Source organism: Homo sapiens, chromosome 3 (genome assembly GCF_000001405.40).
Source record: "Homo sapiens chromosome 3, GRCh38.p14 Primary Assembly".
Lineage (NCBI taxonomy): Eukaryota > Metazoa > Chordata > Mammalia > Primates > Hominidae > Homo > Homo sapiens.
Window position 1 is genome coordinate 118,379,895 of NC_000003.12, and position 520,123 is coordinate 118,900,017.

Genomic DNA, 520,123 nt, shown 5'->3' on the forward strand with positions numbered 1-520,123 from the left:
CAGAATAAGATGAGTCTGTCACCTTAGGATACCATATATTCATCCTGTCTTCTCTATCTTTATTGCCTCTACCTTGTTTAAGGTTCTCATCATCACTCTTATGGACAATGGTAGTCACTCCCTGACTGGTCTACCTGATCTTTTATTTATGCTGAATGTACTTCAAAAAAGCATGGATTTCCTTATGTCCAGACAGTAATGCCACTATGATTGTGTGCCAGTCAGGCTCACCTATATATAAACTCACTAAATGTACCCAAATGTACCCATAATATGAGGGTATATTAATAGATATAATTCCCAATTTTCAGAAGAGAAAACTGAAGGCTATGTGATTTCCATCACTAGTAAGTAGAAAATTTAGGATTAGAAACCAAATCTTTTTTTTAACCCCAAATCCCTTCTTTTTTTATGCTGCATAGCTTCCTTGCTATGTCCCTGGCAAACATATAGAAAAAGGAAAAGGAAGGGGGAGGCAGGGGAGTGAAAGACATTTTCTGTAGTAATGGCAGGGATTTTTAAAAGGGCAGTTTGAGAAGTGGTGCATGTGCACTTAACATAATTACTTAGACGTATAATTTAGTAAGTTACCTGGAAAAGGGTGACAGAAAAACATATGCTGGTGGCATATTCCATTGCACCAGCCACATTATATGCAACTGCTCACTGCTATGACTGATGGGAGAAGAAATGACATCTCTAAATGGGCATCTCTAAATGTATTAATAGAATGCTCTTTAAATCAGGTGCTGGTATAGTTGGGCATACCTTTAATATATAAAAGAGAAAGAAATATGTTTTTGGTTTGTTTAAATGTTAAATGTGATAGAATGGTTCTCCATTTCAGAGACAGCCAGCAGGTAGCCTGTCAGAGCACTTCAAGAGTGTGACAGCTGTGAGTCAGACAGGAAACTGGCAGGGATAAGTACGGTCTGAAAGAATATAGCTTTCAGATAAAGAGTGGCCTTTTCAGAGATTAAAAAAACTGTATAGTATCGAAGACAAGTAAAACTCTCTAAACCAATAGAGAGTTTGATGAACATAAAAGATTTGACATATTTCTGACAGGCATGTCAAAGAATTAAACATAGCAAACAAGAATAAGTAGATAAATATATGATTTAATTGTAAGAAGGTTGTTTGTGACTTTATGTGTTTGACTGAGGGTACATTACTAAATTATTTACTAGTGTTGTTCATCATTATCTAAACATTAATAAATAAAATAGTTTAAAAATAAACACTAGCCAGAATCCTGACAGAGATAGCACTACAGCCAGTTAACAAAGTTGAATAAGCCAGAATGATTAGAAAGCTGCTCATGTGATGGCAAGGTCATGCAAAATAAACAACTCTTAGGAAGGAAATTAAAAGTATCACCAGGTGTTGCTTTCAAAAACCTTGAATTTTTGTCATACTTAGAGGGATCATTTCTTTATAACCCATTATTTTCTGTAATAAGAGAACGGGGTGGGGGAATTAAAAACAGCAGATAATTCCATTTATTTTTAATATTTGGTCTAGAAATCCATTACATTATTTTCATCATATTAAGTTTACACTTCTAATTAATTTTTAGCCTCATATTACTTAGTTTAAAGGAGATACAAAATTCACAAAATGTTATCTCTTTTTTATTTCTCTTAGAAAAGCTCAGCTGAACACATTCTGCGTGAAAATGCACTCGTTTTCATGTTTTAATTTCCTCCAAATCCATCACTGGAGCTGGGAAACTGTAATTTCCTTGTTACTCATGAGTGTGTGCATCCTCAAAGCCATAGGGCCCTCTGGTCCCAGAAGGCACAAGCCTACATCCCTCCCCATGGAGATCTGGTAGACAGCTTCTCTCTGCTCCTAAGCACTTCACTTGCCATTTTCTCCACCTTTGCATCCTCTGAGTCTTGCAGACATCAAACAATTTAGGCATTTCCATAGCCTGACACTTCTAGAGAGATCAGTTTTTTAGAGAAACCTAACTTCTGAACTGAGGGTTGAGGTCCTGCGTAAGTGAACACCAAGATATGAGTGAATGTAAATTATGTAGCTAGTCCTAGGGAAAATTGACAAACCACAGTCTTTCGTACCAAGGGAAGAAGCTATGCCATTTTGGACTTATTTTTGTATTAAAAAAAAGGCTTAGGCAAATTTATTGGTGTCCCAACTGTGCCCAACATTACTTAAAGTGCTGATAGGTACAACTGATTATTCTATAAGCAATTCTTTTCTGAAGTATAAATGGGGAAATTAGACAAATATTTACTTTTGTTATGGATTAACAATTCCCCAAAGTACTTGCTCTTCATCCTCTAATTATCCCTTTTAAGTGAACCTGCTATGGGTAAATGCAGAAAGTTGAAGCAACAAAACATAAGTGGAAATTGGGACAGCAGCCCAGTAATTAGACTGATTTCCACTGGTGGTCAAAATGGTCAGAGAACTAAGTGCTGCTAAAGTGAGAAGGCGAGTAAGAAAGTAGCCAGACACCCACAGTCTCTCTGGAGGACTGACCCAAGCGAGGTAAGCATTGAAACCACAGGGTCCTGGAACCCAGGACAATAGAGAATAGCTTTGTGCCAAAGTAACCCTACTCACACTAAGTCTATTATGGAAGATGGCAGTGATGCCCTCTTCACAGATAGTCTGTGATGGCTATGCTGTGTGAGTTGTGGAGCACCTCAAAATATATTTCAGTAATGTGAGGAAAGATAAATAAATATATGAAAAAAGAGGAAAGAAAGAAAGAGAGAAAGGAAGGAAAAGAGAGAAGAAGGGAACAAGGGAGGAATGTAGAAAACAGAGCTATATACATAAGGAAAGACATAAAGACAGGCAAAGAATAAATGAAAGGAAGAAAGATGAGAAGGAGGGAACGTATTGAGAGTTTATTATTATACTAATTATACTTTACATATATCTACTGCACATTACATACATCTACCCTAGAGGTAGTTACTATTATTATCACCATATAAATAAACTGAGGCGTTAGTAGGTTGAGAAACTCCTTTATGCTCTCTTACATGGTTTGGCTGTGTCCCCATTCAAATCTCAACTTGAATTGTATCTCCCAGAATTCCCACGTGTTGTGGGAGGGACCCGGGGGAGGTAATTGAATCATCAGGGCCAGTCTTTCCCTTATTATTCTTGTGATAGTGAATAAGTCTCACAAGATCTGATGGGTTTATCAGGGGTTTCTACTTTTGCTTATTCTTTATTTTCTCTTGCTGCCACTATGTAAGAAGTGCCTTTCACCTCCCACCATGATTCTGAGGCCTCCCCAGCCATGTGAAACTATAAGTCCAAATAAACCTCTTTTTCTTCCCAGTCTCAGGTATGTCTTTATCAGCAGCATGAAAACAAGCTAATACAGTAAATTGGTACCAGTAGAGTGGGGTGTTGCTGAAAAGATACCAAAAAATGTGGAAGCAACTTTGGAACTAGGTAACAGGCAGAGGTTGGAACAGTTTGGGGGGCTCAGAAGAAGACATGAAAATGTGGGAAAATTTGGAACTTCCTAGAGACTTGTTGAATGGTTTTGCCCAAAATGCTGATAGTGATATGGATAATAAGGTCCAGGCTGAGGTGGTCTCAGATGGAGATGAGGAACTTGTTGGGAACTGGAGTAAAAGTGACTCTTACTATGTTTTAGCAAAGAGACTGGCAGCATTTTGCCCCTGCCCTAGAGATTTGTGGAACGTTGAACTTGAGAGAGATAATTTAGGGTATCTGGTGGAAGAAATTTCTAAGCAACAAAGCATTCAAGAGGTGACTTGGGTGCTGTTAAAGGCATTCGGTTTTAGAAGGGAAGCAGAGCATAAAAGTTTGAAAAATGTGCAGCCTGACTATGTGACACAAAAGAAAAACCTTTTTCCTGGGGAGAAATTCAAACCAGCTGCAGAAATGTGCGTAAGTAGCAAAAAGCTTAATGTTAATTTCCAAGACCATGGGGAAAATGTCTCTAGGCCATGTCAGAGACCTTCATAGCAGCCCCTCCCATCACAAGCCTGGAGGCCTAGGAGGAAGAAGTGGTTTCATGGGCCAGGCCCAGGGTCCCTGTGCTGGGTACAGCCTACGGACTTGATGCCCTGTGTCCCAGCTGCTCCAGCCATGGCTGAAAGGGGCCATCTTACAGCTCGGGCTGTGGCTTCAGAGGGTGGAAGCCCCAAGCCTTGGCAGCTTCCACATAGTATTGAGCCTGCCAGTAAACAGAAGTCAAGAATAGTGGTTTGGGAACCTCCACCCAGATTTCAGAAGATGTATGGAAACGCCTTTTGCCCAGGCAAAAGTTTTCTACAGTGTTGGGGCCCTCATGGAGAACCTCTGCTAGGGCACTGCAGAAGGGAAATGTGGAGTTGGAGCCCCCACAGAGAGTCCCTACTGGGGCACTGCCTAGTGGAGCTGTGAGAAGAGGGGCACCATCCTCCAGACCCCAGAATGGTAGGTAGATCCACCGACAGCTTGCACTGCGCACCTGGAAAAACTGCAGACACTCAATGCCAGTCTGTGAAAGCAGGCAGGAGGGGGGCTATACCCTGCAAAGCCACAGGGGTGGAGCTGCCCAAGACCATGGGAACCCACCTCTTGCATCAGCATGACCTGGATGTGAGACTTGGAGTCAAAGGAGATCATTCTGGAGCTTTAAAATTTGACTGCCCTGCAGGATTTTGGACTTGCATGGGCCCTGTAACCTCTTTGTTTTGGCCAATTTCTCCCATTTGGAATGACTGTATTTACCAAATACCTGTACCTGCATTGTATCTAGGGAGTAACTAGTTTGTTTTTGGTCTTACAGGCTCATAGGTAGAAGGGACTTGCCTTGTCTCAGATGAGACTTTGGACTGTGGACTTTTGGGTTAATGCTGAAATGAGTTAAGACTTTGGGGGACTGTTGGGAAGGCATGATTGGTTTTGAAATGTGGGGACATGAGATTTGGAGGGGCCAGGGGCAGAATAATATGATTTGGCTGTGTCCCCATTCAAATCTCAACTTGAATTGTATCTTCCAGAATTCCCATGTGTTGTAGGAGGGACCTGGAAGGAGGTAATTGAATCATGGAGACCAGTCTTTCCTGTGCTATTCTCGTGATAGTGAATAACTCTCACGATATCTGATGGGCTTATCAGGGGTTTCCACTTTTGCTTCTCCCTCATTTTCTCTTGCCACCATCATGTAAGAAGTGTCTTTTGCCTCAACCCATGATTCTGAGGCCTCTCTAGCCATGTGGAACTCTAAGTACAATTAAACCTCTTTTTCTTCCCAGTCTTTGGTATGTCTTTATCAACAGCATGAAAACAGAATAATACATTCATACACCTGGTATGTGGTAAAGCAGAGGTTCAAATCCACAAAAATTACCTCCAGTGTAAACTAACTATAATATAATCAAATAAAAAGTACGTACTATACTAAATGTCTGAAAGCACAGAGGAGCAATCAATCTATTTCCTTGGACTCTCACAGTTAGTTATGGTTTGGGGCACATTTGATTGTCTATGTTTACATTAATTTGCTAATTAATTTATTTATCTTATCCCTTTTTTTTGCAGAAAGAGCTATCACTACATGTTAACATGCTAATTTCCAGTAAGGACTAAAAATATTTAACACAAATCCTCTATTGTTTGTAAGGTGTGATTTTTGAGTTTAGATACATTTTCTAAGGTAAGGTGCTGCATTTATTTGATAATTCCTGATAAATGCACCTTCTAACTGATCCATATTTGACATTCAGCAGCCATCCATTTTATATCTTTATCTCTAGCTTATGCAATTGAAATAGATGACATCTTACTTGGAGCTTTGTTTTTTTATATTTTAATTGAACTACTTTAAATAGACATTATATGTAAATAGGGAAAATGCAAAGAGACAAAAACGTGTACCATAACATAGATATGTGTCCCCCCTACTACTGTCTCAGCCGTTCAGTTATATTTCCTAGAGGTTAAGGGTGTTTCCAATATTTAGTATATCCTACTGATGATATTCAATGCCTAGGCAAGCATGTGGAGATATAAATATAAACATGCACACAGAAAATGATGACTTAATTGTTGTAAATTTTTTCACTTCATTGTATATCTAAAAAATTATTTCATTTTACTACATACAGAATTGCTTCATTCTTTTTAGTGCCCACGTGTAGTATTCCATTTAATGGATTAACATTAATTTGTTGATCACTCCCCTGTTGATAGATATTTGAATTGTTTCCATCCTGTGCTATTGCAGACCATGTTATAATGCATATATTTGTATGGGTGTCATGTGGGACATATGAAAGTATATTTGTGGAATAAATTCCTAGAAATATAATTGCTGGATCAAAAGACATTTACATTTTATTTTTTGGAAAAGCTTTGTAGAATTGGCCTAACAGAGGTTGAGCCAGTTTACATTCCTTCAAGAATATAGTAGAGTAGCTACTTCACCACACCGATTTTCTCGTGATATACAGCCACTCCCAAAATACTTAATAATTACGAAGGAAAAATTAATTTACAATGGAAAACTCTTGTATATATCAACTTTATTAAGTAATTAAAAATAAAACCATCAGTTATGGGATAAATTAAAATAATGGACCACCTTATAAAGTGTAAAGATAAGAACACACTGTCAAATTTGTAATATCCTTGCCCAAAACAAGATTCTGAAAAATGGAGAAAAGAGATAAAAGGTCAGGGAACTCAGGACCTGGGGAAGGACGTGATGTGGAGTTATATAGGTATGCTTTTGGCTCCATGTATCCCAGACTAGGAGCTGAAGAAGCTGATAATCTAGAAACACCAAGAGGAGCAGAAAAAAAAAAAAAAAGCACCTATCAAAGTCTGCTCTAGTTGAATGACCAGGATAGGGGCAGCCTAGCAAAACAAAATTATTAGACAATAACCTCTCTACACTAGCCAAACACATCAGAATAATCTTTGACCCCATCCTACAAAGGCAGAGAGGAAAGCCTAGACTTTAATACCTGCTGGCCACTATTGACTCTCCCCTGACCCATGGTGTCAGTGGAAATCTTATGGGGAGTCTGGACTTCCTTCCCACCCTGACCTGAAAGCTAGGAAGAACCCCTCTTCCTCCCTGCCTGGGTATATCAGAGGAGGCCTAGTGGAAAGTCAAAGCGTTCACCATCAGCCAACAGTAATGAGAGAGTCTACACCACAGCGTCAGTGGAGACCATGTCAAATGTCAGCACTCCACTGCCCCCCAACAGTAACTAGGAGCCCACTTCCCCTAGAGACTTAATGGAGACCAAGTGGAAAAAGTGGGTTTCTACCACCACTTCATAGTAACAAGGCGGTTCCTTCACCACTTGCCAAGCCATTATTAGAAAAAAACAGCTAAAACAAAAAGTTTAATAAGATCCAGAGTCTCATAACATAATACAAAATTTTTCAAGTTTTAATAAAATAATCATTCATCAGGCTGAGCACAGTGGTTCATGCCTATTATCCCAACACTTTGGGAGGCTGAGGCTAAAGGACTGATTGAACTCAGGAGTTCAAGATCAGCCTGGGCAACATAGTGAGACCTCATCTCTACAAAAAAAAATTATATATATATACACACACATATATATGTATACACATTTATTATGCCAAGAACTAGAAAGTCTCAAAGCAAGTTACAGACATAATCAACAGATGCCAAAACCACAATGACAGAAATGTTAGAATTATCTGACAAAGATTTTAAAACAACTATGATAAAATTGCCTCAATGAACAATTGTGAACATGCTTCAAACAAAAGAAAAATTAGAAAGGCCAAGCAAAGAAATACAGTCACAATAAATATACAGAAGATATAAAGAAAAGCCAAATAGAAATTTTAGATATGAAAAGTATAATAATGGAAATAAAAAATCAGTGGATGGACTCAACAGTAGAGTTGCCGCGGAGCAAGGGCATAGGAAACAATCAGTGAGCTGGGAGACAAATTAATAGAAATTACTCAATCAGAACAACAAAGAGAAAATAGACTGGGAAAAAGGAATGAACAGAGTCTCAAGGACCTGTGGGGCTATAACAAAAGACCTGACATTCATGTCATTGAAGTCCCCCAATTGGAGAGAGAAACAGTGGGGCTGTAAAAGTATGAAAAAATAAGACTGAAAACACCCCAAATTTGGCAAGAGAAATAAACCTATAGTTTCAAAATGCTAAGCAAACCCCAAACAGGAAAAACCTAAAAACATATATGCCAAGGTAAATCACAGCTGAATTTTGATAACTAAAGAAAGCAGAAAAAGTCTTGAAAACACCCAGAAAAAATGATGACCTATAGTACAAAACCAGAATGGTAGTGTATTTCTCATGAGAAACCATGGAGGCCACAAAGAAGTGGCACAATATTTTTCAAATGCTGAAAGGAAAGAACTATTAAGTCAGAATCTTCTACTGGCAAAATAAATATATTTTAGAAAGAAAGGGGAAACAAAGACATTTTCATGTGAAGAAAAACTAAGAGAATTTGTCACCAACAGACCTACCTTTATAAAAGTGGCTAAATGAATTTCTCTAAACAGAAATGAAACAGTACAATAAAGAACCTTGCAGTGTCAGCAAGGAAGAAAGAACATGGTTAGCAAAAACACTGGTAACTACAATAAGCTTATCTTCCATTAACTTTTCTAAATTATGTTTGTTGAAACAACAATCATACACTTTCTGATGTGGTTATAAATATACACACAGGAAGTACTTAAGACAATTATAGTATGAGTGGGGAAGGGTAAACTGACATAAAGGGATTTAAGGGTTCTACACTTCACTTGAACTGCCAAAATGAGGACACTAGCAGATTGTGGAAAGTTACTTTAGTATAATACCTAAAGCTATAACCAACAAAGCTAAAGCTAAACAATTATCTAAATCTGTTATAATGTCCCCTCTAAAACTTATGCTGAAATTTAATTGCCATTGTTAGTGCTGAGAGGTGGGACCTTTAAAAGGTGATTAGGTCCTGAGAGTTCTGCCTCATAAGTGGATTAATACCATTACCAAGGGAGAGGGTTAGTTATTGCAGGAGTAGATTAGTTATCATGGGAGAAGGCTTCCAATAAAAGGATAAGGTTGGGCCCCCATCCTCTCTCTGTGTTACATACTCTTCCCTCTCTTGCTCTCTTTCACCATACAATGCCTTCTACCATTTTATGATGCAGCGGGAAGGTCCTCACCAGATGTGTCCTCAAAGTCTTGGACTTCCTAGCCTCCAGAACCATGAGGCAAATAAATTTCCTTTTTATTAATTACCCAATCTGTTACATTCTGTTATAGCAGCATAAAATGGATTAATATGCCATCTAAAAAGCACTGTAGATAAATCAAAATGTAATTCTGAAAAAAAAAATTCTCCTAACCCAAAAGATAGCAGGATAACGAAAGATATAAAATAGCAAATTCAAAACAAAATATAAAATGGTACACTTAAGCCTTTAAGATACTCATAATTACAATAAACTTATATGATGTAAGTGCACATAAGAATGGATTTAATCCATTGGAAGAAGGAATTTAAAACCATGACATTACTCTATATTCTCTATAAGAAACTCACTTCAAGTATAATGATGTAAGTATATTGAAAGTAAAAGGATGAAAAAATATATGCAAATATTAATCAAAGGAAAGCAACAGTAGTTATATTATTAAAATAGATTTCAAAGCAAAGAAACCAACCAAAGGCAGAGTATGTATATAATGATAAAACAGTCAATCCACCAAGAAAGCATAGCAATCCTAAGTGTGTATGCATCAAACTACAGGTCTTTTAAATTTGTGAAGCGAAAACTATTAGAACTAAAAAATATCAACAAGTCCACAATTATAGATGAATAATTACATGTTCTCTCTCAACAATTGATAGAACAACCAGACAGAAAATCAACTAGAACATAAAACAACTCAACATCAACCAACAGAATCTAATGAACAGTGATAAGACACTCCATCTAACAACAGCAGAATACACATTCTTTCCAAATGCCCACAGAATACAGGCCAAGAGAGACCATACTCTAAGCCATAAGACAAATTTCAAATAACTTAAAAGAATTAAAACTGTGCAAAGTATCTTCACTGACTGCTATAAAATTAAACTAGAAAGTAATAAAAAATAAATGAGAGAAAAATATCCAAACACTTCTAAACTAAACAATACGTGTTTTAAAAATATCCATGGGTAAGAGGAATAATCAAAAAAAATTAGAAATACATTTAATTCAATTAAAATGAAAATAAACGGTTATAGGATTAGTTCTGTCCCCCTAAAATTCCTGTGTTGAAGCTCTAACTCCTATTTTCTCAGAATGTGACTGTATTTAAGGATAGAATCTTTAAATAGGTAAGTAAGTTAAAATGAGTCCATTAAGGTGAGCCCTAATCCAAATGTGATTCATATTCTTATTGGAAGATGAGTTTTGGACACAGACACACATACAAGGAGAAAGCTACGTGAACCTGATGTGGGCCATCTGTAAGCCAAGGAGGGAGGTTTCAGATAACACCAACCCCAGCGAGACCTTGATCTTCGACTTCTAGCCTCTGGAATTGTGAGAAAATAAATTTTTGTTGTTTAAGCCACCCAGTCTTTGGTACTTTGTTATGACAGTCCTAGAAAATGAATGATACAACAACATATCAAAGGTTGTGGGGACACACCCAAGTGGTGCTGAAAGTAAATTTATAGTACTGAATACATATATTAAAAAAGAGAAAAACTGTTAAGTCAAAAATGCAGTCTTTTCTTGAGAACTTAGAAAAAGAAAACGATAAACCTAAAGGAAACAAAATAAAAAAATGTTAAGAGCAGAAATCTATCAAATTGTAAGGGGAGCAGGGAACAAACAAACAAAAAAAGAAAATTAATGATAAAAAGTAATGCTTGAATTTTTCTATAATAAAATACTTTTTAATTTAAAAAAGAGTGCAAGAAGAAATGTCAGTATAGATATTGAAGACATCAAAAGGATAAGTGAATACTACATAGAATACTACATACTTAAATTTGACAACTTACACAAAGTTGACCAGTTCTTCAAAAAAGCATAAATTGCTGCATCTCACCCAATATGAAATAGATAATATTAAGAGTCTTACAATATTAAGGATATTGAATTTATGCCTTTAACATTTTCAAAAAGAAATCTCCAGACCAAGATGGGGCCTGGCAAATTCTCTGAGACTTTTAGAGATAACACCAATTCAATACACTCCTTTTGAAAATAAAATAAAACAGGAAGAAACACTTCCTGCCTAGATTGTATTAATCTGGTATTACCATGACACCAAAACCTAAAAAAGACAGTAAAAGAAATATAAAACTACCAATATCTCTCGTGTATAGACATGCAAATTTTTTTAAGTATTAGCAAGTAGCATTCGACTATATTTTAAAAGAATTCTACACCATAACCAAGTGGGTAGAATTCCAAAAGTGTAAGCTTGGTTCAATATTCAAAAATCAAACATTGTAACTTATTGTATTATCCATTTAAAAATTAAAAATCATATAATTATTACCAATTATAATAAAAGCATTAATAAAATTCAACATTCATGATTAAAAATTTTCAGAAAAATAGGGATATGAAGGAACTTTTTTTTTTTTTTTTTTTTTGAGATGGAGTCTTGCTCTGTCGCCCAGGCTGGAGTTCAGTGGCGCAATCTCGGCTCACTGCAAGCTCCGCCTCCCGGGTTCGCACCATTCTCCTGCCTCAGCCTCCCGAGTAGCTGGGACTATAGGCGGCCGCCACCATGCCCGGCTAATTTTTTATATTTTTAGTAGAGATGGGGTTTCACGGTGTTAGCCAGGATGGTCTCGATCTCCTGACCTCGTGATCTGCCCGCCTCAGCCCCCCAAAGTGCTGGGATTACAGGCGAGAGCCACCGCGCCTGGCCTGAAGGAACATTTTTAACTTGATAAGACACACCCACAAAAAAATCATTAGCTAACACTGCACAGATTTATAATTTTTTTCATTTTTAGTTTTTAAATTTTGTAGGTGTATATATTTTGGGGTACATGAGATGCTTTGATACAGGAATGCACTGTGAAATAATCACATCATGTAGAATGAGGTATCCACCCCCTCAAGCATTTATCCTTTATGTTACAAACAATCCAATTACACTCTTTTAGTTATCTTAAAATGTACAATTAAGGTGTTATTGACTATAGTCACCTTGTTGACTAATACTGTACTTAAATAGTGGAAGATTGAAAACATTTTCTCTAGGATTAGAAACAGGCAAGGATATCCACTCTCATAATCCCTTTTTGCCATAGTGATAGAAGTTTTAGCCAATGCAATAAGGCAAAGAAAAAAGGAAAGCATGCATACAGATCATAAAGAAAAAAAACTGTCCTTATTTGAAGACGGCATAACTGTATATATAGAAAAACTCAAGGAATCTGCAAAAAGACTCCTAGAACTAATAAACTAGTTCAACAATATCTCAGGATACAAAATTAACATATACAAATTTATTTTATTTCTATATATAAGCAATAAACATCTGGGCACCAAAACTAATAATATAATACCATTTATAATCACTCAAAAATGAAATAGTTATAAAGCTAACAGATATATACAAATTTTTATGCAAAACACTATAAGAGAAACTACAAGTACTACAAGTACTACAAGAAGTCAAACATCTAAATAAATGGAGATAAATACCACATTTGTGATTTTCTAGACTCAAAATGTGAAAAGTTGTCAATTCTACCCAAATTACTCTATAGGTGTAATGCAACTCCAACAACCATCATGGCAAGGTGTTTCGTAGACATAGATAAGCTTATTTAAATGTTTATATGGAAAGATACAGGACCTAGAGTAGCTAAAATGATATCACTCTACCTGGTATTATTACTTAGTGTATAATAACAGCAGTCAAGACAGCGTGATTTTGAAGGATAAGAGATACATAGAACAATGAGACAGAATAGAAAATCAAGAAATGGACTCACACAAATTTTTCCAATTAATTTTTGACAATGATGTAGGAGCAAGTCAGTGGTGGAAAGATAGTCTTTTCAACTAATGGTGCTAGAGTAATTGTATCTCAATAACCAACAAAATGAACCTTGACCTAAGTCTAACCCCTTACACAAAAATTAACCTAAAAAGATCATGGACTTAAGTATATAACTTAAAACTTTTAGAAAAAAATACAGGAGAAAATATTCAGAATCTAAGGCCAAAGAGTTCCTAAATTTTATGGGTCATCTAGTATGACCTATAAAAGGAAAAATTGATACTCTGGACTTAGTCAAAACTAAAATCTTCTGCTCTGTGAAAGACCTTGATACAGAATGAAAATGTGTAGTGTGGGGGGAAATATTTGTGAACCACATATCCAACAAAGAACTAATAGGATATATGGTGAACTCTTGAAACAGTAAAAAAAGCAAACAAAGTAATCAGAAAATAGATAAAAGACATGAAGAGACATCTCACCAAAGAAAATATAATGATAAAAAATACGTCCGTGGAAAGATGTTGAAGATCATTAGACACTAAAGAAATGCAACTTAAAATCATTACACACATCATATTTGCTAAAATAAAACACAGTGAGAACACAAAATGCTGGTGAGAATACAGAGAACCTGGATCACTTACACATTCCTGATGGAAATGTACAACCATTGCAAAAACCAGTTTGGCAGATTTTTAAAACCACCACATGGCCTAGCAATTATAAATCATGTATTACTTTAAAGATTATCAAATTTCATATTTCATTTTTTTCTGTTCTTTTGGTCTGTTTCCATCTTTAAAACAACTATAAATTTGTTAGGTCTCTTAGTCTCTCTTTTCATAGTAACCATTTTTTCTATTCTTTGTAATCTACCTATTTTCCATTTCATTTTGCTCATTATTCTCAAACCTATCCTCCATGTCTCTCATCATGCTTTCAGTAGAATCTATTTACTCTTTTCTGCTTTCATTAGGGCTTTCATTTTTCTTATTATTATTTCTGCAGTATTTTTCATGTACTTTACTAGCTCATATATCATTTGCTTTTGGTGTTTCCCTGTATCTTTTCAAAATTCTTGTGTTTCCAATTTAAATGTTTGTTAAAAAATTACATTTTTTATTAAGTTTTTCTTTTTCATTCATGGTGATATTTTTATCATATTATTTATCTTTTTTATGTCAACATACTTTTTTGCTTAGTTCTTTGTTTACTATTTATCATTCCTATTCTAGTTCCTATTTTATTATTCTTATCATTCTAACTTTTATACTCCCTTTTCTTTTTTTTTTTTTTTTTTTTTTTTTTTTTGAGCTTAGAAAATTTATTCCTTTTGTTTTTTTCCTTTGAAATAACACACACAGGCAGGGAGGTGGGGCGCAGTGGAGGTCGAAGGAGGTGGAAGCGTGCGGAAGTCCTCCAGCCCCTCCCCAAATCCCAGTTCCCCTTTCCAAGTCCCTCCATGGGGTCTCCAGATGATCCTAAGCTCAGAATCCAACTATGAAGTGCAGAATGTAAGGGCGTAGGGGAGGAGGACTTTGCTCCTCTCTCTGGTAGAAAAATAGATCTGGAATGAATTTGGGGATTTGGCGGGGTTTTTTTGTTTTTGTTTTTTGCATCATTGGGTGCTTGGGTTTAGGGAAGGGTGGTCTTTGCCGATTTTCTCCTGGCTTTCAACTCTGGAAGCCTGGGGAGGCCCTGATAGTGCTGGGGTGGGGACATCCCTTCATGTGTCCCTGGCCTCAGACTGTCTCCTTGCCAGCCTCCAGGAGTGAGTGATTCCTCGGACCCCTTGGAGGAACACAGCTCTGGGGACTATTCGCCTAGAAGGTGGGAGGGGGATGGAAGATGCTGTGAAGTGTGGGGATGCAGGGAGTGGAGTGGTTCCAGGGAACAGTTTCCCCACAGGGCTGGGAGGGGGTGGCCCTGCAGAGGTGGGGTGAGGGGGAATCCAGCATCCGTGCAGGTTGCAGCCAGGACCTGGGCTTCCTTCCCCACAGACTCCCTCGACCATGCAATTTCATGTCATGAGAAGCCGGCTCTGGGCACCAGTGTGTGTGGGATACTGTGTGACTGGGCTGCCAGGATCTAGACTTGGGGCCTGAACATTTGGGACCCGGCGCCTGGAAGATTCAGATCAGAAACCAGGGATTAAGGGCTTGGGATTCAGTGCCTTGGAATATCAGGGTCTGCATTCAAGAGATGAGGTTTCAACATTGAGGGACTGGGCAGAGGGATTGGGGACCCAGAATCTGGAATCCAGCAGCTGCAGTTGCCAGGATCCAGTGGCACAGCAAGTGGATCCCTTTTCTTATAATACTTTTAATATATTTTATGCAGAGCCATTTTATGCTATTAATCATTTCCAAATTAGTTAAGATCTTTTTGACCAAATATTTAAAAGAAAGTTTATTTTGGTTATGGACAAGGAAAGTTTTCTAGGCTAGTCAAATCCCTGTGTCATAAAATTGTATCTGTAAATAAATCATTGTAGCTCTTACTTATCTCTGCGTATGTCCAGAGAAGCTGTTGTGGAACATTCCAAATTCAGAGTCCCTTTTCTCTAACTTCAGTCAAATACTGCCACCAGTGAAGATGGCATGGGTCTAGGTTTTATTATTCACCCCCATCTTCCCTATTTGTCACGATACCAAAGGAGGATCAGAAAAGCTCCTGCTACCAAGTCATGCACAAGGTTCCAATACTTCAAATCATGGCATTATTAGTTAAATATTTCAGGATGTGTTGTCCACTTTAGGGAAATGTGATCTCTTAGTTGCATATAAGATCTGCAGCCACATGTGTACTTCCCTCTTATGTTCCCGTATTCCTGCCTAATCTGCAAAGTATTTGTCAGCTTCTCATGAAATGTTGAGGTTTGAATATTGTAGATATTCACTAGTTTCACTGAAAAGAGACAGTTTGTATTTCTCCTTCTGTTTCTCCTGAATGACGGAGTGATTTCAATGCTTAAAAATGTGACAATATTATTTCAAAACTTGAAGTCTTTTTTGTTTGTCTTTATAAAGTTCTTGTAGTGATTTAAACAAAGATATTATAGATAAATCATTGGATCCCAATTTCTTAAACATACCATTGATCTGTATTATATTTAAATCATTGGCAACTGACATTTTATCTCTTCTCTGTATTACAATTTACCTGCTCATCAATTTTTCAACTTTTTAAACTTTGTATTTCAACATTAAAAATTTATATTAAATAGAAATTATTGGATGAATATAATATTTATTACACAAATATAAATATATTAAATATAAACATATTAAGTATAAGTGTAAATATATTAAATATAAATTTAGAATATAATATACTTCCTAGGCTAACAAATTAATAATACGGTGTTTTTATTTGGGGGTCGGCTTTTTTGTTGTGCATATTTGTTTCTTTAACTCTAATCTTTGTAGAAAGAGGAGAAACACTTCTGGTAAGTGAGAAAGTCATTGCAGGAAAATTTTATGTACAACATTTGAATGACCTCTTCTTGAAAACTTTGTGAAATAAATTTTTAAAAGCCAGCCCTATGTCCTTTCACCTAAATTAATGTAATCAAATTCAAAAGTATTCTAAGCCTTCTCATAGACACTATATTTTACCCTAATAATAAATGTGGGGAAGAGGAAGAACTGATGCAGAGGCAGCTGAGTTACTATATCTCCAAAATTCCCTTATAAAAATAAATACAGCAATTAGGATAACAAAACCCAAAGCTCATGGAAAATGTCTTCAATAAAACTTTGTCCAAGAAATCTTTGAGCTGCCAAAACACAAGCAGATGGTGACAAACCAACTGTAGCTACAGCATCCACAATATGCATGAGAGGAAATGGAGGAAGCAACAGGAAGAATCCCCAAATAGATAAAGGACTCTCTTTATAAAGTTTGTCACGTCAGTTTGAGAAGAGCAACTGAGCCTAGCAGGAGATTTCACTCACTTTAATTTGAGGGTGAGAGCAAGGATACCTCCACTAGAGCTGAAGTACCTGGAGCAGTCTGGGCTTTTGAACTCTCAAAGCAAAACAATCATGTACAGTCCCACACAGAGGGAAACGTCTGAGAGAAGAGCCCTGATTGAGCAACACAGGGAAAAAAGAAGAAATAAGAACAGTAAAAATGCGATGGCAAACCCCATAATAAATTATTATAAAAATATGATGAATAAATAGCAGAATAACTTCCTACAGACAAAAGCATAATTAATGTTTACTAAAAGACAAAGCTCAAATAAAAATTGGGGAGGGTAACAGATACAGTACATTTGAAAACAGAAGGTTATATATTTGACCCTTTAATGAAAACAATGGAAGAGATGGCTCTAGAGCCCTGACCTACTCCTTTCTTTTAAAAGTCTGGAAAAACTCATCTTCACAATTTAAAATGAGCACCTTTTTTTTTTTTTTTTTTTTTTTTTTTTGACGGAGTCTCGCTCTGTCACCCAGGCTGGAGTTCAGTGGTGTGATCTCGACTCATTGCAAGCTCCGCCTCCCAAGTTCACGCCATTCTCCTGCCTCAGCCTCCCGAGTAGCTGGGACCACAGGCGCCCGCCACTACGCCTGGCTAATTTTTTGTATATTTAGTAGAGACGGGGTTTCACGGTGTTAGCCAGGATGGTCTCGATCTCCTGACCTCGTGATCCGCCCGCCTTGGCCTCCCAAAGTGCTGGGATTACAGGCATGAGCCAACGCGCCCGGCAAGCAACATTTTAAATTGTGAACATTTGAGGTCAAATACCGTACTAGGTTATTACAAAAATAAATACGGAGCAGAATAATTTTCTACAGTAAAAACAGCAATAAAAACATCCGAGAAAGGCATAGTTACACAATAGATTTTCAAAATCTAAACTAATATTTCAAAATAAGCTAAAACAAGTTAAGAAAAATAATAAAGGCTACTAAAAACAATATAAATTTGGGAAGAATTCAAAAGTAAGGCAATAAAATGCAGAAAATAAATAAAAAGAAAAATTATTTCCGAAATGAAAACTACTAGAAAGAACACTAGAGCAAATAAACATAAGAACAAAGTAAGTTCAAAAGATGAGGAAAGGGATTTAAAAGATCCAAGCAAAACAGACAAGTATAGAAATAAACTAATATACAAAATATGTATAACAGGCATTGATAAAGAAAATGAAAACAATGAAAGAGAATATGTACTAAACAATATGAATCAAGAATAATTTATTGAAAAATTTTGACTTAAAACTACATGCTGAAGAGGTAAGTCACATACCTGGAAAAATCAACCAAAAATGCCTAACACCAAGACATATTCTAGCAGGCCTATCAAACTTTATAAAAGAGGTAAAAAAAATTATTGCGGTTGACATGCCAAAGAAAGAAAACAAGTCAACACCCAGACAAATTCTGGTAAGTATTTAAGACTTGAAAAAATACATACCTTTGGACATCGAGGATAAAAATACTCAGTTACTTATAAGACTAATAATCTGATTTTTACCAAATTTTTGACAGCAATGCTTTGTAGCAGAAGAAAATGGAGTAATAGGAAAGTAAATGTGAGCTAAAGTTTTATATCTATTCAGACCGGTAAGCACAAACAAACTTTTCTGAATGTGAAAAAACTATATTAAGCACTAAATATATTTGCATGTGGAACTAAGACTACATAATTGTTATAAGGGAAATAATATAGTGTATAATCACTTTGTGCCCTAATAATGTAGGTGAAGTACAATAATCAAAAATGGGCAGATAGGGAGAAAATATGAAAGTAGAACAGGCTTGTTGATTGCCTTACAGCTTTTAACCAGAGTAAAGGAATATTACTTCAAATCAGATACTGAGGAAGAAAGAGAGGACAGAAAGTAGTGGTTAATAGCTAGTTCTAATATTGCTAATAGTAAGAAACTAATAGAAAATAACTAAGTAAAAAAACTCAGACTATCATATAAAGCTTTTTAATATAAAAGTAAACATTAGCACAAAAATGCAGCTCTCCTGGACACGAAAATATATAATCAAGAAAGATTTTTTAAAATAATAGAAGAATAAGTAATAACTTTTTATTTGTTATATAGGCGTAGAGATATAATAGAGTGAAGAGAACAGAAAAAGAAGTTTTACTTCTTTGAATATATCTTCTTAAGTTTTGAGTTTGGAACTATAACATTTTACCCAAACAATATTAGCAGTATTAAAATTATAAATCAATCCATTCAAGTAAAAAGAAAATAAAATAAATGAACCTAAATTTGTATTCAGTTGGATGAACTATTCCAGGACAGTTTAAAGCACACCAATTCAGCTATACGTGTCTAGTAAAATATATCCTAAAGGGGAGAAAAAGTGCAAATCACATTTTAAACTGTTTTCATTCATCATTATTTGTGGTAGTGTTGGCATTGAGATCATTGCTTCTGTGTATTAGAGGATAAAGCAAGTGAGTAACTGTGGGACATTCTATTATTTCCAGCATGATCAAGAACTGTAATTCTTGCCATGGGATAAAGGAAATATAGATCTATATTTAATCCAGTTAGCCAGGTAAAACCCCTGTTATCCTTACTTTGAAACTTGGAATTATTGGAATACGCATGATGCATTTTACCTTTAAAATATGTCCTACCTCTGTTCACTGATTCAAAAACAATGCCCAAACCAGTAGCAATATGCATTTCTGTTAGATTGTAGTGTCTGTCCATATTACAGTAAAAGGAACCAGAACTTCTTAGATAACTGGCTCCTTCATTTATTTATTAATTTTATTCTTCATAAGTTTTTTATAGAGATGGGGTTTCACTATGTGATCCAGGCTGATCTGGAACTCATGACCTCAAGTGATCTTTCCACCTCAATCTCCCAAAGTATTGTGATTACAGGGGTGAGCCACCATGCCTGGCCTACCTGATTCATTTCTATACGTATCTGGGACATTTTGGCAAACCAGAGAAAACTATCAAAGACTATTAAGTTGGAGTCAGATTAACTCAGGAGTCAATTTGTAAAGTCTCCCACTATCAAACATGGGGAAATTTCAACATCAAGTAGAATTTTAAAATTGCAATGAATTGAAACATACAAATATGTTTCAACTATTGCTTTAAATAATATCAAATTTTTTTGAAGACATCATTGGTCAATATACTAACAATTCAAATCATTATTTGAATTGGAAATTATGGAAATGAACTAAGAAAAAAAGGAAAGAATCAGGCATTCATGCTATAACTTTCTCATACACTTAACCAAATCAAGATAAGGGCAGCTTCTTTTTATAGAAATACTCTGGCTAATAAAACGAAGAAGGAAGAGTAAAATACCTAAAAAAATCAATAATTGATCTAGATGGTAATATCAAGGACTGGCTTAACAACCAGACACTATGTGCCTCCTAATGGAAAAAGACAACATCAGTTACAAAACTGTCATGCTGATAACATGACACTCAATCCGATCAAGCTCCTAGGTCAAACTACCAATTTACAGAAAATAAAAAATAAATTCCACCAACAGGATGCAACCAGCAAAACCTAGAGTGTAGAAAATTCTCCAGAAAAAAAAAGATCTGGTTTCTTCAACATATAAATTGGAAAACAAATAAATAATATTTTATATATATGAGAGAGAGTAATGGAGAAAGGGGAGCAGTAGAAAGAAGCAAGCCTAAAGATTTAGACATTTAAAAGCCATTAAATCAGTCATAACATCTGAATCTTATTTGGAATCTGAAGAAATATATATATTATTAAAACAAATTAGAACAGTTTTTCAAAAATTAGAAATTTGAACACTGATAGATATTTCATGACATTAAGGAATTATTGGGTTTTTAAAAATTATAGTTTTATGTTTACTTTTCAAAAGATACCTTAAGTTTTGACATACTGATTTACAATCATGCACCCAATAACTACATTTAGGTCACTGACAGGCTGCCTATATGATAGTGGCCCTACATGGTTATAATACAGTATTTGTCTATGTTTATATATGTGTAGCTACACAAATACTTACCATTGAGTTACAGTTATCTCTAGAATTTAGTACAGTAACATGGCTGTGCAGGTTTGGAACTTAAGAGCAATAGGCTGTACCACATAGCCTAGGTGTGTAGTAGACTATGCCATCTAGGTTTGTGTCAGTGCACTCTATGATGTTCACACAATGATGAAATCACCTAATTACACATTTCTCAGAACATAACCCTGTCGTTGAGCAATGCATGATTGTATTTACAAATTAAGTAACAGGATGCCTGAGATTAGCTTCAAAATTCAATTCAATATTGAGGGAGTGAGTCAGTGAGAATAAAACTAGATTAGCTATAATTGACAATTGTTCAGTTTGGGTAATGATTCATGGAGGTTCATCATACTATTCTACCTACTTTTGTATATGTTTTAAATTTTCCATAATAAAAAGTTTTGGGAAAAATGAGAAAGAGAAGAGAAAAAGTAAGGACAAAAATTACACTTTAGGATCACTAATTAAAAATAAATTTGCTTGAATTGGATATATCATAATGAAGCAAAAACATATATTTTGCTGCATATAGTTATCAAATAAAGTACTATGTTATCTGGCCTTCAACATGAGGAATAATTATTTTACATAAGGTTTATCACATAAGAAAGTATCACATCCCCTTGGCTACAGAAATTGGTTGGGAATAAGCACAAGATCCAAACAGACAAAAAATCAGACAGAATTCTTGCAACTGGAAGGCTACTTCCTTTCCTTGCTACCCATGAACTATACATGGAAGTTGGTGTATATATCCTAGAGCTGCTGAGGATCACCAGGTAGAAACAACCTGAATGAGAGTTAGGGCAACCCAGGAGAGAGCAGATCTATGATAGTAAGAGAACCAGGTCCTGATGCTGTCATGTAACCCTATCCCCAGAATTATCAAGCTATAATTAAACCAGGGTACCTTTAGTTTTTTACAAAATAATATTTTTATTATGTTTTAGATGTTAAAAAATTATCTTTATTATTAAATCCCAATAGAGTTTGATGAACTCTGTTTTAGCATTGCTGGAGAAATCATAAAGAAATTGAACTGGAAGATGGTGCATTTACATAGATTCCCAACTGCATATTCATTTTACACACAGAATTTAGATAAATCATAGTTATGGACCTGAGAGAAGGATTTTGTATCCAGCTCTCTTGTTCTGCCCTAGTCAGCATTTTACCACAAACCTAGATTAAGATACAAATGACATACTTATCAACTTTCACATCCACAAATCTGGGAGTCAGCAAAAATTATATAACTTTAAACATGAAGATTTAGAGATATTACACTATCTAGAAAATGAGCTGCAATTGATGAGATTTTGTTTTATATGTAGAAATGAATAGCTTTACACAAAAACTAAGAGTCAATTGCATAAAAGCAGACAAAGAAAAAGAGTCCAACAGCAAATCATGGATAAAAGCCTGGGATTTCAACTGGATGCAAACTCAACTTTTTCCTCTATCACCAAGAGGAAAAAAAAAGACAAGTAAAAGCAATTTTAACAGCAGTAGAATCTACAGATCAGCTAAAGTAGTAATTCAACTATGTTTTCCCCTTGCCAGAGAAAATACAGGTCTTGTGTTCAGTTGTTATTTAAGAAATAAATTTTTAAAAGTGGAAGACTCTATAAGAGTGAAAAGACAATTATCAAAAAAGCATGTAAAGGTTAATGATCTGAGACTGTTTAGCCTCAGGAAAATCAGTCTACGGCAACTCTCTTATTTAGTGGAAGAAATGAAGACATAAAAGAGGCATTAAATTTATTCTATGTAGATCCAAAACTGGGACTCAAGGATGGAAATTAGAGAGATATAGGTTTGAGCTTAAGAAGAAAAATGGTTTTCTAATGATCAGAGCTGTCTGAAACAGAAGCTTTATGGAAACACTGTACTCACTGATCACTACAAATATTCATGATAATCACCACTTTGGTGTTTAGACGCCGCCCCATTAAAAGGGGGTGGGAAGTTGAGCTAACTGACCTTTAAGGCTGTTTACAAATTGATTTATTAATGATACTAATAATCAAATATATCATATTTATTATCATGTATTTTATAAACCTTCTCTATAGCAGCATATATTTGGTATTGTCTATTTCTTAAAAATTATTGAACCACCTGAAGAACAACAACAACACAAACTCTCGGTCTCTTGTATTTGCCTCTGGTTGACTCACATTTTCCCCCATTCTATCTTTCAATCTAACCAACTCAGCTAATCCACCTAGCATGCTACTATCATACACTTAATAACATTTAATGTGCTGGCCAAAGTCTCCATTAAACTTTTACATTTTGTGAATCAGCAGCTCTCTAATTGATTTAAGTTGCTTCTTCCTTTCTCTACTGATTGCCAAGCAAATCATAAGAGATATCTAAATATATTCTGTTGAGCATAAATAATCTAAAACCATGTAACCTTTTAACAGCAAAAACCAAGTTAAGCTTACTTGGATTCAGGGAATCTTATACTCTTGGAACTTTCATTTATAACTGATTGTATAAAATGGAATAAAAATAACATGTTTCTCTGACCCATTTAATCTAAATATCTACTTATAAATTACACCACACCATATTTCGCCAAATTTAGATGTTTAAGATATAACCCCAAATAGCCCTAGTTTCCATCATTCTAAATGAATATTTCATAAATCAATAAATATAATTATTTATTAAATTTTTATTAAGTGGCTACATGTCACAGCTTGTGCTAAGCCCTGGAAATAAGAGATAAGCACAAACAATAATGACGTCTGTCCGCATGGAGCTTATGATCCCATTGAGCAGATAGATATCATATATTATAGCATAATCAAACCTAAAAGTTAATTTATGATAGCTGCTACAAACGAGAGCTATAGGGTGCTCTAAGAGTATATTAATAATGAGATTTGACCTGGTCAAGGTCTGGGACTGTTTTCCAGAAGTGACACTAGAGCCTCTCTAAAGAATGAATAAAAGTTCCCCCAAAGAAAAAAAAAAGATTTTTTAAAAAATCACTCCATATATAAAACATTGTAAAAGTGTAAGAGACTACAAGAGGTCTGTGTGGTTAGAACAGAGACGGGCACAGTTTAACAACAACAATAATGAAGATCGAAGTGAGATAAGCCTGAAAAAAATAATTAAGAGTAAATCCACACATGCCCTTCAAAGCAGTGGGTAGGAAATATGATTGGGATATGATTTGCATTTGAAAGTGTCATGGATCCTTTGGAAAAAGAGGAGAGGTACAGTCATGCAAAATGGAAGCCAGTAAATTAGTTTTGAGGCCATTCTGCTAGTCTACTCAAAAGAAGGGAAGCTTAGGTTGGCTTGACCATGGAACTGATGAAATTGGTTGTATTTAAGAGATACTTAGATGGTAAAAGTGATAGGATTTGAATAGATTTCAATTATGTCATTTGCCTGACAACTATATTTAAGTAAATCGAGTTGTCTAGTGCCTATTTATCCAGATTATTCTGTGATTTTGTGGTCTGTATCAGTCATTGTTCTCCAGAGAAAGAGAACCAATAGGACATACATATAAAGAGATTCATTTTAGAGTTCATATGAGCTTTTCATGAATGTCTTAGTTCTAATAAATTAAACTAGAACATTAGTTTATTTTAGCCCTAGGTTTCCCAGGATTAAGAAAACACACATACAATTTTCATCTCTCCTCACAGCATAGGCCCTCTTCTTCAAGCAATTATACCTTTCTTAGATTTGCTAGAATAATTCAGATATGAAAGTTAAGGAAAACTGTATTATGTTAACTTTGATTGATGTCTTGATCTGAGATTAGTTTAACATTACCAAGACACAGAGCTACACAACACCAATCTGCCCAACTTCTCAGCACATCTGCTAGGAATAGTAAATATGGAGGCTTTACTGAAAACTCCTAAGAAATTTATTGACAGTTTTCCATAGGATGAATCATGCCAAATACCTGAAGGAACTCACTTTAACAGTCCTAGAATCAGAGAAATAACAATTTTTCAAAGATATTTTGGTTTATTGACTTCCTCAGTTCTTATCCTATATGAATTACTTAGACATAAACACCACCACCAACCACCAACATCAGAATAACTTCCATGTGTGAGGGTGCGTGTGTGTGAGCATGAGTATACCTTTGAGGTCAATCTTTGTCAAAAAGTTTAAGTTATAATGGAATATATTTTTCTGGTTTCTCTTTTTCCAAGTGTTTATTTTCACATTATGGCCTCCAGCACACCTCTTCTGTTCCCTCATCAATACATAATGCAGGCTACCATAGTGTGAGATTAGCATGTCTTTCCCCCTGATATTTCTGTAGGAAAAGCAGTATATGAATCTGTAGGATAAATGTAATACATTTTCCTGGAATATCAACTTTACTACAAGATTTGGAGGAAAAATGAATGTTATCAAATAACTGGTGATAATTTTAAAACACAATTTTTGTCTCTTCCTGGGACACTTGTTACCCTTATCTACTACTTCTACTCCTTCCCTCTCTCTCTATCTCTCTCTCTGACTTTCATTTTTACTGCTTTTATTCTTTCTTGCCACCCACTAAGAAATCTCCTCACACTAAACTTCTAGCTCACTGCTTCATTCATCAGCTATATTTATCCTGCTGTTTACATCAGCTATTGTGTTCTTGATTTCCACTACCATTTTTCAGACCGACTATTTCTGCTTGATTTCTTGTATGACATTTTCTGCTTCTGAGCCTTCTATAGTTCATTAAGCATATTATTTTGCTTATTGAAAATTATTGGTTAATAAGTTCCAATAATTCTGCTTTGTGCTGTATATAATCTGTTGTCTTTCCTTTTTGTAGTTCAACTTCTAAAATATCTAGTTATTTTGGTAATTGGGATTGTGCTCCCATGAGTAGATCAGCTATTACGTCAGGTAATATGTAAGGGCCTAAGTCCTAGTTTGTGTTTGTGGTGAGTTGCAAAAGAAGTGAAGGAATGAGCCTTGGGGAAGATTCCATCATAGGCTGCATTTACTGCTCCCATTTGCTGCCACTTTTACTAAATAGGGATTCATTTTCTAACTACTGGTAAAAAAAATAATAGCAGTGGATAAGGTAGCCACTCTAATTATCCAGCAGCCCTGAGGATCTGGAGGAGAGTGAGATGCAGGAATGAATGTCACAGAGTAGCCAGTCAGCCATGCCATTGGTCATCTACTACTTTGCCCCAACAGATTTCTTTATATTGCTTGATATTGTCTTCCAAGACTAGGTAGCCTGAGTTGTTGCTGAGATGATGGAGTCAGCAATTATTGTCCAACTCAGTATGGCGAAAAAATAAAGCATAATTTCAAAAACACCCCCCATCCATCTTCCACTGCTGTGTCTGGCTGACCTCTACTCTAAGCTACTGAAACCTCCATCCCTTTCCCCTATATGTCAGCTCAAGGTTTCTTGTTATTTTTATGTTAGTTTCCAGATTTGAGCTTCCCTAGAGAAGGAGCTAACAGTTTTTGCTACATCACTTTATTGAGGGACCAAAATTCAAAATAAAATTTACCTCCTGAAGCAAATACTATTATGGAATAGAACGCAAGGTTCACGTGAACATATCAGATATAATTAAAAGTGAAGACACATTTTCTTTTTGCAACAGACTTTTTCAAAATATGCCCCTCAACTCTCAGGTTGTACCTGTTCAATCTACTCTTTCATTATAATTCTTCTCTGAGAAAGTCTCAAAAGTGCTAGCTTCAGTGATTAGTCAAATGATGTTTTGTTAAAATCCTATCTATGAGTACAACAAAGAATGAGACTTACTGGTCTGTAACTCCTGTGTCCCCAGGGAACCCTTTTCACTCATGATTGGGAGTTGCCTTAACAATCACACAGCAGACTGGCCTGTTTATGGAAGCTTGCATATTTATGCCAATGACTCCGCAATTTTACCCCTGAGTACCTTTAAAACTCGCTCTACACATCATTAACAGCAGAGAGCCTAGGGGACCAGAGAGATGCTGGAGCCACAGCACAGGAGAGGAGGAAGAGAAAGTAGATCCCTTACTCCAAGCACTAGGACCTGGGCAAACAAAGTCATGAGCCAGATATGCAATAGGTCTCGAGTATATAGACCTATATAGAGCAGAGTAAGAGGGATTCTAAAGTCCAGAAGGTCAGTGGCTGTGTACACAGGGAGACAGTCTGAAAATGGTTTGAAAGGTAGGGAAGAAATAGGGATACAGCACAAAGCAGAAGGAAATCAAGGCCCTGGCTGGGATATGGAAACACTGATCAGCTGCCTTCATGTTCCTCTCACCTAGGTGTGCGCCAGTCTGTAGTGAACCTGACCATAGGGAGATGCTTGCAAACAGCTGCCATGTTGGGCAGTTAGTATAACGTTAGGTGGAACAAAGGCATTTTCTTGACGAAAATTAAAAATGGATGGATGATAGCAGTTGCAGTTTTTTATCTTCATCTAGTTTTTCAATTACATGTAAAACATACCTAGCATTTACTGGCATTTGATCTAGTATCTCTGATCTGTCTTTGTTAAAAGATAATTTGGGAGTAGAGATTCCTTTAAGGTCTCTCTCAGAAAACTCTCAAGCAAATAATTCATTTATTCTTCCTGCTCTCTCCCTTTCACTCTCAAGCACATCCTTCACACCACCACTGCCAAGTGTTTTTCTTTTTGAGATGGAGTTTTGCTCTTGTTTCCCAGGCTGGAGTGCAGTGGCATGATCTCAGCTCAAGAGCTCATGCAATTCTCCTGCCTCAGCCTCCTGAGTAGCTGGGATTACAGGCACACGTCACCATACCCAGCTATTTTTATGTATTTTTAGTAGAGACAAGGTTTCATCATATTGGCCAGGCTGGTCTCAAACTTCTGAACTCAAGTGATCCACCCGCCTCCGCCTCCCAAAGTGTAGGGATTACAGGCGTGAGCCACCGCACCCGGCCATGCCAAGTGTTTTTCTATTTGGTTCTGTGCCTTTGATTTGCTTAAAGAAATTACTACTGGCATTAGAGTGTCTTACAGGTTTTCCTCAAATTATTTTTTCAGTCTGCCTAATGTTTACTATGCCCTTGAGCTGCCATAATTCTGAACTACCCTGTTCTCATGCCTTACCTGATCTTCTCCTTTCTGAAAAGATAATTTTCCTCTTTGCAGGGATCCTTTTTAAAAACTTGACTTTCAGGCTTCCACTGAGTTATTTGCTTTCAATTTTATTAATTTCATGGTGTCTCTAACATCTTATTTTGTTATTTTTCACTCTCAAATTTCAATGTTAGGATGCATGTCTCTTTGCTTCTTTATTTTCTGTTGACCATATGATCATTGTGTTAAATTTTGGTGCTTCTACAGATAAATAAGATACACATTTTTGTTACCTATAAGAGTCGATAGAGATTTTATTTGTGAATTTTAAGATGGCCTATTCTAGAAAGTAGACAGGCCTCATACACAGACCTTTTTTCAACTTAGTATTTCATCCTGGCTCAGTCTCCATCAGGTGGTTAATTGAAATATTCTGGGTTATTTTTCCATCTAATTTGGTTGCCAAACCTCAGTTAACTTTTTTTTTTTAGTTTCTATCTTAAATATAAGATGTATAGTCTATTGCTTTTACATATTTTTCACTTTGTTGAGGATTGTTTGCTGGTCAAGCCTTACATACACCATTGCCTCCTTCTCTTGTCCTATTAATCATCCTATACTATTGCATGATTTTTTAATTCTGGAAGCTCCACATTTACTCAACAATGATTAATTGAGTAGTCACTATGTGCCAGGCACTATGCCAGGCTCAGGGAGACCTGGCAGTCACCAAGAAAGAGATCATTCCAACCTTATGAAGCTGAGAAACCCTCAAGGTTTTCAATCACTGTCAAACTCAATTTTCATAGTCATCTATAAATCATAAAGTAGTTTTATTACTTTAAAATTATCTTTGCTATTTGATATTGTCAGTTGATTATTTTGTCATTTTTTTTCTTCATATAGGGCACTGTCTGACGGGTCTGCATAGATAAGGGTAGGAAGAGGAGATGAGGCATAGTCAAATTCTTACCAAATCCTGTATGCTACACAATAGCGTTCACTTAGATTTTAGTTTAAGAGGAAAAAAAAGTTGTTCTGTAGCTTCTGGTCCGAAATCTTGATAATAACCCTGGAGGCAGCCTCTGTCATGTCCCACTAAAATATCTACGGAAACCATAAGCAGGAGAAAATATGCGAAACACCAAAAAAGTGAAAACTGATACTTAAAAAAGTTAGCTGTATCTAAGAGAAACCTCTGTTAAAAATCCATGATGTATCTTTATTTCAACAGAGCCACCACACCCATTTAAACTAAATCACAATGACACATTGCTCATTTTTCACTTTCTTACCTCTAACTCAGAATCCCTCATAGTAGCAGCTGATACCATTTTTTAAAATTGTGGTAAACAAACATATATCATAAAATTTATGTGTTTAACCATTTTTAAGTTTACAGGTTAGTAGCATTTCAGTATCATTAAGTTGATATGAAACATATCTCCAGAATTTTCTCATCTTGTAGAACCAAAACCCTATAGCCATTAAACAAAAATTTCCCTTGTTCCTTTCTTCCTATTCCTGCTGATCACTGATATGCTTCCTATTTATATGAATTTGACTACATTATATATTTCATATAAGTGAATTATTTCACTTAGCATAGTATCCTCAAGTTTATTCACGTTGTAGCATGTGACAGGATTCCCTTCCTTTTTAAGATTGCACAATAGTCCATTGTATGTGTATGTGTATGTGTGTGTGTGTGTGTGTGTGTGTGTGTATATATATATATATATATATGTCTCACATTTTTTAATCTATGTATATATCAGTGGAGATTTGAGTTGCCTTAACCTCTTGGTTATTATGAATTGTGCTCCTACAATTATGGGTAGGCAAAGACATTGCTTCCATTTTGGGGGGATGTATACCAAGAAGTAGTATTGCTGGATCACATAAGAGTTCTATTTTTATTTTTTTTAACTACAGTACTATTTCCATAGTAGTTGCACCATTTTACAATCCCACCAACACTGCTGAAGTTTTCCAAGTTTCTCAAATTCTTGCCAACACTTATAATTTTCTGTTCTTTATCTTTGATAGTAACAACCTGATATGGATTGGCTCTGTGTTCCCATCCAAATCTCATCTTGAATTGTAACCCCCATGTGTTGAGGGAGGGACCCAGTGGAAGGTGATTGGATCATGGGGACAGTTTCCCCCTTGCTGTTCTTGTAACAGTAAGTGAGTTCTCAGGAGATCTGATAGTTTTAAAGTGGGGCACTTCCCCCTTTGCTATTTCTGTCTCTCCTGCTACTATGTAAAAGATGCCTTGCTCCCCCTTTGCCTTCCACCATGATTGTAACTTTCCTGGGGCCTCCCCAGCCACGTAGAACTGTGAGTCAATTAAACCTCTTTTGTTTATAAATTACGCAGTATCAGGCAGTTTCTTTATAGTAGTGTGAAAAGGAACTAATAGACTACCCTATTGGATGCGAAGTTATATTTATTATATTTTATTGTGATTTTTGGTTTGTATTTCTCTGGTGATTAGTGATGTTGAGCACCTTTTTATATGCCTCTTGGCCATTTGTATATCATCTTTGGAGAAATGTACACTCAAGTCTTTTGCCCATTTTAAAATTAGGGCATTTTATATTTGTTATTGAGTTGTAGGAGTTATTTATATATTCTAGATATTAACTCCTTATCAGATATATTATTTTTAAATATTTTCTCCTATTACATAGGATGCCTTTTCACTATGTTGCTTGTGGCCTTTGATAGAGAAAAATTTTTAATTTTGATGTAGCCTCATTTGTATATTTCTGCTTTTGTTGCCTGCACTTTTTTGTGTGTCATATCTAAGAAGTCATTGCCAAATTGAATGTCATGAAGTTTTTTTCCTATATTTTCTTTTAGAAATTTTATAGCTTTGGGTCTTATGTTTAAGTATGTAATCCATTTTGAGTTAATTTTTGTGTATGGTGTAAGATCGGGGCCCACCCTCATTCTTTTGCATGTGAATATTCAGTTTTCCCAACACCATTTACTGAAGAGACTGTCTTTTCCCCACTGAATACCCTCGTTGATGATCACTGAACCACATACACTAGGGTTTATTTCTGGACTGTATTCTAATCCATTGGTGAATATGTCTGCATTCATGTCAGTACCACACAGCTTCAATTATTGTAGCTTTGTAATATGTGTCAAATTCAGGAAGTATGAGTCATCTGACTTTATTTTTATAAATTATTTTGGCTATTGACAGCCTCTTGATGTATAAATTTTAGAAAAATTTATTTTTGTTTCTGCAAAAAATACAATTAGGATTTTAAAGGGGATTTTGTTGAATCTGTTGATTGCTTTCAGCAATATTAACATTTTTAAAAATGTTGTCTTCCAGTTCGTAAACATGGGATGTATTTCCATTTACTTGTGTTTTCTTTGATTACAGCAATGTTTTGTAGTTTCAGTATACAAGTTTTTACCTCTTTGGTTAGCTTTACTCGTAGGCATTTTATTCTTTTTGATACTAATGTAAATTATTTTTTCTTAAATTTCCCTTTTTGATAACTCATTTTCTAGTGACAAATGTAACCAATTTTTGCATGTTGATTTTATATCCTAAACTTTGCTAAATTTATTAGTTCTGTTTTTATTTTTGTGTGTGTGTGAGGCAGTACCTTTTTGAATGAGCATAATCATCCTTATTTCACCCTATAAGGCAAATTTCCTACTTTCATTTTGATATGCTGAGAAGCAAAATATATCAAAGTGTAAGCACCCATAATAAGAGCTAACATTTATAGATTACTCTGTGCAAGGCATAGTTATTCTGAGCATTTTGCATATATTATTTAATTTAATCTTCACAACTACCCTATAGGAACTATTATTCTCATTTTACAGGTGAAAAAACTGAGAAACAGAGGTTCAGTCGCTATTATAAGTTTATTATTAAGTGCTATGGTCTGAATGTTTGTATTCCCTCAAATTCATATGTTGAAACCTAATCACCAATATGAAGGTATTAGAAGGTGAAGGCTTTAAGATTAGGTCTGACCTTGTGAATGAGATTAATGCCCTATAAAAGTGGCCCCAGATTTCTGCGTCCCCTGATTCCAAGACGTGGCCCCAAACTAAAGAGGAGCCCACTACCCTAAAAGGAGAGACTCAGGACTGGAAGCATTCACCACTAAAGACTGAAAAGCCCTTAGCTCTTGAATGAATATCAGCGGTAATTAGGCAGTACTTGCCATAGGCCTGGGGCAGTGGAGGCCATGGGGATAGATCCTGCTTAAGGAAATGAAAAGGAAGAGTAGAAAGGACTTTGCCTTGCAGCTTGAGTGCCAGCTCAGCAGCAGTAAATAGAGCATCAAGAAGATTCCTAAAGTTTCTGACTCTAGACTCTGGCTTACAGATGGCATCTCTGGACACACCTAGGACCAGGGGGAACTTGCTACACCAAAGGAAAAAACACGAGTGTGACTAGATTTGCCACCTTCTAAATGTAGAGCTCTTGGGCCTTAAGTGAACACGGTTAGTAGCCATGCAGTGATCATCATAGGACTTGGCTGAAACACAGTGCTGTGTGGGCTTAAAGTCTGACCCAATGCCATGTCAGTAATGGTAGTTACAGGAGTACTTATGTCACCCCTCTCCCAGCTCCAGGAAGCTCAGCACAGAGAGACTTCACTTGTTTGGGGAAAGTAAAGAAAGAGAAAAACAGTCTCATACTGGTAATACAGGGAATTCACCCGGGTCTTACCCAGAAACACCAAGGCAGTACCTGTATGAGTCTGCAAGAGCCACAGTATTACTGGGCTTAGGGTGCCCCCCAATGCAGATATGGCTGCAGTGACCAAAAACTTAGATTGCAACACCCAAGTCTTTTTGAATACTTGGCAAATCTTCCCAAGAAGAATAAATAAGTCCAGATTGTGAAGACTACAATAATTAACTAACTCCAATGGCCAGACACCAATGAACATCCACAAGCATCAAGACCATCTAAGAAAACATGAACTCACCAAATGAACTAAGTAAGGCACCAGGGACAAATCCTGAAGAGACAGAGGTAAGTGTCCTTTCAGATGGAGAATTCAAAATAGCTATTTTGAGGAAGTTAAACAAAATTCAAAATAATACACAGAAGGAATTCAGAATCCTATTAGGTAAATTTAACAAAGAGATTGGAATACTTTTGAAGAATCAAGCAGAAATTCTGCAGTTGAAAAATGCAATGGACTTACCAAAGAATACATCAGGGTCTCTTAATAGCAGATTTGATCAAGCAGAAGAATAAATTAGTGAACTTGAGAACAAGAGTATTTGAAAATACAGAGACAGAGGAGACAAAATAAAAGAGTGACGCATGCCCATAAGATCTAAAAAAGATAGCCTCAAAAAGGCAAATCTAAGAGTCTTGACTGTAAAGAAGAGACAGAGATCAGAGCAGCAAGTTTATTCAAAGGGATGTCAGAGAACTTTCAAAACCTAGAGAAGGATATCAATATTCAAGTACAAGAAGGCTGCAGGCCACCAAATAGATTTAGCCCAAGTGAGACTACTTCAAGACATTTAATAATCAAACTCCCAAAGGTCAAGGAGGAAGAAAGTATCCTAAAAGCAGCAAAAGAAACAAATAACATAAAAAGGAGCTCCAATATGTCTGGCAACAGACATCTCATGGGGAATCTTACAGGCCAGTAGAGAGTGGCATGACATATTTAAAGTGCTGAAGGAGAAAAAGTTTTATCGCAGAATAGAATATTCAGCAAAAATATCTCTCATACATTAGGGAGAAATAAAGACTTTCCCAGATAATCAAAACCTATGGGATTTCATTAATATCAGATGTGTCCAACAAGAAATGCTAAAGAGTTCTTCAATCTGAAAGAAAGGGATATTAATGAGCAATAAAAAAATCTGAAGGAAGAAAACTCGTGGGTTATAGTAAGAAAATGGAAAAATGCAGAATATTATAACACTGTAATTGTGGGATATAAGTTACTCATATCTTGAGTAGAAAGAATAAAAGATATACCTATCAAAAATAATAACTACAACTTTTCAATACATAGACAGTACAATAAGATATAAATAGAAACAACAGAAAGTTAAAAAGTGGGGAGTGAATTTGAAGTGTAGAGTATTAGTTTTCTCTTTGGTTGTTAATTTGTTTATAAAATCAGATTAAAATAATGACTTCTAAAACATTATTTGCAAGCCTCATTGTAACCTCAAATCAGAAAAATCTTCAACAAATACACAAAAATAAAAGAGAAAAATGAAAATATACTACCAGAGAAAATCACTTTCACTGAAAAGAAGACAGGAAGGAAGGAAAGGAGAAATTTGTGAAACGACCAGAAAATAAATAACAAAATGGCAAAAGTAAGTTCTTACTTATCAATAATAACACTCAATATAGTCTAAACTCTAATCAGGAGGCAGAGTGGCTGAATGAATTTTAAAAAGATCCAATGATCTGTTGCCTATGAGAAAAACATTTCACTTGTAATGACACATATAAATTCAAAATAAAGGGATGGAAAAGCGTATTCCTGCAAATGGACACAAAAAAGGTGCAAAACTATCTACACTTAAATCAAACAAAACAAATTTAAAGACAAAAACTATAAAAAGAGACAAAGAAGATTATATAATAATAAAGCAGTAAATTCAGCAAGAAGATATAACAATTTTAAACATATATGCACTCAACACTGGAGCTCCCAGGTACCTAGAGCAAATATTAATAGAGCTAAAGAGAGAGAGACCCCAATGCAATAATAGCTGGAGGCTTCAACACCCTCACTTTTACCTTCGTACAGACCATCTAGACAGAAAATTAGCAAACTAACATTGGACTTAATCTGACCAAATGGACATAATAGATGTTTACAGAACATTTTATCCAAGAGCTGCAGAACAGACTTTCTTTTGCTCAGCCTGTAGATCACTCTCAAAGGTAAACCATATGTTAAGTCACAAAACAAGTCTTAAAACATTCAAAATATTGAAATTATATCAAGTATTTTCTCTGATTACAATGGAATAAAATTAGAAATCAATAAGAGTAATTTGGGCACCTATACAAACACATGGAAATTAAACAATATGCTACAGAATGACCAAAGGGTAAACTAAGCAGTTAAGAAGGAAATTGAAAAATTTCTTGAAAGAAATAATAATGGAGATACAATATACAAAAACTGGTGGATACAATGAAAGTAGTAGTAAGAGAGAAGTTTATAGAGATAAATGCCGACATCAAAAAAGAAGAAAACCTTCAAGTAAATAACCAAATGATGCATCTTAAAGAGCTAGAAAAGCAAGAGAAAATCAAACACAAAATTAGTAGAATAAAATAAATTATAAAGATCAGGGCAGAGATAAATGAAATTGAAATGAAAAAAACTACAAAAAGTCAATGAAACAAAAAGTCAGTTTTGTAAAAAGATTAACAAAATTGACAAATCTTTAGCCAGACTAAGAAAAAAAGAGAGAAAACCCAAATAAATAAAATCTGAGATGAAAAAGGAGAAATAACAACTGATACCACATAAATTCAAAGGATTATTAGTGGCTACTATGAGCAACTACATGCCAATAAATGGGAAAATCTAGAAGAAATGAATAAATTTTTAGGCACACACAACCTACCAATATTGAACCGTGAAGAAATCCAAAACCTGAGCAGATCAGTAATAACTAACAAGATTAACGCTGTAATAAATTGTCTTCAAGCAAAAAAAAAGCCCAGGACACAATGACTTCATTGCTGAATTTTACCAAACATTTAAAGAAGTGATAGCAATTCTATTCAAAATACTCTATAAAATAGAGGAGGGAATACTTCCAGAATCATTCTATGAGACCAGTATTACTTTGAGATCAAAACCAGAAAAAGATACACCCCCGCAAAAAAAAAAAAAAAAAAAAAAAAAAAAAAAAAAAAAATATATATATATATATATATATATATATATATATATATATAAACATTCATGCAAAAATTCTCAATAAAATACTGGGAAGCTGAACTGAAAAACACATTAAAAGATCATTTATCATGGCCAAGTGGTATTTATCCCAGAATGTAAGGATGATTCGACATATGCAAATCAATCAATGTGATATGTCACATCAACAGAATGAAGGACAAAAATCATGATCATTTCAACCGATGCTGAAAAAGCATATAATGAAACTCAACATCTCTTCATAGTAAAAACCCTCAGAAACTGGGTATAGAAAGAACATACCTCAACATAATAAAAGCCGTATATGACAGACCAACAGCTTGTATCATACAGAATGGGAAAAAACTGAAAGCTTTTACACTAAAATCTGGAATAACATAAGAATGCCCACCTTCACCACTTTATTCAATATAGTACTGGAAGTCCTATTTAGAGCAATCAGACAAGAAAAGAAAACTAAAGGACATCCAAATTGAAAGGAAAGAAGTTAAGTTATCCTTGTTTGCAGATGACATAATCTTATATTTATAAAATCCTAAAAACTCATCCAAAAATCTATTAGAACTAGTAAACTTAGTGGAGTTATAAGATATTAAATCAACATGCAAAAGTCAGTAGCATTTCTATATACCAACTGTGAACAATCTGAAAAAGAAATCAAGAAATTAGTGCCATTTACAATAAATACAAATAAAATAAAATATCTAGAAAAAATTAACCAAATAAGTGAGCTTAATCTACAATAAAACATAAAATATTGATGAAAGAAATTGAAGAGACACAAAAAATGGAAAAATATTTTGTGTTCATGGATTAGAAGAATTAATATTGTTAAAATGTTCATACTACACAAAGTAATCTATAGATTTAATGCAATCTCTATCAAAATACCAATGACATTCTTAATAAGAGTAAAAAAAATTAAATTTATATGTAACCATGAAAGACCAAGAATAGCCAGAGCTACTCTGAGCAAAAAGAACAAAACTGGAAGAATCACATTATCTGACTTCAAATTATACTACAGAACTACAGTAACCAAAGCAGCATGATACTGGCATAAAATCAGATACATAGACCAATGGAAAAGAATAGAGAACCCAGGAATAAATACACACACTTTCACCTCATTCATCTTTAACGAAGGTGCAAAGGACATACTTTGGAGAAAAGACAGTTTATTCAATAAATGGTGCTGAGAAAACTGGAAAGTCATATGCAGAAAAATGAAGCAAACCCCCATCTCTCACCATATACAAAAATCTAAACAAAATGGATTAAAGACTTAAATATAGGACATAAAGCAATGAAGCTACTGAAAGGAAACTTTGGGAAAATGCTATAAGACATTGGTCTGGGCCAAAATTTCTTGAGTAATACCCCACAAACACAGGCAACAAAATCAAAAATGGACAAATCGGATTACATCAGGTTAAAATGTTTCTGCATAGTAAAGGAAACAATCAACAAAATGAAGAAACAACCCACAGAATGGAAGAAAATACGTGTCAACTAGTCATCTAACAAGAGATTAATAATCAGAATCCATAAAGAGCTCAAACAACTCAATATGAATAAAATCTAATAATCTGATGTTAAAATGGCCAAAGATCTGAATAGACATTTCTCAAATGATAACATAAAATGGCAAGCAAGCATATGAAAAAGGTGCTCAACATCATTGATAACCAGAGAAAAATGTGAATAAAAACTACAATGAGATAGCATCTCACCCCAGTTAAAATGGCTTTTATCTGAAAGACAGGCAATAATGAATGCTGGTGAGAATGTGGAGAAAAAGGAACATTTGTACACTGTTGGTGGTAATGTAAATTTGTACAGTCTCCATGGAAAACATTTTGGAGGTTCTTCAAATAACTAAAACTAGCTCTATCATATGATCCAAGAATCCCACTGTTAGGTATATATCAAAAAAAAAAGGAAATTAGTATATCAAAGACATATCTGTATTCCCATGTTTATTGTAGCACTATTCACAATAGTCAAGATTTGGAAACATCCTGTGTCCATCAACAGATGAATGGTTAAAGAAAATGTGGTACATATACACAATGGAGTGCTATACAGCTATAAAAAAATTATGAGATCCTGTCATTTGCAACAACATGGATGGAAGTGGTGAACAGTGTGTTAAGTAAAAGGAACCAGGAACAGAAAAGAGAACTTCACATATTCTCACTCATTTGTGGGGGCTAAAAATTAACACAGCTGAATTTGTAGAAATAGATGGTAGAATGATTGCTACCAGAGGCTGGGAAAGGTAGTATGGGCCAGGGGAGTAGGGATTGTTAATGTGGACAAAAATATAGTTAAATAGAATGAATAAAATCTATGATTTAATAGCATAATAGGGGACTATAGTGAACAATAATTTATTATACATTTAAAATAACTAAAAAAGTATAATTGAATTGTCTGTAACACAATAAATAGATAAATGCTTGAGGTGATGGATATCCCACTTACCATGCTGTGATTATTACACATTGTATGCCCATATCAAAATATTCCTTTGTATTTTTCCATTCTTACATTGCTAATAGACATACCAGACTGGATAATTTATAAAGAGAGAGGTTTAACTGACTCACAATTCAGCATGGCTGAGGCCTCAGGAAACTTACAATCTTGGCAGAAGGAGAAGCAAACACATCCTTCTTCACATGGAAGCAGGAAGGAGAAAATGCAAGAAAAGGGGAAAATCCCCTTATAAAACCATCAGATCTCATGAGAACTCACTCACTATCACAAGAACAGCATGAGGGTAACCTTCTCCATGATTAAATTACCTCCCACTGAGTCTCTGTCATGACATGTGGGGATTATGGGAACTACAATTCAAGGTGAGATTTGGGTGGGGAGACAGAGCCAAACCACATTATTCCACCCCTGGCCCCTCCCAAATCTCATGTCCTCACATTTGAAAACACAATCATGCCCTTCCAACAGTTCCCTCAAATCTTTAACTCATTCCAGCATTAATCTAAAGTCCAACTCCAAAGTCTCATCTGAGACAAGGCAAGTCCCTTCAGCCCATGAGCCTGTAAAATCAAAAGCAAGTTAGTTACTTCCTAGATACATTGGGGGTACAGGCATTGGGTTAATACACCTGTTCCAAATTGAAGAAACTGGCCAAAACAAATGGGCTACAGGCCCAATGTAACTCTGAAATCCAATAGGGAAGTCATTAAACCTTAAAGTTCCAAAATGGTCTCCTTTGACCCTATGTCTCACATCCAGGTCACGCTGATGCAAGAGGTAGGCTCCCATGGCCTTGGAAAGCTCTACCACTGTGGCTTTGCAGGGTACAGCCCCTCTCCAGGCTGCCATCATGGATGGCGTTGAGTGACTGTGGCCTTTCCAGGCACATGGTACAAGCTGTTGGTGGATCTACTATTCTGGGGTCTGGAAGATGGTGAACCTCTTCTCATAGCTCCACCAGGAAGTGCCCCAGTGGGTACTCTGTGTAGGGACTCTAACCCCACATTTCCCTTCCATACTGCCCTAGCAGAGGTTCTTCATGAGGGCTCTGCATCTGCAGCAGACTTCTGCCTGGACATCCAGGTGTTTCCATACATCCTCTGAAATCTAGGCAGAGGTTCCAAAACCTCAATTCTCAACTTCTGTGTACCTGCAGGCCCAACACCATGTGTAAGCAACCAAGGCTTGGGGCTTCCACCCTCTGAAGCAATGGACTGAGCTGTACATTAGCCCCCCATGATTAAATTACCTCCCACAGGTTCCCTCTCATGACACATGGGGATTATGGGAACTAAAATTTAAGGTGAGGTTAGGGTAGGAACACAAAGCCAAACCATACCGCCCTTAAATATATACACCTACCAGGTACCTACAGAATTATTTTAAGTGGCCTCAGAGAGATGCCTTGATTTTTCACCATGTGAGAACACATAGAACATGCCATCTAGGAAGAATAGGCTCTCATCAAACACTGAATCTGCTGGTTTCCCAATTTTGGACTTCCCAGCCTCCAGAACTGTGAAAAATAAAATTTTCACTATTTAAAAGTAACCAGTCTAAGGCATTTTTATAGCAGCCTGAATAAACTATGACACTAAGACAGATGCAAAGACAGGATATAAATAAACATTATAGCTGTAGGTACCTTGGCGTAAACTAGAACAATACCCAAATCATATGTCAGGAGTCTCCTGGCCTAAGAGGTTATTTGGCCCTGCATTGAACACAATTTTTGCCCATATTGTCTATGGAAGACAATGTGCTGATGTTATTATTATGTATGATGATGTGTTAGAGTTAAATTTTCAAGGAAGGAGGTCAATGCATACAAAGAAGGGCTTATAAGCTAGAGAAAATACAGCTGAGCTTTATTTTTCAAGTTCATCTGTGTTTCATTTTTTCTTCTCTTTCCAAATAAATTTGAAGTCACCTTCTAGGATCATTCATTCTTTTTACAAGAATCTTGTGTGGTTATTTCTACTGCTAATTTTAACTTTTATTTAATCTAGGGGAGGTTATTTACCCTCTTGAAACTTCACTTTTCATGTATTTATCTTTTAAGTGCTCAAATAATAATTATTTTGAATTATTTTTGAATTATTATTTGAATTATTATTTTTGAATTATTATTTTTATTGAGCACCACAGTCACTATTAGTAGGATTTCTTTAGTTTGTAACTAAAATATCTTTGAGAACATTAGCAGTGGTTTAACCCTCTCTTTATACTCTAACTTTTGAATGCAGTATTAGTTACATTTCAAGTACACAACATATATAAATAAAAGCATTAAACTTAATGACCAAAATATAAATTCGCTAAAGACTATCGCAGATACATAGAGTTAGGAACAGAGTTGATTGCTCAAAAGGTAATACTTCTAATAATACAATTGTTCTTCTCCTTCCACAGAATCTGTGCCTATGGCAATGGGGCCACCACATGAGAGCTGTATGTCCTTGAATAGACAGTGAAGAAAAATTTGTCCAAGTTGGCTTCACAAAGTCATCACATATGTTAGTCCTAAAATGATATTAATTGTTTGATATTGAACAACCAAGAGCTGATTTCTGACAAGCCTTATTTGGAGAGACTAATATTATCTCTTTTTTTTCAAATTCCTAAAATATTCATGTGAAAACAAATTTGGACCATGATGTGACTGGAACAAGACGTGGGTCAAAGAGTTGTATCCTGGGCTTTACACTCTCTTAAGACCCCCATATCACAAATACACAAAATATAAATTTATTGAAGAAAATATGGGTGACAATTGGTAAACACATAGCTTTACCACAGCAAAATCTACTACCTTGAACATCTGCTCTTGTAACTAATAATTTTCTAGCTCTAGGAAAACACCTCTATTTCTCTTGCCTTAAAACGAAAGACAAATACATCTGAGTGCTTTGAAGATTTGTGAGTTGTGTTACTGCTTACTTTTTGAAGAGAAAAACAGAAACTGTTGAAAATGTTGGGGAGGATTTGAATGGTAGCGGAGCATAAGTAAGGGAAAAGACAAATTAATTAACTTGTCAAGTCGTTTTTCTCAGATTGCATGATTACTACAGATTCTTGCTTATCAGTGGTGCTAAGAATCTGTGTTCCTGCTTCTCTTGATATAATTTTGGGTTCTAGAGGTACTCATGAATGAGCTTAAAATTTTAATCATTGCATAGGGAAACTGAAGGAAATTTTTCCATGTTCATGAATGAATGAATACTGGTCTAGAACAAAGCTCAAATAAGTGTTAAGAGGAAAAGAAAGAGAGTGGAGATAGAAAAAAGAAAGCATAGAAATACTGTGTATTAGGCTTCTGGGATACTATGAAAGCAGGTTATTAAAAGAAATGTATAGCTGCAAATGTCTATATTACAAATTAGAAAGATCTCAATGCAATAACCTAAACTTCCACCTTAATAAACTAAAAAAAGCACAAAATAAACCCAAAGAAAACTAGAAGAATGAAATAGTTATGATTAGAGAATAAATTAATGAAATAGAGAATAGAAAAATTATGGTGAAAAATCAGCAAAACAAAAGTTGATTATTTGAAAAGATCAATAAAATAGACAAGCCTATAGCTAGACTATCCAAAAAAAAAAGAAAAATAATAAAATCAGTATTAAAACAGCAGACATCAATAATGACCTGACAGAAACAAAAAGGATTATAAGGGCACAGTATAAATCTCTGCATACCCACAAATTAGACAACTTTGATAAAATGCAAAATTTTGTTAAAAGACAAAAGTTACTGAAACTGACTTAAAAAGAAATGAAAAATATGAATACGCATATAACATATAAGAGATTGATTTAGTAAATAAAATTGCCATTAAGAAAATCCCAGGCAAGATAGCTTCACAGGTGAAAACTACCAGATATTAAAAGAATAATTAATACCAATACTTACACATTCCTTCAAAAAAACAGAAAAAGAGAAAAGAATACTTCTCAACTTAATCTATGTGGCGAGTATTGCCCTCACAACAAAACCATACAAAAAGACTAAAAGAAAAAGAAAACTACCCAACAATATTCATTATAAACATAGATGCAAAAATCTCAACAAAATACTAACAGAATCCAACACTTTAAAATAATTTTATGCTATGATCAAATGGAATTTATTCTAAGAATGAAAAATCTGTTTAATATCCCAAAGTCAGTCAGTGTAATAGACCATATTTATAGATTAAAGGACCAAAAACACATGATCTTAACAGTAGACATTTAAAAAAGAAGCATTTGGGAGAGTTTTGTCACCAAAATGACAGAATAGAAGCAATCCAGCTTCACTCCCCGCCCCAAGCCCAAGAAAGCCAAAAACAAATACCCAGCACCAGGATTATCACTAGCAATATCTCAGAAGTCAAGTCTAAGGATGAGACAATCCCTGGGGCCACAGAGAAGTGATAAAACTCCAAGCAGATGATAAGAGTTTCAGACTTCTATGTTGATGATGCCCCTTGTTTAATATACTAGGCACTACACATGTAAAATCTCCCCCAGACTCACAGTTTCTACACTGGAAAAAGTGAGATTGAGGTAGACAACCAACTTTCCCACCATTTGATGTTCGCTTTCAGGAGAACTGTTTCTGCCTCACTCAAGGAAAACATTGAAAGTGCCTGTGGAGAGAAAAACCCCTTAGGGCCGCCAGAGACAAAGAGAAGAGGTGGACTACAATCCCCAGCCCATAAAATCTCTGCTCTGTATCTCCAAAAGAGCTGTCAGGTCAGAATGGGCTGTTCATCAGCATCATGCTATATAGTAGGCATGTTCCATTGGTCTCCTGGGCACAAACCCCTAGATAGCCCTCCCACACAGCTGGGGTATCCTCTATGGGACGTACCCCATATGGGACAGATAGCATTCCAAAAATTTTCTACAGCCAAGGCAAAGTGGAGCTTAAGGTGCCATCCGATCCCAAAAAAGGATGTAGTAATTTAGCAGAAAGGAAATCCAACAGGTAAATTGCAAAGAACCTCTAAGTAAATATGTCCAAGAAAAACAAAACAAGCCAGATAGAGAAGACTGGAATAAATAACTAATTATTCAATATGAAGATATGCCCACAAGAAACAGCAGCAGGCAGGCAACCATGACCTCCCCAAATGGACAAAGCAAGAAGCCAGTGACCGACCCTAATGAGATAGCTATAGGACATTGGTCTGAGCAAAGATTTTTTGGGGGAGTAAACCTCAAAAGCACAGACAACAAAAGGAAAAATAGACAAATGAGATAACATTAAGCTAAACAACTTCTGAACAGCAAAGAAAACCATCACAAAGTGAAGAGACAACTTACAGAATATGAGAAAATATTTGCAAACTATTCATCTGACAAGGGATTAATAACCAGAATATATAAGGAATTCAAACACATATCAAAAAAATGGTCTGACTTAAAAACAAGCAAAACGATCTGAATAGACATTTTTCAAAAGAAGATATATAAATGGCCAAGAGGTATATGGAAAAAAAAAAAGGACAGCATCACTAATCATCTGGGGAATGCAAATCAAAACCACAATGAGATATCAACTGCAGCTAAAATGGCTATTATCAGAAAGTCAAAAAATAACAAATTCTGGAGAGAATGCAGATTAAGGGTAATGCTTGTACACCATTAGCGTGAATGTAAACCAGTGTAGTCATTATGGAAAGGTATGGAGTTTTCTTTAAAAAATAAAAATAGAACTACCACATGATCCAGCAATCCCACCACTGGGTTTATATTCAAAAGTAAGGAAATCAGTATATATCAAAGAGATATCTGCACTCCCATGTTTACTGCAACACTATTTACAGTATCTAAGACATAGAATCAACCTAAGTGTCCATCAGTGTATGAATGGATAAAAAAAAAATGTAATATGTATACACAATGGAATATTACTCAGCTGAAAAAAAGAATGAAATCTTGTCATTTGCAGCAACAGGGAAGGAACTCGAGGTCATTGTGAGCACAGAAAGACAAATATTACGTGTTCTCACTCATAAGCAGGAGCTAAAACACTGGATCTCAAAGAGGTAGAGAGAAAATGGTGATTACCAGAGGCTGGAAAGGGAAAGGGGGAGGAGAGGATAAAGAGAAGTTGGTTAAATGGTACAAAAATACAGTTAGATAGAAAAAATGAGTTCCAATATTTCATAGTATGAAGGAAAATAGTTAATGATTTATTCTACATTTCAAAATAACTAGAAGAGAAGAATTGTAATGTTTCCGACACAAAGAAAAGATAAATGCTTCAGTTGATGTATATCCCGATTATCCTGATTTGACCATTGCACATTATATACAGATATAAAAATATCATATGTACCACATAAATATGTACAACTGTTATACATCAATTTTAAAAAGAATGAATTTGGGCTCCTACCACACATGATGCACAAATATTAACTAATAATTAATAATAAATATACATGTAAATGCTAAAAACATAAAAGTCTTAGAAAAAGACAGTAGTAAACTTTGAGACCTTGGGTTAGGCAATAGTTTCTTAGATAAAACACTAAAAACACAAATAAAAAAATAGATTGGTTGAAATTCATTACAATTAAAAACTATTTTATCTGTAAAGAATACCATAAGGAAAGTGAAAACACACAGCAGAGAAAGTATTCAGAAATCATGTATCTATTAAGTAGCTGGTATTCAGAAAAAATACATAAGAAAATTTTGCAACTCCATAATAATGAGACAAATGACACAACTGACAAATAGGCCAAGCATCTGAATAAACATTTCCCCAAATAAGACACATAAGTGGTCTATAAACACACGGGAATATGCTTTATCATTTAGGCTAGGCTTTATGGAAATACAAAATAGTATCACAATTACTTACCACTTTATATCTACTAGGATGCCCAAAATTAAAAGCACAGACAATAACAAGTGTTGGTAAGGATGCGAAGAGATAGAAAAACGTTATATTGCTGGTAGGAATGTAAAATTTTATAATTGCTTTGGAAAACAGTTTGTCAGTTCCTCAAAATGTAAACAGAGTTAACATATGACTCAGCAATTCCAATCCTATGTATATATCCGACAGAAATAAAAACATACATCTGCCAAAAATAAAACTTGTGCACAAATCTTCATAATAACATGATTCATAATAACCAAAAAGTGAGATCAGCCCAAATATTAATTAACTGAACAAGGGCAAAACAAAATGAGGCATAGCTATACAATGCAATATTATTTGGAAATAAAAAGAATGAAACACTGATTCATGCTCCAAAGTGAATATACTTTAAAAGCATTATGCTAAGTGAAAGAAGCCAATCACAAATAACACATATCATATGATTGCATTTCAAATATATATAATCATATGGTATGTGGCAATATAAAATGACTGAGAATAGATTAGTGGTTTCCATGAAGTAGAGGGAGATAAGATTGGGAAATGACCGCTAACAGAAAGGGGATTTTCTTTTGGAGTGAACAAATGTTCTAAAACTGGATAGTAGTAATGGTGCTGTAACCTTGTAAACATACTTAAATGACCAAGTTGTACATTTTAAAAGGGTAAGTTTGATAGTATGTAAATAGTAACTTTGTTATGCAAAAAAATGCATTGGTAAATAAAAGTGTCTTGAAGAGGAACCACACAGGGAGAAAAAGAATATTTTTAAAAGGTAAGAAATAAGGCTAAGTTTGCAACTGAATGCCACTGGTTCACATTTTTCATTCATAATTTAAGATGTACAAGAAAGAATTCTGGTGTGAATATTTGATAAGTTGTTAGAAAAATGAAAGAGACGGCAATTTTGGAACGTTCTTTCAAATTTTCCATCTGTTCAACTACATAGACTGTCTCTTTAATTTTTCATGGAAGTTTATTATTAACAGCCTCTTCTTTCTGAAATTAAAATCATGTTGGAAAATCTGGAATTAAATTCTGACATTGATCACAATAAATAGGTCCACCATCAATATGTACTTTGACTTAAAGTTTAGTAAAATCTCTCAATCAGCTTTCTTTCTCACAATAATTAAATGTTTGTGGTGTTTTTGTGATTTTTAAAAAATGTAATGTCTGGTAAGTTAGCTTCAAGGAACTCTGTTATTTTCCTTCCTAACAATGGCCTGTCACTGCCCATAAGTTGGGAACACTAAAAAACAGTGGAGTGCTGTAGTCCCAGCTACTCTGGAGGCTGAGGCAGGAGAATTGCTCAAACCTGGGAGGTGGAGGTTGCAGTGAGCCGAGATCGCGCCATTGCCCTCAAGCCTGGGCGACAGAGCGAGACTCTGTCTCAAAACAAAAGAAACAAAATGTTAGAGTGGAGGAAGTCAAGAAGAATGAAGGTGAAAAAAATAATTATTTTACTGGCTATTTTTTCAAATCATATTCTTCATCATTGTCAACTTAACTTTCTTTAGAAGTTCCAGCACTGATTTGGTGCAACCCAGAACGCTAATGCAATGATAAATTACTTTACACATGTAACACAAAATAGAACAAATATTTTTCCCTCAAATGAATTCACTCCATTTAAGTTGCAGTGTCAGGAAGCAAGAAAACTAAATCCATAATCCTCCAAAGTCACTGGTTTAAATGTTATCCAAACCCTGACAGTTAAGGAGGCCAATAGTAAGTGTCTGACTTTGAGTTTAGTCAGTAATAATGGCCACTGTCTTGCCCACAGGAGTAAGTTCTTCCTGAGACACCAAGACGGAAGGAAGGACATGAAAAAAATGATGGTGAAATCAATAACAGACATGTAACAGCAATCACATTAAATGACACTTTGCTCCATCCTCTTAGGCAAAAATGTTTTGTTGATTTTTTTGTTTGTAGATTTTTCAATTCTTGTATTAACATTAACACACTTTTCAAATCTTAGGGAAAGGTGTTAGGTGGAGGCAAAACAGAAATAGGGAAAAATGTCAGACCACCTCCTAAACTTTTCATACTCTTATAAATGATTTGTTCCTAAATACTTGCCTTTGGGGATTCTGTTTCTTTCTCCATTGGGAAGGTGATACTAGTGCATTGAGTAGACTTTTTTTTGTACTAATGTTGTCTTACATCTGCTGAACGAATCAAGATACTGTGTCAAATCCACATTAGTAATGTGGATATATGCATAGTAATATATGCAAAAACAAGCATGCAAGAATAGAAAGGAAAACACCAAAAAAGAAAGCCACAAGGGTAGCTTTCCCTTATTGCATATTTTAAAATACTGTAAAACTTATACAATCAAAATGATGTGTTACTAGAAAATGAATAAACAAATATGCCAGTAAATAGCATAAAACGGCCCAGAAATAATCCCAAGTGCATATGAAAAGTTAGAATGTCATAAAAGTAGCATCTCAAACCACTGGGACAAAGATAGACTCTAAGTTGTCCTGGAATGGCTAGTTATTTAGAAAAAAACAAAATTGTATCTTTACTTCACACCATGAACTAGAGTAAGTTCCTATTGGATCAGGGACCTAAATGAAATAAACTGACTAAGCTCAAAGTCAGACACTATTTGTCTCTTTAGCTGTTAGGGTTTGGAGAAATTACAGTTGAATTCCTTTTAACTTTTGTGTAGGGAAAGCTTTTTTTTCTTTTTTTCTTTTTTTTTTTTTTTTCTGAGATAGGATTTTGCTCTGTTGCCCAGGCTAGAGTGCAGTGGTACAATCTTGGCTTACTGCAACCTCTGCCTCCCAGGCTCAAACAACCCTCCCACCTCAGCCTTCTGAGTAGCTGGGACTGTGGGTGCACACCATCAGGATCAGATACATTTTTAATTTTTTTTGTAGAGACAAAGATCTCACTATATTGTCCAGGGTGGTCTTGAACTCCTGGGCTAAACTGATTCTCCCACCTCGGCCTCCCAAACTGTTGAGATTACAGGAATGAGCACCAGGGTCCAACTAGAAAAGCCTTTCTAATTAGGATTCAAAATCCAGAGGGAACAAAAGATTGCTATATTTGAATACATAAATTTTTTTAAGTATTTGAATGACAAAATAAATATAAAATAAAATAAATATAATACAAAAGTCAAAAGACATTGACAAACTGGGAGAAAATCTTTGCAAAATATATCACAAATAGATAATATCCCTAATATAGAAAGAACTCTTAAAAACTGAGAGACAAAGAACCAAGTATCTGATGGAAAAATGGGGGAAAGGTAGGAAAACAACTCAAATAAAAAGTGAAAAGTAGTCCTTTAAACATGAGAAAAGGTATTCAAAGTCACTTATAATCAAAGAAACTTTAAGACGTGGTTCATGTCTGTATTCTCAGCACTTTGGGAGACTGAGGAGGCCGGATCCCTTGAGCCCAGGAGTCAGAGACCACACTAAGCAACATGGCAAAGCCCCATCTCTACAAAAAATACTAAAAATTAGCCGGGCATGGTGGCGCAGTTCTGTAGTCCCAGCTACCTGGTAGGCTACTTAGTAGTAGCTACAATGAGCTGTGATCGCGTCACGGCACTCCAGCCCAGACAACAGGAGTGAGACCCTGTCTCAAGAAAAAGAAGAAAAAGGAATGTTAATAAAAATAACACTTAAATATAAATTTGGCACCTATTAGATAACTGAAAATTGTACAAGTATGACAATCCACTCTGTTGGTGAGGTTGTGGAGAAACAAGTACTCTCATACATTTTTACTAAGAATGAAAACTGGTATAAATTTTTTTTTTTTTGAGATGGAGTCTCGCCCTATCACCCCAGCTGGAGTGCAATGGAGTGATCTTGGCTCACTGCCACCTCCACCTCCTGGGTTCAACTGATTCTCCTGCCTCAGCCTCCCGAATAGCTGGGATCACAGGTGCGAGCCACCACGCCCAGCTAATGTTTTGTATCTTTAGTAGAGACGGGGTTTCACCATGTTGGCCAGGCTGGTCTCAAACTCCTGACCTCATGATCCACCCACCTTGGACTCCCAAAGTGCTGGGATCACAGGCGTGAGCCACCGTGCCTGGCATGGTATAACTTTTAAAGGAGGATTTAGCAATATCTAATAAAACTACTTATGCACATACTTTTGACTCCTGAAGTTATCCTGAACATATGCCTCCAACAATATGAAAATGTATATGTAATGTTATTCATTATAGCATTGTTTGCAACTGTACTTGGAAAACAATCTAAATGCCTATATGAGGAGAATGGGTGAATAAACTATGGCACCCACAAAGCGGAATACTACACCGCTATAAAAAATGACGAGGCAAAACTCTATGAACGGATAGGGAGTGATTTCCAAGATATAAAATCAAATGGAAAAGCAAAGTGCAAAAGTGTACCTATAGTATATGCTGCCTTTTATATAACAAATAAAAGGATACAACAAAATATATAGGGATCTGCTCATTTGTGCAAAATGGAACACTAAAAGGATAAACTAGAATCTAATGAGAAAGATCACCTACAGAGAGGAGGTAAAAACAGGTGGAGAGAATAGGGAAATGAGAATGGAGGATCAAGAGTGAGATGCGGAATGGAACTTCTCTGAGTATACCATCTCCTGGATTGGAACATTTGACCCCAACTACCTCACTGCTAACTTTTAGCATTTGATGCTTCTAAAAAGATAAATCTTGCATTTTATTCAAATTTTGTAATTTATCTCACTGAAAGAACTGATTCTTTTAAACTTTTAAGTTCAAACATTCATGTGCACGTTTGTTCTATAGGCAAATTGTGTGTTATGGGGGTTTTGCGTACAGATTATTTCATCACCCAGGTAATAAGTATAGTACCTAATAATGGACTCCAGCTCCATCCATGTTGCTGCCAAAGATAGAACATCATTTTTCTATGGCTGCATAGTATTTCACACTGTATATGTACCACATTTTCTTTCTTTAGTCTATCACTGATGGGCATTTAGATTGATTCCATGTTTTTGCCATTGTGAATACTGCTGTGATGAACATATGTGTGCATGTGTCTTTATGGTAGAATGATTTATATTCATTTGGGTATATTTGTAATTGTACTTGGAAAGCCTCCAATCCCAGCCTGTTTGTCTACTTTTTAATGGGGTGGTTTGTTTTGTGCTTGTTAGTTTGCTTAAGTTCCTTATACATTCTGGATATCAGAGATTTGTTGGATGCATAGTTTGCAAATATTTTCTCCCATTCTGTGGGTCATGTTTTTACTCTGTTGATAGTTTATTTTGCCCAATGATGAGATTGCTGGGTCAAATAGTAATTCTGTTTTAAGTTATTTAACAAATTGCCACACTGCTTTCCCCAATGGTTTAAGTAATTCACATTCTCACCAGCAGTGTGTAAGTGTTCCCTTTTCTCTGCAACCTCACCAGCATCTGTTATTTTTTGACTTTTTGATAATAGCCACTCTAACTGGTGTGAGATGGTATCTCACTGTGGTTTTGATTTGCATTTCTTCAATGATTAGTGATGCTGGACACTTTTTTACACCTTTCTGGCCACATACATGTGTTCTGTTCTTTCAAAAAGTGTTCATGTTGTTTGTCTAATTTTTATTTTATTTTATTTATTTATTTTTGAGATGGAGTCTCCCTTTGCCGCCCAAGCTGGAGTGCAGTGGTGCAATCTTGGCTCACTGCAAGCTCCACCTCCCAGAATCAAGCAATTCTCCTGCCTCAGCCTCCCAAGTAGCTGGGCTTACAGCCACCACACCCGGCTAATTTTTGTATTTTTAGTAGAGACGGGGTTTCACCATGTTGGCCAGGCTGATCTTGAACTCCTGACCTCAAGTAACCTGCCCACCTCAGCCTCCCAAAGTGCTGGGATTACAAAAGTGAGCCACCGTGCCCAGCCTGTTTGTGTACTCTTTAATGGGGTGGTTTGTTTTTTGCTTGTTAGTTTGTTTAAGTTCCTTATACATTCTGGATATCAGAGATTTGTTGGATGCATAATTTGCAAATATTTTCTCCCATTCTGTGGGTCATCCATTTACTCTGTTGATAGTTTATTTTTCTGTGCAGATGCTCTTTAGTTTAATTAGGTCCCATTTGCTAATTTTTTATATTGTTGCAAGTGTTTCTGGTATCTTACTTGTGAAATTCTTGCCAAGGCCTATGTCCAGAATGGTATTTCCCAGGTTATCTTCCAGGATTTTTATAGTTTTAGGTTTTATATTTAAGTTGTTAATCCATCTCAAATTGATTTTTGTATATGGTGTAAGAAAGTCCAGTTTCAGTCCTCTGCATATGGCTAGCCAGTTATCCCAACACAATTTACTGAATAGGGAGTCCTTTCCCTATTTTGCTTTTTGTGTGTGTGTATGACTTTGTCAAAGATAGTGGTATATGTGTGGCATTATTTCTGGGATCTCTATTCTGTTCCATTTGTCTATCTGTTTTTGTACCAGTACCATGCTGCTTTGATAACTGTAACCTTGTAGTACAGTTTGAAGTTAGGTAACATGATGCCTCCAGCTTTGTTCTTTTTGCTTAGGATTGCCTTGGGTATTCAGGCTCTTTTTCAGTTCCAAATGAATTTTAAAATAGTTTTTTTTCTTCCAATTTTGTGAAGAATGTCATTGGTAGTTTGACACAATTAGCATTGAATCTGTAATTGCTTTAAGCAGCAGTCCATTTTAACAATGTTGATTCTTCCTATCTATGATCATTGAAAGTTTTTCCATTCATTTGTATTATCTCTGATTTTTTGAGCCGTGTTTTGTAATTCTCACTGCAGAGGTCTTCTACCTACATGGTTAGCTGTATTCCTAGGTATTATATTATTTTTGTGGCTATTGTGAATGGGAGTGTGGGAAGAACTGATCTTTATTACCTATTATTATCAATGTCCTAAACATGACTGAGAAAGGATCTGTTTATCTAACTGATTCTTATACAGATTTCCATATAGTTATCCTGTTTCACCTCACCTGGCCCTACCCCTGGACCTTCAGAGGTATTTGGTGCCTGGAGTTCCTGAGGCTTCCGTGGTTCTGTCCCACAAATCATCTGGATCACCTTCCTCTTAACTTAGGTTCCAGTTTTCTTTTGTTTGCTATGTGCATCTATTTTCTAGCCTCGAAAATTTATCTTCTCTTCTGTACTTTTTGTTCATGTGAGTTTACACATTTCTTATTCCTCAGGTATGACTCTACTGGAGCCTTGGAAAAAGTGGAGATTAACCTGAATTTTGTATTTCTTTCTGATGGCCTCAGAGGCAGTGAGAGTACTTCAACAAGGTGATCAATGACAGGGGTTCCGAGATAAGGAAATTCCACTGGTTTCTTGAGTTTACAGTGTTCGTGTTGTGAGACAGTAGATCTTAGTGTTTCAGAGCATGGTCTTTCCAGTTTCCAAACTGCATAGCCTCTGTGCCTAAACTTCCTCAGAATTAAAATGGATATAATTATAGTATCTACCTGCTAAGTTTCTTTTGAGAGTTAAATGACTTAATACCTGTAAAAAACACTTAGAATAGTGCCAGCCACAAAATAATTATTCAATATGTGTTAGTTTGTATTACTTTTGCCAAAAAGCTCAAAGAACAGCAGCAATCACATCTATCCTCAACCAGCACAACCAAACAACCCACTGAAATCAAGACAGTGTCAGGAGGTTTACTGGTCATTTGTGCTGTCAAGTATTAAACACCCAAGGCCATCTCACCAGTTTTTAATCTGGTGCCTAATTTTCTCATATCTATGGTGAAACACTTAATTGCTATGAGGAAAAGACATGTAGTCCATTTTCTGATTATTTAATTTGTTTCTAATCAATTCACTATATATTCATTGATTATGCAAAGCACTGAGTTAGGTATATTGGGGGATAGAAAAATTTATAACTGTGATTGCCTTCTAGGAACATAATCATGCTGCTATAAAGACACATGCACACGCATGTTTATTGCAGCACTATTCACAATAGCAAAGACTTGGAACTGACCCAAATGTCTAACAATGATAGACTGGATTAAGAAAATGTGGCACATATACACCATGGAATAATATGCAGCCATAAAAAATGATGAGTTCATGTCCTTTGTAGGGACATGGATGAAATTGGAAATCATCATTCTCAGTAAACTATCACAAGAACAAAAAACCAAACACTGCATATTCTCACTCATAGGTGGGAATTGAACAATGAGAACACATGGACACAGGAAACGGAACATCACACTCTGGGGACTGTTGTGGGGTGGGGGGAGGGGGGAGGGATAGCTTTAGGAGATATACCTAATGCTAAATGACGAGTTAATGGGTGCAGCACACCAGCATGGCACATGTATACATATGTAACTAACCTGCACATTGTGCACATGTACCCTAAAACTTAAAGTATAATAATAAAAAAAAGTGATAATAAATGAAACACTATATTTTATAAAAGATTTGAATAACAGTTAATGGCTAAAAATAGAATAGTTAGAGGTGATATAGGATTATTAAAATCTATTTGGAAAATTGAGTCATAATATTTCCATTGAAACTTTCCTGAATTATTTGAATAAATTATGCATTGCCAGAGATGGATTTGTCATGAAATGAATGGAACTTTAGGACTCAGGGACCCTCACTTGCATGGAGCTCTTACAAGGCCCTAGAAAAAGTTCCAAAAATGTGTTCACATGTTCACACATCTATGGAAAATTTGGAAGAAAGATAGTTTAACCTTAATCAGTAAACACCACTGTCTCTCTACACTCTTACTTCCCTTTCATCACTCTTCCCCTGTGACAGATGGCACTAGAGTGACTGTCGGCATTTTGGCGATCTCACAAAGGAGAATTTCAGAGGAGGATATATTTCATTTGGGTTTAATGGGGTATGTATTATGTGGTTCACAATTGGTTCTGTGTATAGTGAGCTTATTGTTAACCATCCAGGTATAGAAATGGATTTCAGAACACTTGCACCTCTCACTGTTTGAACTCACCCAGTTCCATGAAACAAATGGTATTAGAGTTCCTGTTCTATGAACATGCCCTACATCTCTCAGTATTGGAAGTCAGAATAATAGAGAAGAAATAATGTTTGAAATCTGCGTGATCAGGAGGCAGCCTGTGGAAATTTCTTACAGTCATCAGTGGTATAAAATTATAAGCAGTGCATTTAAATCTCATAGAGCCTAGAGAAAATAAAAATTACTACCTGACTGGAATATACTCAATAACACAGCACGTACAATTATAAACATATAACACATTTTTAAATGAGAATTGGGCACAAAGTTGAACTGCCCCAAATTCTTTTGTTTATAGGGCACATTCCTCTAACAGTGCTACAAAAAGCCAGGACATCAGAATGTGAAGTTGTCTGCAATGTGCATCTCAAGGTATTGTAGTATATCTTAGCATATCTGATGCATGTTGGCCTGAACTCTCTGACACATTCAGACAAACCAGTGAGTGAAATTACTACTAAGGCAACAAAACAGTCAGAAGAACCAAGTGCTCCAGTGACAAAAACTCCCATGCATATTGATCAGTAAGGCAATGTATGCAATTTAAGAGTAATGTGATTACACAATTATGTAGCTCAATACAATATAGCCACATTTTGTAAATGCATTTAATTTCCTTTTGTTTATGCCTTGATTTCAGATTAAATATACATTTTATACTTATTGATCATATCAAAAGTCAAAGACTTACAGAGGTGTGCAAGGCAACTATGCAGTTAATAAAGATACTATGTTTTAAATGTGTTATCTGTGGTATTTGTCAGCATTTTGTGATTTGCAAAATTTTGTGACTTTTTTCTTTTTCTAAATATATGTTACTTTCACATATAATTGTGTATTCATAATTTGCTCTTCTTCAAACCTACAATATAGAGTCATTGTGAGTTTGAGAGTGATTTGTAGGTGTATAGCCCTCAGTACAATGCCTACCTCACAAGTTCTCAATTATTTCTAGCTCTAAGCATTGTGTATAATCAGCAGAGTTACTGTCATTCAGTAGATTCTAAGGGCTATCTCCTTCCTTCTTCACTATCTTGAAAAACATATGTGATTGCCGTGGAACTCAGTGGCTCCATTGAATTACATAACTGGCTTTAACCAAGAAGCTGGACTACATGATATTTTAATGTTTTTCAACTCTAAGATGTCACTAATGTATACCTGGCCAAGAATTGTAAGTTGGTAGAGTCATATATCACTCCAGGTATCAGAATGCTAAGATAAGAAGCATAGCTTCAAAACTTTACAAGAACTTGGAGGGTACAACACATACAAACTTGAATGGAGTGATTCAAAAATATAAAAGAAAAACAACCAATATCCTATTTATTATTTATTCAAAAACTGCCTTTTTTATTGTTTAAAGCTTTTCCCTTTCTTTCCTCTATCCATGTCCATGCTAGTTCTAATATCCCTTTTACATTATTTTGAAATGCTAGTATTATTTTGTGCTTTAGAAATGCTTTTCTATGTTTTTACAATAATAATTTTCTTTTAAAATCCTAAAATGGGCTTCATTTTTCTCTATATTCACCTCTGTAGTTTCTCCCCTTACCGAGCTACTTGAGATATCTTTGTAAATTTCTTTATCTTTCACTCCAAGTCTTTAATAACTGCCTTTTTATTCTTCCCTGTCTTTTGTGTGTAATTCCCCCCATGTCATTTCTACTCCATTTTCTAACATCATCAACTGCACTATTAAATAGAAACACCCTCTAGGAAAAGCTAATTGCTTGGGGAATTTCTATTCCCTAAAGCCTATGGGAAACTTTTGGAATCTCCTATTCATCTCAAGACTGAAATCCTACCTCAATCAGAGATAATTATTAAACTAAGCAAGAGGATTTCAATAGTCTTCTCAAATTGATCCCAAAGATGCCACCTGCAATGCTGCTGCCTCATTCAGTTTTAGCCACTTTCAATTAACTGAACAGCATAAAGCACTCCTGAGGGACTAGAAGCAAACAAAATCCAAATTACAAACAAGCAGAGATATCTGAAGCAATTAAGCCCTTGGTGGCTTAACTCCAGGGTGCCCAGAACTCTTGTTCAAGGCCAAGGACCCAATTGGAGTAGGTATATTAAGTCAGTTCAATCTTGTGAAGCAGTTAATATCTATTAAATTCAGGTCGTATAGACAGTTACGTTTCATAATTGATAAGAGAAAAAAAAAAAAACCTAGGGCCTGAATGATCTGATTTAACACTCTCTACAGCCCAGTTCTACAAGGTAATGTACAAATTTCCACTTCACTTTGCAAACGTGGCCTCATTTACTTCCTAGCTTACTTAATACAATACTGTAAAACTGCATTTTATAACTTCTAAAAACCCCATCAAATAACCTAGGCCAAGCAGTTCTTTAAATGTGTGTGCCCCCAGAAGAACTAAGCAGTTCCCTTACATGTAATTTGGCAAATGTAAAGAAGAGTCAGTGGAGAGAAGGGGATAAAAAGGAGAGCAGCAGTTGGAAAAACTAAACAGAAAATGAAGCAAAGAAGTATATGCTTGTAAGTGGTTGAAGTAATGAAGTGACTGTAAAAAAAATAAAAAGTCCTCAGAGTGAATCCCAATAGCTGTGAATATCTGAAGATAGGGGTCAGGGAAGCATTTCAAAGGTGCTTATGTTTTGACTGTGCACTGGATTACAGAAGTCTTCTGCCAAGATTCAGGGAGGGAGGCAGATGTGAAGTCCCAATTCTTCCTCCCTCTCATTCTTCCCCCTCCCCTCCCCGTGTTATCATTGGTGAAGCAGCAGCAACTGAGGGAGAGTTCTGGGACTGAAGAGGCTTATCTGTAATAGCAGCTTATCTATGGCAAGCAGTAAACCTTGAAGTTAAAACTAAAGGAATTTTAGCCTCCCTGCCATTTCTCTTTTTTTTTTCAACCCTATTCCAGTTTGTTACTAGCCTCTTCCCCCTATTTTATGCACTTCAATCAATCAAGCAAGCAATAAGAGCATATTCGGGCCCCACTGCGCTTCAGGAACCATGTGAGGCCTGAGGGCATGAAGATAGAGAGGTACTCTCTCTGATAACAGACCTTACATCATTATTGTGGACACAAGGCATAAACATTAAAGGACCAAATAAGGCAGGACATCAACATCAGGTACATATTGAGTTCTAGTACAGATGAGTGGGCTCTGAATTCAAAGGAGAAAGAGTTCAAGGTCCCTGGGGTTGGGCCCTGTGGTGGACCAAGAAAATAGATATGGTTTACTAGATGGAGTTAAGGAGATGGCATATGTATACATATGTAACAAACCTGCACACTGTGCACATGTACCCTAAAACTTAAAGTATAATAAAAAAAAAAAAAAAGTACACAGCATGGGCAAAGACACTCAAAAATAAAGGGCTGGCTTTTGGAGGAAGTAAACCATCCTGGTGTGAGGAAAGACCCATGGCAATGATGTAAAGGAAAATTCAACTCAGATTCTGGAAGCCTTTGGATATCTATCTAAAGGATTTGGACCTTATTCTGATAGATGTAGGAAAACAACTAAATCTTTAAGGAAGAATATGCCTGCTTGGTTTTTTGTTCATAGATGTATGCAGGTATGCATGTGAATTCTTTCATTAACGTTTCATTTATTCCCTATCTTACCTCTGCAAAGGATCTGAGGTTTATAAGAACAGAAACCTATAGCATCTGAAAGAACAGATAGGTAAGAATGTCAAAGGTAATTTTGAGGAGTACAAGAAACTAGACTTATGAAATTGATAATTCATATTTTCAAGGCAAAATAATCTCAAATGTAGTGAAGGTATAAGAATAAACATAAATTGGTGGTTAAGAACAGACAGCAAAAAGTAGATCTTAATATACATAATGATGTAATATATAAGGAGTCATAATAAATATGATTTGAATATATTATAATTTATAAATACATGTATAAATGAGTATAATAAGTATATTGAAAGATAATCACATTTATCACAAAGTTCAGTATCTCTAGGTTTATCCCCACTCACTGCAGAAATTCAAACTGTGGAACCCTCAGCAAGTGTCTTACATGCTCATTTTATGGACTAGTCCTTTAAGCTATAACATGGCATATATTACTGGACTTTTGTTTGTTTAAGGCCTCCTGATGGAATGCCTAGTGAAGGCAATGCCACAGCTAACAATGATCCATGCAAAAGCTACCCTGGCTGCAGCCACCCGTCTGTCTGTCTGCAGGCAGCCAGTTAAAGTGATGAGGCTAAGCTGTCTGCATGGAGGGCCCTGGCATGTGTCACTACTACAGGTCTTAGTCTTAGTGCTGCCTACAATCATGGTAGGTGTCCCTAGCACATCTCCTTTGGAACACTGTGCCATCAATAAGTTACAGAGACAATAATGGAAAAAAAAAAACTTGGTTTTCAGTCTTTTATTTATTGCAGCCTCCTCAACCATGAGCCAGCAAAAAGAAAGTGAGTGGGAGATTTGTTACATTCAGAATCTTCCTTGCGTTTTGACAACTGTCCTTGAGCCATTGTGGCCTCTTCTCTCTCCTCCTCCTTCTCTCTCTCTCTCTCTCTCTCTCTGTGTCTCTCTCTCTTTAGAATTTAGTACTCAAAAAGACTTAGAAGTAAGGTCTGCTAAGGTGGGAACCTGGTTTTGAGATGCCCTAGACCTAAGCCTAAACTGAGAACTTGCTATGAAAGGAAAGCTGGACCAAAGTAGAAATATACACACTTCAATTTCTGAAGGTGGAATAGGCACCTTTATGTTTGAGAGCAGTAGTCCCATACCAAATAACTACAGATGATTTCACAGAATGTAAGCTTTCTGGCACATCCTCTTCTGTTTTCTAATGACTATAAGAAAGAAAAATTCTGCTGAATCCAGAGCCTCTAGGCATGGTACCTGGAATCCAAGTCAATGTGGACAATGACAATAGTTTTGCAAACCTAATCTTAGCTTTAAAGAATCATTATTTTAAAATTATGTTAGTCATTAGAATACCCCATGTTACAGAAGTGGAGGAAGTCAACACACCTGCATTCCCATTAGCCTTCACTAGGCATTCCATCAGTAGTAAAAAGCCTATGTTTCTAACTTCCCCAAACTTACTTCCCAAGATACACATAAGGGACCAACCAGTACCATTATCACATAGTAATAATTCTCCCCCAAAGAGCTAAGCAGATGCTATCTGGTCCCATAAGGATAAAGCATGTACATAGCAACAAGGCCATCTCAAGGTATCATATCACACACCAGATCAAAGTACAGCATCTTTTTTTCTATTTCAAACTTAGGGTTGTTCCTCACTGGTGATTTTCATCTACAACAACTTATATCTCAAAAGAAACCAAACCCAAACAAATATTTCATTATGTGTGTGTGTGTGTGTGTGTGTGTGTGTGTGTGTAATATATTCTAAGACCTCTTTTGCTCAGCAGCAATTATGCTCAAACCTAGATAATAACTACTTTTGGAAGCCATTGTCTGATGATTAATCTTGGTTGGTGGAGACACAGAGAATAGGTGATGTGACTCAATAATGATTGTCCCTAGAAAACAAAATTTAAAAATCAAGGCTGTTTATAAAATAGAAAAGTGTTGACACCAGCTCTATATCATTAGTACTTCAATCTCACTCTTCTAAATATGAGAAAAACAGGCAAAAAGAGAGTTACATTGAAGTTCATAATAACACAGAGATATCTTCACATAAGAGTTCCTTCTCAAAGATGATGATAAGCAAAGTGAAGCCAGTTAGTCAATGAACAATAGGTATCCTTGACCATTTCTTGTGATGAAAAGTATGTTCCACCTTGCATTTCCTCCTAAGTTGCTTTTAAATTCTATTAGGGAATGCTCACAGATGGAACAATTAAAGTAGGTATTTTCTTATTTTCTTTGCATTCAGCTATCCCTCTAAGAGTGGGCCCATAAAGAATCTTGCAAATTAGATGTCCTAGAGGTGAAAATGTTAGTACCATAGCCAGTCCTAGCATTTAGACCTCATAAAATTATTGTGTCAGATAATGGGAGCAGGGACTATAAAGTTCAAGGGACTGTCAAGTTGAAATTAGACATGTAAAGAATCTGCATGCCCTTAGCTACAGGAATATAAACATAAAGATATAGAAGGTCAGTCTTTCTCAGTAGCTGAATCAAAGTCAAAAGACATACAATTTTAAGAATAACTCAAAAAACTTCCCTGACATTAACTACCATCACATGGTCAGTGCACTTCTACCTCTACCCAAATTACTTTGCTTTATGGCCAGAACAGCAAATAACTAAAATCTCTGAACATGAGAAACTTTGTGTCTTACAAGCTGGTTCTACGGTTGATATATAATGCTAAGTTTCAGTAAGTTGGTGATCAGATCAGATTCTTTGCATTCAGAACCTATATCTTACCACATTTCAGATTTGTAGTCATTAAGACCGGGAAACAGAAAATACAGACTTTTTGTCTTCTGGCATTTGTGGTAAATTTAATCTATAATGCCTGTATTAGTAACATTATTGGAGAAAAATGGGCCTTTATTATCTGGAGTAATAAGCGATATAGTAATTGGCCTTTTTATCAGGAAAAATAGTTTTCTAGAACAGTGCACAAAAAGAATAGTGCTCAATGAACAAGTCTTCTCCAGTAAATGATCATGTTGCAGGCACCTAAAGAAAGCATGATTGTGGTGGTGGTGGTGGTGATCACAAGTCTTATTGTTGGGATTCTATGTGTAATACCATTTACAGATTATTTTATTTTTGTAACCATAATCTTATTTCAGTTTGTTCTTTCTATTTCTATATTTAGTGTGACTTAGCCAAATCACCTCAGAACTGTTTAGGACCTAAAGAATCATCTCTCAGTTCCAATAGTAACTAAAGGTAAAAATGGTTTTGTCTGAGCTCAATTGGCAGACTATATTAACAGAAAGAAAAAAAAAAATCATTAGAAATCAGTTAACAAGAATGTTGCTATTCCATAGGCGAACTCGGGCAAAAACAGAGAGTCCCACATACGGTTATTGAAGCTCCTGATACAAGGAAGTGACCATTTCTATATAGAATATTAACAGGGCAGAAGCCATGCATGAGAGCATGTAGGTAAGAGAGGAGATTCATAAGGTCCCAAAAAGGAAGGATTCAGTTGGCAGCATCTAACTAAAGGTCTTATTAATGAGGAAGGTCCTAATGAGGAAGAAGTTGAAATTAATGATGGAACCCTGGTTCATATCATTTTGTAATTGGGGCTGGTATTAATCAGTTATGAGAAAATGTAATTTATAACAGCAGGTATTAAAATAATAATGTTTATGTGTCTTGTATACCTTATTTTCATATAAAATATATAAATGTACATAAAAATATAATATTTTGACATAGGAGCAGAGCTTTTATTGAGGGTCTGTTAGTTGCATTCTGAGTCACAGTTCTTTCATAAACCACAGCCACATGCATTGTTAATTGTTTTCTATTTCAGCATCTTGAAGTAAAACAATAACCTAATTATGAGTACTTGTAAAGCAACCTGAATATAAAATCCTACTAGTTTTACATTTTTTTATTATCATTGTCTCACCCACCCCTGTGTCTATACATTTTTAATAACTCTCTTCCAACAAGTCTTACGTAAGCATTTCACTGTTTTTATAAAATCAATAATCCCTTTCTTTTCACATCTGTGCGTTATCAGTTTATGCTTTACTCTATTAGATTAAAACAAAATAAGCAATAAAAAAGTTTAGGGATAAACACAACAGAACATTTACTGGCACACAAATTGACTGGTGGGAGCAAGCATGTCTGAGCATATTAGATAGGACATAGTAGCTATAACATCAAGCCTGACATGGACACTATTCAGCGTGTTTGACCAAATGAATGAAGAATTGCAGTTAATTGGAGCTCATTGAATATGAGCTGGAGTCTACTGTGTTTCACATAAATCTTCCTACACTAACTTCATAGAAAAGAAGTTAATTTACATGCCTTTATTCCAACATTTTGGGAGGCCAAGGTGAGATTGCTTGAGCACAGGTGATTGAGACTAGTCTAGGCAACATGGCAAGAACCAGTCTTTACAAAAAGTACAAAAATTAGCTGGACATGTTGGCATGCACCTATGGTCCCAGCTACTCAGGAAGTTGAGGCAGGAGGATTGTTTGAGCCAGGGAGGTCGAGGGTTCAGTGAGCAGTTTTCAAACCATTGCATTCCAGCCTGGGTGAAAGAGTGAGACCCTGTGCTCCCAACCCTCCAAAAACAAGAATTTATTTTAAATCTTCTTTCATTTTTTAATGAAAATTTACCCCATTCATGCCAACCATTCTGGGGCACACTACCTGCGAAAGGTAGTAAAGTGAACCTACAATACAGGTAACAAAACGGGCTTTCTCTGGCTTAGCCTCACTAACCGAATTTTTGGATGATAAGCCCCATTGAATTCCTCTTGACTCGAGATTCCCAAAAGGTTACCTGGGTTCCTTACCCACAAATACAGGCTTCCTGGTTCCTGCACACAATCCTTCTCCTCTACTGCCTCCAACAATAGCTGGGAGAGTTCCAGATCACTGTGAAGGTCTTACGCTATTTCTCAGTTACTCTATTCTGTCCTCAGCATGAGTTATCTCTTGCTCCTGGCCCTAATCACAACAATGCAGCTTTCATTTCCAACATTACATCTTTGATTTCGAATCCTGCACCAGTGAACATTTGAGGCAGGACCAAGATATTTCAATCCAGAGTCATATTTATCATGATGCTGACAAAGCTTGAGTTTCAAGGCCCCTCATTTGCTCCATCTCTTTCAGGGCCATGTACCTAATTTTGTATTCTTAAAGAATCTTCTCTCAAATATGTAAGTTTAAGACCCTGCTTCAACCTATTTCTTTCATTCTAATTCATTTACGAGGCACAAAACTGTCCGTTCTTAAGATTCTAGCATCCTACAGAGATTAGAACAATATATTTTTTTTAAATTTTCTTATCACCTGACGGAAGTCTCAGAGGAAATGGTGAAACACAACAATCTGAGCTCACTTCACTTCTCTTCAAAATTCTCCTTCTCTCCTCACTTGTGAGTACTCACTGGCCTCCTAATAAGCGAGTCAGCCCCTGCTTCCTTACCTCACCCCAGAGTAAGCTCCTTCTCTTGAAGCTGCTTGATCTCTAAAGGACACAGAACCTTTTAGTAAACTTTCTTCCCTCCATCATCCATGAACACCAGAGAGCACAACATGTTTCACAGATTCATCTCTTCTCACTTTTCTCAATCAACCTTTCTGTGCTCCTTATAAATTCTTGAGTTAAATTGGCTGTGGGAACTGGAAGCTGTGCCAAGGGTCACTGAGCCTGGCTTCTGGTATGAGAAAGTTTCACTTGTATTCAAAATGGATGGTGAGACAAAATAAAATTATAAGAATTCACAACAGGCTCCTAGGAGCCTGTCTAGAGTTTGGTTAAGAAGAGAAACCTCATGAGTAGTTAGTCTCCTCCCAAGAACTGCCTTAACTGGGTATACTCCTATTTAGGTGAGCTACAGAATGCATTTATAAACAGGCTATCTATGAAATTCACATATAAATCAATTATTATCCTGTTCTGAAGCTTCACTAATTTAGCAATAACCAAATCAGGAAAGTCAAAGTCATGCTAATAAATGATCAAAAATTTCTTTGGTTAATGCAAGCCCTTACAAAGTGTAAAAGGAAGAGAGGAAATAATTTATCTGATTCAGACTCAGCAACATTAAGATGAGAGTTCTGAATGCAGAGGGCTGGTCAGAACAAAGGTCCACTTTAGGTAAATCAAGAGAACCCATGACCTGGAGAGCAGCAACACACTGCTGGTAAGAAGAAAGGCATTTCCCATGGAAGAAGCAGCTACTAGGCCTGGCTAACCTTATTAGATTTTGAATTTCATGAACCCTAAAGTTGCTCCCAAATCGGTTAAATGCATACATAAATAATAAGAAACTGGAAATGTTGGGCCTTGGTAGGATAATCAATAGTTCTCAGATCTGGAGGCAATGTTTTTAGCAACCCAGACACAATAGTTATTTTTAAATTGCTTGGGAACTTTGCCAGAGGTCAGAGATAAACTAATAATGTCAAGTAGCACAGTACTGAGATCCATAAACCTCAGCTATGGTGCACTATGGAAATGTCTCCAAGAGGATGGTGGCAGGCTTCACAGCGGACTATTGGCCTGGTGCCACACAATGGAAAGGAGAGGGGTAGCTGGATCACTAGTGCCCCTATAATGAAGTGGTTCTTCATGGGAGGCAATTCTGCCCCTAGAAGACCATTGGCAATATCTGAGACATTTTTGGTTGTAACAACTGGGAGAAGGGTGCTAATAATATCTAATAGGTAGTGGCCAGTGATACTGAAACAGGAGAGTTCCCCGTCCCCCTCACTGGACATAGGACAAGGGTGTGGTTTGCTTCTTTGGTACCCCAAAGGGGTTTGCTCAAACCCTTAGGGGGAGCATGCAGATGGGCAGGTGCAGAGGTTGTGGGGCGTGTTTTTGGGCTCCAACCCCACAGCAGCTCTAGGGGTGAGTGTTTACAACTCCTGAAGCCCAAGTGGGCATGTGTTACAGCCTGCCCTTTCAGCTCTGCTGTCTGCAGGCAGCTTGTGTTAATCAGCTCAATTAGACCTTCTGCCTTATCGCAAGGACAGAGGGCTTTATGTATCCTGGGTTCTTGCCCTAGTGTACCAGAAAAATCAGATCTCACATAGGCTTAGCGGATGAGTGCAAGGTTTTACTGAGTGGTGGAGGTAGCTCTAAATGAGATGAATGGGGAGCCAGAAGGGGGATGGAGTGGGAAAGTGGTGTTCCCCTGGAGTCGGACTGCCCAGAGACCAGACTCTCCTCCTACCACCCCCAGCTGAATTCCCCTCAGCGTCCATGTCGTTCTGCCGTTGCTAGTCTGCCAGTGTCTGCTGGTGTCTGTCAGTGTGTTCTTGGGCTTCTCTTGACGTCCAGCCACTATGTCCATGCCCACTAGGGTCTCAGGTTTTTATGGGATGGGGGCGTGGCAGGCCAAAAGGCAATTTTTGGGGTGTGAAAACAGAAATGCCTGTCCTCATTTAGGTCCATGGGCACAGGCCTGAGGGTGGAGCCTTTGCCAGGGACCCCAAACTTCTCTACCTAGCACTTCCCTGCCCTACTTTCATATCAGTACTACTAAACATCCTACAAGGAAGCTTCCTCCAACAAAGAGGTAATTCACCCAAAATGTCGATAGTGCCAAAATTGAGACATCCTGTCTATTAGTCTGATAAAGACATACCGGAGACTGGGAAGAAAAAGAGGTTTAATTGGACTTACAGTTCCACATGGCTGGAGAGGCCTCAGAATCATGGCAGGAGGTGAAAGGCACTTCTTACATGGCAGTGGCAAGACAAAATGAGAAAGATGCAAAAGCAGAAACTCCTGATAAAACCATCAGACTTCGTGAGACTTATTCACTATCACAAGTACAGTATGGGAGAAACTACCCCTATGATTCAAATTATCTCCCACTGAGTTTCTCCCACAACATGTGGGAGTTATGAGAGTACAAGTAAAGATGAGATTTGGGTGGGGACACAGTCAAACCATATCATCCTGCTATAATGCTATTAAGGATGGAAAAGCAACCCAGTAGCCTATCTGCCTAATCTCAGGTAGCAACAACAACAAATAATCTGCCCTAATCAAAGCCATCATTTGAGAGACAAAAGATGGACACTTTTAAATGTATTATGATTATAAAGGAAGCAAATGGGTAATAAGTATTTTATATTTCTAGATTTCTATTGGTTGATATAATTTTTATTCTAGAGCCTTCCCCCTTTATGCTCTGTGATGTTTTCTCCATTTCCTTTCCTCAAGCCCTCCCTCTCCTCTTCTACCACTAACTTATAAGACCACATTAGACATACCTGAGATATTATTTAAAATGCTGTGCAGTATGGAAACCTCAATTGATATCTGAGGATATTCTGAGGTCATTGTGGCCATTCTAATCATAGACAGCAGATAGCCTGTCTGATGTGGGAATTATTTATCAAGTTTTAAGAAGATACAATCACCTCAAACATAGTTTAAGATATTTAAGTAAAGAACCTAAAATGAAGGCAGTTTTATAAGATTCGTCTTTAAGTTTACATTTCCTTTTTTTATTTATTCTTTACTTTTTTATTTTTCTCCTTGAAATCATAAAATGTATCTTGTATACAAATTATAGGTATATTTGACCCATGTTTTCCAAGCCATGTTATTCTGCAGATTACATCAAGGTGAATAATGAATAAGGCCATGATAAATGCAAACATTCTATTTTCAGTTCGCTGTTGAGAATGTCGACTCCTCTCAAAATCTCTCCCAATAATTGCATCTTCTAGAGCATTGCACACGAGTGCATGTTCACCCTTGTCAACCTCCCAGTATTATCCTGAGTCAAGGGCCTGCCCAGCAAAGCAGCTCTCCTATGACAGAACTGTCACACTGCAGCAGGCCATTCCTGCCCCTGGCACTACAGTCACTGTGGTGACTTGGGCCTGCGTGTGGCAAGACTGAGTGGGATCTCCTGCAAGAATGTCTTTTTTCCACCTCAGGGGTATTTTCTATTGTACTATACTAGTTTTTCCCAAATAGCATATATTCATTTATTACCTGTGCCCTCTTCTACAACAACTGACTCAAAGTCTCTGGAGAAATGGTCAAAACTCTGCATTTTTTTCATGTTTCCCAGCTGATCCTTATGTGCATTAAAGTTTAAGAACATGTGCTCCAACACCTCACAGGCTTTTTAGTAAAGTCATTTCCCCATCTATATTTGCAGGACTCTCTCCTTCAGACTCAGTTCTAATAATTATATAGTTGATGATGATTATTACAATAACAACATAACTCTGAGGCACAGGCATTAGTTATGTTGCTTGAAGTAACATATCTAGTAACTGATGACATAAGGATTAGAACCACTTTTGAGCTAAAGATTGGGCAGGCAGGTCAACTGAGTAAAAGGATACTAAGCTTTACTCACAACTCTCCTTTATAATGACAGGGCATTGCAACTGGTCCAGACTCCTGTGTCTCCATTAAGTCATGCCTAATTATGAGACTTCACTCCTGACTCTAAAGAGCTCCCCTTGGTCTTAAACATGTGCCTCACCTTTTCTGTATCCCAGGGTTGCTCATGGCTTAGTTTCAAGCTGGGATACTCCTATCTTGCTCTATCAGTCTGCACACCAGCCCATATCCACTCTTGTCACACAATACCCCTGACATACACACATACAAATACAGAATAGATTATCTCACCCATTCAGCCTGCAATGCAAGATATTCTCCTCTTGAGACAGGTCATGCCTCTTACTATTGCTTTTAAGTGCTTCATTACATCAGTAAAGGAGTGCAAGGAAGTAATTAAGAGGATGGTCTCTGAAGTCAGGTTCAAATCCCATTTATCCCTCTATTTGGCTGTGGCCTTGAGATTTAAAATTGTTTCTCAGTTGCCTTTACTTTAAAATTGGAATAACAGTACATAACTCATTGAATTGTGGTGAAGATTGTTTATTTTTTATGTAATGCAAATAGAACTCTCTATCTTATTGAAAGCATCATGTAAGTGCCAGCTATTATAATTTAAATTGTAAGCTTTAAATTTCACCAGAAAAAAAATATTTTATATTTTGTACTGTAACCCACAGAATGAAATATGGTACACAAATACATAGGCATTGTTTTAGTCCATTCTCATGCTGCTAATAAAGACATTCCCGAGGCTGGGTAACTTGTAAAGGAAAGAGGTTTAATTGATTCAGTTCAGCATAGCTGGGGAAGCCTCAGGAAACTTACAATCATGGTGGAAGGGGAAGCAACATGACCTTCTTCACATGGCTGCAGCAAGGAAAAGTGTCAAGCAAAAGAGGGAAAAGCCCCCCCAAAAAATCATCAGATTTAATGAGAATTCACTCACCATCACGAGAACAGCATGAGTGAGGGTAACCTCCGCAATGACTAAATTACCTCCCACCAGGTCCCTCCAGCGACACATGGGGATTATGGGAACAACAATCCAAGATGAGATTTGGGTGGGAACACAGCCAAGCCATATCAGACATACTCATATCACTGAAGTAAAAGACTCACAAATGTTACCATTATTATATGCAATGTATTCTAGTATTCTTTTATCCACTGTATTTTATTTTTTTAAGAACGATAAGTCAAAATTCATGAAATTGATTTTATAGTCCACGATTGGGGTTAACACACAGTTTGAAAAACACTATACTAGACTGAAACTTTATGAAGAAAGTTGCCATACCTGTTTTGTTCAACACTGTATCTGTGACTTCCTGGAACAAGGCTTGGCACATAATAGGTGCTTATTTATATGTGTTGGATAATTGAGTCATCTTTTATTATCAGTTAGCATAGAAATAAGAATTTACTTTACCTTCTCTGCTGTTGATGTCTGAAACTGTGAAAGAATCTTTTCTACTCATTATTTGCTGAAATTCTTAGGAAAAGTCCTAGAAAATCATTAAAAACGTAAGGCATTTTAGAGGCTTATTCCAATAGAATCAGGTCCCAGTGTTAACATGGCAGACAAAATCTTGTCTGGATCATTAATTTTTTTATTTTCTTGAAGAGATGGCAATTCTTGTCATAATTTTGTTGTTATCCTTTGTGTGTGTGTGTGTGTGTGTGTGTGTGTGTGTGTATGTGTGCATGTGTGTGTGTGTTTCATTTCCACCTTTGACTTTAAGTTCAGGGGTACATGTTCAGGATGTGCAGGTTTGTTACATAAGTAAACGTGTGCCATGGTGGTTTGCTGCACAGCTCATACCATTACCAGCATCCACTAGTTCTTCTTTCTGCTCCTCTCCCTCCTCCCAACCCCTGCCCTCTGACAGGCCCAAGTGTGTGTTCCCCCACCATGTGTCCATGTTTTCTCATCATTTAGCTTCCACTTATAAGTGAGAACATGTGGTATTTGGCTTTCTGTTCCTGTGTTAGTTTGCTGAGCATAATGGCCTCCAACTCCATCCATGCCCCTGGAATGGATATGATCTCATTGCTGTATATGGCTACATAGTATTCCATGGTGTGTATGTACCACATTCTCTTTATCAAGTCTATAATTGATGGTCATTTAGGTTGATTCCATGTCTTTGCTATTGTGAAGAGTGCTGCAATGAACATACGCATGCATGTATTTTAATAAAAGAATAGTTATATTTCATTGGGTATATACCCAGTAGTGGGATTGCTGGGTTGAATAGTTTTTCTCTCTCTAGATATCTGAGGAATTGCCACACTGTCTTCCACAATGGTTGAACTAATTTACACTCCCACCAACAGTGTATAAATGTTGCTTTTTCTCCACAACTTCATCAGCTTCTGTTAATTTTTGATGTTTTAATAATAGCCATTCTAACTGGTGTGAGATGGTATCTCAGTGTGGTTTTGATTTGCATTTCTCTAATGATCAGTGATATTGAGCTTTTCTCCACATTTTTATTGGCCCCATGGATGTCTTCTTTTGAGAAGCGTCTGTTCATGTCCTTTGCCCACTTTTTAATAGGGTTATTTGTATTTTTATTATAAATTTAAGTTTCTTATAGATGCTATATATTAGACCTTTGTCAGATGGATAGATAGCAAAAATTTTCTTCCATTCTGTAGGTTGTCTGTTTCGTCTGTTGCTGGTTTCTTTTGCTGTGCAAGCTCTGTAGTTTAATTAGATCTCATTTGTCAATTTTGGCTTTTGTTGCAATTGATTTTGGTGTCTTCTACGTGAAATCTTTGCCCAACCCTATGCCCTGAATGATATTGCCTAGGTTTTCTTCTAGAGTTTTTAAGGTTTTGGTTTTACATTTAAGTCTTTAATCCATCTTGACTTGATTTTTGTATATGGTGTAAGGAAGGGGTTCAGTTTCAATTTTCTGCATATGGCTAGCCAGTTCTCCCAACACCATTTATTAAATAGGGAATCCTCTCCCCATTGCTTGTTTTGTTGAGGTTTATTGAAGATCAAGTGGTTGTAGGCATGTGGTCTCATTTCTGGGTGCTCTACTCTGTTCCATTGGTCTATGTGTCTGTTCTTGTACCAGTACCATGCTGTTTTGGTTACTGTAGCTCTGTAAAGTTGGATAGTATGATGCCTCCTGCTCTGTTTTTCTTGCTTAGAATTGTTTTGGCTCTTTAGGTTCTTTTTGGCTCCATATAAATTTTAAAATATGTTTTTCTAATTCTGTAAAGAATGTCAATGGTAGCTTAATGGAAATAGCATTTAATCTATAAATTACTTTGGGCAATATGGCCATTTTTACACTATTGATTCTTCCTATCCATGAGCATGGAATGTTTTTTCATTTGTTTGTGTCATCTCTGATTTTTGAGCAGTGGTTGGTGGTTCTCCTTGAAGAGGTCCTTCACTTCCCTTGTTAGCTGTATTCCTAGGTATTCTATTCTTTTTGTGGCAATTGTGAATGGGAGTTTGTGATTTGGCTCTCGGCTTGCATGTTTTTGATGTATAAAAATGCTAACAATTTTTGTGCATTCATTTTGTATCCTGAAACTTTGCTGAAGTTGCTTATCACCTTAAGAAGCTTTGGGGCTGAGACAATGGGGTTTTCTAGATATAGGATCATGTCATCTGTAAACAAAGATAGTCTGAATTCCTCTCTTCCTATTTGAATACCTTTATTTCTTTCTCTTGTCTGACTGTCCTGGCCAGAACTTCCAATACTATGTTGAATAGGAGTGGTGAGAGGGCATCTTTTCTTGTGCCAGTTTTCAAGGGGAATGCTTCTAGCTATTTCCATTCAGTATGATATTCATTGTGGGTTTGTCATATATGACTTTTATTATTTTGAGGTATGTTCCTTCAATACCTAGTTTATTGAGAGTTTCTAACCTGAAAGAATGTTGAATTTTATTGAAGGCCCTTTTTGCATGTATTTAGGTAATCATGTGGTTTTTGTCTTTAGTTCTGTTTATATGATGAATCATATTATTATTTCTTCCTGGTTCAGTCATGGGAAGATGTATTTGTCCAGGAATTTATCTATTTCTTCTATATTTTCTAGTTTATATGCATAGAGGTGTTTATAATATTCTCTGATGGTTGTTTGTAGTTCTGTGGGGTGAGTGGTAATATTCCCTTTATGATTTCTGATTGTGTTTATTTGAGTCTTCTCTATTCTTTATTAGGCTAGCTAGAGGTCTATCTATTGTATTACTTATTTCCAAAAATCACCTCCTGGATTCATTGATCTCTTGAAGGGTTTTTTATGTCTATCTCTTTCAGTTCAGCTCTGATCTTGGTTATCTCTTGTCTTCTGCTAGTTTTGAAGTTTGTTTGCTCTTGTTTCTGTAGTTGTTTTAGTTGTCTTATTGGATTATTAACTTGAGATATTTCTAGATTTTTGATGTGGACATTTAGTGCTATAAATTTCCCTCTTAACACTGCTTTAGCTGCATCATAGAGACTGTGGTATGTTGTATCTTTGTTCTCATCAGTTTTAAAGAACTAGTTGATTTCTGCCTTAATTTCATTATTTACCCAAAAGTCATTCAGAATCAGGTTTTTCAATTTCCATGTAGTTATATGGTTTTGAGTGCATTTCTTAATCTTGAGCTCTAATTTGATTGTGCGGTGGTCTAAGAGACTGTTTGTTATAGTTTCAGGTATTTTGCATTTGCTGAGGAGTGTTTTACTTCTGACTATGTGATCAATTTTTGAGTAAGTGTCATATGGGGATGAGAAGAATGTATATTCTGTTGTTTTGGAATGGAGAGTTCTGTAGATATCTCTCAGGTCCTCTTGATCCAAAGTTGAGTTCAAATCCTGAATGTCTCTGTTTATTTTCTGTCTTAATGATTGGTCTAGTATTTTCAGTGAAGTGTTAAAAGTCTTTCACTGTAATTGTATGGGAGTCTAGGTCTCTTTGAAGGTCTCTAAGAACTTGCTTTATGAATCTGGGTGTTCCTGTATTGAGTGCATATATATTTAGCACAGTTAGCTCCTCTTGTTGAATTGAACCCTTTACCATTATGCAATACCCTTCTTTGTCTTTTTTTATCTTTATCTTTGTTGGTTTAAAGTAGGTTTTGTCAGAAACTAGGATTGCAAACCCTTTCTTTTTTCTGTTTTTCCATTTGCTTGGTAAATTTTCATCCATTCCTTTATTTTGAGCCTATATATGTCTTTGCATGTGAGATGGATCTCTTGAAGACAGCATACCAATGGGTCTCGGTTCTTTATCCAGCTTGCCATTTTGTGTATTTTAATTGGAGCATTTTGCTCATTTACATTTAAGGTGAGTATTGTTACAGGTGGATTGGATCCTGTCATCATGATGCTAACTGGTTATTTTGCAGACTTTTTTATGTGGTTGCTTCATAGTGTCACCAGTATGAGTAATTCAGTGTGTTTTTGTAGAGGCTAGTAATAGTTTTTCCTTTCCACATTTAGTGCTTCCTTCAGGAGCACTTGTAAGGCATGTCTGGTGGTAACAAATTCCCTCAGCATTTACTTGTCTAAAAGGTTCTTATTTTTCCTTTGCTTATGAAGCTTAGTTTGACTGCATATGAAATTCTGGGTTGGAATTTCTTAGCTTTAAGAAATTGAATATTGGCCCCCAAACTTTTCTGGCTTTTAAAGTTTCCATTGAGAGGTCTGAAGTTAGTCTGATGGGCTTCCCTTTTTAGGTGGCTTGGCCTGTCTCTCTGGCTATCCTTAACATTCTTTCTTTCATTTTGACCTTGGAGAATCTGACGATTATGTGTCTTGGAGATGATCTTCTCATGGAGTATCTTGCTGGGTGATATGGTTTGGCTCTGTGTCCCCACCCAGATCTCATCTTGAATTGTAATCTCCACATGTCAAGGGAGGGACCTGATGACTGGATCAAGGGTGCAGTTTCCACCATGCTGTTCTTGTGATATTGAGTTAGTTCTCACATCATCTGATAGTTTTAAAGTGTGGCTCTTCCTCCCTCACTCTCTTTCTCTCTCTCTCCTGCCACCTTGTGAAGAAGGTGCTTCCTTCTCCTTCACCTTCTGCCATAATTTTAAGTTTCCTCAGGCCTCCCCACCCATGTGGAACTGTCAGTCAATTAAACCTCTTTTCTTTATAAATTACCCGGTCTCAGGTAGTTCTCTATAACAGCGTGAAAACAAACTAATACACTGGGGTTCTCCACATTTCCTGAATTTGAAAGTTGGCCTATCTAACTAGGTTTGGGAAGTTCTCGTAGATGATATCCTGAAATATGTTTTCCAAATTGGTTCCATTCTCCTCGTCTCTTTCAGGTACCCCACTCAGTCATAGATTCAGTCTCTTTGCATAGTCCTATATTTCTCAGAGGTTTTGTTCATTCATTTTTATTATTTTTTCTCTATTCTTGTCTGTCTGTCTTATTTCAGAAAGACAGACTTCAAGCTCTGAGATACTTTCCTCTGTTTGGTCTATTCTGCTATTAATACTTGTGACTGTATTGTGAAGTTCTTGTAGTGTGCTTTTCAGCATATCAGGTTGATTATGTTCCTCTCTATACTTGCTGCTAATATTTTGTCTGTCACCTACTGCATTGTTTTATCATGATTGTTAGCTTCCTTGCATTGGGTTACAACATGCTCCTTTAGCTCAGCAAAGTTTGTTTTTATCTACATTCTGAAGCCTACCCCTGTTATTTCAGCCATCTGAGCCACAGCACAGTTCTAAACCCTTGCGGGAGAGGTGTTGCAGTCATTTGGAGGAAAAGGTGCACTCTGGCTTTTTGAGTTTTCAGTGTTTTTGCACTGATTCTTTCTCATCTTTGTGGGCTTATCTACCTTCTATCTTTGAGGTTGTTAAACTCTGGGTAGGGTTTTGGTGGAGTTTTTTCTTACTGTTGTTGTTTGCTTGCTTTTCTTTTAACAGTCTAGCCACTCATCTGTGGGGCTACTGTGGTTTGCTGGGGGTCCACTCCAGACCCTTGTTGCCTCGGTTTCTTTAGTAATTGGAGGTATCACCAGCAAAGGCTGCAAAACAACAAAGATGGCAGCCTGCCCCTTCCTCTGGGAGCTCCAAGTTAGTCCCAGGGGGGTCCTAACGTGTTGCTAGCCCACATGCACCTAAAGGTGGTGGATAAAGACCCCAGTTGGGAGGTCTCAGCAGTCAGGAAGAATGAGATCAGCGTTCCTCTTAAAGAAGTAGCCTGGCTGCATGTCGGTAGAGCAGCTAGCTGTGCTATGTTGGGGGATCCTTTCAGCTCCCAATCAGTTTGGGCTCTCCAAGGCTCACAGGCTGGACCAGCTGAGATGCCCAAACAGCAAAGGTGGCAGCCCTTCCTGCCTCCTGGGTACTATGTTCCAGGGAGATATTAGAACTCTGTTGGCTATAGAACACAGGCAGGGTGGTCAGAGGTCCCAGCTGGGAGGACTCACCCAGTGAGGAGAAATGGATCAGGGCCCCATTTTAAAAAGCAATCTAGCCATACCTCAACAAAATAGCTGAGCCATACTGGAGAACTGCTTGTGTGCTAGTTGGTTGGACTCTCCAAAACCCACCTGCTGGAATGGTCAAGTTGCCCAAATAGCAAAGGTGTCAACCAACCCCTTCCCCTGGGCACTTCATCCCAGGGAGAAATCAGAACTCTGTCCACAGAATACAGATGAGGGTGGCTGGAGGCCCCAGCTTGGAGGTCCTGCCCAGTGAGGAGAAATGTATCTGGGTCCCATTTAAAGAAGGACGCTGTCTACATTTTGGTAAAGCACCTGTGCTGAGCTGAGGGAACCCTTCCTTGTCTAGACTGTTTGGACTCTCCAAAGCCCACAGGCTCAAACAGCTGAGTTGTCCAACAGCAAAGGTAGTGGCCCACCCCTTCCCCCCAGGGGCTCTGTCCCATCTCAGGCAGACTGTACCTTGCTGGATGAAATTCCAAGCCAGTCAGTCTTATCTTCTTGGGTGCCATGGAAGTGGGGCCTGTAAACCTATTCTGCTTGGCCCCCTGGATTCAGCCCCCTTCCTAGGGTATGTACAGATCTCTTGCCTTACCTGAGTTGCAGTCACCTTTGCCAGGAATCCTGAGGCTAGAGTATGTAAACTCCTAGGTCTCTCTGCATGCCTGAGCAGCTGCTCTGCCAAGACTCCACACAGCTCTGTGTGTCAGACCCAAGGCCCTGGTGGAGTGGGCTCACGAGGTGATCTCCTGATCCAAGCGTTGCAAAGATTCATGAGAGAAGAGTGGTTTCCCAGGGTCACACATTCCCTCACCACTTCTCTTGGCTGGGGTGGAGGTGGCTTCATATCATTCCCAGGTGGGCCATCACCTTGCCCTGCTTTTCTCTGTTCTCTCCCTTGGGTTGAGTTGTTTCCCTAATCAGTCCCAATGCGAATACATGGATGTTTCTGTTGAAGATGTTCTATTTACTCACCCCTTGTGTTCCTCTCTGTGAGTGACACATACCATAGCTGCTTCTACACAGCCATCTTGGCTCCCTCCCCCACCTTGTTGTTATCCTTAATTCAAGCTTTTCTTTCTATATAAATCATTACATTTGGTATTGTAGACATTTTTGTTATCGGTACTTGAACATTTCTCTAATGATGACTAAAGAGGATAAGAATTCCCATTCTCATAGATTTTTAACATACTTAAAATTTTACCTATCAGTTCAATGTAGCTCAGTTAAATTTTTTAGTTTCACTGAGAGCTATATCTATATAGCAAGTAAATTTAGAGAGATATAGCTAATGAAAAAAATGCTAATTTTTCTTTTGTTGTTCTTTCAGGAATTTCCAGTTTCCTGCCCCATGCACACACTATAAAGCATAAAATAAATGTAAAAGATAGTAGGAAAGCTTCATAGTGTTTATAATTTTATAATGCAAAACTACCTGAACTACTACCATACTTTGTAGTGATATTTGTGTTTAAAAGTAGTGGCATCAAAGAGGCAACATTGTATAATAGAATGCAAAAAAAATAAAGAAACAAAAATTTATTTCCACGGGTATTGGAATCAGGCAGATCAAGGTTCAAATCTTGTCCACCATTTTCTAGTCAGATTTCTAATCTGCAACATGGGAGTAAGATGTGTGTGTCTACATCACAGGGTAGATGTGAGGATTCAATAGGCTAATATATGTAAAGAAACTACTATAGAAAACAGCAATTGTTTACTGTAAAAGTGAACTCCTCCCTCTGCAAGTGGGTGTACCTGGCCTATAGGTCTTATGATCTGGCTTAGGGATCAGCTCACTTGAAAGTCACTTGTTTATGAGGTTGAACCTCAGTTCTAAAAATAATGGTGCAGTTTTGACATTCAGTTGAATTCAATAAACATGTAGTAAGTGTCTCTTGTATACAAAGTACTGTGGTTAGTTGTTATGGAAATGGAGAAAATACATAATATGAATGAAAATTGTTTTCTGCCCTGAAGAGCTTCAAATTTACTGGGAAAAGAGGGATATATTAATTTGCAAACACAATAAATACAAATAGTACAACAGAGAAGTAATTAAATCTAATTAAATCTAATGTGGGGTTGGGGGAACAGTCTATAAAAGCTAGCAAAAAGATAGTATTTGAACTATGGTTGAAGGATTAGCATGGTTTTTTTAGGTTGAGATAGTAGCAAGGGATTTCTGGTCTAAAGCTGTGTTAGGACACTTTTGCATTGCTACAAATAAATATCTGAGGCTGGGTAATTTATAAAGAAAAGAGGTTAAATTGGCTCATGGTTCTGCAAACTGTATAGGAAGCATGCTCAGCTTCTGAGGAGGCCTCAGGGAGATTTTACTCATGGACAAAGGCAAAGTGGGAACAGACAGTTCACATGGTGAGAGCAGGGGCAAGAGAGAGAGTAGGAAGGTGCCACACAATTTTAAACAAACATATTCCATGAGGACTCACTCACTGTCACAAGGCTAGCACCAAGCTATGGGGAATCCAATCCATGACTCAAACACTCCCCACCAGGCCTCATTTCTAACACCAGGGACCATATTTCAACAGGAGATTTGGATGGGACAAATATCCAAACCATATCAAAAGCAATAGCATGAGCAAACCCTGGTAAACCAACTAAGTGGTGATAATCTGGGCAAGAAAGGATGATAGTCTGGACAAGGATAATGGCAATGGAAATGAGAATGAGAAAGGGAGTGTGGGGAATAGTTTCAGAGTTTAAACCAAATAACTAAAAAATAAGACACGCTGAAGACACGAGCAACATACTTTGCAGCGACATCTGTGAGTGCTTTGGGTTTTTACATAGATCTATTTTGTCTATTAAAGCCATTTTCTTTCTAGATAACTTCCTTCATTTTCTGACTAGTTGACTTTATTGTCTAAATATGTTTCATACACTAGCTACCCCCAAAATTTTAAGAATAAACTTTATTACTGCTTCCCATTTCATTTTCTTCTTTGCTTTAAATAAAAATTTTTACAGCTCAAATCACATTGACCTTTTTTGTTCCAATATTGCATTATAAATTTATTTTTATTTAGCTACCCTCTTGCTCAGTGCCATCTCACATACCAGATTTCTCAGAAGGACAATGAATCTGAGTCAATTTCTTTCCAGATATACTAGTTTACACTCTCCCAATTTAATCTCATTTTGATTTGAGTCCACATTTATAACCTTTTCAAGTTCCAGATAAGTATTTCCTAAGTCATTACCCATATTTACAACATTGCTTAATATAGCATCATTTCAAGATACATTAATGTACTGCTCATTCTGCAGCTATTAATTGAGTTGAAAAAGAGAAGTAGAAACAGTAATTTGTTCCATAATGTCCATAATACCCTCTATCCCCTTTGCAGTTTATCAGATTGTATAGTCTACTATTCTGTTGATAACTGTTATTATTTATTATTTCTTTATCCAGTCTCCTTTGAACTACATTCCAAGAAAAAATGTTTTAAAATGTGGCTTATAACTCCAAGAAATATGGGACTATGTGAAAAGACCAAACCTACATTTGATTGTTGTACCTGAAAGTGACAGGGAGAACGGAACCAAGTTGGAAAACATTCATCAGAATATTATCCAGGAGAACTCCAATCTAACAGAACAGACCAACATTCAAATTCAGGAAATACAGAGAATATCACAAAGATACTCCTCGAGAAGAGCAACCCCAAGACACATAATCATCAGATTCACCAAAGTTGAAATGAAGGAAAAAATGTAAAGGCAGCCAGAAAGAAAGCTTGGGTTACCCACAAAGGGAAGCTCATCAGACTATCAGCAGATCTCTCTGCAGAAACCCTACAAGTCAGAAGAGAGTGGGGGCCAAAATTCAACATTTTTAAAGAAGTTACAACCCAGAATTTTATATACAGTAAAACTAAGCTTCATAACTGAAAGAGAAATAAAATCCTTTAGAGACAAGCAAAAGCTGAGAGATTTTGTCGCCACCAGGCCTGCATTACCAGAGCTCCTGAAGGAAGCACTACATATAGAAATGAAAAACCGGTATCAGCCACTGCAAAAACATACCAAATTATAAAGACCATTGACACTATGAAGAAACTGTACCAACTAATGGGCAAAATAACCAGCTAGCATCATAATGACAGGATCAAATGTACACATAATAATATTAACTTTAAATGTAAATGGGCTAAATGCCCCAATTAAAAGACACAGACTGGCAAATTGGATAAAGAATCAAGACCCATCAGTGTGCTGTATTCAGGAGACCCATCTCACGTGCAAAGACACACACAGGCTCAAAATAAAGGGATGGAGAAATATTTACCAAGCAAATGGAAATAAAAAAAAAGCATAGGTTGCAATCCTAGTCTCTGATAAAACACACTTTAAATCAAGCAAGATCAAAAAAGACAAAGGAGGGCATTACATAATGGTAAAGGGATCAATGGAAAAAAAGAGCTAACTATCCTAAATATATATGCACCCAATACAGAAGCACCCAGATTCATAAAGCAAGTTCTTAGAGACCTACAAAGAGAATTAGACTCCCATACATTAATAGTGAGAGACTTTAACATCCCACTGTCAATATTAGACAGATCAATGACACAGAAAATTAACAAGGATATTCAGGACTTGGACTCAGCTCTGGAACAAGCAGACCTAATAGACATCTACAGTACTCTCCAACCCAAATCAACAGCATCTACATTCTTCTTAGCACCACGTCACACTTATTCTAAAATTGACGACATAATTGGAAGTAAAACACTCCTCAGTAAATGCAAAAGAACCAAAATCATAACAAACAGTCTCCCAAACCACGGTGCAATCAAACTAGAACTGAGGATTAAGAAATTCACTCAAAACTGCACAGCTACGTGGAAATTGAACAACCTGCTCCTGAATGACTACTGGGTAAATAATGAAATTAAAGCAGAGATAAAGATGTTCTTTGAAACCAACAAGAATGAAGACACAATGTACCAGAATCTCTGGGACAGAGTTAAACAATGTTTAGTAGGAAATTTATAGCACCAAATGCCCACAGAAGAAAGTGGGAAATATCTAAAATTGACACCCTAACATCACAATTAAACAAACTAGAGAAGCAAGAGCACACAAATTCAAAAGCTAGCAGAAGACAAGAAATAAGATCAGAGCAGAAGTGAAAGAGATAGACACACTAAAAATCCTTCAAAAAAATCAATGAATCCAGGAGCTGGTTTTTTGAAAAGATTAACAAAATAGATAGACTGCTAGCCAGACTAATAAAGAAGAAAAGAGAGAAGAATCAAATAGACACGATAAAAAATGATAAAGGGGATATCACCACTGATCCCACAGAAATACAAACTACCCCATCAGAGAATACTATAAACACCTCTATGCAAATAAACTAGAAAATCTAGAAGAAATTGATAAATTCCTGGACACATACACCCTCCCAAGCCTAAACCAGGGAGAACTCAACTCCCTGAATAGATCAATAACAAGTTCTGAAACTGAGACAGTAATTAATAGCCTACCAACCAAAGTCCAGGACTAGATGGATTCACAGCTGAATTCTACCAGAGGTACAAAGAGGAGCTGGTACCATTCCTTCTAAAACTATTCCAAGCAATAGAAAAAGAGGGACTCTTCCCTAACTCATTTTATGAGGCCAGCATCATCCTGATACCAAAACCTCGCAGAGACATAACAAAAAAAGAAAATACAAAATTTCAGTCCAATATCCCTGATGAACATTGATGCGAAAATCCTCAATAAAATACTGGCAAACGTAGCATATCAAAATGCTTATCCACCACGATCAAGTCGGATTCATCCCTGGGATGATAGGCTGGTTCAACATATGCAAATCAATAAATGTAATCCATCACATAAACAGAACCAATGACAAAAAACACATGATTATCTCAATAGATGCAGAAAAAGCTTTCCATAAAATCCAACAACGCTTCATGCTAAAATTTCTTAATAAACTGGGTATTGATGGACTATATCTCGAAATAATAAGAGCTATTTATGGCAAACTCACGGCCAATATCATATTGAATAAGCAAAAGCTGGAAACATTTCCCTTGAAAACTGGCACAAGACAAGGATGCCCTCTCTCACTACTCCTATTTAACATAGTATTGGAAGTTCTGGCCAGGACAATCAGGCAAGAGAAAGAAACAAAAGTATTCAAATAGGAAAAGAGGAAGTCTAATTGTCTCTGATATACAATCAGGTAACATGATTGTATATTAAAAAACCCCATTATCTCAGCCCCAAAATTCCATAAGCTGATAAGCAACTTCAGCAAAGTCTCAGGATACAAAGTCAATGTGCAGAAATCACAAGCATTTCAATACACCAATAAATAGACAAACAGAGAGCCAAATCATGAGTGAACTCCCATTCACAATTGCTACAAAGAGAATAAAATACCTAGGAATAAAACTTACAAGGGGAGTGATGGAACTCTTCAAGGAGAACTACAAACCATTGCTCAAAGAAATAAGAGAAGACATAAACAAATGGAAAAACATTCCATGCTCATGGACAGAAAGAATCAATATTGTGAAAATGGCCATACTGCCCAAAGTAATTTATGGATTCTATGCTATCCCCATCAAGCTACCACTGACTTTCTTCAAAGAATTAGAAAAAAAAAAAACTACTTTAAATTTCATATGGAACCACAAAAGAGCTCATATAGCCAAGACAATGCTAAGCAAAAAGAACAAAGCTGGAGGCATCATGCTACCTGACTTCAAACTATATTACAAGCCACAGTAACCAAAACAGCATGGTACCGGTACCAAAACAGATATATAGACCAATGGAACAGAACAGAGGCCTCAGAAATAACACAACACATCTACAACCATCTGATCTTTGACAAAGCTGACAAAAACAAGCAATTGGGAAATGATCTCCTATTCAGTAAATGGTGTTGGGAAAACTGGCTAGCCATATGCAGAAAACTGAAACTGGACCCCTTCCTTACACCTTATACAAAAATTAACTCAAGATGGATTAAAGACTTAAATCTAAGACCTAAAACCATAAAATCCCTAGAAGAAAACCTAGGCAATACCATTCAGGACATGGTCATGGGCAAAGGCTTCATGACTAAAACACTTAAAGCAATGGCAACAAAAGCCAAAATTGACAAATGGGATCTAATTAAACTAAAGAGCTTCTGCACAGCAAAAGAAACTATCAGCAAAGTGAACAGGCAACCCACAGAATGGGAGAAAAGTTTTGCAATCTATTCATTTGACAAAGGGCTAATAATCAGAATCTACAAGGAACTTAAAGAAATTTACAAGAAGAAAACAAACAACCCCATCAAAAAGTGGACAAAGGATATGAACAGAGACTTCTCAAAAGAAGACATTTATGTGGCCAACAAACATGAAAAAAAGCTCATCAGCACTGGTCATTAGAGAGATGTAAATCAAAACCACAATGAGATACCATCTCACCCCAGTTAGAATGGTGATCATTAAAAAGTCAGGAAACAACAGATGCTGGAGAGGATGTGGAGATATAGGAAAACTTTTACACTGTTGGTGGGAGTGTAATTTAGTTCAACCATTGTGGAAGACAGTGTGGCAATTCCTCAAGGATCTACCAGAAATACCATTTTATCCAGCAATCCCATTACTGGGTATATACCCAAAGTATTATAAATCATTATACTACAAAGACACATGCACAGTATGTTTGTTGCAGAGCTATTCCCAATAGCAAATCTTGGAACCACCCAAATGCCCATAAATGATAGAGTGGAAAAAGAAAATATGGCACATATACACCATGGAATACTATGCAGCCATAAAATAAGGATGAGCTCATGTCCTTTGCAGGGACAAGGATGTAGTTGGAAACCATCATTCTCAGCAAACTAACACAAGAACAGAGAACCAAACACCACTGCAAGTTCTCACTCTTAAGTGGGAGTTGAACAATGAGAACACATGGACACAGGGAGGGGAACATCACACCCTGGGGCCTGTGGGGGTTGGTGGGCTAGGGGAGGGATGGTATTAGGAGAAATACCTAATGTAAATGACAGATTGATGGGTGCAGCAAACCACCATGGCACATGTATACCTATGTAACAAACCTGCACATTCTGCACATGTATCCCCAAACTTAAAGCATAAATAAAATAAAATAAATGAAAAATAAAATGTGGCTTACATTCATTTAAAAATAAGGTTTCTAATTATTTGTTTGAAAGTTCTATTAGAAAAGATTCCAAAATCTCTTTCTCTCTTGGATGTTATTTATTGTTCCCAGTAGATGTTACAAATAGACATGCAGTGAGAATGTATCTTCAAGAAGACTAGCTTGTTCACCAAGGGACTTACAAACCTGCTTGAAATTGATGAACACGGCATGGCCCTGTGTCCATACCTCTTACTGTATTTTATTTTGTTGTCCTTTAGATATTTTCATACTGTTTCCTGATTTATAATCAATTTTATTAAAAATATATTTTATGGATCTAGGCTTTATGATTGTATTAACTGAAGAGTTCAGATACACCAATAAGAAAAGACAATAAAATAAACGAAAAGAATATAAAAAGATAACTCACAAAAGAGGAATTACAAAGGAAAAGGAATCAAGTTTTAAAAAATATGAGACTTTTTTTTACTTAATAGAGGAGAATATTTATTATAATTGACAATACTTTTTACTGGAAGAATTCATAGATGCTGGTATACTCAGATATTGGTTTTGACAATAACAATTAGAACAACTGTTTTATAAACAACTTGGTACTCTGCATCAAAATTTATGAAAAATGTCATACTTTTGTCAGTGATTCATTCCACTTCTGGGACTCTATGCTACAAATATAAGGTGGGAGATATATTGAAAGACTATTTGAATTATATACTTTATTTATATTAGTGAAAATGCTAAAAGTACCAGAATATCCAACAGTAAGGGAATGATTACATAAATTATGAAGCATCCACTGAAAGGAATAGTATAAAAGGTGTCAAAATGAATGTCAATGAAGACTATAAACATGGGAAAATGTTAATTTAAAATATATTTTAAGAGCTCAATATGACAGGTTTAGTGCTACCACAAAAATCTAAGAAGAAAAATGTGCTTATAAAACAAAATTTTGAAACAAATGATAAAAAATGTTAAAGCAATTTTGCAGGTTTGGGGATGATGGTTTTTGATGTTTTTTTTCTTTATGTTCTAATTTTCCTTATTCATGCTTATTTGTAATACGAAAATTTTAAGTGTGTGAATACTTACAGGGCATTCACTGTGTGTCGGGCACTATGCTAGGCCTTGGAAACATAGAGGTAAGAAAGACAGCTATGGCGGCTACCCTCACAGAACACAGGATCACCAGGATTTGGTTACTTGGAATCAGCCTTGACTCATCTCTCTTCCACACTCAAATCTAATCCATTAGGAAATACCACTGGCTTTGCTTTCAAAATAATATCTAAAACCCGATCATTCTCCACTATCTTCATTGTAACATCCTAGTATAAATCACCATCATCTCCTTCCTGGTTACTAGAACAGCCTTGTGGTAGAATAATGCCCCCCTCACCCCCCCGAAAGATGTCTGTGTCCTAATACTCAGAACCTGTGACTATGTTACCTGATAGGACTTTGCAGGTGTGATTATATTAAGGACCTTAAGATGGGGGAGATTATCCTGGAGATTATGTGGGCGGGCCCAATGTAATTACAAGGTTCCTCGTAAAAGAGAGGCAGCAAGATCAAGCTTAGAGCAGATTCAATGAAGGAAGCTATGCTAGTCTGCTTTGCTTTGCTATAAAGGAACACTTTGCTATAAAGGAGCCTGAAACTGGGTGATTTATAAAGAAAAGAGGTCTATTTTGGCTCATGGCTCTGCAGGCTGTATGAAAAGCATGACACCAGCATTAGCTTCTGATGATGGCCTCAGGCTGCTTCCACTCATGGCAGAAGATAAAGGGGGAACAGGCACGTCACATGACAAGAGCAGGAGCAAATGGGGTGGGGTAAGTGCCACACTCTTTTAAACAACCGGCTCTCCCATGAACTACCAGAGCAAGAACTCATTCATGACCATGGGGATGGAACCAAGTCATTCATAAGGGATCCACCCCTATGATCTCAAACACCTCCTACTAGGCCTACCTCCAACATTGCAGGTCACATTTTAACAAGAGGTTTGGAAACGACCTACATCCAAACTATATCAGAAGCAGAAGTCAGAGTGATACAATTTCTGGAATTGATCCACTAGTGAAGGAATGCAGAAAGCCTCCAGGAGGAGCTATAAAATATGAGGGAATGGATTATCTCCAGAGCCTCTAGAATGAATGCAGCCCTGTCAACTTCTTGATTCCAGCCCAGTGAAAACCATTTCCGACTACTGACATCCAGAACTGTGAGGTCATACATTTGTGTTGTTTGAACAAACCACTATGTTTGTGGTCATTTGTTATAGCAACAGTAGGAAACTAATAGCAGCCCCTAGTTGCTTTCCTTGCTCTAAACCGTTCTTCTCCATGATCTGTTCTCAATCTAGCAACCAGAGTGACCCTGGTAAAACCTAAGTCATATCATTCTACTGCTTTCTGTTTCACTCAGAAGAAAAACAGAAATCCTTACAATGACCTGTGAGGTCCCACACAATTGATCTCCTTTTCTCTTTGATTTCATTCCTTAAAATTCTCACCTAGTCTATTCCAGGTATTCTGGCCTCCTTGGTGCTTCTCAAGATTACCAGGGATGCTTCTGCCATAGGAACTTTGCACAGGTAGCTTCTTCTGCCTAGGATATCCCAGACATATGACTCTCTCCTGTCTTCTTCAGGTCTTTGTTCAAATATCACCCACCAATAAAACTACCTCAGCTACCATACTTAATAATGCAATCTGAAACACCTACCTTCCCCCAGCACTCTACTCATGCTTTGTTTTTCTATTTTTTACAATACCTACAACACCTTCTAACTATTTGATTTACTTATTTGTTTGCTGTTTATTTGCTATGAACTTTCCACCTCCATACACACACACACACACACACACACACACACACAGAGAGAGAGAGAGGAATATAAGCTCCATAAGCACAGGGATTTGGTACATCTCATTTACTGATATATTCCAAGTGCCTAGAATAGTACCTAGCATATGACAGGTGCTTAGTTAATATTTTCTTTAAAAAATGAATAAATTATTTAAAAATTAATTCTTTTGATACATATTCAATTTTCTTGAATGGAAAATTTAAAGCACTGAATAATATCTTTATTAAATAAATAACTTATTCAAATCATTAAGAAAAAAACAACATCCAGAATAGGAAAATGGTAAGTTTATAATTTACAAAATAAAATATATAACTAACCAACAAACATTTGGACAATAATTCAGACTCTTAAAATATCAACAAGCACCGTTTTTGCTTATTTATGTCCATATACAATAAAAAGTTATTAAAGACACTTTACAGTCTATGATAATTTCAAGTTTCTGACAAATTATTCAGGTTTTATATGGAAATACTGAGGCTTGTTTGTGCTCCATAGAGCCCTTTTGCATAAGCTTCTGGCTAGCCAGTTATTGTATTGTTCTTTAGTTTTTCTTTTCAGGTTTTATGTATGGCTTTTGGTAAGGTTTCCAGCTCCTTCTTTGGTAGACTGGGATGGGCTTCTCCCCTACAAAATTTTGCTGTCCTTTTTTGGTGGGGAGGGGTGAATGGAGTCTTGCTCTGTCACCCAGGCCGCAGTGCAGTGGTGTACTTGGTTCACTGCAACCTCCACTCAGGGGTTCAAGCGATTCACTTGCCTCAGCCTCCTGTGTAGCTGAGATTACAGGCATACACCAACACACCCAGCTAATTTTTATATTTTTAGTAGAGACAGGTTTTCACCATGTTGTTCAGGCTGGTCTCGAACTCCTGACCTCAAATGATCGGCCTGCCTCAGCCTCCCAAAGTGCTGGGATTAAAGACATAAGCCACCATGCCCAGCCTCTGTCCGCTTTTAGATGTGATTTGTGAATCCATTCTAGCAGCCAAATCTTCACATGCTACCCCTGGAAAAGTGAGTTAAGTCTGCTGTTCTTTTAGCTTAATTTTTCATTTTATCTTGTTCCTTTTCATCTCTTAAGTGTCATCAGTACCACTGGAAGGATAATGAAGGCCATATAACAACATTATCAAAAGCTGCTTGAATCCCTTGCACTGCAGTGAGCTCTCCAGAGCTTATGACAGGTCCCCAGGCAGGTGCCTGAGATATCATTCCACACATGATTTAGTAGTAAGCTTGATGACAGGGGAAAGAATTGCTCCTTTCCATTTCAGATGATAAAAAGAATGAGCCCTTGGGCATGCGAGGACATATTTCAATCATCTGATTAGAATGCTGATGTTTCCATTTTTTCAATTCTGACCACTTTCTTTGTAAGCCCAATCACAACAAAGGCTGCTTTGTTCAGAGAAACAAATAAACCTGGACATTTAGCCTCTCTATTCTAGTGTCAAATAATCTAGACTGTTGACTATATCCATCCATTCTCATTGTAAAACCAAAACCATCACAACCCCCTTTTTGGGGACAAGGACGAGAATGTCTGACTGTTTATTCAACAAACTTTTATTAAATTCAATTAAGAGCCCTGTATTAGGCCACTCTTGCATTACTATAAAGAAATACCTGAGACTGGGTAATTTATTTTAACAAAGAAGTTTAATTGGCTGACTGTTCTGCAGATTGTACAGGAAGCACAGCGTAATCTGCCTCTGGGGAGGCCTCAGAGAGCTTTTATTCATGGCAGAAGGCAAAGTGGGAGCAGGCACTTCACGTGGTAAAAGCAAGAGCAAGAAAGAGAGGAGAGTGGGGAGGGGGTGCCATAGATGTTTAAATGATCGGATCTAGCAATAACTCACTATCATGAAAACAGCACCAAGCCATGAGGAATTCACCTCCATGATCCAAACACTTCCCACCAGTCCCCATCTCCAGAACTGGGGGTAACAATTCAACATGGGATTTGGGTGGGGACAAATATCCAACTTATATCATGCTCCAAATCTGGTGATGACAAGAAGAATAAGAAGCAATCTCAATCCTGATTTCTACTCTTAGAGTCTAGTAGATGAGACCAAGTGGCTACCAGGCAACTAGATAAAAAGGAACAGCATTAAAGAGCAGCGTTAAAAAGAGAATGAGAGAATTTATGTAACCTGGAAGTCATGGAGAAAAAAGAAAAAACAATCCAAATGATAGGGCAGGGCCAGGGGACAAGACAAAGGAAATAGAAATTGAATACTTCAGGACAAGTTGAACTTGGCAATGGGCTGAGAAGGAAAAGGAGATGAAAAGGGGGAGAATTGTAAGGAACCTAAGAATAAGCCTAGAGTGGGAGAAAATGTGGAACCAGTCAGAGTCAGTATGGCTAGAGTGTAGGTCAAAGGAAATATGTGGAAGGAGATGGGTTGGACACATAAGAAGACACCACATTATGGAGGCATATATGCCAGCTAATTATTCGTTTTTTATCTAGAAGATACTTTTTCTTTAATGATGTTTCTATATAACTGAGATTTCCCTCTTGTTTATATCATATTAGACATATGGAAGTTGATGTGTAATGTTCAGTCAAGAGATTTTATGTCTGAGCATACTTTAATAATGTCCTTTCTAACCTTGAGATCTCATTTATTCAATTTTTCCAATCATTCTTCAAAAATATCTGCTAATTTCAGTAGTTGCAGATAAATAATGCTTTGACTTGATCATGTGCACATGTTCAAATTTTCTACATACTCTTTTGCATTTTTAGGTCAATAGTTGCTTTATTCTTTCTCAATGTTTAGATTTATAGGCTACAGTTTTCTTCTTGAGGGCAGATTTAAAAATTAGTTTAGCCTAACAAAGTATTTTAATTGACATTAAATTTTTATGTCCTACTCCATTTATTAGCAGATATTTTTTAGTGAGGGTTTTCTTCTCCTCTGGCTAAAATGTATTTTTGTAAGGAACAGGAGAGGTTTCCAATTATTTATCTTTTTATTATTGCTTTATATTTTTGCCTAGGATTCACTTATCCAATTTCTTTATTCACCATTTAATCTGCTAGAACAATACACTGAGCTAGGGTTAGCCCTTTTGACTCCAATCTTATCTATCAGAATGACTAGCTATTTGACCCTGAGCAATTTACCTAAAATGAGAGAGTTAGAATGGATTATCCCCAAATGCCCTTCCAGCATCCAGAGATTTAATTCTCATGACTAAACATTAATGTATATAATGGATCTCATTACAGTTCCTTCCTTTGCTTATCTCATCTATACATTTCTTGAATCATAAATCTGTATACTTCACTTGTTTGCTCTCTTTGTCTATACAGCAGGGGTGCTTGGGGGGCCAAGACTGAGTCATCTATTTCCTTAGGTTCCCATCAGAAGCACCACTGAAGGTTTTGGCTTGTAGAAGTTACTCAGTGAAACTTTGTCATGACAAAAGGCACATTAGGGGTCATGATCTGTGCTGTTGTGTTTCTTGTTGAATGCTTCAGATGTTACACATTTTATCTTTATTTCAAAGGAAACAGTCTTGTTTCTGTTTTATTATAAAGCCTATCACAGAATGTTCTGTTTCCAAGTCATACAATGCTGATGGCTCTATGTCAGCAGCTTCCAAATATCTAGAAAAGGTTGGCTGACACTGACCCCAGGGTTCAATTAGCTTGGCCTACTACTATGAACCAAATGGTGTGGCCTTTGTTAATGAAACCTGTGGTGCTGTTCAGCCAAGCTACATGCAAGTGCAAAAGCAAAACATACTTTACATCTCAGATAACAATTTGAGGGTTTAGATGATTTCCTCACTAGATTATCTCCATCATTGTCTCCTTCAATCTGTTTCCCTCTCAGGCTGGTCTGCTAAATTTAATCTGATTCAGGAACCAGTGAGGCAGCAGCTTCTTGCTATTGTGTAGGATAGTTTTACTATCATGTCATCAAACATAAACTTTGTTGTCTTTATTCCAAAATATGTTCTCTAATTTCTCATTATTAAACTCCCAGTCTTAGTCTGTCTGTGTTGCTATAACAGAAAACCTGAGACTGAGTAATTTTTAAAGAACAGAAATTAATTTTCTCACAGTGCTGGAAGCTGGAAAATCCAAGATCAAGGTGTCAGCAGGCTCTGTGGTCTGGTGATTGCTGCATCCTCCAGAAGGGAGGACTGCTGTGTCTTCATGTGGCAAAAGGTGAAAGGGCAAGCAAGTCAAATGCTGCATGAGGCCTTGTTTATAAGAGTGTTAACCCCATTCATGAGGGAGGATCCCTCATGGTCTAAAGCATCCTCTTCTTCATACTATCACATCAGCAACACCTGAATTTTAGAGTGCACATAATCAAACCACAGCATTCTACCCTTGGTCCCCCCAAATGTATGTTCTTCTCACATACAAAAAAATTAATTCCATACAAATAGCTCCAAAATCTTAACTTGTTTCAGTATCAACTCAAAAGTTTAAAGTCAAGAGTCTCATCTAAATTAGATATGGGTAAAATTCAAGGCATGATTCATCCTGAGGCAAATTTCCCTCCAGCTGTGAGTCTGTAAAATCAAACAAGTTATGTGCTTCCAAAATACAATGGGACAGACATAGGATACCAAAAGGGAGGAATAGTAAAGAAGAAAGGGGTAACAGGTCTCAAGTACGTCCAAAACCCAACGAGACAAACATTAGATCTTAAGATTCAAAAATATTAATTTTTTTTACTATATGTTCCATCATCTGGACACACTGAGGTGGGATTTGGATCCCCAAAGGCTCCATGGCTTTGCTGGGCACAGCTCATATCATAACTCTCATGGGTTGGAGTAAATGTCTGCAGCTTTCCCTGGCAGGAGTTGCACACTGGTGGCTTTAGATATCTTGGGTCTTAGCAGAGACCCTGACACATGGCTCCACTGAGCATTGCCTTAGTGAAGGTTTTCTTCTATACCCAAACCCCATAATTACACTGGATATTGCCCTCACTGAGGGCTCTCTACAGTGACTCTACCCTGTGGCAGGTCTGTCCTAGGGCTATCTAGGGCATTCTTTGAATCTAGGTAGAGGAAGCCATGCCTCCACTGTTCTTGCACTCTGAACTTTTGAAGAATCAGCAGCATATGGATGCTGCCAAGGTTCACTGCTTATACCCTCTGGAGCTGTGGCCTGACCTGTATCTAGACCTGTCTGAGCCACAACTGGGGCAACTAAGGAGCACTGTGTCAGAATATGCGGAGGAAAGACCTGACATGGCCCTGGGAAGTGAGCACAGATATCCCACAGGCATCTCAATCTACTACCCCAAAACACCTCTACCCCCAGGGCCTAGCACTCTGGGCCTGTGATGGGCATGGCAGCACCAAAAATCTCTGATATGCCTTGGGGGCCATTCTCCCATTTTCTTGATGGAAAACACATGGCTTCCTTCTATATATTAAATCTCCTTATCAAAGTGTTGTTTAGTCACACTTTTGGTTTTTTCTCCTAAACATTCCTTTTATTCTTTATATGGCCAGGTTAAAAAATTTCCAAATCTTTGTGTTCTGCTTTCCTTTTAATTATGAATTCTGTCTTCGAGTCCTTACTCTCTTTTTGCATTTTTCTATAAGCCATTAAGAGAAGTTATGCAGCATCATGAACACTTTGCTACTTAGAGATTTCTATCACCAAATATCCTAGTTCATTGTTCTTAAGATCTACCTTTCACAAAGTCTTAAGACCCAGACAAAATTCAGCCAACTTCTTTGCCAATTTATAACAATCACCTTTCCTCTGGTTCCCAATACTTTGTTCCTAATTTCCATCTGAGGCCACATCAAATGGTCTTTACTGTCCTTATTTCTATCAGCATCCTGATTACAACCAGTTAGATAATCACCAAGAAAACTGAGGGTCTCCCTACAGTATTCCTCTTCTTCTGACTCTCACCTTTAATTTTGCCTTAATGCTCCATTTACAACAATCTAGGTTTTTTCCAGCATTAATTTCAAAACTGTTCCATCCTCTACCCATTATCCAATTTCAAAACCATTTCTACATTTTTAGATATTTGCTATAGCAGTATTCCACTTTTGGTACTGATTTCTTTCTTAGTTTTCTTTGTGCTAGTATAACAGAATACCTGGGACTGAGTAATTTATAAAAATCAAGAGACATATTTTCTCATAGTTCTGGAGGCTGAGAAGTTCAGAATGAAGGCACCAGCAAATTCAGTTGTCTCGTGATTGCTGCATCCTCCAGAAAGGAGGAAGGCTGTGTTATCACATGGCAGAAGATGGAAGAGCAAGCTAGCCAAACACCGAGGGAAGCCTCTTTCATAAGGGTGTTGATTCCATTTGTGAAGGAGAAAGTCTCAGGGTCTAATCACTTCTAAAGGTTCCACCTTTTAATATTACCACATTGACAAATTTCCCCCTATGAATCTTGAAGAGGACACATTCAAACCATCGCACCCCCTTCCTCCTTGCTGTTGTCTGAGTCAGACACTTGCTTTGTCTTAAGGCCACTTCCTTGCAGAGGACCTGATGGGCTAGTATACAATTGCCACAGCGGACCTGATTAGGGCAGCCTTAGGGGACTCATGGGAGAGAGCAGCACCCTGAAACTAGAGTGTTTCAATTAAAGAAAAAAAAAATCATTCCCAAATTGTAAAGCGCAAATTTTGACTTTGAGACAATTTTATCTCCATCTGGGCCTAGAAATATTTCTTCATATTTCCACTCAAGTGAGACCAAGCAAATATCTTGGTCAATTTAAAAAATCAGTAATCCCAAGAATCTGTGCATGAGGCATACAGCAATATTTTTTAACATATATACCTTCTGGACCAAAAGTAGAGGCACATGGCTAAACAACATGAATATCCTCCTGGGTTCAATCTGAAGTCCAGGGAGGTAAGAAGTGTGCTAGCTTGCAAACATCCCTCTGGCTGGGATCTGGATTTAAACACTCATTTATTTAGGGTATTGTTGGTTTTGTTTATAGAGACGGAAACTATATGTGATATGAGATCTGTGGCTGATACAAACTGCTGAAGTTAAGCAAGAGAAACATGTTTGGTATGAGTCATCACAATCAGGCCACCCAAAGAAATTGCCTCCCAAGTTACAGAGACAGGCTGTGTATCAGGATGGCAAATGGGAGGTTGCCTGAATAAAATAAACAGGCAGTGTAGAAAAATGAGGTTGATTTTAATATGATTATTTTACATATTGGCCTAGATGGGTAGAATCTATCTACAGCTTCTGTTTTAGAGAAGAGCAAGACATGTTGGAAACTACAGGGTCAATAAAGTCAATGTAGTAGTGAGCTTTGAAGAACCTGAACCTCAAATAATCGAATTCTACCCTGTTGATCACCATACCCTCTACTACCACCACCATAAGTTTAACAAGAGAGACATTAAGAGGTATTACAGCACCGCTTTCTTACTAGCTGCACAAGTGTCCAACAATTCTAATTCTGACCACTGATCAGATCAAATCTGAGCTGAAGCATGGGGTTCTAGGCCATAATTGCCCTATTCGACTCTGATCTAAATTTTTGTTTTTAATTTACCACTATGCAACAAGGGCAACAGGGATGAAAAAGCAAAAGAGAAGATGGAACAAAGATAAGTTGTCCAGGCTTCCCTGAGAGGCCAAGCTTCAAGCCCAGTAACTAGTGAGCTATATTGCCATGTATGAAAACCAGGGGTGTCCAGATACTCATGATGCAACAATCCCCTGGGCCCACCTGATTTCAGGCCAGCCCAGCTGTGGCTCATGCTCATTGACAATATACCACATCAAGCACAAACCACCCAACCACATGCAATTGCAACTTAAAAGTGTAGGAGAACTTCATCTCAAGTAGAGAATAGGAGCTGGTAGATAAATGGTCTAGCCTTTGCATCTCCTGGTAGGATAATTCTAAAGCAAGTTCTGGAAGAGTATAGAACTTGCCAAATAGCAATTTGGCAGAGCTGAGCCCTTATTACCCTCATGTCTTGGTTTACTAGGGCTGCCATAACAAAATACTACAAACTAGATGCCATAAATAACAGAAATTTATTCTTTCATAGTTCTGGATGCTAGAAGTCCAAAATCAAGGTGTTGGCAGGGTTGGTTTCTTCTGAGGCTTCTCTCCTTGGTTTACAGATGGCTGCATTCTTGCTGTTTTCAGCCTTTCCTCTATGTGTGCACATGCCTGTGTTTTAATCTCCTCTTCTTATAAGGACATCAGTCATATCATATTAGGGCCCAGCTCTTTGACCTCATTTACATAATTCAGCCCATAACGTCCCAGTAACTAAATGTGTACTTTATTGGCATTTCATCTTTCTTTGTCTGGCTTTTCCCCTCCCACACGTATGCTACTGCGGATTACTTCCCAAATAAACTACAAAAATCTATCTTTGTCTCAAGGTCTGTTTTCAGAGGAACCCGATCAACTATCTTAAACTCTGACCAACAGAATTAACTGTTCCATGGGGGAGTTAGGAATATGTTGGGCATACACAGGTCTTGCTTGTGATTCGTCATTAATGTGTTCCTATCTCTTCAAACCCAATATTGTAGGTACTTTGATCTAAATTTGGGAAACTCCAAGAACCAGATAAGATAAAGGCATGCACACAAATCCACCTGTCTGCCTCAACCCTGTCAGCAAAATTAAGTTTGGTGCAAAATGTAAAGAGACATTTAAATGTCTTCTCAAAAGGGTAGGGTGAGTGTATTTAGCAGCACATGGCTGTGATACTCCCCCTGTGGGGCACAGCAAAGTGCCTGCAAAATACTGAGCATTGAGTCATCCAGACATTTGTGTGCATTTTCCCAAAAAGGAAAAGTAGGATTCATCACCTCTTGGATCCAGAATACTTTTCTCTTTACTTTGAATTCTTCTCATTTGAATTTTAGAATGATAGACATGTTCTCAGTTGAAATGCTGTGGGTTTCTTTCTCATTGCCCTTCATGCTGCCATGAGTTCCCAGTTTCTTTATTTGAATTCTGTAAGCTGTTAGTCTAAAAGTGGCCATCGTACCTCTAAAAAGCTTACCTAAGTTGACCTTTTAAAATAATCTACTATCTACTATGAATGACCTATGTGTGTATGTCAGCTAATGAACATAAAAGCAAACAAACTACAACCTAAATAAATAATCATAATACTTGCATTTCATCATCAATGAACTTAGCATATCCCATGCTTGCAATGGACTTAAATGAAATCAAAATAGCTATGATTTAATGAGCTTCTAATATATGTCAGTCTCTTTAAGTAATTATCACAGGTCATACGCCAAAAAACCCTAGGATATAGATACTACTATTCTTGATGTTTTTAATATGAGAAAAGGGATTTGGAAAATATGATTAAGCTAATAAATAACATAAATGAGATTTGATCCCAAATCTGAATCTAAATATTTTTACTTCCAATGATTCTCAACCAGGAATGACCATTAAAATTTATTGGAGAGCTTTTAAAAGTTGTAGGTTCTGCTATACAAACACTCAAGAATATTTTTAGATGTAACATGGACTTAAATAAGAAAGCTAAAAAGAATCAAGATTCTAGAATAAAATACAGTAAACTATTATCATTACCATTGGCTAGGCAGATTTTTTTAAATAAGATTCAAAAATTACTGACCCTTAAATAAAAAAATAACAGATTGGACTTTACTAAAATTAAGATCTTTTAATCAAAAGTCACCATGAAGAGAGTAAAAAGATAAGCTAAAGACTGAAAAAAATCATCAATACATTTATTTTATTTATGTATTTATTTATTTATTTATTTATTTATTTTAAGACGGAATCTTGCTCTGTCACCCATGCTGGAGGGCAGTGGCGCGATCTTGGCTCATGGCAACCTCTGCCTCCCAGGTTGAAGTGATTCTCCTGCCTAAGCCTCCTGAGTAGCTGGGACTACAGGTGCATGCCACCACACCCAGCTAATTTTTGTTTTTTAGTAGAGACAGAGTTTTACCACGTTGGCCAGAATGGTCTCCATCTCCTGACCTCGTGATCCACCCGCCTCGGCCTCCCAAAGTGCTGGGATCACAAGTGTGAGTCACTGTGCCCGGCAATACATTTATTTTAAAAAGTTTGATTCAGAAAATAAACATTTTATAAAGTGCTCAACTTTAGTCACCAGAGGAAAGCAAGTTAAAGTCACTATACACTTACCCAAATGACAAAAATTTAAAGGTCTGACAATACCAAGGTTTGGCAATATTGTAGAACAACACAAGGACTCCCTTAAATTGCTAGTGGGAGTGTTAAATGTGAGATCACTTTGAAAAACTATATCTCAGTAACTTTGAAAGATAAACATCCCTATATCCTAATGAATGACATAGCAATTCCACTCATGAATATATACCAAGCAGATATAAATGCTTTATATATCCAAAAAAACATAGATAAGGATGCTCATAGCACCTTTATTCATAAAAACTAAAAACTATACATAACCCAGGTGTTCATCAACAGTAGAATGGATAAATAAATGATACATTCACACAACAGAATACTACGTAGCAATGCAAAAGAACAACCACTGAAAAATAAAACATGGTCAAATTTCACAGATATAACATTGAGTGGAAGAAATCAAACACAAAAGAGTATTCATTATATAAATCCATTTATATAAATTTCAAAAACAGGCAAAATAATCTATGGGGAAAGAGGTAAGTGTGGTTATCCTTGGAGGAAGGGGGTTTACTGACTGAAAAGGATAACATGAGTTTTCCAGAATCTGGATATCTTAATTTATTTTTACTTTGGCACACAGGTCACACAGATGTGTGGATGTATATGTTTATATATGCTCATGTGTGTGCATAAAAATCATGACATTTACACTTAGGATTTATGTATTTACTATCTGTAAATTATACTGTATTCTTTAAGTATAATTGCTGGATATCTCTCTTAGGCCTATAGAATCAGAAGCAGAGCTGAAGAATAAATATACACAAGTATATATATTTTTAAAAAGTATCCCAGGTGATCCAAGTATTTTGGTATACATCCTTGTTTTCAAATCACTTTATCCCTAGACTCAGGGAATTCAAGAACTGTGCAAAGAGTCAGCCCTCATGAGTAAAAGTTCTGGCTCTGCAAATAACAAGCTGTGTAACCTTGGGTAATGCAGTCATAAAAAGTGGCGTCTAGACTAGATGAACTCTCTGGTTCCTTCCAACACTAATGGTGTAAATCTTATGACAGAAATCCATATCAATCAGCCAATACACACAATAAGCCCAACATTAAAACCCAAGGGAAGTAGGTGGTTGACTATGTGATCTAATTTCAATTACGGCTACCCAAAAGTTCTTTCACTCTAAGTATGTATTACACTCTATCTTTAGAAATTCATTCTTCCATATTGTGCTTAGGCAAATTCTTAAAAGATGGTAACACATTAAGCTAATCATTAACACTCCTTTATGGATGTGACAATAGACCAACTTCAATTTCATAGTCACTAAAATTCTACCCTTTAAGGACAGTATGTAGAATCAAACTACAAAAAAATGTAGTTTGGTATATAGCAGAAAGAACATAGAACTGAGAAAGAAGAATCTGCTTTCTGCTTACACTTATACCACTAATTATTTCTATGCACACTTATGCCCCTAATTAACTGTGTGTCTTTGAATAGGTCCTTTTTCCCCTCTGATCAACCATGAGTGAAATATGAGGACTGGAATACATCATCTCTTAAGTGTCATGAACACTACTACATGATTCTCTGAATCTTTTTCAGTCCTGATATGGGGAAAGTGAAAGGTAATCTTGAGTTCTCAAGTGAAGGCACTGCCATTCTGTAATTTTGAGAAAGACAGCCACAGCAACTAGGGACAGTGGCAGGAAGCTGATGGAGAACACTGAAATCAGTTTGTTTGTTTTTCTTTAAAGCCAGTTTGAGCCCTTGGGTGAGAGCAGGGACAATAACCAATTACATTACCTTTGTGCTTATGCTGCTCAAAGTGTTTACCACTTAGAATATACTGGCTGTCTCAGGGGGAGAGAAATACACTGGCGTTGTTCCTTAGGACACTCCATGTTGTATTTATATATGATATAAATACAAGTTGTACTTATAAAGTGCTATAAAAGTGCAGAGGGCAGAACCCACTGACCAGACTCCAGAAGCACGTGTAAGGACTGCACTCTGCTGTCCTCTTCCCCTTACCCAACACTGCTCATTTCCCTCCACAAGGAGTGCTGGGACTAGGACCAGCATGGAGAAGCCAGGCTTCCACATGGCCTGGGGGAGGCTTGTGGCACTGGATATAAGCTTCTAGGGCTTCAGGGGTAAGACAGCAGCTCAACTAAGGGGAATCAGATGGCTACCTAAAAGTAACATTGGAGGGAAAAATTTGAGAGGAAGGACAAATGTGTGAGAGTCACAGGGACCCTTTCATGTGAGAAAGGGAAAATGAAACGCAGTCAAATGAAAGCCATTCGATTTGTAGGCAGATGAACTTTTCATTCAAAGAACACTATCATTCCCTTTTTCCTAATGAGATTGGTGTAAACCATGTTTCTAATAAGTAGCTGATGCAAAATTAGGTGTGTTGACTTCTTTACTCCAAATACACAATCTCAAGACAATGGCTGAAATTTCAGGTTTTGATAACTGAAAGAATTATAGAGAACACTCTATCTTTCCCACTGTACCTTTCAGTCTGAGTGAGACACCAGATGGGAACGGATCCCTGGCAGAACCTCCAACAGATCTGCGCACTGAGAGGAATGTGCACTGAGGTGGAGCCTCGTCCCTTCTCTTCCTGGGTGGTACCTGGGATTCAGTCTGGGAGGCAGGAAACTGGCTAGCAGGACTATCACTTTGCTGAGAGTCCCTGTTTCCCTTTTTTCCCTTTTCACCCAATAAATTCCATTTTTCTCATCCTTCAAAGTGTCTGTGAACCTAGTCTCTCATGACCATGTGACAAGAACCTGGCTTTTAGCCGAACTAAGGAGAAAGTCCTACAACATTAGGAAGTCAGCCACTACTTTATTTTTTATTACCCTTTCCAGGAGTAAATACTGCTAACTCACGAGTTATTGTCTCAGAGGTGTTTGAACCAGAGCAACTCCACCTTGAATAGGAGCGGGGTAAAATGAGACTCAGGCCTACTGGGCTGCATTCCCAGGAGGTGAGGCATTCTAAGTCACAGGAGGGCATAGGTCCGCACAAGATACAAGTCACAAAGACCTTGCTGATAAAACTAGTTGTGGTAAAGAAGCCAGCCAAAACCCACCAAAACCAAGGTGGTGATGAAAGCAACTTCTGATTGTCCTCACTGCTCATTGTGCACTAATTATAACGCATTAGCATGCTAAAAGACACTCACACCAGCGCCATAGCAGTTTACAAATGCCATGGCAACATTGGGAAGTTACCTTATATGGTCTAAAAGGAAGAGGAACCCTCTTCAGGGAATTGCCCACCCATTTCCGAAAAAACTCGTGAATAATCCACCCCTTGTTTAGCATGTAATCAAGAAATAACCATGAAAATAGCCAACCAGCAGCCCTCAGGGCTGCTGTGCCTATGGAGTAGCCATTTTTTATTCCTTTACTTTCTTAATAATTTTGCTTTCACTTTACTCTATGGATTCACCTTGAATTATTTCTTGCCCAAGATCCAAGAACCCTCTCTTGGGATCTAGATTGGGACCCCTTTCCAGTAACAATTAGACCAGAAAATATAATTGTGTGAACTCAAGTTTCCTAGGAATTGAATGCAAACCCACAATTTCAAGTAGTCTAGGAAATAGCCATTCAACTAATAATGATAACAGGTTGCTACTGATCTGAGTCGAATAGGGGCTCACCTAAAACAATAGGGGGAAAGAAAAATCTCCCTTTTTAGAAACCTGCCTCATCCTCAGTTACTCTTAAGTGTTCTTTCTCTCTCTCTTCCCCCCTTCCCTCCCTCCCTCTTCCTCTCTCTTCCTCCCACCCCCTTAAAGAAATATTTAGCTTATACTTGTAATGAGCCTTAGGAAGCTCACTGGGGCCTTGCCTAAACATTGCCTGTAATTTAGGGTGAGTTATGTTTCAATTACCTCTATGCTATAGCATACTGGTGAGGGCAGGCATTATGTCATGTCAGGGATACAGGCGAGAGAAAATACGGACGCCCCCGTTACAGGCGGTGATGGAGCAGTTTTAATAATATCGGAAGAAAATGGACCATAAATGCCTTTCCAGCTGTACCATTAATCTGCACATTAGCGATACCACATGCTCTATTTTGGGGAAGGAGGCTGAAGGCAGGAAGGGGTTACAGGTATGGTGGGTACTGGAGTTCGTTTTCTGCCTTTAGAAAAGAGGCAAAAAAAATCCTATAAAAACCATAGAAATGTCTGGGATTTTTCTGTGAGTAATGATCTTACCAAAGATATAAAACACTAACTTTTTAATTTAAAAAAATCTAATTTCTAGTGTTTCCCTGTTTCCTGCAAGAAAGATAACTTACATGTGCTCTCACCCTCCCTCCCATTCCCTCTCTCTCATTTTCTCTGCCTCTTTATTTTCTTGACACAAATAGCAGTCATTGCTCAGAGAATGCGCAGGATTAGGCTGCTTTGTAATTCAAACATTTTATTCAGGTTACCCCTTATGTTCTAAAGAGGAAAATATGTATTGGCTAAATGGCCTTGTTATGGATATTTCCCATTGTGAATAGGAGGGTGGCTCCCCCCACACTAACCTTTCCAAACCATTACTCCATTTTTCACCTACTTCGGAATTTAGCTAATTCTAATTTCCAATTTTTTTTTTCAAATAGGGGAAAATCATATATAGATATTTTTCTTTGGCGTGATTGGTTCTTTTAAAAAGAGGAAGTGGCAAAAATGAGCAGCCACAGCCAGATGATGACCTACACTTTGAGGATTTGTGGTTTGCAGGTGTTGAGCCCCATGAAATAGAGTAAGAAAGATTAGGATGTGGTGGGTTGGTGCATCCAACAGCCCTTTAACTTTGGTTAGTTAAAACAAATACATTCAGTCAGAACTGTCTCTTATTTAATCAAGGAGGAATGTGTTCAGTATCTAAAATAAATAGTATACACGGCTGGTCTAACTTTCCTTGAATCAAAATGACAGTGTAAGCCTAAAATAAAAAGGACAATATGAAACATGACACATGCACAGAAAACTGGAAAATACAGAAAATTTTAAACCAACTGTGGTTGGGAAAGATACATACTAAAGAAAGATAATTGTCCATGTGTGGTTAATAATTATTTTTTTCATGTAGATATAATTTGGACTTACTGGAGAATATTCAAACATTTCACATAAATATAAAAACCACCTCTGTTATTATTTCAGTTATTTCTATATCTTTTAATGATTCTATCTAATGTATGGACAAAACTATCTATTTATTCATTCATTCATTTACTTAACAATTATTCATTGAGTATCTACTATGCAATAAGCACTGTTCTGCTCAATGTAAAATGAAGACATCTAGTGAACATAATACATATGGTGAATATCTTCCTGGAGTTAATAATATTCTATTGGGAGAATTAGACAATAAATCAAATACATGCAGTTTGTGATGCATGCTAGCAAGCAAATGTTATGCCAGAACAACTTTACAAAGTCTTCAGAGAAATCAGAATTATATAGCATATGCCACTCTGCATTGTGCTCTGTTTACTTAAAAGTGGTGAGAATGAGCTTATGTCATTAAATATTCTTGGAAAACGTTTCTAATGGCTGGATAGTCTGTCTTTTTAATAAACCTTAATTTATCAATTTATGAATTCTATCATACAGTCTTTTAATTTGGGGGGTATTTGAATTGTTTCCAATTATTCACATTTGTAAATAATAACAAGGACCATCTATTGTATACATGTTTGCCAACATTTCTCATTAGTTTGAGTAAATAGCTTCTAAGAAGCAGAATCACTACGTTGAAAGGTATGAGCATTTCAAAGGCTCTTGATGCAAATTGATAAATTGTTTTCGAGAAAAGTTACTAACCTATGCTCCCAACCGAATGTCCTCTTGGAAATAGCTAATATTCAAAGCATATTGACTGTGCCCCCAGATCCTGTTCTAAGTTCATTACATGGATTAACTCATTTAACTCTCCCCTATAAAGTAAGTATACTGTATTACTAACCCCATTTATTGCTGAAGATTCTGAGGCACAGAGTAGTTTGTCTAAGACCACACAGTAGTAAATAATAGTGTCAAGATTTGAAGTCAGGCAGACCAGCTCCAGAGTTCTATCTCTAATTGATTAGGCATTGTTGCTTCTGATGCTCTCATCAACATTCTGTATTGTCCTCCTTATTCTTATTATTTTGAAAGTAAATAATGTCATCCTTTTGTTCAACTTTGTTTGTGTACTTAGTAGTAGAATTAAACACTTTGTCACTTTTTCAATTTCAGTTATTCCATGAGTTCGAAATCCCTTGATTCTCTTTTCCACTGGAATATCAATGCTGTTATTTATTTTTAAAAGCTCTTTTCACATTAAGGCTACAACAGTGTCTGTTACAATAGCTATAGCATTTTTTCTCATCTTGATATTTGTTTTAAATTGCATTTTTGTATAAACAAAAGTACTATTTTTATTCATCTTTTCATACACCTATCAGAATCCTTTAATTTTTTTTGGCATTTCTCTTCCATGGCTTTTATCTAAGAAAATAGTTTTTTTGCCCGAATGTCTGTTAACTATTCACCTATATTTTCTTCTGTTTTTGTTGTTGTTGCTACATTTCTATATTTGCTTTTTAAATTCATGTGAACATTATTTTTATGTAAATAAGAGAAAAAATAAATTAGTCTTTCAAACAAAGTTAAAATAACTATTCCTGACTCACACATAGCTTCCTCATTATTTTATAATGCATTATTTGACAAATAATAAGTTTTTGAATATGCTAGAATTTATCCCAAGATTATAAGTTTTATGGATCTGTCTGGAGATATTTACATCAAAGGATATAAATTGCTCTAGCTGTAAAATCAATTTTAACGTCCAGTAGGAGACAAATCCCCCTCTCCATCTTCCTACTTTTCTTAGCTGTATTCCCTCCAGTTTGTTTTCCAGATGAATTTTAAAATTACTCTGTTATGTCTTTCTACAAAAAGAAAAATTAATAAATACAACTGATACTCATTACCTGCAATTCTATATTTGCAAATTTGCCTATTCTCTAAAATACATTTGTGACCCCAAATCAATATTTATGGAGCTTTCTTTGTCATTTACAAACCTGAGCAGAGCAGCAAAAAGTTTGCCACCCCAAATGCATATTGAATTAGGTGATGCAATGTTTTCTTGCTTCAATTCTCATACTATAAACAAGTGTCCTTTTTGGTCTTAATTTAGTGCCTTTTTTTTTCACATTTCTGTGCTTCTTGTGGATATTACTGTTTAAAATGGCCCCAAGTATAGTGCTGAAGTGCTGTCTAATGTTCCTTAGTGCATAAGGCTGTGATGTGCCATACGGAGAAAACAGTTGTGTTAGATAAACTTCCCTCAGGCTTGAGTTATATCACTGTTGGTCATGTGTTCAATGTGAATTAATCAACAATATATGCTAAATAAGATGTCTTTAAACAGAAACACAAAATAAAGTCATGTACTGATTGGTTTGTTGGGGCTCTGAAAACAATACCTTAAAATATAGTGCTTACATATGCTGAACAAAAGAAGCTTGACCTTCCCTGATCCTGTCTCTCAACAATGTCTCTCCCAAACCACAGCATATTGTCTGAAATTCCCTTACCTATCTAAGAACCATTCCCACCAAAAGAGGACGCAATTGCCTCTAATCCCTTCCCTAAATTTTTATGAACAAGAGAAAACTAAAATTCATATCACAGAGGAGGAATCTGAAAATTAACCATCACACCTACAAGCCCAAAGGAACTTCATCCCAAACTATTGTTTATTCCCCAGTCCCATTCATTTACAAAGAGAATCATCATTTACAAGCTAATTTCTGTCTCCCTGATCAATGCATTCATCTCTCCTAAAATTATTTACCATGCCTCTAAAATTGTCTTCAGTCCTCCATTTCACTCTTTGCTATGAAGTGGATGTTTAACCATCTGGCTCTTCTTTGAGCTTCATACTTTGTGTATGGCTCCTGTGTTTAATGCACATTAATAAACTTTAGTGCCTTCTTTTCTGTTAGTATGTCTATTGTCAGTTTGTTTTATAGACTCAAATTATCAAACTTTCAGGAAGGAGAGGAAATATAATTCTTTTCACAGGTTGATGAAAATATTGTGACCAGAGGCTCCTAGGATCCTAATCTTGTATGTCCCCTAGAAGTGATGATTCAGGATTGGTAAATTCATTGTTCACAGCAAATTTATAAAACATAACAACCACAAATAACGCGAATCAACGGTATTTTTATAGATATTGTTTTAAATCAATGTATTATCTTGAGAAGGATTCACTGTTTCAAAATAAAGACACCCTCATCCAGAAAAATGTTATGTTTCATAGTTATTTTATTCCATAATAGTCTACTGATTTTATTATGCTCATTCCCAGGCACTGTATTGTTCTTATTTGCTGTTGTGAATGGATTTATTTTTCTCTTATAACTTTTTGTGGGCTATTGCTGGTTTACAGAAAAGGTATTGGTTTTTATAAAACTATTTTTATCTAGTCACTTTGCAAAACTTCTTGTAAGTTGATATTTTTCCTCAGAATAAAATCAAATATTAGGCAAAATAATTCTAATTGTAATTTTTGTTCCAATAGTTTTGTCTCTTGTTCCTAGATATCATCTTGTTTTATTGGAAAGAACTTTCACAGCAAACAACTTTATCTCATTCTTGATTAAAGGTGGGACTATTTCTACTGTTTTGCCACTAAGTACAAGCATACCTTGGAGATATTGTAGGTTTAGTTCAAGATCATCACAATAAAGTTAACCTAGCAATAAAGTGAGTCATAAAAATTTTTTGTTTTTCTGGTACATATGAAAATTGTGTCTATACTGTAGTCTATTAAGTGTACAATAGCCTGTTTTTAAAAAATATATATACCTTATTTAAAAAATACTTTATTGCTGACACAGAGACATGAAGTGAGCACAGCTGGTTTGGAAAAATGGTGCCAATACACTTGCTTATAACAGAGTTGCCACAAATCTTCAATTTGTAAAAAATCCAGTATCTGTAAAGCATAATCATGTAAAGTGCAATAAAATGAGGTATTCTTGTATAATGTTGTGTCTTATCATGTTTAGCAATGTTTTGTAAGAGTTGTGATGGAATGAGTGTTGAATGTAATCAGAAGCCTGTTTAATATTTCATGAGTAGCCATTTTTCTCTTTTGGTCATTTGACCTAATTAGTACATTTCTTAATATTAATTCACCATTATATTCTCTCGATAAATTCCATATTGTATTTTTTGATTATATTAAAAGTATAATAGGATTCAATTTACTCTTTGGTTATTTACGTTTTATCTCTCTATTTAAATGAGATTTTATTTAAAGACAAAAATACAGATAGCAATTCGGTTTCGATATATTTTATTTCTGCTGCCATTATGAGGTTTTTGTATGTGAATTTAGTAATTTTACTACATTAAGTCAATAATGTTACATCTTTTTCTAAATGCTATTCACTAAATCTTTGAAAAAATTGGTCTGTATATAAACATGGAAACCCCAAATTTTAAAAATACATTTCTTTAATTAATTTAATTCCCAATTACTTTAAAGGGTCTCAGATTTCTCCTGGGCCATTTTGATAATTAACATTTTTGGATATTGCTCATTACATTTGTATTTTTAAATTTATTTGCATTTATTAGAAATGGTATTATTTGCTAATTTAAACAAAATTATCTTCTCTTTTTAAATTTTCTTTCTCATGTCAAATTTTATTTTTGTTATGATTAATTCATTTTTCCAGGAGCTTTTCCATTTTTTGTTTGTTTTCAAAATGACCACATTTATTTTGGGAGAAGGGCTTAAAGAATTCTTTTGTGGATACTTGAGGACTTTCTTTAATGAAGAAGGAGTGGGCGTCGAGGGGAAGATGAAAATCCAAGAATAGCATGACCCAAACTCAAGGCGATGAAGACTGTTCTGAGTCAGGAGGGGAAGCTGGCAGTCTTGTTTCTCTGCAGGAACAGGGGCAGTAGATGAAGCATAGCATACCTCATTATGAAACGTGGTCAGGAGCTGGCATTTGTAATGATGATAAATGGTGTGCTACTTTAAAACTTTGAGCAAGATATGGAAGGACCCAAATTACGCAGTTTTTAAGTGATTTTAGGAGAAATTCATGAAAAGGCTTAAAGATTGAGGCAGGAAGGCTTTCCAGGAGGCTATTAAAGTTCTGGACAAAGGGATGAGTAAGAACAAACAGATTAAAGATTTCATGGTTCTAGTGAAAATGTAATGCTCATCTAAGAAGGAGACATTCATTCTGACAAATATAAAAGTTCAATGGGAATGTCTGGGCAGAATATTTGAAGGTGTAACTATCCCCAAATTCTAGGATAAATATTCCTCTTTGGGCCCCTGATATATGAGAAGTCAAAACTAAACAACTTCTCAAGCAGAGCTTTGAGAAGTTCTGTTCAATACAAGCAGTGAAATGACATGCAGAAATCCTGCATCAGAAGCATAGCAGGTTTAAGGAAGAAAAGGCCGCCTTGTAGCTGGTGCTCAAAGGAAGGGGAGAGCCATATGAGATGTGGCTGGACAGTAGATGATACAAGGCCTTGGAGACCGTATTAAGGAATTCACTTTTTATTCTAAAAGCAATGGAAAGTGATTGAAAAATTTTCATCAGAACAATGTATTCAAACTTAAGTATCAAAAAGATCTGTGTTCCTTTAATATAGAGAAAGGACAGGAGGAGGGCCTGAGTGCAGGAATCATGGGGGTGGCTACTGAAGAATGCAGGTGAGAGGTGACAGCAGCCAAGACCAGAGGGATCCCTATGCTAACTGAAAGGGAAAGAAACGACAGATTTCAGAGACATTGAGAAGAAAAACTCAGTAGAATTTGATGTCTAGCTAAAACGGTGTGGTGAAAAGAAAAGGCCATGTCAAAGGAGACTAGTTTTGAGGCTTATAAAAATTGGATGGCTAATGTGACATTCCTCAAGATAAAGAATACATTCTTGAATGCTTATAAAGAGCCAAAGACCCTATTAAATTTTTTTTCATTTAACTTTCCTGGACCTCAGTTGCACAGAACTGTATTGATTTCATAAATTCTCATGGTAAGCACACTGTGCCATTTAAGCCTCACCATTCCATCTCCCTCACCAAGGAAATTCCACCACTGTAAGGTAAGCAACATTATTACCCCCATTATACAGACGAGACACTGCAACGGAGGGACAAAAATGACTTGCTCAGAGTCACACAGTTGGGGATGATGGAGATTTGTCTGACTGCCGGGAATACAGTCTTCACAATTATACTCTTTACTGTTCCTGAATATAATTAAATGCAAGTTAATTGGTCCAGGCTTGACCTCCAAGACAGGTGTCAAGGGGAAGGAAATCAGTAAGAATAACCTGGTCAGCTAGGAGATGGGAATAGGTTAGACTGGGCACAAGGAAAATTACAGACCAAAGACAAGTAAGTAAATAGATATTACTTAATAAAACACATTTGGGTTTTTTTTAAAACTCTAATTTGTAGTCAATTTTTACAGTAATTTTGAAAATCTTTAGAAAGTTTTAAATAAGTACTTCAGAATTCAGGCTTTCAATGATTGATTTCTTTTCTATTTCTTCCCTAAAGTCTCACTTGAAAGGATCTCTTGATGTCAAATATGGTTGTTTGTGTCATACAGAGAAACGAATAACATAAAAACAGGTTCTAATCCTTCTAGCAGATATTTTTCAAAGCTCATTTCACTTACAAATCATGTCTATATACTTACGTATTCATTTCCTTGCTGAATATTCCTTTTCTCCCCTCCTGTTCTCAACCAGAGCCTCGTATTCCCAGGAGTCCTCCCCAGGTGAAACCTCTGAAAGCCTGCTCATCACTGCCACAATTACCCCACAAATAAGGAGAGATGTAGGGCCATTTCCCCATCATTTTTCCCCTTAGGAGGAAACCAAGTCCTATCTGTACTGGTTCAGTCCTCCCTAGTCTGAGGTGGGGCACAGCAAGGCAATCATACATTCTCATCAAGGCTCAAGCACAATCGTGCTCTGGGGAATTTGTGTATAATCTAATTTATGTGGAGCCACTTCCAAGGGAGATCATGGAACTTCTGGTTTAATTGGGGTGATCTGGAACACTCAGCATCTGTCAGTGAGTAAAGAGATGATGGTGCATAAATAGAAATAGAAATTGCTCTGCACTCTCTCCTTAGCCTATGTACGTTTTCTCTGAAGCTCCCAGCTGTGATATTTCTTACTGATTTCCTACTCTTCTTGTTCTACCTTTTAATCTTTCTGGAATTCTCTTCTATTCTTTAACAAACAAGTTTATGTGGGGAGGGGTGAACTCCTTCCTGGAAGAGAGTGGGAGTCATCCCATACCCACCTAAGCGTCTCCACCCTCTCCGACAAAAGCCCCTGTGGGATTAGATGGATGGCAACAGGCTTGGGTGACATGGAGCTGTTGCCCTCGCCAACTAAAAAGCAGCTTTAATTATGTCTGTAACTCGAATTAACTAATTCAGAGCATATTTATTGAATGTTAACCACATGCTAGGCACTCTTCCAGGCACTGAGGATATAGCAGAGAGTAACCTTCCAGTGAGGAAATCATAAAAGCAGAATTAAAAAGTAAAACATATAGTATGTTCTTTGGTGATAAGTGCTATATAGAAAAATAAAGGATGAAAGGAGGAAGAGAATAATGGAATGGTAAGGTCAATTCTTTTTTTGTTGTTTGTTTGATAGGCCTTTTATTAAGAGTGTTTGCAACATGTCTCCTATGCCGTGGGTGTCAGTCAGTGTCACAATGCAAGCTTTGTTCTGAAAAAGAATCTCATAGATTTTATAGGCTCTAGAAGGAGAGTGACATTCCAATTTTCTCCCAATTCTATTGGAAGGTCAATCTTAAATGCTGTATAGGAGGATCTCATTGAGAAGATATCATTTGAGCAAAGATGTAAAGCAAGGGAGGGAATGAGTCAGTGGCTACATAGCGAGAGTGTCCTAGGCAGAGGAAACAGCTTCTACAAAAGCCCTGAAGCAAGAGAATGTTTGAAGTGTTCAAGAATAAACAGGAGATGCAGAATGAATGGAATTGAGAGTGAGTGAGGCAGTCGGATACAAGGTGTGTGAGGTGAGGGGGTGGGGTGCAGATAATAGAGGGCCTCTTGTTATTGAGCAAAAGGAGCTTGCTGCCATATGCACTAGAAGCCAATGCTATGACACCGGGTTTTGAGAAAATAAACACTGTGTATTGAAAGTCAACTCTCAAGGAGATAGGAGCCAAGCTCAAATCTCCCTATGCTGGCTTCAAGGCAGTATATTTTAACTAGAAAAGGTTCAGGGAGTGGATTTTGAGATTAGTAAGTGACTGGTGGAAGGAAAGGAGAGCTCTGGAAAGGCCTTGGGCACGTGCAGTTATCTCCTCATGCTACTTCTGGGTTGCATGTGCAAATTCAGGGGGAGTTAGTAGAAAACGTGGTGTAAATTTGGGCTGTGACATCAGCAAGCTCGCTCTGCACAGACTCCAGTAGGCCACATTGGTTCCAAAGGATTTCAGCCAGTTTTTTTAATCTCATAAGCAGAGGGAGATTCAGTGTTTCAGCAAGTTGGTTTTTTTTTTTCCTTTTCTTTTTTTATTTTTTTTTGTTTTGTTTTGTTTATCTTTTGAGATGGAGTCTTGCTCTGTCACCCAGGCTGGTGAGCAGTGGCATGATCTCAGCTCACTGAAACCTCTGCCTCCCAGGCTCCAGTGATTCTCCTGCCTCAGCCTCCCGAGTAGCTGGGATTACTGGTGCCCGCTACCATGCCTGGCTACTTTTTTTTGTATTTTTAGTAGAGATGGGGTTTCATCATGTTGGCCAGGCTGCTCTTGAAATCCTGACCCTGTTTTTTTTGTTGTTGTTTTTGTTTGTTTGTTTGTTTTTGGGTTTTTTTTTTGGTTTTGTTTTTCTTATCAGTCATCCTGCAAACTCAGGAATTTCTGTTACTCATTGGTTTATTTAACTCTTTAGGGCATGGTTTCACTCTGGAGCCACTGTAAGAACTTTTTTGGCTTTTACTCTGAGTGAGATGGGAACCATTGCATATTTGAGTACAGATGTGATATAATTTGACTTATGTTTGAACAGAGCTAATATAAACTAAGAGTATTCTCAAGGTCAACTGGGCATATTTATTCATATTAAAGAGTTTTAGAACATTCTTTCTACTAGATACTGTCTGGAAGACAACATTGTTTAGGAAATTATCCACTTTTTCAGGGAGTTGGCAATCTCTTAGAAATGATGAGCCAAATATTTGGAAAGCAGTTAGTGCTTCAGACAGATGAAAAATTATGATTGTAGGTAAAGGACTTTGAACAATTAAGAAGAACATTAATAGGAATCTTCCAGAATAGTTTCATAGAGAGGAAGGGACAGAAACAAAGAAATGAAAAACTGAGGGAGAAGTTTTGAAGGATTAGGCAAATATTGTTATTTTAATGATATGTCCACAAATTCTCTGATATCCCTCCCTTTGAAAAGTGAATCTTGGCTTATAATCAAAAGACAGGCAATAAAAAATGCTGGTGAGGATGTGGAGAAAAAGGAACCCTTACACTGTTGGTGGAAATGTAAATTAGTACAACCACTATGGAAGTCAGTTTGGAGGGTCCTCAACAAACTAAAAATTGAGCTACCATATGATCCAGCAACCCCTTTGCTGAATATATATGCAAAAGAAAGGACATCAGTATATTGAAAATATATCTATACTCCTATGTTTATTGCAGCACTGTTTACAATAGCTAAGATTTAGAAGCAACCTAAGTATCCATCAACAGATGAATGGATAAAGAAAATGTGGTACATACACAAAATAGAGTTAGGGTACTATTCAGCCATAAAAAAAGAATAAGATCCAGTCATTTGCAACAACATGGTTGAACTGGTTAAATGAAATAAGGCAGGCACAGAAAGACAAACATCACATGTTCTCACTTATTTGTGGGATCTAAAAATCAAAACAATTGAACTTATGGAAATAGAGAGTAGAAGGATGGTTGCCATAGGCTGGGAAAGGCAGTGAGGGAGCTGAGGGGAGGTAGGGATGGCTAACAGGCACACACACACACACACATAAAAATAGAAAGAGTGAATAAGATGTACTACTTGATAGCACAATATGGTGACTATAGTCAATAATAACATAATTGTATATTTTAAAGTAACTTAAACAGTATAATTGGATTGTTTGTAACTCAAAGGATAAATGCTTGAGGGGATGGATATCCCATTCTCCATGATGTGCTTATTTCACACTGAAATAAGGAATCTTGGAGGCCTGTATCAAACAATCTCATTACGCCATAAATATATACACCTACTATGTACCCACAAAAAAAAAAGTTTCTAAAAAGTGATTCTTAATCCACTTATTGAATATAGACTGGACTTAATGATTCACTTTTAGCAAACAGAATATAGATGACGTGATGGAGGAAAAATCTGAGACTGGGTTATAAAAAGACTGCAGCTGCTGGCTTGGGTGCACTTTCTGACTTGCCTATACTCTGTCTTTCTCTCTCTCTCTCTCTTCCCCACTCTTCCTCTTATCACTCATTCTGAGGAAAGCCATTTCTTGATCTTTTTCATAGAGAGACTAATATGGGGCAGCACTGAAGACTGCTGACAGCAGCCACATGAGTGAGCTCAGAGTGGACACAACAGCCCCTTCAGAGGCTGCAGGGATGGCAGACAGCCTGACTGCAATGTCGTGAAAGATGCTGAGGCAGAACCATGCAGCAAAGTCATTCCCAGATTCCTGACTCTCAGAAAATGTGTGAGATAATAAATGCTATTATTTTAAGCTGCTAAATTTTGGGGCAATTTACTACTTAGCAGTAGATGCCTAACACAAGGTATATTCATGAATAGAATGAACGTAGATAAAAACTGAAAGAATATTAACTTGAGAGAAGAAGAGGCGATTTGATATGTTTACTTTTTTGTTGTTGTTTGTTTGTTTTGTTTTTTGGAGACTAGGTCTGGCTCTATGGGCTGGAGTGCAGTGGCACAATCTGGGCTCAATGCAACCTCTGCCTCCCAGGCTCAAGTGATACTCCTGACTCAGCCTCCCAAGTAGCCTGGACTACGGGCACATACCACCACATCTGGCTAATTCTTGTATTTTTAGTAGAGACAGGGTTTTGCCATGTTGGCCAGGCTGGTCTTCAGCTGGCCTCAAGTGATCCGCCCGCCTCAGCCTCCCAAAGTGCTGGGATTACAGGCATGAGCCACCACTCCTGGCATGTTTGCAGTTTCAAATATGGAAGACTTTATGCTAGTCATTAATTTTTCTGAATTGCAAGTAACAAATATGCATGAAGTGCCCAAAATATCTTAGGCACTGTTGCATCAGTTACGCAGGTGAATTATGAAGTCTTTCAAAGTTCTCTATAAGCTGAACTCTGTATCCCCACGCATTAAAGTATGAGTGTCTATCACAGAAATTGAATGTAGTAAATTCTAAGGGCAGGGACAACATTTGCATCATAGATTTGCCCTTCATAGCAAAATTGTCTCTCTCTTTTGCCAAATATAGGAATTAAACTTAATTTCCTGTCCCTTAAAAAATAATATTTGTGATTTAAAAGTAAAGACTACTCTAGAATGTTATGTAAAGTTGTATCCTTTAACTGAGTAAATAGCTGTATTACAACTGAGATAGCACTTTGTAAGTTTCCTTTTCTTCTTTGTTTAGATTAATAATATTTATCATAAAATGATATATACACCTTTTAAAGAAGTTAAGCACAGTTCAGATAAGAATTTTAAGATTTACACTTAATGTATCATCCAGTAACTATCATTTTTAACATTAGGTAAACTTCATTTCAGACACAGAGAGAAGAGTGAATGGAAAGATGGGTGAGGGATAGATATATAGATAAATTAATGCAGAAATAATTTTACAAAAATCGTATCATACCATAATATGTTGCTTTTTCATTTGTATTCTAAAATGAGCTTAAAAAAGATATAGGAAAAACTGCTGGATTTTATATAAATATTCTTAAGATAGGAAATATTGTTTCTAAAAAGATAAAATAAATTTAAGAAAGAAATAATTAGAGGAATATTAAGAAGTTGGAGTCATAATGGTTCTTTTTTAACTAAATGTGTCAAATTTAGTCAATAGTGATTGATTGCTTGTTCTGAAAAATGAGGAAATTAGCACTCCCACCCACACACCTATCCTGCCCCATCTCCAGATTTTATTATGTTATTTTAATAACATCAAGTTATATATCATTTGCCTTCTGTTCTGAAATATTTGCCAGTTTTCTCTTAGTTTTGTATTAGTATGGATTTAGCATTCATACCAATACCCTCACCATAACTCTCCCATTTCTAAGTTTAAAAAAATTTATATTTCAATTGGCTCTATTTCATCAACTACATTTTACAAAATAATAATATAGTCCTCAAGTTCCTGCATGTTTAGGGATATCTGCCTAGTCCTTTCATACATAAACAACCACTTGAAATTTATAAAAATCATAAATCACTTTTCTTTCTTAGAATCTCATAGATTTTTTTTCTTTCTTTTCTCTTTCTCTTTCTTTCTTTCTTTTTTCTCTTTCTTTGTATTTAGTGTTACTTTAGAGAAGTCTGAACTTGCCCTTTTTTTCATCTTTATGCCTGAGGAAATTTTTCTTTATCATCAAAGAACTCTGAGAATTGATGGGCACTGTGTTAGAGCAAGTGGGAAGTATAGACACAGCTTCCCATGTTAAGCACGAGCAAGAAGAAAATAATTTGAATGGAAACTATTCAAATATATCACAGTGATCAAAGATTTAAAAGTGGATGAAAAGAGACAGCTCAAGAACCCAATTCAGAAGACAGCATAGCTCAAGGAGTAAGCGGTGAAGTGAGCTACATCTACAAATACTTTTGTTGTTGTTCTTTCCTGTGTTCTATCATTTGGGCAGTTTTGCTCTATTACAGTCACATGACTCTAAAAGCAGGACATGGTTGAGAGACAAAACATTTAAGTCTAATATTTTTGCCACTATGTTTGTAGGTGTTCCAAGGTTTGGGGAAGATAAAGCTCAGGTTAAAGATTAGATTAAGTGGCAGGGCTCTGGGGACATTTCATATCATGCCCTGAAAAACATACATACCATGCTTCTAGAGGCCCTGCTTTACTATGCTAGACAAAATACAGACCATCCCCCTGCAAAGAGGGCCACACCAGGCTAGATTTATTCAGAAGCAAAGTGAACACAGTGTGTGAACTGATAGCCTAGCCAGAGCTTTCTCCTCTGGTGGGCTCTGCTGATGAAGCCTGTGTTATCAGTCTTGGGGTGACAGCTAGTCACCTAGTGACTAGTGACATAGCTAGTCACAGTGCTATGTCACCATTGCTTGTGACCAGCATCTGTTGAGATAGGCCAGTGCCCACATTATTCTAATTATTAAGTATTTTAGATAGCTCCTTGTGTTAATTTTCCATTGTTGTATAACAAATTAGCACAAACTTAACAGTTTGAAATAGTACCCAATATGTCTATAGGTGAAATTTGGGTGGGCTTAAATAGGTTCTCTGCTCAGAGTCTCATAAGGTTTAAATCAAGGTATCAGCCAGATTCAGCTCTCATTTGGAGCTCTGGGTTCTCTGCCAAGCTTATTCAGATTGTTAGCAGAATTCAGTCCCTTGTGGTGTAGGACTGTGGTTTCCATTTTCTTGCTGACCATCTGATGGGAGTTGCTCTCAGCTCCTAGAGGTCACCTTCAGGTCCTACCCATGTGGACCTCCCACAACATGGCAGCTTCTTTCTTCAAAGCCAGTAGGAGACTCTCTAGTCAGAATATATCTCTATCTCTAGTAAGAAGACTATATAGATAATTTCTACGTAGTCTACAAGGTAATATAATCACAGGAATGACTATCTTATCACATTCACAGCTCCCATCCACACTCAAGGGAAGATGGTTGTACAAGGCACATACAACAGTGAAAAGGAATCTTGGAGGACATCTTAGAATTCTACCTACCACACCCTCTACTATATTGCTTGCTTTGATTCCTTGCCTGCCTAAACATTTAGGATCATCCAAACCACTCATGTTTAGATGAACTTCTATCTCTGATCCCTTCCTAGCTAGCTCTGTTCTGTAGGATGGCCACTCACAGGCATGACAATATTTACTTGGTACATATTTTGAAGAAACATCAATACAAATGTGCTTAAAAATTGTATAGAATACTTTGGGGAAACACAAAAGAAGCTAAGCTGATAATACAAAAGTGAGTATCACTTTATACCGTCTATGATGGCTATAACTTTTTTAATGGGAATTAAATGTTGGCCAGGATGTGGAGAATATGGGAACCATGTACCCTGCTGGTGGGAATGTAAAATGTTTCAGCCACTATGGAAAACAGTTTGACAGTTTCTCAAATTACCATAGATTTAGCATAGATCTAGCAATTCTACTTCTAGGTACATATTCAGAAGAACTGAAAACTGATACTCAAACAAATACATATATACTCATATTCATAGCAGCACTATTCAAAATGACCAGAAAGTGAAAACAACCCAAATGTTCATCAATGGACAAATAGATAAACAAATTGTGGCATATACATAGAATAGAATACTATTCATTTATAAGAAATGAAATACCGATACATGCTACAACATGGATGAACCTCAAAAATATTTGAAGTAAAAAGAGCCAGTCATGAAAGACCACACATTGTAGAATTTCATGTATATGAAATATCTCGAATAGGCAAATTCATAGAAACAGAAAGCAGATTGGTGGTTACCAGAGAACAGAGGGAGAAGAATATGGGAAGCAACTGCTTAATGAATACAAGATTTCTTTTGTGGGCGCTGAAAATGTTTTGACACTAGATAGATGTGGTGGTTGCAAAACATTGTGAATGTACTAAATATCACTAAATTGTTACTTTAAGATGGTCAATTTTATGTTATCTGTTTTGTAACACATAACACTGTCTTCTCCACGATGAACACTAAGAGAAATTCTGATAAGCATTTAGGCCTATATTGTTGCAAAACATAGCACATTTTTATACCCCTTTTTCTTAGCATAAACATGATTCAGCACATGCAAAGTCCAAAAAGAACCGAGATTAAGAGAATCATAGAAGTTCCAGTATGAGTCTAAAAAATATACTCACAAATAGAATGAAAATAGAAATAAAGAGCAATTAAAATCAGAGCAATGACAATCAATGATACCTAAGCATGGCATTTCTGTTTCTCTCATAACATACCCGGCCTTCTGTAAGGTAATATGCAAATGGAGATGATCAGATCAGTGCTTACTGAAATTTATACTATTCTAATGATACTTTCTAATAGGAAAAAATAAAATTATGTTGGCCAGATGTACTTTAAAAATTTATATTGGTTTTTAACCCTCTTTATATATTAATTATGGACTTTTCTAAATTAGTTGAGAAATAAGCATTTTAAAATATCAACATAGAAGTGATGCTTATCCACTAACAGTCCTGTTTTGGCAGTGTCATGTCTATGTCTACACAATAAAGTTTGGAAAAAACTGCAATGACATATTCTAATACTTGTACTCTATTCTACAAAAATCTAGGGTTTCTTGGGAGCCATCATTAAGGTGAAGAACAGAGAAGGCATCCTAGCACCAGAGTTCCAGGCAGCCCCAACCCATACTCACCCATACAGCAGCTCCCCTTTGTATCTGTCTTACATAGTATGCTTCCTGATGTTACCTGAAAAGGGGTTTAAAAATGTGCAATTTACAAAAATGCATGGAAAATATGAAATACACATATTGAATCTTTTTTCAATACACATATTGAATCTTTATTCAAAAATACACGTAATCTTTATTCTCATAAAATTAATTAAAATACTGAGACAAATATATAAATCATAAGATATGTTGAAAGCAGTGTCTCTTTAATATCAATTGGATGCTTATTAGATTAAATATCATCAGTGGAGAGTAAAGCCAATGAAAGAAGAAAAGTGTGTGGGTTTTTTATACAAAATGCTGAAAATATTTCAATGAAAATTATGCCTAGAAGACAAGGTAAAATTAACAATTTTATAATATTTTGCAACCCTCTGAGAACCAAAGATCAACCATGAAATATGCAGTACTTCTGCTCATCAGATCTCTAAACACATTCTCAGAAATATACTATGCACACACCAAAGGACTGGCTTTATGTTTCTCAGTCAGAAGGAGAGAAACTATAGTCACTTGATCCTGCCTCAGTTATGTAGCTTTCATAATTGACACTACTATCCCGTATCAGCTCTGCTAATGATAAGCCTGAAAGAATTTTTCCACATATGTGGGCCTTGCAAACTCAGCCCCAAAATGCCTCTAATATCTTGGGCTGTTACTTAAATTTTGACATTTATGTGTCCTATTTCTTCAGTTAAGCTAGAGTATCTTTTAAAACAGGGACTATAGCCTATGTGTCTGGGTCTTTCCCACAGCGATAGCACATGCCTGATTCTGAATGAATGACCATGAAACATCAGTGTGATAATGTGCTGATGTCAGTGATCCTGATCACAATAGCCATCATAATGGAAAGTGCAAACACCCAGGACTCTTAGTACCAACTCGAATAGGGACAAAATGCTGAATATGTATGTATGAATGCTCAACCTGACATCAGCAGGAAACCCACAAACTTAAGCAAAAAATAAATCTTTCCGAAAGAACAAACATGTGATGCTACAAGGATTAAAAACTTTATCCCTAAAAGTCCCAAAGCAGTCACAAATAATACAATAGACCAAGTACTGAAAGGGCAATTTGCTTCTGAGAGTAAAGATTTAGAACTGGAGAGGAGCTCTGGCCAGATTTAAATAATGGCAGAAGGATCAAAAATAAGAGATGGTAGAGGATCAATTGACCGGCCTGTGTGTTGATCCCTAAAGCAGAGTGACACAGATGCCAACACCTGCATTTGAGTCCATTTATTTTGAAAAGCACATTCAGTTCAAGCTTCCGTGTTTTCAAGGTTATTCTGAAAAGTGTATATATAAGGTTATCAGGTATGCAGTTTTTAAATATGGAACATGGCCTAACTAGATGGGGTAGAGGGTTTGGTCTTCATTAATATTTGATTTCTAGTAGGTTAAAATATGGGGCTGTTACATATTTAACTATGGTTGATCACTGAATTACAAAATGTAAATGTGTTCAAGTATGTATTTTTATTTAGCAACCCATTTTGAAACAAATTGCTCTTTAAGAAATTGTAAGTCAAACACAAATTTATATTTATTATTATATGACAAACTTTACAAAACATTTCTTCAGATATTTTCATGAAACATCTAAATATGGAATCCAAGAAAATAATTAAAGAGACCTGCATGTTAAGCCAATACCAGATTAGAATAGTGATAAAAATACTTAATACTTTTAATTCTTTTACTATAGGCTGAAACAATGCTAGCAAATGAATTATTTTATATAATTATCACGATAATACAATGAGGTTCATATTTACTATCTACATGTTACAGATAAGGTATGTAGGTTTAAAGTGGTTTAAAGTAGCTTTCTAATCATCAGCCAATTAGAAAAGGAATCTGAATTTAGACTTAGGCTTTCTAATTTCAGAACTCACACCCTTCAACACTGGTCCACCCTGGAAGTTGGAAAGAAATATCTTCACTGACATGAGAACAACATATTTGCCTAATGTTTGTCATTTTTATTTTAAAAAACACATTTCCTTCATGTGCAATTTTAAATTATAATTGGATGTATAATATCTCGAGACCCTGGCTTTTTCTTTAAGCACAATTTCTCCTTTTTTATTACATAAAAAGTAATGAGAAAAATAGATATTCATTCGACAAAAGAATGTTCAAGCCTAGTTACTTAATGAGCCTTTATTTGCATTTGGACCCTAAAATTATCCCATCCCTTCACTCCATGTATCCTGTATTTCTGATTTTCCTCTAAGAACCAGGACTCAATTCCTGCTCCATGACTACATTTGGAACTTCACTGCTGAGTTTCCGGTTCTGCTAGAGCTTCCAAGAATGGTGGGCTAAAGTCCCTTTCCTCGATAATCTCATTTCTCATGGTTTTCTACTTAAAGCAATACTGTCTATGAAGTGCAACCTGGCTCTTCCTTCTCCCGTAATCATTGCCTCTCTGGATTTTCCTTCTTCCAAGACTCCCTTTCCTGATTCCCTTTAACACCCCTTTCATAATTCACATCCAGAGAGTTCTCTGCAATCACCTACCCATCCCAATCTCCATTATTTATTTCATGTTATTACCTTTCACAATTCATATAGTAAATGTTACTTAGAACAGAGGCTGCTCTAGTGTTTCATTGATTTGTCTCATTTTATTTCTGGTCATTGAATGGCACAGTGATATCACATGAGGTTGGACAGAGTTATTTTCCATCGCCATCATAAAGCTTTATGACTATAAGTGGGTTTGTCTTTTACCAGTTCACTGTCTTCCTCTAAAGATGGTCTCTCCTATCTCTTGCGTAGGACGCACTAATCACTAATGTCCCACAGAAGGATATCCTGAGCTGTCCTTGGAGCCATTTGGCATGGAACCTTACAGAGTGCCCCTACCCTCTGTGCCTGGCTTCCATCCTCCTGACTCTTTGTGACTTTCAGATCTTAAAACTAAAATCAGGTGCAACACTTAACCTCCAGAGGAATAATCTGTGGCTCTTACACGGAGATGATTGATAAACACTTTCCCCTCTCTTTTCTTATGTTTGTTTTCTTAATTAGATTTATTGTTTTTCTATTCTCTCCTCTCCCTCAAGGTACATGTGCACACGTATCCACTCCCGCAATGTGGCAAAGGCTTGGAAAGGTACCCTTCCCCAGCCTTCCTCCCCAGACTCTAACCTCTTTGAAATGGGCAGGAAGGAGAAGTTCTCTTTGATGTTCATTTGAATGTGCTTATATCTTGATTCCTCTGTGCGTTTACATCTTTTATTCATGTGCACTTTAAATACCCCCATTAAATTAAATAATCATTGAGATAGGAACAGTGTCTATGATTTCTGTTGGAGCTTCCTTCTATTTCCCAAGATGCGGCTCTCTGCACACTGAACTCTCCTGACTTTCTTCACCCAGCTGACTTGAAAATCAGATGAAATGGTGAGCCTCACCTCCAGACTGTGCATACAACTAAATGTAATGCTATGGTTCAAACAACAAGCATCCTCTTTGGAAGAAGAAATACTTTGAGGGCTGGGAGCGGTGTCTCATACCTGTAATCTGAACACTTTGGGAGGCCAAGGTGGGTGGATCACCTGAGATCAGGAGTTGGAGACCAGCCTGGCCAACATGGTGAAACCCCATCTCTACTAAAAATATAAAAAATTAGCCGGGCATGGTGATGTGCACCTGCAGTCCCAGCTACTCAGGAGGCTGAGGCAGGAGAATCGCTTGAGTCCGGGAGGCAGAGGTTGCAGTGAGCCAAGATCGTGCCACTGCACTCCGGCCTGGGTAACAGAGCAAAACTCCGTCTCAAAAAAAAAAGGAAATAATTTGAGCTAGTGCGTTTTCTCAGATTTAAGTGCCTTAAACTGTCACCTACCTCAAACACAACTCTTTTCTAGTAATTTTTTTAAAATTCACCCATAGAATCATGCTCAGAAATGCTGGCAGACAGTGGGGAAATCTAGACTGTAATCCTGCTTCTACCCCTTCCTAGCCCTATATCCTTGAGCAGGTTATTCCACATCTCTGAGCCCCAGTTCCCTCAGGAGTTAAATAAGATAATGTAAGCCAGTGCGTGGCCCATGCTAGGCTCTCAAAACATGTTAGCTATTTTTATAATTTATGTATACCAAAGTTTATGGATCCTTTTGTCACTCTCCAATGCCCTAAATATAGTTAAGAAATCTTCCCAACAGTTGCTTTATGATTATAGGGCTCTTGTTCCAAACAATCTAGAAATCTGCAAAGAAACTCATGAGTAGAATATGGTCATGTTTACATATTAAGCAGCCTTTTTGGCAATTCAGCAATAAAAAAAAAAGTGCTCTAAAAAGGGGAAGGGAAATATGAAAAGAAAAAAATCCTTTTGAAATAACGATTTCATCTTTTGTTCCGGCCTGTCTTGGGGTAAAGAAATGCCAATTTAGAAAGTCCCTGGAGCTAAGCAAATTCTCTACCATCAGCTCCTGGGCTGCATCAGCAAAGCGAGGTCTGCTTTCAGGAAATGTGAGCCCAAGAGTCTTCCTGAAGCATTCTCCACACTGATGCCACTGCCTTGCTGTACTTCTGAAGGCCACAGAGGGCAGTGGGACAACTGCCAGGCCCTCCCCTACTTGGCATAAAACTCAGGCAGGCTCTTGGCCTGATGAGGCAGCCCTCTCTACTTCCCTTGTTCCCTGCCTCCCTCACTCCCTCCTGGATATTAAACTCACTGTGGTTTCATCCACTTTATCATCTCATTTGCTTTCTGATCTGATCCCAGGCTGCCATGTGGCTGATCAAAGGCAGATGTGAGCTCTCAGCTTCACAAAGGAGCCCCTGTATTCAAACAAACATGTTAATTTATTGTCTCCTTGCTGGCAGCTCCCTTCCCTTGCTCTCTCCTACGTTTCCCAATATATTCATTCGCTTTCCATGCCCCCTCCTGCTATTTACTCTTTCTTTCTCCTCTCTTGTTGTGACCTTTTCATTTTCATTTCTCTTTAAAATCTCTCCGTTTTCTCACTCATATTCTATTGTAGGTTAAAACGATAAAATTGCTTTTACTGCCATTTCATCATCCTCATACCTGAAAAAAAAATTATACCAACATTTTTTTAAACCTCATAGAAGTTATTTTCAGCAGCCAAATTTGTTTGTAATAGTGGCATATGTTATCAAGTTCCAGTTTTGTTTTCTTCTCCTGTCTGCCCCTCTCATTCGATATTTCCCACCTCCCCCTTCTCTCTGTCTCCTTGCCTCCTTTCAGGGTTGCCTTTCTCTTTGCCCTTTCCTTTCCTCATCTCTCTCTTTCCTTTTTATGTCCCTCCCCTCTGAGACAGTCACCCCTTTGCATTCTCTCCAACCCCTACCATGCTGCTGCTTTCCTCTCTGCTGACTTTTTGCTGAGGTGCTACTTTCAAGGTTTTAAAATTCAGTAAATCCTTGATAGTTTGCCCTAATTTGGAGAGAAGGTCAATCAGAAGTAATAAGCCCAAGAAACAGAATATTTTACAGAAATCTGCCAGTTGAAGGATATTAAGTGAACACAATATGATTATTGACAGAAAATAAGGAAAGCTATTCACAGAACTACCAATAACAACTTACTAAGTTCTCAGGGCTGTGGGTGATTCACAGATGAACAGGCTTGATCCCTGCTCTCAAGGAGAGTAAATTATAGTACAGATAATACAGCACACTTGTGTATTACCTTAATAAAGGCACAGTGTGTGAGAAGCCGCTTCATTTGACAAACATTAATCCCATAAACTGTAGTTAGAGCTGTAGAACACTCAAATGTAAATCTGACATCAACTTCACCCTCAGGACACATAGATTCTAATAGAGGATCAATTTATACATAAATAATTACTATGCAAATCAAAAAACACAACAAACAAATAAAATCCATATAGTAAAGGTCAAGAGAAAATCCAGGGGAACATAATTAATTTAAGCAGGAATATAGGGATGCTGTCATGACAGAGATGTCATTTCACCTGGACCTTGACAGATGGTTTGGATTTGGTAGTTAGTAAAAGGTAAAAGCCCTACAAGGGCCAGATAAACTTAATGCCAGGTTCTGTTCATTATGAGAGAATTGGGATCCCCTGTCTGAGGAGTCCGAGGCTGAGTCCAGGCCTGCTGGGGTACTGTGCTGTGATGCTGTGACTGATTAGCAGTCTCTCCCTTGGACCCAAGTGGGACAGTAGAATCGTGCATGTCCCACTTGTGACTTCTTGTGCTAGGGAGAAAGCTCTGCACGCATGAGCACAGGTTCAGAGGTAGGAAAGTGATGGGGACATTAAGGGGGCAGAAGAGTGGCTAGTGTGGCTGTTGAGCAGGTTGTGAAAGGAGGCAACCAAGGTGAGACTAGAAAGATCAGCAGGTGCCATATTGTGGAGGCCTTTGAACATCATGTATAGGAGTCAAATATTCAAGATTTTTAAGCAGGGGAAGATAGAACCAACTTTGTGCCAAATCTATTGAAGAGGGAATATATTGGATGAAGAAAGACCAACTAGGAAGCTACTGCAATCCCTCAGCAAGTGACGATAGAGACTTCTTTTAATAAGTATGATGGCAGTGGAAAGAAGGGATTTGATTCAAGCAATATATCTATGGTAGAATCTCTTGAGGAAGAAGACGAGGAATTGGAAATGAGACAGATTGGCTAGGATAATGATGATACCAGTAACCAAGGGTGGGAGACGACAAAGGATGACTGTTTAAGAGAGAAATGAATATAATTGATTTTATTCATATTCAGTTTTGGATATTGGTGAATATAGCAGCAATAGTGGGGAGAAAGCATAGAAGATGAGAGATCATTTGAATACATTTTGGGGCAAAATTGCATAAGCCCAGGAGCTGAAAGCCCATTACTTCCTTGCAAGTATTTATTAAGCACCTACTAACTATATGCCAATGAGATGAAGCATGACCCTAAATAATAGGATATTGATTTTAAAATTTCAGCAGCCAAAAAAGCAAGAGGTGTATCTTGAGTTGAGCCTGAAAAGTTGACAAATACCTACCATGGGTAAATTGATTTCACCAGAATTGAAACCACCTTAATGTGTCCTAGACTTTGTGAAAGAAAAAACTAACTGGGGAGAGAGTGAAGAGAAAAAGGCCCTGGAAGCCACAAACGTTTTATAGAATCCAGCAGTTCATTAACAAATAGATAAGAATCAGTTGTGCTTAGCAAATATATTATTTAAATGCAAATGATGCTGCTAATTGTCTTCACTCTTAAGTAGGCTAAAGAGGAGGTATCTCATGCTGAAGAGAGCAAGGAACCAGGGAGACCTGGTTTTCTAATTCCTCTGCTACATGGTAATAATAGTCCTTGGGTAAGTTACTTTATATCTCTGTGTTCCAGTTTCCTTCTCTATAAAACAAGGAGAATAATATTCCCTTCATGGTGTTATTGTAAGGATTAAATAAAATTAATGTGCATCAAGTGCCTGAAACAATACACTTATTATCATATTTTTTATTTTTGTTAGTCTAACACCTCTTTCCCTGCTTTGGGTCAAGCTCTGTTACTAAGTATCTAAATGAGTAAACTATTTGCACATCCTAGCAAATTGTCTCTAGTAACAGAGCTTTGTTGGTCTGATTACAATACATTCTCTGCAGTGCTAGTCCCTGACCCTGTCCACCTAGCAGTAATTCTCCACTACAAATGCATGCTTATACAGTTTTCATTAGAGGAATAGATGGGAACAGTTGAACTGAGAGGCAGAGCAGAATGGTTCTTTGTTTTTACATCAAATAGCAATTGTCCATCAAATCTCACCCTGCTCTACCTCAGAAAATCAAATCAACCTCCCACAGAAGTATTTCTAAATCCTTTTATGTAACCATTATCCCTCATCCCCAACCCCCACTTTCACCAACCAAATTTACCCCTAACATACAATATTGTTGATATCAGCATGCAAGCATCCTAGCATCCATGTTGCCTCCTCTTCCTCCTGGTCACGTCCAAAAGGTCCTGTCTCTTGAATCAGGTTTCTTCTCACTATTCTCATTCTGTTGCCCTGTTCAAGACCCTCTACCTCTAACTGGTTTCCAGTCTTTTCTCTATTCCAATCTGCCCATCACACTGTAAGAGATGTAAAGATGGCATTCTGTCACTTGCTAACTTCCATTAGCTCTGTCAATTGCCCACAGGATAAAATCTACACTTTCTAGTTGAGCAGCATGTCTCTTTATATTCCCAATCTAGCTGTTCAGCCCATCCTTTGTTCCTGTTTCCCAAATATGCAATATCATTTACTAATTCAAGTAATTGCACATATTGTTCCTTTCACATATAATACCCTTCCACAACTTGTTTGCCAGGCAAACTCCTACTCATCCCTTGTCCTTTAAAATTCAGCTTAAATGTAATTATTAGTAACAGGATGATATTGAGGATAGGTTCCTGAACCCTAGAGTTCTGCCCTTATTAGTCACCTATTACTTTGCACGGTTGCTAAGGGAACTATTACTACATACATTAAGGCCAAGCAAAAGAACAGTTTATAACTTGGTTTTGAGTTTGAACCCCAAGCTGAAGCCCTGTGTTGGCTAACTTGAGAAGGACTGCCTTGAACTCAATTATTTCCCCTGGACACAGTAATGGACTTTTTGGTGAGACTTCATTCTAATTTCTAAATGTCTTTCTAAAAGTCCAAGAGAAAAGGAAGAGTGAGAATTGGGGTAAAAGATCACTTTTCTTAAGCAGGAAGGCCACAGGCCCTGACTTGTCTCCACGACCTATGGAAGAAGAGAAATAGGGCTATTTAACTTACTAAAAGTTTAATTTTTTTATACTGGAAACCAAAGCTCCATCCTCTAGAAAACCTGTTCTAATAAATATACCTGAACATAATTAATCTATACCAGTTCTCCTTCTTCTTGGGATCAAGTGATATGCCAAGAAGATACCAAATAATAACTCCCCCTGAAATTTTTTCCTCTCTCCATTCCCCACCTGCACCTTCTGCTCGATAAGAATTACTTGTTCCTTCATATGTGTTCTCTTAATAATTTGTTCATCCCTCTCAGTACTAAGTACTTACCAATTTTCTGTAATTATTTATTTAATATCTATTTTTCCCACTTAATTTATTATTTTTAAGAAGGTAGAGTTTGTGTTTATCTTGTAGCCCTATTATATGTCCAATGCTTAACATAGGAAGACCACTAGCACATATGATGTTGTTATGCCACTTCCTCAGGGTGAACTTGGCCTGGGCTTGGTGGGCAGAGTGTGGACCACATTTTACCTCTCCTAGTCCTATGGTCTGGACACCTAGTGCGGGAAACAACTTGGATAACTGTATCCAGCAATCCTAGTGGAGCACATAAGAGGAATTTTAAGTATTTTTTGAATGAGTGAATAGAGCATAAAGGAATTTGCTTTGGAATGTAAAGAATATAGTGACAATGTAAAGGCTGAGAAAGTATGAGACATAAAAATTAATAGAATTTGTGGCCAGCATCATTAACAACCCGTAAATTTTAGAAAGTTCTTAAATACACAAAAGCAATAAGAGGGCCTTAAATCTCAAAGAATTTTATAACTGGAAATATAGCAGCCATATGTTCCACATTTTCTAGGATAATCCGTATTTCAAATCTCCTGTCTCATTGTCCCCATAAGTGTAATTGCACTTGTCAGAGCATATGTCCTAATTTGGGGCTCAGAAAATATAGTCACTAAGTAGAAGGTGCATTGAATTTATTGTTGCTCAACCTTCTCATTTTATAGATAAGGAAACTTAGGTCCACAGAGACTAACCAGCTCACCTAAGGTCACACAGCAAATTAATTACACAAAATCTAGGTCTCCAGACTTCTGATCTACTGTTACTTTTGTATTATTTCATGTTGTAAGCTAACGTGACTCCCTGAAAGCCTTTTGCTTGCAACTGAACAGATATCTTGCTCATACTATTGCATCCTTTCCTGTGCTAGGACACACTGTCCTGCCAAAATACTCCACTGCTAGCCTTTCCATTTCTGATTTATATAGAATCTCTGATATCCTAAATTGCCAGGTACCTGGGGACAAACTCAGTCCATGTATTTCAGCTTAGTGTTTGCTGGGTGACATGAGAGAGGAGACAATGAATGCCCACATCAAGGTTGCTGGTGCAGGAAAGACATAATCACTGGACAATGTTGCTTAATTACTGTATTCTGAACTTTATCTCTCAAAAGCCCAGGCTTCCTGATATCAACATCATCCAAGGTGACTTTCTGGAATAAAAGAGGAATGTGAGAACATCTGGTAGGGGATGGCTCAATAAAGAAAAAGTACAGGGAATACCCAGCAGCCAATCTGAAACTGCCATTCATAAAGAACTCATCACATAGGGAAAGGGCATATGGAGTTATTAAGAAAAAGAACAGAAAGAGTGGGTAAGTTGAGAATAATTAATATGAGCATATTATGGATACTGTGGTACAGTCACAGTAATGAAATACTTAAAATCAAGGTGAACACACCAATACTACTGACTGGAGGACTTGTGCAAGTTAAAAACTTGAAAATGGAGGAAAATTAGTTTTAAAAATGATAAAGTACACACAGAAGAGAATGTGGAGCTATTTCAAACATTGTCATGGAAGAACGTCAGTCAAGACTTAAATTGGACTTGATATGTGACTTTGAACAAGGTCACTAGTTTCCCTGGGCCTCAGTCTCCCTACTTGTAAAGACAAGAGCTGGGCTCCATAATCTCTCAGCACCCTTCCATGATCTTTAATTTTTCATGATCCCAACAGAATCATTGCCACCTTTTGTTTACTTGCAGATAATTTCATTTGTAATAAAATTACTAATACTGTGAAGCGTTGTGTTTCCCAGATCAATGAAAAACTTCTATTTAGTGTAGGCTCCAGTCCACAGATTAGCAAATTTTCCTGTAAAGGGCCAGATAATAAGTATTTTAGGTTTTGTGAACCCTATGGTTTCTGTCATAACTACCGATATCTGTCATTGTAGCATGAAAGTAGCCGTAGACAATAGGTAAAAAAAAAATGAGTTGGCTATGTTCCAATAAAACATTATTTATAATAACCGGTAGCAGGCTAGATTTGGCCTATAGGCTTTAGTTTGCCAACTCAAGTATGGGAAATAAATATAGTGTCATTTAATGGAATATTTTTATTTTGATATTTTAGGACTAATCCCCACAGATGTATGTATTATATACATAATAAGAATAAAATAAAGCTTTTGAAATGAAGCAAGTATGCACATTTGATAATCAATGTAGACTGCCCCATTATTTAACTCCAGAAGCCACCATTCACAATGACGTTGTAAAACATTCTAGAAATCTATAGGGTATAATGTGAGTGATGGAGATATGCAACCTCTATGGCCCTATTGGTGGTATTGATACCTCAGTAACGCTACCAGCTTGACAGGGAGAAATTGGTACCAAGAAACGACAAAGGAGTGGCAGTGGCATAGAATTCCTGCATCCTACTTCCTCCAGACACTCTAAGTCTGCCTTCTCCATCCTATTTCTTTCTCCCTCTGCAAACAAAAGGTTCTGATCTCAGAAAAGAGATGGCCTACCAGTCATTTAAACTCAAGTGAGTTTCACAAGTTGCCTTTTTCAGAGTGTTATTACTAAGATTCTTAACTATTGGAGGTAGTCCAAGGAATTATGAGACAATAAGGGAGTGCTCCTGAAATTACAGCTTATTAACTCTTTGCTACTTGTGCTGCCTTTATATTGTTAATCTATTTTTCAGATTCTTTTCTCCAGAAATAGCATTCTTCTGTTTTATTTTTTTGTTTGTTTTTGGAAGTCTTACCCCACATCAAATCTAAGGTTCCAGGGGAAGTTACTAATGAGTACACTTATAACTAATCACAGTTGATCAACTCAAGGACAGGCATGTGACCCAAGCCAGGCCAATCAGAGTTCTCTTCTAGGATATTTCAACTCAGAACTCGGGTAAAAAGGGTGTCTCTCTCTCTCTGGTAGGGAAGCTGCAAAAATGAGTCCTCTGTGTTCAGCCACGTTCCCTGCCATGTCGATGAAGCAGATCTGAAAGAATAAAGCAGGAATGCAGTGAGAAATTGAGAGAAGAGATAGGATTTGAGAGAGATTCTCAATAATATTGTGCCCCTACCTTCTCAGAATGTGGGGATGCCCTTCAGTATCCTAATAAAGTTCACTTTTTGCCCAGAATAATTCAAATAGTATTTTCGCCACTTGTAACCAAAATATGTCTAAAAAATACAGCCCTATAACTCTTAGGTTTCTTCAAGCCTCTGCCCCCTGCCAGATCTGTACTCTTGTTTTATGTTTTTAAGCTCCTTTTTCCTTTCCTTCACTAGGATTATCCCAAATCCTGTCAACTGAGGAAAAGTTAAATTCCCTGCCACTGTATAGCATGCATCAATCATACTCTATACTTATGCCTACATGCTAATAGGGTTTCTGTGGTGTGAGCATCTTTGTAGTTTGACAGAAAACTCTTGATCTACAGACTTTGGGTATTATAAGAAGAATTTAGTCTGCACTCCTTTCCCAATGGCCCTCAGACATAAAGAGAACAAAATAGCAAGTAAGCACGTGATGGGTCACCAATCTCAACAAAGTGCAGGAAAGAAGTATTAATACTTCAAAGGCTTCAATAATCAAATTCTATATCAGCCAACTATAAGAACCCCAATGTCCTAGAAAGGTCAATCCCACCACTTTGTTTTGTTCTCCTTGCTTGTTGGTTGGTTATCATTTTGATAGACAATACAAGCACATGGCACAACCTTGAAAGGTTATAAAAGTGTTCATGGTGAAAAGTAAATCTCTCCCTATCCCTGCCTTTTCCTCTAGCCACCAGTCGGCCTCCCTAATAGCACAGCTCTTTAAAAGTTCCTTGAATATGTTTTCAGAGACTGTCTGTGCATTCATAAAGATATGTGTACATAAAAAGTTTCATACAAATGCCAGTATTAAAATGCATACTATTTTGTTCTTTGCTTTTTTATGTAAAAACATGTCTGTTCTTACCACTTGGAATGATGCATATGTAATCTAAAGAACTAAATCTTCTAGTTACATCCACCTAGGAGCAATACATAAATAGCCACAGTTGAACAGGGAAAAACACTTCCTGAGGTATCTTTCAGACGTGCTTCTTTGTTTTGCCTTCACCCCAACAGCAGTCGGTCTAAAGGAGGAAGCTCAAGTGGGCAAAAATACAATATTGAACTTTGTAGAAGGGTGAAATATCTAGCTGCTCACTAGATCCTAGGGGTGTGAATCTTCATTCTTGAGAGTGTCCAGAAAATTGAAGCACTGTATTTCTTTACACAAGTTGCGAATTTCAGTACCATATGAAATAGAATAAGGTATGACTGCTGGGTTCCAAGTCATTTTACTAAAACAACAAAGGGACAACTAAATGATGGGTTATTGAAAAAAGAAATAGAGAGTTTACCACTAAACTTTTGTGGTTGGCATAACAAGAGAATATCCTATTTTAATTATAACCAAAACCAGGACTAAATGGACCATTAATTTATAGTTATATAATCATTTATTTGTAGGTTCTCTTTAAAGGAATATAACTTCCTGCAGCTCAAAAGACTCATGAGACAGTCTGAATGACCAGTTTTAAGTGATTTTTATCCCCTCTTTGGAAAAGACAGTTTGAAATCTTTCTCTTCTACTGGGCAAATCATTCCATAAAGGAGGACAGCTGTGACATTTATCATCATTTAAATAGATTGGAGTTTCAAAGCATGCACTGTCCTAGATCTAAGTCCGTCATAAATTTTGCATAAGTTTCTTTGTCTGCTCTGAGGAAATAGTCTGACCCTGGGCAGTGCTGTACCTGTTCTTTCCTTTTAAATTCTTCCTCACTTATGCTGTTCTTTCCCCTCATTTTAATAGTCATGGTTTTACTCTGATGGGTCTTACATGAACTATAGTATTTGAAGAGTCATCTTACAGCCATGGCCAAGGAAATATTCACAGCTACCTGACCTGTGCTGACCCTATGGAACTTCTTACCAAGTCAAACCCTGGAGAAAATTATGTCCTTTAACCCTCTTTTTAAATTTCGTTTTTCTCTTTGCATCTCTCCTTCTATCCAGGCAACACAATACCCTCCTATTGCACCGGATTGACCAGGGTCCCTCTCTGTAAGATGTCAGGGAAGCCTGCATTCCCTCCCAGGGCAGTAACTAGGGTCTAGAGACATCTGTCTACTTTCCTCCCTGCAAAATTTATTTGTTATATAACAAACTCAACAGAGGTTTTCCTCAACATGGCTCTGTTGGCATTTTGGATCGCAGAAATATTGAAGTCATGGTGTGCAGATTACTCCTCTGAAGACAACAACTATGAGATTCACAGCTTCCATCCTTCCCAGCAGTGTTCGAAAGTATAATCAGCTCAGGTGCATAAATTATGTTTACAGCATTGAGTTAGGATCTCTGTGTTAACCATATAAAGATTATATGCCTTAGGTGGATGGTGTCATGTTTCTAATTTATCTTGGCATTCATTTAAACACAAACCAGCCTCTCTATTTCATGACATTTTCTTCCCAGCAGTAGGCTCCTACTCAAGGACACTATACTTTGTGCTCAGTCAGGCTGTTTCCTTTAGATCCCTTTTGAACCAAAGAAATCAACAATCTTCCCTCTATGGGCCGCCAGATCTCTTCTTTCTGTGCCATCTCAGATTTATTCCCAGGTTCCCAAATTTCATCATTAGCTGGTACGTCCCAGAATCTGCCCAGAGAAAATCTGAATAGATTTTTCTCTGTCCTGGAGATGCAGCCTCCTATATGGCACTACTAAGCTCAGCCTCCAATCTCTGAGTTTCCCTTAGTATCTCTATGATGAGCTGTCTCTCCTCTTGGTTCTTTCACTAAATGCCTCCCCTAATAGGCTAGCTAAAGGTCCTCCCCTCTTAATTGGCTTCTCAGAGGTTCACTTTTCTTTAGGTAGCCCCAGGTTCTCTCTAACCCCCACTGTTCCTTCACAATAACCCAGCTGGCATCAGTAGCCCACCTGGATACCACTTAACTGAGAACTGCCACAAGCATTAGCATGGTAAGGCACAAATTATCTACACTTCTTTTCCTAGAATCCCTTTCCCTGGCAACATGTATCATTTAAAATCCCACATTTACATTTTGTCTCAGCTGATCCAAGGCCAGGGGAAATCACATGGGAAAGATTGATATTTGTTTACCTAAGTTATTGCAAAAGAAGTTTGCATAATCTTTTAAAATATCTGATGAGGCCAGGTGTGGTGGTGGCTCATACCTGTAATCCCAGCACTTTGGGAGGCTGAGGCAGGCAGATGACCTGAGGTCAGGAGTTCCAGAACAACCTGACCAACATGGAGAAACCCTGTCTGCTAAAAATACAAAATTAGCTGGGTGTGGTGGCATATGCCTGTAATCTCAGCTACTCAGGAGGCTGAGGCAGGAGAATGGCATGAACACTGGAGGCAGACGTTGCCGTGAGCCGAGATCACACCATTGCACTCCAGCCTGGGCAACAAGAGTGAAACTCTGTCTCAAAAAAAAAAAAAAAAAAAAAAAAAAAAAAAACCTGATGAATTAGTTCATAATAAAATGTTAATAACTGGAAACAGGCTGGAAAGAATTTTGTACGCAGACAGACCTGGTTTTCAATCCTAGATTAGCTAAACTTGGTTTGGACTCTGTTTAAACTTGGGGAAGTTAGGAAACTTCTCATCTTCAGATTCATCTACTAAATGAGCATATGTATTACTTACCTCTCAGGAGTAATAGCAATAACACTGATAATGTGTCCAGTAGATATTCAACAGATGTTATGTCCTATCTCGCCTCTTCAGGGTATTTGTGTTATTTTAAGGGGTTACAGTGACTTCCTCAAAGAGTTTATGAAGGCATCAGAAAGATGCTGTTTGAGGACAAACTTTGCAACAAGGCCTTGCCAAGTGTTTCTGACATTATATCGTATAGATAACATTATTCTAGCTAAGAAATGAAGATAGCTATGCTATTAAGTACTTGACTGGCCATTCTTCCCTATTATCCCTGTTATTTCCTGTCATTGTTGGTCAATAAGTTTCTGCCATTTCGTTAACTGAAGTCCAAGTTTCTGATTATATGATATTTGAATAAATATTTCAAAATGTAGAATTTGGGGCTTTCTGTGGAATTGATGACCACCCATTCAGCAATCAAGCTGTATTGCAAAATGTAGAGAACTCTACTACACCGATTACTTTAATATTCCTGTAGCAATCATTGTATTTCCTTGCCCAGGACCTATTCCATCTCTTCTGGCAATAGATTTTGTGCTCTTCAGCATTAAAATGAGTATGTGAACCAAGCTGAGCCAATAAAATTAATGATGAGGTGCACAAAATTCTATCCCAAAATATGGCACCCTGGATATTGAGAAAACAGTAGAAGCAGAAAGGCCACTCTCAATGTCCTCTCACCCTTTTTTCCTGAAACAGGCCATAAAACCTAGAAAGGTCACTTTCTGACTTTCTCCCTCCCTTCTCCCCTGAAGACCCTCTTGTGACAGGTGCCCACCCTGTACCTGAAGGAAAGGAAAGTCCTTATCTCTGAAGACACAGAGACACCAAGAAGAAACTGAACAGACAGGCCTTGCTATATCCCTGCCAGTTTATTACCACTAGAGCTAACGCTTTTGTCCTTTAATAAAAATCCAGTTTTCTCTGTTTCTTCGGGTCTTCTTTTCTGAAGTTTCCCATGTCATGTACAACAAATAAATGTACATGCTCTTCTCTTGTTAATCTGTCTTTTATTACACCAGTCTTAGCCATGAGCATTACGGTTTCTGCAATAGGTAAGAAATCCTTTTTCCCCTACATTGTCCAACTGTCTGGCAACTGAGATTGGCCTGGGATAGATGCATAACCATGCAGATTTCTGCTTCAGGACATTTCTGGATTAAAGGAGCAGAAATCATGTCTTTCCTCTCTGATGGCAGAACTGCTGGGCAATGAGTTCAGGGCTGCAAGTAGCCATGTTTCCTGTCATATGGGGGAATAAAACTTGTCTATATTAAGAAAAAATAAACTCAATATGTGAGAAAAGCTGAGAAGTGACACAGAGGTAGAGACAGGGCCCTGACAACATCACAGACCATGGATCCAATTGTCCTTGAGGCCAATGTCACCTTTTCTGTGATATGCTCCATGGGCAATAAACTCTCCTTCACCGTCAATGAGAATTTTGTTATTTTTAAGTAAAAATGTTCCTTTTGGTAAAATTTTCATCTTCTTAGCTCAACTCTTTAGGAAAATTCACAACCCTCACCAAAATAAATAGATTGCCCTATACCATGGGAATCCACTCATAACCTTGAGGAAGAGATGACTTTCATTTTTCCTATTAATCTACTTTTCTATCCCGTCTCCTTTCTTCTGCTATCTTACTTCATTTGTTTACCCCTTCTGACATCTTTTCCTTTTCTTTAGGGGTTTTTGTTTTTATCCTCAAACAATCTTAGTTTCACTGAATCATGTTGATGCTTCAACATAACATGCCATCTGGTCAAGATATGCTAGGCTTTGCTGCAATAACATCACCATCTCAGAGGAAACAACAAGGCTTCATTTAGTGCTCATATTAGGTGTACCACAGGGCAGGTGACTCTCCAGAACAAATATCTGTATGTGGCAACTCAAAATCCCATCTAATGCATACATCCTCCATGGCTAGGGGAGGATGTATGCATTAGATGTATAATAGTACCCTTTATATTCTTTATACAACCATACTATAATTGTACATCTAATGCATACATCCTCCATGGCTAGCACAAGAGGGGAAGAGAAGGATGGAGATTTGCACACAAGCTCTGCCCAACACTGATACATGTCACATTTGCAGAAATTTTACTGGCAAAAGCACCTCCACGGTCAAAGATTCTCTCTGGGGAAAAAGAAGAGAATTGGATATGGGTGAGCTTTGGAGGTTTCTACCACACTTCTCACTTCTTTGTTTTACCACTAGAATTCTTAAGCAATTAGGCCATAATCAATGTTAACTTTAACCACTCAATTCTTAACTACTTGCAAATTTGCTTGACTAGACTGCGGGTTGGTTGTAGCTCTGCTGAAAGCTGGGGCCCTGCCCTTGTGTCTTCTTCTCTGGGATCTAAGCAAAGAAGCAGCTCCCACATTTCTGTTTAGCTATTTCATTCCTCACCTTTGCTCTCGTGCCTTTAATTAGCCAAAGTATATCCTGCATCCAAACCCAAAATCTATGAGGCTGGGAAGCATACTCCTCCCACAGGAGGCACACAAAGTCACATGGCAATGGGTGAGGACTCTCCTAGAAGGAAACCAACTTGAATAATAGTAGGCAATAATGTCGTCTGCCCCAGAACTCTGCTGGCACTGCTCTCTTGACCTTTTCTTGTTCTGCCAACCTTCTCTTATTTAGGGCCCCTCATTTTAAATTGTCTCAACCACAACATCCATGCAAACAGTATATAATTTACATCTCTGATACTATTTGTTTCTCTCAAGATTTCATTTAAAATATTAAATAATTTGCTGGAATTCTAAATTGTCTAAATTGCAATTCCCATCACCACCCCACAGACATACCTTAAATATATTTCCTCAGGTAAGCACTTTTCCATCATATCAGGGCTCAGTACACAATACCCTGAAGTATGGTGCCTTAACATACTGAGTACTATGAACTGAAGACCAATGGAGGGTCTCAGAAGCAAGGTCATTCTGTCCTTCTCCTGCCCTTCTGTCTCCTGGCCTCTCCTCCAAAGTGAAACATAGAAACCAGAATTCCTCTTTCCCATGGCAGGTCATAGAAACTGCAATTCTACTCCCCTCAAAGAAAGCCACAAAACCTAGAGGTCACTTTCTGCTCTATCTCCCCTGAAAGTGGGTCATAAGACCCTCATTCCAGAAAGATCCTACCCCATACCCAGGGAAAAGGAATACCACACAGAAAGGCCAAAAGAAATCTAAACAAACAGGCTTTGCTAAGTTCACCCCAGTTTTATTATCACTAGGTAATACTTTTTTTTTTTTTTTTGCATTGTGTTTCCCTACAACCAACCTCTTCTTTCATCAGACAAAACACAGTTTTCCCTGGGTCTTTGGGTCTTCATTTCTGAAGGCTCCCATGTCATACAAAACTTCGTAAAATAAATTTGTTATGCTATTCACTTGCTAGCCTGTTTTTTGTTACAGGAATATCAGGTATGACCCTTGCAATGGGTGAGGAACCTTTTTGCCCCTACAATACATTCTCATTTCTGTCTGAGGTAGCATCATTTTCTGAGCCATTCCCTGCCGTATAACCTCAGTGTCATTCTTAAATCTTACTTCTTTATCTCTCCTCGCATACTGTGAAAACTCAATTGTTATCCAATATTTCTCACTAATCTTTTGTTCTTTCCCATTATCTAGATCTACTAGATGATCCAGGTACTTATTATCTAGATTATTCCAGTATTCTTCCTATTTAGATAACTCATAACCCAAAAATTTTATTCCTAAGTATATGCCCTTTAGAATTCTCAGACACATGCAAAAAAAAAAAAAAAAATGACAAGAATTTTCACTTAAGCATTGAGTGGAAGAGTAAAAATCAGGAAAACATGTATGTGTGCATCAACGAGAGAACTGATAAATGAATTCTCGTATATGTATAGAGTGAAATAGTATACAACATTAGAAAATGAATAAACTTAATCTCTATATATTAACATGCATGATTTTCACAATGAAATATGAGCTAAGACCAGATGCGGTGGCTCAAGCCAGTAATCCCAGCACTTGGGGAGGCCAAAGTGGGCAGATCACCTGAGGTCAGGAGTTTGAGATCTGCCTGGCCAACATGGCAAAACCCCACCTCTACTTAAAATACAAAAATTAGCTGCAAATGATGGCAGGCACCTGTAATTCCAGCAACTAGGGAGGTTGAGGCAGGAGAATCGCTTGAAACCAGAAGGTGGAGGTTGTAGTGAGCTGTTCACACCAGCGCCACTGCACTCCAGTCTAGGCAACAGAGCAAGGCTCCATCTCAATTAAAAAAAAAAAGAGTTAAAACACCAACATTGATCCCATTCCAAGATGGCTGAATAGGAACAGCTCTGGTCTGCAGCTCCCAGTGTGATCAACTCAGAAGACGGGTGATATCTGCATTTCCAACTGAGGTACCTGGTTCATCTAATTGGGACTGGTTGGACAGTGGGTGCAGCCCATGGTGGGTGAGCTGAAGCAGGGCAGGGCGTTGCCTTACCCAGGAAGCACAAGGGGTTGGAGGATTTCCCTTTCCTAGCCAAGAGAAGCCATGACAGACTGTACCTGGAAAAACAGGACACTTCCACCCAAATACTGCACTTTTCTCACAGTCTTAGCAACCGGCAGACCAGGAGATTTTCTCCCATGCCTAGCTCTGTAGGTTCAATGCCAACGGAGCCTTGCTCACTGCTAGTCTGAGATCGACCTGCGAGGTCTGAGATCTACCTGCGAGGCGGCAGCCTGGCAGGGGGAGAGGCATCTGCCATTGCTGAGGCTTGAGTAGGTAAACAAAGTAGCCAGGAAGCTTGAACTGGGCAGAGGACACCACAGCTCAGCAAGGCCTACTGCCTCTATAGACTCCACCTCTGTGGGCAGGGCATAGCTGAACAAAAGGCAGCAGAAACTTCTGCAGACTTAAACGTCCCTGCCTGACAGCTCTGAAGAAAGCAGTGGTTCTCCTGGCATGATGTTTGAGCTCTGAGAACAGACAGACTGCCTCCTCAAGTGGGTCCTTGATCCCCATGTAGCCTAACTGGGAGACACCTCCCAGTAGGGGCTGATAGACACCTCATATAGGCAGCTTCCCCTCTGGGATGAAGCTTCCAGAGGAAGGACCAGGCAACAATATTTCCTGTTCTGCAATATTTGCTGTTCTGCAGCCTCCGCTGTTGATATCCAGGCAAACAGGGTCTGGAGTGGACCTCCAGCAAACTCCAACAGACCTGCAGCTGAGGTTCCTGACTGTTAGAAGGGAAACTAACAATTAGAAAGGAATAGCATCAACATCAAAAAAAGGACATCCACACCAAAACCCCATCTGCAGGTCACCAACATCAAAGACCAAAGGTAGATAAAACCACAAAGATGGGGAGAAACCAGAGCAGAAGAGCTGAAAATTCTAAAAACCAGAGCACCGCTTCTCCTCAAAAGAATCACAGCTCCTCACCAGCAATGGAACAAAGCTGAATGGAGAATGACTTTGATGAGTTGACAGAAGTAGGCTTCAGAAGGTTCGTAATAACAAACTCCTCCAAGCTAAAGGAGCATGTTCTAACCCATCACAAGGAAGCTAAAAACCTTGACAAAATGTTAGATGAATGGCTAACTAGAATAAACAGTGTAAAGAAGACGTTAAATGGCCTGATGGAGCTGAAAACCATGGCACGAGAACTTCGTGATGCATGCACAAGCTTCAGTAGCCGATTCGATCAAGTGGAAGAAGGAATATCAATGACTGAAGATCAAATTCATGAAATAAAACGAGAAGACAAGTTTAGAGGAAAAAGAGTAAAAAGAAATGAACAAAGCCTCCAAGAAACATGGGACTATGTGAAAAGACCAAAACTATGTTTGATTGGTGTACCTGAAAGTGACGGGGAGAATGGAACCAAGTTGAAAAACACTCTTCAGGATATTATCCAAGAGAACTTCCCCAACCTAGCAAGACAGGCCCACATTCAAATTCAGGAAATACAGAGAACACCACAAAGATACTCCTTGAGAAGAGCAACCCCAAGACACATTATTGTCAGATTCATCAAGATTGGAATGAAGGAAAAAATGTTAAGGGCAGCCAGAGAGGAAGGTCGGGTTACCCACAAAGGGAAGCCCATCAGACTAACAGCGGATCTCTTGGCAGAAACCCTACAAGCCAAAAGAGAGTGGGGGTCAATATTCAACATTCTTAAAGAAAAGAATTTTCAACTCAGAATCTCATATCCAGTCAAACTAAGCTTCATAAGTGAAGGAGAAATAAAATCCTTTACAGACAAGCAAATGCTGAGAGATTTTGTCACCACCAGGCCTGACTTACAAGAACTCCTGAAGGAAGCACTAAACATGTAAAGGAACAACCAGTACCAGCCACTGCAAAAACATGCCAAATAGTAAAGACCATTGATGCTATGAAGAAACTGCATCAATTAATGGGCAAAATAACCAGCTAACTTCATAATGACAGGATCAAATTCACACATAACAATATTAACCTTAAATGCAAATGGGCTAAATGCCCCAATTAAAAGACACAGACTGACAAATTGGATAAAGAGTCAAGACCCATCAGTGTGCTGTATCAGGAGACCCATCTCACATGCAGAGACACACATAGCTTCAAAATAAAGGGATGGAAGAAGATCTACCAAGCAAATGGAAAGCAAGAAAAAAGTAGGGGTGGCAATCCTAGTTTCTGATAAAACAGACTTTAAACCAACAGAGATCAAAAGAGACAAAGAAGGCCATTGCATAACGATAAAGGTATCAATTCAACAAGAAGAGTTAATTATCCTAAATATATATGCACCCAATACAGGAGCACCCAGATTCATAAAACAAGTCCTTAGAGACCTACAAACAGACTTAGACTCCCACAAAATAATAATGGGAGATTTTAACACCCCACTGTCAACATTAGACAGATCAATGAGACAGAGGGTTAACAAGGATATCCAGGACTTGAACTCAGCTCTGCACCAAGCAGACCTAATACACATCTACAGAACTCTCCACCCCAAATCATCAATCATCAGAATATACATTCTTCTCAGCACCACACTGCACTTATTCTAAAATTAACCATGTAATTGGAAGTAAAGCACTCCTCAGCAAATGTAAAATAATAGAAATCACAACAAACTGTCTCTCAGATCACAGTGCAATCAAATTCGAACTCAGGACGAATAAACTCACTCAAAACCACACAACTGCATGGAAACTGAACAACCTGCTCCTGAATGACTACTGGGTAAATAAAGAAATGAAGACAGAAATAAAGATGTTCTTTGAAACCAAAGAGAACAAAGACACAACGTATCAGAATCTCTGGGACACATTTAAAGCAGCGTGTAGAGGGAAGTTTGCAGCACTAAATGCCCACAAGAGAAAGCAGGAAAGATCTAAAATTGACACCCTAACATCACCATTAAAAGAACTAGAGAAGCAAGGGCAAACAAATTCAAAAGCTAGCAGAAGGCAAGAAATAACTAAGATCGGAGCCAAACTGAAGGAGATAGAGACACAAAAAAACCCTTCAAAAAACCAATGAATCCAGGAGCTAGTTTTTTGAAAAGATCAACAAAATTGATAGAGTGCTAGCAAGACTAATACAGAAGAAAAGAGAAGAATCATATAGACACAATAAAAAATGATAAACAAGAATCACCACTGACCCCACAGAAATACAAACTACCATCAGAGAATACTGTAAACACCTCTAGGCAAATAAACTAGAAAATCTAGAAGAAATGGATAAATTCCACGACACACACACCCTCCCAAGACTAAACCAGGAAGAAGTTGAATCTTTGAATAGACCAATAAGAGACTCTGAAATTGAGGCAATAATTAATAGCCTACCAACCAAAAAAAGTCCAGGACCAGACGAATTCACAGCTGAATTCTACCAGAGGTACAAAGAGGAGCTGGTACCATTCCTTCTGAAACTATTCCACTCAATAGAAAAAGAAGGAATCATTCCTAACTCATTTTATGAGGCCAGCATCATCCTGATACCAAAGCCTGGCAGAGACACAACAAAAAAGAGAGTTTTAGACCCATATCCCTGATGAACATCGATGCAAAAATCCTCAGTAAAATACCGGCAAACCGAATCCAGCAGCACATCAAAAAGCTTATTCACCATGCTCAAGTTGGCTTCATCCCTGGGATGCAAGGCCGGTTCAACATATGCAAATAAATAAACATAATCTATCACATAAACAGAACCAACTACAAAAACCACATGATTACCTTAATAGGTGCAGAAAAGGCCGTCGACAAAATTCAACACCCCTTCTTGCTAAAAACTCTCAATAAATTAGGTACTGATGAAACGTATCTCAAAATAATAAGAGCTATCTATGACAAACCCACGGCCAATATCATACCGAATGGGCAAAAACTAGATGCATTCCCTTTGAAAACTGACACAAGACAAGGATGCCCTCTCTCACCACTCCTATTCAACATAGTGTTGGAAGTTCTGGCCAGGGAAATCAGGGAAGAGAAAGAAATGAAGTGTATTCAATTAGAAAAAGAGGAAGTCAAAATGTCCCTGCTTGCAGATGACATGATTGTCTATTTAGAAAACCCCATCATCTCAGCCCAAAAACTCCTTAAGCTGATAAGCAACTTCAGCAAAGTCTCAGGATACAAAATCAAGGTGCAAAAATCACAAGCATTCCTATACACAAATAACAGACAAACAGAGAGCCAAATCATGAGTGAACTCCCATTCACAATAGCTGCAAAGAGAATAAATACCTAGGAATCCAACTTACAAGGGATGTGAAGGACCTCTTCAAGGAGAACTACAAACCACTGCTCAATGAAATAAAAGAGGACACAAACAAATAGAAGAAAATTCCATGCTCCTGGATAGGAAGAATCAATATCATGAAAATGGCGATACTGCCCAAGGTAATTTATAGATTCAATGCCATCCTCATCAAGCTTCCAATGACTTTCTTCACAGAATTGGAAAAAAGTACTTTAAAGTTCATATGGAACCAAAAAGAGCTCACATAGCCAAGACAATTCTAAGCCAAAAGAACAAAGCTGGAGGCATCACGCTACCTGACTTCAAACTATACTACAAGGCTATATAGTAACCAAAGCAGCATGTTACTGGTACCATAACAGATGTATAGACCAATGGAACAGAACAGAGGCCTCAGAAATAATACCACACATCTACAACCATCTGATCTTTGACAAAACTGACAAAAACAAGAAATAGGGAAAGGAATCCCTATTTAATAAATGGTGCTGGGAAAACTGGCTAGCCATATGTAGAAAGCTGAAACTGCATCCCTTCCTTACACCTTATACAAAAATTAATTCAAGATGGATTAAAGACTGAAATGTCACACCTAAAACCATAAAAACCCTAGAAGAAAACCTAGGCAATACCATTCAGGACATAGGTATGGGCAAGGATTTCATGTCTAAAACACCAAAAGCAATGGCAACAAAAGCCAAAATAGACAAATGGGATCTAATTAAACTAAAGAGCTCCTGCATGGCAAAAGAAACTACCATCAGAGTGAACAGGCAACCTACAGAATGGGAGAAAAATTTTGCAGTCTACCCATCTGACTAATATCCAGAATCTACAAAGAACTTAAAGAAATTTACAAGAAAAAAACAACCCCATCAAAAAGTGGGCAAAGGATATGAACAGACACTTCTCAAAAGAAGACATTTATGCAGCCAACAGACACATGAAAAAATGCTCATCATTGTTGGTCATCAGAAAAATGCAAATCAAAACCACAATCAGATACCATCTCACACCAGTTAGGATGGTGATCATTAAAAAGTCAGGAAACAACAAATGCTGGAGAGGATGTGGAGAAATAGGAATGCTTTTACACTGTTGGTGGGACTGTAAGTTAGTTCAACCACTGCAGAAGGCAGTGTGGCGATTCCTTAAGGATCTAGAACTAGAAATACCATTTGACCCAGTGATCCCATTACTGGGTATATACCCAGAGGATTATAAATCATGCTACTATAAAGACACCTGCACATGTATGTTTACTGCAGCACTATTCACAATAGCAAAGACTTGGAACCAACCTAAATGTCCATCAATGATAGACTGGATAAAGAAAATGTGGCACATACACACCATGGAATACTATGCAGCCATAAAAACGTACGAGTTTATGTCCTTTGTAGGGACATGGATGAAGCTGGAAACCATCATTCTCAGCAAACTATCACCAAGACAGAAAACCAAACACCGCATGTTCTCTCTCATAGGTGGGAATTGAACAATGAGAACACTTGGACACAGGGTGGGGAACATCACACACCAGGGCCTGGTTGGGGGTTGGGAACTGGGGGAGGGATAGCATTAGGAGAAATACCTAATATAAATGCTGAGTTGATGAGTGCAGCAAACCAACATGGCACATGTATACCTATGTAACAAACCTGCAGGTTGTGCACATGTACCCTAGAACTTAAGGTATAATAATAAAAGAAAAAACTTGCAAAAAAAACCTCGCAACATTACTATAATGTATTTAACACGATATTCTTTTGATAAATATTTTTAAACATGGAAATGATAATATCATTGTTTAGTAAAACAATTTACTAAAAGTTTTTATTTATTTATTTATTTTTTTGAGATAGGGTCTCACTCTGTTACCCAAGCTGGAGTACAATGGCATGATCACAGCTCACTGCAGCCTCCACCTCCCCAGGCCAGATGATCCTCCCATCTCAGCCTCCCAAGTAGCTGGGACTACAGGTGCATGCCACCATACCTGGCTACGTTTTGTATTTTTTGTAGAGAGGAGGTCTCACTATGTTGCCCAGGCTGGTCTCAAACTTTTGGGCTCAAGCAGTCCTCCTGTCTCGGCCTTCCAAAGTGCTCAGATTACAGGCATGAGCCACTGCACCCAGACTGTAAATGTATTTTTTTAAAGTGTGTAATTCATAAATACCACAATTGTGATAACAGTTACTCAGCAGGGGACAAGCACTGGGGGAAAAGAAGGACACTATGCCTAAAGAGGGGTACACAGAGGATTTCAATTGTATTTATAATGTCTTATTTCTTCAGGTGGGTTGTGGATACACAGTTTTTTATGCTTTTATTTTGTATTCTTTATGATTTTAACCTGCCAAAAATACTTAGGTATATACCATATATTTTTAAAATATCTCCTATCTAATCTCTCCATTCTAGACTCTGCTCACCTCAAACCATCTTGAACATTGGCTAGACTAATCTTTCTAAAATACCATTTTGCTTTGTCTTCTATTTTCAAGGCTCTGGCAATTCTATGTCACCTATAAAATAAACAAACTTCACATGTTTTAGTGTGCTATTTAAAGCCCCCAAAGAACTTGGAACCATCCCTGTCTCCATCTTCCTTAGTTCTTTTCCTGAAATATCCTCTTTTCCTGCCTGCTTACTTAAGTCTTAATCTTCCCTTTAGTATCCGGTCCACCCATCGTTTTTTGTGGGTTTTTTTGTTTGTTTGTTTGTTTTTTTGAGACGGAGTTTCGCTCTTGTTGCCCAGGCTGGAGTGCAATGGCGCGATCTCAGCTCACCACAACTTCTACCTCCTGGGTTCAAGCGATTCTCCTGCCTCAGCCTCCCTCATAGCTGGGATTACAGGCATGCGCCACCACGACCAGCTAATTTTGTATTTTTAGTAGAGACAGGGTTTTTTTATGTTGGTCAGGCTGATCTTGAACTCCCAACCTCTGGTGATCCACCCGCCTTGGCCTCCCAAAGTGCTGGGATTACATGCATGAGCCACCATGCCCGGCCTCACTCATCTTTTTCTCTTCAAGCCTCCATTAAGGGTGGAATAAATGGCCCTCTTTTGTAACTACAGCTATTCCCCTACATATACTCTTGGGCCTCTTTCCTCCTGTATCCTCAGGGAACATGTTCTATCAATTTGCCTGCTTTCTTTTAACTTGCTTTGTCTTCTGCATTCCTTTGTCTCCTATAAAACCCCCTTTATCAAGTCTTTCCTCCCCAGTCAAACCTGAGGGTTGAACATCCACCAGTTTGCATTCTCCCTATATTTTTTAGGTACTGTCAAGAATGGTGAAAAGTCAAAGATTTTGCCCAGCTTGTAAGCCAGGAAGTTAGCCTGCCACAGTTTGACAGATATTGGCAAAAGGCAAGAGATTCACAGGTTAGAGACAAAGTATTATTCCCTCACCACAAAAGCAGTAATCAGAACATCAGCATTTTCTTATACTGGTTCCCAAAGCCCTAGTTCCTGTAAGATGATGCAGAAGGTCATGTGAGATCTGCACACACAGTGGGTTATACTACAGAAGAGAAATCCTGAGCCTAAGGAACCTGAAGGTTTTATAATGATCAGTAAGCACCCTTGCCCTTTCCTTTGGACGGACATATTATCTTTCTCTTCCAAGGCTGTTGGCCATACAAACTTCCTTAAAAAGATATATCTGAAAAAAGACAATCAGTGCCTCTGCTCAAGAGACATGGAGAAATTTGATACCCATGGAGAACTGTTTTCCAAAAGTTACTAGTCCTCTTGCCCTTACTACAGTGTAAAATCCTTAAGAACAGGATTTGGCAAACATTTTATTAAAGAGTCAAATGGTAAATACTTTAGGCCTGTAGACTACACAGTTTCTGCCATTGTAGCTCAAAAGAAGCCATAAACAATTGTAAAATAATGGGTGTGACTATATTCCAATACACATTTAGTTACAAAAACAGGAGGCTGGCCCATGGGTCATTGTATATTGACCCCTGCTTAAGAACATCAGAACATTTTATTTATGTGCCACACACTATTGTAGATGCAGACGATATCTCAGTGAATAAAACAGATGAAACTGAAACTGGAGAGTTCCCCAACCCCACTTGCAGGGAGTGCAACAGGGGTGTGCCTTGTCTGTTCGGCTGCTGTGCATGCTCAAACCCCTTACAGGAGGGGGAGCATGCAGACGGGCAAGTGCAAGAGCCAGGCTGAGTTTAGGGGTGGGTGCCTATGACTCCTTAAGCCCCAGTGGACATGCTACAGTGCTCTTTTAGCTCTGCCATCTGCAGATGGCTTAAGTGTTAACCAGCTCAGTGCCCTCTTGGTACCTGGGTTCTTGTCCGGAGACCAGGAAGAATCAGGTTGCATGCAGACTTGAAGGATGAATGTGGGGGTTTTATTGAGTGGTGGAGGTGGCTCTCAGCAGGAAGGATGGGGAACTGGAAAAGGGATGGAGTGGGAAGATAATCTTCCCCTGGAGTTTGGCCACCCAGTGGCCAGTCTCCTCTCTGACTGTCCCCAGCCTCTTCTCTCCTTCTCCGCCGTGCCATTCTGCTGCTCTTCTGCTCTTCTGTTTGTCTACTAATGGAACCTGGGGTTTGGTATTTATATGGGTACAGGACAGGGGTGTGTGGCAGGCCAAAATGCAACTTTTGGGCACAAAAAACAGAAATGCCTGTTCCCATTTAGGGCTGCAGGTTGCCAGGCTCCAGGTTGGGGCCTTTGCCAGGGAACCCCTCTCTTATACCCAGTATTTCCCTGTCTCCTGTCTATATCAAAACCACCTCATCAACCACATATTCTACTGGAAGAACACAGCAACAAACAATAAATTAGTAAAACATTATAAGATGGTAAGTGCTATGGGGAAAAATTAAGCAGAAAAGGAGGATGATACTGAGGGAAGTAAATTTTAGATAACAGGTCAGGAAAGGCATCAGTTGGAAGGCGACATAAGTGAAAAGATCAAGGGAGTGGTGATATCTGGTGATATCTATGAGAAAAGCATTCCAAGCAAAGGGAGCACATGCAAATATCCTGGGAAGACAGAACTTTGGGACTGTTGGAGGAACAGTAAGAAGGCTACAGTGCTGAGGCAGAGCTAGCAGGAGGATGGTAAGAGATGTGCTTGGAGAGGTAACTGGAGGATTGAACAAAGGAGCAACCTGTGTTGACTTGTATTTTTAAATGCAAATCTGTTGCTTTGGGAATAGTTTGAACTAGGGCAAGGGTGGAAGCAGGAAGGTAATTCAGGATGACTTTAAACTAATCAAGGCAGACGTGATTGCTCAGACCAGAGTAATAGCAGTCACATTCTGAATACATTTGAACATAGAGCCAATAGAATTTTCTGGTAGGTTAGATGTGGCGTGGGAGAGAAAGAGTGGAGTCAAGGACTATAGCAAAGTGTTTAGCCTGAGCTACTAGAAGAATGAAGTAGCCACTAAGTGAAATCAGAACACTGAGAGAGGAGCAGATCTAGGGACAGATCAGGAGTTCTGCCTCAGAATTTTAAGTGGATACTCCATACATGTGTTGGGGATAATAAGCTACCTACTTAACAAATCTGCCTAAGGCCAGCCCTGCAGCCCAGAAGTGTGTATCAGGAAACTCTAAATGCTAATAGCCAGCATCCTTCTCTCCTATCTACAGAGTCTGGCCCACGGCCTCTGTAGATGGGTCAGCTGGAACATTAATTCAGATTGCTTCTCTGGCCAAATAGACACAGAATGATGACAAGGGTCCTTTGTCTAGACTTCATCTGATGAAGGACAAATCCAGCAAATGAAGAAAAGGTTGTCTGTCTATCAAAATGCATATTCATTAAACTCTTTATCAACTGTCAGCCCAAGAGGGAGAATGACAGATTTTTAACAAGATAATTTGAGGAACACTCCCTACACATATTGAAGTAAATTGTCCCTCTTGTATCTGGGCTGGTGCCAGCAGTCACTGTCCACATCTTGAATTCTCCCCCAGGCTTCTTCACAGGGTCAACTGAGGAGTCCTCATGCACTGTTTAAAAATCAATGTACAAAGCTCATTCAGGGAATGAGGGTTTCTCACTCTGAAAGTGAAAGAATCACAACCCTACAGCTGTGCTCCCTTCAGCCCCAGCTCTCCTACCCCACTAGGTGAAAAAACTCAGAATAAAAGGCAGCTTTACTGTCTTTTTTTAAGCAAAAGCAAAGCCCTGCCTAGTAGATGTAAACAAAAGAGTGAACATACACCTAATTTCACTCTGTTATGCAATCTTAAGCAATTTTACTCATATCTTCAGTATTTCTCACATAGGAGCAGCAGGAATAACAGTGGAAATCATTCCTACATGCAGAATCCTTTCCTCTCTCAGGTCTCAAGGTTAAAGGAGGTCAATGTGGCTAGTTACTACAGTAAGGCACTGTTTCAGTCAAAAGATCAGATGCCTCTAAGATATTTGAAGAGGGACAGTGTATTCATCCAGAGTGGAAGGAATAAAACCTCCTTGACATACAAGGGAGATATTTGCCCAGAATTTGACAGAAGTATAATAGTACTCAACTCAGGAGAGAACTAAGTTGACAGTTTTAGAATTGAAGACAGAGAGAGAATGGACAGAAGAGAAAGGAAAGTTCAGTAAGTGTGAAGGAACAAAGACAGACTTGTTTCTTGAGAATAGAAACCTTCAGAGCTCTGCCATAGGATGTCTGCACAAAATGTGGGTGATTGGCCCAGACAGAGAGGTAATATGTGTACCTTAAAAACATTAAGATTGAAATTTGAAGTTTACTGTTATCCATTGCTTATGTTTTGCTGCAAGTAACAGAATTTCTGATTAAAAGTGACAATAATGAGGATTCACTATCTTAAAAATCAAGAAATCCAGGGTTGGGGGATTTAAGGGTTGGTACAGCAGATTCACAATGTCAACAAGAACCTTGGTTTAAGCGGCTTTTCTGCTCTATTGACATTCATGTGTTGTTGATTTCCCGCCTCATTATTACAAGCTAGCTTCAGCAACTCTTGTACCCCAGCCTCACAAAACAGTATCTCAAAAAGCAAGAAAGTGGATTGGAGCATAAAGGGTATAAGCTCACGTGGCTCTGTATTTTAATGGTGGTAGTAAAGAAGGAGGGATAATTCTAGTTTCCCAGAAGACTTCTTCATGTATCCTATTGACTAAATCTAGGTTATCTGTCAGAGGAAATAGGATTGTTCTATTTGGCTTATGTTAATTAAGATCTCATTGCCTTGGGGTGAGTACATTGCTGCAAGAATAAAATTGAGGTCTTATTAGCAAGAAAAGGAATATATTTGTTAGGTAGAAAACCAAGACTCTCTCCTACATTTAGTTTCTCACATTTCCCATAGCGTATCTTAAAAATTACTTCTAGGGGTAAAATCTTTTACAGGAGGAAAGGTTTGAAGAACTGAAACTCAGATGTCTAAGAAAAAAAAAATAGAGTGAAATAAAACTTCTATCTCTGGTGAGATGGCCTAGGTAGTTGAGATGAAACACCCAAGAGAAATAGCAACTTTAAAAACTGGACAAATTATTAAAATCATCTTTTTCAAACTATCTGAGAGCTAGCAAAACAATAATCAATTATAAGGCCAGAAACTAGAAGCTTATGCGTCAGGGCTCTTCAGAGAAACAGAACCAAAAGGAGACATAAATAGAGACATGTATTTAAGAAATTGGCTTATACTAAAAATTAATAGATTAGTTTAATAGTAAATCTGATACAACTGATTAGAGAATTAATCAACTGGAAGTTAGCTCAGAAGAAAATATCCTGAATGAAGTAAGAAACAGAAGAAGATGGGAAATATAGGAGAAATTATGCAAAATAGAGAAAATACAGAGAGAAAATATTGATTGAGTGTAATTAAAATCCTAGAAGAAAGGAGAGAGAGAATATGCAAAAGCAATATTTGAAATGATAATGGCTAAGAATTTTCCAAAACAAATGAGAAATATTAAACCACAGATGCATGAAGCAATATAAATAGTAAGTAGAATAAATAAGAAAATTACACCTACACACAGCATGGTAAAATTGCTAAAACCCAAAGATAAAGATAAATTCTTAAAAGTAGCTAGAGAAAAATGACAAAATACTTTCAAAAAGTAACAGTAATATAAAATCTGACTTCTCAATGGAAAAAAAAATGTATCTTCAAATTTCTGAAAAAAATAATTGCAAAGCAAGAATTGCATAACAAGTAAAATGAAAATGAAATAAAGACATGCATTAGTCCATTCTCACCCTGCTATAAAAAAATGCCCAAGACTGGGTAATTTAGAAAGGAAAGGCAGTTCTGCATGGCTGGGGAGGTCTCAGGAAACTTACAATCATGGCAGAAGGCAAAGGAGAAGCAAAGCACCTTCTTCACAAGGCAACAGAATGCAGCAGGAACTACCAAACACTTATAAAACCATCACATCTTATGAGAACTCACTCACTATTATAAGAACAGTATGGGGGAAACTGCCCCCGTGATTCAACTACCTCTGCCTAGTCTCTCCCCTTACACGTGGGATTTATGGGGATTACAATTCAAGATGAGACTTTGGCTGAGGACATAGCCAAACCATCTCAGACATGTTCACACAAATAAAAACTAAGAGAATTGTCAACATTACTTGTTCACTAAAGGAAATACTAAAAGAAAGGAATATATGGACAAATCTACTTATTGGCCAAAATATGAGTAATGCCTGTGAGTTTTACTCATAGAGAATTAAAATACTTGAAACCAAAGCATATAGGTTGGAAAGGAGAACAAAGGTAAAACAAAACTTGTAAGTTCTTGCATTTTGCAGAAAGAGATGAAAGTCCTGATTTGCATTAGACATCAATAAATTGAGAAAATATGTAATATGTAAGATAACCACTAAAAAATAGTAAGAAAGTACATATCACCTACTAAATGAGGTAAAATGCAATAACAAAAATAACCATTTCAAAAAGGGACATTTCTTTGTCATTCATCATGTAAACAAAATGAAGGAGATAAAGCATATGATCATCTCAAAAAAACTTAGCAAAAAGTATTTGATAACTTTTAGTATCTATTTATGAAGAAAAAAACCTCATCCAACTGGTGTCAGTCAAGGAAAATACCAAGGCAAGTCTCAATCATTTAAGGAGGTTTCTTTGCCAAAGCTAAGGTTGCATGCCCAGAAGACAGGTCTATGCGCTTCTCCAAAGATGATTTTGAGGGCTTCAGTACTTAAAGGGAAAAGGGTGGGATATTGAAAAATACTTAATTTTCATGTGAGAAGGGAGCAGGGGAAAACAGTCATTCATGCCTTTATCTGGCTCAGTGAATCTGCATTTTTACACAAGATAACATAGTCAATAGGCCAGAAGAAACAATAAGATATGCATTTGGCACAGGTAGGCAGAGGGAGGACTTTCAGTTTTGTGAAGATAAGCTATGAATTTACATTGCCACGATGAACTTTAACAGAAATGCTTTAGGGTAAAGATCTTGGGGCCCACAAGGAATTTCCTTTTGGGCAAAACATGAGGGAGGTATGTAGTTTTCCATCTTTGTAGCCATCTTATTTAGGAAACAAAATGGGAGGCAGGTTTGCATGACCCAGTTCCCAGCTTGCCTTTTCCCTTTTGTTACTGGAAAGCAGTCCAATCCAGACCTCAAGACAGGGTTCTTGGATCTCGCGCAAGAAAGAATTTGAGGCAAGTCCAGAGACTAAAGTGAAAGCAAGTTTATTAAGAAAGTAAAGGAATAAAAGTATGGCTATTCCACAGGTAGAGCAGCCCCAAGGGCTGCTGGTTGCCATTTTTATGGTTATTTCTTGATTATATGCCAAACAAGGGGAGGATTATTCATGGAAAAGGGGTGGGCAATTCCTGGAACTGAGGGTTGCTCCCCTTTTTAAACCATATAGGGTAAATCCTGACATTGCCATGGCATTTGTAAACTGTCAAGGTGCTGGTGGGAGTGTCTTTTAGCATGCTAATGCACTATAATTAGCATATGATGAACAGTGAGGACAACCAGAGGTTACTCTTGTGGCCATCTTGGTTTTGGGTTTTAGCCAGCTTCTTTTCTGCAGCCTGTTTTATCAGCAAGGTCTTTATGACCTGTATCTTGTGCTGACCTCCTATTTCACCCTGTGACTTAGAATGCCTAACCTCCTGGGAATGCAGCTCAGTAGGTCTCAGCCCTATTTTACCCAGCCTCTATACAAGGTAGAGTTGCTCTCGTTTAAAAGTCTCTGACACTTTGGCTTTGTGAGTCTAGGGTCCCAAGATTTATTTTCTTTTCACACTGGAAATAGAACTTTTTGAAAAGTTTCGTTGAAGTAAAATAAACATACACATTTTGAAAGCCAATGATTTTATAAGTTTTAACATGCGTATATCCCTGTGAAACTATCATCACAATTCAGATAATATGCATATCCATCATCACCAAGAAACTCCTTGAATTCCTTTGTAATTCCTCTTTTCTGCCCCATCTCAGAGCCACCCCAAGCCCCAGTGAAATATTGTTTTGCTTTTGGTTATTATCATTTTGTTTGCATTTTTTTAGAATTATGCAAATGGAATCATATAGACTGTACTATTTTTTTGTCTGGCTTGTTTCACTCAGCCTAATTATTTTGAGGATCATTCATGTTGTTTTATGTATTGTGGGTGTTCAGTCAAGATGGTGGGAGAAATTGTAAAATTACAGGAAATAAACACAAACCGTCTTGGAAGGCCTGGAGGTTTGCATAAACTGTTTGGCTGAAGGCAGCTGAATCCACTTAATAGCTAAAGGTGCAGACACAAAGGAATGTAGAATAGTTTATCTAAATAGCTTGTTTAGTCATGTGGTCCTAAGACCAACCTTTGACGCAGGTACATAATTGCTCTCTACTTCGGGGGTTGGCAACCAGGTCAATTACCCTCTAGTGGTGTTTACTCAAGACCTTTATCACTTAATCTATACTGAATAAATGCAATCTTCTCTGGCCAAACAGGGCCATGGCTGCTACTCTTTACAGCACCTTCTTTGGTGTCTGTGAGGAGTCCAGACCCTTAGCTAAACTGACAGGCAGAATATCTGTGTCAGTGTACAGTATTCATCTGTTATTGAGTCAGGGTCTGCGGGATGAACCCTGCAATGTATCAACAGTTCATTCCTTTTAACTGCTGAGTGGTATTCTATTGTATGGGTATACCATATTCATTTGTGTATTCACTTGTTGAATGGACCTTTAGATTGTTTCCAGTTTGGCTGATTACAAATAAAACCACTACGAACATTTGTGTGCAAGCCTTTGTAAAAATATAGGCTTTTATTTCTCTTGGGTATATACCTAAGAGTAGAATGGCTGGGCCACATGGTAAGTAATATTTAACTTTTTATGAAATTGCCAAACTGTTTTTCTAAATTAATTCCACCATTTTACATTCTCACCAGCAGTGTGTGAGAATTCCATTTTCTTCACATTTTTACCAACACTTGATTATTTTAAAATTTTTTATTTTAGCCTTTCTAATAGGTATGTAGTGGTTTTAATTTCCCTAATGACTAAAAATGTTAAAAAAATTTTATATGCGCTTATTTGCCACTCTTTTAACTTCTTTGGTAAAATAACTTTAAATCTGTGTACATTTTAAAATTTGGTTCTTCATATATTATTACTAAGTTTTGAGAGGTTTCAAAAATATATAGCCTCGGTACCATTCCTTTGTCAGATGTATGATGTGTAAATATTTTATACCAGTCTGTGCTTGTCTTTTAATTTTCTTACTTGTATAAAGAGTAGAAACTTTTAATTTTGATGAAGTTTAAGTTATTATTTTTTCTTTTAGAGATTGTGCATTGGTATCAAATCTAAGAAATTCTTGCTTAACACAAGATCACAAAGATTTTATCTTATTTTTTCTCTTAAAACTTTTATGTTTCAGATTTTATGCTTATGTCTATGATTCATTTATAATGTTCATATTTTTGCACATGAATATCCAATTGTTCCAGCACCATCAGTTGAAAAGACTATCCTTCCTCCAGTGAATTGCCTTTTTACCTAAGCCTTTGTCAAAAATAAGTTGTCCGTATATGTGTGGGTCTATTTATAGATTCAGTATTGTTTTCCACTGATCGTTTTGTCTCTCTTGATGCCAACACTGCATTGTTTTGATTACTGTAGCTCTATAATAAATCTGAATTTAGCCCTCCAAGCTTGTTCTTTTTTGGAATTGTTTTGGCCACACCAAGTCTTGTATATTTCTCTATTAAATTTCAAATCAGCTTGTCAATTTGTATGAAAAATTCAGTCAAATGTAGAATAAGTATTTAAGTGGCTACTTCAGATATTTAATTAAAGTGCCTGTACATGTAATGAGTAAAAAAATCTATTATCTCATTAACTCACTCTGTGGCTTTCATGCATTCATCTTATTCTGCACAAAATTCAAATGAGTGTTTCATCAAGTTTACAAATTACTAGAGTATACTGATAAGTGCTATTTATTGAGCAAATACTCAATGTTCAATACTCAAAGTCCCCAGTGTTCTGGGGACTATACCAACCATTTTTCTACATTATTTAATTTAATCCTCACAACAACCAGTGAGAAAAGTTCTATGATTCCTTTCTGTTTAACAGATTAAGACATTCAGACTCAGAAAGGTGATATAATTTGCCCCAGATCACACACTCCACTCCTGATTTGATGCCAGATCTGACTCACTGACCGTTAAGTTGCACTGCCTCTGAAGCACTAGAGATTTAATCAGATAATTATATTCATGCCTTATCTGCTCTTTGCTGGTCTATAACCCCCACAAAGACAGAAATGCCAGTGCTCACAGAACACCTTGAACATAATTATATGGTAGCCATCCAATAGATTTTTTTGAAAGTGAGTGAATGTATGAACAAATGAATGAATGGATAAGAAAAGAGGAAAATAAATGTTAACCGGGTTGAGGCATTTAGGATTTGGGTTTGGTGAATGGTGGTGCATATTTCTGTAAGGTTTTTTGTAGTGTTTTGTGATGACTTATAAAAAGTTGAAGTCTGGACTGCAAGGGAGTTAGTCAAAGAAGTTGCCCATGTAGAAATGAAATCTGTCAGTACCAGTTAAAGAACAGTCTGGTAAGCCCTGAAACCTAGTTATGACCTCTCAACAAATATTGTAGAATAAGTGTCTGCACAAGAAAACACAATGATTTAGGAAATAATTTTCATGAACTAAAAATCTTAATTACTTAACTAAATATCACTATTTTATTTGAATGCCTTTAGAATTTTGAATACTGAAGAAACCTTGATTCTGCCTTTCAGTTTCAACACAAAGAAATGGAGCCTCAGAGAGATGATGGCCCTATCTAATGTTACACAGTTTGCTGTTAACAGAAATCCAAATACACTAATTCCCAGTCCAATACTCACTCCTTCACAACACATAGTCTCTATGTATATCCAATCGTAGATAATCTCATACATTTTATGACATGTAGACTAAAAAGGGATTTCTGCAGGCAGGATTAATGTCTTCCCAGTCTCTAGAGAGAAGAATGGTAAAGTCAAATAAGCAGGGATCTAGGAAGCTTCAAGAACAAGCTGAAAACATGTTTCCCTCCTGTTAGCCTTGCTGACAGTTCCAGTGAATGCCAAATTTCCGTAGTATTTGCAAGAGAAGCTGAGACTTTCTCTTTAGCCTGGATGGATTCTAATTTGGAACATTCTTCTATGGCAACCTATTGCCATATTATTTGACTTTATATTTGCACAATATTTACAACTAGGTACCAGTAATATGAAATTATATTCATTATCTTTAATTTTCCCTATGACCTTGAAAATTAGGTACAATTATCATTCTTGTTTAATAGATGAAGTTAAAAAAAATAACTCAGAATGTATAAGAACACACCTGAGGTGACACGACTAATAAGATATAGGGCCAGATATCAAACCCAGGTCCTGGTGATGTCAAAGTCTTTGTTCTTGCCACACAGTGCAAAAAGACTGACAGAGCAGAATGATGCATCCTAATCAGCACATACTGTCACCAAGCTGGTCAGTAAGTGTTCTGGTTTGCTAGACAGTAAAAGGATCCTTTGTAGGAGAAATCTACGGTTAGAAAATCACTCTTTCATAGATAGGGGAGGGATATAAAAGCAGATGAAAGAGCGTCAGAAAAAAAAAATCATAATTAAAAATAATTGATAACTTGTACAATCGCTTTACAAAGTATATTCTTATTTAATTCTTACAATAGCACTAAGAAGTGTGCACTATATTCATTGTAGTTAAAAGTAAACAGTAGGAGGCTTTTAGACTTAGTGACTTATTTAAAGACACAGCTAGGAAATAGTGAGTCTTATTTCCAAGCCAACTTTCTTAACCTGGAGGTTAAAAATCACCTTAAAATGGAAAGGAACAGAGAAACAAAAGAAAGTACCAGGTAATTGCACATGTAACAGGATAAGGTGAACACCAAGTTAAAATTTGCAGTTTTTACTTAAAGAGGAATCATTATTGTTAAAGACTAGTTTCAAAAAAAAGTAGTCTTTAAAACACCTTCTACAGTTCTATAAAGCTAAAGTTGGAATTTTTTTCTTGTTGTGAGACTTAATAATATATAAGTTTCCAGTTATAAGAAGTTACATTGTTTGTCTCTATGCAGAACAGTTTGTTTGGCATGAAATTGAGCAGTACGATTGTGTTTACTAATAATAATTAGAAAACCAGGCTGGGCCTGGTGGCTCATGCCTATAATTCCAGCATTTGGGAAGGCAAATACCCTTAATTATAATGCTCCATTTTTCTTTTTTTAATCTACTTCTTAATTTTCTGTCAAGTTCCAATCCCAGCATTTGTGGGCAAACCACAAGGTCAAGAGATCGAGACCATCCTGGCCAACATGGTGAAAACCAATCTCTACTCAAAATTAGCTGGGCGTGGTGGCGCACGACTGTAGTCCCAGCTACTCTGGAGACTGAGGCAAGAGAATAGCTTGAACCCGGGAGGTGGAGGTTGCAGTGAGCCAAGATCGTGTCACTGCACTCCAGCCTGGCAACAGAGCGAGACTCCGTCTTAAAAAAAAAAAAAAAGAAAACCAATAGTTATGTAATTCACCACAAATGATAATGGAACATGAAAAATGTATATCCATTATTTAGTCTCTAGCTCCAAATCAGACTAATAACAAGAGAAAGATATAAGCCATGATGGATCTCATTCTCTGACCTGCATAGGAATTTGGGGGATTTCAATCCCACCCCTGCCCCATCCCTTTTGAGTTCATGAGTTGCCTAAAGCCTTTGCTCAAAGAAAGCAGCCTCACGGTTTACTAAGAAGTATATTTAGCTAAGATCCTCAGTGCCTACTATGCACCTTGGCCTCTCTTCCCAAATTAAACATCTCTCCATGAAAACCCTAGGAACTTAGGAGTTACCTTCAGACACATGGGCTTTAAAAGAGACAGATAAGATTTGAGTCCATCTCCACCACTTAGTTGTTTATGACATTAGAGAATATAGTAAGAACTTCAGGTCATCCTGAACTTCTTGGTATCCAGTCTCACCTTTTTCTACAAAAATAGAATTTTTAGTTTGGCACACTGCCACCCAAAATACGGACAATGTAGTATTCCTAGCTTTCCTTGCAACTAATTCCTTTATATGTCCTATATGACTAATTCTGCCCAGTTTAAATGAAAATGTCTTATGAGCAATTTCTCATAACTTCCTGAAGAGTAACCTTCCAGGTGTACTCTTTGCCCCTTGTTACTCATCCTTTCCTTAACGCTGTTGCCTAAAACACAGATCCCTCCAGAAACAATGAGGCTAATGGTCACACCCAGTAGATGTCAGAATGGTGAACTGGTAAGAATCTTGGTCTTTGTGGACTTGGAACAGAGCCACACTCTGCCGTCCAAACCCTGGACTAACATCTCTGCATAGTTACATGATACAGAAATAAGATTCCAAATTACTTGTTATTTCAAGGTTTTCTTCTATTGCATTCAAACCTAATCTGAACTAACGTAGTCAAGTTAAATAAAATAATAATAATAGTATGTTCATAGCTCAGAGGTTTATTTTGAGGATTACATGAGAAAATGCATGCAAATACAAACCTGGATAATAAGAATTAAATGTTAATCATTATTGTTAATATTATGATTGTATTTCTTGCCTATTGAAGACAATTTTCTTGTCATGCCTTGCCCAGAAATTATGATTTTTGAGGCATTTCCTCAGACTAAGATATTATTAGAAAAGATGTAAATGTTCTTATTGAATTGCTGCAGTCTTCATAGCCAAGGCTATTTCTTTCTCCATACTAACAGAATTTTGTATAAAGAATAAAAGATCAGGGTTAGACTGCCCAGAAATTAGACTACCAGGTTTTTCTTTCTAACTCATCTTTTCCGGTATCTATTATCAGTCATAAGTGCTCTTGTCAATTAGAATATTATTGTATGATATTGTTCAGTTTTCAAGAATGCAGTCTGTTTTAAATTACGCTTAAATACATTATACTTTAGGATTGTCACTTCCTGGCACCTTAAAGTTGTTAGCAAATTATCTCCAAATGAAAACATAAAATGGATTATTTCTGGGAAGGGTTCTGAATAAGTGTATGTTGATTCTCTCACCTTTGTTACTAAATAATTTAGAATATAAGTTTCCTCCCTACTCATCACAGAGGTATAATGTTAAGTGCAAAACGAGTAGTGCTGAATCACGGGAGAGAGAAATTGCTGAGAACTGCACAAGCCAAGGAAATTGTCACCAAAGGGACAGAACTTGATAGAAGAGTAAGATTTAGATTAAAAAAAGAAAAACGGAGCATTATAGTTAAGGGTACTAGTATGTACAGAGGGACAGAGACAGAGAGTAAGCCAACCTCGCTGAAGCAGCGTTTATATAGAAAGGCAGTCTCGGGTGTCAAAAAGGTACACTGAGATTGGAATGTGAGAGGCCTAGAATGCTAAGTGAAGAAATTTGGACTTTAGAGTCAATAGACAGCAATGACGGGTATTGAGCAAAAATGTGAATGAGCAAAATAATGGACTAACTTGTGGCAGTGAACTGGATTAATTTGAAGTGAAAAAGATAAAGAGAATGACTTAGGAGACTTTTTAAAAAACAGCTTTATTCAATATAATTCACAGAACATAAAATTCACCAACTTAAAGTCTACAATTTGATGATTGTTAGTATATTCAGATATTGCGCAACCATCATCACAACCTAAATTTAGAATATTTTTGTTTCTCCCTAAAAGAAATCTTGTACTCATTAGCAGCCAATCTCATTTTTCCCTACCTCATCAGCCCTTGCAACCAATAATCAAGAGACTTAATGTCTCTATAAATTTGCATATTCTGGACATTTCATATAAATGGAATCACATGACATATAGTCTTTTATGACTGGCTTCTTTCACTTAGCATAATGTTTCTGAGAGTCATCTATGTTGTAGCATGTATCAATATTTTATTTTTTTTCTTTGCTAATAATAACCCATAACATGCATATACCACAATTTATTTATCTATTCATCAGTTGATTGACATTTTAAGTTGATTCCACTTTTAGACAACTATAAATAATGCTGCCATGAACATTTTTGCACAAGTTTTCATATGGACATATGTTTTTATTTCTTTTGAGTATATACATAGGATATTGCTTGGTCATATGATAGCTTTCTTTAGCATTTTGAGGAATGGTGAAACTGTGTTCCAAAGTAGCTACACCATATTGCATTTCTACCAGCAAAGTATGAGGGTTTTAATTTCTCCACATCCTTGAAAACACTTGCAATTGTCTGCTTTTCTGAATATAGCCATCTTCGCAGGTAGGTGTGAAGTGGTATCTCATTGCATTTCCCTAATGACTAATAATGTTGAGTATCCATTCATGTGCTTATTGTCCCTCTGTACATCTTCCTTGGAGAAATGTCTATTCAGATCCTTGTGTTGTCTTTTTATTACTGAATTGTAAGAGTTATTTACAACTTAGTTATGTATTCTAGATGTAAGTCCCTTATCAGGTATCTGATTTGCAAATATTTACTCTCATTCTGTGGATTGTATTTTTACTTTCTTGAGGTGAAAAGTAAAATTTTAACTATTTTTTCTTCTGTTTCTTTTGCTTTTACTGTCTGTCTCAAGCATCTATGCTTACCTTTCTTCTAGGAGTTTTATAATTTTAGCTCTTACATTTCGGTCTACAATCCTTTTAGAGTTAACTTTGTTACATACGTGGTGTAAGGTAGGGATACAACTTTCTGCTTTTGCATGTGGATATCCAGTTGCCCTATCACCATTTGTTAAAATAGTAGACTTGCACATACAATCTAAGTGTGTAATAATAAGGTCCTGACAATAGTAATGGGAACCACTAGGAAAACCTTATAAAGAATAAAGATTAGTGGTCAGGCAATGGGGAGGCAGGAGATGGGTATGACTAGGTAACCAGTTGAGTAGTGTTACCGCCAATATGAATAGGAAAGTCAGGGGAGGAAGAAGTTTTTAGAATAAGATGAGCTCTATTTCGGACATGTGAGTTCACATTGCCCAAGTGAAAACGTATAAAACATCTGAGAAGATGCCAAATGGTGATGTAATGCTGAGAGTATCCTTCATGGAGATGCTAACTAAGTACTTTTCCATAGGAAAAATTTAGAGATTAAACTGAAGGGGGCCAGCCCCTTCACACCTGTGGGTGTTTCTCGTCAGGTGGGATGAGAGACTGAGAAAAGAAATAAGACACAGAGACAAAGTACAGACAAAGAACAATGGGCCCAGGGGACCGGCGCTCAGCATACTGAGGACCTGTGCCGGCGCTGGTCTCTGAGTTCCCTCCGTATTTATTGATCACTATCTCTACCATCTCGGGGAGGGGAATGTGGCAGGACTATAGGGCAATGGTGGGGAGAGGGTCAGCAGGAAAACATGTGAGCAAAGATCTCTGTGTCATAAATAAGTTTAAGGAAAGGTGCTGTGCCTTGATGTGCACCTAGGCCAGATTTATGTTTGACTTTACACAAACATCTCGGTGCATTAAAGAGCAGTATTGCCGCCAGCATGTCTCACCTCCAGCCATAAGGCGGTTTTCTCCTATCTCAGTAAATAGAACATATGATCGGGTTTTACACCTAGACATTCCATTCCCAGGGACGAGCAGGAGACAGATGCCTTCCTCTTATCTCAACTGCAAAGAGGCCTTCCTCTTTCACTAATCCTCCTCAGCACAGACCCTTTACGGGTGTTGGGCTGGGGGACAGTCAGGTCTTTCCCTTCCCACGAGGCCATATCTCAGGCTATCACATGGGGAGAAACCTTGGACAATACCCAGGCTTTCTTGGGCAGAGGTCCCTGCGGCCTTCCGCAGTGCATTGCGTCCCTGGGTACTTGAGATTAGAGAATGGCGATGACTTTTACCAAGCATACTGCCTTCAAACACATTTTTAACAAAGCACATCCTGCACAGCCCTAAATCCATTAAGCCTTGAGTCAACACAGCACATGTCTCTGCAAGCACAGAGTTGGGGCTAGGGTTACAGATTAACAGCATCTCAAGGCACAGGAATTTCTCTTAGTACAGAACAAAATGGAGTTTCTTATGTCTACTTCTTTCTACATAGACACAGTAACAGTCTGATCTCTCTTTCTTTTCCCCACATTAAACAATACCAAGAGCAACAATTTTATTAAGAGAAAAATAAGAGGCAGAATAAAATACATTTTTAAGTAATGTATTATGTAATTTACCCATTCACTCCTTCAATAAATGTTTATGGTACCCGTAACATGTACCAGGAACTACACCAACTACCCAGTGCCAAAGGAAACAACAATTGACATGGCCTTTGTCTTCATGACACTTTCTATCTAGAGCAGCAAGATAGACAACTCACTGAACAATTGCAGTACAATGATAAATGCATGATGAAGAAAGACCAACATGCAACAGAAAGCACTCACCCCAGTCCAAGGGTGTCTTTAAAAGTGTTGGATGAACTTTTGCCTAACCTGAAACCTAAAGATTTAACAGAAAAAAGCCAAAGAAAGAAGCAGGAGGGGCAGGGGAAGCATTCCAGGTAGAGGAAATAGAACATGTAAAGGAATGGAACATAGAGAATGTTGTTCTTTGGAAAAACTGCCAAAAGATGTCTGTTCTGGCCAGAGGCTCAACCCCGAAAGATAGGTGGTAGGAGGTGAGGTGAGACAGACAAGCCGCTAAATCATGAAAGGCCTGGTCAACTGTCCTCACGCCTCCTGAACTTGCTCTCTCCTTTCATCAGAAAGTTCTATCACTCAGCCTTTGTCTTTTCTCACTCACCAGAACCAGTGCTCAGCTTCAACCTCAGGCTCTGCTTCCTTTAACACCTGGACACCTACCTTTGGACATGTCCCTCTGCTTGTGTCACCGTCCTCACCTACTCCATTTGTTTCCCTGTTAATACCGAAGAGTAGCATGAGAACCATTGCTAGAGTTGGACTAATTCACCCACTCCAGGGGCTGGCCAACTCCCCATAGCAGCTTATCTGTTGAAGTGCTGTACCCGTAACCACTCCCAGGGGCTTCCTCAGCTTCTCCTGAAATGGTGATCCCACTACATGACAAACCCTTTCTCTCTGTCCTGGCAGAGATACCCATCTCTCTTTGTCCTGCATTGGATATAGTTTTAAAGGATAGACTGGCATAGGGAAAAGAGCTTCCATTTTGAATCAGACAAGGCTGAATTCTAATACCAGCTTTGCCACCCATTGGCTATGTGGGCATGCATGACTGACTTAATCTGAGTCTGGTTTCCTGACTTGCAAAATCAGGGTAATGCTTATTCAGGAGTTAGCATTTTAAATGAGAGAGATAGGCAAAGGGCGTGGCATGTAGTAAGTATTTAATTAATGCTGGTTTGTTTTCTTTCTGTATATGGCAAAGAGTTTCCCTTCTATGCCTCATATTTCTGCCTGGGCGCTCCAGTGTTTCCCCTGGGACTTGGATCCCTAAATTACCCACCATTCATATTTTACTCCTTATTGTGTCTTGCCCTTTAACCACACACACACACACAAGCTTCTCCAGTCTTGAAAATATCTCAGCCTAATGTCCACCTCCTTTTCTCTTTTCTTTCTTTCTCTCTCTACATCTAACTCTCTTTCCCTCCTCTCCTACTTTTCTGTCTCTCTTCTTTCTGGTTGTGTCTGTCTCTCTCTCTCTCCCTTTTCTCTCCTAATTTTCTCTCTCTTTCTCTCTCTCTCTCTCTCTCTTTCTCTGCCCTCCTCCTCTGTCACATTTCCAGCTTTTCAAATGAATTTTCTATACTCACTGCTCCTATTACCTTACCACCCTCTCGCCTTTTCATTGCCTCCTATCAAGTGTTTACTCCTTTTCCTGTTCTGAAATCTCTCTTTGGGAACTCCTTTTCCTGTTCTGAAACCTCACTGCCAAAAAAGGATGGCTTTTTCTCTTGGTATCATACACACACAACACACACACACATTACAAGATATGCCTTGACATGAAGACAAATCACTGAGAACAAAATCCTCTGTTTGGTTTAATATCTCACTAAGTGGTTGTTGTCTACTCTGAGTATATACATGTGTTTCATGTCCAGTTTCATGAACTGATTCGGAGATCAGAGATCTTGGGTTGCCTATAAGAAAAATGGTCCAACCCTTGATAGGAGGACTGATAGAAAATTCTACAAATCAGTAATAATTATAGAGCCTGAATCAAAGCAAATGCAAACCAAACAAAAACGCAAAGTGAAATAAAATTTGCCTTGGACACATGATTTAAGAAAGAGAATAAAATAGGCGATCGATTTAAAAGTTGAAATTGAAAAACAGAGGTTTTTGACAAAGAAAGTTCAAGTTAGAAATGTCAGATTTTCAGCATTATATTTTAAATTTATTTTTATGTAAAAATAATTCAAGTTGAGTTATTTGTTTTGAAAACTTGACTCCTGTCTTCACACTCTATCTGGGAAACAGATGTAAAAATAGCTCACTGCTACTTGAATAGAAGTGGCTATGGACTTTATGGGGATGGAGGTCCCTTATGTCCTCTATGTTTGAGGACTTGGCTCCACTGGTGATATCTCACCTTTCTAGAAGTTTATCTTAGCCACTTGATCTAATCACCTTCATCCCTCACTTGATGTCTGAGGAAACATCAATCTGAACCCATAGCAAGCTGCTGGCAGCCCAACATTGATGTTACTCCAGTGAATTTTCTTAAAAGGGAAGGTGGTGCTCATCCAAGGGAGATGAAAGTGATGGAAACACTGAGGGCCATCCAGCGACCTCAGCTGGACTCTAGTAACATATCCTCCTAGTTGTCCGGTTAAGATCAAACCCAGTGTGGCTAAGAGGAAAGTCTGCCAGGTTCAAGTATTAATAAAATAAAATGTATGAATTCACACATGCAGAAGAGAAAAGAATGAAGAGAATTAAACCTTAAATTTGGTAATGATTATATGGCTTAGGGAAAATTTTTATTTTACTCTTTATATTTTTCTGATTTCCAAATGTCCTGCAATGCACTGGTGTTGGTAAGATAATATAAAAAATTATAAAAGACAAAATTTAAAGGCTGTCTCTGATGATATAAAGAGAAGAGACATGAGTCTGTACTAATTGGGGAAAGTACGGATGAGGAAATTTGAAGCTATATCCAAAGTAGTTTTTTCATTGTATCCTTTCTCTCTGTTTCCACATTCACTTACCTCCCTGTTCTGGATCTGTATCACTAGATTATGGTAAACTATCTTGCAATTTATTTCCTCACTTCCAAGCTGCACTCAAGACAGCCTCTCCCACACAGAAACAGCACATCCTGCTGCAAACACCGTCTTTGCCTGTCAACCTCCTCTTTAGTCACTTATAATGACATCCTGTCACATCAGATTTCACTCAGAAGTTGTCTAGTATTCAGTAGCTTTTCTTAACTATTCCTTTGCAATATTTTCTTCTCCATTCCTACTTCTCACTAAAACTTAATGAGGCCTCTGTGTTTCAGTGATTCTCAAAGTGCAGTCTCCAGACCAAAAGTATAAGCATCACTTGGGAACTTGTTAGAAATGCCTAGGCTTGGGTGGGTGACACTCTAGACCTACTCAATCAGAAATTCCATGTTTTAACATCCAGGTATTTCTGGTACACATGAATGTTTGAGAAGCTCTGAGCTAAACCAAACTGCTGGATTTCTTCAAATCTTGTTTGTTCATTTACACCTGGTTGTCTTTATTCATGGTTTGGAAGCCTGTAATGTGTCCACTTGGGTAGGATTAACTACATTTCCCAGAATTTCCTGACCTGTAGGTTTCTGGATAGATTGGGCCATGAGAGCTTGTAGTACAAGATTGGGAGAGCGGAAGTGCTGCAGCAGCCATTTATTTCGTGGCTCACACATGGTGTCATTTACCTGCTGACTCACGTCCTGGGTGTGGAGCAGCAGCTGGCTGTGCTGCTGTTCTACAATACTCTGAACTCTCCTTTACCTTCTCTGACCCCTGGGCCAGGCAGACATTCAGCTCCATAACAAAAGGCACCATCTTTTCCTGTGGATACTCAAGGTCAGAGGCGGTGAGAACCACATGCTGTTTATGGGTCTCAACTTGTCTTTGTTCTCTCTACTTTATACCCATATTCTCTTCCCCACTGAATGTCCCATGGACTCCAATCTCCGCAGGAGATGCAAAGACAACAGCCTTACAGCCCGAGCTGCAAGTGAGGTAGATGTCTCCTCCCATGCACAAAAAGTGAAGGGCAGAGGCATACGGAGTGGTTCCTTTGCCCCCACCACAGGCCTCTGCCCCCATTTATTCCCCAATTTCTCCTCCACATTATTGCATGCTCATGGAAACTCAGCTCAAATCCAAGCTCCAGGAAGCCTTCCAGATGAACCCTATTCCAATTCTGTTCTGTCTTTTCTAATTCTGAAAGGCATGCTGCCCTCCTTTGCATTCTGTCTGGTAATTATTCTCAAGCTGTTTCACATATCTTTGTTTGTCTCCATATCTAGATTATGAGCAACTTTTGGCTATATTATATTCATTACACTTTGTAATGAACAACCTTCTCTTCCCAGGCTTCACATTCTTACTGGACTTTTGCCTTCACTTCCAGTGTTTCATATCAAAGCCGATGACTTTCAAACATCTATCTTCTATACTAATCTATTCCCTGAATTTCAAGCCACAAATCCAATTGCCTGCCATCATCTACATATAGATGTCCCTCAGGAACCTCATTTTTATGAACATCCAAAACTATGCTTGTCAGTAGCCAATCTCAGTGTTCTTGTGTTTCCAACTCAGGAGAACTGCACATGCATCCATCCAGCTGGCCAAATCCAAGCTATGACCTGAGTGTTATCCTGGAGGCCTCACTCTTCTTTTTTCCCTAAACCCAATCCTATTACTAAATCATCTTGATTCTTCCTCCTTGGGTCTATTCACCTTTTTCCTTATATCACATACAATATGCATAGTGACTAAAACCATGGACTGAAGAAAAAGGCTCAGGTAGACTTAAATTCCAGTTTTACTGGTTACTGCTTAGTAAGCCTCAATTTCTTTACCTGTAAAACGGGAAAATAATAGTACCTATCTCAAATGATTGTTGTGTCTATAAATACAGACGATTCTCATGAAGCCATACATAGCCCCTGTCACATGGCAAATAATCAATAAATATTAGCTATTATGATTCTTTCTGCTATTACTCTAAGCCAGATCACTCTCTCTTTCCTCGATTACATAACAGCTTCCTAATTGGTCTCCTTGCTCTGAAACTTCCTCTTCTCTCTGAATTATAAATGTAGAATCTAATAAAATGTCATAAGCATTCTCTGAAATACCATTAATTGTTCCTCCAAATACCACATATATTTTAGAATGGTATTTTAAGTATATGAATGTTTTAGATGGGATAAACCTGATTAACAATTTCAAGAACTAGTGAATTTAACATGAGGCCAAAATTCTACCTTTTGGAATTTGAAGTTTGAGAGGCACCAATTCACACAGACTTTCAGGAATAACCTTGAGGATCCTCGTAATTCCATAAGGTATGTAAGCAGTACTGCTACTAAGTTATAAAACAGGTCCATTTTCCTGAGGCAGCCTATGGATGTCTGTGACTTTTCTACTTTTCTCTATCACCCAGACTGGAATGTCCTAGGATTGCATCAAGGAGATTCACCATATTCTTGTGAAGAGATATGCCTTCCCATAGCAATAAATGACTGTGACTGAGACAGACAAACTTAACAGCTGCACAGCAGATGGCTCTCCGTTGTGTTTTAGGTGACTGCTTGTATCGAATATTATAAAATTGGATGAAATTCTGCCAATTTCCTCTCACAATTATAGAAGTGTGGAGTGAGGAAGTAAAAAGATTTAGTATTCATTAGAGTGAACAACCTTAATAAAATCTTCACTTTCCATTAAAAAAAAAAAAGCTACATGTTTTCTTATAGCACCAGAACACTTTATTTGTACCTCTAATGAGGTCTGCCCTGAATTAAAATGATTTATATATGTTGCTTACCTTCCCCACTAGACTGTGAGAAACTTGAAGACAATTGTATGTCGGATCCATCTTTGGTATTCCAGCACCTAGCAAACTTTTTTGCCTACAGTGTGTGCTCAGTGAATACTGAATTAATGAACAACCAGATGAATAAATATGCCATTAAAATTTTCATAATTAAATCATACTTTATAATGAAGTGGAGCAAGTCACTATTTAAAGGTACTCTGTGGAAAATTGTTATATGTAATGCCAAATCTCCTCATTGTTTATCATGTATTTCATATATTAAGTTTACTTAATATAATACAATAAAAAATGCACAGCTTGAGCATCTGTTACCTTTCATTGATTGCTGAGGTACTGAAATACAAAGAAGAATGAGACATGGTCCCTCTGGTAAATTTTATTTTCTGCTCTTTCATTTTTTTGATTTTTGTGACAGAATCTTGGTCTGTCACCCAGGCTGGAATGCAGTGGTATGATCATGGTTCACTGCAGCTTCCAACCCCTGGGCTCAAGCAATCCTTCTGCCTCAGTCTCCTGAGCAGCTAGGACTACAAGTGCACACCATCAAGCCTGTCTCTTCTTTTTCTTTCTGTAGAGATGAGGTCTTGTCATGTTGCCCAGGCTGGTCTTGAACTCTTGGTCTCAAGCAGTCCTCCCACCTTGCCCTCCCAAAGTGCTGGGCTTACAGGTATGAGCCACTGCACCCGGCCTGCCTTTTATAACATGGTTTATTGACACTCTTTCCATGGAGTGGCAGTGTCAATGTGCCCACCCCCCACACACGTGCACATATGAGCAAGAGTTTGCGGCTACTCTATAAAACATGCTATGTGACTTCTGAGGCTAAATTACATAAGGAATTCAGCTTCTGTCTGGCTCTCTCAATCAGGACATTCCCGCACTTGGAAGCCAGCTGCCATGCTGTGAGAAAGCCTGTTCACATGGACAGTGGAGAGGCCACATTAGAGAGGTCCATATGAAGAGGAGCTGAAGCTCTCTTCATGGATATGGATATCCATGAATGGATAGATGCAACCACCAGATAGCTAAGTGAATAAGCCTTTATATCAGGGCTTCTCTACCTTGGCCTGATTGACATTCTGGGAGGGACAATTCTTTGGGTGGGGGAGAGGGTGTGTGGTGATGGAGTGGGGTGGTCACTGTGCATTATAAGATGTTTAGCAGTATCCCTGGCCTTTACTTACCAGATGTCAGTAGCACCCTTCCCCCAAATTGTGACAACCAAAAGTTATTCCAGACATTGCCAAATATTCCCTGGAGATGAGACAAAAATCATACCCACTTGAGATCCACTCTAGCTTTAGATGATTCCAGCACAAATCCTTGAGCTACCACAGCGAAGCTGGAGTGGGCAATAAGCAAGCTATCCCTACTAAGCCCTACTCAAGCTGAAGAATTTCAAGCTGAATAGATATCGTTGTTTTTATAAGTCATTAAGATGGTTTGTTGCAAAACATTACATAATAAGATGTGTTCCTGACTTCAAGAGATGGTTTTTCCCTTTCATGGTAGAAAGGAACCGTATAACCAAATAATCACCATTCTACATCAGACCCTTATAAAATCTACCATGAAGTTTTACTTGTGAGGTACACCTTGAATATATGTATGTGTGTAAAATTATGTATACATACATAGAGGGACAGCACTCTGATACTGTGCTTCCTGATATTGTACATACATAGAGGGACAGCACTCTGATATTGAAGCCCGGGTCTGTGGTCATACTGAGCCATTAGAGTGTCTACGTTAACCTAATTTTAGTATATGTAATTATATTGTCTTCCTAATTTGCTCATGCACTTTCAACTGGAAGTGGTCAACACCGGATTCTTAAATAACTCCACATCATTAAGGTCGCCTACAGTAACACATAGCTTGTTTTCCTGTAAGCTACATTAGATGACTCAGTCCCCCAGTATTTGGAACAATTGTGAGATAATGTTCTGAATAGAGCTGTGGCAGGGTCATGTTTGGTCTGCTTGGCACTTATAATTTATCTTCATATATCAAGGAAAAAGTCTAGATACAAAAATGTGGATATGCAGTAGCTCACATAGAATATATATGCTAAATTCTGAAATTTAGATTTTTTTAAGAATTTAAAATTATGATAAGACATGCTGTGTACCTAGAATTTATTTTATTACATAATTACAATGAATAATTAAATCTCATCAAGGACGGAAGGCTACATCTCATTTATAATAATGGATATGACAATTATGCATACTCTTGGGCCCGCGCAGTATATGCTGTGCAGTTAATTCTAACAGCAGTCCATCAACTGCAGCTCAAAGAGGTTAAATGGCTTGTCCACAGAGCTGGTGTGATTTTAAGCCTTATCTCTCTGACTCCTAAACTTGTCTTTCCACAGCACCTGCTCCCTTTATCTTTGTATGCTCACTATTCAACACAGTACACAGTATATAAGCATATAGCCAAATGAGTTTATAGTTATTGATTACAAATAGCTTTGAATCACGAAATCACAACTGTTAATCACAAATGAACAGCTCTGGATGGAAAGGAAACAATATGGTTCATTAGGTTGATCACTATGATGGTCAATCCATGTTTGCTGATTGCCACACAATAGATGAGTTACCAAATAAGCAATTATTCTAGGTGCTAAGCCAACTGAACTAGCTTAAGTCTGTGCTGTATGACTGATTGCCTAGCAATCAGCGATTGAATGACAAAACCCATCTCCTATGTAGATGCAGCCTTGAAATGGCCTGCTGTACCAAGTCATTATTTTCCTTTTTATGAAGGCAATGTTGTTTCAGGAAGGGGAAATAGAAGTCAGCATAAGCTCTTTCTCATAAGGAAAGTGATAAACTAGTTGAGAGAGGCAGGCTGAATCTGATGAATCTATGCGTAGAATATGCTGATGTATAAGGCTGATTTAAAAACAATCCCACTTGAATAGTGGATTGTTATTAACACAGGATGATACCCACAAAAGGTAAATGAATGACTGAATAACTGATATATAAATACATAATGAAAATGGCACCCTAAACTAGTCATAGGCATTGTCAACTGACGTCCAATAATATAATTGCCAAATGAACTTGTCAGGAAAATATGTACACATAGGTCAATTGCAAACAATAACTATTAGTATTTCAAACTGGTTAATGATAACTGGTTGTTTAAATTAAACTTTCTTTTTCCTCTGAACTGCTTTCTGCTTCACTTAAATTGTTATAAACTTTAGTTTCAGACTTAAGAACCATAGTATGGATGGATGGATGACAGAGAGAGAGAAATGCTAACCTGAAGAAGTGCCTGTACAGATGCCCTCTCAATTTTTCATACTCTTAGGCCCTTCCTGGTATTTTATGGCCCTGATTACATAGTTTGGAGCTACACAAACCAGAATCTTTTCACCCTAGCAGGAAGCAGTAGCTAGACCTCTTCTCTCTTCCTGAATAGAAAAAGGTGAAGAAAAGAGACAGGCTCAATAGTTCTCAACAGTAGGTGAAATAGCCCTCTTGGGGCTGTTTGGAAATATATGAGGGCCTTGGAGTTGCTACAATGGTAGGAAACACCAATGGCATTGAAAGAATGGTCGCCAGGGAAGGAAAACATTCCTGCAACATACGTCACAGTTTTCCAAAAGGAAGAATTTTCCTGCACAAAATGACAATAGCATTGAGAAATGTTAGCCAATTCCCTTTCAGAACATCACAAGCACTTGCTTAATATCATCAAGGAAAACTAAACTTCAGCCATTATTTCAAAGAATATGCCAAAATTTGGCTGAAAAACATTCTCTAATTGGAAGCAAAGAAGATTCTTTATGGCAAAAAAAAAAAAAAAAAGAAATGAAAAGTCCTTACTGTTATTCCAACAGTAACCTCTAAACTCTTCTCAACATTAGGAACAGCACCTCTGAGTCTCTGCAGGCTTCAGAAATTTCAAAAGAAACAAACACTAAGATTCTGTTTTATCCAAGAACCATCCCCTGCTCAGACAATAAACTTGGTTGAGCACACAGTAGATTAACAAAGCAATCCAGGTAAGTTGCAGGGTGCAAAGCTCACTTGAAGCTGCTGTAAAATGTCCCCTTCCTCCTACCTTCAGTCTTGGGGGAGACTGTGGTTCTTGCACATTTCTGGAAAACAATGAATGCTGTTCACTATGCAGGTGGGCTGAGGATTTTAGCAGATGGCAACAGGATGGCTATAAAAGAGAAAAGGGCTTTTGCAGATGGTATAGTTACTCCTTTCTGTTTTGTTTTTTTTTTTCTTTTGGGAGGGGAAAGTGAAGGAAATAGTTGCAAGACAATGCAATAATGCTGCAAATGTCCAAAATATTTATTCTCATACATTTTCTGAAATCACCACATTATTACCTTTCATCAACATATTGCAGAGGAGAAATAAAGCAGGAAGTGGAGAGAGGACAGGAAGAAAAATCCTTCAACATCTACAACTTTAAATTCCCCACCCTCTAGAGTTACCCGTTGTGGAATTGAAGCTTGTTAATGTAATACATTTCCCCATATTTTTCTTCTCCAAGTGAAATAAGCTAATTACTCTAACTTTTTCTCATAGGCCATTTTTTTTTCCAGCACTGTGCAATTATTTTTGGTGCTTGACTTCCAGCTATATACATTCTGCTCATCCTGTGATTCTGAGATACTACAAGTTGGTCACAACATTCTGAAAATGGCTTGCTAGGTAGCAGCTGCCTTCACTAGTGATCTCCTGTTAGATGACAACACCACATCTCTTGGCAGTCTTATCCAAAAAAAGGAGGTAGTTAATAAAAACACTCTGATGTAGGTAGCTTCTGACACAGCATAGGCACAGGTTTTTCACCATAATGAGCAGCCACGATCATTAATTGAGCCACAGATCTGTGAGTCTTCCAATCCTATTTCTTCAGCTCTTACTGACATTGAAAAGATGGCAAGTGGCAAGTTCTCTGCAAAGTATTGTCTCCCACAGGTCTGATCCTGGGAAGTCAATCCTCAATGATTGATATCTGCTGCTTTTTCCTATGCTGGCTTTGGGTGAGTGTCCTCAGAGCATTTCCTCTGTCTCTGTACTTTGATATTAGAAAGGGTAGTAAATGATACAGGCCTATGAGTGAAGTTGATGCCCTTTAATTATTATTCAGATGATTTGCTCACATTTTCATTTGTCTATCACAAATTTAGTAAATATATAAGAACCTACTGTGAGTCAATCTTGGGATGGTTACTAGTTACAAGGCAACTAGATCAAGTTGTGGCCATAAAGGAGCTCAGGTGGAAGAAGATAGATAAGGAAGTCAAGAATTACTACGATAAGTTGGTGAGGTTATAGATATTTTAATTAACTTGATTAAATTTTCCAAATTCTCTACATAGATCAAAACATCACATTATACCTTATAAATATATATAATTACCATTTGTCAGTTAAAAATAAATTTTAGAAAACGTGGTACAATGCAATATAATAAGTACATTATTTAAAAAATGTATAGGGTCTTGTGAGAACACCGTTTCAGCCTGAAGGGTTAGGATCAGAAAAGCTCACAGAGCAGGTAACAAACAGAGTCATGAAGAATAATTAGGAATGATCTCATCAGGGATCCAAAAATAGGAAGAGCAAACCATGGAGAAGATGGAGCCCCTAGAAAACCACAGGAATATAAGAGCACCAGGTAGGTAGGAAATCTGTGGATACAGGTGAAGTGTGACAAGCATAAAGCTGGAGAGAGAGAAAGGCTGAAAGTTAGGACTAAACTAGAAGCTAATTGAAAGCCAGCACAGAAACTACCACCCAAGTCCAATTTACTCAGTGGCCTTAGTTTAGAAAACTTGGATTCAGAATGGGGCACTATGGTGCAATGAAGCTAACTTTACGTTCCCCACAATCTAGCTGTGTGTCTCCCTGCATTATAGTGACACAGTGTGATGATGACTGCTATGTGGTAGACAAGGGCCTTAGTTTTCAATAAAATGTTTCATTTCCTCAATCAACTAGAGAACAAACCCAGGGATTTGGGTGGCTCCTTGTGGAAGACATTTGTTGCTTTGGCCACCCAGCGTCTATTTCCTGTCTTCTCTGGAACTATCACCTTCGACTTTTTTTGGAGAACTACCCTACACTCACTTTGAGTGCATGTGTGGTTCCATTCCTACTTCCAGAGGTGAAGCCTGTTACTCAGTTTAGTACATCAGCACATCACAGGGACTGGTCAGTGACTGGTTCTGAGACAGGCACATGGCCCAAGCTGGTCCAATCAGGATGAATCCTAGGGCTTATTCAGGAGCTGCCAGGAAGATTTGTTCTCTCAGGTCCACTGGACCCAAACACGGCAACATTGAAGGGTCAGAGTTACTGCCAGATACCTACCTACTTTGGGAAACTTGAAAATAAAGTCAACACAATAGAAAGACAAGCCAGGACCAGGTGTAATGGCTCACACCCTGTAATCCCAGCACTTTGGGAGGCCGAGATGGGCAAAACACTTGAGGTCAGGAGTTTGATACCAGCCTGGCCAACACAGTGAAACCCTGTCTCTACTAAAAATATAAAAATTAGCCGGGTGTGGTGGTGGATGCCTGTATTCCCAGCTACTTGGGAGACTGAGGCAGAAGAATCACTTGAATCCAGGAGGCAGAGGTTGCAGTGAGCCAAGATGGTGCCACTGCACTCCAGCCTGGGTGACAGAGCAAGACTCTATCTCAAAAAAAAAAAAAAAAAGCCAGGGATAAAGAAAAATGAAGCATCCTGGATTCCTGGATGAAGCCACAACTGAATCCCAGATTACCCTAGAAATGTATGTCAAGAAAATTCCCATTTTATTAAAGCAGCTTTGAGTTATATTTTCTGTTATTTGACACTAAAAAAATCTTTACTGATATAATGCTAAAATTCTTTTACAAAAATTGCCTCTTTAAAAACGTAGTGTCTTAAGGGATAGAATATACTAAATATTGAACAGGTGAAGTCTAATGGATCAGAATCCATAAAGCCTGCATTTTGGGTTAGATTTGTCAATTACTATAGTTTTGGGCAAAGTACTTCATCTTTTTTACCTCAACTTTTCTACATATAAAATACAGAATACAGATAATAATTCTAACCTCCTTTCTATATCACAGCCTTGCTTGAGATGAAAGTGAAATAAAATTATTTTTAAAAAGTCACCAAATCCAAAGTGCTAAATGAATGAAATGGCTACTAAAGTATTAACATTTTTTTTTTTTTTAGTCAGTGCTCAAAGACGTTGATTTTGCATTAGGAATCAGTTCTATTGTTCCCAGTAGTCTAAAACCGGTCTAAAGATGTTGATATCTAACCAGGACATGCTAAAAAGCAGAAGGTTCCTAAAGCTAAATGGAAGTCAGCATTACCCCAGGTCAGGAGCCAGCTAAGCTTTAAAACATGCTGTGTCCATGTTGACACATTTCATGTTAATTGGCATTATGTTGACACTCATTTGGGCCAAGAAAGAAAATGCTAGAAAGCTACATCTAGTATCTCCTTTACCGCAAAGAGGTCCCCAGAAAACCAGCGAATAAACAAAATAAAACCAATCTAATTAACTTTCCCTTCCAAATTGTTACCACACTTCACATGTCACGTGGCTGCTGTGGTGACCTGCATGGCATGAAAAATTTGTTTGGCCTACACTGAACTGACAAAGTTTTGTTTCAGTTCTCAATCCTCAATATATGCTATGTCATGAAGTACTACAAAAAGCCCATACTCATTTGTCCATTCTCTTTCTGAACAACCATCATACAATTGATCACCTAGTTTCATCAATTCTATTACTAGGAATCTCACAGATCCCCAACTGCTCAGCAGGTCATTCAGGCCACCTTACAGTCTTCCTACGCTCGGGCACTATCTCTAACCCCACCCTTTCATCCCTCTCCACCACCCCAGTTAAAAGGTCAACATCCTAGTTTTGGCAGAATTCCTGGACATGACAAGGAATAGTCACAGCTTCTGGGACTTCATTTACATTTTTATAACTCTGGGACTATGCTTATTTAGTTTCTTCTGACTGGAATACATTTTCTGCTAATCCACCCCATTGCCCTTCTCTGCCTAATAAGCCCTACTAAGTCTTTTTTTTAATAACAGAGACTTTAAAAAATGAAATTTTTATTGGGTTCTGACAGGTAACAATATGATTAAGTAAAACTGATTTTATAAGAAAAATCATATTACTATCCGAGCCTATCTTTTACATTTCCACCTCTGGTAGAACCAAGGGACAAAGAAATATTTATCTATTTTAAAAAGAAATCAGATCAAGATTAATGAATGACAAGGAGTAACTAATTGCACCTGCATGCTGAGAACACAAAAGGGATTGGTGGGGACTTCAGAGAACTGAAGATTCCATATCCTTTCTAAAGGGACAGAGATCTAGACTATTGTTGCTTTCAAGTAAGCAGGTTTAATGTGTTAACAGAGCTTTCCAATTTTTAGAGAAGTCATCTGTATTGCTCTGTGAAATCTCCTGAGAAGGTTGGATCAACATGTTGTTGGCTATATCCAGCCCAAGGGCACAAATTTGTAAATCTCAGCCTCATGACCTTGTTCAAATATTGGATCTTTGCAATGGCTTCTCTTACTCCCTTAGCCCAGTAGAGTGACCCTTCTACTCTCATTCATGTGCTCATTAAGAGATATTAATCTGCCACTATCTTGAAGTGTCAGTGACAAGGTGGACTTAATGTGGAGCACAGTCATATATTGGTGGGGCAAAGTGTGCACTGTAGCCCATGCTTCGGTGCCCTGTACCCCATATCCCTTGGTTGAACAATTCTTTTTCTAGTAACTTATATGCCTACACACTGTTTATAAGGATGTATTTTTTAAAAAAATTACCGCTTCATATAATAAACAAAATATTTTAATGTGCAGATCTCATCCAAATTCCTCTAGGAGACCCTACCCACTCCATGACACAGTTATAGAAAGAAAAAATGATGATGCTTTTACGAAACACTGTGATGATTTCTGCTTAAAATAGGTTGATATAGAATGCCCTCTCTTTGTTCTGGGCAAGATCATTTTGGTGATAGTTTTTAGTCAAGCAGCTCTAAGGCAAATACCTACCCACTCTTAACTAGAAAGGCCTGTAGCCAAATGAAGATGCTGCAGATTTGTTTTTAAGCCATCTCTTAAATAATATCACAGTGTTTTAACTGTGAAAAAGTATATTTCTGAGATGTTTATTTTAATATTTATTTATTTTGTGTTTTCTCTGGTGGAAGCCCCAGACTGGGGTGAAAAAATAACTGAAATGTAGAAAACCACCATAAGAAAGTTGATAAGATCCTACAATCTGGCAGTGGACCAAAGGATAAGATAGAGATGGCCAGAACCCAGTAAGAGGTTGTGGACACCAGGCTTGAAGAGCTGATGTATCTAATATCCAGTTTCAAGTTTCCTTTCTCTGTCATATATTTTACTTATATCACCCTCGCATCTTTATTAAGATTCTGTTAAATGACAGCCTTTCACTGACAGATAGGAGTGAGCTGCCACCGCATGAAGAAGCTGTGATGTGGAGACAACTGGGATGAAGCCAGACAGAGGGCTGGCATGAGCAGAGCACAGCCACACCCAGAATGGCATTTGTTATGGGTTGAAGTGTGTTGCCCCCAAAAAAGAAAGTTGAAATCTTAATCCATACTAACTATGAATGCAACCCTATTCCAAAATAGTGTCTTTGCAGATGAATAAGTTAGAATTAAGTCCTAATACAATTAGGACCTCATATTGAACCTTAATACAATGCGAGTCATGTTCCTATAAAAAAGGGAAATTTGGACCCAGTGACAGACATTCACCGAAGGAACACAATGTGAGGATACAGGGAGAATGACATGTACAAATCAATGAACACCTGAGACTGTCAGAAGCTACGTGAGAGGCATGGAAAAGATTCTCCCTCATAGCCCTCAGAAAAGGCCAATCTGCCCAACGTCTTGATTTTGGATTTGTGGCCTCCAGAACTGTAAGACAATAAATATGCCTTTTGCTTTAAGCCACACACAGTTCAGTACTTTGTTATGGCAGCCTCAGGAAACTGATATAGTATTCCTCCAGGGAACCTCAGAGAGAGATGAACACAGAATGGATTATTGCAGTCACACAGGAGGGACTCTCGTGTTACTATAATTTACCTATTAAAGGTAAGGGTGAAAAACTTAGGAACACTCAGATAGCAGACGACTCCATCCACATTGCTTTCAGAGTGGAGCACTCAAGCTCCCTCATTATATCACAGGAGTCCATTCTGGAAACCAGCTAGAATTAAACTCCTTCATAGCATAGAATACAATACAACACAACATAAATGCCTTGATTAGTTTCATCATCTCCTTAGTACCTTATTGGCACTTAACATTATGTAAATATCCTAAGAGTTACAGCTTCAAGGCCTTTCTATATTTAGGACTTACAAAAACACCAAGTTCCTCTGATTTCAAGAGTTACCAAAGGTACCTGCCCTCAAAGATCTCAGGAAAGGAAAATAATCTCTTAACAATCTTGGAAGAGTGTTGTTAAGAAAGGTAAGAGGTGGTTCAAGGTGCTTAGTGGTCTGGAGATAATATTGAGCACATTTTCCTGAAGCCCACTTTTTTCAGTTGACAATATATCATGAACTTTTGTTTGTGTCAGTAAATATTTCTCTACAACATGATTTTTACTATGTGCAAAGATTCCATCTTCAGAAAGACATTCCATAATTCATTTAACTAACCCTCTATTTCTGAGCCAAGTCAATGGAAAATCAAAATAGTGTGCTGAGCCCAGAGGCATGTATGCCTGAGGAACAAGCTCTATGATCGATCATCTGTTTCATATTCTTCTGTAAGTCTCTTACCTGGCACTTCCTTTATCTAAGAGAGTACCTTATGGAATTCCATTCTCCAGCATGTGGTTGTTTCTAGGACACTGAACAAACGAAAATATCTGTCACTCTATCAAGTTTCTAAACATATCATCCATTCATTCATTAAGCAAACATTTATTTTGTACTTAACATGTCAGACACTACTCTGGGCCTGGTGATATTGTAATGACAGATAAGGTCCCTGCCTTCCGGAACTTTAAAATCTAACTGGAACACACAAATAAGATAAATTCAAGTAGCTGTTACAAAGGAAGTAAAACAGGCAATGGGAAAGGGATTGATAGGGAGGCATATATTGTAGATGGAAAAAGAAGAAGTAGTATGTTAACTGTAACCTGAAAAAGAGTTTTCCATGTCAAGAGCCAGGAAAAAGGTATCACATGCAGTGGAAACAGGTAGAGTAAATGCATGACGTGGGAAAAAGTGTGATACGTCGAATCAACACAAGTTGATTAGATGATCTAGATAATTGTGACATAGTAGGTGACAGAGAGAAGAGTTCAAGAAGAAGGCAAGTGTTGGATCCAGGACCTCGCAGGGCATGGTAAGGCAGTAGGACAGCAAACTGTTAGTTCAGAAGATTTGAATCAGGGAGTGTTATATATCAGCTCTGTTTTAAGAAGGTTGCTCTGGCTTTGGGGTGAAGCATGCATTATAAAGAAGCATGAGAGGCAGCAGAGAGAGACAGACTAGTTAGCAGGATACTGCTATTGCCTTGTTGAGAGGGTTGTTGGTAGTTTAGACTGAATAGAAATAGATAAAATGGAACTGGTTAAAAATATATTTTGATGATAGTGTAGGCAGGCAGGACATACTGATGGAGGTAATATGGATGGGTGAGTTAAAAGAAGAAATCAAGGATGACATCTTATTATGAAAATTTTCAAACTTACAGAAAAGAGAGAATTGAATAATGAATACTTATATACTCATCATGTTGACTATACAATTAAAATTTTACTATATATATTTTATCAAATAGCTATTCATTTATCCATCCCACTATCCATGCATCAATCCATGTTATCTTTTGATGCTCTTGGAGTGAAAGACCACGTTACCCCCATTTCCCCACTACAGTATGCATATTATTAACTACAATCAGTGATTTGTTTTGGTTCTTTGTTTTCTATAGGAAACTTTTCATAGAGTTAAATGCAAAAACAAAAACAAAAAACACTCAACTTAAAGAGTTTTGAGAAATGCATGCAAATATGTAACCCTAACTCAGGGTTTTAAAACCTCAACACTGTTCTGAACCTTAAATAATTCTTTGTTGTGAAGGGCTATCTTTGGGCAACGTAGAATGTTTAGCAGCATTCCTGGCCTCTAAATTGTCTCTACACTTTACCAAAAATAACCTGGGTGGAAGGAGGGGGTGGGCAAAATTGATAACCACTGCCCTAACTCTAACCAAGATATAAAACATTACCATCATCTAGAAAGTTTTCTCATGTGCTTTCCCAGCAAATCCCCACACCTCTCTCCCAAGGCTACCAATATTCTAAATTCTTTGCCACATAGATTAGTTTTGCATGTTCTAGAACTTTATATAAGTGTAGTCAAACTGTACATGCTCTTTTGTGGTAGGCATTTCTTACTAAATTTTACTACATTTTTGAGATTCACCCATGTCATGTATACGAGTGGTTCGAGTGATTTTTCCTTTTCTGTGTTAAGCAGTATTACATATGTGACTATACTTGGGTTTGTTTAGCCATTTGGTTGTTGATGGATTAATTTAGCTGTTTCCACTTTTACCTATTATGAATAAACTTGATATGAACGTTCTCATATAATTGTTTCCTGGACATGTTTTTATTTCTCTTTGGTAGAAGCAGAATTCCTGAGTCATGGGATAGGTATCTGTTGTTAGAAAATTGCCAGACACTTACAAGGTAATAACACCATGTTACCTTTCAATCAACAATGTATGAGATTTCCAGTTGTTTTATATCCTTGTCAACACTTGGTGTTGTCAATAATTTTAATTTTAGCCATTCTGGTAGGTGTTTGGCATATCTCATTGTGATTTTAATTTGCATTTCCCTGATGATTCTAATGTTGAGTGTTTTTTCATGTATTTATTGGTCATCTATATAATTTTCTTTGCAAAGTATCCATTTAACTACCTATTTTAACATGGGGTTGTAGTTTTATTATTGAATAACCTGATTTCTTTATATATACTGAATATCAGTCCTTTGTCAGATGTATGTTTTGTGAATATTTTATGCAGATCTATGGTTTGCCTATTAATTTTACTAATAGTGTCTTTTGATGAGCAGAAACATTTAATTTTGATAATACCAAATTGCCATGATCTCTTTTATGGTTACAATTTTCTGTGTCCTTTCTAGGAAACTTTTGCCTAGTCTCAAAGTCCTAAGGACATTCTATTGTGCTGTCTCCTAGAATCTTCATTCTTTTAGCCTTTATGTTTAGGTCTAAGATTTATCTCAAGTTATTGTTGTGAGGTGCAGATCAAGGTTTATTTTATTTTCTGTATAGATATCCAGTTTTTATAGCACATTTTGTTGAAAATATTTTCTTTTCCCTACTATATGGCATTGGTGACTGTAGAAAATCAAACACAATTATATCAGTATGAGTCTAATTCTGGACTTCTTAATCTCTTCCATTGACCTACTCTTGCTAGTACCATGCTTTCTTGATTACTGTATCTCAATAGCAAATCTTAAAGCCTGGTTAGGTCCCCAAAATTTGTTCTTCTTCAAGATCGTTTTTGATATTCTAGCTCTTGTGCATTTCCATAAGAATGTTAGATCAGCCTATTAATATCTTTTTAAAAATCCTGGTAGCATTGTTATTGAGATAGCATTGAATCTATAAATTATTTGGAGGAGAATTAGCATATTAGCAGTGGTATATATTCTAATAAATATACATGGTATATCTCTCAATCCATTTCTCTAATTTTTCTTTCAATTTTTGATGTAGAAATCCTACATGGTTTTGTTAAACTTATTCCTATGTTATGCTTTTTTGCTTTATTAAAATTTGAATTTATTTTTCATTTTTCTTTTTTATGCAGTTAAATATGAGAAGTGCAATTGATTCTTATATATTGAGCTTGTATCTTGAGACATTGCTAAATTCACATATTAGCTCTACCTGTTTCTTTTGAAGGTCTATTATACTTTTCTACCTTGACAATCATGTCATCTGAATAAAGACATATTTACTTCATTTTTATATATATGTATTTTATTTCCTTGTCTTTTGTTATGGCACTGGCTAAGAGTTCTGATAAAATGTTGATAGAAGTAGTGAAAGTGGACGTCCTTGCCTTGCTTGCGGTTTTGGGAGAAAGCATTCAGTATTTCACCATTAGGAATGATGTTAACTACTGGTTACTTGTTCTTCACAGATGACTTTGTGTTTTTTTTAGACAGAGTCTCACTCTGTCACCAGGCTGGAGTGCAGTGGTGCTGTCTCAGTTCACTTCAATCTCTGCCTCCCGGGTTCAAGCAATTCCCCTGCCTCAGCCTGCTGAGTAGCTGAGACTACAGGCATGCACCACCACACCTGGGGAATTTTTTGTATTTTAGTAGAGACAGGGTTTCACCACATTGGCCAAGACGGTCTCGATCTCCTGGCCTCGTGATCCACCTCTCAAAGTGCTGGGATTACAGGCGTGAGCCACTGCACCTGGGCTGTAGGTGACTTTTATCAGAACAAGGAAAACCCTTCTATTCCAAGAGTGCTAAGAGCTTTCATCAATAAATGGATGTGAATTTTGTAAAATAACTTTTTCGGTCAAGATGATCATATGTCTTTTCTCCTTCATTCTATTAGTATGATGAATCACATTAAATTTTTAATATTAAACCAAACTTACATTCTAGAGGTAAGCTCTATTTGGTGTTATCCATTTCATGTGCTGTTGTATTTTATTTCCTAATATTTTGTTAAGAATGTTTTCTTCTATGTTCATGAGGTCCATTTGACTGTAATTTAATATTTTTTGTAATATCTTTGTCAGATTTTCAAATCAGTGCTTTTCATAGCTTCTTTTTGAAATTTTGGCAACTGGTTGAATTACACTTTAACATATAGAGATCAGTTAAGGCAAAAAGAAAACAAGAAAAAAAATGAGAAATGACATTCTGTAAGGGGAGAAGGAAAATCAGTTTGTTGATTCAAGGAATCCAAAAGACAACAGTCTTTCATATTGAATACTGCTGACAGTTCAGTAAAATGTGAAGAGAGAAGTGACAATGAATTTGGCAATGTGGAGGTAATTGGTGACACTAATATGAAACTTGGGGATAGAGATGGGGTAGAATGAAGATAAATTAGAGTAGATTGAAGAGAGAACCGGAAATGAGGAAAATAAGAGGGCTAGTACAGCCAATTTGCTGTACCATTTCTTTTCTGTCAAGAGTAACAGATAAATAGGGCAGTAGTTGGAGAAGATGAGAAGTCAAGAAACAATGAAAAAAGAATATTTGTTTGGTTTCCAAGGCAGGTAAATAGGACAAAAGAGAATAGAGGAGAAATTAACCTAAAATATTTGTGATAGTGGAGAGAGCTTTTGAATAGGGATCAGACCACGCTTCTGTTTCCAGCTTTAAAAATAACTAACTACATGAACTGGGGCAGGTCATTTCCAGTTCCCTGAGCTTTGGTTTTCTTATGTGTAAATTGATGTCTTTCAGACTAGATATTTTAAAAGGTAGTATAAATGGTCCTCAACTTCTGTGACTTCTCTGACAAGTCTCATAATGAAACCAGTCTTTAATGTGTCATTCTTGTGTCTTAAAATTATGGTAATTTTGTTTTATTGACTGTGCCTGTTACTTGAGTAGCTTACTTGCATCATGTAAGTAGTATTAAAATGGAAGGCCAAGTGTACTTGATTACTCTACACAAGCAGCTATATTGAGATTGAGAATTTCAGTTATGTGAAAACAAGTTATAAAGAAGAGAAATCAAGCCAGCATGAGAAAGTTCCAGGAAGAGAGAGTGAATAGAGAGCAAGGGGAATATCCTAAACAGAGGAAATGCAGTCACAGATGCTTTATTAGATACCCTATAGTCTCCACAACAAGTTAGAAGAGAGATACTAGGGGTTCTTGGAGGTTACTGACAATCATCCAATCACATCATGGTAGATGAAACACATTTGATCAACTATAATAAATAACTAGAGCACATCAAATTATTTTGTTTGTTAAGATAAATGTATTGGATTCACCATTTTACTAAATCCATGGATTGATGTTTAAGTAATTAAATTTTTTTCTTCTAAAAGCAGTGATTAATTGTGTTGATGATGTACTGTGAAGTCAACAGGATAAGTTAATTTGCAGAGGAAAAAAAATTAAATTGAGTTTCCTGCAAAGAATATTTATATTTAAATGGATTCTGAAATCAAGCCTCACCATGGATGGGTTGAGTTTCTAAAAATTACTAGACACTGGGCAGAAAAAAAGAAATAAAGAAAGAAAGAGAAAATGATACTTGCATTTAAGTAGCCATTAGTTGAACTGAAGATATTGAATAACATAACTTCATGTCTGGTTTGGGAAAGACTAGAAAATTACTAATTATGCAGAAGAAATGGAATATTACAGAGCAAGGGTAGTCAGAGAAGGCTCATAGAGGATGTGTTAAAAGTAGAATTGAGAATTTGGTTTCAATTGACAAAATCCAATATGAATATATTGTGCATAAACTAGAATTTGTAGAAGACATAAGCAATCAAAAGGAGAATGGAGATGACAAAATTGACAGGTACACAAATACTTTTAGGACACTTTCCCTTCTTGTTGTCATCTCTATTTCCCTTGATTTCTCAGCTTCAAGTCTTTCAATTTGTCTTCAGTGGAAGATCAGAGGAGTCATTGACATAAATCTTTTCAGCAGGTAGAGTAGGGTGGAACATAGGTAGACAAAGTAAATTGAAAATAGAAAATCACAAAAGGGTGCACCAGACCAACAAAAGTATGTGGAGAGGCAAGAAAGGAGAAGCATGTTATTTTTCCACATACCTCAAATTTCATTACATGGCAGAACCCCCTTTCTTCACCATCCAGCTATCTGAAGGAGAAACTGAATGATACAGAGAACCCACACTTAAAGAACAGAAAAAAAGAAGTCATTAAATACAACACAGAAACCACAGTTAGTGAGATAGAAAAAAAAATCAATTTTAATGTGTATTTACAGTAGCCAAGGTCAAAAGAAAGATCACCAAATATAGGTCCAGTTATGAGAAGCATCAAAAAAAATGCAGAAAAGTTCAGGGATAAAACAGTCTTTTATAGCAGATTGGAGGCAATTAAAGTCAAATTGAAAAGAGATTAAGAAATAAGTGAATTAAGAGAAAATGAAACTTCATCTTCCAGCAATGATGGAACAATTAGTACCTGACCAGCCCTACCATCATTAAACAGTGGTGTGCTGGTAATGTTTAACAATCAGTTCTCCAATTAAAAAAAAAAAGTCTTGATTTGTAACATTTGCCTTTTTTCATGATATACATATTCCCTGTTGGGTTGATTTCGACCTACCAATGATTTAAAAACTGTCTGGCAATATTCCTAAAATTTTTAAAGTTGCTTCTCACAAGCTGAAATGATCTGGCTCCAGCACATCATAAATTGCTACAAAACTAAGGAAAATACTAAAAGAAACTATATTTAGCCACTGGAAAAAAGGGAAGCTCACAAGGTGAGAACCATGTGTACCACCTACTACCTCACCCTGCTTTTCACCTGTGGACAATTTCCAAAACAGGTGGAGCTGGGGCTGGTGTGCAGTATATACAGCACTCTGCCTGAGCTGAGAAGTTACACATCAGTTTGGAGATGCAGAAGAGGATGGAACCTGAAGAGCACCATAGTCAATAGGAGGTACCTGTGCAGAAGGGAGATCCAGAACCTAACGTGGGCCTCCCCACCCATGAGACCTTGGCTAAGGGCTGAACTGCTATTATGCAAGAAAACACTACAGGAGTCTTACAAGAAAGTAATTACTATGGGGCTGAGAGCAGAACAGAGATCTTAGAAGTCAGGCAGAAGTGGGAGACTAGTATTAGAGTTCTAGACCAGCCAGATCTAGGCTGCCTTAGCATTCTGTTAAGACATTAGTACTCAGCAGACAGCTGACACTTCAGAAAGAACATACACTAGCCATTAGCCATAAGGAATGATGTCTTTCAAATGTTGAAAGAAAAAGATAAAAAACAATAGTCAGCCCAGAATTCTGTATCCAGCCAGCAAATATTTCCTTTCAAGATGAGAATAAAATGAAGACATTTTCTTTTAAACAAAACTCTGAGATAATCTGTTGCCCACAGACTAGCATTCAAGAAATGCTAAAGAATAGTCTACAGATTAAATGGAAGTGATACTAGATGGGAACCCATATTTGCAGAAAATGAAGAAATGAAAATAAGTATGTGAGTAACTGTGAGAAATTTTTCTTTTCTTAATTTTTTTAAACAACTTACAGATTAAAGCAAAAGCAACAATTTTGTAAGGTGTAGCTCTAGCATACATACAACTAAAATATTAGGGCAATGGGTGTATATTCATTCTAACAACTTCTATTTAATATCCTTCTAGGGGCTGAGGCAGTAACATGCAAGAAAAAAATTAAAAGGAGTAAATATTGGAAGAAAAAGGAGTAAATCTGTTTTTATTTGTAGACAGCATGACTTATTTACATGGGAAATCATAAGGACTCTATACGTGAAAATACCTAGACTCAATAAAATTTGCATGGTCACAGGAAACGAGGTCAATGAATAAAAATTAATTGCATTTCTACATACTAGAAAAAACAACTGGAAACTAAAATTTTCAAAAGACAATATGTGTAATAGCATCATAAAATATGAAATCCTTTTTTTTCCATAAGTTGTTGGGGTACAAGTGGTATTTGGTTACATGAGTAATTTCTTTAGTGGTGATTTGTGAGATTTTGGTGGACCCATCACCCGAGTTGCATACACTACACCACATTTGTAGTCTTTTATCCCTCACCCCTCTCCCACTCTTCCGCTCACGTCCCCAAAGTCTAGTCCATCATTCTAATGCCTTTGTGTCCTCATAGCTTAGCTCCCACATATCAGTGGGAATGTACAATGTTTGGTTTTCCATTCCTGAGTTACTTCACTTAGAATAATAGTCTCCAACCTCAACCAGGTCACTGCAAATGCTGTTAATTCATTCGTTTTTATGGCTGAGTAGTATTCCTTCATATATATGTATGTGTGTGTGTGTGTATATATATATATATGTGTGTGTGTGTGTATATATATGTGTGTATATATATATGAAGGAATATATATATGAAGGAATATATATATGAAGGAATATATATATGAAGGAATATATATATGAAGGAATATATATATATATGAAGGAATATATATATGAAGGAATGTATATACATATATATATATGAAGGAATATATATATATATCACAGTTTCTTTATCCACTCTATTGATGGGAATTTGGGTTGGTTCCACATTTTTGCAATTGTGAATTGTGCTGCTATAAACATGCATGTGCAAGTATCTTTTTTGAAAAATGATTTCTTTTCCTCGGGGGTAGATACCCTGTAGTGGGAATGTTGGATCAAATAGTAGTTCTACTTTTAGTTTTTTAAGGAATCTTCACACTGTTTTCCACAGTGGCTGTACTAGTTTACATTCCCACCAGCAGTGTAGAAGTGTTCCCTGTTCACAGCATCTATACCAGCATCTACTGTTTTATGATTTTTTTATTATGGCCATTCTTGCAGGAGTAAGGTAGTATCATATTGTGGTTTTGATTTGCATTTCCCTGATCATTAGTGGTGTTGAGCATTTTTTCATATGTTTCTTGGCCATTTGCATATCTTCTTTTGAGAATTGTCCTTAGCCCACTTTTTGATGGGATTGTTTGTTTTTTTCTTATTGATTTGAGTTCGTTGTAGATTCTGGATATTAGTCCTTTGTTAGATGTATAGATTGTGAAGACTGTCTCATACTCTGTGGGTTTTCTATTTACTCTTCTAACTGTTTCTTTTGCCATGTAAAAGCTCTTTAGTTTAATTAGGTCCCAGCTATTTATCTTTGTTTTTACTGCATTTGCTTTTGAGTTCTTGGTCATGAAATCCTTACCTAAGCCGATGCTTAGAAGGGTTTTTCTGATGTATAAATTCTTTTAGAATTTTTATAGTTTCAGGTCTTAGGTGCAAGTCCTTAATCCATCTTGAGTTGATTTTTGTATAAAGTGAGAGATGAGGATCCATTTTCATTCTCCTACATGTGGCTAGCCAATTATCCCAGCATTATTTGTTGAAAAGGGTGTTCTTTCCCCACTTTATATTTTTGTTTGCTTTGTCAAAGATCAGTTGGCTTTAAGTATTTGGATTTCTTTCTGGATTCTCTATTCTGTTCCATTGGTCTATGTGCGTATTTTTATACCCATACCATGCTGTTTTGGTGACTATGGCCTTTTAGTATAGTTTGAAATCAGGTAGTGTGATGCCTCCAGATTTGTTCTTTTTGCTTAGTCTTGCTTTGCCTATGTGGGCTCTTTTTTGGTTCCATATTAATTTTATGATTGTTTTTTCTAATTCTGTGAAGAATGATGGTGGTATTTTGATGAAGATTGTATTGAATTTGTAGATTGCTTTTGGCAGTATGGTCATTTTCACAATATTGATTCTACTCATCCATGAGCATGGGATGTGTTTCCATTTGTTTGTGTCATCTGTGATTTATTTTAGCATTGTTTTTGTAGTTTTCCTTGTAGAGGTCTTTTGACTCCCTGGTTAGGTATAATCTAAGTTAGTTTTTTTTTTTTTTTTGGTAGCTATGGTAAAAGGGGGTGAGTTCTTGATGTGATTCTCCGCTTGGTTGCTGTTGGTGTGTAGAAGAGCTACTGATTTGTGTTCGTCAGTCTTCTATCTGGAAACTTTGCTGAATTCTTTTATCAGTTCTAGGAGTTTTCTGGAGGAGTCTTTAGGGTTTTCAAGGTAAACGATCATATTGTCAGCCAACAGTAACAGTTTGAATTTCTCTTTAACAATTTGGATGCCCCTTATTTTTTTCTCTTGTCTGACTGTCTATATTTTTCTCATCTTGTCTGATGAGAGTGGGCATCCTTGTCTTGTGCCAATTCTTAGAGGGAATGCTTTCAATTTTTCCCCATTCAGTATTATGTTGGCTGTGGGTTTGTCGTAGATGGCTTTTATTACATTAAGGTATGTCCCTTGTATGCTGATTTTGCTAGGAGGAAGAGATGCTGGATTTTGTCGAATGCTTTTTCTGCATCTATTGAAATGATCATATAATTTTTTGTTTTTAATTCTGTTTATGTGGTGTATCATATTCATTGACTTGTGCATGTTAAACCATCACTGCATCCCTGATATGAAACCCACCTTATCATGGTGGATTATCTTTTTGATATGTTATTGGATTCAGTTAGCTAGTATTTTGTTAAGGTTTTGCATCTACATTTATGAGAGATTTTGGTGTATAGCTTTCTTTTTCGGTTATGTCCTGTCCTAGTTTTGGTATTAGGGCAATACTGGCTTCATGGAACAATTTAGGGAGGGTTCCTTCTTTCTCGGCGTTTTGGAATAGTGTCAAAAGGATTGGTACCAATTCTTCCTTGAATGTCTAGTAAAATTCTGCTGTGAATTCATCTGGTCCTTGACTTTTATTTGTTGGTAATTTTCTTTTTCTTTTTTTTTTTTTTTTTTTTTTTTGAGATGGAGTCTCGCTCTGTTGCCCAGGCTGGAGTGCAGTGGCATGATCTTAGCTCACTGCAAGCTCCGCCTCCCAGGTTCACGCCATTCTCCTGCTTCAGCCTCCTGAGTAGCTGGGGCTACAGGCACCCGCCACCATGCCTGGCTAATTTTTGTATTTTTTAGTAGAGACAGGGTTTCACCGTGGTCTCAGTCTCCTGACCTTGTGATCTGCCTGCCTTGGCCTCCCAAAGTGCTGGGATTACAGGCACGAGCCACCACACCCAGCCATTTGTTGGTAATTTTTAAATTACCATTTCAATCTCACTGCTCCTTACTGGTCTGTTCAGCATATCTAATTCTTCCTCATTTAAGCTGGGAGGGTTGTATTTTTCCAGGAATTTATCCATTTCTTTTAGGTTTTCTAGTTTATGTGCATAAGGTGTTCATTGTAGCATTGAATGATCTTTTGTATTTCAGTGGTGTCAGTTGTAATATTTCCTGTTTCGTTTCTTAATGAGGTTATTTGGATTTTCTCTCTTCTTTTCTTGCTTAATCTTGCAAATGGTCTATCAATTTTATTTATCATTTCAAGGAATCAGCTTTTGGTTTCATTTATCTTTTGTAATTTTTGTTTTAATTTCATTTAATTCTGCTCTGATCTTGGTCATTTCCTTTCTTCCACTGGGTTTGAGTTTAGTTTGTTCTTGTTTCTCTAATTCCTTGAGGTGTGACCTTAGAATGTCAGTTTGTACTCTTTCAGACTTTTTGATGTATGTGTTCAGGGCTATGAACTTTCCTCTTAGCACTGCCTTTGCTGTATCCCAGAGGTTTGGATATGTTGTGTCATTACTGTCGTTAAGTTTGAATAATTTTTAAATTTCCATCTTCATTTCGTTTTTGACCCAATGCTCATTCATAAGCAGGTTATGTAATGTCCATGTATTTGCATGGTTTTGAAGGTTCCTTTTGGAGCTGACTTCCAGTTTTATTCCACTGTGCTCTGAGAAAGTGCTCGATATAATTTCAATTTTCTTAAATTTATTAAGGCTTGCTTTGTGGTTTATCATATGGTCTATCCTGGAGAAAGTTCCATGTGCTGTTGAATGGAATATGTATTATGTGGTTGTTGGATGAAATGTTTGGTATGTATCTGTTAAGTCCATTTGTTCCAGGGTATAGTTTAAATCCATGTTTTCTTTGTTGGCTTTCTGTCTTGATGGGCTGTCTAGTGTTATCAGTGAAGTATTAAAGTCCCCCACTATTATTGTGTTGCTCTCTATCACATTTCTTAGGTCCATTAGTAATTGTTTTATAAATTTGGGAGCTCCAGTGTTAGGTGCATATATGTTTAGGACTGTAACGTTTTCCTGTTGGACAAGGCCTTTCATCATTACGTAATATCACTTTCTGTCTCTTTTAACTGCTGTTGCTTTAGTTTGTTTTGTCTGATACAAGAATAGCTACTCCTGCTCACTTTTGGTGTCCCTTTGCATGAAATGTCTTTTTCCACCACTTTACTTTAAGTTTATGTGAGTTCTTATGTGTTAGGTGAGTCTCCTGAAGGCATCAGCAGGTAGTTGGTTGTTGAGTTCTTATCCATTCTGTGGTTCATTAAGAGACAGCATTTAGGCCATTTACATTCAATGTTAGTTTTGAAATGTGAGGTACCATTGGATTCATCATGCTCTTTGTTGCCTGTGTACTTTGATTTTTTGTTTTCTATTTTTGCTTTTTAACTTGTATTTTTGATTTATAGGTCCTGTGTGATATGCTTTAAAGAGGTTCTGTTTTGATGTATTTCCAGGATTTTTTTTGAGATAGAGTTCCTTTTAACAGTTCTTGTAGTGGTGGTTGGTAATGGTGAATTCTCTCAGCATTTGTTTGTCTGATAAATACTGTATCTTTCCTTAATAACGCTTAGTTTTGCTGGATACAAAATTCTTGGCTGATAATTGTTTTGTTTGAGGAAGCTGAAGATAAGTCACCAATCTCTTCTGGCTTGTAGGGTTTCTGCTGAGAAATCTGCTGTTAATCCAATAGGTTTTACTCTTCTGTCTCACAGCTCTTAAGATTCTTTCCTTCGTCTTAACTTTGGATAACCTGATGACAATGTGCCTAGGCAATGATCTTTTAGCAATGAATTTCACAGGTGTTCTTTGTGCTTCTTGTATTTGGATGTCTAGGTCTTTAGCAAGGCAAGGGAAGTTTTCATTGATTATTCCCCCAAATATGCTTTCCAACCTTTTAGAATTCTCTTCTTCCTCAAGAACACTGATTATTCTTAGGTTTGGGCATTTAACATAAGCCCAGACTTCTTGGAGGCTTTGTTCATATTTTCTTATTCTTTTTTCTTTGTCTTTGTTGGGTTGGGTTAATTTGAAGACCTGTCTTTGAGCTCTAAATTTCTTTCTTCTACCTTTTCAATTCTATTGCTAAGACTTTTGGGAGCATTTCACATTTCTAAAAGTTCATCCAAAGTTTCCTGAATTTTTTATTGCTTTTTCCTTAAGCTATCTATTTTCTTGAATATTTCCCCCTTCACTTCTTGTATCATTTTTTGGATTTCCTAGCATTGGGCTTCACCTTTCTCCAGTGTCTCCCTGATTAGCTTAATAACTAACCTCCTGAATTCTTTTTCAGGTAAATCAGGGATTTTTTTCTTGGTTTGGATCCATTGCTGGTAAACTAGTGTGATTTTTCTGGAGTCATATTACCAGGGATGGTATTGTCATATTACTAGGGATGGTTTTCTGGTTCCTTCTCGTTTGTGTAGGCTCTGTCAGAGGGAAGGTCTAGGGCTGAAGGCTATTGTTCAGATTCTTTTGTCTCAAAGTACATTCCCTTGATTTAGTACTCTCTCCCTTTTCCTATGGATGTGGCTTCCTGTGAGCTGAACTGCAGTGATTGTCATCACTCCTCTGGGTCTAGCCACCAGTGAATTTACCCAGCTCGGGGCTGGTCCTGTGATGTGAACCGTCTATGGGTCTCTCAGCAGTGGATACCAGCGCCTGTTCTGGTGGAGGTGGCGGGCGGTGCAATGGACTCCATGAGGGTCCTTAGCTTTGGCGGTTTAATACTCTATTTTTGTGTGGGTTGGCCTCCTGCCCGGAGGTGCCACTTTCCAGAGAGAATCAGCTGTAGTAATATGGAGAGGGACTGGCAGTGGGCGGGGCCCTAGAACTCGCAAGATTATACATCTTTTGTCTTCTGCTACCAGGGTGGGTAAGGAAGGACCATTAGGTAGGGGCAGGGCTAGGCGTGTCTGATCTCAGACTCTCCTTGGGTGGGTCTTGCTGCAGCTGCTATGGGTGATGGGAATGAGATGCCCAGGTCACTGGAGTTGTGTGCCTAGGAGGATTATGGCTGCCTCTGCTGAGTCATGCAGGTTATCAGGGAAGTGGGGGAAAGCCAGCAGTCATAGGCCTCACCCAGCTCCTATGCAAACTGAAGGGTCAGTCTCACTCCAACTATACCCTACCCCAACAGCCCTGAGTCTGTTTCCAGGTGGACCGTGAAACAAGCTTAAAAACTTGCCCCAGGCTACCGGTCTCCCAGCTGCAAAAGAAAAGAACTTGGTTCTTCCCCACCCGGCCCGTGGAGTCTGCACAACGGATTTTCATTTCCCCCCGCCCCCGACCCTGCCGCCCCACCGGCAGAGTTCTAGCCAGGAGATTCTCACCAGATTCAAATTGTTACAAGTAGCGATTTCCTTCTCCCTGTGGGTTTTTTTGTTTGTTTGTTTGTTTGTTTGAGACGAAGTCTCGCTCTGTGCCCAGGCTGGAGTGCAGTGGCGCGATCTCGCCTCACTGCAAGCTCCGCCTCCTGGGTTCGCGCCATTCTCCTGCCTCAGCCTCCCGAGTAGCTGGGACCATAAGGCACCCGCCACCACGCCCGGCCAATTTTTTGTATTTTTAGTAGAGACGGGGTTTCACCATGTTAGCCAGGATGGTCTCGATATCCTGACCTCGTGATCTGCCAGCCTCGGCCTCCCAGTGCTGAGATTACAGGCATCAGCCACCCCGTCCGGCTCCCTGTGGAGTTTTACCTGATGCTCCTCTTGCCGCCCTCCTGATGGATTCCTTTGGTGCCAGACAGGAATGGGCTGCTTGGGGACCAAGAGAGCTCCCAGGGCCTTTCTACGGCTTCCTTTACCCCTTTATTTTGTTCGGCTCTCTAAATTGACTCAGCTCCAGGTAAAGTCGAAACTTCTCCCACAAACGGACCTTCAGTTTCTCCAGTTAGTGTGTGTGTTCAGGAGAGGAGGGTCTCCCTTTCCCACTTCCGCAGTTGGGGCACTCACAGTATTTGAGGTATCTCCCAGGTCCTGCAGGAGCAGTCCACTTCCTTCAGAGGGTCTGTGGGTCCTTTTGGGATTGCCGGTTTGTTCTTGTAGTCAATCTGGAGCTAAAATTCACAATGCAAGCCTCCGCATGGTGTTCTATCTGGAGCTGCAATCTAGTCCTGTCTCTAAAATATGAAATTCTTAGGAATACATTCAACAACAGATGTACAAAATCTTGATTCTGAAAATTACATAATATTTCTGAGAAAAAAATAAAGAAAATTTAAATAGAGATTTATATATACTACATTCATGGATTAGAGAACTCAGTATTAAGATGTCCACTGTTTCCCAATTGATTGGTAGATTCAATTCCAATCAAAGTCCTATTAGGCATTTTGGTAGAAATTAGCAAGCTGATTTGAAAACTTATATGGAAACAGAAAGGACCTAGAACAGTCTAGATAATATCGAAAAAAAAAAAAGAACAAAATTAGAGAACATATACTATCTAATTCTGAACTTACTGTAAAGCTACAGTATTCAAAACAGAATAGTACCAGCATGGAACATCAGTAGAACCTATAGCACACATGCACATGCACACACATACATACACACAGACACACACACACACATCAAATGATTTTTGACAAAGTTTCCAAGGGAAAAGCCAGTGTTTTCAACAAATGATGTTGGAATAAATGCAAACAAATAGAGCCAAATGGGGAAAAAGTGAAACTCAACTCCTACCTTTCAATAAATATTAAATTAAAATTGAAACAGATCATAGACATAAAAACTAGATAATTTCTGAAGAAAATATATGAGCAAATCTTCACACTGTGGGGTAGGTAAAGATTTCTTAGATAGGATACTTAAAATCACCAACCAGAAAAGAAAAAAAAAAGTTAAACTGGACTGCATCAAAATTTAAAACTGTTTTTCCAAAGATACCACAAAGAAATGAAAAGTTAATGTACAACATCATGACTGTAGTTAACAACACTATATGGCACACTTGAAATTTGCTAAGAGGGTAGAACTTTAGTGTCCTCACTTCAGTAAAAAAAAAAAGATATAAAGAAAATGGTAACTATGTGAGATGATAAACGTTAATTGTTTGATTGTGATAATCATTTCACAAGGTGTACAATTTTCAAAACATCAAGTTGTACACCTTAAATATGTACAATTTTTATTTGTCAATTATGCCTCAATAAGGCTTGAAAAAAGAAATGAAAAGGTAAGCCATAGACTGGGAGAAAATATTTGCAATACAAATATCTACCAAAAAATATGTGTCACAACATAATAAAGAAAATTCTTCTAACTCAATAATAAGATAAGCAAGCCAATTTATAAAAATGGGAGAAAAAAATTACCAGCCAATTCTCAATAGAAGGTATGCAAATGACCAGTAAGCACATGAAGAGAGGCTCAACATTACTAGTCACCAGGGAAATGCAAATTAAGAGCCCAGTGAAATACTGTGTCATTTGAATGGAGAAAATTAACAATTGATAATGCTAAATGTAACATGGTTGTGAAACAACCGGGACTTTCATACATTACCGTTTGGAGTATAAGGTGGCACAGCCACTTTGAAAACCAGCTTAGCAACTTCTTAAAAAGTTAAACATATACAAAATATATGACCTAGTAATTCTATTCTTAAGTATTTTTCCAAGAGAAAAAAATATATATATATATATGTTCATAGAAACTCTTTTAGATGACTGTTTATAACAGCTTTATTGACAATTGCCAAAAAGCAGAAAAACCTCAAATATCCATCAAAGGTGAAAGCATAAATACATTGTATGTATTTATACAAAAAAAAATTGTATGCATTCATACAATAAAATGCTTCTCAGCAACACAAAGAATGAACTACTGCGACATTCAGCCTGGAAGAATTTTTTTTAATTATGCTGAGCAAAAGAAACTAGACATGAAAAGTACCTACTGAATAATTTCAATTATATGAAGTTCTAGAACATGTAACGTAAATCTAAAATGATAGGATCAGATCAGGTGTTTATTTGAGCAGCGGGTGGAGGGAATTGATTGTAAATGGACAGGAAAGTTTTCTCCGGAGTGATGGAAATGTTCTGTTTTGATTGGGGTGGTGGTTGCCAGGGTACATATACTTACAAAACCTCATCAAATGTTATGATCAAAATTTTACATTCATTTTATGTCAATTATGCCCCAATTAAGTTGATTTTTTAAAAGGGAACTGTAGTAAGTAGTAAGCATAACAATGCTGTTTCTTAAGTATCTTGTATGGGTCAGACACAGGGCAGAGTGTTTGTTTTTATCACCACTCAATTCTTATAGCATCCTTCAAGATAGGCATTATTATGAAAACTGAGGTTGAGAGTGGTGAAGTAACTTACCCAAGGTCACACAGGAGGAAGCTGGCCCGTAACACAGCACTGGGGAAGGACTGCATGAAGAGGCAGAAACTGAAGTTGCTAGAGAGAGGCTTAGAGGGAAGAATTAAAATGTGTTTGTAGAGGCAAGTATATGTGAAGAAAGGGATCCAGGTAGCTATTGGGGCTTTATGTTTGATTTGCTTGGTCTTCTCAGTGAGAAGGTGAGATGGTGAGACCACCTGCTAGAGGAGGGCTGGAGCGTGAGGGGAAATCTGGAATGGCCCAAACAGAAATAATAAAGAATTGTGAGGCAGCAAGAAGGACCCTCTCTGAGGTAGGAAAAAGTTAAGCATGGAGTAGGCAATGTCTGTACAACTCTGCCATGTTTTCTGGCAGGTTCTGCTAACTACAAACAGCAGTGATGAGAATAATGGGGGGGGGGCACACCCTAGGTGCCAGTGTGCGAATCTGCCCCAGGCAGGCATGACCCAGAGGCCTCTGGGAGTGGGTTAGTAAAGCTTTCCTAGTTGAAGTAAAAAAAAAATCTAATATCTGTCCCAGCTGAGGGGAAAATTGGCAATCCTCTCTCTCTTTTTTAATTATAATATTTGACTTACTATGATTCTGTCAGACTACTAAATTGGAAATGGAATAAAATATAGTAGAGTAGAAATTTTGGCTGAGCCAATTAAAATATTCCATAGGGAGTCTTTCCTGTCCAAGCAACATTATGAACCTCTGAATAAATTGGGCCTGGGCCCTGGTTTGTTATTTTTAATTTGGACTAATGGAGTGGATATAAAAGACTGAAATGTGGAGCATATTCAGTCACTCACATCCCGATCAAACTCTAGTGTGTCAAAAATTGACAATACCTTCACCACCTCGATTTCCCTTATTACTGCCAGTATCTGACCCACACTCTTCCTTCCCAGACTTGAAACCAGAGTGGTATTTATTAATTTATTTTTAATAACTTGTATCACATATATTTAAGGTATACAGCATGTTGCAAGATACATATATATAGTAAAATGGCTATAATAGTGGAATAAATTAACATCATTATCTCACATTATTACTCATTTTACCCCTCCATGGCAAGAGCAGCTATAGTTTACCATGGAGATATTTCGACCTCAGAACTATGCACCTTCACCCCTTGGCTGCTATCCCTTTCTCCTATTTCTCTGTGAAGACCTGACACCACACATAGGTAATAGGTGCTACATACAGGAATCTTTCTGTAGTCAAATATGTTTGGGAAACATTGTGTTAAAGTCTTTGCTGCAGAACCTCCCAGAGATTTTAATGTGCTCCTGTGCACTGTGAATTTTCAAGGGTGAGATAAAATATTTGATCATGGAACCCCTGTGGTTGTAGCATTACCTGAAATTCACCCTGGGAAACATTGGCCTAAATTGTAGTAACTGCCCCCAGCCATCCTGTCTGCCTTAGTCTTTCTTGTTCCAATCAATCTTGAGTACCACTGTGGGGAATTATCTCAAATCTCATCTTCCTTGAGCTAGTCCTCAGCTGTAGAAGTTTTGGTGACCGCACAGAGTACATATTATGCCACATCTAGTCCCTTCCTCTAGCCTCCCCACATTGTGACCTGCAAAGCTGCCCTTAATCAAAAACGAGAAACCTGCTGTACCTTACCACCACCACCAGCAGCAGCGGCCACACAACTGATAAGGATGATAGCCACACAATTTTCCTTGCTATCAGTGGCAAAGAAATTACTGTTTCCAGAATGCATGCAGCTTCAGAGGTTCCATGTTAAGAGGACTCAACATGGATAAACACAAAGGACAAGAGAAAAAAGCCTGCATGATCCCCTACTTTTGGAGGAAGAAGAAAACTAAGGATCAGGTATATCCAATGATTGTTGTCCTGATTCTAAATCCTGTGGATTATACAGAAGCTAGCAGGTAAGAAATGGGTCAGAGCTGGGACTGATGGGAATCACTTGCCAAAATCTTCTGAGCTGGCTTCGGTTTACAAACAGCTGAGAGAAGACTTTCTCTCCTTAACCACTTTACTTTATTCAAGAGTTAAACAGTTACCCTCCTACCTTAGATAACTAAAGCTAGGTAAGTTTCCACAGTTGAGTCTTGGCGGCAGCCCTGGTAGCCTAATGTGGTCCCCTCAAAGAAAGGAAGACTTTTTGAAACTCCTTCACTCCCAAATATTTTGACTTAAAGTTATTTGAATATGTCAGGTCAGAATGTGGTTTGGACCTCAATTATCTAGATAATTAAGTGTGTAGACAGGTTCTTGGTTTCAAGAGCGTGGACTGGAATAAAAAGAGCCTGTTTCTTTAAGTAGTTTTTACAAAGGCTTTCTAAAGTCCTCTTCTGTTTTGTTGATTTATTTTTTAAAGAGAGAAAGACATGTTGATGAATGAGTCGGGCTCTACAGGATCCCAGGAGAGGAAGGAGGGACTTGTGAGAGAGGGAGGGGTGAGCAGCTTTTTCTTCTGCTTCTCAGAGGTTCCAAAGCCTCCAGTCCTTCCTGATTACTCTCCAAGATGTTGCACTTACTGTCTGAATTGACTTCATGCCAAGAAAACCCTTCTTTTAAGCCTTGGATATTTATAAGCTGTGGGATAAAAAGTAAACAAGAACAGAAAGGGTTGAAGGGTAGGGAGGGAAACAAAAAGAAAGCTGAGGAAATGAGTATATTTGCAAGCTGGGGAATTTCTGCATCCTCTGGTCTCCTAGGCTCCATTGAAACAAATAAAAGGGACAACACTAATACAAAATGTCCAATCCAGAAAGGAATTTGCTTTTCGATGGGAGGTGTCCAAATAGTCTTTCTGCCTCTGTTCTGAAAAAAATGCAGGTCCTTAATAAGAGGACAAGTGAGTGGATTTGTCCTGAAAATCAGCTGGAGACTGGAGCAGCCATAATACAGCTTTTGAGGGGCTTGTGCTTGCCATAGGAGCCTTTTCTCATGACTATGTGTAATCAGAGCTGTTAAATCTCTCATTCATGCTAGGAGAGTAGACAATGGAGCAATACCGTATGATCCAAATGGCAGACTTCAGTGAGCAACAAGTACCCAACAAAACAGAGAAACAAATGAGAATATGTTTGGTAGACTGATTAATAATATTTGCTATTTTTTAAAAGATAAAATCAGCAGGGGAAACTGGCTGGAACAGGCTGGGCTCTGTTCCAGTCACCCCCTAATAATAGGATGTCCTTCAATGCTTTAGCCAGGTGTGTCATGTGACCCCAAGGTATGTAACCCAGGGCAGGCTACCTTTTGAGGGCCCCTCATCTGTGGTGCAAGTGAGGCATGTGCAGATGAGACTCCAGCCACCCCAGGAAGCTTTCTGAACCTTGGGGGACTGGCTCACAATGAATCCTGGGCTTCTGTTGCCCCATGTTGCCTAACTGTAAGTGAAAATCCACCTCATCTACTTACTGCATATGAGTGTGCTCCGTCTCACTGGGCTCAGACAAGTTGGTAATCAGTGCACAGTGAAGCTGCTTTACAGAAACTAGAATAGAGTTTCTTATACTTGTGCTACAGTTCAGTGTGCTCTGGAACAGTTAGCATTGCTACAAAAATACCGTGTAACAAAGCAGCTCAAAACTCAGTGATTTAAAACGTCAGTGACCTATAGGTCCGTCAGGTTTTGTCTCATCTAGGCTGGACTCAGCTAAGAAGCTCTGCTTCAGGTTAGGGTGGGTGGAGCAGCTCTACTTCTTAGAATAGAACTGAGAGACAGACAGGTGGCACTGCTACATACACTTTTCTCTTGTTTGGACCATCCATCTAGCTCAGGGAAGAGATACGAGTTGATTCAAGGTTACCCAGAGAACTGTCCTGCAGCTTCCTATACTGAGTATTCTACTCTTGGCACTGACAGACATGGAAAAGAGGGCACGCCGCAGTGTACAAGCACAGTTCAAATCCTTGCTAGAATTTTCCCTACTAACATCTCACTGGACAAAGCAAGTCAAAGTGCCAAGCCCAAATTCAAGAGATAGGACAGTACACTTCACCTTTTGAGAGACAAACTGTCAAGTTACATGACATAGGCTGTAGATATAGGAAGGAGTGAAGAATGGGGGTGAATATTCCCACCTATCATAATGGACCATTATCTCTTCAATTTTTACAGCCCCTAAAGGTCTTCTCTAGACATCACTGGTTCTTCACCAGTCAGTACCCAGGTAGTGTGAAGATATCCCCTTGTGGCTTAGTTTCCTTATCTGTGAAATAGGAATGACATTTTCTCTGCCTATCTCATAGAGTTGGTGTAGATGCCAAATGAGATAATGGACAAGAAAGTCCTTAGATAGTGATAAAGTATTATACAGTGCAAGTTATTATTACAGTTATTACTGGGGGACCATACTCTGTACATACTGGACTTGTGAACCATAAGTTCCCTGTTGCAACTGTCCAACTCTGCCATTGTAGTTCAAAAGCAGCTATGGACTATATGTAGATATGGGCATGGCTGTGTTCTATTACAACTTTACACCATATACACACAAAAAAAGGCAGCTGGCCCAAGGCTGCCTTTTTATGCCATAGTTTGCCAACCGTGGTATATATCCTTGAATTTCAGGAAATGGATATTAAGACGGCTTTTTATCTATCTGAGATGTTTGAGTAAAGACGTTTTCAAGATTCCCCTACCTCCCTCATTAACTCATCAAACAACCATCACCATTAAAAGATTTATCATATTATAAAGTTCCTCACTCTGCACTGAAGTCCATGTTCCTTTGTTTTGCATGGGGAATAGTTTGTTACATACCAGATAACTTGTGCATTATAAGTACTTTATAAAGCTAAGGTTATTTGAGGATTGTCCAGATTTGAGAAGAGAAAGAAAAATTTGTCATTTCCTCTGGGACACTGGAAAGTCACTGGCTTCCTCCTTTCACATTATAAGCTCCTGTGCAATCCTATTTTGCAGAGACAGCAGGAAAAATGAAAATATGGGAGTTGGGACATATTTTACAGCCCCTGTTAAAGGAGTGGTCCCTTCATTTCTCCTGAAGAAACAGCTGCTGCCACTGAGAACCTTCCACAACCCTCTTTGCTGTTTTCAGAATTGTCTTTGAATTTTCATTCCCTGTCAGCCAGAGCAGTTGGCCGTGACAGCTGAGCTATTCTCCATTATGATCAGGTAGAAGCCTGGCTCAGCCAACACTCTTGGGAGACAAAGGTAGGGGGAAGTTCTCTTACTTCTATGCCCTGGGACATCAGTAGGCCTACGCTGAAGGTGAAAACAAAATGAAAAATAAGCTGGGGGAAAATCAAGAATAGTCACACAACCCCATAATTTTTACCTGAGCTCTTCATTAGGCATTCTGAAAAATCTACTTTGGAAGCAAAAACAGCTATTGAAAAGACGACAGAGGCTAGTGCAACTAATTTGTTTTACTAGAAGCCTAACATGTAGAACTTTCCATAGGAATCAGGCTGAGTCAGGATCCCTAAACAGACCTACTGTGAAATATTTCACTGTCTTCGAATGGTCTTCTCCATCTGAAATGAAGGTTTCAATAAGTAAATAACCTGCAACTGCCTAGCAAGTCAATGCAGGTAATTAGGACATTTGGGGTTACAAAGCTCATATCTCCCCACTTGGTTCATAGTTTAGAATACAGGCAGAACCCTGTATTGATTTGGTGCCATCTCATCCACAGAGCTGGAAGGGCTCTCAGGGTACATTAAACTCAATGCAGACAACATGGGTACAACCTTTGCTGTAACTTGGAGCCTTTTAAGGCCTGAGCTCCATTTAAAGTTGGCAGATACCCAGTTTTAAGAGATTGCTCTGAGAAGCAACCCATTGTAGTGCAGACCAATTTCAAAGAGTTCATGTTCAAGGGGAAGAGTTTCTTTCCTTGTGCTCAGCTCTGAATGTAGATGTGCTCAGGAACTGCCTCCAAGAAAGCCGGAGCCCTGGGTGGAGCATTCACTTTGCCAGGATCCTACCACTGACAACACACGTCTCCCAGATGACTGAACCAGTCTGGCTAACTAATGTTGTGGCTTTGCAAGGTATCTCCTATCCATCCTTCTCTCCCTATCCATCCTTCTCTCTCTTCTCCTCCTATTCATGACTTTCTAAAGAATTGCTGCCTCCCTGCCACTACCTTCTCTCTTCCTACAAATTCACCTCACACACTGGGCCCTCCTTAATCTTCCTATAGCTTGACTTTAGTTTTCAAAGTCCTATTTTTTACACTGATATCTTTTACTGACCCACGTGAACCCTATGTTCTAGCAAATGGGGTTACTCACTATTCCCCAAACTCATCTCACCCTTTCCTACCACCTTCTTTTAGTGCTGTTTTCTCAATCTGGAATGTCCTGCCCTATATCTACCCACTGAAGTATTTCAAAGCCTTATTTATACACTATTTATTCTAGAAAGGCAGTCAAAAATCGTACTCTGAAGTTCCTTAATCTCTGGACTCCAATTGTATTCCTTTCATGTTAATCATATTCTCCCTTGTATTTTAAAAAATTGTCTTTTCTGCCTTTATAGAATGGAAGCACCTTTATCTCTAACCTGTCTTCTTCCTCCCAAAATAGAATTCATAATACATGCTCAGTTAATATGTGTCACTGGATTCACCGGTAAATGCAAGACTTGAGGCTTGCTTTCCTAAGGATCTCAAACATAAGCAGAAAATATTATGGGGAGTGGGGAGGAAATGTATACACATATATATTTCCTGTTTCTTATTAAAAACTAAGAGAGGCATTTTATAGTAGTTTCACTAGGTTGATTACCAGATTGTTGACTGAATCAGATCCTGTAAGCCTAAGAGAAGTATGTTCAGTTTACTTTTCCCATAAAAGCAATCTTATAAAGTTGGTTTCTGTTCTTAACTGAGGTCTGGTACCCAACTTCTTTGTATGAATGATCAGAAGCACACTATTTAATCATTTATAAATGGCACATCTGTACACTATATTGTATAAAGCTTTCTACAGTATATGTAAATCAATTGAACAAGGCAAAATGGCAGCCTATAAAATAAAATTTTATAAGTCCATCATAAAGTTCTACTGTACGAAGTTTTCATCTTCCTTAAAATTTCTGATAAAATAGGCTGGGTGTGGTGGCTCACGCCTGTAATCCCAGCACTTTGGGAAGTTGAGGCGGGTGCATCACAAGGTCAAGAGATCAAGACCAATCTGGCCAACATGGTAAAACCCCGTCTCTGTTAAAAATACAGAAATTAGCTGAGGGTGGTGGCGCGCACCTGTGGTCCCAGCTACTCAGCTACTCGGGAGGCTGAGGCAGGAGAATGGCTTAAATCTGGGAGGTGGAGGTTGCAGTGAGCCGATATCGCACCACTGCACTCCAGCCTGGGCGACAGAGCAAGACTCCACCTCAAAGAAAAAAAAATATGATAAAATAAAGCAGCAGGTAAAGATACTTCTTTGACAGGGTCATGATTTCACAAAAATTTCTTTAAGGAAATTTTGTAAGACATCTTTGGAAAACTTTGTAGAGGATTAAAGACTACAGTGACCTTTAGACAAACTAATGCAGAAATGTAGGTTTTGTTGCACTGATTTGCCCCTGACAATTTCCCTACGGTGAGCATAGCCATTAGCCAGCAAGCTTGGATTTCCTTCAGCATGAAAGTGGAAAGTGTGCTGCCTTTTGAATAGTTGTCTCATCAGCACTAGTAATTTTCCCCTGCTACCTGATAATAACATACTTGGCCAGGAACACTGCCCTGTCATTAAAATGAATCCATCCATTTATACCCTCATGACGGTGTCTTATTTTTCTCATTGGATAAAACATTTGGCCTAGGTTTCTTCCAGTTTGACAGCCTGAAAGTCTACGATGCTCACTCCATCTCCATGTAACCCCTCCACAATGCTATGCCTCAAGGCTGCACTTCATAACTGAGGGTAGTGTGTCTCCATGTTATTGATCTACAACTGACTTATGTAGTACTCAGGTCTTTCTCCACAGTTATCATGTCTATGTCAGAGGTGATTAATATTGGTTACAGCTGAAAAAATCTCATTGCCTAGGTACTCGTCCCCACCCCAAAGCCAATTAAATTAGAAAACACAAAGCAGCCTGTGGATCACTCAAAACTCAAAACAATATTTAAAAAAGCACCTGAGGGGTATTCAGAAATTTTAGGTTTTATACTCTACCTTGACAATAACATCCAGATATACAGCTTTGGGCAGACCACTTTCTCTCCTAAAGTTTTAGTTTCCTCATATGTAATAGGAGAACAGTCTTTCCCATATCAAAAATGGTATGATTCTTCAACAAAGTACTAGCAAACAGGTCTCAACAATACGCTAAAAGGATTATCTACCATGACAAATTGTGATTTATTCCTGCAATGCAAGGATGGTTCACACACAAATATTAATCAGTATAATATCCCACATAAACAGAATAAAGGAAAAAAACACATGAGCATCTCAATTGATGCAAAAAAAGGGTTTTTATAAAACGCAACACCCCCTTTTATGGTAAAAACTGAAGAAAAACTATCTCATTATAATAAAGAGCATTTATGAAAAGTCCATGGCAAGTATCATGCTTAATGGTGAACAGATGAAAGCTTTTCCTCTAAGAACTGGAACAAGACAAGGATTCCCACTTCCACCACTTCTATTCAACATTATATTGTCACTAAATTCCTGGAAGAAAGCTTCATGTCAGCAAGGCATTTAAGAAATCAAGGCCAAAACTCTAATTAAGAGAGAAAGGAAGAAGAGGCTCTATGGTAAAAGCAACTAACCAGAAATTTACTTTCCAAATTGGAGGCATATCATGAGGGTTAGATTAGCAAGGTGGTTAGTACCTCCTGTCAAGGCCTTACAAGGTGAATCTGGAGAGATTTTCATTTCTCCTTCACCTGGAACTAGGGATAAGTCTAAGATGCCTGATGTGTTTATGTAACCCTGGATATGAAAAATAAAGAAATGCAGAAGCTAGGGGGCCAGACCTGAAATAACCTGCATCTTTGTCTTGGCCTTTGTTCTCCCTCAACATCACAGGTCATCTTTGTCCTTCCACCTCAGACTTCCTAGTGCAAATCTTCAGCTCAATCCCTGATTAAGGAAATGCAGTTGGGAGGAAAGGTAGAAATGAGCACCCACAGATGGAATGCACAACAGAAAAGTTTTCCACAACAAAGAATTACACTGAGAAGGCATTGGAAGACATGACCTGGACACACAGAAATATTTCTCTCATAAACAGGATTTCACTGATTATCTCTCCTTGCTTATTGCAGTAATGTTACTTCTCTAGTCTGTGTTAAACAGCCTAATGGTCCACTCTTAGTTGGCAATTTACCTGACTCTGTCTAATTAATGTGTTCTAAGGATAGCCTTTTCAAGTGTAGCCAGTAAGGTAATAATAATAATATAGTAGTAATAATAATGGGTTTTTGAGCACTAACGATAAGCCTTTTGTCATGTGAGCTATTATTATGCATTATTAATAGCCTCATTTTAATGGTGACCAAACTGAGGCACAGAGGCAATAAATAATTTTCCCAAGGTTACACTTTTACTAATATGGGATTCAAATTCAGACTTTTTAGAGTTCTTGCTCTAAACAACTGGATAGTGGATAGAAAGTTATTCTCATTGACTTTCATCTACCTTTGATAAATTTGTAGTTTTTGAGGGTGATCTCTGATCTAGAATGGCCTCTTTTTAAAGACGCACATCTTTTCAAAAGATATGTGAGTGGGAAGCATAAATGTTAATTTTTCAATACTGCTTTACAGTACATAGTACGGTTATAAAGAAGAACAATGATTGAATCTTGTCTATAGGTCCACATAACCATAGCAGAAGACCATGATTTGCTTTCATTTCCTTCCAACTCCCTTTTCTGTGTGGAGAAAAGTACATTTCCACTGTTTCCAGAGAGAAAACCATGTGTGCTGAACAAATAACAGGCTAGTCAAGCTGTCTTCGGAGATTTTAAATACCAAGTTTTCTTGAATAACTGAAGCACACAGAATTGTGAAACCCATACCAATTCAGGGGAATTTCATTCCAATTACCATACCCTGAAAAAAACCTAGAATTAGATTATGCCATGATCCATCACATATAAAGTTTACTGAGAGGTACTTCATTATACCTGTATTAGATTTTCTTTAAATCTTACTCTCATTTATGTACTCTGATTAAAATATTATATCCTATTTGATAAATACAGCAGAGAAACACAATCTGTTGTTTTGGTTTTTGTTTTTTAGTTACCTACATCTATCAGGAGTGCGGCAGAGAAAACCAGCAAAGGCATCATACTGTGTGGTTGTAACTAGCTCTAATTGCTGGCTAAGAACTGAGAAAGAAAAATATAGAAAAAATATAGAAAAGGTAGATTTTGTAATGATTCAAAGGCCAGAAATGAGAAGTAGGCTTTCCTATAAAGAAGTTGATCAAGCAGTAAGTGTTTATCAAGTGCAGTTGCATTCTCCATGGTACATTAGGAGCTGAGATTTACAGAGAAGACTACCTGCTCCCTACTCTTGAAAAATTTTATATCTCTTGAACAGAATTGTCCAATAGAACTTTCTGCAATGATGAAAATATTCTACATCTGTTCTGGCCAATATGGGAGATAAGAGTCACATGTAGCAATTTAAATTTAAATTTAAACGAATTAAAATTAAATAAAATTAGAAACTCAGTTCCTTAGACATGCTAGCCACATTTTAAGCACTTAGTGGCCACATGTGGCTCATGGCTACCATGTTAGATGTTAGACAGCACAAATATAGAACATTTCTCTCACCACAGAAAGTACTAATGAATAGAACTGCTCTAGATAATGTCAGAAAAGGAGGAAAGTGTAATGTCCTTATTTCTTTTAAATGTCAATTGTATGGGCTTCAGTAAATAAAACTTTAAGTTATTATGACAAGAAAAAATGATGGGCAGGACTCTATTTAAGGAGGAATCTTATCAACTTAAGGCAAACTATATATACTTAACAACATACCTATAAACAGATGGATACTTGATCTTAAATTGGCTTTGAATTCATATATGATTATAACACTGGTAGGCAATGTCTTTAGCAATTGAGAGTAAAATGTTAGGCACAAAAAAGTTTCCAGTTGAACAATTTTCTATGAGAAGAAGTTAAATCCATTAAATTCTTGACTTTCTAGTCAAAAACCATCAGTGTGGGTTGATGTAGCAGACTCTTAGGAAAAAAATGAAATGCAGGATAGCAGAGATACCATTGAGGTGAATTATATTGCTCCAGCAAATTTCATGCTGAGATTTATTTCGTCTTCTTGGTAATGCATAAAAAAGAAAGTCGAGTGTGGGCTTGTATCAGTGGGACCATTTAAATTGATGCATTAGAAGACTAGCAGCAGCTTTCACCTCATTCTAGCTGTGGGCCTATTGATGTTCTCATTAAGAAGTAATATTCTCAGTGATTTGAAACTCATCATAAATATTTAAGTGGTATTACTTCTAAAATAAGAGTTTCTTCCTTGCCCTTCATTCATGAAAGAGCTTCAACCCATTTGTGACTATGTTTCTAAAGATGAATGTAACAGGTGTACCCACAATGATATGCCCTCAATATTCAAGTAGATCTGATACATGCCCCATGAAAATGGAACATAGTAACTGTGCAGAGTGCATGTGCCTTCAATTATCTTGTCTACACATCTAAATGAACGATTTACGTATTTAAAACTGCCTTTTTGGTACTACCTTCAGAACTTCGGTCTTCAATGACTTAGATCTGGAAAAAACACATGAGGCAATTTAGTTTCTGAAAATTGGCTTCTTCACACGTGATACAATTGATTTAATAACAATGATAATCATGTTACTTGAAGGAAAGAAAATAATTGAGCAAAACCACACTAAGTCCTGGCATTATTTTAATCTGTTTGGAACTTTTGGATTTGACACCCCCTTTTATGGTAAAAACTGAAGAAAAAACTACCTCAGCATAATAAAGACTATGTATCAAAAGTCCCTGGCAAATATCATGCTCAATGGTGAACACATGAAAGCTTTTCCTCTAAGAACTGGAATAAGACAAAGATTCCCACTTCCACCACTTCTATTCAACATTATACTGTCACTAAATTCCTGGAAGAAAGCTTCATGTCAGGAAGGCTTTAAGCTTCTGGAACATTCTATCCTAGTCCCAGTTGGAATATCCTGGGTGAATACTACCCACTACAAGAAAGAAGATGTCTGTTGTGGTCATGGAGGTTAGCCAAACTGGCACAATGCCTAGCTCCAAATGACTGCCTTCCCTTTTCCATATCCTTCATTCAAACTCCTCCTTTCCGTGGTATTTTTGTGTTTTTTGTTTGTTTGTTTTGTTATCCTTTCTTTTTAAAAAAAAAAAAGTTTGACATAGAAATAGTCCTTTTAATAACAGCCTTTCATGCTTTCTTCTGTTCACTGATCCATAGTAACCCTTAGAATAAACCCCTGAACCCCAGCTCTAGTAATAATCTAACCACAATTCATGCTGTTATTGCAGCCATGAGCCATTCATCCACTCCTGCTGCTATGCTTGTGGTTTCATTGTACTCAGTAAAGCTATCCTGTCAGTACCTCACCCCACTGAAGTACCTGTCACCTCCTTCTCTGCTCTCAGATTTGGGCTCCTCTCAGACACGGGTAATTGAATTTAAAAGGGACATCTGAAACAAAATAAGCCTGTCAAATTAATTCTTCTGAAAAATTTAGAATTAGGAGTTAGTCAGTCTGACCTGGTTTTTGAGTGAAAAAGTTGAAAACTTGAGAGGTGTGAGTTGGTGACCTTCTGCCAGCTATGTGATGGAGAATTAGGGAAAAAATGAAGTCAATTTGCAGGAGGAAAAAAATAAAGTTCTGGTAGTTTTTCAGTTCAAGTTACTATCTCCTCAGTCCCACCCATCACAAACCTCATGGACACATGCAAAGAAGCACATATCCTCCTTCAAAGATTGAGGTGTCTCTGACATAGTCATCTCCATCTGCTTTGGTTTGGATTTGGTTTCTTTGGCCCTACCAAGTCTCATGTTGAAATCTGATCCCTGATGTGGGAGGTGTTTGAGTCATAGGGAAAGATCTCTCATGAATAACTTGTTGTCTTCCTCCAGGTAATGAGCAAGTTCTTGCTCTATTAATTCCCATGAGAGATCACCCCCTCCCCAAAGCAAGAGCTGGTTGTTAAAAAGAGCCTAGCACCTTCCTCTGCTCTCTCTCACTTCTTCTCCCTTGCCATGTGTTCTCTGCATGCTGGTTCCCCTTCCCCCTCCACCATGAGTGGAAGCAGCCTGAAGATCTCACCAGAAGCAAATGCTGGTGCCCATGCTCCTTGTACAGCCTACAGAACTGTGATCCAAATAAACCCCTTTCCTTTATAAATTATCAAGCCTCAGGTATTCTGTTTTAGCAACCTAGGTAGCCTAAGACACCACTTCCTCTCCTTTTTACTTTTAAATGCTAGTTTTTGTATATCCTCTTCTTCCTTCTTGCATTCAGTACAAAGATTTCTTCTCTTTTTTAAGATTAATCCTTCAACTTGACTTGGGCCCATGCATTTCTGCCTCCTAAATAACCCCAATAGCTATTGTTCAATAGCCCCCTCCTCTACCCATGCTTTTATTTCTATTTCTCTAGGGATTTCCTTTAGTCTCTAAGTATGCACCTGTGTTCCTTCACTTTATCACCAAACTACTAGAGAGAGAGGTGTGCACTTGGTAAACAAGGACTGAGTTCTGGCTACCTGCAAGTCACTGTGCTGAGCATAATTTTATATATATATATATATATATATATATATATATATATATATATATATATATATATATATATATAACACCTCACAACTACCCCACAGCTCTGCCTACTGCATTTCACCTCCTGTCTACCCTCATGCTCCATTAAGCCCAGCAAGCTGTCCTCTTCTCTCATCAATTCATGGAAGTATTTATTCCAGAGAGCACCTATGGACTCCAAATCACCAAATCCTAAATTATTTTATTTCTCATTCTATTTGGTCTTTGAATTGCATGACAGTTAAGGATTTATCTTCTGTGGTAGGAAGAATAACAACTCCCCAAATATGCCCAAGTCTTAATCCCTGGGTCCTGTGAATATGTTACATTACATGGAAAAAGAGACTTGGCAGATGTGATTGAGGTTGTAGCTCATGAGTTAGAGGGTTTCATGGATAATCCAGGTGGGTACAATGTAATCACATGAGCCCTTTTAAGTCTAGCATCAGTAACAGAGATATGATTGAAGAAAAAAGAGAGATTTGAAATGTGATACAAACTAATCCCAGAGTTGCTGGCTTTGAAAATGGAGAAGAAACCACAACCAAAAAATGCAGTAAGCCTCTAGAATCTGGGAAGGATTCTCTGGCAACAGCCAGCAAGGAAATGGGACCTTGGCCCCACAACCACAAGAAAGTGAATTGTGCCAACTCTAAGGAGCAATGAAGAAGACTCTTCTCCAGAGCCTCAAAAAAAAAAAAAAAAAAAAAAAAAAAAAAAAAAAGCAGCTTGGTGATATCTTGATTTTAGGCAGATGACACCCATGCCAGAATTATGACTTAACTGAAGATTAAATAAATGCCTGTTGTTTAAGCCCCAAGTTGTCAGAGACATGTAAACCAGAGCAACTCTATCTTAAGTAGGGGCTGGGTAAAATGAGGCTGAGACCTACTGGACTGCATTCCCAGATGGTTAAGACATTCTAAATCACAGGATGAGACAAGAGGTCAGCACAAGATAAGGTCATAGAGACCTTGCTGAGAAAACAGGTTGCAGTAAAGAAGCTGGCTAAAACCCACCAAAACCAAAATGACAATGAGAATAACCTTTCTTCATCCTCACTGCTACATTCCCACCAGCGCCATGACAGTTTACAAATGCCACGGCAACATCAGGAAGTTACTCGTATGGTCTAAAAAAGGAAGTAATGAATAATCTGCCCCTTGTTTAGCATATTATCAACAAATAGCCATGAAAATGGGCAACCAGCAGTCCTTGGGGCTGCTCTGTCTATGGAATAGCCATTATTTTATTCCTTTACTTTCCTAATAAATTTGCTCTCACTTTATTCTGTGGACATGCCCTGAATTCTTTCTTGCATGAGATCCAAGAACCATTTCTTGGAGTCTGGATCAGGACCCCTTTCTTGTAACATCTTTCTGGTGACCACAGAAGGAACTACAGTGTGGAAACCCCTGACCCAAAGGCTAACTTTGGGTAAGTGATGGGGTTCAATAACATCTTTCTGGTGAATCATGGAAGGGACAATACTGAGGAGACCCCTGATATACAGGAAATAGGCTGCAGCACTAATTGGATGACTTTGGGTAAGTGGGGTGCATATACCCAGGTAAAAGATGGGATTGGGCTGGAGGCCCGATTTAGAGGAGTTAGAGTCTCTCCTAAGACAGTGTAGGTTGCAGGCCCCTCTTAGTAAAAAGCAAAGGACACTTGACAGATCTTGGGTTAGAGGCCCAACTTAGAAGAGTTACTGTCCCTTCTAAGATTTAGGGGGTTAAAGGCCCCTCTTGGTAAGTCCCTTTTGTCTAAGGACTGGTTTGACATGACAAGATGTTAACTGCTATTCTCTTTGAATTAATCTGTCTTATACTCTTTGCTGGGGGCTGTGGGTGACAAGATTAGGCAAGTACAGAATCGTGGGACATGGGGAGCTTTTTCTTGCCTAAAAGGAAAAATTTGAGACCTGATGGGACTGCTGGAAAAGATCCCTTCACAACAGAAAAGTGTCCGCCTGAACTTTTCAGTGTCACTGCAATGGGTGGGTCTTTCTCTGGCCTCCCAGAGCACTTCTTCTTTCCTATCCTGCCTCAGGCAAACCCATCCTTTCTTCCTCTGTGCAAACCAGTTGAATGAATTATAAAAATCACTGTTTATCTCCTGTCTGAAGTTTTGATTCATGGAAAGAAGGATTTGTGGGACTAGTCTTAAGCTGTAGTGAATTTGGTGTGCTTTGTGTGTCTTTCTGAATTGTTCTGTCATCAAAAGGGATACCTTGGGATAGAATACAGGATGAGGACACCTGTAAGCCTGATTTTTAAGATGGCCCAGCAAACTGGTCAGTTATAAACTTCATTGCAGGACCCTGAAAAAACTGGATGAGGTTTAACTCTTGTCTTGTATGTCCTTCGGAGCTTGGCCTTGTAACTATGTGGCCATGCTTTCTCTTTTCACGATGGTGGCCTGGGTTCAGGGTTCAATTCCCAGCTTAGAGGAGGAGCCCTTTATCTTCTTCTGTCTGTGTATTTATAAAATGTGTTGTGTGTGTGATGTGTATATATGAAAGAGTGTTAACTAGTTGACTTAAAAATAATAAAAGCTTAAATCAAATATTTTGTTAGAAAAGTAAAAAGTGTAATGCCTTTTAGTTCATGTGACTTAAGTAATCTTTGGGAAATATAGTTTTAAAGGTCACTGGTGAAATAAAAATATCTTTTAAAATGTGAACATTTGGTCTAAATTACGGAGGTCATATATTATGTTTGCAAAATGCTTCAAGGTCATAAACTGCTTCCTCGACTTTTGAAAATTGTTCAGTTTACCTAATTTGGAGCATTAGAGTCTAGATAAGGCCTGGGGACATGGGGTATGTGGAGTTAGCCACGCCCCCTAGCTATGCTAGAAAGTCAGACCTTATCTGCACTTCTGTCTGGGTCCTGGGCTCCACACCTGGTACATAATTAAAATTGCTTACTAGCCAGGTTTTTCACAAAAAGTAAAAGTTGCTAAAAGTTAACATTCTAACATGTATTTGAGACTACTGAAGAAACAGTTTTACATGCAAGGTGTGTAAAGAAAGTGAAATGTGTTTTTGGTAAAAGATTATAAAAAGCCATGGGAATGTGGATTTTCTTTTTTGTTTTTGTTTTTCTTTTTTTCTTTTTTTTTCTGCCTAAAGAGCTAAAGGATTGTTTTAAGTTAGAATAAAGCTAGAGGCTTAAACAAGTTGTGGAAGTTTTGTAAAAAATTAATTGTAAAAGAAATTCTGTGTGTGAACATATTAGCTAAAGATAAAGGGGTATTATTCAGTTTTTCTGTAAATTAAACATTGGAATAACAACAGGTTTTTCTTAGAACAAAGACCTGCTTATGATCTGCTCTTTAACAAAATCTGTAAAGGGTTATAAGAGGTTTATGAAAATCTTATCTTATGGTCAACCTGATTAAGATTGAATGCATTTACCTATAAAGTTTTATTAACAGTTGGTTTTAACATTAATAGTACACTAATGTAAAGGTGAAATTTGGCTTGTTATAAAAAATCATACAGATGCATTGTCAAATATGAAATGGTGTTTGGTTTTCTTTGGGCTGTATTTGTATAAATGTGTTATTATGTGTTCCAAAATTATGGAAAACTCCTGTAATCCTGATATGATTTAGTGTATGTTATTAATAATTGTAATTTTTTTTTTCCTGAGATGGAGTCTTGCTCTGTCTCCCAGACTGGAGTGCAGTGGCTCGATCTCTGCTCACTGCAAGCTCTGCCTCCCAGGTTCACATCATTCTCCTGCCTCAGCCTCCCAAGTAGCTGGGACTACAGGTGCCCGCCACCAAACCCAGCTAATTTTTTTGCATTTTTAGTAGAGACAGGGTTTCACCGTGTTAGCCAGAATGGTCTCGATCACCTGACCTCATGATCTGCCCGCCTCGGCCTCCCAAAGTGCTGGGATTACAGGCATGAGCCACTGCGCCCGGCCCAATAATTATAATTGTTACATAAGATCATTGTATGCCAGAGAGGTAACCAAATTCATTGGCCAATCATGTTTTTAACTGTGGCTGTCCTAAGACATTTTGTCATTTATAAAAAATTGTCTCATTTTGGTCCACTTTAGAAGGTGGTTTTATAATCAACTGTAGGACTTTAAGAGGTGCACTTAAATGCAGGTTTTGTATAACTTTGGAAATTGTGAAATCAGAATAGAGGAAAATAGAGGAAAAACCTCTCATAGAGAGCTGGAATGTTCATGAATATCAAGCAGAACAGGAGTTAACTGAATTGACTGAACCAATAGAAGACTAAGGTAATCTTTAACTTTTTGCTTAAAACGTTGCCGATCCTTTGTTTACTTTAAAGGGTCAAGAAAACTTTTTTTTTGAGCTATTTACAGATTTTAACAATTGAGTAAAGTATACTGCTGTGAACAAAATTTGGAGCATATTTGTTTCTCTCTAACTGATTTCTCTGAAATTTGGCAACTATTTGTGAATATTCTTAATTTATGGCAATATAGTTATTTGCATAAGTGCAATAAGAATCTGTTTTCTTTTGCAACAGGACATAATTGGAGAAATTGGTTATTGTACCAAGGCTTTGACTGGAATGGCATGCTTTCCTGTAAGGAATCAAACCTGACCTGTAAAGCCAATAAAAGCCCCTTGGGGAAATGCCTCACACCTTGTTGCCACAGTCCCCGTACAGGGTTTCTAACCTGTGGTATGTAAAGAATGTTAGTTTCTCATAGGCCCAGGAGCCCCAAGTTACGTTGGGACCCCGAGAAGAGAGGAATTTACTCAAGTCATAGGTATTTGAGGGTAGAAACCCGTGGCAGGGCTCAGCTCTAAAAAAGTCTTATCTAAGATTCTTTCTATGGAACAGAGTTCCATCAAAGCCAATTTAAAAAGAGCTATGTGAAAAAATAAGTCTTCTTGCTGCACTTTATACAAATAATCAGGCCAAGTATAATAAAGCAAATCAGTCTTACCATTATTTGTCTTTAGTAAAAATGGGAAACTAGAGAGAGAAAAGTTATGTTTCAAGAGCTATGGTACACTTGTTACTAAATTCTAGTCTCAACAGTTGTTGTTAAGTTTGTTTCTGCAATTTAGGCCAATCTTGCTTATTCCTGTGAACCAACCAGTGATCTCTGAGTTCTACTCAGAAAAAACAAGAGGGGTGGCTATTGTAAATATCTGGATCAGTATTCTAATCCTAGGCACATATTGGAATCATATAGCAACCCCTTATGAGCTTGGTTTCAACATTTGCTCAGGTCATGGACAGTCTTCTAATTTAGTTTACTTGGAATAATTTTGCTTATTTTGCATTACTGTTGTGGAATATATTGCTGTTGTACCCTTTGTGTAGGAATGAGGATAAGCTTACTCAATGTTGTATTAAACTAAACACTTATTAATCTTCCAGGTATCACCTTTTGTTAAACTCAGAGTTATGAATGGCCCTTGCCATACTGATGCTTTCTGACTGATCTCCTTTCTACCCTTAACACAAGAGACCCTCACAGTTAGGCAGGAATATAATTGCCCCTATTCAGCCTGAAGAATTTACAGAAGATGGATCTTTGTGCCTCTGCAACCCTTAGGATTGAGGGTTCTCCTGTAAAAGGGAGTGGGGAAATGTCAAAGGTGTGTAAACCAGAGCAACTCTATCTTAAGTAGGGGCTGGGTAAAATGAGGCTGGGACTAACTGAGCTGCCTTCCCAGATGGTTAAGGTATTGTAAATCACAAGATGAGATAGGAGGTCAGCACAAGATACAGGACATAAAGACTTTGCTGATAAAACAGGTTGCAGTAAAGAAGCTGGCTAAAACCCACCAAAACCAAAAGGGCAATGAGAATAACCTCTGGTCATCCTCACTGCTACACTCTCACCAGCACCATGACAGTTTACAAATGCCATGACAACGTCAGGAAGTTACCCTATATGGTCTAAAAAGGGGAGGAACGAATAATCCGCCCCTTGTTTAGCATATCATCAAGAAATAGCCATAAAAATGGGCAACCAGCAGCCCTTGGGGCTGCTCTGTCTATGGAGTAGCCATTATTTTATTCCTTTGCTTTCCTAATAAACTTGCTTTCACTTTACTATATGGATTTGCCTGGAATTTTTTCTTGCATGAGATCCAAGAACCTTCTCTTGGCATGTGGATCAGGACCCCTTTCCTGTAACTAAGTTTGTGATAATTTGTTATGGCAGCCGCAGAAAACTAAAACACCTCCATCTTTCTCAAATTCTCTCATTGGCTTTGTAATGATACATTTTGTTATTCTACTTCTATCTCCCCAAACTCTTCTTCTTTGGCTCTTATTCACTCTCATCCTCCCTGTATATCAGTAATTCCTAAATTCTGTTTTTCCTACCTATTCTCCTGGCAATCTCATAAGCTTTCATAACCTCAACAACCACTTCCATTCATATGGTACCAAAATCTAAACTCGTGCCCCTGACCTCTCTCCCAACTGCCTAGTGTTCATTATCATCTGAATAACCCACCATCCAAAACATCTGATATGTCCAAAACTGAACTCATTGCTTTTTCCTCAAAGGTTGCTTCTCCTCCTCATTGTTCTATTTCTTTACTTATACTGAAATGGGAAAAGTTCCCTTATTCCCCTCACAGGGTGTGTGATGGGGGTGTGGCTCACTTCTTCAGTGCCCCACTGCTCAAACCTCTAGGGGGAGCATATAGACAGGCAGGCTGTGGGGCTCCAATCCCATGGCAGTGTCTAGGGGCGAATGTTTACAGCTCTTGAAGCCCCAGTGGGTGGGTGTTACGGGTGCTCTTTTAGTTTTGCTGTCTGTAGGCCACATGTGTTAGTCAGCTCAATTAGACCCCCTGCCTTATCACAAGGACAGAGGGCTTTCTGTATCCCGAGGTTTCTTGCCTTGGTGTACCAGAAGAATTGGATCACATGTGGGCTTGGAGAATGAGTGCAAGGTTTTATTGAGTGGAAGTAGCTCTCAGCAGAAGGGAGATGGAGCAGAAAGGTGGTTTTCCACTGGAGTCAGGCCACTCAGAGGCTGGGCTCTCCTCTGGCCACCCTGGTAAAACTCCGTGCTGTTCTACCAGTTGATGGTCTGACAGCTGGCTGGTGCCTGTCAGTGTGCTCTTACACCAGTGCGTTCCTCTTGACATCCAGCCCCTTGTGTCTTCTTCTGCTGGTGTGTTCCTCTCAACATCCAGCCACTTGTGTATGTGCCCCCTAGGGTCCCACGGTTTTTAAAGGCACAGGATGGGGCAAGCCAGGGTGGTCTTGGGAAATACAACATTTGGATGCAAAGGCAGTAGTGCCTGTCCTCACCTAGGTCTGTGGGCACAGGGCTGAGGGTGGAGCCATAGCCATGAACCCGCCTTTCTCTACCCAGCACTTCCCTGTCCCCCTCCTGTATCAATACTACCATTCTTTCAGTTACCCAGATTTCAAAACTCCAACTTACGTTTAATATCTCCTATTAAAAAACACACAACCCTCCAATTATTTACCAAGTCCTGTGTGTTACTTTCTTGCTTCCTCTTTACTATTCCAGATTTCAGCCAGGAATTTTATCAGCCAGGTTTGAACAATAAAAACAGAAACTGATTACTTAAAATAGAGGAATTTAAATATAGAATTTTACCTGCACAGATGGTAGAAGAACCAAGAAACCAAACAAGGGATAGAGAGGCAAACCAGAAATTAGTTTGACAGTAAATTCTACCTGCCCTACCCTGGAGAAAGAAAATGGAAGATAGGATTACCAAAGCTGGAGCCGAATTTATCACTGCTGCCAGAAGCATCACCTGAGGGACAGGGAGTGAAAGAGAATTACCCTGGCTTCTTTCTCCTCCCTCCATCCTTCCACCAGAGCCTCTCATTGGCCATACCAGCAGGAATCCAGCTGACACCCAATGTGGAGCCTGGGAAACACAGACTGCAATAATTAACTCCCTTTAATTAGGGGAAGAGAGAGGAATGGATCTGAAAGAATTTAAGCAGTTGACGGACATACCACATTCCCACCCCTCATTCCTTTCACCTTGACTATTTGTAATAATCTTTAATTGATCTCTTTGCCTCATGTGTTTCTTCACACCATCCTATAACAATATTAACAAATTAATCTTCCTAAAGACTAATACATCACTTTCCTCTACAAAAATTTTAATAGCTCTCTATTACTTTCTGAAAAATTTTCTAATCCCTTAGCATAGTGTAGTTAGATGATTACTATTATGGCCCCCAGGGAACCACACCTCTCAGTATTCATGTCCTTGTGTGATCTTCTTCTACACTGACTCTAGGCCTGACCAATGAATGGGACATAGCAAGCCTTGACGTGCATTTGAACATGAAGGCTTATTCTGTTGAAATGCTTGCTCTTGACATCCAGCCACTATGTAAAGCATCTAAACTAGACACATGAAAGACCAAAGTAGAGAGATAAAGGGGTTAGGGGGAAGGATGGAGTCACAGCCTCCCAGACATCCCTGTTAAACAAAAGATAAGTGAGTGAAACCATTTGGACATTGCCATCTAGCCACAATCTGACTACAGCCATGTAAGAGATCCCAGTAAGACCCACAGAAGAACCACCCAGCTGAGCCCCAAACAACTCATGGAATCATAAGCAGGTAAAATGGTTGTCTTTTTAAACAACTAACTTTTGAGATGGTTTGTTACACAACAATAGAAAGCCAAAATTTCCAGCTCCTCCCACAATTATGTAAGGTCTATTTCCTGTAATACATCATTATTCTATAATATTTGTAATGGTTCTCCTTTTCTGATCAAACTCTGACTGCTATCCCTGGCATTAAAAACACTCTGCAATCAGACCACAGCCAGCCTTTCCCTGTTTCTCTCGGACTACTGCCTTCAATCATCATTTCCTCCAGCCAAACAAATCTTGGGTTCTCACACATGCTCTTTACTTTCCAGATCTACATTATCTTTACCCAGAAAGTACCCCCCTGCTAGTGTTCCATAAATAATCATTTAATATCACCTCCTGCAGGAAGTTTCACCAGATTCCACAAATAATAATCTCTCCTTTGAGACACCAATACATTTTATGACTGGTATGCACCTATCTTGTATAATTGTTAGATCCTTTGTAAAACTAGTAACTCCATGAGGACCAGGATGAGATTCTTAATGCAGCTTTTTCTCTCCTCAGCACTCAAAACAGTGTTTTATATAGTGTGTGCTCCTTAAATGTTTGTGAATTCACTGGCTGGCTCAATTAAATATCAGTTAATTTTGAGCGATCACCAGGAAAAAGAAAATAAGTAATGTTTACCAGAATAAAAACATTACTGGACACTGACAAGAGGCTCATAAAATACTTGTAAATTGAATGACATATTCATGTGATGTTATATCAACTTTATATTTCAGGAAACATATTTTTATTAAACATTCTGTAGCTCCCAAAATGTTTGATGATTTAAAGTTAGGATTACCAATTACCTTTCCTCCTTTTCCTAAAACTCATTTTTTTCTTCCTTCCTTTGTATTACTTTCTTTTCCCAGTTCCTAATTCTTTTTTCTTACCCAAAGGCAAGGAGCCTTTTTTAAGCAGGCTGCATGCTGCCCAAACCCCCAAGCCCAAGTCCATGGAGAGTAGGGGTCATGACAATTATATTAATTTGACCTCTTCTTTTCTATGTAGATTCATTTATGTGCCCCAAACCAACAAAATGGTATGTTTTGTTTTCAGAGTCCTAACCCTTTGGGGAGTAATTTTAATTTAATCATTTAAAATGATAAGAACAACCAAGTTCTTGGTTAGTGCAAAATATCTGGGGGATTGTTGCAAATATTTGGCAATATTCACTAAAGAGAGAGGAAAGTATATTAGGACAAATTGATTATAAATGAAAGCAATCTTCATGGAAAATTAAAAACTACAGTCTGACAATGAACTAGTACTCCATAGCACAGTAATTTCTAAGAGTGTCATTTAACAGAATTCATCTCTCAGAATGCCTTCTCTTTTTTTTCTATTATTCTTCATTTTAAGGAAAAAAAATTGAGGCTTGTGCAAAATTCTAAATTATAAACCTGATTTATACTTCATATAATATAATGGAAAAAGCAAGTGCTTTGAACTGAGACAACAGTTTGAATCCCAGTTTTACAAGGCATTTGCTGGATAAGTTATTTCAACTCTGTCACTTTCCAAGTGTCCTCACTTGCAAAACAAGGATAACAACCCTTACTACATAGGGATGTTGTGAGAGCTACTTACATTAACATAGGAAAAGCACACTGCCCAGCATGCTGCAGGTGCTCAACTGCTGCAGAAATGGCAAGGTTTGGATTTTTTTTTTTTTTTTTTTTTTTGAGATGGAGTCTCGCTCTGTCACCCAGGCTGGAGTGCAGTGGTGCAATCTCCGCTCACTGCAAGCTCCGCCTCCCGGGTTCATGCCATTCTCCTGCCTCAGCCTCCCGAGTAGCTGGGACTACAGGCGCCCGCCACCGCGCCCGTCTAATTTTTTATATTTTTAGTAGAGACGGCGTTTCACCATGCTAGCCAGGATGGTCTCGATCTCCTGACCTCGTGATCCACCCGCCTCGGCCTCCCAAAGTGCTGGGATTACAGGCGTGAGCCACCGCGCCTGGCCTGGATTCTTAATGCATCTTTTTGTCCCACCAGCACTGAGGACAGGACCTTGCACACAGTGAATGTTCTATACTTTGCCTTTTCCAGAGGCCCTATGGAGGAGTTTCCACTTTTACTTCCTTTCACTAAACTAGTTTTGCAGTTTTCTTTTTTTGAATTTTATTTAATTTTATTTTAAGTTCTGGGATACAAGTGCAGGATGTGCAGGTTTGTTACATAGGTAAACGTGGGCCATCATGGTTTGCTGCACCTATCAACCCACCACCTAGGTATTAAGCCCCACATACATTAGCTATTTATCCTGATGCTCTACCCCCCACCCCACACACTACCACAGGCCCCAGTGTGTGCTGTTCTCCTCCCTGTGTCCATGTGTTCTCATTTTTCAGCTCCCACTTATAAGTGAGAATATGCAGTGTTTGGCTTTATGTTCCTGTGTTAGAAAGCCAGTCAGAATGACGATTACTGAAAAGTCAAGAAACAACAGACTCTCGTGAGGCTGTGGACAAACAGGAACACTTTTACATGGTTGGTGTCAATGTAAATTAGTTCAACCATTGTGGATGACAGTGTGGCAATTCCTCAAAGATCTAGAACAAGGAATACCATTTGATTGACCCAAAAACCCCATTTCTGGGTATATACCCAAAGGAATATAAATCATTCTGTTACAAAGATACATGCACACATATGTTCACTGAAGCATAATTTACGATGGCAAAGGCATGGAATCAACGCAAATGCTCATCAGTGATAGACTGAATAAAGAAAATGTGGTACATACACACCATCGTATACAATGCAGCCATAAAAAGAAACAAGATCATGTCCTTTGCAGACACATGGATGGAGCTGGAAGCCATTACCCTCAGCAGTTTTCTTACTTATGTAATGACAAGACATAGTTCTTGAGGTTTGCGGATCATTAGTCCCTTTTAAACTCAACAAACCCTCACAGCAGTGCATACTCAGGTGGGCAGATAGGCATCAAAACCCGGGCCACAGTCTTGTTTTTGGAACTAAGAGGAATATTCAAGGCCCAGGGTTCCCGATCTCAAGGAATTGATAATCTATGGACACTGCACATATGCCTATGAAACCACACCAAAAACAACAACAAAAAATCAACCATACAGTTTAGAGCCTTTTTATGATTTTTTCGTGAGCTTTCATATCAAACTCTATTCTATCTCCTTCAAAGCTCTGAGTGTCTTTGAGATAGGCAGGACAAGTGTTCATATGCCAATCATAAAACTGAGGAAACATGCTCAGAAAGGCTGAGCAAGTGGCCAAGACCACATAGGTGCTTAGTGGTGGCTCTCAGACTAAGATCTGGGGCCCCAGTCTTCTTCCCAATAGACACTCTTCTTCCTGTGCTTCCTTCCCTCACCCTCTAACTTCTTTCTTAAGATCTTTAAACTATCTTAAAATAAGAGTTCTTCAGATTATTTGTTTATTTAAAAGCATTTACTGAGCTCCTGTCTTGTGCAAGATTATGTGCTGGGTGCTTTGTGGGATACAGAGATGGCTACAAGAAGCCACAATACCTGTAGAGAGAGGCAGTATCATGGAAGAGGAAGAGGAGAATATTTACTTTTATGAAAGTTTAGAAAGTCTTCAGGAAAAACATAGCTTTCAAGTGGGCCTTAGAAGAGTAATTTGAAGAACAGGTAAGTGAACTCAGGTTATTGACTCAGATCTGCAAGAAATATAGCTCAATTTTTTAATACTTTAACTCAATTTTTATCCTGTGCACCCTTTCCGCACGGTGACAGTAATCTATTTTCTGTCAGTTTGTGTAATCTCAATCCACTCAGGGCATGATGGTTAATTTTAATGTGCCAACTTGGCTGGGCCATGACATGACCAGATATTTGATTAAACATTAATTTGGGTGTGTCTGTGAGGGTGTATCTGGATGAGATTAACATTAGAATCAGTAGACTGAGTAAAGCTGATTGCCCTCCCCAGCATGGGCAGTCCTTATACAATCCATTGAAAGCCTGAATAGAATAAAAGACTGAGTAAGAAATAATTCTCTCTCTGTCTATCTTCAAGCAAGGGGCATGGGTCTTCTCCTGCCTTCAGACTCAGGCTCAGACTGGAATTTACCCATTGAATCTTCTAGTTCTCAAGCCTTTGGACTGCGACTGGAACTTTACTGTCAGCTCTCCTAGGTCTCTAGCTTGCCAGCTGCAGATCTTGGACTTCTCTGACTCCACAACCATGTGGAGTAAATCTCTCTCTCTATAGTAAATCTCTCTCTCTCTCTCTCTCTCTCTCTATATATATATATATATATGTGTGTGTGTGTGTGTGTGTGTGTGTGTGTGTGTGGTGTATATATATGTACATACATATATGTGTGTGTGTATATATATACTATTACCATTACTATAATAGAGATTTACTAATTTTGTATATATATACACATACACACACACACACACACACACACACACACACACACACACACATGCACATATATGCACTTATGTGGTTTTGGCCAGCTGCTCAGCCTTTCTGAGCATACTTCTTCAGTTTTATGATTGGCGTACAAATACCCGTCCTGTCTATCTCAAAGGTATTGGGGAACTTTGAAGGAGATAGAATAGAGTTTGATATGAAAGCACACAAAAAATTATAAATATATATGTACATATATATATAAAGAAATTTACTATTTTTCCACTTTTCTTTCTTTTTTTAATTTAATTTTCAGTTCAGGGATACATGTAAAGGACAAGCAGATTTGTTATATAGGTAAACTGTGCCATCAGGGTTTGCTACACCTATCAACCCATCACCTAGGTATTAAGCCCCACATACATTAGCTACTTATCCTGATGCTCTCCCTCCCCCATACTGCCACAGTCCCAAGTGTGTGTTGTTCCCCTCCCTGTGTCCACGTCTTCTCATTGTTCGGTTCCCACTTATAAGTGAGAACATGCGGTGTTTAGTTTTCTGTTCCTGTGTTAGTTCATGCCAGTCAGAATGGCAATTATTAAAAAGTCAAGAAACAATAGATGCTGGCAAGGCTGTGGAGAAATAGGAATGCTTTTACACCGTTGGTGTCAATGTAAATTAGTTCAATCATTGTGGAAGAGAGTGTGGCAATTCCTTAAAGATTCAGAACCAGAAATACCGATTGATTGACCCAACAATCTCATTTGATTTTGTATTTTTATATACTATATTATATATTTATTTATGTATTTATCTATATATCAAAGAGCCATGGATTTTATATATATATAATATCTATTAATCTGGGTTCTGCTTCTCTGGAGAACTCAGATTAACACACAGGGCCTTCTCTCACCCTTCACAGATAGGGTGTCTGTGTTCCTGGGGTTACTTAACTCCAAGAGAGGGAAGGAGAAGACAATTGGTTATCATTCTTTATGACCTATGTGGCCACTAGCATATGAGGTACTCACATTCCTGGAAGGTGCCCTCCACTCATTATCCTTGCACAGGACTATTGCACACTAATTGTTTAAATCATCACAGGTCTCATATTCAGCTCCTGCAGTGCTCTGAGGTATTTGGGAAGTATTTGACTGTTCTCTTGACCATCCAGACAACCAGGAAATTTAGCAAGACTGCATCAGACTCATCAGCCGAGACACCTGACATAGCCTCATCACTGTATTGCTCCCATGACTGGGAGACTCAGGAGCTCTGCACAACTTTCATCTTCTCAGAATCTGCCTGCAACTTGAGACGCAGGTCACTTCCACCTCAGATCTCCAAAAGCAACTTAGTATTTCTATTGAGGAACATTGAGTATTCCACAATGCCTACTCCTTCCTAGCTTCCTTGAAACATGTTGCCTTCCTCAGTCTGTGGAAACTTTCCATAGGCAAGGGCAGAAGTGGTAGAGCAGGAAAGACTGCAGTGAACACATATTCTTACTTATGCACAAAGCCTGGCTTTTGATCATCGAAAGCCAATAATTTGACTCACTTTCTCTGCAGATTTGGCTACTCAACTCTTGTTTGTCTTCTGTGATACCATTTTTCCCTCAACTGATAAACACTGCTGACCAAATAGGGAAAAAAACTGGGGGAGAAGAAATGAGATCAGATCAAGATACAGTTGGGTAATATTTAGCATTTTATCCAGCACAATGGGGTTCAGATATGCTGATAAGGCAGTTGAGGAGGACTAGCAAGGGTGCAATATGAGAGATACCGGGAAGGTAATATTAACAGGATTCATTATCTCCAATTTTACAAAAACCTCTCTGCTACTCAGGTTTTATTTCAGAAAATTAAATAAATCATTCAGCAACTTATCAAAATTGGCCATGTCTAAATAATGGAAAAATAGAAATGGATTCTATCCTAAACTTTCACATTTTCATTTTCTTCTCTCTTCATGTTTTACCATGTTTTGTGTGAGCTAAACAAACTTGCTTACTTAGCATCTGATATAGCTTAGATGTTTGTCTCTCCAAATCTCATGCTGAAATGTAACCTCCCATGTTGGAGGTGGGGCTGGTGGGAGGTGTTAAGGTCATCGAGGTGGATCCCTCATGAATGGCTTGGTGCCATCCCCATGGTAATGAGTGAGTTCTCGCACTGGTAGTTCATGGCAGGTTGATTGTTTAAAAGAGTGTGGCACCTCCCCCTTCTCTCTTGCTACCTCTCCGGACACGTGACACGCTGGCTCCCCTTTCTTTTCACCATGATTAAAAGCTTCCTGCGGCCCTCATCAGGAGCAGATGCTGGTGCCAGGCATCCTGTACAGCCTGCAGAACCAGGAGCTAAAATAAACATCTTTTTAAAAATAAATTACCCAGTCTCATGTATTCCTTTATAGCAATGCAAACAAATTAATACAGCATCCTTCATGTGTTCCCAGACCTATGCCTCTACATAAGCCATTCCCCTAAAAGCACCTGTCATAATGAGAATGGGCTTGCTTGGGTGGCACTTATTAGTCCCTGAGCCCTGGGCTGAAAGAAACGGGAGCTATTCTATCAAAGGCTGTGCCTGGACATCTGGCTAAATGTCCCACATCAGTGCTTAGAGGCAGAGCTCATCGCTTGCAAGTCAGACAAGAAGGAAAGATAAGTATGGTCTGGTCCATCAGGCAAAGTAGGGGTCAGGAATATCCATCCTTGCTGGGGGTTCCTGGGGAAGGATGGCAACACACAGCAGTTCCTCTAAATAGTACTTGTGGGAGGGAGGGCAAGATCCAAGGGAAATATCCAGTCTCCAGGAAAAGGAGCTATGCAGGTTATCACCTCCTACAGGAAGTCTGGGATACCAGATAGGATGAGAGATGTATGGAAGCCAGTACTTTGGATTAGATCTGCACTGGGATAGGGTATAGCTATAACTGGCAGCCTGCTAGAGTGCCCAGGACTAGCCCCTCTCACAGAAAGTTTGTCTGGTTAGTGTACTGTCTCAATTCTAGGCACCACTGGTTCAGGAAGAGGGATAGTCCTGAGCTTGGGGCTATATGGAACTGGAAAATTCCATGAGAAGAGACACAAAGCATAGAGTCAGGACAGCATAATAGGCAGGTGATAAACAAATTTCACTAGATATAGACTTTATGAGAGCAAGAATTTTTGTCTATTCAATATGCTGCTAGATCCTTTGCATCTGTAACAGTTCCTGGTACATCACAGGCACTCAATAAGCATTTGTGGAAAGAATGAATGAAACCACAGTTCTGCCTTTATCCAGCTGTGTAACCCTGAGAAAAATATTTAGCTTCAGTTTTTCTTAGATTTGGGTTTTCTTTTTTTTTTTTTTCTTTTTTGTTCCAAATCTTGTTTATTGTGAATAGTTCTGCAATAAACAAAGGGGTGCTGATGTCCCTTCCACACACTGATTTTATTTCCTTTGGGTCTATACCCAGAAGTGGGATTGCTGGATCACACAGTGGTTCTGTGTAATTGTTTGAGGCTCTCCATACTGGTTTTATTGTTTTTTTGTTTTGTTTTTTTTTTGTTGTTGTTGTTTTCTTTTTTTTTATTTTATTATTATTTTACTTTAAGTTTTAGGGTACATGTGCACAATGTGCAGGTTAGTTACATATGTATACATGTGCCATGCTGGTGTGCTGCACCCATTAACTCGTCATTTAGCATTAGGTATATCTCCTAATGCTATCCCTCCCCCCTCCCCCCATCCCACAACAGTCCCCAGAGTGTGATGTGCCCCTTCCTGTGTCCATGTGTTCTCATTGTTCAATTCCCACCTATGAGTGAGAACATGTGGTGTTTGGTTTTTTGTCCTTGAGATAGTTTACTGAGAATGATGATTTCCAATTTCATCCATGTCCCTGCAAAGTACATGAACTCATCATTTTTTATGGCTACATAGTATTCCACGGTGAATATGTGCCACATTTTCTTAATTCAGTCTATCATTGTTGGACATTTGGGTTGGTTCCAAGTCTTTGCTATTGTGAATAGTGCCACAATAGCATACGTGTGCATGTGTCTTTATAGCAGCATGATTTATAGTCCTGTGGGTATATACCCAGTAATGGGATAGCTGGGTCAAATGGTATTTCTAGTTTTAGATCCCTGAGGAAACGCCACACTGACTTCCACAATGGTTGAACTAGTTTACAGGCCCACCAACAGTGTAAAAGTGTTCCTATTTCTCCACATCCTCTCCAGCACCTGTTGTTTCCTGACTTTTTAATGATTGTCATTCTAACTAGTGTGAGATGGTATCTCATTGTGGTTTTGATTTGCATTTCTCTGATGGCCAGTGATGGTGAGCATTTTTTCATGTGTTTTTTGGCTGCATAAATGACACGTTAGTGGGTGCAGCGTAGATGACACGTTAGTGGGTGCAGCGCACCAGCATGGCACATGTATACATATGTAACTAACCTGCACAATGTGCACATGTACCCTAAAACTTAAAGTATAATAATAATAAAAAAAAAGAAAAAAAAGAAAAAGAAACTACCATCAGAGTGAACAAGCAACCTACAAAATGGGAGAAAATTTTCACAACCTACTCATCTGACAAAGGGCTAATATCCAGAATCTACAATGAACTCAAACAAATTTATGAGAAAAAAACAAACAACCCCATCAAATAGTGGGCGAAGGACATGAACAGACACTTCTCAATAGATTTGGGTTTTCTACACAATGTGTTGTTATAGGCAGAATTTTGGCCCTTGTGACCTTCATCTACAGGTGTTACTTCCATTAATATATTATGTTACATGGCAGAAAGGGACTTTGAAGTTGTAGTGCAGGCTACAATGAATTGACTTTAAGATAGGAAGATTATCTTGGATTATGTGAATGGACTTAATCTAAGCACACGTACCCTGAAAAGCAGAGATCTTTCTCCAATTCATAGCAGAAAGAGAAGTCAGAGGTGCTAAGGAACAAGGAGGATTTGATGTGTCCTTACTGGCTTGAAGATGAAGAAAGACACATGCCAAGGAAACGGTGGCCTCAGTCCTATAACCACAGGGAAGTGAAGTCTGCCAGGAACTTGAGTAAATTTGGAAGTGGAGTCTTCCCCAGAGCCCAACCAACACCCTGATTTCTGCCTTTTGAGTCTCTGAGCAGCAGATCCAGTTGAGTTACTCTGTACTTAGGCTTCTGACCTATAGAAATGTGGTAGAATAAGTGGGTGTGCTTTAAGCCACCAAATTTGTGGGAATTTGCCATGGTAGCAATAGAAAAGCAATACAGAAAAATAGATGGAATTTGCCATGGTAGCAATAGAAAAGCAATATAGATAGATAGATAGATAGATAGATAGATAGATAGATAGATAGATAATAGATTTCAGAATATATAAAAATATATAATATTCAGTGTGTGTATTATAAAGAAATTTCCAGCTCCTTCCTCAACCCTTTCTTAATAACCATCTCCTAGTCCTAATCACTTCGTTAATTTTGTAATAAAATGCTCCCTATGGACCTAATTTTGCATTAATTCTTTAGACAAGCCCCTTTTGCTGAGATTAGAATCAACAGTGAAGCACTGTTTGGGTATGAAAAGACTTAGTCTATCAAAGCAGGCTGTGTCTGTTTTGTTTGGAAGACACATGTCATAAAAGAGCAGTTTGGGAGAGGACTAGAATGCAGCTCCCACTTGGATGGACAGAGAAGCAAGTGGAGTCTAGCATAGTGAACTTTTGCTCCAGAACTACCATAGGAATAATTCAGGAAAGCTCAGAGAACCCACACACCCTCTGAAGGAAGTGGATTGCTCCTGCAGGACCCAGGAGACACCCTAAATACAGTGAATACCCAAACTGTGGAAATGAGAAAGGGAGATCATCTGCCCCCAAACACACATCCTCACTGGGAAACCTGAAGGTCTAAACCATGGGAGAAGACTCTGACCTTACCTGGAGCTGAGTCAATTTACAGAGACAAGTGAAATGGAGGGGTAGAGGAAGCAGTGGGAAGAGCCGTGTGGGCTCTCTGGGTTCCCACGGAAGCCATTTCTGACTTGTTTCACAGGGCTACCTGGGGAGGGCTGCTAGAGGAACTGGGAAAAGGCCACAGGGAGAAGGAAACCTCCAGCTGAACTTTGTAACAATTCCAACTGAAAGAGAAGTCTCCTGGCCAGGACTTGGGGAAGGGTGTGAATCTAGTGTGCAGACTCCACAGGCAAAGAAGCATGAACGCCCTACTTGCTTTTGCAGCTGGGAGGCTTGTAGCCTAGGGCAAGTTCTCAGCCCTGCTCACCCTCTGCCTAGAAACAGATTCAGTGCTGTTGTGGGGAGGCACGATGTGAGTGAGAGTGGCCTTCTGGGTTTTGTGAGACCTGGGTGAGGTCTGTGGCTGCTGGCTTCCCTCCACTTCCCTGACAACTTGCATGCCATAGTAAAGGCAGCCATAATCCTCCTAGGAACATAACTCTATTGACCTGGACACCATCCCCCACCCCCCACAGGAGCTGCAGCAGACCCACCCAAGAGTCTGAGCTCTAACACGCCTAGCTCTGCCACCATCTGATGGTTCTTTCCTACCCACCCTGGTAGCTGAAGAAAAAGGGCATATACTCTTGGGCGTTCTAGGGCCCTGCCCACAACCTGATCCTCCCCATACTAACACAGCTGATACACTATTTAAAGCACCACCTCCTGGCAGGAGGCCAACCAGCACAAAAATAGTGCATTAAACAACCAAAACTAAGGGCCCTTACAGTCCCTTTCACCCCTCTGACACCTCCACCAGAGCAGGTGCTGGTATCCACAGCTGAAAGACCCACAGATGGTTCAGATCACAGGACTCTGTGCAGACCATCCCCAGTATCAGCCCAGAGCCTGGTAGACCTGCTGGGTGGCTAGATCCTGAAGAGATATAATAATCACTACGGCTCAGCTCTCAGGGAGCCACATGCCTAGGAAAAGGGGGAGAGCACTACATCAAAGGAACACACCATGGGACAAAAAAATCTGAACAACCGTCTTGAGCCCTAGACCTTCCCTCTGACAGAGCCTACCCAAATGAGAAAAAGACAGAAAGCCAACTCTGATAATATGACAAAACAAGGTTCTTTAACACCCCCAAAAATTCACACTAGCTCACCAGCAATGGATCCAAACCAAGACAAAATCCCTAATTTACATGAGAAAGCATTCAGAAGGTCAGATATTAAGCTAATCAAGGAGGCACCAGAGAAAGGCAAAGCCCAACATAAGGGAATTAAAAAAAATAAGTGAGGGGAGAAATCTTCAGTGAAATAGATAGCATAAATAAAAAAACAATCAAAACTTCAGGAAACAATGGACACACTTACAGAAAAGCAAAATGCTCTGAAAAATCTCACCAATAGAACTGAACAAGCAGAAGAAAGAATTTCAGAGCTTGAAGACAAGGTTTTCTAATTAATCCAATTAAACAAAGACAAAGAAAAAGGAATAAGCAAATACGAACAAAGCCTCCAAAAATCTAGGATTATGTTAAATTACCAAACCTAAGAATAATCAGTGTTCTTGAGGAAGAGAAATCTAAAGTTTGGACAAGTTTTGGGGGAACAACAGAGGAAAACTTCCCCAGCCTTGCTAGAGACCTAGATATCTGAATACATGAACTCAAAGAACACCTAGGAATTTCATCACAAAAAAATCATCACCTACGCACATTGTCATCAGGTTATCTAAAGTTAAGACGAAGGAAGGAATCTTAAGAGCTGAGAGGCAAAAGCACCGGATAACCTATCAATGAAAACCTATCAGATTAACAGCAGATTTCTCAGCAGAAACCTTACAAGGTGGGAGGGATTGGAGTTCTATCTTCAGCCTCCTTAAACAAAGCAATTATCAGCCAAGAATTCTGTATCCAGCAAAACTAAACTTCATAAACGAAGGAAAGACATAGTCTTTTTCAAACAAATACTGAGAGAATTTGCTACTAAGCCAGCACTACAATAACTGCTCTAAATATAAGCTCTAAATCTTGAAACAAATGCTGGAAACACATCAAAATACAACCTCTTTAAAGCATAAATCTCACAGGACAAAAATACAAATTAAAAAAAAAAAAAAAACAAGGTATACTGGCAGCAAATAGCACAATGAATGGAATAGTACCTCACATCTCAATACTAACATTGAATGTAAATGGCCTAAATGGTCTACTTAAAAGGTAGAGACTTGCAGAATGGATAAGAATTCACCAACTAACTACCTGCCACCTTCAAGAGACTCACCTAACACATAAGGACTCACATAAACTTAAGGTAAGGGGGTGGAAAAAAAGACATTTTATGCAAATGGACACCAAAAGCAGCAGGAGCAGCCATTCCTATATCAGACAAAACAAACTTTAAAGCAACTGTGGTTAAAAAAGACAAAGAGGGACATTATATAATGATAAAAGGTCTTGTGCCACAGGAAAACATCACAATCCTAAATATATGTGCACCTAACATTGGAGCTCCCAAATTTATAAAATTATTACTACTAGACCTAAGAAATGAGATAGACAGCAGCACAATAATAGTGGGGGACTTCCATACTCCACCAACAGCACCAGATAAGTCATCAAGACAGAAAGTCAACAAAGAAACCATGGATTTAAACTGTACCCTGGAATAAATGGACCTAACAGATATTTACAAAACATTCTACCCAAAAACTGCAGAATACACACTCTATTCATCAGTGCATGGAACTTTCTCTAAGTATAGACCATATGATAGCCCACAAAACAAGCATCAATACACTTAAGAAAACTGAAATATTATCAAGCCCTCTCTCAGAGCACAGTTGAATACAACTGCAAATCAACTCCAAAGGGAAGCTTCAAAACCATGCAAATACATGAAAATTAAACAACCTGCTCCTGAATGATGATTGGGTCAACAATGAAATCAAGATGGAAATTAAGAAATTCTTCAAACTGAACAATTGTGACACAACATATCAAAACCTCTGGGATACAGCAAAGGCGGAGCTAAGAGGAAAGTTCAGAGCCCTAAACCAATATATTGAAAAGTTGAAAGAGCACAGACAATCTAACATCACACCTCAGGGAACTGGAGAAATAAGAACAAGCCAAACCCAAACCAAGCAGAAGAAAGGAAATAACCAAGATCAGGGCAGAACTAAGTGAAATTGAAACAAACAAACAAAAAATACAAAAAGAGAAATGAAACAAAAAGCTGGTTCTTTGAAAAGATAAAGAAAAATGATAGACCATTAGCAAGATTAAGCAAGAAAAGAAGAGAGAAAATCCAAATAAGCTCAATTAGAAATGAAACAGGAGATATTACAACTGATGCCACAGAAATACAAAAGATCATTCAAGGCTACTATGGCCACTTTACTTGCATAAACTAGAAAATCTAGAGGAGATGGATAAATTCCTGAAAAAATACAACCCTCCTAGCTTAAATCAGGAAGAATTAGATACCCTGAACAGACCAATAACAAGCAGCGAGATTGAAATGGTAATAACAAAAATACCAACAACAACAAAAAAAGTCCAGGACCAGATGAATTCACAGCTAAATTCTACCAGACATTCAAAGAAGAATTGGTACCAATCCTGTTGACACTATTCCACAAGATAGAGAAAGAAGAAATCCTCCCTAATTCATTCTATGAAGCCAGTATCACCCTAATAAAAAAAACTGGGAAAGGACATAACCAAAAAAGAAAACTACAGACCAATATGCCTGATAATCATAGATGCAAAAATCATTAACAAAATACTAGCTAACCAAAACCAACCGATATCAAAAAAATGATCCAACATGATCAAGCGGGTTTCATACCAGGGATGCAGGGATGGTTTAACATATGCAAGTCAATAAATGTGATGCACCACATAAACATAATTAAAAACAAAAATCACATGATCATTTCAATAGATGCAGAAAAAGCATTCAATGAAATCCAGCACCCATTTATGATTAAAACTTTCAGCAAAATTGGCATACAAGGGACATACCTCAACATAATAAAAGCCATCTATGACAAACCCACAGCCAACATAATACTGAATGGGGAAAAGTTGGTAGCATTCCCTCGGAGAACCAGAACAAGACAATGATGCCCACTCTCACCACTTCTATTCAACATAGTACTGGAAGTCCTAGCCATAGCAATCAGACAAGAGAAAGAAAGAAAGGGCATCCAAGTCATTAAAGAGGAAGTCATACTGTCGCTGTTTGCTGATGACATGATTGTATACCTAGAAAACCCTAAAAACTCCTCCAAAAAGCTCCTAGATATGATAAAAGGATTCAGCAAAGTTTCCTCACACAAAATTAATGTACATCGGCCAGGTGCAGTGGCTCATGCCTATAATCTCAGCACTTTAGGAGTCCAAGGTGGATGGATCACCTGAGGTCAAGACTTCAAGACCAGCCTGGTGAAACCCCATGTCTACTAAAAATACAAAAATTAGCTGGGTGTGGTGGCATGTGCCTGTAGTCCCAGCTACTCTGGAAGCTGAGGTAGGAGAATCACTTGCACCCAGGAAGTGGAAGTTGCAGTGAGCCAAGATCATGCCACTGCACCTGGGAAACAGGGCAAAACTCCATCTCAAAAAAAAAAAAAAAGTAGGCAAATTAGTAGCTCTCCTATACACTAACAGCAATCAAGCTGAGAATTAAATTAAGAACTCAACCCCTTTTATAATAGCTGAAAAAAAAAACTAGGAATATACCTAACCAAGGAGATGAAAGACCTCTACAAGGAAAACTACAAAACAATGCTGAAAGAAATCATAGACAACAGAAAGGGAAACACATTCCATGCTCATGGATGAGTAGAATCAATACTGTGAAAATGACCATACTGCCAAAAGCAATCTACAAATTCAATGCAATCCCCATCAAAATACCACCATCATTCTTTATAGAATTAGAAAAAAAAATCCTAAAATTCATATTGAACCAAAAAAGAGCCCACATATCCAAAGCAAGACTAAGCAAAAAGAACAAATCTGGAGGCATCACACTATCTGACTTCAAACTATATTATAAGGCCATAGTCACCAAAACAGCATGGTACTTGTATAAAATAGGCACATAGATCAATGGGACATAGATCAAGAATAGAGAACCCAGAAATAAACCCAAATACTTACAGCCAACTGATCTTTGACAAAGCAAACAAAAACACAAAGTGAGGCAAGGACACTCTATTCAACAAATGGTGCTGGGACAATTGGCTAGCCACATGTCAGAGAATAAAACTGGATCCTCATTTCTCACCTTATACAAAAATCAACTCAAGATGGATTAAGGACTTAAATTTAAGACTTAAAACTATAAAAATTCTAGAAGATAACATCAGAAAAACCCTTCTAGACCTTGGCTTAGGTAAGGATTTCATGACCAAGAATCCAAAAGCAAATGAAATAAAAACAAAGATAAATAGCTGAGACTTAATTAAACAAAAGAGCTTTTGCATGGCAAAAGGAACAGTCAGCAGAGTAAACAGACAACCCAGAGTGGTAGAAAATCTTTACAATCTATATATCTGACAAAGGACTAATATCCAGAATCTACAAGGAACTAAAATAAATTATCAACAAAAAAGCAAATAATCCCATCAAAAAGTGGGCAAAAGACATGAATAGACAATTCTCAAAAGAAGACATATAAATGGCCAACAAACATATGAAAAAACACTCAACATCGCTAATGATTAGGGAAATGCAAATAAAAACCACAATGCAATACCACCTTACTACTACAAGAATGACCATAATCAAAAAATCCAGAAATCATAGTTGCTGGCATGGATGTGGTGAACAGGGAACACTTCTACACTGCTGATGGGAATGTAAACTTGTAAAACCACTACTAGAAACAGTGTGGAGATTCCTTAAAGTAGCAAAAGTGGAACTACCATTTGTTCCAGCAATCCCACTACTGGGTAGCTACCCAGAGGAAAAGAAGTCATTATATGAAAAAGATACTTGCACACACATGTTTATAGAAGCACAATTCACAATTGGGGAAATGTGGAACCAACAGAAATGCCCATTAATCAATGAGTGATAAAGAAACTGTGATATATATATTTATATATATATATATATACACACACACACACACACACACACACACACACACACACACATATACATATGATGGAATACTACTCAGCCATAAAAGGGAATGAATTAATGGCATTCGCAGCAACCTGGATGAGATTGGAGACTATTATTCTAAGTGAAGTAACTCAGGAATGGAAAACCAAACATTGTATATTCTCACTCATGAGTGGAAGCTAAGCTATGAGGATGCAAAGGCATAAGAATGACACAATGGGCTTTTGGGACTCAGGAGGAAAGGGTGGGAAGGGGGTGAGGGATAAAAGACTACAAACAGAGTGCAGTGTATACTGCTTGGGTGATGGGTGCACCAAAACCTTACAAACCTTACCACTAAAGAACTTACTCATGTAACCAAACACCATCTCTTCCCCAATAACCTATGGAAATAAAAAAATTTGTTTAAAAAGCAGGCTGTCACAATTGTGCACAAGGAGGGTTGAGAAAAAGGACAAAGTGACAAGTAAGCCTTAAGCAAATGGTTCTATAGGCTTCCAGAGAAGAAGTTTGCTGCTTCTCCCATGCAAAAGTGAACGATTATAAATGGCAGTAAGTAAGTGAAACCCTCCTTCAATGAAGTGTTCTGCATGGGTGCTGGTGTCCAAGCCTGAAGTTGCCAAGCACAACACAGATCAAACATCTCACATTAAGAGGTGAATCCTACAATGTCAGAGATGGCCAGCAACCTCAGATTTCACCCAAATCCGCAAGGTTTCGTGTCAGAGAAGAGAATTCACTCCAGATAGTTTGAGTAACATGAAATTATGACACTGTGTGCTCGGTTAAATAGTGTCCTTCCAAAATTCATGTCCACCCAAAACCCCAGAATGTGATTTGATTTAGAAACAAGGTCTTTGAATATGTATCTAGTTGTTTATAAAAGATCACACTCTATTAGAATGGGCCCTAAATTCAGTGACTGGGGTCCTTTTAAAGAGAAAAAGTGAAGACACAGAAACACACATGGGAAAGAAGGTTATGTGACAACAGAGGCAAAGCTTGGAGTGATGCAGCTACAAGCCAAGGAATACCAGGGATTGCTAGCAAGTACCATAAGCCAGGGAGGGGCAAGAGAAAATTCTTGCTAGAGCCTTCAAAGGGAGCATGGCCCTACTGACACCTTGATCTTGAACTTCTAGCCTCTAGTACTGTGAGACGAGAATTTTTGTTGTTTTAAGTGATACAATTTGTGGCGATGTTTTTATGGCAGTCCTACAAAATAAATACATACTGCATTAAGTGGCTCAGAGAATTATTTTGTGTGGAGAAGCTGCTGAAATAAAGACCATGTGCTTTGATTTGGAATAATCCCAAAGCTACACTGTGGATGCAGTTAGCCAAGGGCACTGCTGCTCCTGACTTACACAAGAGGCCACCAGGAAGATGCCACCATATCTGCCAGTTCTAGAACCATGTTGTGTCTGCTACTAAGGACACTAGTAAAAGTGGACGCCTCCCACACTGCTTCTCTGCCTACTTAACTCAGTTCCTAATTTACATCTCTAACAAGGGTATCAGATTCATGGAACTGAATCACAAAACCAACCTGCAAAGGAGACTGAGGAGGTAGATTTTTGCTTTCCAGTCTATGTAGCCAGAAGAGCACAATAGAAAGGTTAGAATCCACATTAATCACAGTATACACCAATGTGTCTACTCCTAACTCCTCACATGAGCCAGGGATTATAATATATGATCCCTCCAGTGTTATTTTATTTATATTCCTACCAACTTTTTAAGGCGTCTATTACTGCCCCCATTTTATACATGAGGAAATTGAAGTTTAATGAGTTTTTAGGCTCATTGATTGTCTCAAAACAACCTAACAGTCAACAGGTATTTCCTGAATACCTACTATGTGCCAGCCTTGCTGGGAATAAACAGTAAACAGGAAAAGCTTCATTACTAAATTATGTTGCTTGAAGTCTAATGAGATTGTTTTAAACTTTGTCATACATAAGAGTTGCCTGCTGACCTAGGTTTTCGGGTAGATTGCTGAGTTTGCATTACCAGGAGCCTGGGAATAGAAACACAGTCTGAAGGCTGTTACATATCAAAGTGACTATCTGAACCCTAGTCCCTGGATTCCAAGCCCAGTTGCTCTAGTGATATCCTAAAATTTCCTTCAGGTGCCAGGCAAGTAAAATAAATATGTGGAGGTGGCAGGCATAGTAGGTGTTAAATTAATTATTTGTAACTGAACCCAGCATGAGAGCTGCCTGGTGAAACATAATACATCCTGGATTATTTGCGCCCTTTGAGTATCCAGCTTGTGCTTCCTGCACGTTTCCTCACCCTCTTCTTTATCTGATGTGAATCCAGGTGAGCAGGAGAATCCCCTTCTAAGTCCGGCTCCTCTCAGAGTGCCTCTTTCACCAAATCGTAATTGCCTCTTGTCTATGAGCTTTGTTGGTCTATAAGTACAGGAGGATTGGGGATTGTGCCTGTCTTGTTCATGGTTTAAACTGTGGACTGAGAATTGAGCTAAGTTCTAATGCATGAGAAATATTTGTGGAAGAGAGAGAAAGGGAAGGAGGAAGTAACTATGTCCCTTCACTCTGAGAGAACAAATGTTCTCCAGTCTTGCCTTTCTAAGAGAGGAAAACAGCCCCAGGGGTTCAGGGTGGTCTGCACAATGCCCTTCTTCCTGCCACTGATCAAATGGCTATGGAGTCTCCTTTGTGGACTGAATGTGCAATCAGACTCCTTGGGACCCACAAGAGGTCCCTCCACAACTCCAGGAGTGGCCAGAGCTCCTCTTCTTTACCTAGCAAGTTGCAGAGACAATGGAAAGACATTTTTCTCCATTCTTTAATTCAGTAAATGCTTCTTTTCTAGGCTCTGCTCCAGATGTTTGAAATATAGAGGTGAATAAGCAAAATTCTTGCTCTCGTAAAATTTATATGCTAGCCAGATGATAAACAAGTGCACAAATGGGTAAACAATAATTATAGACAATGATAAGCATTAGTAAGGAAAAAGGAAGATAATGTGATAAAGTAACAGGATGATTACTTTAGCTAGTTGGTTAGAAAACACCTCCTGTGGAGGTGAAATGTAAGCGAAACCTGTAGAATAAGAAGGTAGCATGAGAAGACCTAATAGAATAGTTTTCCAAAAAAGGCCAAGTAAAAAAACTTTATAGAAGGGAATTTAAGAACAGACGAAATCCAGTGTGGCTGGAGCTTGGTAACTGGGACTATCACAGGTGGCTGAAAACGTAAGAATAAGCCAAATCACTTGGGCCTTTGTAACTGTGAAGAGACTACAGTTAAGCAACACCCCAAGGACCTACTCTTGGAATTTCTGAGAGGAGTCCAGGCATGTGGCATGGATGGTGGCCAGATAAAGTAACAATTGCTCCCTTATGGATTCCTTTGATCCATGCCCTTGAAGAGAAATCTAGAAGAGTCTCCTTTGCCTTCTTGCTGCCAGTGGACACGTTCCCAAGGACACCCAGGAGAACTGTCTTATTAGAATTAAAAACCTACTGTAAGGTAACAATAGGAAAAGTAGTATAAAAATGGCTCTATTTCTTATATTCTATTCATATTCTCAATTCAAATGCACTGAAGTTGTAATTCAATATGTAATTGTTCTTGCTTCCCTGCAACCAGTTCCACTTCAGATTTTAGAATCCATCTTACCTTGATTCATCCCAGGGCCCTTTCTGTATAGGCAGGCGAGAATTAGCATAAGCATGACCAGTCTATAGGTGGGTGGTGAGGAGAGGATGTGTGCCACCTACCAACATGCACAGGGCGTTGCTCAAAGAACCACCTAAATATGGAGGCAGCTGACAAAGTGAGGCCTGGGTTGGGAAAGATTTTTAGAACATGCTTGTACATTCACTTCACCAGATACCATTTAATAAAAAAAAAAAAAAACAACCTTTTATTTTGAAGTAACTTCTGACTTACAGAATAATTGTGAGAGAGCACAGTTCTCGTATACCCTTCATCCAGTTTTCCCTAATGTTAGTATCTTACATAAACATGGTACAATGATCAAAACTAATAAATGAACATATCATAGACTAAACTATAAATATTGTTCTGATCTCCCCAGTTTTTTATCAGTTTCCAAACTGGAACTGGTTTAAGTTAAATGCCCACTCCCCACCAGAGCCAATAGGAATAGACGGAGGTAAGGTGAGTGGAACCCAACAGGGGACAAGGACATTTCAAGAGAGTTGAACTACGGTAGAAAGTTGAGCTACTATAGAAAGGAGGAGGGAGGAAGCTTACCTTGTATGTGACTGGATAGAGTAGGGGAAGAAAGAGGGCAGCTGCTTCCCTTCTTCAAGGGGAAAGGGTTTCCATGAGCTCCCAAAAAGTAGAGACAATGAAATGGCCCCAGTGCTCACCTTCATTTGAGAACCCAGGCCCTTGGCTGCCTAGCTTCTGGTGATCCAGATGCAGCTTTTCCACATAGAGATGCCTCCTCTTGAGTGGCCTCTGCTGCTCAAGACACTGTTAGAGTCTACATAAAAAGTGCCTCTTTAGTTCACCAGTGCCCAAACTACACAATCACACAGGATGGGAGCCAGCCCTGGCACCAGCATGGTATGTGTCATGTTTAACAGCATTTGGGAGCAACAGGAAGCATTTGGGAGCAGAAGTGAGTGAAGTGAAGGAAAAAAGAGGACAGTGAAACTTGCAACAAATTATCCTGGCTGAGACTGGTCAAAAAGACAGATTGTTTTTATTGTTACTGGGAGTTCATTATCCTACTGGATACCTGTATTCAGGCTTGTGGGTGGATAAGCAATTGTCATCAGCACTTTTCTGGCTTCCAGGAAATCTGGAGACATGCACCTAAAAGAGCATCAGAGTGTTTTGCAGGAAGTACATTAATAGTAACTGTTTCAACCACCACTTCCACCCCGCACCTACGGGGGTAGAAGCTGCTTAACAAGTTGGATTTCCCAACCTATGAATCAGAGAAAGCATATGCTAAAGTTATTAGGAAACATTCCTAATGTTTCCTTGAATTTGGTGGTATCATGGTGGACAGGGGAGGGGTTGGAGGATGAGGTGGAAGAAAAAATAGAATTCCTTTCATTCGAGGAATGAGTTTTCTGCCTAGGTAGAGGGAGAGACTCAAGCTGAACGTTTAGTATGCTGCACAAATACGTCTGTTTCTTCATTGATAAATGATACGGAACTGAATCTGGATGATTAATTCAGTAAGTCACAATTCCTTTGTTTTTAGTGTTCGGTATTCTTTTATGTTACATGTTATATGGGGCAGAACTTTGGGGTCTCAAGCAAGCAGTTACACAAGCACTTAAAGATCCAAAGCTCTTTTCTGAAAACTAATATCGTCTGTAGAAGCAGGCATCCCTGCAGCAACTGCATGTGAAGGAGGGGGTTGGCCTTCCCTCTGGGTAAGACAGCGAGTCCAGTTCTTAAACGATGAAAGAGTGGTGCTGGCTCCTCTAAGAGGGGGAGCACATAAAAGAATGCATTGTTACGTGTATCCCAGTTCCACACCACTAGTCAGAAATGTTATTAATTTTAGTTTACCATTCTAAATATATTCTGTGTATTTACTAACAAAACAAAGCAAATATATATGTGTGTGTATATATATAGGCATAGATATTTGTTTTGTTTATATATGTAATATCTATACTATAGATATATACATGTAATATGTATGGGTGTGTATATATATATATGGGTGTATATATATATATGTGTGTGTGTGTGTATATATATGTATATATATAGTTATGGCCTGAATTTCATCCTTCCCCCCAAAATTTATATATTGAGGCCCTAACCCACAATGTGATGTGTGATGGTGTTCAGAAATAGGGCATTCTGGGAGGTACCTGTAATTAAAGTTAAATGAAGTCACAAAGATGGGGCCCTAAACAGATAGGACTGGGTTCTTACAAAAAGAGAAAGAGACACCAGAGCTCACTCATGCTGCAGGAGCACAGAGGGAAGGCCATGTGAGGACACAGGGAGAAGGTGACCATCTGCAAGCCCAGAAGAGAGCCCTCACCAGAAACAGAATTGGCTGGCACTTTAATCATGGAACTTCCAGTTCTATAATTGTGAGAAAATAAATTTATCTTGTAAAAGCCACCCAGTCCATGGTATTCTGTTATGGCAGCCTGAGCAGACATATCACACACACCTACCTACACACCATATTATCTTTTCCTTTTTTTTTTTTTTTTTAACACAATGAAGCTTACAGCATACACCCCTGCACTTTGATTTTTCCAGTTGACAATGCCTTTGAGATTTCCGTATAAGGACATAAAGATCTCATTTTTTTCATTTTGTTTTTGACACCAGCATAATAGTTCATTGAATGGATATGCCATGATTTATTTCACTTGTCCCTTATTAACAAACATTTAAGCTGTTTTCAACTTGCCAGCACAAACAATGCTCCAATAAACAACCCTCATGAATATATAATTTTTTCACATGCCACTTAGGAATTTTTAAAAATATGAATTAGTTGCCAATATTCAAAAGTAAGGAGATTTTGTGTATAACCTGGATTTGTTACTTTTCTTGAAACAGCACATCTGAGGAAACTGGTCCACATTCTCCCCTGGTGCTGGAGCTAAGAAGTCACTGCCTTGTTCAGACAGGGCTCACAATGTCCTGATTGCCATTGCTACTGCCCTGCCTCGTTCACTCAGCACTGTTATTGATCAGGCCCCAACAGGCATGGGAGTTTTTGACCCTATTCTAGATTCTCTGGTGCCACTGTACCTTAAGCTAAATTATCAGAAACCATAGTAACTGTGTACCAGCTTAGCTCATTCTCATGGCTTTCTCAAAAAAAGAAAGAAGAAAAAAAAATCCTTACTGAGTTAGAATTTAATATTATGCCTCTGCCTCTACAGAAAGTTGAAATAACCATTCTCTATTTAACAAGGATTTTAATGTTTTTTAAAGGGCTGTCTTTGAAGATACTGTCCACTGTGTTATGGTTCTTTATATAAATTCTCTTTCCACAAATGTCTGCTTAGGTTTGATTTTAGAATTTTTTTTAAAAAGGTCTCTTTGGGTGAATGTATATTTATTTATTTATTTTTCTTTTTTTTAATTATTATACTTTAAGTTCTAGGGTACATGTACACAACGTGCAGGTTTGTTACATATGTATACATGTGCCATGTTGGTGTGCTGCACCCATTAACTCGTCATTTACATTAGGTGTATCTCCTAATGCTATCCCTCCCCACTCTCCCCACCCCACAACAGTCCCCAGAGTGTGATGTTCCCCTTCCTGTGTCCAAGTGCTCTCATTGTTCATTTCCCACCTATGACTGAGAACATGCAGTGTTTGGTTTTCTGTCTTTGCAATAGTTTGCTGAGAATGATGGTTTCCAGCTTTATCCATGTCCCTACAAAGGACATGAATTCATCATTTTTTATGGCTGCATGGTATGTATATTTATTTTGTCAGAAAGTAAAAATGAAATAATGTACAAATGTCTACTCTTGCATTAGGAAACAATGGAAACTTTTAGCCAGACTCAGTGTCCCTTGAGACTTACCAGCTGTTTCCTGCCGCCTTGGGAGGGTCTACCTATCACATTTTATTTAAATCTAATGAGTGATCCCCTCCCCAATCCCTTAGCCATATGCAGCCTATCTAGGTTAAGTTCCCACTCTTTAGCCAATTTCAGAATGAACATAGATATGCCCCTAATTAACATTTTAATGGCTAAAACTCAGTGCCATTTATTTCACTGACATTTTCACATTCAATAATACAGGTAATCTAAGTTATAAAAATATACATTTTCCCCTGAGGGAGCTAATAAACCTATTTTCATTCTGAATGAAATAAAAATTACAGGTAAATATGTGTACTTGTCTTGGATTAGCTTCCACAGAAAAAAGAGGGTTGCTTAGCATAGGGGAACTTTTATCTTTTTTAATCTCTAAATAGCTTTGGAAACTCATATTTCAATTGGATTCTGCATCTTGGAAATAGGTGGGGTACAAATTTTAAATAGTAAGACTAATATTGTTTTTTGTAAAAAAAAATTAGGATTATTACCATTAAATCTAAAACTGCAACCTATATAAAAGATAATTTCACACATTTAATGACTTAATGAAGGTCTTAAGACCACTTAAAAATTTTGATTATAAATTCAGCATCTCTATTCTTAGCTAGGCAATAAGTTTGTCATGATTACCTGCTAAATAGGTTCACTGTCATTTAAGTCTTCAGTTTTTTCCTAGCTTCAGGATCCAAGAGGACAATAGTCAAAGCGTATTGGAAAGCACCCTGGACACTAGCTTCAATGCTCTCATTTATTAGTGGTGTCAGCTTGAAGCCTATGGCTGCAACAATCAGTTTTCTTACCCGTAAAATGTGGCTGCTGCAGCTCAAGGTTGCTGAGATGATGACAATAAAACATACAATACATAAACATTCTTGGGAAAGGTGCAAGTGACATAATAGTAATAATTTTGAAAGCTAATATGTAACAGGCAGCCTTTTAACTAATATATGTAATTTAATTAATATATGTAATAATTTACATATATTAATTCACCTAACCCTTACAACAATTCTATGAGGGGCTATTATTACTATAATCTTCATACTTCACAAATGGAAAAACTGAGGCATGGAGTGATCATGAGATATGCCTAAGGCCACGTAAGAGCCAAGATTTGAACCTAGGATGTCTGATTTGGAGGCCCATGCTCTTAACCACAATGCCACCTCCCAAATGTAAGGAATTATTAGAATTAATAAACTCTCACTGAGCCCCAAAGTTAGGCAAATGTTTCTCAAACACATATTTTCTACTTTCTTTGCAGACATCAGTTCATGCCCAGAAAAGGAGAAGCAAACTTTCTTTGCATCCTTTCTACAGGAGTGGTTCCTACTAAACAGGAGTGGATAGAGGACTGATAATTCTTTAATTTGCTATGTTGTATTTGTTTCGTGCGTTAGAATTTGCAATGTGCTTTTCAACCTGTTATCTAAAGCTAGCTTCACCAGGTCTAGGCAAAAAAAAAAAAAAAAAAAAAAAAAAACAAACAAACAAAAAAAACCATTTTCATTTGATAGAAGGGGACGTTAAGGTGGGAAGAAATGATACAAATGGCCGAGGTCTCACAGCTAGTAAACGGCAAAGTGGGGAGTAGAACTTACATTTTCTTGAATCTACGCACTAGGCTCCACCCACAAACCCATCCAAGTTTTCACCAAACTCTCACTGAAGACGCAGCATAGTGAAGGAGTAATATAGTGGAATTCTTTAGTCTCTATGTTCATGTTTTTCTTTTATGAGGAACAGAAGGCATGGTGGGACAGTCAGACTGCTATGCTGTGTTTCTCCCCTCTGTGTTGAACACAGGGCACTGGTCTTCCCAGCGAACTCTGAAATACAGATACGGTGCCCCCAGTCCCTGTGTGTATATGTTGAGGGTGGCAGGGGTGTGTATGTGTGCCTGTCAAAGAATAGGAACCCCCTGCTCCATGCCTTCCTGGCAAGTAGTCCTGTGAATGAGGTCCCTTCCCTTTCCCCTGGTCCCCCAAAGCCTGCAGTGGAAGGTAGAAGGGAAAGAAATGCTGGGTGCCTTCTGTTGCTTTTCCAATCTTGCCCTGCAGCGAGTGGAATCTTTCCTTGGAGGCAGCACCAGGGAAGCTGTTACCCATGTGCTTCACTTCCCATTTGTGGTAGAAGATGGCCAAGGGACTAGAAGGGATAGCAGAGGACATTAGAGAAAGACAAAGGAGGCCAGGCATTGTGGCTCACACCTGTAATCCCAACACTTTGGAAGGACGAAGTGGAAGAATCATTTGAGGCCAGGAGTTTGAGACCAGCCTGTGCAACAGAGTGAGATCCTATCTGTACAAAAAAATAAAAATAAAAATAAAATTTACCCAGGTATGGTGGTGCTTGTAGTCCCAGCTACTTGGGCTGCTGAAGTGAGAGGATAGCTTGAGCCCAGGAGTTCAAGGCTGCAGTGTGCTATGATTGTGCCATTGCACTCCAGCCTGAGCAACAGAGTGAGACCCTGTCTCAAAAATAATAATAATAATCATAACATCTATATATATATATATGTTTTTATTATACTTTAAGTTCTAGGGTACATGTGCACAACGTGCAGGTTTGTTACATATGTATACATGTGCCATGTTGGTGTGCTGCACCCATTAACTCATCATTTACATTAGGGATATCTCTTAATGCTATCCCTCCCCCCTCCCCCCACCCCACAACAGGCCCCGGTGTGTGATGTTTCCCTTCCTGTGTGCAAGTATTCTCATTGTTCAATTCCCACCTATAAGTAAGAACATGCAGTGTTTGGTTTTTTGTCCTTGCGATAGTTTGCTGAGAATGATGGTTTCCAGCTTCATCCATGTCCCTACAAAGGACATGAACTCATCATTTTTTATGGCTGCATAGTATTCCATGATGCATATATGCCACATTTTCTTAAACCAGTCTATCATTCTTGGACATTTGGGTTGGTTCCAAGTCTTTGCTATTGTGAGTAGTGCCGCAATAAACATGTGTGTGCATGCGTCTTTATAGCAGCATGATTTATATTCCTTTGGGTATATACCCAGTAATGGGATGGCTGGGTCAAATGGTATTTCTAGTTCTAGATCCCTGAGGAATCAACACACTGACTTCCACAATGGTTGAACTAGTTTACAGTCCCACCAACAGTGTAAAAGTGTTCCTATTTCTCCACATCCTCTTCACCACCTGTTGTTTCCTGACTTTTTAATGATCTAAAGGTTCAGTGCAGTGGCTCATACCTGCAATCTCATCACTTTGGGAGGCTGACGTGGGAAAATCACTTGATCCCAGGAGTTCAAGATCAGCCTGGGAAACATGATGAAACCCTGTCCCTATAAAAAATAATAAATTACCTGGGCATGGTAGTATGTGCCTGTAGTCCCAGCTACCCACGAGGCTGAGGTGGGAGGATTGCTTGAGCCTGGGAGGTTGCAGCTGCCATGAGCTGTGACTGTGCTACTGCACTCCAGCCTGGGCAACAGAGCCAGACCCAAAAGGATAAAGAGAAGGAAATAAGGCATTAGCTTCTGGAAGCAGCAAGCAAGAATTACCATGGAAGGGATGCAAAACAGCAGATATTTACTCATGAGGAAATCCAGGCTCAGAGGAAATAAGAGATTCTCTGGTGAGTCCTACAAAGGACTACAACACTCTTCTAAGATATGTCCTTTAAATGCAACTAAAAGTTCCTCACATTAGGCATCTCAATTGCTTTGCAGGAAGCCCAAACCCACTGTGTTAGCTTCAGTGATCAAATCAAACTAGTTGGTTATGAATTTAAGAAAGCAGACAAACTAGTTGGTTATGAATTAAGAAAGCAGACAGAGTGAGCCTCTAATTGAGATGAGAGAACTGGGGCCATGATGGTCTCAGCCAGGACAGACGCATTTGTGGTAGGCAACTTTGTCTCCAGTCCTGCCTCTACTCACCCAACAAACACACTGTCCTTCTGAGGACCTCACAAATGCTTTCAACGTTTATTAAACCTATCTTGTTTCTTATACCTCTCTTAAAATTGCCATTCCCCATCATTTCAACATATTTATTTCAATTTTCATCATCTGATTTTCACAACACAATTCAAATATGTCTGCCTCCCTACACAGTGTCTAAAAATGGAGGGTTTCAGCTTTAGGTAATCTACTTATTCAAGCCAAATGGATGGGGATCCTCCAGCCAATCACATACACCTTATCCTACAATTCCAGCTGGTAGAGTTCACAATCAGAAGGCTAATGGCTGGTGAGTGTCATGTGATATGGTGAGATGAACATGGGCATCATCATCAGAATCAGGATACAAGCCCCACTCTACGCATTTCTAGCTGGGTGACCATGGGCAAGTACCTATCCAGTCTGAATACTGGTTTTCTCCTCCATAAAATAGATATCATATCTTCTTCCAGGGAGCTATTATGAAGATTAAATTAGATAGCATTTATTTATTGCTAGAGATAGCATCAATCATGTGATAAGTGCTCAAGATACAATATCACTTTCATTGTTGTTAGTCCCAAAATAGAGGAATAAACACAAGATCAAAGAAGACATTTCACAGCAAATGAAGTTTACAAGCATGTACTCCCCAAGACACTCAGCCAATTCCTCCCTCATGTTCCCCAAACATTTGGTACCTATCTCTACTATAAAACTTGTTAACAGTGGAATTGCTTATGAGTCGATTTCTAAACCAGAGTATGAGCAGTGAAAAATCAGGAAGAGTCTTCATCTTTATAATCTAAGAGCTTCTCTTGATGTCTAGCAAGAGTAGGTATTAATAAATACTAAATGAGAAAATAAGTGAATGAATGAAAAAGCTGTCAAAAAAAACTCAAAAACAAAAACAAAAAAAAAACTTCCCCAGGAAAAAAATGTATTCTACAAGTTGATTTGGAGATGTACTGCCAAATGAGTTTATAATGTTTCCTTAAATGTCACTAGAAGATAGCCAACCTAAACTGTAATTAATTAAAAGTAATCTGTAAACTTGTCAACTGTAAACTGTTACAAAAGGATGCTAAATGAAAAAGGGAAGGACAGATGCAACAACAAAGGCAAGTGACAATGGCCATCAGAGAGGAGAGCTGAGGAGCGGGGGTTTGTCTCTCTCCTGCTCTGCTCCGGCATGAGGGTGCTCAGACTGGAAATGTTCTGGCTCTTCAGACAGCAACATCTCTCGGGAGGAGAGAGACAATTCATCAAGCTACCAAGGCTTGACAGCATTGTCCCTTGAGGACATCAGCTCTGATTCTATATTCACCAAGAAAACTTCTGAACTGTCATGCATTTTTCTGAGTAAGCTCATGGTCTCAGGCCAGGTTTTCCTCCAGCTGTAAATTAATAAAACTGCATTCTAACTATCATTATCAGAATTGGGGGTGGAGGGTATGTTATCATGAATCAATTATTCAGTGCCTAATCATGCCAGGAAAAAAAATAATAAAATCAAATTGCTAGTGCTATAAAATTGTGGACTGGGCATTAAAAAGGAAGTAAAAGTTAAAACGTTCAGGTCTGCTGGCCTTACCTGTCATATGACTTCAGTAAGTATAACAAAGATTACAAGGAAAAGCTAAGGGCTAGATGGACACCCCAACCCTCAGTGTTATTATTCCCACTGCGGTCTTTAGAGTTCAAAGAAACATGATATAGACTACAATAGCAAAAACAATTTTCTCTTTCTCAATAGACACCAAACAATAGATCAAAAGGAATGGTTATACAGTATTGCAAAAACAACAACAAGTATTAGCTAAGAAAAAAGTTTGACAGAGCAATCAATGTTAGAATTATCAAGTGGATCTATAAAATCCAAATTCCTACTATTTTTCAATATAAGATAAATATTAACCTAATACAGTTCATATTCAAACCTGTCCTCTTAGTCACTTCTAGTCTTCTGACTCTTCAAATGCACTTACATGGCACAAAGATAATTTGTTAACTCAGCAGGCATAAGTCAAACTAATGGTTTCATCCTGTATGAACAAAATAACTATCTAAAGACTTTAAAATTTCCAACAAATTGAGTTGGCATTGCATAGATTAGGTACAGATAATCTTTAGTCTATGAGCCAAGAGAAACTCTCAATTTATTTTCATCTTGACAACATGAAAAGTACCAAGAGGTAATATTACCAATACATACTTTGCTGTAATTGTAAAAATGCAGCCTGGGGCTGAGCATGGTGGCTCATCCCAGTGCTTTCAGAGGCTGAGGTAAGAGGATTACTTGAGGCCAGAAGTTGGAGACCAGCCTGAGCAACATAGTGAAACCCCATCTCTATCAAAAATTTAAAAGTTAGCCAGGCATGGTGGTTTGTCCCTGTAGTCCCAGCTACTCGGGAGGCTGATATGGGAGGATTTCTTGAGCCCAGGAGTTCAAGGCTGCAGTGAGTTATGATCACACCACTGCACTCCTGCCTGGGCTGGAGGCCTCTCTCTGAAACAAACAAAAAAATGGAGCATGGTTTTAAAAACTGTTTTCTATAGAATCATAGTGCTCTATATATTTGACCATCTTTCTGAAAGCCTCCTTCTTAGTCTCTGTGTACTGCAATCTGTAGTCATGCCAGTCTATATGACTTTTATTATCCCTCTGTGTGTGTCCATTTGACTGAGAAATTCCCTGTCTCTCTCACTTTTCTCTCTCAGCTGACCTAGACCATTGTCTGGACCTTTACCTCTCCACATTAAATTTCCCTCCTTTTCTCTTCAGCCCATACTTGACTTTCTTTTATCTATCCCAGTGCTGTCCAATAATACTTTCTGTAATGATGGAAATGTTCTCCATCCACATTTTCCAACACGGTAGCCACTAGTTACATGTAGCCTTTGGGCCCTTGAAATATGCCTAGTGTAACCAAGAAAGGGAATTTTTAATTTTCTTTAATTTTGATTCGTTTAAAGTTAGCTTTAAACAGTCACATGTGGCTGGCAGTTACCATATTGGACAGTGCAGAATTCTGCCCCATAGAACTAATATAATGTTTTTAATCATGATAAGTACAATCTCTCAAAAATAAGAAATTAAATTTACGTGGATCTCAAATAATTTATTTCTTTCAACCATTCAACAAACCCGTGATCCCTGATGATTTCTTAAACCCCTTAAGTTATAATCTCTAAGGACCTCAAGGAAGAAAAAGGGAAAATGAAGCAAGGAAAAAAAAATTTCAGGCTATAAACTTGAGCAGCAATGTAACCATTCCTGTGAGTCTGTTTTGTCTCTGCCTATCAATAGAACATTAATGGCTGATTAGCACATACTGAGGATTTGTGGATCTAGCATGAGAAGATCTGTGTCGGGGCTCTTCGATTAGGCATTCCCTGAGCGCAGATTTTACAGGACTGCACTCTGCCATGCCCAGAGCAGACTTCAGCTGGGAAAGCGGTCCTGCCTTGAGCCTGCAGGTGGTTCATCTAGAGCAAACGCTCCTCCTACAGGCCAAAGAAGTTAATGCAGTCTCGCTAACACAGGGTCTTCATTCATCCTGACAAGCAGCCTATACAGTAGAAAATCTCATCTCCAAATTCCGCCACAAAATCACACGTTCATGGGGGTATGAGGAGGTGGATAGAGTGCAGCATTTGTCAACTCCATATCACCAAAACACTACCTCCCTGATTCCACCACAGTGAAGCACTTCATTTCAGAACAAATAGCAGTTCATCTCCAACCTTCTTCCTGTGTGCAGTTTAACTATGCACTGGGGCCTAAAGTCCACTGACAGTTCTCCATTCCCTGTGAATGTATATGCCACTGTATATTCTTTTCTCTTATTTGGGGATTGAACAATGCAAATTATTTCACTGACAATGAAGTACTTATTAAGGAATCTAGGGATAGAATTAGATCCTCCTACTTTCCCTTCATTTAATGACAATGAAATAATCTATTGTTATATTAAATGCATTAAAGATGAACATAATAACCCTGCTATTTTTATCACTTCACCGCCACCTTTACTGGATTTACACTTATTATAGACAATGCAGGACTGTGATTTTTCAGTTTCCTTTTTGACACTGTCTCCTTGTGGCATTTTTTTCCAGATTGTCCGGGACAAAAAGCTAGCCCTGAGACTGTGGGAAGTGAAGCTTACTGGAAAGCTGTCTGAGGTTGCTGCCTGCTGAAAGACTGAGCTCCTGTGAATAAAGACCATGTCGGTATTCAGGAATGGGGACAGTTGTGGGTTTGATGGCATTGTCACTGGAACCCAGGCTTTTTGATCTTTTGAGGTCAAAATATGGAGGCGTGGTCAGCCACTAGAGCTATGATTATAATTCCTACTATATCTTTCATATAAGAGTTTCAGTTCCTATTTACATCGGTGAGAGGGAACAGGATATGACAGTACAAGGCCGTGGAATTTGATCAGAAAGAGCCTTTTTCCATTATAGCCATAACAGAGCCAGTAGTTGTTCACTCATTTATTGCCTATTTATTAGGCTACAACAGACAGACATAGTGCCAAGGCTAGAGAGAGGCATGTGCGCTACCTTCACAGAGCTCCCACTCTGGTGGCAATCTGAAACCATGTGTTAGGCCAAAGATCATGTTGCAGCTATTTGCTATCCCAGCACTTTCATCTTCATTCATTCTTCAGTCTAATATTTGAAGAGCCCCTGTCATTATGTAGGCATTATGCTAGGCTTTTCACATGTTCTGTGAGTAATGCAAAGGCCCCCAGTGAACTCATGGGCCAAAAAAGAAAATATGTCTACACTAATTGAAAAATACACAAAAACAGCGTAAGAAAAGACTGCCAGATAAAATGTTAGGTGAGATCAAGGAATGGTGGGATTTCTAAAAAGATGAAGAAAACTGGAGTACATAGAATTTGAACTGAGACTGAATGGAAGAACAGGATTCTGACAAGTCGAGCTTCTTCAACACAAAAATCAATAAAACACTACATTTTCCAAAACCCTGTTACATTCACTAACTCACTGGAGCTCCATGACAACCCTATAGGATAGAAACATTAGTAATATTGTTATTATCTCTTTTTTTGCAAATGAAGAAACAGCCTTGGATAATTTAAATGACACGCTAAAAGTCACCAGGGCAACACACTGCCAAACAAGTTTCCTTAACCCCTCAGGAAGGCAGGATCTTCAGTGTATCATTCCAGGTTGGGGTAGGCAGAATTCTAAAATGGCCCCCAAGGTTTCCCATGCACACTCCCAGAATAATCTTCAGGACTGTGGACTTGATGGATTTTTGCTCCTTGACTGGGTTATGTTAGATGGCACCATTAACTTTAAAAAAGATATTTTCCTGGTGGACCTGACCTAATCACATGAGCCTTTAAAGAGAGGGAGGCCTCTTCAGCTGGTCTCAGCACGGGAGGTCAGAGAGTGTCAACTTGAGGGAAGTTTCCTGTTGCTGAGATGGAGAGGGACAAATGGCAAGGACCTCAGAGCAGCCTCAGGAGCTGAGAATGGCCCCAACCAGCAGCTAGCAAGACAATGGGAACCTTAGCCCTACAACTAGAACGAAAGCAATTCTGCCAAATGTGGGAGGGAGCTTAGAAACAGGTCATTGTCTCCAGATAAAGACCTTGATTTCACCCTTGAGACAGCCTCAACAGAGGACCCAGTTAAAACATGCTGGACCTTTACCTACAGAAACCATGAGATAATAAATTTGTGTTGTTTTAAACCACTGAGTTTGTAGTAACTTATTACACAGTAATAGGAAACAAACACAGGGGTCATCTATAATTTTGCCATAATATACCTAGCTAGCTTTAGTACTCTGTAATTACTAAGACAAATTTATTACTCCAAACTGAGCAGTCTTTCCCCCACGTGTGAATGTATTTGTCCCTTGCCACCTCTTCCACTTTACTCATACAGCTCATGACAATTTTTATAATCCCATGACCTTTCTTCACCTACACAAATTATCCTTATAGATTTCTAAAGCATGTTGAGCAAAAAAACTCATGCCTGACTGATTGGATAAAATGCTGTAGCAGATCGTATGTATTTTCCAAAAATGGCCACACAAAATTTTTGGTTTCACATGCCTATCCATAATTTACCATTCTCCCATCAAGAGGTAGAGTTTATGTCCTCTTCCTTGAACCTGGAAACGTCTGTGACTATCTGAACTAATAGAGTACAACATACAGGACACGCTATGACTTCTGAGACTGGGCCATACAAGATGATACAGCTTCTGGCCAATGAGCCCTCTGTCAAGGTTGCTCGTCCTTGGAACCCAGTCATCTTGCTGTGGAGAGGCCACATAGAAAGGCCCAGAAGGGCTGGATGCGGAGGTTCACGCCTGTAATCTCAAAAATTTGGGAGGCCAAGGTGGGTGGATTACTTGAGGTCAGGAGTTCAAGACTAGCCTGGCCAACATGGTAAAACCCCATGAAAAAAATGAAAAAAGAAAAGAAAGAGACAAGGAGCAATTCTGAGGCCCTGGCTCTCAACCCTAGCCAAGATCCCACTAGTGATATGCTATTAAATGTTGAACCACCAACTCTTGTCGGTGAGATTGTGTGTGTTAGGAGGTAGAGTGGGGCTGGAAACTCTTGATTGGTAGCATTTGCCAATTCCCATAGTGTAAACAAATACCTCAGGCCGGGCGCAGTGGCTCACACCTGCAATCCCAGCACTTTGGGAGGCTGAGGATGGATCACAAGGTCAGGAGTTCGAGACCAGCCTGGCCAATATGGTGAAACTCCATCTTTACTAAAAATACAAAAATTAGCCAGGCGTGGTGGCGGCCACCTGTAGTCCCAGCTACTCAGGAGGCTGAGGCAGGAGAATGGCATGAACCCGGGAGGCGGAGGTTGCAGTGAGCCAAGATCGCACCACTGCACTCCAGCCTGGGTGACAGAGCAAGACTCCGTCTCAATAAATAACTAAATCAATAAATACCTCCACCGTGACTAATTTCAAACTACAAACATGATACCACTGGAAATGAATTTGAGAAATAGATGCACACAGTCGGCTTTGTGAATCAATATATGCCAGATCCAGCACAGCACTGCTCACAGCCAACAGCCTTCACTGGCTCACCAGCTATGTGAGTGAATCAGGTCCAAAGTGGATATTCCAGCCCTTAGTTGAGCTGCCACAGCTGACTCCACATGGAGCAGAGGTATGTCTTTCCTTCCAAGCCCTGCTCAAATTTTAGGTTTATGAGAAAAATAAATGACTGTTGTCATTATAAACTACCAAGTGTTGGAATAATTTGTTATAAGGCATGAAATACTAATTTAAATAAATAAAGGTGTAGGAGGTGAAGTAGAGAAAGTCTCTGAGATGAACTTGGGGTTTTCTGAATGATTGGAAAAGCAGTTATATATTTGAAGCTAAGGAACCTGCAGCTAAAATGTGTAAGTTTGAAAACCACAATTGTACATTAAAGAAAAGTAAATAGATAACAGACATTAGGTGATTATCTGATTAAAGTAATTCACACTAAGATGTTACTGGAGCCCAGCTTAACCTCCAAGGGGATGTTCCCATTTTAAAAGAAGAGGGTAATAGAACAAGTTAGTAGTTCTCAAGCAATGCTAATCTGAGGTATTTTGTTGCTGAAAGCAAATAATGGTAGCTGCTTATATCTGAATTCACAATGAAAAAAAAAGATTTCAATGAAGTGAATTTTCTCGATTTGTTTGTTCCATGGAAAAACAGTTTTCTTAAATTTATTTTACTGCTACAGTTTTGCTGTTGGTGAGTCTTAGCAAATGACAGGACAAATTATTAAGTACTATGTTAATATTAACAGAAAAACTTAGAATCATCCTTAGTTCCTTGGCCTGTGTGATTATGGAAGTGATTTCATATTGCAGTTTATGATACAGTTGTATTTTCTGCTGGTTAAGTGTCCTTAGTTTGCAAATGGAATTAAGTATATCAATATTTCATGGAGTTCTTCTGAGAACACTACTTCCTCCAGGTGTTTTGCCAACTAATCAAGATTAAGAACCATGAACTTAAATGAATCTGTCATTAGTGGAATATAAGAGGGGATATTTTTTAACAGGGTGGGAAGCCTCACTTTGCGCTGTCCCTGCTCTGAATATCTGTCATGCCTTTACCACAGGACAGGAAGAACAGTTATCAGCAACTTAGCTGATAACTCACGTCTGAATGGCTTACTATCCTGGTCCTAAGGCAGCTGAAAAAAGCCAGATTTAGCTGGAAGACACAAAACCATGTGGTAGTCCAAAGAGAAGCGTGATTGTAAGATTAGATCGCATAAATATAAAATAAAAATTATATTCAGTCTAGAGATGAAACTAGAGTGATTGAGAACAATTAAGAAAAGTGAGAAGAGACCCATATTAGTAACCCCAGTTCTGTCATGCTTGGCTGCTTTGAGAAAGTGTGTGTGAGAGAGAGAGAGAGAGAGAGAGAGAGAGAGAGAGTGTGTGTGTGTGTGTGTGTGTGTGTGTGTGTGTGTTCTACATCGAAGTTCTAGAGAACTATTTCTCAAACAAGACTATATGAATAAAATAACCTATCTGTATATGAAAAAGTCAGCCAATTTCAGAAAAAAGCACTCCCTTGATATTAGACTTATAAACAAAAATTATAAAATGAAAATAGAAGGCATAACGCTGACTAGTGTTATAAACCTAATATATAAACCTAAATATAATTGCCATGGTAGATTATGATGGTTAAATTTTCCAATATCTGGGCCTCCTAATAAAAATGCTAGTTAGCCAGAGGATTTTGAGTTTGCATAAAATACAAGGATAATTATTGATATTTTTTGTTTTATATTCCATCCATTTCCAAAATGAATTTGAGGCACACTCCTTTTCTAGACCAAAGTTGACTCTCTCTCTTTCTCATAATATAACAAGATCAAGAAGTCTTGATAGCTTCTTTTCTTTGTCACTTGATGCTCTTGAATAATTCAAGGTACTGACAAAACCAACCTCCTCCGAGCTTCATAATCCACTGCTCTTCAGTCCTATTCTAGCACATATTTGTGCTATAGCTAGCTTTTTTTCTAGCCCTGGATATCCTTGAAGGTTCTTTTTTGTTACCTGAAAAAAAAATTAATTTCAGCATCAAGGCCAGGGGAGAGAAGTAGAGGGTGAGGAGGAAATTGGTATCCCCTGCCTTCAAAGGAAGCCCCTGTCAAAGATTTAAAAACAAAACAAAAGCTTTTGTTGGCAAGAGTGAGATAATACCCACCCCTGTACTCATACTACTATCGGCCTAAATGTGACAGAGCTTTAAAGTTGCCCTTATCCTTTGACCCAATCATTTAAAATCAAGGAATGTGGTCTAAACAAATTTTAAAAAAAAAAATTTTTTAAATGTAAAAGCATATTCTTATTGCTAGGTATAATTTATAAAAATAACATAAATCCCAACAATATGAGAAGTTTAAATACATTCTACTATATCTATGTTATAATAATCCACAACACTCTATATACAGTATAATTCCATTTGTGTGTTTGTGTTGTGTGTATATGTGTGTGCACATAGATCAGAAAGAAATAAGTAAAATTCTTAACAGCAGTTATTTCTGGCACAACAATTGTGATATTTCTATTTTCTTGCTTACATTTTTCTATGTTTTCTAAGTTTTCTGCAGAACAGATTTTATTTTTATAATCAGAAAAAAATGATATATAAATAAGTTGTCCATTCATGCCCTTACAAATCAATCAAAATACAGGAGTCTCTGAATTACTCCTGAAAGCTGACCCTCCCTGGATTTACTGATTTCCTTTAGTTTTTTTTTTTTTTTTTTTTTTTTTTTTTTTTTTTTTTGAGACGGAGTCTCGCTCTGTCGACCCGGCTGGAGTGCAGTGGCACGATCTTGGATCACTGCAAGCTCCGCCTCCTAGGTTCACGCCATTCTCCTGCCTCAGCCTCCCAAGTAGCTGGGACTACAGGCGCCCACCACCACGCCCAGCTAATTTTTTTGTATTTTTTTAGTAGAGACAGGGTTTCACTGTGTTAGCCAGGATGGTCTCGATCTCCTGACCTCATGATCTGCCCTCCTCTGCCTCCCAAAGTGCTGGGATTACAGGCATGAGCCACCGCACCCAGCCGATTTCCCTTAGTTTTATATTTATTTTTCCTTCACGACTCCTGCCTCAGTGCTTCCTGCTCCTGGGGACTGGATCCCTCTCTGTCTCAGTGCAGAACAGCAGAAGTGCATGGCTGTCTCTCATTCATCGAAACTGCTACACTCTACTTTCTGCTTGTCCTTGGGTTTTATAAGCCAGGTGCACTTTCTCTTTCTCTCTCTCTCCCTTTGTGCAGACCTTTACCAAGCAAACATTCTGCCTCTAATAATGCTCTTTTTTTCTTTCCACCACAAAACTTCCAGGAGCCAGTTTTCTTCCTGGGCTCATTTGTGTGTGTGTGTGTGTGTGTGTGTGGCCCTTCATCTTATATATAGCAAGAGACCAAGAACGTTCATTCATACCCTTTGACCCAAATATTTAATTTCTGGGAATACAGCCCAAAGAAAAAATTCAAAATGTGGTGGTGGCAGAGTAGGATAAACTATGAAATATTCACCATAGCATAATTTTTAATAGCAAAAATTAGAAGCAACCCAAGTGGCCCACAATTGGGAAGTAATTAAGTAAAACTAGGCATATCCATAAAGTAATTTTTTTTCAAAATAATAGCCATTAAAATTAATGACTAAGACTAGGTGGCAATTGGGTAAATGTTTAAATATAATTTTAATGAGAAAAAACAGTACTTAACTTCAAATCTAAGTAAAAGGGTAAAACGAAACATAGAAGGATAAACAGAGATTATAAAGAAAAGCATTTTTCCTCTAGTTAGTTACTTCACTAGTTTGGAACCCCAATCTAAAGGTACATATGAACAGTTCTAAAAGTTCTGGTATTGAAGGATCTTACCACCAGCCCATGAGCTGAGACGAAGTTTCCTTCCTTCCCACTCACCTTGTCCCTGCAGGACAATGGTGACTTATTTCTAGTAAAGACAAAGTCAGCTCTATGTCTAAACGTGGTGAAGTGTCTCCTTCCTTCCCATCCAAATGCCTCTAAACAAAAAACCTCTGAAGACCAAAATTTAGTACTGTTTCATCAACGATTTGTGACTCAGTGCCTACCACTGGATCTGCCTGCACCCCTGGCACTATTCCTACCTGCTATGGCTGTGTCTGGTACAATGGAGCTGGCAAGACAGCACGGACCTCTGACTCCCAGTAGGGCAGCCCTGCAGGGAGAGGCCTCCCACTACCTCTCAGAGCTAGTACCTCTTGTCTGGCTCTTCCAGAAGCCATCACTACAAAGGGGAGAGGGTTCAGTAAGGCTGCACTCCCTTTGACCAAGGCTGTGTTTTCTCTACTACCAGAAGGGTCCCTGTATTCTTCTAGTCACTCATATCACCGCCGCCAGACCCACTGCCTTCCCTGTGCTCCACTTGCTCCTTAACTTTGTTGCTCTAGTCTCCCTTCCATTAGGAAGTTATTAAAATCTCCCATAAAGGCAGCTAACCCTTTTTCTATTTCTCAAGGTGCATGTGTCTAGGAAAAGACAGGAGTACTTCTCTTCCCTGTTGAGGCTTCCCCCAAGTGGATGGCTGAAGAAAGGCAGTTCGTTCATCCTGATAGAGCTACTGAGGCTAACGGCAGTGAGGTGAGCCCTCTTACTCCCTTTCTATCAGTGAGTTCAGGGGACACAAAAACCCCATGTAAGAGGTGTGCACCTGAACAAGCAAATCCACATGCATCATCACAAGGTCATTTTCTATGTTGCAAAAATTCCCCAGCCTTCCAGCAACAGGAAAACTCCTCATTAACGAGGCTGTCTTAAAGTCCCAGGAGGCATATAGAAACTGCCTTGAAGGCATTCACTGGTTACCTTACTTGCATTTTTCCCAGGGAAGGCAGTCTTCCTTGGGTCCAAAATAAGATTTTCCTAAAATCCTGAGCTGTTATAGAGTCCCAGGTTCCACATATACACATTTTATTTTGAAGTTTAGAAACTACATGTGCATTAAAAATGAGTTGGAGGAAACGTATCTAAATGGTCATACCAACTGTTAGAGTGGTGAAATCACAGATGACTTATCTCTTGAAATCTTTATTTTCCAAATTTTTATGTTTACTTTTTCAACCTAAAACATAGAGGGCAAATAACACAAGAATGTCTCAAGATCCTCTCAATTGATCAAAACTCCCTATAAAACCAAAATATTTCTTCTATTTGATTTTTGTTTCATTTTCTCCAATTTCTTTCTTTCTCCTCTCTGGTGAGAGTATTTAATTGTGGTCTCATCCATCTATCTTTGCATCCATCCATCTGACCGTCCATCCGTCCATCCATCCATCCATCCATCCATCCATCCATCCATTCATGCCTCTTCTTTCCATTCCTGCCTTAAAGGAGCCAAGCAGGGAAGTCACGAGTTGCCTTTAAAAAAAAAAAGAAAGAAAGAAACGTTCAGCAGCAGCCAAGCAGCCAGAGGCACTAATGTGAGAAGCTGGAGAAGGTGTCGTTTTGCACTCAAACTGACATTTAAGCTGTTTCATAAATATGAAATCAAACTTGAAGGTCCAGATGGGCTGCCGCCCCCTCCGCCTTTTGCTGGAATGACATGCTATTTACCAGCCTCAGAAAGGGGGACTGAGGAATGAAACTTCCAGATGATGAGTCACAGAAGAAAATGATTGATGAGTGATGAATGAACTAGTGTTTTTTTCATGCAAGAATCAGGAGAGAGTTTCTGCCCGATGGACAGTGATCACCGACGCGTAGTGTAGCCACAGTCAGACTGTGACAAGGAGCAAGGTGGACACATTTCCCAGGTGCTACACAGAGTAGACAGTACAAGTCACAGCTTGTCACTCACTCACTCACACATACATGGAGGCATTTCCAAGAGGGTCACTTTTATTCTGGGTGATTCCATAGCAGCAGTTGTTCCATATCATATATGCATCATAAAAAAGAGTATCACATGAAGCCAAGTATAAAATTTGAGTTTTGGTGACATAGGCATCTGTCAGGATCTTGGAATCCCGGAGTGTTTATGACTGCAGTACCCCGCCAAGTGCTTCCTACAGCACTGTTTTTGAGGTGAGCATTGCAGAACCTTGTCTGCCTCTCCAGAGCCCTGTGGAGCTGGAAGGGATGAGGAAGGCAGGGATTTTGGAGGCTCCACTGCCACTTCTGCAACATCAAGCCATGACCCAGAAAGATACCTCCTATTGCTATGCTGCAAAGCTACAATATGCTCCCAATTTAGAGAGATGGAATGTGGTTCTCCATCATTCTGGAGGACTCTCAGGGATGTCTTGGCATTAGTCTCTGATTATTCCTTGTAACTCAAGTGTTTCACTTTTCTGAAGAATAAACAAAGAGACAGCTTGGTTTATTTTATAGCTATTGCTGTAAACCAAGGAAATCACTTTTAATTCCATTTCAATTACAGAAAGAAGATTTTGATGATGTCCATAAGGTGACATTTTCTTCATCATTTGAAAGATAAGAATTTGAGGTTGAGCAGGGCACTTTCTTCAATGAAACACACGGTGGTGATTTGCAGGCATTGGCTGTAACCTTGACCCATACATTCTCGTGATTGGGCGGAACAGATTTTTTATAACAGGACAGATTCCAGCTCCAGCTTGTTTGCTCTAATTCTTTGGAATCACCACCTTTGTATGTACCTGAGCATCCAGATGAGAAGAGCCTTTGTTATGTTTCTATAGATTGAGGTTCATGACAAGCAATATCAGAGCTGTTCTACCTCCTTCTTTCAAATGAATTTCTGCAAAATAAAGTCCTCTAGACAATGTTAAGGGAGAAAAACCTCCCTCCCTCTGATTGTCCCCAGACCAATCCTTACATAGGCAGCATTGATGTCTCTCCTGCTCTGACTCTGCATTGCCCCACCTCTTGCCACCTTTGGGGGATGTGATTAGGTATAAGATGCAAACTTTGCACTTACCTCTGAGCTAATATGTGCTACAAACAAGGTTGGTGGGAGGGGGCATAGCTGCTGAATCTCTAGAAGGAGGATTACGAAAACCTGCAGTGAGGATCTATCCCAGTGGAATAATGAGAAGAGAGAAGGAAGTGCAGAAGTGAGCAATAGGATTTCCTGGCAGAGGCTGTGGCAGGCTTTGTCTCCCTCTCTTAGAGACTTCGGTTATCAGTGGGTCAATGGCATGCTGGCACATAGTGTGTCTTTTTTTTTTTATTGACTCCAGTGAAGAAATTTCTTACCACTGGATAGATGATAGATAGATAGATAAGATAGGGATATCTTTTAAAGGTTGAATCAGAAGATCTCTGTTATTTGGCTTGATTATGGTTTATACGAATTTCAGTTTTCTAGGTTACAATTTTCCTTAAATGGGCCATTGGATTTCTGGCCTGCCAGATTTAAAAATTCCAAATACATTGAAGATGCCCCCCAATTCAGGGCATATAGAATCAAATGTAAAGCTGGTGTAAAGTCAACACACCGCTTAAAGAGAACTGGTCTCTCCTCTGCTATTTCAGATCCTACTAATTTCGTTGAGACACTGGGTCACATTATGGTAACTTCTTCATTGGAAGAAATTCAAAGGCTTAGCAAAAGAAAGTTGTAACTCCCTCGTAAATATTAAAACCGAATTCAATTTAATTTTAAACATTTTCTAATTGGATACTGTGTGCTTAACCCTACACTGGACATTGAATAGGGTTTTAAAATTTTTGTTTTTTTCCTACTTCAGTGCATATATGTTTCCTATTAAAAATTAAATGATAGCACAAGTCAGTAAATAGTTAATTTCTTAATTAGATCATTTTGTAGGACAGTTTGGTGGGGTTTTTTTTTTTTCCATAGTGAGTGTGCAATCCCCTGTGAAGGGCAATAGAAATAACATGGGATAACAGGCAGGCTTCAGGGCCAAGTTTACTGTGATCATATTAGAGAAGGTGATTAGAAAGTACTCTGATCACACCAGACACATCCCAAAATAGAAGAATTAGCTGCAGTGAAGAAAGATCTAAAATTAAGTGCTTCCCCAGGTGGGTAGTAAGCATTCATGGAAGATGCAGTAATAGACAACAGGTGGGAGCCAAGACAAGCAAATCACCTGAGAGAGATCCTGTGATTACAGATATACCAGTGGAATGGTGGAACAAAATGGCGGAGGTTTTAGAATAAAGCAAAATGCAGAGTAGCTAATAAGAAGTATTGGGAAAATCTGAAGGCTAGAGACAGCACCTCAGCTGTAAGGCTGGTTTATAAGGTCTCTGGGGAATACAGAAAAAAAAAACAAAAAACTAAGGTTTCAACCATAAGAAATTAGGCACTACAGGTATTCAAAACAGGGCATAAGATTTTGGAAAACAAGACAGGGATTTAGTAATTAACCTTGGGGTCCAAAGGCAGGAGGTGGTCTCAGGAATAAGAAAGTCTAATCTAGTGATCAAAGGGCACAATATTAGAGCCAGGCATGCAGAAATAGTAACTAATATTTATGCACCACACTGCATAGTTTTGAAGTATTTTTACATTGTATGGGTTCCCAGGTCATCTATTAAATAAATTCACCTACTATGTGCCAGGAACTGTGGCAGAAAAGAAGAATCCAGAGATGAAAAAGACATAGCCCCAACACTTAGAGGAGAATGGTCAAGTGGGAAAGACTGATAGGCAAACAGATAGAACAGAATGCCATAATTCCTGAACATCACGTATAGACCAGTAAGAAAAAGGAGGCCATCCTGCTCTCTTTCATTTTCCTTCGTCTTTGTTACTGACTGAAAAGCTCAGAAGTGACAGCCTTGGAGCTGATGATAATGACTTAGAATCATTTCACATACTAAAACCCCAGAATTTAAATTTCCATACAAGTGAACGTTTAACTTCTGTCCCACAGGGCTGTGCTTAGAGCAGGGGATCATTTTAAAATTCCATAGAATAGGCCCTGCCACGCAGAGCACCAGAGGACTTGGAGGTGGATGGGCTCTAATGAACCGCGATGTGACTTGGGTAATGTAGAGCTCTGAGGAAAGCCCTCATACAAATTTTGGGTGATTAACTAAATTTTTAAAAAGGATGGAACCTTCTGCTTCAGTGAATGTGGGAAAATTAAGACAACAAAGACATGGGGGTTCAGGCGAAGGGATATCCTAAGATGCTGGGAACTTTGAGTATTTTGAACCCAGTCCCCCTCCTCCCCGAGCCCTTCAACCAAATGTTCTGTTGCTAAGACAACAGGATGCTAGCAGGCATATGCATGTGTCTGCTTCCTGCATGCGGTTGCCTAGCAACAGGACTCAGCAGAGCCTGGGCTCTCGCTCTTTACACCTACCCTGCTCCATCCATTGCCTTGACTTGCCAGTTGCTTTCCCCACCCCCAAGGCAAAGAAACAAGAAGCAGGAGAGTGCAAGAGGCTCAGGATCTGATCTTCTCAACAGCAGGAGAAAACCCTAGCCTGGCTTCACTCAGGTTAACCCCTACACTATGAAGTTATAAAATGTAAACTGACCATTACAGCTGACTGGAAATGAAATGATGATTCGACATTCTTAATATTTGAAATCCGGTTATGGAGTCCTACCCTGTAATCACCAAAGGGATATGATGATAAGGAAAATACTGAACTACTGAGGCAAGATTAATAGAAATATTTTACCCTAGGAATGAGATCACAGGAAATGGGATATTTGGGGGATAAAAGGAAGAAAGGGAAGGGGAGAAAAGAAATTAAGGAGAAAGTAATAAAGAATAGAAAAAAGCAGGAAAGAAAGGAAAGGCTTTTAACTCACAATAAATAATATCCCTTTGGAACCTGAGAGTGTGCAAACTGGAAAAATCTGCAATGTTATGTAGACTAGGATCTGATGTCTAAAATGATAACAATAGAGATTATTGAAGTTCTTTTAAATATAGGACATTACATTAAGGGCTTTACATAGATATTTCCATCTTCACAATAACCCCGTGTGATAAAGCTTAGGAAAGTGATTTTACAGCTTAGACTCAGAACAGTTAAGTGACTTGACCAAGGACACACAGCTAGTAATTGTGGCAAAGCTAACAAAAATAGGTAGCATTCAAACCAAAATTAGTTTGACTCAAAACCCACTCATTTTCTTAACATGTATTATGAGAAGTACCTGAGAAAATATGTGTAAAGCTTGTGAAGTCACACAAATTTGTTAAATTGGGGACCTTTTAAAGAAGCTATAAATATACCTTATATAACATTAAACAAATGTTTTTTCTTCAAAGCTTTAATGCAATAATTTATAAAAGAAAATCATCTTGCCAAGTGGGAAAGTAAAAGCTGGTCCTTTAACAAAGTGTTCAGTAAAAAAGTTTAGAGTCCTTTTGAAGAAGCTGTAGAAAGAAACTCCCGAGTTACTCCCATTGAAAAGAAAGTTCAAATTTTGGAGATGTTTATGAAATTATAGGAAATTGATTATAGCACCAGATGTATACAGAAAAGCAATTGCTCCAGGAAATCAAATAAAAGAAAAATATAAGGTTCCTCTGAAACCTTGGTGGCTTCTAATACGGAACTCCTTCCTGGCAGCAGCACAAAGCCCCTGGCCAGCGAACATGTGGCGAAGTGCTGACAGCAGGGATGGATACATACATATTCAGTGCCCCTTTCTCAGACCCTCAGACCTCCATGCCTACAGAAGACATATGGCATGCCAGTCTCATCATTCAAAAAGATGTGCCTAAGCTTGCCTGACCTAGGCTTAAACCAGTAATTTTACCAGCTACATTTATTCCTTATTCTAAAGGGTGAGTTCAGGCATACTTAGAAAATCCTTTTGTCATATTCATTAATTCCAAAGGTAATAGGCCCCCTCTAAATATTAATAGAGATCAGGCAGACCCTACCTGACTATTAGAGTCAAGATTCTGGTGTCCAGAGTGCACAAACTCAGGTTAACAGGTTAATGGCTTCATCCCTTCCCAAATTTAAAGTATTGTTATCATTATATCATATTACATATGACAGCTATTCTCCAGAAATAACTTGTCTTTGCTTAAGGATCAGGGCCAAATACTCTCCTGTGAAGAGCATAAACCAGAGTAGAAACATAAAGCGGGCATTCCAGCTTTTCTACACAAAGCTATATGAAGTAACTATGTTGCAGAGCTCTAAATAACATAATTCATACAGTAATGCCCACAATGTGTAAAAATGCAATGGACAAAGACTATTGTCCCACAATATCTATTCCATCTTTCTTGTATAGTCACAGAATTTTTAGCTAGGCACATGACCACTCACTCTAAAGTCTGGCCAATAAGATTTATACGCAATTGTCATGTGGCAGTTTTTCTAACTCTTTAAGAAACAGCCATTGTACAAATGTTGCCCCTCTTCTTTTGTTCCTTTCTTTTCCCCACCTACTGCAATGTAGAAGATGTCATCTTGGATTAGAAAAGAGAGAGAGAGCCACAACTTGGATTGACAGAGTATGGAGCCTGAAGGAGCCCAGGTCCCTGAGACACGGTGGAACAAAGCCACTATACTACCTCAGGACTCTGTACAGCCCTGCTTTATATAGAGGAGAAGTAAACTTCTATCTTTTTAAAGCCCCTATTTGTTGAATTGTATTGTCACAGCCATATCCAATCTTAAGGAATATACAAAGATTATGCCATGGCTTTTGTAGCCCAATTGGCTATCTAGGCAAGTAAAATAATCTGAATGATGTATTAGTCTGTTCTTGTACTGCTATGAAGAAATACGTGAGATGGGTAATTTATAAAGAAAAGAGGTTTAATTAGCTCGCAGTTCTGTGGGCTGTAGAGGAAGCATGGAGCATCTCTTGGGCTTCTAGGGAAGTCTCAGGAAACTCACACTCATGGCAGAAGGCGAAGGGAGAGCTGGCACTTCACATGGCCAGGAGCAGGAGGAAGAGAGGGGTTGGGAGGTGCTACACACTTTTAAACAAGAAGATCTCATGAGAACTCTATTATGAGAACAGCAATGGGGGATGGTGCTAAACCATTAGAAATCGCCCTCATGATTCAATCACCTCCCACCAGGCCCCACCTTCAGCATTGGGAATTATATTTCAACATGAGATTTGGGTGGGGACACAGATCCAAACCAAATCAAATGATCTACAGCAGAAAAGAAATCCTGAATAGAAATGAGGATCTGAATTGTCTCAAGACAAGACTCTCCAATTTATAACTGGCAATCTAAAGAACTCCTGTCATTTTCCTTAAGGATATAATTTTTTTCATAGTATACAGAATAAGATGTTGTCCTCAAAAAGAAAGAAGATATTTTATCCACAGGCAAAAACTTGTCTTTTAACATTTACTTGCTTCTCCCTAGATGAGAGAGCCCCATCAGATGCTCCTGAGCATACGCCCAAAATGCACACCCAAAAGGTGTTGTTTCCAAGAAGTGACACCCAAGAGGTGTTGCCACCACAGCCCTTGTACTGATAAGGCAAACCTAAGAGCCACTGGTGAAACTCATCTAATAAAATGAATGAATATAATATGTGACTTAATATCTTTTCAATATTTAAAAGAAATGTGTATACTGAAAATTCATATGATCCACACCACTACTGTCTGATAGAAATATAACACCAGTCACAAATGCAAGCCATAGATGCCTTTCTAACTTTTCTAGTGACCACACTTTTAAGAATCAAAAAGAAACAACTAAATATAATTTTAATAATATACTTTAACCCAATATATCAAAGATATTATACGTTACATACTAATATGATCCATATAAAATACCAATGTGCTTGAAATTTTCTTTTTTTTTTTTTGTACAAAGCCTTCAAAACCCAGTATATATTTTACACTTACAGTACATTTCAATTTAAGCTAGCCACACTTCAGATAGATGTTCAGCAACCACTGTGGCTCGTGGCTACCATACTGAACAGTACAGATCTGGAGTATGCCATTTATTGTTTAGCAGAATAATAACATCTTTGAATGTCTTGAGCCTCTAAAGTTTCTCAAGCCCAACCAAGGCTCCTGCCTTCTTGTCACAATTGTAACTTATGATAAAAAATGAAGGTGACTGTTTGTAAATAGCTACCAAAATGGTTATGCCATTATTACAACTCACAATCATTCAGATCTCACTGATGATGAGGTTCTTCTCTTGTGCTAACTTTATGTCTGTTGCTGCATTTAGCCCTATTCTGGTTCTGTCTTCCACAGAGAAGAGGCACAGTGACCCATAATCCCCACATAATTACTTTGCATGTTAGGAAGCACAGAACTCCAGGGACATGCTCAGTTTACTAAGGTGCAAAGGCGGTAGGGATTTGAAAGAGCCAAATCTAAATCTCAAGGCACTCAGACTCAGTTTCCCTCTGCCATGAGGAGACTCATGACTCCTTCCATTTTCCAGCATAGTTCGAAGGTCACAGACACTGTGAAAGCTTTCCTTTAACCACAATCCTATAATGAATACAATTTCTGACTCTGGGGTCTACTTCTACTTTAGATCTTTAAAAAGAAGAATTCGAAGAAAAAGGAATGCAAGGAGAAAGCTGAAGAGGAGGTGGAAGGAAAAGAAGAAGCAGCAGAAGAGGGAGAAGAGAAAGAAATGTCTGTCTATAGAAGGGAGAGTCACATGATTTGAAGGCTGACATTTGGAATGCAAACCTGAGGAAAATTGTCTACCTCACTTACCTGCCTGGTTGGAAATCCAAGTATCAGTGATACACTTGTTTTGAGATAAACTAAGAGTCCATGCATACCTAGTTAAGATGCAAATAAACCTAGGAAGTGAAATACCAAACCTTCAATTCTTACTACATTTTCATTCATCAAACACAAGCAAATTGGTCAACTCAGCAGGGCCTAGAAAGACAGACACAAATGTTGACAGGCAGGATGGGAAAGATCTGGGAAACAGAAGCCTCGGGCCACCTATGCATTATTGTGATGACCTTGGAGACCTGGAGGAACGGTCACCTGAAGCACAGAGGATGCTGACAAGAGGACAGAGACTGACAAACCTCAACTCTTCCCACTGTCCAGAGCCAGCTCTGCCTAGCATCTCCACTGTTTACTATGACGTTGTGAGTTTGGGTTATCTGTACTTAACTTCTTCAAGATATAAAGAATGTGACATATCCCCAGCACTTCAATTCTTACTTTTTATTAGGATCAGCTGGTCCTCTTTGGGCCCAGTAAGCTTCTAGCCTTCCAGTTTATTTGACTCAATCATAACGAAATGAACCACTAGTTCTTTGGACTTTTAAAATTCAACTGGACAGTCCGTTGAAAGCCTGTGCTTCACAACAAAGCCCAGAAATTTCTGAGTACCAGAAAATGTGAAACAGTTAAAAATTTTTAAAAATAAATGAATGTTGGCTGGGCACGGTGGCTCACACCTGTAATCCCAGCACTTTCGGAGGCTGAGGTGGGCAGATCACAAGGTCAGGAGATTGAGACCATCCTGGCTAACACGGTGAAACCCCGTCTCTACTAAAAATACAAAAAATTAGCTGGGCATAGTGACGGGTGCCTGTAGTCCCAGCTACTCGGGAGGCTGAGGCAGGAGATTGGTGTGAACCCAGGAGGCAGAGCTGGCAGTGAGCCGAGATCGCGCCGCTGCACTCTAGCCTGGGCGACAGAGCGAGACTCCATCTCGAATAAATAAATAAATAAATGTTTATCACTTTCATTATCAACTTGAATTCTGGTTCTTCCCTCTTTTTCCCTTTTCTATTTTCCTTATCCTCATTCTTTGTTTTCTGACAGGGATGCATAATTGTCTATAGGTTCATGGCTGAAAGGCATTGTTTCTCTAAGAAGGTGGGGTTAGCAGAGACACGCATGAACCTGTGATAAAGGAAGGGCAGAAACCCCTGTCCAGCTACATTTCCAGAACCAAGCTCATAAGCTCATAAGAGGCTATTTATTCAGTCATTCAATGGCAATAATTGAGTTGCTATTACATGCCCAATCCTGTGGTCAAAGAATAGTAGTAATAGACATAAGAATACAAATCTGTGTTGAGTGCCAACATGGAGATGCCCCAAGGTAGAGAAGGGGAACAGAGGAAGATGTTGGTTCTGGAAATGTAGCTGGCCAGGGGTTTGTGTCCTTTCACAGATCCAGGGGCCTCTCTCCCAACACTGTTTTCTTGAAGAAACAATGCTTATTGGCCGTGAACCTATACATAGTTGTGCTTCCTGTCAGAAAGCAAAAAAATGAGGATAAGGAAGGTAGAAGAGGAAGAAAGGGGGAAGAACCAGAATCCAAGCTTATTTTACATCCCCTTTTCTAGTTATTCTCAAACAGTGAACACCCTAGAGGTAAAACAAGGCAACTTTAGCTTTTTGGTGCCATATCTTTTTCACTCAAGTGTCCTTGGAAACTGAGGCTATAGTAGTGGCCTTTGGACCAACAGAAAGATACTGTAATGGTCTCAAATGTACTTATTAAAGGAATAGGTCCTCGGTGTGCTATGTCTGATTCTATTCTATTCTATTCTTCTGTTCTATTCTATTCTATTCTATTCTATTCTATTCTATTCTATTCTATTCTATTCTATTCTGTGATTTTCACCTTCATTTCCAACACATAGTCTTGACAAAAGTAAGAAAAGGAGGAGAAAAGGTACCAGTGCATTACAAAAACTGCATTTGAGAATCCTAATGTCCACTTCAAGGTGCAGTCTTCTTGGGTAAACATGCAGTCTGTTTGCATTTAATTCTTCCACACAAGCCCTGCAAGAAAGTTAGCCAAACTGATAATCGATTCACATGATCTTTGCTCACTCATTTATTAAAACACACCAAACAGTTAATTCCCTTTTCTGTTGGGAGCTCTCACTGATTCTACATGGCTTGAATGTTAAACAGCCACTCAGGGCTCTGGGAAAATAGCAGAGTCATTAGGTGGTAACTGTTTCAAACTGTTCAAAACAAGTCTTAGAAATTAAGGGCCTCAATGTCCCTTCAATAAAATTACTTTGGTGAATATTTATTGAACTGATAGCTGACAGATGATAAAGAAGATCTAGCCTGTAATCCCAGTGCTTTGGAGGCTAAGTTGGGAGGATCACTTGAGGCCAGGAGTTTGAGATCAGCCTGGGCAAGATACAGAGATCCCATTTCTACACAAAAAAAAAATTAAAATTAGCCGGACATGGTAGCTACTTGGGAGGCTAAGGCAGGAGGATCACTTGAGCCCAAGAGTTCAAGGTTACAGAGAAGCCATGATCACACCACTGTACTCCAGCCTGGGCAACAGAGTGAGATCCTATTTCAAAAAAAAAAAAAGAGTGGATTGGTCAACTAAAGAACTTGAAAGATCTCAGAAAGCTCTAATTCAGTTGACCAATCCACTTCTTTCTTCCTACTTCTTCTACTTGAATAAGAGAAGAAAGAAGAGTTTTTGAATACCCTTCACTTCTCCAGCTATGGTATGAGCCCATTGGACACATTGGCCAATACCTTACTAATTAACTAATTCCCCACCAAGAGCCTCTATCTCTAGACCGGGAGATAGATATATAGCTGATGATAGATAGATAGATAGATAGATAGATAGATAGATAGATAGATAGATAGATAGATTATATATATATATATATAGCTAGATAGATAGATATCTATAGAGAGATAGATAGATAGATAGATACAGATGCTATAGATATATAGATATAAATCATCCTCCTCTTTAGCCTGGTCCAGAGGCTAACATTAGGGACTCTAAGTAAATTGTGGCACTGGAAGGAAGCCAACAAATTATAAGATTCTATAGGCCAATCCTTTCTCTTCACATATGAGGACTTTGGGCTTCAGCAATTATTTGGTGACCACGCTACGACTCTTAGCCAAATGATTCAGCTCCCAGGGTGATGCTCCAATTCCTCTTGCCCACAAACCTAGATGCAGTGATGAAGACATACCCTAGAGCTTTTCTAAAAAGCTTAGTTTAATTTTCCTACCTCACTGTGGTACAAATGTTAAGCTTTTCCCTGACACTTAAGCTATTTTATTTTATTATTTAATTTTATTTTTCATTCACTCATTCATTGTACAATCATTGATGGAGATCTTATTGTGTGCCATGCATTGTGGTAAGGCCTTAGAAACATCAAAAATAAATTAATACTTTTCAGTATGATGGGGAATATAAATAGGTAATGTAATTAAATTATAATTCAGTAAGTGGTAATGAAGATACTTAAGGCAAAATAAAAATGTGTGGATGTGATAACTAAACAAGAAAACACTAAAGCACCTAGTAACTGCTGAATAAATGCAAGTTTATCTCCTCTGTGCAGTAGTCAACAAATGATAGCTTGCAAACCAACTGTCTCAGGACTGTCTGAGGAGCTTTATTTATATACTGGAGTGCAGCTCCAGAATCTTTATTTTTATTGTTCCCTAGGATGTTCTAACACACAGCAAGTTTTAGGACTCCAGTTTGATCTAAAACAGCAGAAGAAACAACTCTCTGAGGGGCTTTACAGAGGCTTCGTAGAGGAGGCGATACTCAACTAAGTTTTTAAAGATAAGCAGGGATTTCAGACAAGTATTCACGAAGTTATAATGTGGAAAGAAATTATAATTTCTCTATAGTTTTCACATGGTAGAACTAGGACCAGTATATGGGAGGTGGAGACAATTAATGGATACCAAAAAGTGATTAGAAAGATTGAATTAGAAAGATGTTGCTAGCACAACAGGGTGACTATAGTCAATAATAACTTAATTGTATATTTTAAAATAACTTAAAGAATGTAACTTGTTTGTAACTAAAAAAAATGCTCAAGGGATGGATACCCCATTCTCCATGATGTGCTTATTTCACATGGCATGTCTATACCAAAACATCTTATGTACCCCATAAATATGTACACCTACTATGTACTTACAAAAATTAAAAATTAAAAAAATAAAAATATATTTAACAAGTAGTTTTTAGGGAGCTATTTTAAAATATATGACCCACCCCAGAAGCATTCAAGCTGGGTTGGTTGACAAAAACCCCTGGGTCTTTTCCACTTAGTCATGTCTTTTCCATCATCTACCGTGCCTATATTGGCTTTGCCAATGAATGAATAATAAATATAATTGAGTACATGAATAAATGAATGAATACATGCTATTGATTGTTTTCTTTTGTAAAATTGAAGACAGACTTTAAATCTACCCCTATTGTTTATGTTTAAGAAACTGAGATCAAGGGCTTTTGAAATCTCATTCTCAACTAGCTTTTCACACAGAATATGTTCAAAAAATGTTTACAGAGTGCTGACTGAATCTCTATTAAATCCCAGCTTGTTAGTTCTACCCATTGTTTCTAGATTTTTAGTCTCTTTTGTAGCTGAGTCCTGACAATTATAGAGGGAAGTGTAGAGACACTGAGCTCCAAGATCTCTTCAAACTCTGAAACTGATGATGCTATGAATGGGCAGAATTTCTATGAATTCATTAAAATTAAATTGAGCCTATCGAATACACTAATGGCAATCTACTTGTCCTCAGAGGGAAGCTTCAGAGAGTAAAAGAGAAGCTGCTTTTTGTGGTACTTACTCCAGTTCAATAAACAGGTGCTGAGTGTCTCCTCTGTGCCAAGAATGCAGAGTCCAGAGTTGAGCAAAGCATGACCTTGCCTCCAAGAGTTTGCCACGTAGTACTAGTTGTTGCTTTCCTCTGCTAAATATCTACACCTTTAGCCAACCAAACACAGGCCATACCCTTAAATGAAAATTGTTTCCGTGTTTAACTCAGATTTATCATGTGCCAAAAAAAAAGGTGCATGGAATGAAAATGAGATAACAAACAATAATGAACTTTCTCCATAAAAAAGAATAGTTTTTCAGTGCTTGTCAGATTCCTTAGTCAATCCAAGACTTATAACTCAAAGCAAAAAAGAGAGTTACTGAAATAGAGACAACTGAATGTCCCTTTCTACAGAAGTTTTAAGGGTAGATGTGTAAGAAAGTGACTGGCGCATGAGGAGGAAAAGCATTAAGAGACTCAGGCTCTGCACTCCTGACACAGAAGCAGGTGGCTGCACACACGCCTGCTCCTAAATTGCTGAAGCAGTGGCTATTTAGCATCCTCCACTCTACCTCTCCAACCCCAGGACAGCTACCTCTTGGGCACCAAAACATCACCACCAATCAGTGGCCTGACAGCCCTTGTACTTTTCCTGCAAATGAACAATAAAAAGGCTTTGATTCTTTCCTTCTGCAGGTGTCTACCTCTACCTGAGCTCCAACATGTATGAGCTAAAATGATACTATTTGTTTTTGCACAAAATAAGAAATACCAAGGAAAAGTTTAAAAGAGCTACATTTTCTATTGAATAGCGAAGACAAGAATGATTTCTTTATTAAACAAAATTAAATATTTTCCAAGATTTTATCCTTTTCTCTTTAACCCTCTTCAAGTTCAAATCTAATTTTTTTAAAAAAGAACCACCAAATTGATTCTAAGAGAATAATTGCTAAGGCGTGAAAATACCGCCTGTATCCTGGAAACAGGCTATGCCATGGGTCGTTTCTTAATTTTCACCCTATTAGGGTAATTTCCTACCACCGTGGGTTTTTTTCCTGCGGCAGTTCCTGCATGCCTGGCATCCTGGCTCCTTCACAGCTGCTTTGTCAAAGCAGAGGGAAAAGGGACCATTAACATCTTTGTGGAAATAGATGCAACAATGCCACTGTTCTATTAGCCTGCAATAAGGTGAGGACAAGGGAAGGAAACAAAATTGCCACATGAGAGGGCTGGTCATTTTCAAGAACCTGGCTGCTGCGGCTATTTAATTTAACCTGCAATGACACCGTTTATAAATCTAGTACCCTAAAAAGAAAATAGGCAATTCACATATAAACTAAAAAACACAATATGCAAAAAATGTTCAGCCTTCCCAAGTTAAGCAACAAAATGCGAGTTAAAAAAAAAAAGAAAAAATATGACACCATTCTTTGCCTCTTAGCATTTTTTAAAATGATAAAATCAGATGCTCTTGAGGGTCCAGTGAAGTTGATATTTTTATACAATACTGATAGCACTGTAAATTTGAAAACTAGCTCTGGAAAGCAATTTACAATAAGTACTAATGGTCATGAAAATATTCATGCTCTTTGACCCTGTAACTCCACTTACTAAAATCTATCTTAATAAAAGTATAGAAAAAGATGTATCTCCAAATATGTGCATTGCCCTTCCATTCACAATAGTGGAAAAATCAGAAACAATGTACATGTATAGATGAATGGTTGAGTAAATTATAGTTTATCGACTAAAAAGACCATTAAAAACAGCCTAGATCAGCACCTCACACATAGTAGGTGCTCAGTGATGACTGTGTTGAAATGTGTAAAAATACTTATAAAAAAATTAAATGGAAAGTAAAATACAATATGCATGTATGCTTATTAATACTCTGACAATATGTATAAGGAAAAATAGTCAATTTTCTAAATTTTCAGTAATGTATTTTTTAATACTTTCATACTGATTAAAAAATATAAAACTAAATGAATCAACCTATTTCCCTGGATGTTGGTAAGCTGGGAAACCCCTTAGACTGCAGAGTGTAAATATGTATTGCTACTCACCTCTTTCATTCAAGTCAGCCTCATGATAAAAGGAGGCCTAAAGGTCCCACAAAGAAAGGAAGAGTGCACCCGGCTTATGAACAGATATAGAAGACAGTCAGTTCAAAAATGTTACGCTGCAGGTGATCATGATGAAGAAAAAGTGGGTCTTTACTGGCACCATGCAGAACCTCCCAGTGAAAATTCCAGTTGCTTCAAATTCAGTGTGGAAGCTGAGACTCCAGTGTGGATGCACAGACAGCTAAGGGTGATTCCATAAGAACTGCAGAGTGAATGTCAACAAGGCCCTTCCTTCGGGCACTTACAATTAACTCTAAAGATGGGACACCTAATCTGGAAAAGCTTCTAGGCTAGGAAACCTGGCTAGAAGCCTGAATTGGATCCAGTTCTGTATACCATTAACTGTGAAGTTTCAATAAATCATGTAACTTCTGTCTAAATCTCAGTTTCCTCATTGGGTAAAATGAGCCTAATAATCCCTGCCCTGTCTACCTCACACGACTACTAATAAGGATTGAAGGAACAAGTGCAATGTTGTATGAGAGTCCTGTGAACCATGATGTGCCATATCCAGGTAAGGGATGCTACACATCAAGAAAAGAGACCTCAGTTTGCCACTTTATGGCTCATTCTGGGTTTGCCAACTGTAGGGTCTACACAATCAAAAATCAAAGAAACATCCATAAATTTCTAGCCTTTGGATAAAAACTGCAACCCTCTTCCAATACTCCTTTATTGCCCTATGATTGTTACCTGGAAGAAAATTATATAAAACAGTAAGAATGACACACACACACACAAAATCTGTATATAAACACTGGTTATCTACTGAAAATAGGTTCAGAAGTGCAAAGTCTCATTTTCTTCCTTCCGTCAAATCTAGAAAAACCATTAGTGCCACTAAAAAACTATTCTTTGTACCAATGGATATTAGGGCCCAGCTAATAGCAGCTCACGGTCAATGGGCATGAGCAAGTTAAATAATGAAACCCCAGAGAAGCTACAAGAAAGGGAAATATCTGTTATGTGTAAGACATACAAAGTAACCTATAGTCAGTAACTTTCACATAGAGCAGGCACTCTTCAAGTAGCATTCCCTAGAAGTGTATTCTTCCCAACAAAGATCAAGGCTGTCTACAAAGCTCTTACTACTACCACCTCCTCCCAGAACAGCTGAGAAACAAAGGACACATTCCTGAGTAATAAGAATCACACCTTTTGCAGGAAGTGCACTGAAGGACAGGAAATCTCTATTTTGTCTATAAGTACTTATTGAAAAGCTACTAAGTACTGGGGACAAAACAGAGAAGCAGATAGACAAGGTCTCTGCCTTTTGCTCAAGCACCCTTCATTTTGATGTTGTGCAATCTACATAGTAGCAAATTAAGAACACAGAAACATAGTTTAAGAAGTTTTGCAACTAAAGTCCAAATTCTGGGTGGTCATGAAATAATGAAAATTCTCTACTGTTAGAGTAAAAAGTACCAATACAAAGACTTGTCCATTCTGAGGTGGGATGTAAATAGTATGGAATAAAGAAGGAACCACTAGCTGTAGGACACATTCCTGTCAGCATATACTCCTTTCTTGTGACAACAAGAGTTTCCTTTGCTTAAGGATCTGTACTCCCCAATCCTAGCCTGTGTATTTTCAGTGAACCTGACTCCAACCCAAGATATCAGAGGATAGCACATGAATTAGATTAAGCCAATCAGCACATTCTATCCCCCTGGCCACAGTGACTGGCTCAGGGATGGACACTAGACCCATATCAAGTCCATTAAGTCTGAGAAGACTTAATTGTAAGACATGCATTTGGTAATATTCAGGGAATATTTCTGATTTCTTTCCCTCTGGAGATGACCTAAAGAGACACTGAGGTCTTAGATTTAAGTCCTTTTTTTTTTTTTTTTTGAGACAGTTTCACACATGTTGCCTAGGCTGGAGTGCAATGGCACAATCTTGGCCCACTGCAACCTCTGCCTCCTGGGTTCAAGTGATTCTCCTGCCTCAGCCTCCCGAGTAGCTGGGATTACAGGTGTCCACCACCATGCTCGGCTAATTTTTTGTATTTTTAGTAGAGATGGGGCTTCATCATGTTGGCCAGGCTGGTCTCAAACTCCTGACCTCAGGTGATCCACCCACCTTGGCCTCCTGAAGTGCGGGGATGGCAGGCATGAGCCACCACACCTGGCCAGATTTAAGTCTTTAGTCCATTTTGATTTGATTTTATTTGGTTTCTGTATATGGCAAGCAATAGGGGTCTAGTTTCATTCTTCTGCATATCGATTCAGTTTTCCCATTTATTGAAAAGACTTGTCTTTTCCTCAGTGTATGTTCTTGGCACCTTTGTTAAAAATGAGTTCACTGTAGGTGTGTGGACTTGTTTCTGCATTCTCTATTCTGTCCCATTGGTTTATGTGTCTGTTTTTTTGTCAGTACCATGCTGTTTTGGTTACTATAGCTCTGTAGTATAATTTGAAGTCAGGTAATGGGATTCCTCTAATTTTTTCTTTTGGCTTAGGATAATTTTGGCTATTCTGGGTCTTCTGTGGTTCCATATACATTTTAAGATATTTTTTCTATATCTGTGAAGAATGTCATTGGATTTTCATAGGGATTACACTGAATCTGTATATTACTTTGGGTATTATGGACATTTTAACAATATTTATTCTTCCAATCCATGAACATAGAATATTTTTCCATTTTTTTTTGGTGTCCTCTTTAATTTCTTTCATACGTGTTTCATAGTTTTCATTACAGAGATATTTAGCTTTTCTGGTTAGTTCCCAGGTATTTAATTTTATTTGTGACTACTGTAACTGGGATTACTTTTTAACTTTCTTTTTTACATAGTTCACTATTGGCATATAGAAATGCTACTGATTTTTGTATGTTGATATTGCATCCTGCAACTCTACTAAATTTATCAAATCTAATAGTTTTCTTATGGAGTCTTTAGGTTTTTCCAAATAAGACAATATCATCTGTAAACAAGGATAATTTGACTTCTTCCTTTCCAGTTTGGATGCACTTTATTTTTTTCTCTTGTCTGATTGCTTTAGCTAGGACTTTCAGTACTATGCTGAATAACAGTGCTGACGGTGGGCATCCTTGTAATGTTCCAGGTTTTAGAGGAAAGGTTTTCACTTTTTCCCCATTCAGTATGATACTAACTATGGTTCTATTGTATATGGCTTTTATTATGTTGAGATAGGTTCCTTCTATCTCCAGTTTTTTGAGGAATTTTATTATGAAGGGATGTCTAATTTTATGAAATGCTTTTTCTAGCATCAATTGAAATGATCATATTATTTTTATCCTTCATTCTGTTGATATGATGTATCACATTCATTGATTTGCATAAGTTGAGCCATCCTTGCATCCCTGGGAGAAATCCTCCTTGGTCATGATGACTAATCTGTCTAATACATTGTTGAATTTGGTTTGCTAGTATTTTGTTGAGAATTTTTGTATTAATATTCATGCAGATATTGAGCTATCATTTTGTTGATGTGTCTTTGTCTGGTTTGGTATCAGAGTAATATTAGCCTCGTAGAATGAGTTTGGAAGTATTCCCTCTTCTATTTTTTGGAATAGTTTGAATTGAATTGCTATTAGTTCTTTAAATGTTTGGTTGAATTCAGCAGCAAAGCCATGAGGTCCCAGGCTTTTCTTTACTGGGAGACTTTTTATTATGGCTTCAATCTCATTATTTGTGATTGGTCTGTTCAGCTTTTGGATTTCTTCCAAGTTCAACCTTGGAAAGTTGTATGTATCTAGGAATTTGTCCATTTCTTCTAGATTCTCCAACTTATTTTCATACAGTTGCTCATAGTAGCCACTATGAATTGGAATGTCTTTTTCATTTCTGATTTTATTTATTTGTATCTTCTCTCTTTTTTTCTTAGTCTGGCTAAAGGTTTGTCACTTTTGTTTAACTTTTCTACAAACAAACTTTTTGTTTCATTGTCCTCTGGATTTTTTTATTTCAGTTTCATTTATTTCTGCCCTGATCTTTTTTCTTTCGTTTCCTCTACTCATTCTGAGTTTGGTTTACTCTTTCTTTTCTAGTTCTTTAAGATGCATTGTTAGATTGTTCATTTGGAGTTTTTCTTCCTAAAATGTAGACACTTATGGCTATAAACTTATCTCTTAATGCTGCTTTTGCTGCATCCCATAGGTTTTGGTATGTTGTGTTTCCATTATCAATTGTTCCAAGAAATTTTTTAATTTGCATCTTAATTTCTTCATTGACACACTGGTCATTCAAGAGCATATTCTTTAATTTCCATGTATTTGTATAGTTTCCAAAATTCCTCTTCTTATTCATTTCTACTTTTATTTCATTGTGGTCAGAGAAGATGCTTGATATTATTTCAATTTTTTTTAATGTTTAAAGACTTGTTTTGTGACCTAACATATGGTCTATCCTTGAGAATGATTTACACGCTGAGAAAAAGGATGTGTATTCTGCAGCTCTTGGATGGAACGTTCTGTAAGTATCTATTAGATCCATGTGGTCTTTAGCGCAGTCTGATGTTTGTTGACATTCTGTCTGGGAGATCCATCTAATGGTGAAAGTTGGGTCTTGAAGTCTCCTACTATTATTGTATGTGGTCCTATCTCTCTCTTCAGCTCTAATAATATTTTATACATATGGGTAATGTACTGAGTCTCATCCGAAGCCAGCAAGTCTCAGAGACTCACTCAAGGCCCTCAACATAGTACCTCGGTATCAATGCTGGATATTCAGGGCCCCAGGGCTCTTCAGTTAGCAGATGATGAATGCTGCCAGGATTGGGTCCTTTCCTTCAAGGCAGTGGGTTCCCTTCTGGCCCAGGATGTGTCTAAAAATCTCATCTGGAATCTAGGGCCTAGAATGAGGCCTCACGACTCTACCTGGTGCCCTATCCTGCTGTGGCTGAGCTGGTATCCAAGATGCAAGACAAAGTCCTCCCCACTCTTCCCCCTCCTCTCCTGAAGCAGAAAAAAATTTGTCTCTTTTGGACCCTCAAGCTCTGCAGCCTAGGGTTAGAGGAGGGGAGATGCCAGCACTCTCTTTGCTGTCCCAGCTGGTGTCTCAGTAGGTCGCATCCCCTTCCCCGCTGTCCACTGTCCACTGTCCACTGTCCACTGCCTCGGGGCCTGGTTCAGTACTAGGACTTGCCTAAGAGTTGCAGTCCTTACGGGCTAGCCTTTCACGTTTACTTGGAGACACAGTGCACTGGAGCCCTCTGTGGCAAGGTTTGCAGGCACTCAAGCTCCAACAATCACTGAGATTTACAATTCCCCTCTGGCTAGGGCTGGTTCCAAAGCTCCCTCCGTGGGCAGGCATCAGCTGAGTTTGTTCGCGTTTTTGCTTCTGCTCTAACAGGATAGCACTGAGTTTAATGCCTCATAATTGCTGTGTTCTTCCTCCCTCAGTGCTCAAAGATGTTCTCTGCACCAAGACTCTGCAATGGGGATTGCAGAGGGTGGGGAGGAGTGGTGTCCATGAGGATTCCGGACTGCTCTTTCCACCTTTTCAGTGCATCTTTCAGTGATATGAAGTTAAAAAGTTAAAAATCAGGTACTATGAATGCTCATCAGGTTTTCTGTTTTTATGAAAGTGTTTCTTCCATGTAGATAGTTGTTTACTTGGTGTCCTTGCGGGGACCGGGCTGGGGACAATTGGTGAAGCCTTCTATTCAGCAATCTTGTTCCATCCTTTCTAATTCCAAGAAGGGGTTTTTGTTTTGTTTTGTTTTAACATGCTCTGCTTTGCTTATCAACTTATAAGAAATATTTTTCCTTTCTCTGTCTAAAGTGCTTTTACATTTTGGAAAGCCCATACTCCTTGTGACCTCTCAAAAAAATTCTTGGCCATCAAAACCCCGTTTTGATACTTCCTATGACGGCCTAAACTCAGGTCCATGCCTTCAAGACATGTACAAGCTAGCTGTAAAGAAAAGACTCACTGGAAACAATGGAGTGAATTGGTTTTAAAGTGGGGATCGAAAGCTATAAATTCTGCTAAAGGCCAAAAGAGAAGGCATTATTGAGACTGGATATTTGGGGAGGCTTTTCCAGAGGAGACAGGAATTTACAGTGGCCTTAAATCATGAAGATTAGAATTAACGGAAAGAGAATTCCAGGAGGGAGAAAATAGGTAAACAATAAGAGGGAAGTGGGAGTGGGCATGGCTCGCAATAAGCACACAGAAGAAAAGAAAAGAGAATGTGTGAAGAGGAGTTGTGTAAGTGTAATGAGGCATTGAAGGGCAGAAGTTTCAGGAATTGTTGCAACGAAAACTTTATAAAATAAGAAAACAATTTCAATAAGTAAAATATATTAGATATTGAACTAAACTCTAGTAAGTTTTGAATTAGATTTCAGAGTAAGGAAGAATGCTTAATGTTGACAATCTCAACCTTGATTTCTGGGCAGCTGGATAGATATGAACACATTTCACAGGGCTACCTTCGAGCATGAAGCAGCATGAAAACAATGATAGTCATAATTAATGTTAAATTTGCTTATTGCCAGGAACATTGCTAACACTTTACATATATTATTTCACTTAATCATCCCAACAACTCTGCAAGACAAACATTATTATATTCTACGTTTTATAATTGAAGATACTGAGGTTCAAGAAAATTAAGGAACTTGGGCCGGGCACGGTGGCTCACGCCTGTAATCCCAGCACTTTGGGAGGCCAAAGCGGGCAGATCACGAGGTCAGGAGATCGAGACCATCGTGGCTAACACAGGGAAACGCCGTCTCTACTAAAAATACAAAAAAAAAAAAAAAAAATTAGCTGGGCGTGGTGGCGGGCGCCTGCAGTCCCAGCTACTCGGGAGGCTGAGGCAGGAGAATGATGTGAACCCAGGAGGCGGAGACTGCAGTGAGCCAAGATAGAGCCACTGCACTCCAGCATGGGCGACAGAGTGAGATTCCATCTCAAAAAAATAAAAATAAAATAAGAAAATTAAGGAACTTGGTCCATAGCCAGGCTGAGATTTGCATGTATGTATACTGTGTCTATGTGTGTACATACACACACACACACACACACAGACATATATATAGAGAGAGAGATTTCATAACACCAGAAATTGTGCTTTTGACTGCTTATACAATATGGATATTTGTCCCTTCTAAATCTCTTGTTGAAATGTGATCCTCAATGTTGGAGGTGGAGCCTGGTGGGAGGGTTAGTGTCATGGGGTGGATCGTTCATGAGTGGCTTGGTGCTTTCCCTGTGGTAATAAATGAGTTTTCACTCTATTAGTTCAGGCAAGAGCTGGTTGTTTAAAAGAGCTTGGTATCCCCCTTCTTTTTTTTCCTCTCTCACCATGTGACATGCCTGTCCCACCTTCGCCTTCTGCCAAGAGTAAAAGCTTCCTGAGGCCTCACAAGAAGCTGAGCAGATGTTGGTGCCATGCTTGTACAGCCTGCAGAACTGTGAGCCAAACAAACCTCTTTTCTTTATAAATTACCCAGTCTCAGGTATTCCTTTATAGGAATGCAAAATGGACTAAACTACTATTCTAACATATATAAGAATTAGTTGGGTTGCATATAGGATAAAAACAAATAGATACAAGTGGTTTTAAAAAGTAGTAAAAGAAGTCCTAAGGCTTCTTTTTGTACCAGGTATCAATCCAACTGGATGTGGGAAAGTAGGTCCAAATATCCCCAAGTTGGGACACAGGAATCCAGGGTGGTGGGTGAAGGGAACAGCTTAGTGTTAAGAGGCCCTAACCAGTTGTTATTTATCAACTAGTGCAAAAATATTTTAGTATTTTAACAACTTGCATGGCCATTCCACTGTGTCCTGGGAAAAAAGTCAGCCCAGCATATGACCCCACTCATCCTTACTACACAGTCCCCTGGATTCCCACTGGTAGCTAAATACATGCAACACCACAAGTGAGACAAGCAGAGCACCAGCTGGATTAAAGGGTCCTTGTTTATTCTCCACTGCATGACCATCTGTCTCACACCTGGCAAGGAAAAGGTGGAAACGAGAGAAAGAGGAAGAGGAAGATAAGTTAGAAAGAATAGAGTAATTGATTGTTTTATTTGATCTTAAAACAAGTCAACCAGAACGTACCTCCTCTAGTTCCTAGCAGGCTGCAATTCCATATAAGAATAAACTTAGTGAGATGGTGATAATGTCACTAGAAGAGTTGCTTAAGCAGAAAAGGTTATGTTACATGGAAGTTAAAAGTGAGATGTGCTGTGAGTAGATGTGCTCAGAGTAAAAAATCAGTTCTTGCAAAATCAACAGTTGAATTATACGCATTGCATTTTAAAGGTAAAGTATTAATAAATTCATATAATGAAAAGAGTAAAAAATAAATTCAAATTCTCAGACCAAGCCACCATTCTTCAAACTTTGAAAAATGTAGACTGGTTTTTATTGCAATTATTTTAAATCTCAACAATACTTTCTGGAAAAGTGAAGGCTTTAGGCAGTAACATTCTAATAGCACAAATAAAATCTTTTCTCATGAGATTTTAAGTTCAACATGCAGGGTAAGAATTTTTTACAATTGCATTGATCATTTGAACTCTAGGGCTCCTGAACCTGAGGGCACATATTTTGCTCCTCATTAACTAGAAAAAAGTAAGGATGGTATACCACTTATTTTAAAAGCTATTTTCTGAAGATGGAATATGAAAAACATGGTCATTTTCCTCAATTTGGACATGATTTCTTCTATTTTCATGTAATTTCATAAAATGATTATTTTAAATGGTTCTGCTTTTAGTCATAACCTTGTAAGGGGGTAAAGCAGTGTGGGAGGGGACTTGAAAATGTTAAACTTTTATGTTGAACTGGACTTCCAACTGAAGGTTACAGCTGGGTGTTGAAAATGACATCATAATCCCTTTGATGACCCATATGGATCTCATTGGTAATAATCTGTATTGACCACTAGAATGGTTTTGTTTATAGAATTATTTACTAGCCTTCTATTTTCTCTTTTGAAGAAATAGTTTTCAGAGCCCTCAGCTAAATAGGGGTTCCAGTATCAGAGCTGTGAGCAACGCTGCTTTAATGGGAAATAAAGGGGAGCTGAACTTGGGCGTTTACAGTGTGCCTTTCACAGGATCTTTCTTTTGCCTGGCAGACAGTCTAATGGCTAGTTGTTCAACTTGTGACCAGATAGTTTCTCACACTGGCAGACATCCCTGTGGCTCTCGTCTGACCCATGTCCAGTTTATGCCTGCCTGACCATTGCTCCAGCGCTGGGAGGCCAACCCTGTGTTCTTCCCAGCATCCTGAAGAAAACCTGGTCTAGGGTAGTCCCTATTTCTTCAGATGGAAAATATAAATTCAGTACACCACCAGAACAGGAAACAAGTTGAAAGATTTTTACTTACAGCTCCTGGGCAAAGAGGATAATGAGTTGGGAGGGCAGTCCTCCATCCCTGGGTCACACAAGGCAGGAATGAAGAGTCAGGCTGAGAGAGAAGGAGAAAAAAAAAGAGAGAGAGTGAAGCATGCAATGACTAGCAGTATTTCTAAGGAATTAGACTGTGGGTCACTTTAAGTTTGAGGGCAGATGCCTAGTGGTTCATTTAAAGGAAGCAGGAAAGCAGACAGCCCCATCTGCTAGGCAGGAGAGATGCCTCTAAGTTCTTCTTTCCAGCCACTGGCTTGAGCCAGCCAGTGGCTGTGGCGTACAGCTGGAAGCTGTGTCCAGGGTGATTGAGCCTTGCTTCTGATATGAGAAAATTAGGGTACTGAGGCAACATAAAATTATAAAAATTCCCTATGGAGACTTTTTTGAAATTTTTTTTTACTATTTGGAAAATCATCCACAAGAGCTACCTGTGGACTTTATTTTCAGTGTCTTTGGAATGCCAAACACAGGGTGAGGTGTCATATATTTAGAAATAAGACCCAGATTTTTCCCTCAAATTCCTTACAATCTAGCTTTTCTTCCTCTGTATTTCATACCTCCCCCTTTCCAGTCATTGTACTAAAAACAAGGAATATTTCCCAGCCACTCCTGCCTTCTCGAAGAAACCTCTTTCCACAGCCTTGCTTTTAAGATGTTCTGTTTTCACCATCTATCCATGCTGATTGGACAACTGGCCCTTGTTGAGCTTAAGTGTCTTTCTCCTGGAAAATGGAAAATGGGAGCTCAAAACAGTAAGCCTAGTGGCACTTGCTTGGAATGAGAATACCAATGAATCAGGATGTTGGCTATATCACTCTGAAGCAGAAATAGCTGGTCTGCCAACACGGACACGCAAAGAGATGCAACAACATGAAACTAGAAAGTTCAAGAGCAATGAGGCCAAGGTGCTCAGAACTGACTTTCCAGTTTATATGTTCCACTCCCTCAGGAGGACACACTTCCTGCTACAGGACTCTGTGGGATGGAGATCCACAGTGCCGCTGGACCTTCTCAACATATTTTCTCTTTTCACTTTACATTGGATTGAGTAAGTTTCTATTCCTTAACCAAATAGCCCTTGTCTAAAACATAACTTGTGGACTTAAGATTATAAAAGAAAATAAATTCCAGCAAGAAAAGTCAAAAAGAGCATTTAATCAGGAGGGTACAGACATCTGAATTTTAGTTCAGCTTTTTCCCCTAACACCACGATAGTAATCACATGATCCAGATTTTCTAGGAGAATCATGATATTTAAAAATCTCATTTCACTGATAAAAGAACAATATTGTAAAAACACATGTAGGCAGTGGTGTGTCGGTAAATGTTTAACAATCAACTCTCTGGCAAAGAAAGCCATGCCCTAATATTTAGCCTTGGCCAATTTCCATGGTATAAATACTTCTATGGTGGCCAATTTCAAGCAACTAACCTGATGTCACTGAACACTGAGTTTGGAAGAGATGCTAACAATCATCACTCATGAGCCAGTACAAGATGGCTCCAGCACACCACTGTGTGAGGCACAAGTTTTAGAACGAGAAAGAGTCCGGTTTACAACTTACCTTTGCTCCATTATTATGCATAAAGTGGATTTCTGTCTGTGCCTCCATTATATATAGAGTTAGAATAAAAAATGACCACATAGAGGGTTGTTGAAAGGATCAAATAAGATGATATGTACCTTACGTAATGCCTGGCGATGTGTATGTTCAACTAACAGCAGTGATTATTGTTGCTGTGTTTGTTGTTGTCACTACTCCTGTTACTATGAGTATTATTGTCAGATTATGGGTCTCAGTTTTGGATTGAAAAATACAGTCCCCATAATTATTATCAATTTCCTGAATAACCTTAAATAAATTACCTGATTTTTGTGTAAGTCAATATCCTCATCTCTAAAATGAAGTTCTAAGGAAAGTCACTATAGTATTTTTCCTTCAAATCCTATGAAGACATAAGAGTGGAGCTATGTGAGAGACAGATTTGGGTGCACAGGAAAAGGGAAGGAAAATGGCAGGGTCCCCCTCTAAAATCAAACCCTCAGGAAGTAAAGCCGTCAAGTGTGATATCCAAGAATGTCTCTCTGCCTCCAGTACCTTCAGAAGTACACAAACTGCAACATTAGGCAAAGGTTTAGCCCATGCCATTTTTTCTTTCTTTCTTTCTTTTTGAGACAAGGTCTTACTCTGTCGCTACCCAGGCTGGAGTGCAGTGGTGTGACCATGGCTTACTACAACCTGGACCACCTAGACTCAAGCAATTCTCCCTCCTCTGCCTCCCAAGTAGCTGAGACCATAGATGCATGGGCAACTGCACCCGGCTAATTTTTTAATTTTTGTAGAGATGAGGTCTCACTGGTCTCAAACTCCCAGCCTCAAACTATCCTCCCACCTTAGCCTCCCAAAGTGCTGGGATTACAGGCATGAGCCATTACGCCTGGCCTCAGTCCCTGCTTTTAATGGAGTATCTCAATGGCTTAATTAGGAGTAAGAAGATAGGTTGAAATGAAAAGCAGAGAACATACAAAGAAAATGCTAAAGTGCCTTCTCTTTGCCATTATTAAATTGAATTAAGTTTGGCCTAAAGCAGCACCTCTACATATTTAAGTATGGCCAAAGGTTTCTCAGTATATAATGAACTGTTACATAATGTGATATGTAAATAGTCTGTAACCTACTCTTATCACAAGCAACCAAGCCTCAGCCCATCACAGCAGCCAAGTTTCAGCCAATCACAGGCTGCCAACTGTTAAAATCGTGTTCAAATAAGGCAAACACCTGTTCAAGTAAGGCAAAAACCAATCCAGCTATTTCTGTTATTTTTTTGTCCATAAATGTTATCCAACCCTGTAGCAACCCTGGAGTCACTTAAAACTTTTTATGGTTCTGGGAGCTGACTGATTTGCAAATTGTTCTTTACTCAATTAAACTCTGTTAAATTTAAGTCATCTGAAGTTCTTCTTTTAATGTTATTTTACCCCCAACAGCAAAATAAACATGTTAGACTAGGGCTAGTAACTACCTCAAGAACTCGGACCCTTTTACTTGGTGCCCTGAGAATATGATGTGATCAACCTCAAGCTACTTTCTCTCCTTACTTTCTATTCCCCCAACACACACACACACACACACACACACACACACACACACACACACACACCCTTAGTTCACATGTGACGTGTATACAAAAAACAAGAGTCTGGTCAAATGGCAAATTTATCTGCTTGCTGGGTAGGGGCAGGGCACTGATTTTAAGTGAAGACTTAAAATCGGTTCACTCTAAACGATAAAAGTAAAACCAACTCAGTTTCTTTTTCAGTGAAAGAGAGAAACACACTAGAGGAAACGTGGGAATTAGAAGTTGGGGCCCAAAGAGAAGAAGCACTAACCTGAGAGAAAGGGAAAGTATACAGAAAAGAAAGTGGTTTTTAATAAGAAAGAGCAAAGAGGTGGTCAAATAAGAAACAAATGAGAAGAGGGAAGAGATTATAAATTATGAGAGGAGGGATGTGGAGAATGGAGAAAATGGATGAGAAGAGGAATTAACGATGAAAGAATTTTTTTGTTGCACTTTTAAAATCACAGCATCAAAGATTTCCCAAGCTCCAACAGGGCAATATGAGTTTGTGTATAGGTAGCAATCCTGAACGCTGTCTTCGGTAAAGACTGAAAAGGTGCTAGGACACACCCTTTTTTTAATAACATTTACATTCAAATAAACCTAGAAGGCAGGAGAAGGGCAAGCTGCCTGCTGTATCCCATTTACAATCCTGAAACAGAAGAGCCAAGTACCCAGAATATTCTGGACAGATTAATCTTGGCCGAGGTCTACATAAAGATGAAAAAATGCAAAATTAAAGTGATTCTGTCACTTAAAATAAAGAGTAATTACTTATGGGAGGAAGGAAACCAAATAAAGTGGCAAAGAAATTCTCTGATTTAGTGAAATTCATAGAAATGAAAAGATTTTCTATCAGATCTGTTATATGAGCTGTAATTCTCTAAGACTGCAGACACGGGATTTGATTGGGACCCTTGATCAACTCTTGTTAAGGTTGTTGCACCTTCTTATCATTGCTAGCACAAAATAAAATGTCCACTTCCTGACACAGGCATATTGCACCATAAAGAAACACAGTCAACCTGTTTGAAATCAGGCTCTAGATTTAGCACCGTATGATTTGAGCCCCAACTAAACTTATCTTTGGGGTCTGAAAAGTAATATTTGTTTACTGCTTAAAACACACCATTTGCGAATGAAATTATCATCCCTGAATCACAACGCTATAAAAATGTTCTCTGGGTAAAATCAAATGAAGAATTAAGTTCTTTTGCAGTGAACCTGGGACTATCCTTACAGTCAATTTAACTACTTGGATGGAGTGAGAAGGCACACACTTAAATACAGTTAAAATTAAAGCTATCTTTTGCCTGAGTTATCTGCAAATACTCAGCAACTGGGGTTTAGCTTTTACTTCCTACTCTGCTATGACTACAGGGACCTATAGAATTTTCCAGCCTAAGCTTAAATCATAACATGGATAAGTAACAGCTAGATGATAACATAAGAATTAAAGAAATAGAAGTCAGAAAATCAGGGGCAAGAGAAATGAAAGTGTGAAGGACATCTCTTTCATGATAGCCTATAAATCTGTTCACTCAACACATCTGGCAAGTGAACTAGGCTTTCAGAAAACATGAAAATGAAGAAGGGTTTCTTCCTTCTTCCTTTCAAATCAGATTACAATGTGCATACAAAAGGACCTGCAAATAGAAATAAGAAAATTCCATTAATGTGATAATGATATTCTGAATGACCTGAACAAACAAAGGAGATTGGAACTTTGGAAGTAATTTGTCGATCATTTCCTCTTCCACATTTCGTGAGCTCCTGACTTAAAGGGTTTTAGAAAATGCTGCCGTGTCTCTGCTAGGCCAGCTTTGTTCCATCTGCCAGAGAATGCCTACAGGAAAAATTAATTCAATAAAACATGATTTCCATTGTGATGTTAGATTGTTTTTACTTTCCATTAATTAAAATAGATATATATTTATATTTATATAAAATAAGAGGCAGCCTCAGCCACACTGTATGCATGCTAGAATACATGTGAACTGAAGGGCACTGGGAGACATGACTATAACTTGATCTTTCTAATGTTCATGTTCTGTGTAAAATATACCCATGGACCATGGCAAAGCCACCAATAAAATGCTCAAGTACTTGGGCAGTAAAGAGGTGATGTGAAATTATTAACAACTTTGTTTGCATGAGACTCTAAATTTCCATCTCATCTCCCCACCCGACCCTTTCTGCCATCACTGCTTGGCACCATAATAGGCCAGAATTGTGTTCAGTGTGTATATTTGCCTGAAATGGCCCAGAATAAAAGGAGTCAGTAGGTAAATCCAAGGTCTTTACCAAGGATCAATAGGCAAATGAGGAGTACTGACTTGTGTCTTCGTGTCCAGAAGGCCCATCTGAAAGTTGGAACAGATAACAAGACTCAGAAAGAGAAGCTGGTAAACACTGGAATGGTGGAGTGGGTAACAGCAGGAGTAAAGTGAGAAGGCTCAGGAGTAGCAGAGCAAGGACAGGTGTAAAGGTTCCTTTTTCTTTGACCTGGACCCCATGGGGCAGGAAGCCTGGTGTGCACACAGATTTGGGGTGAAGTTTCCTAGCAGGGAAGAATGTACCAAGGAGAAAGCAGTCAGTTAAATAAGATGATGTGGTAAGCACAGTGCAGATGTTAGGTATTGTTAGTAGGTGGGTGGGAGTGCAGTGGGAAAGGTCTGATGTGAGAGCACAGGCCAGGAAGATCGGGCTCTGTGTGAGTTGTCCTGGACGTCTGGAGATAGAGGATCTCTCACCTGGTCAAGCCACAGACAGACTCAGCACTGAACACCAGAGCAGAAGCCACACAGGAGCCAGTGTTGCACAAGGGCTTACAACCCCCACTTTCAGGAAAGACTTCTGCATTTGAAACCTGGATCTGACATTTGCAGCTCTGTGACCTTGGGTAAGTAACTCAAGCCTCATTGTCCAAGCAATAATAGTAGTACTTACATGGATGGGTTCTTGTGAAGATGAAATGAATTGCACAAATAAATGATAATATATAAGGTAATGGATATTTTAATTAACTTGATTTAGCCATTCTACAATTTACACATTTTTAAAACATCATGTTGTATACCATATATATATATACACACACACAATTTTTATTTGTCAATTAAAAGTAAATAAAACAGAATTATGCCAAAAATATTAAATTAGTAAATATAAAGTACTTAGAACAGTGCCTAGTACATAGTGAGCAATCAACATTAGCTATTATAATCGCTTATTAATATACTTGATACTATTTTGTAAAAGATAGAAAAGCAGAAGCTCCTATACACAGAAGCTACTCTTTTATATTACAATGGCTAAAAATATTTTTTTGCTTTCTGTCTTGGAGCAGACATTCTACTTCTCTACTTTTTTTCTTGGTAATTTTATTTTAATAAACTAGAATTTCTCAATTCAAAATAATTTCTAAATGTTAAATTTCAATGTATAAGTCAAGCTTTAGAAATCATATTATGCTGTATTGTCGATTTATTTTTGAAACAATTACATATCTATTTTAAAGACACAAATCTTTTGTACTAAAATATTGTTTTAAATGTTACTGTGGGTGCATTTAGTCCATGGACCTTGAAAAACAAAGTATTACAAAGGATGTCTTCCTAGCATCACCTGCTCTCATTCAGAAGGAAGGCAGTCTCTTCCTTAAACATAGGGATGACCTCCTTAAGTGGTTTTTTTAACCAATCTGTGAGTTAGCCTTCTGCAATATTCCTATAGGTGGGTCATGAAACATAGGAACCAGCCGTTTTTTTTCCAGCCCGACTCAAAATTGGAGCTAAAGCAGGGTCACTAGCAAAGGGCTGCTGCATCTGTTACCAGGCCCTGTTCCCAGACAATCTGTATTTGGATCAGCCCTCCAAGTGATTTTGCTGCACGCTTGAGTTTAAGAAACACTGACCCACAGAAGCTAGACCACAACCTGATTCTTCATCTCCATGAGTAAGGAACTTGTCTAAGGTCAGATAGGTGAAAGGTGGGAGAGCCGAGTGCACTGACCCATTCTTCCCAGTACACCATGCTGCTTCACCCTTCTGTATACTACCTTCAGAAAAAAAAAGAAAAGGCCTTGAAAATTACACTATGGAAAGAGTATCAAACTCCATTTTAAAAGCATTTATAGTAAAAATGGCAATTGTCTCAGCTTTCTACAACCTAACATATTTTGACTCCCATATCAACTAATCGAATATTTCTTCAGAAGTATTTCCAATGCATAAAACTACCAGATACAATCTGCCTTCTCCTAAGAAAACTCAATACATAAAAACCTGCTTACAAAACAGATAAATCAGAGTTTTAACTCTACAAAAGAATTTGCCACCTAATATTTTCTTTAAAAAAAACTAGTCTCGATACATTTGCACAGTGATTCATTTCACAAAATTGTAATATACCTGAAAAATTTAGGAGGCATATCAACCAAGATTGTGTTCAGTCTCTTATAGAATTGGATCATTCATAATCTTTCTCATTAATTCTCTGTGGTTGTGTTCGTCATTTTGCAAAAATGAAAATTCCACTTCAAATTTCCAGGAGACGCTAAGAGTCACCCCAATCTCTTAGGGCAGGGTTCTGAAGACTAAAATGTATCACAAAAAGGAATTTTTAAAACACAGATTGCTGTGCCATACCCCCAGGATTTCTAATTCAGTAGGTCTGGGGTGGACCCAAGATTTTATATTATAAATGAGTGTGATGGATCTCACTTTTAGAATCACTATTTAAGGAAGTTCCAGGGTAGACATGAACAAAAATTTTCCTCCAATAGTCCTCCTCAGTTTTCAAGCTGTGTTAAGATACATTCTACTGACACCTGCTGATTATGATGATTCAAGACATAGTTCTTTCTACAAATATACACTTTATAAGCCCTTATCACCACCCAACAGGAGATCAACTCAGACATGAATTCAGGAACAATAGCAAAGCCGGACTACTAGCACCTGGTAAATATGGAGATTAAAAGAGTTGCAAGAAGTATCCTCAACAACAGGGAAATGAGTAGCTTTTCCTGTTGTTGTTGGAAATTTTAGAGTGGTTACATTGGGCAACCTATTCCCATTAAGTTTGAGAAGGTTAAGATATTGAGGTCACTACTTTAGCTATCAGTACTCTAATGAGGAGAATTTCCACAAAGCTATACAATTTTAAAAGAAATGCTGTAAATCTCTTATTAAACCAAACAAGTATCATGTTTATTGAGTACTTACTATATTTCATATATTATCTCACTTCATCTGCATGATACCCCTGCTCCATAAATAGTATTAAGTCTATTTTGCAAATGCAACCAAAAAGACTGAATAGAGTTATCCCAGGTAGCACAGTTCATAAATGGCAGGGCCGGGATTTAAATCCAGGTTGTGGGACCCTAGAGCACAGGATCGTTTTTTCACTCCATGTTAACCAGCATATAAAATAAGGCTTCAGTTTTCCCATTCATTGGAGAATAAATAGTTCCTGAGTGCAGACCAGAGCGGTTTCTTTGTTGTTCACCTTCTATGGGTGTTGATGGTGCATCAGTTTTCTATTGCTGCATAACAAATTACAATAAACCTAGAGACTTAAAGCAATACTCAATTATTAGCTCACAGTTCTATACACCAGAAATCCAGGCAGGATCTACTGGGTTCTCTGCTCAATGTATCACAGTCCTAGAATCAAAGTATCAGCTGGGCTGGGCTGTCTGGACACTCAGGAACAATTGCTTTCAAGCTCGTTTATGTTGTGGGCAGAATCCAAGTTCCTTGGGATTGCAGTATTGAGCTCCCCATTTCCTTGCTGGCTGTCAGCTGGAGGCCATTCACAGCCTCTGGGGCCCTCTCCATTTCTTGTCACATGGCTCCCTCCATCTTCCACCCAGCAACAGTGCATAAAATCCTTCTTGTGCTTATATCTCTTTGACTTGCTGTTTTCCTCCTAGCCAGAAAACACTCTCTCATTTTACAGGTGTTACTTGTTCGGGTCAGGCCCACCCAGATAATCTCTGTACCTTAAGGTCAACTGACTTGGGACTCTAATCACATCTGCAAAGTCCCTTTACAGCAGTACCTAGGTTACTGCTTGATTACATTAATATTAGATTGAATAATTGGGGAGAGGAATCTCATAGGGAGGAACAGCTATACGTACAGGCACACCGTCGTGTCTAAACAGGCAACTCAAGGACGGTTTTCCCATCTCAGAGAACATCTTGAGGTTGTCCCTGCTCCCTCCGTGCATCTCAGCCCTTGGCAAGTGTTGCTCCTGAGGAGAAATCCTAGTCTGAGGAGAGCCCAGGATTCACTAACTCTCATGGACCCTATCCTGATTCTAACTTCAGAATCCGCCAATAAAGCAAATGTCCAGGCTATTGAAGAAAATTATTTTCTCATAGATCATTTCCTGAGTGTCCATTTTACCTATTTGTTTTGTGTGTGGATATAATCTTATCTCATACTACATGGGGAGATCCTTCATGAAAAGAGCTGTATCTTAAACAACTTTGCACTCACAAAAGTGCCTAGCACAATTCCTGAAATTCAGAAGATATTCAGTACATGCTTGATAAATTGAGTTAGTTATTTGACATTAATTAGATTGTCAGCAACATTGCTTACTACTCATTAGGAGTTCAATACATTTTATTTTCCTTTCCTTTACATCTGGATTAAAAACTAAAGAAGTCTTCCCTTCTTCTAAACAATCAAAACCTATAGACATTGTAAGTACAGTCATTTATGGCATATGATGAGTGCTTTGTAACTGTAAAGGAAAGAGATGGCCATATAATAGTGTTTCCTTTACAGCTAATGTATAGCAATCTTTAGGATTATAAGCTTAAAACTTTGAAAGGACAGCTCAGTTATTTGTCTTAAATGCAGAAAAAATAGAACTTAGCGATTTTCTTGACAAGGAACTTAAATCATTTAGATGAAAACCAGAAAATTCTACCCATTAAGACTATTAAATAGTTTGGGGGTCTAAAGTCCACAAAGAACCTCCTGGATATTAGAGAGGAAAACTGATTTGAGATGTGGCATATCTCTTGGGAGCAACAATTTCTTGTGAATAAAGTCTCATAAAGGTAAACTCAAGCATCCTATAATAAATCGAATAGTTTATTAGGCTTTCAAAAATTCTCTATGGTGTATATGAAAGTGTACTTGCTGTTCTGCAGGGAGCTGGAAAGCAACATAGTGCAGTGGCCTTGGAACCAAGAGCGACCTAGAACATAAATCCCCACTCTGCTGATTACTAGCCAGTAGGCTGTAGCCAGGGAACTTCAGACTTCAGGACATTGGTTTCATCATCTACAAAATAGGTATAATAACACTTAATCCTTTAAAATTGTAAAACTTAAAGATAATGAAAATAAGTCATGTGACACAGTACTTCGATAAATAGTAGCTGCAATTTTTATTTGCAAAGTCAGATACCTATCCGCAGTTCATAAAAAACACTCCATAAATGTTAACTACAAATATTTGTGAGTTTTCTCTTTCCAAGTCCTGGGTTTAGACATCATTTTCCTCCATATCCACTTAAAATCCCTCAAACTCCTTTTTTTTTTTTTTTTTTTTTTTTTTTTTTTTTTTTTTTTTTTTGAGACGGAGTCTTGCTCTGTCACCCAGGCTGGAGTGCAGTGGCGTGATCTCGGCTCACTGCAATCTCCGCCTCCCGGGTTCACGCCGTTCTCCCACGTCAGCTTCCCTAGTAGCTGGGACTACAGGCGCCCGCCACCACGCCCAGCTAATTTTGTTTTTGTATTTTTAGTAGAGATGGGGTTTCACTGTGTTAGCCAGGATGGTCTCTATCTGCTGACCTTGTGATCCGCCCACCTCGGCCTCCCAAAGTGCTGGGATTATAGGCGTGAGCCACCGCGCCAGGCCTCAAACTTCCTAACTCAAAGAAATCATCAGTAGTGATGGTGGCGCAACATGCTCTCTGTGCGCTGTGTGTTAATGCTGCGTTAGACTAGAGACAATGCGAGGACACTTGTCGCAGGGCCTTTCTGTCTCACGTTGGTATTCAACGCATGTGTAAGAATAATAATGGTCATCAGGATCACTGCATACATATTCTACATAAAAGAAAAATCCAATTGGTGTTACAGAGCTCCTAGTCTTAGAATCTCTTTCTGCTTCAGCTGATATATAGTGTAAATCTAAAACTTATTTAAAAACATGTCTGGGTAAGACAGCTTTTAATTAATCTTCTCTTAGTTTTTATACTATATGGTACCTGGAAGATGCAAGATCAATCACCACTGTATTGTAATGTCGAGTTGTGAGACAGAAAGATAAATGAGCTATCAAACTTAGCATTTTGATAGCTAAGTTAATTTAACTAGCTTCAGAACATACTCTAGATTGGTGGATAAAGTTGTGAGCTGAGGCGTTGAATGTTATAACCATGCATGTGGTATGTTTTTAAGAAAACAAAAATTTGCTAGTTACTATCTGTCCTTCACAGGCATTTAAATCCAGGATTAGAGAGGTGTAGCTGGGTGATAAGGTCATATTGCTAGTTCTGTCAGGCCAATTAAGACAGCTTTATTAACTCAGACTTTTAATTGAGCACTTGTGACAAGGTCTGGGCTGATCTGAAGTTTCCCTCAGCTGGATGCATGAGTAAAAGGTTGGGCAAGCAAATTAAACTTAATTTATGCTTAACAGTAGACCTGAGTAGACTTTGATTTTTTCTAATAGGACATAAGAAGATTTTTTAAATTATAATTGTATTTCAAAATGTGTTTTCTCAACTATAGGAATATTGAGCAGATTCTCATCCTTGAGGGAGAGGGTACCCCCCCCATCCCTGGGATATCCATTTACACAATGATATTTCAATCAGAAAGAAGAATAAGAATAAAACTACCAGCCTGGCTCGTCAAAACTACCAGTCTAAATTGTAATAAAACTTCAAACAAAAGAAAAATGCTTCAGAAGTCATTGGAGAGGTATTTAGATATGTTAATCACAGCTATTAAGAAATACCAGCTTTGGAATGTCACATCTATTCAAATAAGCAACAGTAAATGAAGCCGTTTTGAAAGGTTTTCTCTCTCTTAAAAGATAATAAAATCAAATTGCTATGAGGTGGAAAACCACCCTCTACCCAACTCCCATACTCACCTATCCCCAACCTAATCTATACCAGACCACTGTTTCCCATTTCTTCCATTGATGTGCTCATTAACTCTTTTCTAAACATGCATTAAACACACAGTACATATAGGCCAGGTCCTTTGCTCTGTTTTAGAATCCTAGTTATTAGCAAGTCACAATTTATGTCTTCAAGAAGTCACAGAGAAAAGTACAGTTAATTACAAAATGGTACACATGGTGGTTAATTTTATGTGTCAACTTGACTGGGTCACGAAATCCCCAGACTATCTAAGTAAGCATTCTAGGTGTCTCTATGAGAGTGTTTCTGGATGAGATTAACATTTGAATCCATAAAATGAGTAAAGCAGATTGCCCCCCCAACTCTACTTCCCATGTGGGTGGGCTTCATCCAGTCTGTTGAAGGCCCAAATGGACAAAAAGGTAGAGTAAGAGAGAATTCTCTTTCTCTGCCTGACTGTCTTCAAGCAGAAACATCAGTCTTCTCCTGTCTTCGGACTCTCTCCTGGGTCCCCAGTTTGCCAACTGCAAATCTTGGGACTTCTCAGCCTCCATAATCATGTAAGACAATTCCCTATAATCAGTCTCCTTATATACAGAAATATATAATATCTTACTGTTTCTGTTTCTCTGGAGAATTCACACTAATACTGTAGGATAGGTGAAAATGGGAACAAAGGCACCCATGGGTTTTATAGTTGCCACCTCAGAATATCTTGTAATTCACATAATACTTATTTGTTTGTCCAGAGCCTTACCTCACTGACATAGACACTTGGCTTTAGAAATCAATTCAAAGACTCACTCACTTCTCATATTCTACCCTAAGAACTTTCTGACCTCAACCGATAAACCACAAAAAACATTACTTCCCTAACATTTCACCATTTCAAAGTTGTTCTATGTGGTACTCTCTTTTGTTACAGTACGTCAGTGAATTTCAGTTTGCTTCTATCATAACAGGTTTCTTTAAAGAGAAGACTTTCTTTATATGTTTTAGGGTAGGGAGAATTATTTTCACAAATCTGTGGATGCTTAGAGATCAAAGTTACCTTCAAAGCATCGTAATGTAACTCTCAAAATTTCCTGTCCTATTTAAAGGTAAAGTGATTCACCTAAAGTCTTCCAGCTAGTTGCTGGCATAGCCAGGCAAGAACCCAAATCTTGAGATTCCCTTGCTTTCACATCAAAGATATTTAGAAAAAAAATTCTTCAAAGATATTGTCAACTTTGAACAAATCTCTGATTCATTAAACAAATCTTTCTATCTGCTCTTTTACAAAAAAATTTTGTTGTTTTTGAAAGTCCTGCCAGGTAAAGGGTTTATTAATTAACTTACACACACACATATACACACTTGCACGTCCATATAATTTTTTTCCTTTTCTGGGGGTGGTGGGAAAGAACCTCTATATTTGAATATAGATACATATACATGTGTATGTGTGTGTGTGTGCAAATATTATAATAAATTTACATAAAGGTTGTATAAAAGTAGACATCCATATAATGTTTAAAAATTGTTTTTCTACTTTTATTAGTGAGTAAAAGCTTTAACTTTTAGTTCTAAAATTTAAAATCTAAGCGGCCTAGAAAATAGGCATCACCCTGACAGGCAGAAGAGGATAATAGTTAAGAACATGGGATTTGACATTAGCCACACCCAAGTTCAAACCCCAGCTCTGCTACCTGAAAGATAATTCTTGGAGCTCTTTGTAACTATAACCACTTAATAAGGATAGAATGGTGAAAAATAAAAGCAGAGAGGTTCCTGTTTTGGAAAAATGTGTTAGGATCATCTCTCCATGTTTGAGGGCAGGAAGTGATTGATCATGTATTGCAGGAACTAAAATCATAGGGGCCATACTTAGAGCTAATATCTGGTTTTGATATACTTTTAAACTAAGAATAAATTGCTTTAAAATAAACAGTTTTTAATATAAAAGACAGTCGATAGCTTTAAAATAAAAAACAATTCTGCATTATTCAGCAAGACCTGCTTGAAGGAATATTTGGTTTCCTAAGAGGTAACAAACCCTGTCTCTATCAAAAAGATAAAAGAGTCAAGCAAATAATAATTGTCCCCATTTTTTTCTACTTCATCTTGGCAGGAAATAATGATACCAGTAAGCAGTCAATGCTCCCTCTTAACAGCCTTACTGGAGATGGACAAATGAGAGCTGCTCTGGTGGGATAGACAGGAGCTGGTGGGTGCAGTGATGGAGATCCAAGTGTGGTGCTTACTATCACTGATCTGAACCTGATCAGAGACACAGGCTACAAGGATTTATGAAACAGGCTCACTGTGTGCTGGTTACTAACGTGTCTAAATCCAATGAAACAGAACACCCACACACAAGTTACATGAAGTGAGTTTATCACTTACAGATAGGCATGACAGTGACAACAGAAGCCTAGGATTCAGGGAAAACCAGTCCCCCAAGCCTCAGAAAAGCTGCCCAGAGTGGATAAAGGTTTGCCTACAAGTACCCCACTTGCATTATAGCTGAGGTCCTCCAGAAAACAGACTGCTCTAGGTTTTGTATCCAGGGACATCATAATTCACTGAACTAGAGCATAGAAAGACATCTCATTTCTATGAGGGATCAGGCTGTCCCAGCTGGCCCCTCCTTATTGCAGGATGTGGCATTCCCAGCACATTCAACGGTTATTCTTGAGAACTACCAGTGAGAAGGGACAGAACCGGGTCGTTCCAAGGTCACCTGGGGAACTGCCCTGCAGGAGTGTCCTTACACATTTTCACAGTGCAGACCACTCCTGAGACCAAACCAGCAAGCCTCTGACTCCCCCTAAAAATTTAGAATGAGAACAGCTAAACAATATTTCAAAAAGTGCTGACAATATCACATCTACCCTAAGCTACATCTGTCCTCAAGAAAAAGAAAAAAACCCCACAAACTCTGACACTGAATGTATCTTTTCCTCGAAAAAATGGTAGAGAATACCTGTAGTACTTGAATAGTACCACTTTCGAAACCATTCTCAGTATTTAGAGGGATGGCCTTTTCTTTGTTTCTTTTAGTGCTTTGGTAAACTCGTGGAAGAATCACTCAACAATAGGCATTTTCTAACTCTGGGAATTTAGGTATGAAACAGACCCTCTCTGACCCTCAGTTTCCATGTTCTTAATCAAAAAAAGAAGATTAAATTAGATAATGAATAAAACAGACTTGACATAGAGCCCAGCACCTAATAAGTGTTCAATAAATTGTAGTCCTTATTACTAAATTTACTCAACCAAAGGCTTTTTTATGAAAAGCATATTTATCTTGCAGATTATATAATATTGTTACTAAGGATGATTTAAAAATAAGCAGGTATTATAATCAAAATTACAAACTTAAACCATAAAAAAGATGAGATGAACAAATGAAGGTGTTTTCCTTATTTTACCCTGCTAGAGAATACAAACTCTTCTTTTTAATCTTTTTTCTAACTTTATTTCTTCAAAAAAAAAAAAGAAAAAAACAGGATACTTCGGCAGAACGTGCAGGTTTGTTACATAGGTATACGTGTGCCATGGTGGTTTGTTGCACCTATTGACCTGTCCTCTAAGTACCCTCCCTACACCCTCCAAACCCCAAAAGGCCCTGGTATTGGTTGTTCCTGCTCTGTGTCCATGTGTTCTCAATGTTCAACTCCCACTTATAAGTGAGAACATGTGGTGTTTGGTTTTCTGTTCCTGTATTAGTTTGCTGAGGATGATGGCTTCCAGCTTCATCCATGTCCCTGCAAAGGACGTAATCTCATTCCTTTTTATGGCTGCATAGCATTCCATGGTGTATATGTACCATATTTTCTTTATCCAATCTATCATTGATGGGCATTTGGGCTGGTTCCATGTCTTTGCTATTGTAAATAGTGCTGTAATAAACATACATGTGCATGTGTCTTTATAGTAGAATGATTTCTGTTCCTTTGGTATATACCCAGTAATGGGATTGCTGGGTCAAATGATATTTCTGTCTCTAGATCCTTGAGGAATCACCATACTGTCTTCCACAATGGTTGAACTACTTTACATTCCCACCAACAGTGTAAAAGCATTCCTATTTCTCCACACCCTCAGCAGCAATTACTGTTTCCTGAATTTCAGTTGCCATTCTGACTGGCATGAGATGGTATCTCATTGTGGTTTTGATTTGCATTTCTCTGGTGATCTGTGATGTTGAGCTGTTTGTCATATGTTTGTTAGCCACCTTATGTCTTCTTTTGAGAAGTCTCTGTTCATATCCTTTGCCCACTTTTTGATGGGGTTCTTTTTTCTTGTGAATATGTTTAAGCTCCTTCTAAATTCTGGATATTAGACCTTTGTCAGATGGGTATATTGCAGAAATTTTCTCCTGTTCCCTCTGATGCTAGTTGCTTTTGCTGTGCAGAAGCTCTTTCATTTAGTTAGATCCCATTTGTCAATTTTGGCTTTTGTTGCAATTGCTTTTCGCTTTTTTGTCATGCCCATGTCTATGTCCTGAATGGTATTGCCTAGGTTTTCTTCTAGGGTTTTTATGGTTTTGGGTTTTACATCTAGGTCGTTAATGCATCTTAATTTTTTAATAAGGTGTAAGGAAGGGATCCAGTTTCAGTTTTCTGCATATGGCTACCCAGTTTCCCCAGCACCATTTACTGAATAGGAGATCCTTTCCCCATTGCTTGTTTTTCTCAGGTTTGTCGAAGATCAGATGGTTGTAGATGTGTGGTGCTATTTCTGAGGTCTCTGTTCTGCTCCTTTGGTCCATATGTCTGTTTTGGTACCAGTACTATGCTGTTTTGGTTAATGTAGCCTTGTAGTACAGTTTGAAGCCAGGTAGCATGATGCCTCCAGCTTTGTTCTTTTTGCTTTAGATTGCCTTGGCTATACGGGGTCTTCTTTGATTCCATATGAAATTTAAAATATTTTTTTCTAATTCTGTGAAGAATGTCAATGGTAGTTTGATGGAAATAGCATTGTATCTATAAATTACTTTGGGCAGTATGGCCATTGTCACGATATTGATTCTTCCTGTCTATGAGGATTGAATGTCTTTCCATTTGTTTGTGTCCTCTCTTATTTCCTTGAGCAGTGGTTGGTAGTTCTCCTTGAAGAGGTCTTTCACATCTTTTGTTAGCTGTATTCCTGGCTATTTTACTCTCTTTGTAGCAATTGTGAATGGGAGTTCATTCATGATTTGCCTCTCAGCTTGCCTATTGTTGGTGTATAGGAATGCCTGTGATTTTTGCACATTGATTTTGTATCCTGAGACTTTGCTGAATTTGCTTATCAGTTTAAGGAGTTTTTGGACTGAGATGATGGGGTTTTCCAAATATGAAATCATGTCATCTGCAAACAGAAACAACTTGACTTCCTCTCTTCCTATTTGAATACCTTTATTTCTTTCTCTTGCCTGATTGCCCTGGCCAGAACTTCCAATACTATGTTAAATAGAAGTGGTGAGAGAGGGCATCTTTGTCTTGTACCAGTTTTCAAAGGGAAAGCTTCCAGCTTTTGCCCATTCTATATGATATTGGCTGTGGGTTTGTCATAGATAGCTCTTATTATTTTGAGATATGTTCCATCAATACCTAGTTTATTGAGAGTTTTTAACACGAAGGGATATTGAATTTTATCAAAGGCCTTTTCTGCATCTATTGAGATAATGATGTGGTTTTTGTCTTTGGTTCTGCTTATATGATGGATTACATTTATTGATTGGCATATATTGAACCAGCCTTGCATCCCAGGGATGAAGCCGACTTGATTATGGTGGATAAGTTTTTTGATGTGCTGCTAGATTTGGTTTATCAGTACTTTATTGAGGATATTTGCACTGATGTTCAACTGGGATACTGCAAACTTTTAAACATCTTTTGTTCATTAAGAGTCACATGAAATTAAATTAACAATATCTAAATTTGTACAAAAATTAATTATGCATTAGGGTAGTTTATTATCCTTTCTGACTTTGTTTGTGATTGATTAATTTCTACTACATTGTGGGAGTTGGGAGAAGGAGTTTATCATATGCTATCATCTGAATGGTTTGTGTCTCCCTAAAATTCATATGTTAAAACCTAATCATCAAGGTGGAGCTTTGGGGAAGTGGTTAGGTCATGAGGGCTCCACCTTCATGAATGTGACTAGTCCCCTTATAAAAGAGGCTCCAGAGAGCTGTCTTGCCCTTCCACAGTGTGAGGACATGTAGAAGATGCTGTTCATTAGGAACAGACCATCACTAGACATAGAATCTGCCAGCACCCTAAATCTGGCATTTTCCAGCCCCCAGAACTATGAGCAATACATTTCTGTGTTTTAAAAATTGTTCAGTCCAAGGTACTTTTTATAGCAGTCTGCTGTGGTTTAGATATGGTTTTTTTTGGCCCCGCCAAGTCTCATGTTGAAATTTGATCCACAGTGTTGGAGGTGAAGCCTGGTGAGAGGTATTTGGATCACGGAAGTGGGTCCCTCCTGAATGGCTTGGGACCATTCTCATGGGAGGGAGTGAGTCCTCATCCTTAGTTTCTGGAGAACTGCTTGTTAAAACGCCTGGCACCTCCCTTCCTCTCTCACCATGTGATGCTCCCCTTCCCCTTCCCCCACGAGTGGAAGCAGCCTGAGGCCCTCACCAGATGTAGATGCTGGCACCATGCTTCTTGTACAGCCTACAGAACTGCAAGCCAAATAAACCTCTTTTTCTTTATAAATTAGCTAGTCTCAAGCATTCCTTTGTAGTAATGAAGCAGCTACGTTGTCTGGGGTATATACCTGGAGTTTGCTGTCTCACAACAGAAAAATTTAGGACATGGACACATACAAGAAGTTTAGGAGTGGAGGATTAATAGGCAGAAAAAAAGAGAAAGAAAAACAGCTCTCTCTCTAGAGAGACAAAGGGGTCTTCTGAGTAGAAAAGACTGGCAGGTGTTGGATGCACCAGATTTTATACTCCAGCTTGAGGAGGTGGTGTCTGATTTACATAGGGCTCACAGATTTGTTCAATCAGGTATGATGTTTACATAGCACTTGGGGAAGGCTGGTTGCCCCACCCTAATCTTATTATGCAAATTAACTTTACCCTTGGCCAGCACCATCTTGTCTGCTTCTTACTGTACACATGGCTGGCAGGGACGAGAAGGCTTAGCCACCATCTTGAATATGTCTAGTCCCTAGTTACTGCCACCATTCACCTGTGTGAGCTCCCAGCTGGCTGGGTCTATGTCTACAGCTCAACTTTACAGGCTGCTTTTTTTTTAGAAAATGATTTGGGACTGCTTTTTGTTAAAAAGTAAAGCCTTACCGAGGACTCCTATACCCTTACTATCTGCCTAAGTAATTTCTTCTTAACTCCTGTATCAGTAACACAAACAGACTAAAACACAGCCTGAACAGACTAAGATAGCTTATATGTCTGTCAAGATCACCACAAGTTCTAGCCTACCTTCTATTCATCTGATTCTCCAGGACATGTTCTCTGCTCCTTTGGACAGAGGATAACATGCCAATCCCAAGGAGCACTGAGTCTTCAGGCCTTGACTTCCTGTTCCCCACTCTCCTCACACCCCAGGCCAGCCTTCAACTTTCAGTAAAGCCAGTGGAGTGACTGGTGTGCTGTAGGACCCAGTGGTGACCTCCATCTCTACTCTTCATTGACTTAATAATATTCAACAATCGTGGATGTTCACAGTTCAGACTGGCCTGCCCCACTCTCACTCACGAAATGGATCCTCAATACCTACAGTTTGCTCTCGATTTATTCAGGACCAAACCCTCCCATCTGGTGATTGCACTCATCAGCAACTCTGTGAGTCTAGGCCTCCTTCTGATCCAGGTACCCCCGAGGGAGAAAATGTTCAAAATCACTTTGCCCAGACTGTTGAGGAAAATGCCATTCAAATGTCTAATCAAAAGCACTATAGCACCAAGCCACATTATAACTTTCATGCTGTTGTTGAAAAAAGTTAGATTGGTTTGACAAGATTAGTTCTTTTAAGAGTCATTTGGATTTTCCCCCATTACCCTGTAATCCCTCTCAGACTTTGAAAATTAATCTTCCTATTATTCCTGTATTTCTAGATAGAAACATATGCCGCCTGGTTTATGGCATCTGGGTATGATGGGCCCCTCAGCAAGCCTCACAGAGTTTTCAGAGGGTTTTGTTTCAGTTAATTCCTTAAGCATCCTAGGATTCAAGTCATTGTATCTTGTAATTTATTTTATTAATCCTAAGTGTAGCTTAAAAGAAAGGAATAGAAATTAATGAAAATAAATTAGCATTTTTGATTACAAAAGATACCTTCAAGGGCGCTCTCATTTCTTGAAAGTGATCTTGCATTGTATAGCAGTGCTGGAGCAGAAAAAGGCTAAATGGCCTAGATTCCACATTAACCAGGGATTTGAGTGGTTTGAGCCAGAGATTTTAGCGGTTTGAGCCAGAGTTTGTCCAGCTGTTAGAAATTTGTGTTGGTCTTTAAGTAAGAGTTGGCAAACATCCAGACAGCAAACCAAACTGTAGCTTAATTCTAAACTTCCCTCTCCAACTTCATTGCTTTCATCCTAGTTCAAATCAATATAGCCTTTCACCTGGGCTATTATAATAATCTCTCAATTAGTCTCACTGCTTCAACCCCTAGCCCTTACTATAAACCACACCACCACACAGATCAGGTCAGGTTAGTTCCCTGCTTAAAATTGTTTGGGGGCTTCCCATGACAGTTAGGGAAAAAGAAAAAAAAAAATCTAAGTTTTTTTACATAGATGATAAGGCTATGTGTAAAGATAACCTCCCCAGTGCAGTCAGTTCTGCCATAATGCAACATGTGCATTCCTAAAAATCACTGCACTACGCAAAATCATGTAATTAAAACCATAGCACTATGGGAAGAATGGGGCGAGGGGAGCAGCACTCAAAAATTTCATCTGTGGCACATTTCAAAAGCAGTAGGAACCTAATAGAAATGGTGGCACTGTTTTAAATGGTTAAGAAATACAAAGATACTACAATAAATATGGCACTTTACCTCAGAAAGACTTCAAGTTTGCTTGCAGCAGTGAGTACCAGAAGATTTGCAGTTTGTGCATTATCAAGTTGTGGAGAGAGGATTATCTGAAATCAGAAGGAAAGTCATGACACTAGGTGGATGGGTAGGTGTGACTCACGCACACAGTGAACCAAGGTAGCTGGCGGATGTCGGAGGCATGCATATGTGCATTTGGTATATTCCTACTCAGTTCAGCTGGGCGCAGTATTTTTCATCCACCTGGTGCTCCTCTCAGACAAAATCACACATAAACAAAATCGTGTTATGCTCAAACTGTTGCCCGTCAATCCTGTTAGAACTAATTTGCATTTTAAAAGCAAGCTTTATAGGAGAGCCTACTGACCAAGGCAGCACACTAACATTACTATCCTCTCCAGTATCTCCACCATGTCAATTTCTTCCCCACCTTAAAGGCTTTGTATTTGCTGTTCCCTCTGCCTGGATTGCTCTTCCTCAAGTTCCTCATGGGCTTGTTTTTGTCTCATCCTTTGAGCTTGTCTCAATGCCACCTTTTCAGAGAGCCCTATCCCAAGATCACCCACACTAGGGTAGGCCTCCACGTCCATTGCTCTCTATTTCAGAATCCTTTTTCATTTCTTCAGAGGTTCTTTTCAAACAGGTAAATAATTTATTTTTGTTTGTAGTTATCTCTCTTTCACTAGAAAGTAAGCTCCATGAGATCAGAAGCCATGTCTCTCTTGACACTTTTAAGTTTTCAAGCACTGACAGGTACTGTAATCAGTAAGAAGAAATGTATAGGTACTCAGTATACATCTCCTGAATGAATAAAAGAATGAATGAATGATTATATCTAAGCAAATACCAAATACATACAGCAGGTTCTCACAGAATGGCCTTATTAATGCTATTATGATACTTACTCTATTAAACTCCTTACAATTAAGCTCTTGTTCAGATTTAATACTCTCATTAAAAAGAGCTTGAAGGGAAACAGTACAAAACTAAGTTTTTAAAAGATAGATTATTAGAATCACACAGCACAAAAAAATAACAGCAGAAAAAAATTAGACTTGTCAAAATGACAAAAAAAAGATGATTCATTCATGTTCTTTACAAAACTGAACTCTAATCCCAACGATGGTAACAGAGAAGGCTCATATTTGACAAGTGAATAAATACAGACTAAAGGTTTGTTGAGGCCCTTTTTACAACTCTGTGTCTACTTTTGATATCCATCTTTTGAAAGGAATCTGGGCCGGGCACGGTGGCTCACGCCTGTAATGCCAGCACTTTGGGAGACCGAGGCAGGCGAGTCACTTGAGGTCAGGAGTTTGAGACCAGCCTGGCCAACATGGCAAAACCCCATCTCTACTAGAAAAGAAATTGTGACTGTGATGTCTGAATGTCTCTTAATATGCATTCCTCCCCTCTTCTGTATCAGTAGAATACTCTTGTTTTATCTGGGCAAGTGAGCCAAATAAAGGCTCCATTTCCCAGCCTCCTTTGTGGCTATGTGTCATTGTGTAACCATGGGACTAAATTCTGGCAAAGGAGATTTAAGTAAGGAATTCCAGCCGATGGCTTGGCGACTTCCATGAACCTTCCTTCAGAGAAAGCTGTGTCTTACTCATTGCCCCTTCTTCTTTCATTTTCATGTTGGAATTCAGAGGTAACAGCTGGAATTCAGGGGCTGTGTTGGACCCTGGATTGACCTTGAGAATATAGGTCATGTTCAATGAAGCAATAAGACAGAAACAGTCTGGGTCTCTGAAGGCTTTGTGGGACAGGACCCCCACAGAGCCATGAACTATCTCACTACAACTCTTTAACATAAGAGGGAAAATATCTATTTGGCTTAAGTAAATCTTATTTTAGATTATGGTTTTAACTAATGAGTTGTAGAGTTAAATGTGCCCTCCCAAACTGGTCTTTGTTTTACCAATTCGTTAAAGAAAACACCTAGCAAGTCTTAAAAGTGAGTGGTTTAGTAAGGAAAGTCAGGCTACCTGAGCATAGCCCGAAGGTGAAAATGCAAAAAGAGGCTGAATGGCTCTGCCTAACCAAGCATTAGAAATTTGGGGGTTTATAAGGGAGAATGGTGGAGACATAAAGAGAGATTAGAGAAGTTCTTCTAATTGGAAGCAAAGGCCAGTGGAAAATTCCTTGTGATGCGTATTTCTATAAGGACAATGACTCTAAAGTTGCCTTCTCTCTCAATCTATAATTGCCCTCTACTTTTCCTAAGCCTTCAGTAACAGTTGTCTCTGCGTAATGATCTTGTATTAGTGATGTTCGGGTAAATGGAAGAAGGGGGAAAGATGAGGTTAGGTAGACAAAGGTAGTAGCTTCAGAAGCTGAGAGCTAAGATTACCGCTTTTGCAAAAACATCTAAGCATCCCTCAGTGTGGAATAACTCAGAAAAGAATAAATGCCCCCTACCTAACACACACGCACAGAGAGAGAGAGAGACAGAGAGACAGAGAGAGAGAGATTGATTTCTGTCAAAAGCCTGATGGACCTCTACAGAAAATGGAAGTAGGAGCTCAGTGTTATAGGAAAGGTAATGCCAGAATGCCAGAGTAGGAAAGACTTAGAAACATCCAAGCTGAAGACTGCTGAGCTGCATAATGATACCAAATGTCCTTGTCCTGGTCTGCATAGTAACTCTTATCTATCCTTCAGAATTGTGCTCTAGTGTCACCTTTATTGACAGATCTTCCCTAACCCTCCTGGATAGGATTAATCAGCCCCTCTGACACAGTGACACAGTATCTGGGACATTCATCTCTCGTACTTTTCCCACTGTGAGCTATCTGAGAACATGATATCTTATATTTGTCTTATCTCTAGTGCCTAATACATAGTGCCAAAAAAAAGCTTTAGAGAATTGAATTGAATTATGAGTTTTGTAATAAAACCACTGACATGGGAAAAACCTTAAAGGTAATATTAGTAAAGCTTTATTTTTCATATAATGATATCAATGACTGGAGAGACTAGCTGAATTTCCTAAAGTCACACAGCTAGAAGAGGCAGGATGAGGACTAGAACCGAGGTCTGTAGATCCCAAATCACCTGCTTATTATGCCACCTTATTATATCTATGCACACTAGAGCAAAACACTTCAGTAAACCTGGGAAAATATTCAGATGTTTGAGCTCTCTCCCAAATCAAGTGCTATTTTGCAGTATGTCAAAAGCCACTTTGATCTGCTTCAACTTTTGGGAAAGAAAAGTATGAGATTTGTGCTTCCTGTCTTTAAGGTTCTTCATAAGTGCTGAATGAATAATGAAGACATAGACTTAGCAAAGCACAGATAAGTGCATAGATTCATCAGCCCTCCTGAGGTTCATAAATTTCAGAGAAAAGTACATTTTTCAAACTAAAGATCATTTTATAGCCCTAACCAAAAAAACAAGAAAAAAAAGAATTTGAATAAAAAATTAGGCAGTGCAGCAGGCATATCTGTATTATTTTCAGCCCCATACACAGAAGCAAGCTAGAGCTGTTCTCCAAGCTCTTCATATTCACCACAACATCTTATTTTATCTCGCTTGTTTTGTTCTCCTTCTCAAATCCACTCAATCATTTATTGGCTCATCAGTGCTCTAGCGCGTTTTTTCTCTGCTTTACTGTCTCCCTCTTTTCAGAGACAGACACCTCACACCTGGGAAACAGATGCCTCTAATTAGTATTAAAACCTGAAGTTTATGCCTGCCTTTGATGTTTTCTAGGATGCATTTTGGTGAACAATAATATTCTTGACTCAGCACCATTCAACACTTAATCAAAAGTCGGTTTAGTAGAGATTCTCCTGCAGTCACCCTGTACACTGTAGTTCCAAACATGCTTGCTAAATAAAGTGAAAGAACTGGATTTTGAATTTTGAAAGTCTTTGTTTCACAAACCACAGTTTTCTGAGCTGATGTTTTGAAAAAATGGGCACACTAATTTTACAAAATCTTAATAAAATTTAAACTTTGAAGAAAAAAAGTTGAAGACAGATCTGAGAAGTAGCAGCTGCTGTGTAGTATTTGCTAAGTGACTATGTTTTCTTTAACTGACCTGAGAAATATTTGTTACACATGTTATTTAGTGCTTTAAGTGCAATTCATCAGAGACTGAGCATAAAATATTTAAATAGTAAGAGGACTAAAAGACCAAAGCTGAGAGAAAGCTTATTCAGGAAGCAATATAGTACCCTCTGACCAGTGCAAGAATCCTTCTGTAGGTCAAACTTAACCTGGTACTCTTTGTTCCAGTCAAAAAGAGAAGAATATTGTATATTGTACTACCTCTCTGTGACAAAATACAGAAAGATAAAGAAGAAAGTTGCATCTCCATACAAATAAAGAGGAAAATTATTTATGGAGGAATAATTACATAATTGAAGCTGGCCATTTTATAGTGTCTTTAGAGGCAAGAAAGAAAAAAACTGGTGCAGAGAAATGTTATGCATATAAAAAGAGTTACCCAGGGCTATAGGGAGACTTGAAAAAGACTCTACTTAAAATATGAGCTGAGAGCTATAACAATGCAAATGTTATATTAGTGTTCAATGCAATTAATATCAAGTGTCTTGAGTGATCACTCAAGAGTGGTCAGACCACTACAGGAAAAAAAAAATGCAGAGGACACAGAAGAAGAGGATCAATAAATTAAAAACAAAATATATATATATAAAGCCCATGACAAATGTTATCTTAGCCATATCAGTTTAGTAGAGATTCTCCCTGTATACTCCTAGGCTAAAGGGGTTCCCATTTCCTGGGTGTGAAAGCTTTGGACAATTCAGATTGCCCTATGACATGATAAATGTATTTGTACTTTGTGCAATACTAAGTGACTAAGGTATTAGTCAAGATAGGCTAATTATGCTATGGTAACAAATTATCACAAATCTCATGACAAAGGTTTATCTCTTGTTTATGTTATCTGTCCCTCACAGATTGACCATAGTGCTGCTCCCAGTCTCAGGCCAACAGTGTAGCCTTCATCTGCAACATTGCTGGGAGTCATATCGAGGAAAAAAAAATTTATGGTAAGCCACATTTTCCAGCTCGTAAAGCTTCTACTCAGAAGTGACATACATCATTCATCTTGACAACCCTGGCAAGTCACATGACCATACCTGTGTTCAGCACAGTGGGAATGTATACCTCCCCACAAAGGAGTCTCTGAATATGAGTCATGTAATCTACAACAGTATCCTCAAGGTAACTCTATATAGTAAATTGTATAATTTTGACTCTATATGCCAGTGTTTCTGGAATAAAGTTTCTTTGTAAAATCTCAAGTAAAAAACCTGCAGATATTTTTTATAAATAACTATCGGCATAAGGTAGCCAGTATTTTACTGTTTTGTAGTCAGCAGCATCTCTTATATAAGGATATCTTAAATTTCAACTGTGACTGTGTATATTCATGATATTTTAGTATTCAGGTTGTCTGCTAAAGTCCTTAATGGGAAGAAGCAATAATCAAATTAATTAGTTTGTTTTTTCTTGTATTTCTATTGCAAAAACTAACATCATACTTAAGTAAGAGTTTGAATGAGGTTGGGTGGGACACAGGCATATGTGAATTTTACACATTTTCCATTTCCCACCAAGCAGGCAGATCTTTAAACACTACTCTGCAATAATGCTTTTAATAAGGACAAAGAAAGGCCTCCTTAGCCCCCAGTACTTAACTTCAGAATAGAAAGCATAGATTTGACAACAGAAGCATCAGTAAGAAATTTGCTAATTATTTTTCCACGATGTGAGCTTTAATTTGCTTGGTAAAGATAATGAAATGTATGCCACTTATGTTGTTATAAATCTAATCAGAAACACTTGTGTGTATGTGCCCCATCCTCCTGCTGTAAAGGATAGAATGTATTGTGGATCTGCTTAACTACCACTGAGAGGAAGCAACAGCCCTCAGACAAGGATTTCCTGTAAATGGCTTCAAGTTAAAGTTCTCAAAAACCACATTTATCATGCCATTTTAGCATGATACTGCCTGGAGACAGGAGGAAGAAATAAAAGTTTTCTTAATGTCCCTTTTTCCTTATAATTCTTTTTTTTTTTTTTAATCTTTTCTACTACCCAGTAGAACCCCTTCTCCTCAGCCACTGGAATTATTATAATAAAGACACCTAGGAATTCCAGAGAGCTGAGACTTGCTCCCTATACTTGGAATCCCAGAAAATAGCCTTTAACACTACACAATTTTAATTAATTCTAAGCTTCAATGATAATCATATTTCCTTCCATAAGTGTTGACTAAGGAGAGGACAGGTAACAGAGTTGGCTGATTGACCAACTGATTAAAGAAAGAGATAAACTGGGATGTGTGTCCTAAGGATACTCTATTCTCCTTGAAATACGAGAAAGAGGGCTCAGAAAAGATCTTTACCAACTCTTCCTCTTTCTTGAACCACCTCCTTCATTTATCCTTTGATCAATCGCAATCCCACTTACAGTTAGCTTCCTATACCACCATTGCTCTTGTCGTTGGTCCTTGAACTTGACTCTGATCTTGCTTAATTACTCATTCATTTATTTCAGGCCTCATATTCAGTGCTCATAGACAACCTCATCAGAAAAAGCACCATTGTGAATTGGAATAAACAGGTAAGACCATGACTAGAGGTGAAAAAAAACCTGCTTGCTGAGTGTTTGATGAAGATGAGTTAAGATATAAATTTGAAAGAGGTCAGAGTCAAATTTTCGGCACCTTAGAACATATGTAAAAGTGGCATCATCACTCCAAGTTGTTGCCCTCCATATCCATGTTATAAGTTACTTCCTAGCAGGTCCTGAGAACAGTAGTTTGACTTGCTTAAATCGTTCTCACATGGAAAAGCATGACTCAAATACCAGTTTCTCTTGCAAGGATTCCTTGTCTCCTGCACCTGCCTTTGGCAATATTAATTATTCCCCCTTCCACAATCTTAAAGTACTTAATTCATAAACTAATAGTAGCATTTTTACAACTTATACTATTTAGTTCTGTTCTCTGCAAGAGAGTAATCTCCCAAGGGCAGGATTAAATCTGGTTCATCTTTACATCTATGATGTCGAACAGATCATCAGACACATAGTAGGTGCTCAAGGAGTGTTGCTGACTGAATTGAAAGTTAGTTGAGGGTCAGCATTGTGGGTAGCAGAAGCTACCTACAGAGAGGTAACATGGGATACAGTGGGAAGGTCATGAGCTTTGGCGTAGGAGAAACGCAAGGTCAAATCTCAACTCTGCCACTTACTAACTATGCAAGCTTAGACAATGTTACCTAACTGCTTAAAAACTGTTTGTACTTATAAAATGGAGACAATTACCCCACCTCACTAGATTGTAGTATAAATTAACTAAGAAGTCTGCACAGTGTATGATACATGATGAGTTGCCATCAACATGGTAGTTACTCCACCCAGATGCCCTTGGACACTTCTTACTTGTTCTATGCACCTGTCTCCCACCTTTTTTGTGCTTCAGCTTTAAAGGCTGACACCAACAATCTTTCTCTGAGAACCGCCTTTGGGCTACTGGAGCTGCATTGACCTAAGCACAGACAGCCCAGAGATGTAAGTCCTCACAGAGATGGCTGTAGTCAATGCCTGACTGGAAGCCCAGCTCCTTTTGCCTGCGGTTGACACTAACTCAGAAGGGGTATGTGTGCTCCGGAGCTCCGTGCACTCTTCCCCTACTCTCTTTCTGTCTTTTCCTGAGATTGCTGACTTAATAACATATTTGACATGAATCTTTATCTTAGGGTTTGCTTTTGTAAACCTGACCTAGGATACAAGCACTCCCAAAACAGCAACTGTTGTTATAACCCAGAGTGACATAAAGATAAATGTTAAAAATTGCCAGCCGGGTGTGGTGGCTCACGTCTGTAATCCCAGCACTTTGGGAGGCCGAGGCAGATCACCTGAGGTCAGGAGTTTGAGACTGGTCTGACAAACATGTTGAAACCACATGTCTACTAAAAATATAAAAAATTAGCCAGGCATGGTGGCAGGTGCCTGTAATCCCAGCTACTTGTGAGGCTGAGGCAGGAGAATTACTTGAACCTAGAGGCACAGGTTGCAGGGAGCCTAGATCACACCATTGCACTCCAGCCTGGGTGATAAGAGTTAAAATATATATATATATATATATATATATATATAAAATGAATGAATAAATAAATAAAAATTGCCATGCTCTCTGTCTCTCTGTGGTAATCCTCTCCGTATTTTTCTTGTCTGGCCTTCACTATACTTTACCTCCTAAATACGTTTATCCTAGGTGCCGTGGTTTGGATGTTTGCCTCTTCCAAATCATATGTTGAAACCCCAATGTTGGAAGTGAGACCCAGTGGGAGGTGTTTGGGTCATGGGGGCAGATCCCTCATTAACGGATTAATGCCCTCCTTTGGTGTTGAGTGAGTTCTCTCACTCTTAGTTCCTGGAAGAGCTGGTGACTGAACTGAAGTGAAAATTCAATTGGCACCTCTCCACTCTCACCACCGACCCCTCCTACCACCACCATGTGATCCGGACCTCTGTACACACCAGCTCCCCGTCACCTTCTACCATGAGTAGAAGCATCCTGAGGCCCTCACCAGAATCAGATACCCAATCTTGAGCCCATGAACTTTCTAAAAATCAAATAATTAGCCAAATAAATTTTTTTCTCTATAAATTACCCAGGCTCAGGTATTCCTTTATAGCAACACTAAATGGACTAAAATACTAGGAGAAAGGAGAATCAGCAGAACCTTTTTTTTTCTTTTGATAAAACATATGTGTGTTCATGTTCTTAACTTAGTAGCTGCCTCTTTATAGTTGGTTTGCTCAACACTTAGCATCTTGAGGGTGATTAACAAATGTAAAAATTCTGTTCAGCAATGTCTCACACAGATGAGAAGGATGTCTTCCATGAAAATCTTGTCCGGGGGACCCAAGATAACAGATGGGTCTATTCTGGGACTGGCAGATTCTGTCACATCTTGAGGACATTTTCCCCAAGGGAATGGGTGATTCTAAGGGGTAAATTCATTACATAATGTGCTGTTTTGCTGAAACCACTTTTCAGTCTCATGCTACAGAATTTCAAAGAACCTCTTTGAAGATTTTTTTCTTTTACTAAAGCAGATCTAGGCAATGCTAAGTCACTTATGACATGATAAATCTCAAGTTCAAATGCAAGCTGTGCTGCTTACTAGCTGGGCGATGTTGGGTAAATTAATCTTCCTAAGCCTCAGTTTCCTTATCAGCATATTTGGAAAAGTAACTATTTTTATCTCACAAGTTTGTTGTGAGGATTCCGTGAACTAATATACATAAAGCATGTAGCATAGCACAGTGCCTGGCACAAAATAAATGCACTTTGACAGTTATGTTTTTTGTTGCTATTGTTATTTTTCTTGTTTTAACACTTTCATTCTCCTGCTCTCATAAATGAGCAACAACAACAACAAAACAGACCTAATTTGATAAACCTAGGATGTCTGTCCTAGATAAAGAAGGTTAGAGGATGGGATAGTCATTATTAAGGTTGAGGAGCTATAAAGTAGGAGGCAGAATAGAGTCATTCAATTTGTACAGGCAATTGAATGACTTGCAACAATTTGTAGAGTTCATATGAAGCTATTTCATCTCAATATGAATAGAATTGCCAAGAATTCATCACTTTCCTACACTGGAATGGAGTCCTTGGGAGATGATAAGTTATCTATCATTGGGGACATTCAAGCAGGTACTGAATGATCACTTTCTGGGAATGCTGTATATACCAGTTGAGCCTCATTTGGTTGTAGTTTGTTGCCATGTGGTTGCAATTACAAGGCACTTAAGCCAAGGGATAATTTATTATACCATAAGGTTACTTGCTGTCTTATGAAGTCCAGAGATAAGAATACAGACAGGACCCCAGTGCCTTCCTGTGTGTGTCTCTCCCATTACTGTATGTCTGCCTCTCTTCTCTGGCCACAGAGAGGCCTCCTGTGCATCTCAGTTTCCATGGCAGAATGTGAACACCAAAGCTTTACAAATTTTATACCTTACATGACAGGTACCCAAAATGTTAATTGGTGCAATGTTTTTGGGTTATCAAAAATCCAGATTCCTTTGGAAGAAACTATGCTTGTGTTAGCTGCAATCTGGACCGATCATATATGGCCAGGGAGTAGAGTCCCACTGTATTAACATTGCCTCCCACAGTAACTACTGAAGGCAACAGAGGGTGAAGAGACAGTGCCACAGAGAAGGCAGAAGTTCTCAGAAGTGGGAAGAACATGAGGTACTTCAGGATGGACAAAATAAAAATGAGTCTTCACTACACCCTAGAGGGGATGGAAAGTGGAGCCAGCTTCCTGCAACTTTCTTCTACTCTTACAATTCTATTAGTCCAGAGTAAGACTTTTTCAAATTAATGATTTGAAAAATCAGTCTGAAACATTAAAACTTACAAAAATCACTCACTTATTTCTTCAAATTAACAATGATTTAGCCATATGAAGACAGGTACCACATTTCATTGAATATAACACACCATTGATTATAAAACACACCGTTGTTTTATGTACTACTAAGAAAGAAAAAAATGCCAAATGCAGATGTAAGGTGTTATCAAGTGTAACAATTTCAGAGGTGTTAAATTGTGAAGATATGAGCATCTTAGAATCAATGAGATATAAAAAATTAGTTTGATCATTCTGTGTGTTTCAACATAGGCCTTCTACTTTCCTTCATTTTACAAATGAGGTTTGAGGCAGTTAAGCAAACATTTAATGAGTATATGATAGGCACTCTAAAGGAGTAGGAGATGCAGAAATGCTTAGAAAATCATCCCCATCTTCTAAGAATTTACAGGAATAGAGGAGACAGTCATAGAAACAAATAACTACCATACAGATGCTCATGATCTAATAAGCTTTCCTTAAGTTTCTGGAATGCAACAAGATCTTTTCTACCTCAGGACCTTTGTATGTGCCATTCCTTTGCCAGGGACACTTCCTCTGCTTTATCTGGCTAACTGCTACTCATCATTCAACTACTTTGATCTAATTTCCATAGGGACCCACACAGGAGCCTGTTGGCAGTTTCTACCAAACACAGCTCTTTTCTCTCGAAACTCTTATTCTCACTATAGCTGAAACTGATGTTGTTTATTTGTTTGGGGTGTCTTTTTATTTAGCTGGAGAAATTTCTTACACATTTTCCATAAATACATATGTTAGCTATATACAAGCAATTCTGGAAAAGTCCCTGTAAACTCTGAGGACAATAGGTGCTAAAGGGGCTCAGACATAGGTAAGATTTTATCTGCTAAGGAGAATCAGAAAAGGTTTCATGGAGAAGTAACATTTGAGCTAGGCTTTGCAGGATCTCAGTAGATAAATGTTGTGGAAAGAAAATCCAGGTAGAGATACTGGAATGGTTCAGGGCCAGAAGTGGAAAAGATACAGGCATCTTTGGGGAACAGCTGTTAGTAAAGTTTGGTAAGTTGGAAAGGTCGATTGAGGATAGACTGAGAGAAGAGATGAATTTACCATCAAATTAATGATGCTTAATACCCTTCATTTGCCTGGCCCCTTCCAAGGCTGTTGAGGTTCTGCTCCAGAGACACAAGGAAGAAGCAGGAGCCTTAGCAGCCCTGCTTCAGCCTCAAGGCCACCTCTTATGGTCACCTGGGGCCCCACTTCCAGCAGTACCTCCATATCCACCCAGCCCTCAGCAAAAATTGCTTCCAAGAAGAAGGATCTAAAAGAGATGCTGGAAGCCCCACCGAGTTGGAGCTCCTCCTCTGGTGGAACTGATTCAGAGGATCATGGCAGACAGGAGGCAGGATTACATTGCAGCTCTGGACAGAGCAGCATGCGGAGGCTTGCATTGTGAATGTTAGCTCCAGATCTACTGCAAGAACAAGCCAGCAATCACGAGAGGACCCACAGATCCTCTGAAGGAAGCAGACTGTTCCTGCAGGACCAGTGAGACACCCCAAATACTGTGAGTGCCCCAACTGTGAATGCAGGTCTGGTGAGACACCCCAAATACTGTGAGTTCCCCAACTGCGAACACACACCCCCACTGGAGAAGCTGAAGGTCTATTTGCGAGAGACGTTCCCAACTTTACCTGGAGCTGAGTCAAATTAGAGAGCCAAGCAAAATACAGGGGTAGAGGAAGCGGCAGAAAGACCCTGGGAGCTCGCTGGGTCCCCAAGCAGCCCATCCCTGCCTGGCACCACAGGGATCCATCAGAAGTGGAAAGAGCCCTAAACGCCTAGATCAAAAAGACTGAAAGAGTATAAACTGACAAGGTCACATCTCAAGGAACTAGACAAACAAGAACAAACCAAAGCCAAACTCAGCAGAAGAAAGGAAATAACGAAGATCAGAGCAGAACTAAACGAAATTGAAACAAACAAAAAAAAATACAAAAGATAAATGAAACAAAAAGCTGGTTCATTGCAAAGATAAATAAAAGTGATAGAACATTAGCAAGATTAACCAAGAAAAGAAGAGAGAAAATCCAAATAACCTCACTAAGGAATGAAACAGGAAATACTACAACTGATACCACTGAAATACAAAAGGTCATTCAAGGCTACTATGAACAACTTTATGCACATAAAGTAGAAAACCTAGAAGAGATGGATAAATTCCTGGAAAAATACAACCCTCCTAGCTTAAATCAGGAAGAATTAGATACCCTGAACAGACCAATAACAAGCAGTGAGATTGAAACGGTAATTTGAAAATTACCAAAAAAAAAAAATCCAGGACCAGACGGATTCACAGCAGAATTCTACCAGACATTCAAAGAAGAATTAGGACCAACGCTATTGATACTATTGCACAAGATAAAAAAAGAAGGAACCCACCCTAATTCATTCTATGAAACCAGCATCAGCCTAATACCAAGAACGGGAAAGGACGTAACCAAAAAAAGAAAAAATCCAGATAGATATCCTTGATAAACATAGATGCTAAAATCCTTAACAAAATACTAGCTAACCGAATCCAACAACATATCAAAAAGATAATCCACCATGATCAAGTGGATTTCATACCAGGGATGCAGAGATTGTTTAACATACGCAAGTCAATAAATGTGATACATCACATAAACAGAATTAAAAACAAATTCACATGATAATCTCAATAGATGCAGAAGCAGCATTTGACACAACTCAGCATCCCTTTGTGATTAAAATTCTTAGCAAAATTGGCATACAAAGGACATAACTTAATGTAATAAAAGCCATCTATGATAAACCCACAGCCAACATAATACTGAATGGGGAAAAGTTGAAAGCATTCCCTCTGAGAACTGGAACAAGATAAGGATGCCCACTCTCACCACTCCTCTTCAACATAGTACTGGAAGTCCTAGCCAGAGCAATCAGACAAGAGAAAGAAATAAAGGGCACCCAAATCAGGAAAGAGGAAGTCGAACTGTCACTGTTTGCTGACGATATGATCCTTTACCTCAAAAATCCTAAAGTCTCCTCCAGAAGGCTCCTAGAACTAATAAAATAATTCAGCACAGTTTCCAGATGCAAGATTAATGTACACAAATCAACAGCTCTTCTATACACCAACAGTGACCAAGCAGAGAATCAAATCAAGAATTCAACCCCTTATACAATAGCTGCAATAAAATAAAATACTTAGGAATATACTTAACAAAGGAGTCAAAATACCTCCACAAGGTAAACTACAAAACACTGCTGAAAGACGTCATAGATGAAACAAACAAATGGAAACACATCCCATGTTCATGGATGGGTAGAATCAATATGCGAAAATGACCAGACTGCCAAGAGCAATGTACAAATTCATACAAAATCCCCAACAGAATACTAACATCATTCTTCACAGAATTAGAAAACACAATTCAAAAATTCATATGGAACCCAAAAGGAGCCTGCATAGCCAAAGCAACACTAAGCAAAAAGAACAAATCTGGAGGCATCACACTACCTGATTTCAAACTATACTATAAGGTCACAGTCACCAAAACAGCGTGATACTGGTATAAAAATCGGTACATAGACCAATGGAACAGAATAAAGAACCCAGAAATAAAGCAAAATACTGAAGCCAACTGATCTTCGACAAAGTAAACAAAAACACAAAGTGGGGAAAGGACACCCTTTTCAACAAATGGTGCTGGGATAACTGGCTAGCCACATGTAGGAGAACGAAACTGGATCCTCATCTCTCACTTTATACAAAAATCAACTCAAGATGGATTAAGGACTTAAACCTAAGACCTGAAACTATAAAAATTCTAGAAATAACTCTGGAAAAAACCCTTCTAGACATTGGCTTAGGCAAGGATTTCATGACCATGAACCCAAAAGCAAACGCAATAAAAACAAAATATCTTGGACCTAATTAAAGAGCTTTTGCACGGCAAAAGGAACAGTCAGCAGAGTATAAAGACAACCCACAAAGTGGGAGAAAGTCTTCACAATCTAAACATCCGACAAAAGACTAATATCCAGAATCTACAATGAACTCAAACTAATTGGTAACATAAAAACAAACAATTCCATCCAAAAGTGGGCTAAGGACATGAATAGATAGTTCACAAAAGAGGATATACAAATGGCCAATAAACAAATGAAAAAATGCTCAACATCGCTAATGATCAGGGAAATACAAATCAAAACCACAATGGGATACCACTTTACTCCTGCAAGAATAGCCATAATCAAAAAATTTAAAAAAAAAAAAACAGTAGATTTTGGCATAGATGCAGTGAAAAGGGAACACTTCTACACTGCTGGTGGGAATGTAAGCTAGTACAGCCACTATGGAAAACAGAGTGGAGAGTCCTTAAAGAACTAAAAGTAGAACTACCATTTGATCCAGCAAGTCCACTACTGGGTATCAACCCAGAGGAAAAGAAGTCATTATACTAAAAAGATACTTGCATACGCATGTTTATAGCAGCACAATTCACAACTGCAAAATCGTGGAACCAACCCAAATGCCTATCAATCAATGAGTGGATAAAGAAACTGTGGTGTATATATATGATGGAATACTATGCAGCCATAAAAAGGAATGAATTAACAGCATTTGCAGTGACCTAGATGAGATTGGAGACTATTCTTCTAAGTGATATAACTCAGGAATGGAAAACCAAACATTGTATGTTCTCACCGACATGTGGGAGCTAAGCTATGAGGAGGCAAAGGCATAAGAATAATACAATAAACTTTGGGGACTTGGGGCGAAGAGTGGGAAGGGGGCAAGGGATAAAAGACTACAAATATGGTGCAGGGTGTACTGCATACTGCTCAGGTGATGGGTGCATCAAAATCCCACAAATTACCACTAAAGAACTTACTCATGTAACCAAATACCACCTGTACCCCATACAGGTGGTATTTTTCCATAGTTTTTCCATAACTTATGGAAAAATAAAATAATAATAATAAATTAAAAACGTGCTGCTCTTTGAAACATAGAAGAGAGGTGTTGGCAAAAGGATGGGACACTGAGTACCTTAGAAGCAAACCAGTTGCTCTAGCAGCAGCCCTGGAAGCTAAGCCAAGAGAAATCAAAAGAATGGGATTCTCTAAGGCTTGCCCTAGGGCAAGGAGCTCTTTCCAAGCAAATTCCTGCAGAGGAAGTTATAGATGTTGCCTTCTCAACACAAAGTTCTGAAGCAGAAAACTTTTTTAAACAATTAGAAATGGATTTCTGTCAATCATGCTGGAGGAAAATGGAATTTTCTCTATAGAAAACTATATTACAAAATTATTGTCATATAAAGAGATGATCGAAGAGCATGTAACCAAATATGTAGGGATGGAGTATTATAGGGATGTAGTAGTATTTATAATAATAAGGCATTTTATGAACTTTGTGATGATTGTGATATTTATTATCTTTTAAACAATTTATCATCGGTGTGTTTTCTATTCTCGTTTAGGATGAGTAAGTCTTTACTTTTCTATCTAACTTTTGAATTTGTAATTTTGTCTTCTTTTTAAAGAGACCTTCAAAAATGGTCTCAGCTGCAGGCCCCACAAAACCTGCATCTGACCCTGGCTGAAAGCCTGGCCTGCCAGTCCCTAGGGCTGAGATCATATTCAGTCAGGAATAGAGGAGCAGAGAAGATGTCAACTAATCAGTTTCCTTGCTAATTTGTATGAGAATGAACATAAATCTTTCTATAACAGTGTTGCAATTTTATCTTCCACAGGCAATGTTGATAATTACTTGGGAATTAAATGCCTTCTTTATTTTTTTTAAGTTTTCTTTTTACTCTGCTATTTTGCTGCAGGAATTTATCTGCTGATTCTCCATTTACAAACAGAAAGACTTGCCTATAAAGTATAAGTATTTTGCTCAGATCGAAGTTCCTTCCCTAGCATCATGATGTTATTAATACATCACATCCATTTTATCCATATCACTTTTCCTGGGTTTGGCTACCGGCGCAGATTAATAGTTGTCTTTGCATTATGCAGTGGAACTTAATTTCTATTTGAATGTTTAACACCATTGTAATGATTTTATTGCAATTAAGAATGATAAATGTTTCCCTTCCAGTCTCAAAATCAATATTCACAAAGTGGAGGAGATAGGCAGGAAGAAGGCAGTTAGAACTGGGGGCTGCCAAGAAACTGAGGGAAGATGAGGCAAAGCTGAAAGGCTGTAGCACCGCTTAAGCACCTACTATGTGCCGGACACTCTGCTAGGTATTTTACACAATAGAAATGGTAGTAATAAAAACTATATTAAAAACAGCAAACACTTACTGTACACTTATTCTGAGGTAAGCACTTTCTGTATATTTCCTCAGTTGGTCTTCCTACTACTTCTATAAGGCAAATACTATTGCTATTATATTTCTTTTTATGGATGAGGAATCTGAAACTCAGAGAAGTTAAGTAACTTTCCCATAATCATAGAAATGGTGAGTGGAAAACTAAAGACTTGAATTTGGGTCTAAACCCAAAGTGGACCAAATATTTAATCCCATTTTATTAGCTTACTTAAAAAATTACCACAAACATACACCCATTTATTGTCTTACAGTTCTGTAGGTCAGAAATCTAGGTGGGCTCACCTTGGTTCTCTGCTTAAGTCCTCTGCTAAAATCAAGATGTTGGCCACACTGGGTTTTTATCTGGAGACCTTGGGGAAGAAACCACTTCTAAGCTAATTCAGGTTGTTGGCAGAATTCAGTTCTTAGAGACTGGGAGATGAAGGTCTCCATTTCTTCTCTAGCCATCAGTCACAGTCTGTTCTCAGCTTCTAGAGACTTCCCTCCATTCCTTGACACTTGGGGACCTCCATCATCAAGCCACCAATGGTACACTGACTCTTTCTCACACTTAGATTCTTTTTGACTTCCTCTGCTACTAGCCAGTGAAAATGCTTTGCTTTTAAATGATTGCTATGATTATACATGGCTCCCTCAGAAAATTTTCCTTTTGATAAACTCAAAGTTAACTGATGGTAGCCTTAATCACATCTGCAAAATTCCTTTGTGATGTAATGTGACTTAATCGTAGGTGTGATAGTTCATCCTATTTAAAGCTCAGGAGAACAGGAGAGAAAATCTTGGGTGCAAGAAAGAATCATGCAATTTTCCCTACCACACCCATACTATCCTCTGTACCACATATATGCTCCCTCATTTAGTCTTGTCCCCAGCTTTGTCAAGAAATTAGCATTTACTCTAGAATGATGAGAAGCCAGGAATTATAGCCAGAATGATGGCTGGGGAAGAGAAAGCAAGAAATCTACATTTCACATGATGATAGCCTTATGCATATCATAGCACCAGTTCCCTCCCCATCACCATGCCTCACTGGGCCCTGCTCCAGCCATACCGGGGGTACTAAGAAGCATCATGAACTCTTCTGTAGGCCTTCATAGGTAAACAGTTACCTCTGCCTAGAAATTTCCAGTGTGCTTCTGCTTGGCTCTTACTTTTCCTTCAGGTCTCCTTCAAACCCCTTCCTTTGGGAACCACTCCCTGTACAAGACTGGAGTAGAAATTCCTTCTCTACCAATGCATCTTGTGCTTAACGCATTATAATATCACTTATCAACCTGTATTCTAACTCCTATCTTCTTACCTAGCACCACCCATTGACATAGTCTTTGTTGCTGGTCTAAACATCTTTTGCATAGCTTTAGATTATTTCTTCGTGGTTTGGGATTTTTGAACAAGTTAATTACCTTTGGTTAAAAAATAAATAAATTCAGCCTTCAAAATAACGGTTTTAAAGGTGCAGCAGAAAAAAAAAAAAAAAACACCCCCCAAAAGCCCTTACTTGTCTCTACAACACTTCTAAAATTCTCATTAATGTCATGACCTTCATAGTAGACATACTCCCACAGCTAATTATATTCATTTTTTCCTTCTTGTCTATTATTTTGACACAAATTTGACTAAAAATAATCTCCAAGAAAAAAGACACTTGGAGCACCAAAGATTCATGGAGTATTTGTCTTTGGACTCCACGGTGTGCATTTATTGACAAACTAAATAGGGAAATTAATAAGAGAAATGATGAGAACCTATTTGCAAATGTATGTCATGTCATCTTAAAGAAAAATATTAGGGAAGATATTCAAGTGGAAAAAATGTACTTAAATCTTAATTTAATAATTTTTAAAGTAATCATATTTCAAAAAGGTTATTATCAATTTGAGACTAAGAAGAAAGAAAGAAATATTTGAGAGACTCCAAGAAAGAGAAGAGTGGGTATCTAGACATAGAAAGAGTAAATTAACAAATTATTTACAAATAAGTATTGAGCTTTAAAGATACAGCAATGAAAACATTATTCTGGGACCACCTGGACATATTTTTACAGAAATGAAAAATACATAAAATAATTAGAAAATCATTAGGAAGCAGCCATTAATGTTTGAATCCAGAGACCTAACAAAGGAATGGGGTGGAGATAAAAGTTAAGAGACAAGACAGACAGAAAATGAAAATCTGATCTTTGAAGATGTTTCTTTTCTCCTCTAGCCACATCAGAATTGCCTTCAGTCAGGATTCTCTAAAATGTCTCAATGATTCAATTTTGTAGCCCAACTCTATTGGGTAAGGCAAGTTTTGGGAGGTAGACCAAAATTTTACCTGAGACAACTTGATCTCAAATAGTGCAGAAATAAGTGAAATTTAATAATTTCCTGGCTAATTTGATCACTACATACAGGTAAATTTGACCCAAAGTTTAAAATTCTTCATCTAGCTTTTCTCCAATCTCCACTAAAATAATAATAAAGACACAGAAAAAATACTAAAGCATGAAACACCAGAAAACAATGCCTTTGGATATGCTACAGCCAGAATCTGGGATGCTTTGTCATCACCTTCAAGGCTGATGGAGTGAGCTTGAGAGGGATCTACGTGTCTTGCCTTGCCAGCCCACATAAGAGGTAGGAAGGCACTACACATCTCCTTGTCTCAGTTTGAGTCCTTTGGTTTCAACAAAGCCTGGTTAACTCAGTCCAAAAAGAATTTGTTAGAAGTAATTCTGAGATTCACAGAATCAACAGAAGACTGGAAAACCAGTCTTGAAAATGGCAGGACCCAAGATAGTGCAAGATGATAAATAAGATACCTGATGCTAAGCAGAGACCCTCATAAGACTTGTGCTAGGAAAAGTGAGGGATCGTAGTCATTTTTATTCACTTTCTCCTTTTGCTCCAGGAAGAAAACATCTGATTGGTCTGGTTTGGAAAGTTGTGTCTGAGTGTAGGCTAAAGAAGTGTGGAGCTCCTTACTACAATCCCATCAGATGTATCCAGTGACTTCTCACTGAAATTAAAATAAAACCCAAAACTCTTTTCCACAGCGGGCAGGATATAAACGACCCAGTCCCAGCTACCTACTCATCCTCATCTGCCTCCGCTCTCTCCCTCACTATGGGCCCACCACACACATTCTTCTTGCAGTGCCTGCCTCAGAGCTCTTGCACTTACTGTTCTGTCTATCCAGAGAGCTCTTCCCCCAAGACATTCTCTAGTATATCCACGACAAACTCTCTCACCACTTAGATCTCAGCTCAAATGATACCTGCTCAGAGACAAAAGAGCTAACATTTACTGTACACTTATTCTGAGGTAAGCACCCCCATCTCTTCCTTTTCCACCTCCACACGTTCTCAATCACATTTTCCTGTTTTATTTTTCATGGTAATCATAAGTATCAAAAATTGTCTTAATTATTTATCTGCTTACTTTAATATTATCTGTCTGGTCCTCCATCGCCCTTCTATAATGAGACCACATCTGAGAGGTGAAGACCTTACCTGTTTTCCCCAATATATCTACATCCCCCGCTCAGTGTTTGGACATTGTATGATATCAGCAAAAATTAAAATGATTGAATGAACCAATATTGCAGTACATGTTACATTTCTCAGAATTAATTACAGACCTGTTTCTCAGGATGAACTATAAGATCTTCCCAGATAAAGACTGAGTCTTCTTCATCTCTGTGCCCTCTTGCCCATACAGTGCCTGGCTTATGGTAAGATTTTCAACAAATGTTTATTGACGTGAATTCTATTTAGCTGTAGGCTCTTTCTTTATGAACTGCTAGGCAGGCAGGCTGTATCTAGAGAAAGCTATTTTCTTAAATGATTTCAAATCAGATTTCATAAGATGATAATAGCTAGAATAAAAAGTCCTTCCCATGAAAGCTCTGAAAACAGTGCAAACATTCTTAAACATTTATAGCCCTAAAATTTCTTTTGCCTAGCATTTGTCTCCAACAGCGTTAATAAATGTGGCTAGGAAGTTCATCCAAGCTATCAACAGATGAGCTAGGAGCTCAAAGCAAGGGGCTGCTCCTGGACATTCCGTCTTGATGAAGGGCAAGACAATGAGAGCCATCACCCAAAAAAAAGCCTCCAAGGAAACTAAACAAATATCTCCTCTGGTAAAAAATAAATAGTTCAGCTGGGGAACTGTAATTGTGTGTATAATGCAGCTCAGATATAGGGCATAATTACACTCTAGAATCCATACAGTAATAAAAAGCTCCAGTCAGGGAAAAGAATGCTTGTTTGCCATGGTTTGACAGGCAAGCAACAAACAAGAACCACTTTTTCACCTTTTATTCAATAAAATCAGCATATTAAATATTCAGACTGTCTCTATTAAGCAATTCACTTCTACCTCTCCTCCTTCCTTCCTCCCTCCCCCCTCCCCACCTCTTCTTGTTTCGTTTTCATCAAGTCAGGGAGGGGAAAATATAAAACTGAGCCCGTGATATGATTTTTAATGAAGCCACTGCTCAGAGGTTCTACTGCATTCAGGAGCTGCCTCTGTAGTCCACAGGGGTTCAGGATCTGGCACCCTGGGACGGGGGCTGTTTCAGAGACACCTGAGACAGCAGGCAAACCACCATTTTCAATCAAGGATAATAAGGACGTTTTACTGAGGAGAGAGGAGCAGATAGAAGCAGGGAAAAGGAATCAGCTTCCCCCTACTACACAGGCCAATAAGGAAAGGTACCTGGCCTGACAATATATTTAACTGGATGCTATGAGTTGTGAACTGTGGCTAATGAAACAGCTGAAAACACCACATGGAATAAAAGAGCCAGGGCAAAGGAGAGAAAGGTTAAAAGGCTGGCGAACTACATTAGAATGATTAAGTGAGAAAATGGCATGCATTGTGAACACAATTGACTAATCTCTGAAAGACACTGAGAGGGGATTAGAATATTTTCTTGGACAACCAAACTGCTGCCTGCCTTTTTCTTTTCCTCCCATTTGGAAGAAAGTTTGGACCTCTCCATTTTAATGTTCCTCAGAAAGAAGAGGTTACAAATGGACAAGAGGAAGAAGGGACTCTGGGAATGTCACTTTCTCCCAAATGAAGTGGGGGAAATGCCATTATTCTTTCACAGCCCTGGAAGCATCAACAAGCCTTAACCCTGATTCTGCCTTTGATGTCGACAAGCAGAGGTAACGGACATCTAGCAGGCGGGGCCATGAGAGGCCGGTCCTTTCTAGCAGAGAAGGGATGAGGTCAACAGTAATGAGCAACAGTGAGGTGGAATGCAAATTGCAAAAATTTATGAAGTTGTTTCTGCTCAGTGAGCAGATTCCAGATAAGTGGAGTGTTAATAAGGCAGGCGAGTTTTTCAGCAGTGCCAGCTGTTAGGAAGATGCTGGCATACTCTTAACCCGGTATTTATTGGATGCTGCTCATTGCTGTGACAGCACACACGTACACAAGTATGTTTATTCACAACATGCATAATCACGTTGTCACAACACAGATGCTCATCAGTGGCCCGTCTCACAAGCAGAGGTGTATATCGAAAACTCAAGTCCTTAAGGAAAACCTTGTGGAAGAACTCCCTTTCACTGAAAGTAATAGATCCCTCCAGGCTGCCCCATAATGGACTATGACTTCTGTGAGGAAAGGGGCATAAAGAAAGGACTTGGTCTCCGTTTTACGCAGAGCAGAGCCTCATAAGGAATTCATACTGCACAAGCTGAGTAATTTGGTTGCAGTGTCCTGTAAATTTGGGAAGGTATAACCAAACAGTTATTACATGTGATTGCAGGGCTTTAAGGAGCTTTAATGGTCTCTGAGCACCCTGTGCAAATGTATCTTGTAGAATTAGTGGCAATAGAAAAACCAGGACGCTCGGTGACAAACTGAGCTCCTTCGAATGCACTTGAATATGTATGTAAGCTGCTGAAGATTCTGTAATATGAAACAAAATGGCTCTTTGCATGCACTTAAAGAACAACAGGAAAACTGGCTGAGAAGACTGGAAAAGCTATAGGATTTTTAAAAATGGAAAGTGAATTTTATTCAAGAAGATCATTTATGATTAGTCAGGGAGGAGTAGATGACAACGTTTAGTGCTGACCAGGTGCCAACTACACTACACACTCACTTTTGGAAACCCTCCCACTACCTCATTCTACAGAGAAGGAAACAGACCCCAGAAATGTTAAGAGGTGCCCAAACTCATAGCAACTTAGGAAGCAACAGGGCTGAAACTCAGCCATGGCTCTGGCTGAATGTCAAGCCTTGCTCCTCCGAGTGCTTGCTCCAAACTGTCTCAGGTGAAGAAGGGATTTATTGAAGAGCCAGGCTGGAATCCTGAATGTCAGTGGGCTGAGTTTGAGAAGCCAGAAATACGTTCAGACTGAACAAGAGTACCAGAAAAACGCTGCCTCAAAGATGAATTCGTGATATAAATTCTATGAGGTATGACTATAAACTGAAGTCAAGAGACTGACTTCTCGAGCTGTGTCTGATAGCCAGGCTCAATGCATTATAGCCACATGTTCACCTGGCTGTGGTACATCATTTATGAATGCAGCCTGCATCTGAATAACCCCACACACCCCAGCAGCGGCCATTCCAGGCCTTCCATTCTCTGTTGTCCTACCTGAGAAGAACTCAACTTATCTCTTGTTCCATTCTCTCCTTTCCTTTCAACATTTCTTTGTCCTGATCTTTTCAAGTTTCATACTTCCTAGAACTATTTGACATTGGTGAAGATTGCTAGAAATTAAAAACTGAATCCCAAAAGAATGACTCTCTGTTAGTGAAATGATGAGCATAGTTGCGGGTACAGCTCCACGTGTGGGAGAAGCAGTGGATATAAACTCTAGTTTTGGCTACATTGCTGTTGTACTGTGTGGTCTTGGGTAAGTCACTCAGTCTCTCTGGGCTTTCATTTCCTCAGCTATAAAAGAAAGAGTTTGGACTAGAATTGTGTGTTTTGCAAACAGGTTCACTGCTCTCTCAGGGACATATAGAAATATGAAGGGTGGAACAATTTTGGGTCATTATGATAAGCAGGGAAAAACTGCATTGCCTCAAATGCCTATGACCCCTGTTGAGGAACACAGGTCAGGATCCTTTTTAATTCCCTCTCCATTCTGACATTCTATCGATCCACCATGGGAAGCACTGTTGGATAGCAGTGTCTTTCTTACACTCCTCCCAATCTTATCAGGTGGCATCCAAAAGGCAAGGCTTTCTATTGTTTGCTATGGTCTAAAATCAGGACAGAATATTTAAAATCAGACTCTGGTCCAATATACATCCAGGACACAATCATCTCAGAAATCCAGAAGGTAATCCTTTTCCAGATAGCCACTGCTGCTGCTGCTTAACATTATTCTCTGCAGTCATCTCTCTGACTTCTCTGTTTCCTAGTCTCCTTTCTGTGGATCCTTTCATGTTTATTAACTGCTTTCTTTGAACATTTGCAATCATTATAAATGGCAAAAGAAAAAAAAATGTCTCCTGGGTTTTTCAGGAGAAAACAGGCAGATCCTCAAGTTTTGGTGCCTTCTAGGTCTTTCTGAGCCTACAGTGTCTGACATACAAGTGTCTCCTTACAGGAAAGAAAGAAAGAGAGCATGTGTGTGCTACAGAACAAGGCAGAGCAGATACATACTTTCCAGTCAACTCCAGGCACATTTATTCAGCAAACTTCCTCCTAGCTTCTTCACTTACTGCTGCCAGTGAAACCAAATTAATGATCTAGCCAAAATCTTACACTCTCAGAATCATAATTATGTTAATGTTTTTCTCAAAGCCATCTTTTGATTCACTGTATTTACATAAATTTTCAAGTTATTTTTTTTTTCCTCACTCAATCCTTTTAATTTACCACTCCTCCTGGTGATGATGGCATTCCTGATCATCTACATTTCTTACCAGCTGGTTCTTATTTCTTTTCTTTTCTCTGGGATTTTCCCTTCAACTACTGTGTGCCCTAAACCCAGAATATGTCTACAAAATCCTTAACATCTACTCATTTTCAGGAGCCCCTTGGGAGTGGGCACTGACCTCCTTAGTCTAAACCTTGCTCACAGCAGCATCCTAATTTATCTAGGCCTATCTAGAAGGCTAAGGAGAGAGCTTCCCCTCAGGAATCTATGGGAAAGATTTTTCTAATGGAAGAGTGGCATTCAAACTAAATTCTAGTTTTGGCTGCACTGCTGTTGTACTGTGTGGTCTTGGGCAAGTCACTCAGCCTCTTTGGGCTCTCATTTCCTCAGCCATAAAAGAAAGAGGTTGGACTAGAATTGTGTGTTTTGTAAACAAGTTCACTGCTCTCTCAGAGACATATAGAAATATGAAGGGTGGAGCAATTTTGTGAGGGTCACAGTTGGGAAAGGGATAGAAATTGCTTGACAATTTCTTCTGACCTGGCTTTTCCTCTCAGCGTCCTGGCCAGAGAGGAAAAATAAGTAAGAAATGGCTTTCAAATATCTATCTGAGACAAGGGTACCAGGCATCATTGCCAAAGCCCAATGCATAAGATAATTCTAGCGGACCAATAAACAACTTGGACCAGCCTCCATCTGGTCCGGAAGAGAAAATAACAGGAGAAAACATGATCTAATAGCGCAGCAGCACATTTAGGGGCATATGGGACTTCATGGCCAACTTCGTAAACAATAAATATCCCAAGAGTCAGTGCACTGGACTTGGACCCTTTAGTTAAAATTCCAAATGGGGCGGCCTAGAGGGAAAGCACTTGTGATCCTTAGAAAATTAAGAGCTTCAAGTGTTAGAGGCCACTTAGAATGATGAGGCCTTGATGAGACATCTCAGAGGTCATTTCACCAAAGAGCAGGTTTCAAGGAGAACAATATCTAAGCCATCACCATCACATAGAGTAAGTTTCTCTCACTAAATATCTTCATAAAAGATTCCTCAACTCACCTTAACACTCATTAAGATCTTCTGAAAATCTAACAGAAAATTCTCCCTCTAACTAAAATTCTTTTTGTTGCCCCCCAAATCCATTTATAAAGGACCCCTTGGTTGCTCAAAAACAACTCCATTACAGTCTGCCTAATGATAGAAATGTTCTCCTTTCCCTAAAGGGTCTTTTATTCACCAACCTGGGCTTCCATATTTCTTGGTACAAAAAGATAGAATGGTATTAGTGGGTATGCCCATAATCATATATACATTATCTTGCTACAGGAATCACAGGACCAGAAAGGCAGAGGGCCACTTGGAGTAGGAGTGAGGATGGGATGAAGTTAAAGTGCCATGAAGAAAATCAAGTTTGAATTCAGAGTTAACATTCCAGTTTGGTTTAGCCAATTAAGGCATATTTGTTTTACTGAGAAATTTTAGAAAAATCAAAGACTGACTCACCATTACCTCAAGCAATGTTATAACTGAGCCATCATAATTGTGAACACTAAAAATGACTCATTTCTGGATTTCCTAGAACTTCATTCTATCAATTGTTTACTATGTAAAAACATAGACTTTTTAGTTGGAATAGAGATTATTTCATTTAGGGTCCTCCCCTACAGATGAATCTAACTACATTCCCAATACATGGGCCTGTAAACCTCAGCTAGAACAAGTTCAGGGATCAGGTAACTAATTCCATCCCAGAATAAATTTAGTGGTCAAAAAAAAAATCTCTGTGATCTTGAGTTCAAATGTTTTTCCTCGAAATTTCTACCATGGGCCTTGGCACTTCTGAAACAACATTAATACATACATATCCTCTGACTCCGGAGAGCCTGTCAAATTTTTAAAAAACAGATGTCACATTCCTCATAAGACACTTTTGGAAAATCGTCCCTTAGTGCTACAATCATTTCTCATATTTCGTTATTTCAAGAGTCTTCATTATTCCATTTAGCACTCTTTAGACAGATATCTGGAACAAAATGCAGTACTCCAAGACCGTGGACATTATATCTCAGTCAATACAATCAAACACTGTATCATTTGTGATACAGTCAATTTTCTATGCTTAGTTCATTTCTTTTTTTACTAGTACATATAAAGTTATCATAAAAAGTTAGTTGGTAATGAAAAAGTAATTTTCAGAATGAGAAACGCGAATGACCATGAATCAAACAAAATTAGATGTTCAACCTCATTACTAAGCAGGAAAATGCAAATTAAAACAAAAATGAAATATCATTTCACACTCATCAGATTGGCAAATTTTAAAAGTCTAATGATAGAAGTATTGGCAAGCATGTGGAAAAATAGGAATTCATATACTGCCAGTGGAAGTACAAATTGGTTTAACCACTTTGGAAAGAAATTTCGCAACATATAATATTGAAGATGCACACAACCTACAACCCAGAATTTATATTTCTACAAAGTTTATTACAGAAACTCACACATGCTCACAGCGAATTATGCCCATGATGTAATTACAACATTGTAATTGCAAAAAGGGGAGACAGGAAAGAAAATAAGTTCTTTCAATGGCAAAGGGTTAAATGCATTGTTATACCTATGCAGAGAAATACTGCATTTAAAATGAACGGAACATGAATAAATCCTGAAAACATAATATTGAGTGAAAAAAGTTGTAGATGAATATGTATACTATAATATTTATATATTTTAAAACACACTGAACAATTTTAAGCATTACTTGTAGTCAAATGTGTGTCTATATAGGATATATATGTGTATATATCCTATTTTAATCTTTGCCTCTAGAAAGGAGAAGGAGGAAGATGAACAAGATCAAGAAAAAAGTATTCTAATGTCTCTGTAACATTTTATACCCATAAAAATACTGATGTAAGTATGGCAAAATATTAATATCATTGAATTTGGATGGTATGGTTGGTTGTCTGTTGTAGTCTTAACTTTTAGTTTGTTTAAAAATATTTCATGTTTTCAAATAAACTATAAAACAATGCAAAATTTGGAAACTAGTTTAAAAGTGTAATAAATAAATGAATTATTACATAAAGGATAATATTGTCAACATTGTTTTATTTTGATCCAGATTTTTTTATATTTTGTTTTGAAATAACTATCGTCTTATATAAAACCTGCAAAAATAGTAGGAAGTGTTTATGTATACCCTTCACCCAGTTTTCCCTAATGTCAAAAATTTACATAACCTTAGTGCAATTATCAAAATCAGGAAGTTAACATTGGTACAATATCATCAATACAACTATATACCTTATTTGAATTTCTCCAGTTTTTTCTCTACTGCCCTTATACTATTCCAGGATGCTACACTTCATTTAGTTATTGTATCTCCTTAGTCTCATCCAATCTGTGACAGTTCTTCAATCTTTATTTATCTTTCTTGGCCTTATACTTTTCATCAGAAGGCTTCTCAATTTGGATTCTCTAGCCTTTTCTAATGATTAGATTGAAATTATGCCTTTTTTGATGATAGTACCACAGAAATGATGCTGGATCCTGCTCGGTGCATCATTTCAGGGGATACATGATATTAATAGTCTTATTACTGGTAATGGCAACCTTGATCACTTAGGTTAAGGTGATACCTGTTTTCCCTGTAAAATTACTATCCCCAACTTTGTAATTGATAAATATCTTGGATAAGATACTTTAAGACTACTAACATCGTGTTTCCTCTCAAACCTCACCCACTGATGGTGGCAACTATCAGTAGATTTCATCTGCAACAATTATTACTGTGATATGTGCCTAATGGTCATTTAATTTTAAAACTTCCTCATTCCTTCTATATTTATTAATTGGAATTCCTCTGTAAGGAAGGGCTGCCACTTATCTCACATTTATTTATGTATTGAATTATAGGTTTATATCAATATGATTCCATATTTATTTTATTCTATGAGTTATAATCCCATACTATCATTATTTATTTTATCAGCCAAATTTTTTCAGCTTTGGCCAGTGGGAGTTCCTTGAGGTTGGCGCCTGTGTTCTTCGGACATGCTTTCCATCACTTTTCAAACAGTTCTGGTACTACAACGCTCATCTTCTATTTTCCCTGACCCTTCCCTGGAATCAAATGCTCATTTGCTGAACTCTGGTTTCTTTTATTGAAAAATGGCATTTAGAAAACTAGCATCATCGTGTTGGTTGTCCTGTGCCTATGAAAGTTTGCAGTGGGTAGAGAGCAGATTAATCTTAGACCCTCTCAGCAGACAGAGCTTAGAAATGCATGAATGTACAATAACTTGTGCATACACGCCTATGAATATTTATTATCTGTCCCCATATATATTAAGCCTACTGTATGTGTGAGCTACATACTCTAATGTGACACCATAATGTCCATTCTGTTCTAGCTTCAGGCCCTTGCCCGTTCCTTATTTGTTACTTCTTTCTCCAACAGTAAGATGATACTGGCTCTCATTAACTACAATATAGTCACTAATTTGTTCAGTCTTAGGACACATATAAAATAGCTACAAAATTGCTAAAACATATCTCCTCCTCCACATGAAAAACAGATTTACTAGAGTATAGTATTTGTGTACGATTTTTTTGTCTTTAGCCTTATAGTATCCAGTCAAAATACTACTTTCCAAAGTTACTTATTTTCCTTCCCATCCCATCCACTGTGGTTATATTATTTGTTTGTAATACAGCTAAGTTCATTTGTCGATGTATTTATTTTGTAATTTTCCCACATCCTGGTTGATTTTAATTATTTGTGGGGAGGGTGAGTGGAAATGTGAAATATTACCATGGTATGTCAAAGCTAAACAAAAAGGTATATTCAGGAAAGTGCTTTATCCCTACTGTCTCATTTCCATTAGTCCTTTCTTTATAACCCTTTTCCAATCCACTCCCTGTAGGTAACTATTAATAATTTCTACCTCCACTTTCCTATGGTTTTGTTTGTTTTAGAGTGTGTAGGGGTGCATTTATATGTGTGTGTGCACAAATGCACAGGTATGAGTATTTTGTTAAGTCGTCTTCTTCCTAATATTAAAAGTAGTAAACTGGCTGGTTTTTGTGTTTTTGTTTCTTGTATTTGTATTGTTTTGTTTTGTTTGGATGTTATCGTTACTTTGGGGTTTTTTTCACTTTGCTGAGTTCAACTAACCATATGTTCTACAAAAATCAATTTATAGATAATTTCCCTTTTTTAAACAGCTATATAGTGCTTCATTGTATGGATATTGTTGGGGATGTTTGCATTTCTTCACATCTTTTGAGCAAGACACTGACTGCCCTTTGTTCCAGACTATCTTTTCAGGCATATTTGTATAGCCAACAGTCTTGAAATATAGAGATAGCATCTTCCTCAGAACAAAGGGCAGGCATGTTTACTGTCTAATATCAAAGATACGCACTCTCTAATCTCAGAATTCCTCAATCGTACAGGAAGTCAATCATTGTACAGACAGATTATATGAAGGTGTATCTGCCACTATTTGCTTTACCCTGTGGGAATTGGGGCTGATAAAACTGGTGCCAAAAATGGCATACTTTGGCTACATTTACTCTAGGTAATAAACTTTCCTTCATCTCTGACCTAGGAGTCTCACGCCTTCTGTTAGATTCTACAAAACTGTGACAGTGTTTTGACTTGCAGATAGGGTAAAATTTCAGACACTTCACAGTTCTTGACAGATGTGTCATAATTTATTTAACCACTATCCTATATATGGGCATTTAGGTACCACAGTTCCACAGTTTAATGGCTGCTGATAGAGGACATGAGACCCATAGATTAGAGACAAAGGACTTTATTATGTGTGTGTATATATATATATGTATGTGTGTGTGTGTGTGTGTGTGTGTGTGTGTGTCTATGTGGATATATATACATACATATCCAAGAATAATAAATCACTATTGTTTTAATTTGCATTTCTCTATTAATGAGTTTGAACATATTTATATGATTAGGAGATATATATACTTTTTGGTGAGTTATCTGTTTATGCATTTTCCCATTTTTCTATTTTTTCCCCTTTGTCAAGTTTTAAAAGATCTTCATATACTGGGAATATTAACTTATGTCCGTGGTATGTGTTGTAAATGTTTTTACCCAATCAGTTGTCTTTTAACTTTGATTGTTTAAATTTTTCTCATTTCTAATTTTTGTGGGTACATAGTAGACATGTGTATTTATGAGATACATGAGATGTTTTGGTACAGGCATGCAATGTGTCTTTTAGCTTTGTTTTTAGTGTTCTGACATGCATTTTTACATTTTTATGTAGACAAATTGATCAGTCTTATTTTCTTGCCGCTGAATTTTGAGAGATAGTTAGAAATCCCTTTTGCACACCAAGATTATAAAGGAATTTGTCTATATTTTCTTCTAATACTTGCATGGTTATTTTTTTGTGTTTAGATTCTGTTTTAGTCAGAGTTCTCCAGAGAGGCAGAAATGATAGGATATATTTAGAGAAAGAGATATATATGACAAGGGATTTATTAGGGAAATTGGCTCATTTGATTATGGAGGCTGAGAAGTCCATAACATGTCACCTGCAAGCTGGAGAACCAGGGAAGCCAGCAGTGTGGCTCAGTCCATGTTCAAAGGCATTGGAACCAGAGAAGCCACTGGTGTAATTCTGAGTCTGAGGCCAAAGGCCGGAGAACCCTTGTGCAAGTCCCAGAGTCCATAAGTCAGAGAATGTGGAGTTGACCTATAAAAGGGCAGGAGGAGCAGGCATCCTGGCTCTGGAAGAGAGAGCGAGAATTAGCCCTTTCTCCTCCTTGTTTTTCCATCTGGGTCCACAGCTGATTGGATGGTTACTGTCCACACTGAGGCTAGATTTTCCCCCATTCAGTCCACTGGCACAAATGCCAATCTCCTTCAGAAATACCCTCACAGACACACATCTAGAGCAGACCAATCTTTCTGTCAAATGCCAAAGCACCTGGGTTTCCTGTCCAGCAGGAGAGGGATGCGTTCAGTGCCTACTGAAGCATTGAGAATAATCAGTGCTTTACCAGCTATCTATATATCCTTTAATCTAGTCAAGTTGACACCCAAAACTGATCATCACAAATCCCTAATCCATTTGGAGTTTGTTCTTATGTACATTGTGAGGTATGGGCCTAATTTTATCTTTTTCACAGTGGCTACAGGTAGTCCCAGCATCAATTATTTAAAAGTTCATCTTTGCCCCAGTAATTTGAGATAACATCTTTATCATATTCTAAATTTCCTTGTGTATATGGGACAGATTCTTTACTTTCTATTTTATTACACTAATCTATTTTTTCTATTCATACACTAATACTATGTCTTCCAGTTTTTCCAATGCAATTGTTAAACATGATTGAGATCATAAGGTATAAGCAATTTTGTATACTGCTTTTTCACTTCACATTATAGCTGAAATATTCTGTAACATATTGAAATCATTTTAAGAAGTTGCATAATGTTCTGTGTTATTATTATAATTTACTTTAATATTCCTCATTTTTGGACATTTGGATTACTTCAATTTTTTCTATTATAAATCATACAGTAATAAAGAGATACTTGCTTTTTTATTAAACTTTTTATTTTGTGATAATTGTAGATTCACAGACAGTTATAAGGAATAATACAAGGAGATTTTGTGTGCCCTTTGCCCAGTGTCCCCAAATATAATATCTTGCAGAACTGCAGTACAGTATCACAACCAGGATATTGATATAATCAAGATACTGTACATTTCCATCACCACAAGGATCCCTCATGTTTTCTTTTTATAGCCACACACATTTCCTTTCCACTTCCACCCTCACCCCATATATACCCTCCTTAATCCCTGGAAATCACTAATCTGTTTTCCATTTATATAATGCCATCACTTTAAGAATAAATTATACAGTATGTAACATTTTCTGATTGGCTTTTTCCACATAGCATAATTATCTGGAGATTCATCTAAATGTCATATACATCAATAGTTTGTACTTTTATGTTGCTGAGCAGTATTCCATGAAATAGATTTACTATAGTTAATTTAATCATGTATCACTGAAGTACATTTAGATTGTTTCCAGTTTGGAGCTATTTCAAATAAAGCTGATATGAACATTCAGGCACAGGAATTTTTGTCAGCATAAGTTTTCATTAATCTTAGAAGTATGCCCAAGAGTACAACTGCTAAGTTATAAGGTAGTTTCTGTTTTTTAAGAAATCATGAAGTGTTTCCTCCCATTTTATTTCCTGGAAGAGATTGTGTAGATATTATAGAATTGGTGTTATTTCAGAATTGGCGTAGATTGCTCCAGTGAAATAATATGGGTCTGGAGATTTCTTTATTTAGAGTCTTTAAATTATGCATTTAATTTCTTTAAGAGTTTCAGGGCTATTAAAATTACCTATTTCATATTAGGTGAATTGTTGTAGTTTGTACTTCTCAAGGAATTGGTCCATTTTCATCTAAGTTGTCAAATTTATTTGAAAAATTGTTCACAGTATTCCTTTATTACCCTTTTAATGTCTGCAGAGTCTCTAGTGATATTCATTCCTTATATTGGTAATTTGTGTCTTTTCTCTTTTTTCGGTATTTCTAGAAGTTTGTCAATTTTATAGATTTTTAAATAGCTTTTGTTTCATTTATTTTCTTTATTGTTTTTCTGTTTTAATCTTCATTGATTTCTGCTTTTACATTTATTATTTCTCTCCTTCTGCTTAATTTGGGTTTATTTTGCTCTTCTTTTTCTAGGTTATTGAAGTGGAAGCTTAGGTTGATTTGAGATGTTTCTTCTTTTCTAATCTAAGCATTTAGAGATGTAAATTTACCTCTTGGCACTGCTTCAGCTCTCTTATATATTTTGATGTGCTCTATTTTCACTTTCATGAAGTTCATTTTTTTAATTGCCATGAGATTTCCTCTTTGACAAATGAGAGTATTTTGTCTAGTCTCCAAGTGTTTAAAAAATTTTATTATTTTTATGTTATTTATATCTACCTGGATTCCATTATGATCACAGAACACACTCTGTGTGGTTTTAATTCTTTAAAATATATTAAAGTTTGTTTTGTGGTCCAGGATAATTCTATATTGCTATATGTTCCACAGGCATTTGAAAATAATGTTTATTCTACTTTCATAGGTTAAAGTATTCTATAAATGCCAATTATATCCTAATGATTGATGGTATTATTGAGTTCTATATCTTTGCTGATTTTCTGTCTACTTGTTCTCTCGATTGTTGAGAGAAGGGTCTGAAAGTCTCCAACTATAATTGTCAATTTGTCTATCTTTCCAGTTCTCCTCGTTTGTGTTTCACATATTCTTCAGTTATATTATTTGGTGCACACACATCAAGGATTGCCTAGTCTTCTTGGTAGATGGACCTTTTTATCATTACATAACAATTGTTTGATGTTAATATAGTCAATTAATTTAGTCCTTTTTTTTTTTTTTTTTTTTATTGATCATTCTTGGGTGTTTCTCGCAGAGGGGGATTTGGCAGGGTCATAGGACAATAGTGGAGGGAAGGTCAGCAGATAAACAAGTGAACAAAGGTCTCTGGTTTTCCTAGGCAGAGGACCCTGTGGCCTTCCGCAGTGTTTGTGTCCCTGGGTACTTGAGATTAGGGAGTGGTGATGATTCTTAACGAGCATGCTGCCTTCAAGCATCTGTTTAACAAAGCACATCTTGCACCGCCCTTAATCCATTTAACCCTGAGTGGACACAGCACATGTTTCAGAGAGCACAGGGTTGGGGGTAAGGTCACCGATCAACAGGATCCCAAGGCAGAAGAATTTTTCTTAGTACAGAACAAAATGAAAAGTCTCCCATGTCTACTTCTTTCTACACAGACACGACAACCATCCGATTTCTCAATCTTTTCCCCACCTTTCCCCCCTTTCTATTCCACAAAACCGCCATTGTCATCCCCGCCCGTTCTCAATGAGCTGTTGGGTACACCTCCCAGACGGGGTGGTGGCCGGGCAGAGGGGCTCCTCACATCCCAGTAGGGGTGGCCGGGCAGAGGCGCCCCTCACCTCCCGGACGGGGCGGCTGGCCGGGCAGGGGGCTGACCCCCCCCCACCTCCCTCCCGGACGGGGCGGCTGGCCGGGCGGAGGGCTGACCCCCCCACCTCCCTCCCGGACGGGGCCGCTGGCCGGGCAGGGGGCTGACCCCCCCACCTCCCTCCCGGACGGGGCGGCTGGCCTGGCGGGGGCTGACCCCCACCTCCCTCCTGGATGGGGTGGCTGCCGGGCGGAGATGCTCCTCACTTCCCAGACGGGGTGGCTGCCGGGCGGAGGGGCTCCTCACTTCTCAGACGGGGCGGTTGCCAGGTGGAGGGTCTCCTCACTTCTCAGACGGGGCAGCCGGGCAGAGACGCTCCTTACCTCCCAGACGGGGTTGCGGCTGGGCAGAGGCGCTCCTCACATCCCAGACGGGGCGGCGGGGCAGAGGTGCTCCCCACATCTCAGAGGATGGGCGGCCGGGCAGAGACGCTCCTCACTTCCTAGATGGGATGGCGGCCGGGAAGAGGTGCTCCTCACTTCCTAGATGGGATGGCGGCCGGGCAGAGACGCTCCTCACTTTCCAGACTGGGCAGCCAGGCAGAGGGGCTCCTCACGTCCCAGACGATAGGCGGCCGGGCAGAGACGCTCCTCACTTCCCAGACGGGGTGGCAGCTGGGCAGAGGCTGCAATCTCGGCACTTTGGGAGGCCAAGGCAGGCGGCTGGGAGGTGGAGGTTATAGCGAGCTGCGATCACGCAACTGCACTCCAGCCTGGGCACCATTGAGCACTGAGTGAACCAGACTCCGTCTGCAATCCCGGCACCTCGGGAGGCCAAGGCTGGCGGATCACTCGCGGTTAGGAGCTGGAGACCAGCCCGGCCAACACAGCGAAACCCCATCTCCACCAAAAAAGTCTAGTCCTGTATTGAAGTTTGTATGATATATATTTTTCATCCTTTGACTTTTGATCCACCTATATGATTATATTTCAAGTGGTACTTGTATAGACAGCATGTGGTTTCTTAATCCACTCAACCAATCTCTGTCTTTTAATTGATATAATTAGACCATTTACATTTAATGTGATGATTCATATGTCAAGACTTAAGTTTTCCATTTTTGTGTATGTGTTTTGTTTTTTCTATTTTTCATTTCTTTCTGTTTTCTTTTTCCTGTCTTTCTGTGGGTTACTCAAACATTTTTTAGAATTCCATTTGATTTATATATAGTGTTTGTGGGTATATCTCTTTGTATAGCTTTGTTAGTGGTATGACATTTTATATATATATATACACATACACACACACATATATATACACACACACATACACATATAAAAAAATCACAGTCTACTGGTGCTGACAATTTATCTGTTCAAATGAAGTTTAGGAATCTTACCTCTCATAATGTCCCTTTACTCTCCCTATTTATAGTATAATTGATTTAAATACTTTCTCCCTATATATTTAGGATTATATCAATGTTATAATTTTTGCTTCAATTGTCAACCATAATCCAGAAAACCCAAAAGGAGAAAGTTTATTATATTTGCCCATATTTTTCCTCTTTCCATTGTTCTTTCTTCATTTCCGACATTCAAAGATGCCTTCTTTAATCATTTTCTTTCTTTTTAGAGAGCTTCTCTTAGTTATTCTTATAAACTAGGTATTTTGGTAATGAATTCTCTATTTTCTTTATTTGAAAATGTCTTGATTCCCCCTTCATTCTTGCAGAATATATTCATTGAATATAGAATTCTGAGATGACAAGTCTCTTCTACCAGTGCTTGAAAAAAATATAATGCCACTTCCTCTGGCCTTCATGTTTTCCAGTAGGAAATCTGGTGTCTTTCAAATAGTTTCTTCCCCCATAAGTAAAGTGTCATTTTTCTCTAACTGTTTTCAAGATTTTTCCTTTGTTTCCATTTTCAGAAATTTGACTATGATGTGTATTGGTGTAGACTTCTTTGGGTTTATCCTATTTTAGAGTCACTCTGCTTCTTGAATCTATAGGTTAGTCTTTTACCAAATTTAGGAAATTTCAGCCATTATTTCTCTGAGAATGTTTCCAGTCCCAACCTTTTTTCTCTCTTTACATGATTCTAAAAATACAAATATTAGAAATTTCGTTGTAACCTGGCAGGTCTTTTAGGCACTGTTCATTTTTTAAGATATTTTCACACTCTTGGTGAGATTAACTTATTTATAGTGTTCTATCGTCAAATTCAGTGATTCCTTCCTTTGTAGCCTCCGTTCTTCTGTGGAGCCTGTCCATTGAGATTTTTGTTTCAGTTATTGTATTTTCCATTCCTAAATTTTTCATTTAGTTCTTCTTAGTATTTTCTATTTCTTTGCTTTAACTCTATTTCGTTGTTGATACTTCGTATTTTTTCAGTTGTTTTAAGTTTATTCTAATTATTTTTGAAGCACTTTTACTATGGCCACTTTAAAGTCTTTGTCAAACAACTCTAACATCTCTGTCATCTTGGCAGTAGTATCTATTCATCATCTTTTCATTAAGTTCAGATTTTCCTAGTTCTTGGTATGATAATTGATTACTATGTTGAAGCTTGGTGTATCGTGTATCTTGTATTATGAAACTTTGGATCTTACATAAAACTTCTCTTTTAGCTAGCTTTCTTTGGCACTGCTGTGGCAGGGGAAGGGATAGATTTCACCTTGTTACTGCCAGGTTAGAAGTCTAGGTACCCCACTCAGCCTTTAGTGACCCTTAGGTGGATGGGTTCCTCATTACCTCTGGGCAGAACTGAGAGTTCTGTTTTCCCACTAGGCCTTTCTTGATATGACCCTGGCTGCGAGCGATAAAAGTCCTTGTTAATGCTCCTCATGTAGACTCCACTGACACCACAGGGGGGTGACCTTGTTAGCAGTGGGCAATTATAACAGTCCTAATCTCTATGATACCACCCTAGTTGGAAATGGGAAGGGTGCTTTGTTAGTGTCAAGTGGAAGTGGAACTCCTGAATCTACATGTGGTCTCCACTGACATCACAGGTTGGGCAAGGGGAGTTGGTTACCAACCCAGATTCTTACTTCATCTTCTCTGTATTCGCCCTGGTAGGGGGTGACAGGAGAAGGTGGACTGCCTTCCTGACGAGGGGTGGATGTTTAGCCTTCCCATTTGGCCTTTGCTGGCATGGGTGGGGTTGGGACCACAGTTTTTTCTGTGGTGTTTGTCTTGAGTGAAACTGTACCTAAAAATTTTCTGTCTTGGTAGGTTGACCCTTTTTTAGTCCTTTAGCTTGAGAGTAGGCTTTCGTTAGGATTTTTTGGTCTGTGCCTTTTGGTCTTTCTAGTTACTGGTGTCTTCAGTTCCAAGTCTGAGATATGTAGAGCAAAAGCAGAACCCACAGAACACATCACCATGACATTCCTGGAGTCCAGAGGTCCCTAGAAAGTCTGCGTTCTTTGTTTACCTATAATAGTCTTCTTGGTTTTATATATAATGTCCATGATTTTTCATTGTACTTAGCAAGAGGAATAGGAAAAAATGTATCTACTCCATCTTCCCAAAACCGTAATCTTTTGTTTTTAAAATTTACTATTTCTGTAGGATAAAGCACATAAAATGCAATTATTGGAGCAAAGTATAAAATCACCTCAAAGGATCTTAGTACATATTTTCAAATTGGTTTTCAGAAATGTGTATCAATTATTATTAGGTTTATATGTCATATGGAATGTTTTTTATTATACCATGTTCTCTCTAGTATTATGTATTACTGTTTGTTAAGTCTTCCCTAATTTGATAGGCAAATGTAGAACTTCATATTTGTTTTAAGGTATAATTTTGTGGTAATTAGTAATAGTTAACATTTGGTTTATTCAAATTTTAATCGCCACTACTAACTTTACTCTCATGATTTTTTAGTCATACTTTTTTACCCTTTTTTATATTTCTCTTATCGTTTATCTTTTATTATTTATATATTTAAATATTACCTTTTATGTATATATTTGTTGCACTTGGTAGCAAACCTTTATTTCTCTATATTATGTATTTTGGTGTACATACATTTTAACATTTTTATCTAGTTAAATCTACTGATATTTTTGTATGTGATTATTTTTGACAACTGTAAGGTTAGCAAATGTTTTCCAATGCAGAAATTCAATAAATATTTCCTCTGTTTCAAGTTTCTTTTTTGTTTATCACATGTACAATTATTAATTTGTCTCATATTTATTTTGGTGCAAGACATGAGATGATATACAAAGGATGATTTCTATGTTTTACATGTGGCTCCCTAATTGTTCTAAACCCATTTACTACTTTTCTTCAAAACATTTTCTAGAAATTCTCATGTGATCTCAGCTAAAGACCTATCATAGGACACTGAATTCTCAGTTGACATGCAATATCCTCAAATATTGGGGCTGACAGAGAAGTCAACATCATTTGACTGATGACCAGAGAACACGGAGGTAATGTGGTTTCTTCATATTTTGAGGGAATGAAACAATTAAAATGACAAATGAGTCCTCCAGGGTCCAATCAAAATTAACAGCAAGCACATACTGCAGAAATTCTTCTTAGAGGACCCTGAGGAAACCCTTATCACCTAATCAAGGGGAGGGGCCTAACGTTCTGGGGGAATTTCATGCATCTGGTGGGATTCAATATAGGTCCAAACTGATGAAAATGTCAAAACAATCTTGTGATAAAACATAGAAAAGGATGGCTTTGGCCAGGCACAGTGGCTCACGCCTGTAATCCCAGCACTTTGGGAGGCTGAGGCGGGTGGATCACCTGAGGTGGGGAGTTCGAGACCAGCCTGACCAACATCGAGAAACCCCGTCTCTATAAAAAATACAAAATTAGCCGGGCGTGGTGGCGCAAGCCGGTAATCCCAGCTACCAGGGAGGCTGAGGCAGGAGAATCACTTGAACCCAGGAGGCAGAGGTTGCGGTGAGCCAAGATCGTGCCATTGCACTCCAGCCTGGGCAACAAGAGTGAAACTCTGTCTCAAAAAAAACAAGAAAAGAAAAAGAAAAGGATGGCTTCAAGTTCATAGCCCACCACCACCAAAACATGACCTATTTGAGGCTATGTCAGTTTGCTGCAAAGTTCATTTTACATAGTAGAATTTAAGCTATTTGAAGCCTGCACCATCAGATTTCCATTATGTGAACAAGATGGTGAAATTTATCTGCTTCATGCTAGATGACTTAAGCCACCAGGGTCAGGAACTAAGATGCATTTTAAATGACATAAGCCATGCTGTAGAAAAAGTCAGCCGTTTCTCGAAATGAAAAGAAATGTAGAGTCCATAACCATGTGATTTCCACAAGCAGACAATTCCTTCATCTTGTCTCTCTTTTTCTGGGTTCTCTATGCCTACTATGTATCAGTTATGCCCCTTCGGTCCTTGCCTTCCTTCTTTCAGACCACCCTTCCAGAACTGGCATCCCCTTCTCCCTGGTAACAATTCAGACTTCCTTCCCTCCTGCCTTGTTGGCCAACATACTAACTCTAGTCTCAAGATGCTCCTTACTAGCTTCTTGAAACTGGCATTTTTGATAACTCATATAAGCGGATACCTTGAGATAAAACTTAACATGTTGGTATTCACAAATTTCCCCTTTACCTACTTAGCTTTTTCTCCCAGCCTCACTCTCTGAACAGAAAGAGCCAAAGCTGCTTAGAAGGGTTATCACAAGAAAATCAATCAGGATAATAATTGTAATTACCAGAGGAGTTGTATGCATAAAAGGGAGAGAGGGAGAACTAAATAAACAAGGTAGCATATGAGGATAGGCAAGATAGAGGGTCTGGAACATAAAAGAGTAAGAGACGCCGGGCGCGGCAGCTCACACCTGTAATCCCAGCACTTCGGGAGGCCGAGGCGGGTGGATAACGAGGTCAGGAGTTCAAGACTAGCCTGGCCAACATAGTGAAACCCCGTCTCTACTAAAAATAGAAAAAATTAGCCGAGCCGGGCATGGTGGCAGGCGCCTGTAATCCTAGCTACTCGGGAGGCTGAGGCAGGAGAATCTCCTGAACCCGGGAGGCAGAGGTTGCAGTGAGCCAAGATTGCACCACTGCACACCAGCCCCTGTGACAGTGTGAGACTCCATCTCAAAAAAAAAAAGAAAAAAGAGTAGGAGACTGAGTTTGGAGGGTTAGAAAATAGTATAGAACAAAACATTTAATAGAATTTTCCAAGATCATTCTTAGTGTTTAAGAGAGATATTGAATAAATATCAAAATGTACGTCTAGGTCTTGAGATTAAAAATGCAAAACTATTCTAGGACCAGAGCTGCACTACTAGCATCACATTTATAAATATTTCATATTAAACCAATCATTCCTCTACAGTTTGGGTGTCTTGTGGAGGAGAAGGGAGATGGTGAGATGGTATCTCTTCTAACAGAGTATCAGAGAGGCCTACATGCCACTCCTATTAAACCAATAATACCTTGAAGCCAAGGAATTTGTCTGATTCATAATTAAATTGCCAGTCCCTAGTACAGAATCTCAATCCCTGGTACATAGTGGGTGTTTTATGAATGTTAGTGAATATATGACATACAAACTTCATGTGCTAGTTCCAGGCTAAATTTATCTGAATGGTTTCTGAAAATCAGATCAGTCCATTCTTTCTGGATGATAACATCTCAACACTACCAAGATAGTCTTTCTGTGGGAAACCCACAACATAGGGTTACAAACGCTACAATTCAACCACTGCAGTTCAAACTAGACTAGACCATCATGATCATGCCTGATTCCCAAAGAAGAGATGAAAGTGGATCAGCAGGTAGGAGCCAATGTAGAGATTTCATAATAAAACACGTTAAGACTTTTAAATAACAGATTTATAATAATTCTAACAAAACAGGCTTCAGAATTGACTAGGAATCTTTGCAGTATCAAAGATTAGATAGATCAAAGTCTGGCCTGTGGGGGTGGAACTGAATATGGTCAAAAGGCTTAAGGATAAAGACAGGGTTAACTAATGCAGCTTATATTCCTGTAAATGAGACATATTTTTATACATACCCTAAAGGAAAGTTTGTGTGTATTGGCTTAAGATAATTTTTCAGTTCACTGTAGATATAATAATGAATAAAACACTGTTCTTTGCTAAGAGGAGTTAGAACATTATTTACACATAATTCAGTAAATAAAGGCTGCAAAAAATTGGTGCTAGATAGTTAAGTCCCCTCACCTATACAAAAGGCCTTTATTCTTTATATCTCCTTTTTCTAGGGTAAGAGTTGTTTTGCTGAACCATTATAGGCAAGCTAAAAAGGGAGGAGAGGGAAAGTGAAAAGAAAGGATGAGGGGAGGCAAAAGAGGGGAGAAGAGAAGGGAGGGAAAGAAAGAACAAGGAGAGGAGGAAGGAGAGGAGAAAGGATAAGAGGCATCTATTTCTGGAAATATTGTAAGTTAAATACCCTGAATAACTGCTACTGATAGAAGCAACTAAAACAATGGATAACAAAATGTATAGAAATGCATTTTTAGAGACACTGCCGAACTGGCACAAAAGGATCCACAGTTTCCAAAAGTTGAAATGAAACCCAAATCATGGGGAAAAAAATAAGCACCACAACTAGATTTTCCTTAATGGCTTCATTTGAACCCTAAAGACTCTATGTTTCTGTGTATCAGCAATATGAGTTCTGGGTGTAGGGAACAGAGGATAAAATCCCAAGCCCTTGAAGGCTCCCCTCAGAGAGAGGATGAATGAGAAATAACCCCTGCTACACAGAAGGGGATAACAAGAATTACAAATCCTCAAAATTTTGGCACTAGATAGAGGTGAAGAAACATTACCTGATAATTTGTAACAACAAGCCAGTCCTCATGGTGTTTTGGTCCATATTCATGTTATCTGAAAAACCTTACTCAGATAATACGATTTAAAGTGATCCCAGATTGGTAGACACTTCAGGTCCTTGGGTGGATAACTATAATCCTACCTGGAAGAACGCAATTTCAACCCAAGCCTAAAAGAATTCTTATAGAAAAATTCCCAACATAAATAAAAAGTTCACAACAGAGGAAAAAACAAAAGAATAAAAAGGCTCCTTGACTTAGCACTAGAGGACATACACAAGGATCTGCCCACAAACACAGTAACAAACACTTCAGATATCATTTAAATGTGGAACGTAAATTACTTACATTTTATTAAGTCCTTAGAAATAGAAGATAAACTTGAAAACAAGAAGGAAAACAAGAGACTGAAAAACAACCACTAGATGAAAAATCCTCTAAGTAAGGGTAAATTAAACAGTGGATTGGAAACTGCCAGAGAGAGAATAATTTTATGACTTCCACATAAGAAGGTTTTCTTACACAGAACTCTAAAATAAAAACCACAAAGAATAAAATAATTTGATTCTGTATCACCTCCATATAGTATTTCCTATAGGCCAAGCATCATTCTCATTACTTTACATGCACATATGTAATTCTCCCTGTAAACCATTAAAGTTGACATCATTATTATCCTCATTTTGCAGATGACAAAACTGAAGGGATGGGACCTAAATTAACTTACCCAAAGTCACACAGCTAATAAATGCAGGTTCTGAGATTTGAGTCCAGGCAGTCTGGCTCCGACATCTGTGCCCTGAAGTAAAGATTTATAAATCTGAATACATTAAAATTTAAAAAAACTTTTCATCAAAAGACACCTTAAAGAAAGCTAGAAGATAAACACTAACTGGGAAAAGTTATTTCCAACATATTTAACCACCAAAGTGTTCATGCCCAGATTCTATACTAAACTCCTCAAGCCAATGCTGGCATTGAGCCATTTATGTTCTGCTGGTCATTTTCCAAATAATAACCTAAACACATGGATATCACCGCAAATTAGTTTCCACAACTCCACTCACTCAAGTTTAATTTTTCTCACAATCAGTTTACCTGGGATTGGGTTATGTTATTGTACATCCTGTCCATTACCAATATCCTTTGTCTTTGAAAACCACTGGCCTCAAATTTCCTTTAGAATGAATACAGTAAAAAATTTCTGAGAGACCTGAACAGTTTTCTGGAGACACCAGGAGTGTGTAGTGATTCTTTAAAGATTGGACTCTAGCCCCACCACCCACTTACTCTGCAAATGTGGGCAAGTTATTTAAACTCGTTGAGGTTCAGCTTTCTCATGTGTAAAATGAGGAGCATTGCCACAATTGAGTAAGATAATGTAGGTAAAAGAGCACCTCCTGGGAGTTTCTTAAAAGATTATATACATAGAGTCACCGTACAACTCTGTGATTCCACTCCTAGGTTTATACCCAAGAGAAATGAAAACATATGCCCACACAAAACTTGTACACAAATGTTCATAGCAGCTATATATATATAATAGCCAGAAAGTAGAAAGAACTCAAATGTCCACCAACTTATGAATGGATACACAAGGTATGATATACACATGCAATGGAAGATGATTCCATAATAAAAAGGGATAAAGGTCTGATTCATGCTGCAACATGGATAAACTTGAGAACATTATGCTAAGAGAAAAATTCCAGACACAAAGAGCCACATATTATATGATTTCATTTATATAAAATGTTCAGAATGGAAAAATATATATGGACAGAAAATAGATTAGTGGTTGCCAGGGGATTAGGGGAGGGAAGAATGAAAGTAACTGCCAATTGATACAGAGTTTATTTAGGGGTGATGAAATGTTCTAAAGTTAGATATAGGGATTTTTGCACAATTATGTGAATACACCAAAATCCACTGAATTGTAGACCTTAAAAGTGTGACATTCATAGTATTTAAATTATATCTCAATAAGGTTGTTATTTTGAAAAAGAACATATCTGCAGCTTTTGACACACAGTAAGTGCTCAGTAGTTACTGTTATTTTTACTCTTTTTAGCAGTCCATATGTCTTCTAGCATCCCTAAATTGTTTTGACCAATAGAAGTATTTTTTTAATTTCAAAAAAAAAACATAGTCCCAAATATCCATGTGCAAGAAACAGCATGGAAAACTTGAGAGGAGGGCCCAAGAAGACCTTTGCTAGGTGAGATGAAGAGACAGCCATGCTCTGATGTTGGAACTTGGGAGGACCCTTAGGTATGGTAAGCTTTAGAGCTACTTGAAGACTCTCAGGACTCCCTTGTGGGTACAAAGAACAGGTGGCTGCCTTCACAGTAATTATGCCAGCAATAAATTAAATTAGCTAGCATTCATTTTCCAGCTAGGTGCCAATCACCCTCTTTGTGTTACCTCATTTAATCCTCACCACTTACCTATAATTTTTATTCTATTCTAATCCCCATTTCACAGATAAGGAAACTAAGGTAGAGAGCAGTCATTTCCAGAACCAAGGCTTTTCACCATTATCATGCCACCTCTGACACAATCTTGGGAACCCAAGGAATTCTTCCCATATTTATTTAGTCATCACCATAGATAAACACATATAGGCTTACTATACCTGAGGCAGTGGTCTAAGTGTTACATATAAGTATGTTCATGTATTTAATTCTCACAACTCTCAGATGTAGCTAGCATTATTATTCTTATTTTCAAATGACACACATGATGCACAGAGAGGTTAGATGACATTCCCATGGCCACACAGTAGGTAGGTGACAGGATTGTTATTCGAATCTATATAGTCTGACTAGTAGGGTCTGCCCTCTTAATCACTCTGACGTATTGCTTCTCTAGCTGATGCATACAGTACTGGCTACATACCAAAACCTTGTCTAAGCCTTCCACATTTTGTTTTAAATCTTCAGAACAAAACTAGGTAATAGGCATTATTGTAAAAAATGTATTTTAGAGTAGCATGAAAATAAGTATAGAGAGTTAAAATATTCTGCACTCAATGAACAAGTTTCAAAGCCAAGACAATTTGATTTATATCAAAGTGATTTGGCACAGGAGTCCAGGCTTTTAACCACTACTCCACACTCCCTCAGCAGAGAATGAAATTTCTAGAAGTAGAGACAATGTTTATCATCATGCAATCAGAGATAAAGCTAAGACTGAAATATTCAAAATTTTTAAATGAAACAAACTAATACAAACAAGCAAATAACTTCTCCGCTTCCCCTGGCAGGATCAGGGATCACTGGACATCAGAGAATCCTGGAATTGGATGAGGAGGATATTTGCTTCCCCAAACATCAAGCTTTCATTATATCTCAGAGATTTTCTGTAGGACACACCTATCCTGTATTTAAAAAGCTGATTGGCCAAGTTGAATCAAAAAATGAGCTAATGAGCATAGTTCTTCCCCACTACCGAGTAGCTTTCCATCCCATGTTCCCTAAAGTGAAATGATGTGAGTCATGTCCATTTCCAGTTGCAGGTTCCTGAAGTTCTCTAGCCCTGCACCCCCACAGACTTGTACCACTTTGATAATGGCCTATGAAAACCTCCCCTCTGCTTCTCAAAACACACCTGTCCAAAGCAGACAGGGGGCGTAAGTTTCACTTCTTTGCTTCACTTCTAAGCAATCTACTTAATGCCATTATTCTCTTATCCAGTAATCCAGTTTGAGGCATGCCCAAGCCTAGAGCCTCTTCCTGACCTCTCCTCACTTCTGCCAGTACTGGGGCTATTTCTCGCACTTCCACTCTCAAAGCTGAATGTGACTGAAAGAAATATATAAAATAGAGCATTTTGGGGTCATTGTTTAGCATTATAGCTACAAGTTTGATTGGAGAGAAGACTGACACTACTGGTTAAAATGAAGTCTTTGTATTAATCTATGAATATCATCCAGGGCTTTGAAGAACAGCCGTTTTGCAACTTGCCAGTTTCATCCATTTGAAATAAATTATAGATGGTACATTTGTCCTCGTGAGTTATCAGTTATATTCACGTGCATATATGTCCTAAAAATAAATAGTCTCAGAGCCACACATATTCCCAGCAAGTGACAAGGATTTACACACCAACATCAGCAACTTTGTAAGGAAGCTTTGTCCTTCTCATCATTCTTTTTTCTTGGTGCCAGCAGAGATTCACAAGTAGCAGTCAGCAGCAGCACTATCAAAATGTATTTTTAAGCCCATTGTGTTGTTTTGACAAACTAAACGATTAATTAACAGCAATCTAGCGAACACATCTCTACTTACAGCTCAGAGTGAAACACACAGATCGCCATAACCATTCTATAGTCACCATTTACTGCGGAAGAATACTGCCTAATTAATTATAATTGATCACAAAGATTAGATTCAAATTCCACTAGCAGGGCAGAAGAAGCCCAAACAGAGGAAATAAATCAGAAAACTATTCTCTGAATCCATAATGAACTAACAAGCTTTGGAGATAAACAGATTTGTTTTAATTGTAGTTTTTAAAAAATAATTTAAGAACACTTTGAGGTCTTTGGAGAGAGAATATAGATTGGGAAAAGGGTAGAGCCAAACTCCAGAAAGCATGGATTCAGGTGAATGCTGAAGGTCTGGTCTCTGACTCAGTATTTAAGAAAACTGTAACGTGTCCCACACAGTGGGGATTAGGTACGTGACCTGTTAATCATGTTCTCCCTGACCCAAAGACAACTCCTTGGAAGCTGGAAGAACACACAGCTTTCCCTTCTTAGTTCTCATAGTGAATGTCCACTTTTCCTACCCACCACCCATTTCCCCTCCCTCTGACTACAGAGTCTCCCCTCCTAGCCATGGGCATGGATACAGGATCTAGACACGTCAACTCTCCACTCCCTGGCCCCAGTCCATTGCTCAAGCCAAGATGAGGACTTGAGACCCACCGAAAGCCTTCTGAAAGACTTATAAAACTAGAGTTGGAAGAGAGAAACTTCATTCCATATCCAGCCCCCTTTCTTCTTTGCCTGGGAAGTTGCAAAGAAGTAAACTCCATGACTGACGCAGAGAAAAGATATGGAGAGTGTAGTCCTAGCTCCAGTCAGTAGGTCCTCAGGTTTCTGAGAGTTCATGAAATCTGTCTTTCAAGAGACTTATTTTTGCTTTAGGTAGTTCAAGTTGGGTTCTAAGAGAGTCCTAACATTCTGCCATGTAAGTTAACTAAGTCTAGAAACTCCTCAGTGAAGAAGTGTCCATTATAGAAATAGTCAGATACAGGATTAAGGCAACTCTGGATCAGAGGGAAGCCTTTTACAAATTCTTGGCTTGGCTGCTGGAGTCTCATCTTCTTTACAGGCTACACTAAAACTGCGGGTCTTAGGGTCAGAACTGGGTAGTGGAGAGATCACGAGCATTGTAGTGATAAAGATCTGGCTACATGTTGTGGCTCCTTGATCTTAACCAAATGTATGAACCTTTCTGAACAATAAATTCCCAATTTGTAAAATTTGGATAATAATCCTTCACTGGAGTTGGTGAGAATTGAATGAGATATGCATGAAAAGTTAACAAATAACAGTACCTGAAACAATACGTATGGACTCCCAGCTTACATATGACATCACAACTCTGCCATTATTGTTGCTTTCCTTCTCTATCTTGACAACTGAACACTACCGTACACAAACCTTCTTTCTCCCAGCACAAGAGAACATGGCAAATGAGTAATTAGGAGCTAAAATCCTGTCCCATCTATAAAATATTAAAATCTGATTTTAGCTTAGAGCTTGCTAGATGTAATAGATATACAAGAATAGTCATGGATTTATTAATGTAGTTGGTTGTATTAGTAATGACCTCACTAATTTTAAATAACTTGGGAGAAGGCCAGCCCAGTTATGGGATACTTTTTTAAAGTACACTTTAATTGCTTTCAAACATATTCAGTAACTAAAATAATTCTGAAAAGAATTGCCTAGGAGAATCTATTATGTGATGCAGTGACAAAAATGATTTATAATTAGTACATCAGAAGTTAGTATATAAAATATCAGGTTAATTATCATCATCTATGGTGGAACAAAAAAGGTCTTGCTGTCATACCAGAAAAGCTGGCTTCTACATATCCGTGCTTATGAAATAGGAGTGAAAATGCCTAAAACATGGCATTACTGTGTGGCTTAAAATTAAATGAGTGACAGTGAAGTTACAAACCCTGTAAGGCAGAGTTTATATGTAGCTCATGATGGTATCCCACAAGAGTGCCTGACACTGGGCAATCTCTGCATAAATACATAAATAGATGAGTAAGTGTGCAAGTACATAATACAAAGCTTAGCCTGTAAGGTACCAGGACTTGGTGTTTCAGGAAGTACCTCTATGTCTCTCTACCCTTTGGGTGATCTTCCACTCAAAGATCCTTTGAATATGTAGAACCTTTGGGGTCTTGCTCTTACACTGGCTATCTTTACTGGGAATCACTCATTGGAGTGGGTGTCCAGCAGCCTTGCTTATACCACATGAACTGGTCATTTTGGCCACATTTTTATGGAACAGAGATGGACATTTGACCCAATAAGTTTTCATTCGATTTTTACAACTCGGAGTTTGAAATTGAGGCTAAGAGAGTCTACCTCTTTGCAGGTCAGTTGCTAGAACAGTAACACATAAACTGAGGAGCTATGACAAACCATATGCCATCATGTGGACCACAGAAGCAGGTCTGAGAGGAAAACAAAGAGGCTTTCAGAAAGAGAAAATATTCCCTTCCTAGTTCAAGGTCCTAGTTAAAGTCTAACTGTTTCCCTGTCCTTGGGATTTATAAGATGTTCTCCATATCCTTATGATAAATTATCCCTTTGTACTAGATCAGGATATAAGCAAAATAACTTTAGTACAACAGGGACTGGATAAGGAATCAGTTATTTTAAAAAGGCAAATAGATCAATAAGGGGTACACAATCTGCCCGAGATACATTTTTTTTATTTTTTATTTTTTTTTAGTCTACGGCGGTGGGCCAAAGGTATGCTTGTGTTGATGGCAGATTTACATATGTGCTGATGGTATTTGTATGAATGGCTCAGAACTTTTTAGGATCAGCTGACTGTGTTATAACACTTTCACATTACCTGATGTTTTAATTTTTTTTTTTTTGTAATGTTACAACTTCTAACAACTATTTTCTTTACTACTGAACAGAAGAGGTCACTGAGAAAGAAAGAAAAAGTGACTTATCCAAGATTTTATTTTCACGTGCGTCCATGTGAAGACGAGTCACGGCACCAAATTTCACGTGCGTCCGTGTGAAGAGACCACTAAACAGGCTGTGTGTGAGCAACAAGGCTGTTTATTTACCTGGGTGCAGGCGGGCTGAGTCCGAAAAGAGAGTCAGCGAAGGGAGATAGGGGTGGGGCCGTTTTACAAGATTTGGGTAGGTAAAGGAAAATTACAGTCAAATGGGGGTTGTTCTCTGGCGGGCAGGAATGGGGGTCACAAGGTGCTCAGTAGGGGAGCTTTTGAGCCAGGATGAGCCAGGAGAAGGAATTTCATAAGATAATGTTATCAGTTAAGGCAGGAACAGGCCATTTTCATTTCTTTTGTGGTGGAATGTCATCAGTTAAGGCAGGAACTGGCCATCTGGATGTGTGCGTGCAGGTCACAGGGGATATGATGGCTTAGCTTGGGCTCAGAGGCCTGACATTTATAGTCAGCAAGAAGCAAGAAACACAACTCAACCCCAGCCTTTCTGTCTATAAGTGCCATGCTCTTTCCAAACCAAGCTCAAGAATGGGAGGAAAACTGCATGGGTATTTTGGACTTGAAGGCAGCGGATCTCCACCATTTTAATATGGGAAAACTTTTTTACAGGCAAAAGATTTCAAACATCTGTTCTTCAGAATAGGCATACTGTTTTTGTTTTTTTTCTTTTTATAGACAATGTCTCACTATGTTGTTGCCTGGGCTGGACTCAAATTACTGGGCTCAAGTGATCCTCCTGCCTCAGCCCCCCTGAGTATCTGGGACTACAGGCATGTGCCACTGTACCCATATCAAGAATAGGCATACCTTTTATATTCACTACTGAGAAAAAAAATTAAGATGAGAAAAATTAGGAAATATCAATAATGTTTTAAAAATAAATTTGTGTGTTATTAACCAATATAGCAATATGAAAAGTTTGTGTGCTTATATATGTTGGGAGGAAGGAATTAAGACAGAGAGAAAAAAAAACACATAATTGAGCAGTTACTCTATTTTTAATTTATTCTAAATATAGTGGCTGGTGTACTTAAGGATTTCTAATCTTTAATGTTATACAAAGACATCCACAGGAACCTTACCCCTCCGGATGGAAACTCCTCCAATGAGGACAATCAACTGTTTCTAATTTCAGACATTCCTGAAGAGGTTTCAGACTCTTCAAAAATGGCTTCATTTATTAACAACTGTCTAGAGAGACAGCCTTGCTTTACCTATCTCATTCTTGGTTTCAAGATTTTCTTGGTAGGAGAGAGAGGAAAACTTGGGTTTAGCATACCAGGGTTTGATCTGGAAAACAGAAGCCACTCAAGGTATTGTAAATAGGAAGGGATTTCTTAAGTAAATTAGGAGAAAACACAATTTTCATTAGGAATGAGAGAGTGAAGGTCAAGGAGGCTACTGCCATCTTTTGGAAAACACAGAACAGCATGATTCATAGAAAAGCCGTCACCAGTGGCCACAGCTGCCTGCAGCACCACCTGGGTGATTCCCAGGAGGATGCCCAGAAGTACTAGCTCAACCCTATGTCTGCAACTGTTGTGTCTATGCCCCTGCCCACAGCTGCAGTCAGGGAATAATGGCTTCCCCATTTCTACCTCTGCAAATCTCATGAGAGTGCCTCTCATTGGCAGAATATGACCCGGAATTATACTGACAAGAAATGATGAGAAATGCAGTTCTCAGCTGATTTGATAATGGATAACCCAGCACAATCCACCCCTTTTCCCGTTTAAACCCACAAAATCCTTGCAACACATATTTAGCTTCTAACCAACACCAGCAACAAATTAATGAGTCTGCCTAATATGATGTGTCTGCTCTTATATAAATGTAGATGCACTCACCCACTCTTGGAAAGGTGGAGACTCAAAGTTTCCCTTCAGAACTGTAGCCATCTCTGGATAGTGTTAATTCTCCTTCTAGTTTAGTCACAGTCCTTCTTTGATAATCAGTAAACTAAAAATTAAATTACAAATTAATCACAACTAACAAACTTCTGTATGGAAAAGAGAAGATAAGAAGATGTACGTACATATGCAAGAAACAATACATAGTTAACATGGTCCTCATTTTTGCAAGCAGTTACAAGGCCATACTTAGGCTTTAAACTTCTTTCTTCTACAACCCACTCTGTTTCCTTTACAATCAATCAGTCAGCATCTAAGCCAGTCATAGCTTTTTATCTGTTGGAATAACTCAAATCTCTACTCCTGAAGGTGCCTGTAGTGGGTTGCTGTATGCTTCCACTAACTTCCTGCATAAGGAATGCATACCAATAAATCCCCTAGGCTCCCAACACAAATTCCCTAGGCTCCACCTTATCTCCTTTATGCGATAGCAACCCTACTTCCCATTCATAATCAGAATCAATCACCAGTGATACAGTAACTCTTCTCTATTTCTTGGTTCAGTGGTATGAGAAACTCCTAAAAGGCCAAACTGTTGTCTCAACTTTCAGTAAGGACTAATGTAGAACCCTGGTGAAAGCGTTTCTCATGTAGCAATTAAGACTCTAGTTGTGGGGCCAGAATGCAAAAATTGGCTTTCTAGACCCATATATTTTATTTACAATGAGATACATGGTATCATATATGTGTTCCTAATTTTGAATGTTTACTGCATCCTGTTTCTGAGTGAATGATGGACACTATAAGATCAGTGAATCCCATGAGTGTGACACTTTCTGTAACTTTCTTTTTATTTAGGCTACAAAATAAAATCCTTTGGTCGGAATAAAAATATTTTGTGTGATACCAAGACAGTGAATAATGCATTCAATAAGTCTACAGATGGTGGTACTGGCAGAAGCATTGCCAGCAAAGAAGGCAGACCCAAGTCCATATTATGCATCTATTCCAGGAAGAAAAAAAATTGCTGCCCCCTCAATGATGGAAGGAGTCCAATGTAATCAACTTGCCACCAGGTGGCTGGCTGGTCCTCCTGGGGAATGTTGCCATATTGAGAGCTCAGCTTTGGTCTCTGCCGTTGACATGTTGACATGCCAGGCACTCAGCAGTGGCAGTCAGATCAGCCTCGGTGAGAAGAACTCCATGTTGTTGAGCTCATGAATAACATTCATTCTTGTTAACATGGCCACTTTTTTGATGAGCAGATTATGGAGTGGCTGGATAAAGAAGCTGAAACCATCCACAGAATAAGTCATCTAGCCTCTGTGATTATTGAGAGTCTTCTCTGCAGCAGATCCCCTTAGGTAAGCAGTCCCCCTGGTAACAATTATCCTTAACTCTACACCCATTCCAAAAGGTCCATCTACATACCTCTTTCTCTGAGTTCCCTGTCCCAACACCTCCAATCTGAAACTTATGAAGCCCCTGACCATCCAGCCAAAGTATTTGCCACTTCCCAATATCGATCTATACTTCTGGCTACCTCTTAATAGTTCTTCCCATAGGTAAGTAGGTGGTACTCTCTTTCTTACTGTCCTCTAGAGCTACCTCTGCAATGCAGCAGCAATCCATTCCTGTCTGGTACCAGAACATCATGTAGAATCATCTATAAATCAGAGGACCCAGTTTTTTTTCTTCTCTAGTCAAATAATCATAAATAGCTTCCCATGATGCCACAGGTGTGGGATCAGGGGGATGCAGAAATACAGAAGTAGATGCCATTAGAGTCTAAACCGCTTTCTCAAGAAACTCCTTCCTTCAGGACTTACTCAAACCCAATCTCATACATACCATTTCCACATGATTATGGAATGTGCTGCACATGCTAACTTTATGGTTTGGTTAAATACATAATACTCAGTAGATGATGGGTAGTTCAGGTTGTATGACCACATATTGTCCAACAGTCAGGGATTTGTCTCTACCAGGCCTGTTAGCAAGCTTAGAGCTGCTTTCACCAGGGTATGACTTTACTTTATAACCATAGAGGTGTATACCAGGATTCTTTAATCAGCATTTTCCTGGGTTTCAAGGAAATATTCCTGTATGTCACAAACATTTTGCTACATCTGATTTTATAATGTTCAAGTCACAGAGTACCTTGTTGTACATGTTGTATAGCCTTCTCTTGCTCTGGGCTCTAATTAAAACTGACAGCCTTATGGGTTATTAGGTAAATGAGTCAAAACATCACATTGAATTATGGTATTCAAAGAAGTCAGCCAGTGTTGTACTTCTTTCTAAGTGATCAGCGATCCAAAATTCAGTAACTTTACTAAGACTTTAGAGGGGATAACTCAACACCCCAGACCACTGAACTTCTATAAACTGCTCTAAGGTGATGAGCCTACACTTTTCACGTGAGATAGTTCTACCCTCTTACACGTATGTGCTGATGAAGGCATCTAGAATATTTTCTAATCACTGGGGCAATTGGTAAAATAAGACTTCCCAAAAGGTATCATCAGTTCAGAGCTAAAGTCTAGAATTACGAAAAAAAAAAAAAAATGTGTTCTTTCACTTTCCAAGAGTGTAAAAGCCTTAGAAAATGGCTACACAAGCCTTTTGGGAAGGCTAGGAGGATTACTTACAATGTACTATTTGTGGAAGCGCTGTTGAGTTCTTCCTCCAGGGAAGGCTGCCTTTCCTTCATTCAAGCATCTTTGGGTCTGTGAACTAGTTCCAGTCTGAATATTGTATGAGAGAACTTAAATCACTATTTTTGTGACATAAGTTGGAGCCCTTTGCTCACCAGACTTACAGTTTTTCAATTATTCAGATGAAATAAGGCTCTATTAGGCTGCCCATCTATTTCAGTCCTAAGGGTAACAAGACTAACTACTTATCTCCCCATATCCTTGCAGGCAAAATCATTCTGATTATTGTTCTGGACTTGTATCTCATGATTATAACTATGCATCCCTTGTCTTTGGTGGTTAGGCATTACTATTTGTCCTCTTTTATCCCAGGATGACAAATCTCCATTTGTTTACAGGAGCCCATTTCAGTCATGGCTTTTCCCAACACCACTCTCAGCCTGTAGAGGATGGCCCTTTAAGAGTTTTTCCAAAGACAGCAGTGTTCCCCCTCACCAATGCCTTGCTCCATGCCTCAGTGGAAAGAATGCTATCCAGGCTCTCCTAACAAAGTGAGGAAGGGGGTCATGTGTGATAAACTTTATCCAACATTTCTCTCTTGCAAAGGCTTCAGGTTCATTCCTCTACATTTTACATAGGAAAGCCTGGCTTCTCAACTTTATTTAACCTAATCCACAGTTGAATCCAGGTTTAAGTCCACCAAATGAGTAATTATTTGAATTGATATCATTTGTTTCTGATAAAACTTTGAATCTAATTTTGATAAATTCAGGCCAATCCAATACTGTGTTATTTACTTTTTGGTCCAATACCCTTAGAATCTATTGGTAAAATCTTCTTTCAATGAATATGCTGTCTCCTCCAAGTTTAGACTGTGTTATCTTATACCTGGAGTCTGTTGAGATCCTATACTAGTTTGGGCCTGGAGGCAATGAGGGATGGTGGGAGTGAGCCTTGAGGATAATTTGTTTCTCCTAATTGCTTTGGGTAATTTTATTGTAGTGTTTTTAAGAATGAGGAGACAAACCGCCTGCTAGATGGAAGAAGGGACTCATTTTTCTTTTTCTTTTTCTTTTTTTTCCAATTTTCTTTTTATTTTATTATTATTGTACTTTAAGTTTTAGGGTACATGTGCACAATGTGCAGGTTAGTTACATATGTATACATGTGCCATGCTGGTGTGCTGCACCCATTAACTCGTCATTTAGCATTAGGTATATCTCCTAAAGCTATCCGTCCCCCCTCCCCCCATCCCACAACAGTCCCCAGAGTGTGTTGTTCTCCTTCCTGTGTCCATGTGTTCTCATTGTTCAATTCCCACCTGTGAGTGAGAATATGTGGTGTTTCGTTTTTTGTTCTTGTGATAGTTAAAGGACTATAAATCATGCTGCTATAAAGACACATGCACACGTATGTTTATTGCAGCACTATTCACAATAGCAAAGACTTGGAACCAACCCAAATGTCCAACAATGATAGACTGGATTAAGAAAATGTGGCAAATATATACCATGGAATACTATGCAGCCATAAAAAAGGATGAGTTCATGTCCTTTGTAGGGACATGGATGAAATTGGGACTCATTTTTCTAACAAAGGAGTTCAGAATTATTTGGTGTTCAAGGTCCAAGTATTCAGCAGAATCCATCCAAATGTCTGACTCTAATCCTAGGAATCACATGCCTTCATTATTCTCCCCAGGGCACCAAGAAGCATCCATCCCAAAGTCCTACAATTAATCAATTCCTCCATAATATTCTATTACAATAGCCACTTTGTCTCCCAAAGCTTTATGTCAAATAGACACTTAATTGTGGGCAAATTTAAATGAAACTTTGACTAAATTTTATCACTACATGCCATAGATTACCAGTATTCCAATTTTTCCTGGTGATGAAGTCATTTCCACTTTTAAGTCTAACTAAGTCAAATAACCAATTCTGTATAACATATTTAAGGCTGTATTTCCTGGAATCTACACTGATACTAAAAACCTTATTAACGAGAGCTTGGTCAATATGATGATTAATTAAGGTATTTGGGGATTATATTAACACTTAAATTAGTGAATTCTGAGAGGCAGATTGCCCTCTATAATGTGAGTGGGCCTCATCTATATTATGTTAAAGTTCTGACTAGAACCAAAAGACTATCCTGCCCAAACTAGAGGCCTACCAGCAAACTGCCTTCAGACTTTACCTGCACCATCAGCTCTCCTAGGTCTCCAGGCCACCGGCCTGTAGAAAGGAACTACACCACCAACTTTTATGCGTCTCCAGCCTATCAGATTTTGGACTCACCAGCCTCCGTAATTGCATGAGCTTTTTATAATAAAACCTTTTTTTATTGCATACACACACACACACAAACACATATCCTATGTGTTTTGTTTTTGTGGAGAACCCTGAATAACACAGTCAAAAAATCAGAAGCTACTCTAGATATTTCAAGCAGGAAGAGATTTAATATAAAGAGTTAGAAATTTACACAACTGCTCTAAAAGTTTGCAGTTTCAAAGGTCAAGGAGACTGCTGCTGGCTCTCAGAAAATCTAGAAATACAAGAATCACAGGGAAGTCACTGCTAATGATCTCAGCTGCCTGCAGCAGTGAAGAAGGTGATTCTCAGGAGAATGTGCAGAAGCCACTGGCATGGCCCTATGCCTGCCCTTTGGTATAGCCTATACACCTGCCCATAGCTGCCTCAGAAACTCATGCTATTTTTTTCTTTTAGGCATCCAAGTCCTATATAAGTAGATATCATTAGCCAAATCAGACACACAATCTGCTGAGAAGAGAATATGGGAAATGTAATTGTAAAAAAAATTGAATCATGGATCAGGGCAGAGGGAGCAAGGGGTTGCTGTTGTTAGGAGAAAAGCTTTTGGCAAATTAAATTTAACAAAGTTTATTTAAGCAAAGAACAATTCATGGATTGGGCAGCACTTAGAGCCAGAAGAAGTTCAGAGAGCTCCACCCTGCAATGTGGGCAGTGAGTATTTATAGACAGAACATAGAAGTACAGAAATAGCTTGAAAGGTTACAGCTCAGAGTTTGCCTTATTTGGACATGGTCTGATCAGTTGGCATCCTGTGATTGGCCGAAGCTTAGCTGTTGCTTGTGATTGGCTGAGATGTGGTTGTTTTTTATACTCCATGATTAGGTTTTCAGTTTGTTTATGTACCATGTTAGGTTGCTTTTTTCTTTCTTTTTTTTCAGTAGGGCTCAAAGTATGAAGACAGCCTCAGGTCAATGGCCTCTTGCTTATTTAATTTAACATTGTGAGTGTTCAGAAGGGGCAAAAATGTTTCTGAATTGACAATAGAAAAAGAGGGCCTATAGCGTGCTTAGTGGACACAGAATGCCTGTGATAAAGCATAGCCCAGGACAGTTCCTAATCATACATTACAAGAGCACAGAAAGAGCTGAAAGGAACCTTAGCAGTTATGGGACCAGCTCTTCATTTGGTGACAAGGAACTAATTAACACAGAGGGAATGAAACCTTCCTAAGGTCATATTGTTAGTCATTGGCATAGTCACAATTTGAACCCATAAACCATTTAAGATTCTTTCCACCACTCAGTGGTTGCAGTTCGAGTTATCTTCTGAAATCTCACCAAAAGTATGTTTTTCACTCCCCGACACCATGCTCCTGGGGTTTCCATCCTTCACCCCAGCAAGCTGCTCCACTATTGTGGATAACACATCCCTGACTCTGTACATATTAACTAATTGCTCCCTAAAGATTAAAGTGCCCAAAGCACTTTATTTTCAGTGGGAGGGATCTTGGTTTATTAAAGATTCAGACACCCAAAAAGATCTTTTTTCCAGTTTCCCTTCCTTATTTCTTTCTTCTTCTAGCTTTTCCTTTGGGGCCCAGGTTCTTTGGTCATCAGAAAAGAACATTCTCTCCTCTACAGTAAAACTTACCTTCCATTTCTCTGTACAAACAAATCATGACTGCAGCCACCCTGGACACTGCCAATAAAATCTGCCTCAGCCAGGCTTTCCTTCTTCTTGGTCCACAACCACCCTAGTCAGCACCGCAAGCCTTCCTCTGAGTCTCAGATCCCTTTTTTGTTCCCCTCACAAATCTATTCCCAGGGCTTTACCATTCAGCTTATTATCTCTGTCCAGATAAACATTAGCATAGCACATTATCGTATCTAAAACCCAACCATACTTCAACCTCTCTAATTTCAGGTTAGGGTGACTTAATCCTTTTGGAGAACGAAAATTTCACAACATTTCTGTCCTTTGGTAATAGGAGTAGGATTGTGATTTTGCCAGGCCTATAGGAAGAATAAGGGGGCTATGTGAAAGATTCTGCTTTGCCAAACCTGTACACACTAGCCCTTGGGAGGGTTCAAAGGATCCTAAGGATCAGCAGACAGATAAGAAGCATTGTAATGGTAAGAGCCTGGTGCTGCAAAACAAGCCTTCTGCAAAAACAGGGCTGAACCATGAGGCTGAGCACTAGGGCCCAGTGAAGTCTCCTCATGTCTAAAATCTTTGTCCTCACGTCTAAAATCTAAACACTTCTACCTGAAAACATGGATGATCTTGTCTCAATGGCATGTGTGCAGAGACAGAAAGAGATGGAATGCCCCATGAAAAGGACAAACTCCATTTACCAACTAGCTTCATGGCAGGAAGGAGAAGAGAGAAGAGTGCATAGCTGCATGGCTTGAGCCCTGCCTACTGCGAGCAGAAGTTTAGAAATCTGACCAGTCTGATTAGGTGTACCTTTTCCATAGGGCTAATGGGGCAGTACCAGGAAGGAGCTGGAGAAAGAGAATGGTCTAGTAGGGGTAGAGGGGTTGAACAGCTTGCCTCTGTGCACCCAGTGCTCTCTTTTGTTGAAGAAATCATCTTCTCATTCACAGAGCAAAGGTTAGGATTCTGGGTGGACTGGGTGCCCTGAGTTTGGTCTTTGCTAGACATACCTCCCTTCTCCTTATTACATAAACCATCACATCTTCTCTCATGCCAGGCGTTGCTGGAATAAGGTGAGTTGGCTGAACCCAGGATGAGTATGGAGTGTCTGCCAAGGCTTGTTCCTGATTTCTTTCCAGAACTTGTCCATTTCCCAATAGAACAAATACCAAAATAGATAAAATTTCACAACTCTCTAACTGACAGGAAAGAAAATGTCCTTGTTCAACTTAAAATGGTTTTGCATCAGAGGCTCCAGAGAATTCTTGAAGAGATTGGCACTGGCCATGCATAGGCCAGAATGTACGCTTTCCAATTATCTGACATCCTCTTCCAACACATCCAGGGCACTCTCTGCATCTCATTTGCATCAAATTCATTTTAGTACATTTTTGATTACTGCTTTATTATTCCCTTTTCAATCCCAAACTTTCAATAACAAAGGTTTATTATCTTAGGTAATTCCCACGCTTATAAGCAACCTTTAAACTCCACTATCCCTTCACCCCCACTGTCCACAAACTACCCTCCTTTCCACCAGCCCTGACTGCACACACATGAATATTCCTCATTACCTCTCCTATTACTGGCATGAAGCATTTCATGTAAAATCCTCAAGACTTGGACAGAAGCTATCAGTCATAGAAAGGTGATCCTTCAAACTTGCTTAGAAAATATTCCTTTTTCTCATACCCACCATTTCTGATGTCAAGAGAATCAACTGTCTGCTATAACTCTCAGAAAAATAGGTCATGGTTTCTTAATGACAATTGCTAGTACGATAGTAAAATGTGTCTTGAGACTTTAGTGATTGAGTCCAAGGTTAAAAAGAAGAAAAAAAGACAAAGGCAGTTGAGAGAATTGGACATGACAGGAGAGTACAGATAGAACATGGAACAAAACCAAGAAAAAGAAAAATTAGAAAGGGCCACATGACCCCTTCTCAGCGTCCCTCAAGTTTTAATGTTCTAGAGTCAGCATGTTTACTTGCCTTTACAGGCAGGTAGAAAGTGGCAGGTATAATAATATGTCCCTGGAACTCATAGCCCTCCCTGTAGGAAAAGATGTCAAGTGACCAAGTTACAGTAAGGCAAGCTGACCCATATCATTTGAATGGCCATTGCCCTTCAAATTCTAATTTCTGAAATCTCACCAGTTATCCATGACCCTGTGTGGTTCCCATCCCCAAACCATTACTAGGGTTTTGAAGTTTTTTAATAACCTAACTTCCCTGTGCTCATTGACCCACATGGAATTTTTTACTCCCCACTGAGAGAGAATTACCAAGTTCACACAGAGAGGTTAACAACCATGGAGAAAGGCTAATGGTTCCTGCTGCATCTTTCATGCTCAGACTCTAGAACTGAGACTGGAGAGGTGAGCAAATCCTAGACGATGCCAGACAGGTGAAAAATGAGCTGTGAACTCCCCCCTGCTGGAGGAGGCAAGGCCTCTGGTTAAATCATAATGGCACAGTTGATCACAGTTGATGCGATCTCAGGAGGAGGCTTGCCCCACTAATCCCTCAGGAGACAACTGTCCATGTATAATGCCTCCACCTCATTAGAGCTTCAGTTCATTTATTAAATATTGAACACATCAGTTGGTTCTCTTTGGTGTGGAGGAGCAGAATCCTTGTTCTTGAAGGGGGATGCTGTGTATCCTCCTGAGAAAGTCCAGTTGGCCATGCTAATTGCTAACAGATTTCTCACACACTGTTATTTCTTCATCTGCCCAGGAAGTACATGCTGCACCACAGGAGATGTGGGACAGAACTTGGTTGCTAGGAGTCTTAATGATAGTGGCAATTAATTATTCACACCACTAAAAAGAAAAAAAACTTAATGAGCAGCCCAGCAATGGAGCCTACTCTAGGAAGTTGAATAAGATAAGGAAGAAACAAAGAAACCCCTGGTCACTTAGTCCATCCACTGATCTTCAGGTGAGACCATGCTCTATGGTAGAACTAGAAAGGACCTAGTCTAAAACCCTCATTTACAGATAATGGAACACTGAGATTTGAAAGAAGGAACTAACTTGCCCAAGGCACAAAGAAAGTGAGTGGCCCTGAGCTTTTACTATGTGTTGCATTCTAAGAATTTTGTATGTATATAGTAATTTAATCTTAACAACTCTGCAAACTAGGCACCTGATAGTAAAATCTGGATGATTACCAGTTTCATCAAAGGTGCCTGTAATCAGGAAATTTACTTCAGAGAAGCTGCCCTTACTTAAATGTCCGTAACCTGTTTGACCTTTCCCCAGACATTTGAACCAATGGATGCCCCACCCAAGAGGAACCACCCCAGGGTAAGCCAAAGCACACAGACTTTTTGACCTGTATATGGAGTTCTAAAACAATGAGACAGAAAGAGTCCAGTTAGATGAGAGACAAAGGAAGTACCCTCCATGATATGCTAGAACAGTCTAGACTCAGTGTTCTTGTGGCCTCTGTTTTCTATTATTGAATGCCTGGTATGATCAAGCTCAAAATAAATTTTCTTTTTCTTAGGCTAGTTTCTGCTTCTTGCAATCAAAATTCTCCTAAGACAGTGGAATGTTACTCAGCCTTAAGAAGGATAGAAATTCTGACACATGCAACAACATGAAAGAACTTTGAGGACATTATACTAAGTGAATTAAGTCAGTCATAAAAGGATAAATATTGTATGATTCCACTTACATGAGGTGCCTAGAGTAGTCAAAATCATAGAGTCAGGAAGTAGAATGGTGGTTTCCAGGAGCTGAGAAGGGGTGGAATGAGTGAGTCAGTGATTACCAACAGCAACTAATAATAAAACAATTATAACAATATACTGTAATAAAATTTGTGTGAATGTGGTCTCCCTCTCTCTTTCCTTCTCTCTGCCTCTCTCTTAAAGTATCTGTGCTCACCTATTTTCACATCACAGTTGACTGTGGGTAACTGAAACTACAGAAAGGAAAACCTGAGTATATTAATTCCATTTTCATGCTGCTGATAAAGACATACCCAAGTCTGGGTAATTTATAAAGAAAAAGAGGTTTAGTGGGCTCACAGTTCCATGTAGCTGGGGAGGCCTCACAATCATGATGGAAGGCTAAAGGCACATCTTACATGGCGGCAGACAAGAGAGAATGAGAGCCAAGCAAAGGGGGTTTTCCCTTATAAAACCATCAGATCTCATGAGACTTATTCACTACCACGAGAACAGTATGAGGAAACTGCCCCTGTGATTCAATTATCTCCCACTGGGGTCTCTCCCACAACACATGGGAATTATGGGGGCTACAATTCAAGATGAGATTTGGGTAGGGACACAGCCAAACCGTATCACTGAGAAAGCAAAGTCTGTGGTCTAGGTGGTAGAGGACCAATAAAATCCCTAGTTTTCTTGTCTTCAAGGGACCCCAAGCCCAACAAGGAACTTTCAGAATTCTAGCAAGAAAGCCTGATGGGCATCAACAATGAGCCTTCTACATACTAGGCAAGTGGATGGTCTTAGGATAGAAATTTGGCAAAAATTTATCTATCTATCTGTCTTTCTGAGGCAATACATGTATATTGCTTTAATTTGCCAACTCACATGATTAAAGCCACCACCTCAGCAGTCGGGAAACTCTGATTGCATTTTGATCTTTACCTCAATGTTAAGACCCATAGATCAGTGCCATTTTCTTTCTTAATATTCTATTTGCCTACATCAGCCATGAGTGAGGGGTCATGCTCTGTCTTCATGGAGCCAATCAGTGTTAGTGTTTTGGGAGTCAGTGGACACCAGCAATATTTTGTATCATCAATATAATCAAGTATTTAGCCATATAAAGCAAAATTGAAGCAAAGTTTTCCATTTAAAAATCCATATGTTGTTTCAATTGTGAAGAATTAAATTATTCTGTTGTGTTTGTTTTCCAAACCAGAGGCTTAGAATCAGCCTGAAAACTCATCCTGTGATTTAAACGTGTTCACCACTCAAAGCCAGCCCTTTAGCTTTTCTTAACTCTTGAGTAGAAAAGGTGGAATTCTTTCCCTTCTCACCAGAATAAAGAGCTGATCTGGATGAGAGGAAGGGATGGTTAAAAGAGCAGAGGACACAGGATGCAAAATGAAGGAAGCACTACTGTAGACTGAGAAAAAGTATCAGAATGGCCACAGGCAGAGCTGCATAACAATATAAAATATTAACAGCACAGAGAAAAAATATTGTTTCAATGGAATCATCCCAACTTTTGCCTTACGTTTGAAGACAGAAAAAAATACATATCCAACTTGTCTGACTTCAGGGTCTGAAGTACCTGGCTCACGGGTTTGTTTCCTCTGAAAACTGTTCAAAGAAATAACCTGATTTCCTGATTTTGTTAACGGTTGTCAACCAGATAATTCCGTTTAAGCCCCCTGAATATCTAGAAATACTTGATAATCCAGACAATACAAAGAAGAGATAGGGCAGAGAAAGCCAGGAAGAGGACGGGACAAAATCCGCTTTTCGTAAAATAATATAGGCGACATTGTCAGCATCTTCAACTTCAACAAGAAAAGAATACAGGAATTTGGAAACCTAGGGCTATTCCCTTCCTGTTCTTTACTCATTCCAAGATGCTATGAGAAATTGGGGCAATTATAAAGATTGTTTAGACCCCTAATGATTGTTTAGGGCATACTCTCATGAAAAAAAAGAAATCTGTGCATGGGGAGAAAGAGGAGAGTGTGCACAGAGGTTCTAGAAAGGAGAACAGGTCAAAGTTTAAGGAGATTAACCATGGGACATAAATATAGCACTGTCTTTTACATAGAAAATATTTAGTGACTCCCCAGAAACCCCCTCAAAAAACATTTATTTAGCATGGCCTCAGTCCACCCATATCCCTTCAAAGTCCAGCCAAATCCCCTCATTTTCTTATATGTTTATTTTTATTCATGTAACATGCAGACATCTTATGATTTTATAGTACTTTATAATTTACAAAGCATTTTCCCACTCATTAGGTCTCTTGGTCCTCCAAGTAATCCTATTGGTAGGGACCATTACAGATATGAATACCAAGTTGTCCAAAGACTGAGACTTTTGCCCAAGATGTGAAATGACCCATCTGGCTTTAATATCTGTCCATATATTAACTTCTCTTCTCTCACAGTGGACTCTGCCATTTTGGCTGCCAGAACCCAATTACCTCTTTTTTAAGTAATCAAATATAATATTTCATCTGGGAAATATTTCATCTAGTCCCTCTTCTTCTCTCAATCCATGTGCTCCAAGTAGAGTTAACTCCATCTCTAGTTCATGACTGAGGCCTGCCTACCGAGTGTCACATTCCCTTGGGATATGTGAGTAACCCAATGAGGACTAACGAGATGCTCTTCTACATGGTTGGATCTGCTGAAAGAAAGAGGTGATCTTTTTTCTGCTACATTTGAACCTCAGAAGATGGAGTCCTGGTAGTACTAGCAGCCATCATATGGAAGCTGATATTGAAACCAACTATGAAGGAGAGAAGAGCTGAGGGATGGAGGACAACCAGATCCAGGTGGAATTTTATGAGTCTCTGGATCAAAACACCTATGAAAAGTGACCCTCTATCTTTTTTCAGTAAACAATATATTTTTTCTTTCTTAAGCTGAATTGGGTTTTCTCTCTCTTATCTTAACTGATGTATCACCCAAAACATTTGGTATGTCCCACCCCGAGATAGTCCCAATGACAAAGAAGATGAACTTCTCATACAGAAGATTAGGACACGGAAGGTCACTCAGCCAGAACTCTTAAGTATTCTATCACCAGGTTCTTAGCTCTTTTCTCTGGCATCATGGTGCCTTCCTCTGTGCCTTTGCTCATGGTATTTTCTTAGCTTTCCTAATATGATCTCTCTCTTCCTTTCCTGCATAAGTAAATTCACTCAAGCTCTACTCACAAACCTAGGTTTGCCTTTTTCCCTTCTCTGAAATCCCAGAGCATTATTATTTACATAGCTAATCCTGGGAAGTTATTACACAGACTTTTGTTGTTGTTCTTGTTTATAATTTCGGATACCTTATGTTTCTAAACAGATTCTAAGTAATCTAAGGATAAGAACATGCTCTTATACTACATCTATATTTGTCAGAATGCCGTGGACAATGTGTACATAGCAGGCATTATAAATACTCAATTTTTTTATTGAATTGGCAAAAGGAAGTGTGAAGTGAGTGGGGGATGATACAGCTGCCAGATGGCTAAAAGATAAAATAATAGGGAGATGATGAAGTTAAATCCTTTGGTGTCCCTAATATTGGCTTTGTGATTCAGTGTAAACTTGAGGAATTTTTTTCAAGAAAAGCAGCACATGGTTTAGAGATGGCACTATCTCCCACACTAGAACTGAGGAACCCATAGAATACAGCAAAGACCTAAGCCCACAGTAGGCCTTCAAAAAATGTTTTATAAAATCTAATCAAAACTTGGGCCCTGATCCAAGTTATTACTCCACAGAAAATTCCCAGAAGTGTTTCCTTAATGATAATAAGTAATCCAAAATATTCCTTCATGGCTTATTTTTTCATGTTTTATTCATGTGCTAACAAAAAATAAAATTAGTAACAACTATTTAGTCAAATATTTACTATGTGCTAGACATTGCCAGACACAGAGAGATAGTTTGCACATACTATTTTCAGTTCTTATACGAAGCTGCAAAGTATGTATTATTACTGAAATTTTAAAAATAAAAAGAAGTACCTTAAAGAACTTCAGTGGGAGTTTTGTTTGGGAAACCAGAAAACCAAATAAACCTTCCTACCAAAAACCACATTGAAATATGGGCTAAAATAATATAAACACCTGCTAAAGCGCTAAGCATCTGACAAACTGAAAGACAACTCCTGAGACCAAAAACAAAGAGGGATCTGAATCCAGAGGAGTGAGTATGTGGAGTTAGCCCAAGAGCGGAAGCCGCAGTAGCCTGAACATGGGGAGGGTTCCTGGTTTCCATAATGCAGGGTCCTTGAATTTTATGCCCGGACAGGACCAGGAGATGAAATAACAAACAGAGTTGGAATTAAGACATCTCACCAAACCAGAAATCTCACAGGGCTATAAATTCAGTGAAAAAGTAAACAAAAATAAAAAACTATTTACTAGCAAAGGAAAATAACAGGAAAAAATATTTTTTTGACATGTTCTGGGCACTGATAGAAAGAAAGTTAACTTTAGGAACTTGCAACTAGGAATGTGTCTCTGTGAATAGAGAGTACACTCTGTGTAGAATGTGCATTTATCACTATCAATCTCTAGGAATTATAAAAATGGGTTCTGGCCTGTCAATGCCTCTGGGATACCTGGAAAAAACAAACAAATAAACTTTCTAGGGGAGGCACACCCTCAACTCGGGATACCCATGATTCAGATAGAAAATGCACTGCTAAATTAGCTTATAATCCAAAATTGTAAAACACATCAGGAAAATCTCCTCAGTAAACAAGAGTTGGCATATAAAACAAATAGTAGTATTCAACTCCTAAAACTTTCCAATAATAAAACTGTCAGGAAAATTGCAGAATAAATATTTTAAATGGCTAATCATAAAAGGAATAGAAATTATAAAAATGAGCAAGACACTACAAATGAGTAACAGAAAAGTTTCAAAAGAACAAAGTGAAACATCATTCTTTAATAAAAATTCAGTGAAGTAAATGAAACAAAATCAACAAAAGATATAAGGTTTTTATTTCCGAAGCTTAATGGTAAGTTCCTAATCATTCACTACAGTATTCTCTATATTGTTTGTGTGTTTTAAAAATAGTTAATAAAAAAAATAGAAAATTAAACTCAGGTTAAACATATTAGACATAACTAAAGAGATAATAGACATAAAAGGATGTGAGGGAGGTGGGAATGGTTAATGGGAATAAAAAATCAGAAAGAATGAATAAGATCTACTATTTGATAACACAATTGGGTGACTATAGTCAATAATAATTGTACCTTTTAAAATAACTTAGAGGTGTAATGGGATTGTTTGTAACTCAAAGGATAAATGCTTGAGGAGATGGATACCCCGTTCTCCATGATGTGCTTATGTCACATTGCATTCCTGTATCAAAACATCTCATGTAGTCCATAAGTATATACACCTACTATGAAATCACAAAAATTAAAGATTAAAAATAAAAAAGGAAATATTTGAGAGAAAATTACCCAGAATTTTTAGAGAAATCGAAGAGATGAAAAATGTGAAACAGTGTCAAAGAATATGTAAGATAGAATAAGTAGGCCCAATATATGTCTAATAGGAGTTCCAAAAAATGAAAATAGAAGTTTGGAAGATGCATTAGCTGAAAAGATAACAGCAGAGGATTTACAAGTATTGAACAAAGCTGTAATTCAGAATATACAATTTTTATGGGCAAAATAAGTAAATATAAATCCAAACCTAGAAACCCATTGCAGAGCTCCAAAACACCAAAGTGAAGATCTAAAAGTATCCAGAGAGAAAATCCAGGCCACCTACTAAGGAATGATAATTAGATTAACTATAGATTTCTCAACAGCATCCATAGAAAAAGAAGACAAAAGAATAATATCTTTGAAGTCCTGAAAGTAAACAGTGGTCAACCTTTAATTCTTTACAAATCTAGACCATTACACGAGTCAGACTGAAATAAAGACCGCTTCAAGGAAAGTCAGTCGCAGAGTTTTCACTAACAGCCACTTGCTCAAAAAGTCATAAAAAATGGACTTTAGAAAGAATTTTTAACCCAAAAAAAGGGCTAAAACACATGAAAGAATGATAATCAAATAAAATTGTTTAAAGTGTGGTGAATCTAGATAGTAATTAACTATAAAATCAACAGTAATGATGGTAATTGATAACTATAAATCCAGGCAAATCTTAAATATTCAACAATAAAAATGTACAAAAGAGAAAAAACACATTCTAAGCTTCTTCTGTTGTTCAGGAGAACACAAGAAGACTTTAGAAGAACACAATCAAGACCTTGTTAAGCCAAACATGCAAGTTAAAATGTTAAGGCTGATCTTTAAAAGATGAAAGCAGAAGGCATGAATTTCAAATGGTAAATGAACAAAAATGAATAAAAATAATAATCAACATAAGGCAGTAAAAATAGAAAAAAGCATAGAGAAAGCAGAATAAAAAATAAGATGGAAGAAATAAAACCAATTACCTTATTAATCACAATAAATGTATCTGAGTTATGCTACATTGTTTGTGTGCTTTAAAAAGTTTTAATATAGAAAATTATAGAAGGAATAGAACTGAAAAGACAGATGAACACATTACACTAAAAAAAATCCATTGCACATTGTTTATATCAATAGATAATTCATAAAAAGGCAAGGCAAAAGATATATAAAGATATGAGTAAGTGCTCAGCCTTGTTGGTATTCAGGGAATTGAAAGTTAAAACAATAATGGTATCCCATTTAACAACTATCAGATGGGTAAAACCTTAAAATTCTTACTATTATCAACTGTTGTGGACCAATAACAACTTCTTACATAATTGGTAGAAGTACAAACTGGTACAATCACTTTAAAAAGTTTGGCAAAATCTAATAAAGTTAAAAATATTCGTACCTTCAACTTAGCAACATTACTTCTAGGTGTATGTCTCAGAGAAACTGTTGAACAAGTATACATACCCGTATATTCAGAAATACTTATGATAGCCCAAATTTGTAATGATTTAAAAAGTAAAACTATAAGCAGCAAGTGTACAGCACCAGCAGCATGCAATGACATATTAAGGTTTGATGGAATACTATGCAACTGGTAACATGAATGAATTACAATTACATGCATAAAGACAAATTTCAGAAACGTTGAGCCAAAGTCAAGTTTCAGCAGAATATGTACAATATGATATTATTTATACAAAGCTTAAAACTTGTAAAACAACATTATGTGTTTTTATAGAATCCTGAAGGGATACTACAAAAGAGATAAATGCAAAGTTCAGGAAGGAAGAGGAAATGTGGTCAGGGAGGAGGACACAGTAGACTAAAACTGAATATGTTATGTCTTATTTCCTTTAAAAAAATATGTGAAACAAACATACAAAATGTTAAAATTAAACAAAGTAGCTGGAGTGCCCATGAATTTTATTGTATCAGTGTACTTTTCTTTATGGTTGAAATATCTCATTATTTTTAAAAATACACACAACAACTCACATATAGTCTGCTTATGAATGAGCTAGGTCCCAAGAACCCCTCCTAAGAAAAAGAAAATGAGGAGAAGGAGAAAGGAGAAGGAAGAAGAGGAGAAGGAGACAAGGGAGGAGCAAAACAAGTTTAACTGTGTGTCCAAGACCATATGGCTAATAGGTTACTGAGCTGACACAGCAATCCAAGCAGTTTGGCTCTAAAACCCCTTCTTTTTTTTTTTTTTCTTTTGAGACAGAGTCTCGCTCTGTCACCCAGGCTGGAATGCAGTGGCACGATCTCCGCTCACTGCAAGCTCCATTTCCCAGGTTGAAGCAATTCTCCTGCCTCAGCCTCCCAAGTAGCTGGGACTACAGGCGCCCTCCACCACGCCCAGCTAATTTTTTTGTATTTTTAGTAGAGACGGGGTTTCACCGTGTTAGCCAGGATGGTCTCGATCTCCTGACCTCATGATCCGCCCGTCTCGGCCTCCCAAAGTGCTGGGATTACAGGCATGAGCCACCACGCCCAGCTAAAACCCCTTCTTTGGGCCAGGTGGGGTGGTTCATGCCTGTAATCCCAGCACTTTGGGAGGCCGAAGTGGGTGGATCATTTGAGGTCAGGAGTTCGAAACCAGCCTGGGCAACCTGGCAAAATCCCATCTCTACTAAAAATACAAAAGTTAGCCAGGTGTGGTGGCACATGCCTGTAATCGTACCTACTCAGGAGGCTGAGGCACAAGAATCATTTGAACCTGAGAGGCGGAGGTTGCAGTGAGCTGAGATTGCGCCACTGCTCCCCAGCCTGGGCAACAGAGAGAGACCTTGTCTCCAAAAAAACAACAAACAAACAAAAACAAAAAAAGCATTCCTTTCCTACTCTGCCAAGCTGTTGAGGCCAAGCTGTTGAGGCCAATCTGAATGAGTGGAGTTTGTTAGTTTGAACAGTCTTTAGATTGGAAGTACTGACCCTAGTCCTGGCCCCTCATCTCTTTGTGAGTGCACCTTGATTCATGTCAAACCTTCTTTCTTTCCACCAAGTTTCACTCATTTTTCACACTTCCTAATCCCAGAAATCAGAAGCAGGCATCATGGCACTGCAAAAGAATCAGAATGAATAATACTATGAATTTTAATGAATAAAGGCAGATGGTACCGTTCTCAGAGTACCACCTTCTTAATAGTTTGCATCTGAAAATTTGCACTGTTTTCACTGTGGAAATAATCTAATAACACCTTCAACTTATGACTCAATAAATTAATAAGTATTTGCCAAGTGCTTTCTCAGAGCCTATGATTGTGCTCAGAGTTACATGATCTGGGAATAGGAAGAAATTATTAATCAGTGATGCTGACGAGACTGAATGGGAAAACATTGCACATGATGAAAACTTAGGAAGGGAAAACAAAGTCCTAAGGCTTTAAATGTGTAAACAAAAGAAGAGTTTGAACTTGAAAAAAATGCCAACTGTATACAAACTAAGATATACTCATCTCAGGAAAATTTATTCCAAAACACAAACATTCATTGGAAATGAAAAATAGGCTGAAAGGGATTGGGGAGTGATAGATAAGAATGAACGTCGGTGATAAATATGAATAAGAAATGAAATCTCAACATGATATTCTAACAAAAAGGGCCATTGCTTTTTTGTCGCTGTTTTGATTACATAAGAAAAGGGACTGTGTCCAGGAAAAAGCAAATGATCATTTATCTTTTAAAAACTGATTAAACTGTACCAGAATGCACACTGAATTGGTGACAACTTGGGAACTATTAATAAATAAAAGAAAGAAAATTGTTCTGCATTGGACGATCCAACTGGCTAATGGGAAGGCATCTCGGAGTCAACTAACATTTATTCAGTGCCCAGCATGGGCTCAGCTCTGTGCTGGGTCAAAGGTACAAAGAGCCTCCAATCTACTTTGGTTTCACTCTTGACTGGAATCAAAGAAAAGAGTATGCATTAACTTTACTAGTTTTATCTCTTGACAGGAGTAAAAAGCTTCCCAAGAAGCACAAGTCACATACATGTTTTCCTAATTTGCTTTTAATCTCAAGAGTTTACAAGTTGGCTAACTCTAATGCACAAGTCACATCTGTAATAGCAGCCTTCATCTCCACTGCCGTTGTCAAGAGGGCTCGGAAATATAAAGTGAGTGATTAAGAAGAAAGCCCCTTTACTGTTAGAATCAACAGTATGGTATGTTTGGAAGGCTGCCTAACAGCTCTTCCCTCAGTCTCTCTGCTGTTGTTAGAATTTGCTCTTTCAAATCAAACTGCTCCTCCACCAGGCCCTGCCTCTTCTCCCTGAATGCAATAGGGAAAGGTAAAAGGTTTCAATATGCCTCTAACCAACAGCACAGTGCCATTTATGGTGGAAATTTTCCTCTCAGCCTCTAACAAAGTACAACATGGGATATTAGCCATTACTATTCTCAAGCTAAGACAATAAAGGAAGCTACCCGCCAGAGCCTAATGAAGTCTCTGTGTGAACTAGGAGATAGTGGTACATCAGGGAATGAAAATACAAAACAAAACCTTGCACAGATACAAGATAGAGAGGTGGCTCTGTGTAGGCAAAACTGGAAAAGGCAGTCTAGAGATAAGCATGGATCTCAGTTTAACCAGAAAATAGCCACGTGGCACTTGAGTTTAAACAGCTTTAAAAGACTAGTTCAGTTCCAAGTTTAACAATCAACAAGAGTTCTCATGGCCAATGCTTACATACCAGGCCCTGTGCTAAGTGCCTTGCAGACATTAACTCACTTCATTATTCAACTACAACCCAATTATCATCATCCTCATTTTACAGATAGGGAAATACAGCAGAGAGAGATTAACAAACTAGTGGAGGGTCACGGGGCTAGTAATCCTGCAGAAGTAAGATTTGAAGCCAGTCTGATTAAAGAAGTTATCCATAGTTACATCACACTGCCTGGGACACTTGGGAGTACAGCATGGGGGCCAAAAATAAAAGCCACAAAGATGAAGGAAAGATGTCTTTAAGGCTGGGCTTGGTGGCTCACCTGTAATCCCAGCACTTTGGGAGGCCGAGGCAGGTGGATCACCTGAGGTCAGGAGTTTGAGACCAGCCTGGCCAACATGGTGAAACCCCGTCTCTACTAAAAATACAAAATTAGCCAGGCATGGTGGCACGCACCTGTAATCCCAGCAACTCAGGAGGCTGAGGCAGGAGAATCACTTAAACCTGGGAGGCGGAGGTTGCAGTCAGCCAAGATAGCACCACTGCACTCCAGCCTAGGTAAAAAGAAACCATCTCTTTCTTTTTTTTTTTCTTTGTTTCTACAGATGGAGTTTCGCTCTTGTTGCCCAGGCTGGAGTGCAGTGGCACGATCTCGGCTCACCACAACCTCTGCCTCCTGGGTTCAAGCAATTCTCCTGCCTCAGCCTCCCATGAAACTCCATCTCAGGAAAAAAAAAAAAAAAGATGTCTTTAAAATGAGAGTTATGAGGTTAACTTAAACAAGTTGGTTTATTTATGCTGAAAAAATAAAATGGAGTATCTCCCTGGAGGAGAAAGAGAAGAAAGGAGGGTATATTTTTATTCATTTGAAACCCTTGCATTCCAGAAATTTGCTTGAAATGGGCACATGGATTTTAATACAATTGCTTAGGCAGTTTAAATGAGTTATTCCAATTAAAGTATTAACAATTCAAGATAGGCTTGCACTTGTTTGCATATGTTTCATAATTGTAAAAAAAATCATAAAATCCATTATCCTATACTGCTTTATGTTTCATAGGCAACAATAGCATGTTTGGCAGCGGGATGGAGAGGGGATGTATGTTGCATAAATTAATGTATAATGCCAAGTAAAAAGAGTAGAAACACTTCTTGATTTTACATGATTTTTTTTGTCTTTTTTTTTTTTTAATGTCTACCCACTTCCCCAGCCTGTATCAGGATCTCAGCAGACAACTAAGTCTGCTCATCAATGCTCATCATGTATCAGACACTATGTGAGGTGCTGGGGACACGTGGTTCCTCCCCAAAAGAGGCCACGACCTCATAGTACAGGGATGATAAGTATAGAAATAAGCAAAATATAAGGTAGAAATAATAAACTCAAAAAAGAGGAGGAAATTGGCCATGGAAATTCAAAGGACAGAAAGATTATATCTGATGGAAGATGTTCTGAAGAGATTTCTAATAGTAAACTGAGATTGGATTGGAGCTTAGGTAGAATTTTGACAGGGAAAAGGTATTCCAGGAAAGAGAATCATCATGAATGAAGGCACGATAGTGGGGAAAGATAGTGTATATTTGAGAAACATCAAGAGGCATAATTATGGTAGAAGTGACCAATACAGTGGAAAAAGCAAGCTGAAGCCATATTGTAGAAGATCTCAAAGTTTTAAGTTCTGACAAAGATAGCTATCAAGGTTCCCATGCAGAGGAGTGGCAAGGTCAGAGATAATATACTGTAGAAAAATCACTATGCTAGTAGTAGAATGGAGGGTGAATTGAGTAAAAAAAGAGACCTGCAGTAGACAGTTGAGAAGTTTTCATACCAAAGCCATATCCTCAGCCCTAGCCAACTACCATTTCAAAGGCCTGCCTTTGCCCACAGAAGAGATAAGGCAAGAGAACATAAAGGAATTCATGGGCTTACCCTTACAGGAGAAAGCCAAGTTCGTATGAAGTAGTGGGTGAAGACGGCTGCTATATAGTGAGCCTGTGAAGGAGAATCTGTCATCTGTCCTTAAATTAATAGCTTCCTCTTCACCCTGTGCTTATACTTTCAAGCTCAGATCATCTCTTCAGATTCTGTTTCTGACCCTCATCTCAGTTTTGCTGTCTCTGAGTTTGCCCCTCACTTAGTTTTTATCTCTGTCTAGTCCCTGCAAATCGATACTACGGCTGACCAAACTCCTAGACTCTTCATTCCAATGTTGCCCTGGGATGGTGCCTTCACTGTACACTCTGAAACAAAGGGCCATTCCAGCCCCCACCCTTATCCAGGCCAGGCTCTAAAACCCCTTAGGACTGGAGCCCCAGAACCCCACTTATCAGAAAAGATTGATAGACGCTGTTACTTTGGAGGAGAAGCACTTTGCAAGTCTCTGAACCTCCCAGGCTTTATGGAAAAAACTGAAATCATCTTAGTGATAGTAGCCAGAATCATTAACTCATAAAATTTTAGAACAGAAAGGATCTTTGAAGATCATCTGATCTTCTTTGTCTTATCCAGAAATATATATATATTTTAATAAAATATACATTTATATATTATAATCTATTACACATATATTCATATACGTTAAATAGGTTATTCAAAGTCATACAAAGTGGCAACCAGACTAGCATCTCTTGACTCTCAATCCAACAAATGTTTGTCAGTAGTTAGAATGTATAAAATGTTATCAATCTAAATTACAGATGCAATCAAGACCACAGTGACTACATAATTTTTATCCACATCCTAAAGCACTTTATTATATCACCCTGCATTGCTCATTAATAGTTTCATTCAATCATCTTGGCTTTCCAAATGGATTGAATTGTTGGAGGTCAGGGACTAGATTGTCTTCTTGCATCTCCAGCTGCCCAGCACATTTCTTTATTTTTCTTTTTCATCTTTTTACTTTGTGTTGGTAATTTTGATATATTAATATTATACTCTTAATGAAGTAAATGAGAACGAATATTATCATCTACCACCAGCACCAGCAATTAAGGAAACCTGCCGTTTCTCATCTGTAGATGAGAAAACCAGCTGTTGAATCATTTCCAAGCAACAATAACTAATGCTTCGTTGAATTGAGCAAGGTGTCTCTTCTGCCTCTTTCCACCTTTCCCCACTCTTTTTTTTTTTTTAATAGATGGAGTTTCACTCTTGTTGCCCAAGCGGGAATGCAATGGCGCGATCTCGGCTCACCGCAACCTCCGCCGCCTCCCGGGTTCAAGCGATTCTCCTGCCTCAGCCTCCCGAGTAGCTGGGATTACAGGTGCATGCCACCACGCCTGGCTAATTTTGCATTTTTAGTAGAGATGGGGTTTCTCCATGTTGGTCAGGCTGGTCTCGAATTCCCAACCTCATGTGATCCACCTTCCTTGGCCTCCCAGAGTGCTGGGTTTACAGGCGTGAGCCGCCATGCCCAGCCCCCATTCTTTATCTGTAACAAAACTGCAAGTATAGAGGGAGTTCTCAATCTAGAATCTGGTACTTTGGACAAAGTAGAAGTCACTTCCCCTTTAACACTCACAGAATTAATGGCCTCAGTGTGGTTTCCCCAAAGGTAGGGAGAACTAATGCCAAAATTGTTGAATTTTGGAAAATCTATCACATGAAAAGATTGACAAGTAGTGGTCTGAACATTTTCCTCCACTTCTAAACCAATATATGCTCGGAAATCCAGTAGCAAAAAAAAAAGAGTAATTTTTACAGAAATGTTAAAAGAGATTATTAATAAATATTAGCACTAATCATATTTACTATTACTATTGTATTCCATTTTCCTACAAATTGCTCTGAATGGCTTCATGGTTAAATATAAAAAACAAATAAACGAACAAAAACATCCCAGCACCTGCAGCATTTGAAAGTAGAATTTGCTAGGGCATAAAACCAGTGAGTTATTTGTCATGCAGCTTAATTCTGTCATAAAATGCTAATCAGCCTTTCTGTCACTTTGCTCTTGCCCCATATCTTTTTATGAGAACATTAACATGGTTATTACAGAGTAGAGACTCTTATGGCTACAAATATACTTACCATTTATGTATATTTTTGTTCACAAAAAAAGATGCCACCAAGAGTCCCAGACTCCTAGTTAACCATAATCCTAGTTTCTAGCATGAGGAGCTTGAGTCTGCCATGCCATCTGGATGGTGGCATCAGGTGGCCAGGGTCAGCTTCCTTTTGCTCAGGTCTTTGTGCTAGAGTCAAACTATGAGCCTTTCTTCCCATCTTAGTACAGAGCAACTGAGACTTCCTTTATGGAGTGGTTAAACAAAAAAAAAAAAAAAAAAAGGCTATATTTTAGGTGGCTCTAACAGTTTCTGCAATAGAAATATGGACCCTGGAAGCTCGTTTCCTAAGGGGCTTTTCAGAAATTGAACCAGTATGCATACCAAAAATCCTCCTCTGACAAACACACAATCAACATTCCAAGGCAACTCACTGATGAGTGGCTGTAGGACTGCATAATTCTTTCCAATACTGGGCCTTTACTAGGGCTGTCAGGCATTTTATATCTCAGTATCTTGCCCTGTAGAGGCCAGGAATACGTCCCGCAAAGATATGTTTTATCACATATGGGCTTTGAACTCAGGGAGTTCTGAATCTGAATCTTGGCTCCATCACTTACCGTGTCTGTGGCTCTTGTCAAATTATTTGTCTTTTCTGAGCCTCTGGATTTTTTGTTATTGTTTGTGAAGTTGTTGCAAAGATTAGAAATAATGCATAAAAACACTTGCTACAAGGTAATTGTAACTATTATTAATATCTTTATAGCTACTATTATTGTTGACTTTTGATCAGAACCAAGTTTGGTGTTCAATTGCATTAACTATTCTAGTAAAATTCCCTCTGTTCTTCACCTAAATTTCTGAGTTCTCTGTCTACATTTTAACTCTACTATTTTGCATGTTTCAATTTGGGCTGCCTCAAGTTTTCCTTGAAAGTAAAGTACACATTATAAGTAAATATTTTCATTGTCTTGTCCAAAAAAGTAAAGCAAAGAGCGTCTCCGATGTTCCCGATGGTTTAATCTCTGCTTTTCTATCCTAACCAAGTGTCAAGGAAATCAGTCTTCAGAGCCCTGCTCCTTCTCCCCAGTTAGTCACCAGTCTAGAAATCTGTATCTAAAACCTACTTTGCATAACACTCAGACATTTGAATCAGTTATTCTCATGTTTATTTATTAAACGTAATAGCTCTAAATTTGGATGAAAATGGGCAGAATGAAGCATGATTCATCAGTCATTCTCATGTTTAGTGACCTGCAAGCAAACTCTTCAGATGATTAAAAACATTTTCACTTTCCATCTGTATATCTTTGGGATTATACAGGCCCATCCCAAAGTATAATAATAAGGATAATGATGATAATGATGCTGATAAGCCAATTAACATATCAGGAATTTCCAGAGTTGCCAAGCTGATTGGATCAAAGGTCCACAGCAAACAGGCCTGCGTCTTTTGTAACATTTCTCCTTTGCTGCCACCTGGCCCCTCATGGAGGCAGTGTAAGAGCATCCTAGTGGGGAAAGCTTGCAATGGAGCTGGAGACACTCTGAGCTTCTCCTTGCAGGTGCCAGTCTCTCCTGCCAATGGCTGTGAGATGTCCAGGCAATCAGAAGTCAATTGTCATCAAGAAGAAAATTCCTGTCAAGAGCCACTTAACTTGTGTCACTCAGGAGGAAAAATCAATACCAACAATCTCAGGACATTACTGATTGGAGGAGTCTCCCCATCCCCTCTTCACTCACACTAAGTAGCTATGTGGCTGCACTTACACAGGTAGTAAAAGAAAAAGGAAAGTGCAGTTCCAACACTGAGCAAACAACAGCCTCACCCCAAAGCCTAGTTCATCACTCACTCCCTGACATTGTATCCAGTCAGGAAGAACAAGGAAGGAAAATTTCAGCATGTAAGTTTTGAATGAATTTTATAATTTCTTATGTATGTAAATTCTTTTCTATTCTCTATTTACTATCTCACTCTCCAAATGCAAACTGAGTTCTCCTTTCTTTTTTCTGCTTTTTTTAAATTCATGAACGCTCATTAATGGCTCACAAAATGTGATGCCTTACAGACTGGAGCTGGCATTCTGTCCTGGTTCTGACCTGTGCTCAGTAGAGACTGATTAGCATCAGTAATAATAATAGGACAGGGTTGCAGGCTGCTTAGTACAGGCAGATGAACAAGTATCCAAGTAAGCAGACCTTATGGGGGGGGCGGTGGGGAAGAGCTGTTATGTATTACTGCATATTCTGGCCTTGTAAAGAACTACTTCCTTTGTAGATCAACGTCAGCAAAATTTGCCTCCTCCAAGAATTACCCAACATTTTTATGGATATTAGAGAAAAGGTGCTGTGGAAGGTTGGGGTTTTTTTTTTTTTTTTTTTTGGTCATGGTTATTTTGTTTTTATAAACCTTTTGGTAGCATATCTACTCTCTGTAAACTACCTTTGAGAAAACCCCAAATACATAATATATTTAATACCTTCCTTTAGATATGGCAAAAACACAATCTGGAATGGATGGCTGTTCTGATCAATCCCGGTAGCTCTGAACTTGGATGAAAATGGACTGACTAAAGTAGGATTCAATAAAAAAAAATTATATATATATATATATTTCCTGGTTTGAAAAAGAAGTGCTTAAGAGTTTGGCTTAGTTCTTATTGAACTGTCAATCACCACAACAAAACCAAATAAAAAATGTTTTGGTACAGATGTTCAAGGAGAAAATGAATTGCTGAAATTTTGATAACTAGTATTGGCAAAGTTGCCAAAAAAATCTGAAGTCACTGCATACTCCAGCTGATGACATGACACTACCCTAGGTGGAAGACAGTAGAGGGCAGGGCAACCAAGTATTAGTAACTACAGAAGTTATGGAGAACAGGACACCAACAATCAAAAGATATTGCATCCAAAATATTATCTCTGTAAGAGACTTCAGAAGAAATTATCAAATCCAAACTCATTGTCTTGCAGAAGAGAAAACAGGGATTCCGAGAGGCTTTGGCCTGAGAATACCCAAATTCATAGCAGAAATGTAATTATTAATATAACTCAGGTAGCATGATCCCTAATCCAGGGCCTTCTCACTATGTCACCCTCACCATGGAGTGTTAGAGGTGAGGAACAGGCAGGAGGAGAGTGTAGACAATGGTTCCTGAAGCCCCCAGGGACTAAGATCCACAGTTCAATTCCTGTGCTGCATGAACAACCAATCTCTTCATTCACAAGAGGAAATAGTGTCACCTATTTGAAAGGAAGACAATGTAAAGGCTGCAAGTCAAAACAAGAAACCATAGTAATGAACATCGCAAAAAAACAGACCCTAGAAACTGAACCTGCAGCATCACTCTTTGCAGAACCTGCTTTTGTATTTCCTTAAGGAAATATTTGCAAATGGTATTTTCTTTACTGCGTATCTTTATCAGGTTAGTTGATTGTTATTTTTAATGTTTTTATTTATAATACAGTTCTTGAATTTATTAGTTCCATTGTTTTTCTGTTTATGACTTTCTTAATTTCTTTTTCTTCCTTTTTTTTTTTTTTTTCTGAGATAGGGTCTCACTCTGTCACCCACGCTGGAGTGCAGTGGCACAATCACAGCCCACGGCAGCTCCTGGGCTCATGCAATTCTTCCACTTAGGACTTTCTTAATTTCTGAACTTATTTTGTTAGTTCTTTTCTTCTGTTTTACTTAGTAGTTTTTAGTATTTTCAGTTTTTCTACTTTCATAGAGAGCATTACTATAAATATTTAAGACTGCTTTCTTTTAATTTGATGAGTTTAGCTTTAATTACATTCCTCATATTCTGATACACAATTTATTATGTTAATTTTCTGGATATTCTCCACTTTCAGTTTTGAGTTCATTTTTAACCTAAAAAGGGTTTAAGAAAGAGATTTTAGTTTACTAATGTCAGAAATCTTTGTTTTCTGGTTTGTTAATTAATCTTTAATGTTATTGTGTTAGATTCTGAGATGGCTTTCTATAGTTTTAAAATTTTTTGGAATGTTTCTTTAGGGCCTAATATAATTCTACTTTTGTAAATGTTTCACAGTACTTGTTAAGAAGATTGTTTCTCTATTTTCAGGGTATGGTGCACTGTAGATTGATGTAGCTATATCAGTTAGAGCTACGTTGTTAATTATGTTTTCTAGCTCTTCTGCATTTTTACTTACTCATTTGTCCACTTAATTTGTTGATGCACTGAGGGGAAAGCTATTTAAAGTCTACTTGTACTAATATGTTTCAGTCTACTTCGCATTGATAGTTTTTGCTCTATTTCTTTTGATGCTATGTTATTTGATTGAATGAGTATTAAATCTTTATTAAGAATAGTATCTTCATGATTTTAACATGTCCTGCAATACCAACCAGGGGAGTTCAGGGTTGTTTGCATATAAATAAGAGAAGGAGGACAATAGTTGGGAAATTGAGTGACATTAGAGAACTGAGCTTTACTTGTGCTGCCTCCTAATTTATAAAGCTTTCCCCACACTACATAACCAAAGTCTCTTTCCCTTCCACCAAAACTTCCAAACATTTGGGTAGCATCCCTTTCAAGGCTATTAAAACCCCCTGCCTTATGATAATTTAAGAGCAAGTTTAAAAACTTGCTGTAAAGCTGGACACTCCTTTATCGTTATGGTCCTTGCAGCACTTAGCACATTTCATTGCTTTGAATCTAGCAGATGCTTAATAAATAGCCGATGAACTGAATTGATTCATCAAAATGAGTTCATCAAAATGAACCAATAATGCTTTCTGTGACTTTCTAAAATATGCTTCCTGTATGGGGGTTCTCCAGAAGCAGAACCAAAAGAATGTAGATACGAATTATAGATATATGTTACATTGATTGATAGAGAGAGAGAAATTTACTATAAGGAATTGACTCACGCAATTATGGAGGCTAGGAAGTCCCCAGCTCTGCAGCTGGCAAGCTGAAGACCCAGGAGAACCAATGGTACACTTCCAACCTGAGCCCGAAAGCCTGAGAACCAGGGGAGCTTATGGTAGACATCCCAGGCCAAGTCAGAATCTAAAGGCAAGACAAAACCCATGTCCCAACTCAAAGATGGGCAGAGAGAGCAAATTCTTCCTCATTCAGACTTTTGTTATATTCTGGCCTTCAACGATTGGGTGAGGCCTACCTACATGGGGTGGGGGAAATGTGCTTTACTCAGTCTAGTGACTCAAATGTTAATCTCATCCAGAAACACCCTCACAGGCACATCCAGAGTAATGTTTAACCAAACATCTCAGCACTCCACAGCCTGGTCAGATTGACACACAAAATTAATGTCACACTCCCTAATGAAATAGATGAAGACCTAGGTTGATATTTTGTCTATAATGACACCAGACACTGGGTCTACTTCCCAAATGATCCCCTTTACATTATGCTTTATTTTCAAACACAGGAAAGAAGGGAAACAACCATATGGGCCAAGGATAATTTTTGACCTGGAATGTAAAGGTTTGAAGAACTTATCTATGTGGCATGTATATCACTATGGTAGAGAGAGAGAGAGAGAGAGAGAGAGAGAGAGGAAACATAATTCACAAAGTGACAGAAAATTGGTATTTACATGGGGAGTGGGAAAAAGCTCAAAAGCAAATTTTTGCCTCAGTCAGCAGCAGAAATCTCTCACAAATCTCCCAGACAAATAGTCCAAGAGATGAGCCATCTCTCAGAAAGAATGCACTTGCACTGAAAGATTAGAAATGTTCAGTATGAAAGGGCTTTAGAGAAATGGAGAAATAGTTTTTCATGCAGCTCTCCACAGAAAGAGCTCTTTTGTTTTTTGCCTTAAAACTATAAAAAGAAATTTAAGTTTAAAAATTAAAAAACACTATCTTCAAGATAGCTCCTTTATTATAAAGATAATCTTTTTATTTCTAGGAAGAGTTGCATAAAAAGTAGCCATAACTTCTAATGTACTGTGTTACAGAAAGTGGTATACAATCAGCTGGTAACAACAGCATAACAACAGAAGGAATATGAGCTGCACCGGGCTTGAGCTCTGAGTATACAAGGGACTGGCCTTTGAGTAGTAACATAAGGAGCAAGAGATTTCTCCAGGGAGCACAACCAATTTTGCTACCAATAACTACCCAATTTGGCATGGACCAACACTTTTTAGCTCTGGCCAAGGAAGAAGAACTGGAAGGTAAAAAACAAGAGGATGCACAGCAGGAGAGAAAATGAGTAGCCATTCTTAGCTTCAGTGTCCACTAGGAAGAGGGATTAGTAATTCACACTAAAACCCATTCAGTATCTACACTGATAAGTATTTTTAATCTGCGGTTAACTAAAGTTAATCATAAGCAATAAACTATAAGTATTTAGAACAATGCCTTGCGTATAATAGCAACTTAATATTTATTGAACACATAAACTATAAGGAGTTTTGAAAGTATTTTGCTCTCATTTTATCCTTCCATTTACTTTATGGTGTCCTGAGTCCATATTGCTAAGAAAAGAGACCCAACCTGCATTCCTAGTCTCTATTCTGCTGTACCCATAAGGTAGCTCCAATGAGCACCTCTTACACTTAGGAGAAGAAAAAGATAGCTGTTATGATCCTAGTCTCTACCCCTAATCTGGGGTAAAGCTGAAATAATAACCCAGGGAGTCATGAAATAAATAAGTAAAGGAGGATAGAGAGTTATAGCAAAGGAGGAAATAAAGGATTGAATGTAAACACTTTTTAAATCAATCCCTCACCCATTGCTACATTAGCATGTAGCTGAGTGATTTTCTTCCCTGTAATTTAACCCTTCAACTGTGTTGGGTCATCCTATTGTAAAACTGTTCTTTATGACTCAAAATGGCTCTGCCCCCAGACTGAAACTGACTAAAGTACCTTTGTTTTTGCAGATTCAAAACAAAACATCAGGGGGGACACAAGATTCACATAGATAAGTGGCCAGTTTTCTTCATTTCTGTTCAAAATTACATGGGGGAACAATGGTAGAAAGTAGAAAATATATAATGAATAAATAATAGATTCATTTATTTAATCAACAAATATTTATTGAGCACTGATACATGTGTGCCTGGCACTGGCTAGTTACTAATACAGGGATGAACAGGCCACACATTGTCCTGTCCTCATAGAGCTTACGGTCTAGCAGGGGAGACAGATATTAAACCAAGAATCCTATAAGTGTGTAACAATTTTCATGAAGGAAACGTACAGTGTGAAACAAATACAAGAATAAAAGTGTAAAATATGATAGATAAAGCAAACCCATCTCACACAAGGAAATCAACGCATTTGAAGCCAAACAAAAGAAAATGTAGTTTCTCAGTTTAACATCACACCTGTAAAAATAATTCAAAAACATTATTAGGAAGCTTTTGAATGTGTTCATTCTAAATTATAAACACAAAAGAAAAGCCACTGAATGAAAAACATATTAATAACGTAACTACCTATAATAGGAAATTGGAAAAAGTCTGATTATAACTAGCAACATCACATTTTGCAACTGCCTCTAGAAAGTCTTGGTGTATGATCTCTCAGGCCACTTATCACTATTGATCTTGGGCCATTTACAAAATATCTTGGATTCTTGCCGCAGTGATATATGGATAATGAACAACATTCCATACTTTCTCTGACCTCAACGTGGAATTCCTGCTCTTTGGCTGAAATTTATTCACTTTACTACTATAAGTTCTACAAACATACAGTATTTTCAAATATTATAAAAGACTACATGTTTACTAAAACTGAGGAAGGGATTGAAGAGACATCAGAAGAAGCTCTAAGAAAAGTATTGCTATAAACCTAACATGAGAAAACGCAGGCAATTCATCATGATTTTTAAAAGCACAGGTGTTTGATAGTCAGGAAAGGACTAGGGTCCCCACTGTTGAGCAGGCTGCCACTGCAGTGAAGAACCAGGTAGCAAACAGAGTAGTATGGAAAAAACAATATGTTACAGCTTGGGCTGTATCTCCTTAGTTGCTCCTGTGTCACCCATATTCAATCATTCTACCAACATTGAAAGCCGGATGTCACCAAGACATCATGCTTGTGTTGGAGAAGGGAAGAATGCAACACTTCCCCTGCTCTCAAAAATGCATATAATTTCATCAGGACAGTCTCAGAACGACTAATTAGAAAATATGACAGAATTTAAAAAAGCACTAGCCTGAGGTACAAGGAATGTCTATGGAGGCCCCACAGAGGTACAGCTCATTCTACATGGGAGGAACCAAGAAGGATTTAAGAAGGATGTAGGACTGGAGCACAAAAGGGTGAGAATAAAGGAAAAGGCATTGTAGGTTGACGGGTGAATATAACTGAAGGCCTAGAATGTGAAAGAGAAAGACACATATTCATTATTTATAGGACTAGAACATAGGACAATGGGGGATTTGGTGGAAAACAAAATTAGAAAAGCCATTTAGGGGAGCCCAGTCCCTGAAGAGTCTAGAGCTTCTTCTGTAGGAAGTGAGAAGGTAATGGAAGGTTTAGGGGTAGGGAATAATATTGGCTAGGTGTGTAGTAGGCTATAAAATCTAGGTTTGTATAAGTACACCCTATGGTTTTTACATAATGATGAAATCACCTGATGACACATTTCCCAGAATGCAGCCCCTTCATTAAGTGACACATGACTGTATTTGCAGAAATGCATACCGATTGAGCATCTCTGATCTTAAAATTTGAAATCCAGTACGCTGCAATGAGCATTTCCTCTGAGCATCACGTTGTCACTCAAAATGTTTGGGATTGTTGAGCATTATGGTTTGAAGATCTTCTGATTAGGGATGCTCAACTTGTAACTTTCAAGTTAACATACAACAGAGAGGGTTCAGAAACAGATAGATACTGCAAGTGACTCTGAAAAACAATGTTAAAACAGTCTGTCTATTCAAACTATATATATATACACACACACACACACACACACACACACACACACACACATAATTCCATAGGGAAGAAATGTATAAATTTTACATTAAAAACAATTTTGTCAGCTATAGTTAGAAACTTAAGGAATGTTAGAGGATTATTGAAGAGAAAGAAGGGGAAGACCTTTGATATAGTTGCTTAATCTAAATCAAGTAAACTTTTGTTTTAATTAAGGTACATTCTCATGGTCTAACTATGAGAGAGTTAGAGGGTCAAGTCATTAAGAAATTGCCCTTTGAAATGAATGACTGTTAAGAGAGCATCTTATCACTTTGCTTTGATAAAGAAAAACTTCTAGAGCCTCTGGAAGGAAATACTTATTTTCCTAACACCAAAAGTATTCCTGAACTATAGGAAGGACAGCTCAGAAAGGCTTCACACTGGAAGTGAGACCAGTGATGCCACAAGCCAACATCATGTTCTGATTAATACTGAACACCGCAGAAGTATGCTGATGTATGTCTACATTCCACAGTTTCTTTAAAACTTGCTTCAAACCATAATTTTCATGTAGTAAAGAAGTAGGCAATCCATACTTGTCCACATCTAGACAGCTTTAATACAGCATTACATTTTGGTTTATAGAACAATGTCAAATACAAATGAACTATAAACATTAATCATTCTCAGCTATTTGGGCTGGGAACTCTTGGTCCCAGGTTAGTGTTCCAAGGCCTTTCCATGATACGGTGGCAGCTGCTGAAAGGCCAGGTACAATATATACGTCCATATAAAAATGACTACCTTTTAGAACAGTATTCTCAGTCTATCTGTGGTGATGGGCCAGTCTTTTTAATTGTTTGCTCTGTTTGATTGTTTAATGTTCAGCCCACTGCAGGCTAGAATGTAGTGCCACTGCACATGAGCAGTATGTAGCTTGCCCTCTATGCACCTCACCATGGGCAGAACACAATACCTGAAATTTCCCATACCCTATTCAGTGAGATAAGGTCATTGATCATCTACTAGGATTTCATGGCTAGGTTAAATGGCTATAAAATGTCTAAACACTCTCAATTTCTCTACTCACCTTATCAGACTAGAAACAGTTTTCTTACTGGTACTGGTCTACCGACGTCACTTTGGGAAGCGCTGTATAGAAGATGGGCCTTGACAATCTGAATCACTTTCAGCGGTAATGAATAGGCTATGAGGTGAGACTAAGGAGGAAGAGACCAATGAGTAGACATGAAGCAAATGTTCTCTATGAGACAGCAAATGATGGCTGCATCAATACTTTCTGTCAGCACAGCCAAGCAGAGTGCCAGCTCTGTGGGAGGAGGGTTCCTCTCCTAGGCCTCCCTTAGGCTAACATTAGCTCCAGCCTGCAACAAACACACTCCAAGTATCTGCAAACATAGGGCCCCAAGACCAAATCTGTGAGGTACTCAAATGTGTGAATGAATTTACACTCACTGCCCTTTTCTCCAAGCTGGCCTCTCCTGCCCCCAGGAGGGACTCATAAAGCACTTAGCTATAGTGATGGGTTTGAAAGCACCTCAAAGAAACTTCCATTTTCCCCATGAGTTCTCTGAAGGCTTCAGGAGAGAACTGCAATTTCACTTAATCCTTAGATAGTTTGTCCTACATTTTATAATTTCTGAAAATGGTATGCACGTTATAACTAATGTATACACTTAGTATGGTAGTGTTACCTTTTTTTGCCCTCAACTATGTTTAAATTGATATTTTCTAGCTGATGCCATTTTAGAAATGGAGGAAATTAAGTATGTAATGTCATTGTGAATCAAAAGCATATGGTATTTTATTTCCCTTAGGCAGCTTTGCTTTAGGGAAGTGTATATCAGGAAAATGGATGAGAGCATTGGTCAGCCCATTTGACAGATTTAAATAATATATAAATAATATATAAGCAATAAATATAAAGGTAGATTATATATATGGCTACATGTGTATTTTTTATTGCAACATATTTGAGAAAAAGTGTATATATTCAGTTATTACATGATAATCTGATGTACATATATACTATATAATGATTACTGCAGTAAAACTAACACATCCATCACCATGCATAGTTACATATGTGTGTGTGTGTGTGTGTGTGTGTGTTAAGGACACAAAAATCTACTCTCTTATCAAATTTCAAGTAAACGATACAGTATTATACAGTATTATTTACTACAGTCACCAGGCTGCACATGAGATCTCCATAATTTATAATGAAAAGTTTCTGCCCTTTGAGCAACGTTTCCCATATTTATTGAGATCCTGTTATATGCCAAGTACATGAGGGCTTCTCCTGTATTAACTCATTTAAAACTTATAATAACCCACTGTGGTTGGCACTCATTTTAAATACGCAAAAAATGAGGCACAGACAGGTTAAGAAATTGTATTAGGTTTCTCTAGAGGGACAGAACAAATAGGATAGATGTATATATGATGAAGGGGCATTTATTAGGAGAATTGACATCACCTTGTGAAGTCCTACAATAGGCCGTCTGCAAGCTGAGGAACCAGGAAGCCAGTCTGAGTCCCAAAATCTCAAAAGTAGGGAATCCGAAAGTGCAGCCTTCAGTCTGTTGCCGAAGGCCAGAGAGCTTGTAAGTCCAAGAGTCCCAAAGCTGAAGAACTTGGAGTCCGATGTTTGAGGGCAGCAAGCATCCAGCACGGGGAAAAGATGAGGACCAGAAGATTCAGGAAGTCAAGTCCTTCCACGTCCTTCTGCCTGCTTTATTCTAGCCACGCTAGCAGTTGGTTAGATGGTGCCCACCCAGATTGAGGGTGGGTCTGCCTCTCCCAGTCCATTGATCTCCTTTGGCAACACCCTTACAGACACACCCAGGAACAATACTTTACATCCTTCAGTCCAATCAAGTTGACACTCAGTATTAACCATCTCAGAAATGTTTCCCAAGATCACACAGCTAGGAAGTGTTGTAGCTAGCCAGGGTTCAAATCAATGTTGATTACTGATACCCTAATCATCACTTAATCAACTTGTTGATAAAACAGCATCAAGTTCATTGCCTACTGAAATAAGAAAGAATACTCCCTTGACAGAGTCTTATTTTCTAGGAGGGATATTTATGAGGTTTGAGGATCTGGTTTAAGGCAGGTATCCAAGGAAGGAAACTAACTCAGATTGGGCCAAGTTCCTGATAAAGCAGTTTAGGATTAATGGCCATAGCAAGGAAAGGGTTCCAAGTGAATCTGGAAGAGTAAACAGTGGCATGGTAAGTCTGAAGTGACCTCTTGTCCCAAAAGTGAGTTATTTATTCTAACAAGGGATAGTTGGATCATCTTTCATTCAGATAAATGGGTTCCAGGAAGTCTTATAGCCAAATAATAATTCGCAACATCGTATTCCTGGGCAAGAATTTCTTGAAATAAGTCATATTAATGCAGACAGTGATCTGCATGGCTCCAGATGGTTTGGGTTCCCACCAGGTGGTTGCTACCCATGCTCAACATTCATACAAGCTCAGCCACGCTTACTGACTGGCTGTAAGAATTTGATGAAATAATCTATGTCAACATGTTTCATAAGCTGGGAAGCACTATGTGCATATCAGCTGATAGAATTGTTAATAGTAGCAGTACCTGCAGTTCCTGACTTTAAGTCCCACTAGTTGGGCCAGAGCTTAATAACATGATTGAGTAAAGCAATTGAACCTAGCAGTTCTCTGAGGTAAGGCTCACCTTGAGTTAATCAGAATGGAAACTTGGCCGAGGAATGGAAGAACAACTTGGCACCAGGAAAATCCACATTCTCTGTATTCCTGAGAAAGCGAACACCCAGCTGTGAATTTATTGACTCTCCCTTAAGAAGTTCTAATGGAATAAATTTTTCCTTCTTGGTGCCTGCTAATTAGACAATTATTTAACTCTGTTTCTTTTTTTAATGACTCTCTGCTGTTGTTTGAAGACTTCTGTCTATTATTTGTAATAAAAACCTCTGTCACATTTTTGCCTCATTATCCTTAACAAATAGTGCATTCCCCAGCCCCAATCCCTGGCTCCCTTAGTTCTCCCTCCCCCAGCACCTCCCCAATCTAGAGCTCCCAGAGTTTCAAAGAGCAGCTGTTATCATGTTGTTGACTGAGAGATTTTTAGAAACTTCTATCACAGGCACAAGGCTCCATGGGGGGCTGTTGAATTAAATATCAGCTCTTCAAACAGGAATTAGCTCAGAGAACAAAAGCAGCAGGAAGACAAGGGACAAACACAGGCAAATGCTGCAGTCCTCCCACTCAGTGATTGAGAAACTAGTTCTCTTTTTCTTCCCTAGAACTCTAATACAGGAGTTCCTAGGCCCCTGACCACACTTGGCCATGATGAGTCATATATCTCTTCTCAGGGCTGGAGAAAAAGCCCAGCCCAGCCCTGGGTTACTTACTCTTCAATCAGAAAATGAGTGTGTTCAAAGGAAATTGTCCTTTTCACTATCCCCAATGGTGAGGCAGCCTCATTTCAGTACTGTGGAGGATTTTCTATGGAGCAACTATTTCTTCAGAGGGGAGAAGTGGGAAAACAAGAAAACAAAGGAATCAACATTTGCTAAGTCCTACTACATGATGGGATCTGCCTGCAAGGTACGTACCGTTTCTCTACTCTCAGTTCATAGCAATCCTGGAGAGACTAGATCCTTGCTACTCAAATATGGCATGGGTTGGCTTCATGGGTGTGCAACTTCTTTTTTTTTTTTTTTTTTTTTTTGAGATGAAGTCTCGCTCTTGTCCCCCAGCCAGGCTGGAGTGCAATGGCACGATCTCGGCTCACTGCAACATCTGCCTCCCAGGTTCAAGCAATTCTCCTGCCTCAGCCTCCCAAGTAGCTAGGACTACAGGCACCTGCCACCACACCCAGCTAATTTTTGTATTTTTAGTAGAGAGGGGGTTTCACCATGTTGGCCAGGCTGGTCTCGAACTCCTGACCTCAGGTGATCTGCCTGCCTCGGCCTCCCAAAGTCCTGGGATTACAGGCATGAGCCACTGCGCCTGGCCTGGGTGTACAACTTCTACAGTCACATGGGGTCATTCGCTTAGGATGGCCACACTTTGTTTAATGTTCTGTTGTCTTGAATTTTTTAACAATTTTATCTTTCAACTTGCGTTTTGTAAGTAAAAATGCACTGAAACACACACACACACAAAGGCGATGCAGGCAACATATATATTTACCATTCCTTGACACCCCATTCACAAATAGCATTTGCAATGTCCATAATCACAGAATTCCATTGGACTCATGATATGTGGGAGTTCAGTAAGACTCAAAGCAAGTACAAGGTAAGCATGTTAAGTCCATGACTTAGTAAGCGAGAGTGGTGGCAGCTCCAAGAAACCATACCTTCCTTTTGCAACGGCACATGCTTTGAATACAGAAAGAAGAAAATGGCATTCTAAGAAGCACAAGCTACCAAGGAATCCTTTCATCCCTGTGTTAGTCAGACACATGCTGAAAATGACACAGGAGGAAAAGATAAGAGAAACTCACAGCTCCTTTTCTTTGAATTCTTCCCTACTCATAAATAACCTGAAGGTAGAAAATATTATAGACTATGTATGTGTGTATCAAGAAGTGAAATAATTTCTTTTTCATGATGGCTGACTAGGAACATCAGATGTCAGTTCTCCTCAAAGAAGTTCAATGTTCCAGGTGAATGGTCATCATCTGAATGGAAAACTAAAGGAAGAGAGCCAGGCTCTGTCAGAGTGCCCACGGGAAGAAGCTGGGATGCAGAAAAGCAAAGCAGCAGGCATCTGGCAAAGATGGACCCCTGAGGAACTCGAAGCCACATGGAAAGGGTAGGTGGGGGTGCTTCTGTGCTCCCCTCACCCCTGGAACAATCTCCTGACTGCTAAATTGTCAAGGAGTACCTCTGCCCTCACAACCCAGTGCAATGCTGTTAGTAGTGATTTGAGGACTTCCCGGGGACAGAGAACCAGGGGCCAGCTCACGCAGGGGCACCTGTACTCCCCTCAGGCCTGAACTGAGATGGCAAGCACCAGAGTGGTTGTGTAATTATTGTGGGCCACTGCTCTCTGCCTGGGGAACCTTACACCTTGAGTTACTACATCACCAGATACCCCCACCAACATACCCTAGAAACTTCTCTGACTTTGGCAACCGCAGAGGACCAGCATCCAAATTGGGAAAGAGCGAGTCAAATTATCTCTGTTTGTTGATGACATGATTGTACACCTAGAAAACCCCAAAGACTACCACAGAAGACTCCTAACTTGAAAAGCATCTTCAATAAAGAATAAGGATACAAAATCATTGTATAAAAATTAGTTCCATTTCTATATGCTAACAATGCTCATGCTGAGAACCAAATTAAGAACTCAATCCCATTTACAATAGCCATGGAAAAATATCCTATGCTCATGGATAGGAAGAATCAATATTGTGAAAATGACCATGCTGTTCAAAGCAATCTATAGATTCAATGCAATTCTCAGCACATTACCAGTTTTATTTTTCACAGAATTGGAAAAAACAATTCTAAAATTCATATGGAACCAAAAAAGAGCCTGAATGGCAAAAGCAATCCTAAGCAAAAATAACAAAGCTGGAGACATCACATTACCTGACTGCAAACTATTCTGCAAATCTATAGTAACCAAACAGCATGGTACTAATACAAAAATAGACACATGTGTCATATAAAAATAGACAAAAATATACACATGTATCAGTGGAACAGAATAGAGAAACCTGCAGCAAAGCCACATACCTATAACCAACTGATCTTCAACAAAGCTGACAAAAATAAACAATAAAGAGAGGACACCCTATTCAATAAATGGTGCTGGGAAAACTAGCTAGCCATATGCAGAGGAAGGAAACTGGATCCCTATCTCTCATCATATAGAAAAATTAACCAAGATGGATTCAAGACTTAAATATAAGACCTGAAACTATAAGAATGTTATAAGAAAACCTAGGAAAACCTTCTGGACATTGGCCTAGGTAAAGAATTTATGACTAACACCTCAAGAGCAAATGCAACAAAACTAGATAAATGGGACTTAATTAAACTAAAGAGTTTCTGCACAGTAAAGAAACAATCAACAGAGTAAACAGACAACCTACAAAGTGGGAGATATATTTGCAAACTATGCATCTGACAAAAGACTAATACCCAGAATCGATAAGAAACTAACACAAATCAACAAGTAAAAAACAATCCCATTAAAAAGTGGGCAAAAGACATGAACAGACACTTCAAAAGAAGACACATATGCGGCCAACAAATATATGAGAAAAATGCTAAACATCACTAATCATCAGAGAAATGCAAATTAAAACCACAGTGAGATATTATCTCAAACCAGTCAGAATGGTTATTATTAAAAAGTAAAAAATATAAGAGATGTTGGCAAGGATGAAGAGAAAAGGGAATGCTTATACATTGTTGGTGGGAATGTAAATTAGTACAACTCTAGGGAAAATAATAGGGATGATATAGCTTGGCTGAGTCCCCCACCCAAATCTCATCTTGAATTGTCGCTCCCATAATTCCCATGTGTTGTGGGAGGAACCCGGTGGGAGATAATTGAATCATGGTGGCGGTTTCCCCCACACTGTTCTCATGGTAATGAATAAGCCTCAGGAGATCTGATGATTTTATAAAGGTTTTCCCCTTTCGCTTGATTCTCATTCTCTCTTTCCTGCCGCCACATAAGACATCCCTTGCTTTTCCACCATGATTGTGAAGCCTCCCCAGCCATGTGGAACTGTGAGTCAATTAAACCTCTTCCCTTTATAAATTACCCAGCCTCAGGTATGTCTTTATTAGCAGCTACGAACAGACTAATACAATGGAGATTTCTCAAAGAACAAAAATAGAACTACCATTGGACACAGCAATCCCACTACTTGGCATCTACCCAAAGGAAAAGAAATCATTATATAAGAAAGACACCTGCTTTTGTTTATCACAGCACTATTCACAACAGTAAAGTTAGAGAATCAACCTACTGTCCATCAATGGTTGACTAAAGAAAATATTATATATGCATATATATATATATATATATACACACATACACACACACACACACACACACACACACTGTGCATTATGCAACCATAAAAAAGAATGAAATCATGTCCTTTTTAGCAACATAGATGGAACTGGAAGTCATTATCCTAAGGGAACTAAATCAGAAACAGAAAATCTAATATTATATGTTCTTACTTATAAGTGGGAGCTAAATAATGGGTACACATGGACATAAAGATGGAAATAATAGTCACTGGGGGCAGGGATATGGACTGAAAAACTACCTGTTGGGTACTACATTCAGTATTTGGGTGATGGGTTCACAGAAGCTTAAACCTGAACATTACACAATATACCCAGATAACAAACCTGTACATGTAACTCCTGAATCTAAAATAAAGTTCTTTGAGAAATCACCAAACTGCTTTTCACAACAGCTGAACTAACTTACATCCCCACCAACAGTGTATATGCATTCCCTTTTCTCCAAAGCCTCACCAGTAACTGTTATTTTTTGACTTTTTAGTAATAGCCATTCTGATTGGTGTAAGATGGTACCTTACTGTGGTTTTGATTTGCATTTCTCTAATGATTAATGATGCTGAGCATTTTTTCATATGCTTGTTGGCTGCATGTATTTCTTCTTTTGAAAAGTGTCTGTTCATGTTCTTTGCCCACTTTTTAATGGTGTTGTTTGTTGTTGTTTGTTTTTTGCTTGTAAATTTGCTTAAGTTCCTAAAACAGAATTACCATTCAACCCAGCAATCCCACTATTGGGTATTTACCCAAGGAAGTATAAATCATTCTGCCATAAAGACATATGCATGCATATGTTCATTGCAGCACTATTCACAATATCAAAGACAAGGAATTAACCCAAACACCCATCAATGGTAGACTGGATAAAGAAAATGTGACAAACACCATGGAAAACTATGCATCCATAAAAGGAATGAGATCATGTTCTTTGCAGCAACGTGGATGGAGCTGGAGACCATTATCCTAAGCAAACTAACACAGGAACAGAAAACCAAATACCACATGTTCTCACTTAGAAGTGGGAGCTAAACATTGAGTATACATGAACACAAAGAAAGGAACAACAGACACCACGGCATTCATTCTTGAGGGTAGAAAGTGGGAGGAGGAAGAGGTTCAAAAAACTACCTATTAGATACTATGCTGATTACCTTGTTGATGAAATAATCTATATGCCAAATCCCCATGACATGCAATTTACCTATATATCAAACCTGTGCATGTACCTCGAACCTAAAACAAAAGTTTAAAGAAGTTTAAAAAAAAATTGAAAAATAAAATACTTTTTAAAAAAGTGAAATGAAAACAGCTGTTTTGTGTAGTGCGACCACTATTTTGGTAAGAAAGAATTATATATGGATGCACCAGCTACAAAATACGAATTATATAATTATATATGAATTGTATAATTTCAGTGAATCCATATATGAGTTAAATGCTCTTATATTTGCATTTAAAAATGATATTGAACAACATAAAGATAAATTATAAACCATACTAATAATTTAAAATTCCAGCATTTCTTTACAACATTAAATAACAAAACACAGCATAACAAGCTGAGTGAGACTGGAAGAAAGAAAAAAGCTTTATATTTTAGTACCTTTAACAATATTTTCTTCTCGCTTTTTGAACCAGGGGCCCCTCGTTTTGCACTGGGCCTGGCAGTCCCCACCCTGTCTGTACCATCAATATGAACTGGGAGCTCCTTAGAAATGCAAAACCCCAGCCCCTCCTCAGATGTATTAAATCAAAACCCGCATTTTAACAAGTTCCTGAGATGATTCATGTGCACATGAAAGTTTGAGAAGCACAGGGTTAGAATAATCTGCTCAATGATTCACAATTATCCAATGGAGGAGTTGGGATCCAAACTCCAGCAGTCTGACTTCAGGGTAGAGGTGAGTGACCACTACACTTAACTGTGGGACCGTGAAGTCAATGCCATATTATCCCTCATTTACAGATGTAAAAACAGCTTAGAGAGGTTAATGGACTTGCCCAAGGTTGTAAGTTGCCAGCTAATGAACAACCAAACAGGAATTAAAAGCAAATCTGCCTGGTTCCCAATCTCAGCTGTTTGCATTGGTACGGATAGTTTCCAAATAAGAGTGAACATCAGAAATAATTAGAGAATGTTTTAAATGCAGATTGCGGCCCCACTCCAGACACAGCAAGTCAAAATCTCTAGGTTGAGGCTTGAAAATATACTTAACAACAGTGGTTCTCAAACTTGAATGCACAGTAACACTACCTCTGGGATTTTTTTCTTTTCTTTTTTTTTTTTTTTTTTTTTTTTTTTTTTGAGAAGGAGTCTCAGTCGCCCAGGCTGGAGCACAGTGGCGTGATCTCGGCTCACTGCAAGCTCCGCCTCCCAGGTTCACGCCATTCTCCTGCCTTAGCCTCCTGAGTAGCTGGGACTAGAGGGGCCGCCACTACGCCCGGCTAATTTTTTTTTTTTTTTTTTTGTATTTTTAGTAGAGACGGGGCTTCACCGTGTTAGCCAGGATGGTCTTGATCTCCTGACCTCATGATCCACCCGCCTCTGCCTCCCAAAGTGCTGGGATTACAGGCGTGAGCCACCGCGCCCAGCCACCTCTGGGATTTTTTTAAAATCCTGATGCCAAGGCCAGATCTCAGAGCAATTAAATTGAAACGTCTGGGGGTCAGACTCAGACACCAGAACTTGAAAGCCGTTGAGAATGCCTGTTTTAAGAAACTTCCAGCTGATGCTGATGCTCAGCCAGGCATGGAGACTCTGCTTTACAGGGAAATATGCACCTGTCCACAGGGCTGCCCACTGGACTCCTGTGCATATAGGTTAGGAAGAAGTGACTAGTAAGCAAATAAAAAATACAGAATTTCAGAAAACTACTTTCATTTCTAAAGCCAACCTTATCAACCGGCTTTAAATGTGAAAAAATGCAATTAGTACTCAAGATCACTGATGTATCAAAGAATCATTAGCAGCCAAAAAGCAAGAACTCTGTACTAAATATTTGTATCTGTTTCTAAATCAACATTTTTATCTCCAGGAATATCGACATTCACTAGTCATTATTCTGGAACTCTTGTCAAGTGTCCATGTTAAGAGAGACAGGAACTATCTGCAACAGTCAGGGAAACCGGAAGCGAGAAACCCAAGACCCACCAAGGCAGAATGGAGAAAGAGTGCAGCTAGGGGTCTCTTACAAGCTGTTGGCAGAGAATCTCAGGAGCTCAGGGTTAAAAGGTCCCCAGAAGTCAGGAATTAAAGCCCTCTTTCAAAACCTGACTTCTGCCTACAACATCTGGCCCGACTCGAACCACCACCTATATATAAATCACCCAGGTTGTTTAAGCTGCAGTAACTTCTAATCCCAGCCCAAACCTCCCACATTGCCATCATCTGGGAATGGTGCTTTAAAAAATAGGTTCCCCAAGTGATCTGCATGCACATTAAAGTTTGAAAACAGCTATTATGATAGTTCTATTAGGTACTTCTAGCCCAGTGCTAGGCAGGGGCAAATTCACCAAGCTAGCATCACTCTTGGGATGTTCTGGTGGCTAGCCATCTGGCATTTTCCCCTTGAACAACACATATCTTCATAACTCTGTCTTTCCTATCTACTCTGGAGTTAATTGGAGGTTGTTCTACTCATATCTTAGTATGTAGACTATTAGCCATGTAATGGACATTAGACATCGTATAATCAAATGTGTCCAATATGCAGGTCACTTTCACGTAAGCGAACACAAGTTACCTTTTCTCCCTCCTAAATATGTCCAATTGGCCTATTTGGCAAGGTTTCACTGACAGACAAAAGGTACTTGGTATTGACCAACACCCCAAACTACAGAGTAGACAGTGCCATATCTCCCTTCAAGGGCTATCCAGAGTGAATCTTCTCTTTTCCACAGGACAGTCTTTAATTACTTACAAATACATATCACATCCCTCTCAAATCTTTTGTTCATCAAGCTGAATAATCCCATGTCCTCTAGCTTTTTCTTTTTACTAAATTGCCTTAAAATTATGTTTGTATGTGTGTGGTCTTACATAATATATATTATTGTTTTGGTGCATGTATTTTTAGTTCATGTAAATGGAAGTGTGTAATATCACAGATGTTTTATCAAATGTGGTCTTTAGGAGCTACACATGTTGCTATGCACACCTCTTACTTTTTTCTTTTGCACTGTGGTTTCTCTATACCTTCCCCTACCACTCCTCCTGCACACCCCTAAATCTTCCTCAATTTATTGTTTTACATGTACTCCTCTTTATCCATGTCCCTTTTAAACTGAGGTATTCAATCTGAACATTGCCCCAGCCACTAAAAAAACACAGAATACTGGAGATATATTTTATGGATGTGTCATTCCACATACTCACAACAGTTTCCCTTAAGTACACTCTTTAGTTGAAATACTATTATAGTAAGACTACCTCACTTAAATCATTTACCACTGAAGGACATTCCACTCCTTCTTAGGCTGAATAAATCTATGGCATGGAGAATATTGTTTCCTAAACAGACTAACACTGCATTCTATTTCCTTGTATTCTTTTTGCTTACAGAAATGCTTGGTGTGTTGTTAAAGGCAGTCTCATCAAAAGAGACAGAATATTCAAAATAAACCTTGGAGATCACCCAGCATGAAGTTGCCTGAGGAGGTGGTAGTAAACCCTAAACATTTTATGAAGGAGGAGACTGAGGTCCAGAGGGGTTCAATGACTTGCTCAGAGACACAAGCCAATTACTACAGCCTGTAAGCTGAGTCAGAAGCCCCAGGTGTCCTGACTCCCAAGCCAGCTTTCGCTAGCATCCACGAGCCATACACCCTGCGGCACAGTGGAAGGCTGTGAATTGGCTCTTACAGCTGCCCACCCCTCACCCACCCTCTGATTCTCTGAAAGCAGAGTACACAGACCCAGTCTGTTTTGGAGTTTCAGAGCTGCAGCCTGCATATTTAACACTGGTTTTATCTATCAGAAATGGAGAATAAATAGCACTATAATAAAACCCATAAAATATACCAACTTGGATTTTTTTCAGGATGGCTCCAAGCACAAGTTGGTAATCAAAAGGTTTTGAGAAAAACTGGAAATAGTGTTTGCTGTGTTGAAAATTTCCGGAATCTTAAGAGCATCCCTGTTCTCCATCACCCACCAGCTGAATACTTTAGGAGGAGAGATGTGTTACTCTAAGTCACAAGGAAGGAGGACATTTTCAAAAGGCCTCATAAAGAATGCTTCCTCCTCACATCTTTATGAGCCATTCCCACTTTAGAGAATAAAACTGTTTAGGCTTCATGTTTTTCCATATTCCCAGAGCAGCAGCCGTCAAGGTGGTAGAAGAAATGGTGGTTGCACTTTCCAGCAAGTATGGAAGCTGTCAGGAACAGCAAGTGACAGTTGTGTTGGCTACACTTTTGTAGATATCTGGGTTTCCAGGGCTACTAATAATGAAGCTTCCCTCTTCCTCAAGCATTTGGCCAGGATTCAAATTTGTCACCAGCTAATTCCCTCTTAAGGGGAAAAAAAAAGTCCAGGAAGCACTGTTTCCCATTAGTGTAGTCAAGTGAGAAGCAGTACTTAGCATGATTTTTCTATTCATATAGTACCTTTAAATAGAAGCTCCCATTTCAAGAAGGCCTAATGAGCATACACAACTACCTCTTTTCCAACCCAAGTTCCCAGTGACATAACTAAAAGGATATTGGTTAAAGGGTGAAATCATAACAAGGATATCACATAAGAAAGAGAGCAATTCGGGCATCAGAAAGTTTGAAGAAATACTGAAAGACAGAAGAAAGATGAAATAGAAGGGACATCACCATCCAAAACACCAGAAGTAGGAGGTGTTTCTCCCAGGAGAAGCTGGAAACAAGACAAGCAACTTGGTGTCGATAAACAACAAAAAGCAGAAATAGGCTCTGAGGCCATCAGACAAGTTCACTGAATAATTCTTTTTAGATCAACTGAGACAGGAAAGTGTTGACTCCTCTTCAAGGTATACAGAATACAAATAGCAGAACTTTTGTCTACTTGGAGGAAGCTTTACAAATACTCCTTAACAAAATGGACAATTGTCTAAGTGAGGATCAATGTGTGGATGCTTGGGGCAGAGGGAGAAGGAGGGCAAAGGTTCATGCACTTCCATACTCCACCTCAAATCATAAAGGAAAGGGGGAGGAGGATGAGGAGGAAAAGCTCGAACAAGAAAATGAGGAGGGAGGAGGAGGAAGTACAAGAGGAGGAGAGAGCTCTTCTTCAGGTATCCTTCCCTGGAGCAAGCCCTTTCTGACTTGAGCTGCTGTGGCAGCTGAAGACAAATGCCTGCTTCACCTCAAAGTGCCCTTCATGTGACTCACTCACTTACTTTCCCTCCCATGAGAGGAAGTCCTGCAGGCACACACCAGCCCAACGAAATAAGAAACCATAACAGCAATATACACTAATCAATCTAGCTCTTCATGCATTCATGTGTATTAACCAATAACCAGGACTCACTAGACATTTGAGCAAGAACTAGAGAAAGAAGCTTTAACACAGTGACTAAACCAAATAGCTGACTCAAGAAGAAAGAAGTATTTCAAGGTCCAGAGAACACAGAATGAAATTTTAAGAAATCTAATTAATATACCCAGCAGTCACATAGTTTCATTTCTATAAAACAACTCAGGTGTTGATCCAGAAGACAAAGCAAAATGGAAAATGTAGAGGGAAAAGTTAGGTGATATGGAGGATAGAGTCAAGGAGTCCAACAGCTGTTTAATAAACATTCCAAAAATAGAAGACAGAGACAATGGATGTCTCTGACCAAATTTCAAAATTCCAACGATAAAGAAAAAAATCCTAAAAGTTTGCAAACAGAAAATATGTAATCACCTATAAGAGAAAGATCAGACAAAAGTCTTGGTGATTTTATTTATCAACCACGAATACAGCACTTATTTCATGCCAGGCCCTTTTCTAGGTAATTTAAAGAATACATGTATTTAGTGAAGTAAAGTGTCACATTCATTCTCAGCAACAAGTCTGGGTACTAGAACACAATCAAATAGTGTTTTTAAAGTTGTGAGGAAGTATTTTTAATCCTTAAAACCCACCTATGTTCAAATCATTAAGTCAAATGTGAGCAAAATAAGGCATTTTTTGGTCATGTAGAATTTGGAAAACTTATGTTTCATGTAGAAAAAAAAAAAAGATGCTAGAAGCTAATGCAACAAAATTAAAAAGAGATATAAAAATACAATATAAGATATAAGACTGTGGTGGCTGAATATGACCTAAAAGAAATGAAGAAAGTTGAAAATAAATTAAACAATGATTCAGTGGACCTTGACGCTTGAGATATTCTCTTTTAGCATCAATGGTTTAGTGACACCAGATGATATTTCCTTCTGTATGACCAGGCACTAAGTCTGATACGACTGGATAATCTTCACATAATCATAACATAGAAAATGCTGTTTGTAGGTTTAAATTTTTTGAATAAGCATATAGTCAAAACAAGAAAAGTTTCATTGCAGAAGTATAAATTCAAATAAAAAATATGAATGTAACAAAAATTGAAACAAGAAAAAAAGAAGAGAGGCTGGGAGAAAATATAAGTGAAACAAATAGGTCATCCTTCATGTCAGGAAGTCAATAAATACAATCTAGCATTAATAAATCAAGAAAAGAAAGTATTAGTGACCATTTAAGGTTGTAATGATGAACATCAGAACAACTAAATATCAAAAAATTTAAAAATCAGTTATAGAGGTATATGGAAACTATTTGTACCTTCTGCTCAATTTTTCTGTAAACCTAAACTGCTCTAAAAGTAAAGACTTAATTTTTTTAAAGGGTAGTTACCTGTGTGGGGTAGGTGGGTAGCCTCTCTGTGTGGCTTAAACATGTTTATTATGATTACTTTAATAATATGTTAAATATAGCTTAAGTATTAAATAACAATGAAACAGGATGGAGAGTTCTTGACAAATATATTTGATCCTTATTATGGTTATTTATATATTTGTCTTACCTCCATAAACTCTTTGAAAACTTGTCTAGTATTTCCTGTATTAATTAGCACAGTGCTTTTCTTCTTAGTGTAATTTTTTAAAGTATTTGTAAAAATTTTAAAGAAATAGGCTGGGTGTGGTGGCTCACACCTGTAATCCTAGTACGTTGGGAGGCCAAGGCAGGCAGATCAGGTCAGGAGTTCGAAACCAGCCTGGCCAACATGGTGAAACCCTGTCTCTACTAAAAATATTAAAAAATTAGCCCGGCATGGTGGTAGGTGCCTGTACTCCCAGCTACTCGGGATGCTGAGGCAGGAGAATCACTACGATAATCATTTGAACCCAGGAAGTGAAGGTTACAGTGAGCCTAGATCGTGCCACTGCACGCCAGCTTGGGCAACACAGCAAGACTCCATCTCAAAAAAAAAAAATTTTTAAAGAAATACAAGCATAAAGGCACAATTATTGACGTTTCTTACTAATTTTCCAATTCCATCAATACCCTCATGTGTGCAGTATCTAGTTAAGACAGATTTTGGCCAGGAACCAAGGTCATCCTGGTGCCATCTACTGCCTGTCTGCCCTCCTTTCTCATGGCTCCCCAGCTCTTCATGGCTCTCCTAAACCTGTGGCCTTCACTGGCCTTTGCCTGGCAATGGCTGGGTCCTTCCACACACCTGCATTGCTTCTGTTTGCTCTGAGGTGTGATGGCTTTGTATTTCCAGTCTCTGAATGTCCTCCCTTGCTGCTGACAGCCCACACATCCAACTCTCTCTCATTCCCTGCCATCCGTTTTCTTCATCTTTGCTTTCCCCCTGGGTATCTCTTCATCCCACCCCTTACTGCACATGCCCATCCATTTTCATCTGTCCCTCTCCCCACCACTTACCTGGCCATAATGTTAGTCTAAAGTACATTTTATTTGTTATGTCTATTGATTAAAGCTTTATGTTCCCTCTTCTTAATTAACTTAGCATTCATCCTTCTCCCATATCTTGCTGTTGTATATTTCAAACAATAGACATATTGCTGATAAAGCTATTTGTAAATCAATGTTCTGTAAACTGAATCATGTTTCAAATATACTGGAAGAACTTGCTAGATAAAAGAATCATGTGATGAAAAATTAAAACAATTCCCAATAATGCATATTTTTTGTGCATCTAAAGTTTCAGATAATGGCCATGTAAAATAAAACAAATTCATTGTAATGCCACCTGCCACAATCATTCTGCCACAGTTTTGGTTGATCACCTCAAGATAGATATTAAATCTGAAAATAAAAGTCTGTAGAAGGTACTAGATGATTCCCCCTGGAGACTCTTCTATAGGAAAATGGAAGCGTTGGAAGATGAAGGATGAATGAGTACATGCTTAAGGTTTGAAAATTTACAAAAGATAAACATGCTAAGAAGATTCATTCATTATATATACATACATTTAGTTACTGTTATATTCCAGGCAATCTGCTAGGTATTGAAGATAAAAACTGGATTAAGACAGTGCTTGCCCTCAAGGATTCACAGTCTAATAGGGGATACAAACACGTAAATAATTTCAAAACAATGTGTAAGTATTATATAAATAATGGTAGAATGTATCTTTTTTAAGGCTCAGCAGTGGCACCCCCTGGGGAAATCTTCACAAGAGCAGAAACTGGGTCTGTTTCATCTCCAGTGTCTAGCTCAGAGCCCCACTTACATCAGACACACAACAAATATTTGTTGCTAAGCTGTCGAGTGATCCACTCTGCTATGGAGGGAGTTGGAAAGAGCAAATCAGCAAGGGCATCAATGAGGACAAGATATTTAAACTGGGACTTCAAGAAGAATGGATGTTTTATAGTAAGGCAAGGATGGAAAACAGCATTCCAGGTAGGAGAAACTATGTATCGAAGTACAGAGGTGACGGAGATCACTGGACACTCAAAAACTGCAAGTGCCTCAATGTCAAGGCAGCACACATCACTCAGAAAGCCATCTCTCATATTACCAGGAGGAAGGAGAAACCACTTTCTTTTATGTGTAGCTCAGTATCTTGGTTTCTTTTTCCCCTTTATGGTTTTGCCTATACTTATCATTGGGTTGTCTCCTGTTCCTCTATGCCTCTTCGACAAAATTGGTCCCTCAAAGGTGTATTAATTCTTCCAAATACTAGCCCCTCTTTTCTTTTCTTTCCCTTTTTAAAATATTTTTATTTATTTATTTATTTATTTATTTATTTATTTATCTGAGACAGAGTCTTACTCTGTCACCCAGGCTGGAGTGCAGTGGCGCGATCTCGGCTCACTGCAAACTCCACCTCCCTGGTTCAAGCGATTCTCTTGCATCAGCCTCCCGATAGCTGGGATTACAGGCATGCACCACCACACCTGGCTAATTTTCATATTTTTTTAGTAGAGATGGGGTTTTGCCATGTTGGCTAGGCTGATCTTGAACTCCTGACCTCAGGTGATCAGCCTGCCTCGGCCTCCCAAAGTGCTGGGATTGCAGGCGTGAGCCACCGCACCCGTCCCCTTCTTTTCTTATACTCCTAAGCTAATGTCTTAGCTCAATTGTTTGAAGTAGCTCCCTAGCATGTGTATGTTAGTGCAAGATGTGTTACTCATTCCAAATGACTTTTTGGTTGCCCCTGTAGGACCTGTCAGAGATGGTATACTGACTATGTGGGTTTTCATAGGTAGCATGAGCTTACACCCAGGATTTTCTGGGACAATTTTTATTTTAAACACTCTATTCTATTGTTCTCTAAACCTTCAAAGTCTCTGAAGTTTGAATGTTTCATCTTCAATCTATGTATTCCAGTCTGATTCACAGCATGAAGCTGCACAAAATTCTTTTGTTAGATCATCTGTCACAATTTTTGTTACCTGCTTCATGGGTCTTGTCTCCTACAATTTGTACACCTTAACATTTGGTGCAACAAGTTTTCTTCTCCATGGCTACTCTGGAAACAGGAGCTGCATGTTTGTCATGAGTGTGCAGCACATTAGGTGAAAACTGGAAGCTATCAGCATTGCCCTCAGGAAGGGCAGAAGCAGTAATAAAGGTAATGAGGCAGAATGTACAATGCATGGGCTTTACAGCCAGCCAGGCCTCATTCTAATTCCATCTCTCTCACTTACTAACTGAGTAACTGCCTAGCACAGTAGCTTGTCTTGGCCCATCTCAGTGCTTTTCCTCTTCCACCAAGGGGTGAAATAGAGGCAGGAGGTCTCCTAGCCAATGAAGTTGGTCACCTACCAATGCCTAATGCAGAAAGAAAATATTAATAGATACTCTTGGCCTTCTATACCTGAAGACCTCCTTCTGCCATCAGTCACATATGTTTCTATACCACCTTCATGAGGAGATATGGCCCACACTCTATCCCTTCTCTCTTCTGATCAGTCTCCCCTTTATTCTCCCTGACCCAAGGTTTGCAAGCAATAATACCCCAAAGTGTAACTGTGACTCACACAGCCACAAGCTAGGGAAAGGGGTCATGAGCAAGGGAAAGGCTCTTTGCAAACCTTACATTTTCACCCTGACTTCCCAATTCTCACTTCTCTCTCACCCCTCAAGGATGCTGCATAAGATTATATAAGTTTGTCCTGCACAGATGTGCCCAACCCAGTCAAGGGATGCACTCATGCAGCCACATAATTGCAAATGGGTGTCTTTTCCTAAATCACACAAAGATACTGGATGGGCCAGCAGTGGCCCTTTTTCTGATTAAATGTGCTCCAGACGACCATTTACATAATGCCTGCTCAGGACCCATCACCTGCTCAGAGCCCCCTCCTTCCCTTCTCTTGCCCTCCCCTCATCACCCCAGCTGTCTTTTTGTCTGCTCTTCTCTTCCATTTATTCTCCTCTCTATTCTCCTTTCAACCCTTTCACATGCCTTGGTCATTTTATGGGAATACAAGGACAACGCATTTCATCTTACAATTACACCAGACCCTCCTTAATTCTAACTCTTATCGACTCCAAATTGGCCTTCTGAGGCCGAAGTATAGGGCAGGACTACACAGCAACGTGTGGGCAGTCATTTTCTAAGAGCTAAAATACACACCCAATTTACATGACTATTTGCATTTGTGTATAAATTATACATCAATATGTATCCTCCTAAGACAGTCAGTTACTAAAATAATTTTGCTACTCTCAAACTTGTCATTGCTCAATTTTTCCTCTCTTCCTCTTGTTACAACACCCACACACATCTTTTCATTCCTTGAGAGAAAGAAAATGAGAATAGAAACAGGGGAAGAGAGAGAAAGAATACCCTAAGAGTGGAATACAGGAGAAAAAGGAGCAAAGGAAAAAGATAAACATGAGAAAAAATAAGAAACATTTTTGAGCAATCGTATAAAGGATACCACTGTCATGGTCTTGAAATTATGATTAGGCGCAATGTAATTCACCCCCAAAGAAAGCAAAATAAATATAAAATCAATTATACACAACCTCTCCATAATTTCAGGTAAAAATTATTAGAACTTAAATTCTTCAGGAGGTTTCCTTCATAGGTCACTTTGCTGTTCAAATCTAGATTCAGTCTTTTAACAGTAAGTGAATGTCATAAAATACTTCAGCTTCAACTGTTTTGTGCTCACACTAAACTGGCTTTATGCAGTGGCACTGTAAGAGGATCAAACAAGATGGAATCTCTCCTCCCTGCCCCATCCCATTCCACCCCAAATCGGGCATCCAGGCAGCCATGCCTTCACCACAGGACTCCTGCATCCGAGGCGAATCATATTCTTTCCCCTTGGGACTCAGAGATACCAGGTGGTCTGAGCTCTTCGTTTGAGCTCATGAACTGAGTTTGCCTTAGAGAAAGCCATCTTCAGCTGGGCAGAAAGAAGCACAAATAATGACTGCAGAGAGAGAAAACTGAAGTAGAGAGAAATCTTGAGGCTTAAAACGTGCTTATGCCTAGGTTTGGGTGGGTTGTTAGCTTCAGGTTGCAATCCCATTTTCTGCCCTTGGGAACTCTGAGACACCCATGTGTCCTTATTAATAAACTCCCACTCCCTGTGCCAGCCAGTGTGAATAGGTTTTTGTTATTTTCCACCAAAAGAATCTTGACTAAGACTGTTTAATCAAATTAATCCAGAGGCATTTCCAATTCAGTTTTGTATTTCTAATCATTTTTAACACATTTGAAGTGTTTTACAGATGATGGGATTTTTTTTTCTTTTTCTATTAAATAAATTTGACTCTTCAGGATATGGTTAGCTTGTCTAAGGAACTTTCCTTAAGAGCATTATATTTTCAACCGTAACAATATCAGATACTGTAGGGACACATATCACTTTGTGTTGCACAATATATTATGGCTTTGCAAATTATACATCTTGGAAAATAAAATACATTGAAGTTCAATAAAATTCTTACCCAAGGGTCTCACTTCTTCATTCCTGCCATCAAAATACCAACACCTCATTAAATGTGAAGAAACATTAGAAATGTGCTAATTCAGTTAATAAATATGTGGAAAGAGCAAAGGCACAAATAACAAAAAAAGGCAGTAAGAATGAGGCAATAATAATAAAAAAGAATAACTATGGTAAATTCTGCAGGATAGGCTGCAGACTTGGTAAGAATTTATTATAGTAGAACTAAGAAAGTAGAACTTGGTTGGAGATTCACAAAACCTAGAGGAGGAATCTGTGCCAGCCTGAATAGAGTCCTTTCTCTCTGCCCTACTTGTGTGTAGCACCCAGGAGTTAATATCAAAAACCCATTATGCATTAGTTCTTGTTGGTTGTATAACCATGCATCAAAGCTAATATATGATGAAATGCATGTCCTTCACATTGCACAATATAGAATCAGTCATTCTCAACTATTTTTTATATTTTCAGAAAAGAAATATAGGTTCAGATAATTTATAATCTATGCATTCAAAACAATGTTTATTTCTGTCCTATCAACTATGCCTATGACTGGGAGATCCAATCCCTGTTGTTAGTTGAGATAGGTTTGAACTAATCCGATGTTCATGCTCTAATTTCTCCATTCACTGTTACTAATGTAACTAAAGTTGGATTGAAAGACATAGAATCATAATTATCATTAGTAATATTCAATATCTACTGTGTGCCAAAGACTGTCAGGTGACATATATAAATATATATATGACAAATAAAATTATCTTTCCAATTCTATAGGGCAGGTATTACTCTACCTATTTTACAGATAAGCAAATTGAGGTTTAAAGAAATTAGATAATTTGTCTAAATCACACAATAAATCAATGACAGTATCAAGACTGAACCCAAGTCTCTCTTAATCCATAATTCATATATTTCTATTTCACTTGGACTGAACATAAAACTACACTAAACAGCCTCTGAAACAAATGAAAAGAAAGATATTCAATCACTTAATTGTTCATTCATAAATATCAATTTATTTTTATTAAGTGCCTACTGCTGTGTTGCACAACTTCAGAGGTACCCCTCACAATGTATCTCATATTAGGCTCTCCCCACTAGCACAACGATGTGGCTAGTGCTCCTGGAACTGCAAAACTTACAGACGCTCTCTACCATTGCACAAGGCCTTGTATAAGATACAAAAGTAAGGCAGACAGTCTTTTCCTTACAGAAGCCTATGGTCTATTCTTTCTGAGGATAAATAAAATACCTATTAACCATTAAATAAAATACCATAATGCTTCGAGAAAAGTAAAAATACAGTGGACCTTCCAAAGCAAGCATCCAATTTCCCAAAGGATGCTTGAGGAGATTAATAAAGGAGCCCTTTAAATACCATGAGCAATTTGCTAACTGCACAGGTGGCCTGACATGGCCCACTGCTGCCAAACACATTCAAAGACACCACAAGGAAGCGAGGCGAACAGGAAAAGCTTTTTTACATTTTTTTTTAATCTCCTGTGTTGATTTATCTTCCTCTGTGCTATGGGTGGAAACAAGTCCATCTCCCTCCTCCTCTCAATTTCACCTCCTCTCCCATTTCAACACACACACACACAACAGACACTCTCCAATTTAAATTTATAATTCCTCTGTGTTCCTCTTCATTCGGGTTTCTTTCGGGTTTCAGTGACTCAAGATTAGGGAATGCAAATAGGTGTTCTCTTGTTACCTGCCCTAGCTCAATAACCACTTGTCAGTACACTGACAATACATGAAATTAAAGGACATCCGAAAAGACTCATGATTCTAAGAATAGACATCAGAGAATATTAAAAAGTAATGAATCCATGATTGGACACCAAGTAAACTTCCCTTCGTGTTATTTCTTTGGCTCACGGATATCTGATAATGCACTTATGCCTACAAAGTTAAGTATATTAGGTCAAGGATTCAATTTTGATATTTTTTCACATATCTAACATTATCTATTGCTACAGTTCCATAAAAATATTAAACTGATACTAATCATATAGATATGTGAATACACACACACACACATACACACAGCAATGCATGTCCCCTACCCTGAAATAAACTGCAGCTGTTCTTCATTTCCCTCCTTCCATTGGTACCTAAGCTTTTATTCTTACTGAGGAAGGAAGATATTAATTTTTTGCTCTAGTAGTCAGAAGATTAGAAGCATTAAAACAGATGCACCACAGTCACGTTTACTTGAGTTTTTTTTTTAATCTAAAGACCAAAAGGAAGCAAATGTAATTGGCAGATACATGAAACAGGGCTGCTTTCTCAAACAGATTATTTTCTTGCTGCTGACTTTCTTCTCATGCTCTATCCAATGCCTCATCTTTGAAAATACAGGGTTTGCTTTGTAATGAATCTTAGGAAATCCTCCCTGTCACTCAGCCAGCCAGGAGCAGTCTTCTATGGCATGGCACGTCCCTTCACAGGTGGCTACGCCTGCGAAGAAGACATCAGAAATTCCCCAGAGGGAAGAAAAAACACAAAACAGACGGCTTAAAAGTCAAATAAAGAATTAAGTGAGAAAGGGTGTTTTCCTTCAGGGAGGAAGGAGATTGGGGAAGGTTACAGAGAAGACAGGGACTAGATAGACCTGGAAAAGGATTGCCCTCTTCACTCCAGGGGGAAATCCACAGTAAGTGATGCCTTAGACCAAACCAAACCTGCCCGGTGCTTAGAAACCTGATCATCATCAAATACAGATTTGTGGGTCCCACCCAAAAAAATTGCTGAATCAAAACCTCTGGATATTGAGCCTAGGGATCTGTACATTTTTAAAGTGTACAAATAAGCTCCAGACGATGGAACTTATTTGTGTTTGGAACCTTACACGACACAGAAATGTATGCTGCTTTATCCTAGTAGAAGCCAGTTTCCTCAGTGCTGATGCAGATCCTGGGGTGGGATGAGGCCCTCATTAAAATGGGGAATTGAAGGGCAGAGGACTAGCAGTTTTCAGTAAGCAAACCCTAATCAGAGATAGCTATAATTCAGACATGAAGCCACAGCCCTGGAATTAAGTGGCAAGGCCATGAATGGAAAGAAAAACATAAATGCAGGTATTATACAGAAACATTGAATGGAATGTGTTGGCTGGTTGAATACTAAATGTGTTCAAATATAGTGATACTGAGGTTTGACTTTGTGTCTGAGAACCAGCATCTTCTCTCGACCTCCACAACCACCTCCCTTGCCCTAATTTGCATTATTGTTACAGCCTCCAGACCAGACTGGTGTCCCTAGGTCCACTCTTGCCCATCTCCTTTCCCTTTTCTACCTATGTTGTTTTCCTTGTTACTTTGACCTGTACAGTTTCCTCCCACTACCACCCACATCCCAAGACTTTCAGGAATGCTATTTTTGTGCCTAAATTGTCCTTCTCCAGCCCTGACTCATCAATCAGATCTCAGGGCAAACATTCTTCTCAGAGAAGCTTTCTCTCCCCTCCAGTCTAGGTCAGGCCCCTATTATACATTTGCATGGCTCCCAGTACTTTTCCTTTATTCCTCCTCTCAGGTGTGTGGTAACCTATATTTTTGTGACAATAGAAATAATAATATAACCCTTCCACATGAATGCAAACTCCACTGAAGTAGGGACCATATCTCTTAGTACATAATCTACCCAGAATCTAGCACAGTGTCTGAACTAAAATAGATACTTGTATTTGTTGGTTGGTGGGGGGTGGAAAAAACAAAAAAACTTGGATGGCTGGGAGAATAAGAATACCACTGAAAACACAGAGAAACCAGGAAAGAAAAAAACAAAATGTTGGATTTCAAGGATTGACAATAAGCTGACAGAAGCAAGTTCAGGTGTAGATATGTAAAGATAATAATAATTACAGTGACATTTTACTTAAATGGATAATAGATCATGCACGTTGTGGTTTAGGGCTGACTATAATGTTTTGAAACATATCACGTAAGTGGTAATGAAATCCTGAGAAATCCAAATGAAAACGGACACATAGACAATAATGTCCAAGAACCAGATGCTGAATCTCAGGGAATGTCCATGGTGAGCTGGTGAGAGAGCTACATGAGAGAAGGATGGACCGGAAAGACGTAAGACCAATCAGGATGGTGTAGTGAAACAGCACAAGGAAGGGGGTTTTCCGATCGGCATCATTAAGATGGTCAAATGCTGCAGAGAAGATAAGGATGGTAAGGATCCAACAGACCACTGGTATTGGCGAAAGTCTGCCCCTTAAAGAGCTGAGCACTGGAAACTCTATCATGAATGACAGGTAAGCAAGTTAAGCAGTAGACAAAAGCCTATATTCAAGCATCACCCACATGTTTATCTGCAAATGTAACTCCAACATCTTGAATAGGTCACTATGTCCAGCAGCAGACAGATTAAAGGCTCTTCGGATAGCATAAATAAACCCAACATTCCTCCCTCACTCTTCTTCCAGTCTTAGTCAGATGCCTGGGATCTACCTTCCCTCTGTTCAAAAGCATCTCTGACTCTCCTGAATGTTTGCTGACCTAGAACACACATCTTTTCAGGTGTGGTCATTCATCATGCTTTCCTAGGGCTTTCTGGATGGTGCTATTTTGTTCTTATTAAAAGGGTACTAAAGAAGCACCAACAATGAAGGGCCTTGCCCAAATCTCCCCCAGATTAGAACCCCAACTTGTTCCCATCTGAACCAATTACGTCACATACCCTCAGTGAGTATTTACTGATTCTGATGGCAATGTTATGGTCTTTGATTGTACCCACTTTTTTTTTTAGCATAACAGAGCTTATTTTGTTATCAAATATTTGTGAAATATTTTATTAAATATCATTATAAAAATTCAAAGACACAGTGGCATTCCTTCTTGAGATGCTAATTGGCAAACATAAAGGGAGGGTGGATTGGGGCAAACATTGAAATCATCCGCCGATGGGGGTTCCGACTGGTCCATAACAACACTGACACCTTAAAGTGTGTAAAAGGTCTCCCAGCACTTTGGGAGGCCACGGCGGGCAGATCACGAGGTCAGGAGATCGAGACCATCCTGGCTAACATGGTGAAACCCCATCTCTACTAAAAATACAACAAATTAGCCAGACGTGGTGGCGGGCACCTGTAGTCCCAGCTACTCGGGAGGATGAGGTGGGAGAATGGCGTGAACCTGGGAGGCGGAGCTTGCAGTAAGCCGAGTCGTGCCACTGCACTACAGCATGGGCGACAGTGCGAGACTCCGTCTCAAAAAAAAAGTGTGTAAAAGGTCAAAGAGGTCACTAATTTAAGAGTTCCCATAAAGCCATAAGGTAATACTGGAAATTAATGCATGTACTCTACCATCTAGCTCACAGCACAGATTTTAAAAAAAGAGGTGAAATATGGACTTGGCCAGTTTGTATCCAGAACTGGACACCAGAACCAGGAAAGTCAATTTCTTCCAGCATTGATAAGCAGAAATGTGAAAATCTGGTTACAGAAAGAGTTTTACCAAATACTGCTTCCTATTTTGAATGTAGTGCTTCACACTCACCTCTGTGTCTCTTTCAGGTCCACTTCACTTAGCAAGTGTGCCCACCTTTGGCTGGGCCCATCCATGGCCTCCACGATCAATGGCATAATGGGTCAATTCTCAGAATGTTTACATGTGACCTTAGGGACCCAAAACTAAGCCCAAAGAGAAGGCAGACAAGGGAAAGGGAAGTTAAATTCCTCCAACCCTTTGCTCTGACATCAGCATTGCCTTTCCTGTCCTCCTGTTCACCCAAAGCATAGATTTGCTCTTACAAGTAGCCCTGGATATATCAATAAGTCCTAATGACTTTAATTGTCCATAACTTCGTGATGAGCTAGCAATGTATCATCTAGAAATAGAAGGAAATAGATAGCGGTCTCTTTCTTTGGTATATTCAGACCACATCTGATATCTGTAATCCATGCTGGGAGCGACATCTTATTAGGGATGCAGAAAAACTGAAGTAAGTTCAAACTATGGTAAACAGAGAGCTTCAAAACAATATCATATGAAGACAAAGTGAAGGAATCGGGGCTACACTGCCCTGGTGTAGAGAAGAGTAAGGCAGAGTCGGTGCAGGGCAGGGAGGCAGGGGACACCAATGCATTGTTAAAATGTACTGTTTTCATTGCTTTTTCCATCTTCCCCACAAGACTGTGAGCCTGGTGAGTACAATGACCATATCTTATTTGTGTTAGAGTCTCACTACAGGCCTGGGCCTATAATAGGTACTCAGTAAATATTTGGTTTTAAAAAAGTAGATAAGTGAAAATTGCCTTCAAATTTTCAAAGAACTACTATAAGGAAATACTAGATTTTGTACTTTGTGGTCTCAAGTAACACAATCAGGAGCAATGGATAGAAGGTATAAGGAAATATCTTTGTGTCAATATGAAGAAGAACTTCCTATAGAGCTCGTTAGAAAGGATGAGCATTTTCCTTGGAGGTAACTAACAAAGACCAACCAAATTTGGGCCAGTCATAATAATGCATGGGAGATTTGAGCATCAAGTGGGTTTACCTAGATCATAGTTCTAAATCTTTGCTACCCAGTAATCTGAGAGTTCATTTTGTTTTTATGCAGATGGTCAGCACAATGCCCCAGAAGCTTGGTTTCAACTGGTCTAGGGCATGAGTATTTCTAAAAGCTCTCCAGATGAGTCTAACCAGGAGTGAGAAGCACTAGTCTAGATGAAACTTTAAGGTTCCTTCTAAACCTGATACCCTGTGACTCTACATCTGAAGAAATAGGAGTGTCCATTTAAAACACCCCAATTTTGACTGACTGCCTCATTCATTAGATTTAACATTTGTTAAATAAATAAGGCATCTCCAGCAATATTCCAAACAATATTCCAGATATTCCAAACAGAATAGAAAATTGGATAGACAGAGAGAGAGGAAAAGACAGTGAGTGTGTGCTGTATTAAAAAACATATCTTGATTTGTAGTTTGCAAATTCTAAATAATTGGATTTGCACTTTATCAAAATTTTAGAAAGTGCTGGCTGTACAAACATGTAAATTTCTTCTCCTGAAGTTTCCTGATATGGAACCTCAGCAGTTGGATCCCAGTAGGTGTGGATTTAATCAAAGACCTCAGAATTCTCAAATCTCAAAACACTGTTTGAGACCTTTCAGCCTGAGGGCTGAAAATATAGAAAGTGAATGGGAGAGTACATATGGTTGTTAGAATGCAAGTAGATGACAATTAGATAATTGCATATGCTGCTTTTTATCCTAAACTATTTTAGTAAAAGTCTGCTCTTTGGTAAATGAATAATTCACTTATGTATCTCAAATGCATTTTAAATGTTTCATATTTGAAAGTGCGGTAAGATATATTTATATAATTTATCACTTTTTAATAGGTTGAGAAGTGGTTTGGGGCCCTAGACAGAAGAAACTGATCACCTGAATTTCTAGGAAAATAGAAAACGGATGAGCATTTCATTCTTTCCTTTCATCCAATAACTAGAGGAAAATTCCATTTAATACCTCCTCTAGTTTCTGGTTTCCTTTGATTTGGCTCCCAAGATCCTGACTAGGTTGACTGAGTCTGTTCAGTTACCTGTGGTTCCCAATAATTGAGGACTTAACTTATCTACACCTGCGCCCTTAGAAGAGATCATAATTTTAGAATAAATGTATCATATTATCAAAATACAAAAGTCTTAAAAACACATTGAAACAAATATACAATTAACTTCCAGTAAAGACAGTTGGGTGGTAAGAAGGCACAATGCCATATCCATAAAGTCTCAACACTCTAAGTGCAGCAACAGAAGGTCAGCTCTTCAAGCAGACAGGTATATAATACTATCTATTAAAAAAATACAGACACTGCACTTTTTTTTTTTAAGACAAAGTCTCACTCCATCACCCAGGCTGGAGTGCAATGGCATGATCATGGCTCACTGCAACCTCCGCCTCCCAGACTCACGTGGTTCTTCTGCCTTAGCCAACCAAGTAGCTGGGACTACAGGAGTGCACCACCACACCAAGCTACTTTTTGTAGAGATGGGTTTCACCATGTTGCTCAGGCTAGTCTCAAACTCATGGGCTCAAGCAAACTACCCACCTCAGCCTTCCAAAGTGCTGGGACTACAGGCATGAGGCGCACCATACCCGGCCAACACTGCACTTTTAAACAGTATGTTTGAACAGAGTTTTTGGAGAGTGATCACTATATTCTGGGTAAAAAGGTTCAGAAATTGAAAACATTATTACCTTCAAGAATGAAATTTCTACATGGTAATTTTTAATAAGATTCATGATCAAATAATTTTCTTTATAAAACCATTGTCTTTTAAAAATTCTATTTCATTTTTAATAAGTCTATAGTACAGCAAGAGAAAAGGTAGGAGCCTCTGGGATGAGTGGGTTTTCCAATTTTAAATAGGATGATCAGAGAAGGCCTTACTGAGAAGGTGACATTTTGGGAAAAGAACCTAAGTAGGTGAGGGAATTAGTCATGCAACATATATGGAGAAAGAAAGTTCTAAGCAGAAGGAGCTGCAAATGAAAATCTTCTGAGTAGGAATGTGGCTGGAGTATTGGAAGTCAGTGTTGTCACTGATGACACACAGAGAGAAAGAGACTATTAGGACATTAGCTCAGAAATGGGTTTAAAGAGCCTTCTAGACCTCTGTAAGGACTGGCAATTACTCTGAGAGAAATGTGGATCCATTCAAGATTTTCAGCAGAGGAGTAGCGTAATCTGAATTTTGTTTTTAAAGCATAATCCTGGCTGCCACATTGAAGCTCTACTACAAGGGGCCAGGGCAGAAGCAGGAAGACATTCAGGAAGGGTATTGCAACAAACCAGGTGAAAGAATATGGTGGCTGGGACCACCACAGTGACAGCTGAGAAATGATAAGCCATGGTCAATTCTGGATGTACAGATATTGGGAAGATAAAACCATTAAGCTATGCTGATGCACTGAAGTAAAATGTGAGATCAAAAGATAAGAATGACTTCAAGGGTTTGGGCTCAAGCAACTAGGAGGAAAGAGTTGCCATTTACTGATAAGGGAAGACTAGGAGGCACATGTTTGGGGGAGAAGTTCACTGAGACATTAATTTTTCAACATGCCTGTTACCAATTCAAGTGGAGAGTTCAGCAAGCACACGGTTATATGTATCTCTAGTCCGCAGGACAGTTTCAGGCCAGATATATACATTTTGGCATCTTCAGTAGATAAATTGAATTTAAATCCATGAGATGGGATGGGCATGAGTATAGACAAAATAGGAAAGACATCCAAGGACTGAACCCTAGGGGACCCAATATTTAGAAGTCAGGAAGATTAGGCTGCATCAATCAATGGGAGAGAGATGGAGCAGTCACTGAGGTGCAAGGAAACCAGAAGAGTGTGATGTCCTCGAAGCCAAGTGAAGAAATGGTTTCAAGTAGAAAAGTATAACCCAACGTGTTAAATGTGATGATAGCACAATTAGAATGGGAGCTGGGAACTGATCTCTGTTTTTAGCTGTGGGGAGGGCATTGGTGGTCATTATGAGAGTAATCTGGCTGCAGTGGAGGGAGTGAAAGTCCTGAATGGAACGGATTTGAGACAGAAGAAGAGGAAGTATAGAGAGCAGGCAGAAATGATCCAAGTAGCCATCACAGAGTGCAGGAGACAATGAAGAACTAAATGGATGTATCCCCCAATTAAAGCAGTTGAACTCAGCACACATAAAATGGGCTCCATATTCCTACTCTTAGAGGAAGGAAAGAGCTGCTCATCTCTTTCTCATAAGGTGATTCATTTTTAAACTGCTTCATCTTGTCAGCCTACCTGGCCTCCGAATCTAAGTCACAGTATTTCTGCTCAATTTGACAAACTCATCTGTGGCAGGCTTAGATTTCATCTCCAACCATTTTTGTAGGCCATAATACAATTCCACACCCCAAATGCCTCAGGTCTCCACCCAATCAATAAATTGCAGTTAATGTCCTTAGGGAAAATGTTCTTTGATGAGTGTCAGTGTTAGCAGCCAATCCAAGCCCATTAACTTTCACATCTGGAAATAAGGTAAGGAAAATGAGGCTGATGTCTTCAATTTAGTTTTGATTTATCAGCATCACAATAACCTGACTCAACTACATACAATTCAGGGTGATTGGATGAATTTGCTGAGTAGAGGCCCAGGACTGAACTAATAAGGAGGTGGAAGGTTAGGATCCAGGACTATTGGCAGAGTTGTTTCAAAGGACCAGGGGTAGAGTCATGGAGCAAGAATAAAAGGGCACCAAGTAAGACGCGCAGAGGCTCAAATCCCAGAAAAGCGATCAGGGCTGATGTAGCTCCACATCACTCACACTTCCTGTGACTTTTGATCCTTGCTATCATCTAAAACAAACAAACATTTCTATAATTTAATCCCCTTAAATTGTCTTATTGTCTATTTTTTTCATTCAAGTCCCTTAGCAGGCAATCACCTCCATTTCATAGATGGAAAAACTGAGCTCGAAGAGGGTAAAATACACAGAACAGTTAACAGTGAGAGCAGGTAAAAGAGCACGCTTTGTTTCAGTTAACAACATATTCCCCTAAGGAAGCAAGGAATTGGCTATTTGCAATTAACCAGATTTGGGAAGTATATATATGTAATGGGGTGAAAAAAGTTTTATCAGCTAACAACACAATTCTCCTTATGGAGAAAATGGCCCATGGTTAGAAAAATACCTATTTATGAAATAGCAGATTTTGATTTATCCAGAATAATTCAAAATTTTGCCTTTTATCCGAGGGAAATTATTAATACTGTCCACTTTAACTTTCAAAATTGTTCCAGTTCCTAGGATATAGTCACCCTACTGACTGACTCTCTCTCTCTCTCTCTCTCTCTATCCCTCCACACACACATACACACCCCACATATAAGCTACCTGAGTAGAGGCAAGTAGGAAGGTGAGATCCTACCCAAGAGTAGCGATTAGCCAAACAGCTCTGCCTTTCATATAAACATGAATAGAAAGAAGAACAGAAGAGAGAAAAGAAACAAGTAAAATTCAAAGAAAGTAGGCAGATAATGCATGGCTGGGGTACTATGTTGGGATTAATGGTCAAATTCTCTTCCCAGTAGCAAGGTGGCCAAAGGACTTTTAAGAACAAGGATATATGATTTTCAATTTAAAATTATTTTTGTTGCTACAATATAAAGCCCTCCCTTTCTCCCTCTTCAGTCAAGTCTACCATATATGCAACTGCTTTATGTAAGATTTTTTTTAATACATAGAAATTAAGGAAACCTGAGATCACAGCCAGGGCTAAGTGACAGAGAACAAAAAGAATACACAAACGACAAATGATAATGCAAAAACTAAAATACAGGGAACCAGAAGGTTAGAGCCAAAGGTGACCACAAACATGTAAGTCCCCCAGGAATTCTCAGATTCCTTGGCCTGGTGTGGAACTTTAAGGACAATGTCCTATAATTCTGAAGGAGCAGAAACACCCAGCTCATGCTTGGGCTTCATAAATAGTGAATGCAATAGGGATTGACAGTTGTTGCTTAATCATAAAAGACAGTCAGTGTTCCTTAATTTTATTCAAAGTTAAACCTATAAGTATAAATGTATTCACCAATGTATTAATCTGGAGTCCAGGGTGCTGCTTCTACCATGAGCCTGTTGTTAAGAGTCCTCTATTGTCTTTCTTGTATAAACCACAGCCATCATGTAACATCTGATTTCTTTAGATGAAACAAAAAAAAATCTTAATGCAGAATTCTCCTAGACTTTTATGATTTAACTTTTTGCAGATGTTCTGTCCATTCCTAATTTGATAACAATGCTTATTAACAACTTGTATTTAAATCTTTCCAAAGAAGCTTAGCTTTCATAGAAATGCTTTTTTCTTGCATTAATATCCCATCTATTTAGAGGAAGTTTACAGAGCTCAGCTCCCTTCCATAATTGGCACCAAAAGCCTACTGACGTACTCGGGTGCTCCGTGTGCTACCATAGGCCCTCACAGAAACTATCTGTGGTCACACGCACATCTAGTTTAAACGGGCACCCCTGGCCCACTACCATGGGGCTTGTGCCTGCTAAATAGCCTGCTTGGCTGCACACCCATCTCCCAGAGTACCTGCACCAAATCAGTGTATGACTGCCATTTACTCACAGTTTCTGGTGTCTCACCGGCATCATGCCAAACAGTCTGTATGGCTGCCATCAGCCACTTGATTAACATGTGCTCACCTTGCCCTTGTGCCAAGCATTGGCACAGCTGCAGCTGCTGACGAAGGGAGGGGTGAGTTGTGATAGAGGCCAGCTTCTCCATCTCGGAGGCAGAGCAAGAAATGCTGTCAGCCCCCTCATCCCAAAGACAGAGTAATCAGGGCTGGGAGGGGCTCCCCTGGGTGCTGCCTGCATTGCCTACCTAATTCCCACAACTCATGGGGGGTATAAACACTATAAGAGGTGTGTTCCACCACTGTGGGGGGCCCCTGGGCTCTCCTCTGGGGTCCCATCGGCTGCTCATGTTCTACCTTCTGACAGATCACAGGGTGAGCCGGAAGTGGAGCAGCCTCCTCCTTCTCAGCATCAGACCAAACGGGAGTGCCCGGCCTGGAGGACAGGCTCAAGGTTGCATTCGGAGCTGTTTCCAACGCCTGCTCCAGGCTGTTTATCTGAGCCTCTAAGTGCCCTGCTTGCGCCTGGAGGTCCTTCACCCCCAGGTTTTGCTCCAAGCTGTGCATTTGGGCTCCCAGGCACTCAACTTATGCCTGAAGGTCCCTTACCTGTGCCATGTCCCACAGAGACTGAGCATGTACTTCATGTAGTATGGTCAGAAACGCCTATCCAACTCTGCCGGCGAAGGTGCATTTCTTCTTGGTGCTATGAGCTTCCAGCTGCTTCAGTGCCTTCTCCACACTCGTGGGAGACCCGTCCACTGCCTCCCACATTTCCACTGGGGCCCACCCAAGCAGCACTTCTGCCACTGGGTACCACAGCCCATGTTGCAGCCACACAGCCAACCTGGGAGCCCCAAGGGCTGAAGACCCACTCACCTCATCCTGCCAACGACTATGCCAAATGTCATGCTCAGGGTCAGGCTCCAGTTCCAGCTGAGAGCTGAGGAGAGTGGGTGGATGTGGGGCAGGGAGCTGGAAGAACACTCAAGAGACAGCAGGTAGATGAGACACGGCTTTATTCAGCAGCCCCTTCACAAGGTCAATATTACATTTATACACTACACAGACAGTAGTGGCTGAGAGCCAGGTGGTGAGCTTCTCTATGTTATGTCTACATGGCTATGGTTATATAAGACACGGGACTGGCTCTTGCACCCCAAACCCGCTGAGTCATCTAGGCTGTTTACCTTGGCCATGCCTGCTGCCCTATACCTGCTTGGCTGCAGCACAGCCATGTTTTTCACAGTGCCCCATTTTTTACAGAGGAAAGAGCAAGCTCTGTTATTCTTGGGAGCTTGGTAAGTGGAGGTCACCTTCTAAAAAGCTTCCTTTGGGTCTACACATAATTTTCCTGAAGGATTAAACAGCTTGCCATTGCAAAGTACATGGAACTCTGGCCCTGCCTTGCTCCCTCTAGCAAATGCATCACTTTTGTTTGTTTGTTTGTTTGTTTTTTGAGACGGAGTCTCGCTCTGTTGCCCAGGCTGGAGTGCAGTGGCACAACTTGGCTCACTGCAACCTCCACCTCCTGGGTTCAAGCGATTCTCCTGCCTCAGCCTGCCTCCCGGGTAGCTGAGATTACAGGCATGTGCCACCATGCCTAGCTAATTTTGTGTTTTTAGTAGAGACGGGGTTTCACCATATTGGCCAGGCTGGTCTTGAACTCCTGACCTCGTGATCCACCCGCCTCGGCCTCCCAAAGTGCTGGGATTATAGGCATGAGCCACCTTCCAGATCCCTGTGATCTCCATTCAGTGGGTCCAGAGGCCAGAGAACCACCTCTCCTCGTGGAAAAAATTCACTCCCAATCCTAACTGAATGATCATACTCAGTGACAGGCTTTGACAGAGGCTCAAATTTCAGTGAAGCCCCATAAAAGAAGCTAGGCTGTACCAAAAGCCAGACAGAAGAGTTCCAGGAGATTCTCAACAAAAAGTTGTAACATTTAGTGGTAATGACTAAACGTATGTATTCAGTGTAAATTAAGACTCTCTTCTTCAGCTGGAAAGGGCAGAGAGCTAAATCTAAGAAGCAGTCAAAGCAAATTTTCTCCTAATCGGAAAAGCACAATCATGGTGAAGTAGAGCAGGTAAATGGAGCTAGTGTGTGTAATTGGGATCGTTTTTCTTTTCCTGCAAACTATGAGAAAGAAAAGGTGGGCATCTGAGGAAAAGGAAGCTAAGACTTCCAGAAGATGACTTTGTTTCTTAACTGAGGACAGGTTAAGCCTTGATAATTGTCTTGGTAAAGAAAACTGAAGATACCTACAGCCTGGGGAAGGGCCATTTAAAGGGATTTCTGATGTCAAATTCTAAAGTGATAACACTATTTCTTTCAAGTTATGGACTTTTAAAGGACTGATATGAATCAATATAAGTAGTTAATAAGCAAGTTTTATAGCTGTACCTAGGTTTCATGTGTCTTTAAATTTTACTGATCATATGTATTCTTCATAGAGTGTTTAATAAATTCCACATAGTGGGGAATTTAGTACAAAAGATTATTTTTTTATAAGGGCCAAATTGAGTAAAATAAATATCCCATTGGTTCTGGTACTCTGCCCCTCACATATGGGCCTTCTAGTCCTCCGTGCCTGAATCAGTTTAATCAGAGACCTAGCACTGCAGGTAAACCGGCAGCAGACTGAAAACTATATGGAGTATTGCTAACTGACAGAAGGTAGGAGATGTAAAAAGTGACTCAAATTGAACTGGATACTTTGTTGATTTGTTTTTATATTTAAAAAATACTAAAAGAAGCAAAGAAATGAAACAGAAGTTGCTGTTTGGGGACTGGGGAACAAATACACAAATTTTGTTTTACCTGCCCCCAACCTTGCCTGACAAATGAAGACTTTGGTTCCAGCCTAGTATTTGTGTTTTGAAGTTGGAAGGTAGATATTAGTGGAGTCTCCACACTTCCCTCTTCTCTTGTTCTCCCCCAGCTCAAATTCATAGCAAGAAGGCCCATGCTGAGGCCTCTGCAGGAAACCATCAACAGTAGCTGCTAATGGGAAACCTAATGACACTTTAATGGGACTAGTAAAGCTAAGAGAGTTGTGCAGATAATATTTATAATAGAAGAAAAAAGAAACTATGCACTAAGCGGAAACAGGAGCTGGCCAGCCTGGCTGGGAACTGTTAAGCCCAATAAAGAAAAAGCTGTAGTCCTAGAGAAAGGACATTTATCACTCCTTTGAAGTGTTCCATTACATCCACTGTAGCTGACAAACAGAGAGAGTAATAAGGCAACATTCACGGGGCACCATGACATCTCACAGGACACCTGTGCTGAGTAACAAGCAGTAGACTAAGGTTTTTCTTCATTTGAATTTATGAAACAGTTTTAACCAATAGGAAATAGGCTGGGTGTCCAAGACCTGGGCTAAATCCAACTGAAACAAAACATGTTGTCAATCGAATTTAAATATGGCCATTGTAGCAGAAGAGCATGGTTCTACAAATCTTTCCCAAGCCCCATTACATCACCTGGTTTTACCAACTAACCCAAATTCATCTTTATAGACTGAATATTTCCATCCCACTCATTCTAGTGGTAATAACAAAGCTGAAACTCTAAAATGATGTTTCTCCAACTATAATCCCCAGGTCAGTAACATCAGCATCACCTGGGAACTTGTGAGAACTCCAAATTCTTGAGCACAATCTCAAGCCTCCAGAAAATCTTGGAGGTAGAACCCAGAATCTGTAGTTCAACAAGCCTTCCAGGTGATTCTTATACATGCTCAAGTTTGAGAAGCACTGGTCTGTAACACTGGATCTCACACTTAGCTGCATATTGTAATCTTCTATAAAACCCTTTTTTAATGCTGATGGCTGGTTCCTAATTCCTCTCCCACCTCCAGAGATTCTAATTTAATTGGCACCAGGTGCACCTTAGATGTTTAATTTTTCTTAACTCTCCAGGTGATTCTAATGTGTAAGAAAGCATGAAAACTACCAGAACATACTCAGAAAATGAAAGTGAACAGCCAACTTGTCATACCTCGGTCAAAAAACAGATAGATAGTCAACAGATATTCAGAGCCACCGATTATAAAGAGTACTAGAAAAGCTATACTGAGCAACTCAACCATGATTTTCCTTGAGTATACTTCATCAAAAGAGAAAATAAATTTGCCCACAAAGTCTTAGGCTTGATTTAAGTATAATTTGAGAATTCATGTTTTGTTTTTGCTGGTAGGGAGCTCAGAGGTTAATTTTGTCTTTAGGAATTTTGTCTCCCCTTTTTAAAGTGCCCAACTCCTGCCTTTTATATCTATTTGAAAGTTCTGTGGCCATGCTTCTCACACTAAAGTACACATGTGGCCAGGTTATGCCATGGTGTGCTGTAGGATCCAGGAAGCCACGGGTTAAAGGTTGCTCATATATCTGGCAACTCCAATGTATTCAAAGCTAGGTAATTTAAAACTTTGTAATATTCATACAAACATTGTGAATTGGAAGGCAACATTCGATCATTCTGGGTTATCCCCACAAAGCCTCCTAAGAACAGTGCCCACCTATTCTCCTCTGCCATTAGGAGCACCGCACTAGGCAAGTTGAAAAGACGCGAACATTGTATATATGAGCCTTATTGAAAACTGCCTGAAATTATTATGGAAGAAAGAAAAATATAAATAAATAAAGAGACCTCTTCTATGCATTTGTTCAAAAACAGTTATTAGTATCTCAATATCTCCTCTCCTTCAACCACTGTTCATTCTTTGGATTATCTCAGACTCCAATACTCCATAAAGAGAAAGGAGCTATTCCCTATTTGATATGATTGATAGATTGATACATATGATTCTACTATGGGAGACATTCAGGACACCTCCAAAGTATTAATAACAATAAAGTTAACCCCTTGTCTTTCTAAATGAGACCTGACTTTGGGACTAGTTCCAGGTGCATATATCTGTCTCTGGGAGGACGATGATGGGAGCAGGTCAGAACTTAGTGGTAGAGACACAAGGAAACCCAGCAAGAAGCAAAAAAGAAATAGAGTTGAGTCACTGATGATCAAGGAAATGCCAATCAAAACCACAATGAGATGCCACCTTACTCCTGCAAGAATGGCCATAATTAAAAAACCAAAAAATAATAGATGTTAGCATGGATGCATTGAAAAGGGAACACTTCTACACTGCTGGTGGGAATATAAGCTAATATAACCACTATGGAAAACAGTGTGGAGGTTCCTTAAAGAACTAAAAGTAGAACTACCATTTGATCCAGCAATCCCACTACTGCGTATCTACCCAGAGGAAAAGAAGTCATTATACTAAAAAGATACTTGTACATGCATGTTTATGGGACCACAATTCACAATTGCAAAATTATGGAATCAGCCCAAATGCCCATCAATCAACGAGTGGATAAAAAAAATTGTGGTACATATACATACAATGGAATACTACTCAGCCATGAAAAGGAGTGAATTAATGGCATTCACAGCAACCTGGGTGGAACTGGAGACTATTATTCTAAGTGAAGTAACTCAGGAATGGAAAACTGAACATTGTATGTTCTCACTCATAACTGGGAGCTAAGCTATGAGGATGTAAAGGCATAAGAATGATACAATGGACTTTGGTGACTTGGGGGAAAGGATGGGAGGGGGGTGAGGGATAAAAGACCACAAATTGGGTTCAGTACATACTGCTGATGTGATGGGTGCACGAAAATCTCAGGCATCACCACTAAAGAACTTACTCATGTAACTGAATACCACCTGCTACCCAAAAACTTATGGAAATAAAAAATTGTAAAATAGAATTTTTTTAAAAGTGTAAAAGTGTTGAAATTGGGATTCCAGGGAAAAACTTGTAAACATATATAAGGTAAAAGCTTGAGAAAACAGGGCATTCCCACCCTCTTTCACAGGAATGAGAGTAGAGAGTGGAGAATGAGTGACAAAAATCCAAATCAGGATTACAACCTCAAGGAAATATTGTCAACATTTTATACAGAATTTTTGTGCCACATTTACACATTTATAACACCCAAAGGGTCTATTGTCCAGTCTTTCTGCTATACTCCAGGTGAAAAATAGAACTCTGCTTTTCAGAGCTTTTACATTAAAAAAAGAAAAAAAAAAGGTAATAAAATTCCCCATAGAGTTGTCCCTGTCTCCTAGCTTTTTCTTCTTCACAACCAAGTTTGAGCTTGTGGAATTGGCCTTGTGGGGTGTTTTTTATTTAACTTTTGCTTTAGCAGTGGCACGCTGCACTGCATTTTGGGGACTTCTCACTTCTGTTGTGTTCCATTGAGGGCAGATGGCGGCACAGATAAGTGCAGCATCCCTTTGGTGTATCAATATTTTATGTAAATGCAATTTCTGTCTTTTCCGTCGGAAAAAAAATATATATATATATATAAAGCTCCTAACTATCCTTAGCATTACCTGTTCTAAGCAACAAAATAAGCATACCCAGAAAGTTGAGGAGGTGAGCCTCTAACCTTCCACAAACATCACATTTGAGCCAGAGCATGTTAGTACCAGGGAGAAACTCAGTGACCCTATTCTAACAATAAAAGAATGGGGCACAGAGAGAAAAAAATGAACTCTCAGGACCACACAGCCAGTGAGACCAGAGTCCCAGTCGCTGAGTTAGTTTTCTTCCCACCCCCACCCCCACCCCGCCCCGCAATCTACCTCATCACGCCCCTGAAATGCCACAGAGCATAACTGGGCTGCAAGCTGCTGTTGCAACCAGCAAACAATGATAAAGGAAACAGAACAAAGCCTAACGAGATGGGAAGGATAGGAACGAAGACTTGACACTTGACAAGTGTGGAATGTTGATGCATACACAGGAGGCAACCAGTGGAACTGCAATAGGTCTTGACTCACAGGCAAGCAACACAAGCAGAGAGCAATAGCAGGGACAGAGAAGCCAAATGAGATTGCACAGGAAGCTCCAGAGGATGCAGGTGAGGGCCAGGCCCAGGGCAGAGACCCTCTTGCCTGTCTCCTGGTTTGATGCTCCTAGATAAGTCCAAGGTACAAGGCCTGGCACATGTGTTCTTGCACCCAGAGAGGTGGAAAGGACAACAGATTCTAGAATATATTCTAGCTTCTCTGTCCTCATCTGTAAAATTGAATCAAATACTCCTGCCAAGCAAAAATGAAGTGAGACAGATGAACTTCTTTGTAAATTACAAAGAAGGGCAAAATAGCACTTGTCTTTGTCAGTTAGGACTTCTATAAGAAAGTACCATAAACTAGGTGGCTTATAAACAACAGACATGTATTCCTCACAGTCCTAGAGGCTGGAGCACCCATCATCAGGGTTCCAGCATGGTCAGATTCTGGTGAGGGGCCGCTTCGGGTTGCAGGCTGCTGACTTCTCATTGTATCCTTACTTGGAAGAAAGAGGGCTATATAGAGCTCTCATGGGTCCCTTTTTTTTAGGGCACAAATCCCGTTCATCAAAGCTCCACCCTAGGCCAAGCCACTGTGGCTCATGTATGTAGTCCTAACACTTTGGGAGGCTGAGGTGGGAGGATCACTTGAGCTCAGGAGTTTGAGACCAGCCTGGGCAACATGGTGAGACCCCATTTGTATTTGCAAAAAATACAAAAATTAGCCAGGCATAGTGGTACATGCCTGTAGTCCCAGCTACTTGGAAGGCTGAGGTCAGAAACTGGCTTGAGCCCGGGAGGGGAAGATTGTAGTGAGCTATGATGGTTCCACTGCACTCCAGCCTCGGCAACAGAACCACGCCCTGTCTGTATTAGTCCATTTTCACACTGCTGATAAAAACATACCTGAGACTGGATAATCAATAAAGAAAAAGAGGTTTAATGGACTCACAGTTCCACGTGGCTAGGGAGGCCTCACAATCATGGTAAAGGTGAAAGGCACGTCTTACATTGTGGCAGGCAAGAAAGAGAATGAGAACCAAACAAAAGGGATTTCCCCTTATAAAACCATCAGATCTCATGAGACTTATTCACTACCACAAGAACTATATGAGGGAAACAGCCTCCATGATTCAATTATCTCCCACTGGGTACCTCCCACAACACGTGGGAGTTACAAGAGCTACAATTCAAGATGAGATTTGGGTGGGGGGACACAGCGAAACCATATCACTGTCAAAAAAAAAAAAAAAACAGAACAAAACAAAAAAAAAAACCCTGCACTCTCATGACCTAATCCCTCCCAAAGTCCTACACTGAAAGGCAAAAATATCTAGGCCTTTAGGGGATTTCTGATATAAAGTCCCCAAGTTTAAAAACAGAGAAAGTGCGCTGTGAAACAAGAACAAGCTTTGGAAACAAATAAAGCTGGGTTTTCACAGCAGCTGAGTGACCTTAGACAAATTACCTAACTTCTCTGAACCTCGTTTCATAGCACACATTAGGAAATTAATAAATTGCAACAATGAATAATAATAATAATAAATATGCTATGAATAAAGCTCTCTCTGAAAACCAGTCATCTCAGGGCCAGCAAAAATAAAAAATCATTTTCCATGTGTTGACTCTGTTACTGTATTAGTCCGCTTTCACACTGCTATAAAGATACTACCTGAGACTGAGTAATTTAGAAACAAAAGAAGTTTAATTGACTCACAGCTCTGCAGGCGGAGAAGGCCTCAGGAAACTTACAATCATGGCCGAAGGTGAAGGCGAAGCAGGCACTTTCTTCACAAGGCACAGGAGAGAGAAAAAGCGCAGGGGAAACTGCCATTTTTAAAATCATCAGATCTCGTGAGAACTCCCTCCCTATAACGAGAACAGCATGGGGGAACCGCCCCCATGATCCAATCACCTCCCACCAGGTCCTGCCCTCACACGTGGGGATTACAATTCAAGATGAGATTTGCGGGGGACACAGAGCCAAGCCATATCAGTTACCTATTTCAAATCCAATCCCAAATGGGCTTATCTAGATACACCTTTGTCCTGAAAAGATTTCCCTCTGTCCCCTTCTGACTATCCAGGTGTGGAAGACCAAATATCAGTGACAGTTTAATCTTCAAATCAAGAATAGAAATACAGCTAGAACAAAGTGAAAAAGAAAGAGAAAAAATATTCCATCAGAACCATCAGTTTTAACATTAACTAGCTAGCCCGAGAATCAAATATTCAATGCATGATTTTGGAAATTGTTTAATAATAACTTGAAATAATTACTTTTATTTGGCTTTCTTTTTATACATGCAAGAAATTAAATGTTCTAGTAAGTCAAAGAAACACAGCTGAAAAATAGCAAAAGGCATGTTGGATAGAAATGACAGAAACCACAGTTATCCGATCTGGATCAAAAATATTAAACAAAGAAAAAATACTCATTATTCTGTCAGCTTTAAGACATTTTCAGCTTGTTCAAACTGGAACACGTCCCCCTGTGGTCTTGTAAAACTCAGTGAATTGGAGTAAAGCAATGTAAGCGGTAGCTTCATCTTCAAAGATGCCATGTAAAATATACATATTAACAAGCAGGGTTGGTTTTTTTTCCTTTTGTTCTTACCCCTTCTGTTTGTTTCTCTGCTCTGTTCCAAGTACTGGCATTTCTTAGTAGTGTAAATATCCACTAGAGTTTACATTTTCCTTCATCCACAATCATCTCCCAACCTTGAAGTTTTCACCACTGCCCTCTTGGGTTCCTCCAGCGGGGACTGAACTTCCAGAGCCAATAAATTTTTCGAACCTACATCTCTTTCCTCAAAGACAGTACCTGGTAAATAATGCCCAGGTTAAACTGCTTATATTTAAAAAAGCAAATAAGCCAAAAAGGCATGTTTGTGGGTGTGTGTCTTCATGATTCTCTCTGTAAATTTTTATTGAATAACTGATTAGACCACAAACAAGCAGAGTCGTAGATCTGAAACAAGGATCTAATGTATAAATTCAAGATTTTACATACACATTTCAAAACTGGAGAGTTACATACACATTTCAAAATTTGGGAGTTCCACTACACCATACTATTCCCATTTTGGTGGATTGCTGTAGATAAGATTCGGGATTCCATTCATCTCATCCTGACCACACACCATCCTTTGCAAAGGGTAGGTGGATGGAGTCAGGAAGCAGGACAAATGTGAAATAAGAGATAGAAGTCCTGGTGATGTCAGCTCTTTGAATTTTAGCTTCCCTTTTCCTTCCCACCTATGGCTATTGAGGTATGTCTCTCTAAAGGTAAAGTAGCCGTCAAGGGAGTGGTGACACTCAGTATTTCATCCTTTAGAGTACAAATTAGCAACCATTTTTGGAGACTCCAAAAATTATGAAAATCTGTATCTCCAGCATTTAGTACAGTGTCTGGTACATTGGAGACCCCCAAAATAATGCCTGTTTAAAATAAAAAGGAAACATGCTGAGAGGCCAGAGGGAGCAGACAACCAAGATGTTGGAACCTAGGAAATGGACAAACCCACCAGAGTGGGGCAGTGGACCAAGCTTTTAGAATTCGACAGCAGAAGTGTATGCAGGTGTTGTGAGCATCATAAGAGTTTGGCATGGGCCACCAGCAGTCAGACAGGGGTCAGGCCTGAAAAAGACTCACTGCAGCTAGAGGCTGCCTCATGGTGTCTGAGCACCCGGGATAAGACTCCAGGAACTAGGTAAGCACCCTGCTGTGTAGGCCAGGACTTGGAGTAAAGCTCTCATTGTACAGCTGCTGAAAGAAAAGATAGTGTTCCTTAAATCTCCCTGCCTTTCCTGGAAACATAATTGGCCCTTGAGACCAAAGTGGAGCTGAACCTAAAACAACCATATTAACAATAAATACTGATATGGTAGTCACTGTGCTGGGTACTATTAAATATATTCACCCTATGAGGTGGGCACTATTATTAATCACCTCCATTTTACAGATGAGGAAATGGAGGCACAGAGCCCTTCAGTGCTTGCCCAAGGTCATGCAGCTAATAAATGGCACAGCAGGAATGTGAACCTAGGCAGCCTGGTGCCAGAGCCCATGTTCTTCACACCACATCTGCTTCCTTGTAGGACCCCTGGCTGGGGGATGCTGATGGGGGTGGTCAGAAAGCCTTCTGTACTTTCTTTTTTGTGTGTGGAGACGGAGTCTGGCTCTGTCGCCTAGGCTGGAGTGCAGTGGCGCGATCTCGGCTCACTGCAAGCTCAGCCTCCCGGGTTCACGCCATTCTCCTGCCTCAGCCTCCCGAGTAGCTGGGACTACAGGTGCCCGCCACCACGCCCGGCTAATTTTTTGTATTTTTAGTAGAGACGGGGTTTCACCGTGGTCTCAATCTCCTGACCTCGTGATCCGCCTGCCTCGGCCTCCCAAAGTGCTGGGATTACAGGCGTGAGCCACCGCGCCCAGCCTGTACTTTCTAAGCAGTTTCAATGAATCCAATTGCCTATACGGAGAATTCCTTGATGAGAACCACACTTTCAGATGTGCAGAATTAGAAAGCAGTGGAGCACAGAACCAAAGACTCATACGCAGGACTGCACAACCCTATAAGAACAATTCAGCAGGGAAAAAGCCCCAAAGGACCTGAGGTTTGCTCATGCAGTGAATTTAAAATTTGCGCATTATGACTCAGATGTGAAGAAATGGAGCTTAATTCCCCATACTCTCGAGCCCCCATTTCCATTTGCCTGCCCCTATAAAGCCACCAATCAATCACTTGTGGTTTAAAACAGTCTCCTTCAGGTGGATGTTCAGGGCCGTCAGGGGTATCCCCTTTATTGTTCTCCCTCCCTTCCCCCAGAGGGTGGACTTAGCTATTGTCCTAACCCTGGGGAAAGGAGTTCTGGGTGAGGAGTCCTGCCCCACTTACTCCTGGGGAAAAGCTTCTTTAGCCTGTCAATATTTCAATTAAAATTAAATAAATGAAAAATCAGTTTCTCAGTCACACTGGCCACATTTTAAGTGCTTTATAGCCACGTGTGGCTAATGGCTACCAGAATTGAATAGTACAGACATAGAACAATTTGTGTCATCACAGAATATTCTATTGGACAACACTGTGTGTGTGTGTGTGTGTGTGTGTGTGTGTCTGGGTGTCTGGGTGTCTGGGTGTTATGTGTGTATTCTTGTCTATCTATAGTTTAGTTTCTTTTGAAAATAACAGACACACAATAAAACACATTTATAACAAGACGTTCAAAAGTCAAGTTAGAGATCCATGGTTTGCAGAACCAGGTTCTTCCAACTGGTCACAGTGGGATCTTTGAGCAAGCTACCTAGCCTCCCTGAGTCTGCTTCCTTGTCTTTAAAATAGAGAATAACACCAGTGCCACAAACCTCACAAGTGGTTGTAGGATCACACGAGATAATGCATCTAGAAGTACTTTCAAATTTTTTAGACAAAATTTAAATTTATCTAGTGCTATTCCTATTCTAATAAAGAATTACTATTGTATTTTAAAAGGAAAAAAGCTTGTAGCAGAACCCAGACTCATTATATCTCAGGTGCTAAAGGAATTTGCATCTGTATTTCAGAGCTACTCTGTTAGTATGATAAAATCACAAAGAACAGACATTGTATAAGAAGACTGAATATGGAATAACTCTTAAGTTTTTAAAAGGAAGAAAAAAATGGTTCTACTAAACTATAGAACAACACATTACTTATCAATTCTCAGAAAATTTAGTGCATACTTTATAAAAAATGATTTCAAAATATTCAAGACACAATGTATTTGTTAGACTTACTTAATAGGCTATTCATCTGCAGACCAAATAATTTAAAAAATAAAAAATAAAAATAAAGGCAAAAAAGAATTACTCACTAAGCTAAAAAACTTTAGGGAAATTGCAAACATAGTATGCCTTGATTTAAGCAAGATATTTAATACCCTCCAATATACCCTTATTGTTTGAATGGTGAGATGGGGACTGTATTAGTCCATTTTGCATTGTTATAAAGACCAAGACCTGAGACCAAGTAGTTTATAAATAAAAGAGGTTTATTTGGCTCATGGCTCTGCAGGCTATGCAAGCACAGCACCAGCATCTGCTTGGCTTCTGGTGAGGCCTCAGAAAACATTTGCTCACGGTGAAAGGTTAACAGGGAGCAGGCATGTCACACAGCAAGAGGGAACAGGAGAGAGAAGGGAAATGCCACACTTTTTAAACAATCAATTCTCACATAAACTAATTAAACGAGAACTCACTTATTACCAAGGGGATGGCACCAAGCCATTCATGAAGGATCCACCTCCATGACCCAGACTCCTCCTACCAGGCCCCACCTCCAATACTGAGGATCACATTTCAACATGAGATTTGGAGGAGACAAACGTCCAAGCTATATCAGAGACTAACGGCATGATTAGGTCTACTCATGTGTGTTTGAAAAATTACCCCAAGGTAGTATTAATTTTGTGTTCAAAGTTAGCTTGAAAGGGACTCTGGAGACTATTGTCCTTGGACTATTTATTTTGCATATTTTGACAAGAATGGATGCTCTCAAGGGAAGTCTTTGCATATGACAACAACATATAGCAATTCACTTAAGCTTCAGCAGAGCTGGCCTTTGAAGGGACACTCTCCAGATGGGTAGGGCAGGCATTCACCTCCATCTTGTTTAGCCTCACCTGTACATTCTCCTTGGGATGACTTTCCGTAATCCCCAAGTCCGCCATCACACCACACCCCAGCTCCCAGGATTACTTTTCTATGATGGCAATAAGACAAAGAACAGCTGGCAATGGGAAACAGACCACTGAGCAATGTAATGGAAGCCTACTACTGCTTTCCTCATAGTGGGAGACCACCAGTGTGGTAAGAGCACACAGACATACACACACACCCACAAATTAGTACCAGGACATTGTGTCCTGTTAAACTTACTACAACCATGCAAAGATCGATATTATTAACCCTACGTTAGAATTAAGGGAACTGATCATCAGAATGGTTAAGTAAATTGCTTAGGGCCACAGGGTCACCAGGCAGCACAACTGGGATTCCTGCCCTGGGTCTCCTAACTCCCAAGCTTCTAGTCTTTCCTCTACCGCACATCTGAACACAGCCGGGGACTGTCTTCACTCCCCACAATGCACCACTCTCTCTTTGTCCTTTCTCTGCCTTCCTCTTCTCTTTCTCTCATTCCCACTTTCTTTCCTTTTTTATTATCTGCTCTTTGAATTATTCCATGCCTCATACCTATTCAGGTTTAGGCAGGTTTTGTGCCACTAGATTTCTTAAGGAGAGGCTATGGGCTGATCCCTGCCTTAGAAAATAATGTTCATGTTCCTCCAAGAGCAAAACTGCTAGGTATCCCAAATACAGTTGGAAATGACCCAAATTTTAGTGTTTGTTCCATTTTCAACTCCATTGGGACAAACAATTGTCCTATATTTAAAACTGGAACTAGGGTGTGGAGGGTGTATATGTGTGTGTGAGTGAGAGAAAGAAAGAGAGAACATGCAAAAACCTCATTTCCTGATTTTATCATGGAAATTGCCAGGTCAATCATATTTTGTTCAATCAGCATTCACAAAGCATGACCTCTCTCACCCAACACACACCTACTATCATATACCAATAACCTCTATCTGTAGCACTGACATCTAGAACCTCAATATTATCATTCACATCTTGCATGTTCATTTTAACCTTTATAACATTCCTATCTGATAGGAGTAAAAAATGTTACCATTCCCATTTTGAGTAATCAATAAATCAGAGAATGCCAGTCATTAAATATATATGCAATTTTATTTCCAAGTCTCTAAATCTGGAGTCTCCTGGCTTCCAGGCCAGCTCTCTCTAACCTCACAATCCTCCTTGACAACACTGCTAGGAGGAAAACTAGGTCCCCTGCCTTCTTATTCGGGTGTTTTTACAGCTGAAATTCACATCCTTAAAAAGGAGGGAAGTTGACATGGAAATAATTTATTCTCCCTTTAAGTAAAACAAGGAAAAAAGGAGTAGGAAAATAAAAAGACAAAACCTCCTACCACTTCAAATGCAGCAAGATGACCAGCTTCATGCCTAACAGGGAAATAGTTATCTACAATTATAGAGAGCTAAGGAATCTAAGAGCAGAGGTCTCAGTGTTCCTCCAGCTCGACCCCAGCTCCACGCACAGAACCTCTGGCATGTGATGACATTAGTGACTACAATCGTCACTAAAATGTTCACTGAGCGCCCTCTAAGTTGCAGGTATTTTTCTTAGGAGTTTTGTATGTTTTCTCTTGTTTACTATCTACCACCCTAAAAAGGAACTATTATCATAGCATTCTACAGATGAGAAAAGACATTATTGCTTACCCTTAATTTTCATAATAGTCCAAAAAGATTGCTGTTACCATGATTGCCATTTTAGAGATGATGAACTGAGGCTCAGAAAGGTCAAGTGGCTTGCCCATGGTCACACGGGTCTTCTGATATGGAGCCTGCAGCTCCTTCACAGTGCATAACTCAGCAGCCCAGAAAATGCCTTCACACCCTCCTCCCATTTGACCATTCGTCACAACACATTTAAGATCAGACCCTGACGGTGACATTCTGCAAATAAGTTCAACATTGGGTGTTGTTGAATCTCAGGGAAGAAAGGCCAGCACTGACCCCTGAGGATATCCACAGTCAATAATTCAAAATGTAGGCATGAATTTGTCACTAAGCCAACTTAATCCTCAAAAAAAAAAAGAAGTTTCATAAGAAGAGAATCTTTAAAAGAGAAACAGAATTGATGGCTTAGGAAAGGTAAAGTTACGGAAACGGGTTGTAAATCCTGATCATAAATTAGGGCTGAAAGGAAGAGGATTTTTGATTCAGTCGCTGAGTAAACTGTCTTATTGGATACACTGGCACCACCTTGTGGTGAGAAGCAGGAACTCACAAAGTACTACCTGTTTGGCACCACGTATAGTAAAACATACCCTTGCTGTGGAGGTAAACAATGTTGGATACAAATCACAAGGCTCCAGAATTTCATCACCAGAGTGATGATGGCTACTTTGACTAAAATAGACTACTTTTGAAAGAGCATGTTTGTTTTATCCCAGAGAGGGCAAAATGCAAAATGAGGCCAGTCCTCTGGTGCATTTCAAGGGTATCTTTATTGATGAATGCGAAAACCTAATATTGAGGTATGAGAATATCTCACATTTGTGTAGCATTTTTCACATACATAATTTTATTTTATTATCAAAACAACACTATGAGTTAGGCAGACAATATATTGATCCCATTTCACAGACAAGGAGAGAGGTTCATTTGTGATAAGCATTAATGTGAAGTTAATTGTGAAGCTTCCAGAGAAAGCTCAGTAGTTACTAAGCCTTCTCAGGAACTGAGAATATTGTAAAGATGAGTATGCTGAAAAGGTAAAAGAGTTAGAATCAAGAGTCAGTCAAACAAATGATCCATTCACTTCTAAATAACTTCTAAGCAGTTGATTTCTCAGCAAAAGTGTGCTAGAGTTCAAAAGTAAATAGAATCGTGGCACCAAATGCCTGATGAAATAGGCAGCCACAATTGTCTGGACCACTGAGCCAGGCCCATGCCATGCCCATGTGTTGATTCATCACTAAGTCCTTCAGGGACAACATGTTTACATAGAAAATACTTTTGCCAAGCTGGCCTCATCACACTGCAGTTGAAATAATTACATCATCCAAATCAGACCACCTCACCCCATCCCCAAACTGTCCAAAATCTGCTTGTAATTTCTTGTGTGAGCTCCTGTCCACAAAACATCGGAGACCTTATTTTCATTCCTCTGTTTGGACTGAGCCAAGGAACCTCATTTAGCAAAGAATAGTTCTATATGCAATCTTCCTGCTAGGCCTGTGGCCTGGTTCATGGTGGAATGACATGCATTTGGCAATTTTTTTTGACTATGCTTTTAGTGAGAGCTGTGTCAGGGATGGGGTGCTCACCTGTCCCATTTGAGAGAGGGCTTACTTGATGTCTTATTTTTGTGTGATATCATGAGACATTTGGAGGCTCGTGTGTTCATTAAGCATTAACTCATTGATCTCAAATGTCAATTCACCAAATCTATGATAAACATACGTACTATAAAAAATTCATACGTTAATCTTTTCTGCATTTCTAATTATTTCTTATTAGATTTTTTTGAAGGAAAAGGTGTAGAGCTTGACAAATTATTCTAAATTTTATTTGGAAAAATGAACAGATAAGAACATATTTTTTAAATACCTTAAAAGAAGAATGGGGAACTTTTTCTTCAGGATATTAGTTATTCCAAATATTTTTCCTGTTTATTATTTGCCTTTTAATTTGCTGGTGAAGTTATTTGACACAGATTACTAGAATCAGAGGATTTAGGATAATTTTTGGCTAAAGATCAATATTCTTTTTTCCTTGCTTTGCCCCAAATTAATTAATAGGTTCTTTTTTAAAGGCAGTGATTGAAAGGCCCAGATACCTATCAGACATATTTTTAACAAAGTTCCTTTATTCTCTACTCAAGATAACATTAAGAAGTCATCAGATATCACTTCTCCTTGAACTGTTGCACAGACCTGAGCCAAAGTGAAGACATATCTGCGCGCACACACACACACACACCCCACATACGCCACATGATAGTTGTTTAGGTGCAACTATATTCAAGTGATATGACCTGGTCCCTTCATCTCTCCCTTGAGAAATCATAGCCCCCATTATACTCCAGATGATTGACAGTTATCACATTCAATCACTTTTTCCTTTTGTCATCTAGATCTCCACGAAGTGGGCTTCCCAATCTCTAAACAAGATTTTACAAAGTAGTCAATATGCAAACATTTTGATGACATAATATAAAGCTAGTGAACATCTTAAGAACTCATTCTCTTTTCCACTGTTATAACTCATATATATGTATACATATACACACAACACATATCACACACACATATATATGTGTGTATATATATATATTTCTAAATAATAAATTAGACCACACTGTTCACAGATGAAGTATATGTTTTCCCATAGCAAAGACTGAGAAACCTATTGGCATATGGTAGCAAGACTACCTGAGGGATCCTGAGAACTCCAGGTCAAACAATATTAAGAACATGAATGAATGGAAGACATCTCAAAGAATATTTTTGATATATTTGTTTCTAGTTTATATGTCAACAAATAAGAAATCAATAATGAATATATGAAAATGCCACAGGAAAATAGAGAAAAAAACATAGACAATTCCAACAAACAAATAAAAGTGACTGCTAAAACCACAGCGCCCATCACTAGTAGCTGCTAAAAATATGCTAAATAAAAATAATTATAATTAAGGTAATGGAAACTATATCAGCAACGAAATACTTTTTTGTCTCTATCAGGCTGGAAAATATTAAAACCATGAAAACATTATAAAAATGCCCTATTGTCCAATAGCACGTATATATTTTATACTGCAATTGCCCACGCCACCCATTGTGAAAACACTAAGACAATATGCATTAAACATCTTAAAATTTTTATACTCTTTGATTTAGTAATTTCAATTCTAGATAACTACCCTAAGGAAATCATCAGAAATGCAGGCAAATTTATGTGCAAATATGTTTATTATAGCATTATTTATTATAGTAATAAATGGAAGCAATAAAAATGCTCATGATAGAGGACTGCTTAAATAAATTAGAGGCCATACATACATGCATATCATGGACTGTTACACAGTCATTAAAAATTACATTCACAAGGAATTGGAATGACATGGGGAAATGCTTACAATGCACTCAATAAAAGAAGCAGAATATACAGCTATTTATATAGCACAATCATCATTTTTAAAGTGAGTTTGTAGCAAAGAAAAATAATTAAAAAGTATGAAACTGTGAACAATATATAAGATTATAAGTGATTTTTATTTCACTCTTTATAAAACTTGTTTTTCCAAACTTTCCATAATGATCATTATTACTTTAATAATTAGAGATATATTAATTTAAACTACATTCCATTCACGGCCCTGGAAAACCCTTGCTCTAGCCCGGATTGTTTCCTAAATACATCAGGCATTTCCAGATCCCCTTTTTTTTCTGCTTAATATCTGACTGCTTGGAAGGCCTTACAGGAACTTGAAAATCAGTTCTTCTAGGTGACATTCTTTGAAGCCCTGAGTAAGAATTGGTTGTTTCTTCATTTTTATTTTAAAACCACTTGATACTTGGCTGTAGGATGCCATTTACTAAATTAATTATAATTATTCATTTATGTGTGTGCTCCCCCTGTTGGACTTTGAACTCTTCAAAAGCCCTGGGTCTTAGAAACCCTTAAATCTCCAATATCTGGTACTATTCCTAGCAAGCCATAAATATTAAATACATGCATGAGTGAATGATAAATGTATGGAACAATGGATGGATAGAGGGAAACCTACAAATTTTCAAAAGGTGATAGAATCTAGAAGCTAAGGCATCTTCAAGTTGTTTCCTGTATTTGGATGTGTACATACTACAAACGACATACAGGAAACAGTATGTTGAGCATTCCTAAGACAAGTTGAACTATAATTAGCTTATAATAGAACTGAAATTTTTCTAGTTGAAACAACAAATCTGTTATCCTACTTTGCAGTAAATGGCTTTCTATGAAGGACACCCACACGCTTTTTTATTATTAAAAACCATTCCAATAAAAGATATGCTAAAAAATTATTGTAATTTCTGCTAATTAAAAACTAATTAAGTCATTTGCTGCATAATACATGTACTCTACTTGCATTATCTATAAGCATGCTCTTCACTTACAAATATTTGTCTCCATTTCATTAAAGTAATTAAACTGCTCCAAGTATGGTTATTTTTACAAGCATTTTATAGCCAACTCTCAATTTTCCGTACGAATGGAGAAGTATAATTGAAATATTTAAAACTGAATAACAGATAATACAGAACCTCCCTGTAGTTCTTCCCCTCCTCCAGTTTAGCAAACAACAAAAGCAACCATGCTGAGGTTTAACTCAGCTCCCTTCCCTCACGCCCACTCTGGTAGCCTATACAGAAAATAATTACACATAAATAGTATGACTGTATTCATGCACTTAGGCCTCCTTCCCACCCCCACCTCTCAACACTCTCATTTTAATGTATGTTAAGGCAAGATGGAGGAATGTGCTAGCCTACTTTACCAGGGAAGAGAGACCATCCCCAAATCAATGACAAAATTAATTGCACTCTGTCTCTCCTACCACATTGCTCATGCTTTGTCCCTGGCAATTATGACAATTCCTTAAGTTCCTAGAAAAAGAAATGCTGCATAAAGCAAAAATTCTTTATGCTAAGAATTATAATGGAGATTCTGAGTGAAGGTGTCAGCGTGCACGTCACAGTGTGCTTGGGTGCAGCATTTTTTGCTATTATAAAGGAAAGCAAATTATGTGGAGGATGCATTCTTCTTCCCAAAATGGGAGGGAGCATAATTATGAAGGGGCAGAGAGTAAATATAAATTGGATGCATCTAATTACATATATTTAGAAATGTGACGAGAAAACATTTATTGCAAATGGGTTGACAATCTATCTTCCATAATAGGCATTTGTTGTGGATAAACAGAATAGAGCTCTTCTAACTCCCTAATTCTGGTTTTTGCCTAAGTGTTAGAGGCTGCAGTGATGCTGCCTGTGAGAGGAGAGAAATGGTGCCAAGCAGAGAAAGCACCATCCGCAGAGGCAGAGTTACGCAGTGGGGACAGCTATGAGGAGAACAGGGAGGGAAGGAGGTGGTCAGGGAACAAGCTGGTGCATAGGGCATAGAGATTGATCCCAGGCTGGGCACGGTGGCTCACTCCTGTAATCCCAGCACTTTGGGAGGCTGAGACGGGCAGATCACCTGAGGTCAGGAGTTCGAGACCAGCCTGGCCACCATGGAGAAACCCCATCTCTACTAAAAATACAAAAATTAGCCAGGAGTAGTGGTGGTGCATGCCTGTAATCCCAGCTACTCAGGAGGCTGAGGCAGGAGAATCTCTTGAACCTGGAAGGCAGAGGTTGCAGTTAGTCGAGATCACACCATTGCACTCCAGACTGGTCAACAGAGCCAGACTCCATCTCAAAATAAAAATAAAAAATAAAAAAAGATTGATTCCAAGGGCCTGGAAACTGCAGTTGTGCTACAAAACGGATAACAGATAGATAGATAGTGGTGGTGGGAGGAGTGCTGGTGATAGATATGCAGATAAAAGAAAGAATATTTGTTATACACACGTAGCGCATAATAAGTATTTAATAAATGTACTAAGCACTTGAGGTCCTCAGAGACAACATTTGGTTCCTAAGGTTAAAGACACAAAAGAAGTTGTTGGACAAGAGGCAGGGGGAGGTGGTTTTATTGTTTTGTTTCATTTTGAATACAGGCCTCAGAGGCAGTACCCAAAATGTGTTCAGAAGGCTTGAAACAGAATTAAATTCAGACCCTGCATGTTAGATGGCATCTCCTTTATTCTGGACTTTCCCCTGCTTTAAATTTTATTGGATTTTAATCGGAGACCATCTGATGAAATGTTCTGAACCTAGATTAGAATGTAGCGTGTAAAACAGCTGAATGAGAGGGAGGACAGTGGAATCACATAATGGAATATAAAATAGATTTTAAAAGCAATAAAACTGCAGCAGGTGGAGGGGTCTCCTGAGGGTCAAGAAGAAGCAGGACTGTTGAGGCGCTCTCTCACTGCCCAGAGAAAGAGGAATCCATCAGTCCCTCCCTGGGACTGTGCCCAGGATGTGCCCATCCTACCCAGGGCACAGGAGAAAGGAGAAGCAGAGCCTGAACTGGTTTATGCAAATAAAACTGAACAATATTATAAAAAGAAATAGCCAGAGTACCCAAGGACCCAAGGCAGGCCCTTGACTTCTCCAAAATTCATGATGAGAGACAATGGAGACGAGTTTTGCTGTACCAATTAGAGCAGGGCTTCTCAAATTTACTGTGCAACTGAACTCAAGTCTTATTAAAATGCAGATTCTGATTTTGAAGGTTAGAGGTGGGCCTGAGAGTCTGCATTGCTAGCAAGTTTGCAAGTGATGCTGATACAGCTGTTTCAGGGATCACACTTTGGGTGGTGAGATATAAAGCTGCTTTGCTCACCTGCATCAGCATCACTCTTTGCCCAGTGAAAACTCAGACTCCTGAGCTCCATCCAGACAACGCATCCCTAGGGACAGCACTTGGGGATATGCACATTTTTTGAGCTCTCCAGTTTTTTGTTTGTTTGTTTGTTTTGTTTTGTTTTTTAGACAGGATCCTGCTCTGTCACCCAGGCTGGAGTGCAGTGGCGCAATCTCAGCTCACTGCAACCTCCCCCTCTCGGGTTCAAGCAATTCTCCTGTCTCAGCCTCCCAGGTAGCTGGGATTACAGGTGCATGCCACCATGCCCAGCTAATTTTTTTGTATTTTTAGTAAGTAGAGATGGGGTTTCACCATATTGGTCAGGGTGGTCTCAAACTCCTGACCTCAGGTGATCCACCTGCCTCGGCCTCCCAAAGTGCTAGGATTACAGGCATGAGCCACCACGCCCAGCCACTCTCCAGTTGATTTTTATGCCTACTCTTCCAAATGCCAGGCACATTCTTCAGAATTTATAATAAAGTTATCCACATAATTATAAGACAAGAAGGTGAGCAACAAGTTAACCAGCAGAACTGAGAGTGACGTGAGGAGGTGTGGGGAGTGGCTATCATCTGGGAGTTCAAGAGCGAGTCCACAAACAGAAAACAGCACCAGGAACCCTCCCTTTGGGGCATCCAGTGCATGCTTTAGGGCAAGCAAAGATACCTAAGGAGTACATCTGCCTGAGTAGATTTTTTTTTTCTTAAAACAAATCCCATTACACTGTTTTATTTAATGGAATAATTTTACGAGCCATTTTCACTCTGCTTGTTCTCCCTCACACCTTCTGCCCACATCCCATTACCAAGTCCTGTTGGCTCAGCCTCCAAGATCCATCCTCTCATGCATCTCCTTCTCCCATTCCCAATGCCATCATCCTAGTCCTAGCTGTTACCTTCTCTCACCTGGGCCACAGCAACTGTTTCCTAGCTGGTGTCCCAATTTCTGTCTTGACCCCTAACATCCATTGTCTATTCCACAGCTAGCCTAGAAGTTCTTCAGAAGCTTCTCTTTGCATTCAGAATAAAATCATCACTGAAGCTGCGAAAGCCCAACAGGATCTCATCCCTACATCTTTCTTGAACCTCATCTTTCTCTCTCTGTGCTCCAGCTACACCAGTTTTCTTTAGTTTCTCAAATACACTAAGTTTGTTCTCACCTCAATGTCTTTGTCCATGCTCATTTTTCTGTTCTTTGCCAGACATAGCGAGCCCCACTCTTCCTTTAGGTGTAATCCTAAGTATCACCTTTCCAGAGAGAACTTCCCTGCCCACCTAACCTTGAGTAGATCCCTCTCCAGCCCCTCGTTCTTCCTTTATAACATATATTATAATTGGCAGTGATTTTACTTTGTTTGTGTCTTTCTCTTCCATTATAACACTGATTCTCAAAATGTGGTCCCAGACAAGCAGCACCAGCATCACTTGGGAAACTCTGAGGGTAGAGCCCACTGCTGTTTTCTCAATGTGTCCTAGTAAGTTGGTGGATGCTGAAGTTTGAGAACCACTGCACTGGACTGTAACCACCACGGGTGTAAAAACTGCATCTGTCTTTTCCATCATTATATGCCCAGCTCCTAGCTCCTAGATTTGGGCATATAGTAGATACTTGGTAACATTTTCCTCAAATAAATAGATAAGTGAGTCCCATGAGGCAAGCAATTCACATTTCCCAACCAGTATCCCATCCTAGTATACTTACAAGAGCTCTATTTGAAAGAGAAATCTCACAGAAACTTGGCTTCCAATGGTGGAGTTCTAAGCAGGCTTCAGAATAGAGAATCCATTATAGGGGACAAGTTAGAAATTGGAAGACCAGGTAGGAGAGTGTTGCAGTGGTCTGGCTGAGCGATGATGATGGTGGGAACTAGAGTGATGGTGGTGGGAACTAGAGTGATGGTGGTGGAAATGGAGAGAAGGAGGTAAATTTCAGGATGGATCTCAGAGTCTGAGCCACCAGGACTTGATGATGACTAGTCACAGGCAAAGGGGTGTGAAGGAAGTGCGGGGTCAGGAAAGGTATAACCTGCGTGCAGGTGGTGAAAACGGGGGAGCGCAAGTATACTGGGTTCCAAGCAAGGAAAGTGGGCAATCAAACAAATCAGCAGACTGCGTTTGCTTAAGAATGGTCAACCTGGGCCCTTTTCTCTCCCTCCTTATGGGCCCTTTTCTCTCCCTCCTTAACTCGCTTCCATCCCACCATCCCAGAAAACACATGCAAAAAGTAGATATTCTAATGTAACCCAAAGATGAATATGTGGAAGAAATCAAAGCACATTTAGTGGCCTCACATGTTTATTAATGTGGCTGAGGATGTTGCAGCTTGTACCGGGTCAATGGCTCATTCAGGTCACACAGCTGCTGGAGGCCAACAGGACCAAGCCCCAGTCTCCCACCTCTCAGTCTGTTGGAAGACTTGCTTTATTGGATGCTCTGTGGGAAAAAAAGAAAAACTCCAGGGTTCAACATGTTTGGAAATGCTGCAAGCAATATGCCCTCTAGAGAGTTTCAGTGGTGGACATTATATTAAGGCTACAAAAAGTCTTCCATCGGAGAAACACGTTTAATCCAGCACTCTGCAAACAGCTTTGGCCATGGATTCCCACTGGTCCACAGAGCTTCATAGCATCTATTAGCACCCTCAGACTATATATACTAAGCATGAGCCATAGGAAAAAGAAGGATATGTTAATCCCAGTTTGAAGGTTATGCCTGAATTTTTCGTATGCTCATAGAAGTCCTGGTATCTTTGCCATGTTTATCCACATCTGGAAACCTTTAAATGACTATTTTAAACAGCTAGCTGGGCTCGTTTTGAAGGTACTTGGCTAACACCAAGGGAAAATAACATGGGAAGCCCCACTGGGCTGATGCTCTCATAAGGTATTCCTTAATGCTTAGGATATGGGCTTCCCAGGCCTGATCCATGGTGACCTGCACTCAGAAGGTCTCCCCTGCCAGCTTCCCTTTTCTATTGTATGACCACAGCTTGCACAGAAGCCCCTGGTGTGGACAAAAGGAACTGGCAAATAGTGATGCATATCCCAGGGGTGGTAATAGTGATGCATAGCCCAGGGTGATCAGGCAAGGCTGCCCACCAGGACAACGAGGGATGGGGGATAGGGACCAGTGCTCAGGAGTCCCATACCTGGAGCCATGCGGACTTGGGTAGGCTTGAGGCAAAACTCGGAGACCTGGAGGAGATCTCCCAGAAATATGAGATTCTGAAAGAAGGGATTTCTGGGAGGGGTGCACAGGCCTAGGATCTTCCCAATGGGGAATGGCCTGGGAAGGACACTGGGAGCTTCACTGGGCTGGGTCATCCAACTGTGTGGCAGGGAACAGTCAGAAGAGCTGAAGCTTTAGAATTCATACAGACCAGTGTCCAAATGAGCAAGCTTCTCATGTTTTAGCTTCATAACTTTAGACAAATTACTGAATGCCCCCGAGCCTTGGTTTCTACGTATGTAAAAAAGACACCATAATTTCTGCCTCTCAAAATTGCTGAGTGGTTTAAATCACATAATGTGTATGAAAACACTGACAGATAATAGAAGTGTAACCAAACACAGGTATAATTGTAATAATTATTACAGTTGTTCATTGAGCATTTATAATGTGCTAGGCACAGGGTTAAGTACATGAAGAGACATTAGGTTGTTTACACCTTCTCGGAACCCTCTGAAGTAGATACTCACACAGCTCTAATTTTATAGCTGAAGAAATTGAAGCCCAGGAAAGCTAAGTTAACTTGCCCAGAGGCACGCAGATAGAAGGCAGTACAGCTGAGATCAGAATGCAGACAGTCTGAGTACAGGAAATATTTTCTACTCTACAAACACTGATGCAAGAAAGTGGCAGAGAGGCAGACAGGCACCTTAACAGAGAAGCAGCCAAGCTCGCTGGGAGGGTGGGCTGTATGTGCCACAATAGTCAACAGCCCCTCCTGGGGTCAGTTTAGCCAGCAGAATCTTTTGAGTTCAATTTGCACATTCTGCCTGAGACAGAAAAGGAACTAAAAATTCCATCAGAGTATTTATCCAGTCCTCATCGTGGATGGCAAAAAAGCCTAGCTGGGTGACAGTGGCCAAAGGGGACGTGTGCTGACACAAGAGGTGACCATAGTGTGCTCTGTGCTGACTCCTGGGACAGGCATCTCCCTCTAGCCCCTCAGGCTGAGCCCTGTGCTGAAGAGAGAGAGTGCACAATGCAGGTCAGCCCAGCAGCGGGAGGCCCCACATCAGCCCCATCAGGTGGCAACCGACCACAAGCCCCCTGTGGAAGCCCATCGAGTCTGGTTGGTGCAGCAGCCCTTGGCAATCCAGAGGCAAAAGCTCCTAGGTGGAGATTAAACCATAGGAAAACTATTTACCCAGTTGGGATTTGATGGACAAGCACAGCCAGCCCTGAGTGATCTCTGGAAGAAGGTCTGTGGGGACTTTAAGGGGTGAAAGCATCCATGGAATGGGGTAAAAGCAACTTTTATAGCACCTGCCTGCACCTGGCCACACCAGGCAGTCCTCAAAGGTGTGTAGAACCCAATTACTCTAGTAAATAACAGATTCCAGTCATCGGTACCCAGATTTCCTGGGCTGGGAAGAAGGCAGACACCAGCAGAGGAGATCCTCTCTGTTTTGCAGATGGGTGCACAGGCTTAGGACCTTCGCAATGGGGAATGGCCTAGGCAGGACATTGAGGAGGGCTTGAGGAGAACCCTTGAGGTGAATTACAGCATAGGGTTAGGTCAAAGGGTTGGAGTGGGGGATTTCAGATTTGAGGCTGTAGTGCAGGGAATGGGAAAGAGTGCTACACGCCTGCCCCCAATCCCATATGCGTCATGAAATTCAGTATAGAAAAGTATATCTCATGAGCGAAATTATCTCAGCCAGAAACCTACAGAGCAGTCCAGAAAACCAAGCAGTGCAGATGAGAAGGACAAAAATCTGTCTTAAAGCCCTTGAGGAGGGAGATGAGGCTGGGAGAAGGAAAGAAAGGAAGGGGAGAAAAAGAAAGGAAGAAGGCAAAGAAGAAACAAAAAGAGGGAGGGAGGAGACGAGGGCTCCTAAATGAAATCCTTTAGATGAAGAAACTGCATATCCAAAGCCAGCCCATATGTGATAGGACATTTTTATTCTATTGGTTAGCATTTCAATAAAATCTATTGTTTTAAAATAGTACCATCAGACTTTCAGACAAGTCTGCTCTTCACTATAGCTTTCACTCTTGTGATAAAGGAAAAAAAAGAGTTTAAAATTAAACATAAATGATAAAAACCTCAAAATTTTCAAGTCAAATTTCATTAACTGATAAAGGTCTACCCTGAGCCCTGGGCAAGGGCAGTGGAACAGATTTGGTTAATTTGGAAGATTAAAGGCGTTCTGAATAATTGAGGCCACATTAGAGGGAGACTCCATAGTTTGAATGACATTCCAAAGTCAAGAGACTAAAGAGCTAAGAGTTCTTACCCTAAAAGCCTTGAACCTCAATGGCTGATAAGAAGAAACAGAAAACACCAATTGGTAATCTACCTGTTTATACATAGATTTATCTTTCCTTTGGTTAAGGAATTTGACCAGTAGAGTCTTGAATATTTTAAGGTGTTCTGTATAAAGCAATGTGTTATCTTGACAGTTTATTAGCAACAAAGTCAAGAAGGTCAAAACTGAAGACTCCTTCTATAATTTTATTTCCGCTCTGCTTACATCTTAATAAAAGGTGTCTCTTGCAACAGTAAACAGAAACCAATCTGCATTTGCAGGTGCAGAAAAGGTGCTTTCAAATATATTATAATCACAGAATGGCATAAGCTTAGAAGGATGAGCATTACTCAACATTCTTTAGACCTTGGCAAGATACAAAATGATCTTTCTTTTCTTGGTTAAACAGAAGTAAATGACGAAGTCAAAAGGATACAAATCTAAACCAGTTAAGACTATGTTCATTTTGTTATTGTTGTTATTAATAGTAATAACTTATGCAGTCCTTTATAGCAGGGATCCCCAAATCCTGGGCCACGAACTGGTACCAGTCTGTGGCCTGTTAGAAACCAGGCTGCACAGCAGGAGGTGAGTGGCTGGCAAGTGAGCATTACTGCCTGAGCTCCGCCTCCTGTCAGATTGGCAGCAGCATTAGATTCTCATAGGAGTATAAACCCTATTGTGAACTGTGCATGCAAGGGATCTAGGTTACGTGCTGCTTATGAGAATCTAACTAATGCCTGATGATCTGAGGTGGAACAGTTTCATTGGAAACCATCTTCCCCAACCCCCATGGCTGTGGAAAAACTGTCTTCCATGAAATCAGTCCCTGGTGCTTTATATGTTACTAACAATTTCCCACAGTTCATTGGTCAGCACTGCTTTGATTGAAGGTATGTGTGTTAGGGGCAGGTCGGACCTGAGTGTCTCATCCCTCACTCCGTCACACCTTATGAGGTAGCTCTTGAGGCTAAATGAGACACAGAATTTTAATAACCATAGCCATCAATTGTCTGATTTTATAATCTATTTACTGTCATGGCTATGGTTGCCTCCTTAACTTCTCTTTCCTCTTCTCTTGGTAAACATCAGGATTCTCATTCTAGAACCCACATCCTGCCCACTGTAGCCCATGTGCTTTGGTGGAAACTAAGGCACAGCTGATTCCAGATTTGGGGCATGTAGGAAAATAAGTGTTATTCTGTCCCTAGGCCACAGTTAGTGGTTCAAGGCTAGGAATATAGCACAATGTGGGCCCGTGAAATTGTATGCTGGAGTTTTCTAGGAGGCCATAAGAAAGAGCATCCCCTCTTTTCCAAAAGACTCCCAGTGGGTTCCCATATTTACACACTGCAAATGTGGACAAGAAACCTGGTCCTCAAGTTGGAGAGTGATGGAGAATTATTCTCAGGATGAGGTTGGCACACAGGAAGGCAAAAAAGGACAGAGAGAGAAAGAAATACACTGACATTGTGGTCTGCTGAATCACACCCATCCTGAAGCTCGCCATAGTTCTAGACCTCTAATTACATGAACTAATAAATTTTTTTGATTACTTAAGCTAATTTGATTTGGATTTTCTGTTACTTGTAACTGATTTTACCCTAACTGATATAGTTACTAAGTGAGGTTGTTTGATCAAATGTTCTCTCTTCATTTTAGAGATAAGTGTGAAGTTCTAATATTTTATATGACACAAGAGTGCATAGCTAGTAATTGACGAAACAAAGGCACAAATTCAAATCCACTGACTCCAAGTTCAAGTGCTCTTTCTTTTGACATGTGCTCTGTCCATGATATGGTCCCAAAAAGCCCCTTTTTCAGATTTATGACTGCCACTAGGTTTGAATTTAAATATTCTAACATTATGCAATTGAAATACAAATTTGAGTATTGGCTCAAAAAATTATCTGTTAATGAGTAGCAGTGTTATTTTTTATAGAAAAGCACCATCAACCCACTTGTGGACTGGGCAGTAAACTCATCAAACACCTCCACTCATATCACCACCAACAATATCAGGCATGAAGACAGGCTGGCCAAAATATGGTAGATGGCTAGGTATGTTGTTCTTATAGGAAAGGTTATAAAATATATTAAAACAGAAGTCCTAGGTCAGTTATTTAATGCCAGTTAACAACATTGGTGATTAGGCAGTGTAGAATCTTAAACATAGTTGTCTTCCAAGAGTTTGTTATCTAATGGGAAGAGAGAAGATATTGATACCCTCTCCTGCTACACCTTCTCTCCACTATATTCCTTTCCCATAGCCCGGTTGTAAGATTAACTCTATGTACATACATGCTAAATAATTGAGGGTGGATCAGGAATCTTTCTACAGTCACAGAAAAGAGAGCCCAGCTTTGCGTAAAAATCAACTAATTAGGCTGTGCACAGTGGCTCATGCCTGTAATCCTAGCATTTTGGGAGGCCAAGGTGGGAGGATGGCTTGAGCCCAGGAGTTCAAGACCAGCCTGGGCAACATGGCAAAACCCCATCTCTACAAAAACTACAAAATTTATTCAGGCATGGTGGCATGTGCCTGTAGTCCCAGCTACTTGGGAGGCTGAAATGGGAGGATTGCTAGAGCCCAGAAGGCAGAGGTTGCAGCAAGCCAAGATGGCATCACTGCACTCCAGCCTGGATGACAGAGTGAGACCCTGTTTCAAAAATAACAAATTTTTAAAAATGAATTGTATAAAAGTGGGTACAGGCAGGAGGAACAGAAAGAAAATAGAATAAAGGAAAGTGATTTGTTCCCTGAAGTGATACCTCAGGTCATCAAAGATGTAAACGCAAGTTGAACCAAAGGTGAAAAAACTTTGGGCTGCCTAGAGGTAAAACAGACATCAATTATCATTCTTTTAAGTTAACATTATTTTTATTACAACTAATTTCAGACTGATAGGGAGGAGTATGAACTAGGCAGTTATAGCCTATAGCTCCTATAGAAAGGGTTATGCTCTTTCCACTACTTGGAATATTGACTTCTTCTCTTTTAAAATTTCTGCATGGTAAGAAGGTTAAGAATAGTGCTCAGGAGTTCTAGATTCAAGATAGATTTATAAATCTCGATCCAAAGCCCATTTCCAACATTAACTATTACACGACTGCCTGACTGGACAAATTACTGAATCTCTTCAAAACTATTTCCTCATCTACAAAATGGGTTGTTGTAAGGATTAAAAATACCTGTGAAATATTTGAGAAATAGTAAGTATTCAATAAATTGAAGATGCTATTAACTGCCATATTCCAATCATCGTTAAAAACTTTGGGCCGGGCATGGTGGCTCATGCCTGTAATCCTAGCACTTTGGGAGGCCAAGGTGGGCAGATCACGAGGTCAGGAGATCGAGACCATCCTGGCTAACACAGTGAAACCGCATCTCTACTAAAAATACAAAAAATTAGCCGGGCTTGGTGGCGGGCGCCTGTAGTCCCAGCTACTTGGAAGGCTGAGGCAGGAGAATGGTGTGAATCTGGGAGGCAGAGTTTACAGTGAGTCGAGATCACGCCACTGCACTCCAGCCTGGGCGGCAGAGCAAGACTCCGTCTCAAAAAAAAAAACAAAAAAAAACACAAACTTTGCCCAGATTCCTAATTGCTGATCAAGCGTTCTCTGGCTTCCCATAAACCCTGATCATCTGACCTAGAGCAGCTACTGAAGCAGCAGTTACTAAGGCTCTTCTAAAAGCTCTGGCCGCCAACTCCAGAGAGGGCTTCAGTATTAACTCTTTCCATTCCAGACCCAATCCTTCTTAGCTGGTTTTGCAGACTCTCAGTAGGCTAAAGATCACTCCCCTACATCACTGGTTTGTTTTCTGGGTTCCTGGGCTCTTTCCCAGGTTGTCTTAGCTCAGATATGCCTGCCCTAGAAGTAAGCAACTTCTGATGACCCAGGTTAGCATCCTGGAGAAGGGGTAGCTCTTGGTGGGAACCATTGTGTAAGGCAGGATTCATTTGATCCTTTTTCACAGAGGGTCTGGGAAACTGCAAAGGCTCACATATCTTTCTATATTCTGGTAAAGACTATGAGTCTCAAGGGCTCCTATATTGGCCTTGTCTGAGAATCCTTATTACAGTTCCAAGCACAAGCTCAGGTAAGATTTTATATCAGTTAAGGTACAGTCAGGAGACAGAAAGCACCAAAGAAATGTGAATAGAGAGAATGTAATATAAAGAATGGTATAAGGCTATTAACCAAGAAACAGAGAGAATGAAAGAACATTAAGGTATTATGGAGGCAGCAACTGCAGGAAACAGCTATCATCTCTAGGGCTTGGAGAACAAAGTAGTTTGCAATTATTAAAACTTAAAGAAGGAAAAAAAATTACAGGAGGGACATTGACTTCTGGGGGGAGTGGAGGGGTGGCAGCTGACTAGTGCTATTGTCTCAAGGGGAAAAAATAAAACTGATCTTCCAGGTAGTGGAAAATCTGTAAACCAAATTCAGGTACTGCTACAAAAAGGAACTGCTGCTGCCAGAGTGAAGAAGCTTTACTGAGTGACACCCAAAGGAACAAAAAGCAAACAGAAAGGAGTTAAGTCCCTTCTTCTTCCTTTAGTCTCTCAGTCTCCCTCTTAGTACCCCATACTGGCAACATGAATAAGTAACCAGCTGGCAAACCATAAATATGATTGGTAGAGTATCACATTTATGATGGCTTTGGAGGTAAGAGACAATAGCTTAATGATTGACAGAAAGCACCTATCCTTCCCCTTGACCAGAGATTTTCTACACTGGGAAATTGTGGAGGTTCAGAGACATCCACTATGCTCTTCCCTATTTCAAAGGACCCCCAACATTTAGCCCCAGTAGCCCCTGAAGAAGCCAGTGATTTCCCAAGAATATAAAAGACATAAAGGGCCTCCTAAAACTGCCCAGACTAGATCTAGTTCCTAGGTTATAAATCCTATTAAAAATGAGAACAACTAAGAGAAAAGCCAAGTCTCTAATATCCACAAATGCCTAAATACTGTCTCCTATGACCATTACCACTGCTCCACCAAGGTTCCTAAGATGATTGATAGATAGATAGAACAAAGCCAAAAATGCATGATCTTTATTACCATGAGTTGTTTACCCCAATTCCAATGTGGTCCTTGGTGACCAGACTCAACCACATGGAAGACCCCTTTTGCCTAAGAGGCATATAAGCATAGCAAACTCAGAGACCCCCTAGATCCCTTTCCCATAAGCTGACACTCACATCTTAATCCTCTGAATATTACCACTCTAATGGGAAGGAAAAGCAATTCCAAGGAAAAGCACACCAAGAAAATAGTTTCTTCCCACCATCCAAGCTTACACACCAAGGCAGGTAAGCTCTTCCCAGGAGGAAAAAAGAAGCAAAAGAATAGGGTTACCCTTACGCCTCTCACCAAGGCCCAACTCCAGGTAATATGGGCCAATAAATGTCCTTAGACCTGTTTGGAAACAAAGCAAGGAAACAAAAAATGGTTCCAAGATGAGTCATGAGCTCCCAATAGACTAAAATTACCCTGACTATTCTTTTTCCCTAGTATGGCTGTTCTTCCTCAAAATAATATTCCAGTAGCATATCCAAAAAAAACTCAGTCCTTCATAAAGCCACATTTCCCATCCTTGTTCCCAATTTTATAAATAGACTTAAAATCCAAGAGATGACCAGTTTAGCTCATCAAAACTATTGCCTACAGGAACATCTGAGATGGGTTCAAACAAAACATTAAGTTGTCACCAAGGACATATATTACATAAGGCCATATTAGTCCACATTGTGCTGTTATAACAAAATACCACAGACTGGGTAATTTGTAATGAAGAGAAATTTATTGATTTGTGGTTCTAGAGGCTGGGAAGTCCAAGATCAAGGGACCAGCATTTTATGAGGGCCTCCTTCCCTCCATAGCAAAAGGGCAAAGAGAGAATAAGAGAGAGCAGGAGATAACAAAACTCATTCTTTCATAAAGAACCCACTCCCTCAACAATGACATTAATTCATTCATAAAGGCAGAGCTCTCATGGCCAAATTACCTCCCATTAGGACCAACCTCCCAACACTGTTTCATTGAGGATTACCACTAGCACTTCTTAAAATTCAAGCACAGTACACAGGCACCCTCAAAAGATCATTGGAAACTGGAAACATTGATTTTCAAACTAAATATCTCAGTAAATTAATTGACAGAGAAGTGGTTAACAGCGAGACACAATTAATGCCCTGGAACACCAATTATAAGAACAATCTCAAATCACAGAAAAAAAAATGGTAAAGTGAAAGATAAAAGACTTAAAGGATAAATTCAAGATAATAGAAATGCCAATAATAGGAGTTCTAGAAATCACAAATGAAATACAGGAATGAGAAGAAATAATTAAATAAAAAATAAAAGAGAACTTCCTAAGATAAAGGAAAATTCAAAATTTCAGATTAAAATTACATTAAATTACAGACAAATTTGACTGAAAAAGATATTCCCAAGCATATCCTCTTAAAACTGCTGAATTCCAAGGATAACAAATATATTATAAGTTTCTAACAGGAAAATTAATTATCTACTAAGAAGTAGTATAAAACTCCTTATCAACCACATTGGAAACTAGATGTTGGTGTACTATCTGAAAAACTACTGAGAGGAAAGAATTGCAACCCAAGAATTCTGTATCCAACCGTGATATTATTTAACTGTCAGAAGGAAAAAATAATAATTTGTAGATATGCATGTCATTCATATTTCACCAGAATAAAATGCTCAAGAAAGCACTATAATAAAAAACAAACGAATCATAACAGAAAACTCAATATCTAACATAATGAAGAGGAGAGGAAACAATGATGAATATAAAGCTTTGCAGCCCATGTGTGTGTGAGAGAGAGAGAGACAGAGACAGAGATGGAGACAGAGACAGACACAGAGAAAACAATAAATGGATACTGATAAACTATGGGAATGAATGATGTAGGCACTAAATAAGGATTATTAAAATAGAAGGAATAAACATCAGTGAAAATTTTAATAATGTCTAAGAACAAAAAGAACTAAACTATTTCAGCAAAATTTTAAGGTCAGGATGTTGATGTATTCCAAAGTGTCACCTGGGTTGGGGCTGGAATTTATTAGATGATGAAAGTTAACGTATTCTTAAAGTTTTATTTTATTGACATCATGGTAAGAGAATAAGAGGGGGGATACAGGGTCTTGATAAGAGAAATAGGCAAAATGTTTAAAAATTAAATAGTAGAGAAATATGTATATGAGTTTGAATAACACAAAAGAGAAGGGCAAAGTATAGTAGAACTTCCAAATTAACAACAGGAGACAAATTAAATGAATATCAACTTTAACAAACCAGCAAAAACAATAATAATTTTAAAATAATACTCATTTGGATTATTTAAATACTTTAAGTATTCCATTTTAATTTATCTATTGGCTTTTTGGTTATTTTTTTGTTTTATCTTATTTCTAATGGCTGCTCTAGGGATTTTAAGATAAATATCTAACCTTACCATCTCAGTCTAATTAGAGATCATTATGTACCACTTTTTATAAAAGTAGAAGACTCCCAACCATATAGCTCCCTTCACCAAACTTTATGCTATAAATATTATATATATTGCATATTTGCACAGTGAGAAACCCTATGTTTTTGCTTTTTTCAGTCATACATAATTTAAAGACTTTAAGAGAAAAAAAGTCTTTTGTATTCACTGAGAGATTTGCCACTGTTGTTTTTCCTTCATTTCTGAAGATTCTTTCATCCTGAAAAAAACTTTCGTAGACATTTCTGAGAAAGCAGATCTACCCATGATGATTCTGTTAGCTTGCCTTCATCTAAGAAAAGCATCTTCATTTTATCTTCATTCCTGATGGATATTTTCACTGGACATAGAATTTGAGGTTGACAATTCATTTCTTTCAGTATTTAAAGTTTTCGTTTCATTCTCTTCTGTCCTTCAAGGTTTTTGATGAGCAATCTATAATCATTCTAATTATTGCCTCCCTGTATGTAACATGTAATTTTTCTCTAGCTGCTTCCAAGACTTGCTGCTTTATTTTTTCTTACATCACTTTGACTATGCTGTATCTGGGTGCAGCTCTCTGAGTTTGTCTTGTTTAGGTTTCACTGAGCTTCCTGAATGTAAATGTATGGGCTTTTCCCCTCCAGATTTGGAAAGTTTTGCTGTTATTTCTTAAAATGTGTTTTCTCTCACAATCTCTTTTTCTTCTAATTCTAGAACTTCCATAAAATTTATGTTAGAGCTTTTAATATTGCTCCACAGGTCTCAAAGGCTCTGTTCATTTTTTTCAATCTTTTATTTTTTTGTTCCTCAGATTGGACAATTTCTATTGATCTATCTTCAAATTCACTTATTTATTTGTCTTACCCACCATGCTATTATGCTTATCCAGTATATTTTTCTAGTTTACATATTGCATTTTTAGTTCTAAAATTTTCATTTTATTCTTATAATTTTTATTTCTCTTCAGAGAGCTCACATTTTTTTCATTTACTTCAAGCATGTTTCTATTAGTCCATTTTCACACTGCTATAAAGAACTACCTGAGACTGGGTAATTTATAAACAAAAAAGGTTTAATTGATTCACAGTTCCACAAGGCTGGGGATGCCTCAGAAAACTTACAGTCATGACTGAAGGTGAAGGAGAAGCAAGGCCCGTCTTACATGGCAGCAGAGGAGAGAGAAAGAAGGAACTTCCACATACTTTTAAAACATCAGATCTTATGAGAACTCACCCACTATCAAGAGAACAGCATGAGGGAAACTGCCCCCATGATCTAGTCATCCCTCTCTCAATATGTGTGGATGACACCTCGAGATGAGGTTTGAGTGGGGACACAGAGCCAAACCATATCATTCTTCCCCTGGATTCTCCAAAATCTCATGTCCTTCTCATATGTCAAAACACAGTCATGGCTTCCCAACAGTACCCCCCATTCCAGCATTAACTCAAAAGTCCAAGTCCAAAGTCTCATCTGCCTATAAGCCTGTAAAATCAAAAACAAGTTAGCTACTTCCAAAATACCATGGAGGTACAGGCATTGGGTAAATGCTCTCATTCCAAATGGGAGAAATTGGCCAAAACAAAGGGGCTATAGGCCCCATGCAAGACCAAAACCGAGAGAGCAGTTTTAAATCTTAAAGCTCCAATATAATGTCCTTTGACTCCATGTCTCACATCCAGGGCACACTAATGGACGTGGTGGGCTCCCATGGCCTTGGGAAGCTCTGCCCCCATGGCTCTGCAGGGTACAGCCCTCTTGGTTGCTTTCATGGGCTGGCATTGAGTGGCTGTGGCTTCAATGCTGGATCTACCATTCTGAGGTCTATAGGATAGTAGCCCTCCTACAGCCCCACTATGCAGTGCTTCAGTGGGGACTCTGTGTGGGGGCTCCAACTTCACATTTCCTCTCTGCACTGCCCTAGTAAGAGGTTCTCTATGAGGGCTCTGCCCCTGCAGCAGAATTCTGCCTGGACATCCAGGCATTTTCATACATACTCTGAAATCTAGGCGGTGGCTCCCAAGCCTCAACTCTTGTCTTTTGTGCACCTACAGGCCCAATACCATGTGGAAGCCACCAAAGCTGGGGGCTTGCATTCTATGAAGACACCACTAGAGCTGTACCTTGGCCCCTTTTAGCCATGGCTGGAACTGGAGTGGTTGGGACACAGGGCACCATGTCCTGAGGCTGCACGGAGCAGCAGGGCCCTGGGCTCAGCGAATGAAAGCATGTTGCCCTCTTAGGCCTCCAAGCCTGTGACGGGAGGGGCTGCCATGAAGACCTCTGACATGCCCTAGAGACATTTTTCCCATTGTCTTGTCTAATAACATTTGGCTCCTCATTACTTATGCAAATTTTTGCAGCCAGCCTGAATGTCTCCCCAGAAAATGGGTTTTTCATTTCTACTGCATGGCCAGGATGCAAACTTTTTTTTTTTGGTAGAGTCTTGCTCAGTTGCCAGGCTGGAATGCAGTGGCACAATCTCAGCTCACTGCAACCTCTGCCTCCTGGGTTCAAGTGATTCTCCTGCCTCAGCCTCCCGAGTAGCTGGGACTACAGGCACAAACCACCACACGTGGCTAATTTTTGTATTTTTAGTGGAGACAGGGTTTCACGATGTTGGCCAGGCTGGTCTCAATCTCCTGACTTCATGATCTGCCTGCCTCGGCCTCCAAAAGTGCTGAGATTATAGGTGTGAGCCACCTTGCCAGGCCCAGGCTGCAAACTTTTATGCTCTGCTTCCCTTCTAAACATAAGTTCCAATTTCAGATCATCTGCTTTTTGAATGCATATGACTATATTCTGTTAGGAGCACCCAGGCCACACCCTGAATGGTTTGCTGCTTAGAAATTTCTTCCTGTAGATACCCTAAATCATCTCTCTCCAGTTCAAAGTTCCACAGATCCCTAGAGCAGGGACACAATGCCACCAGTTTCATTGCTAAAGCATAGCAAGAGTGACGTTTGCTCCAGTTCCCAATAAGTTTCTCATCTCTATCCAAGACCACTTCAGCCTGGACTTCATTATCCATATCACCATCAGCATTCTGGTCAAAACCATTCAACACATCTCTAGGAAGTTCCAAACTTTCCCTCAGCTTCCTGTCTCCTTCTGAGCCCTCAAAACTGTTCCAACCCCTGCCTGTCACTCAGTTCCAAAGTCGCTTCCACATTTCCAGGTAGATTTATAGCAGTGCCCCAAACTCTTGGTACCAATTTTCTGTATTAGTCCATTTTCACACGCTATAATTAACTACCTGAGACTGGGTTATTTATAAACAAAAGAGGTTCAATTGACTCACAGTTCTGCATGGCTGGGGAGGCCTAAGGACACTTACAATCACGGCAGAAGGCAAAGGGGAAGCAAAGTACATCTTACATGGTGGCAGAGGAGAATGAGTGAGGGAAACTCCACACACATTTAAACCATCAGATCTTGCGAGAACTCACTCACTATCATGGGAACAGCATTGGGGAAACCACCCCTATGATCCAATCACCTCCCACCAGTTCCCTCCTTCAACACATGAGGATTACAATTCAAGATGAGATTTGGGTGAGTACACAGAGCCAAACCATATCAGTGTTTAACTTAACATCATGGAGCATAGATATTAAAAAAAGTTTAAAAACTTTGTCTGATAATTCTAACATCTGAGTGATCTCAGGATTGGTCTCTGTTGATTGCCTTTTCCCCTGAGAATTGATCACATTTTTCTGGTACTTTGTATGTCAAGTATCAGATTGTTATGTCATGTAGACTTTGGGTTCTATTAATAATCCTTTGTGTTGATGAGTATGTAAAACTGGGTCTCTCATATATCTCCAGAATATTAAAAGGTTTAGCCACTTTACAAAACAGTTTTTCAGTATCTTGTAAAGTTAAACATATAACTGCTATGTAACTCAGCCATTTTATTCCTACATATTTGCCCAAGATACATAAAAACACATGTCCATACAAGGACTGCTACATGACTGTTCACAGCAGCTTTCTTCATGAACTCCCAAAACTGGAAAAAAACCATATATTCATCAATTGGCCACTGAATAAACAAATTGTGATATATCCATAAAATGGAATATAAAAGAAATGAACTATACCTACACACAAAATAGATGAGTCTCAAAATCATATGCCCTTTGAAATAAGTCAGGCAAAAAAGAGTGCATACTATATGATTCCACTCATATAAAATTTTATATTTAAACTAATGTATATTAGCAAAAAGCAGAACAGTGTTTGCCTAAAGACAGGAGTGAAGAGAGGAGAGAATATTAAGAAACACAAAGAAACTTTTGCAGGTGTTAGAAATATTTGTTATCTTGATTGAATATGGCTTACAAATGTATACATATATCAAATGTGATCAAACTGTCCACTTTAAATCTGTACATTTCATGTGATTTAATTATTTATATCTCAGTAAATGGGATGAAAAGAGGACCAAACCATGTAATGAATACAAAGCATAAAACAAGAGAGATGGAATACCATCAAATATATCATCCTTACATTGTGCATGATTTCATTTTTCCACTAAAAGATAAAAGACAAAGTGTGTTTTCTCTTTAAAAAAAAATCTAAGCTTAAAAAAAAACACTTAAAGCAGTCATGAGAGCTTGAAAATAAAGAGATATACAATGAAATCATGGGAAAATATAGATAAAAGAAAGCTGGATAGAGCATTTTAAAATCAGATCACCATGTAATGAATACAAAGCATAAAACAAGAGAGATGGAATACCATCAAGTAAATCAATCCTTACATTGTGCATGATTGAATTCTTCCACCAAAAGATAAAAGACAAAATAAGTTTATTTTCTCTTTTAAAAAAATTCTTACCTTAAAAGAAACACTTAAAGCAGTCACGAGAGGTTGAGAACAAAGAGATATACAATGAAATACTGGGGAAAATATAGATAAAAGAAAGTTGGATGGAGCATTTTAAAATCAGACAAGGTTATTTAAAAACAAAAACAAAACAAAAAAAAACTTTTTTTAAAGCAAGATCAGCTGGGCTCAGTGGCACATGCCTGTAATCCCAGTGAGGGACTAAGTGGCTAAATTGGCTGGACTTCCTGGGTCAATAGGGACTTCCCTAAGGGGACTTTCACCTAAGCCAAAATGAGTCACAGCTGCAAGCTAAGGGATTGAAACTTCAACCAATTATATAGGGAGTTTAAGCTCTAGCTGCAGCCTAATGTTGGCTCACCAACCCACAAGCAGAGAGAAAATAAGCTAATTCTATAGGACAGAAAAAAGAAAAGGGGAGGGGTCATAAGGGGATATAAGCATAAGACACCCATGCCAGGCCACCTTCCAGGTCCCCTTGCACCGTGTGGAAGTTTTCTTTCTCTTTCGCTTTACTTTCACTTTCGCTTTAATAAATCTTGCCACTGCACACTCTTTGGGTCTGTGCATTTCTCTAGTCAAGCTGTAACACTCCATGCTGTGGTCCACAGCTTCATTTCTTGAAGCCCATGAGACCACGAACCCTTTGATTGAGAAGAAAATCTTCAATCAGGAGAAGACTTCTTGTCTCATTTCTGGGGGCTCGTCCAGGATTTCTCCAAAGCAGTGAGTAACATCAGACCCCTTTTGCTTGCTATTCTTTTCTATCTTCTTGCTAGAAATTGGAGGAAAACACCAGGCACCTGTCGGCCATTTAGAAGTGACAAGTGTGGCTGCCGGACTTAAGACACAGGTATGAGGCTTTCTGGGAAAGGGCTCCCTAACAACCCCTGGCCCTCCAGGCTGAGAGTATTAGTTTGCCTAGAACCAATTCCACCTTTCTCTACCTTTCCTGGGAAAAGCCAAGGGCTGGCTAGAAGTGGAAAACTGTAGTCCTGAACTCCTGGCACTGACCAGGTCGAGATTATGGCACAGCGAGAAGCCTCTACTCTGCAGCTGCCCATGCATGCATTCCCTGCCTTTTCTGACCCATGCCTCCTGGGTCCTAATGTCCTCAGAGAAGACTTTCTTGAGGCCCTATCCTCCAGGATCCTTCCTACCCCTGAGTCTAAGAATCTTTTGGCTAGGAGCCTAAGTCGAGTAGCGAAGCAATCCAAAGACCCTTGCTCATCGGGCCCCCAGGCTTATTCTTATGCAGATGGGTATCAATATCCTTACACAGGACTTGTCCCTCATAACCTGTACCCTCGGCACTATCCGGGACATCAAAAGGCATGTCAGTGCTGATAGAAGGCCTAGGACATTTTTCCTTTTGTTGGCCTAAACTTACTCCAGATTGTAGAGGCTACTTTAATTACTATCTTTCCTGTCTGGGATCAGTGATTAGAACTGTAGAACATCTCCACTGGAAGCAGTCAGAAGTATGGGCCGAAAACAATATAACAGACAATAGGTCCCCTGGTCCAAGGCCAAAGGTCAGTGAATAATCTTATGAGGGCAAATGAGGACAGAAAATTCGGGTACAAAAAGCACTGTTTCAACCTTGGTCCTCCAATTCGCCATTGCCTACTCTAAAACTGTTGTGCTCCAGTTCCATTTTCATGGAATTCATCTTGCTGGGAAAGCTCCAAGCCCAGAAATATGCTAACTGGTGCCTGGTCTCTGAACTCAAAATACACCCCGAACCTAAGACCCACTCACAGATGCAAAGGCAATTGTGAGCATGCTGGTAAGGAGCCACTAAAATCCAGCAGCCCCAGCTCCCTTTTTTTGCAGCTAAAAAAGTGAGGGAAATGAGTGCGGGCCAAAACTGCTACATCGGTAAGTGCAATTAAATCAGATCAGCAGGGTTCCATGGGTGATTGCACACCCTGGAAAGAAAAGGACACTAGAACCATAGGGGACACCCTAGGGCTATTGCTCACTAGGGGATGACTAGGGGTGCAGGCACTCCTATGTTCTCCTTTCAGATGGGAGATGTTCCCTCAAAAGCAAAGCCACCCCTGAGGTGTATTCTGGATAACTGGGGATCAATTTGACCCTCAAATGCTGAAGAAGAAGCAACTTATATTTTTCTGCAGCACTGCCTGACCACAATATTCTCTTCCTGGAGGAGAGACATGGATGCCCAAGGGAAGTACAAACTATAATACCATCCTACAGTTAGATCTCTTCTGTAAACGAGAGGGCAAATGGAGTGAAGTGCCATATGTACAGGTTTTTTTCTCACTAAAGGATAACCCACAATTATGTAAAAAATGTAATTTACATCCTACCAGCGGTCCTCAAAGCCTACCCTCAAACCCTGGTCTCCCCACAGCTCTGCCTCCCACTAGTAAGGACTCTTCTTTGGCCCTAACAGCCCAAAAGGAACCAGAAAAAAAGATAGTCAAGGAACCGAAAGGCGCCAATGGCCCTTGATTGTGCCCCCTCCAAGCTACGGGAGGAAGAGGAGACTTTGGCCCAGCATGAGTACATGTCTCCTTTTCCCTCTCAGACTTAAAACAGATCAAACTGGACCTAGGAAAATTCTCATAATCCTCATGGATACATAGACGTCTTACAGGGATTAGGACAGTCTTTTGATTTAGCATGGAGTAATATTATGTTGTTGTTAGGTCAAACATCAACTCCCAATGAAAAAGAGGCCACCTTAGCTGCGGCCCGGGAGTTTGGGAATCTCTGGTACCTAAGGCAGGTAAATGATAAAATGACATCAGAAGAAAGGGAACAACTCCCCACAGGCTAACAGGTGGTTCTCAGTGTGGATCCCCATTAGGACCTCAATTCTGAGCATGGAGACTGGAGTCACAGGCACTTACTGACTTGTATACTAGAGGAATTAAGAAAGGCCAGAAAAAAAGCCAACGAATTACTCAATGATGTCCACCAGAATGCAGGGAAAAGAAGAAAACCCTATGGCATTTTTAGAGAGGCTAAGGGAGGCATTAAGAAAGCATACCTCCTTGTCACCAGACTCTATTGAAGGCCAACTAATTTTAAAGGATAAGTTTATCACTCAGTCAGCTGCAGACATTAGAAAAAGAGCTTCTGCACAGCAAAAGAAACTACCATCAGAGTGAACAGGCAACCTACAACATGGGAGAAAATTTTTGCAACCTACTCATCTGACAAAGGGCTAATATCCAGAATCTACAGTGAACTCAAACAAATGTACAAGAAAAAAACAAACAACCCCATCAAAAAGTGGGCAAAGGATATGAACAGACACTTCTCAAAAGAAGACATTTATGCAGCCAAAAGACACATGAAAAAATGCTCATCATCACTGGCCATCAGAGAAATGCAAATCAAAACCACAGTGAGATACCATCTCACACCAGTTAGAATGGTGATCATTAAAAAGTCAGGAAACAACAGGTGCTGGAGAGGATGTGGAGAAATAGGAACACTTTTACACTGTTGGTGGGACTGTAAACTAGTTCAACCATTGTGGAAGTCAGTGTGGCGATTCCTCAGGGATCTAGAACTAGAAATACCATTTGACCCAGCCATCCCATTACTGGGTATATACCCAAAGGACTATAAATCATGCTGCTATAAAGACACATGCACACGTATGTTGATTGCGGCACTATTCACAATAGCAAAGACTTGGAACCAACCCAAATGTCCAACAATGATAGACTGGATTAAGAAAACGTGGCACATGTACACCATGGAATACTATGCAGCCATAAAAAATGATGAGTTCATGTCCTTTGTAGGGTCATGGATGAAATTGGAAATCATCATGCTCAGTAAACTATCACAAGGACAAAAAACCAAACACCGCATGTTCTCACTCATAGATGGGAATTGAACAATGAGAACACATGGACACAGGAAGGGGAACATCACACTCTGGACACTGTTGTGGGGTGGGGGGAGGGGGAGGGATAACATTAGGAGATACACCTAATGCTAAATGACAAGTTAATGGGTGCAGCACACCAGCATGGCACATGTATACATATGTAACTAACCTGCACATTGTGCACATGTACCCTAAAACTTAAAGTATAATAACAATAATAATAAAAAGAAAAAAGAAAAAAAAAAAAGAAAGAAAGAAACTTCAAAAGTCTGCTCTGGGCCCCAAGCAAAATTTGGAAACTCTGTTGAATTTGGCAACTTCGGTGTTTTATAATAGGGATCAGGAGGAGTAGGCTGAATGAGACAGACAAGACAAGAAAAGGCTGCTGCTTTAGTCATGGCCCTCAGGCAGATTAATTTCGGTGGCTCTGAAAGAAAGAAGCGCTGGGCAGGCAACCTGCCTAACAGGGCTTGTTATCAGTGTGGCTTACAGGGGCACGTCAAAAAGGACTGCCCAAAAATAAGCTGCACCCTCGTCCATGTCCCTTGTGCCGGGGGAATCACTGGAAGGCACACTGCCCCCGAGGGCAAAGTCCTCTGGGCCAGAGGCCACTAACCAGATGGTCCAGCAACAGGACTGAGGGTGCCCGGGGCAGGTACTAGCCCATGCCATCACCCTCACAGAGCCCCAGGTAAGCTTAACCATTGAGGGCCAGGAAACTAACTTCCTCTGGACACTAGCATGGCCTCCTCAGTTTTACTCTTCTGTTCCAGACAACTATCCTCCAGGTCTGTCACCATCAAAGGGGTCCTAGGACTGCCAGTCACTAGGTATTTCTCCCACCCCCTAAATTGTGACGGGGGAACCTTATGTTTCTCACATGCCTTTCTTATTATGCCTGACAGCCCTACTCCTTTACTAGGAAGGGACGTATTAGCTAAAGCGGAGGCCATTATATATTTGAATATAGGAGAAGGAATACCTGTTTGCTGCCCTCTACTCGAGGAGGGAGTTAATCCTGAAGTCTGGGCAGAGGAAAGACTATACAGACCAGCAAAAAACGCTTGTCCAGGTCAAGTTAAATTAAAGGATCCTATCTCCTTTCCTTATCAAAGGCAGTACCCCTCAGACCAGAAGCCCAACAAGGGTTACAAAAGATCATTAAGGACCTAAAAGCACAGGGATTAGTAAAGCCATGCAACAGTCCATGCAACACTCCTATTCTAGGCATGCAAAAACCCAACGGACAATGGAGGTTAGTGCAAGACCTCAGAATTATCAATGAGGCAGTTGTTCCTCTGTATCCAGTTGTACCTAATCCTATAATCTACTCTCCCAGATACCAGAGGAAGCAGAATGGTTATACAGTCCTAGAGCTTAAAGGACACTTTCTTCTGCATCCCTCTGCATCCTGACTCTCAATTTTTATTTGCCTTTAAAGATCTTTCAAACCCAGCATCTCAGCTTACCTGGACTGTCCTACCCCAAGGATTCAGAGATATCCCCCATTTATTCAGCCAGGCCCTAGCCCAAGACTTAAGTCAGTTCTCCCACCTGGACGTTTTCATCCTTCAACATGTAGATGATTTGCTGTTAACTGCTAACTCAGAGACCTTATGTCATCAGGCCACCCAAGTGCTTTTAAACTTTCTCGCCCCTTGTGGCTACAAGGTTTCAAAAGCAAAAGCTCAACTATGTTTACAACAGGTTAAATACCTAGGGCTAAATCTATCCAAAGGCACCAGGGCCCTTAGTGAAGAATGTATTCAACCCATTCTGGCTTATCATTGCCCCAAGACATTAAAACAACTAAGAGAGTTTCTTGGCATAACAGGCTTCTGTCAGATATGGATCCCCAGGTATGGCAAGTTGGCCAGGCCACTATATACATTAATTAAGGAAACTCAAAAAGCTAATACTCATTTATTAGAATGGATACCTGAGGCAGAAACAGCTTTTCAGGCCATAAAAAAGGCCCTGACCCAGGCCCTAGTGTTAAGTTTGCCAACAGAGCAAAGCTTCTCTTTACATGTCACAGAAAGAACTGGAAGAGCTCTTGGAGTTCTTACTCAGGTCCAAGGGACCAATTTGCAACCAGTGGCATACTTAAGTAAGGAAATTGACATAGTTTCAAAAGGCTGGCCTCTCTGCCTATGGGTGATGGCTGCAGTAGCCATCTTGGTATCTGAGGTAGTTAAAACAATACAGGGAAGAGATCTCACCATATGGACCTCCCATGATATAAACGGTATACTCACTGCTTAGGGGGGTTTATGGCTATTGGAAACCGCCTGCTTAAATATCAGGCTCTGTTACTTGAAGGGCCGGTACTGCAACTGCGCACTTGTGCAGCTTTTACCCCAGCCACATTTCTCCCAGACAGTGAAGAAGAAATAGAGCATAACTGTCAACAAGTTACAGCCCAAATCTCTGCTGCTTCAGAGGACCTTCCAGAGGTCCCCTTAATTGACCCTGACCTCAACTTCTATACTGATGAAAGCTCATTTGTAGAAAAGGGACTTTGGAAAGCAGGATACGCGGTGGCCAGTGATAATGCAATACTTGAAAGTAACCCCCTCGCTCCAGGTACCAGTGCACAGTTGGCAGAATTGGTAGCACTCACCTGAGCACTGGAACTGGGAGAAGGAAAGTGAGTAAATATATATACAGATTCCAAATATGCTTACCTAGTCCTTCATGCCCATGCTGCAATATGGAAAGAAAGGGAATTCTTAACCTCAGCGGGAACACCTGTTAAGCATCAAGAAGCGATTATGAAATTATTGCGAGCTGTGCAAAAACCTAAAGAGGTGGCAGTCTTACACTGCTGGTGCCATCAAAAAGGGAGAGAGAGGGAAGCAGAAGGAAACTGCCGAGCAGATGCTGGAGCCAAAAAAGCCTCATGATGGGATCCTCCATTAGAAGTGCCCATAGAGGGACCTTTAATATGGGACAATCCTCTCCAAGAGGCCAAATCCCAATATTCATCTGAAAAAATACAGTGGGGAACCTTATGAGGACGTAGTTTCCTCCCCTGAGGATGACTAGCAACCGAGGAAGGAAAAATACTTTTACCTGCAGCTAGCCAGTGGAAGATACTAAAAACCCTTCATCAGACATTCCATCTAGGTATCGATAACACCTATCAAATGGCTAAATCATTGTTTACAGGACAGGCCCTTTTCAAAACTATTCAGCAAATAGTGAAGTCCTGTGAAGTCTGCCAAAGAAATAAGCCCCTGCCTTATTGTCAGGCTCCTTCAGGGGAACAAAGAGCAGGTAGTTACCCTGGAGAGGACTGGCAACTAGACTTCACCCACATTCCCAAATCCCAGGGACTTCAATACTTCCTAGTCTGGGTAGACACCTTCACCGGTTGGGTTGAAGCCTTCCCCTGTAAGACAGAAAAAGCTCAGGAAGTAGTGAAAACCCTAATTCATGAAATAATTCCCAGATTCCGGCTTCCTCGTACTTTACAAAGTGACAATGGCCCAGCCTTCAAGGCTGCAGTAACTCAGGGAATACCCAAAGTACTAGGAATACAATACCACCTCCACTGTGAATGGAGACCACAGTCCTCAGGGAAAGTTGAAAAAATGAATGAAACACTCAAAAAACACTTAAAAATACTAACACAGGAAACTCACCTCCATGGCCTACTCTGCTACCCTTGGCTTTGTTAAGAATCTGTAACTCCCCATAAAGAATAGGGATCAGTCCCTGTGAAACGCTCTATGGATGGCCTTTTCCCATGAATGGCCTAGTAATTGATAGGGAAACAACAAATCTTGTGAAAAGCATAACTTCCCTAGCAAAATTTCAGCACATTCTAAAAGCATTGCCTGAAAGACATCAGAGAGAAAAAGGAAAACAGCTATTCCATCCCGGAGACCTAGTATTAGTCCCTCTACCTCCCCGTCCCTAGGCCCCTCCTGGGAAGGACCATATCCAGTCATTCTCTCTACTCCAATCGCAGTTAAGGTAGTTGGGATAGAATCTTGGATTCATCACACTCGAATCAATCTCTGGACGCCACCAGGAGGACTCGAGGAACCAACAACCCAGGACTCTGAAAACAATGCCTCCTACACCTGTGAACTGCTGGAGGACCTGTGTCTGCTCTTCAAGTAAATTCCTAAGGAAATTAACTAATAACCACTCTCCCCCATGGCCCCCTCCTATTTCAAATTCCTCCTAATAGTCTTTATGCTTCCCTTGGCTAATACTCTCCCTTCATGTACCTGCACCACCCCTGGCTTCAGTTCTTCATGACTCCTGGGAAACATGGCAGTAGTCAATTTTGCACGCCTGTTTGGGAGGGGAGCCTCCTTTACTGCCCACACTTATATGTGCAGAGAGTGCTATAAGGCTGCTACCCTCTGTACACATGCAGGCACCAATTATTGGACAGGGAAAATGATCAGAGCTGATTGTCCAGGCAGATATGGAGCCACTCCTTGTTGGACCTACTATACACATGTTGGCCTATCCAACACAGGTGGGGTCCAAGATCAAGCCCAAGAGCAACACCTTCAGAAGGTGATCTCCAAACTGGTTCAAACCCCCAGTACACCCAGTCCCTACAAGGATTAGACCTCTCAAGGCTACATAAAACTCTTCGCACTTACTCCCGCTTGCTAAATTTATTTAATGTCACCCTTACCAAAATTCACAGGGCCTCCAGCCAAAATCCAACTGCCTGCTGGATGTGCCTCCCCTTATGCTTTAAACCATATGTCCCAGTTCCTGTTCCCGAACATTGGAATGCCACCGAACTGAGAACAAACACCACAGGCCTGGTGGGCCCTTTAGTCTCAAATCTAGAAACAACACATACATCAAATCTCAACCTGTGTAAAGTTTAGCAAAACAATTGACGCAGCCGCCTTCCAGTGCAAAATATGGACTACCCTACTTCCACGACTCTCTTGCTTGCCATCAGGAATCCTTTTTGTTTGTGACTCCTCAGCTTACCGCTGCTTAAATGGTTCCTAACAAAGTCTATGCTTTCTCTCCTTTTTGGCGCCCCCCTGTGACTATCTACACTGATCAGGAGTTACAGGATTTTCTTCTACCCAAACCCCGTTACAAACGGGCACTAGTCCTTCCATTCATTATCGGGGCTGGGATACTAGGAGGACTAGGAACCGGCATTGGAGGCATTACCACCTCCACCCAGTTCTATTATGAATTATCACAAGAGTTAAATGATAACATGGAACAAGTCGCAGATTCACTAGTCACCTTACAAAGCCAGCTTAACTCTTTAGCAGCAGTAGCACTTCAAAATCGGAGAGCCTTAGATTTATTAACAGCAGAAAGAGGTGGGACCTGTCTTTTTCTAGGAGAAGAGTGCTGTTGTTTCGTTAATCAATCCGGAATTGTCACCAAGAAGGTTAAAGAGCTTCGAGACCAGATATAGCACTGGGCACAAGAGCTCCAAGACACAGGACCTTGGAGTATTGTCAACCAATTGCATAGGACGTCCTGGCTTCTCCCCTTCTTGGGACCCTTGGTGGCTACTGTGATCTTGCTTATCTTTGGACCTGCATTTTTAACCTCCTTGTAAAATGTGTCTGTTACTGACTAGAATCCATGAAACTGCAATTGGTTCTACAAATGGAGCCCCAAATGACCACCACTAGCACCTACTATTGAGGACCCCTAGACCAATCCACCAACCTGTTCTCCCACCACAACATCGAAGAATCCCCTCCCCAGGAAACCTCAACTGCAGAGCCCCTTCTATACCCCAGTTCAGCAGGAAGTAGCTAGAACCATCGTCACCCAACTTCCCAACAGCACTTGGGCTTTCCTGTTGAGAGAGGGGGCTGAGGGACTAAGTGGCTAAGTTGGCTGGACTTCCTGGGTCAATAGGGACTTCCTTAAGGGGACTTTCCCCTAAGCCAAAATGAGTCACAGCTGCAAGCTAAGGGATTGAAACTTCAACCAATCATATAGGGAGTTTAAGCTCTAGCTGCAGCCTGATGTTTTTAACCAGTCAGGCCCGCCAACCCACAAGTGGATAGAAAATAAGCTAATTCTATAGGACAGAAAAAGGAAAAGGGGAGGGGTCATAAGGGGATATAAGCATAAGACACCCAAGCCAGAAACAGCAACCCTTCCGGGTCCCCTTCCACCATGTAGAAGCTTTACTTTTGCTTTCGCTTACTTTCGCTTTTGCTTTACTTTCGTTTTTGCTTTACTTTCGTTTTTGCTTTACTAAATCTTGCCACCGCACACTCTTTGGGTCCATGCATTTCTCTAGTGGAGCTGTAACACTCGCTGCTGCAGCCCACAGCTTCATTCCTTGAAGCCTGTGAAGCCACGAACCCTTCGATCGAGAAAAAACCTTCAATCAGGAGAGGACTTCTCGTCTCACCAGCACTTTGGGAGGCCAAGGCAGGCGGATCACCTGAGGTCAGGAGTTCAAGACAAGCCTGGCCAACATGGTGAAACCATCTCTACGAAAAATACAAAAATGAGCCAGGCACGGTGGCAGGCACCTGTAATCCCAGCTACTCGGGAAGCTGAGGCAGGAGAATTGCTTGAACCCAGGAGGCAGAGGTTGCAGTGAGCCGAGATTGTGCCACTGCACTCCAGCCTGGGTGACAAGATCGAAACTTCATCTCAAAAAAAAAAAGGAAGATCAAGAGATATTCTGCAGTAAGAATGCACTATTATAAAGAAGAGGCAGTGATCACCAAATAACACAGCCAATAAATATGTCAAAAAAAGCATTGAGATTATAAAGAAAACTTAATAAAAATACAAATATAGTAGAAGGATTCAAAACTTCTCTTTCAGAAATGGGTAGCTCTACCACACAAAAAATAAGCAAATATCTAGAGAAATAGACTGATGCAATCAATAAATTAATACAATCAATAACTGTATTAGATATATGAAAAGCGGCATAGCTCTAAATAGAGAATATACATTTTTGTCTTATGTCCATAAAACATTTACAAAAATAATCATGTATTTTGCTTAAAGATTTATTAAGAGAATATAGTTTACAGGCTATATTTTCAATTCATAATCAATTAGAAACAAAAAATAAAAGTTGCTTTCTAAGGTACTGTCAGGACTTTTCTGAGGCTAAAATGTCACTTGACATTGATCATGACACAATGTGAAACTTGTGGGCAGAAAATTTAGGATTAAGTTTTGTCTGATTTTCCTGACTGTGTGACATTGGTGCGGTCACACAAACCCTATGAGATTCCAACTCCTATAAAATAACGCTGATTCTACCCACCCTATGAATTTTATAAAAATTGTTGCTAACAACCAGGCCAACTGAGGTCATGGAGATTATAGCATTTTTCAAATTATAAAGTACCATGCAAGCATAGGGTTTCTGTAAGAAAATGCACCCAAGTAGCAATCAACTGAACTCATGAAAAGACTTCAGAAAAAACAAAAATGCTTTAGAAATATATTCTTCCTTTTTGGGGGTCTGCCTATGAATGTATGCAAAGATCTTTTCAAAGAAATCCAGAAAAGCCATTCATACTTGGAATAGTAGAAGCTGTAGCAACTAACAATGATAACTTGTTACTCACTTACAACTAATGAGGAGTAAAAGTCCCTCAGATAGGCGCTACTTAAATATTTGATGACTAATAAATTAAATGTTAATTAAATACTTCAGTGATTTTCTTCCCTGACCAGCATATAATTAACATTTAATTTGTTATAAAATATTTAAAGTTATGAAATATCCTATGGCATCAAAATGTCTCTATAGTGAAATCATCTTGGGACAATGTGTCAAGGGCACAAGAGGTTAGACTGGCATTTAAACCTCAGGAGACAGAACATAAAAAGTGCCTTTTGTGATTTTCTCACATAATGAAACTGAGAATGAGATAAGGGAAATCTCATTTTCCAATTGAATTTAACCATAGAATTTATAACTAAGTGCTACTAAGGTGTGAGGGATGAAATAGGAATGAGATACCCTTCCAAAACTAAAACTACATTGCCACATGAATGTTGCAACCACCTTAAGTGAAAAACACAATTAAAAGTTGGTTAGGAAGAAAGCACCATTCTCTTTGGCTACTTTGAACTTGAAATACATGTAGAAGAACAAATGCTAGGAGGTAGATTGGATAGGATAGTTATCTAGTAGGACAAGGGGTGTCGTGAGAGAGGTGTCCTACTCCTAACTTCCCCACAGGGCTGGCTGAAAGTCCCAGACAGAAATGCATTTTCCATATTGGTTTTAGCTAATCTTGGAAAGTACATGAGCCTGGGCTTAAATAAGGAAAGTGGGGGCTGGTAGGGCAGAGATTGCTGTGGAAAGACATCTAGATAATAAGAATAGAGGGATTTATTTGAGTTCTGAGGAATGAGCATCCACGTTGTTAGTCTTCAAGACCATGCACAATAGTCACTTGACCAGGAGAAACAACATTTCTTGTGGATCATCAATAGAGCTATATAATGAACCAGGCTAAGAGCAATCCCCCCAAAGAAGGCTCCCCTGACAAATACCTACAACATCAAAGGGAACAGGTGGGTTTCTCTATCAAAGACCATGACTTGGGGATGTAGTCTCTCCCCTTCCATCCTTTCATGATCCACTTGCATGAATGGTCTTCAACACCAACCCCAGTTCAGTGGTTAATAATACACATGTGTTCTATCAGAGGTGAGATCAGTGTGATAGTCACACTAGACACTAGACCTTGGCCAGCTCCAAAAGCTTTCCAACCCCCCTCAATTCCTATTACTACAGGTATGATGATAAGACTACCTATTCAAACTCCTTGACTCATCAACTCACTTCTACCTCGTGTTTAAAGAGACTATAGCTCCATCTCCAGTCCCCCAGCCCCAAGGAATATGTTCCGCTCAGCACAATATATGCCATTAACAAAAATCTCATTTTGCTTGTCAGTGATTGATTTAGGAGGAAATAGGGACCTAGTTCTTGCCAAAGAGATACGAAAAGAGGTGTACTGGGGGCCGGGCGCGGTGGCTCACGCCTGTAATCCCAGCACTTTGGGAGGCCGAGGCGGGCGGATCACGAGGTCAGGAGATCGAGACCATCCCGGCTAAAATGGTGAAACCCCGTCTCTACTAAAAATACAAAAAATTAGCCGGGCGTAGTGGCGGGCGCCTGTAGTCCCAGCTACTTGGGAGGCTGAGGCAGGAGAATGGCGTGAACCCGGGAGGCGGAGCTTGCAGTGAGCCGAGATCCCGCCACTGCACTCCAGCCTGGGCGACAGAGCGAGACTCCGTCTCAAAAAAAAAAAAAAAAAAAAAAAAAAAGAGGTGTACTGGGATCTCTCTATGAAGAAGCAGAACCTGGAAGAGCTAGTTCTCATAATTTCCTTCTGGTGGTTATGTCTGTACACAAGTATGGAACAGTGGCAAACATCTTGTCACCATGGGAAGGGTGAACCTGAAGATCAAGCATCCCACTAAAGATGAAGATAAAAAGAATGAAAGAGGCTGGCCATTCTTGACATTAGTGAGCTATGAATTAACTTCCCCTGGGGATGCCCCACCTCTGTACTTCTTACACTGTGTCTTTGCTTTTTTTTTTTAATATTCCTTCTTCTCTTCCATTATACAGCCTTCCATTATTGCTAACTTGTATTTTCTCAATATTTCTGCCCTTTTTGAAAACTAATATTAATTCCCTCCTATCTGATTCACACAAAACTCCTACTTGGTCAAGTTACAGCCTTCCCATATTTGGTCTAGCTCAATTCGACAAACATAAATTTAGTGCCCACTGTGTGTTGGTTACTAGGATTTGAGCTAGTAGTAAAGTTCATACTGCCTCCATATAATGTGTCTAAAATCTAAATTGTAATATGATTGCAACTGTCTCTTCCAGACAGCAGTGCTTCTGAGTTGTACTGTAATTCTAGATACAGGAGACATCCAAAATTGCATAAATAATAGTGTCTACACCAGAAATTGACCTTCTTTTTGTTCCTTTAACTTCCATCCCACCCTCCACTCCACAAAGTTATTTCATTCACTGCTACCTACAGGTCCAGAGGCAGCCATTTCAGGGAAGAGATTTGAGTTTAACAAGAAAGATCTATAAACTTCTGGGGCTGAACATGGCTTCATTAGACACCACCATTTTGCAGCTACCTTATACCCCTTGTTTTTCTTGTTTGCTTTTCTCTACGTCTTCTGCTTCTGCAGAACTATAAGTCTCAACCCTTTCCCTGGATGGTATACTACATACATTGCTTTGCTCTTCAGGAAACTGTGGCCCGAATCAGATTTGCCTACATGGTTTCTTACCTGCTCTGTGGCATGTTTCTCATCCTAGTTCTACTCTCCAAGCTTAACATTAATCACTCACCTGCTGCATAAGAAAAGCTACTGTCCATAATCCAGAATGACAGATGTAGTCACAGCTCTAAGAAATATCAGCAAGGGCAAGGAAAATATGTACATAATACTGTGAAACACACTATTCTATGGATATAAGCCAGGCCAAGTGACAAGTAATTTTTCCATGGAAAGGTGATAAAGCAATAAAGGAAAATTACAGAGGGATAATGACATATTCACTAAATAAGAATACAGGCATACTTTGTTTTACCATGCTTCATGTTATTACACTTTACAGATATTGCATATTTTACAAATTGAAGCTTTGTGCCAAATCTACATCTAGAAATTCTATCAGCTCTATTTTTCCATCAGCATCCACTCATTTCATGTCTTCGTGTCACATTTTGGTAACTCTCACAAAATTTTAAACGTTTTCATTATCATCATTATATCTCTTACGGCGATCTGCATTCAGTGATCTTTGATGCTACAACTCTAATTGTTTTAGAGAACCACTGACTGCCCATATAAGATAGCCAACTTAATCAAAAATGTTGGGTGTGTTCTAATATTCCACCAACCAGTCATTCCCCTGCCTCTCTCCTTTTCCTTGGGCCTTCCTATTCCCTGAGACAAAACAATATTGAAATTAGACCAATTAGTAAGCCTACAATTACCTCTTAGTGTTCAAGTGAAAGGAAGAGTCATACATCTTTCATTTCAAATCAAAAGCTAGAAGTGATTAAGTTTAATGAGGAATACATGTCAAAGCCAAGATATGCCTAAATCTAGGCCTCTTGTACCAACAGTTAGCCAAGTTACGAATGAAAAGGAAAAACTAGTGAAGGAAACTAAAAGTACTACTCCAGTGGAAACACAAATGATAAGAAAGGGAAACAGCTTTGTATTAGTCCATTTTCACACTGCTGTAAAGAAAGACCTGAGACTGAGTAATTTATAAAGAAAAGAGGTTTAATTGATTCACAGTTCTACATGGCTGGGGAAGCCTCAGGAAACTTATAATCATGGTGGAAGGTGAAGAGGAAGCAAGGTGCAAGGCATGTTTTACATGATGGCAGGAGAGAGAGAGAGTGAAGGGCAAACTGATACTTTTAAACCATCAGATCTTGGGAGAACTCACTATCACGAGAACAGCATGGGGGAAACTGCCCCCATCATTCAATCACCTCCCACCAGGTCCCTCCCTTGACATGTGGGGATTAGAATTTGAGATGAGACTTGGGTGGGGACACAGAGCTCAACCATATCGAGACTTATTGCTAATATGGAGAAAGTTTTAATGGTCTGGATAAAAGATCAAACCAGCAAACAGTCCCTTAAGCCAAAGCCTAATCTAGAACAAGACCCTAACTCTCTATGAAGGCTGAGAGAGGTGAGGAAGCTAAAGAAGAAAAGTCTGAAGCTAGCAGAGGTTGGTTGATGAGTTTCATGAAAAAAAGCTGTCCCATACATAAAAGTGCAAAGTAAAACAGCAAGTACTGATAGAGAAGCTGTAGCAAGTTATCCAAGAGAAATAACTAAGATCATTAATAAAGGTGGCTACACTCAACAACAGAACTTTGATGTAGCTGAAACAGCCTTCCACTGAAATAAGATGCCATCTAGGATTACCATAGCTAGAAAGGAGAAGACAGTAGCTGGCTTCAAAGCTTCAAAAAACAGTCTCTCTTATTAGGAGCTAATGCAGCTAATGACTTTAAGTTGAAGCCAATGTTCAGTTATCATCTCAAAAATCCTTAAGCCCTTAAGAATTATGTAAAATCTACTCTGCCTGTGCTCTATAAATGAAAAAACAAAGCCCGTATGACAACACACCTCTTTACAACATGGTTTACTGAATATTTTAAGCCTACTGTTGAGATCTACTACTCAGAAAAAAAGAATCCCTTCAAAATATTATTACTCATTGATAATGCACCTGGTAACCCAAGAGCTCTAATGGAGATGTACAAGAAGATTAATGTTGTTTCATGCCATCCATTCTGCAGTCAATGGATCAAGGAGTAAGTTTTACATTCAAGTCTTACATTTTAAGAAATACATTTTATAAGGCAATAGCTGCCATAGATAGTGATTCATTTGATGGATCTCCACAGAGTCAATTGAAAACCTCCTGGAAATGATTCACCATCCCAGATGCCCAGATGCCATTAAGAACACTTGTGATTCATGGTAGGAGGTCTAAATACCAAAATTCATGGGAATTTGGAAGAAGTTGATTTCAACCTTCACAGGTGACTGTAAGGGATCCAAGACTTCAGTGGAGGAAGTCACTGCAAATGTGGTGGAAATAGCAGGAAAACTATTAGAAGTGAAGCCTGAAGATGTGACTGAATTTCTGTACTCTCATGATAAAATTTTAAGAAATGAGGAGTTGCTTCTTATGGATAAGAAAAGAAGGTGGTTTCTTGAGATGTAATCTACTCCTGGTGAAGATGCTGTGAACATTGTTGAAATGACAACAAATGATTGAGAATATTAGGTAAAAGTTGATAAAGCAGAAGCAGGGTTTGAGAGAAAAGACTCCAAATTTGAAGGAAGTTCTGCTGTGGGTAAAATGCTATCAAACAGCATTGCATGCTACAGAGAAATCTTTTGTGAAAATAACCATTAACGCAGCACATTTCACCATTGTCTTTTTTAAAGAAATTGCCAGTCACCTCAACTTTCAGCAACCACCACCCTGATAAGTCAGCAGTCATGAACTCTCAGGCAAGACTTTCCATCAGAAGAAAGTTAGGACTTGCTGAAGTGTCAGATGATTGCAGCATTTTTAAGCCATTAAGTATTTTTAATTAAAGTATCTGCATTGTTATTTTAGACATAACGCTATTGCACACTAAATGGACTAAAATATAGTGTAAACATGAGTTTTATATGTACCGGGAAACCAAAAAAATGTGTGTGACATATTATTGCGATATTGAGTTTACTGTGGTGGTCTAAAACTGAGAAGTCAGTATCTCTGAGATATACCTGTATATGTAGAAGTTCTTTGATATATGTGAAGCTTTAAAATGCTAGATTGGAGAATGGTCAACAGAATGAAAGGTTGAGAAAAAAATGAGGTTTTGGGAAACATCATGCATCTTAGTTCATTTCAGCTACTGTAACAAAACATCATGGACTGGGTATCTTATAAACAACAGAAATTTATTTCTCACAGTTCTGTAGATCTGGAAAGTCCAAGATCAGAGTGCTGGCAGGTTTGGTGTCTAGTGAGGTCTCATATCCTGATTCATAAGTGGTGCCTTCTCACCGTGTCCTCATGTGAGATTAGCTAGCTCTCTAGGGCCCTTTTCTGTCTTATTACCATTTTCAATTAAAATATAATAATTGTATATATTTATGGGGTACAGATATATGTATACAATGTGTAATAATCCAGAGGTAATTAGCATATCCATAACCTCAAGCATTCATGTTGGGAGCATTCAAAATCCAATCTTCTAGCTATTTAAAAATAAAAAATAAATTGTTAATTATAGTCACCCTATAGTGCTATAAAACACTAAAACTTATTCCTCTTACCTGGCTGTACTTGTGTATTCATTAACCAACCTATGGCTATCCTTTCCTACCCCCACTCTTCCCTACCTCTGGAAACCCTATTCTACTTGCTACTTCTATGAGATCAACTTTTTTAGCTTCCACATATGAGATATTTGTCTTTCTGTCCCTGGCTTATTTCACTTAATGTAATGTCCTTCAAGCCCATCTGTGTTGTCACAAATGCCGGAATTTTGTTCTTTTTATGGCTGAATAATATTCCATTGTGTATATACACCACATTTTCTTTATCAATTTATCTGTTGATGTGCACTTAGGTTGATTCCACATCTTGGCTATTGTGAATAGTACTGCAATAAACAAGGGAATGCAGAAATCTTTTTGACATACTGACATTCTGTCCTTTGGATATATGCCCAGTAATGGGACTGCTGGATCATATGGTAGTTCTATTTTAGTTTTGTTGAGGAATCTCCATACTGTTTTTCATAATGACTGTAACAATTTACATTGCCATCAACAGAATATGAATTCTCCTTTCTCCACATTCTCACTAGCATTTGTTATTTTTTGTCTTTTGGATAATAGGCATTCTAACTAGGGTGAGATGATAGCTCACTATGGCTTTGATTTGCGTTTCCCTGATGATTACTGAGGAGCATTTTCTCATATACCTGTTAGTATACGTCATTTGTATGTCTTCTTTTAAGAGATGTCTATTCAGATAATTGGCCCATTTTTAAATCAAATTACTTTTTTTTTGCTGTTGAGTCATTTGAGTTCCTTGCATATTTTAAATATTAATCCCTTGTTGGAAGAAGAGTTTGCAAATATTTTCTTTAACTCTGCATGTTGTCTCTTCGCTTAGTTGATTTTTTGTTTGTTTTGCTGTGCAAGAAGCATTTTACTTTGACACAGTCCCATTTGTAGTTTTTGTTTTTATTGCCTATGCTATTGAAGCCCTACCCATAAAAACCTTTGCCTAGAACAATGTCCTGAAGCATTTCTCCCATATTTTCTTTTTTTTAAATTTTTGTAGGTACATAGTAGGTGATATGGTTTGGCTCTGTGTCCCCACCCAAATCTCATCTTGAATTGTACTCCCATAATTCCCACATGTTGTGGGAGGGACTCGGTGGGAGATAATTTGAATCATGGGGAAAGTTTCTTCTATACTGTTCTCATGGTAGTGAATAAGTCTCATGAAAGCTGTTGGTTTTATCAAGGGTTTCCGCTTTTGCATCTTCTTCATTTTCTCCTGCCACTGCCATGTAAGAAGTGCCTTTTGTCTCCCACCATGATTCTGAGGCCTTCCCAGCCATGTGGAACTGTTAGTCCAATTAAACCTTTTTTTTCTTCCCAGTCCTGGGTATGTCTTCATCAGCAGTGTGAAAACAGACTAATACAGAAGGTGTATATATTTATGGGGTACATAAGATGTTTTGATACAGGCATGCAATGTGAAATAATCACATCATGGAGAATGATGTAGCCATCCCCTCAAGTATTTATCCTTTGTGTTACCAACAATCCAATTACACTCTTATTTTTAAATTTACAATTGTCATTGACTGTAATCACTCTATTGTGCTGTCAAATAATAGGTCGTACGCTTTTTAACTAATTTTTTGTGCCTATTAACCATCCCCACCTGGCCCCCAGTCCACCACTACCCTTCCCAGCCTCTGATAACCATCCCTCTACTCTCTATGTCCATAGGTTCAATTGTTTTGATTTTTACACCCCACAAATAAGTAAGACATTTTATGTTTGTCTTTCTGTTCCTGCCTTGTTTCACTTGTAATAATCTCCAGTTCCATCCATGTTGTTAAAAATGACTGGATCTCATAATTTTTATGGCTGAATAGTACTCCATTGTGTGTATGTACCACATTTTCGTTATCTATCCATCTGTTGGTGGACACTGAGGATGCTTCCAAATTTGACTATTGTGAACAATGCTGCAAAAAACATGGGAGGGAAGTTTTTTTGTATATACTGATTTTCTTTCTTTTTGGTATATATGCAGCAGGAGGATTTCTGGATCATATGGTAGCTCTATTTTTAGTTTTTTGAGGAGCCTCCAGTGTACACCCTCACCAGCATTTGTTATTGCATGTCTTTTGAACATAAGCCATTTTAACTGGGGTCAGATGATATCTCATTCTGGTTTTAATTTGCATTTTTCTGAAGATCAATGATGTTGAGCACCTTTTCATATGTCTGTTTGCCACTTGTATGTCTTATTTTAAGAAATGTCTATTCAAAACTTTTGCCCATTTTTAGAACAGATTATTAGATTTTTTTCCTACAGAGGTGGTTGAGATCCTTATGTATTCTAGTTATTAGTCTCTTGTAGATAGTTTACAGATACTTTCTCCCCTTCTGTGGGTTGTCTCTTCACTTTGTTGTTTTTCTTTTCTGTGCAGAAGCTTTTTAACTTGATACAATCCCATTTGTCCATGTTTGCTTTGATTGTCTGTGTTTGTGGGGTATTACTCAAAAAATTTTTTGCTCAATGTCCTGGAGATTTCCCCAAATGTTTTCTTCTAGGAGTCTCATAGTTTGAGGTCTTAGATTTAAGTCTTTAATCCATTTTGATTTTATTTTTGTATATGGTGAGATATAGGGGTCTAGTTTCATTCTTCCGGATATGCATATCCAATTTTCCCAGCATCATTTACTGAAGAGACTTTTTCCCCAGTGTATGTTGTTGGCACCTTTGTCAAAAATGAGTTCACTATATATTGCGTGGGTTTGTTTCTGGGTTCTCTATGCTATTCCATTGGTCAATGTGTCTGTTTTTATGCCATTTCCATGCTGTCTTGGTTACTATACCTCTGCAGTATAATTTGAAGTCAGGTATTGTGATTCCTCCAGTTTTGTCCTTTTGCTTAGGATAACTTTGTCTATTCTGGGTCTTTTGTTGTTCTGTATAAATTTTAGGATTGTTTTTTCTATTTATGTGAAGAATGTCATTGGAATTTGACAGAGATTGCATCGAATCTGTAGATTGCTTAAGGTAGTATAAACTTTTTAACAATATTGATTCTTCCAATCTATAAACATAAAATATTTTTTCATTTTTTGGCATCTATTTACTTTCTTTTGTCAGGTTTTATAGTTTTTACTATAGAGACTTTTAGTTTCATTGGTTAATTCCTAGTTATTTAATTTTATTTGTGGCTATTATAAATGGGATTACTTTTATGATTTCTTTTTCAGATTGTTCACAGTTGGCATTTAGAAATGTTACTGATATTTGTATGTTGATTTTGTATCCTGCTTTACTGAATTTGTTTATCAATTCTAATAGTTTTTTTGTGGAGGCTTTAGGTTTTTTAAAATATAAGATCATATCATATGAAAACAAGGAAAACTGTGTATTTTCAAATAGCTTGTCTTCAAGCTCAGCAAGTCTTTCTTCTGCTTGAGCCATTCTGCTATTTAAGGACTGTGATGCATTCTTCAGTACGCCAATTGCATTTTTCAGCTCCAGAATTTCTGCTTGATTCTTTTAAATTATTTCAATCTCTTTGTTAAATTTATCTGATAGAATTCTGAATTCCTTCTCTGTGTTTTCTTGAATTTCTTTTAGTTTCCTCAACACATATATTTTGAATTCTCTGTCTGGAAGGTCACATATCTGTCTCTCCAGGATTGGTCCCTGCTGCCTTTATTAGTTCAGTCAGTGAGGTCATGTTTTCCTGGATGGTGTTGATGCTGGTAGATGTTCTTTGGTGTCTGGGCATTGAAGAGCTAGGTTTTTATTTTAGTCTTCACTGTCTGGGCTTGTTTGTACCTGTCCTTCTTAAAAAGACTTTCCAGGTATTTAAAAGGACTTGGGTGTTGTGATCTAAGTCATATCTACTTAGGGGGCACCCCAAACCCTGTAACACTGTGATTCTTATAGACTCTTAGAGGTACATCCTTGGTTGTCCTGGATAAGATCTATGAGAATTCTCTGAATTACCAGACAGAGACTCTTGTTCTCTTCCCTTATGCTCTCCCAAACAAACAGAATCTCTGTCTCTGTTCTGAGCCAACTAAAGTTGGGGGTGGAGTGACATAAGCACCCCTGTGGCCATCACCACTATGACTGTGCTGGGTCAAACCTGTAGCTAGCACAGCACTGGGTCTCACCCAAGGCCTGCTACAACCACTCCCTGGCTACTGCCTGTTTGCTCAAGGCCCTGGGGCTCTATATTCAGCAGGTGGTGAGGCTAGCCAGGCCTGTATCCTTCCTTTCAGGGTAGCAAGTTTTGTCAGGCCCTGGGTGGGTCCAGAGGTACCTGGCAATCAGTGACTAGGATCAAAAACCTTAGAAGTCTACCTGGTGTTCTATTGTATTGTGGCTGAGCTGGCACTCAAACCCAGAAGACACAGTCCTTCCCACTCTTCTCTCCCCTTTCCAAAGGCAGAGGAGCTTCACCCCAGGTCATGAGGAGTACTGCCAGACTACTGCTGCCACCCCAGGCCACAAGGAGTACTGCTGATGTTTCCTTAAGGCCCCGGTGCTGTTAAGTCAGCTTGTAGTGAATGCTGCCTGGCCTGGGACTCACCCCTCAGGGCAGTGGGCTCCCTTCTTTCCCAGGGCAGGTCCAGAGAAGCTGTCCAAAAGTCAAGTTCTTGACTTGGAGGCCCCAAGAGCTCACTTGGTGCTCTACCCCTCTGTATCTGTGCCAGTACCTAAGGTGCAAGAAAAAATCCACTTTACTTTTCTCTCTGCTTTTCTCAAGCAGGAGTTTGACCTGGTAGCACCACAGCTGGTAATATGCTGAGTCTCACCTGAAGCCAGCAAGTCTCAGAGGCTCACCCAAGGCCCTTGAAGTAGTGCCGGGGTGTTGCGGGAAGTCAGGGACCCTGAACAGAGGGACTGTCTGAAGCCATGGCAGAAGAACATAAATTGTGAAGATTTCATGGACATTTATTAGCTCCCCAAATTAATACTTTAATAATTTCTTATGCCTGTCTTTACTGCAATCTCTGAACATAAATTGTGAAGATTTCATGGACACTTACCACTTCACCAGTCAATACCCTCATGATTTCCTATGCCTGTCTTTAATCTCTTAATCCCGTCATCTTCGTAAGCTGAGGAGGATGTATGTCACCTTGGGACCCTGTGATGACTGTGTTAACTGCATAAATTGTTTGTAGAGCATGTGTGTTTGAACGATATGAAATCTGGGCACCTTGAAAAAAGAACAGGATAACAGCAATGTTCAGGGAACAAGAGAGATAACCTTAAACTCTGACTGCCGTTGAGCCGGGCGGAACAGAGCCATATTTCTCTTCTTTCAAAAACAAAAGGGAGAAATATCACTGAATTCTTTTTCTCAGCAAGGAACATCCCTGAGAAAGAGAATGCGTCCCTGAGGGTAGGCTTCTGAAATGGCTGCTTCAGGGGCGGCCATCTTTTACGGTCGCAGCTATAGGGATGAAATAAGCCCCAGTCTCCCGTAGCGCTCCCAGGCTTATTAGGAAGAGGAAATTCCCACCTAATAAATTTTGGTCAGACTGGTTGTCTGCTCTCAAACCCTGTCTCCTGATAAGATTGTTATCAATGACAATGCGTGCCGAAACTTCATTAGCAATTTTAATTTCGCCCCGGTCCTGTGGTCCTGTGATCTCGCCCTGCCTCCATTTGCCTTGTGATATTCTATTACCTTGTGAAGCATGTGATCTCTGTGACCCACACCCTATTCGTACACTCCCTCCCCTTTTGAAAATCACTAATAAAAACTTGCTGGTTTTACAGCTCAGGGGGCATCATGGAACCTGCTGACATGTGATGTCTCCCCTGGACACCCAGCTTTAAAATTTCTCTCTTTTGTACTCTGTCCCTTTATTTCTCAGACCGGTCGACACTTAGGGAAATAGAAAAGAACCTACATGAAATATCAGGGGTGAATTTCACCCAATATCTGGCTGAATTTCCCCTGATACCTCATGAAATATCGGGGGTGAATTTTGCCCGATATCTGGCTGAATTTCCCAATACCGGGGTATCATTGCTGGTTTTTCAGGGCCCAAGGGCTCCTCAGTTAGCAGATGATGAATGCTGACAGGACTTGGCCCTTCCTTTCAAGACAGTGGGTTCCCTTCTGGCCCAAGGTGTGTCTAGAAATGTCATCTGGGAGCTAGGGCCTGGAATGGGGACCTCATGGCTCTGACTGGTGGCCTATTCTGCTGTGGCTGAGCTGGTATCCAAGATTTAACACAAAGTCCTCCCCACTCTTTCCTCTCCTCTCCTCTCCTCAAGTGGAAGTGCAGCCTAGGGTAAGGGGAGGAGTGATGCCAGCACTCCCATAGTTGCCCGGCTGGTGTCTCAGTAGGTCACATGCCACTCCAGTCCACTGTCTCTGTGCCAGGTTCAGCCCTAGGACTCATCTAATAGTTGCAGCCCTTACAGCCTAGACTGCCTTTCAAGTTTACAGACTGAGAGCACTTTGGCCCTTGGTAGCAATGTTTGTGGGCACTCAAGTTCAGACTGCTGGGATTGGTGATTCCCCTCTGGCTAGGTCTGGTTTCAATGCTCCCTCCCTGCATGTGCTTCAGCTGAGTTTGGTCCAGTTGTCCTTTCTGCTCTAACAGGGCAGCACTGAATTCAATGTCTCACTATTGCTGTGCTCTCCCTCCCTTTTCCTCCAGAGCTACCCTGGGCACCACCTGCCATTGCCAGGGATGGGAAAGGGGTGGTGATGCACTCCAGGACTGTTTTTTCTATCTCTTCAGTGCCTCTTTCAGTGATACAGAGTTAAAACCAGGTACCATGAGGGCTCATCTGATTTTCTGTTCTTATGAAGGTGTTTTTTTCTGTGTAGATAGTTGTTACATTGGTGTTCTTGAGGGAATGATGATTGGCAGATCCTTCTATTCTACTGTCTTGCTCCTGACAAATCTCTCTCCTATGTTTTCTTCTAGTAGTTTCATCATTTCAGGTCTCAAAATTAAGTCTTTAATTCATTTTGGTTAATTTTTGTGTATGCTGAGAGATATGGGTCTAGTTCCATTTTTATGCATATGAATGTCCAGTTTTACCAGCACCATTTATTGAAGATACTGTTTCTTCTCCAATGTATGTTCTTGGCAACTTTATCAAAAATCAGTTAGCTGTAAATAAATGCATTTACTTCTGGCTTCTGTATTCTGTTCAACTGGTCTATGGGCCTATTATTATTTCAGTACTATGCTGTTTAGCTTACTATAGTTTTGTAGTATATTTTGAAGTCTGACAGTATGAGGCCTCCAGCTTTATTCTCTTTCTTAGAATTCCTTTGGCTATTCAAGGTTTTTTGTGGTTCCATATAAATATTAAGATTGTTTTTTCTATATTTCTGTGAAGACTGTCAGTGGTATTTTGATAGGGATTCCATTGAATCTGTAGATCCCTTTTGGTAGTATGGTCATTTTCACAATATTTTTCCAATCTATGAATATATCTTTCCATTTTTTGTTTTGTGTCCTCTTCAATGTCTTTCACTAGTGTTTTATAGTTTTCCTTGTAGAAACCACTTACCTCCTTTGCTACATTTATTTCTAGATATTTAATTATTTTTCATAGTTATTGTAAATGAGATTGCTTTCTTAAAATTTATATGGAATCACAAAAGACCTTGAATAGCTAAAGCTGCAGGAGATCCCAGTGGTGAGGTCTGCAGGTGTCCAAGATGTTGATGGGGGTTGCTGGGATTATCTTGCTTACTTCATCACCATAGGGAGAAGTTCCTTCTCATTCCCAACTGATCCTGTTTGGGAAATGGGGTGGTGGAGGGCCAGCATTCCCTACTGTTTTCTATGTGACCATCTCAACTTTCTATGCTCATTAGGGTTTTTTTTTTTTAACTCTTCTGAGAGTATTCCAGCACTCTCCCTGTTATTTTTATTAAAATATAGTTGTTTATTCATTGTTCTGGCTTTGTGAGAGGGATGAGCTCAAGGGGCTTCTAGTCAGCCATCATGCTGATGTCACTGGGGTCATTTTATAAGGGCAATAATCCCAATCATGAGAGTTCTGCCTTCATAATCTAATCACCTCCCAAAGGCCCCACCTCCTGTTACGATCATCTTGGGGATTTGAATTTTAACATATAAATTTTGGGGGAAGACACAAACATTCAGACTATAGCATCATGTGATTTACAATTTCAGAGGTCATATTAACTAAGTCAGAATGCAGAGCATCTAGATTAATATTGCTTTTAGAGGAAGAACTCTCATTTTTGTTGCACTTATACCCATGGGTGATTCAACAGAGAAGCTGAGCACAACAGATAGTGTTCATAAGATACTACTCAAGCAAATGGCAGATCTAGCGGTCTCATGCTTTCAGAAATTACATGAACCTCACATGAGGTTATACAGCAACATCAGCTTTGGTAATGGCTGAAACTTTGCTTACAGTGTCAGATGTTTGCATGGTGGAACAGCTTTCAGCCATGCCATTTAACTCTCCAATGAGCCTGCCACAGTGATAAAGCTCTTCAGATCCCTAGACTGGCAGGAAACAACAGCATCACACATAATTATCATCCTCAGAGAAAAGAGTCCATTAATGATCTGGGCTGAAACAAGGTTTGAATGCTAATGAAAGGGTGGCCTTCTAGGATATTAATTAGGGGTGACACTTTCAGTGCAAGTTTGACTTTTCTTCTTCAGATTCCAGTTGAAACTGTGCATTGGATGTGAGCAAAATGCAGATCAGAATGAGAAAAGAAAAGAAGAAACAGCAGAGGACTGGCAAAAAAGCGACAAAAGGGAAAATAACCATGAAAAGCAAGTCAAGAAAATTTCAATCCTAAAACACAAAATGTAATTCAGGTGCTTATAACTCGGGTATTGGCTTCCCTTTCCCTATCATTTGAGATTTAGTAAAAGTGGCTCCACCCTTCTTTCACGAGCTCTCTGGGTAGTGTAATACTTTATTGCAAGATATCTGAGAATCTCTAGGGTTTATGCCCTCAAAAATTTTTGCATTCTAAGTTTCTCAATCTGCTGAACATGATGTTTCTCCTGCATTTCTCATGCCTGTAATTCTTGCCTCTCTCCTTGACAGTTGAAGTATGGTCTTGAGATTGGTGTATTGGTAATACCTGGGTCTTGTTAGTAATGCAGACTTCCCCACCCCAGACCTACTAGATCAAAATCTGCAAGTTTAACAAGATCCCCAGAGATTTTCATGCATATTAAAGTTTAAGAAGCTCTACTATAATCAATGCAGACAATCTAGGTATGGAACACAGTTACTTCTTGGTTTCCCAGAAAAAGCATGGTAGGAATAACAGGTTTTATTACAGATTTGGTGCAGTGGAGGGGTTTATACAGAAGCAATGCCTATACTTTATAATTGCATATTAGCTGCCCCTAAATTTAGAAGTCCTTGAGCCATCTTTTTTTTTTTTTTTTTTTTGAGACAGGGTCTCAGTCTGTTGCCTAGGCTGGAGTGCAGTGGCGCAATCTCGGCTCACTGTAACCTCTACCTCCTGGGTTCAAGCAATTCTCCACCTCAGCCTCCCAAGTAGCTGGGACTACAGGTGTGCACCAACCACCACACCCAGCTAATTTTTGTATTTTTTGGTAGAGACAGGGTTTCACCATGTTGGCCAGGCTGGTCTCAAACTCCTGACCTCAAGTGATCTGCCAGCCTCGGCCTCCCAAAGTGCTGAGATTACAGGCATGATCCACCATGATAGTCTCTTTGGACCATCTTGACTGTTGCTTGACTATCTCTTTTTCTCAAATCTCACATCTCAATTCCTCTCATTTTAGTTTTCAGACTAATTTAGTTCTCCACCCACAACCAGGCTCTATGCTCACATTTGCATATATAAAGATTCATTTATGTCCTCCAATAAAAGAGTTATCTATTCTTGCTCTCAACCTTTGGTACCCCAGAAAAACTTACAGTGACTTTGAAGTTTCATCCTGTTCTGTCTTTCTTTCCTTCTGGCCTCTATGAGTAGAAGGAAGTTGTACAGACATATAATTTTTCTCTGATATGAAGTATGTCATCTCTACCCCACTTAAAAGGTGGAAACTGCTATAGTCACTTTGGATTTTGAAACAATTTTTTTATCCAACTACATGCCTAAATCTCAATTATTCATTGTAAAGCAAGATAAGAATAGCTTGGGTCATTCAAATCCACAGAGTCTAAACACCATATGTGAGAAACCACTTTCAAATATTTTAACAGAATTACAGACAGGGAATGAGAATTATTCTGAGAACAAGTTCTAATTAGTTTTTCTTTATTTGATCATTCTCTTTTGTCAAGACCAGCTATTATCTCTGACTTGTGTAACTCTGGCTGGAGTAACCTAGTATCACCTTCCTTATCCAAGTCATTGACTGCTTTTGGGTTTTAGGGGGATGTCTCTCTAGAATTGGTTAGAGTCCATAACTGGACATTACTAAACATTTCTGGCCAAGGTAGGTGTTTAATGTGGGTTGACTCTATGTTCCCACCCAAATCTCATGCTAAATTGGAATCCCCAGTGTTGGAAGAGGGAACTGGTGGGAGGTGACTGGATCATGGGGGTGGATCTTCCCCTTGCTGTTCTCATGATAGTGAGTGAGTTCTCATGAGATCTGGTTGTTTAAAAGTGAGTAGCACCTCCCCCTTTGCTCTCTCTCTCTCCTGCTCTGCCATAATAAAATGTATTTGTTTCCCCTTTGCTTTCCACTATGATTGTAAGTTTCCTGAGGCTGCCCAGCCATGCTTCCTATACAGCCTATGGAACTGTGACTCAATTAAACCTCTTTTCTTCATAAATTATGGAATCTCAGGTAGTTCTTTATAGCAGTGTGAGAACAGACTAATACAGAGAACTGGTACCAGAGAAGTGGGGCATTGCTATGAAGATACCTGAAAATATGGAAGTAACTTTGGAACTGGGTAACAGGCAGAGGTTGGAACAGTTTGGAGGGCTCAGAAGTAGACAGGAAGATGAGGGAAAGTTTGGAACTTCCTAGAAACTTGTTGAATCGTTGTGACCAAATGATGATAGTCATGTGGACAGTGAAGTCCAGGCTGAGTGGTCTCAGATGGAGATAAAGAACTTATTGGGAACTGGAGTAAAGGTCACTCTTGCTATGCTTTAGCAAAGAGACTGGGGCATTTTGCCCTGCTCTAGGAATCCATGGAACTTTGGAGTTGAGAGAGATGACTTAGGGTATGTGGCAGAAGCAATTTCTAAGCAGCAAAGTGTTCAAGATGTGGCCTGGCTGCTCCTAACAACATACATTCATATGCATTCACAAAGAGATGGTCTGGAAGTGAAACTTATATTTAAAAGGGAAGCAGAGCATAAAAGTTGAAAAAATGTGCAGCCTGACTATGTGGTAGGAAAGAAAAATCCATTTTCTGGAGAGAAATTTAAGGCTGCAGAAAGTTGCATAAATAAAGAGAAGCCAAATGTTAATAGCGAAGACAATGGGAAAAATGCCTCCAGGTCATTTCAGAGACCTTTGTGATAGCCCCTCCCATCACAGACCTGGAGGCCTAGGAGGGAAAAATGGCTTTCCAGGCCAGGCCCAGGGCCCCACTGCTCTGTGAGCTTCAGGACATGGTGCTCTGAGTCCCAGCCACTCCAGCTCCAGCCACGACTAAAAGGAGCTGAGGTACAGCTAGAGCCATTACTTCAGAGGGTGCAAACCCCAAGCCTCGGTGGCCTCCAAAAGGTGTTGGGCCTGTGGGTGCACAAAAGACAAGAGTTGAGGCTTGGAAGCCATCGCCTAGATTTCAGAGGATGTATGGAAATGCCTGGACGTCCAGGCAGAAGTCTGCTGCAGAGGCAGAGCCCTCATGGAGAACCTCTACTAGGACAGTGCAGAGAAGAAATGTGAGGTTGGAGACCCCACACAGAGACCCCACTGGGGCACTGCCTAGTGGAGCTGTGAGAAGAGAGCCACCATCCTATAGACCCCAGAATAGTAGATCCAGCGTTGAAGCCACAGGCACTCAATGCCAGCTAATGAAAGCAACCAAGGGGGCTATACCTTTCAGAGCCACGGAGGTAGAGCTGCCCAAGTCCTTGGGAGCCCACCCCTTGCATTAGTGTGCCCTGGATATAAGACATGAAGTCAAAGGAGATTATTTCGGAGCTTTAAGGTTTAATGACTGTCCTTCTGTGTTTTGGACTTGCATGGGGCCTGTAGCCCCTTTGTTTTGGCCAATTTCTCCCATTTGGAATGAGAGCATTTACCAAATCCCTGTACTTCCATTGTATCCTGGAAGCAACTAAATTGTTTTTGATTTTCAGGCTCATAGGCATAAGGGACTTGGCTTATCTCAGGTGAGACTTTGGACCTGAATTTTGGGTTAATGCTGGAATGAGTTAAGACTTTGTGGGACTATTGGGAAGCATAATTGGTTTTGAAATGTGAGAAGGACATGAGATTTGGGGGTGGGGATCAAGGGCAGAACGATATGGGTTAGCTCTGTGTTCCCACCCAAATCTCATGTCAAATTAGAATCCCCAGTGTTGGGGGAGGGGCCTGCTGGGAGGTGATTGGATCATGGGGCTGGATTTCCTCCTTGTTGTTCTCATGATAGTGGGTGAGTTCTCATGAGATCTGATGGTTTAAAAGTATGACACTTCCCCCCTTTCTCTCCTGCTCTGCCATAGGAAGATGTGCCTTGCTTCCCCTTCATCTTCCACCATGATTGTAAGTTTCCTGAAACCTCCCAGTCATGCTTTCTATACAGCCTGTGGAACTGTGAGTCAATTAAACCTCCTTTCTTCATAAATTACCCAGTCTCAGGTATTTCTTTAAAACAGTGTGAGAATTGACTAATAGCGTGTTTCCTTGGGATCAGATGATCAGGAACATAGGGAGTCATCAGACTTACTGAGAGAATGAAAAGAGGAAATGTTTCACCTATCTCCACATAAAGTGGAAGGAAGAGAATGTTTCACACATAGTAGATAGAAGGATAGACTGGGTGGGTGGCCTGCATGACCAATAACACATCAGATTAATTTGTTTTATAATCAGCAACTTCTAGTATATACTAATCAACTTTGATCACTAGAAGTGTTGATAAAAATAGTCTTGAGTTCAATTGAGTTCCAATATTCAGATTCACAAACTTTTTTCAGCATCTACTATGTGCCATGTGTGAGGCCTGGAAAAACACAAATAATTATGAAATAGTTACCACCTTCAAGAAGCAAATAATTACAAAATGGTTCCCATCTTCAAGGAGCATAGTCACAGGACAAAATTAATTTGAATATGATATGTATATCCTATGATAAGTATACATTATCTTATATAATCACAGAAGATTTATTTTCCTGTCTTGGGCAATCAAAAAAAGCTTCAGGAAAAGATATCTCCTAGGAAGAGATTTTTCTATTCTTCTGTGGTGGAGATTCCTATTTTCATCATATCCTTTCACCATGAAAGTTAGGTTTCTAAGATAAGCAACATAACTTTCCTGAAGTTTTGTCTCAGAGCTATTAAAATAGAGATGTTGAAAGAGTCAACAAAGCTGTAATGTGAATGTGAAGATCTACGGAAAACTGATGTTAGATTGTGAACTCCTGACATAAAATAATTTGGAGGATGACTACTAGACATCATTTCAAGCTGTGGTGACCTTATAAACTTATTGCCCAAATTAAGACACTCTGAGAGTAATTGAGGGACACTATTAATAATTCCTAGGCTACAAATATAAACTGAGACTAACCTGAGTGAGCTGGTAATAGGGTCACTCTAGTGTAAGGCCATATTTCCAGTCATCTGGGAAATAGTAAAGACTTCTAACAACATACTTTGTAATGACCACTGGTCTTCCATATCACATTGAGGTTAAACTGCTTGTGAGGGATTTTTGAATAATATTCTGAAACATAAGATTAATTTTTGGCCTTGAAATTAAGCAACTTTTAAATGTTAAGTGCTATTGTCTGAATGTTTTTCAGAATTCATATGTTGAAACTTAATCCCCATGGTGGTGTTGTTATGAGGTGGGGACTTTAGGAAGATGATTAGTCATTCCGGCTCTCCTCTCATAAACAGATTAGTGCCTTATAGAAGATCTGGAGGGAAGTGGCTTAGGGTCTTTTTGCCTTTTTGGCCCTGCAAATATGTGAGGACACAGCAAGAAGGCCCTCACCAGACACTGAATGCTGGTGCCTTTATCTTGAACTGCCCAGCCTCCAGAACTGTAAGAAATAAATTTCTATTGTTTATAAATTACCCAGTCTGTCGTATTTTGTTATTAGCAGCACAAATGGACTAAAACGATGAGACTAAGATCACATCTGAATGGACCATTACTTAGAACAGGATGTGACCAGAGAGGAGGGTCCAGGAGAGCACTCAGCACAGCCACAGGGGACAGGCACTGGGGAAACTGAATCAGCCACTAATGCCAACAAAGCTTCCTGATCTACAGCACTCCTAAATCTTAGCTCATGTAAATACTCACCAGTGGCTGAGAGAGAAAGAGGAGGAGGAGCACAGGTAAAATCGGAGGCTATCTCAATTGGTAGGCAGAGACAATTGAAAAAGAATACAGGATAGGTAAGACTCAACAAGTCAGGTCAGGAATCCAATATCTAGATGGTATTAAAGCCGAGCCACAGCCTTGAATTCTGCCTGGAGAGACCTAAATCACAAATTCAATTAGTGGTACTGTGGCACTGGGGGAATGCAATAGTCTTAAATACAATGTTGACTTTGCACACATTTTAAAATATGTATTTATAACAATGAGACATTTCAAATAATAGTGATAGTGGCTAGTGTGCATTGAATAATGTTTCAGTGACTGTTCTAAGTGCTTCACATCTTAAATGCTGTAAACTATTATCCTCATTTTGCACTTGAGAGACTGAAGTATTGAGATATGAGCTGTGAAGTCTTGGAGGACACGGGAAGCAATGCATTTACCATTGTTGCAATTTTGTCACTTAAAAGGTAGACTTGGACAGACAAGAAATACAGCTCTTTTAAGGCAATGCCATTTACTTAAGAAGCACATAATGAAGGATTTGAGATTATCCTAGAGAGTGTCTCAAAGGGTAATATTTTTTAAATTTTTCCAACAATAGTGAGAATTTCCTGTTCACTTACACAATGCTAAGTTTGGTGCATTATTATAAATGCCCACTTTAATTAATACAATAGTACAATGTAGTTCACCTAGAATTAATGGATGAGGTAGGAAGCAAACTTGCTCCTATTTCTCAAAGAGGTGTGGAGAGAGACAGAAGTTAGGGAAAACTTTCTAATAAAAAATCAGCTGTTGAAATCAAAGAAGCTTTAGCATGAACCAAATTGCTAAGAACCAATGGCAAATTAGAAGAGGTTAACTAGGTGCTGGGATCCTAAAAAGAGATCTACCATCCAGAAACTCAGACTGGAATTTGATAACCTTCTGAGAAACATCAGATTATTGTTAAAGCACGTTCCAATAAACTAGAGCTCCTATTTGGCTCAGGATGAATGTTTTTAATTTTGAATACTGCTCTGAATTGCTTATCATGAAAATGTTTAATAATGCAATGTGGCTACAATGTAGGAAGCATTGTAAAGAGAGGCAGAAGGTGAATAATTGGGTAAAACAATCTCAATTTAAAATGAGCAGGGCAGCTGGTTCATAAAAGAAATACTGTGCACATGAGTGGAAGAAAATAGCTGGTGAAAAACAAAGAGAATCAAAAATAGTGTAACACAGAGAAAATGAACTGCAGTTCCTTTCTCTTTTAAGTCCTAAATAGAAAGCCATGTGATGTAAGCAGTGGGTTTCTATATTACCCAGAATCCCAAACAACAACTAAAGATCTAAAGATGTGCTTTTGGCAGTAGAGTTGGAGAAAAGAATAGATTCCAGATGACTTAGATGATGCCCCTCACGGAGGCCCAGGAAATATTTGCCAAGGCGTCAGCTACATGGACAAGGTAAAAAACATCACAGTTGGCCACACAAGACATTTGGGCCTCTATATGAAATTTATGTTCGTTGTGTGCTGTTTCCAAGTAAAATTTCAAATTAACTATTTCTTTGATAAGAAATCGCCATAATTCTTAGAGTGCTGAAAGGGAGAAAATGAACCAACTATAGTCATGGACAATGAAATTAATTGCCTGAGAATTTCCTGTAAAAGAGCTCTGGATTAGGTCACAACACACTTATGTTAAATGCCGTATAAGACATTCTCCAAAAAATATCCTAAATGGGGCCTAGATCTCCTGGCACTGTCATATAAGGAGTTCTGATGGGACTAAATTGAACAAATAGAAAGTAATCGTTATCTGTTAGAAAGGTGTAGCCAGGTCTTTCTGTACCCTTTCCAAAAGAAAAACTGCATATCTTCCATGAGAGACAAAAGTATGTACCATCTGCAAATTCTTGCAAAGACCTGTATCACATAAAAATTACCCTTATTCTCTCCTTCGATATGTGGATTTCTATAAATAAATCGAGAGAAGCTAAGCCTTTGGTAAGCCAAAAAAGACAAAATAAAATTGTGACTGGATGTCACTATGAGCCCCCAGTTTCGGTCTAGAATAAATAAAAGGAATCTGTGTTTCTACGCCCCTTTTCTAGAACTGTTGCACATTTTCACCAGGCTGCCTGGTCGAGGAGAAAAGAAGTCTGGGAATGGGGATGCTATCTTTGTAAAGGCGTTGGAAAGAGGATCTCAGCACGGCAGTGAGAAACCACATTGGTTCTCTATGGGAATTAAGCAGATTAAGTGTACAAACCTATAATTCCAGGGAAGTAACAGCCTTGTTGCTGCAAAGGGTAGAAGCTTCAGAGTGGAAGTCACTATTAATTCCTATGTGGTTTGCCACAAAGGGTGTGCTGTCAGCAACAACAACCCCTAGAGCTGCTAGCTTGAATTCTCAGGCCATGCTCACATGAACTACAGAATACTACAGTGACTCTAGAGACTGGTGTCCTTACGTCTCTCATTCTATGCTATGAATAACTGATTCCTGCCTCAGCTCATGGTATTCCCAAACATAAGGACTAGACAAGGGCACAGCTGTAGCACAAGTTTTAGAGTGTAGGTCTGAGATTAGAGGGAAGTCAGGCCAGGAAAGAATCCCTCAAGTGTTGAGGGTCAACATAACAACAAGCTCAGAAGCAAATGTAACAAGCTGCCAAATCTCCAAGGTAAAAGGTGGTAGCTGAAATAGTTTAGAGAGATTCTGTAGGGAGAAAGACATATTTGAAGTGAAGTCCACAGATGAGGATTTCAGGATCTTGCAGGATACTGAAAGCAGGTTTTTTGTTTGTTCGGGTTCTATTTTTTTTTAAGCTACCATTGTATTAATGGTCTAACTGAGGATCTTTTTTTATTATTTATTTATTTATTTTCAATTTTTGTAGCTATATAGTTGGTGTATATATTTATGGGGTACATGAGAAATTTTGATACAGGTATACAATGCATAATAATCACATTAGGGTAAATGGGGTATCCATCACCTCAAGCATTTATCCTTTCTATTACAAACAACCCAATTATACTCTTTTCGTTATTTTAAATGTACAATAAATTATTATTGACTACAGTCACCTGTTATGCTATCAAATAGTAGATCTTATTCATTCTAACTATATTTTTGTACCCGTTAACTATTTCCACTCCACCTACCACACTCACTACCTTTCCCAGCCTCTGGTAACCATTATTCTACTCTGTATTATTTGTAAGCTTCATGGTAACCATAAAATTTAAAACAACAGATACACAAAAAAATAAAAAGCAAGAAATTAAAGCATACTACCAGAGAAAAACCACCTACACTAAAAGGAAGACAGGAAGGAAGGAAGGAAAGAAAGAAGACCACAAAACAACCAGAAAATAACAAAATGGCAGGAGTTAAGTCCTCACTTATTAGTAGTAACAGTGAATGTAAGTGGAGTACACTCTCCAATCAAAAGACAGAGTGGTTGAATGGATTAAAAAGCAAGACCCATTGATCTGTTGCCTATAAGAAATACGCTTCATCTATAAAAACACACACAGACTGAAAATAAAGGGATGGAAAAAGATATTCCATGCAAATAGAAACAAAAAAAGAGCTGGAATAGCTATACTTATATCAGACAAGATATATTTCAAGACAAAACTTTAAAAAGAGACAAAGAAGGTCACTATATAATGATAAAGCAGTAAATTCAACAAAAGGATATAACAATTATAAATATACATGCACCCAACACTGGAGCACCCAGATATATAAAGCAAATATTAGAGCTAAAAATAGAGACAGGCCCTAATTCAGTAATAGCTGGAGACTTCAACACCACACACTCAGCCTGGACAGATATCTAGACAGAGAAATGACAAAGACATACTTCATGATATCCTTACTTCTATTTTTACCTGCGAACCTTTTTGAGACTCATTTTATAAATAGGGTACAGTTGAAACTGGATTGTTCCATCGTGCCCATATTTACGAGGTAGAGGCATGTAATCTTGGTGTTTGACTTTTCTATTGATAAAGAACAACAGGGAGCACACTTAGAGCGCTGTTCAGTAACTCTTTCCCAAAAGGGCTTTCAAGTGCTAATTGATCAGGAATACACACCACTTCTTATCAAGGGCCAAAACCTATTGAGCCACAAAATTTAAAAAAAAAAGTAATTGAGACAGGGTCACACTCTTTGGCCCAGGTGGGAGGATAGGGGTGCAATCATAGCTCACTGCAACCTCCACATCCTGGGCTCAAGCAATCCTCCCACCTCAGCCTTCTGAGTAGCTGAGACTACAGATGTGTACTACCATACCTAGCTAATTTTTGTATATTTACTTTTTGTGTTTTGGTTTTTGGTTTTTTTGAGACAGAGTTGCGCTCTGTCACCCAGGCTACAGTGCACTGGCACAATCTCAGCTCACTGCAACCTCCACCTCCCAGGTTCAAGCAATTCTCCTGCCTCAGCCACCCAAGTAGCTGTGATTACAGGCACCCACCACCATGCCTGGCTAGTTTTTTGTTGTTGTTATTTTAGCAGAGACGGGGTTTCACCATGTTGGCCAGGCTGGTCTCGAACTCCTGACCTCAGGTGATCCTCCTGCCTTGGCCTTCCAAAGTGCTGAGATTACATGCGTGAGCCACCACACCCAGCCAATTTTTGTATAATTTATAGAGATGAGGTTTCACCATGTTGCCCAGGCTGATCCTGAACTCCTGGGCTCAAGCCATCCTCCCACTTCAGCCACCCAAAGTGCTGGGCATACAGGTGTGAGCCACTGTGCCCAGCCAAAATACATTTAATTTTCAAGTTTCTCACATCTCTCTTGGCAATTATGGAATATAGGCTGTTCTGGTGATGGTATCAGGTAAAGAAGAGCATTATTTCTTTTTTAATGTTACACATCAGGGGTTAGCAAACTATAGCCTGTGTGCTGAATCCAGCCAGTTCCCTGTTTTTGTAAATAGAGTTTTATTGGGACATAGCTATGTTCAATCATTTACATATTGTTTATGGGTACTTTTATGCTACAATGTTAGAAATGAGTAGTTGCAACAGAAACTGGTCCACAAAGCCTAAACTATTTTTCACCTGATCCTTTACAAAAAAGGTATGCCAACTCCTACCCTAAAGTAAAAAAGGATTTGAACTTTGTAAAATTCTGTGACAGTTTAGTTCGGTGTGCAGGTCCTGATGAATTGCTTCTCCTGCAATATAAGTAAGCAACAAAAAGTCAGTTGAGTCTCTGGGGTTGCTGCGATTGTAGGGTAAAGGCAGAACCATCTGGCTGGCCGAATCTCAGGAGACAAGTGTCTTCAGAGGCACCACCCACAATTTCAGAGACCCAGGACTGGTTGCCAGTCTCATAAGCAGTTGTGGCATGTGGAGTGTGACCTAAAGGCATGTTAACCTTGAAACTCTGAACACTGTGATAGCCAACTTAACAACCACTAAAACTAATTGTCATAAACCTTGCAAAGAAATAACCTTCTCCCCAAAGTGTTGGGCTTTCAACTCTATCTCAGACAACAGCAACAGCAAATGGGACTTTCAGAAGGCGAGAACTCTGGGAAGCAGACAGCCCAGGAAAGAGGAGCCCAGCTGCTTCTCTGAGCTCGCTGACCACTAAGGCAGAAAGGCCATTTCTACTTTTCACATTTGGGCAGGACAGCTCCTCTGAAATGCCCAGTACTGATTCCCTTACTTTTCTCTCATGGAAATCTCTAAACTCCTGTTTCTTCCACCTGCTGGTCAGCTGTGCAGTGGCTCTTAGCTACTTGGATGCAAACCCTCCAGAGTAGAGTGGATTACTCTGGTCATTCTGCTACTGAACGGGTTTTGCTTACATTCTAGCTCATGCATCTGCATGTGAGGGAGGGAAGAGACAAGCCTTAGGGGTGTCCACGAGTTACTTTGTTGTGGATATGCTGCACTTCTGAAAATTTCCTGCTGCGTCTTCTCCTATCATTGCCTCTGATAAAGTAGCTATGTATATCCACTAAAGGTGGCTACCGGCCAGGGGACCCCAAACTCTGTGAAATTCATCTGGATGTGCCTGCTTTCTAAATGGATTAGGCATAACCTTCAAGGTGTTTGAACCTAAATGGCAACTTGATTATTTTCACTAGTTCTCAGCCCCTTTGTTGCCTCTCCTCTTCCAATTGCAAAAAGGCCCAGCCTCTTTTGAGTGTGAGCTGCCAGTCACCATCTGCTTCTCTTCTTCTACCAACTGTATCTGATATGTAATCACACTAATTATAATTCTGCTCCATTACGTTCCTCGCAGGTTTGAGGAGAGGCTGGTTTTTGGGTGCATTTGGAACTAACCACTTCTCACCATGAGAGGGTCCTCCAGCTGGTTTTATGCCAACTTTGCTGCATGACGAGTGAATGCAGAGGAACTCCCAGTCCCAAAAGTAGATCCCAGTATTCGGTTCAATGCTGTCTATATCTCAGGGGCAAGGAACAAGAGCCACAGTTCCCCCCACACCATGACAGGGAAAACACCACCTAGCATTAGGGACTTTAACAACGCTAAACCAGAAGGTCAGGTAATGAAGACTCTCTGCTACGGAAAGTACCTCAGGCTCATTAGCCTATCTATGTGGGGCTCATCTGTGTGTGCTGGGGGGGGCATGGCTGTGGTCGGGGGCATGGTTGACTCTTTCTCTCTCTCCTACTCCCCTTGGCCAATCCTCACTTGTCTATCGGCCCCCATCACTTGTAAGGTAAACAAACAGCAAGTGATGGGGGCTGATAGACAGGTGAGGATTGAAGCGGACTGGGAGACAAAAGGATAGTGGTGCAGAGGATTACCTCTCACAAGCCTGAGAAAGGTATGAATAATTTTAAAAACAAAACCAAGCCTCTGCCAGTGAAAATGCTAAGAGCCCCACTCTGCCAGAGCTCCTCCCTTTCCATGATAGAGCTCTATGAGTGGGTCACTGTGCTGGAGAGTCACTACAAGTTCATCTTTATGGTAATGGAGAAAATTCCACCTCTGATCCCCCCAGGACTGAAGTTACCCTGTTCTTCCTATCACTATTGCATGGCAGATGATGAGAAGACCTGACAACCTCCGAAGGAGCAGACCTCGTCCCCCCAGCCACCTGCTCCAGCCCCTTGCTACCTCCTTGTCATATCCCTCCATCCCTTGGTGTTTTGCTGCTCTTTCCCGTGCCTGCCACACTGTGGAGGTGGGAGAGGCTTTCTTATCACCAAGGTTCCAATGTTCTAACATGGTCCTGGTATGGAATAAATTGTGCATCCCCTGCCTCAATTCATATGTTGAAGCCCTAACCGAAATGTGACTGTATTTGGAGACAGGCCCTTTAAGGAGGTAATTAAGGTTAAATGAAGTTTTAAGGGTGAGCCCCTAATCGGATGGGACTCGTGTCCCTATAAGAGGAGGAAGAGACCCTGGAGATCACTCTCCTTCCATGTGCATACAGAAGGAAGGCCATGAGACGGCACAGGAGAAGGCAGCCACATGCAAGTCAGAAAGAGAGGCCTCCCCAGAAACCAATCCTGCTGCCACTTTGGTATTGGACTTCCAGCCTCCAGAACTGTGAGAAAATTAATTTCTGTTGTTTAAGCCACCAAGTCCATAGCAGATTGTTATGGCAGCTGGAGCTGACAAATATGGTCTGACACAGGAGGGACATGCTTTGTCACTGGCTTCTAGTGTACCCTTCCATTGGTAACCTCCATCTTCAGTCTCTTACAGTGCCTTCCACAGGAAGTTGAGAGACAGCCCTTTGGCACTAAGCCTCAGGAGCTATGAGAGGGAACATCAAGTTGTATTTGAAACCATCCACCCTGCCCTGCCTGCCTAGCTTTGTCCAGAGTCTGAGCTGTAAGTTCCCTAAGTCCAATTCACGATTTCCCTCAGCTGGCCCATCTATTCTATCACCACCCAAAAAGGACCCCAGCCCTTCTCTTGACCCTCTAGAAATCTTTCTTGGGAAGACAACACTGGCCTCTGCGGAACACTCACTCTGCAGTGACTGCTTTTTTCATTTAAAGGTCTCTTTTCCTGTGTGTCTCTGTGCTTCTCACAGCATCTTTCCTTGTCTCTTTCTTTTGAAAATATCCTTTTGTTATTCTTTCTCTGTCTCACTCTTGAGGTCTGTCCTCATCTCTTACTCCTAATGATTCCCTTTCTATTTCTTTCTTCTCTTTCACCCTTAACATTGAAGTATGTTATTTTTAACTTATTGAATATGGCTTGTTCTCTAATACTAATTTGATAAGTAAATGAGTCCAAAATATATGCCTCCTCTTGCATAACAACAAATAAGCAAACAGAGATAAAATTAACATAGCTTCTCTAATCCTTGACTCCACTTTTCCTGGGTTCCTCTGCTCAGCACTACTAACCAACATTTGTTGGTGCCACAAGGGGGCAGTGTGATCAAGCAGATTATTTAACCCAAGCAGCTATAAGAGAAGTCAGAGGAGGCAGGGAAAGGTAGAGGCAGAAATCAAGAAATTGCCTGCTTCTGTCACTGGGGAAGGGCCATGGCAGGCAAAGAGCATGGAGAATGATTCCACTGGCTTTCTGACTCATCAGTTTTTATATCTGTGAAATGAGATTATACCCAACTAGAGGAACTTAAAGTTCATCCTGGCGCAAAAGTCTTTTGATTGGAAATCAAAAGGCAGGGGAGGGTGGTGAGGTCAAGGATGACTGAATCTTTCAGTACGGTTGAGCACAGGGACCTGGAGGCTTGCTTATGCACATATTGATTGTGTGGTAATGGAATGGATAAAGAGAAAGATCTAGCCGGTATCTGGAAATTTGTGCCTAGAACTCAGAAGAAAAATGAGGAAAAGAAATGTGATTTGGGAGGTCACAAAAGCCACTTACATGGAGAGCCAAATGTTCTGCGATCTCCACCTGATGACTTAGGCAAGACTCTGCTTCCCAGTCCTGTGTCTTCCTAACTTCCCAAGCTGGGACCCAATATGGGCCTGTCCTAACTCTGTCATTTGCAAGTGACAAAAACTCAAGTCAAATTAGAATTAGTGAAAAAGGCGATTGGCTTTTGTCTCTGAAGCACTAGCCAATATAGTGTGAGACACATACATAATTTTAAAAGTGCTTACCAGTAGACACACTTTGGAAAGCTGAAAGGTCAAGGTAAAATTAATTCTAGGAATGTATTTTTTAAATTCAGTATATCCAAAATTATTCTACTTTGAATATGTAATCAGAATGTTAAAATTATTGAGACATTTGAAAATTTGTGTACAAAATCTTCAAAATGTGGTATGCATTTTACATTTCCAGCCATCTCAACTTGGCCTAGCTATATTTTATGTGCTCAATAGCCACATGTGCCAATGACAATCATATTAAACAGTGCAGATCTAAAGCTAGACCCTTGACATAGGGCTGGATCCAGGAACTTAAATAAATAGTATGGTGTGTGCTAAGTTTTGCATTTCTTTGCATGTTGGGCTCATCCTCTCCAAAAAGATACTTTGGGGAAGATGGCCCACATGTAGTTGCAGCTTATGTTGTGCTTACACCTCACAGTCACAGAAGAAAAGACAATGCAATTTCAATAGCTTTGATTGGTCCTGATGATGTCACATGATCCTCCATGAATCAATCACTGAGGCCAGGGGAATGGAACCAACTCTAACCAACATTGTTTTCAATAGCTCAGGCAAACAAAGCTCTGATTGCCCAGGCCTGGCCACATGCTCCTCTCTGGACCTGAGGGTAGAATGAAGAGGCTGTTCAGCCCCACCCGAGCCACACAGAATGAAGGAAGATGGGTCTCCAAAAGAAGGGATGTGGCACACATCACATACATCCATTTAACTGCCACTTGTAGATTTAAACAGCCCAGAAACCCTGGATTCCATGCAATCCCAAGGCAAGGGAGATTAGGAAGGTACTAATAGCTGTCCATCCAGTCACACCTTGATGACCAGTTCTTTTTCTACTTACACCATAATCATAGTATCACAGGAGTGGAATTCCACTGGATTCCCACTTCTGAATCTGCAAGTCCATTTAGCCAGCTTCTCAATGCTTGTGGCCAGATCCCGGATTCCTCTGAGGGTCTAACCTGTTCCTCCATCAGGCCCCTTGGAGCTTAGATTTAATTTTAACCACATGCCCTGTGCTTTTTCCCTTGTAGAGCTCACATTTGCTCTGAAGCTCAGATTTAGTAATCTTAGGCTCAGCTCCTTCATTCAACTATAGTTGCCTTTGAGAGGCAACCTCAGTCCTCATGGTGCTTTCCTGACACTAAACTCTGATAATTTACATAGCAATAAAAAATTACACAGAGATTGTATAGTATAAATAACAACAACATAAGACTATGGAGCCATATTGAAGCTGGGATTCAAATCCCAGCTCTGCCACTTAGTGTCTCTGTGATGTTGTGCCAATTAACCTTCCTATGCTTTTTTTTTTTTTTTTTGTCTTCAACATATGGATAAAAGACAACTTACTTACCAGGCTTGTGGTGTAAGTTAGATCTATAAATATATGCAAAATGCAAACCACTTTATGCACAGAATTTACAGAGCTTTTACATACACAATATTTAATCCACATAACAATCCAGTTGTGTAGGCAAGGTAGGGTTTAGTTAGAGAGCTAGAGAGTGGCACACAGCTGGCAATGTGATGATTCCAATCCAGTGCACCACCCAGTCGGCCCACTGCCTCCTCCACCACCTGGGGGCAGCACAGGGCACAGTGTGAGCACTCAAGTATAATTCATAACTGGCTTTCCGTTTACAGAAGCACATCAATTAAAGAAGAATGAGTATTCCATGGCACAGTGAAACTGATTTTCATGTGGGGCTTGTAGGATCTGTCATTACTAATTCATCACGCTTCAAATATTCAACCCAAATGTTGAATTTTTAAGGGTTGCAGTTTCATAGAATTTGCAGTAAGTGTCACCCTACAGCTACTGAACAATCAATGCCCCAGATCTAAAAGTAACAAGAAAGTGAAAAAGTGTAATGCACATCCTATAACATCACCTACATTTTAACCTAGATAAAACAACACAAAGCAAAAAGAAAAAAACAAAAAACATTGCACCATTTCATGTTACATTGCAGATGACTGTTTTTGCGGCATATTTCTTCCCACTGCATCCCCTTGACTCCCTATTTGTCAGGAAGTGTCTTTGGGACATGGTTATGTGCTAATTGCTGGAGACTGGCAGACTGTTAAAGTAGAATTTTCAAAAGCGTTACTTGTTCTGTTGTTTTGATATCCCCCAAGTCCTATGACTATCCCTCAGAGTTGGATCTTCTTGATGCAAAGCTGCCCCTAACAGCACACTGTCCTCTCCCTACCTTCTTTGCTCCTTCCCGGATCAACAGTCATGATGAACTTGGTTGCCCTTATAGCTGGACAAGCGTGTTTTAGGACTATTTAAAAACATGGGGGATAACAGTAACCTTGTATTTGTTTTACTCCTTGTACTTTTCAAAGAAATTTTTTTAAATATCTGTAATCTCACTTGAAATTTATAACTACCTTGTATAATGAGTAGGGCAGATATTGTACTCATTTCAGAAAAGTGGAACTAGTCTAGAGAGGTTAAGTCAATTGACTAAGATTGCACAGCTGGTCAGCTGAAGGAAGTACTGTATTTCCCAAATCCAATCCCAGAACACATTCTGCTATTGTTAAAGAGGAACCAGGGTCTAATATGCATATTAGCATAACTTAGGTGTGTTCCATACTAAGTAGATTTTGACTGAAAGAGAATAATCAGCTTCAACAGTCTCAATAGCCGCAAAATCATAATCTCCCATTTATCTACAGTGTAGGATGGTAAAGAATAGAACTTTCTGGTTAGAGTGCCACACATATATCTATGATTTGATACTGCTAGAGTGGCTATCCTAATCTTGATCTATGTTAGGATTTCTAGAATGTAAGTTTATTTGAGGGGACAGAATTTGGTTTGCTTCCACATCTTCAGCACCTGGAACAGTCCCAGGCACATAGTAAGTGCTTAATTTGTAGTTTTAAATATTTAAAAATCTTAAATATTTGTTGAAAAAATAAAATCCGGAGAAAAGCAAAGCAGAAAGGAAAAATAGTGAAAATGTGTGCACTGTGGCTTTGCACAATTCAGCTTTCCAGGTTTGCCTCAGTCACTTAATATATAGAGGTATATATCTTCCATTTTATATCTGATTCTGTTCAATAGACAGAACTACAGAACAAATGAGACATTTAGCAGTTGGCATCCCTGCATTTTCCCTGAGCCCTTGTTATTTCCCCAGTATTCATAAATGCCATATTCAAATATTAAAGTCATTCACAGTCATCCAAATCAGAATCTTCAATCCACAAATGGATTTCCTGCCCCGACTCTCACCCCTCAGTCAAGTTAATAGTTTCCAAGTTTTGTCCATCAGAAATGGCTGAGTTTTGAGCAGAATATACTGTGATTTTTTACGTGTGTTTTTCAATGGCCCTATACTTGGATTGTGTCCCATCCCATCATCAAATTGCTCCAGAAATATCACCAAACCCAGGCCATCAGAGGATTTCAACCACTGCGTTGGGGCTAGAGGCTAGAGAGCACTCTAGAGTCTCATGGAGTATACTGGGCAGTTTGTCATCTGATTTCTCCATTGGAAAGCAAGACTGGGTTCCCAGGCACATGCATTTCTTGCCTGAATTATTGAAATAATCACCCAGCTAGCTTATGAAACTTAGTTTCTCCTCCACTTTCTCATTCTGTAATATAGGGCTGACGTCATCACTTCACTTTCTGCTTTCAAACCTTATGGTGCTTCAGTTCCCAAGAATAAAGGACAAAAACTTAGCAGTGCATGTAAAACCCCTGATCTCCGGCCCTAAACTATTTGACTATATTACTGCTCTCTTTCACCAACTATCCATGAACAACACTACCTGCTATAATCAAAGTTAATAAACACTTTCAACAACCCCATCTCAGTTCCTTGATTATTCTGATTTCTCTGCCCTGGAATGTGCATTGCTCCCTCCTGTAATGCCTGAGAATGTTCACTAGTCAGAGCCCAATACTAAAAAATTCACCTGAGCACATATGATGTTGCTGGTAGTATAACTTGCTATAATCTTTCTAGAAAATAATTTGGCAATAGATATCAGGAGACTAAAAGCTCATATTCTCTGGCCCAAATATTTTCCCTATCTATCCTTTCTAAGGAAACAAACTTAAGAAATTATCCCCTGGGAAATCCATTACAGTGTTATTTATAATAGTAAAAAATACAATGACCCAAATTTCCTCCTGTTGAAGAATGTTTAAAACAGCAACTTTCAAACTTTTTTGACCATGATCCTCAATAAGAAATAAAAGGTGTATTATAATCCAATTACACTATTCATTTATATCCACACAGTAAACATACATTTATGTGTGTGTGTCTGTGTGGAGAGATCTGAAGTAAAATCTTCATGAGACAATACATATTGTTAACTACATATAATGCATACAATTTCATTTTTTAAAATGTTGATTACAACCCACTAAACCTACCAATTAATATGTTGTGAGCCACTGTTTGGAAAACAGTAGATTTAAAATATGATCGTAGTATAATGGAATAATACTTAGTTACATAAATATTTCTTAAAATAATAATCGCCCAAGAATATAATAGTTATAGAAAGCAAGGTACTGGTTAGGCAAGTGGCTCACGCCTGTAATCTCAGCACTTTGGGAGGCAGAGGTGGGTGCATCACGAGGTCAGGAGTTCAAGACCAGCCTGGCCAGCATGGTGAAACCCAGTCTCTACTAAAAATACAAAAAATTAGCTAAGCATAGTGGCAGGTGCCTGTAATCCCAGCTACTGGGGAGGCCGAGGCAAGAGAATCGCTTGAACCCCGGAGGCAGAGGCTGCAGTGAGCCAAGATCGCACCACTGCACTCCAGCCCGGGTGACAGAGTGAGACTCCATCTCAAAAACAAAAACAAAAACAACCAGCGAGGTACCAACTGTCTACACAGCGTGATTTTAATATTTTTTGAAGTATATATGCATTGGGATAGTTCTCTGGGGCCATTGCTAAGACAGAGGGTACTCCACTGTGGTCAACAATTTGCCTAATATTTCTATGTCGCAGTTTCTTGCAGGGAGCATAACAGAAGAGCATAGCATTCAGACAGTCCTGGAGTCCTGTGTGCTCTTGGATTAACTGTAAAATGTATTCATTTTACTTGGCTGGGCACAGTGGCTCATGCCTGTAAACCCAGCACTTTGGGAGGCCGGGGCAGGCAGATCACTTAAGTCCAGGAATTTGAGACCATCCTGGGCAACATGGCAAAACCCCACCTCTACAAAAAATACAAAAATTAGCCGGGCACAGTGGCACACGCCTGTAGTCCCAGCTACTTGGGGAGCTGAAGTGGGAGGATCGCTTGAGCCTCGGAGATCAAGGCTGCAGTAAGCCAAGAACGCACCACTGCACTCCAGCCTGGGTGACAAAGTGAGACCCTGTCTCATTTAAAGAAAAATAAAAGTATTCATTTTATTCAATAAACACCATTGGCCATAAATATTATGTGCTCAGAACTAAAAAATGTGAAGGTGTTCCAAATCTATCACATGAAGGCAGACATTTAAACAAATAAATGCACTAGTGTTTCAGATGATGGATGGATGATGTACAGTGGGGGCCAAAAACGAGAAAGAGAGTGCTCATTTCTATTGGGAGATAATGCCTGACCTGAGACTAAATAAACATAGGTTTCCACCAGGAAGTCAAGGAAGAAACGAAGAGCAATCCAGGTAGAAAGAAGGAGCACAGAGAAGGGTGAATCTTCGTGGTAAATTCAGGGCTTAGCAGGCATACTGCCATGATTGGAGCACAAGATAAGGTGGGGATGGGGCTGAAAAGTGAAATCTGGAGAATGGAGTGCAGGCAGAATCACGGAGGGCCTTGTGTGCAATGCCAAGGACTCTGGACACTCTAAGCCACTGATTCTTACAATACACATAGCCTGTGCAGCTTTAAGGACGGCAGGTGCCTAGCTCACCCCCAGTAACACTAATTAGTTGGCCCTTGGTGAGATTTGCCATGTTTTATTTTTTTACTCAACCTCTTTGTGTAGGCAGTGAGGGGCCACTTAAGGAATGCAATAAGCAGAGGTGTAGTATCACAGTTTCAATCAGCTACAGTGTGGAGAATGGATTGGAGGTATACAAGATTGAAAGCAAGAGATCCAACTAAAGAGACCATCATGGTGGCCCAAGTGAATAAGGGCAAAAACACAGGCTAGAAAAAATGCAGGTGGAATACAGAGGAGAGGAAGGATATTGAAATGTCAAGTACACAGTCCAGACTTACTATAGAGGCAGGGATGGTGTGAAAGCGTGGGTTGGATCATGGGGTTGAAACTCCCATGATCTCCTGCATCCCTCCTAAATGCACAGGTAAAATAAAAACAGATATTTTCTGTGCTAAAAGAATCACAGGAAAAATCCCCCGCCTTCCCTTCCTCCATCCTCCACACTTTCCAATAACTTGTTGCCTCTAAGTAGTTCTTCTTTCTGAAGTCATAATTAGTGTCTGGGGGCAAAGAAAGGAGACATAGAGGTGGAAAGGAATTAAGAATGACTGCCTTTCCAACACTTCAGGGAAAGTAATACTTACCTCAAGGAGTGAGAAAAAATAAGATAATGGATGGATTGTGTCTGGCACATGGTAGGCTCTCAAAAAATCACTTCCTTTTCCTGGAAGGGAGTGACTGAAGCCCAAGCCCTCCCCTTGCCTGAGCAAAAATTTCTACCCAGCTCTGTTTTCCTCTCAAACATATTTATAAGTTTTCTAGTGCAAGACTAAAATGACAAGATTTCACTTTTTCTCAGACAAGATTTTTTTTTTTTAATCCTATGGAATAAAGTCAGAACTGGATGAAGGATTTTCCCCTTTCTGCTGTGTTCCATCAATTGAGAAGAAACTCTCTTTCCTGATAATCTTCTCTGAAATGTAATATTTTTTTTCATCCTTATACTCAATGGGGGAAAAAAAGTACTAGCAGCAACACATCTGAAGATTCCTTGTACCCATCTAAAAGTTAACTCCTCTTTAGTGCTTTGCAAGTAAGCAAAAACACTACACTTCAAAAAAAAAAGCAAGCAAGCAAGCTGCAGAGGACTCTATGAAAGCTGTTCTTTTTACAGAAGTGTGGTCACAAATCAATGCATTGTTAATGAAGAGTTTCCTCTATAAAACTCTAGAGTTATGTGGAGACTCAAGACTTGCTTATGACTTCTCGCTGTGGGGAGGTGTGGGCTGAGTTTACACAATGGGGGCTTTCAGCCCCATTTACTTCAGAAGAGCTTTGCCCAAGAAGCCTGATGAGAGAATTGCCCTTTTCCCCTCCTTTCCAAAATGTCAGCCCGGATTGTTTCAAGAACTAGGGAGAGCAGTGTACTGATCTAAATCATTGAAATATTCCTTGAAAATTTAAAATTACCAGAAATGCACCGTTTCTTTTTCTTCTGAAAGCACAAACATTAGAAAATACTATATAGCAATTAGGAGCCAGGTTGCCTATATTTGAATCCAGGTCCCAGGTCTTCCCATATAAACTTAGGCTAGTTACTTATCACTTGTACCTCGGTGTTATTATCTGCAAAATGGGATAGTGTTTGTACCTATCTCATACAGTGGTTGTGAGGATTAAAATGATTTAATAGATGTAAAATGCTTAGAGCAGCACCTGACACATAGTTTCCTGTTACTCGATACTATTCAGAAGAGGAGAGCTCCAAGCTGGATCCACCCATGAAGCTGCTGGAAACAAGTCTGCTTAATAACAGATATTGTAAATACTGGACCACAGGCCACACAGACCCACAGGAATGTATAATTAAGCAGGATTTAACTTAAAAAAATTCATTGCCGACATATACAATCCAAGAGAGATACAAATAAGCATTTCTGGCTTCTCTTGAAGATTCAAGAGACCTGGCCATCCTGGACCCAAGTCCTACTGACCACTCTTGGTGGGAGCTGAGTAGCTGCTAACCTCTTTAGGCAGGGCATAAATCTCCAAGTCACCATGCTCCCCATCTGGCCCAGTTCTCTCATTTACTTTACCTTCACAGGCATTTCAGGTTGTGATCTCTATACTAAAGGGATTGGGGCTCAGAAATCACAGCCTCGCCTCTACTTACATCATAATACAGGATCAGCACTGTGAAGTTGGAGGGGTGAACACACCTTGATCTCTGGATGACTGAGAGAGGGGAGGTGAAGAAAAGAGTTACAACCTGGTTGTATGTGAGACTCAGGTCTTCTCTAATCTCTCCAGTAGAACTTCCGTTTTTCTCCTTATAAAATTCAAATACATGACTTAAAAAGTAAACCAGTAACAGCTACAATTTATCTATACCATTTTATATACATTATCTAATGGTATCCTCAGACCTATGATGTAGCAATTATAATCTCCATGTTATATCCCCAGAGAGGCTAAACAGCTTGCCTCAAGTCAGTAGGAAGTGACGGAGCTGGGACTCAAGTGCAGGCCCAGGGTAGCAAAAGGCATCCTTCTACGTAGAATTTCCTCCAAATTCACCATGTCTTCAAAGACCTCTGTGTTCCCCTCAAAACTTCTCGCCTACGGGAATTTCCTCAAACGCATCCTCCCCTAGCAATAGCTCTGACTGTAGAGCTGAAGGTGGTAAGGGAACTAGTGTTTTACACAAATTGCAAATGCCCTAGGAAAGTGATGAGAAAGAATTAAACGGCTGTGAGACCCCCCCGAGTGTGCAGAAATTAAGAGGAGAAAAACTCAAAAAGCTTGACCGCATGGAAAAAATTATTCTAATAGTCTTATAAGTCAGAGATGGTAATTTTATTAAATAATTTTTTTAATGGGCAAAGAATGACTAGAAAGAATAAAGAACTCTTGTCTATGCCAGGCCAAATTTGAGGCAGTACCAAGACCTTTACTATTTATTGGCTATCTTAATGGAAGGACAGTATATGGCAACAGATGAGCAATGCCCTTGGCTCTACATCTTACAAGCTTTATGACCTTGAGCAAGGTACTTAACCCATGAAAGCCTGTTCCTTCATCTGTAAAATTAGCATAATACAGTACTAAAATTGAAAGTGTTGAGGATTCTATGGGATATACACAAAGTGTCCAGTATGCTGTCTAGCATACAGTAGGTGCTCTATAAATGCTGATGTTCTCCCACCCTCTTAATTATCCTCAGCGATTTGAAATTGATAGTAATCAGAAGATAAGTGTGTTATTTTGGAACAAAATGTGAGGAAAAGGGAAATAGGAGAAAGTATTTGGGTAGACAATAATTACCGAGGCTTCTCCTTTCTCTTAAACAAAAAAATGTCCCAAATTGCTATTTTATATGCAGTAGCACTCAAATAGTACTTCTGGCAAAAAGAGTTGAAATACTGAGTAGGTGTAAATGACATAGCTATTGCCTAGAAATTTAAAGCTTCTGAACTACTACGAATAATGGCAAATATCAAGTGTTTACTATCACCAGACACCATGATATTCATCTTATGTGCATTATTTCATTTAGTACTCACAATCTCAAAGATAACTATTATATTGTTTCTATTTTGTAGATGAAACTGAGCCTTAGAGAATTTTGTAGTTTGTCCAATGTAATGGACAACTGAAGCTCATTCATATATATATATATACACACACACATACATATATATATATATATAGGCATACAATCTTGTCCAAGCCTCAAATGCAAAACTGCTGCAAATCTGATAAACTGAGGGAGCAACTGATGGATGATAGAGAAATATGGCTTCAATGTAAGTTATAATAAGCTAAATTATCTATTCTAATCTGACCTCCTAAAATTAATCAGGTATCAACTGACCTCACTGTGTTAAATACATAGTAGGCACTATACTTATTGCTTTGTTTAATAAACTTGTCTCTATCATTAATGTCTTATGATTAAGTCAGAATTTTGTGCCTTGCCTTTACCTAAAATAGGGAAATAATACCTTCTTCACAAGGAAGCTGTGAGGAAAAGCTATAAATAGCTGTATACACATAGAATTTACAAGTCAACTTTTCTCTGAATTGCATTTATTGTCTCAGCATTTTTTCTGTGAAGTTGAATATCATCTTACTTAACACAAGTGATTTGTCCAAAAGAGGGCTATTTGAAGGCAAAACGACGAGGATCCCAGATCTTTCTTTTTAGACATTGGTTCAGTCAGACAGAAATATCTACTGAGAAAAGCAACTGACAGATTACTGAATAGTCTGGGAAAAATGTTTAACCACCTCAGTTTCTGAACTTGTAAAATATGAGTGATGATAGCGTCCATGTAGAAGTGTGATAAAATTAAATAAATTAGTACTTGAAATGCATTTTTTCATGTACTGCCATGTAATAAGCATAACAGATATTTTCACACAAAACCCTTCATAATTACTTAAGATTCTTCCAAACCACTGCATTAAGAATGTTATCTCCACAGCTTTCCCAAACAATACTGCATCTCTAATATAACATCAAATGCCCCCAAGGAACTGGCACAATCATTTGCCACATGAGTAAATGACTCTGATGTGGCCTTGCTTTGGGAATATTCTAATATTTGACTGCTACTTTTAACACTGAAGTTAAGAGACCAAATCATATATTTTCAGTTTCATGAATTTAGCGCATCCTTCAAGCACTTTCTCTGAATACAGCAACGTGTTAAGTGTTGTGACCACAACCAAGATATAGAAGTAGTAGTCCCATATGCTTGAACTTGCATAAACATCCACTCATATACTTACACGACTTGCAACTACTTGCTCACAGATGTGGATCCCTCCTGCAATATGGACTTTTTGAGAATATGGCTGCAGTTACTTCTCTGTTTTTACCTTCAACACCCAGAACAATGTTTAGCACATAATTAAGGATCAAAAATGATTGTGGAATAACTCATTTTATAGTCCAGCAGGAGGGATCAATCATGTACACAAATACAGAAATATAATACAAACTGTGGAAATTCCATTACAGGTAGTAAACGCTATACCTCTTTAGAGAGGACAGTCACTTCTCATTAGACTGAAAAAGAGAATTTATAGAGGACAATGTATTTGAATTGGACTTGTGGTACCAGAAGATTTGGGTGGAGATTATAGCTGGAAGCTGTAGCGGGGGGAAAAATGGAAACAAAAAGAAAAAAATTTACTTCAAGGGAAGGTGAACAGGTCTGGAGCAAAGTTTGCATGTAGAGGAGGCGCAGACGTTAAGAATGAAAGAGGCAGTGAACTATTTGTGGAAGAAACTGAGTAAGTCAAGGCAAGGAGTAACAATTTTATTTAATACACAATTGAGAATCCTTAAAGCTTTCAAATAGTAGGGTACTATGAGATTTGTTTAACTGATGATTATTTCAAAAAGTAATGATTCAGGACTTCCGGTTCCAGCCAAGATGGGATAGGCCCATTACAAACTCCATTTTAAGACGGTCTAGCCTCTTAAAATTAACACAAAATTGACATAACACAACAAGCGAGCATGGGAAGACCCTAAACCGTAGAGAGGCGGCAGACTTCCTGAGGAAGCTGGGATTCCCCCAGTGGGGAGCTGAGCCACTACTTGCACTTAGCATTAACAAGGTGGAAAGAGGTGGTGTAAGGCAGGGCAGGTGACACTGTTTCCTCCTTCCTCTGGTTTCTGCCAATGGGGAGAAACCCTTCACCCTTCACCTACCATCAATAAGCCCAAATGAAGGGGCACTCCACTTCCCTTCCCTGCTCCACTGGTGTCAGCAGGGAATCAGGACATTGGGTTTCTACCCTTACCCTATGACAACAAGTGGTGTGGTGTCACCAGGGCCCAGTTTGTATTTCCTCTTAGGAGCAACAATGTGGTGCAACTTGGTGCTCCACTTTCACCAAGAAGGTATAAGCAGAGCCAAAGGAGAAGCCATCCTTCTACTGTGTTCATCTGCACTGAGGCAGTATAAACATTCCACTTCTGAGGGGGTGCTGTCAGTGAGACCCAATGGTAGACTCAACATGTACAGATCCAGAGTCCCATAATATCCGAAGTGTCAAAGAGAAAATAGTCACTCATCCCAAGAACTAGAAAAATCACAACTTCAGTGAGAAAGGACAATCCACATATGCCAACATCAAGATGAATCAGATGTTGAAAGTATCTGACAAGATATTTAATGCAGCCATAAAGTGCTTCAATTATAAATTCTCTTAAAACAAACAGAAAATTTACAAAATGTCAGTAAATAAATAGAAATGAAGTAATACATGCTACTATATATGGATAAATGTAAAAATATTATGCTAAGTGAAATAAGCCACACACACACATAAAAACAAAACCTCACATATTATATGATACAATTTATAAGACAGGTCCAGAATAGGCAAATCTACAGAGACAGAAAGTAGGTTAGTAGTTTCTGAGGCTAAAGGTGGCATGGAATGAGGACTGTCTGTCAGTGGGTACAGTTTTCTTTTTGGGGTATTGAAAATGTTCAAATATTAAACTGTGGTGATGCTTCTACAACTCTGCATACATATCAAAAACTACTGAAATGTATACTGTATACGAATTAACTTTATGGTATGTAAACTATATTTCAGTATAATTTAAGTTAATAGTCATATTTTATTTAAAAAAGGAATGTCATCAAACTAAAAAGTCCAGTAACTGAAATAATACCTTGCTGCCTGGGTTCAACAGTAGAATGGAAAAAACAGAGGAAAGAATCAGCAAATTTGAAGTCAGCTCAACAGAATTTACACGATCTCAATAACAGAGATATAACAGACTGAAAAAAAATAAACAGGGATAATAACAAAAGATCCATCATTGGAGTCTGAGGAAAGATATGAGAGAGTATTTTAAAAGGTAATGGCTGAACACTTCCCAAATTTTTCAGCTGCTGAAAGAAAAGAATTGTCAACCATGATTATGATATCCAGTGAGGGATGAAAGGGAAACAGAGACATTCTCAGACAAACAAAAACTAATAGAATTTGTTGCCAGTATAACTACTTTTAAAGATCGGCTGAAGGGTTTTCTTCAAAGGAAATGACAGAAAAAGAAATCTCAGACAATCAGGAAGGAAGGAAGAACAAAATAAACCCAGACGTATGGATGCATACACTGGACTTCTCCTCATCAGTTTTAAAAATCATCCCTGATCATTAAAACAAAAATTATACAACATCTTATACTAAAGAAAAAGATATTTAAAATAGCGAAAGAAAAGGGATGTAAATGGAATTAAGTTTCCACACATCAAAGTGGTAAAACATTGATACAAATAGACTGGGGTATATTATGTGTCCATGTTTTAATACCTAGAACAAACACTAAAAATACATATGTATATACACAAAAGCAATATACTAAAAACACTATAAATAAATCAAGATGGAATCCTACAAGTTATTCAAGTAACCCACAAGAAGGCAAGAAAAGCAAAATGGATAATGAGAAACTGAGGGAGAAAAACAGATCATGCTCTGATTAAAAAGACAATAAGGAAATAATACAAACAATTTTATGCTCATAAAATTGACAGCCTAGAAAAAAATCACAAACCACAAACTAGATGAAATAGTCAACCTTAATAGTCCTATAACCACTAAAGAAATGGTATTAGTCATTTAAAACCTGAAATAGAAATCTCCAAGCACAGATTTCACTCAAGATTTCCATAAACACACACACAAAAATCCTCATCAAAATATTAACAAATCAAATCCAGCAATGTTTAAAAAGAATTATACACCATGACCAAATGGGATTTATTCCAGGTATGCCAGGCTGCTTCAACATTCAAACATCAAACAATGTAACCCAGCACATAAACACACCAGAGAAAAAAAATAATAATTATGTAAATAAATGCAGAAAAAAACATTTAACAAAATTCGACACCCATTCATGACTAAAACTCTCAGAAAACCAATAGAGGGAAACTTCCTCAACTGATAAAAAACATCTACCCAAACCTACACCTAACATCATATTTAATGGTAAAAGAATGAATGCTTTCCCCCTAAGATTGGAAAAAGGGAACATCACTTTTATCTAGCATAGTACTGTTAAGTTCTGGTCATTGCAAGATGGTAAGAAAAAGAAATAAAAGGCACACAGTTTGAAGGGGAAGAAATAAAACTACACCTATTTTCAAATGACATGATATTGTATGTAGAAAATCCCAAGTAATCTATAAAGAAGTTTAAAAAAAAAACCTCAGAAGACATAAATCAGCAAGGTTGCAAAATACAAAACCAACCACATAGAATCCAATCATTTAATCCAATCATAAAACCAACATTTAAAAAACAGAATCATTTACAATTGCTTCAAAAAATTAAATACTTACGTGTAAGTCCAATAAAACATGTATCATATCTGTGTCATAAAAGTTATAAAATGCGAATGAAATAAAATTAAAGAAGACTTAAATGAAGAGACATTGTGTTCATGGCTAAGAAAACTCAACATAGTAAAGATGTCAATTCTTCTCAAAATGGATTCTATAGCCTTCAATGTAATTCACATATGAAAATGGCAAGGTGTTTTGTAGACACAGACCACCTTATTTCTAAAATTTACAAAGGCACAGACCTAGAATAGTTAATGTAACTTTGAAAAAAAAAGAACCAAGTGGGAGAAACCACTCCACCAGATTTTGTTAAGGCTTACTAAATTGCTACAGTTATCACCACAGTATTGATGGAGGGGCTGACACACACACACACACACACAAATCAATGGAACAGCTAGAAGACTCTGAAAGAGATTCACACAAATATGTCTAAGTGATTTTTTACAAAGGTGCAAAAGCAATTCACTGAAGGAAGGACAGGCTTCAACAAATGTTACTGGAGCAACTGGACATCCGTAGACAAAAATATAAACCTCAACCTAAACCTTATTATTTTATAAATTAACTAAAAATGAATCACAGAATTAAATGTAAAACTCTAAAATTTTTATGAAAAAAAACAAAAAATCTTCAGAACCCAGGCAGGTCTAGGCAAAAATTTAGACTTGACATCAGATGTACAACCCAAAAAAGGAAAAATTAAATTGCACCTCATCAAAATTTAAAACTTTTGCTTTATGAAAAACTGAAGAGAATGAAAAAGCTATAAACTGGGAGAAAATTTTTGCAAACAATATATTCAATAAAGGATTTGTATCTAGAATATGTAAAAACCTCTCAAAACTCAACAGTAAAAAAAAAAGCGTTCTAGAAAATGGGCAAAAGACACAAGCAGATATTTATTGAAGAGGGTGTAGAGATGACAAGCACATGAAAAGATGTGCTTAGCCATCAAGGAAGTGTGAATTTAAACCATTATCACAAATTTCCCATGTTCTCACTCACAGGAGTCAAAATGAGTTAAAAATTAACACAATTGTTCTCATAAAGATAGAAAGTAGAACGATGATGATCAGATGATGATCAGAGGAAGGGTGGCAGGTAGTGGGGGAAAGTGGGAATGGTTTAGGTGCAAAAATATAGTTAGAATGAATAAGATCTAGTATTTGATAGCATAACAGGTTGTCTATAGTCAACAAAAATTTACTGTTATCTTTTTAAATAACTAAAAGAGTAAAATTGGAATGTTCTTAACACAAAGAAATAATAAATGCTTGAGGTGATGGATACCCCAATTATCCCAATGTATCATACATTGTGTGCTTGTATCAAAACATCACATGTACTCCACAAATATATATAACTATTATGTACCAATAATAACTTAATAAAAGTTTTTAAAACCACCATAAGATACGATATCACTACATACCTATCAAAATGGCTACATGTAAATTTTTGATAATATCAAATGCTGTCAAGGATTCAGGGAAACTGGGTCACTCAGACTGCTGAAAGAATTGTAAAATTATATGGCCACCCCGGAAAATAGTATGTCATTTTCTTTCAAAACTAAACATGTACTTCCCACATGCAACCCAGAAACTGCACTCCTGGACATTTATCCCAGAAAAATGAAAACTTATGTTCACACACAAACCTATGCACACATTTATAGCAGATTTATTCCTGATAGCCAAAAACTAGAAACAACGCAAATATCCTTCATATCATCCAATGGGTAAAATAAACCGTGCTACCTCTTCTGTACCATGGGAAACTACGCGGCAATAAAATGGAATGGATTATTGATACATGCTACAACTTGAATGGATCTCAAAGAAATTATTCTGAGCAAAAAAATTTAAAAAAGCAAAAGCCAGTCCTCATACTGCATTCCACTTATATAGCATTCTCAAAATAACAAAATTACAGAGATGAAGAACAGACAGTGATTGGTAGGAATTAGGGACTTGGGAAGGAGGGTGGTGGCTATGACTATGAAAGGGTAGCATAAGGAATCCTATATCCTGACTGTGGTGTTGGTCACATGAAATGTACATGACATTATTGAAAGCTGAAACCCTAGGAACAGAAATCAGGTCAGTGATTGCTAGAGAGTGGTTGGGGAGAGTGGTTTAATTACAAGGTAAGGAGGGGATTTTTGAGGGTGATGGAAATATTCTGTATCTTGATTGTAGTGGCTGTTACATTCATCATACATCGCACACACATCACTTTAAAATGGTGAATTTTACTGTATGCAAAATATGCCTCAATAAACAACAAAAAAAATCTGTTTGTAAATAAATGAATGTAAATACTCCAAAATGTTAAGAGTGGCATTCTGTAGGTGGGAGTATATTACTTGTTGATTTTTAAATCTTTTTTCAGTATTCTGTATTACTTTTTAAATAAATAAAAACTAATAAAAGTTTTAAAAAAATCTACACGTGTGATAAACCTGTATATAAATAAA

At 38.7% G+C, this 520,123-nt stretch overlaps 5 long non-coding RNA genes across 6 annotated transcripts, besides 9 other annotated features; 2 read left to right on the forward strand and 3 right to left on the reverse strand.

Annotated features, from left to right (window-relative positions):
- Window positions 97,724–97,843: an enhancer, noted in NCBI's record as "active region_20288". NCBI's record gives its function as "activates an Ori minimal core promoter by ATAC-STARR-seq in GM12878 lymphoblastoid cells {active_cell/tissue: GM12878}" and the evidence as "EXISTENCE:reporter gene assay evidence [ECO:0000049][PMID:35858748]".
- Window positions 99,338–99,387: an enhancer, noted in NCBI's record as "active region_20289". NCBI's record gives its function as "activates an Ori minimal core promoter by ATAC-STARR-seq in GM12878 lymphoblastoid cells {active_cell/tissue: GM12878}" and the evidence as "EXISTENCE:reporter gene assay evidence [ECO:0000049][PMID:35858748]".
- Window positions 100,192–100,809: an enhancer, noted in NCBI's record as "OCT4-NANOG hESC enhancer chr3:118198933-118199550 (GRCh37/hg19 assembly coordinates)". NCBI's record gives its function as "activates a minimal SCP1, AML or CMV promoter by ChIP-STARR-seq in naive H9 embryonic stem cells {active_cell/tissue: H9 hESC(naive)}" and the evidence as "EXISTENCE:reporter gene assay evidence [ECO:0000049][PMID:30033119]".
- Window positions 108,906–113,964, forward strand: LOC105374058 (uncharacterized). Of its 2 annotated transcripts, XR_924378.2 has the most exons (3): window positions 108,906–109,131; window positions 111,646–111,830; window positions 113,646–113,964. It is a non-coding gene; the product is annotated as an uncharacterized LOC105374058 (long non-coding RNA). The 2 variants fall into 2 exon arrangements; XR_007096025.1 differs by lacking the exon at window positions 113,646–113,964 and having other exon boundaries at window positions 111,646–111,866.
- Window positions 113,965–128,516: 14,552 nt separating this feature from the next.
- On the reverse strand, window positions 128,517–430,939 carry LOC105374060 (uncharacterized). Its single transcript, NR_135547.1, has 4 exons — window positions 430,813–430,939; window positions 282,516–282,596; window positions 170,926–171,030; window positions 128,517–128,798 (listed from the first exon to the last, which is right to left on the reverse strand). It is a non-coding gene; the product is annotated as an uncharacterized LOC105374060 (long non-coding RNA).
- Window positions 160,185–160,385: a silencer, noted in NCBI's record as "peak4778 fragment used in MPRA reporter construct". NCBI's record gives its function as "represses an SCP1 promoter by STARR-seq MPRAs in K562 erythroleukemia cells {active_cell/tissue: K562}" and the evidence as "EXISTENCE:reporter gene assay evidence [ECO:0000049][PMID:32103011]".
- Window positions 255,674–255,723: an enhancer, noted in NCBI's record as "active region_20290". NCBI's record gives its function as "activates an Ori minimal core promoter by ATAC-STARR-seq in GM12878 lymphoblastoid cells {active_cell/tissue: GM12878}" and the evidence as "EXISTENCE:reporter gene assay evidence [ECO:0000049][PMID:35858748]".
- LOC101926968 (uncharacterized) lies at window positions 261,874–264,263 on the forward strand. The gene is made up of 2 exons (NR_135573.1): window positions 261,874–262,030; window positions 263,968–264,263. It is a non-coding gene; the product is annotated as an uncharacterized LOC101926968 (long non-coding RNA).
- Window positions 353,560–354,061: an enhancer, noted in NCBI's record as "NANOG hESC enhancer chr3:118452301-118452802 (GRCh37/hg19 assembly coordinates)". NCBI's record gives its function as "activates a minimal SCP1, AML or CMV promoter by ChIP-STARR-seq in naive and primed H9 embryonic stem cells {active_cell/tissue: H9 hESC(naive and primed)}" and the evidence as "EXISTENCE:reporter gene assay evidence [ECO:0000049][PMID:30033119]".
- Window positions 386,768–388,607, reverse strand: LOC124909417 (uncharacterized). The gene is made up of 2 exons (XR_007096026.1): window positions 388,404–388,607; window positions 386,768–387,076 (listed from the first exon to the last, which is right to left on the reverse strand). It is a non-coding gene; the product is annotated as an uncharacterized LOC124909417 (long non-coding RNA).
- On the reverse strand, window positions 391,025–393,183 carry LOC105374059 (uncharacterized). Its single transcript, XR_924380.3, has 3 exons — window positions 393,046–393,183; window positions 392,349–392,428; window positions 391,025–391,859 (listed from the first exon to the last, which is right to left on the reverse strand). It is a non-coding gene; the product is annotated as an uncharacterized LOC105374059 (long non-coding RNA).
- Window positions 428,953–429,162: an enhancer, noted in NCBI's record as "active region_20291". NCBI's record gives its function as "activates an Ori minimal core promoter by ATAC-STARR-seq in GM12878 lymphoblastoid cells {active_cell/tissue: GM12878}" and the evidence as "EXISTENCE:reporter gene assay evidence [ECO:0000049][PMID:35858748]".
- Window positions 433,796–433,855: an enhancer, noted in NCBI's record as "active region_20292". NCBI's record gives its function as "activates an Ori minimal core promoter by ATAC-STARR-seq in GM12878 lymphoblastoid cells {active_cell/tissue: GM12878}" and the evidence as "EXISTENCE:reporter gene assay evidence [ECO:0000049][PMID:35858748]".
- Window positions 460,441–460,520: an enhancer, noted in NCBI's record as "active region_20293". NCBI's record gives its function as "activates an Ori minimal core promoter by ATAC-STARR-seq in GM12878 lymphoblastoid cells {active_cell/tissue: GM12878}" and the evidence as "EXISTENCE:reporter gene assay evidence [ECO:0000049][PMID:35858748]".